Source organism: Urocitellus parryii, chromosome 9, assembly GCF_045843805.1.
Source record: "Urocitellus parryii isolate mUroPar1 chromosome 9, mUroPar1.hap1, whole genome shotgun sequence".
Lineage (NCBI taxonomy): Eukaryota > Metazoa > Chordata > Mammalia > Rodentia > Sciuridae > Urocitellus > Urocitellus parryii.
The window spans coordinates 94,997,739-95,574,454 of NC_135539.1; the positions used below are offsets into that span (position 1 = coordinate 94,997,739).

Here is a 576,716-nt window from a genome sequence, read left to right on the forward strand (position 1 = left end):
AGCATTCTATTTCATATCTTGCTAGGCTAGAATAAGCAAAAATTTACCAAAGTTGGACTCTGGAAACAAAAAATGGCTCATCCCATTTTTTAACATTCTTAAGATTTTTATATGAATAAGAAACCTTTTAGTAGTAATTTCTCTTCCCCAACCTGGTGTTTTTCTCTAATATTTTAGGACATTTTAGATGAAATGAGAAAAGAATTAACAAAGCTAAAAGAAGAGCTCATTGATGGTAAGTCTCTGAGTAAATTTGCTACCTCTTTAAAATATTAAGAAGAGCTGTGTTTAAGAAAATGCAAATAAAGAAAATTTTTATTACTTAAAGATAATAACTTTATCATAGTATCAAGCTCTTTGTTTGGCTTAGGATATCAGGGAGGAGCTCTCCAGCTTATAATGGAAATTTTTTCTAAAAATAAGGATAAACAAGATCCTTAAGTTTCAAATGTTGTCTGTTATTTGAAAAACTGGATGGGAAAATTTTTTCTTTAGGTTACCTCTACTCATGTTATCCCACTGTCCTCTTGATGTTGAGCCCACAGAATTGGGTTTTTGGTTTCTTTTTTGTATACAAAAAGGAAAATAAATAAATGTATACACTTTAAGAATTAGTATCATCTTTGTAATAAAACAAATATCTAGATAATGAAAGCTGCAAAGATCAATGTATTGACAAGAACAGTGCTGCATGCCTGTAATCCCAACAGCTCAGGAGGCTGAGGCAGGAGGATCTCTGGAGTTCAGAGCCAGCCTCAGTAACTTAGTGAGGCCCTAAGCAACTCAGTGAGACCCTGTCTCTAAATAAAATACAAAATAGGGCCGGGGAGATGTGGCTCGCTGATTAAACGCCCCTGGGTTCAACACCTAGTACAAAAAAAAAAAAAAAAAAAATCAGTGTACTTGAATATAATCCTTAAAATTTCTTAAGAATTAGTTACTCAGGCTGGAGTTGTGGCTCAGTGGTAGATTGCTCGCCTAGCACGTGTGAGGCACTGGGTTCAATCCTCAGCACCATGTAAAAATGAAATAAAGATACTGTGTGTCCACCTACAACTAAAAAAATAAATTAAAAAAAAAAAGAATGAGTTACTCATAGCACCTTGTAGTTGTATTTACTTTCAATCCTTTTTCTTTCCAGCAATCAGGCAGGAACTGAGCAAGTCAAATACTGCATAGAGAAGCAAACTAAGGAGAGATACAGAACTTTTTAATCTGGAGAGAAAAAGAAAAATTTCCTAGAATCCTCCTATTCTTCCCTCCCCCTCCCCGCAACCCCACAATGATTTTATGAGCTGTAAGAAGAAAATGGAGACAACCAGTCAGAAGGAGGGAGAAACCGACATCCTCTGAAAGCCTTCAGATATTATGACTCTGGTGATCAGTTATTTCCCTCCCAGTTTGCTGCTTTTTTCTGACCTTTACCACAGGATGGAAGAGAGTCGTATACGAGTTCCTGTTAACGGTTATGCAGAAAATACTAAGCTCGTCAGGCAAGATCACCATGCATTGAAATATTTTCATGTTGAGATAAAACTGCACATTTTCCACAATCCATTGCTAAAATAAAGAAGAGAAAGGCTTATGAAGTTTTTTTTCACCCCCTAGAGAGTGCTGATGAAGAATTTAGCAAGTTCTGCTATTGTATTGTAAATGTTTCTCAGGTTTGTCTTCCTATCATATTTGATATTCCATGAATAATGAGATCAGCCCTGTGTAGGTTAAGATCATAAACTGGAACAAATGAAATTATATTGCTTTCAAAGGGTGATATTTGTCAGAAAGTGTCCTAAAAATGATTGGTCCAGCTTGAGGAATTTTAGAATGATAGGAAGTCTCTCAAGTTAGCCTTCATGCAATTTTGTAGTTTAAAACATAATATTCATCCAGAATTTAAAGATTTAGATGCCTTCCTAAATTGTTACAATGCTTTACCAAATCTATGACTTCTACATAACACAAACCAGTGGTCAAATGTAAAACAATATACTGTAGATTTACTGTAGGTTTTCAACCTTTTTTAGATTTATGCATGTGGACATTTTTATAATGTACTTACAGTCACCACAATGTTAGCTTTTTTAATTGCAAACAGTAATGCATGTCACACTAATATGTAGTGGCCTTTTCAAGGCTGAGTCCCAGGGAAAACATTTTGTAGAATATAGGGAAATGGGAGGAAGGGAAGGAATAATTTTTTATTTGAAGTTAATTTCTGCACTATCTTTTTTCTCAATTACCTGCATGAATAATAATGAGGAATATTTTGTGACTTTAATTGGTAAATATGTTAACAAAACCAAGTACTTAACCTTTACATCATGTCTTCAGCTATTTGTATTTTAACCGGTAATTTCAATGGTCTGAAACATGATACTGAGTTTCACATTAATTAAATCTTATTGTGGAACTCAAAGAGTTTGATCACTGAATTTGGCAGTTATTAATACCTAGGTACCCCTGCAGTGATACAGGTGTTCAGGTACATGTTCCTGATGATGAAGCTGCTTTTGAATTTTGTTATGTTGAAATACAAGAAATAACAATGATGGCAGCAATTAAGGTCACAGAAACCATTAGCTAAAGGGAAACCATTGAAGAGTTCTGCAGTTTTCTTTTTTAACAAAGTGAGACTTCGGTGGTGGGAAGGAGTAAGATACTTTATTATCACCCTGTGTTGGGTGTGGGTGGGTGTGCGCTTGCGTGCAGAGTGTGTGTGTGTGTGTGTGTGTGTGTGTGTGTGTGTGTGTGTGTGATCCACTCCCTTCTCTTTGAAACTGGTAAGATTAAAATAGGGCAGAAATCCTATATGTTACAATTACATATTTCTGGAAAATTTAGGAAATCAACCATTCTCCAGGCTCTCCATCTTATGCTTGAGTTGTTATGTGCCATAATTGCTTTGAATTCTCTTATAATCAAATCTTACACTAAAATTCGGAAGAAATAATCTACCTTCATCTGCTTTCTAGATTTTGTACATCTCAGTTCTAAGACAAAGCTTATTGATAGCATAATTTTCTACACTCTGCAGATTTGCAGTTGTTACCACTACAAAAAAGTTTGAGGGAATTTTTTCCTTGTTAAAATAGTTTCTGTTTCTGTAGAAACTTCATTTTTAGATTAAACTGTGATGGGTGAGCTATCATAATTCAAGAGTAAACAGGTCTTTTTTCTCTCAAGTATTCATTGTCATGTGATAGTAGTAAAGGCATTAAAGATGCAGCAAGCTTATAAATTACTATTCTCTAAAGGAAATAGGAGGCATTTTCATCTTTATTATTGTTCTTTTAGACACTTTGATAATATAAATGTTTATGTCCCCTATTAAATCTGGTCAGAAATCACTTTTGATTTTGTTGGGTAAGTTAAATAGTCTATAGTGGGTAGAGTACTGAGTACAAGTGGTCCAAAGTAAGGTTAAAAAACTAAAATAAAATGCTAAATCTTAAAAGAAACTGGTTTATGCACTAAACGTTTTGTGCCTTGGTCTAATATTAACATGATGTCTGTGTAAAATGACAAAAAAGAACCAGTGTTGAATCATGCTATATTTTCCATCATTGTGCATTATCCCAGACTGCTAAATGTGTTCCTTCCAAGAAGTTTGAACTACTCTACACTTTTGCTGTCATATATGACAGTCCTGTTGTTGTTAGAGATTTCAGTAATTAAAATGGGAAACAGAAGCTTAAGATATTTTCCTAATCAAAACTATGTCCTTGGAACCACATTATTATGATGGGTTTTGTGCTCTTATACATTGGATATCTTAAGCTGAGTACAGTTTAGGGATCCCTTCTAATTACAGGAAGGTACTGCTTTCCTCAACACTGTGATCTGACCTGTGACAAATCTGTACTATACACTATGTAAATGGCTAACAAGTCAATTGCAAACAAACTGAATGTACAAATCTTAGTGCTGGTGCTGAAATCTCTTCAGAATAGTCATCATGATTTAAAAGTTTGTTTAAAAATTTGCAAGCATCAAGTGTCAATCAAAACTGAAGATGAAACACTAATGAATGTTGAATTTTCATGCTCTAGGTGTACTTCCTTTTTAGATTTTTTCAGTTCTCTGCTGTTTTTACCATAACTGTTTCATTTAAATTTCCTACGCGCTAACTTCATTTTGTGCGATTGAAATAAAATTGCAGTATATACATGTTGCTTGTTTGTGACAGTTAGATGATCTTCTGAAATAATTTGTTAGTTCTAAAATATAAGTTACCCTGAATGTAAAAAAGAAAAAAAAAAACACCTTAAGAGTCCAAGATTTCACTACTTAAAGTTTACATATCACTATTTCCGTATGTTATTGTTATTTGAAGATTTCATAAAAGTCAAAAATACTAAACAATGAATACAAAGGGAATGTATGACAATGTATTTACTTTTTGTTTGAAATAACTGTTGGGTGTCCCCATTTGTCTTATTTTCTCAGTACAATTTGACACAGTGTCACAGTTGAGGTTATAAATGTTTGATTCTATTCCACGTTCAACATTGTGGGCAGATACTTTGATTCATTTGTACATTAAAATTTTTTCTTTGTGTCATTTGCAAGTTAAAAGTTAAAGGGCATTATTAAGTAATTTTAAATGTAGTAAAATCTATATCTGTATTGTTTATTCTATATGCTGGTTTCTCAAACTAGTTTTGCATATATAACCAGCAGTAATTTTGTCTATTATAATAAGTATTCATTTTGAGTTCCATTTTAAAATTGTGTCTTCACTAGAAAGTTGCCCTTTTATTAGACCCCAGTCGTGTCCGCCCCCCCCCCACCGCCCCTGTTATCTTCTCCTCTTTTGTGGATAGCACGTTCCTATTATTCATTTACATTTGTAATCATTAGGGAGCCCACTGTTTTTAAAAATACCATTTTTCTCTCTGTCCCATCTCAAGTTTGTGCTTCTTTTTGTGTCAGAATGTTTTCTATAAACTAAAATCACTGTACATTCAAAAATTAAGCAACACATGCTAACCTTTTAAATTTGCCTAGTTGCAGTTTTTTGTCTCCTAAGTTTTATATATAGCAGTGCCATTGGGGAGAATTGGCCTTTCTATGAAACATGGTTTACAAAGGTGTGCTAAAGGAGCTCTTTAATTCATTCTATGGCTATCATAACTTTATAGCCTCATTACCCTTAAATTCTACTATGTGCTGTCATTTTTTTTTTTTTGCTTATCAAGAAAACATGAAGGAGCTCCTAATTCTTTTGTGCAGCTATTTAAAAAAAAGAAAGAAAGAAATTCACTTTACAAAAGAAATTTACTCCAGCATTGACTTCCAAAGTCCAAATCTGATCCTAGTTGTACCATTTTGTTTTTAATAGGTTAGTATCTGTGCATCCCCCTAAAGCTCTGAGAAATGAGAAAAGGATCCTAAAAGTATATTGAAATTACTGATATTTAATACCTCTGACTCTTCACCGAAGCCATTTATTATTTATAAGTTAGACATGTTTGATGTCAAAACTTGATATATTTATAAGAAATCTCTGTGACTAAGTGAACAAAAATTTTCTAGGTTCATTTGATTACATAAAGACAGAGGACATTTACTTTTAAGAAGTTTTTTTTTTTAAGAAGTTTTTTTTTTTTTTTTTTTTTTGATTAAGAGGCTCAACCCCTCAGGAAAAGCCATTTATTTAAGCCAAGCATTGTGTGTAGTCTGTAATGCAAATTTTGTTTACTCCCTGTGATCTCATAATTTTTGAGATGTAAAGAGATTTTTTTTAATACTGCATTGGAAAAAATAAAAGCTCCAAATTTTATAGTATAAAATTGACTTTAAAAAAAAAAAAGAAAGCAAAGATTCTGCAGTAAATCTAGTTTGATAATAGTCACCATCAGTGGAACACTAAAGGTCAAGCCACGAAAGAGGAAAAATGAGCCCTTTGGAAATAGAAAATTTGAAAACTGCTGAAGTATGAACTATGTAAACTTACATGTCTTCCTAAATCATTTATAAGTAACAGACATTGTGAAAGGGTAATAAAATGACTGGGTCATGATGACTTAGCTAGTTTTAAGAATTTGCCACATTTATTGGTTCTTTCTTTTTTTGGTGGTGCATGGTGATTGAAACCAAGGCCATGTACATGTAAGACAATCACTCTACCAACTGAGCTATGTTCCCACCCCTTATTGGTTATTTCTGTTGACATCTGAAGGAACTGATATTGATACATGTGAAAAACATGGAAAGGAAAAGATTACTTTTCAATTATTACATTTCTGATGCACAAAAACTTTCTAAACTCAATGGTTAGGATCACAGAAGGCACATCATAGGCCTTGAGTTCTTGCTGTTAACATGCGGAATAAACACTGAAATCTTAGCCTAATGTTTGAACCAAGGGTAAGTCACTGAGTAGCACCCTAGTTTTTTTTTTTTTTTTTCTTGAAACATTTTGAATAATCAGAACATAGTTGGAGTCTCTTGAAGCTTCCATGTAGAACTCAGGATTACTGAGTAGAAGAAGAAAACCCAGAACCCAAGTAAGATAACAGGAGAGAACAACCTACCTCAGTTGTACTCTCTTCCCTACTAGTTGGAAAACTCAGAATACACCAGTAAACTTGTCACTTAATTCAGACTTTTCTCAACAAAAATTAAGTTCTGAGGCTACAGCTTTCAATTTTAATTAAAATTATTAGAAGCTTTTGTATCTCATTAGCCAGGTTTGTTAAATTGTATTTGTAACAAAACATCTGTGTATAGGTGACAGCTTCATCATTTGTCATGTTGTAAATCTGATTTCACTATTTCCCTTAAAGTCTTTGAAAGATTTCTTTAACAGAGGATGACAAAATTCTAAAAATACATATTTTTAAAAACCCACTAATGGCGATTACAGAATAAGTAATAGGTTGTTTTGTTTGGTATTAGTCAATAGTTGCTTTTCCAAGAAGTCTTAGAATATATAGAAGATCGTGTGATTTTGAACTTTGTATTGTATAGGAAGTAGCATTTAAATGAAAACTACATTGATCGGTGCTTATATTGAGGGATATTTAGTACTCCATAAGGTCCAAAAGTTTCCGTTCAAATTGACAGAAACTCCAAATAGGTTCTTGGTTTACCTTTAAAATGTGCTCTAGGCCTGGTGGATGTAGCTTGGTGATAGAATGCTTACTTAGCATGTACAAGGCCTGGGGTGCTATCCTTAGCATCATCTTTTCTCTCTCTTATGAAATAAGTGTGTCACAGAGGCTTTTAAAATTTTTTGTTCTTGCCAGGCGCGGTGGTGCACGCCTGTAATCTCAATGGCTCAGGAGGCTGAGACAGGAAGATCACGAATTGGAAGCCAGCCTCAGCAACAGCAAGGCACTAAGCAACTCAGACCCTGCCTCTAAATAAAACACAAAGTAGGGCCAGGGATGTGTCTGAGGTTGAGTGCCCTGGAGTTCAATCCTCAGTTGTTGTGGTGGTGGTTGGTTGGTCTCTAAAGAACACCTGCTGTTCACAATCTTTAGTTGCATCTATGGATCTCCATCTCACCTAGGGGCTGGAGTTGTGGCTCAGTAGTAAAGTACTTGTCAACATGTGTGAGGCACTGGGTTCAATTCAAGTCTCAGCACCACCTGTCAATAAAATAAAGGTCCATCAACAACTAATAAAAATATTTAATAATTAAAAAAACCTACCCACCCACTCCCTGCAACTTTAAAGGCATCTTCAAAATTTTGCAAGTCATTTTAGGCGAGAAATATCAGCTATGATTTTCATCACCACAGCCTGGTTGAACCCAGGTTCAGACTTAGTTTGTTCTGCTGACTAAGGCATTAGGTGTTTTACCTTAAAGTCAGGTTTGTCTGCTCTGGGGGCAAGTTAACCCAACGTTATCATTGCAAACCTCATCTGATTGCTGCTAGTTGTGAAGCCTCCCCAGTGCCAGTGATTGGGCACTTCAGAGAAGTCAAGTGTGAAATTGTGCAGAACCGAGCTTCTCATCAGCTGCCCTTGGAATATTGGTTTTAGGTACTGAGTTTGCAGCTAACATTTCCAGGGAGAATAATAGTTTAATCTGGATATTTAGGAAGGGTTAGATATTTAAGAGAAAGCCATATTAAAATCTAGGTATTATTTCCTTTCTACTTACTAAAGGGGTAAGAGTTGCAAGCCTCAGCCAGTAGTTGACAATTTGGTTTCCCTACTATAGACTCTCTGTGCCTCATTGTAACTTAAAATTGCAAAAGTGAAATTTGGAGATATTTGTGCCTCACTTGAAATAACTGTGAGAAAACATGGTAAAAACTTACACCCTAGGTATGAATAAGGAAAAGTTAATGGATGATCATTCTGAGGTCAGTGTGGTGTAAGCGTTAGTGACATGTTTTTCCTCTTGGCATCATCATTCATGTGCTATGACAGGTTGAAATCTAGCCATCTGCTTGGTAGCTTCTGTGGATGCAACATTCAGGAAGGCCAGTCTCAGTGATATAATGGAATCACATCAGACCCAACTGGGATATGTCAGTGACAGTCCTTTGGACTCTCTGGTTGAGGTATTTCTAAGTTAGCAGACTTTGCAGAGTTGGTTGGAGTGCAATAGCTGTCCTTTCATTTCTTGGTGAGAATGCACTTCAGTGGCTTTCAAGTCCCCTGAACTTGCTGTACTGTTTTATTCTCTCACTGCCATCTTTGAGTGGAAAAAAAGGGGACATTACTTCCCCCTCTCCACCTTTCTTATTTATATTTTAGTATGTAAATTCTATTCCTTCCTGCTTCCTTTTTTTTTTTTTTAACCAAGAATACACTGTTAAAGCAATTTCATGACAGAGAAACCTTTTGATACCATTTGAGTGCTCTGAGCCTTACTTCTTAAGTAAATGGATAAAACTAGAGCAAAGTCAGAGACTGAAATAGAAGGTTTGGTATTATAAAAGATGGATTCTGTTTGATAAGTTCTTTTACTGTGTGTGTGTGTGTGTGTGTGTGTTTGGAATTCAGTTCTTGTTAGCAATAAGAAGACATGGTCTTCATGGTGTGTTTGTCAGGGAGAGTTAAGTGTTTTCTAACAAAAGTGAGCTAGGAAGAAAACTATCTTGAGACGTCTGTAGTTGCTGCAAAACATTTCTATAAAATCAATTTAATACATGTTTTCATAGCTTTTTTTTCAAGGAAGCGTCTGCAGTCTAATAGAAACATGCTGACAGTCTCTCGTCTATATGGTGTGCTATGAGCAGAGCAGAATTTCAGGCAGAAATTTCACTGATGACTTGTAGTTCAAAGTTTTCTGTTTCCTCCCACAAGGAGGCTTCAAAACCCTCTGTTTGACCTAAATAGGAGCTAGTTCCATTGTGCTTTCTGCTGACCCTGGGGGTGGAAGTAAGGGCCAGAATGAGCATGTGAATAAATGGCAGGAAAGCTTTGTTGGTGTTTTTTGTTTTGTTTTTGTTTTGGTATGTCAGCAAATTTTATTCAGTTTACAAAATTATTGAAAGGATTGAAGAAGCAAAAAAAAAATGGTGTAAAAGAGATTTCCTATAATTGTAGGGAGTAATTATAGGGAGTTATTGTCACACCTTGGACTGAAGGAACATGATAGAAGATTGAGTTATCTAGTGCCCAGGCAAGTTGGTCATCAAAGCTGCTGAATTAGAACCTCTGGCATCACTTTGTGGGACTCAATGCATGGCCATCACCGCAAATTATACTAACCTAAGAATCAATCTATTGAGCTTGTCCTCCATGACATTTGTTTTAACTTTTTTTGCTACTGTGACCCAACACCTGACAATACTTAGAAGAAGAAAAGTTTAAAAATATGGCGCCTCACAGTTTCAGAGATCTCAGTCCATAGATAGCCGACTCCATTCCTCAGGGCTTGGGAGAGGCAGAACATTCCTGCTAGAAGGGTGTGGTAGGTCAGCACTTGACCACAAGAAGCAGATATTTTTGTTTTTTGAGTGATGAGGGAGTCCGTGATGATCCTTAGAACTGTATCCAGTCTCCATTGTGAGTTTTAGAATGTTAAATACATTTTCTTTTCAGACCTACCAAGTTGATAGACCAAAAACATATACTGAAATAGCACAAAAGATAAAATTTAAAGGGAATTTTTCTCATGGTCCAAATGGTGATGAGAGCCCATGACTTTGATAATATACACTGGAATTGGAATCAAATCTCATTTACTGCAAATTTTAGAACTAGAAATGTGCAATGTGCATTTATGTCCTTAAAAAATTATGCAGAGCTCTTTTCTTTGTTAAAGATGATAAGCAATTTGCAGCCCTTGAACTGGGACTTTAAAATCAGGAAGAGAGCCTCTGCAAGTGGCATGCACTGAAATCACATTCTAAAAGTTAAGGTAGACTCAAATGTATACCAACTATTTTAATTATGAACCATTTAGAGTAAAAACTTCTGGGTGTCGTATCTCATGGAATCTGTGAATTACAGACCTTGCTGAATTCATGAGAAAGGAAACTGGTTGCAACTGGCTTAAGTCAACATGTTAAAAATTTCTACTTGATTGACTCAAATTATTTGGAAGTCCAAATAAAACATGATATCATTGTCAGGAAACATCATCTCCTAAGCTTGTTATCTGCTTTTAAGAAGGGAAAGTGGAAGAGAGTGAGATATGAAGCCAAAGTAGGATCAGACAGCACCTGAGTTTTGCACCAAAGTTTCAAATGTGAATAAACAAAAGGGAGGACCATTTGTAAGCCAACCTAGGAGGACTTGCCAGAAAGTAGCAGCCCCTGCTACACAATACAGTGCCTTCAAAATGATGCTCTGTGTGAATTGCATGCAATTTCATGTAACCCTGAAGTGTAACCTGTATGTGCATGATCTGTCTAGAATGTGTAAAGTTAAGATTCAGCAGAAAGGGGCATAGCTCTGTCACTGATGGATCAGTGAGCCTGCTGAAGTCGTTGGACTTGATGTGACTTGGATCTGAACCCTCACACCCCTGAGTCTGCATTAAACAACCTTGTTGAAATTCAATTCATCTCTCCCTTTCAACTTTCCTACTTTGCAGCTTTGCTGGTTTTAACTGCTTCATTCTTCTGCTTCTTGGTATCCTTTCTTCTTTTGAAATAAAAAGACTAAATACTTAATTCAAAGGAGATCTGTGTTTATTTTACCAAAAGTACATGACATGAAAAAAAAAAATTCTGTGTTCTGTTTCCTCGATTGTTATTCTGCTCAGTTCTAAAAGCTGGAGGAGCTTGCTATACCCGTCCTTCTGTGTTCCCACCCTTCAGGAAGGAGGGTTACCCCTAACAAGGTTGCTAGAAACCCGGTGATGTCTTCACTGGAGGCATTCTAAGGCCACAGTACAGGCTGTAAGGAGCAACTATTGATAGATCAAAGATTCCCTGGGACTACCAAATACCTGTGTTTATTGGGGTCAAGTGTACTGAGTTTGTTTCCTTCCTGTTCCTCGCTGGCTTTCCTGAGTGGCCAGCTGCTTTCAGCTGAGAGCACTGAGAATTGGTTTATGAGGAGCCAGTATGTTAGTATAAAGGATGTTATCATTTTAATGGCCACACTTTAATTTCTGTACAATGTCTTTGTTTTCGTTTGCTGAAGTCAGGGATGGAAAGAAGGCTCAGGTCCTTTTGTAGACCTAGAGTCATTTCGAGTTGTTTCCATTAGCCTCCTTTCTACATAGGCTGGATATGTTAGCTTTCCAGCACGGTGACAAAATGCCTGAAATCATCAAAGGAAGAAAGGCTTATTTGGAGTCAGATGTTTCAGTCTCTGGCCACTTGGCCTTGCTGAGGGCCTCTGGCAGCCCAGTACGTAGTGGTGGGAGCGCATGGGAGTCCTCCTGGCCTGTTGACTTCATTGTGACTGGGAGCACAGAAGTGACAAGGGTCCCAACATCCTCCGTAAGGGCACACTCCAGTGACCTAACTTAACTTTCACTAGGCCCATTTCTTATGAGTTCTACCATGGGCTGGGATTGGGGCTTAGTGGCCAAAACATGGCCTCAAAAGTATGAGGCACTGGGTTTGATCCTCAGCACCACATCAGAATGAGTAAATAAAGGCATTGTGTCCATCTACTACTAAAAAAGTATTTTTAAAAAGTTCTGTTTACTAACTGCCACCGGCTGGGGACCAAGCCTGGAACATGGACAAAATATATTTTGTGCTATGGTTTGGATATGGAATGTTCCCCAAAGGCCCATGTGCTTGAAAAGGTGCCCCAAGATATACAGTCCCACAAGGGACTGTGGGAGAAAGCACTTTGACCTTGCAAACAGGAGCTCACCCTGAGCCTTCTGTTGTCTTTGATGCTTTTCACTCCAGACTCAATCCCATTGTCTGTAGCAGAGGTTGTATTAGAGAACTGATGAGAAGATGCGTGAGGCCCCTCCAGTCTAAATAAGACACTCTCCTTGGAGCTCATTGGCATGAAGTTGGGTTTCCTAAGGTGCTGCACTAGTGTTCCTAAGACACAAGGTCTTAGTGGCTGCCGCAGGATGGGCCAAGGTGCAGGCTGCCAGGCAGAATAGGCACTGAGTTCTGGCTCTTTGGCTTCAGCATTTGTTTTCTCAGCTGTAAAGTGAAGTATCCAGGTGTTTACAGGTGGATTCAGCTTGGGCTTCTGTGGTTTCAGGTAACTTAGGGCTACCTGGCTGAGGGTCCCCAACACAGGTAACCTGAGCCATTGGTGACATTATTACAGCACTCTTAGGACAGCCTGTCACCTCAGTGAGAACTGTACACCCCAGGTACAGAGAGGTCACGTGGGCAAAATTCAAGGCTCCTCTCTCAGGTTAAGGGAACTATGAATTCATCATGTCTCCTTGGTCAGGGGGCTGTCATAGCAGAGAGCATTGGCTGAGGGGTAAAGGAGGGTTGAACTGCTTTGTAAAGCCACTCTTGTGGCAAAAGGAGGCATTGAAAATCTATTAGAAGCTGTTTTCATATCACTGGAAATATGAGTGTGATTATCGTTCTTGGATGACTAGAGTCATAAATGATTCTCACCCCTCCCCCAGTGAATCTGAGGAGCTGGGGAGCCACCTGTGATGTGTAACTCAGTGTTAGGCCTCTCCTGTGTGCTCCTGAGACTGGTTTGAACCTTGCACACACAGTTCTGTCATAACCCACTGGGAGCGTGAGGTGAGGGCAGATGTGTCCCTGTTGACAGGCCACCAGAACCCCATGAAAGGGTACTAACAGGAGTCTCCACAGCCAGTGCTGCCCATCATATTTTGGTGTGTATTCTCCCTAAACTTTTTTTTAATATTATTTTTAGTTATAGGTGGACACAATGTCCTTATTTTATGTGGTGCTGAGGATCAAACCCAGTGCCTTGCGTAAATGCTAGGTGAGAGCTCTACCTCTGAGCCACAACCTGGGCCCCTCCCTAAAATTTCAACTGGAGTTAAACCTATAGACAGAAAAATGTGTATGTGCCCACATATATGCACACACAAAAACACAAAGCTCACTGACTTTTGACCACATACACCATTTGACCAGCACCCAGGTAATATACAACCTTGTCAAGACCCCAGATGCTCCAGCCACTGTCCATGGCTGCCAGGTCTACCCTTCTGAATTCTAACCCCATACTTGCCTGCTTTTGTCCTTTTTATAGATGAAACGATGCCTGTTTGTGTTTGGCATCTCTCCCTCAGTACAGATTAATCCATGATGTGTAGTGGTGGGTTGTCCATTCTCGTTGTGATTTAGTGGTTCCCAGCTTGGGGCTATTATGGATAATGTTGCTATGAATATTCCAGTCAGTGTCTCTGGTGAACATATGGAGGCCTTTCTTCTGGGAATGTAACTAGGAATAGACGTGGTGGGCCACAGCAGATGCCCATTTCAGTTCTAGTGGGCACCTTCCCACTCTTCAGAGACACTCCACCAGTGTTGGGAAGCCACTTACAGCACGTGGCAGCCCCCTTCTGTGATTGGCCTATGGCCAACAGGAGACATCAAATGAAATGAGAGAACTAAACCTGTCACACCTCTAATGGCATTCTTGTTCTGTGTCTCTGAAACACAGAAGTAAGTTTCTAACACAATTTCCTTTCCTTCTCACCAACAGTATGACTCATGACTTGTGTCTACATTTATTATAAAGAATTTGCTTCGGGGCTGGGGTTGTGGCTCAGCGGTAGAGCTCTTGCCTAGCATGTGTGAGGCCCTGGGTCCGATCCTCAGCACCACATAAAAAAATAAAATAAAGGTATTGTGTCCAACTACAACTGAAACAAAATATTAAAAAAAAAAAAAAAGAATTTGCTTCAATGAGATGAGTTTCTTGCCAGGCACCGTGGTGCACACCTGCAATACCAGTGGCTCAGGAGGCTGAGGCAGAAGGGTTGTGAGTTCAAAGTCAACCTCGGCAATTTATCGAGGTGCTAAGCAACTCAGTGAGATCCTATCTCTAAATAAAATACAAAAAGGGCTGGGGTTGTGGCTCAGTGGTTCAGTGCCCCTGGGTTTAATCCCTGGTACAAAAAAAAAAAAAAAGAGTATCAACTCAATGAGATTATGATTTTTAATCAATTTCCTTTTGCTACTTAGTATCATGTAGGAATATGGGGCAGATTTCTATTGGCAAATTCTGAAAAGTTGCCACTCATGGCAAGAGAGATGAGACTGTTGATGCAGCTGCTGGTTGGGTTTTTTTTTTTTTTTTTTTTTTCCCTAAATGATACTCAGGAGAGTTCCTATGGCCTCATTATGGGATGGGAATTTGACTGGAGGAGGCAATTCTGCCCTTTCTCCAGTAATCTAAGTATTGAGGGCACAGGATGGTTAAGACAATGTAGTGTTAAGTGTCCATTTTTAGCAACATGGAAAATTATTATTTTTAACTGGAAGCTGTTGAAAATCCCCCAAATTCCTTTGCTCTTTTTAGAAAAAAAAGAAGACTTTTCCATTTAATATTATCTCACATCATATCTGATTATTAATATCAGACATGTTGTTCAGCAAGGGTCCAGAGGTTTGGATTTGGGCAGTGGATGGAACTGGTAATGAGATCCCTCCCCTTTTTCGGATCTCTTCTCCTTGGTAAACATTTAATGGTTCCGTGTCTCAGATGCTTTCTTGTAACCTGTGATGTGAGCAAAGGATAAAAATAGCTACTTGAAATGCCTCCAAGGTAACAAAAGGCAAGGAGAGCTGGAATTTCAGAGTTTAGAGCTGCTTCCGGGAATCCTCACAGATTAATGCAGCAGGGTGGGTGCTGAAGAGCAGGGATGGGATTGGGCTACGACTCAAAAAGCAAGATTATGGGGCTGGGATTGTGGCTCTGTGGTAGAGCGCTGGCTAGCATGTGTGAGTCACTGGTTCGATTCTCAGCACCACATATTCAAAAAACAAAATAAATAAAAGGTCCATAATAACTAATAAAAATATTTTTAAAAAATAAAAAGCAAGATTATGAAGATGTGTGCAAAAAGCCCAAGGATCCCAGAACTCTCTACTAGAGTTTAAGATTTGGGGTAACCATGGAAATCAGCTCCAGCTCTACCCATGTTCCAGCCAGTGGTGACAGCCCAGAGGCAGCTTGTCATTGGCACAGCAGGTGCCTTGCGGCCTTACCTCACAACCTCACCTGAAGGAAGCTCTGAGTGTAGGGAGGGTGGGGTGTGATTGGAATTCAGTCAAGAGCCAAATCCAATGAACAAGCTCATAATGTGAATGAGCCTGAAAAGATAATCTATGGAAGGTGATAGCTCCCTTTATGCCCACTTTTTTGCACAATAAACCCCATCAGAAATGCAAGAGGGCGTCAACACCCAAAGAAGAATGGAATGATAGGAGTCACCGGGCCAGCGTTCTGGAAGTGGCCGATTCAGGGTCCTTTTTGCCCTACCTTGGAGAGAATGAGAGGGAGAGGGAGAAGCATTTAGTACTTGCCATTAAAATAGAGTCCTTGCCCTTAAGTCCATGTGCACTTGGGGATGGGAGAGAAGGAGGAGATTGGTGAACTATTTTGGCTTCAATTAGTTTTGTAAACTAATTGAATTAGTTTTGTAAACTAATTAAAATTGCAATGCAAGCATAATGTGACATAACATGATACAGAAACATGAAGGAATAACTTCAGCTGCCTGAGAGTGATGGTGAGGTCAATTCTTCGGTCCACAGTTAAGCTGGCTCCCTGAACAAGCAGCTGCCTACAGATATCAAAGAAAGTGGTATTTTGGGCCAGGCATGGTGGCGCACACCTGTAATCCCAGCTGTTTGGGAGGCTGAGACAGGAGGATCGTGAGTTCAAAGCCAGCCTCAGCAAAAGTGAGGCACTAAGCAACTCAGTGAGACCCTGTCTCTAAATAAAATACAAAATAGGACTAGGGATGTGGCTCAGTGGTGGAGTGCCCCTGAGTTCGATCCCTGGTACCAAAAAAAAAAAAAAAAAATGGTATTTGGCAGAGAGAGCAACCAGCTGGGCTTGGGGGCTTGGGAGCACATGGGCTGTTCTGTGACAGCCCCATAAATTCGAAAGATTGAGCTACTAGCCATGGGTGGAGGTGGAGGTGGGGTGTGGGGAAGGTGGGTCTGAAAGGTCAGAAAAGAATTGGGACAGTTTTGCTCTTTCCTCTGAAACCCCAGCATGTGCCACATTAGACTCCATGATATCTAGAACACTTCAGAAATCCCAATGAGAGACACACAGAAATTAAGTCTGGTTTTAAAAGAAAAAAGAAGACTTTAGGGTTCTAACAGAAGATACAGGAAGGTGTGTGACAGTCCCTGTGTGCTGGAAACCACAGGGTCGTCTGGGCTCACAGTCTTCCGCACATTTAGACCCTGTGTGGAAAACATAACCCATGCACTTAAAAGTCTCCTATTCACATTGTTTTAAAGTACTGAGAGGAAAAGTGAACTAGATGGGTCCTTTTAGGAGACAAAATGGCCTCTCCCTTCCTGGCCAGTGGTTGGGAGCAGCTGTGTTGGTACTACCTGCTTTCATGGACATGCTCCAAGGTCATGAGGTAAATTACTTGTTCTGTGGATGCAGGAAATAATAAGGCCTTTGGCTTGGTGCTTTTCTGAGCCCATGTTGTTATGCTCAAATTTGGGACCCCCAAAAGACCACCAGAGACCAAGATGGATGTAAGCAGCAAAGAGGTGTTTATTGCTAGCTAGCTTGGTCTTCCTCACACACACAGCAGCTGGTGACGCTGAGAGGCCCCGAGCCCAGGGTTTGCAGTAGTTTTATACACTCTTTGGAGAAGGCAGAGACTTCACATACATCATAGCATCTCTTAGCAAATCATCACACACCGCGGGAAAATCATAAAACAACTCTAAAACATGATTAGCACATTCACTGGTGGGAACAAGTTGGGTACGGATGATTGGTTAGTACAAGAGGGGGATTCCGGGGCTGGGGATGTGCCTCAAGCGGTTGCGCGCTCGCCTGGCATGCGTGCGACCCAGGTTCGATCCTCAGCCCCACATACAAACAAAGATGTTGTGTCCGCCGAAAACTAAACAATAAATATTAAAATTTAAAAAAAAAAGAGGGGGATTCCTTTGAACTGATTGGTTTAAGCCACGAGGGGTGTACATGCTGAACTACATGGTTTCCCAACATGTTATCAACCACCATAAACTACTGGGTGGGGGTCATCTGGCATCCCAGGTATCTTCCCTGTCTCATGCTGATTGGTGGTTGCTAGGGGGTTGCTAGGGGTCCTCACCTAGCCTGATTGAGTCAGGGACATCTGGCCCCATAGATCTCTCCTGTTATTTGCAGACAGACAACTCAGCAGGGTGGGTATGTGCCTAGGAGTGCTCTATGGGTCTTTCCAAGGACAAGGGTCACCCCACCTTCCTTGGACAGGCTTTGCTCAGAGGCAGAGGCTGGTTTTTCCTTCTTCTTGTTCTGGAGTGGCCGAATGGACGACATGTGACACTGTGCAGGTGAAATCCACAGCAGTCTATTGATAACCTGTCCCAGCTCAGGGGAGGAGATACCACAAGGGGCCAGGTTGTGTGTGTGTGTGGGGGGGGGAGTTGCACTTGGGAACAGAATGGGCAAGTGGGAGCTGTGGGAAGCAGGCTTTGTAGCAGCAAGAGGATGAGGTGACTGTTCCCCACAGGAAGATATGGTTGGCTGGTTTGAACAGTTCCAAAGGGGAGCAAAACCCAGGAGTCAAGGATTATCAGGAACCGCACCTGGCCCCCTGGAGAAGGCAGGCTATCTGGAGGGGTCCTTATCTGGGGGAAGAGAGTGAGCTGATGAGGGGGTGGTGGGTTGCAGCGAGGCCCATGTGGCTCTCTGGATTTCACAAGCTGTCCAGGCAGCACATGACATCAGGCTTCCTTTGAGATCTTTGAGGAAGAAGTGGGCATGGCCCATGCAGAGCCGGGAGGCACAACTGTTGAGTGAAACTACTAGGAGGGATCCAGATCCCGAGGTGAAACAGGCATGTTTTAATCCAAGAACCCAACTGCAGGATATGGAAAATAAATCCAAGGACATTTCCCCTAAGCTTTTCTCATTTAAAATCCCAGGCCTCAGCCAGAGTAAAGGAACACAAAAGAAGCTCACACCTGACCACCCAATCTAGTGGGTCACCTGACCCCCAACCCTAATGGGTCACCTGACCCCAGGAAATTCCCTGTTCACATTCCTGTCCCACTCAAAATAGTCAGCTGGACCCCAGTACAATAACCCCAAGAATTGCCCTCCTGCCCCACCCTAAAGGAAGCCTCTACAACCCAGACTCTTGCTTCAGCCCATCGCCATTTTCTGCCCCCCAAATGAGCCACTCCAGGGTTCCACTAATTGATTCTGCTGCTAACTACTGAATAAAGAAAAGCCTGATGATCCGAGGTTTGCTTCCGTCTCCCGCCTTCATCAAGCGCGTGTTGTTTGTCCTAACACCAACTAGCCACGGAGGTTGGGTTGTGTGTGTGAGAACGGAACCTAACCTAGGTGAGGAACTTAAGGGAACTGGGGACAGTTTTTGCAATACAGAAAGAGATTGGTTTAGGCCACGAGGGGAGTATGTGCTGAACTACATGGTTTCCCAGTAGAGATACTAAGACTAATTGTCCGACAGCCAGATGCCAGGGCACATGCCTGTAATCCAGGAGGATCCCAAGTACGAGGCCAGCCTGGGCAACTAACTTAATGGGATCCAAACTCAAGTAACATGAGGAGGGCTGGGGATGTAGCTCAGTGGTAGACTGCCCTTGGATCAATCACAGGAAAAAAGAAAGAAAGGAAGGAAGGAAGGAAGGAAGGGAGGGAGGGAGGGAGGAAAGAAAAAAATAGGCCAAGCCGTGTTGTGTGCTGCACTGATTGAGGGGTGATGGCATGTTAGAGCAGCATGGAAATATGCATCTGAAGTTGAGCAAATTTTGGACTCAATTTAGGTTCCTGGAGACCAGACCCCAGAGGCAGGAGCCGTGGGCCCATCCACTTCCATGTCCTTACGTGCCTTTTTCCCACCAATGACTCCAAGTTGTGTCTCAGCCCTGTCCTGTCCTGAGAACCAGACCCACCATCCACTGTCCCCTGGACAAGAGCCCAGGATACCCGGGGGTGTCTCCTTCCAGGTGGCCCAGGCACCCTCACCGTCCTTCTCCACTCTACCCTCCAGCATCCTTCGGTCATCTCTCTAGGACTTGCTTTGCCTGCTGACCAATGAGCAAGCCAGGCGGAGCTTCCTCCTGCACGATCTTCACAGGTCTCTGCTTGGTTCCGCCCTGTTGCCAGGCCCTGGTCTAAACTCCCTCTGTTCTTCGAGGGGTCTCTAGCCCCTTCCCCTTCCTCCGTTCCTGCCCCATTCCCAGTCCTCAGCAGTTGGTTAGTGCAGAGCAGAGCAGAGCAGGCCCTGTCCTGCTCAAAGTCTTTTGAGGACTCCTGCAGACTCCAGATGAAGTCTGAGTTCCTTCCCTTCCTTTCATGAAAGACTTCCCCTCCCAGGGCTGGGGCTGGGGCTTGAGAAACTGATGTGACTCCATTTTTGAGAAACCAGCCTCTACCTCTGAGCAAAGCCTGTCTGAAGAAGGGGGTGTGACCCTTGTCCTTGGAAAAACCCACAGAGCACTCCTAAGCACATACCCACCCTGCTGAGTTGTTTGTCTACAAATAACAGGAGAGATCTGTGGCACCAGGTGTCCCTGACTCAGTTAGGCTAGGTGAGGACCCATAGCAACCCCCTAGCAACCACCAATCAGCATGAGACAGGGAAAATACCTGGGATGCCAGATGACCCCCAAGTAGTTTATAACATGTTGGGAAACCTTGTAGTTTAGCACATACACCCCTCGTGGCCTAAACCAATCAGTTCAAAGGAATCCCCCTCTTGTACTAACCAATCACCCCTACCCAACTTGTTCCCGCCAGTGAATGTGCTAATCAATGTTAAGAGTTGTTTGATTTTCCCGCGGTATGGAATGATTTGCTGTGGGATGTTGTGACACATGGAGTATCCCCCCAAAATCTCACTGAACAAAGGGCCAGGACTCACTCCCTGGGACCGCTGCGGCAGGAGCAGTTGTGAGTCCAGGCTGGAGCTTGCAATAAAGACTCTTGTGTGATTGCATCGGATTCAGCTCCTGGAGGTCTACTGGGGTCCCACGAATCTGGCATTACAGGCTCAGCAGTGGAGTACACGCCTAGCACGTGTAAGGCACTGGGTTTGATCCTCAGCACCACATGTAAATAAAATAAAGGTAGTGTGTCCTGTCAGCTACGAGCAAGGTCAAGAGGCACGAAGGTCTCCCCTCCTCCACCCTCACTTCTCTTCCTTGACTTGAGATGCGAATACCTGATCCTGAGAGCAGCTGCAGCCACCCCATCTATGATCACCAGGGGGAAGGTCAAGAGAATCCCAGAGACACTAGCTCTGATATTACCAGGCCACCCAACTACGTCCCTATTTATTTAAGGAAAACTAAACCACTATTTGTTTAGAACACTCCCAGTCAGAGGATCTGTTACTTGCAGCCAAAAGGATTTCTCACAGACACGACAAGGTGCTGTGGGGGTTCAGAAGACAGGAAGCTGGTGAGGACTTCATGCTTCATGGAGGTGGCGTCTGAGTTCAGCCTTGGAGGGTGGGTGGGTGAAGGGCTTTCAGGCTGCAGGGACATAGGAGCAAAGTCATACAAGTCAGGGGGTGGCACCTGTGTGAAGGACTCGCTCGTTCCCATTTATCTGGGATGCAGAGCAGGTGGAGGGGATATAAGGTGTTGCCATGGCCACTTTGACATAATCATCTCAACTTAGGGACAAACTGAAGTCACTTTCTGTGACTCTATTGCTGCTATTGGGACATTCAAAACACTCTAAAACACAAACTTGCAAGTATTCTTGTTGTAGGGGTCAGACGAGGCAAGGCACCGAAGGTAGCAGGAAACAGTTTTATTTGGCTGCAGCCAGGTTCAGAGGGCACAGCTTCTGCTGTAATCAATTAATGCCCTGAACCCCAAGTTCAGGTAGTTTCAGAACTTTATACCCAGCATGTAAGGGGAGGGGCTCAGAAGTTCACAGTCTGCAGAAATTCACATGAAAGCAGCTTTTTATTTCACTATTCTGGGCAAGTTAACCCTTCAAGGACAACACCTGAGAAAGAGAGAGCTTCTTCTCCCCTTTCTTTCCACCCTGCCAGCTGTTACCATGGAGCCCAAGTGGTAACTTCTCTTAGAAATGTAGACCTCTCTGTGAAGCCCAGCTCAAGGCCAGAGGACTTGTTAAAGGATCTTTTTTTTTTTTTTAATCACATTTTGCATTTGCAAACACACTTCTACAAACTACTATACTGGCTGAATGTTTGTGAAAAACTAGTAAAGGAATGTTCAGCACCTGGAGTGCTGCTTCCAGGACAGTGGCCAAGTAAAATAGAGCAACAGGAAAATAGGAAGTTCACCTACATTGAACTCTTTTTTTGTAGAGACTCTTTGGCTGATAGTCCCAAAATCAATTATGGTGAAGGTTTCTGGAGAAGCTTAGTTAAGATTTTCTGTGGATGCAGGGGGGGGGGGCACTATACTCTCTCTTTTCTAAAATGAAAATAATTATTTTAATCCTGTTTATAAAAGTAAAAAACTAGCATTGAAGGATGAGACGATACTATAAGCATAAAAAATACATATGATCCTACCACCCAGAGATAAGCCCTATATTCCCTCCAGATCATATTCAGTTGCTGTTTTTGGTTTGTTTTGTTTTGGGGGTGCTGGGGATAGAACCTGGGCCCTGGTGCCTGCTAAACACCTGCCCTACCACTGGGCTACATTCCCAGCCTCTGTTGCTATTTTATAACCTTTTAAAAAACTTAATACTGCAGGGCATGGTGGGGCACTCCTGTGATCCCAGTGGCTTGGGAGGCTGAGGCAGGAGGATCACGAGTTCAAAGCCAGCCTCAGCAATGGTGAGGCACTAAGCAACTCAGTGAGACCCTGTCGCTAATAAAATACAAAAAGGGCTGGGGTTGTGGCTCAGTGTTGAGTGCCCCTGAGTTCAATCCCTGGTACCACCCCCCTGCAAAAATAAAATTAATACTATAATGAGGACCACTTTCCATGTCTTCAAATATAGATCAATGCTCTCTTGTTTAATTTTTGTGGGGTATTTGTGGTTAGGATCCTGGATAGTTTATTTAGCCAACTTGCGGTTTGGGGCCATCTGGATCATCTTTGGTCCCCCTCAATTACAGCAGTGCAATCTTTTAGAATTACAGAAACACAAATTAAACTGAATCAAACAAGGGAAATCATTGCTTATGTACATGAAACAGCCAAGGAAAGTCTCTGGCTTAGGGCATGAATGGCTCTAGGAATTTGTGCCCTGAATTCTCAGGCTGGTTATTTCCCTTGTGGTGACAATATGGCTGCCAGAGTTCTAAGCAGGCACCTATCTTCTCAGAAGAAAGAGCACCTTTTTTTTTTTTCTTTTTTAAATCAGTTCCTAGAGAATTCACCACCACCCCCAACAAAATTTCTTTTCCTTCCATTGACCTGGCATTACCGTTGGGTCTGGTATGTCTCCCAAGAATTCATGTTTTGAAAGCATGGTTCCCAAAGCAGCAAGGTTGAGAGGTGGAGATTTGGGGAAGTGACTGGATCGTGAGATCTCTGACCTCATCAGTGAACTAATGATTTTGGTCACAGTGACAAAAAGTTGACCACACACCTGGCTTGAGTCAGAGCAGTCACCTGGCTACCTGGAAGAGGCCTGACTCAGGGCTCAGCCCTACAGCTGAGAATAAGGGGCTGTACCACCAAACCCTGTGCCCTGTGACAGGGGGGCAGAGGGCTTCCTGAGGACACCTGCGGCCCTGCACAAGGACAGAGGGTACGGGTGGAACCTAGTGTCCTCACATACACAGTCGAATACACGAGGCATCCTCAGCACAGGCAGTGTTTCCTGAGAAAGGACCCCAAAGGGGGCAGTAGAGATGATAGACATGCACATGTGCTATGTTCCTCAGAGGACTGCAGTCTACCATTTTAAAGGGACAGGAGTAAAACGATATCACAGTGTGTGTGTGTGTGTGTGTGTTTTGCTAGAGACTGAATCCAAGGCCTCACACATGATAGACAAACTCTCCACCACTGAGAGACACCCTCCACCCTCATGCCGCTCTTTGGTTTGGCTGATATTAGACAGGGCTCTTGAGAATCAATAGGGTATGTGTGTATGTGTGCGCATGCACGCGAACACACTGGTTTATAAGGGCACTGATACCATTGATGAGGGCACCACCTTGATGACCTAATCACCTCTCAAAGGCTCCACCTCCTAAAACTGTCACCTTGGGGTGTAGGCTTTTAACACATAAGTTGGGGAGGACACAAAATTCAGTTATGTATCTGTACACTCGTACATAGAGAGATTCAGATACATGTGCACACACTCCTGTGTGGGGTGCACCACTCCCCTCCCTGACAAACACACACTCATTAAAAGGAATCAACTCACGTGAATACAGGCGAGTTGGCCAGCTAGACCCCAGGAGAGCCCATGGTATAAGCTCTAGTCCAAAGGCTGCGGGCTCAGAATCCAAGAAGTGCTGATGTTTCAGATCAGGAAAAGGCAGGAAATGACCAATATTCCAGCTCCTTTTATGGAGGGAGGGTCAGCCTAGAGTCTATTTGAACCTTCAACTGAATAGATGAGGCCCACCCAGGCTGGGAAGGGCAGTCTACCCTTCACATGTTTATTTCATCCAGAAACATGCTCATGGACACACCCTTAATAACATTTGACCAAATGTTTGGACACCCTGTGGCCCAGGAAAGTTGTCACTTAAATTAACCATCGTAGACATGAGATGATCTTCCCTTGGGTGTTAAAGACCTGGCAGTCACTTTGGAAAAGTGCTTTTGTCTACTTTAGGTCAGATGAAAATGGTGACCCTCAGATTCCTCTGCCACTAATCGGAATGGGAACATTGTGGCCATTCACTCCCTCCTCCCCTCTGACCAGAGAGAGGTTTTGTCCCCACTTGGGACAAAGTTCATATATCTGCTGTGTATCCCGTTTGTTATCTCCCACTTCCCTCTAACCTAGCCAGCCTATCTTTGTGGCCCTGGGAGTGTTTCCTGAACAACGGGCTTGGAGTGTGCAGGCTGCCCTGGCAGCAGCTGGGGACAGGAGCATAGTGGAGGGCACCCTGTGCCAGCATCATCTGGAAGGGGATGTGGAGGTCAGTGCAGGCCTCAGGAGCCAGCCTCAGCCACGTCCATCCTTCTCTGTGGAGGGCTGGTAGGGATGTGCCCCGCATCTCTATGCACTGTCATTTCCACTCTTTCTAAGGCGGGCATCAACCTGAGGCCGCTGGTCCCCTGGGCTGGCCAAGGGCTGCCCGGTTCTCCTAAACCCACGGTTAGGCGGCCTGCTCGGGCGACCCCTGGTGGTGACGCTGGGCAGCGCGTTTCTTACAACGCGGGCGCGCAGCGCCCTCTGCCGGCAGGTGCCCTTTTCTTTTTTTCTTTGTGTCTTGGCCTGCCATTGGGAGGAACTGAGGGTAAGCCCGTTTTAGATTTGAGAAAGCTGAGACACAGAGAAGTTATTTGTCTGAAGAAGGGATATGGATCCGGGGTTTTTGACTGAATTGTCTGCATTAAGTCAAAACTGGAGCTAATAAGAGCTCCAGTTATGTCAACGAAAATGTCACATAAACATCTACCCAGCCTGAAGCTAGGAAGGAGTCTTCCCTATCAGGTGTTGGGGTTCTCCCATTTCACAGCTGACAAGGAGAGCCAGAGCACAAGAGAGAGAATTGTCCAAGGTCATCCATCAGTGTTTATCCTAGTCTAGGTGTTAAAAATGCCAGGTCAAACTGCCCACCTCTAGTAATCTGCTTCCAAATGCGCCAAGCCAGTTTCTTTGCTGCTGGAGCTAGGGTGTTTCTGTTTTTGTTTTTAGGAAGTCCAAGTCACTGAGCACCTACTATGTGCAAAGTGCCATGCTGCATACTGGGCACATGAAAAGAAATAAGGTGCACACCTGTAATCCTAGCAGCTGGGGAGACTGAGGCAGGAGGACTGCAAGTTCAAGGCCAGCCTCAGCAACTTTGAGAGGCCCTAAGGACTTAGTGAGATCCTGTCTCAAAATTAAAAAAAAAAAAAATTTAAGAAGGGCTGGGGATATGGCTCTGTAATTAAGTGCCCCTGGGTTCAATCCCTGGTTAAAAAGGGAAGGGAGGAAGGAAGGAAGGAAGGAGAGGTTTGCCAGCAATACATGTGTTGAGGCTCGTCCCAAGGCACACACGAACTCTGGAAGCCTGAAAGTCTACTTCATGTTGCTTTATTTACATGTTCCTGAGTCCTCTAACCCGGGCTGGTTTGCATTTCTTCCCTTCAGCCACAGTCCTGACGATCTTTTTTTTTTTTTTTTTTTTTTTAGAGATTTTTTAATATTTATTTTTTAGTTCTCGGCGGACACAACATCTTTGTTGGTATGTGGTGCTGAGGATGGAACCCGGGCCGCACGCATGCCAGGCGAGCACGCTATCGCTTGAGCCACATCCCCAGCCCCAGTCCTGACTATCTTATTCCTGACTCCCGGTAAGCATTTTGCAGTCAGTGCCAGTTTCCCCCACAAGGCTGTGGGGAAAGTGGGAATGTTCCCCCACGGGGTGGTCCCCGCTGCAGAGCTGGGATCCCAGCCCAGTTGGTACTCAGTGGCTCTCCTGAACCCAGCCTGTTGTTTTGACAAGAGTTAAAGGACACAAGAAACCCAAGGTGACTTGAAGCCTTTGCACAAACTTATCCTGATAGAGCCTCCCACCTGGGAATGGGCAGCCAGCCCCCACTTGGGTAAACAGGGGGAAGGAAGGTACCAGGAGAGAGAGGGCAGAGCCAGCCCCAGACTCTTAGGCCAGGCTTCTTGCATTAGATTCCTAGGGCTCCTATAACAAAACACCACAAACTCTGTGTGTGTGTGTGTCTGTGTGTGTGTGTGTGTTTGTGTGTGTGTGTTGGGGGGGTGGTTTAAATAGCAGGAATTAAGCATCTTACATTGCTGGAGGCTGGAGTCCATGATCGACAGGGTTGGTTCATCCTGAGGCCCCTCCGTGGTTGGCAGATGGCCACCTTCTGTCCGTGTCTCCATGCCATCTTCCCTCTGTACCATGTTTGAGTCCAAATTGCTCCTTATTATAAGGGCACCGCTCATGTTGAGTTAAGGCCTGCCCAAATGAATTCATTCCCTCTTGATTACCTCTGTCTCTTAATAAGGCCACATTGTGGGGTCTTAGAGGTTAGGACTTCACCATAGGAATCAGGGGTCACAATTCAACCTATAACACACCCCAGCTCTTGGTTGCCAGGGGCTCAGTTGCCTGATCACACAACCAACTACGGCATTGGACCATCTGGGGACTTGGGCATTAGTATTTGGAGAAGGTAGAGAGGCAGGAGAGGGAATGATGGGAGAAGGGAGTTCTTAGGCCTGTTTCTGACCCAGAAATTTCTATATTCACACAGGCAGGGACATAGAACTGCCCCAGAAAGCAATTGCCTAGGCCATCCCAGGTATCTTTGTGGGAGAAGAGGACAGAGTGTGCAGGAGAGCTGCTACCATCCTCTATGCTGCCCTGGGGACTCCAACTAACATCTGCCTGCTGTCAGGGGACTGAAGTACAGAAAGCCCCACTGGCTTAGGGTTGCCAAATTTACCGAATAAAAATACGGGACAAGCTGAACGTGGTGGCGTGTGCCTGTAGTACCAGCTATTCAGGAGACTGAGGCAGGAGGATCGATGAGCCCAGGGATTTGAGGCCAGCCTGGGGCAACACAGCAAAACCTTATCTGTTTTGTTTTGTTTTTTATTTTTAATTGTAGTTGGACACAATACCTTTATTTTATATATTTATTTGGTGCTCAGGATCGAACCCCATGCCCCACACAGGTAAGGCAAGTGCTCTACCACTGAGCCACAACCCCAGCCCAAGACCCTAACTCTTTGGGCTGGGCGTGTAGAGAACATGCTTACATGCATGAGGCCCTGGGTTCAGTACCCAGCATCAAAAGGATGAAGAAGAGAAGGACCCAGGATGTCCAATTAAATTTCATATTAATGGCAACTGATTTTTTACTATAACTATTTCACAAATATTGCATGGGATATACTACACTACAAAATTAGATGTTGTTTACTGTTAGAAAAGGTCATCAGGAAAGACTTCTTTGAAGGAGCCGTTTGGGCAGAGACCCGAGTGAAACAGGGCAGAGGGTAAGAGGCAGGGCAGATCTGGGGGAAAGGATTCAGCAAAGGGAATAGCAGGTGCTACAGTCAGTCATGTTTCAGGGACCACAAAAGGTCAGTGTCGTCTCAGGTTTCGGAGTGAACTTGTTAAAATGCAGATTGTGGACTAGTGGCCTGGGAAGGCCCAGGATTCAGCCTCCTACACAGCTCCCTGGGTCTCTTACTCTCTGGTCCTCTTCAGATATTCCACACAGAGGGTTAAATTCTCAATCCTGGGCTCAGAGCTGGGAAGTCCCTCAGAGGCCATGTGGTGCAAACCCCGGTAATGGTTAATTTGAGTTGTCAACTTGATTGGATTAAGAGATACCAAGGATTAATGGGATTATGGGTGTGTTGATTAGGATGTGTCTAGGAATGACTGGCATGTGGGGTAGCCAACTGAAATGAAGACCCTCCCTAAGCATGGACAGCACCCACCAATAGGATGATGGCTTGGATGGAATGAAAATTGGAAGAACAAAGATGCATCAGATGAAAGATGAAACAAAGATGCAGGAGATGAAAGCTCAATTCTTCTTGAACAGGTTCTTGATTGCTGCTGCCACCGGCTGAGAATATCAGACTCTCCTTTCTTCACTCTTCCAAAGCGGATTCTCCAGCAGCCTTTGGTCTCAGCCTAGAGTATCACCGTTGATCCCTCTTGTTCTGGAGCTTCAGCCTCTTGGACTGAGCAGCTACTGGTTGTCCCAGCTGTGCAGCCTGCAGACGGCCATTGTGGACTATCCAGCTTCTGGTGGCTTAAGCCAACCTAATAAGTCTTCCTGTTACAATTCTACTTCCTGTTGATTCTGTTCCTCTAGAGAAGCCTGACTAATGCAACCCCTCTGATTACTGATGGGAAACTGAGTTCCATGGGTCACTAAGGATGTGGGCCAAAGGGCTTGGCCTAAGGAGAGTGTGGCTCTTCTGTGCCACAGCTGAATGCCCATCTTTAGTTCTGAGTGTTTATGAAGGAGTCTGAGTCATAGGTGCTGGTTTTAGAGATGCCCCCACCTACTCCCTGATACCTGTCACTTTGCAGTTAGGGACTTCCTGCTTGGACCCTTGGAGTCCCGACTTAGCCTCCAAATTTTGCAGCTCTGGCCCAAGGTGGTCACCACCTTCTAGCTCCCTGTTCCCTTAACTCTGGGAAATATTTGCAGGTCTAATTTGAGTCCTTTTTCTAGAGCTCAAGTACATTTATTCTGATCTGAAAGAACATGACAGAGAGAAAGAAGAACAGAGTTATTCTTGGAACAATAGCCTCAGAAAATTCCTTGCTCTTCCCTTCTCCAAGTGGGACAATTTCTCCTAGACCTCTGATCCTTCCCAAGGAGCACTGCCCTCCAGCAACCCCACCCTACCCCGCCCTGAGCATGGCTTCTGAGAGCCATGGGGACTGCAGAGACCTGGGACCCACAGACCTCTGTCTCTGCCAGGGTCCCTTCATCACCTTGAGTCCGCTCCCACGGTGGGGGCCAACAAGTGGCAGAAGGAGGAGCCAAACAGGGCTGAGCTGAGCCATGCTGCTCTGTTCTGTGTCCTGGGGCAGGAGAGCGGCTCCTCCACAGGCTGGCTGACCCTGCCCTGGCTCCCTTCCTCTTCTGAAGGACCTACACTGGGCCAAGAGCACCCACAACCTCAACTGAAAGAGAGAGAAGCGAGACAGGAAGTGATCTCACTCTCCTAAACCACAGAGAGGGAGGGTCTCTGCAGCAGGTGCAGCTTGAGTCCTGAGCTTCATCCTCGTCATCTAGGGGTCTCCGTCGCCAACCCTCGTGCCTGTAATCCCACACTCAGGAAGCTGTGGCAGGAAGCTCTTGAGTTTGAAGCCAGCCTGGGCAATTGAATAAGACCCTGTCTCAAAATAAAATTTAAAAAGGCTTTAGGGGGTAACTCAGTGGTAGAAGGCTTACCTAACCTGAAGCCCTGGGTTCCATCTCTACCACCAAAAAAATAAAACAAAAGTGGAGGTCTCAGTAGCGTTTGCACTGGGAGAGCTTCAGCACAGGAGGGGACCAGAAAGGCCTGGCATGCAGTGGGTGCTTATCTGGTATCTGTGGGCCAGACTGAGACAGCCACAAACACTGCCAGCCTGCGTGGGTCACACCCTCTGGGCCAATGACCTCTGCGTGGGTCACACCCTCTGGGCCACACCCTCCAAGGCCACAGTGGAGACAAGGGAAAAACACTCCCAAGACCCTGGGTGTCCCCCAACCCTGCAGCTGCAGGGCCCCAAGCAGGCCTATTTCCTGTGGGGGTTGTGGTGACACTGAACTGAGGCAACACATGAAGATACTGTGTCAACGGTGACCCGCCCAGGTGCATTTCAACAGCCTCTCTGCCTTTCCCCTGAAGGTCCCTCCAGTGACCCTCAGATCGTCATTGAAAGGTGACCTGTCAAGGACAGAAGATCCACGGGGTGATACTGAGCTGCATCTCCTCCCTTAAGATTCTTCCTCATCCTCCTGCCAATGGACTACTTCCTCATATCAATTAGGAAGCTCTCCAAGAGGGCGCAGCTGCTCTGTAACACTTGGATATTATTTCCCTAAATTACATCATTTTTTAAATTTTTAAAATATATCTTCATTTTATTTTTATGTGGTGCTGAGGATCAAACCCAGTGCCTCACAAGTGCTCTACCACTGAGCCACAACCCCAGCCCTTATTTCCCTAAAATTAGATGAATTCTGAAGCCAAGCCTGCACTTACCCCTACTCTTCATTTCTGGGGATCCCTTGACCTGGTGGGCTCATACAGGAATCCAAGGTCTTGGGGGAACAGGAGTGCAGGGAGAAGGCCTGGGTGCCCCTGAAGTGCTCAGAGGCGCTCCTCAGGGTCCTTCTGGGTGGTCCTGGGCTGTGCCCAGGGATTCCTCTCACTGCTCTTGAGACTGGGGAGTTCCATGGGTTTGTCCAAGGCCCAGGCTGTGTCCCCATGCAGTGTGAACACCCCTGCAGGAAGCAGGTCTTCCCTACCAGAGCAACCCCAAGCCCTAGGCCCTCCCTCCCTGCTGCCCCTTAGGTAACCTGAGTGGTTGTTTTGGGGGCTGCTAAGGGAGGTCATTTCGTTCTTTCTCGCCTGGCACAAAGACTCAGTTCACTATTCTGTCCCCATCCTTCCTTCTCACTCTGAGAGCCCCGCTCAGGACAAAGGCCTGTCTGTCCCTCCAGGGTGGAGGAAGGGCACATTCCTCTTATTTCATTTCTTGCATCCAGGCAGTTATTTCACAGTTGCATGGCACAGTCGTAACCAAAGAAGTCTCACGAATCAGGGAAAGATCATCATCATGGCGCCTGAGTTTTGGTGGGTCTGTAACCCCAGCTGCACCTCCATGTTCACATGGGGACAGGAGACCCCTACTGGGCCAAGCTTCTTTTGCTCACCCAGAAAAAGATGCAGCTCTGTGCTTCCTTTCCCAGGGTGGGCTGCCTGGGCGTTGCTGCATCATTTTTTTTCAGATCCTACTTCCTGCTCCATCCGCTGGCCCCACTTACCTGTATCCCACTTCCTCTTCCACTCAAGCTCTCATCTGTCTGCCCTCAGGAGCGTCACCACACACACCCAGCGTGCCTCTGGGACAGCATTCCTGATTCCCTTCCACAAGGACTTATAGAAGCAAGAGGGTTGACTGGTAAAGGGCTGGTGCCTTCTCTCCCTATTGGTCACTGTCCAGGCCTCCCGCCAGCTCTGTGCAGGCTGTAGTTCTCCTGGGACCAATGAGCCTCCTCCGCAAGACTCTGCTGGCCAAAGCCCACTGCCTTCTGCCTTTGTGTCCAGCTCACACTCCAAAGATGATTAATTCCTTTTTCTTCCTCTTCTTTTTTTTGGCAGGGGGAGATACTGAGGACCACTGAGCCACATCCCCAGCCCTATTTTGTATGTTATTTAGAAACAAGGTCTCACTGAGTTGCTTAGGGCCTTGCTTTTGCTAAGGCTGGCTTTGAATTCGTGATCCTCCTGCCTCAGCCTCCCAAGCCACTGGGATTGCAGGAGTGTACCTGGCGATTAATTCCTTCTTTGGGATGCAGAATGGAATTGCAGGCCAGGGCCTTTGGATGAAAGATCGACAAACCTCCCAGGTCCTGCTATTAAAAGTGAGAAAAAGAAAGTCTCCAGAATTCCACAATGAATGCTTTATTTTTAAGCCTCTCTCAGCAGAGAAGAAATTCCAGTGCCCAAGATTTAGTATTTCTTTTCAGTGTAATGGAAATGGACATCTCAGTTTGGGAGGAAATATGAGATCCTGTGCCTGCACGCCTCCCCAGCTCTTTCTCTACATGATATTAACGACATGGCGAAGTCTTTCTTGCTGAGGCAAATTATCTCCTCAGTATCTTTCTCAACCAGTGCTACAGGCAGCCAGTGCTAATTGAAGGACTTTATTTGCTGTTCCTGTTCTGCAAAGACCCCTCAATCCTGACTATCCTGATTCGGGTTGGCATCAGCTCCTGCTAGGATGGCAGCCACGCATGTACCTGGTGCCCCTGCCTTACCCCTCTGATGCAGCCTCCCCGCAGCTGCCAGTAAGATGTGACCCTCTTGCTCACCTCTTGAAATCGCTCATTGGGAAACACTCTACAGCAGAGGGCAGCAGACTTTTTCTGTGAAGGGCCAGCTACAGTGCTTTCAGGCCATAAGGGCAACTCGGTCACTGCAGTATGAAAACAGCCATAGACAGCATGCACATGCCTAGGTGGGGCTGTGTTCCAATAAAACTTTATTCATAAAAACAGACACCAGGCATGATGGGATCTGGAAGCTGCAGAATCAGGCATGGACCGCTCAGCAGGCTGTGTGAGCCTTTCTCCTGTTCAGTTCTGCCTCCTAGAGATCCTCTCACCTCCTATACGCACCTAGGGCTCCCCACTGTCACACACCATGCCAAGTCCACATGCTTACTGTTCCCCCAAAACATCAGAGCTCTTTCTACGTCTTTGTTCCTCCACCTCCTCCAGCCAGCTTTGGCCTTGTCTGACAACACTGGACCTCTTCTCTCCCCTCCTTCTTCTTCCTTTGACTCTCTTTAACCCATTTTCCTGTTTGTCTCCTGCCTTCCCAGCTGTTCCTGCTCTATCTCCTTTAACTATGCCAGCTTCTGCAGATGAGGCTCCTGGCTGGTTCTTCCCCAGCCCTCCCCGCTTTCTCGCTCTGGGTGATCTGCACCCCCAAGACCTCACTTCCCACCTGGATGCTGCCAGCTCCAGTTGGGCCTCTGTACAGAACATGGCTCCACTAGACACCCATGGTCCACTGCTGCACTGGCTGTTCAGACTCAGTGTGTCCCCTGCGCCTGACCTGGCCATCCTCTTCCAGCCAAGCCTACACCTCTTTCTGAATTCTCCCTCTAAAAGACGGCACCAAAGGTAGATGCATTTTTGGTGCCTCTTCCTCATTCAAAATAACCCCCTCAGCCTTGGCATCTCTACCAGTGTACCCCTCCCCCATCTCTCCTGGCTACCACCCCTATTCAATAGGACGCCTTTGCCCAGGTGAGCATGAGCCCTGCTGGCCACTCAGCGTCTTCCCTGGATGGAGCTGGGGTTTGTTCAGGTGATTGGGCTTTAGAATGCGGGAGGAAGCTATGGGAGGGGGATTTTCCACCATCACTGGAGCCTGGGGAAGCAGCAAAAATTGGTCTGAGAGAGAAGTGAGGAAGGAGAGCTGTGTGGACAAGATCAGGGGCCAGAGTAGTCTCTGACTCCAGCTCTCCTAGGGGCTGGGCCATGAGGGGTCAGGGAGCGCACCTGGCAGTGAGTCTAGGAGGTGAGTGGTGTGGTTTCATGGTCAGGCTCTCACCTCCTGGCCACCCTGACCCTCCTTCCCTTAGCACTGTCCTGTGTCCTAGGCCCCTGAGCTTCTGCTCCTGGAAGGATCCAGGTCCCCCAAACCAGTGGAGCTCCAGTGTGCTTCAGTTCTTGAATCCCCTGCATCCCAGCGGCTGTGCCCTTTGGCTGCCCCTAAGAGAGGCTCCCTTCCTTTGCCTCCCACCCCCTTGAAAAGGGCCTGAGGGCACAGGTCCAGGGTGGCCTGGGACTGGGCCATTCTTTACCCTGCTTTTCATGAAAGGAAGCCATACCATTCCTCCAGGCAATGGGGCTGGGAGTAGGGACAAAGACTTGTGTCTCTGGCCTTGGGACAATGACATTTACTCTGTGGCTTCTTCTTGCTTGGTCTGGGAGCCCAGCAGGCCCTAGACGCTGCAACCTGGCCTAGCTGGGGGCTAGCAGGGAGTGGGAATTGATGCAGAGTCACAGCATAGTGACAGGGATACCTGCCAGCAGTCTCTGACAGGCCATCTGCTCCCAGACAGCAGAGCACGGCAGACGTGGCCTGGGCTACCAAGACACAGCAGGGCTCCACAAAGGGAGTGAAGGGAGTTCTTCTTCTTCTTCTTCTTCTTCTTCTTCTTCTTCTTTTTTTTTTTTTTTTTGGTATTGGGGATTGAACTTAGGGCACTCAACCACTAAGCCACATCCCCAGCTCTATTTTGTATTTTTTATTCAGAGACAAGGTCTCACTGAGTTGTTTAGCATCTCACTTTTGTTGAGGCTGGCCTGGAACTCACGATCCTCCTGCCTCAGCCTCCCGAGTCCCTGAGATTATAGCCGTGCACCACCAGACTTGGCAGGGAGTTATTCTTTAGGGGGCCATTTTACTGCTCTTTGGTCCATTTGGGTTTAATGTGTTTGAAGCTGAGCAGCAAAGCTCAAGATCTTCCTCTGTGTGTCCTTGCAACCCCTCTGGGCCTTGGTCAGCCATTCCTCTGCCTACTCTCTGTCCTCCAAACCCCAGCAAGCATCATCACCCCTGAAATGAGGAGGAACAAACAGTGGAGGGTAGGTCCTTCAAGACCTTCAAAAGCAACCGCGTTTCTCCCGGTTTTCTCCAGGCAGGGGCAGCAAGGCTCCCTGTGCTGTCTCTCACCATCCATGCAAGAACAGCTGATGCACAGACAAGCAGCTGAAGGGAGGGTGAGAAGATTTGGGGGGGCAAGGTAGTGGCAGAAGTGCCTATATGCCAGCGGTGCAGGAAAGACCCCCATGCTGGTGGGGGAGACCCAAACTTTCTTCTTCTAGCCAGTAGACACTGATTAGCGATGGGGGTCTGGAAGGTTCTTCTTCTCCTAACTTTTGGTTCTGGGGATGGAACTCATGCTAAGCATGCTCAACCACTGAGCTATACCCCCATCTTCTGGAATTGCTTCTTGACCCAAAACCATGGGTGGGGACCTGGTTGAGGCCACAGGGATAGGTATGGGGAGAGGTTGGGAAAGGGTGTGGACCCTGCATTTCTGCTAAGAGGAGAAGCTGGCACCAACTGGTGAATTTTTTTTTTTTGGTACTGGGGAATAAACTCAGGGGCACTCGACCACTGAGCCACATCCCAAGTCCTATTTTGTATTAAAGAGATAGGGTCTCAGTGAGTTGCTTAGGGCCTCGCAGTTGCTGAGGCTGGCTTTGAACTCGCGATTCTCCTGCCTCAGCCTCCCAAGCCAAAAAAGGTCTTTGCACCCATCTACAACTAAAATATATACATATGGAAAAAAATTCTGTAGCTTAAAAAAAAAAAAAATCCCCAGACCTCAGCCGACTGTACTGTTGAAATCCTGAATATGCTCCCAAACCGGGGTAACAGACTGGAGGTGACGCCTCCTCCGCTGAGGGGCAGGCAGGGTGACCCAGGAGCCCCACACCTCGGATACAGGATCAGGGCGGGAGCTGGAGGCCAGTAGCCTAGACAAGGATTTCCTCCAGCGGGAAATGGGCGTGCGCTCCCTGCAGCCTCCTCACCTCTCGTCCCCTTCTCCCCGCAGTGGAATATGACCGTGTCCCTCGATGCTGACCTCCGGGGACTCTCTTCAGTCCTCCTCCGTCTGATGGTTGCAGCCTCTTCTGCCAGCCTTTCCTTTCACCCCTCCGCTGTCCTCCTCCTGCTCCTGCCCTGGGTCCTCCCTTCCATCCCGCCAAGGCAGCACACTGTAGGGACCAATACCCGACCCCTCCAGAGCACCCCAGATGCCTCATGTGCAAACCTGAACTGCCTCCTTTCCCCTAGTCCTTGTTCCTCCTTCCTCATTCTGTGTCTCAGAGATGGACCGCCTCCTCCTCAACCCCAGCCCAGAAACCCTGGGAGTTTCCAGAGGAGTGCAGGCTTTGGAGCTGAGCCACCTGGCTCCAGTCTCAATTCCACCACCTGCTGTGTGGTCTCTGCAAGTTTCTGAGCCTCTCTGTTACTTGGTTTCCCAGGTGAAAACAGTATCTTATAGTGAAAAGTACATAAGATATTCCATTGGACAGCACTCAACAAATACGCACTAGGCATGCACACCAGCACACCACTACCATCACCAGGGCTCAATTCTGTGGGCTCTCCCTTATCTCTAGATTCACTGCCACAGTTTTGGCTCAGATGTTCATCATTGCCACCCTCAACTACTGCAGTCACCTTCTTACTGGGCTCTCATCCTTAATGGTCTGCCTACTGTCCATCTGGATAATTCCTCTCTCTCCAAAAAAAAAAAAAAAAAAAAAAAATCAACAAGTTTTATTGAGGTCCAATTCACATGCCATATAATTCATTCATTTAAATGTAATAATTCAAAGATTTTTAGTATATTTTGAGTTGTGCAACCACCTTCACCAACAATTTTAGTACACTTTCATCTCTCCACAGAGAAACTCAGCTCATAGTAACAGCCAATCTCTCTCCTGCTCTCTGCCTCCAGCCCTAGGCAACCACTAAGGAGTATTCATCTCTTTGGATTTTCCTATTCTGGCTATTTCATATTAGTGGAATCATATAAAAATATGTGGTCTTTTGTAACCTTACCACTGAGCTACACCCCCCCCATTCCCCACCTTTTTTTTTTTTTTTTTTTTTTTTTTGAAACAGGGCCTCTCTAAGTTGCCCAGGCTGGCCTTGAATTTTCCACCCTCTTGCCTCAGCCTTGTAAGTAGCTGGGATTGTAGAGGTGCATCTCCACACTTGGCCTTAGATATATCTCATTTTGTTGATCCAGATGTGAAAAACTTGCCAAGCATCTTTCCATGTGCTTATTGACCATTCGCATATCTCCTTTGGATAAATGTCTATTCAGATCCTTTGTCCGTTTTTTAAATTGGATTGTTGCTGTGGTTTGGAGAAGTGTCCCCCAGAGGCCCACAGGTTAAAATTTTGCTATTGGGAGGTGGTGGGATCTTTAAGAGGTGGGGCTTAGTGGAAGGAAGTTAGGACACTGGGGGTGTTTTCTTGAAGGGGATATTGGGATCTCAGCCCCTTCTTTTCTGTTTTTTTTTTTTTTTCTTTCTGACTGTCATGAGATGAACAGCTTCCTCCATCACTTGCTTCTGCCATGATGTACTGCACCACTGCAGTCCCTAAAGAAACATGGGCCAAGAGACCAGGGACTGAAAGTGTCCAAACTGCCAAAATAAACTGTTCCTCTTCTTAAGTTGTTTAAGGTGTTTTGCTACCATAACAGAAAGCTGACTCACACAATTATTTTTCTTTTCATTATTGTGTTGTATAAGTTCCTTACGTATTCTAGAGACAGTTCTCTTATCTGATGTATGATTTCTATGCATTGATTAAGGAAATTAAGGCTGCAATGGAAGCAGAATGTGTCCTTGAGATTTGGCCAAGCTCCCTCCCCCTTGCGATTGAGCTAGACCACTTGAGGTCCCTGGGATCAACCTGCCTGCTGGTAGCCTGGGGAGAAGGTGTTCCCATCTTGGTCCCCAGCACCCCTCCCTCAATCTCTATCACCCTTAACATCTTTTCAGAGCCTGCCTCCCCTACTAGATCATGTGGTCATGAGGACAAAAGCTGGGTGGGTTTGTTTCTCTCACTCCACTGCTTTACTGCCCACCTTCTGGCTCCTGAAGGCTTTAATTCCTCTGTTGCAGGGAATCCCCAGGAGAAGGGGCTTCTTAGTGACCTTCAATCCAGCCTGGCTGCAGGTGCCAGAGCAGGTCCATGGCACTGAGTTCTCAATGAGTGACCCAAAATAGGGACCCAGGAGTGGGTGCTCTCTTCTGGGAAGCACTTGTCTCTGGGCTACTTTAGTAGCCACTGCTGCTCTTGGATGCCAAAGTGGCTGGACCCAGCATTCCTAATCCCAGATGAGGTACCATTTCTTACAGGAGTGCCAGATCCCTGACCTGCCAGATCTGATATGAGTGCCCTCTTCCCTGGGCTCCTGAGCTCTGTCAGAGCACTACTGTACCATGCCCCATTGTTACTCCATCTGACTCTTCCTTAGAACTGTGGTCAGGCCCTATTGTGATGCCTGACGCATGGTCCTGAATGAATGAGCATCTATCAGTACACTACAGATCCGCTGCTTCTGCATCCTGAAGGGGTCTGCACCAGGGACTGGTGGAGCTCTACACAAAATCCCCCAGCAATGCCTCCTCTATTATGTTCTTTCTGGCAACAATGTTTTGAATCATTACAAATAAATGCAACTCCTCACCTCCAACCACCCCTGGTCCTAGGAATTGAAGGCAGGAGCTTACACATGCTAAGAAAGTGCTCTATCGCTGAACTACATCCCCAGCCCTTTTTAAACAATTTTTATTTTGAGACAGGGTCTCACTAAGTTGCTCAGGTTGTTCTCAGATTTGTGATCTTCCTGCCTCAGCCTCCTGAGTAGTTAGGATCACAGGTGTGCACTACCTTGCATTACCTGGCTAAAATGCAACTTTTCAATTACAGGAGGATTCTGCCCTGGGAAGGGGCCTTTCCCCAAATGTTTGGGGAACTCCTTGGCAGGATGCGCTCACTCTTAGAGAAAACAGCCTAAAGAGTGCATGTGACTGTGATTAGATCAGACCCAGGTATCCTGTCAAAACAGGAGCTTGGGAAGGAGATGCCTAGGGTAGAAAGGGGGGTCCCTATGGGCAAGAGCTAGGGCCCTCAAGGCAGAAACCCAACTACCTCCTTTTGAACTTGACTTGGGATGTGCTTACCAATTCTCCAGCACTCAGTACCACCCACTGGAAGTCCCTTAGGCCACAGCCCAAAGTTTAGGAATGAGGGGTCTCTATGGATACAGTCACCTCCCCTCATATCAAAATATTTTTTCTCTGGCATCGTCTTCCAGGAGCTGGAGTTGTGGTGTGTCTATTTATCTTCACCAGCAAGTCAGCAATGGCTTTCCCATGTGTCTCAGCCTGGCCACACACAGCGCCTCTTTGTTCTCAGGAACCAAGCAGAGTCCGGCAGGCCAAACTTTGGGAGGGGGGCAGCTTCCAGGAAACACCTGGTGGGGCTGGGCAGAGGTGAGATGTGACCCTGGTTGACCGAGGAAGGGCCACACGGCCTTTGATGGCCAGCCTGTTTCAAACCCCTGGGAACACCACCTCCTGGGATTTTCCTGGGGCATGGATTCCTCTCTCCACCCTGGGAGCTTGGGTATTTATTTTTAATATCCAAGAATGCTAATTAAGATCAAAGTGACTCTGTAGTTCACCCTGGGGGCGCTGCAGTCTGAAAAGATGTTTTACACACAGCCTTTGCCAGCCTTCCTGGGCGCCAACCCAGGCTGGAGTGATCCACATGGTACTGCACCCTGGGGAAGTGCAGCATCGCATTTAGTTAGTGGTGACTAATCCTTAAGAGCCCTGAGAAACTCAGGAGGAGCCAGGTGGACAGATATTATCCAGATGGTTTCCCAAGTAAGTGTGGCAGAGCCGCCACTAGACTTGCTTTTCCAGTCTTCTTTACCTGCTGAGCTAGGTGTGGCAGGTAGCAGGTGGGGAATCTAAGGGCACAGAGAGCTGTAGGGTGCTGCTTTGGGTTTCAGGCCTTCCCCCACCGCCCTGCCTCCCAGACACCTTGAAAGCAATGACATTCATCCTCCCTGGACTTGCAGGATGCCTCTGAAAGAACCATCTTCGGATTGTGTTTTCTTTTAGCTACTTTTGGTCCCCTGCACTAAGCTTCAAGGATTTCCAAAGTCTTATAGTTTTACCAGCAGCCAGGACCTGGGTGCTTCTGTGGAGGACAAAAGGTAGCTCACCTCCAACTGGTAAGGGCTCCACTCTGTCCTTAACCTTTACATCAGCCTCCTATATGATCAGCTTCCTGGTTTTCATATTGCAACATAAACCAGACCACAGAGGTTATGATTTCTCTGTTTCTTCTTTCATGAACCACCAGGCAGAGCAGCAAGCCCTGCCCACTTCCGGCTGCAACAACCATTTACTTCAGGATGTAAAGTCCAAGTCCAAACAATAGTGAGAGGCCACTCCCTAAATTAAACTCCCCAGTGCTGCTAAGTTGTTCAGACCGCCCTAACTTCAAAATCAACTGCTCTGGCTGATGCGACGAATCCAGCAGTCTAGCTAATTGCACCTACTCCAGGCTTTTGAAATAAAATGTGGATTTTCTTGGGCTGGAGGTGTAGAGTGTTTAGCTGGCATATACAAGGCCCTGGTTTGGGATTCCCAGCACCACACACACACACACACACACACACACACACACACACACAGAATTCACTGTACATTTATGCATGACAACAAGGATGTGTTATCTGTTGTGCTTTATTCTCTAAGTGGTATAGCCAAAGTTCCAAAAGGAGCTGCTAAGATAAAGAACTTTGGATAGATGCAAGGTCCTAAGAATTTGGAGTTAGGTTTCTGTAGAGTCAGCTAGCCCCAGAGAGGCTGGTTTTTTGTTTTTTGTTTTTAAATTTTAAATCTTTATTATTATTATTAATTTTTAATCACAAAGAGTACAGAAAGGTCTTGAAAGGTCAGATGGGCAAAGGTCACTCTTGTGTGTATTCAATACACCATGTGCACAGCCCCCAGTTGACACCAAGGAGGACACGGAAGTCACATTTGACAAGCGTTGCTCACTTAGTGCTTACAGTTTTGAGTCAGCAGCCACAGGAAGCCACCCATACCACTGAGAATATGACTGGGGGCTCTGAGGGGCGCGACAGACACTTCCCACCATAGACAAGGCTTTGCAAACAAAGTGGGATTTCAGCTGCTCTTGGCTAGCTTCTCTTTTTCTTTCCTACATCCAGCACCGCGGCCTCTGATGATGTGTCCTTGGTCTCTCTTCCCATCTCCACTATCTACTCCCTCATCAACCAGGGCGAGTTATTTACTCAGTTTCTTCACTTACACAGTGGGATCAAATACCCTCACTACATGGAGTGTTGGAAGGATTAATAGAATGATTGCAAGTAGAATAAGGGCTCTTAGTGGCATTTTAGTAAGTGTTAGATAACACTCTGCCTCTGGGCAGCCCCTACACTGAGGCCTACCATGGTCCAGCATGACTATGCCCATGTGTGGCCCAGTGGGTGGGATCAAGAATTAGCCTAATTCTCCCTATGTTCTGTTTCCCCCTCTCCTCTTCTTTACATCCTTCCTAAATAGTCATGCTGGATATACAACCCTACATTCACCCTTGAACACCACACACTTCTGAGGGCTGGCCTGGCTAACACCTCGGCTTCCCAGGAGTGCCCTCCCCTCAGCCCACCCTCTACCACCCTCACCTGCTGCGTGGTCATAGCATGCCAGTGCCACTGGGCAGTCCCGTGGGTAGAACTGACACATGATAGTCATGTAACTCACTGAGCATGTCTGTCTCCACAGCAAACACCCCGTCCCTCTAGGGTGGTGTGTCTTCCCCTGCCCTTTGCCTTTCTCATCCTCTTTTGTTCTACCTTGTATTATTGTTTGATCTATCCAGCAACCGCTTCATTGGCTTAGACCATGATAAGGACAGACAGACCAGTAAAGTGAGGAAATACTGCTGCATTAAGTTTGGACTGAGAGGCCAGCAGGACAGGCATGCAGATGTGTGGTGACACCAGTTGGAAGAGGATGTGCAACCCATGCCTTCCTTAGCCAAGACGTCCTTCCGCTGCCCAGGCCTCTGGGGGCTCTACAGTGCCAGGCAGCGCCTCCCTGCAGGTGCCCAGTGGCGTGTCTTCCCTGGGCCCTTCCAGATCCCCAAAGATTAAGGATAATGCTAGGGGGTGGCTCTTGGTCCCTCTCTGCCTGGGGTGATTCTCATGTGAGGTAAACCTTTTTTTTTTTTCTTTTTCCCCTTCCTGTTTAGAAACTGGGAGTGGGAGGGGGATTCAGATATTGTTTTATTCTCTCTGAACTTCTCCAGGTGCAGATCAAACGGAAAGGGTTCTAGTCCTTTGCTTTCGGTTTCATCTGCTCACAGCAATGAGGTTCTGGGGAGGGCCGAGCTGTGTGCCAACTGCCATTGAAGGCAGGGCAGAGAACCCAGACCCAGGCCCCATAAGCCCTGCCCAGGAACATCCTCTGCCATCCAGCTACCCTTTCAGAACCCTCTGCACTTAGTTGCTTTTCTTCTTCTTCGCCATTTGTCGATGATAAATGGCTCTTTCTTCAGAGAAATATAAGCATTATGACCTGCTGCAGGTGGCTGATTCAGAGCCAGCAGAGGGAGCTCAGGGACGTCATTCATTAATAATGGCCCGGATTCAGTTTCCAAGGGTGTTTGGCACAAGGGCAAAAGGAGCAAACATTTAAAAATGACTGAAATCTTAGCAACTGGGAGCAAAAACTTGTCATAAAATGCTCCGGAGCCTCTGGCAAGACAAAGCAAGATGGTTTCAACATGGACACAGGTGAAGTCCCCCTAAGGAGCTGCAGGATCTGAGGGCCAAACCTGGCACAGTGCCCTCCCCTCTTGATCTGAAGCCAGTGGCTTCCTCGTAGAGCCTCAGGTGGTAGTCTGGCATGGCACCTCAGAGGATTCAGACTTGGGGGTGAGGTCCAAGAGGCCATGTACATATTCTGTGAGCACTAATGTAAAATGGATTTAAAAAGCAGGGCCAAGGGAGGCCCTGTTGTATACAGTGGGGGCACAAAACTTGTTCAAGTGATTTGAAGGACTTCCTACCAAGGTTCTGTTGCATTTTACAATCACAAATGGCCCAGGCAATAACATATGTGTCGGGGATTAATTTCAGATTCTGAGATTTTTCCAGACAGTAGGAAAGACCTTTTTTTCCCCCAATTTGGGGATGTCAGAGAACTCAGTTATATTCAGTCCAATGCCACTAGGATCAGCAGTAAGACAGTGCTTTTCCAATCTCAAGTGTTAATCCCGGGAACTGGGACACATCTCCTGCCCGCCATGTTATAAACACCAGCCAGCTGGCTCTGCCGATTTTTCCAGACATCTGATTATACTACAGCCATGTGGATCCTTGTTGAAAAGTCTTGTCTAAATAATTCCTCAAAAGCAGTGGGCTTCATTTCCCCCCTTATCAGCCTATTCCTCATTTTAATGAACATAAAAATTCCAGGCAATCCTAGAATTTGTTCAGAATTTTTTTAAAGAATTTGTTCTAAAACTTCTTACCCTGGAAGAATCCAGTATACATATGCTAAATGAATGTATTACTAAATTTTCAGGCCTTATTTCCGATTCAGATAAAATTCCCTTTCACCCATATTACACCATCAAAGATATCCTTGGAGTCCTTCTTCTTATTTTAGCCCTAATAACTCTAGTCCTATTTTCACCTGATCTTCTAGGAGACCCTGATAATTATACACCCGCAAACCCCCTAAGCACTCCTCCTTCAATGAATCAGAACTATGTGTTGATCACTTTTAAATCTAAACCTCACCATGGGCTTAAATTTCCCACCTTATAGGGAAATGATCTGAAAATAAAATTTAAGCGTCTTGCCTAAGTACCAAGGGTAGGTGAAGAAGCCAGGATTCAAATGCAGGTGTTCCTGACTCCAAAGTCCACATTTTTCCCATTATTCCGTCCTTTCTGCCAGTCAGTTTCTCTACAGCTCTTCACTCATGTGTTTTAGGAATTGAAAGAAAACTGTTCTTGCTGGGTACAGGGGAATATGCCTGTAATCCCAGTGGCTCAGGAGGCTGAGACAGGAGGATCACGAGTTCAAAGCCAGCCTCAGCAAAAGTGGGGCACTAAGCAACTCGGTGAAACCCTGTCTCTAAATAAAATATTAAATAGGGCTGAGGATGTTGTGCAGTGGTCCAGTGCCCTGATTTCAACCCCCAACACACACACACACACACACACACACACACACACACACACACAGAAAACTGTTCTGACTTGGTTGTCCTTTTTCTGTATGCATTTCAAAGGAAGAGGTAGCACTGTAGCTTGATTATTGATGTGTACAAAATATGTTCCCCTCCAAACTGTACAGTGACCATGGTTTAAAACTTCTCTTTCCTCCTCGGAAACCCAAGTGGGTTAACTATAGCTTCACTTGCAGTTGTGAATCCATTCACCATAAGAAAAAATGTTTTGTTGCTCTACAAAGGACAATCCATGGAAAAGAAAACATTTTGAAGGTTGATTGTTTTCTGCATCCACTTTGAATTATGCAGAGATAAAAGTAACTGTAGATAATAGCTTGCTTCTACATTAATCGACCCTTGTTAATATTTTATGTTTAAGCTATCCTCAAGCCACAATTTCCTTAGGAAATTGCAAGAGTTCTTCACTTATTTGCTGTTATTTCTCTTGGCCTTAGCATCAGCTTAAGGAAAAGAGCAAAATTTGGAGCTATGCTACATATGAAGCTATTTTGTGTTGTACTGAAAAGATGCATGACACAAATACCATTTGGTCTTTGAGAAGAAATTCTTAATGTGCTCATCTCTTTTTTAAAAAAAAATTTTTTTGATGTTGTATCTTTAATTATTTATTTGTTTTTATGTGGTGCTGAGGATCGAACCCAGGGCCTTGCCCATGCGAGGGGAGCACTCTACCACTGAGCTATAACCCCAGTCCTGATGTGCTCATCTTAACTCTTGTTTTCCAGGGGCATTCTGTATGGTTCAATGTAGCATATATGATATAACTGAATTGATTTAAAAACATTTAAAATGATAATTTTTATTTATCTTTTTTTATTAAGTGAAGAGTGATGGTATCAAAGATAAAGCCAAAAACAAGTTAAAAGTGGTAAGGATGGATTTTAATCAGTAATATACTATTGCAATAGAGAAGAGAGTCCTCCGTGAACTGAACTTCAGCTTGTGCAGAGGTCACCTGGTCATTTAAAGGGAGAATGAGGGAATAGGGAGCGTTCAGAAAAGTCAGGGAAGCAAATATTATTAATAATTTGGAAATTTGCTAATTGACCCGTGTCTGGGGAAGTTGGGCTTTTCCCCTCCCACAGAGGTTAGAACAAACAGCAAATTCTTTTGACAGCCTTGAGCTTTCTCAGGCAGCCAATTTAAGGGCACATAGGATCATTCTAAGGGTGTAGACTTGTTCTGCTGGAAACTATATAAATGCTTAGGTCTTCATAGGCTGAGGTTGAGGCCTATTCAAGAAGAGGGCTCAGGGGAGCCTGGCTGAAGTTTGATCAAGTAGAGAATCTTTGTTAGTAGGATTTAAGTATATTATTAAGTAGTTATTAATGAGCAGTATATTTTGAAGGTAACTGACAAGAATTTAGGTTGCCCTTTTAAATATCATAAAGAAGATTTGTTATTAAGAGGGATTCCTGATTTGACTTCATGAGTTGACAACTTAAGAAGGGAGCTATACCCTATTAAATTAATGGTCATTGCTGGAGGATTATTCTATAAGCTTATACATTGTCCAGTAGGCATATGGGAAGAAAAAGTGTGCTTAAGGAGGGGTATAGTTTCTATATGAATTATCCCTACAAGACTTGTGTTTACGGGCTTGGTCCCCAGTGAAGCAAAGTTTAGAGGTGGGGCTGAAGGTCCCGACCTCATCAGTTGATTAATTCATTGATAGCTGAATGGGCAACTACGATGTGGGGGAAACTAAAGGTGGGAGCATGGTTGGAAGAAGCAGGTCCCTGGGGGGTGACTGTTGGGGATTATGTCTTATCCCTGGTCCCTTCACCTACCTCCTCTCTGTTCCCTGGCTGCTATGAGCTGAGCAGTTCTCCTGGGCCATTCCCTTCCACCCCTTCCATCCCTTCCACGAAGTGATGTCTGCCTCACTTCAGGCCCAAAGCAATGGAGCTAGCCAACCACAGACTGACACTTCTGAAACTAGGAGCCAAACTAAATCTTTCCTCCTCCAAGTTGTTCTTGTCTGGCATATTTTGGTCACAGCAATGAAAAGCTAATCCTAGTAGCTGCCTTGGTTAATGGCAGGAGCCCCCTCCAGGCAAGAGTAGCAAAGATGCAAGACTCACAATTTTTCCCATGGTCCCAGTGCTTGCTGTGTACCCTTGACTTACACAAACAAACAAAAGGAATTATCTTTAGGGCCAGGGAAATAAACACAGAGAACATCATATATATATATATATATATATATATATATGAAATGGACATTTTTTAAAAAGGAGGAGCGCTGTGCATGGTGGCACATGCCTGTAATCCCAGCCATTCAGGAGGCTGAGGCAGGAGGATCATGAATTCAAAGCCAGATTCGGCAAAAGCGAGGCACTAAGCAAATCACTGAGATGCTGTCTCTAATAATGTACAAAATAGGACTGGGGATGTGACTCATTGGTTGATTGCTCCTGAGTTCAATCCCTGGTACCCAAAATAAATAAATAAATATATAAATAAAGGGAGGAGCTCTATGCTTGTAGAAATGACACTTTTTAGGAGGCTGAGGCAGGAGGATTGCAAATTCAAAACCATCCTCAGCAACTTAGCAAGGCCCTAAGCAACTAAGTGAGACCCTGTCTCAAAAAATAAAAAATAAAAAAAGAGCTGGGATGAGGTTCAGTGGTTAAGCACTCCTGGGTTCAATCCCTGGTACAAAACAATAACAACAACAAATAAACCCAGACATTTTGAGGTATGTTATGATAAGGTTATTTTGTAGGTTCATGCTACAGGAAAACTTACATAAGTTTGAACTCTTGGTACTCTCAAGACTGTATCTTCTTGGATGGTCCAAGATAAAATTGCCATATATTACAAAGGGAAATACTATTGTTTTAGAAATCCAAGTATGCCAAAACCGTTCCTGTTTCGTCAAGTAAACTTAAAGTAGACCTGAAAATGGAATTTTGTTTGACGAGATGAATTACCTTGAAGAGAATTCCAAATTAAGAGTAACATTACTTGCTTTTCACAGTAGTAGGACCACTGGAATTCGTAGCCTTCTAAATCAAAAGCAAGCAAGCTGGGGCTGGGGTTGTGGCTCAATGGTAGAGTGCTCGCCTAGCACCTGTGAGGCCCTGGGTTCCATCCTTAGCACCACATAAAAATAAATTAATAAGATAAAGATATGTGTCCACCTAAAAACTAAATATTAAAAAAGGAAAAAAAAAGCAAGCAAGACTATCTTAGAGAACTTGGTATGAATATGCAATTTTGTTCTGGCTAAAATACTCATGCCAAGTAATATTTAGAGTTGTTAAGTAGCATCAGGCCCAACTCTGTACAACTTTCAAATAAATTTATGTTGCAGTTTTATTTCATCTCTTTAAAAAATATAACCTTGATACCTATTTCTAGTCATTTTTATAGGTGCAGTTGAGTTAGATTATCATTATTGTAACAAATACCTGAAATAAATCAACTTATTAAGAGGAAAGGTTTTATTTGGCTCATAGTTTTGGAGGTTTTAGTTCATGGTTGGTTGGTACTGTTTGGGCCTGTGGTGATCTGCACATCATGGCAGGAGCACATGGTGGAACAAAGATACTACTCACTCATGATAGGGATGTGAAGGAGAAGAAGAGGAAGATAGTGGTCCCACTACCCTTTTCACCATCACAGTGCAATGAACTAAAACCTCCCATTCGGCCTCACCTCTTAAAGGTCCACCACCTTCCGCCAGCACCCTGCCTTTAACACCTGGACCTTTGGAGGACACTTATCATGTATGTTGTGAATATTCAATTCAATTCAATACACTCCTATGCTCCAAATAAGTTTTACATTGTATCATCAGGATGCTTTTGCTAAAGTAAAATGAAGAAATATGAATGAAGAATATGCAAATCTGATTTTAAATATCATCTCCAATATTTTGTCATCACGCTCAAACATGTTTTAAACAGATTTAATTGCATTAGATACTGTACTAAGAATAGTACAAAGATTAGGTGATCCTGTCTTTGTTACCTAAAAGTGAATATTCTTAGACAGTTCCTGGAAAGGAAGACATACAGGCAATACCACGGGATCCAGAATAAGGTATGAGAATTTAAACAGACCAACCCATGGTGACAGAGTCATGGAGGAAGGTATCAAGGAGTGAGTGACCGGGCGAGTTCACATACACCATGTTCTCATAAGAGCAGGGATGAGTGTTCTTTGCCCCCAAATGTAGACTCAACCTCCTTGAGCTATATTCTGATCAGCCTGAGAGTACTCCAGGACAGTGGGATCCTTGTGTGACTCCTGGTGGCGGGGATAGAGCAGATGGGCCCAACAGTGGAAAAAGCATCCATTTTGGAATCCTTAGATTCCTTAGATCCTGGCTTAGAATTTATTTGCTGGGTGTAACCTTGTGCAAATTTGTTGATTTCTTTAAATCTCAGTTTTCTTATCTTAGAAGTGGAAATAATACCTCAATCATAGAGTTGAGATAAGAAATGCAAAACACAGCAGGCCTCATCAGATGTCAGTCCCCTTTCTCTCCATCCCCTTTTCCATCTGATGCAAACTATGGTCGTTTTGCCCTTCTCCTAAAGGGTAGGGTGCAGCTTTAGTGATACAGTTGGAGAAACAGCAGAAGAAACATCTAAGGAATCTTATCTTCAACCAGAAGTAAATCAGCATGGTAATTATATGTTACATTCCATACAGGAGCTCCCCCCTGTCTCTAAGTGCAGACTGGGTAGAAGGTCAGGGTGGAAGGCTGCCCGTGAGGATTCACAGTTAAACAACTCTACCCAGACAAATCAGGTGCCTGGTTCAGGGTCTAAACCCTACCATGAAAGACACAATAAATCTAAAGGAAACATTTAATTAAATTTACTGGATTAAGAGAGATTAGGTGCAGAGATTAAAACCAAACTGGAGAGAAGGATATTTAGGAGAGCAGAGGTAGCATCCCCACCTCTGTGCAGCAAGGCCAGTGGGGGTGGGGGTGGGGGGGTGGGGGGGTGAGAGAGACACCTGAGACAGAAAGGTGTTTCAGTTGATGGGAACAATTGGTGCTGGGAAAGCTTTTTTGCTTCTTTCCTTAATCCAGCCTGTGGAAACTCAGTAACAGGACTGAAAGGAACACAGTTTACTAGACTGGTTTTTAGGAGAACATAAAAGACAAGGTTGGGCTGGGACTGGGGCCGAGTGGTAGAGCACTTGCCTTGCATGTGTGAGGCACTGAGTTCGATCCTCAGCACCACATAAAAATAAATAAAGATATTGTGTCCATCTACAACTAAAATAACAACAAAGACAAGTTTGCATAATTAAACTAACATCTATGAATTTAATAGGGACACATACAAAAAAGTAAAAAAAAAAAAAAAAAAAAAAACCATAAAATATGCTTCTTGCCCTCTGGAGTGTGGATGCCCAGTGGGGATGCAGTGACATGAACATGTTTTACTGGAAATGGGCCACTCTTGGAATGAGGAGGAGACATTCCAAGCAATAGGAAAGAAAAGGCATGTCTATGGAGCCACCAGGAATTTTGGAGAGTTGGAGGGTAGAGTGGGTAGGAAAGATAACAGGCATGGAAAGGAACAGAGGGATCTAAGCCTGCCAAACATCCATGAGAGCAGGAGTTTTTGAATGTCTCTCCTGTGTTGTGTCACAGTCTGAATTTTTTTTTTTCCCCTGCAGAAGTGAATTCTGCAGTCCACTGAATTTTTTCCTGCAGGTGCTGAATTCTACGCCTCTTTCCAGCCTGCAGGAAGGATGTAAATCAAGGTTGTTTATTTGACCTTCTGCTAATGCAGGTACCTACTCTAGAACGTATGGTGGGAAAATATGCTTTGGAGTCAGGAAGATCTTGGTTTGAAGTGTGGCTTTGTCAAGGACTCCTTGGGGGACCCTTCTGATTCTCAGTGTCCTGATCTGGTTTAAACCTTCTTAACCATTATTTTAAGTTATTATCTTTTAAATAAAAAGTAAATGACCATCGTTTGACACTTTAATGCATTAGTTCAGGGCTGGGGTTGCAGTTCAGGGCTGGGGTTGTGGTTCAGTGATACAGTACTAGCCTAGCACTTGTGAGGCACTGAGTTTGATCCTCATCACCACATAAAGATAAATAAAATAAAGGTACTGTGTCTATCTATAACTAAAAAATTATTATTATTTTTATTTTTAAAAGAATGCATTTGTTTTACAGTTGGCAAATGACTAGTTTCATGAAGCTGAAGAAAGTGGACTTTGCCAAAGCTTAGTTAATACTAAGGTGCAGCTGGGTGCCCTGACCACAGTGGGAGAGAGCATGGTCAGCACCATCCCCTTTCCCTGAGGGTCCCTAAACCTACCTGTTTGCTGGTTTCTTTTCACCTGACCACCAGGTCCGGAGCTTTAGTGTAAGGCTCAGTGTATTATCAGCCCTATGGGAAGACACTCTGGTGCTGTACAAACTTGCTGGAGCAGCTTTCTTGTGGTTCTTTCTTTAAATCAAATACATGGTTAAAGGTCCCAGATAGGAAACAGTGAAGGAAAGATCATTACTATCACCCTCACCTTTCTCTGCCTTGAACTCTCCAACTCAAGCCTGCTTATATCAGAATCCTCTGGAGGGCTCAGTAAAATTCAGATGGCTCTCCCCACCCACCAACAGGGGCTTCAGGTTTAGTAGGTCAGGAACGCTCCAGGAAAATCTGCATTTGAAATGGGCTACCGGGTGCTGCTGACCTGCTGAGTGGGGACCACACCTGGAGAAGCCCTGCACTTTGCAAATTGGTTTGAGAGGCAGTGTGGTACATTTGGTTGTAGGCTCTGAAGCCAGACCACCTTGAGAAAGTCTCCCTGTCCCTCCTAAGTTTCCTCAACTGTAAAATATACCTACCTCAGACAGCTGTTGTGAGGTGCAATCAGTTGCAATACAGGAAGCACTTGGAGCAGCAGCTTGTGGAGGGAAGAAGTGCATAAATGTTAGTTATTATTAGCAACATTACACAGATCCTGCTCCTTCATTTCTTTCTCCAATTACTATGGCATTAAGGTACCCATACCATAATCAAATTTTAAGTTTCTCCATCGAAGCCAAAGATAGCAGTATCTATCCATTCAAATGCTTTCTAATTTATGTATGAATGAATTGATAAATAAAAAGTTTTAAACAACTAAATATTAAGAAAAAGTGTGTGGGAAGAAGTAAGTGTTGCCTATTGCACTTATGTAGATGTTTGAAATAAAAATTTTAACATGACCGTTGAGCTGGATGTTATAAACATATGTTAACCAGAGCTCTATTTCTTTTCTTCTTCTTTTTTTTTTAGTTGTCAATGGATCTTTTTATTTATTTCATGCGGTGCTGATAATCAAACCCTTTGCTTCACACATGCTAGGCAAGCACTCTACCACTGAGCTACGACCCGCGCCCCAGAGCTTTATTTCTGTGTGAATAGAAACCATTCCTAATAAAGAACACCCGTAGAAATGTTTTATTTCTATGGGTGTTCTTTATTAGGTAGAAGTATCCTAAAAGTCATCTAATAGTCATCTATTAGTAGGTCAGCAATGGGCCAGGAAAATCTGCATTTGAAATGGGCTACCGGGTGCTGCTGACCTGCTGAGTGGAGACCACATCTGGAGAAGCCCTGCACTTTGCAAACTGGTTTGAGAGGCAGTGTGGTACATTTTATTTCTACTATTAGATGACTTTTAGGGTATTTCTACGTTATAAATGAAGGCCTTCTTCTTTTTCTAGCATATAGAAGTTTGTTTCTAGCATATAGAAGTCCCAAATGAATCCAAGTGGACTTCATGATGGGTGAAATTTTACCTAGAGCTATTCCCTGAAAGAGACGCTTCAATCTTGAGAGCCAAGATTCTTTGGGGATCAGGGTCAAATCATTGCCCCATGGAACACATTCCACTTGGGGCTTCTATGTTTTATCTATTAAGGTTTCCTGGCCCCATGGGTGTCTTTTGACTGGTTTTTAGTGGCAGTGCTGAGGGGTATGCTTCTCCCCCATTTCTCACTTATCACATAACTGGGGCAGTAATGCCAAGAAGGATATTTGAGTGACTTTTACTTTATAGATTCTGAAAATTCACAGCTTACTAATTGTGGTTGACAAGCATCTTTCTGAGAACTGTACCTGAACATTCTCCATTTCCAAATCTAAGCAATTTTTAGTAGTCTTTGTGTGTGGTTTTGGGGAATGAACAAAGGAAGGGGTGCTTTATCACTGAGCTACATCCCCAGTCCTTTTCAATTTTTTTTAAAAAAATATTTTTGCAGGATCTTGCTAGATTGCTAAGGCTGGCCTCAAATTTGCAATCCTCCTGCCTCAGCCATCCAAATCACTGGAGTTCCAAAAGTGTACCACCATGCCTGGCTTTTTGTATTTTTAGAAAAGAAGAAGAGAAAAATACAACAGTTCATTTATTTGAGAAAGTAGTCTAGATATTTATCTAATTTTTCACAGTTGGCTTTAGTCCACTAACTAGAAATAAATAATAATTACTTCTTAGTTTCACTGATGTCAAAATCAGTCCTATTTAAAAAAAGGCTTTAGTAGATAATTTATAAGGTGTAATGTTAACTGACTTCAGTAATTTACAATCTTTTAACCTTATTTTTTAATGATAAGACTTTATAAACTTAATGTTCAAAATGAAGTTTCTTTAAATACATCTTATTTTATTCATAAATGGAAATGATCCAGGAAACATGTGCCTTAGGGGAAATCCCATGAAATCTTTTTTTTCTGGGTAGAACATATGAGAAAAGCACTGGTTGGCTATAAGGAATAACATCTATCTAAGGTCCCATAGCACTTTTGTTATTTATTGCAAAACTCTTTGAGTAGAGTTTTGCAATATTTTACACTAAGCGTTTAGGCAACCTTAGGGGTTTGTCAAAATCCACAAAGGTTTTCTGACTTTGAAGTGCAGTGTACATTTCTGTAGCTCAGATTTTCATCGAGGGCAAATTCAATGACAATGATGACAATTGTGTCAGATCTAGTTCTCAGGAAGGGCTCTGATGAAATCATTCACAGCGGATGTGAAGGAAGGAGAAAGCTCAATGGCATTCTCTTTTTCTTCAGCAGTAAGCCTGGGGTTTTGTAGTTGTAACTGAGAACATGAGAGCTCTCTGTATTTTAAAGGATAGTGCTTCCAAAACAGAAATCCACTTACTAATATTTAGTAAGGGATGTTAAGAAATACTTTGATTAAAACCACACTGCAAAACAGGGAACTTCAATGAACTTTTCTGAACTCTCGACCTCAAAGGAAGGAAACCAACTAACCAATAACGATAAGCTGTAGGGGAGGGAAAGGATCCATAACAGATTCTGAGTCAACAGTGTCACGACTCAGCGTCTAGAGGGTCAATTAAAACGAGGCTCGTGGGTTGCAGGTCAAGCGGCATTTCATTGTAAAAAGGTGGGAACTTCCTGTTCCATGCCCGAGTTTTTGAGAATTTCTACCAGATCTCAGCAGAACTCCCCTTAAAAACAGTGCCCTAGAGAGGCGTGGTGGCGAACGCCTATAATCTCAGTGACTCGGTGGGTAAAGCAGAAGGATCGTAAAGTTCGAGGCCAGTCTCAGCAATTCAGTGAGCCTCTCAGGAATTTTGGCGAGATCCAGTTGCAAAAAAAAAAAAAAAAGCCTGGAGATGTAGCGCATTAGCACAGTGCCCTGGGTTCAACCCCCAGTTAGCAAACAAAGCAAAGCAAAGCCCTCTGTGAGAGTCCTGCGAGTTGTCAGGAATGGTCGGTGGGACATAGTTCACCACCCTTCCTTTCCACCACTGGCCCAGACACTTCGGCTCAGGTCTGTTTCTATCCAGGCGCAGGGAGTACCTAGACAAAAGAGCCCCTCGTGGCCTTCGGAGCCAAGCTCGGTCTAGAGGCTTCTGCGCGGTGAGAACACACGGTATTTTGGAGAGAAGCACCGTGCAGCTCGGATCTTTAGTTACCGCTATGCGAACATTCTACTTAGATTTTCTGTGTGTGTGTGTGTTTTTCTTTCGCGATGCCATCTCGCACTCCAAACCCTCTAGTGCGCATCGCCAGGAGGTTGTGCTGAGCGCCAAGAGGGAAAAGGGTGGAGAGTGCTTTGGATCCGTGGGTTGCGCGGGCGCCTGGGCGGCGGAGATAAGGCCGGGTAAACAGGCCTCGAGGCGCACAGGCGCGGACCCGCCCGCAGAACCGCCCGCGGACCCGCCCCAGACATACACCACCTACCCAGCCTCGCCGCGGGGCGGGGCGAGGAGGACGCGCCACGGCGCGCCGCCAATCGACAGTGCCGGGAGGATTCAAAAGGCCGAGGGGCCAATATGAGCCCTGGACGGTCTCGCTGGGGGCGGGGCGGGGCGGGGCGGGGGAGGCGCGCGGCCGGCTCGGGACTGCGGGGCGCGAGAGCGCGGCCCGGCAGCGTCGCGCGCGCGGAACCGCCTCCGGGTGGCTGCTGGGCAACTCTCCCGCCGGGTCCCGGCGCAGGTGAGTACCCCGACCCACGCCTCACTCCCAGCTTGTCGCTGCCCGCGGTGCGGCTTCGGAGGGGTAGCGGGGTAAGACCCCCGGTGGGTCCGGGTTCCTGGGCACTGGGCCTGGATCGGCAGCCTCGTCCTCCTTCCTCGCCTCTTGGCTTCCTCCTTGTCTGACGGTCTGACGGTCTGTTGGTCTATTGGGACCACTGCTGGTTAGGCTGCAGCAGCGCCGGGCCGCGCCGGGCCGGGCCGGGCCAGACAGCTGGCTGCGGAAATGGTGCTGCGGGTTTTAAATTGCGGACGTTTCCCTCCATGTTGGACGCGCGCTTTGGTGTGACACGGTGTTGGCGGGGAGGGCTGGTGAGACCCTTTGTCCCGCCCCGACGCGTCCGGCGTCTGGTTCCAGGGAGCGCCTCGAGACAGATAAGCGGGTGCTTGGCGCTCGTGCCTCTCGGGAGGCAGGGATGGCGCGGCGGCCCGGTAGGACCGGGAAGTTGGGTGCACAAGTTGGCTCTGAGTGGGGCGGGTTGTCACTGACTTGGACAGTTGTGAACAGGACAATTTGATGACTTAAGGCGAGTTATAGGGCTTCACTTGAAAAACGTTGAATTCTGTCACCCGGACAGTCTGAAAAACAGACATTTAGGCAGATTGGCATGTTCTTGCTAAAGCACGATCCTGCTTTTTCACATTTTTTTTTTTTAAGAGAGAGTGAGAGAGGAGAGAGAGAGAGAATTTTTAATATTTATTTTTTAGTTCTCGGCGGACACAACATCTTTGTTGGTATGTGGTGCTGAGGATCGAACCCGGGCCGCACGCATGCCAGGCGAGCGCGCTACCGCTTGAGCCACATCTCCAGCCCCTGCTTTTTCACATTTTTAAGGCTTTAAAAATGTTCTTTTCATAGTGACAACCGATTTCGCACTTCCAGTGACTTAAGGGGCACTTAGTAAGCACTTGATTGTAGAGGGCCTTGTTTCAGGAGCTTCACCAAAGAGATTAGGAGGTCTGAAGAGGAGTCACAGTGCCTGGCCATTTTTGGGCAAGGACAAAGTAGTTAGGCAGGACCACTGTGTGAACGACTCAGTGGTTCAGCCTGCAGCCAGTATGCTCACACACCTGCTGCGTGAGGCACTGCCCCTGGGCAAAGCCAGAGTGGACAGACTTCTTTGGACTTTGTACATTAACGCGTGTATGTCTGTAGTTACACACTGTACAGAGAAGAGCAGTGGGACCCCTGGGTATCAAGTCCGGTTTAAGTTTAGTTTTGACCGTTGTCTGGGGGGGAGGGGAAAGAATGAGTAGGAGGGAATAGTGAGTTGCCTTTGCATATTACTTAGGGAAGATTGCATTACCTAAGAGAAGGTGGCATTTCTGTGGCATGGTTTAGCAGGGGCATACAGCAAGGCCATGGGTTCCTGTTTGCATTTTACCTACTAAGCCTTTAGTGGGCTCAGGTATTGAAGGAGCGCTAACAAACTTCCTTTGAACTTCTTTTTCTCTGCTGCAGTTAGATTGATTTGGAAAAGTGAAGGAAAGATGACCAGAGACCCTTGTATCACTTATCAGTAGAGAATAGCAGCAGGGAATCGTCATCTTGATAACTAGTAACACACTGGAACTGAAATATGTGAGGATTCTAGTGCCAATTGACACCGAAGTCAGCCAGCATCTGGCTTAAAGAGAAAAGCCTGAGGGTCTTTGAAGACTGAGGACACTGGTCTGGTCTTTGAAGACTGAGGACACTGTGTTCGGTAAACAATCTTTGCAAATGCATTTGGTTGAAACCCTTGGAGGCCTATCTGTGTATCTTGACTTTGTTAGGTGAGAGCTTAATGACACATATATATGCATAATGACCCATAGTGTCTTGGATCTTTTGTATCCTATTCTGGTTATTTCACTCTTGCAGGAGATTATATTAAGATATGATTTCATCATAGCACCACATTTGGCATTTGGGTGTGGATCTTAAGCAAAGTGTGGATGCCCATAATGTTTCTGTCTTTAACTTTTGGAAATTGATAGAAAAGAAATAATCTCCTAAGGATCCTGCTGGCTTCTTTTGTTTTCCCCACCACAATAAGAAAGACCACTGTCAAGCCTCAGTTTTCAATTAAGTCTTTTTTTTTTCTTTTTTTTGGTAGTACAGGGATGAACCTAGAGCCTTGTGCATGCTAAACACAAGCTCTCCTACTGAGCTACATTCTCAGCCCTGTTAAGTCTCTGTTTTGTTTTAAATTAAGCTTAGAGACTCAAAAGATACCCACCAGATGTCCTAATTGAACTAAAAATATATATCTCATTGATAACAGAAAAACCTTTTTGGCATTGGCCTATATTCAGAATTGCACAGATGTTGTTAATATGGTATATACTAGGTGCAATGGAAAAATGCCAATGAATGAAATTTTCAAAAGGGGCAGAAAGAATCTGTTCAAGTGTCTTTTTAAAATGCATTCAGGTAGTCCCAAAGTCTTGAAAGTCCCGTTTCAAAAGTTTATAAAGTGTTGCTTGACGCATACTTGTCCTTTTTCAACTTGGTTGACCAATGTAGGAGAACTACTACTAATAAAGGAGGTTTGACAGAGTGTGGTGGAGGGAGGCACAAGAGAAGAAGGAAGGAGGGCACATTTCCTTCCTCTTTTTTTTGTACTTGGAGGCTCTGAGCTCAGTGTTGAAATTGGCAAAGCTGCTGTTATCACCTTCCCTTTTTGTGCCCCTCCTCCTCTGCACAGGTGCCTCCCCCTTCCCAAGTGCCTTTTAGGTGACTCCTCAGCCAGAGCTGACTTCATTCCTAAAGCTTCTGGGTTCTTCTCTCCCCAAGAAAGCCCAAACCTATTTATTATCTCAGTGATGCTATCTCAGGTATTAGGAAGAAAGCAGTCTCTTTAATGTGCCAATTGACTGACATCCTCTAATCACCAGATAAGTACTTGCATTTTCTTTCATATACCAATTTAGAGACAGTCTATCTAAACTGGTGAAGCTTGTTAAGTTTTTTCTCACATGATTAACAATGAAGAAATGTACTTAGGAAAGATTTTTTTTTTCTCAAAAGGGGTAGGTAATGCAACTTTCTGTTGCTGTTACTGTTGGGTAACAGCTCTTGTTAGAAGTTGGTGAATAATGTATATTTATGTGCTTGGATGATATATTGAGAATTGCTTAGTTGGTGACACGCAGAGGGAGAGAACACATTTCTCTTGCTATCTTCATTTGGTGGTAGAGATGGGTCAGAAGCACTGGTCTTGTCATTGGAATTGTGAATCTGCTGGTCAAGGGATGGAGAAACATCACTATCTAGGAGCTGGAAGCTCCCAACCCTCAAGTGATATTTCAAAAAGAGGGGCAAAAAACGGCAATTCTTGAAGGTTGTGGTTTCTTGAAATGTAAATGAGACTTCATGGATGGTGTTTTGATGTAGTGGGAAAGAATGTTCTCACTGGGATTGATGTCTGCTATAGTCTGAAGAGAGAGGAACTTGGATGAAGCCCTGGTCCATGCTGGTCTAGGTAGGTGATTGATGTGCAGTTACTTGTGATGCTTTTGGTCTTCAGTTCTAAGATTTGAACTTTATGAAATAAACCCCAAATTTACTCTCCATTGTAGATTTGGAATTATTTTTCCGTCTGATGAGTAAGGTAATTTATTAAAAATGTAATTAAATGTATTCTTTAAACCTTTGAAAGATAATGCAGACCTACAAATCAGAAAATGTTTCCTTTGTAAGATCATGCCCTAATTTTTGATGACTATAGGTGGACAGCATTTTGCATAGTAAAACTGTTTGGTGCCTCTTATGAGTTGTCATTATTAATCCTTAGTGTCAGTTACATGTATTACAGTGGTCAGGTCATCCTTTATGTAGTGATTCCAAATGAGATACAATGAAACTGAAAGAACAGCTTCTATGTTGTCCTGCCATTTCACTCACATTTTTGTGCCCTAGGACAAAACAGTTATCTGCAGACTTCAGTTTTCTCATCTTTAAGGAGTTGTTACATTCTCTCCTTTGGAGGCCTTCTTGGCCCTAAAATCTTGACAAGCTAACAATTCTGGAAAGTTGTATTTTAGTGATCAACCTATGAAAAAAGACAAGTATAAGCATATCTATTGACTCAGTTTTTTTTTTTTCCTTTAAAATTGTTTAGACTAATTTTAGAAAATGCCAAGTAGGAAATTTGCTGATGGTGAAGTGGTAAGAGGTCGGTGGCCTGGGAGTTCACTTTATTATGAAGTAGAAATTCTGAGCCATGACGGCAAATCCCAGCTTTACACCGTCAAATACAAAGATGGAACTGAACTTGAATTGAAAGAGAGTGATATCAAGGTAAGAGCTCCTTTGGTTTGCCAGGAAGTGGGAATAACTATAGGTACAGTTTCTAAGTTCAGGGTAGTCTACCTGACTGTTGGGAGGTACATGATCAAACTCCTGCTTTGGGTCACATATTGTTTTTGGCTCTGGGAATGTATGAATGAGGCACTGGGCCTGGTTTCCAAGAAGCTGTAGGCTCCTGGGGAAGACATACCTTTACCTAGACTGTCTCTGGGTTTGATCCATTCTGAGGCTGGAGTTTTCCACGTATGGCGTGAGTGTGTTTTAGTGGGATTAGTTTTTTTGGTTGAATACAATTTCTTTTGTCTTATCCTATTTTTAATCAATGTCATTTATAACCTATTTCCACTTATTTATTTATTTGGTAATGCTGGGGATTGAACCCAAGGCCTTATGCATGTAAGGCAAGCACTCTACCAACTGAGCTCTATCCCCAGCCCTATAACCTATTTTTGAATATGTTATTGAGAATATATGCAGCTAATTGGGCAAACATTTGCATTTCGTGGAAATACCTTCAAAGAACAGTTAAGGATGAAGAGGCTGCATTTGTCTCATAAGAACTGGATTATTATTGCAGCATGTTTCTTGGTCCCATCCCACTGATTCTCAGATCCTGAGATCTCCCATGGTGGCTATAGAGTTAGTGGTAGCCTTTAATGGGCTTTGTTGTCCTCTTCTGGTTTGACTGTCTCTATTATGATTTGTGGTAAGATTTTTGCTGCCTTCTTCCCCTCTAGCCTTTAACATCCTTTAAGCAAAGGAAAAGTGGCTCAACTTCCAGTTCTCCCTCCAGACGCCGTGGGAGCCGGGGGAGCCGAGGGAGCCGAGGCAGCCGAGGCAGTAGGTCAAGATCACGCTCCAGATCCCCTGGTCGAACACCTAAGAATTCCCGAAGATCCACCTCTGCTTCCCACCAGCCTGACATTAAGGAAACAAGGAGGGAAATTTTGGAAGTAAAATTGACTCCACTCATATTGGTACTTGTGTTTGTACTTACACATTATGTCATTGGTCCCAAATCTTGTCTCTTCCCTTTATGTAAATGTTTACTCAAATTATTTGCAGTTAATAATATTAAAATATTAGTGAGACATCAAATCTAAGGTGATGACTGTGGAAGGTTATATAGAAAACAAGTGTTTGACATAGAAAATATGGTTCTTTCAAATATTTAAAAAAGAATGTTGTTAGGTTGTAAGAAGAGTTATTTGATATTATGGTCTTTATTTAAATATTTTTTTAGCTGTAGATGGACACAACACATATCTATTTATTTTATATTTATGTGGTGCTGAGGATCGAACTCATGGCCTCATGCATGCAAGGCAAGTGCTCTACCACTGAGCCACAACCCTAGCCCCCAATATTATGGTCTTTACAAAAGTAATGTTTAAATTTGAAATGGATATAGTTTTAATACTTTTTTTTTGGTACCATGGATTGAACTCATAGGTGCTTAACTAGTGAGCCACATCTCCAGCCCTTTTTAAAATTTTTTATTTGAGATAGGGTTTCACTAAGTTGCTTAGGGCCTCACTAAGTTGCTTATAGCCTTGCTAAATTGCTGAAGCTGGTTTTGAACTTGCAGTCCTCCTGCCTCAGCCTCCTGAGTTGCTGGGATTACAGGTGTGCACCACCATGCCTGGCCAAAACTCAATACATGTTTACTAGTTCATGTATGAAATGATGAGACAAAACCATGTTATAGAGGCATCTTCTTCCTCTCTCGGCATCATTATATTTGACCACTTTTCCTATTCAGAGATGATCATTTCAATGGAATGACAGAGTGTGTTTTTGGAAATATCAGGGTGTGTTGAGCCTGTAGACTTTGTACAACGAATATTTTAATTGATAGACCAAGTAGAAAATATTTTAAGAGTTACGGTAAAATTTATCTTATATTCCATTCACTTAATATTACCTCTTTTCTGTATAAGATGCACAGACTTTTAATAATGTTAAAGAACTAGACTATTTCCATACTGTTTTTTAGTCAGATTTTTAAAACTTTATAAAGTACTGGTAGTAACTCTTTGGTGTTATTTTCCCACAACTTTTTGTTTGTATGATAAGTATGGATATACCATAAATAATACAGGTGCAATGTAAACTGAAAAGGTCAGTTTCCTTTTTTTTTTTTTTTTTTTTGGTATCAGGGAATTGAACCCAGGGATCCTTAACCAGTGAGCCATCTCCGCAGGGTCTTCTTTTTAATACTTTTTTTTTAAAATAACTTTATTTTTTAAATTTTTTTATGTGGTGCTGAGAATCAAACCCAGTGCCTCACACATGCTAGGCAAGCGCTCTACCGCTGAGCCACAATCCCAGTCCCCACCCCCCACATTGTTTTCTGTTACACTTTCGTTATTAATATTTAGGGACTTACACTTTTGCTGTGTACTTTTCTAGTCCAGTGACATAAGAGCATACCTACCAGTAGAGCTCCTCACCAGGAGAGCCCTGGTCTACTGTGTGTAGTAGCCCTGGTCTACTGTGTGTAGCTCAGCAGTAATTGCCTCATTGTATCCAGTATTCCATCTCCATGAATCTTTTCGTTTAACTAAGAGAAGTAATTTGCAGTCAACAGAATTCAGAGCTGACTAGTGGTGTTACAGTATTATGTTTATGGTTACTTTAGATTATATGTTGGATTTTTGAAAAACTGGGAAATTGAGAGTAGCTTTTAAGTGATTTTATTTGCTAAGTGGCTTAGTGGCACTTTAGTAAACTTAAGTATGTAGTGAATGTTATCATTGCTCAGGAAGAACTTGGTTTTGTATTAAGACTGTACTTTGCCAACTGTTCTCCCCAAAGATACACTTGGATTTTTTGGGGGGTTGGGGATTTATTAGTATAAAGGAGCAGAGTCACAGATTTCAGCTGCACATTGCCTGAAAAATCTTTTGTAAACTAAATCACATCCCCTGTTCAGTCTGATAAAAAATTTAAGAAGCTGAATTGAGAAAAGGGATGTGTAGAAAGGGGAAATTTAAGGTTAAGTAAATACTAATAGTAACATCCAGAAAATAGTCAGTTTGTAGATTACTAGTAATAGTCTATGTATACCTACTGTTTTTAAATTTTCCATTATTGGCTATTTTGGGACAATGAATATATTTTTCTTCATTTTAAAAAATATATGTTTATTTTTTTTATGTGGTGCTGAGGACTGAACCCAGCCTCACACATGAGAGGAAAGCACTCTACCACTGAGCCACAACTCCAGCCCCTTTTCTTAAATTTTTTTTTTAGTTGTAGATGGACACAAGACCTTTATTTTATTTTTTAAATTTTTATGTGGTGCCAGGGATCGAACCCAGTGCCCTCGTGTATGCTAGGCAAGCAGCACTCTACCACTGAGCCACAACCCCAGCCCCTTTTTTCCTCATTATTTTAAACTGACCTACTATGGAACTAATTTTCCAATTTTTCCTTTTATCTGCCCCTCACAACAGATATTAGAGTATCTGACAATGAAATTATAACTTACAGTCAAATTACATTTGAAGGTGAAAGATCTATGTACAGTTCTATTCCTTAAGGTCCAATCTTTTGAAAGTCTTCTAAACAATTTATTTTCCCTCTTCCTTTTTAATAAAAGGAGGCTGAAATTCTCTAGGATTAGAAATAAGCCTTTGACTTATTTTATTGCTTGGTTTTTCAGCAGTAATTTGTTGGTTACCGTCATGTTTCTTTTAAGTCCCAGTTCTTTTGATTAAAATGTTTTATATTCAATGTAGAAGCCATTTGGAAACAGCATCAGCATATACAATGGGGAGCCTGAACACACTGAGAGGAATGATATACCTCGTAAAAACACACAGGTATGAAAATGTTCTCCTTCATACTGGGTAATTTTTTTTTCTTTGTTCAAGTGACATTCCCTCCAGAAGCACATTGGAAATCATAATATTTTATACTCTTGTTCTACAGTTCCTAAAATTAAGAATGAATATATTTTATTTTATTTTTTTAAAATATTTTTTTAGTTTTTGGTGGACACAATATCTTTATTTATTTATTTTTATGTGGTGCTGAGGATTGAACCCAGTGCCTCATGCATGCTAGGCGAGTGCTCTACCGCTGAGCCACAACCCCAGCCCCAAGAAGGAATATATTTTAACAAATTTATTGAATATAGCTGTATTGAAATGTTAAATTAGTTAATGTAGTAGAATTTGTGGTCATTATTCACTATAGATATTTAATACTACTTATTTTTTAATTAGGAAAGATTCATTTTGTCACAAGATGGTAGCTATATATCAACAGAATATAGTCTTCGTCCAAGAAGAGAAGAGATCAAATTAAAAGAAATAGATTCTAAGGAAGAAAAAGTTGTTACTAAAGGACCCACATCACCAAGAACCTTTGAAGTGACCACCCCACAGAAGAAGGACTTGGAATTTGGAGGAGTACCTGGTAGGCATCAGTACTGGGCTTCAGGAGGGCAGCCGGTGGGTGAGTGGTAGTTGCTGTGAGGTGCTCTGGAAAGACTTCTTTCTGAAGAATTCTGCAGGTGGGAGAATGAGCGAGGTGGCAGGACTGGGCAAGAGCCTTCCAGAGGACAGCAAGTGCAAAGGCCTGAGCTAGGAGCAGGGGAAAATGGAGTAGAAAGGATGTTAGAGTGGTTGTATTGAAACTTTCAGCAGTCTGTCCATTGATAGGTTTTGAGCAAAGAAATATAGTGCTGTTTCAAAGAAGTGATAAAGGAAGTTTGACCTGAGAGCTATGTATAGGAAAGGTGATGATCGATTAGGAACAGAGAGCTCCTGATACTCAGACCTGAGATGGCAGGGCTTGACTTTGGCAGGAGCAGTGGGAATAAGCTGCAGGCATGAAATGGGGTCATGGTTCTACTCTACCTGCTAGACAGGTTCAATATGAGGGTCAGAGATTTAAAGTGTGCAGAGCCTTGAAATCATTAAATAGATGGAACCAATGACATTTTATGAGCTAGTAGAAGAAAATACTTCTTGGCTAAATTGTTTAAAATCCTGCATGATGCAGTTGCTTTATATTTTGTAAGTTATAACCCTTGGCCAACTGGTCTCTTAGAGATCGTGTCCAGCCATCACTTAATATCTGTGGGCACATTTCATGAATGTATGAATTTAACAGTATTTTAGTTGTTTCAAATTTAGGGATATAAAGTCTTTTTGTTAAGATTAGACTGAATATTTTATGATGTTCTGATCTTAAGTTTGCTAGTGTTTCATTTTTCTTGCTCTTAGAGTCCCTGGAGGTTAAACATTTTAGAGCTTAATTTCTGATGTGGAATTTAGCTTTGTACTCTTCTTGTTACTCTAATGTCAGTGGTTGCTTGCCTATTGGAGGTGACAGGGAGAAATTAGGATTTACTGATGGTATGTTAGGAATTAATTTCAGACCATAAAGAAGCCCAAATGATTTTTTCTTTATGAGTGGGGTGGGTACTGGGGATCGAACCCAGAGGCACTCTACCACTGAACTACATCCCCAGCCCTATTTCTTTTTTATTTTGAGACAGGAGCTCACTAAATTGTCTGGGCTGTCCTCGAACATTTGGTCTTCCTGCCCCAGCCTCCTGAGTCACTGGGATTTCAGGCATGTGCCATGGTGATTATTAAACTAAATAAATAAACTGGATTGAAATTTGAACCTTTAATGTTCACTAATTATTTGCAGGTGTGACCCTCATCATGCTTGGCCTGCCTGTCTTCCTCTTCCTGTTGCTGTTGATGTGTAAACAGAAAGATCCCAGTCTTCTGAATTTCCCCCCTCCTTTGCCAAATTTGTATGACTTATGGGAAACCAGAGTATGTGGAATCTACCTACTATGGTTTTTTGTTCAAGCTCTGTTCTCCTTGTTGCCAATTGGGAAGGTAAGTTTTTGCTAGTAAAGCATAATATGGTGAGATTTTTCCATACCTTTCTTTTATGTTTTCTAGACAATTTATACTAGTTTTAAGCTGTTGTTGGACATAGTCACCAAAACTTCCTTAGTTACTCCTGTGCTCTAGAATACTTGCTTATTAAATGGAGCTTTAAAAATCTGATTGAAATTTCCTGTGTAACTTTCCAAACCAAATAAAAAGAACAAGCTATTTTTCAAATTAGCCTGACTCTTGGTGGAGGGAGCTCAGAAAACAGTATTACCCTCAGTACTTGTCATTCCAGGTGTGGCTTTTTAATTGTTAGGCAGCTAAGTTCAATGGACTTTCTCTCTTTTACTTTTTAAAAAAAATAGGATGAGTTTTTAATTTTTATCCCTTTCAGAAACTCACTGTCAAGAACATTTTATGTACTTTTCAAACTCATGTAATATCCTTTAAATTTGTTCCCATTGCTAAATGTAACATTCTCTTCTTTCAGTAGAGTACTTGACTTAAATATATTTAAAGGAACATGAGATTCCCTAAGCAATAAATAATTTATTTAAGGATCTTATTCTTAGGGCTCTGCAAGTTTGCCAACTGTAAACCAAAGGATCAGTTCTGTTAGGGGTGGTGAGTGCCAGTGCTGGGCTAGAGCTGCAGACTGAATGCTGTGGGCTCTCAGCTGTGCCAATGAACCTTGAATAAGACTCTGCAGTCAAACTCGGATTAATTTAGGGAATGGCTAGTTTGAACTAGATGATGATTTATTAAGAAAAGCAGTTTCAGTGGATAAAATTATGTATCCATCCACACACATACCCTCCCACACACTGACCAAAGTGACTAAAAAGTACCAGTGTGTGTGTGTGTGTGTGTGTGTGTGTGTGTGTGTGTGTGTGTTTTCACAGGCTAAGGCCTGACAATATTTACTAAACACCTTTAATAGATAAGGATCATTTGACATTATCAGGTGGGGTTTGCTAATCCTATGATCTCAAGACAGTTTATGTGTTTCTGCTCTTGGATTCCTTTTGATAGCTAATGAAAGGCTACAGGCGAGCTGGGGATGTGGCTCAAGTGGTAGCACGCTCGCCTGGCATGCGTGCGGCCCAGGTTCGATCCTCAGCACCACATACAAACAAAGATGTTGTGTCCGCCGAAAACTAAAAAATAAATATTAAAAATTCTCTCTCTCTCTCTCTCTCTCTTTAAAATAAAAAAAAGCTACAGGCACATGATACTGTGTTAGCATTTTACATTTTAAAAGAGTAACTACATTTCTGAGTAGTTACTTTGGGGAGTGCATTGTGGCTGTCCCTGGGCAAGTGGACGTTTCACTCATCTAGTTCAAGTCCTGTATTTCATGAGTACTTTGTGGGAATCACTGTGCTGTGTGCTGTGAGTAATGCCAGGTAAAAAGATGAGAACGTTCCAGTCCGTGGAGCATGCTCACAGTTGCTTATTAGAGATAAAAGAATCACATGGAGTTATTAACTGGATGAGCATATATGTATGTGTAACAGACAACTCTTTTGAGTTATGCAGGCATAATACCAAGTAGCACACTGGACATAGTAGACAAATAAGTAGAGCAGAGCCTGATTGCAAGGACCTTGCAAATGTGAGACAGTCAGTTGTACTCTGTTTTGTGAGTGGTGGGGCTTAAGCAATTGAAGATTCTTGAGGTAGGAACTCATCAGATGTAAAGGTTTTTTTTTTTTTTTTTTTTGGTGCTGGGGAATGAACCCAGGACTTTGTGCATGCAAGGCAAGCACTCTACCAACTGAGCTATATCCCCAGCCCCCAGATGTAAAGGTATTTAAGCACGTTCAGTCTTGTGGTACATAGGATGGTTTGGGAAGAGTGGTTGTTGGCAGTGTTCTTAGTACACTGAGATGTTGTTAATTCTATTTATATTTAAGATAAATTCCTGAGGGTGGGATTGCTTCATCAAAGGACTTGCCATTAAGATTTTTCTGCAACAAATTACTGTATTTTCTTATTAAGAGATATCTTTCTTAGGCATAGTGAAATTTAAGAGATATTAGAAGACTACATACTTACATTAGAAGATATATTATTTATATTAGAAGATTATATCAAAATACATAGGAAGGATGGTAATGTACTTTTTTTAATTAAACATTTTTTTCTTTTCAGGTTGCAGAAGGAACCCCTCTTGTTGATGGAAGAAGACTCAAGTATAGATTAAATGGTGATTTTTTTTTTTTAATGACTCAAGTTGACTTGAAAATTTAAGGAGTTGCACTCCTTAAACTATCACAGTTGATTACACTAATCAATAGAAAATTATCTCTCAGTTTTGAAGGACATACAAATAAACTACTTATACCTGCAGCCAATGTATAAAACTTATGCCATGAAAAGTAACAGCCACCTCAGTCGTTCCTGTTATCTAGTTTTCTTATGTTTTTCTTTCCACATTTTTTTATTGGTGCATTATAGTTGTACCTACTTTTTCCTTTTTCTCAAAAAAAAAAAAAAAAAAAAAAGTTTTACTGCTTTGCTAGCAAAGGAGAAACATAGGGGACTCCTGTCCCAGAGGCTGTGATTCTGCCCATCAGGGAGAAGGGTGGTTTTTTTTTTTTTTGGTGCTGGGGATCAAACTCAGGGCCTTGTGGAGCTATAACCCCAGCCCCAAGAAGGGTTTTGTTTTAAAGAGGTGGTTCAAAGGCTACATTTTATAGTTGTCTGTCCAGAGGTATAACTCACTTGTTAATTTGGGAGATAGTCATTTCTGTGATCCTCTGAGTTACTTCATTCCTGTGGTGGGTGTTTGCTCAAGGACAGATAACTCTGCCTAGGATAAAGAAGAAAGGTAATCCTGTTTGCCCCGACATTAGGGAGGGGGAAAAATTAGGGAAGAGGAGGAGCAAGAGGGCAAGAAGGAGAGAAATGTTACAGTGGCAGAGCAGCAAGGGTTATAGTCAAAGCATAAAATGGACCACTGTTACATTTCCCCACTGTCAATTTCTACATTTCTATGGAAAGTGAGCAACAACATCTCCAAGCTGTCTCTTGCTGGAAATGACCTCTATCAGGTGGGGCATGGACAGTTATTGGTATTTAGTATCAGGGCAGACCCAGAGGTCCATGGTGGCAGTTGGTGGGTAACTAGTCAAGGCATCATATGGCAGGGATCATGCTAAGACAACAGTAAACAAGACAGGAAAAGCATTACTACTACTACTACTACTACTTTTTTTTTTTTTTTTGTAAACTATTAGCACAAAAGGAATTAGTATTTCAGCCAGACTCTGAAAACCACGAAGACAGTAACTCAATCATGTCAGTGAAAAACAGCTTGAGTTAATCTACGGAGGAGGTTAGGTAGATTTGTATGTCTGAGATCAGATTCAGATTGACTCAGGACAAACCTGTGACTCTAGAATCCTTTGTGATCATCATTATTATTATGCACTCTCACACAAGAACCCTTCCTTTATACCGTCTGGCTTTAATTACTTTTGATAGGGCTGACACAAGTGTACATCTTAAGATATATTAAAAAAAAAATACCCTTTTAAATGTCCGCATAGGACTATGCTTTGGCCGTACTCTGTTGTTACATATTTGTACATGCACACAATATAACAATATACAGTTTAGTTTTCTTAGCAGCATTAGCACTACTTAAAATACTGTACTTGTCTAGGGTTTCATCATTTGAAGCACTCCCATGGCCTGAGATGGTGTGGGCATCTTGGCCACTCTGACCCTGGGAGCTGTTCCTGCCCTTGCTCACTTGGTTCCAGCTGCCTGGGTCTGAACTGTCTTTGGAATTTGTGCCTTTGCCTGGAAAACTTTCCCCCAAATGTCTGATAGCTACTTTTTTTACTTTTGTTACATCTCTGCTCGGAGAAGCCTTTAGGTCCCTTTCTTTCCCTTGCCCTATTTTATTGTTCTCTCTTGGCAGTTTGCCTTCCCACATCAGTGTATTTATCTGTTCTTTGGGGTCCCCACGCTAGAAAGTACTTGTGTGGGCTGAGGCTTGATTGTGTTCCCTGTTGCTCTCTTGGTGCCAGTAGATGAGTGGGCACTAGTGGGTGCTCACAGATGTGGACACCAAGGCAGGATGACGTGGACCCACGTAGCAGCTTGAGAAATGGGCCGATGTCGCCCCCTGTTGGTCTGGGCGTTTCCCGCGGTGTAGGAGTATATACTGAGGGGATCAGTCCAACTTGGCCATTTGAAGACTTTGATAAAGTACCATTAACTTGATTTTATGACGTGTCTATGTCATAATCTTTTAATGAGTGTTTTACTAGACTAAATGGAGTGTTTTTATTTTCTTGGGAACTATATTACAAATACTCTTCAACTTAAGATGTGGTTATGTTTTCACAAACCCATCTTAAGTTGAAAATAGTGGAAGGAGAAATGCATTTAATACATCAAATCTACCTAACATCCTATCTTAGTTACAGTCCACTGGAGCCTGGCAGTCATTCACCCTGTGATGCGTGGCTGACTGGGAGCTTTGGCTTGCTGGCACAGTTTAGCACCAAAGAGAATAGCACCACTAGCCTGGGAAGAGATCCATATTGGAAATATGGTTTCTACCGAATGTTTTTTGCTTTTGTACCATGTAAGGTGGGAAAATTGTAAGTTGAACCACTTAAGTCAGGAACTGGTCTGTGTATGTATATATTTTTGTGTGTGTGGTACTAGGGATTAAATCCCAGGCCTCTTGCGTGCTAGGCAAGTGCTCTACCACTAAGCTATGATTCCAGCCCTTATCTGTATCTGTTTGAATGTCTTTTTATCCTGTCCATGCTTTTTTCTAACTTTGGATATTTTTTGTTTAGTGCTTTATCCAGCATCTAGTCTATCTGAAATCACTTTACTGGGTTCGAAAAGGGAAGCAAAGATACTTTAGATGCCTCCTGCCTTTTAATGTCATGAGAAGCATCTATTGTAGCTCAGTGCCAGATGCTGGTGGGTGCTTAAAACTTGTTTGCTGATGCTGGCAGACTTTTTGTTCGCTTTCACCAAACTCCTTGCTAATGGAACAAATTTTAGAATCTGACACTCCCCTTCTCTTTGGTTGTGTGTTCCCTGCCAGTGAAGTGGAGTCTGGGGAAAGATGGGTTTACTTTTTGCTATCAGGTCTCAGGATATTAGTGTTCTGTGGGTTTCTTTCTAGGATACAGTTTATTTCCTTCTAAGTGATGCTGTTTTGCTTTTGTTTCCTTCCCTTAGAGGGGTGTTGCACAGAGACTTAGTTAGCACTTGGACATGGAATTCTGGTCTAGTTGCCTGATCTCTTAGGAATGATTGCTCTAAGCTAGAGTAAAATAAGGGAAAAAGGGAGGGGAATCATATCACAAAGAAATAGGAGGAGAATAGAGAGAAAGGGTGGGGAGGAAGAGTAAACTGAAGTAGAGGAGATTATATTTTCATTTATATGTCTTTTTAAAAAGATGAACTCAGTTACTGTGTATAACTATAAGCTCTAATAAAAAGGAAAAAAACCTTCCTCTTCTGGTTATTCTAGTTGCAGTATTAAGAAATTTCTTTTCATAAGATTTTGCCACTTAAGAAATTTCAAATAATTATTTTTAATCCACATAGCTGCTAGAGAGCAAAAAAACTGCTTTAATCCACCACTTCTTTTCTTTTAAATTTTATGGGAGTTGAATGAATATATTTAAAAGTTAAAGTTAAAAATATTCATGGGATCTCCATTTCTGAAATTCTGTCACTTCAAACTCACACAGTAGGTCACCTGTAGGATGTGCTCTTTTCACTCATCGTAATTCCCTGGAGAGTCATCCAAGTTGCTGTGGTCACTGAGGGTTTTGAATTTTTATTGCTGCATTTTCCATGGTATGAATGGACCACTGTTTATATAATCATGTGCCAGTTGAAGGACACTTAGGCTCTCTCCAGTTTGGGGAGATTACAAATAAACTGTTCCAAACAAACAAAAAAAAATATTCATGGGAATAAACTAATGAGGACATAAATAGTAAATAAATTAGAAATTACTTTTTCACTTTATGAAAGCTTTTGACTTTAGAATTCTAGTGTAAATAAGGTCTACTTCTTTTCTGTGTTTGAATGTTTTTCCAATTTGGTGACTTAGCTTTCAGGCACTTGGCTCCCATAAGCAAAACTATTTCTCCAGCCAAAAGACAAAATAGTTCACGGTGTCTCTCTGTATGGGTCAGCGGCAACAGGACTAGTTCAAGGAGTCTCCAGGCTGCTTTCTAATCTGGCTGTGTGTGTGAATGTCCCTGCTAGGTCCTCACACCCCAGCTTTACCAGAGGGTTGTTTGATTGCACTCTGAGGGTGGGGGTCTTGAATGTTAGTTCTAGATGGTAGAATATGACTAAAACCTTTGGAAGCCGTTATTGACAAGTTAATTCAAGTATAAATACTTATAATTTACAACAACTAAAATTACCTTACCATTCAGTAATGACATTAGATTTTATGTGCATGGCCAAGCTCTGTTAATACTTAGCCATCTAGGGGTTGGGGATATAGCTCAGTTGGTAGAGTGCTTGCCCTGCATGCACAAGGCCCTAGGTTCATTCTACAGCACGAAAAAAAAAAAAAAAAAATCTGATTTTGGGTTGAGAGTTTGTATTAAATGCATTTTGAGATTCTTTTTTAAAAAATATTTTTAATTTTTTAGTTGTAGTTGGACACAATACCTTTATTTTATCTATCTTTATGTGGTGCTGAGAATTGAATTCAGGGCCTTGCACATGCTAGGCAAGCACTCAACCACTGAGCCACAACCCCAGCCCTGCATTTTGAGATTCTTAACAGTGAATTTCTGTGAACTTCAGCTTTCCCTTAATTAAAAGCAGATAATGATTGCTTATAATGAAAAATAAAAAATATGCTAAAATATTTGAAAAATTGTACAAGAGTTATGGTATTGAGGATTACACCTCAGATATTGCTTATTTGTAGATTTGTGTCTATTTAGTCAGAATCATGAAAGTAAGACAAGTGATACTGCATTAGCCGGGTGCCAGGGTGCATACCTTTAATCCTAGGTACTCAGAGACTGAGGTGGGAGGATCTCTTGAGCTCTAGAGTTCCAGACCAGCCTGGGCAACATAATGAGACACTGTCTTCAAACCAAACTAACCAAATAAACCCCAGAACCAAAATCAACAAATTGCATTGTTATATAATGATGTAAATTTTATGTGAGCCCTGGGTTAATATAACCCCCCCCCCCCATCCCATTTTTTTCTCTCTTAAAGGATTCTATGCATTTATCTTGACATCTGCAGCCATCGGAACATCTCTCTTCTGGGGTGTTGAGCTTTATTATGTGTACAACCATTTCCTTCAGTTTGCCCTTGCAGCCACTATTTTTTCAGTGATCTTGAGTATTTACCTCTACGCTCGCTCTTGGAAAGCACCCAAGGATGAACTGTCTCCTGCCAGCGCTGGTGAGCAGTGGTGAATCGTGGGTTAGATGAATGCCAGAGCCCTCTGCAGCCATTTCTAGACTTGAATAGATGACTGCCCCCCACCCCCCACGTTACCCTTCTAGCTTCATTTTATGGGAAAAGAAGATAAATATAAAAAAAACAAAAAGATGGAAAAAAAAGCTAAAGAAAAATGAATTTAGAAGAAAATATTAATTTTTTTTCTCTTATACTTTTCTGTTCCTTTAGTTGTTTGATGACAATAAATACTTTTGTGAACTTTTGAGAATCACAATTTATAACATTATTTTGTCTAAAATAGTCAATACTTTGGTTGATTCTGATCTAAACTGTTTAAGCGTTTTTAATAAAGTTGCTTATTTTAAAAAATTGTACATTTAAAGAACTTCTGATTCCCTCAAAATGGGGGCCTTCAAAGGGTGTAGTCTGTGCCCTTCTGCTGAGGCTGCATCCCCAGCTCCCTGCGTACTGTGGGATCCTCCTACCTTTTACCACCAGAACTTTCCTAGGATCTTGTAGGCAGCTGAATTGGGACCCCTGGATAATAGGTGGCTATTTTAGAGCCTCGTTTGGAACACCGTTTGGGTAAAATCTTTTCTGTTCTCAGGAAATGCTGTCTATGATTTCTTCATTGGCCGTGAATTAAATCCTCGAATTGGTGCTTTTGATCTCAAATACTTTTGTGAATTGCGTCCCGGATTGATTGGATGGGTATGTCCTTTTTTACTTTTTTAATTTAATAATAGAAATTTTTCTTGCATTTAGAAAGAAATGTAGATAATTTTAAAGTAACAAGTGGGCACTGTGTTTTTAGGAATATAGCTTTCCATATTCTGTTTATTTTTCTTATTTTTATTTTTTTTTTTGAGAGAGGGGTAGAGAGAGAGAGAATTTTAATATTTATTGTTTAGTCATTGGCAGGTACAACATCTTTGTTTGTATGTGGTGCTGAGGATCGAACCCGGACCGCACACATGCCAGGCGAGCGCGCTACCGCTTAAGCCACATCCCCAGCCCCCATATTCTGTTTATTTAACACAAAGTGTTTTCTGTAATATTTTCACTTTATATTTATTTATTTATTTTTTAAAATTCTTTTTCTAAAAATTTTTGTAGTTGTAGATGGATAGCATTCCTTTATTTTACTTGTTTATTTTAATGTGGTGCTGAGGATCGAACTCAGTGCCTCAACTGTGCTAGGCAAGTGCTCTGCCACTGAGCTACAGCTACAGCCCCTTTCATTTTATTTTATTTTTTTAATATATTTTTTTTTAGTTGTAGATGGACACAATATCTTTATTTTGTTTATTTATTTTTATGTGGTACTGAGGATTGAACCCAGCGCCTTGCATCTACAAGGCAAGCACACCAATGCTGAGCCACAACTCCAGCCCCTCATTTTATTTTTTATTTTATTTTTTTAATGTTTATTGTTTAGTTTTCGGTGGACACAACATCTTTGTTTGTATGTGGTGCTGAGGATCGAACCCCGGGCTGCACGCATGCCAGGCAAGCACGCTACTGCTTGAGCCACATCCCCAGCCGCCTCATTTTATTTTTATTGAAATCATTTTACCTTTATGTAGGAAAGTGAGAGTGTAGATGAATTAATGTAAGGAAAAAATGTATTTTCCTTATCTTTTTTAAAAAAAGCCTTTTTTTTGGTACGGGGGATTGAACTTGGGAGCACTCGAACACTGATTCATATCCCCAGCCCTATTTTGTACTTCATTTAGAGACAGGGTCTCACTGAGTTGCAGAGCACCTCCCTGTTGCTGAGGCTGGCTTTGAACTTTTGATCCTCCTGTCTCAGCCTCCAAAGCCACAGGTATTACAGGTGTGCGCCACCGTGTCTGGCCCTAAAAAAAAAAAAAAAGCCTAATTTCAAACTTGCAGTAGAGTTATAAAAATAAAGAGGTCTCTTGCTGTCCTCATTCCCCTTCCCATAGTGTTAACATCTGATCTACCATAGTATGGTGATTGGTAACAGCAAGTTAACATTAGTGGTTGCTGAGTCTTTGCTTGTCTCTAGTGAGAGACAGTGTTTTGAAGAATACTAGTTGGTTATTTTATAAGTGTCCCTCCTTTTGGGTTAGTCCAGTATTTTCTCATGATTGGAGTGAGGTTATACATTTTGGCAAGAGCATCACAGAAGTGACATTATATCCTCAGTGCATTGTGGCCAGGGGTTCCTGGTATTGATACCTCATCCCCAGTGGAGGGTTCGTGGTTAGGGCAGTGTCTGCTGGGCTTCTCGGCTGGGAAGTTCCTTCTTCCTCTGTGTAGTGCTTGGCATCTTGGGGAGGTCCTTTGAAACTATATTTCCCTCTTTTATTTCAGGTGGTTATTAACTTAGTGATGCTTTTGGCTGAAATGAAAGTACAGAACCGTGCTGCTCCATCCTTGGCAATGATTTTGGTTAACAGTTTCCAGCTCCTATATGTGGTGGACGCCCTCTGGAACGAGGTAATTTATTTTAGGAGCCCAGGCCTTGGAGTCCAGTGGCTTTGACAGTGGGTGAATGACCTGATCTCTGGGAGTCTTGCTGTCTGCACACAAAGAGGGGGAATCCAGCCTCCTCCAGCTTGCTGTGAGGTGGTGGGAAGTGCCACTGTGTGAGGGCGTGGAGCTGCTGTACTGAGCAGAGCCGATGTCGGGTTTCTAGGCTTTTGGCCACATATCCATGTGTGTCAGCAAGTGTTTATTTAAAAATAATATTGTAAGTATTTAAAATTGGTAGATCTTGGCATCTGTTTTTTTGAGTAGTGACCGATTCACATAACTAAAATTTAACTGTTTAATTACTATATCACATGGAAGTTGGTAATCATTTAATTAGAATGGTGTTTTTGGATTGTCAAGAGATAATTGGTAATCATTTAATTAGAATGGTGTTTTTGGATTGTCAAGAGGAAGCTAAAGAGGAAGATTTCTGATTTTATAATCCATCTGGTTAGAGCCTCACTTTCTATTTTGAAACATGAACAATATTTCCCCCATTATATATTGTTCATGTTTCAAAATAGAAAGTGAGGCTCTAACCAGATGGATTATAAAATCAGAAATCAAGATACATTGAGGAGACCAGCTTTATTTCAAAAGTTGTTTCCAACTTGTGGCCATTCTCATAATTGATAGGCCACTAATGATTTCTGTGGCATGAAGGCTGTTAAATGTTTTGCTGGTCTTCTCTGTCTCAACTGAACATATTTCTTTTAGAAAGCATTTCTTCCTCAGCCCTATGTTAGATATATTTTTATTATATTTATTGGTATCTTTGCAATCACCTTCTCCATATTACAAGTTTTCTTTCAGTTTTAAAAACAAAATTGGCAGGCCTACATTCTTATGTCCCAAAATAAGTTTTTATGACACTCAGCTGATATTTTGGAATCAGCACTTCTCCCCTTCCTTACCCTCTCCTGAGGCTGATCTTTAATTTTGGCTTTCCATGCAGAACCATAAAGACTGAGTTTGAAAGTTTGGTATTGATATTTTGGTAATCCTCTTGTTCATCTTTTTTTACATTTTTTAGTTGTAGATGGACACAATACCTTTATTTAATTTATTTATTTTTATGTGGTGCTGATGATGGAACCCAGGACCTCCCGCGTGCTAGGCAAGTGCAAGTGCTAGTGCTCTATCGCTGAGCTATAACCCCAGCCCCCTTTTCTTTAGGAGGATTAGGACCTCTTTGAAGTTCCACAAACCTCATTTATAAGTAGAGGGATTGATGTTACCCCTGGTTACAGGTTGTTGTTGAACTCCCTCACCCCTTCGCATAGACTCTGCTCAGAGCTTTGTGTGCTATGGAGACGGTGATGGCCTTCGATACTCAAGTCCTTTAGCATGAATTCCAGATCCACCCCAAATAAAGTGTGCTTTTGAAATTAAAAGAGTAACTCTTGGTATTGCCAGTGTAGGTCTGTCTGCTGTGATGTAGTAGCTCCTGAGGAACACATAGATAACATTTCACAAATGATAATTCACTTTTGCTTTATCTCACCTCAGATTTGTTTTTGATTGGTTGTCAGTAATGATTCCTTCTAGTTTCTTCCTTCTTTTTTTTGTTTTGTTTGTTTTTTGTGTGTGTGGTGCTGGGGATTGTGAGGTAGACAGTCTACCAACTGAGCTATATGCCCAGCCCTTTCCTTCATGCTGTCTGTCTTGTGGTAGATTTGGAAATCTTTTGCATCATAAGGCAAAGCTCTTTAAGGCAACATTAACAGAGCCCAGGGGTGGGGGATTGGGCTGGGAGGTTGTTCGCTGTGTATCTTCTTGTCTCAGCTGTCAAGCTTCTCCAGGAAGGGACTTGATTTTATGATTTTCTTCAGCTACAGGTAATTAGCAGATGCTTAATAGCTTTCTTGAAAGGTCAGTTGGTATAAATTCCTCTATATGAAACTGCCTCACCTTAAGAAAAACCGAGAATGCCAGTTTAAGTACACACGACAGGAGGAGCCTGTCTTGGGATTGTCCTGAGGCTCCAGGAGGGGTGCCCCTGAGAGTCCTGCCCACCTGGCATTGGGTGCTTAGGCTTTGGTCCTTCTCACTTCCACCCTCTTGGGCCCTGGCTGTTATCCGCATCTGCTTTTGTCTGGTCCCTTTTTAAAAGAACCGCCTTTATCCTGTTTTGTACCAGGAGACCAGATCCAGGTCTTGAGGGTTGATATCTTTTTGCATTCTTTCTAGGGACAAAATAAAGCTCTTGAGGTATCACTCTTTTCTTTTAAAACTAGAACTCAGATCCTTCAATAGAGCTTGTACTAGCTAATCTTTCTACATCAGGAGCATACACTGAAGTTTAGAGGTCTCCTTTGCCAGGCTGGGTGAGTTTGATATTGGAGGTGTCTGGATTGCCTGGGTCCAGGTCCTGAGGTGATCTGGCTCTAGCAATATGCTCATGCTAGACAACCCCCCAGAGAGGATTGCACTTTTGTTAATTTACCAGGAGGGGTGAAGCAATTGACCATGTTACCAGGTATCTTATTTCTTCTGTGGAAAATGCATATGAGAAGCCAGATGGGGTGGGCTGCTTGGGAGGTTTAGGCAGGAGGATTGCAAACTTGAGATTAACCTTGGCAATTTAGTGAGATCCTGTCTTGGAATGAAAAAGGATTGGGGATGTTGCTCAGTGGTGGAATGCTTCTGAGTTCAGTCCCCAGTAATGAAGAGGAGTGGGGCTGGGAGGAAGGAAGGAAAGAAAAGCCAGGTGATGATCAGAAATTAGATTGGTGCCCCTGGAATTGAAACAAAGGGAACTGGCAATTTCATTATTCCTTCTTCAGACACATTTTGAACACTTCTCCATGTTGTGCTGGGGTGACAAAGATGAAAACATGGTCCCCACTTTTGGAGGGTTATGGTTCAGTGGAGAGAGACTGGACAAGTAAAGCAGCAGGGGCATCTGAGAAGTGGAGGGAGGAAGGCTGCAGGGGGCAGGGCTGATCTGTGGTTGGAGGAGGGGAAAGTGGGTGGAGGGGCCCTTTGGGGTCTGCTGTTACAGGGCTGTGGACTAGGGGTAGAGCACAGCAGAGTGCAGGCCAGGGGAATCATAGCTCCCTGTTTTTTAACAAAATTTTGGTTGGTGTGCCCTCCCAGAGCCCTTCATATTTGACAATACTAGCACAGTATTTGAATACTTTAAACTTGGAAGCTTTTTCTTTCCTTCCCCTGTCTATGTCCTTACAGGAAGCCGTGTTGACGACCATGGACATCATCCATGATGGGTTTGGATTTATGTTGGCCTTTGGAGATTTGGTGTGGGTTCCGTTTATCTATAGCTTCCAAGCCTTTTACTTAGTCACTCACCCTCATGAGGTGTCTTGGCCTGTAGCTGCTGGGATTATTGCTCTGAAACGTGAGTATTAAGCTCAGCTTCTGGGTAACTATGTGCTATGGGCCAAATCTGCTATGCCCTAGTATCTACCTGTTTGTAATGTGCCATTTTAAATGGTCATGATTAGCTCAGGTTTGAAGTGATTTGTGATGGATGAGTAATAAAAAGATTCTGCATCTTGTGCAGACAATGGATGCTTCATGTGTCTGTTCTTTAGTAGGTCTCTAAACATAATATTTAAACAAAACATCTTGTTTTGAAATTTAAAAATTTGAATCATGATTTATTTTTTCTGTTGAGTGCCTACTCTTCTGAGTCGTTATTTTAAAAATGGGAAGATTGGTCTTGCCCTCAGAAAGCTCACAGAATATTCTCACAGGAGAAAAGACGCATTGTGGCCTGAGGCATGTGGGTGAGCGCCAGTGTGGGGCTTGGAGTTTTAGGTACCGAGGACTAGTGGGAACAGGCTGGGGTTGTAGCTCAGTGGCAGAGCTTGCCTAGTGCGTGAGGCACTGGGTTCAATCCTCAGCACCACCCATAAATAAGGAAAATAAAGGTCCATTGCCAGAAAGGTCTGTTGCTTGGAAAAAAATAATGGAATGGAGATGGACAGGGAGCATGTCAGCAGGGTGAGTGGTGGGGAGAGGGAAGCGAGTTTGGGAAGTGAGGGGTCCAGTTTAGCTTTGGCTGGAAGGCTGCCAGGCCCAGTCATACATTTCACTTCAGGATGGATTTTCTTTAGTCCTTTGTCATTAAATCATTTATTAAACTCCTCCACCAGAGGCTGTGCAAGATAAGCATTGAACTTCATTCATCTATAGCTCGTTTTGCTAACCTAAACAGTGTCCATGGTAAAAGAAGAAATCTAAGTTGTAGGTGAAAATTAAAATTTAGTTTTGTCTGGCTTGGTGGCACATGCCTATAATCCCAGCAGCTTGGGAGGCTGAGGCAGTAGGATCATGAGTTCAAAGCCAGCCTCAGCGAGTTAGCAAGGCCCTGTCTCAAATAAAATATAAAAGGGCAGTGGTTGAGCACCCCTGGGTTCAAACCCTGGTACCAAAAAAAAAAAAAAAAGATTTGGTTTCACCATTGGTTTGGTTATCTGTATCAAGTGTGCCTGTGTGTTATTCAAAGCAGTATTATATATTTTACAGTTAAGCTAAAAATATGGAATAGATGTATTTCTATTTATTCAGGACTGACAGTACAATAGGTAAGTCAGGGCCTGTTGATGTCAACATTTTGAAATTTAAATAAAGCTACTAACTTGTAGGTTTGCAGTGGGATTCCACATAGATTTGAAGTGGTACTGGTTCTAAGCTGGTGTTTATTTTATTAATAAAGTGTTCATGTTAGGTATCAAAACTAACTTACACTAAACTCTAGCACTGATTTTATTGTCGTGGGCTTTCTTAGATTTTATTTTATTTGGGGATGTGATTGCATTTTGCCTTTAAGGTATATAATGAGAGAGATTTCTAAAGAGTTGCTTTTTGACATTCTGGGCTTGAGAGTTTTCAAATTGTTTTTAAAAATCAGAATGTTCTCTGCTTTGAACATTTCCTCAGAGCCCTGAAATAATTTCTGAGAGAAATTACAGATAATTTTATGTATTAGGTTATATCTAAATTAACAAAAAACTATTTTAAAATTACAGTTTGTGGATATGTAATCTTCCGGTGTGCAAATTCTCAGAAGAATGAATTCCGGAAAAATCCCACTAATCCAAAGCTTGCTCGTAAGTAGTAGTTTATATTTGTATGATGTATATTGAATGAGGATTTTATGTCTCTTTTTTAGAGATCATTAAAAATGTATTTTTGTTTTTATATAGATTTAAAAACCATTCATACTTCTACGGGAAAAAATCTTCTAGTTTCTGGATGGTGGGGCTTTGTTCGCCACCCCAATTACTTGGGTGATCTCATCATGGCCCTGGCATGGTCCCTGCCTTGTGGTAAGCATTTCAGCCCATTGAAAGATGTGTGTGTGTCTTTAGTTGGGACAGAGTGAGCAGGGGTCAGCGTGAGTCTTCTGCTGACAGTGGTGGGTTGGGATTGCCTCTGCTGAGTTCCTCCTGAGCTGGGTTCTGTTTTTTTGTCTATGCAACAACTTATTTACCCCGTTTCTGTGGTGAATTGGGATTCACAGAGCCTGAAGTTTTACTTTGAACTTCTACAAATAAAAAATTTTGAGTTTTAAACTGTGCCTGATTTTTTTCTACACAGAGTACATAGATTCTGGAAAACTGATTCTTAGAGAATTTGAGGAAAGGCAGGAAAAACTGCAGTGTAGGGGAAAAAAAAATGTCCAATGCTTTTGACTGTTATTTTCCACAGGTTTTAATCACATCCTGCCTTATTTCTATGTGATTTACTTCACCATTTTGCTTGTCCACCGAGAAGCACGCGATGAGCACCAGTGTAAGAAGAAGTACGGCCTGGCGTGGGAGAAATACTGCCAGCGAGTGCCCTACCGAATCTTCCCGTACATTTACTGATTCTGTTCTGGTGATTAAAAATGCTCCCATTGTTTAGGCTTCCATTTGTGAAAACAGGGGAAAAAAAATCCAAACTCTCATTGCACTGACAGGATCTTTAAGTTTTGAGTCAGGACTCTAGAGCCAACTAGTATGTCTGTTAATATAGCCATGTGTATTTTTATTAAATTAATAACAATGTCAGGAACTATACAAATAACAATGTTAGAATTTGCTTTTAATAGGAAATTTTCAATCCTTAAAAATTTGAAAAAAAAAACCAACAAAGCTAGTCTTAAATGCACTGAAAAGAATACTATTGATATTTATAGTTTTTAATTCCAAATTTTGATTTTTTTTCCCTTTTGCCAGTTGGTTTTTCTTAAGTGAAAACACTGTTCCATTTAGAATACATTTGTGTTTCATTGTATTAAGAAAACAATTTCATTTGCTTCTCTTTAAATCATTTACAAGTTATGTGATTTTTAAAGGAATTCGCTGTACATGGAGAGTGATGGCAGGCTAGGAGCAGACACTGTTTAAAGAGGCCCATTGGTAGCAGTTGGCGTAACTTCAACTTCTGAAACTGCATTTGAAAATGTACATACATAGCTTATTTTTATGTAATATATGGTGACTTCAGATTTTTCTGTACAGTATTTTGAATGTGAGATAATTGTCAGGACTAAAGTAGCTTTTTAACAAAAACATTTTCAGTATTTTAAATTAAGTTTTGTAAAGTAATACATGTGAATTAAAAATTTTGAAGCAATTAGAATTCATTTAATATTGTATAGAAGATGCTCTTAAAACATAGGAAAGGTATTTTTTCTTAATCCAAAGTTTGTGAATTTGGCTTTGCTACCTCAATTGCAGGTGTGTGTTTGCCTTTATAAACTCTTACAAATAGAAAAAATAGAATAAATATATATTTTTGGAGAAACATTACTATTTAAACATTTTTTTTACAAACATTGGTGTTCGAAAATTTGCCATTTAAGGCTACTATTTTTATATATTTTTTTGACTTTAAAATTCAACAGTGTTTTTGCTACTATTCATTTAAATTGAACAGTGATTTTGCTACTGTTTAGCTCATGCAGTTTATACTGTATTTTGTCCACATGTCCTTTATGTCCACAAAACCTTGAAAGGAGTACTATCTGAAAACAAGGCGTTAACTTAAAGTTACTTCTTTTAATAGATGTGCATAAAGGAAATTTAACCTTTAAATTCTAGTGAAGTTGATGTAGTCTCATTCATTATTAATTGTCCTATAATGGAACAGTAGCAAATTCACCAAACTTTTGTATTAAAAACTAATTGTTCTCAGTATCTTAAACATAGGGGAATGTAATACTTATAGTGTATGTTTGGGTTTTAATTCTACATTTTATATATGAGCCATTTAGATATGCAGTGTTCATCCTACCCTGCAATTTGAAGTATCTATAACCTAGCTTATGTTAATGTGATCATGGAGTTGGTTTTCTCTAGCATTCTGCATCCTGTAATGTTTAAACATTGCTTTGGTGAAATTGTCAGTGTTTTATCAGTACTGATGTATGCAAGCAAATTTTTTTGTTGCCTTTTTTTTTTTTTTAAGTTATGCTTTTCTCCTGGTATTGGAAAGTGGTGTTCTAGCAGGTTCTGGGCTGGATCACAGGGAGGTTTTGGGGGAGGATGGAGGACATTCAGTTTTTTTCCTGGCAACGAAAAAGGTTTGTTATCAGATGAGTACTGCAGTGCTTGGACATCAGCTACAGTTTGGTTTAATTTTGCTTTTGGTATGTTATGCTTTATGTTTTAAGTTGGAAATAAAATTGAAAATAAAAATGTTGCTTTGATTACTTTTGATCCTTATTTTATTTTATTTTTGCCTGCAACTTTGGGATTATTGTCACCAAGACAAATCCTTCACTAACCCTCCCCGCCCCCTGCTCTTTCTAGGATTATTCCTCTGGGACCTTCCTGGATCACTGGGCATCCAAATGGCAAACTGGGTCCCTTGGCCAGTTGCTGTTTATATTGAAGCTGTCACAATGTTAGAGCTTGAAAGGGTAGTGGTGAGGGAGTGGGTAACTCCCGGAAAATGGTTGTGTATTTAGGATTTGCAGTTTGAGAAATGCTAAAAACTATTGCATATTCAATAATAACCTTCAAATGAATAGCTATTAATCATAGAGGCATTTGTGTTTATTTAAAGACAGTACATCCTTTAAGAAAGAGGCATTTATGTCTAAGACAGTGCCTGATGCCCATTTGGGTTTCCAGCTGATAATGCAGCACTCAGGCTGAGCTCAGTGAGGAAATCAGACGGAGTCAGTTCTTCATTCCTCCTCCTGTCATCCCATAATGTGGCAGAAGGTGTGTGTGTGTCAGAATCTGGGCTGATTAAAAATCTAGCACAGGATTCATATCTTGAAGGTCTTTAATTTTGTACTATTTGTTTGAAGAAAAGGCCTTGTGTATTGGTGGTTTCCAGAAAGTATGGGTTGCTTTAACAAATCCTGGATAATTTAAAAAACTTTTAGCAAATGAATTGCAACTAATAAGACCCCACCTTCTATCTTTTGGTAAAATTGTACACTTTATCATTTTCTCCTTGGTTCCTAAGAGACAGGGACTGTCTTAGTTCTATAGTTATGCTCCTACTGTTGTTTTTAGACAGTATAGTTTCCTAGACCAGAAAGCAAGTACATATTAACATTTTGTGGCTGTTTATGAGTCCAATTTGTGGTATAAGTCCCACCCTTCCACCTCCTTATGTTAGAGAATGGATTGTTATCTTCATGTGTGACTTGGGGTATGTCCATTGCCAAAGTCCAGTGATAATAAAATGAAACCTTGAATTATAGCTGTCCTTCCTTTTAGAAATGCAAACCTGGGTGAGTTTAGTCTCAGCACTGGCTGTTATTAAGCTGTAAAATTTGGCTGGCATGCCCACCTGGTACAGAGCAGGGCGTCTGAGGATTATAATGGAATTCTTGTTAGTGTTCCAAAATGATAGTTACAATTATAGAGTACAGTTAAGGAGATTCTTCCCATAGAAACACATTTAGATATATCAATCCTGTTTATGGAATTCTCATGATTTGTTTTTGTAGTCTAGTGAGGTCAGAACCAAGGCTGCATTTCTTTTAAGTAAGGAAGGCTCTTCCATTTTGTTTTAGAAGTCTGTAGGCCAGTAGTGTAGAGTATTCCAAAGGACGTGTATTGCATTTTATATAAAACACAAACCACTAACTTGAGTTAAAAGCTTTTTGGAAATATGCCCTAATAACTTTGCTGGTTTAAGTCAAACCTGTTGTGTTCCAGGTTATGCTGACCTGCACGAGAGCCCAGCTGCAGACATCGAGCATTAGGTCTTGATGAGTTTAGAACAAAAAGCAGCTCTAAGATTCCCCCACATAATGATGTCCTCACCTACAGATGAAAGAGACTGCGCAGTCTGGCTGACCACTCATCATTAGGAAGGGTGTTGATGATATTTGAGGGTCTGGACAGCATAAAGAGTCAAAACTTCAAATGGTTTGGTATGGAAGTTTATTTTTCATTCATTCTTCTCACACAACAATGCCACCTGCATGGTGATCCAGTGACTAGGAGGTTTTGCCGTTGATAAATACACTGATGTCAGAAAGTTTGTTGGTAGACTAGTACCAGTGTTAAAAATTCTTGACCTCTCAGGTGTCTGGTAAATTGGACATTCAAAAGTATAGAGTTCTGAATCTGTCTGGTTAGAAGCATTGGGTGTTTCAGTAGAAATCTTGAAAGAGAAAAAAATCCAATAATCAAATTGCATAGTTCAAAACCAGTTAGCTCACATTTTCCCTACATGAAGTCCAGGGGATATGGTAAGGATTGAATGTGTAAGTTAATGTACTTGCACGTGGGGAATTTAATTTAGAGGAATTCCCATGGCTTTGTAGTACAGAGAAATAACATTGAATGTTAATACAGCATCTGTTTCAGATTTTAGCAATCTCGGGGCTATTTTAAACGTGCGAGGTCTGAAGCTATCATATTTTCCTCTTGAGATTGCGGGTACCGGGGAGTAGGAGAGGTGTGTCTTAGTGAGGTGGAGCTAAGAAGATCAGGACTTCCTGATGAACAGCTGGGTGATTACCTTTGTTGGCATAAAGTATATGTCGGGAAAGTCACAACACATTTCAAGAGGCAGTGAGTCTTCTAGTATATTTTGTTCATGATTCCATCGTGCTCCCTCAAGGAATAAGCCAAAAATATGAACTCCTTCATGAGAGGAATTCAAGCCCTGAGATGGAAGAGAGATGGTGTCAGCAGGTCCCCAGGCAGAAGCTGCCAGCCTAACAGGAGCTCCCTGAGGAGATGCCATCCCAGCGTGGGACCATCCCTGGTGTGTTGTCCCAAGTTTTTCCCATTCTGAGCATTTAGAATTGTAGGCTTTTGTCTGCCTTCTAGTGCTGATCCTGAATTGACAAGTATTTTCAGACAGGAAAACCCCATATTTCTACAATTGTAATCCTGAGCTGAGCTTCTTAGAAGAAATCAAGAACAGTTGTAAAATGAGCTTGTTTTACTAGGCTCAAACTTTGTCACCTACCTCTACCATGGTGGCTACATTACTCAGTAGGGCTCTGAAAATTTAAAAGAGGCAGTGAAGGTTCTATATCATATCTGATTGAAATTAAATAAATCATTAAATGAATAATAAAGGGTGAAGTGAATTTCTGATGAGTGGTGTTAAGCAGAAAACTGGAGTTGCCAGCAGCTCCAATTCCAGGAGTGCCTGGGGGCTGGTGAAGCCACCTGCTCTTCTCCAGGTGTGCTGCACTTAGTGCTGAGTGGCCGAGCACTAAGCTGCCCAGGAGGCCTCAGCCTTCTATGATCCGGCAGTTCTCTGAGGAGATGGATGGACACAGCTCTCCCAGACCAGCTTGTTGGCACAGAGATGAAGTGTGGAACAGCCTGTGCTGTGCTTGGTGACTCAGCTATCCACTCTGTGGATGTGACCTGCCTCGAGGTGCAAGGTGAATTCATATAAAGCACATTCTATAAAAGACTTACTGGGAATTGTTTTGTGTAATGACTTGACTTTAACGTACAGGCTAAGTTTCATACACTGTGTTGACTCTAGTGTTGTCTCATGCATTTGACTTTGTTTATACTTGTGTGATTTGGACATGGAATGCATGGGTTTTTCAGAGAAAAGACGTAATATGTAAGTAATTTGCAAACAGTCCATGATGAGGTGACTTAATTCTCACAAGAGTTAACCAAAATGAATGAAAGGAAATTTACCTAAATCAAATCTGATTCATGGGATAAACAGAAATAACTGAGAACATCTGATTAGATGGGTAGAGACAAAAAGCAAGTTTGGGAGGGCAGCCCACCCCCTTTGTCCCTATGAGGCATGAGAAGAGGGCGCAGAGCAACCTGCCTCCCTGAGCGTTGTGTCTGCTGGGTTGTGTAGGAAGGTGTTGGACAGGCTGAAGAACAGGCTAGCCTTGGAGTCAAAGCCATGTCTGGGCTCTTTGAACCTTAATTCTGGCCTATAAAACTGATAATTTTTCATAAATAATGCAGGTAAAGAGCCTATGCGTCTCTGACACATGATAAATGCTGAGTGCAAGTTGGTAAGGGGCCTTGGTGCCATCATGACAGGTCAGGTAGGCTCTGACCTTCTGGAGGCCAGTGGCTCTGTGTTGTTCATCTTTCATTTCCAACAGCTAGCACAGTTTTGCACACATATTTTTGAGTGAATGAATTGATAAACAATTGGACAAATTTCAAGTCCAAAACACATCTGAACTTTAAATTTCTTCCACTTTGGTATCCTTGCCTAGTGGTCACTTTGTTTTTCCTAAACTTCCAGGAACAGGGCACTTACTGTCTACAAATGGAAGCTGTGCTAACCACCATGGGCAATTTGGATCAAGTGGATGCCCTGATGCTCAGTGAGACCCCTGGAAGCCTCTGTGGCTGGCACTCCTTTGGAGTTCTAGTAGATTTAGAGTCTAGTTCTTCATGCATCACCCCTTTAAATAGTTCTCTTCTAAGTCTTTTCTAGAATGGATTCTCCCAGTATCATCCTTCTGAAAAGGTTTCCAACCTGCAATCACTCTAGATGTTCTCTGAGTCATTTCTAAGTGTAGTCTGATGCGTGCCAAGAAAAGGAAGACCAGGACTGGAGCAAGAGACCGAACAGCATGAGCCCTGGCCTCCTCCCATGACCCCAGATCCCTAGACACACTCATAACAGCACTGGAAACAAGATGTGTCCCTAGTAGACCAGAAATTATGAGATCTCTAAAGATGGTTGATAGAATTAGATTAAGGAAATCACAACCTGTAATGCACACAGTAAAACCTAAACAAAACAATATACCCTCCGTTCCCCCAACCCCACCCCACTACTGAATCCTACAAGCTAATCTTAAATATTGGTACAAAATTTTGAATAAAATATTATAATTAAGATGATTTGATCAATGTAAATCTTTGGGTAAAAAGTCATGTGATTATTTCCAGAGATACCAAAAAGATCCTTCATTACATTTAGCTTTCATTCTTATTTAAAACAATCTTAATTTAGAAATTATATCTTAACAAAATAAACTCGAGATCCATGTATCTATATCGTCTACCATGTTAATAGGACAAAGGATAAAAACCAGCTGATTATTTCAGTAGACATGGGAAAAGTGTTTAATAAATTCAATACCTACTTATGATTTAAAAAAAAAAAAAACCCTTTTGACAAACTAGGACTAGGAGGCAACCTTCTTAATCTACAAAGAAGCCTATAATTGATGTAATACTTAATGGTGGAATAGTGAAGGCTATTCCCTGAGTCTTAGGAAAAAGACAAGAATGTCCATTATCACCTTGTTATTGAACATTGTACTAGAAAGAAATTGAAGAACTAAATACATGATAAGCTAGAGAAATAAAAAGAAAAACTAAATATTTAAGATTAAAAGTCTCAATATTGCTGGGGCCAGGGTTGTGGCTCAGTGGTAGAACACTTGCCTAGCATGTGTGAGGCACTGGGTTTGATCCCCCGCACCACATAAAAATAAAAAATAAAATAAATATATTGTGTTTATCTACAAATAAATGTATTATAAAAAGGTCTCAATATTGCTGAGATGTCAATTCTCCAAAAATCAATTGTCAACTGTAAAGAAGAGCAAAGCTAGAGGACTTCGTATGAGTACATACTGTAAAGCAACAATAATTAAAATAGAACTGCGGCACAAAGACAGACACATCAGTGAAACATATTAGTGACTCAGAAACAGGCCCAGGGATAGACAATTATTTGATCTACGACAAAATTAAAGTGGGGTAAGGATCATCATTTCAATAAAAGAAAAATGAGACTGAGTCAGTTGGGTACTACCATGCAACCCAAAAAACTTTGACTCCACCTCATACAATACACCAACTCAATTCAATGTGGACCAGAAGCATAAATATGAAAAGTAAAGTCATACAACTTCCAGAGATAACAAAAGAAGATTTTAGTAACCTTGCGATGGGAAGATTTCTTAGGACTTAAAAAGGAGATGGATATAGCAGACTTCATTACAACAAAGAATTTTTGTTCAGCAGAAGACAACACTAAGTAAAAAGGAAAGTCACATACCAAGAGAAGATAAATTCTATATATTAACCTGACAAAAGGCTTATTCCAGAATCTATAAAGAACTTCAACAATCAATATGACAAAGACTAGCCAATCAAAAGTTGGCTAAAGTCTCAAACAGGAACTTTACAAAAGAGCTTTCTGGGAGTTTTGTGAGTCTTTCTAGTAAATTATTACACCTGAAATTTGTTTTGGGAAACTCCTAAACTAGCTATCGGTGTTAGAAGTCTTGGGTAGACTGTGCCCTTAACCTCAAATTTGACTAACCCCAAGTACAAGACTCATGACAAAGAGCCAGTTGTACAGTACTACAAATCCTATTCACAAAAAACAATAATTGTAAGAAAACTGTTAAGAAAATAACCTGAAGATAATTTCAATGTGGAGAAAACAAAATTTCCTGAAAGATGTAAATGACCTAAACAAATGGAACAACTATGTTTCTAGATGGAAAACCCTGATATTTAAAAGACAACGATTCCTTCTTGATTTTGAGCAAACTGTTCAAAATCCTAACAGGTTGTTTAAAACAATGAAATGTGATAAGCTCATTTTTAACGTGGTTGAGTGTGGACCCTGGAGTAGTAGATTCCTAGAGCAGATTGGCACTTAGTAAGCACAAGCGTTCAAGTAGTGGGTGGTGAGAGCACAGCAGGGCTGGGATTACCCGGAGCATATGGCTGGCTGCATGGCCACCGCTCCCAGCCTGGGTGTTCCTGGCCATCCTCACTGTGTTTGCTGAGTGTTGGTTGGGGGTGGGAGGAGATTTTGCTTGCCACCTGGCTGAGCTCTGGAATAAGTGGGCTGCCGGGCGCAGTTGGATGGCATTTGGACTTGAAGAGCTCTGTGCCTTATTTGTCTGCCTCTCTGGTTACCTGGCAGGTGGTAAGTACTGAATAAAGGTTCATTGAGGGAATGAACAACTACCCTTTCCAATCCTGTCAGTACCTTAAAGGCTCTCCTGACTGTGTTGAGCTTCTTTTGGATAATTATGGAGAGCTCCTCATCTTTGATGTCACTGGGGTCAGAAGTCACATGGTGGGTAAAAGTGAGGCCATCCATAGAGATTCCTTGGGCTCTTCCATAGTCTTGAAGCACAGCAGAAAGAAAGGCTTTGAAGAAAAATACCAACAATTTCCTTGTGAGTCTCTGGACTTCCCTCAGGGGTGGGCAACACCCCTTCCCTCATGGAGATAGAAGAGTGGAGAAGCTAAGTCAGGAAGAAAGAGAGATAAGGGCAAGACCTGTGCACTCACCTCACTTAGGTCTTTGTGCTATTAGTCTGGCAAGTGCATACGCCTCCTGGTGGAGGTGAACTTGGATTTTTCTGTAGGTCTAGCCCCTGTTCCCCCATATGTTTGTGGGAATAGGGGAGTTATAAATTTTGGATCCACTTCTGACGCCATCTTGGCAAAAATATGGGGCCAGAGTGAGGACAAGACTAAGTGTGCCAGAATCTTTGTCAGAAAATGACATATGGACACTGGGAGGAGGAAGGCGCTTTTTTTCTCTGTGGTTGCTTAGTGGATGGTGGTCATTTTACCCCTGGCCACACAGAGCAAGGCTATGTGCAGCAGGAAAACCAACAAACACAGCTCAAACTTGACATGGCCATCATTTTAATCCCAGTTAGCTCTTCTCCCTGTGTCCTTTATTTTCGCACCCACTCAGCTGTTTATGCCAGAGACCTGAGAGTTGCTCAATCTGTCTCTCCTGCACCCCATCACTTCAAACACCGAGTCTGGTTGGTTTTCTTTCCTAATTTCTGTCTACGCAACTTCTTCTCTGCTTCCCCTACCGTCACCCTACTGCAGGGCACCATGAGTTCTTGCCCTGAGCAAAGCAGACTCCCTGGATGGCTGGGACCTGGCCTTGTACTCCTCCAGTGCACCCTTGCCCTTCTTCCTTCCTGTAGCTATTGTTCATGACCCTTCTGGCCTGAAACACATTAAATAGCTCCCATGGTCACAGGGTGGCATCAACTTTTAGGGTTCCTGGACCCATCCTTCCAGCTTCATCCTACACCATTCTCCCTCTGTGGGTCTTTTGCTCTGATCATAATGAACATTTGGTTTCTTCTAATTTGCTTTCCTCTCTCTTACCTCTGGACTCTGGAATAATCACCAATATAGATGTTATTCTCAGTTTTGGGCAATGGATGAACACTTGACATTTTAAGTCAGGCAGGCTAAGTTCAAATCGTAGCTTAATCAGTATTTTTGTTGTTTATTTGTCTAAAGTCATACAACATAGGGGCCAAGATTTTTCTATCTGAAAATAGGGATGATAATAGTAACAGACTCCAAAGATTGTCACGAGAATTGGATGACTTAATTTATACTAAGTTCTTGGAACAGTGCCTGGCACCCCATAAATACTGTGGAAGTGCTTTTAATTATTCTCCTCTTCTTCCATCCCCACCTGGAGAACACTTAACTGGCAGTAACCTTCAAGTCTCATTTTAAAAGTCATTTATTTCCTTCCAGGCCCTGAATTAAGGTACCCATGTTTCATGCTCCAAAAGTAATGATTTGTTCATATGTTCCTTCAGAAACACATCTAGTTATTCTGCAAATATTTATTGAGAACTTCGCTGGTGCTGGGGGAGTATTGAAGCCAGATTTACAAATAGGTAGTGTAGTTAGGTAAATGGGGTCTAATATTGAATAGAATAAAGAAAATGGAGGCCATTATTGAGAATGGAGTCCAGGAAACCAGAGCAACACTTGGGGAAATTGAAATGTTAATGTCCCCAAGGCCCAGTACCCATCCTAAGGAAGTGTTAATGAAGCAGCTCCCAGCAAACAGGGAAGTGCTAATCAAAAGCTGCCCCAGGCCCTTCCTGCTCAGATTACTCCCCCACCCACCTATCTCCCACCTTTTGGGCCTTCCCACCTGCATTCTATCCCTGCAAGATAAAGGTAGACAAAGAGATGATTGTGGGAAAGCTGAAAGAAGACCTTAGCTTTAAAAAAGGGAAGACCTCCCGCTTCCATGGATTCTGCCTTTTGGGTCCCCTTTTTCCTTGGGGAGAAGTCGAAGCTGTCCTTTAATAAAGCCTTCTACTTTCCACTCTATACTTGCCTCGTGTGCTTCTCTGGTGTTATACTTCAGCATTCGGGGAAGCAAGTTGTCACCGGTAAACAGCGGTAACAGTATTAGGTTCTATGGATATGACAGCAATAAAAACAGACCCATTCCTGTTCTCCTGAAGCTTCTAGTCTACTACTGCTTCTTTACAACTTCCTGTACATCCCTGATCACTCATTGTGGCAATATCTATTAGGTCAGTGGTGACTTGGTGGCAACTTAGAACAAAGCAGCCCGGCTGGAGAAGAACATCAATCGGATGCCGTTGGAAACGCCTGTCAATCAGCCAGATCTCCTGACTAACGCCTGTCAATCAGCAGGACCCCCTGGCCAATCCTGTAGTTCAGCCAACTCCCCTGACCAACTCCAAGGGGGCAAGGGACCCTAGAGACACCTTTTCCTGTCCCAAGCCCTTCCCTTCCTGCTGTAAGCTCCATAAAAGTCCAGTCCTGTCGAGCTTCCATGCGGTTTCTCCTCAGACCCTTCCCCTGTCCCCTCTGTGGGTCTAATCGAGTTCTGCCCAGGAGTGATATCTCAATAAAGCCTGTTCAGCGGCCCTTTTAAATCTGCCTCCTTTGGTTGCTGCCTGCCCAGCCTGATCTGACAATATCCTGGTCAATTTTTTCTGCTGAGCGGGTGGGGTCCCAGTCCCAGCAAGCATTCAGCCATCTATCAACAAATGAATAAACAACAGAAGCACAGAATCAATTCCTAAGTTATAGTGGTCTCAGGGAGGGTCTTTGACATCACTGAATCATAGCCTAGAGATGAGAAAGTGACCTGCCAAGGTACAGGTGCGATCTGACAAAGGTAAGCCTATTTTGATGAAGAAAGAAAGTGAGAGAGGAGGGAAGAGGCCCTGGTACCTGCCAGGGCATAGGTGCTGTCGTCTAAACCACTAGTGAAGAGGGTGAGGAGTTGTGGAGATACTGGGCCCAGTGTAGGGCTGATCCTGGTTTCTAATGCTCACCTTGTGGGAAGAAGAAAGCTGGGAGCCAGTATCTTGCAGGAAATCCTTCATAGAAATCAGACTCTGATTCAGGAAGGTATGTGAAGCTTTGACTAGGTGATAAAGTAGTTTCATTTGAAGTTGTGATGAATCTCATGTACCTGTTGAGAAGCAGACCAGGTGAGGTGCATAAGGACATAATAATTGCATACCTGCAGGTGACCTGGGCCATTTCCTCCAGTCCCTCCAGGCTCTCATCCTTTCACTTTTCTTTCTCTTTCTTTCTCTCTCTCTCTCTCTCTCTCTCTCTCTCTCTCTCTCTCTCTCTCTCTCTCTCTCCCTCTCTCTCTCTCTGCTGGGAATTGAACCCAGGCCCTTGTGCATGCGAGGCAGGCACTCTACCAACTGAGCTGTATCCCCAGCTCCATTCCTCCCACTCAATTCCCTCCCACTCAGGACTCTTGTGCTATACTTTAATGGGCACCAAGTATGCTTTGAAGCTGGTAAGGGGAAAAGGAAGACAAGCGATTTGGTTGGAAGTCCATGGAATTGAGTAACACAGGGCATTATTACAGTGGGGAACCTGGCTGGGCCTTCTGGAGTCTTATCAATTGTTTCTGAGTTACAGACTTCTCCAAAAGAATCCCCAGAGATGTGGTCTGGTGTTTGCATTTGTTCTAACACTCCTTTATACTTAAATGGTTAAGAGGCAGCCTGGCACAGACTTTGGTACCAGATTTTCTGGGTTCGAACCTCAATACTTCCATTTTCTACTTGTGAAACCTTGGGAAAGTTACTTCATACACCTCAGCTTCCTCATCTCTGAAATAGGATGATGGGGGTTACTAGGATACTTGGTGTGTTAGGAACAGCAATGCTCTTGGAAAGAGGCTTGATACTCTGTGAGTCCCTTGGTCAATGGTAGCTAGTCTCAGGCCTTCACACTGCTTTTATTATGACCAAAAATACATGGAAAAATCACATGTAGCCAAATTTTTCATATACCACTTCATATTTCTCTCTATGTGTTTCTTAGGACGCTGTGTAGAATAATGGAAAAAAAATGTTCTGGCTGCTAGTCCTTATCTCTGTCTCAGAGTTTAGGGACCTTGAATGGACTCTCAGCTCCCAAGATCCCCATTTTCTCACCCTAAATGGAAGACAAGAATTCATCTACTCCTTAATTCACATGTTACTCTGAGAACCCAAAGACCAAGCATGTGAAATTAGTTCATAAACTGTTAAGCTCTAGTAAAAATAAGGAAGAAACAAAGCAGTTTTCATTCATACCGACGATGTATTGCAGTGTAAGCCACTTTGGCCCAGGTATTGAAGAAATCCAGTCGCTGCATGAGATCATTAACCCAGGAGCTTAGGGACCTGCATGACTTGTAGGCATATTTCTGTTGAGATTTAGAGACAATTATGTCATTTTTTTTTTTAGATCTGCCTCTGGGATCATTGGGAACATTTCTGTAAACTTTATAATAGACTCAATTGCCAGGGAGAAAAAAGTTGGCAGAAGAATGTCCTTTTCCAACTGAAATGAACATTTTTACATAGTGAGAAGTCTGAAAATGAATACCCAGGAGAAACAGGGTTATCTTTACTGAATAAACCCTTGGAAGCTTCCACTCTGGCTAAGGCTTTCCTGACTCTTCTCAAATTCTTTCAATAATCTCCTCACCTCTCTTTCCTCTTCTCTGGGGACATTATTTTCACATGCCATTGGGTGTGAGCCTTTCAACTTCCCAGATTTCCCCTGAGCAAAGTTCTATGAGCCCCCACCCACTGTCTGGTCCTTCCCTTTTCCTTCCAGTTCTGAGCCAAGCTGACCCCTGCCCCTCAGCTCTGCCTGCCTTTCTGGGGCATTTCCTCTTGGCTTCCATCCAGTTATGAACACGCTCTTCTTATCTTAAATACAGAAGCCTCTAACTTATCTGCTACAGTGAGTGTACGGGGAAGGGGGTCCGTAAGTCCTTGAACCTCCTTCTGTGTTTATGGTCAAGCTTCTTGAGAAGGCCTTCATTGATTCCTGTTCATTATTGCTCTACATTAGAAGTCATCAGTGGCTTTATAAAAACTTTCCATATTCATGGTGTCCCACCCCCGTTTTTATTTTTTAATATTTATATTTTAGTTGTAATTGGACACAATACCTTTATTTCACTTATTTATTTTTTTTATGTGGTGCTGAGGATCAAATGCAGGGTCTTGCACGTGCGAGGAGAGCGCTCTGCTGCTGAGCCACAACCCCCGCCCTACACCTGTTTTATTTGGTACAAATCCTTTGCCACTTTTGGTTAAACTGGTTACTTCCTTCTCCTTCGCTTTTTCTCTTGAATTCTCTATTTTTTTCTAGACCCCATTCATTGGTTCCTTTCCTTCCCTCCCTTGAGGTTAGTGCTGCCCTCTTCTCTTGCTGCTTCGAAGTCCCTTTCCCGGACTTCACCATGGCTGTGGTTTCAGTGTTTTGCTAGGCTGATGAAACCAACGTCTTGCTTCACATTGTCATTGTTCCTCCAACAGCATCTCTTTCTGCTCACGTAGTCTCTGAATGGCAGTCTCTATCTGCCTAAATGTCCAAGCCAGACATATCCTTCCATCTGGCTAATCCCAGGTCTTGTCAGTCTGTCAGACATGCAGTTGTCTGTTGTAATTGTATTTACAGTCTCCCAACTAGACCATGTTCTCCCATCATAACTGCTGCAGGGAGCCCAGCACTTTCACTAGTTAGCTTTCTTAGCAAGCAGCAAAGCCCCTCTGTTGATCCCTTTATCTAGTCAATAAGGGCACAGGAATAAAGGATCCCTAAGGTCCTTTCTGATTCTGAAGTCCTGTGAAGGACTTCATATGTGTGAACTTTACAGCTTCCACATTTCAATTTTTCATCATTGTCTATAATCAATTTTTTTGTACTGGGGATTGAATCCCGGGTGCTTAACCACCGAGCCATATCCCCAACCCTCTTTTTATATTTTATGTAGAGACAGAGCCTCTCTAAGTTGCTTAGGACCTCGATAAGTTGCTGAGACTGGCTTTGAACTCGCAATCTTCCTGCCTCAGCCTCTCAAGCAGCTGAGATTACAGGTGTATGCCACCGAGCGTGGCTCTGTATTCAGTTTTAAAGAATCATAATTGTCTCTGATTCTTAACCTGTCTCCATGTTTTCTTCTTCTTCTCTTTGTTTATTTTTGGTACCAGGGATTGAACTCAGGGGTGCTTAACCATGGAGCCACATTCCTAGCTCTTTTCCAAAAAAATTTTTTAGTTGTAAATGGACACAATATCTTCATTTTATTTATTTAATTTATGTGGTGCTGAGAGACTGAACACAGTGCCCCACATATGCAAGGCAAGTGCTCTACCACTGAGTCATAACCCCACCCCCAAGAACCACTGTATTTTTTTTTTTTCCTTTTTGGTGGTACTGGGGATTGAACCCAGGGCCTTGTGCATGCAAGGCAAGCACCCAACCAACTAAGCTATATCCCCAGCTCTAGAACCACTCTTTTTAAAGATCATCTGTATAGCAAGTGTTGGTATTTCAGTCATTTTGCAAGTAGGGTAATATTTCATTGCAGGAGTCTTATTCCATTTTTTTTTTTTTTTTTGCTGTAAAAACATAGCACCCCAGACTGGATTATTTATAAAGAACAGAGATGATTTGGCTCATGGTTCTGAATGGGAAATCCAGCCATTACTGTTATGATGTTGTAAATATTTTTGTATATGTCTCTTGATATCTATATGCAAGGGTTTATATACTTTTAAAATATAGAGATCAACTGTATAAAAATTTTGAATCTTAAAAAATTTTTTAGTTCACATAATAAATATAAGGAGTATTTCCCCCTAATCAACTATTTCTTTCTTTTTTTTTTTTTTAAAGAGAGAGTGAGAGAGGAGAGAGAGAGAGAGAATTTTTAATATTTATTTATTTTTTTTAGTTCTCGGCGGACACAACATCTTTGTTGGTATGTGGTGCTGAGGATCGAACCCGGGCCGCACGCATGCCAGGCGAGCGCGCTACCGCTTGAGCCACATCCCCAGCCCAAATCAACTATTTCAAAGGTTCTGTATTTTGTTTAGATTGTTTTAGTGGCTACCTTGGTAATTTGGTAATTATATCATGCATATGTAATTTGTCAAAGTGTAAAGTTCATTACTAATTTTATCCTCCTTCTTGATAATATAACACCTAAAAATTCCAGACATTCCCAACTCTGGTGTATGTGTTATTGCTGACTGTTTTTTATTCTGGGTCTTTTGTTTCAAAATTAACAGTGCTTCTCTAAGAAGAAGAAAAAAATCCCATTGGATATTAGTATTGTTTTGTTTCTGTCATAATTGATTACCAATTCTCTGACCATTTTTACCCTCTTCATTCTTTCTTGCATTTCAGAGTTTCTAGTTTTGTTAAGGATGAATTTTATGTACCTCTCTTCTTTTGGTCTGCTTCAGTTTATCTTTATTTTCAAAACAAAAGTTTCGTATGTATTGTTTTTGTGTTTATTTCATATAAAGTTTTGTGTTATTAAAGTTAATTTTTTGAATACATTGAAAATACCATTCTCATTCCTTTGAAAGTTTTCCCCCCCAGGAGTAGCAAATATTCAGAGCAAAACACTTGCTGTGCTCTGCCCAACTTTTTTGTGTTCATGTTTCCTCTTAGGCGTTTTTTTTTTTTTTTTTTCCTGAGTACTAGGGATGGAACTCAGGGGCACTCAACCACAGAGCCACATCCCCAGCCATATTTTGTATTTTATTTAGAGATAGGGTCTCACTGAGTTGCTTAGCACCTTGCTTTTGTTGAGGCTGCCTTTGAACTCACAATCCTCCTGCCTTGGCCTCCCAAGTGGCTGGGATTACAGGTGTCGCCATGGCGCCAGGCTCCTCTCAGTTTTTGACCTGTTAACCCATCATTCTCTTATTAGGCTCTTTGATGCATTTAGTAATATTAATTTTTTTTAAATAAAACGTTTTTAATTTTTTTCACCGGGAGGTGATCCAAAGGAAAAAAAAACAACTTACATGGTCTTTGCAAACACTGAAAATTTTACAGTCACTAAAATATGAAAATGACAAAAAATAAAAATAGCACAACATGGGATGTAGAATGAAAGCTTTTTCCCCCACACACAAGACCCATGAGTCTCTTTCATACAAGGTAACTACTGTTGTCTGAGCTTTTTCTTCCAAAGCATTTAGTTGTGTTTCCTGAATGTAAAATATAAGTGCTTTTTTTTTTTTTTTGCGGGGGGGGGGGCGTGTTGGGGATTGGACCCAGGAGTACTAACCCACTGAGCCACATTCCTGGCCCGTTTTTTGGTAATACTTATATTTTGTTTATTTATGCAGTGCTGGAAATCTAACCCAGTGCTTCACGCATCCTAGGCAAGCACTGTACCACTGAGTCCTATCCAAGCCCTTTAATTTATTTTTTTTTATTTTAAGACAAGGTCTTGCTAAGTTGCTTAAGGCCTTGCTAAACTGCCGAGGTTGGCCTCGAACTTGTGATCCTCCTGGCTCAGCCTCTTGAATGGCTGGGATTAAAAGCATGCATCTGGCCTAAAGAGATGTGCTTTTTATAAGCAAATATATGCCTTCATAGGCATAGTTTATAATCCTTAAAAATGACATTTTTCTAAAACTTTAACAAATTAATAAGACATCTTGGAGATATTTTTCCATATCAGCATATACCTCACAATTTGGATGTGCCACAGTTTATGTAATCAAATTCCTATTAATCATTATAGGAATTATTGTATTGTTATATTATCATAATTGTTATAACAATTTATATTGTTAATATTTGTTATAGTTATACCTGTTTATATTGTTATAATTGGTATAAATTTAAGGCAAATTTAAGTGGAATTGCCAAATTGCCCTCTCAGAAGTTGTATGAATATGTACTCATATCAAAAGTATGTCAGCATTTTTAAATAAGTGCATAGAATTTCACCACACAGATGTACCATTGTTAACCTAATCATTTCCTGGATCCTGGATGTTTCTTTCAAGCAAGCAAGTAAGCAGGGAATGGTAATTGCTTACCTGCCACAGTAAGGGAACTTTTGTATTGAGAAGAGAGTCGTATATTTCTTCCAGTTCTTGAGTGAGGATGCTCTCTCCTTTTAGAGCAAGTTGAATATCTTTTAAAGATTTATGTATGACACTTAATAGCTTATTAAATCGTCCTATTTCTTGGTTCAAAAAGACTATTAAGACACAATGGATAAGGGGATCATGGCCTGGAATTAAAAAAAAAAAGAGATAAAACTTTGATATGTTATAGATTAAAAAGAGGCTTTGCATGAGAGGGACACAGGTTTTGAAAGTTAAAGAAATTTCACGTGTCTTTACCCGGGGTAGATAAACATTTTCTGTAGAAGTTCAGATAGCAGATCTTTTAGGGTTTATGGACGGCATCATTTCTGTTGCAATTACTCGGTTCTCCTCTTGCAGCCATACACAAAGTTAAACAAATAAGAATGGCCATATTCCAATAAAATTTTACTTATGGCACTCAAATCAGAATTTCAAATAGTAGTTATGTGTCACAAAGTATTGATTTTTTTTCAACCATTAAATAATATAAAAATTCCTTTGAGCTTGCCAGTTGTATAAAAGACTGGATTTAGCCTGAAATCCCTTATTCGATGAACCTTGATCAAGACTCAAAAATTTCAGTACCACAGTCATGTCTTACTTAACAGTGGGGACAAATTCTGAAAAATGCGTCCATAGATTTCATCCTTATGCAAATATTAGGGTGTGCTTACTTAAATTAAAATGACTCTGATGTCACCAGGTGACATAACTTTATGGGGCCATCATACATATGTGATCTGTCGTCAATTTAAATGTCATTATGAGGTGCATGACTATTTTGATAGACTATTGCTCAACGTTTGTTTCCAAATGAATTGTTTTTGGGTTAGAATATGGATGTTAAAATTTAACTCAGAAATTGCCCCAGTCCAGGAATTTAGCCCCTTGGAGCTGTGCCTGGAACTAATTTGGGCAACTCTGGGCCTTCCCTTCCTTGTCTTACTTTCTCAGTATTGAGAGGTCTCCCATCAGAGGATTCATCTCAACCCTGCTGCTCCAGATGCTGTTCCAGAGAGCAGAGACACAGAGCCAGAAAGAACAGGGACCTAGAAAGCTTTTTAGAATTTCCCCAGCAGAGTTGCTGCTTTCTTGTTTGCTTTACTTTTGGTCTCTGTGAAGACCCAAATGACACCATCAATTTCTTTTCTGCTCCTATCTCTAGAGTGGAGATTTGGCTTCCCATCTTGCCTCAGCCTTTTTCCAGCTGTGGTACTGTACTTTATTCCTGACTCTGCCTTCCTCTGACAGCAAAGTTTATTCCTGAGGAGGCTGAGGTAAGGGGAAGGAGTTCAGATCAAATGCTCACCTTTGATATTTTTATAGAGAGACTCCCAAATGGAGCTGGACAGGAGACTTTTCAATGTGCTGGGGCACACTTCTTTCTCCACTGTCAGCGGCAGCCGCTTCAGTAGGTCAGATACAATTTCTATCATGAGTTCATTATTACTCTGATGAGGACTGCAAAGGAAACCATGAGAGGAATGTGACATGGGTCTGTCTAATCCACAATGACTGATATATTTGGGTTTCAGCCCAATAGAAAAGGAAACAGAGCTTTATAGAACCACACACCTGTGTGATGAAAGATTTTATGGACACCATGGAGCTCACTGACTACACTTCACAGATGACAAAACTGACCAATGACTTTTAGACATTTGTAAGAAAATGTGCATTTAAAAAATTTTTTTTAGGATTCCTTTATCTGCTGGTAAATGGATGAAACTGAGAATATCATGCTAAGTGATAAGCCAATCCCCAAAAAACAAAGGCTGAATATTTTCTCTGATATATGGATACCAGTTTAACAATAAGGGAGCTGGGTTAGAGAAGAATAGAAGCACTTTGGATTAGACAAAAGGAAATGAAGGGAAGAGAGGGGGAATGGAATAGGAAAGATGATAGAATGAATTGGTCATTAGTATCCTATGTGCATATATGATCACATGAACAATGTAATTCTTCCTCATGTAAAACCAGAAGAATGAGAAGTTACACTCCTTATGTTATGGGCCAGGCTATATGGGCAATGACCAAACAGACTCCATGTACCCCACATCATGTAAGAAACGCTTCTTCCAGGGAAAGCCCCACCTCTGTACCCATCAACAATTGCTTAGCATAGCATGTTAGGCAACACAAAATGGCAATTCTTATACAATATAAAAGTGTTCTGTCTTTGGTTCCCATTTTTCTTGGACAATGTACACTGTCAGAGATTGATTGTCTAGATGTGAGTAACCATTCTTTAACTTGTACACAACAAGGGACGTTTTGGCCCACTCTCTTTTCTGCTTATGATTTTAGATCTCATAATGTTTGAGGGCTTCCTCCATGCTAGGCAAGGGCTTTACCACTGACCTACAGCCCCAGCTGAAGCCACACTTATGCTTTAGTATGGTTTTGGACTATAAAAGGTGTACTCAAACCCCGGGAGGGGGTCGAAGGGTGTAGACTTGCAGCCTATCCCTTGGCCCGCCAGCTGGTGGATCTGGATCGCCAGCTGGTGGATCTGGAGAATAAAGTTTCCATCTCCTGCTTTAAGATCGACTTGGTGATTTATTGCAATTTTGCCTTAACACATTTGTGTATAATATGTCAAAATACATCTTACTATCATGTATAACTAATTAGAACAACAACAAATGAATAATTAAAAATGTTTCATAACTTTTTATTATAAACCCATCTCCTAAAATGAAGCCAAGTACTATTTGGTCAAACAAAACCAACTACCTTGATTTTTTTTTTTTTAAAAAAACAACTTAAGGATAATGCTCATTTTCACAATCAGAATAGCTTTAAAATAAGGTAGAATTTGATACAGGAAAAGTTTTGTTCAAGAACAAGTCCTTTTTGCTTTTCTTTCTTGAGAGAGCTAAAGACAAACAGTCGATTGTTTTCCTGACAGCAAAAGAGTAATGTGGTAAAATAAAGTCATTGTAAAAAATGAATCGACTTGTCAAATATTTAATAAAGAATTATGGAAGCTGGAGCGTTTTCTACAGCAAAACAAAACAAAACAAAACAAAAAACCAAAGTTTTCTTAGGATTCCTTTAAAAAACAGTCATCTGAATACCTCTTCATGAACGGCATGAAAAAGCGGGGCAACTTGACGTCATGCCGAAGCAGCTTCTAAGAAGTTCATCTGCTTGTCAAATCCCTGTGTTTACATAAAGGGTTTCCTGATGGCACACTCGGTGGGTGGTGACCGGAGGACAGTGTGTGTACAGGTACTGGGGAGGCTGTGGGACTACTCAAGACCATCAAATTCCAAAGATGAGGAAACCAGGGCCGGGAAGCAGACAGGAGCTCCTTAGACATTTTCTGGATGAGTAGGGAATGGGGCCCACTCTCTGTTGCTCTTTTTATTAGTGGGGATTGATTTTTCACCTAACACTTCAGGTTTCTTTTTCACAAAGCCAGATGCATGTCAGCCTTCAAAGTAAGTGTTAATATTAGCACTATGTATTTAGTCCAGCAGTGTCACTTCTGGGCCAGTGTACAAATCACCTGAGGGAATATATTTCCTTATTTTGTCATTACACTTGATTTTTTTCTCTTTTTTTCAGTAAGGGGGATTGAACCTAGGCTTCCTCCATGCTAGGCAAGGGCTTTACCACTGACCTACAGCACCAGCTGAAGCCACACTTTTCTTCTGATTTAAAAGTTGGGTTTTTCAGTAGAATTCATCCAAGGTGGCTTCAAAAGGTAAGTTGAAAGGTCAAAAGGTGTCAATCATATTGAATGCCTTAGATCTTTTGAATTAAGTCCTATAGGCAAGTTTCTATAGATTCTGAACAGAGGCTGCATGACTGGGATGATCACAGCCTCCCGAACTACCCAAGTGACATTCATAAACACACTTAAGGTGTTTATTAAAAGTATTCCCTTGTACCTGTCTCATCTCTGACTAGTGTATTTGGTGAATGCTAAGAATATGGAAGTGCAGGGTCTGAGAAAATTCAACCTGCTAATCTGGGGACATGTTGGTTCCAACTGAGCTTTCTTCTTCTTCTATGTGCCTAAGTTTTCCTCATATCACACGAAGAAATAGTATATTTTCACTCAGTCAGTGAAGTGGGATTTCAGTTATCTTTATTTTGTGTCAGTAGGATGAACTTGGATGGTACAATCAAGTAATCAATCTAAACCCTAAGCCATAGACAGAAGTCAATCCAATGTCATTGTAATAAGAGTTATGGTCCACAATGATTGAAGACTGTAAGAGTGCAGAATACCAAGAGGCTCAAAGATGTCAGAGGCACATGGGAAAAATTTACACATATTTTAAGAGCTAAAGAAATGTAAAACTCAATCTATAAGTACACAGTTGTACTACATAGTGTGCAATTGAAATCCAAGGGTGTGGGTGATGTGACCAGCATCTCACAGAACTATGGAATTATTTTTATGGTCACAACAGCTGTAAAAAATGTTCAGAGGATCCTATCAATGTTGACAAAAAGAATTAATTCATTTTTTGGTTGAACTCTTGTTTTATTCCAAACTCAAGTGAATTGAGAAGCAAACTCAAAAATCATGCAAAATGATAAAATCGATCCATCATAAGTGTTTTTCAATTTTGGAAAGATTTATAATTAGGTATAATTAGGTTTAACAGAATCACAACTCTGGAAAAAATGTTTCTGTATTAAGGAATGCTATTACTTTAAATATTTGTAATGTTTAACAGAATGGGATCTCTTAAACCTTAGAGGGAGAAATTGATTTAAATTTATGATTTACCAAGAATCAATAAATGGGATGGCATAAAACTAAAAAGCTTCTTCATAGCAAAGGAAACAATCAAGAACATGAATAGAACAGAATAGAGGACACAGAGACCAATCCACAAAATTACAACTACCTTATATTAGACAAAGGTGCCAAAAGCATGCAATGGAGAAAGGATAGCATCTTCAACAAATGGTGCTGGGAGAACTGGAAATCCATATGCAACAGAATGAAGTTGAATCCCTCTCTCTCACCTTGCACAAAAGTTAATCAAAATGGATCAAGGAGCTAGGAATCAAACCAGAAACTCTGCATCTAATAGAAGAAAAAGTTGGCCCTAATCTCCATCTCGTGGGGTCGGGCTCCAAATTCCTTAATAGGACACCTATAGCACAAGAGTTAAAATCAAGAATCAACAATTGGGACGTATTCAAATTAAAAAGTTTTTTCTCAGCAAGAGAAACAATAAGAGAGGTAAATAGGGAGCCTACATCCTGGGAACAAATATTTACCCCTCACACTTCAGATAGAACTCTAATCTCCAGAGTATACAAAGAACTCAAAAAATTAAACAACAAGAAAACAAATAACCCAATCAACAAATGGGCCAAGGATCTGAACAGATACTTCTCAGAGGAGGATATACAATCAATCAACAAATACACGAAAAAATGCTCACTATCTCTAGCAATCAGAGAAATGCAAATTAAAACCATTCTAAGATACCATCTCACTCCAGTAAGAATGGCAGCCATTATGAAGTCAAACAATAACAAGTGCTGGCGAGGATGTGGGGAAAAGGGTACACTTGTACATTGCTGGTGGGACTGCAAATTGGTTCAGCCAATTTGGAAAGCAGTATGGAGATTCCTTGGAAAGCTGGGAATGGAACCACCATTTGACCCAGCTATTCCCCTTCTCGGACTATACCCAAAAGACCTAAAAAGAACATACAATAGGGACACAGCTACATCAATGTTCATAGCAGCACAATTCACAATAGCTAGACTGTTGAACCAACCAAGATGCCCTTCAATAGATGAATGGATTAAAAAATGTGGCATTTATACACAATGGAATATTACTCAGCACTAAAAAACAACAAAATCATGGCATTTGCAGGGAAATGGATGGCATTAGAGCAGATTATGCTAAGTGAAGCTAGCCAATCCCTAAAAAACAAATGCAGAATGTCTTCTTTGATATAAGGGGGGTGACTCAAAACAGAGCAGGGAGGAAGAGCGTGAGAAGAAGATTACCATTAAATAGGGATGAGAGGTGTGAGGGAATGGGAGAGAGAAGGGGAATTGCATGGAAGATGGTAGGAGACCCTCATGGTTATGCAAAATTACATATAAGATGGTGTGAGGGGGAAGAAAAGAGAGAAAGAAACATGTCACAGTAGATTGGGTAGAAAAAGGTGATGGGAGGGGAGGGGAGGGGAGGGGAGGGGGGATAAGAAGGGCAGCACAATACAATAGACAATAGTATGGCCCTATGCATAAACGTGGCTGTATAACCAATGTGATCCTGCAATCTGTACATGTGGAAAAATAAGATTATGTACCTCATTTGAATCAAATGTATGATATGTCAAGATTATTGTAATGTTTTGAGCAACTAATAAAAAAAATTAAAAAAAGAACATGAATAGAGAATCTACAGAATGGGAGAAAATCTTTGCCACTTGCACCTCAGATAGCTCATTAATCTCCAGGATATACAAAGGAATCAAAAAACTTAACACCAAAAAACCAAAAAACAGGCACTTCACAGAAGAAGAAATATGAATGGTAGAAAAATACACAAAAAATGTTCAACATCTCTAGTAATTAGAGAAATGTAAATTAAAACTACACTGAGATTCCATCTCACTCCAGTCAGAATGGCAATTATCAAGAATACAAGGAACAATAAATGTTGGCCAGGATGAGAGGAAAAAGGTACATTCACACATTGCTGGTGGGACTGCAAATTGGTGCAACCACTCTGGAAAGCAGTATGGAGATTACTAATAAAACTTGGAATGGAACCACCTTTTGACCCAGTTATCCCATTTCTTGGTTTATACCCAAAGGACTTAATATCAGCATACTACAGTGATGTAGCCACATCAATGTTTATAGCAGGTCAATTCGCAATAGCCACGCTATGAAACTGACCCAGGTACCCTGCAACAGATGAATAGATAAAGAAATTGTATACACACAATGGAATATTACTCAACCATAAAGAAGAAAGAAGTTATAGCATTTGCTTGAATATGGATGGAACTAGAGAATATCATGCTCAGTGAAATAAGCCAATCCAAAAAAAAAAAAACCAAAAAACAAAAAACAAAAAAAACCCCAAAGCTGAATGTTATGATATGTGGATGCTAACCCACAACAAGGGAGGGTAGGAAGGGAAAGAATAGAAGTTCATTGGATTAGACAAAGGGGAATGAAGGGAAGGGAGATGGGATGGGAATAGGAAAGACAGTAGAATGAATCAGACATAACTTTTCTTTGCTCATATATGAATACACAACCAGTGTAACTCCATACCATACAACCACAAAAATGAGATCCTATTTGGAATGGGTTATATTTCATGAATGTAAAATATGTCAAAATACACCTTACTGTCATATATATCTAAAAAACAACAAACAAAAAATTACAATTTAAGGTGAAATCCAACTAGATTGAGATAGAAGAATAAGAATTGAAGATTTTCCATATTTGGGCTGGGGCTATGGTTGAGTGGTAGAGTGCTAGCTTAATACTTGTGAGGCACTGGTTTAATCCTTAGCACCACATAAAAATAAACAAATAAAATAAAGGTATGCTGTCCATCCACATACAAAAAAATCTAAAAAATTAAGAAAAGGTTCACGATATTTATTTATTAGATTTATAAAAAAATATTGAAAAACTTAAGTTCTGGTAGAAGGCAACAGAAGTCCATCAACTTCATATGAATATGTTTAAAAATGTTTGATTAAGTCTATAATGGGGTCAAATGTTATTCAAAGACCTTTTAAAAGTGATTGTTAAAATATGTTAGATTTATCAATTGAGAGACTGGATTTCTAAGCTTAACCTAACTGCATATGAAACTCCCTGGATTCTCAGAACAGCCCTGGTGTGGTGGGCACTGTTATGATCTGATGCAAAGATGAAGAACCTAAGACAGAAGGAGTTCATTGGCTTCCTTAAATCCATAAATCAAGGGCTGCAGGTGGGATTGAAGCTGGATCTAGTTAGGAAGGCAGAGAGGAAGAAGGAGTGTGCATGTGACCTATTTCCTGAGCAGCTATGAGTGAGTGTCACAGGAGACGTCTGTGACATCTGGGGCACTTTGATCGGGAAGGAAGAGCAAGGATCATCCATTTGACAATCAAACCACTGGGGCTTGAGCCCTGTAGTGCTGGCATTAATAACCCTCACCTTATTTTATAGCCATAGGCTGAGGAGGCCTGGGTATTTGGGTTAAATGTGTTATTCCATTTGAACCTCAAAACAGCCTCAATGGGTAGACAGATATTATTATCCACATTTATCGATAAAGATATTGAAGCCATATGACCTCAGATACAGAACGAATAGAGCTATAATACACACAGGCCTCTAAATGCAGGGCTAGTTCTTGAGAACATTGTCTTGTTACTTATGATGATTATCCCTTTCTAGTCTACAGAATTAAATATGCAAATTTCACATTTAAAGAAATTTATTTTTAAGATACTACTTACCAGGTACAATTCGGTCACTCATTTAACAAACTTCTGCATGCTTGTGAGTAATGTGTGTGAAGAATTTAGTTTCTCTACCATGTAACTTATACTTTCCTATAAGTTCTATACTGTATATCTCCAAATAAATATTTAATAACTGTTGACTAAACTTTTTCCTAGTGCTTTCTTACTTGATCGTGAGTTTGTCAGTGGTAGTTTTTGGTTGCAGGGCAATGAGATTTTCGATGAACTTCTGGCCCTGGATCTCCCTGATGCTCCTTTGGGCCTCAGGGTGTATTCCTAAGATCTCGGGTGAATCATCTTCAGGTAAAGACTCGATAATGTGTATGCAGTCTTTTATGCTTGCAGATTCTGGTATGTATTGACACATCTGAAAATTTAAGCATTTGGTTAGTTTTTGCCCGAGTGAGACACCTACTTTCACTAATGTATGAAGGCAATATTTCTCCATGAAATTTTATACAGAACATTCTTCTTATTTGTATATAGTATATTCTAAACACTCTGTCAAAAGCAACATCTGGGGCTACCGTATTGTAAAGTATATATTACATACATCTAACCTTCTTTTGGCAAAAGAGAGAAAAAGGGAAAAAGTGTTAAAAGACTAGGGTGATTCTAACCATTCATTGCTCAATTAACTATACTCATGGATAATGAATGCAATAGAGCTTAAACAAATAGTTCTACTTTAGTAAAACCTGTGAAAGGAATGTGAAAATAATAGTTATGGTTTGGATCAAAAGGCACACATGTAGTAGGGTTGATGTGGTCTTTACTCTCTCTTTAGGCTCAGTCCAAGGTGCGTGGTGGTGTCTCCTGCCAGATTTGTATGCTATAACTCTAGGTTCTCAGATTTCATGGACTGTTTCTTTTCCATCATTTTCCTTTGTAATGTTATGTTTAATAGAGTAATGGGTAAATTGCTTTTGTAAGACTGTATTTAAAATTAAATAAAAGCCATTAAAATGAACATTAAAATGCAACAATGGTTAGTTAATGATTGGGCAAAATTATAAGATAAATTTCCTTACCGCATCACTAGAGAAACTGAAGTCATCTTTCTGCACTTCAGGATTGCAAAATTTGTAGAGGAGTGTCTTTAAGCATCGCTTGTCCCAGATATCAGTAACCCGGCTGCCAGAAATCACTTCCCCGATCAAGTAGCGCACAGATGGCCACGGAATTTCAGACTCTTTACTCAGGACATTTGCCAAGACCTTTATAGAAAACTTGAGAAAATCCACTAGGCTTTATTATTTCAGTGTGTGTTTTTAGCTTAACCGACATTTTAACATAAAACCAACAACTCTTAGCAGCTACATGTATTTTCTTTTTAAAATGTGTATTGAGCCGGGCTCAGCGTCCCAATTCTGTGCAGCTGGGGAGACTGAGCAAGAGGATCACGAGTTCAAAGCTAGCCTCAGCAAATTAGCGAGACCCTGTATCAAAATAAAATATAAAAGGGGCTGGAGATGTGTCTCAATGGTTGAGCACCCCTGGGTTAAATTCCCAGTACCAAAAAAAAAAGTTCAAATAAAAAAATATGGAAATAGCAAGAGAAATAAGCATATTTGGAGATTTGGATATACATTTATCCACTAGCTCTTTTTTTGTTGTTGACAGTTGAACCATTACATTTAATTATTATTACTTCTTTGAACAGACAAAACAAGCCTGTGGTTTTGAATTCAAAAGGTACTGAAGGGTAAACAAGGGAAAGAAAGTTTGCCCTTACCCTGTTCTCTAGCTCTGAGCTCTCCTCCCTTGGCCAACATTGGTAACAATTTCTTGGGTGTCTTTACAAAGATATTCTAGTGTAACTAGTAGAATGCACATAGTGGATGAATATAAATGGGATTGGTTCCTTCTCTCATTCTTTCCCTTCCTATCTTCCCTTCTCTTCCTTTCTACCTTTTCTCTTTTGACTCCCCATCTTTCTGTTTTCCTGTCTCCTTGCTCCCACAAATACTAGTTTAGTGTAACACTGTTCTGCAGTTGGAAAACATATGTTGGCTATCATTGTTCAGTAGCTGGAACAATTCATTATTTCTGCTTCGTGAAAGAATTCTTTGCCACTGTTCTTTCATTCCTGCCACTAATGGGAGATGGCTTGTCAACAGTTAGTTCTCTGTAATTTGTAGATTCTGCATCCATGGATTTAACCAAGCACAGATTGAAAATATTCCACAAAATGGAACCAAACTCCGAAAAACCAAAAGCATCTGTACTGAACAAGTACAGACTTTTTCTTGCATTATTCCCTAAACAGCACACTATAACAATGATTTATGTAGAGCTTACATTGTATTAGGTCTTATAAGCAATCTGGAGATGATTTAAAATATATGAAAGGCCACGTGTAATGGTGTACACCTGTAATCCCAGTGGCTGGGGAGGCTGAGGCAGGAGAATTGCAAGTTCAAAGCCAGCCTCAGCAACTTAGGGAGACCTTGTATCTAAGTTAAGAAAAGAAGAAAAAAAAATATATATATATGGGCTGGGGATGTGGCTCAGTGGTTAAATATCCCTGAGGTCAATCCCTGGCACCAAAGAGAGAAAGAGGGGGGGGGGAATATGCATGTTTGTAGGTTTTGTGCAAATATTACATTATTTTATAGTATAAGAAACAATAAACATCCTCAGATTTTAGCGTTTGAGGGAATTCCTGGAACCAATTCATCCTGATGACATTGAAGGACAACTAATTAATTTTTTTTTTTGCCAGTCTGTTAGGTAGAAAATTTCTGTTAGTTTATTTTGTATTTTACCTGATGCTGGATTTCTTGAGCTTCTTCTCTTATGTCAGTTGGTCTTTAAAATTTTCTGTACATTGCCTATTTTTCCTTTAGAATGTTTGTCTTTTTCTTGCTAATATGTAAGAGTTCTTTTATATTATAGATAGTAAGCCTTTGTCAGTAATCTGCATTGCAACTATTATCCTAAGTGTTATTTGTCTATTGACTACTTGCTCACCATTTTTCATATGAAAGTTTTTATAATCAAATATTCCTACTTTTATGATTCTGGGTTTCTAATTTTCTTTTCTCATCTCAATGCATGTCCTAGAACTTGTAAGATAACATTGAATGATAAAGGTAATAATGTGCATCCTTGCCTGATTCTAGATTTTATTTGAAACAATTTTTTGTGTTTCACTATTTAGAATAATATTCACTGTTGTTTTGATAGTCTTTGTCATATTTGAATAGTTCCTTTATTAGAAATGGCTCCAAAATTCACAGTAACCTTTTTATATCTGTTTGTCATATAAATTAGGATTATAGATCTCCAGATATCGAGTCATTCTTACATTCCTAGACTAATCTCAACTTATCATAGTACATTATTCTTTTGATTCATAATTGAAAATTATGAATACTTTATAGAGAATTTTTACATTTCAAGTCCTAAATAAAATTAGTCTATAGTTCTTATATATACTATTACCTTTCTGTGGGTTTCATAAAAGGAATTGGGAGATTGCCATCTTTTTCTAAGGTCTGTAATACTTTATTTTATTTATTCATCTTACTGCATTTTTTTATTTTTAATTTTTTTAGATATACATGACAGTAGAGTGTATTTTGATTAAATAGCATTAATGCCATCGGTTACAGTTCAGAGTGAACTAAGCTGTGAGGTGTCTCCTTGAGGTGTCTTCTGAATGTCTTCAATGGCAATTGGTTGATTGAAAATTTCCAAATTGGATCATTCATATTTTTTAGGAAATCAATGACTTCATTTAAATTTTAAAATTTCATTGGATCAAAAATTAAAATTTGAATTTTTTCCTTCTACTATTTTAGTATACTTCATTAATATTGGTTTTATTCTTTATTTCCTTAGTATTATCTACTTCTTAAGATGAGTATTAATTCAACATATTTCTTTTTTTAACAATGAAGACATTTAAGGCCCTATTTTTTCACAAGTATAGCCTTTTTACTGTCATGTCCTTTTTAAATATGGAGTTGTCTCTCATTGTATTCGAAGTATTTTGTGATTTTCCTTTTCATTGATAAAATATTATTCTATTGTCTGATGGATGACATAACATAATGATCAAGAACCCAAACTTTTTTAAAAAAATTTTTTAGTTGTTAATAACCTTTATTTTATTCATTTTTTTGTATGTGGTTCTGAGAATCGAACCATGTGCCTCACACATGCTAGACAAGTGCTCTACCACTGAACCACAACCCCAGCCTGAGAACACAAACTTTCAGACCATCTATGTTTAAATTATGTGCTTCATAATTCTATATTTCAACTATAAAATAAGGCTAATACTATATTCTTTAAATGATTGTGAGGTTTAATTACTCCATAAAGTGCTCCTTATATTAAGAGAAAGCACTCTTAACAATTTTATGACTGTTAAATATTCTTTAAAAATTCTTTCTTTCTTTCACCTATTTGGTGCTGTCTTTATTCTCCCCTTGGTGGTGCTGGGGCTGGAACCCAGAAGCTCACACATGCTGGGCAAGTTCTCTACCACTGAGCTACACCCCCAGCTCATTCTCTTTGGTGCTTTTCAGCTTAAAGTCCACTTTGACTCATTCATATCACCATTCCTGCTTTTTAAAATTTCTGTTTCTTTCTTTGGTAGTTTCAAGGTTTGTTTATTAAGTATATTTATTATACATAGCATACATTGGGTCTAGTAACCAATATTCTTGTCTTTTAATGAGGGAATGTAGTTCATTTAATAAAATGACTGATAAAATTCCTTTCATGTTGTTTTATGCTATGACTTATTTTATTTTATTGTTTAACTTCCTCCCTCTTAATTTTGATGGTTTGATCAAGGTGTTATTTATTTTCTTTGTTTAATTAAAGACATAATGGCTTGGGGGTATGCTTAGTGGTAGAGTGCTTGCCTAGCATATACAAGGTTTTGAGTTCAATTTCTAGCACTGAAGATAACAATAATAAAAAGAAACACATATTGTTTCTACTAAAGATTACCTTTCTTTTCCTTGAATTCATTTCCTTTTTTCAAATAAAAAGAATATATCAATTATTTATGTACCAAAGTGTCTAATATATGGCACAAGAATTTCCCAATGTATTGTTTGTCTTGCCTAAGCTTTGAATATGTCTGGACAGAAATGTGTGTGAGTTCATATTCCTTGACAGATCTCCGAAGTGTAGCTCTTTTATATTATATTCCTGATTAGGCACAGAAACATCTACTTTGGCAGTTGAGCCTGCAGCAATATGCTGGGCTCAAAACAAAACAAAATATAATAAAACATTAACGACAACAAAACACAAAACCCAGAAAAGCCTGATGAAGACACAGAGAAAGTGATCCAGATTTTCCCAGAAAAGTTTTAAAATCTGCTCTAATGTATAAATGAATGTGTAGTCAAGGGTGCAATGGTCTGTGCTGAAAGCATAGTTGTGAGAAAATTAACTTGGGAAACATTTAAACAGGGGCTACTACCTGTCTACTTTAATGATAAAGTAAACACACTGCAATAAAGCACATAGGAGGTTCTATAGAGGGTATTAAGCTAAGCTCCCTTCCCCAAATGAGTCATTGTAACAATCTCTCTTTTACTTTATTTGAATAAGAAATACTGACAAACATTTTTAGGGTGACTTTATGTGGGTCAGGCACAGTTCTCTGTGCTTCCTTCTGTTAACTAGTTTGCATCTTCTAGTGGCCCTGTACAGTGGGTAGGACATTTATTCCCCTCCTGCTCTGCTTTATTTCACCAAGGAATCTAAGACCCAGAAGGGTTAATTACCCTGCCCAACAGATTAAATACTTGTATGGCTGTAAGGGGTGGGGCTATAATTTGATTCCAGAAATGCTGGCTTCAGAATCTGCTTTTAAACATTAGCCTTTTTTGCCTAGTTACAGGGTTTGTTTCTTACCACTGTGTGGGACACTGAGTACATATGGAGACACACAGTAGGCTCTCAGCTTGTATCTTATTGTTATTCATTTGTTATTGTTGGTTCTGAAGAGACCTCACTTACCTCCAAGTCTGAAGAAATAAATTTATAAGCAATATTCCAGCCCCATGTACCATAATTTTTTCTTTCATTGATCACAGCATTGAAAAAACATAGGCTGAATAATAGTTTTTTCCACCATTGTCCACAGTTGGGGTTTTCAAATATCTCTTCTGTCACCTCTCCACTTCCACCAAACATCTGAAGCAAATTGCTTTTCAATCCCTGGGTAGGTTCCATGGCAATCTTTAAAGCAGATGGGAATGAAAATGCCATGTGAATAGAGAAGCAGGCACTGGGCAGAGAGTAGATTCTTTTTGTATAGCACTGGTATGAGAGCTAAGTATGTAACTCTTTTCAACATTCACTGGCAAATAAAAAATATTGTTTATTCTTTTGCCATTTGAAAATTTCTGTAATAGGCTTATTCCAGAGTTTCTATATTGTTTCAGTTCACATTTTAAAATGAGGAGTACAGCATTGTTATTAAAAACACTTCTGTTTGCTTAAGCATAGGGTTTGGGGAACAGCATTTTAGAATGTTTGACAATGAAGGGTTCCTGCAGTGCAAACCTACACATGGATGGCAGCTAGGGGCGATAGCTGCAGACGCAGCGGGTGTCAAATCACAGGATTAACTGCCCAAAGTGTTCTTCAGTACACATATGAAAAATGAGAGCAACAGATTTGGTGTTACTAAATTGTTTTGATTACATTTAGAACCATTTGGTTGATTTTTTTAACCAGAATGACTGAAATGATGAGAGACTGGGTGAGGCGGAGAGGGAATCAATTAGAGGTGTTTTTGAGAGTCTGTTTTTTAAATCTGAAACTGAAAGGTCTGAAGTGTTACCTGACTTACACAGTTTATACACACACACACACACACCCCCAAGCTATGAATGGAACTATTTTCCATATTCATCAGCAAATAAAAAATGCATTATGTTTATTATACGTAACATGTACAATAATTGCGTGGATATGTATACGTCATATAAAACTGAGTGTATAAGCATATATGTATATATATACATACATGTACACACATGTGTGTGTATATATATACACACATGTGTGTGTGGACATGAAACTTCTGAATTAAGGATCAAATTGATTATTTACTCACAGAATGGCTCATATCATTTCCCTGCCGGTATCCCACAGGTTATGTACTGAGGGCCACATGCAAATATATCGTGTGTGTAGAGTGGGGTTTGTACTATGGGAGAGAATCTGGAACTTTGTAACTTGAAGTTCTTCTAGAATGGCTGGTATTGTAGCATCTCTTCCCCTTCAGGGGTGATAGATAGACTTTTGCTTTGGAATGTAAACAAATACTTTCTGGGGAAGAGACAGGTTTCTAGGTTTTTATAGCCTGGAGTGTAAGCAAATGGCTTTGGGTTTCATTATCCTTACAATACAAGGCAATGGCTTCAGGAGAGAGAGAGAAGACAGGCTTCTTTACATCTATTACCCTTAGAATATGAGCAAATGGATCTGGAAGTGTGGGAAGTGCACAGTGGATGAGATATTCTTTATCTTCCCAGGCATATTTGCCTTTCAAGCATCCTTGAATGCAGGTTGCCAGTGATCTTTGCTCAGAAAAATCCTGAATGTGTAGAAATGAGAAAATATTCAGAGTGTTGTTTGATGACTGCCGTGACTGAATCTTTTGAGAAACTCCTTCTCATGTCTCTAAAGCAGGTTTCTGCCCACCCCTTAAGAATTATAAGTGAAGGGAAAGTGAAAGAGGAGAAAGGGAGAGGGGAAGGGGATGAAGGGAGTGTGATGGTAGGGGGAATTTGATTTCTGTGACAGCATTTTATTTTATCACATAAATGCACCATAATATATTTGACCCTTTACTAGAAGTAGATCACTTCATCAAATTATATGTCTTTTCAATATATAAAAATTCCCTCTAGTTTAATGGCTTAATCTCTTTTTGATCCTACATTGTCAGCATTGTATGAGAATGGTTATTTAGTGCCCTTAATAGCACTAACGATATCATAACTATCCTTAATTTTTGTTAATTTGATGGGCTGTCTCATTGGTATCTTGTCATTTTGATCTGTGTTTCTATGATGTGTAGAGGCTGAACTTGTTTTACTTTTTTCATGGTTACTGACCTCCTATATCTTTTGATCATTTTTATGAGCTATTAGTGTTTTCCTTAATTATTTGTAGGTACTCTTATTTATGTATTAAGAAAGTTGCCATATCTGTCTGTATGGATAATGGCATATGACAAAATCCCATACAATTTTACATATGCAGTAATTAAAACTATTGGGATCTTACAGTAGAATCAGAGCAACAGTCCTAATTAAAATAAAAGACCTCCAGAAGCTCTCTGTTCCTCTCTGGTATCCTTTAATTCCCTGCACCTGCTACCTCTACTGTCCCTGCCAACACCCCCAACTCCTGGTCAAAGGATAAAGGTAGTTTAAGGTCATAATCTGCCAGACCCTGGGAGACAAATGGAATATCCTAAGTCAAATGGGAGATGTTGGATTTCTCCAATCCATATTCTGAAGCCTGCTCTGGGGGCAAGAGTATTGGGAAGCGGCTCTGGGTAAGAGTACACAGGAGATGGGAAAGAGCTGGGGAAGAGTGTGACAGGGAGAAACTTCTAATTTCAAGAGTGAATCTAATTTTTTCTCATACTAGTTGGGTCTTTATGAGGAAGTACCTCATGCCCCTCATGTCCTCCATCCCACCCCAATTCTGTTAAAGTCAGAAGTGTGTGCAGACATGTGTCTAGCATAGCACTCTGCTTATGCCATTGGTCAGTTTCTCTGCTATTAGGTCTTGTTCTCCTCTTTTGGTCACCTGGAACCTTGGTTAACAGAATTGACTATGTCTTAGTATTTACTCAACCTCAATATTGGGGGGGGGATATGAATAGAAGTTTCCAATATCCTTTTAGAGTTTTTTGGTAAATAGCCTCAGTCTGCTTTCTGCTAGAACTTTCCAGAAAAGAAATGAAAATTCCATAAGTGGAATAGAAATTCGAAAAAGGATCAAGAGTTCAAAGCCAGCCTCAGCAAAAGCGAGGTGCTAAGCAACTTACAAAGGACAAGTAAAAATCAAAAATTGTACATTTTAAATTATAATAATTGGAAGCCTAACATCTTTGTTTGAAAAAAAATCTAAATTGTGAATTATTTGAAAGCAGAGATCTCATCTTCTACTTTAGCTCCCCTCCTGTCCTTAGCACAAGGCAAAGCACAAAGCAGACACTCAGCATTCTCAGTACTCTTCTTCTTAACTCAGAGTAATGAAAGCATGATGACTTACATTCAAGCAATATTAAAATAGGTTATATTTTGTTTTTACCTTGATACTCTTTTGAAGGATGGGGGCTGGGAAAGAACTGTCTGTCTTTGAACTTAGCCAGAGCCTAAATTCAGGGTCTAATGTCACATTTCTTCTATTAAGTCTGCAAAGTAAAAAAAAAAAATGTATAAATATTTTAATGTGAAAAATTTAAACATATTCTTAGAGTCATAACATTTTAACGTTTGAAGTAACCTTAGGAATCATTTTAGTGCCAAAGATGTTATTATATTATCATACGAACTTTCTTGTTGTACAAGACCCATCAATTCCCATTTTTAAGAAGTAGCTTTCCAGCCAAGTGTAGGGTGCATGCCTGTAATCTCAGCGGTTTGGGAGGCTGAGGCAGGAGGATCGCAAGTTCAACGCCAGCCTCAGCAAAAGTGAGGCGATAAGCAACTCAGTGAGACCCTGTCTTTAACTAAAATAAAATAAAATAAAATAAAAAAACACAGCTGGGGATGTGGCTCAGTGGTCAAGTGCCCCTGGGTTCAATCCCCAGTACCACCCCCCCACAAAAAAGTAGCTTTCCCTCTTGTAAATACAAAAATCTATATATACTCATTTTATATTGTAAAAAAAACTTGTAAGAAATTACAAATTAAGAACAAATTGCATTTGTTAAATCTAGGAGAACTGGACATCAAAATAAATCAAATGATAGTAACAGATTGAATTTATTTATTTATTAATTATTATTTATTTATTTATTCATTGAATAAAATGGGAATCAATGAATTCATACTGATATAATAGATGAATGAATGAATAGGGGAGAAAGAAGCATTTTCCCTTATAGATAAAAAATATTTTGCATATCCAATGTGGGGACTGAACCTAGGGCTTTGCTAAGTGCGTGCTCTGCAACTCTACAACTGAGCTGTTTAGCTAATCTTCCAGCTATGTATGGACATCTCAGCCTTGACTAAATATGTTTGAGAGGAACTGTGGAGTTAAAAAGCAAACATAGAAACCTGAATCAGAATTTTTTCCCTTTCATTTTAAAGGAGTTTATTTATTTTTATTTTTGCAGCACTGGGGATTGAAGCCAGGTGTGCTCTATCACTGAGCTAGACCCCAGACCTTCTTTTTAATTTTAAGACAGGGTCTCGCCAAATTGCCAAGGCTGATCTCAAACTTGTGATCCTCCTGCCTCAGCAAAATAGCTGGAAATAGACACATACCACTGTGCCTGACTTTAGTTTTTTCTTTTTTTTTTTGCAATAAAAGATATTGGGACAAGTTCTAACTGACTAAGTTCTGTTGACCAGATAATCAATTAATGTACAGTGAAGTTTTTTGGGGTCAAGTGGAAATTTGCTTTCAAATGATTTGGAAAAAACTCCATATATATGTATATAAAAGAAAGAGAGGATAAATGTAAAAAATTGGAAAATAGAGATGAAGAGGGAAGGGTGGGTTTGTATTGTTCCTATAACTTTTCAGCAAATCTGAAATTATTTTTAAAAATTTAGAAAAAAACCCCAAAAACAATAAAAGCAAAAAATAAAAAAATCACTGAATGCAAATTGAAATAAAAGGATAAAAATTACGTGTATTCCCACTAGGTGGGTTTAAGTACATTTTTCTCTTTTTTCCTCCTTCTGACCCATTCTCGTTTTCAAATAAAAAATTACACTGTATATATTGTTTCTAGCTTGATATGTTTTCATCCTGGCAATAGATCATGAACTTATTTCTTTTGTTCCTAAATTTAAGAAATATTTCTTAACATTTTCCCTTCAATCTGTAGTTCCTATAGTGGTAGTCTTAAATATTTAAAGGCTTGATTTATAAGAATAAATTTCTATCAGTCATACACTGATTATATTGAAAATGTTATGTATCAGGAATTACTCTTATTAAGACTTTGAAGTTCTGTTCCAAGGAACATTTCTATAATATCTCTTTCTTTTTTTTAATATTTATTTATTTAGTTAGTTATTGGCAGACACAACATCTTTGTTGGTATGTGGTGCTGAGGATCGAACCTGGGCCGCACGCATGCCAGACGAGCGCGCTACCGCTTGAGCCACATCCCCAGCCCTCTCTTTCTTTTTAAAATGTATCTTCCTCTCTCTCTCTCTCTCTCTCTCTCTCTATATATATATATATATATATATATATATATATATATATATATATTTAATTTATTTATTTGTATGCAGTGCTGAGAATTGAACCCAGTGCATCACACATGCTAGGCAAGTGCTCTACTACTGAGCCACAACCCCAGCACCTCTCTCTCTCTCTTTTTAATAAAACATCTTTCTCTGCTATTGAATTGTCCCTCTCTACCTTAATGATAATGCAAATGATGCTACAGTGTTTGTCTGGTCTATGCTATATCTCCAGCACTTGGAATGATAGTTGGCAAATAGCAGATGCCCTATAAATGCTTTTTAAATGAATGATAAATGAAAAACATGGTAGAAATTATTGTGTTATCTTCTAAAATATGTATCTACTGATATTGTATAAGTACTGTTTGTCTTCTGGCTCTGAAGTGACAGAGTAAATGAGAAAAATAAATACTTTTCAATAGTTTTTAAAGTGCTAAAAGGCTGGGTGTGGTGGCACACACCTGTAATCCCAGCAGCTGGGAAGGCTGAGGTGAAGGATCGTGAGTTCAAAGCCAGTCTCAGCACTTAGTGAGACTCTGTCTCTAAATAAAATACAAAAAAAAAAATAGGGCTGGGGATGTGGCTCAGGTTTAAGTGCACCTGAGTCCAATCCCTGGCACAAGGGGGAAAAAAGTGCTAACAGAATAACAATCTGAGAACAGCATGAATGATATAAGGAAAGTGATTTGGAAATTTAATTCCAGCAGTTGGTTTTATAGTTTCCTTGCATATGCACAAAGCATAAAAATAACAGCATGAAGAGACCCTTATTTTCACACATTTACTCTACAATGTTGTTCATACAAAGTAAAACAAAAAAGTAAGCTTGGAGGAAAAACATTGTACAATATAATTGGTTAAAACCTTACTAATTCCACACATTGCAAAATTTTCAAAGTATAGCAGTCAATTCACTGCAAAAATGAAGGCTGAACTATACTAAATACAGACCATCATAAGTGTGGATATCAGGCCTTATATTGTGCTGCTTGGAATCATATACTATTTTAAAAACTATGTTGCTAATCTATACATTGGCATATATATTGTGTATATGGCACACATATCTATCTATTGAGAGTGAGAGTCTGGGAGAAAAAGAGAAAAGTGATAAATGCAAACAAAAACTAAAGAGACCATTTTTTTTCCTAATCAAAACCTATATTCTTAGTTCTTCTGCAAGAACTAAGAATCCACCTATGTGATAGCTTAAATTTCCTCTGTGGAGCCCAACACACTATTTTATCATTGTTTATGCATTCCCTAGTTTTGGTAATTCATCTGATCCCTTATAAATAAATATGAAACTCTTACGATTCAACAATGGTGCAGAGCCTTGGCATGAATGACCCTGCAAGGTGGCAGTTCTGCAGGAAGACCCATTGATGCCTTTTAGTTAGTGCCTGAACAATGAGGTCTTCTGCTTTGGTTGCCTGGCCATGACTCAAGGAAATCATGGTCACGTGTTCCGTTGTTCCTTTTAATTCTTGTGCAAATCTCAGGAGAATATTGGTGAGGTCAATTCCTGTGTAACAATGAGAGGTACATAAAACAGTAAGCTCATATAATTCTCTATTTAAAAACACAATGAAGGATCACAAGTTCAAAGCCAGCTTGAATATATATATATATATATATATATATATATATATATATATATATAGACTGGGGATGTGGCTCAGTGGATAAGCCCAAGTTCAATCTTTAGAGCAGAAAAAGCCAACAGGGGGAAAGTTACAAAAGGAGACTGCTACTAACACCTTTCTATCACTAGAGGATGTAAGGGTCCAACCAACAGCGCCACCTCTAGAGGAGACTGTTACTAACACCTTTCTATCACCAGAGGATGTAAATGTCCAACTAACAAGGCCACCTCCATATGCTGGGAGGCCCCCAACCCCTGCAGTTGATAGTTGGGATCCTGAGACAGTATCTCAAGTATTAACATGCCCTGTATTTGAGGTAGGAGGGCAGCGAATTTACCAGGGTTTAATTTTCAAAACAGTGAAGGAGCTAAAAGAGGCTGTAACAACCTATGGTCCTCAAGCACCCTTCACTGTAAGCTTGGTTGAATCCATTAACAACTTGAACATGACGCCAGCAGATTGGGCTAAAATGTGTAAAGCTGTGCTAAATGGAGGTCAATACCTGTTATGGAAGGTTGCCAATGAGGAATTTTGCAAGGAGACGGCTAGGCGAAATGCAGCAGCTGGTTATCCTCAGAGAAATCTAGATATGTTGTTGGGAAAGGGACCTTATGAGGATCAGCAGCAACAAATTGCATATGATCCTGGCGTATACTCACAAATTGCTGCAGAGGCGATTAGGGCATGGAAGACTTTAGAAGGACATGGAGGTTTACAAGGTCAATTATGTAAGGTAATACAAGGAGCTAATGAACCTTATGCTGAATTTGTAGATAGGCTTATTCAAACAGCTACCAGAATTTTTGGGAATACAGAACAAGCAATGCCATTAATAAAACAACTGGCTTATGACCAAGCGAATCGTTGGTGCAGAGATATCATTAGACCATGGAAACAGGAAGATTTAAACACATATATTAAATTATGTAGAGACATTAATGAACAAGAGCAAGTCATGGCAGCTGCAGTAAAACAGGCTTTAGATGCCAGAGACATTAATGAACAAGGGCAAATTGTGGCAGCTGCAGTAAAACAGTCTTTATATGCCAGGCCAAGAACATGCTACAATTGTCAACAAACAGGACATTTTAAAAGGAATTGCCCCATAGGAGGAGGGTTTAACAAAACTAGGTATCAAAGGAGTAGAACACCGGGTATTTGCCCACGATGCCGTAGAGGGAGACATTGGGCTAATGAATGCCGTTCTCAAACCACCATAGAGGGTTTTTTCCTGAGGAGCTGTTTTGTTTGGCGTTTGTAGTTCTAAAAATAAAGTTAGTTTCTTTTGACAAGTGGCTCCTGAATTGTGCCCAGCCAGACTGCAGCATCAATCCCCAGTACAAACAAAACAAAACAAAACAAAACAAAACAAAAACCCACAATCCAGAATTTATTGACTGGTGGTGAGAGAAGGTGTAGCCAATTGTGGAAAGACTACAGGTTTTGGAATTGGAGCCCAGAATTCACATTTTGTCTCTGCCACTTTCTAACATATGGGTATAATAATATTTACTAAAGCAGTACTAGTTGATTATCTACTCCTTCATCTTCTTGCCCTTCCTCTTCTGTTAGCTGTACTCCTGGGTTGCTTGAGATAACTGTGTACCTTGCTAAAATATTATAGTTTAGCTAATCTTCCAGCTAAGTATGGACATCTAGGTTTTCGTGAAAAGGTTTTGACAGAAATGGAAGCACTGTGTAAAACTCTGGGTATCTTCTTGAAGGGAAGAGGTGTGACCCTCTTCCTGTCTTCCATGCTGTTGTTTAGCACATGAGGTGATGGCTGAAGCTCTAGCCACCATCTTGGCCTAAGTCTTCAAGAAATAGACAGCAATCCTAGAGCCTAAACATAGACATGCACCTGGGGCACTTCCGGATATGGGTGCCTAAACATGGACGTGCACCTTTGAAACTTCCGGATCTCAGGGCCTAAAAATGGACGTGGACCCGAGGAACTTCCAGATCTGGGGGCTTAAACATAGACGTGCACCAAGGAACTTCTGGATCCAGGGGCCTAAACATGGAAGTGCACCTGAGGAACCTCTGGATCCCAGGCCTAAATATGGACGCTTGAGGAACTTCCGGATCTGGAGGCCAAAAATTGGACACCTGAGGAACTTCCAGTCCTAGAGCCTAAACATGGATGTGTACCTGAGGCACCTCCGGATCCAGGTGCCTAAATGTGGACGTGCACCTTTGGAACTTCTGGATCCGGGGGCCTAAACATGGATGTGTGCCTGAGGAACTTCTGGATGCTACGGCCTAAACATGGAGGACTGAGGAACTTCCGGATCCGAGAGCCCAAAGATGGACATGCACCTGAGGCACTTCCAGATCCGGGTGCCTAAACATGGACGTGCACCTTTGGAACTTCCGGATCCAGAGACCTAAACATGGATGTCTGAGGAACTTCTGGTCCTAGAGCCTAAACATGGACGTGCACCTGAGGCACTTCCGGATCCGGGTGCCTAAACTTGGACAGGCACGTTTTGAACTTCCGGATCCGGGGCCTAAACATGGATATCTGAGGAACTTCCAGTTCCGGGGGCCTAAACATGGACACCTGAGGAACTTCTGGTCCTAGAGCCTAAACATGGATGTGCACCTGAGTCACTTCAGATCCAGGTGCCTAAACATGGACGTGCACCTTTGGAACTTCCAGAGCCGGGGGCCTAAATGTGGATGTCTGAGGAACTTCTGGATCCAGGGGCCTAAACATGGACACTTGAGGCACTTCCGGATCCGAGGGCCTAAACACGGACGTGTCTCTGGGTCCTTGTGCCTATAAAGGGCAGGGTGTGATTCTCAGAAGGGATGTGCCTCATGAAGAGGAGTGGAGTATGGGGCCTGTTGCGGGGCAGACTGAGCTGTTGCACCCTGAACTTGAATGTGATGGTAGCCTTACTTCCCGGCCTTCCCTTGGGTGTCACTTCCTCCCCTTCCAGGCGATGCTGGGGAGGAAGTGAGACCAGGCGCAGGGGCCAGGCCCTGAGGAGGGACACCGTCTTTCTCCTCGCTTAGCCAGGCACCCAGCCTGGCTGGGGACAGGGACGTCTTGTGACACTGGCTGCCTACTGCATCCCTGCCCCAGGACCTCAGGGACCACAGGTGGGGACAGTTGTTGATTCTCCCCTGGCCGCTGACCCTCAGTCCCGGGGTCTGCCCAGGGAGAGCTCTGTCTCACAGAGGGTCAGGGGGCCCCTGTGACCTGCTGCTCCTTACCCACCATCATTCTGGGCAAGCACAGGTCAGGACACCAGATGCTACTGAGAGTGACATCTCCTAGATGGGCCACTGGGGACTTTGCCTCTGTCCCCAGGCCTCAGACACTGGATGACCCCCCCCCCAGAGACAGAAAATAACCCCCCACTGCCCAAGACTTATTTTTAAGATTTGGATTCTGAAATTTTCCTGCTGCCACCTTCTTTGTGAAGCCAGTTTTTCAACAGAGACAATATTCCGGGGGTGGGGTGGGGGACAACAACATGGAGTTAATCAAACCAAGCTGACACATGTGGTCCTCCAAGAGAAATCTGGATTGGAGAGAGAACTGCCATTCTCAACTGGTGAAATAGTGAAGTTCCTTTGTCCTTATTTTGTGTAAGAAATATAAATAATCTAATGTTAAATCATCAAATTATTTTTGATGAGTGCTTGGATCATAGGAAAACTGATTCTGTTTTATGGAATGAAGTATTACCTGATTTTAAAATTAAAAATGAAGCCAATTAGGATTAAAAAAAAAAAAGAAATAGACAGCAAAGTTTCCGAGAGTGTGTGGTATAAAGCTAGGTGCTTTATGTGGAAACATTCCAGGCTCCCCGTTAGAAAGCCTGCAGAGGGAGACATTCTAGTGTTTGCCTAAGAAAAGTTTGAAAATGTTGAATTCTAAAGACACATTTCACTGGGAGACTATGAAGATGAGAAGATAAAGTATTTTGCTTAGAAGAAAATACTTAGGATTTATATAGTTTTGAGTAATAAAGGGCCAATTCTGGTAGATTATTTCACAATATATATTCTGTACAAGTCAATGTTAATTAAAACAGTTAATAAACATAAGGGTAATCCCAGCTTTTGGATCAATACTCTGTGTTTGGAAGGTATTTTCTGCACAGAAAATTAGCACTAGTAGATTTTTTCCATGTTTGTGTGTCCAGGAAGTTTTGTTTTTATTTGTACTAATTAGCTATACATGATAGCAGAATGCATTTTGATTTCTTGTACACAAATGGAGCACAACTTTTCATCTCTCTGGTTGTACACGATGTGAGTCACACTATTAGTGCAATCATACATGCACCTAGGGCCTCATTCCACCATCTTTCCAACTCCCATACTCCCTCCCCTCCCCTCACTCCCCTCTGTCCAATTCAAAGTTCTTCCATTCTTCCATGCCCCTGCTCCCCATTATGGATCAGCATCTACTGGAAGTTTTATTCTTCTTTGTTCTTTTATACTTTTTAAAAAAGATTCTTTTTTTTTTATCTGAGATTAAAACTCAAGGGCACATGACCACTAAGCCACATCCCCAGTCCTATTTTGTATTTTATTTAGAGATAGGGTCTCACTGAGTTGCTTAGTTCCTCACTGATGCTGAGGCTGGCTTTGAACTTGAGATCCTCCTGCCTCAGTCTATGGAGCCCCAGGGACTATAGGTGGAAAGATTAAATCTTGATACAGTTTAAACCAATCCCTTTTCCAAAATGTTTAAATAGTAGGAAACTATTTTAAGAAGAGTGTAACCTGACATTGAACCTACTTCTTCATATCTGATGACTCATACTGTTATCATAACCTTCACTTTCCAGGAAGAGCTTACCATTGGAGTGAATAAAGATCAATGGAGTTTTGGCAGTGGATTCTTCATATGATTCTTTCAAATTAATTCCAGCTCCGTGAAGAAATTCACTTCCCATTTTTTCAGTTACAAATGTTCTCACTGCACTGGTTAAATGTTCTGGTCTAAGAATTTTTATCTGAAAGAGAAGACATGGAAGAAAAGGTAAATTAAAAAATCACCCAGGGATATACTCCCCATGGTCAAATAAAATAAAAATAAGAAGTGTTCATGACTTGGCTTTTCATTGAGAGTTATCTGGTATTCCTCATGTTGGGAAGGCTGAATGAGAAAGGGTCTTTATCTGATGGAAAAATTGCCACCATGCTCCTGACCCTCATGTGGTCCTTCCTGATTCCAGGACCACCTTGAGCCTCTGTCCCTTCTACACTCAGAAGAAGATCTTGTTTTGATGTAAAGGTGCAATTGTTCTCCCTGATTCTACAAAAAGAGACCTTTCCTACTTTTCTTCCGCTCTGCTGTCTATGTTTAGAGCCAAAAAGACTCCATGGTGCTGGGGTGTGAAGATCCAGGATTACTCATCTGGAAGAGTAGTAATTCTGCCATTAATGAAATGAAGACAAATAGCACAATCTTGGTAAGCTTAAGCAAATAGAACAAAAGAACTGAAAAGAACTCTAGGTGAACTAAAATATTTTGGAAACAGCATCTTTATAGTAAACAGAAGCTCAGAGCTTATTGGAATTCATTGAAAATTTCAAAACTGTTTGATGTATAAACTATTTGTGTGCTATTTTTATACAGAATGACCATAAACTATGTTCTTTCTGAGTATGTTCAGATCTCCATTAGGTAAAACAAAGTTGAAACTGTATGTGTCTTTGGGTCTGTGTAGATATACTGGGTTGAGCCACAGGAAATTGCCATTTTTGTAAGTGTAAAACTGTCTGATATTGGCAATTTTAGGTTTAAAATAATACATTTAATAACTACATAGAATTTTCTTCTGTGACCTTTTGGAAAACCAAAATTAAATTTAAATTTTAATTAAATGTGACAAATAATTTAAGAAATAAAAATTGGCAGCATATAAACTATCTGGGATCCAGTAGCAGAGTGAGACAGATTTAGACCCAGACTCAGTAAATCCAATTAATGAGACTCAGGTGAGTGACACAAATGATTATGTGTGGTCCCATGACACCATCATTGCTGAGAATCCAGGTTTCCAAATATGAGCATTATCCTTTGTCACCGCCATGCTACAAGCTCCTCCTGATCCATCAAGCATTCATTACATTTTTCTACTGTGTAGTTTTTGTTTTGTTTTGTTTTTACAGTGCTGGGAATGAGACCCAGGGCCTCACGTATACAAGGCAAGGGCTCTACGACTGAGCTACTTCCCTAGCCCTCCAAGGTTGTAATTTCTAACCCCGAGGACTTTTCTTCCTTGCCTGGATTTCTTTCTTTCTTCCTCCCGCCCACTATCTATCTATCTTTCTTTCTCTATCTTCCCCTCCCTCCCTCCTTCCTTTCTCCCTCCCTTCCTTCCTTCCTTTTTTCCAAGGTATGAACAAGAAAAGAGAGAGAAAAAAATGGAATTTTGTTGAATTATATTTCTTTTCTTTTTAAAAAAATTTTTTAGTTGTAGAATGACACAATACCTTCATTTATTTATTTTTAATGTGGTGCTGAGGATCAGACCCAGTGCCTTACACGGGCTAGACAAGTCCTCTACCACTGAGTCACAACCGCAGCCCCTTGTTGAATTCAATTTCACTAGCTCTCTCTCTCTCTGTCTTTTTTTTTTAGCTCTACTAATTTTTTTGTGGTTTTATTTTATTTTTATGTTCTTTTTAGATATATATGACAGTAGAGTGTATTTTGACATATTATATATACATGGAATATAACTTATTCTAATTAGGATCCTGTTCTTGTGGTTGTACATGATGTGGAGTTTAACTGGTTGTGCATTCAAATGTGAACATAAGGAAGTCTTGTTGTGTGTTAGCAACCACACATAAGAGAGAACAGTTGTCCTTTGGTTTTTTGGGGTTGACTTTTTCCACTTAGCACCATAGCCTCCAGTTCCATTCATTTACCAGCAAATGCCATAATTTCATTCTTATTTATGGCTGAGTAATATTCTATTGTATGTATGTACCACATTTTCTTTATCCATTCATCTGTTGAAGAGCACCTAGGTTGGTTCCACAGCTTAGCTATTGTGAATTGAGCTACTCTGAATATTGATGTCGCTGCATCAATATATTATGCTGATTTTAAGTCCTTTGGGTGTAAGCTGACGAGTGGTATTGCTGGGTCAAATGGTGGTTCCATCCCAAGTTTTCTGAGGAATCTCCATACTGCTTTTGAGAGTGGTTGTAACAATTTGCTGTCCCATCAACAATGTATGAATGTACCCTTTTCCCCCACATCCTTGCCAACATTTATTGTTGCTTGTATTTTTGTATTCATTCCATTATGACTGGAATGAGATAGAAACTCAGTGTAGTGTTAATTTGCATTTCTCTAATTGCTAGAGATGTTGAACATTTTTTCATATGTTTGTTGATCAATCACATTTCTTCGTGAAATTCCTGTTCAATTTCTTTGCTCTTTTATTGACTGGATGATAATGATGATGATGATGATGATGATGATAATGATGATGATGATTTTTTTTTGTGTGTGGTAAGTTTTGAGTTCTTTACATATCTTGGAGATTAATGTTCTATCTGAGATGCAGGTGGCAAAGATTTTCTCCCATTCTGTAGGCCCTCTTTTCATGCTCTTGATTGTTTCCTTTCACTAGTTCTTTTATTAACAACAGACATTTTCAATTAATAGAGCAATTGCTATATCAATACATTTTTTGCTATGTTAATTAATATAGCAAGTAAATTAATTTGTCAATTAATATAGCAATTATCTTATTGTCATCTTTCCCTGCTATTTTCAGTCCAGTAGGCTGTAGTAGTGCAGAGAGGTGAAAATAAAACAGTCCTTGCCCTCATGGACCTTTGACACACTGTCTTTTTCTGGGTCACTTTTTTTCTGTTATATTTTAATTTAATCTCTGATATGGCAGTCTCAATTTCTGATTCTCACAGGTCAGGCCCAGTGTCCTAATATGTATAATCAACATTTTCTTAATTCATATCTTCTGACTTTTTATTTAGAAAACAAAACCACTCAAAATCATAAAGTTTCTAGTTCATAAAATAAAATCATCAGAAGCTTATTGCAGAAAGACAATGTAGCACAGACTTTAAAATCTAATTAATTTTTCCAGGTAATATATATTTGCCAAATAAAATTTATGTAATACAAAAAAGGTATAAAAAAGTGAAAAAAGTCCCAAGATACTACTATTTTTTCTGGTGATTTTTTTGGGGATACTAGGGATTGAACTCAGGGGCACTTGGCCACTGAGCCACATTCCCAGCCCTAATTTGTATTTTATTTAGAGACAGGGTCTCACTGAGTTGCTTAGTGCCATACTTTTGCTGAGGCTGGCTTTGAAATCACGATCCTACCTAAGCCTCTCAAGCAGCTGGGATTACAGGCATGCACCAATGCATCCAGGTTGTGATTTTTTAATAGACATTTTCTAGCATCTTCCTATTTATCTCCTTGTCCTATACAGATTGTTCAGTTTTTCATTTGTCAATTAATATAGCATAAATATATTTTCATGTCATCATAACTGCCATTGACCTACATGTAGAGGTATTAATCTGTATCCAGTGGTCAGAGAGATGATATACATCATTGAAATGGGTTGGGTAGAAGAAAAAATTTCTCTTCCATAAGAAAAATAAAAATGCAAATATGATGCTAAGTGGCAACTAACATAAAACTTCAGTGCTGGGAAGTAACAGGGAGCAGCAGGGATGATGGGACTGACATTCCTCAGCTCTAGCTCTTGTTGCCATTAAGGATGGTGGGTTCAGTAGTGCTTCATCTTTTAATTTTTCAATAAACTCAGAAATCTTGATTATTATATGAAATCTATCAATTTGCAAATTTTGGTCTCAAAACAAAACCAAAAAGCAAACATATATGTATATACTGATGTTCATAGCAGCATTATTTTCAATGGCCCCAAAGTGGAAACGAACCAAGTGTCCATCAATGAATTCATGGATGAATAAATGTGATACATACACATAACAGAATATTAGTTTTAAAACAGAAGGAAGTTTTGACACATGCTGCAATATGGATGAACCTTGAAAATCTTATGCTCATTGAAATAAGCCATTCACAAAAAGACAAATATTGAAGCACTGGAGACAAAAAGTAGAATGGAGTTGTCAACAACTGTCAGATGGAGGAAGAGGGGCATTACTGTTTAACAGGTACAGGGTTTCTTTTTAGGAGGAAGATAAAGTTCTGGAAATGGACATAGGTGATGGCTACATAATATTGTGACTCTACTTAATGACATTGAATGGCATACTTAAAAAGGGGTACAAGGAATTAATTATAAGAAATAAAAGAAACTATGTATATTTTTATCACAATAAAAAATGTAGAAAACAATTTACTTTGAGATATAAGTGTACATATAGTACAGTAGAGGACATGGAGCCCGGGAGGGGAAGGGGAAGCACTGGGGAGTGAAACTGACCTAATTATATTATGTGCATGTATGGATGTTACAATGAGTCACATTATTATGTAGGATTATAATGCACAAATAAAGTAATTAATAAAAAGATATGAGTACACAGAACTTAAACATAATATATGAAATTTATTTTAGATATTTTTACTTAAAAACTTGGAAGTTGCTATTGTCTGAATGTTGGTGTTCCCTCAAAATTTATATGTTGGCCCCTAATCCCCAGTGCAATAGTATTAAGGTGGTGGGGAGTGACTTAGGAAGTGACTAGACCATGAGGGCTCTGCTGCCTTGAATGGACTTGGCGCCCTTATGATGAGGTTGGAGGGAGCCTGTTTGTCTCTTCTACCATGAGAGGACAAGCAAGAACAAACCACCTGTAGGCAGAGAGCAGCACTCACCAGATGTTGAATCTGCAAGAGCTTTGATCTTGGACTTCTCAGACTCCAGAACTTTGAGCAATAAAATTATTTTGTTTATAAATTATCCATTCTAAGATATTTTGTTACAGCAACCCAAATTGGACTAAGATGGAAATTCTCTACAGAAGATCTTTTTAGGTTCAAATCCATTTGTTTCATGATAAATTGCACTTGAAAGTTGGAAAAAAAAAAGACAAAGCTGCAGGCCAGATAAAACAAATCTATAAGCCAGATGCAGCCTTTCCCCCCCCCCCAATCTCTTATCTTCAGTGAATATTAGTTGTTAGGGTCCATAAACAAGTCAAGATGGCGCCTGGCATTTTGCCAGAGGGAGTGGTTTGAGAAGTAATACCAGCGAGCCATTAAGATGATAGAGATTCCTTAATGACTGACTGCTGTGTCTAGATTATGTCAATTAAGTTAAGCTGTGTGTAATCAAGATGATGATTCCTTATTGGTTGACTGCTATATCTAGTTTATGTTAATTAAGATAAGCTGTGTGTAATTAGTTATGTATATATATACCCCTACTGTCCTACAATAAAGGGCTCCCACTCCTGTTGTATCAACCTTCACAAGTTCCTCATCACTCACCCCCCCGGTAATTTTGCTGCAGCCAGACTGTGGCAATTAGTGTTGCAAGAGTAGAATTTAAGGCAGAAATCAAAAGGAGGATTACTGGTTGTCCAGGCTGGCATTTACATAGAGTTGAGGTCAAGAGAGGAATGAAATGAGGAGTTTACCCCTCACTAAAGCAAAAGGTAAATGTGAAAATAAAAACGGTTTTTTGAGGTAGTCAGAATGAATTTAGGATGATCTACTTTGGAAAGTATAATATGATGTGATTGCTGAGAGCATAGATTCCAGAGTCAAACTGCCTGGGATCAATCCTAATAGAATAGCTCTATTAGGCTATTTCTGAGCCTTGGATCACCTGTAAAATGGGAGAAATAATCTTGCCTATCCCCTAAGACTATTAAAAGCTTTAAATAACATAATGTATGTACGATGCTTAACACACACTAAACTTTTTATATCTTAGGTCTTATAAATGACACCTGTTCACATGCCTAACCTATCAACCTTCTATCCTTCAACCAGATTCCAAAGCAATTGAGTTTGGAAGAGACAGGCATAGTATCACCTTTATTAATAATAAAGAACATATTTGGGGTGGTTTAGGTGTGAGGCAACACTGTACTTCCTGCTACTGAACCCTGTAACTAGACACACTTACCTATCACAGCAAGGCTGGGAAGCCATCAACCTACCTCTATAGGACAGGGTCTAAATCCCATAATTTATGGCTTGGAGAAGCAGAACAGAACATGTGCTCTTGGCATCCAGGGTAGACCCAAAAGGGGATAAGGAAGAAAGGGCTGAGCCATGTACTCTCAATTAATGTCTCAAATTTATCTGTCTTATAAGTCTCCCTCCCCCCTTCTCTAGGAAAGAGCAAATAAATGGGCAGAGATGCAGGAGTGTTTCTAACTGGACTCCCACCACATGAAAGGGACATTCTGGGTGAGTGGAATGTAGGTGCTTCCCTCTAATGTTAACATTCATCAAATGTTAGCTCTCAGAAATCAATATTTTTGCTTATAAAATATTAATTTTATAGGGTTTAAGTTACTAAAAGCGCTCAAAACATCTGGAATATTAATATTTTCTCATAACACATCTTACCAAAATAAGTCTTTGAAATGGAGTGAGTTTCTCCCAGGGAAAAGTTGTAGGATTACACATTTCTTCATTTTCACTCAAAAGTTCACCTAGATGTCATTGAGAAAAAGAAACTGAGATTAATAATCAAATACTTTGTATCAATAAGAGATGTCACAATACAAAATTTTATTATAAAATTATGAAGTTAAAAAAGGACATGATTGTCTTAAAGTGAGCTTTATTTCTATAGAATTTGGTGCATTACTAACTATCCTTTGTACCTCAAAAGCAGTAGACATTAAGGTAGATTTAAATTCCAATTTAGTCCAGCTGAAATGGCTGCTATAATAAAATGTTGGGCAGCTGAGGGAAAAATGGAGAAAGCAAAGGGTATATCTAGAGTTCCCTCTCTTCAGTATTGGGGACTGAACCAAGGGGTAGTCTACTGCTGATTTTCATTTTAATTTTTTATTATAAGACAGGGTCTCGCTAAGTTGCCCAGGTGGGCCTTGAGCTTGTGGTCTACCTGCCTCAGACTCCTGAGTTTCTGGGATTAAGGGAAGGAGCCACCAAGCCTGGCATAGCCAACACTTTATAATCTGTTCCTGCAAATGTGAGTTCTTTCAATATATATAAACTAACCAATTACACAGGAAATGAGAATCCAATGGAAATGCAACAAAGATTATCAAAATTTTCAAAAAAATATCATATCTCTTTTGGACCCTTCTTCTCACCATCACGGAGTCCTGCTGCATCACAGTCTGTAGCAAATTGAGAGCCTTCTGGTCTTTGTTTCCAACTATCCCAAATACAGTTATAAGTTTCACCTAGCTTTTATTTCTATGGTATTTTCCCAAAGTCTAATTTTAAATACAACTTTTATTATCAAAATAGCTTTTTTGAATAAGGCTAATATTGTTTTATTGATCTTAAAAAAAGCACCCATGGTATGTGACAATTTAGTTACAAATGGATAAATTTGGGGTTAATTGCAAAATAAAACCATCTTCACTTTACAAAAGGTTCTAATAAATCTAATATAGAGACTGTTTAAGTAAAAAGCACTGTTTAAAGATCTTAAATTATAATAAATTACAGGTACCAGGTAGATTAGTGACAAAAGCAACAAAATAAAGCAACAATGACCCAGAGAGAAAATGAGGGAAGGATATTCTCAAATTAGAATCGGAAATCAAAAAGCATGAAACATGTGATCAACAAAATTTGAACATTTGTGTAGTACATATACAATAAACAAGTCTAGTAGAAAATGAAAAGGTATAGAAAAACATTTAAAGACACAAAAAGTCAGTTATTAATAACATTAATAGAATTCTTACAAATTCTACAGAAAAACAAGGGTAGGCAAACTCAAATTGCCAGTAAACATCTTAAAAGATACTTCAGCTTGCTAATAATGGGAAATTATAACTCAAGTATTTTAAATTTTTTCAGATGGGCACAATTTATAAAAAGACCAATATCTCAATTGGATAAAAGATATTCATATTGCTGGTGAAAATATAAATTGAACATAGACTTTTAAATAATCAACCTGGAAGTAACTATTAATAAAAAATAATTTATTTTTTTATATCTTTGTTTCATTTATTGATTTTGATGTGGTGCTGAGGATTGAACCCAGTGCCTCACACATTCGAGGCAGGCACTCTACCATTTAGTTACAATCCAGCTATAATAATAATAATAACAATAATAATAATAATAATAATAATAATAATTTACTTTTGACCAGCATTTCCACTTTTGGAATTCTATCTCCTATAGAGATAAGAGTAGAGGAAACTTGTAAGAATGCTTATGTTATTGCACAAGTAATTATACGTTTTAGCAAAAATCTGGAAGCAAAATAAAAAAAAATGTGGAAGAAAACAAATTAGATTGTAACTCAAGTGGGGATGAAACAGATGGAAGTGGCAGGGAAAAACAGAAGAGGTGAGTTCAAAGTGGAAGAAGAAAACAGAAAAGATATGATAAAAATAGTAAGTCATTTAAATTGAAAGTGAGGTCCACTTCCAGGGAATTTTTAGAACAACATATTTGTTTTATAAAATGAGGTGCATATGTAGGCTTATTTAGATTTAAGTTTCAAAACTAGTGTAGTGTATTAAAACTATCATCTCTACAAAATCTAATTTCTTATCAGTTTCTTAATAATCCCATTTGACAAAATACAGCATCCACTTATGTTTAAAGCACTAGAAAAACTAGAGATAATAGGAACATACCTCAACATTGAAAAAGGTATAGATGGCAAAACCAAGGCCAAAATCATTCTAAATGGAGAAAACCTGAAAGAGTTCCCTCTAAAAACTGGAACAAGACAGGGATGCTCTCTTTAACTACTTCTATTCAGCATAGTTCTTGAAACACTAGCCAAAGCAATTAGGCAAAAGAAAGAAATTAAAGAGATATGGACAGGAAAAGAAGAGCTCAAACTATCTCTGCTTGCCAATGACATGATTACATATTTAGAAGACCCAAAAAACTCCACCAGAAAATTTCTAGAATTCATAAATGAATTCGGCAAAGTAGTAGGATACAAAATTAACACTCCAAAATCAACTGCAATACTATATACCAGTGATGAATCATCTGAAAGAGAAATTAGAAAAACTATTCTATTCCCAATAGCCTCAAATAAACAAACAAACAACCAACAACAACATCCTTGGGAATCACTATAACAAAAGAGGTGGAAGATCTCTACACGAAAAAGTACAGAACATTAAAGGAAGAAATTGAAGAAGATCTTAGAAGATGTAAAGATCTCCTATGTTCTTGGATAGCCAGAATCAATATTGTCAAAATGGCCACACTACCAAAAGTACTATACAGATATAATGCAATTCCTATTAAAATCCAATGATGTTCTTCATAGAAACAGAACAAGCGAAAAAGCAGTCATGAAATTCATTTGGAAAAATTTCGCCTAGATTAGCCAAAGCAATCCTTAGTAAGAAAAGCAAAGCAGGAGGTATCACAAAATCAGATGTTAAATTATACTACAGACCTATAATAACAAAAATAGCATGGTGTTGGCACCAAAACAGGCATGAAGATCAATGGAACAGAACACAGAGACAAACCCACATAAATACAGTTATCTCATACTAGACAAAGGCACTATAAACATACATTGGAGAAAAGACAGCCTCTTCAACAAATGGTGCTGGGAAAACTGGAAAGCCCTATGTAACAGAATGAAATTAAACCCCTATCTCTCACCATGTACAAAACTCAACTTTAAGTGGATCAAAGACCTAGGTATTAGACCAGAAATCCTGCACCTACTAGAAGAAAATGAAGGTTCAATTCTCTAACATGTTGGATTAGGAACTAACCTCCTCAACAAGATTCCTAAAGCACAAGAAGCAAAATAAAAACCCAACAAATGGCATAGTATCAAACTAAAAAGCTTCTTCACAGCAGAGAAAACAACAGCATGAAGAGAGTTACTGAAGGGGAAAAAATCTCAGATAAGGTGTTAGTTTCCAGGATATACAAAGAACTCAAAAAACTTAACACCTCCAAACCCCCAAATAACCCAATCAGTAAACATGCAAAGGAACTAAACAGACACTTCTCAAAAGAAGAAATCCAACCATCAACAAATGTATGAAAAAATGTTCAATATCTCTAGCAATTAAAGAAATGCAAATTAAAGCTACACTGAAATTTCCCCTCACTCCAACCAGAATGAAACGAGAAAATAAGTAACAATAAATGTTGGTTAGGAAGTGAGGAAAAGTGTACACTCATACATTATTGGTGGGACTGCAAATTAATGGAACCACTCTGGAAAGGAGTATGGAGACTCCTCAAAAACTAGGAATGGAACCACCATTTGACCCAATTATTCCACTCCTTAGTATACATCCAAAGGAGTTAAAATCAGCATACTACAGTGATGGAGCCACATCAATGTTCAGAGAAGCTCAATTCACAATAGCTAAGCTGTGGAATCAATCTAGGTGCCCTTCAACAGATGAACAGATAAAGAAAATGTGGTATATATACACAATGAAATATTACTCAGCCATAAAAATGATGACTATAACATTTGCTGGTAAATGGATCAGGAGACAATCATGCTACGTGAAATAGCCAATCTCAAAAAAACCAAAGGTTGAATGTTCTCTCTGAAATATGGATGCTAACCCCCAACAAGTGGGGAGAGGGAAAGAATAGAAGTTCATTGGATTAGACAAAAGTAAATGAAGGGAAGGGAGAAGGAGTGGAATGAGTCTGACATAATTTTCTAAGTATGTGTACAAATATACCACAGTGAATCTCAACATTACATCCATAAGACTAGGATCCTAATTAAAATAAGATATATTCCATGTTTGCATAATTATACCAAAATGGATTCTACCATCATTTATAACTAAAAAGAACCAATAAAAATGTGAAAAAAGTCACTTCACAGGATTACTAGGAGGGTTACATTGAATGAAACATGTGCCTAGAACAAGTTTACTTTGCCTCACTTTACAATTTTTTTCATAAGATATGGAACTCCATTTATAAGTTGAAAATCTACACACATATGTGCACACACACTTAAAACGCTGAATGCTTTCTTACTTTCTCCTGGTGATTTCCTACTTTCCTCTGATAAATCATTTTCTGGACAGAATGGTGTGCTAATTAGAGAATATATGGCCTTGCTGTTCTTAAAAGCATTCCATTGCGGTATATTTGATACAAGAGATTCGCACAGGAGTAAAAATGGTTCCAGCTGGCTGCTGACATATTGGCATTGCTTCCACCTTGAATCTGGCAGCCACTGAAGATGATGATCTTTACATATTTCAAATATGCCTAATAGAAAAGGAAAAATAATCCCATTAGAAGAAATAAATCCTTCACCTTTCAGTCAATCGTTACAAAAGTGGATGATTAACAAATACTGTTGTTGAAGAAACAAACCATGGATATCAAAATGAACTATATAAAAGTTAATTATTTTTCACTTTGGTAAAAACACAACATAAAATAGATTATCTTAAGTATTTTAAGTACATAGTTCACTAGTGTTAAATATATTCATACAGGACTTTTTCTGTAGTTTGAAACTCTATGACCATTACACAACAACTCCCCTTCCCCCACTCCTCCAAGGTCCTGGCAACCGCCATTCTACTTCCTGTTCCTATGAATTTGACTTCCTTGGATATCTCATCTAAGAGGAATCATAGCTGTTTGTCTTTTCATGATGCACTCCTTTCACTGGCATAATGTCCTTGTGTTAGTCAGATTTTCCTCACTGACCAAAACTGACCAGAAAAGTTTACTTTGCCTGACAGTTTTGGAGATCCAGTCCATGGTGGCCTGACTCCATTATTCTGGTTCTGAGGAGAGGCAGAACATCATGGCAAAAGGTGTGGCGGAGCAGTGCTGCTCTGTTTATTGTGGCCAGAAAGCAGAAAGAGTGAGAGGCGAAGGAGCCACAGGGAAGATGCACCTTTCCAAGGCAGATCCCCAGTGACCCACCTCTTCTAGCCATGCCCCACCTGCCTAATGTTACCATCCAGTTAGTCCCTTCAAACTAAAGTGACTGATTAGGTTATAGCTCTCATAATCTAATTATTTTATCTCTGAATATTGCTGCATCAGCACAGAAACTGTGTTTCTGTGTGTGTGTGTGTGGGAGGTACGCCCTCACATTCATACAGTAATAGTTCTCAAGATTAATTCCTGTGACAGAATTTTCTTCCTTTCAAAGACTGAATAGCATTCCATTGTGTATTTATACTACATTTTGCTTATCCATTCATCCATCGGGGGATGTTGGGCTGCTTTCACTTGTTGGCTGTTGTCAATAGTGCTTCTATGAACACAGGTTTGAAAATAATCCTTTCAAACTCTGCATTCAAGTTTTTGGATATATATATCCAGAGTGCAATTCCTAAATCATTATAGTAGTTCTACTTTTAATAGTGTGATGACATTCCATCCTGTTCTCATTTTTTTTTTTTTTTTGGTACCAGGGATTGAACCCAGGGGGGCACTCAACCACTGAGTCATATCCCCAGCCATTTTTATTTTGAGACGGGGTCTTGCTAAATTGCTTAGGGCCTTGCTAAGTTGTTAAGGCTGGCTTTGAACTTGTGATCCTCATGCTCAGCCTCCTGAGCTCCTGGGATTAGAGGTGTGTGCCACCATGTCTGGCTCCCTACTGTTTTCAATAGTGATTGCCCATTTTATAATCCCACCAGAGTATACAAGAGTTCCAATTTCTCTACATATTCATTGATAATTGATATTTTCTCTGTGTTTGTATGTGTGTGTTTTGTAGTAGTCATCCTAATGTGTATGAGGTTGTATCCTACTGTGGTTTTGATTTGCTTTTCTCTGATGTTTAGTGATGTTGTATTGTGGGGTGGCCAGCACCTCACCAGGGAATTCTTGCCTGCTCAGAGGGATAAACCTCCTGAGAAATTAAAGTCTAGAATAATTAGGGAAGAACAAAAGACAAAGAGTCAGAAAGGATAGTTTGAAAGATGGAGCCCCTGATAGATCCAGCCCACTCAGGAGCTGGAGCTAGATAATTAGAAAATGACTCCTGTGGTTTATTTAAGGGGGTACCTCAAAGACAGGGGTAAGGTTTCAAGGGTGGAGTTTTGCTTCCTGATGTCTTGCAGTCAGCATGTTGATTGGCATCTGGCCAGGTTACCCCATCTCAGAGGGGCTGTGTGGGACCTTTGACAGAGAGAGCTTGAATAGGCTCACAATGTCTGAGAAGTCAACCAAAGGAAGCGTCCCCTGGAAATTCCCAGACACCAGATTATTCTATTCACTAGGCTGCGATGCGCAACACAGTCCACACACATGTATGATATTTTAATTAAAGTTGAGTTAATATAAATGCACAGATTTAAAAAATGTATGATGTATGCTTTAAAAATTAATATTTTCTTGTTAGACAACTACCATTTTGAAACTGATTTCATCAGTTAATAAAATGTTTTATAAATATTTTAGAATATACCTAAAAGCTTTGTCCCCACTCAACTGATAACATACTAAACATTAAAATGCTAAGTTGTTGTAAGTGGTACAAATATTTAAAAAAAATTTGAAAAATATTAAGATAAAAAAATAAGTCCTTTCTTAGAGCTGTAAAGGACATTTGTTATTAATGTCTCACAAAAAGAAAGTTAAATTACTTCATGTAAAACTCATGATAGGGCTGGGGCTGTGGCTCAGAGGTACAGTGCTCATCGTAAGGCCCTGGATTCGATCCTCAGCACCATATTAAAAAACAATCATTATAACAGTGCTTGGAAAATATAAATTTTCTTTCTCCACTTCAGAAAATGTTTTGAAAAGCAATAAACAGATTCATTTTTTAAAAAATGAATACACCCATCACAACTACTCCAGTTCCTATAAAAATGGTTACAAATCAATGTTAATTGAGATAAAAGTAAAATGATTTTAAATTATTAATTCTAGCATAATTAAGAAAAATGGAGTAATCTTCCTCAATGTAAATAAAGCCAATTCAAACTCTAATACTTAAAACTGAACAATTATTTATTGTAAATATTACTTTCAGTTTACTTTAGAATGATTTTGTTTTTGTAACTAAATAATCAGTTAAGATCACCCAAATGATTAAAAAACAAATATACAGCAAGTCCTAAACTAGAATAGATTACATGTTTAATTGGGTTTCCCACATTCTGAAAATATTTTAAGTGAAATTATCTTTTGGCTTAATTTCATCTAAAATTATCAAGAGCAGTAAGCTACCAGAATTAGTGAACATGCACACTGCAGCTGAGTTCAGAACTTACATTCCACTTATGTAGATAGAAGCTATGTGCAAAGTTTTAAATTCAAATAGAAGTATTTAAGGTAAAAAATTTAAAGCATTCTTTCCATTGAGGATAGAAAAGACACTTTTCAATATCTTACTTATTTTTCAAATTGAAGTAATTATTCATTGTGACCATGAATTTTAAGCATTTAAAAATTGATAACACAATACTATTACAGACACACACATAGACTCAAAGCAATTAGAATGATGCCCTCCCAGCTACAATCCAAGTGCAAGTTGAGTTCATCCAGCACTTGGACATTAAATTGCATGGGGTGACGGGAGAACAAGTGATAGCAGGAATCCCTTTCACCAATTCCCATCCCATGTTCTAATGCCTCAGATGCTTTCAATTAGTTTTTCACCATTTAAAGGTAACAAAATAATATATAAGACACCTTATGAAGTCACTGCATTTGCTTTCAAATATAACTTAGATATCAGTAGGTGCATATTAAATCATATTTATCTTTCAATCCCAGGATCTTGGGAGTGAACAGTTACTGATTTACAATTCCAGCAGGCACTCACTTGAGGCCTCTTTCAGTGGGCTCCCAATGAAAAGATGTGATTCATCCTATCTTTGCTTCACTTTCAATCTCATTCAAAATCAACTTTTCCCTGTGTTGCCATGGTAACAAACTGTATAAGTAGATATACAATACAAAAGTAATATGTATTACAATGATAGACAGTGAGGCGTCAGGATGGTCCTTCATATTTGAGATTAAATCTTATGACATCACTGTCATTCTTCAAAAGCATTTACTTAGCCAAAATTATACAGTAAAATAAAGCTGTTATTTAGCACCAGCATGTTCTTTCAGACTTTGCTTTAGTTTTCAGGATAATTCTATTATCGGGGGGTTGACTAAGCATTAATGATTTGTGGCTCTTCAATTTGTGAGCCAAGGTCATAAATATGGCTTCCACCTGGTCCTTATCATTGGGGTTTTTAGCAGAGATTTCAAACAAAGGCATTATGTGTGTGTCAGCAAATTTTTGTACCAATTGTGTGGTTACCTGAATGGTACTTCTCAAATCACAATTCTTCTAATAAGAATTTGTGGTATATCATTTGCTAGCAAATGTTGTTGGTATTATTCTATCCAAGATGGTATGATATGAAAAATAGCCATGTTGGTCATATTATACACAAAGACATCAGCATGTGTGTTTATGCAGTAGTGCTGTACCATGCTCTTTCTGAATCATTCTTGTCCTGTTGTGTACCATAAGTGGATGTACTAGATGATTTAGGAACTGGGCTAGACACTGGAAGGAGTCCATGGGATTACCAGACACAACTCCTGCCTTGAGTAAGACCGAATATGACGTTGGTGTGATACCCATCAATCTCCATTGTTTGTTTCAGAAATCCATCTGGATAGGGGCCTTGGTGAGATTGGGGAAGTGGCCAGCACAGAAGGTGGTAGGTCAGGCACATCTTTCTTACATCCTGATCATGATGATCTTGAAGATTTGGGAGCAGGTGAGAGGCAGATACCCTGAGGCCCTGGACCTGAGACAGCTGGTGGAGAAGCTTGCCTCCAGCAATGACTACATATATAAAGCCATTCTCCTGAGCTATCCAAACTGAGGTGGAGGAGAAGAGATGCAGACAGCATGGGATATTACACGACTGCCGTGAATGTACCCAGTCTTCTGTCTTGATTTTGGACTGTGTTTTTTAATTGTAGAGTTGAGACCAATTGCATTAATTGTTATTACTAATTCCTGTTTGTTTATTTGTGAGTTCTGCAGTTTGTTTTTTATTTATTCTATGTGAAGCATTTCTTTAAGTATTTTCTGCAGTGCCAGTTTAATAATCATGAATTCTTTTAGTTTCTGCTTATCTTGAAATGTATCATTTGATTTATTAAGGATAACTTTGATGGATATAGCAATCTTAGTTGACTGTTATTTTCTCTCAGGACCTGGAACACATCATTCCAAGCCCTCCTGGCTTTTAGAATTTGTGCTAAGAATTTGGAAGTAATTCTGATTGACCTGTCTCTAAATGTGATCTGACATTTTTCTCTTGAAGCTTTTAAAGTCTTATTCTTGTTCTGTATGTTAGGCATTTTAATTATAATGTGTCAAGGAGAGGTACTTTTTTGATATTATCTCCTGAAGTTCTTAATGCCTCCTATAACTGGATGTCCTTCTCACTCTCAAGATTTGGAAAAATTTCTATATTATTTCCCTGAAGAATTATCCATTCCATTAACCTGCATCTCACAACCTTCCTCAATTCTAATGATTCTTGGTCTCTTAATGTTCTCCCAGAGTTCTTATAAATTCTGATCATGGTTACTTATTTTCTTTTCTTTAGTACAGTCTGAATGTTCAAGGCTGGCCACTTTGTCTTCCAGCTCTGAGCTTCTGTCTGTGGCATTATGTTTACTCTTAGATTTTTGAGTGAACATTTTATTTTATTTATTGTGCCCTTCATTTCCAAGATTTCTGTTTGGTACTTTTTCAATATTTCTATGTCCTTATTGAGTTCTTCATTCATACCCTGTTTGACTTCTTTAATTCATTCAGTTGTTTTTCTGCATTCTTTTGGAAATCATTGATCATTTTTATAATCATTCTCTTGAATTCTTTTATCTGATATTTCATTTACTTCAATATTTTTGGAGTCATTGCTGGTGAATTACAAACCTTTAGAGGTATTATGTTATCTTGTTTTTAAATATTTCTTGTGTTCCTGTGTTGGATTTTATGCCTCTGTTGGGAGGGATTACCCTTCCGCTCTTATGTGTGGGCCTTAGGTCACAGCTTTCTTTGGCCAAAGTGTCTAGATTGAGATCCCTTGTAAGTGTGGTGTTCACTGACTTTGTGTTAATTTTGTTTTTGCTGGATGTTCATGAGTGGAGCCTAATGGCCCTCCTCCTAGCTGTTCTAACTTGGGGCCTGGTTATTAGTTTTGGGGTTTTGTCTCTATTTATTCATTGTATTAAAGTATAGTTGAAGTTTGAATGAGGCTAATTTATGTGTGGAGCAAGGTGCACTGTCTTTTGGCTAGGATTAGTTAAGCAGCAGAGTCTCTACCCTGTGAACTTGCAGTGTGCTTGTAGACTCCCAGTACCTTACAGAAAAGGGGGAAACAAACAGTAGAAACAATTGAAACAATATACAGTATTAAAATAAATACCCAGTGCCTTCTATGATATCTACAACACTAATTATTGCAAAAACATGAATGATGGGATTAGCAATCCAAAACGATAACCATGAACTAGATTTGGCATTAACTAGATGTCAACTATGTCATCCACAGTACTAATAATTGCAACAACATGAATGTTGGGGTCAAAAGTAATATAAGCCAAATACTTCTAAAATATGGTAAGATATAGTGAATAAAGAGAAATGAAAATGTGATAGGAAAGTAGAAGAAAGTTTAGAATGTTCAAAATGTGAACAGAGAAATGCAGAAGAGATATAGCAGGTGGAAGAGAGAGTAGGAAAAAGGAGAAAAAGTAGGAAAAACAAAGTAAAGGGAGAGAGAGCGGAACAAGAGATTTGGCTGTTAGTAGGAGGGGAGAAATAGAAACAACCAAAGTAAACCAAACCAGATCAAAATAAACAAACTTAAAATCCTAATCCTCAAAAGACAAGGAAAAAGAACTATTATAAAAAATGTTAAAAAAAGAGAAAAAAGATAAAAACAAGAACCAAAAAGGGGGAAAAGATGAAAGATGCTTAGCAAGGGCAAGCACTCTTTCTGCTCACTGAGCTGCCAGATGGAGTGGCCTATAACTAAAACTGCTTGAAATAGCTCTCAGCTTCCCTTCTCACCAGGATAGAATGGGAAATGCCATTAATTGAATTATGTCCTAATGTTAAGTACAAATTCAGGGATGCCAAGGTGGTGGAGGCAGGATGTAAGAAAAATATACCACCAAAGGACAATATAGGGAGACGAATCACCACGTCTCTCTTACGGTGAGTCTCATTACCACAACAACTCCCACCATTGAGAAGTTATCATCATGATGAGTCCCACTACAGGTCTGATATTTCAAAATGACCAATGTGGGTAAAGTGGGCAATATTTTAATTATATTTTCTAAAGTAACCAATGGGGGAAAATTGGACAATATTCTAATCAGGTATTATAAGGTACCCAATGGAAGCAAATGAGTAAGATCTTCAATACAGCCCATATAGGAAAAAGAATGCCTCAGAGCTTGGCATATAAGACACTAATTTCTAGACATTGGGACCTTGGGCTTCTTTTTCACTTGGCCCACTCCTCTCTACCTTATGGAGTGCTACTCTCACCTATGCCTCCAATAAATCTGTACTTTTCCTATTAATTCTGTATTTCTTGCTCAATTCTTTGTTTGGGACAACAAGGACCTGAACCCCAATTAGATACCCTAATGATAACACTGACAGACCAGATTAATGCACTCCCAGAGTGAGGCTGCTGCAGGGTTCTATAAGGGGAGTTCTGGCAGCTACAGCTTAGGTCTAATCAGGCCTAAGAGACTTTGTGGGTATATTTGCTCCTAAGGGATTAGATCAACACACCACTAGGGCCAGGCAGAAGCCAATCTGTGCTGGCAGTCTGGCTTTCAGGAGCTTCCCAAGAATTCTACTCAGAGGGCAGGGGAATCACATGTCCCCACATGTTGCTGCCCAGGAATATGTTCTTCCTGGGCTTAGTCCCTGAGTATATTCACACTCACCTGTTCAGTTTTCCAACAGTTGGTCACATGGCAGACAGACTCAAAGGGAAAGTGCATTGCACTCCCCTCTATTTTTCTGACTTCAATTCCCTGGGTACAGTCTCTGTGCCTGTTTCACTCATGTTCTACTAGGTACACACTAGGCCATGATAGTGCTTGCCAGGACAGTATGGCAATGGTTGCTATGATCTCCTGGGCTCTCTCAGCGGAAAGCTGCAGCATGGCCTCCGCAAGATGGCTCCTGACTCAGGTCTCTACTTGCCAGGTGAGAAACACAGCACTTTCAAACACCAGTTTGCTGTGCAGCTCTGGATCAGATAAGTTCAGGTTGCTTTTCTGATTTTCAGGTTTTTCTATGCCGAACTTGTTCATTGTGTTTCTCTGTTTTATACCCTGCCTTTGTGGTTTACCAGTATCACAACTACTGCTGCAACTGACTTAGCTCCAATGCAGTTTTTCATTCATGCACCTGACTTTATGAGTGTCTGAGACTCTGTTTGATATTGAATTTCAATGAATTCCCTTTTTCATCCACCTTGCTGAGAGCAGTACTCTTGCTGCTTTAAACCTAAACCATGGAGCAAATGAAAATGCAGCTTTCCTCTCATCTGCCATCTTGAATCTCTCAAAATATTTTTTTGAGTATCTATTCTGGGCTAGATATTAGGAATAAGGAAGGTATCCTGTTTTCACGAAGCTTATAATCACAAAAGAAAAAAAAATGTCGTCTTCATCAACTGTGTATCTAGGATTGATAGCACCAAAGAAGTCCACACTGGGAATGTGAGACTCATGTCTGGTTCTAGTTTCTTCTCTGTCAGGTGAATCCAGCTTCTATTTAGAAATCAAGTTGAATTTCAAGAGCCATCAACTGCCTAGCAGCATCTCTCTGAAAGCCTATATAAGTCAACAGCCTCACAATAAGGGCCTCTTCTTTTATTGTCTTAATGTTTTGTTGATTTTTATAGTGATACATTTGGATTCTCTTATTTTTCCTTTTGTGTATATGATATATATATATATATATATATATATATATATATATATATATTTTTTTTTTTTTTTTTTTTTTTTTTTTTCATTGTGGTTACTGTTAGGTCAGTGGTGGCGACTTGGTGGCGACTTAGAACAAAGCAGCCCACGAGGGAAAGGAACATCAATCAGGTGCTGGGGGAAATGCCTGTCAATCAGCGAGATCTCCTGATTAACACCTGTCAATCAGCATGACCCCTTGGCCAATCTTGGAGTTCAGCCAACTCCCCTGACCAACTCCAAAGGGACAAGGGACCCTAAAAACACCTTTTCCTGTCCCAAACCCTTCCCTTCATGCTGTATGCCCCATAAAAGTCTAGTCAGGTCAAGCTTCCACGCGATTTCTCCTCAGACCCTTCTCCTATTCCCTCTGTGGGTCTGATGGAGTTCCGCCCAGGAGTGGTTATCTCAATAAAGCCTCCTTCAGCGGCCTTTTTAAATCTGCCTCCTTGGGTTGCTGACCGCCTCGCCTGATCTGACAGTTACCATTGTACAGAACACCTTATTAATATAGCATTCTAATTTAAACTGATAACAACTTAACTTTCATCATATATAGAAACTCTTTTCAAGCTCTACTTATACATCTTACAGTATTGATGTCATAAATTACATTGTTTATCAATGAACATAATTATAGAATAGCTAAAAGTGTTTTTGTCATTTAATTTACAAGCATTAAAGTAACTATGTTCCTCTATACCTTTATTGGAGAACCTAATATTTTTGTATAATTTCATGTTTAGGAGTGTCTGAGACTCTGTCTGATATTGGGATATCAATATCTGCTGACTGCTGTGCTTTTGTTTCAATGGAAAGAGTTCCTTTAGCATTTTTTTTGTAGGGCAAGTGTAAAGGTAAAAAACTAAATTTTTGTTTTTCTGGGAAAGCCTTAATTTCTTCATTTTTGAAGGATAGTTTTCAGATACAGCATTTTTAGTTGACACTTTTTTTTCTTTCAGCACTTGGAATATATTATTTTACTGCCTGTGGCCTACAAAGTTTCTGCTGAGAAATCTGCTGGCAATCCCCTAGAAGCTACCTTGTATACATGAGTCACTTTTCTCTTGCTACTTTGCCAACTTGTTCAAAACTGAGTTATGTTAAAAATGATTACTATTATGTTAATAGTTTTCATATCAATGTTTGAGGTTTACATTTTTCTTTGGTTGCTTCTAAAATGCCACAGAATCCCTGGAGAACTTTCTATTTTTATTTTTTGTTTAAGCTACTGTTATAGTTTCTTTCTTATGTAAGCAAAAGAATCATAATAAATCTACAAGAACATTGGTTGATTCAATGGCTATAAGTGGCTACTTATCAAACATTTACTAAGCATCATGCTTTGATACACACACACACACACACACAACAGAGGACTATCCATATTTCTGGTATACTTAAAAGTAGCTCTTTTCATGTTTTAATTCTGATTCCTAGTTTTTGTGATGATCTCCAAACAATCAACAAAATTTAATACAAACCACCACTCCCTACCCCTTGTGAATATCAGATTTTCTTTATTTTTTATTTATTTTATTTTATTTTAATTTCTTATTTTTCAGCACAACAGTGTGAATGCATTTACTGCCATAATATTTATGCCATTGTAGATATAAAATGTACAAGACAGGAGCATTTGGAAAAATTCAATAGCTAAAGAATCTTGTCTAAGCTTTTTGGACAAATATGCTGTGGCTCAAATTTTCAAGGCTTTTTCATAAGAAAGTGAGGGCAACTGAATTCAGGAGGGGTAAAGTTTAACTCCTAATGGTATCTAACTGGTGTGTGTCGTGTGTGTGTGTGTGTGTGTGTGTGTGTGTGTGTATTCCTATGTGTGTGTGTGTGTATTCCTATTGACTACAATTAGATATTCTGCTTTGCATATTAGGCCTGCTATAACCATACTACTTGTTATTTATTTATTCATTAATTCAAGAATTAGTGAGCACCAATTGTACCCCCCACCAACTAGGAGGTACAGTGATAAAATACGCATTGTGCTTGATTTCAATCTACTTTAATTTAATCAATTATAGAAGCAGTGACTTGGAGCACCTTGGAGATATTTTAGTATTTTGCAAAGAAAGACATTTTCAATTTTTTTTCCTATATCCAGACAAATTACTTTTACTTACTATTAAGTCTAGGCTTGGGTAGTACACTTTTAATATTTATCAATAAGCCAGAATATAAAAAGATATTCCATTCTTCTTCTGATAGGAATCCAATGTCATCCTGCATTAGATTTCCATTAGCATTATTTTGCATGATTGTAGTGCAAAGCCGAAAGGAGAAGCAGAGTTTATGTTCATTAAACAGAGCTGAAGAAACCACCTAGAGGAAAAAAAATACAATGGTTAGACTAACCCAGTTAGATTAAAGAAGTATGCAAAATTCACATTAAAGAATATCTCACCTTAAAAATATTTCTTGTCAACACATCTACTGCATTTTTAACATGCTTGTCTAAACAATTTTTTTGTCTCTCCAAGTTAGGTTCTTCTGAGGTATTCATAATAAAATGAACATTTTCCAGAGATGTTTTCTCCCTTTTCAAGCCACTTTCCTGTTCTTTGTTTTGGGAAACTACTGATAAAACAAAAACCCGATGAAACCAGTCCAGGGAGAACTGGTACATGCAGTTGATTTGTGTAAGATCAGCCACTAGAAAGTAGAGCAGGGCACCTAGAGTAGCAATGGGGAGGTAGTTTTTATATGTTGCTTGCATTTCACTTTTTTCTTTTTCTGTTGCTTCATTGCGTCTTGAAATTTCATTTGAAATTATTTTGGATTTTCTTAAGGTATCTACCATTTCCTCATCATCTAATATGCATCCTAAAAAGAAACAAAAAAGTGAATTTAAATAAAAATTGTAGTAATATTAATTACCTGTTTCTTCATTTGTACTCTTTTTTATTTGTTATTTTTAGTTATATGTGACAGAGTATATTTTGACATATCATACATACATAGAATATGTATAACACTTCCCATTATTGTGCTTGTACATGATGTGGAGTTACACTGGTCATGTATTCATATGTGAACATAGAAAAGTTATGTCTGAGTCATTTTACTGTCTTCCCATTCCCATCCTACCTTTCTTCCCTCATTTTCTCCCTGCCCAATCCAGTGAACCTCCACTTTTCCCTCCATACTGCCTATTGTGAGTCAGCATCATATATCAGAAAGAACATTTGGTCTTTGGTTCTTTTGGATTGGCTTATTTCACTTAGCATGATAGCCTCCAGTTCCATTCATTTATCAGCAAATGCTATAATTCTTCTTTATGGCTGAGTAATATTCTATTGTGTATAATGTACTTCATTTTCTTTATCCATTCATCTGTTGAAGGGCACTAGGTTGGTCCCACAGCTTAGCTATTGTGAATTGAGCTGCTCTGAACATTGATGTGGTTGTATCACTATATTATGCTGATTTTAAGTCCTTTGGGTATATGCTAAGGAATGGGATGACTGGGTCAAATGGTGGTTCCATTGCAAGTTTTCTTAGGAATCTCCGTACTGCTTTCCATTGTGGTTGCACCAATTTGCAGTCCCACCAGCAATGTATAAGTGTGCCTTTTTCCTGATATCCTCACCAACATTTATTGTTACTTGCATTCTTGATTTTACTACTCTAACTGGAGTGAGATGAAGTCTCAGCGTAGTTTTAATTTGCATCTCACTAATTACTAGAGATGTTGAACTTTTTTTTTTCATATATTTGTTGACCATTCATATTTATTTTTATGTGAAGTCTGTTCATTTTCCTTGCCCATTTATTGACTTGGTTATTTGTGTTTTTGGTGTTAAATTTTTTGAGTTGTTTATATATCCTGGAGATTAATACTCTGAGGTGTGCGTGGCAAAGATTTTCTCCCACGCTCTCTCTTTGTGTTCTTGATTGTTTCCTTTGGTGTTAAGAAGCTTTTTAGTTTGATACCCTCCCATTTATTGATTCTTGATTTTACTTTTTGCACTTTAGGAGTCTTGTTGAGGAATTCAGTCCCTAAGCCAACATGGAGTTGTGCCTACTTTTTCTTCTATTAGGTGCAGGGTGAGAGATACGGGTCTAATTTTATCATATTACATATGACTTCCAGTTTCCCCAGCACCATTTGTTGGAGAAGCTATCTTTTCTCCAATGTATATTTATGGCACCTATGTCTAATATGACTGTAAGGGACCGGCAAACAACGGAGGAAGAGACCACCAAGAGACCGACTCATGCAACAGCAAAAGGGGGTTTATTGAAGATCCAGCGCGCTGGGGCTCTGTGCTCACTCAAGGAGGGAAAGCAGCCCAGAGCCCTGAGCAGGGGTTAAGCAGTGCTTAAGTACACTTTTTGGGGAGGGCGGGGGCTTTGCATACATCAGAGCAAATCATCATGAGGCCTCGGGAAAATCGAACAACAACTCTCAAACATGATTAGCACATTCATTGGCGGGGACAGGTTGGGCGGGGGTGATAGGTCAGTCCTAAAGCGGGGTATACATTCAAACTGATTGGTTTAGGCCCTGAGGTGCCTACATGCTGAGCTGCACTGGGTCCAGGTTGTTAAGCAACTAAGTGGTCAGGGGGGATTTTGACACATATCTAAATGGGCAGTCCTGGGAATTGTCTTAACAGCTACAGGAATTTCAGGCTTTTAGTGTAGCTTAGAAACTTAACAATACCTGGTCCTTTACATTTTAACTTCAGTTTCTTTTACTCTTTCATGACATAACTGTATTTATGTGGGTTTTGCTCTGTGTCTTCTAATCTCTACCATTGGTCTACATTCTGTTTTTGTTACTATAGGTCTATAGGACAATTTAAGGTCTAGTATTGTGATACCTCTTGCTTCACTTTTCTTGCTGAGGATTACTTTGGCTATTTTGAGCCTCTTACTTTTCCAAATGTCATTCTGTACTCTTTACATAAGAATTTTTACTTTGGGCTTTTTGTTGGTTTTATGCTGAAGATGGGCTTTTATGTTATGCCCCACTTTCTACTCTCTCATCTCTTCTTGATATTATTTTAGTATTTATGGGTTCTATTTTTATTATAGACATACAATAGGGAACCATCTATCATGTAGAATACATTTACACAGTGAACCACTATACATAAGAGAATTAAAATTAAATTTCCAGAAAATAACAGGCATATTATTACTTCATGTGATGTCCTGTGATACTTTGTATTCTAGTCTATCTTATTAAGCAAATAGAATTGAAATTGATTCCTTGGCCATTAATTGGTTGGAACTCACCTTTTGAAAAAACATGACTTCTAGTGATTTGATGTGTTATCTTAAATTTAACAACTTAAATATCCATTTGTTTTATTAAACCTATCTTTTTTCCAACTTATGCAAAGGTTTTACCAAAATATGACATTTGTTACATGAGTGGTCCATGAAATGGGAGAGGCTGTGCTTCTGAATCTTGTTAGATCCATGATGTTACCTTTTACATATATTACATAGCACCTAGCTGTTTTGCTCCCTAGGGGTTACCAACTGATGGTTACAGTCTTATAAGGAAACATATGGAAACCTTGTCCTTGTAGCTACCTAGTTTTATCATTAATAGAAGCATAGTTTATTCAGATGTTATAAAGAAAGAGCATGTTAAATGTAATTAACATAGGAAAGGAATAAAGTCAGATCCTTCCAGGTATAGATGTGTATTTAAAATTTCGTAGTAAACAAACACACTTCTAAGTGAGGACTTGACTGTTGCTAACATAAGATATAATGAACTTTGAGCTTATTTTTTAAATAAATGTGGTTGCAAAATATGAGTTTCAGACTTCTTTTAAACGTTATCCAGCTAGCACACATCTCTTTCTAGAACTGGGTCAAGACAATGGCATAGCAATAGTCAAAGATTTTTTGCACTTTTCGAGTTAGGAAAGGCACACCCTCTGTGGTGGTTTGGATGTGGTTTGAAAGTGGTTTGTCCTGAGGGTTCCTGGGTTGGGGGACTTGGTCCCTAGTGTGATGGTGCTGAAAAACAGAGCCACCTTTAAGAGGTGGGGCCTTGTGAGAAGTCTGCTGGGAGAGATATTCCCAGAAGCGTAGCTCTCATGGGACCCCTGAGCTCTTTTAAGAATGAAGTGTTATAAAAGCAAGCCTGATCCCCAACTTCCTTCTTGGCAATGTGATCAGATCCTTTCACATACACTCCTGCCTGTGATCTAAATAAACCTCTTTTCTATATAAAGTTAGCCTGTCTCAAGACTTTCATTATAGTAACAAAAAAGGGACTAATATACCCTCCTCACTACCTTCTCCACTTTCTTTATTTTTTGTAGTCTGGGATTTTTATGACAAAATGTGAAGTCCTATAAGGCACAAAAATAAGCATTTCTGAAATCTAAGGTAGTTTTATGCTATAACAATATTAGTTTCTTTCTTTCTTTCTTTTTGTTTTTTAAATAGTTTCTGAACATGCTGAACAAATCAGTGTTTTCTCCACATCCCAGTAGATCTTACTGAGTCAAGACTAGAACTCCACATGATAGACATTCCTCTTTTGGTCATAGATCTCAGTAAAGTGCTGGTATTGCAGTACTTTGTTGAGGAAGGCAATCCTATATTAAGGTGAATACATAAGTGGAGGGATACATACTTTTTGTGTGTGTGTTGTGGGTTCTGTAGCCATAATGTGGGAAGGAAAGGCTTAAATTCATCACTGCACTGAAACTGGTAGACCTGTCCTCGTTCTCACAAAGTTCATGGTTCTAGTTCTAGATAGTCTTAGAGAATGCCCTCCACTAGTGGTTTGGCTCCCTTGTGGCATTGGTGAATGGTGGTCAGGATGAGGAGCAAGAGACTGAGTATGGACCAAGGCTGTGGAAATGGGGGCTCACACAATATTGCTCCTGGGTATGGCAAATTTATACCCTATCAAACTCTGTTTCGTCTTCAAAAATTATATCATTATTACTGTTTTATTATTTATATATTATATATTTATCTTTTAAAAAACTAGTTTTCAGCTTATTTTACTAAAGTGTCTGGTAATATTGGGTTTGCATCTTAGATAATGAGCCTTTTAGATTAGAAAAATAATATTTAATTAGTAATGAAAATTAGAATCGTGTTGAGAACTTTAAAAGTAAATACAAATCAGGGCTCCACCTGTAAATGTTCAGTTACTAAGTTTGTGGTGTACTTACAGGGCATTTGTAATAAAAATAGAAAGAAAGAAGAGCAATAAAATATACAGATTACTCCTTATCCATAAACTTAATTGAGAACTAAAATATATAAGAAACTTTGAAGTCCTAAGGAGTCACAAGTTAAAACAGAAAAATTCCATTATTAGATATTGTTATATTTTATTATAGTTGAATTAGGAGCAGATATTTCAGTGTGACCCAGGAATTTAACTTAAATTTAAGTTTAGATGCTGTAATGATTATGAATTTTTAGATATTTCTTACAGGGAAGAGGAAAAAAATTTCTACTGCTATTTTAATAAGCAGTGTATCTTAATGACATAAATTAAAAATCAGTGAATTGTTTCCTTTTAAAAGATCCTTTGGTATTAAAACTTGGGGAAAACCCAATCTTTTGTCTCTGTAATCTAAAGTTTAGACATTTTATAGGTATCAGGTACTTGAAATACGGGCAAGGAGCCTAGGTGGGAACTAACCAGCATCTCTAAGATTTGTCCTAATCTTAGATTCAGATGGCCAACGTCCTATGATATTCACAATGCTTAAGCTTAGAAATGGGATGGTTTGCCTGCATTAATCAGTTATCTTGTGAAAATTTTTGGTGCCAATTCAAAATTTGGTCCTTGTAACTTTTTATTCTGATCTTCATTCAAGGTCTCTTAATCTCACTAAACAGCTGCACTTACCTTGTGATTTCTGTAGTAAGTTCAATGTTTCTTCTTCCAGTTCTTCAATAGTTATAGCACCAAGAGAAATACTGTCTAAAACCTGGAAGCGTTGATATTCTAAATGAGGAACTTCATGACTTAATATAGTAGATAAGAGTTGATCTTGCAAACCTTGGAATGTTACTATGACATTGATCATAGTAACAAAATTATAAACTGATGGAAGAAAATGGGGATTGCCTATTTCTGTAGATAAGTATAACCTAAACACAACAAAGATACCAGTTATTCAAAGAATATACAGAAGGAGAAAAATAAAACAAAATTACTTAATAATGCAAAACATTGTTTCCTGGAAGTAGACAAGGTTAATTTTTAGTATTATTCAGCCTTGTAAACAAAGTAGTCTCTCAACTTACATTGTGTTAATAAGTTTCTATTTAAGACTTTAAAAAACACAATCATAAATTAGGTTCGGACCATATTTAAACATGAGGACACAGTAAAGAAAAATGCTAAAGAATAGGAGTTATGACCTGGAACTAGGCCATTTTTAAAGACTGGTTTTTACGATGAATGAGAGAAGTCAATTAGGGGGTTTGAGCAGAGAAGTGATATGATCTTTTTAAGTGACCTCTCTAGCTGCTGTCCTGAGAACAACCTGGGCAGAGGTGGGAGGTAGCAAAATGGGAAGTTAGTTAGGTCATGAGAGATGAAGGTGGCTTAGAACAGGGTGGTGGCCCTGAGAGTAGCAATCAAATAAAGTGAGGACAATTCTTCAATCTATTTTATAAAGGATAAAATTGAAGCTCAGAGAGGTTAAATAAGTTGCCCATATCAAGGGCCAGAAAGTGAAGAGGGCACCTGTTCTTGAAGTCTGTCTTCTAAACAGTGTCCTCTATCCCTTCCTCAAGTGCACACATTTCGAACATGAGGACAGGTTGTCAATTCACGAAAAGGTAGCTTTATGTGCATTTCTAGAGCTGTAACTTAATCACAGTGTATCCACTGAGAAAAAAGCATGGTTTAACATGGTGTTTTCCAAAGGATTATTCCATGCGACACTATTTTCAGGAAAGGGTTCAATGAATAGGGAGGTTTTTAAATTCCTAACAGAAAGTCCCTGTTTAACTTTAACCCACTGCTTTAAAAAAAGCCTTGGATACCTTTTATTTGGGTGATACCTGTTAAATCCCTGAAAATGCTGTTTTGAGGAACATAACTTGGGAAAATGTTTTATTAACAGAACAAAGGACACTAAGAGAGAGAATTCTAAGAATGAGGCAAGACTGCAGCCCTGCCCTGGGGAAAGTGTACACAGCCAAACAGACCCTTTGGGGAGGAGCTACACAGTTACTGGGAAGGAGTGCAGCACAACTGGCTCCAAATCTGCAGCCTTCAAATATTCTGGTTCCCTTGCCGATAACTTGCTTACCCAGCACTCCTCTGATGAGAAACTGATTTTTTGGTATCTTTGTTTACAAGAAGAGAATGAAACATGAACAACTCAAATATTTTATTTTCTTGGGAATCATATTTTTGTGGTGATCAAATTCGACTTCATAATAAGTTCTTTATGAAGTTAGCTAGTGGAAGTGGGTTTCCAAGAGGCCAGTTCCATCTGGGAACATGGGTACAATATTTTTATCTCTAGGCAAATATCTCTTTTTGCATGGCTATTAAATATGGGTTTTTTTTCTAAAGCAGCAAAAGCTTGTCCCACCCAAGTACGTTAGGCAAGTGGAACAAACCGAGCTCTGGATCAAGCATGGCCAGTGTTTGTTACCCTCTCTGCTCAGCTTCTGAAATTCTTCAAGAAACCCACAGATTTCATTGGGCACAGTTTGAAAAATACTGGTTTGGGCTGACTCAATAAATAAAAATCTGTTCTTTATTCTGCACACTGATGAGTGTTACTTGCCGGCAACCCACGAACAAAAAGCATATTCAAAATGCAACTTTACTTTTGCCGTCAGATAGGTGGGAGCTTATCAGGACGAAAATACAAGGCCTTGAACATTATCTGTCTCAAAAAAATATAGACATTTGATACAATTTAACTGTGAGCGACATTACCTAAATTTGGGATTGTATTCAATCTCATAGTCATCAATTCTTATGAAATATTGCCCTCTTTTCTGATAGATATCCTTCTTCAGAATTGCCATCAAGCCTGGAGAAAATGTTTCAGGGAGATTCTGAAAAATAAAACAAAAAACAAAGAACAAAACAGATATAATTAAGAAAATGATCCTAGATAAATCAGTTGAAAGCACTACTATTTTAAACATTTAAATCTTATTGAATACCTGGAGTGAAAGACAGCTCTAAGAGAACTGAACATTCAAAACTCACTGTAGATATTAAATGTGTACATATGTTATATATATATGAATTTTTTTCTCTGACAGAGTTACCTATCACTTAAAATTTTTAGTCTTTATGCTCATTGTATATAGCATGTGTTGCTGGAAATAGGGAATTAGGTCATATTGTCCAAACACCTTCAAGAAGACACTCTCTCCTGTTTTCATAGCATTTTCAATCTTTTTGGAGTAATTGTTATCCTCAGCAGAGAGCTCTTGCAGCCCAGGTCCTTCCATCTGTTGGATCCAGTTGTGTGCTTGCTTGTGTGGGTCAATCATCAGTGGCCACTGCTGGCAATTCTTGATCAAGATGGCATTCTCTATTGAGTTCTGACCAAGAGGTAACCCCTGATTATGCCATTGGCGTATCTGGAATGAAACCATTAGTACTTTGAGATTTCATAAAATCCTTCACATCTTTAGTATACTCTGGGATACTTAAGGATTGTATAGAATCATTGCCTTTAGAATATGAAATAATCTTTCAAAAGACTAAAGAAATGAACAATTTAAAGAAACTTGGATGTGAAATTTTTAAAATGGTAATTATTCACTAACTTACACCTTTTTGTTCATCAGTAAAGACATTTACAGGGCCCAATCACAAAAAGATACTGTGGGAGACATAAAAATATGAGAGTGCAGCTGTTTCCAAGGCTCTTAGATGTTAATGCACATATAAAACATGCAATAATATAAAGTTATACAAATATGATAACAGCTACTCTATTTCAAACCTACCACCTGACAAGCACATATGTGTGTGATTTAGTTAAATTACTACGAATGCCCTCATTTCTCAGGTGGAGGAACTAAGGTTAGGTCCCTGACCATGATCATAGTGACAGCATAGAGGCAGAGCTAGGATTTGACTCAGAAGCTGACTCCATGCCTATTCATGACAGAAAACAGTATGTTGGGAGAAAAAGGCCAAGAAAGCTCAAGGATGTAGGAGAAGGAACGAGACATCGGGAACCTTCTGGCAAAAGGTAGCAAGGACTTCTCTGGAGAAATCAGGGATGCTTTACTATGATGAACTGCATACTCTTGAAGTCTGCATAAAAGGAAATATAAAAGATGATAAAAATTCTGAAAAGTGCAAGTGTTCCTGTCACTGGAATGTAGACCATGTTTGAATATAGGCAAAGAAGACAGGAGTGAAGGTTGGTATGGTGAGAGGAACAGGCACCCTGAACTCAATAGTAAAGCAGAGATTCTATTTTCAAAAAGTAACCATTCTTTTGACTCCACTCCTTTTTTTCTCATTTTACTTAGTTGTATATTCCTGAACAATACAGTGTTGCTAATTTTTGAACTTCAGATAAATGAAATCTTATACCCTTTGTTGGGTGTCTGCCTCCATCCATGTTGTCTAGCTGTATTTATTCATTCTCATTGTGTCAAGAACTCCACTTTATCAACATACCAAGATTTACTTATCTATTCTGCTGGGGAGGGCACTTGGATGATTTCAAGTCATTCACTATTAAGAATAATAAATAAGTTTATTATTTTATAATAAACTTTTAAATGTCTATTGATAGAGTTATGTATGCATTTCTTGTAGGTAAAAATCTAGGACATGAAGTTGGGTCATAGGGTGATGTATTTTAAATATTAGTGGTGAAAAGCAGTTTTCTAAAATAATTATAGCATTTTACATTCTCATAATCAGTTTTGAGAATTTCGGTTATTCCATATCCTTGTTAACTCTTGATAGTTTCCAGTCTTACACATTTTTGTCAATCTGGTAGTCTGCAATGTGGTATCTGTCTCATTTTGGATTTAATTTGCATACTCCTAATGAGCTCCTTATGGAGGTTAAGCATCTACATATGTTAGCTAGCTATTTGGATATTCCTTTTTGTGAGCTGCCTGTTCAAGGCTTTTGCTCACTTATCTACTAGATTGTATATGTCTTTATTTCTTACTGACTTCTAGTAGTTCTTTTTATATTCCAGAGAGAGCCCTTAGACCTGAATAGCAGATCTAAACTTTAATGTATATCTGCAAAAATTTGTATTTTTTCATGTCTTCTTTTTTAAATTCTATCTTTTCCCCCTTGCCTTACTATTCCTAGTACAATGTTAAATACAAGTGTTGATAATGGACATCTCTTTGTTACATACATGATCTAGAAGGAAACATTTCACCAATGCCTCATTTTTTCAATTCTGATTTCTTCTTTGGCTTATGGCTAGTTTAGGAATATATTTCATCATTTCTCAAAATATAAGGATTTTCAAGGTATCTTAATACTGGTTTCTAGCTTACTTGCATTTTCATTAGATAACATACTTTGTGTGATTTCAGTTCATTAGCATTTGCTAAAACTTGTTTTATGGTCCATCATATGGTCAACTTTGGCAGTGTTTTACCTGTGTTTACATGGAATGTGCAAACTGTAGGCACTGGCTACTGTGTTCTGTATATTTCCATTAAGTCTATTTCTTTTTTTTAATATTTATTTTTTAGTTGTAGTTGGGCACAATACATTTATTTTATTTATTTATATGTGGTGCTGAGGATCGAACCCAGGGCCCCTCATGTGGTAGGCGAACTCTATACCACTGAGCCACAACCCCAGCCCTCCATTAAGTCTTTTTCTGATCACACTGTTCAAATCTCCTCTATTCTTTCTAATTTTGTGTATCTGCTCTATTAGTTATAGAAAAAAAGGTGTTAAAATCTTTCACTATTATTATAGATTTGTCTATTTTCCTCTATAATCCTGTAAAAGTTTGATTAATATTTGAAATTATGTTATTAGGTACAAATTTAGAATTATTAACATTCTTGGAGAATTAAACCAATTCTTAAAGTAAAGAAAGCTTAATTAGTTCTAGTAATCTTTTTTTTTTGCCTAAAGTCTATTTTGTCCTTTAAAAAAAATCTATGGTAAATTTTCTCCAAGTTTCTGATTTTCAACTTTTGTTTTAGGTATGTCCCTTCTAAACCAATATATGGTTTCTGTTTTGTACTTTAGCTTATACTATTATATAGCTTTAAAATTTCTGACTTTTAATTGGAGTATTTAAATCTAACATAATAACGGACATATTTGGGTTTAAATTAGTTATTAGAATTATGAAAATGAGAAGCCAATATTTGCTTTTGAGAATTCATAGTTTGGTTAGTCAATTTAAGAAGAGTTATCAGTGAGGAAACCAACTGAAAATTATTCTCTGAGGGTTAGAAAAAGTAGGTACATTTCTTTTTTATCTTCTAGACATCAGCATAGAATTTACATAAATAGATGAAAAGTATTGATAAATTGATAAATGTAGGTCTATATTTTGTGGTATAGCTAAGAATGCTCCCTAGGGTTGAATAAATTCACTAATTTTACTAGTGAAAGGCATTTTAGTGAGAGAAATAAGCAAGATTATAATGGAGACAATATTGTTTAAATTTTGCTCAAATGGTGACAAATAGGACAGATAAAACTAATTGAGGCATTAGAGTTATAAGTTAAAAAAGAAGTACCTTATATATAATCAGAGATATGATAACTTATGATTTAATGGTGTATTAAGAATTGTAATGCAAAAATAAAGAAATAAATTTTAAAAAAGTAAAGCCTGAAAGAAACTCCAATACTTTCAGTTATGCAAATACTTTTGGGAAAAGATCCAATCCCCCACAACAATAATAACCACTTAGCTGGGTAACAGAAATATATTACCACCTCAGGTTCTTGTGCCATTGCTTCAATTAAAGAAAAGTTGGAAGACAAGGAAATGTTGTTTTCAACGCAAAATTTCTCCCATTTATTCACAATCAGCTGGCGGAATTCTGGTGTTAAAACTCCACTGTAGACGATGCATGCTGCTGATAGCAGCATGTCACCCAGGATCCTCTCTAGCTTGTTATCGATGTGATTGATTATTTCTTGCCACCGAGCCTAAATATTAAGATAAAAAGGAGTTAGTGGATAGAAAATATACTATGATGAGACATTTATGATGAACACCATTAATGATGGTCTTCAATCTGGATATATCATTACTATTAATATAACTGTTTCTAGTTGTAGTTGTATGAAAGCTAATTATAGATAACATTTTAAAATGAATTGTTTTCTGGGAGGAATTCTAGGCTTGTTCCTGGGTTTGTCAATAGTTTCATATTTACTGAGATATACAGCCATTTCAAATCCTTTGTGGAATAAAGCAGGGTAATTTTGAAAATATCAATTCACTATGCTATTAATGGTATTCAGTAATAATAATCAACATTTACCGAATCTTTAATCATTTGTCAGACACTTTACTTTGAAAATCTTATTTGACACCTTCAATATTTTGTTAAACAAGTGCTATTGATTTCACTTTAATATGAAGAAGTAGAAGTTTAGAGAAGTTAAACAGCTAGCTCAAGATCACGAAGCTTCTGATAGGTGTAGCTGGAATCTGAACTCAGATTCTCTGGCTGCAGAGCTTCCTTCTCCAATAATATATATCCTTGATTGGCCAATGAATAAAGCAAGAGCCCTTTCTTCTGGAAGCTTATAATCTGGAGTACTAATGATGTTCCCCTGCCTGTCAGCAAAACTCAGGAACATCAGTCAACTTTTGAGTGGCATGATTGCAAAAAAGAATCTCCTTCTCCCTTCTGGAAGAATCATCATGATTTGCATTTATCTAAATAATTAAACTAAATTATCTTGAGTTTTAGAGTATCCTTTGAGATATAGAGGAGGCAAATTAGTTAGATGAGAAAGAAAAAAAATGAGATTAAAGGTGGCAGAAGATTGACAGACAAAAGTGAAAATGTCTTTTTTCCATCCTAAAGATATTACCTTGTTTTTGGCCCCCCTCTTTCTTGTGTTCAAATTGGGTTTGTCTAGTGCCAGGGAAGGAAAACTCATGACATACTGATTGAACCGTTTACTTTGGGCCTCATCAGACACAAATGTGCTGATATATATTTACAAAAAAATTTATTTGTAGTTGTAGATAGACAGTAGGTCTTTATTTTATTTGTTTTTTAAATTTTTATGTGGTGCTAAGTATCAAACCCAGTGCTTCACATATGCTAGGCAAGCACTCTGCCACTGAGCTACAGCCCCAGCCCAATGTGCTGATATTTTAAGAATAAGAGAAACTAGCTCAGATCTTTGTAGTCTGTTTACTTCTCTTATGAGACTAATTCAACAAGATTCCTTTCTTTTATCTAGTGAATATGTTGTTGAAGTAGATAAGAAGTTTGACAGGGAGATAGTTTTAGGAGACATGCAACATAGCCTGCACTGAAATAGCATCAGGTTTGTTGAGTCCAGAAAAAATTAATGATGGCTATATAAACCAAGGGAATTCATGCCTTCTCCTCGTCTAGGACAGTCAGCAAAATAGCTGCACATTGCAAGCGCTTGGTGACCAGTTTTTTCCGATTTGCTAATAGTTGTTTTTCGGCAACAATATCTTTGTAGGCCGCCTGCAGAAACTGCAAGTGTTCTTCAATCTGAAACACAATGGATTTATTATTGAGAAACAATCTTACTCTCATTTTATTTCAAGAATTTATCTGTTATTTATGTCTAAATATAGAGTGGAACCATTTCATTTTCACATCCTGGATGGATTATATTATCAATGAAAATGTACACTATAGAAATGAAGTGAACCCTTTTGATATTAAACTTTGTATTTCAAAATACCATCTCCCTTCCTCAATAGACTTTCTTGGAATCCTAGCATTTGAAGAATCATCACTTTCTGATTTATATTTTTTCACAAAGAAAATTTTATATCATATCTAGGTTCTTTCCCCTCCCCTCCCATCCCCTCCCATCTTCTCTCTCTACCCCCATCTACTGTTTTTTTAATATATTTTTTATGTTGGTGGACCTTTATTTCATTTGTTTATTTATATGTGGTGCTGAGAATTGAACCCAGTGCCTCATACATGCTAGACAAGTGCTTTACCACTGAGCCACAACCCCAACCCCCGAAATTCATAGATTTTTGAATGTAGATAATTGCATCAAAACATGTATGTGTGCAGGGGAGACTATATAGACCAAAAGATGTCAATGGACTGTTGCCATCTTTGAATTATATTACTTCACCTACTCTCAGAATGTATATGAAGTACAGAAATAATAGGGATATATAATAGGGATAAATATCAACTCTAGTTCTAGTTCTAATAATGATATTTTATTTTAATTTAAATCCAGACATTTAAGAAATGTCTTATAAAAATGTCTTATAAAGTAAAAGAGTAAACTATATAAACAGGCTAAATACAGATTTTTAGGAATTCATGTGGGTACTGGTCAATATTTGGTAGACTAAAGTTCTAAAGATTTCCTGGGAGAAATTTGGTAAAATGCAAATTAAAATGTTATTGCAAATTAATATGTTAATAATTAACAAATGAAAGTTTTAGCAGACACAAAGAGCTTTCTTTAATAAGCTCTACTGAGATAACTTTTCTGGGGGTGGTGCTGGGATGAACCAGGGCCTCTACATATGCTAGGCAAGCATTCTGCAATAGAGCTATCCCCTCAGTGCCCTGAGATAATGACTATTTTCTGGTATTTTTGTATATTTCAGAAAGGTATTGAGAATTTAACAAGTAAAAAAATTCTTACCAGCTGTAAACCTCTCTGTTTTTCAGCCAACCTTTGTTGTGCAATTTTTAGAACACTTTGAGCTTCAGCCACTTGGTTTTGTTTAGGGACTACCACCTTAAATAGAATGCCAGAATATTTAGGTATTGAAAAAGTCAAGTTTACTATTAAGAATGCCACTAACCATGAAAGATATTTATAAGTGTCAACCGTTAAAATAAACTTTCCTGGAATTTCCTATGTGTGCATAGGGGATATAAAGTAGCTTACTATGGTAACTAAAATAAATAAAATGATACATGATTGTTGTCGGAGAAAAATGTAATAGGAGCACTTGACATCTGTGTGAGTTAGTATATTGTATTTGATTAAAATGGATTTCATTAGGCATTCTTTCCACAGAAGTTCATTTTAAAAATCATTTCTGGAACTTTTTGGTATATCACTTTCAAATCATCACAGAGATTAAGGAGAAAAAGCATACCTTCCGTACTTCATGATAGTTGTTCAAAGCTATAACCCACTGGCACATAGAGCGGCAAGCAACAGAAATCAGAGCAAGCTTGGTTGGGTTGAAATCAGGCAAGCTTAAAATTTTTTTCAGTTTCAGGAAAACCTAGAGAGAATATACATGTTACATGAGAAAGAAATATTATTGATCTAGTTTTCCCCAATGCACAATAGAATGAATGAAATTTTTAGTTCCTATAAAAAAGACTCAACTACTTGTTAATTGCAGAGCAGACATATCTGTCTAGGTTACAAAATGGCCCTAGGTCAGGAGGAGAAAACCTTCTTTACTGAAAAACTGCTACTGCTATTGTTCAGTAGCTTTGCTATGGTTTTTCAAAAGGAACTCTAGCTTTTGGAAATATGGTATACAAGGAGGCCTGAAGTCCCCTGTGTACTCCATTTTGAGATGACTATGTTCTGTCCTCACAACCTTCACTGGTTTGACTACTCATTCAGTGGTTTGACTACTCCAAGATGATGGGATGGCCTGGGGCATACTGAGGCCCACTGAGGATGATCTCTCACTTAGCTGTGTCATATGCTCATAGATCCACTTCAGCTAAATGGTAACACCTTGAGTTAGGTATATAGAATTTCTCATCTCTTTCTGGGAGCCATATTTGGAATATGGCTTTTTTGGAATATGGCCTTTCCAACCAGGCAACTCCTCTCTTGCCTGAAGAACAGAACCACTTCCTGAATAATTTAGATGCCAAATGGTCCATTCTCAAATTATTTGTTTCTTATTATTACTTAACATACTGCTAGGCTTTTAAAATATTTTATTTGTTGTTTTTAGATATACATGCCAGTAGGGTATATTTTGACATATTATATTCACATGGAGTACAACCCATTCCAATTAGGATCCCATTCTTGTGGTTGTCCATTATGTGGAGTTATACATATCATGTATTTATATATGAACATAGAAAATTATGTCTGATTCATTCTACTGTCTTTCTTATTCCTTCCCTTCATTCTCCTTTGTCTAATCCAATGAGCTTGTATACTTCTCCCCCCTACCTTCCCTTGTTATGGGTTAGCATCCACATATCAGAGAGAACATTCTGTCTTTGGTTTTGTGAGACTGGCTTATTTCACCTAGCATGATATTCTCCAGTTCCATCTATTTACCAGCAAATGCCATAATTTCATTCTTCTTTTTGGCTAAATAATATTCCATTGTGTATATGCACCACAATTTCTTTATCCATTCATCTGTTGAAGGGCACCTAGGTTGGTTCCATAGCTTAGCTATTGTGAATTGAGCTGCTATGAATATTGATGTGGCTACATAATTATGCTGATTTTAAGTCCTTTGGGTATATACCAAGGAGTGGGATAACTGGGCCAGATAGTGGTTCCATTTCACGTTTTCTGAGGAATCTACATACTGCTTTTCAGAGTGTTTGCACCAATTTTCAGTCCTACCAGCAATGTATGAGTGTACCTTTTCCCCCACATTCTTGCCAACATTTGTTCTTTAAATGAGCTATTAATTACTTTTAGCTTAAAAAATATACCTAAACAAAATCATAGGGGATCATATTTGCTAAGTATTGTCCAGACAGTAAATGTTTGTTGTACTAATTCATGAACAATATGGATATTGACACTAAATTCTGCTAAAAATTCACATTATTCATATACAACCCTGTACTTCCTATTAATACAGATCACCATCATACTAGTTAACAGTATAATTTATAATTTAATATCTATCTTCCCTGTTATAACAGAAGGAATAGGTTGGTCTTATAAACTACTCTGTCCTCATGTCTATTAGAAGGAAGATGTTCCTTCAATGTTTATTGAATGACTTAATGATCACTCACCCTTTCATCCAGGACAGTGCCACTCATAAAGGCCAAATGCACCTATGTAATCACAGGCTAGTAATGCTGCAATTAGTCTGCTTATGATCTTAGCTCTCAGTTCATCTGCTAATATAATATCACAGTTTGGATATTCTCCCATCCTCAGTCATCAAACTTCACATTTTTAGGCATTTGATATAGCATTGACCACATTTTTGTACCAAAATCTGCATTAGATTCCTTTTGGCTACTATAATAAATTATCACAAATTGGATGACTTAAAACATTTTAAATCTCTCACAATTCTGGAGGCTAGAAGTCTGAAATAGAGATGTAGGTAGGTTTCTAGTACCTTCCAGCTTCTGGGGCTCCTGGCATTACTAGCCTGTGGTTACATAGGTGGCATTTGGCCTTCTTTCTACTTCTATGTACTGTGTCTTGGTCCAGGCCTCTGTAACCTCTTGCTTATTCTGGCTGATCTTGTTTTTTTCTCTTTATGAGAGTCACCTGTCCAACCTGGCCTACCTCACTCTACTGGTGTCTTAAAATCTGCTGTTTGTGGGGCTGGGGATGTGGCTCAAGCCATAGCACACTCGTCTGGCATGAGTGCGGCCCGGGTTCCACCCTCAGCACCACATACAAACAAAGATGTTGTATCTGCCTAAAACTAAAAAATAAATATTAAAAATTCTCTCTCTCTCTCTTTCTGTCTCTGTCTCTGTCTCTCTCTCTCTCTCACCTCTCTCTTAAAAAAAAAAAAAATCTGCTGTTTGTCCAGGACTTTGGCCTTACTGGATGTTCTCCAGCAAATTTACATTCTTTAGAATTAAATCTGCTATAGCAAATATAGGAAATTCCAATAGAATTTCCAGAGTTATTTTCTTTAATTTTTTTAATGCCTTAATCTGTACTTCCCATCTCCTCACATATGGATTAATATTTGTAAAGCACTCAGAACAATGTCTTATACATGCTATTATTTGAACACTTGTTACACAAATAAAAATAAATCTTAAACACCTTTATGCATTCATTGTGTGCTCATAATGTACTGCAATCCACCCAGAAAGACTCTGACTGTTGTCCCGTTACTTTGCTAATCTTTATTATTTAAAGAGATTTAGAGACATGATATTTTTCCAATTTCAGGGACATGTTGCCTTTCCTTGACACTTCCAGGAAATCTATTAAGTTTGGTTATGCAGCTTGCTCTCTGATTTTCTAAATCTCACCATTGTCTTCTGCTTCTAATATATTTTTTCCTTTAAAAAATTTTTATTTGAAAGTTTTTTTCACTTCTAATACAGAATTCCAATTCTAATACTTCTATTTGACTCCATAGGTTATAAATATGAAAGGCATCTATTATGCATTAATTAGGGAGCAAGTGTTTACCTTATCAGGTATGTTGTCCTTGTCAAGATTAATCAGTTTCTTTAGAAAACCAGTTTCTGAAAGAAGCAGCTTTGCCGTTGCCCAGTTAGCTTTCTTTTGCAGAAGAATACACACTGCATTCATGACAGTCAGCACAAGGAAGGGAGGCTTTGTGTACACCCTGTAATAGGCAGTGAGAAGTAATCAACTTCAGGATGAAAAATCAAATGCATTCTGAAAACTCTCTCAGAAGAAAACACACACACACACACACACACACAGGTTTTTAACAGGAGTTATTTGGTTATCTTTTTAAATCTGAGTTTCTTTAGTAATTGGTTATCTTTGCTTTATGAAGATGAGAGCCATAAATCTAAATATACAGAACATTTGAGTTAGAGACTAATTCGTTTTATTTTAAAAGTGTCCACTGCAGAGTCATTTAAAAAATAGGAACATCCTATTCCTATGTGCCACTTTTCAGGAACAAATATTTGATGCAAGGTGAGGCCTGCTTATATTAGTCCTCCATTACTTCATACAAGGAGTCTGTCTTGGATCCTTACTGATTTACCCCAATCTGCGTTTTCTATACTCTTTTTTTCTTCCTTTAGTGACCGATACAAAGAGTGGCAAAGGATTATACTCTCATGGGGCCATCATTTACATTTTCATTATAAAAACAGCAGCAAGGAAAGAGAATGAACTAAGTTGTGCATGTGCCAGATGTCTCTGCCACATGTCTGGGAATAGCAACAGAGATCTTAATAGAAGCTGCCCTCATTTGGGTGGCATTTTGAAGTGAGTTAAATGCACATTAGCACTATCACAAGAGAGACTCTTTAAAAACAAACAAACAAAGTATATGCAGGGAAATTTAAGGACAAGGCTGGTTTTCTTCAGCTTTTATAGTGCTAGGGCAGGGGAAGGAAACCTCTCAGTATGAAACTAGCCTTTATTGAGCAGTGTCTTAGGCAAGACTTTGTTCTGAGCATTGTAATTCATCCAGTCATTTCAACATTTACTGTCCTATTGCATAAAAGAGAAGCTCAGGCATAGGTAATACTGCTAGAAAGTGGCAGTGCCAGGATTTCAACCCGGGAAGCTTGGTACCAAAGCCATGCATGTAGCCACCATGATACACTGCCCCTCTGAAATTAGTCTAGAGGGAATTTGGACTGATATCTCTGTCAGGAATATCTGCCACAGAAAAAATTGAGAGAGGAGAACTTTCTGGGACAAAGTCACCAGGTATGGGGGTGAAGCCTAAATTGGAAAAAGATTGGCTTCTGTAATCACTCTGATGCCATCTCCTGACACTCCTTGCCCACTGAGCTTTAGCCTTCTTAGTCTTTTGTATTTCCTGAAGGTCACCAAGCACATGTTTACCATATCAATTTTGTGCTTTCCATTCCTTTGCTTGGAACACTATTCCTCTAGATATCTACCTACTTTACATAGAAACTTCATTCAGTTCTCTGTTCCAATGTTAATTTTCCAGAGAAGCTTTCTCTAGCTGTAACTTCAGTGCCTCAGTGCCTGGCACACAGTGTGTACTCAATATACTTGGAAAATGAAAGAAAAAATAAATGCATAGGAATGAATGCTTATGAATGAAGTAAAAGAGGAAAATGACATTAAAAATTCACTCCCCTTTTCTGGCTTCTCTCTGTGAATTTGTTTTTCAACCTTAAGTGCATTAACTGCAGCATTGTGATGGGCTTCTTTGTGGTTGTTGGTTTTGGTACAGGTGATTGAACCCAGGACCTCTCTCATGGTAGGCAAGTACTCTACCACTTAGCTACACGCCTAGCCTGTATTTTAGTTATTTTATTTTGTGACAGGATCTCTCTAAGTTGCCCAGGCTGACCCTGAATTTGTGATCCTGCTGCTTCAGCCTCCTGAGCAGTTGGAATTGCAGCAGGGCCATGGCACCTGGCTGTATGCTTCTGTCCTTTACCATAAAAAAAAATTTGTTTAAAAAATACTTCTTTCTACTGTTTTATATCCTTATCACAAGATTTAATACAGTGTTATAAATATGATGATAGATTTGTTCCATGTTTCCACATATTTTACTGAAATATTACTTTGTAAAAAGAATAAAAACACATTCTAAGATATAATATGCAAACTCTCCTTATTTGTTCAATGGGAGAGCTCAAGTTAAAAATATGTTACTGACAGATTCAACTTAGAATCAACAGGATCAGATCTTTGTGCTCTAAATTATTTAATTTCTTTCAGTATTTTCTTAGCATTTCTTTTTAATCACTACAATGTGTAGAATGGGAAAAGACAGAGGAGGGGAAGCACTTCCCACAGCGACACCTTGTGATAACATCCAACACTGCAGTCTCGGATGGGCAGCTATGCATTCCTACTATAGTCTCTCTACAGCTAAACTGGCTAAGTAGGGTGGCATAAATATTGTCCTCTTACTTTTGGAGCTACAGTTCAGGTAATACTGTATTTTACCAGTTCTAAGATGTAAATTTTTACATCTCATAGGCTGGGATTCAGTTTATAACAAATGGCACATCATAGTTTAATTGGCAGTATTTTTTTTTCTTTCTTAAAATAATAATATGCCTTACAATGCAATAAAATAGAAGACACAGAGATAAATCAATAGAGATACAATCATTTGATGCATATGTCAAAGGAAAAGATACTTTTTAAAACAAATCGTACTGGGAAAACTGGATATCCATATGTAGAAGAGTGAAACTTTGTCCCTATATCTCATTGCAGGAGTCAAAGTGGATCAAACACCTAGGCAGTAGACCAGAAACTTTGCAACTGCTAGAAGAAAACATGGAATTGACACTCCCAAGATATTGGCACAGGCACCAACTTCCTTAACAAGACCTTGAAAGCCCAAGAAATAAAACCAAGAATCAATACGTAGAATGGCATCAAATTAAAAAGCTACTGCCTAGCAAAGGAAATGATTAAAAGTATGAAGAGAGAGCCTACAGAATGGGAGGAAATCTTTGCAAGATACTCCTCTAGGGCTGGGGTTGTAGCTTAATGGTAGATTGCTTGCCTCACATTTGTGAGGCCCTGGGTTCGATCCTCAGCACCACATAAAAATAAACAAATAAAAATAAAGATATTGTGTCCATCTCAACTAAAAAAAAAATAAAAAATACTCCTCTAATAGGAATGTATTAAAGAACTCCAAAAACTTAACACCAAAACCCCAAACAACACAATTAATAAATGGGGAAAAATTAATCAGACACTTCTCAAAAGAAGAATACAAATGGCTGACAAATATATGAAAAAAATGTTCAGCATCTCTAGCAACCAGGGAATGAGATTTCACCTCACTTCAGCCAGAATGGCAATTATTAAGAATGAAAATAAGAAATAAATATGGCATTTGCAAGATTTCTTAAATAGATAAAACTGAAGAACATCATGCTAAGTAAAATAAGCTGGACCCAAGAAGTCAAAAGTCAAATGTTTCCTTTCATATGCAGAAGTCAAACCAAAATTAAGGAAAAAAAAGAAAAGGGGGGTAGTCCCATGAAAACAGAAGAGAGATCTGAGGAGTAGAAGAAGGGAATTGAGGGGAGAAAGGAGGGAGGTGAAAAGGGAGGAACAGGGGAATGAAACTGATCATATTATCCTATGTACATATATGAATACACCACAGTGAATGTCACCTTTATGTATGTGTATAGTGCACTAATTAAAAAACTATTAATTAACGGGAGAAAGACTGGTCAAATAGAGGAAAGGAATAGGGGGAGGAAGTAGGGGAGGGAAAGAGAAAGTACTGGGACTGACTTAGAACAAATTAAATTCCATGCTTGTATAATTATATCAAATGAGCATCAATATTATGTATAAATATAATGTACTAATAAAAAATTCTAAAAATAATGACATGCCTTGCAATTGATAGCATCATAAAATTGACAACATACCGTATATACTACACATAATGAAAAATGTGAAGTAAACAAGATGAGTTAAAAAGGAATTAATCTAAAATTGCAGTAGAGAATTAATAACATTTATCATGAATTTATCATTTAATCTGAACTGTTCTAACTCAGAAGAAAGTTAAGTGAATTAGTTACCTTAATTCAGCAACATCAGATTTATCCAGGGCATTTAGATCAACGATTGCATTTTCTATAGCTGGTAGCACACTTTTTAGTTCATTGGCAGTTTTCTGTAATAAAAATTTAAGCCCCTAAATACATATGAGTGCATATAGTTGCAGATCTGACATATTTATGTCAAGATTTCTTAAATAGATTTTATCTATATCTATCTATCTATCTATCTATATATCTGTTGAACCTGGAAAATATAATCTGACATTTTTATAATGCCTGTAAATTATGCATCTTGTATGACTTAGGTCTGTGCATACATGCTTATACTGTTGTTTACATGGGTCATAGTCCTAAATGTAGTGTATTATCTCATAATCCCTGATGAGAAAGTATTGTTGTGGGGTTCTCACACAGAAAGACAGGGCACTGGAGCATTCTGAAGGTGTCATGTTATCTTCTTCATGATTCTGAGAAAGTCCCTACACAGTATCACTGAGAAGCAAAAACACTGATTGGCTTCTGCCTTCTCTTTTAGAATCAGTGTAGTATTAAGAATGCCCTTTTGAGGAGTGGGTCAGTTAAAGGGGGGATTACTGTGGAGCTAAAAAAAGTTCTTTACTTCTACATATCCTTTCCAAGTGCATGACAGGAACACTGCTGATACGTTTGCAGGGTCATATGTTTTCGTTAAACTTGCTAAAATAAGACTTTTTCACTATACTCACTTAGGACCAATTTCTCTTTCTACTTTGCCTCATTCATTGTCAACTATCCTTTCATGGCTGTGGACATTTTTGGGATCTAGCTAAGGAGCTGAATTAGGAATTATATTTCTGCTGCTCACCATGAATTCCCTGTATAATAAAGTTATTGTAAGTTATCTGGAATGGGAATGGCTTCCAGAAATTCTTCTGATTGTCCACTGTTCAAACTTCCCTGGTGATGTGACATTAATGTGCAGGGTAAGAAGTCATACTACAATATAAACTTGTCCTATTGTGCTTGGCAGCAGAAATTACGTGGTTAGCAGGGGGAAAACAAGGTTTGCTATGTATTGGTCAGGAGCTGATCTGTTGAAAATCCTTCCATTTATTAGATGTAAAAAATTGTAAGCCAAGGTTTGGATTTTCACTGACACATACTCAAAATGGAAGTATGAGTATACTTGATAAGCAGCATTTACTATTCTAAATCTACCATGGATTTCTTAAATGAGAATTGTGAAAAACAGAATAAATCAGAATTTATAGTTTTTAAAGTAATACTTGTTCTGCTTAGAAAACTTCATTGAAATAAGTGAGAAATTATAGATTGCTAATATAATTGAAAAAAGTGCTTTCTTGAATATAAATTCTATCATCTATCAAACTTGTGGAATAGGAAATAAAATAATTAACTGATAAGTCACTTTTAGATTTTAGAGATTATAAGTACAGTGAGTAGCAAATCATACTGTAAGGGTCTGGCGAAGTATCGGAGAAAGAGACCACAAGAGACCAGCTTCATGCAATAAGCCGGAGGGAGTTTGAAGAGGATCCTAATTCAGCGCGCTGAGGCTCTAGGCTCACTCAGGAAGAGAAAACAGCCCAGAGCCCAGAGCAGAGGTCAAGCGTCAAGCGGAGCTTAAGTACACCTTTTGGGGACGGTGGGGGGGTGGTGGTGGGGCTTTGTATACATCAGAACAAATCATCATGAGGCTCAGAAAAATTGAACAACAACTCTGAAACATGATTAGTACATTCATTGGCGGGAACAGGCTGGGCAGGGGTGATTGGTCACTTCTAAGCGGGGTACACATTCAAACTGATTGGTTTTAGGGCCTAAATAACTACGTGACAAACTACACAGAATCCCAAGTTATTAGACAACCAGTGGAAACAGTGGGGATATTTACTGGGCAGTTCCAGTATTGTCCTAACAGCTACAGGGATTACAGGTTCTGGGGGTAGCAGAGGAATTTTAACAATACCTAGTCTTTCACTTTTTAACTCAGACCCTGCAGCTTGGAAACTTTTACAATGCCTGGTCTTTTACACTTTAACTCAGGCTTTGCGGCTTAGAAACAGCTTAGAAATTTTACCCTTACAATACCAAAAGTAATAATTTATTAAGAGGAAAATTGCATGAGGATATATGTGGCTCTGGGTTTTTAAATCATCCAGGTAATGAAGAAGAACAACTCATATGATCATGTTAGGAAAATTTACATTTCTTGCTAAGTTTATAAGAAATATTGACATTAATGAAAAGAACATAAATGTCAGGAAATACTTATATAAAGAGGACTTGATGGAAAACTGGTCAATAAATGTCATTTTAAACAGTATTTAAATTTATCACTCACAAATAATCTTGAAATGTCATTACCCCTTATTCCAAGTTTGACAGTTATTCTAAAAATGTTCATGATATTGTCAATAATGAGTTTATAAAGTTGGAGGAAAGTTGTAAACTATCAAATGTTGAGAGCCACAGCCGGTCAGAATGATGCCTGGCATTTGCCAGAGGGAATGTTTGAAAGGTGATGCCAGCGAACCATTGAGATGATGATTTGAGTTAAGCTATATATAATTGCTGTGATGCTGGATGGATTGTATTGTATATTTGACCTTTACTGTCGGGCAACGGGGCGGCTCTTGCTGCCTCCAGCGCCCCGCTGCTTTGGAGTTCTCCCGTTACTTTGGAGTTTTCACGGGGATTCCTGGAGGGTTCTGTTGGTTGGGGAAGGTCTGGAGGAGGGATTTCCGGTTGGTGTGGTGTGTGCCAGGAGGAGCCAAGTGGGTGGTGTCAGAGAGAGATTCCCAGGGAGCGTGTGTGGAGTGTGCTGGTGGAGTTGGGAAATAAAGTTTGTTCCTGCTTGAGTGGCTCGTGATTTGTGCCCAGCCAGACTGCGGCAATCAAAAATGGGTATGTAGCTTGAAAAGATTTCTGACAGGGAACTTTGGATTGAAAGTAATGCTGATTGGCTGGGGATGTGGCTCAAGTGGTAGCGTGTTTGCCTGGCAGGCGCTGGGTTCTATCCTTAGCACCACATACAAATAAAGATGTTGTGTCCGCCGCAAGCTAAAAAATAAATATTAAAAAATTCTCTCTCTCTTAAAAAAAAGTAATGCTGATAAATGGAAGCAGAATGACAGCAAAAAAAAAAAAAAAAAAGCCAGGTTGATGCTTTTCTTATTCCTGACATGAACTTTTCTTGAGCCAGTTTACAAGGGAAAAATCAATAGTGAGCTAGTCAGATCTGAAAAAAAGCCAACCAAAACATTTTGAAATTACCAAGAGGACTACTTGAACTACATATTCATATTCACTATGGTTCAGAATAAACCTTGTCCTAAGTTTTTATTGTGCTTTGGGATATTAGCCAATGGTAGTAGCACTTATCTGTAATTTGTAAATAAATAATTATACACATATTGGTGTGTGTGTGTGTGTGTGTATTTTAATTGATAAAATTACTTCAAAAAAGACATGAAAGAAGTCCCACTCTCCATAGCATGAGAGACTATTGATGGAACAGAGTTAAGCACTGGAAATCTGATGAATCACGCTGGGTTCTGCTGGTATTTTGACCAGACAGGATAGTTAGGAATAGCCGATTTAAAAATAGTACTATTCAGTGAACAAAAGAAGTGATATAACCCAAGAACCTAGGTCCTAGAACTGCTTTGTTTCTTGCAGAAGTTCCTTTTGGAGGCCAAAGGTATTTTTAAAATTAATTAATTAGTTAATTAATTTTTATTAGTGTACTATAGTTATATATTTTTGAGATGGTCTTGAATGATTTTCTGTCATTGAAACCATCAGAGCCTCCTAGGAGTGCTGATTAGTCAAGGACAGGGACCAGGCATCTTTGCACTCCTTATTTTCATTTAATAATGTGCTGGGTGTAGTGGGGACTCAATAAATATTTGTTGGGATAAAAATAAAAAGCATTCATAGTTGGTCTGATGTTTACGTTGGGGGTTAGAAAATAATTTTTCAAATCTAAAATATTTTTATTGTCTATATTTTAATTTTACCTGAGCATAATCTTCCACAATTCTTACTTCTTCTGCCATAATTTCTTCATCCTGTTTAACAAGTATCTGAACTTTCTCAACTACTTGTGAATCTTTCTCAAGTTTTTCCATCAGAGCTTCTGTTTCCTAATGAACCAAATGAGTTTTCTTAGAATAAATTTTGAAACATGATCTCTTTTGAAAGGAGAAATTAAAATAGCTCATTTTGTTATTATAAAATTTATCAAAGTCAGCTGAAATACTTCTACTTAGAATAGTTGATAGACAAAAAGCTACCACAGCATATTTCATATGGATTTAACTAAGGAATCTCTCTGTATAATCTTCTACAGTTAGTTATATACCTAATGTTCACACTAAATTATTAAAATGTTATCAAGTTACTATTTTGCTGTTATTGCTGGAATTCACCCCCCTCATTTTACAAATAAGAAAATTGAAACTAAAGGAGATAAAGTAATTTCTTCAAGTTTGCACAGGTGCATGTTAGTGCAGTTCTAAGTCACCTTTGCCAGGCACCTGAGTCTTTGTGTTCAAACAATGGTCTAGGTTAGACTATAAAATATTTAAAAGATTTAAAATCAAACATACCTTTGTTTTCTGTTCGATTTTAGGGCCAAGAATCAAGAGCTCCTCCTGCATTTCTGTAACTAGTGTGGTTGCTTCCAAGATCTTGGATTGACCTATGTGGAAACGGCACCTGAAGGAAAAAGAAAGCCTGGGCTGAGTCTTTTGGGTCTGAAGTGCTTGGACCCAGAAGTGTTTCAGATTTTGGAGTTTTTCAAGTTTTGGAATATTTCCATAGACCTTTCCAGTTGAGCCTCCCTTACCTGAAAATGCAAAGTCTGAAACTTTTTCAGCATTATGTTGGTGCTCAAAAAGTTTCAGATTTTGGATTTTTAGATTAGGGATGATGGATCCAAAATTCAGGGATGCTCAACAACCTGTATTAAAAAGGTGTAAGACAACAAAATATTAGTGACATAATTTGATAGCATATCAAAGGCCAAATGGGGTTAATTCCAGGGATGGAAGACTAGTTCAGTATTTGAAACTAAATCATTATATTGACCATTACAAAAATCATGAAAATAACTTTTTTAAAATTGTTTCTTTTTAATCATACATAGTATATTCTATATAGTAGAATCCATTTTGATAAAAATCATACAAGCATGGAACATATATCTTATTCTGATTAGGACCCCATTCTTGTAGATATATATCATGATAGGATTCACTTATTTTCATATATATATATATACACATAGGAAAATTATGTTAGATTCATTCTACTGTCTTTCCTATTCCTATCCCCCATCCAGTCCCTTCATTCCCCTTTGTCTAATCTACTGAACTTCTTTTCCTCCCCTCCCTGCCTTTATTGTGGTTTAGCTCCCACATATTAGAGAAAACATTTGACCTTTGTTTTTTTGGGATTGGCTTATTTCATTTAGCACGTTAGTCTCCAGATTATCCATTTACTGGAAAATGTCTTTGTGGCTGAGTAATTTTCAATTACTTTATCCACAATTTTTTTATCCATTCATCATGATAAAAACTCCAATAAAACTAAGAATCAAGAGGAAGTCCCTCAATTTTATAAAGAATGGGTACATTAAAAATAAAATGAACTTTAGGGAAAATCTGAAAAAGAAAACTGGAAATCTGAGACTTATCTTCTAGTGGAGCATATCCTTGACAGGCCATTTGGGCTTTAAATATGATAATTCTCTAGGAGGTCACCTCCAATTTAAATAGAATATTTAATTATGAGGTTTGGGGTGGAGAAAAAGTCCTAATTGGCTATAAGAGACCCAAACCACATAATCAACTCTTCCCAGTTTTTCTTATCCCATGTTTACCCCCTGGAAAACTGGGGTAAGGGAATTTGTACATAGCAAGGAAGAGTTGGAAAATGGGGAACTATCGCCTCATACTTCTTCTACACCTAGCTATACTTGCTAGATATTGGCCTGTTATGGATATTGATGATAAATCATCAAAATATAAAGTGACGACCCTTAGGGTGGCCCTGGTGGAAGATGTTCTAGGATAATATGATGAATGCAAGGAAGAAACTGTTGAGCTATCCAGGCACATGTGTGGAAAAGACATGAGGAAGACTAACAAAAGGGAAAGTAATTGCAACACTTTTTTTTGCATCAATTTGATATGATCATGTGATTTTTCTGCTAGGTCTATTAATATGCTGAATATATTGATTGACTTTCAAATACTGAGCCAGTCCTACATCCCTGGTTTGGCCATGATGTAAAATTACTTTTATATACTATCAAATTATATTTGCTAATATTTTGTTTTGTCTTATACCTTCTTAATGCATGTGAACATCCCTAATCCAAAAATACAAAACTTTTTTGAGCACCAGTGTGACACTCAAATGTACTGACTATGTGGCTGCAAATGAATGGCAACAACCCTGGCAGGTAAGGAGAAAGATACCTTAGATGACAGGAGTTAGGAATGGAAGGAGGGCCCATTTATCACTCTTACCTCTAGTCTGTAGAGCATCTTGCCAATTTACTTAGGCTGTTGCCATCACTTCCAATTTAACTAATGATCAACAAAAATTTTAATCTAACAGAAATTTCTCAGGAGCTGCCAGCTCTAGTAGACAGACTAGTTGAGCAATATAACCAGATTAACTTTCTGAACTTTGATATGATTCCTGTAACCTCATTATATTTACAGACTATCTCAACTGCTCTAGTATTGCGTTAGTCCTGCCCTATGTGATGTTGTTAACAAAAACTTAATGAAATTAGACTTTAACCCCACATTAGCAAAATACTACCATCAAGGCCTCTCCTCTGCGTTTTCTTCCTCCTTTTTCTTCCTCCTCCTTCTTTTGCAGTACTGGGGGTTGAGCCCAGGGGTACTCTATCACTGAGCTACATCCCCAGGCCTTTTTGATTTTTATTTCGAGACAGGTTCTCCTTAAGTTGCCAAAGTCACTTTGAACTTACAATCCTCCAAAGACAGCTACAACTTCTTATGAAAACATCAGGCTTATGCTTCCTGTCACAGGCAAACTAATCTAAATTCTTTATCATCAGTAGTGATGAAAAATCACATTGCCCTGCACGTCTTGTTGGCCAGTTGAGGCAGAGTATGTATGATTGCCAGTACTTCTTGATGCACCTGGATGAATAACATTTTTAACTGGTTTGGCTCCAGATAGGGAGCCTGGCTGTGTTCTATTCTCCAAGAGGGAGTCACAGACATGACTACTCTCATTCAGTATTCCCTAAGACAAAACAATGGATTAGGTCCAAACCCCTATTGGTACAATTAATTAGGGCATCTGATGAAGTGGCTTATTTTAAAAAATAATTGTTAGCTGGTCACATGACAGGTTTGGGGATGAACTTGTAGAGAAATGGTTGTATCAGATGGGCTTGGCAACCTTTCATGTCTCCACACAGGTCATACAAGGCAAGGTTTACCTGCAACTAATTTAACTCTTAGCTCTTTGCTTTGAATAGCAACACAGGAAAAGTCCTGTGGCAGACACTACTTAAGATGAGTAGTGATGAAAAATCACATTGTCCTGCATCCAGTTCACTTAAATTAAGGCTGAGGCTAAGCTAAACCTGAGTCAGGACATTTAGTGAGACAAAAAAGAAGTTTTTTGTTTTGTTTTGGTACTGGGAATTGAACTCTCAGGGGCACTCAGCCACATCCTCAACCCTATTTTGTATTTTACTTAGAGACAGGATCTCACTGAGTTGCTTAGCACCTAGGTTGTTTTTTTGCTGAGGCTGGCTTTAAACTCTTGATCCTCCTTTCTCAGCCCCCCCCCCCCCAGCTGCTAGATTACAAGTGTGCGCTTCTGAGCCCAGCTTCCAATAAAATATTAATATTATCTATGAAGATAAATTAGAACAGTTTAAAATTTTCAAAATCTTGGAAGCATATTTCATCTAGAGGTTTGGATAAAAATTCAGCCTGACCAATACCTAGACATGAGCCTATGAGACAATAAAATATAAACCTAGTCAAGTCCAATGATCCTCTGGCCTGTAGAACTATAAGCTAAAATATTAATTTTTGTTAAAAACATTAAGTTTGAGCCAGTATAAAAGAAAGTAGCTATAAAACCCTAGTAATAAAAATCTGATGCAGCTAATATTCTAGTACTACAAAGTATCTGATGCTAAGGGCCAAAGCATTGGTTTTCCAACTTATTTTGGCAGCATTACTGAATTTTGAGATGAAAATCTGACAAGTACTGTCAACTTATACATAAATAAAATAGGTCCTCTATAGTTCAATTGAAGCAATTTGCTGGATTGAGACACTTTCTGTTGAGTATTAATTTGAACATAAATACTGATTTCACTGATATTACATGTCAAGTAATATTTTATTTCATATTCTCAATATGAAGCTGGAATTCTATATAGCTTTCTCAAAATTCCAGATAATAAATGTTATAAATACAATATAATAAAGGGGAACCACTTTCAATGGGGTTAGTTAAGGAAAGCCTGATTAGTAAAGAATGTAAATGTCAGATGAAGTTGCATGCAAACATTACAGCAGTTCATACCAGGTAATCTTTCATTTATCATCATGAGCTAGCCAACAACTGTAAATTTTTGTTTCTTAAAATGTGTTTGAAAACCACTGTCTTGAGACAATAAATAGTTATTGACAACATCCATAGATCTTAAAAATTCTGCAATATTTAGCTTTGTCCCCCATGGAAAAGGTAAATTGAGATCAACACTTTACAAATAAAAGCACCAATATAAAATACATGTTTATTATTTGGTCTCAAAGTCTTACCTCTTTATTTGCATTTCCTCTTTTTGTGACCTCAAAATGTATGAAAATGTTTCCATGAACTGCAAGTAGGTTCTGGGAGTGATATAATAATGCCTTCCAGTTTCTTGAAAATATTTTGGGATCAAGTCATTTATGCTTTTGTGGATTTGAACACATGTTGGGGCAAAATTTTCATTTAAGTTCTGAAGAATAATAATTTTTTAAGGATTAAAAAAGAGCAATATGGATTTACATAAATAAAAGAAAACTGAACACTGTGAATAACTAGAAATAGTTTATCATTTCTGAGATGTGGAGATGTAGAGAAAGATCCTGGCTAAATGGGACCATGAACTTATAAACTTTAATAATCGGGATAGTGGAGAGGTAAGAAGAGGAAATCATATAACTAAAGATTAACGGCATATAGACTCATTCTCTTAGGCTTCACCCTTATTTTTGCTACAGCAAGGACTTAGGGCACCAGCATCAGTGGCCAGGGATTATGGTGCTTTTTTCATCTCTCAATTCCTTTCTTAAATGGTTATCAGCAGCAAGATACTCAAGGAAGTTTCCTTGAGTAAAACAGAGCTACAAAAATGTGGGGAACCAAAGGATGCATAGGTGGGTAAAACCAGAATAGAAATGGCATCCCATTTGCTTACATTGGGAGAGAATTTAGGTTTAGACATAACTGAGTCCTGACTACCCATCTCCACTCCACCAATCCCAGATAATACCGGTCACTTTTAACCCAGATGCATTTTCTTTCTAGTTCCACTTGCCTCTATTCTTCTTGGGTTTTGCCATCTTTGGACACTTGGACAAGCAAGAATACAGTCCGTTTCTAAGTCCTGCCTTGAGTTTCAGGCTCCAGGCATCGACATCTTCTTTTGTCAGCACTCTTTTCCCCCTTTCTATCATTTGGATTATATGAGGTCTTTAATCACTCTAGATTAGATTCTTACTTATGGCTCATAAATTTGGAGCTAATTATATGTTGTGGTTTTTGTTCTCATTTTTTAATAATTTTGCTGTTATAGTCAAGCTGAGCAATTTACAAGGCATACTCAGAAGGCTGCAGAATCCTTACCATAGGATCTGCTAAGCAAAATGCAGGTGATTTTCCTTCATGGAAATCTCTGTTTACCATGGTGGGTAGAATAGTGAAGATACCCAGGCAGTGCAGAATCTGAGTGTAATTGAAATAGGGTGGGTAAGGGGGCAAAAAAGATCGGGAACTGATGAGGAGTCAAGATGAACAATTGACTCATTTTATAATTTGCCTTAGAAGTTGCCTATTTTTGCCCATCTAGGATTCATTGCTATTCAGAGATATAATGCTACCAGATGCTAGTAATAAATGAAACCTTCACTTGCTTTAGATATTTACCTCTTTGTTCTCTAAATCCACCTTTTCCATTAAGAAAGAGTTGGCTACAAGAAGGAGAGCTTCTTCTGGCCACTTATGGTACCAATCCATTGTGCAGGAGCTAATCATAGAAGGGTATGCTCTACAATTTTGGCGCAGGTTAGGTCCTGCAGGATTCATGATTATAAAAATATGAAGATATTTATATATTCTCTGAAAATTAATGAAAACATTTTGTTAAAATGTAATTCAATAATTTGGAAAAATATTATATTGAAAATTCCATTTAAAATATGCTTCAGTTCTTTCCTTAGTGGGTGGACTAGAGACTGATTAATTGTGCATTGAGTGTCTGCCAGCAACAGAGTCCTTCCCAGGGAACTCACAGTCCACAGAGCCATTCTGAGAACTCCTTTATGTGACTATACCCTCTTGGCTTCTGTTGGATGGACCCAATAGGAGAGGTTTGGACTCAGAACCCTGTTTTATGAAGGGGTTTGATACTAGAGTTTTGTTGAGTAGGGGACCTTATATCAGATGACCATAGGGCTGACTATTTGACCCTTTTTTTCTAGGGTGGTGTGCTTTTAGAGACCCACAAGACTCAAAGTGAGAAATGATCTGTTGAATTAAAGCTGAAAGGTACAGAGAGAAAGAAAAGACCCACAGAACAGATAGGGCACCGGAGGAGGTAGTAAAAAACTCTCACAGCTAAAGGATTATGGCCAAGCAATGCTAGATGATATACATCTTTTTTTTTTAGCAGGTCTCAGGTGAAGTGCTAGTTTCTTTGAAATTTGCCTGTATTGCTTTTCCTCTTCTGACCCTGTTCTTGGCAGTATTGGCCATGGGGCAGATTCCTTCCTTATGTCCATATGTCACTTTATAATAAATTTACATTCCTGAAAGCAGCCTCAGTGAATCATTGTTTCCGAGTCCACCTTGTACAAAATGATAATATCTTCAACTATCAAGCAACACGTTTTGCTTTATAAGTATGGTAAAGTTGAAAAAAGACTAAAGGGTAAGATATTTCTTTTTTCCCCTCCTTCTTGACTGAAAAAATTTATAAAGGCAAATAAAACTTTTTAATGCAAATTTCATACAATACAGAAACATTTAAAGTAAAAATGAAAGTACTTCTCTTTTTTTTGACCCTTCCCCAAACTGCTACCTGAAAGTATCCAAAGTTAATAGTTTAAAGTATACCTTTATTATTTTATTTTTATTATAAGATGCAGCAAATACTTTTTGAAAGCATGTATTTTATATATATATATATATAAATACATGCTTTCAAAAAGTATTTGCTGCATCTTATATATATATATATATATATATATATATAATTAAAATTATATATATATATAATTAAAATTGACTTCTAACTGGGGCTCTTGGTTTTTCATTTCTGGAATGTACTATTCTCCATATTCCAAATCAGAATTTGTTATTCCTTCCCACTCACAATCTATTTAATAAACTAATTACTATAACAAGGCACTAGAGTACCACAAATTATCAGGATGACATTTGTTTTTTCTACCATGGCATCTGAAAATATAATTCAATCTGAGTGTTCATTCATATTGCACACGTTCCCTATCAACTGTGGATTCCATTTCTGGATTTTGTTTTATTACAATTTCCTCTTGCAGTAGATACTAAGGATCTTTTGAGGAATGGTGGGAGACCAGGTTCAAATTTCAAATGACCCCAAGGTAGAAAAACCTGGCACTAGATATAAGTTAACCAGTGGTCCATCCCCAGTGAACATTGTGGCTTGAATAATCATGGCCACCCATTTAGTTATCCAGTGTGTGGAAAAACACAGAAGGTCCAAGTCATTGGTCTAGTCTGTGTATATCATCAGACTGGTCTTTCACAGATTCCCACTGCTCAGTTCATTATGAATATTGCTTGTTCTCTTTGGCCAATTTCTTTCGTATCCATCATCTTCTGGTCAATTCTAGGGCTACTCAAAGGAATGAGAAAATTCTTATTTTACACTCTTCCTGATTTGTTTCCAACATAGTTGAAAAGAAACCTCATTAACTGGGAAAGAATCTGAAAAATAATCTTGGGTTCTTTTAACAAAAATTTGTATTGCCTACAGCATTACTATTTTTTTTAAACTGTTGATAACCAGACAGGCTCAAATAGTTGTTAATCTTTGACATATCTAAGATATGGAGTGTCTGGGTTTAGGGATAGTGATCATTATTTTAGCTTTAAAAACTCATATTTAACTTGAAAATCTTATACATAATTATAAATGTGGTCTGGTTTTAATTTAACATGACAATTTGATAAAGTTAATCCACAAAAAAGTACCTTTTGGAAGAATGCAAGTAAAGATTGTCTGTCATCCACATAGCCAGATTGTTCAGCCAAAGACCGAATCCTCATTGCGATAGAATCCAGCTCTTCATTTTCAAACAAGTTAGGTATTTTTCCTGAACTGACAGTGTAGCTCAAATCTTCCAAAAGTAATTTCTTAGGTGAAACATATATTTAGTCAGGAATGAGTAAATTATTCATATATTCTGCTTCTAACAAACTGTGAAAATAATAGTATTTAAGGGGAACTGAGGCTTTTCTTTTTTTAAAAGCAAGCTAACTTCTTGATTCAATTCCATCAAATATACATTTTTTTCTGAGTCAAAATAAGCTTCATTGATACATCCATTCATTCAGATATTAGAGAAATATATACTTGGTATTGACAGTATGTCACATATTTACATTAAGTACTGAAGCAAGAGGTAAGGGAGGATGGGTATAGTAATGAACTGAGCAGGAATCTTGCTTTAAGCAGTTCACAGAAACCCTGAATACATCTACATTTGAGTTTGAATATTAGACAAACTAGAAATAACATGGCAGAGGGATTGTTTTCACTTAAACAAGTTCATCTCTCTATTAGGGTTTCAAATCCAATGAGATAGGAAAGAGAAGAGAAAAAGCAGGGAAAGAAACTCTACCTGAAGAATTAATATGAAAGTAGGAAACATTTTGCTTTTGAGAATAAAAATAAGTTTTCGAACAAAAGTTCCCACTCCTTTCAGCAGACTACAATTATTCAAAACTATGGCATGATCACAAATACATGAACTCTGTGGGCTATGATTAGGCAAGGGAAAAGAATAATGAAAAGAATTAATATAGTAGGCTAATTGGACTATGTATAAGTATTTTCTTTTTAAATATCAAATTACTTGGGGGTACATAAATATCAAACTTTAATAATAAAGACAGAAAGCACTTACATGTTCTAGGGATAAGTTAGAAACCATCAGAACAGTGGCATTCCCTTCTAACCCTGTTTGAAGAAACACCTTTTTAAGGACTTCTTTGAATTCTGTGTAGGCATAATTTCGAGATACAGGCACTCGGTATAGTTTGTGTTCTGCCACATAACAGGCTAAGGTTGCACAAGTTTGTTTTCCACAGCCATCTGTTCCAATCTTTGAAAGAAAAAATATCCAATCCAACATATGATTTCTATAAATTTTCTGGGAGTCTGTCAATATACAAATTGGCTTACTTGTGCTCAAAATTTTGTCAGTAAACATATTTTAGATGATTTTTATTTGTAACTTTTTAGGTGGTATATTAAAAATAATTTAAATATTTTATCAAACTTTTACAAGGCACTTATTCACATTCAATATTTTAATAGCCTCTTGAAATATATGAAATAATTTTTCTGAAAATATCATCATTATGTCACCATTGATATTTGATTAATTTATAAGAAACTAGACTAGATATTTATGTTCAGCAATAATGAATTCTCTTTTCTTTTCCTGCTACTTTAGATGCTGATTTCTTCTTCTCTTTCTATGGCTTTGAGATGTAATATTAGATTATTTATTTGTTGACACAATATCTTTTATTTTTTTATGTGGTGCTGAGGATCAAACCCAGTGCCTTGTGCATGCCAGGTGAGCACACTATTATTTGAGCCACATCCCCAGCCCAACTTTCTATTCTTTTAATGTATGAGCTCAATGCAATGAACTTTCCTCTTGGAACTGCCTTTATAGTATCCCAGAAATTTTCATATGTTATATTGCTATTTTCATTTACCTCTAAGTATTTGTTAATCCTATCCCTGATTTCTTCTGCTTTCCATTGATCATTCAATAGTGTATTATTTAGTCTCCAGGTGTTAATGTAGCTTCTATTTTTTAATTTTATTGTTGATTTCTAATTTTATTCCATTATGATCTGATAGAATGCAAGGCATTATCTCTACTTGTTTGTATTTGTTGAGTTGTTTTGTGGCCCAATATATGATCTATTTTAGAGAATGATCTGTGTGCTGCTGAGAAGAAAGTGTATTCAGTCACTGATGGATGAAATAGTCTATATGTATCTTTAAGTCTAAATTATTAATTGTATTTTTTAGTTCTATAGCTTTTTAATTTACTTTTTGCTTGGAGGATCTATTGAGTAGTGAGAGAGGTGTGTTAAAGTCACCCAGTATTATTGTGTTGTGGTCTATTTGATTCTTAAAATTGAGATGGGTTTGTTTGATATACACAAATGCTTCATTTTGGGGAACATAACTATTTATGATTGTTATGTCTTGTTGATATATAATTCCCTTAAGCAGTATGAAATGATCTTCTTTGTTCCTGCTAATTAACTTTGGCTTAAAGTCCACTTTAGTTGATATGAGGATAAAAACCCTTGCTTGTTTATGTGATCCATGTGAATGATATGTTTTTTCCCTATCCTTTTACCTTCTTTGCCTATGAGGTGAGTCTCTTGGAGACAGCATATTGTTGGGTCTAGTCTTTTAATCCAATATGCCAGTCTGTGTCTTTTGATTGAAGAGTTTAGGCCATTGACATTCAATATTATTGAGAAATGGTTTTCATTCCCTTTAATTTTGATTTATTTTAATTTGAATTAGTTTCTCCATTGACCGATTATTCTTCTAGTGTTGTTCTTCCCTTGTTTGTTTTCAGTTTTACTTTTCATTACTTCTTCATGAAATATTTAATTATAAATATACTATAGTAAGGCTTTCTAGATGTGAATTCTTTTAACTTTTGTTTATCACGAAAGGTTTTCATTTTATCATTAATTCCGTAACTTAATTTTGTGGGTATAGTAATCTTGGCTGGCATTCATTTTCTTTCAGAGCTTTGTATATATTATTCTAAGACTTAGCTTTTAGGGTTTGGGTTGAGAAATCATGGGAGATCAGATTGGTTTCCCTCTAAATGCAACCTGTCCATTTTCTCTGGTGGCCTTTAAAGTTCTATCCTTGTTCTGTATTTTAAGCATTTTAATAATAAAATGCTTTGGTGTGGGTCTGTTGTAATTTTGTGTACTTGGGATTTTGTATGCTTTCTTGTAATTGATTTTCCATTTTATTCTTAAGGTTTGGGACATTTTCTCATATTATTTCATTGAAAAGATTGTGCATTCCATTGGTTTGCATGTCTGCACCTTCATCTATCCTGATAAATCTTAAATTAGGCCTTCTCATGACATCCTGCATTTCTTGGAAGTTCTGTTCATAGTCTCTCTCTTTCTCTCTTTTTTTTGTTACTTTGGATTGAACTCTCAAGGGCACTCAACCACTGAGCCTGTCACACCCCCAGCCCTATTTTGTATTTTATTTAGAGACAGTGTCTCACTGAGTAGCTTAGCATCTCATTTTTTGCTGAAGCTAGCTTTGAACTCATGATCCTCCTATCTCAGCCTCCCAAGCAGCTGGGATTACAGGTGGCTGCCACCATGCCCAGCTGGTGTTCATAGTCTCTTAACATCTTTTCTCCATGGCAACTTTATTTTCAAGATTATATATTTTGTCCCCATTGCCTGAAACTCTGTTTTCCAAGTGGTCTAGTCTATTGGTGATGCTTTCCATTGAATTTATAATTTGGTTTATTGATTCCTTCATTTTGAGAATTTTTGCTTGATTTTTTTTTCAGAATCTCTCTCTCTTTATTGTAGTGATCTTTCACTTCCTATATTTTTCTCTCTGATTTTACTCCTTAAATCATCCTTTATCTCACAAATAAGTTTGACTATGTATATTCTAAACTCCTTCTCTGACATTTCTTCAGAGAAAGAAATGGTGTCAATGGATTCTATTATTGAAGTATCTTGATTTGGTAGGGGTGATTGTTCCCTTGCTTTTCCATGTTATTTGTGTGTCTATCTATCTAACACTATGGATCTGAGGCAGTGGAGATTCTACCCTGTGAACTTATAGTGTCCCTAAGGTTTCTATTTACCTCAGCATTTATGGAGAGAAAAATAATAATAGCTGCCAATGCAAACAATATACAGCGTTAAACCAATGATGTTTATGATGTCAAAATAAACAGAAATGATATGACGGGTTATTGCCAACAATAAAAACAGTAAATTTGAAAAAGGGTTTACTATTTTGAATGGTGGACATGGAGTGAACAGAAGTGATGTAGGGTGTGATGATTATAAGGGAGGAGGAAAGAAGGTAGAGTAAAAAATTAAAGGAAGAGTGAATGAACAATAGAGATAGGCTGTTAGCAGAGGAAAAGAGAGGAGAATCAAGGGAAACAGATAAGTGAGAGAAAAAAAATTACTTTATATAAAGGAAAAATTTTAAAAATTCTAAAAAAGAATAAAAACAAAACTGAAATATACTAATCAAACATCCCAGTCCTCAAAAAACTGATCCATGAAAAATAATTGGTTTCAAAAATGCTAGAAATAAGAAAAAAAGAAAACAAACAGACATGAATATGTATAAATATCCATGAACCATTAAGGTTACAATTAAACAGAGAAAAAGAAAAAGAAAAAAAAAAGATAATTATTTCCATTGGAGTTCAAAAGATTCACAGTTTCCCTTCTTAAAGCACTGTTAGGTGGGTTCTTCTAAGGTATGATGCTTGCTCCTCCCTCAGGGTGGGGTTGCTAGAGGTAACCCATAGGAGGAACTCCGGAGACAGGGTTTAGGCTTAAGTAGGCTCCAGGCTCCAGGCTCCAGCTGAATACCAACTAGTTTGAAGACTTTTTTCTTTTTGACAGTGCTGGGGGTTGAACCCAGGGCTTTATGCATGCAAAACAAGCAGCACTCTACCAACTGGGCTATAACCCCAGCCCTGGTTAGGATATTTTAAATCAGCACTCCTCCAAGGCCCAGCAATTGCTGGTCCATGCTGGAAGACTGCAGTCCAGGGATCTACCCTGGGTTCCACTTGTGTGGTGGAGGAGCCAATTCTTAGTCCACTCCATCACCTGTGGACCCCATATTTCTTGATCTCAGGTTCAGTCTCCAAACTCAATCTATCCCACCTCTGCCCTTTCAAAACCCCAGCTAGTAGCAGGTCTTCCAGCCGGTCCTGCAACCAGGTGGATTAGAGAGGGAAAGGGAGAGCCTGGTGGGTTTCCCTGACCAGTTGTCTCCTTGTTAACCTCTCTTTATGTTTGATTTTCTCCTGGTCAGTTAGGTATACTCTTTGTCTTGCAATGTGGGTTTTTCAGGCCTGTATTTCAAGCCAATTTCAGGTTTGCCAGGAATTGGCTCCATCAGCTGCTGGCCCCCACATTGTGGCTGCAAAATGGTTCCTTCCTCTGTCCTCCACATGCTAACAGGAGAGATGTAATTTCTTTCCCATAAAGGATATTGTGCAGCATGCTTTTCAGTTTATTCAGGCAGTGTCTTTGATCTCTAAACTCTCCATACCTAGACACACCTCAGGCCTCCTAAAAATATGGGTTCCTTTAATTTTCTTATCCCTCTGCTTGCAGAGGGACCACTCTGGGTGGTGCCTCTAGCTGCAGCAGTGGCTGTGTGCTGGAGATTTCTTCCTTATTTTATTAAATCCAACCTCATGATTCCTCAATCTGCTTGAGTGTCCAGTATTAAATTCCAGTAAAGCATCCCTGTTCCCTTTTTCATTTACCCACCTTACTGAGAAGTTGCCTATCTGCTTTCTTGGTCCTACTGTATTCCACCATTTTGAAACTCAACTAAGGTTTACTCTTTAGGTTGTGAAGTTTTATGGGTTTTGACAAATATATAGTGTAATGAATTCACTGTGATTGTGTCAAACAAGTTTTCACCACCTTAAAAAGTCTGTGTTTCACTTTCTCTCCTTCTGACCAAAACTTTGGCAACCACTAATCTCATCATCTCCATAGTTTTGCCTTTTTCAGACAATATAATTGGAATAATGTAGTTATAGCCTTTCCAGATTGGCTTATTTCACTTAGCCTTTAAGAATCACCATGTCTTTTGCAGTTTGATAGCTCATTTCTTTTATCCCTGAATAATATTACATTGTACAAATGACCACAGTTTGTTTATTCATGTGCTTATTGAAGGATATCCTGGTTACCTCTGGTTTTTGGTGATGATGAGTAAAGTTGCTGTAATCATTCATGTGCAGGTTTTTATGTGGACATAAGTTTTCAAATCAGTTGGGTAAATATGAAGAAGCATGCCTGCTGGATCATATGGCATAACTATTTTAGCTTTGTTTCTTACTGCCAATTGTCTTCCAAAGTGACTGTGCCATTTTGTGTTCCTACCAGCAAAGAATAAGAGTTCCTGTTGCTTTGTCTCCTTGACAGTAATTCCTATTACTATTTTTTAGGAACTGGGTAGTTTAATTAGTGGTATGTCATTCTTGGTTCCCCCAGTGACAATGGATATTGAACATCTTTTCATATGCTTTTCTGCAGCATCTATTTATTTTAAATTGGGTTGTCTTTAGGACTTTCTACAAACAGAATCATGTGGATGTTTTTATTTTATCATTGATTTCTAATTTCACTCCATTATGATCAGTTAGAATGCAGGGTAGTACCTCTACTTTTTTGTATTTGCTAAGAGTTGCTTTGTGGCATAATATATGGTTTATTTTAGAGAAGAATCCACGTGCTGCTGGGAAGAAAGTGTATTCATTCATTGAAGGAAGAAATATTCTATATATGTCAGTTAAGTCTAAGTTATTGATTGTATTATTGAGTTCTATGGTTTCTTTGTTCAGCTTTTGTTTGGACAATCTATCCAGTGGTGAACAAGGTATGTTAAAGTCATCCAGAATTATTGTGTTGGGGTCTATTTGGTTCTTGAACTTGAGAAGAGTTTGTTTGATGAACATAGATGCTCCATTATTTTGGGCATATAAATTTATTATTGTTATGTCTTGTTGATGAAGTTTTCCCTTAAGCAGTATGAAAAATCCTTCTTTATCCCTTTTGATTAACTTTGGCTTGAAGTCTACTTTATTTGATATGAGGATGGAGACCTTTTTACTTGCTTCCGCAGTCTATAAGAGTGGTATGATTTTTCCCCAACCTTTCACCCAGTGTGTGGATGTCTTTTCCTATGAGATGAGTCTCTTGGAAGTAGCATATTGTTGGGTCTTTTTAAAATCCAGTCTGCCAGTCTTTTGATTGTTGAGTTTAGGCCATTAACATACAGGGTTATTATTGAAACATGATTTGTATTCTCAATCATTTTTATTTATTTTTGGTATTTAACTTGACTTGGTTTCTCCTTTGATTAGTTTTTCCTTTAGTGTAATACCTCCCTTTGCTGATTTTCATTGTTGTTTTTCAATTCCTCTTCATGGAATATTTTGCAGAGGATGTTCTGTAGTTCAGGCTTTTGAGTTGTAAAATCTTTTAACTTTTGTTTATCATGGAAGGTTTTAATTTCATCATCAAATCTAAAGCTTAATTTTGCTGGCTATAAGATTTTTGGTTGGCATCCATTTTCTTTCAGAGCTTGATATATATTGTTCTAGGATCTTTTAGCTTTCAGGATATAGGTTGAAAAATCTGCACATAATCTAATTGTTTTCCCCCTACATTAATCTGATTTCTTTCTCTCATGACTTTTAATATTCTTTCCTTATTCTGTATGTTAGGCATTTTCATTATAATGTGCCTTGGTGTGGATCTGTTGTGATTTTGTACATTTGGCGTCCTGTAAGCCTCTTGGATTTGGTTTTTGAATTCACTCTTCATGTTTGGATTGACTTGGTTGGAAATCCATATCTTTCCTGCTTTCTTCTCATCCAATAGGTGGGGTCATCTGTTGTTAGCTGGTATCTCCACTCTCAGGATGATGAAGGTAACCAGGATGTCACTGTGCTGGAGTGGTGAAAGCTGGGGAGAGATGGGAATTAGAAACTGGGAACCTGGCCAGCTGGAGTTCCAAACTGGGAGTTGCCCCCCACTGAAGCTGGTGATGAAGATGGCTCAAGATGGAGGCACCTGCTTTCAGCAGTGGGCTGTAGGGTGGTGTAGCGGGAGCCGAGAGATGGCTTTGGTCAGTGAGTTCAAAGACGAGTTTTATGGCATGCAGTGCGTGGCTGTTGACTGACTTCAGAGCCTGTGTGAGGTTCCCAGGTGCAGGCAGGCTACTGCGTTTAGGGGATTATCTCCACTGCTGCCGAGTCCTAAGATGGTGGCGAGCAGGGAAGTCTCATATTGGTAGCTGGGGGTTGACACGGGAGTGGTGGCAGGAGTTCTCGCGTGTGGGAAGCTGCTGGGTGTCCTATGTGGGAGTGACATCTGTGATTTCTGTTTGGGTAGGTGGCCAAAAGTTCTGGGCAGGTGCTGTTGCCAATGGTCCTGCTTGGGTACCCAGTAGTACTGCGTAGATGAGTAGTTGCGAGACCTACTCTGATGCTGAGGCCTGGAGCCCTGGACGGGCATGGTGACTGTGATTTCTGCACAGAAGCAGAAATATCACTTGCAGAAAAGCAGTATTCTCATTACTTGAGTCCCAGGTCACAGGTCAATTCAGAATGCTGCCTCCCTCTGGTCACCATCTTGGATCTCCATATGTGGAATGTTGATAAAGACAGTTTTACTTTTTTTTTTTTCATCCTGAATGCCTTTTCCCCCCTTTTATTACTTAATTGCACCATCTAGAACCTCTAATATAGGGTTTGGTAGAAATTAAGAGTCAGAACATCCTTTGTTTTCAGTAGTCCTTGTCTAGAAGGCATGAGTATAGCTACAAATCTCCATAGATGTCCTTTATTGGGTTGACAAAGTTCCCTTCTATTCCTTTTTGCTGCAAGTTTTAAAAAAAATAAAAAATGTTGAATTTTTTTCAAGTGCTTTAAAAAAATCTATTCAGATATTTTTATGTGGGTTTTACTTGAATTACATTAATATGGTGTATTGCATTAGTGGATATTTGGATATTAAAAGAAACATGCATTCTGGGACAAATATTACTTGCCTATGATATATTATTTGCTAGCTTAGGTTTGGTAGTATTTTGTTTAGAATTGTTACAAGTATATTCTTATGAGAGATTGGTCTGTAGTTTTTTCTCCTGATGTCTGTTATGGTTTGGATATAGTTTATCTCCCAAAGGTTCATGTGCTGGAAGACTGGCCCCAGTGTGGTAATGTAGATAGGTACTGGAACCTCCCATGAATCTCTCTTGCTTCCTTGATCTCACACATGTGGCCCTTCTGCACACGGCCATTTCCCTTTTGGCTTCTTCTCTGCCATATGGTTGTAGTTTTATAGCTCATTTCTTTTTATATTTGAATAATATTACATTGTACAAATGAACACAGTTTGTTTATTCATTTGCTTATTGTAGGAAATAGCCAGAGATCCCTCACCAGGGCATGGTGTCATGCTGTTTAGACCCTTTAGCCACTAGAATCATGAGGCAAATAAAACTCTTTACTCAATCAGTTACCAGCCTCAGGTATTTTGTGAAAACTAAGCAAAATGGACCAATACAAAGTCTTTGTTTAGCTTTGGTACTGGAATTACTGGTCTTAAAAATGAGTTGGGAAGTATTGCTTCTTCTATTTCTAAAAGGGAAAATAGAAGGTTTGTGAAGATTTTGTGTTAAGTCTTTCTTAAATGTTTGATAGAATTCTCTAGTGAACCCATTTGGCTTTGCAGTTGTCCTTGTGGGGAATTTAAAAATTGTTAAATCAGTCTCTTTATTGTATAGATCCATTAAGATTTTTTCAGTCCTCAGTTTCAGTAGTTTGTGTTGGAAAGTATTCTTCAATTTAAGTTATCTAATGTATTGGCATACAGTTGTGGATAGTATTTTCTTATAATCCTTATTTCTGTAATGTTGGTGATGTCGCCTCTTTAATTCCTGGTTTTAATAATTTTGAATTGCCTTTCTAATTTTTTAAAAAATATAGTTTTAGTTGTCAATGGACATTTATTTTGCTTATTATTATGCAGTGCTGAGAATCAAATACAGTGCCTCACACGTGCTAGGTAAGTGCTCTACCATTGAGCTACAACCTTAGCCCACGTCTTTCCTGTTTTTTTCTTGGTTCAGCCTAGTTGGTTAATTTTGTTGATCCTTTCAAAAAAGCAATTTTGTTTTTCTGTTTTCTATTTGCTGCTCTAATCTTTCTTATTAGCTTCCTTTTGCTTATTTTGAATTTGATTTTTTTATAGTTTCCTGAGGTAGAAGATTAGCTTATTGATTAGAAGTTTTACTTTATTTAAATATAGAATTCAGAGCTATAGATTTCCCTCTAAGTACTTTAGGTATATTGTGCTTTTGTTTCAATTTTTCTAAAAGTATTTTTAAATTTCTCTGATTTCTTTCAATCATTGGTCATTTGTAAAATTTCTACATAATTATGAACATCTCAAATTTCCTTTTGTTGCTAATGAATTCTAATTTAATCCTCTTGTGATCAGAAAACATACTGCAATGATTTAAATTCTTTTAAATTTATCGAGACTTCTTTCATAGTTTGGCATCTGGTCTGTCCTTGAGAATATTCCAGTTTTTTTCCCAGAAGAATGTGTATTTTATAGTTTTTGGGTGAAGTCTTTTATCATGTCAATTTAGAGCAAGTTATTTTATAATATTGTTGATATTATTCATACCCTTGCTAATTTTATGTCTATTCCCTCTGCTGATTATTGAGAATGGTAGTATTGAAGTCCTACTACTGTTGTCTAATTGATTACTTCTCCTTTAAATTCTTTTAGATTTGGCTCCATGTATTTTTGGTGCTTTGTTTTTAGCTGTGCATGTTTATAACTGCAATCCCTTTCTGACCCTTTTTACAATTACTATATGTTTATTTTTGGTCTCAGACAATATCTCCTCCCCTGAATGTCTGCTTTGTCTGATATTAGTATATCTACTCCAACTCTCAAATGGTAATTATTTGCATGGATTCTCTTTCTCCATTCTTTCATTTTCAATTATTTTGTGTCTTTGAAGCTGTTGACATAGAAGTCACATTTTAAATTTTTTTCTTTTAAAAATAAATAGAATCTTAAAATCTTTTCCTTTTATTGGCATTTTAATGCATTTATATTTATGTCATGGTTGACATGGTTTGATTTTTGTTAGCCATATTTTTGGTTTTTATATATCTCCTTTTTTCATCTTTGTTTCTCCTTTTGTACTTTTTTTGTGTTCAACTGATGTGTTCTAGAGCTCTATTTTAATTCTTTTTTTTAATTATAGTTTTTGGGGCTTTTTTTGTATTTTTATGTTATAATTAAAAACTACTGAATGATATTTCAAATAAATTAAAAAGATTAATATAGAAAATTACACTTGCCACGTATACAATGAAGAAAAGATTAGTATCTGAATAGATAAATAATCCTACAAATTGATTAAAGAGATAACACAGAAGAAAAAATAAACAAGAGATATAAATAAAATAATTCACAGAAAAGGAAATGCAAATGTTCAATGAGCAAATAAACGATACAACTTGTATCTGTTTCTCTGCCCCCATAGTAATTAAATACTCTCCCTTAGCAGCCCTTAGCAGCGGCTGGAGTTCCAGCATAGATGTCCCAATTACTCTGGCGAGAAGTCAGCAGTTAATCTGATTGAGAATCCCCATCACATAATTAGTTGTTTCTCTCTTGCTACCTTGATTTTCTCTTTGTCTTTGAACTTAAAAATCTTCAGCCTTCTGAGCAGCTAGGATTATAGGCAAGTGCCAATGCACCTGGCTTATATCATGTTTTCTATCACTTCATATTTCTATTCTTTTATACAATATGTATATTTTGGTATATCTAGTGTACTTAATGGTGTCTCTAAGGTTCTGTGTTTTTTTCCCCAGATTGAATAATTTTTATTGCTGAATGTTCAAGTTTGCAGATTCTTTCTTCTGTTATCTTAAATCTGCTGTGAGCTCTTCTAATGAAGTTTTAATCTCCCATTTATTATCATTTCCAACCCTGGAAATTCTATTTTAAAAAATAAGTTCTATCTCTTTATTGGTATTCTTTATTTGAAAAGTCATTGTTGTATACTTTAATTTTTAATATATGTATATTCCTTTAATTCTTTCATATATTAATAACAGCTGCATTTCCAAATGTCTGGCAAGTGATCTCTGGATTACCTTCAAGAGTTTCTGTTGACTGCTTTTTTTCCCTGTATATAACTTACACTATTCTGTCTCTTCTCATATCTTATAATTTTTGTTGAAAACTGAACATTTTACATAATAAATTGTCTACAATTATCTTTTAAACCCATACCTTAAATTGAAATACTAATGTTTGTTTTCTTATATTCTTTGTTGGTTCAACAAGACAATTCAGTCGAACCATATAATATTTATGTTAAAAAATAACATGACTTCTTCTTTTACTTGGTTACCTAATTAAATCAATGTCACCAGGTTATTCTCTAACCTAGATCATGACTGGCTCATTATTTTTAATATCCTGCAGGTTCTTCATTAAATCATTATGCTTCTTCCAGTTGCTCCTTCCTGCAGAAGTCCCAGTTGCTAGTTCAACCTCCAAAATTAAAATTACTGCTTTGCAAAATTGAACCCCTGTGTTACTTTGATCCAGGATAAAAATCTATCTTGGATGCTTATGTAGACAAAATAGTAATAGGGTCACAGACTGGCGTTGTGGCTCACTGGTAGAGTGCTTGCCTAGCATGAGCAAGGCTCTGGGTTTGATCCTTAGCACTACATAAAAATAAATAAATAAAATAAAGATATTGTGTCCAACTACAAATAAAAAATAAATATAAAAAATATAACAGGATCAGGAGAAGTAGGAATTTGTCTCTTTTTTAAAAATTTTGTATTTTCAGTAATGGCTTTTGACAGTACAGATGGGTTCAGGAGAATGATGATATAGGAATTTTTAAGAATTCAACTTTCCAGGTGAGTGTAGGCTTTAAAAAAATTACTCTGAAAACATTCTGAGGATTTAACAATTGAGGACTTTCCCTAAATGTACTTATTAGAAAACAATCGATTTGCTAAAAAAAAGGGGTCACTTTGTTGTAAAATAAGTAAATCAAGAATATATACCCTTTGGGAATAGAAAAATAATGTTAATAATTGAAATCAGAGGGAAAAAATCAGCCCTTTTAGAACTTGTGTTATAAATATGAAGACAGATAATAAATAAAATTAATATGCAATTTAAGCTCAGATAATATGAAGAATTGGAATGAATCAAAGCAGAATAAGGGGATAAAGTGGCCCAGGCTGAGGAAAGGGGCATGATACTTTAAGTAAGAGAATCAGAAAATACTGTTGCTTGGTCCAGGTGAAGATGATGGCAGCTTAAAAAGGGTTGTAGTTGTGAAGATGTAGCAAAGTAGGCAGACTTGAGATACATTAGAAAATTGTATTGCCAGGATTTATTGATGAATGTGGAGTGATGGAAAAGCCACAAGATCGAATGACTCAGTTTTCTGGATATAGCTGAAGAGATGTGGTGATTCCATTTACAGATGGGATCAGTTAGTGAAGAATAGCTTTGGTGGTAGAGAAAAATTACTTTGTATTTTTTTCTTAATTCAATTTTCTAATTTTGAATTAATTTTATATAATCTTCCTGTAAATGTTTATTTAAATAAAGGAGTGTTTAAATAAAGCTTTAGCTGTTCTGAATGTAAGAACAAGTCCTTAGAAAAAAAAGACATATCTAAGGAACTAAATAGTTATAAATAAAGTATAAAAAAGTAGGCATAAACAATAACTTAAACTGTTATAAACAGTATGATTTTTATAATTGGCTATATATGTTAGATTTATTTAGCTCTCCAAAACTTTTTCTCTATTTGAAGTATTTAGGAGTTTTCTAAGAATTTAGCTCCCATATGTTCTCATGAGAAGCAAAATTTTGTGCAAAGCCTCATGTTTCTAAGTCAATATTTAAGTTAATGTACTTTTTTAAAAATAAAAAATTGTATTTACTTAGAAGCATTCAGAATGTCAACAAAACAGCTGCAACTTTTAAAAAAAAATTTTGCAATTACACTGTGTTATTCAGTTAACAGAACAACAATTATTTCATATAAGCTGCATTAGAGACAACTGAAGATGAAAAACTACCATCCCCATATATAACTAATTTTTGCTGTGCACCAAGAAGAACCTGCTTTAAATTTCCATGCTAATTTATAACCCCTGTACTGTACCAGGCAAAGTTAGTGGCTATTGAAAATACCACCAGGACAAGGCTCTCTAAAGACACATTCAATAGTGTGTGAACTATACAAAAAAAAAAAAAAAAGACACTGTACAGTTTAAAAACAAATCTTACACAGCCTTACATTTCAATTTTTTTTCTTTAAAAGGAGTGAGTTGTGTACAGGGGGGTTAAATGCTTTATAGACAAGGAAAAAAAAACCTGCTCTTGAAACAAATTACTCATCATCATCATCATTTTTCATCTGCCTCCTCCTCTTCATCTTCCTCATCTTCCTCCTCTTCCTTCTTTTTCTTGATTTTTTTCAGCCTTGACAACTCCCTTTTTTGCTGCATCAGGTTTTCCTTTAGCTCAGCAGGCAGCAATATCCTTTTTGTATTTTTCCTGCAGCTTAGCAGCTTTCTTTTCATAAGCCTTCTTATCATCTGCAGCAGTGTTATTCCACACTTCTTCCAGTTTCTTTGCAACATCACCAATGGATAGGCCAGGATGTTCTCCATTGACTTTGGGGCAAGATTCAGAACAGAACAAGACAAAGACTGATGGAGGCCTCTTGGCCTCCTATTTCCCCTTTAGGAGGGAGATAGGTTTTCATTTCTCTTTCATAATGGGCCTTGTCCACCTTTGCCATATCTTCAAATTTTCCTTTCTCTTTAGCCGACATGATCTTCCACCTCTCTGAGCACTTCTTAGAAAACTCGGAGAAGTTGACTGAAGTATCTGTATGCTTCCTCTTGTGCAAGTTTGCACAAAAAATGCATATGATGACATTTTGCTTCTTGGCTTCTTAGGATCTCCTTTGCCCATGTTTAGTTATTTTTCTTCAGCAAGCACAGAGTCACCCAGTGCCCATCTGGCTCTCACTTGCCCCAGTGCTGTCTATATGGAGCTCAAAGTACTACAATGGCTGTCAAGTTAATGTACTATTTTTGATGTCAGGATCCACCTGCACAGATACCATATCTATGCTGGGATACACTGGAAGCTGTGCCAGATCCATTAATTTTTATTCATGTCAAATACCTTTCCAAAACAAATAACATTTATATGTGATATCAAACTTCTTGAGCAAACTAGCAAGGAAAAGGATCCTGTTCTATGACTTAATTACTGTGATTTTTCAAAAGTGGGTACATTAAACTTCAGCTAGAAAGATGACTTTATTGAAGTTTCTTAATTTTTATTTTGCAAACTTAAAAACACTGAAAATCAAGTGCTGTGGCACATGCCTGTAATTCCAGCAGTTCAGGAAGATGAAGCAGGAAGACCAAAAGTTCAAAGCCAGTCTCAATCACTTAACAAGGCCCTAAGCAATTTAACAAGATCCTGTTTCAAAAATAAGGGAGGGTGTGTGTGCTGGGGATATAGCTCAGTGGTTTAGAGCCTCTGGGTTCAATCCCTGGTACCAAAAAGAAAACAAAAATTAAAAGATTTAAATTCATACCAGTAACATATGACTCCCTGGTTGTCGAAGGACCCTTGTAGCTCTTATGACATGTTCTATGGCTTCCTTAAAGAACACCATGGGATGAGGAATCTAGCAGAAGAAATGTGACAGACTGATTATAGGTGTAGAAAAATCAGATGTGTGTTATGGTTTTATACACAATAATATGCGAATGAGAATTACTATTCTAGTAATCCAGTGATTTGGGTCCAGTTGGCATATTTAGGAAAAGTATATTTTCACAATGAGGATCATCCCTACGCTAATATTCTAGTGAACAGTGTTGAACAGCCATTAGGCTGAGACAAGAAAATGAAGAGAACCATAGTATCTAGGCTGCTTTTCTGTTGTTCTGTCTTGGCAAGTGGAGCAAGTGGTGGAAAGAATAGTTTTAGGAAACCGATTTATGGTGCTGATGGTTTTGTTGTTTCTCTGTTTCAGCACATCTCTGCCAACAACAATGCAAAAGATGTCAAGAGAGTCACAACCATTTTGCTGCTCCTTGTTACTCTGAAGCCTACTGTCACACTTGATTTTTCATCTCTTAATTGACTGTTCACTCAACACTCTACAGCCTTACTTGTATACCATGTCTTTAAATTATATACTATTGAGACAAAATAAGGTGAAGTAATATAAGACTCTATTTCTAATTGTTTGCCTTGAAATCTGAGGGCATACTTTCCCTCCCTTGGACTCTTTCTCTCTCCTCTCTCTCTCTCTCTCTCTCTCTCTCTCTCTCTCTCTCTCACACACACACACACACACACACACACGTGTGTGTGCGCACATACACACACTTCTTTAAAAATTTGATATAATATATATGTATATATATGTGTGGGCATACAAATATTTACATATGTAACAAACCTTAAATTTTTATGTAGTATATGTTTTACCTCCAAAGATGTTGAACCCAACTTCATTTGGAATTCTTTAAGTATGCTGGCAAGTTTATCATAGTCATTAGTATTCTGATAGATTTTTTTTTTAAGAGTCTTGTTTATATCCAAGAAGTCCACAAATACAGTTGGGTCATTCATCAGGTTTTCTGGAGTCCACTTAATCTATTGTAAGACAAGAATTTAACATTATCAATACAGTACAATCCTACTTGTTATCAAGACCAGTATATCTGTAGCAGAGACATTCCTGGTACAGTGAATCTAGGATTCAGGGGTTGGTAACATTTTTTGTGCTATAGACTCCTTTTGACAGTGAAGCCTGTGCATTCTGCTCAGATTAACATTATAAAATGCATATAATGAAAGATAGGGGTTACAAAGGAAGCCAAATATACTAAAGTACAGTTCTATCTAAAACCTTTTTGAGGTTCTTTTGACCCTGTTGGGTCTCTGCTTAAGTTAAGTTTCTGTCTAGCGAGAACATCACCGAATCCCTTACCCCCCCCCCCCCACTCTCCAAAGGGCGCCAAGACGAAGAGCGCCAAATTCAAAGGTTTTCTCAACCAATCCCCGCTGGACACAGTGTCTGCTCCTGGTTCCTGAGTCACCCTACCAATCAGCACCTCCACATCGCCTATGCAACCCTTCTTAAGCTGAAGCTTGCAAGCTCACATTCTCTGCCCTCCTCCTCTCTGCCCTCTTTCTCTCTGCTCTCTTCCTCTTCTTTCTCTCCTCTCCTTCTCTTCCTCTTCTTCCTCTGCTCTCTTTTCTCTCTGCCCTCCTCCTTTCCTCTCTCTGCTTTCTGTCTCTTCTTTTCTTCCCCTTCAGGCAGCCCCCCTGTAAAATCTCTTGGTTGAATCTCCATCTCAGGTGAGTCACTTGCTTTTCAGACCCCAGGTTAAGAACTCCTGGAATTGGAGATATCTAGCAGTTCCATTGAGAATCTGGGAAAAGGAATTTCACTACAGACCTGCAAGTTTCCACACTTGCTTTGCTGGTCCATTTGGCAAACTCTTGCCTATCTTTTATACCAAGGTCATGAGTTACTTCCTCCTTGAAAGTCTGACCATTTTCCCTTCCTCAAAAACCAGGTAAAGTTGCTTTCTCTTCCTTTGTTCCACCAGAGTTGTGTGTACAGAGATGTCATAACACCTACAGAAAGGTATTGTACCCAATGAGTTGCAAAATGTTTGGAGGCAGGGTCCACACTAGTTCTAGTAGTCTTTGGATTTATGTCTTTGGTATCCAGCACTGGAAATTCCTGATGGGCATTCAGAAATTGTTTATTTAGCAAATGGTAAATGAACACTGAGGGGTGGTATGGTAGATGGTTAAGAGAATATCTGGCATCAGATATCCTGGGTTAGAATAATTCTTACTGCTGTGTAACCTTGGGCAAGTTCTCAACCTTACTCTGCTCAGTTTCATCTGTCAAATGACAGAACATACATCATACAGGTGTTATGAATAAAGATGAAAATGAGTAATGATATATAAAGCTCTTAAAATAGTGCCTGGTATACTGTATTACATATTATTTTATTTTTAAAAGAGCCTATCAACAAATTAATTTATAAATTATTCACAGGAATAATTTATTTATTTTTTGGTACAAGGGATTGAAATAACCACTCAGCCAACCACTGAGCCACATCCCCAGCCCTTTTTGTTTTTTATTTTGAGACAGGGTCTCGCTAAGTTGCTTAGGGTCACACTGAGTTGCTGAGGTTAGCTCTGAACTTTCGATCCTTCTGCCTCGGCTTCCTAAGCCACTGGGATTACAGGTTGTGCCACTGTACCTGACACAGGAATAATGTATATTCTTATGTTCTTAATGAAGATTTGATTAATATGGTCTTTGAGTTATTGTAGTAGCTCTTGCTATCTCTAAGCCTGATCCCTGCTTGGTAAAACCTGGCTCCTATAAATTTGCTTGCTCCTTTTTTATTGCTGTACATCTATTCCTTTGTATGATAAAGCCTCAAAATCAAATTGTGCTAGGTACTGATGGGGACTTGTTTAGGAATTTCTAGGATAATAATAATCTCTCTTTAAATCATTATTTTACCAAAGTTTCTCCATCCCTTCATTCATTCCTTATATATTCATTCACTGCAGATGTATTTATTGAACATCAATTGGTGGGAGGATGCCAAGTTCTGGGGACTCAGAAAGAGATAGAAACCAATGACTCTGTTCTTATGGAACTTGTAAACTAGAAAGAGATATGAAATTATATTATCATAATGACAGGAAAGACAGGGAAATCCCATAGGCCTATAAAACTACAAAGAATGGGAGTTTAATATAGAAAGGGGGTGGTGTTGCTAAAAAAAGACCACAAAAAGGTAGAAAGCCTGAGCTTAATTAAACAAACATTTTTAATTGACAAATCATAGTTCAATATACTTATGAGGTACAGAGTAATGTGGCTTATGAATACAATGTGAGGCAATTAAATTAACATATCTATCACCTCAAAGACCATTTTTTTGTGGTGAAAACACTTGAAATTGATGCAGTTTTTGAAATGTATAATACACTATTATTAACAAAAGATCTAAAAATATCTTATTCCTCCCGAGGCTTCATTTCCTTTGACCACCTTCCCCCTCCCATTTCTCCTAGCTATTCTACTCCTGCTTCTGTGAGTTTGATTACATTAGATTCTACATGAAAGTGAGAACATGTGGTATTTGTCTCTCTGTGCCTGTTTTATTTCAGTTAGAGTAAGGTTCATGAGCTGAGTCTTGAATGATGGCCAGGAATGATGCAAGAGAAGGTTGTAAAGGCAGAGGCCACAGAGACCATGCCGCCTTCTGGTTGGAATATGGGGGTTAGATGTTAGATGTTCATATTCTGTCAGGGTGAGGCTTAGATAGTTTCACCAGTCACTGGAGTAGGGAGCATGAGGGCAGGGCATCTTGATTGTGGAGAAGGTGCACTGGATGGAGACTGGGAATGGTTTTACACATGTTGAGTATGAAATGCCAGGGTAATATGAGATGGACTTAAAAGTTAAACCAAAGTCACATTCAAAAGTTCAGGCTCTTTTCACCAAACCAACTGCCTATATTTGAAATGCAGATATAAAGTTTATTTTTTTTAGTATTATGATAGTTTATATTTATTGAACACTTACTACATGTGTCAGAAATGGTTCTAAACATTTTATTTAAATTAGAATTATTAATTCTTGCACAGTCCTATAAGGTAGGTACAATAATCATACTTAAATAGAGATTAGGAAATCGAGCCAAAGAGGGGTCACTTGCCCATGGAATCAGGGCTCATAAGTGGGGAAACTGGACTTAGGTAGAACCTGTGTTTGTAATCTCTATGTTCAACTTTCTCTACAAGAAAAGGGCAGAAAAGTGAAAAAAAATAGAAGAGTGGGCTGAAGATTCTAGTGTCTGAGTGAAGGAAACTAGTGACAAGATGACCCTGGGGCATTACCCAAAGGCAGCTCCTGGGAGGTAAGTGAAGAAGAGCCACATACTGAGTTGAGCCCTGGAAGATTCTAGACAAGTGAGTAGAGGTGGTGGTGGGTGTGGACCTGGAAAAGGGATTACCCTTAAGTCGTTAATGGAAATTTTGTTTTGCCAGATATTAAAAAAAGATTGGAGGGAGAAAAAGGTGGTGGGGATCCAAGATGGTAGGCCAGAGGGAGGCAGCATTCTGTGTCGTTACGTGACTTGGGAGTCAAGAAGTGAGAATACTGCTTCTCTGTGAGCAATATTCCTTCTCCTAAGCAGGAATTACGGCCTCTGGGCTGTCTAGGGCTTCAGGCCTCAGTGTCAGAATAGGTCTCCCAACTACTCACCTATGCAGGACTACCAGGTACCTGAGTAGGACCTTCAAAACCTGCGCAGAACTTTCAGCCACCCACCCAAGCAGAAATCACAGACACCACTCCCATGCAGGATACTTAGCAGCTCCCCATATTCAGGAATTCTGGCTGCCACTCCTGTGTCAACCCCCATCTACCAATGCAAGGCTCTCCTGGTTGCTGCCATATTGGGACTCTGCAGCAGTGGACATAGACACCTACATGCAGTTGCCTGTCTGAACCTGGGAACTTCACACAGGCTGTGAAGTTAGCCAACAGCCACACATTGCAAGCCATAAAGTTTGTCTCTCAACTTATCATCCAATGCCATCACTCAACTCACCCCACCCGACCTGACACCCCATCACTGAAAGCAGGAGCCTCCATCTTGGGCCACTTTCATCACCATCTTCCAAGTACCCAGTTTCTAATTGCCCCCTCTCCCCAGTGGCTGCTAACCTGGCACAGTGACACCCTGGTTACTTTCACCAACCTGAGGGTGGAGATACCAGCTAACAACAGACAACCCCACCTGAGAAGGGAAGCAGGAAAGATACTGATCTCCAACCAAAACAAGCCCTGTGTCTTCCTTCAAGATTTTTTTTCCCTCTCCGTCTCCTTTCTCCCGCCCTCACATCCCCAACATATGTGAAACCAAGTACTTTGCATGAATTAGGATTTTCAGGACTGGGATGTCTGAATAGTATTTTAACAGTTGTGTTGTATATTCTTTTGTTTCCCACCAATTTCTGCTATTTTAAACATTTAAATTTTTTTCTTGATATATATGTGTGTTTGTTTTATGTACTTTACCGTCTTTCCACTTACTTGTCTACCCAAAATTAATACCTCTCCCTTTTCCTGCTACTAAACTTCCACTTTAGATTTTTCTTTCACACTTCCTAAGATATAACAACTCTATATACTCACCTCCTACCTCCTCATCATATCATCCTACTCCTCACTCCAGGTTTTTTGTCCACCATCAGAAACTGTAAACCCTTTTACAAACCTACTGAGTATATTGTAGATAAAAATTGAATTCACCATTTCTTTACATGAGACCAAACTATAAACGTCTTATTAGCAAATATTTGTTTTTAGGGTGTATATTGTTAATGTTGGGATCTGATAACATTGCCCTTCACCTCAAAGGAAAGATATTGGATCCCTACAGGGGCACTATGAGCCTATAGAGTAAAATGGTAATGCCTTGGATCCACAGTGCTAGAAGGGAAAAGACAAGGAAAGAAAGTGCCCCCAAACAAATCAAGGTATCACATTATTAGAATCCATGGGCAGCACAGCAGAAGAAATTACAGAGAAGGGGTTCAGGGTGTACATAATTAAAATGTTTTGCAAATTAAAGGATGACATAAGAGAGCAAATACAGGCAGCAAAAGATTATTTTGACACAGAGCCACATAAACAAATACAGGAAGCAAAAGATTACTTCAATAGGGAGCTAGAGATTCTAAAAAACCAAATAGAAACCCTTGGAATGAAAGAAACAATAAACCAAATTAAAAGTTCAATTGAAAGCATCACCAAGAGATTGGACCACTTGGAAGACAGGACCTCAGACAATGAAGACAAAATAGATAATCTTGAAAATAATGTAGACCACAGAGTTAAAATGGTAAGAAACCATGAGCAGAACATTCAAGAAATACAGGATAGAATAAAAAGACCAATTTAAGAGATCTTGGGATCAAGGAAGGAATAGAGTTCCAAACCAAAGGAATGAGCAATCTATTCAATAAATAATATCAGAAAATTTTGTAAATATAAAGAATGAATTGGAAAACCAAATCCAAGAGGCTTACAGGATGCCAAATGTATAAAATCACAACAGATCCACACCAAGGCACATTATAATGAAAATGCCTAACATACAGAATAAGGAGAGAATATTAAAAGTCATGAGAGGAAGAAATCAGATTACATATAGGGGGAAACCAATTAGATTATATGCATATTTTTCTAGACCCTGAAAGCTAGAAGAACCTGGAACAACATATATCAAGCTCTGAAAGAAAATGGATGCCAACCCTATAATCTTATAGCCAGCAAAATTAAGCTTTAGATTGACGATGAAATTAAAACCTTCTATGATAAACAAAAGTTAAAAAATTTTACAACTCAAGAGCTTGCACTACAGAACATCCTCTGCAAAATATTCCATGAAGAGGAATTGAAAAACAACAACGAAAATCAGCAAAGGGAGGTATTACACTAAAGGGAAAACTAATCAAAGGAGAAACCAAGTCAAGTTAGATATAAAAAATAAACAAAAATGATTGTGAATAGAATATAACCCTGAATGTTAATGGCCTAAATTCACCAATCAAAAGACATAGACTGGCAGACTGGATTAAAAAAAATACCCAACAATATGCTGCCTCCAAGAGACTCATCTCATAGGAAAAGACAGCCACAGATTGAAGGGGAAAGGTTGGGAAAATTATACCACTTTCATGGACTGAGGAAGCAAGCAGGGTTCTTCATCCTCATATCAAATAAAGTAGACTTCAAGCCAAATTTAATCCAAAGGAATAAAGAAGGATAGCTTAAGGGAACAATTCATCAACACAACATAATAATAATAAATTTATATGCCCCAAACAATGGAGTGTCTACATTCATCAAAAAAACTCTTCTCAGATTCAAGAGTCAAATAAACTCTAACACAACAATTCTGGGTGAATTTAACACACCTTTTTCACCACTGGATAGATCGTCCAAACAAAAGCCAAACAAAGAAACTATAGAACTCAATAATACAATCAATAACTTAGACTTAACTGACATATACAGAATATTTCTTCCTTCAATGAATAATACACTTTCTTCTCAGTAGCACAAGAAGCCTTCTCTAAAACAGACCATAGATTATGCTACAAAGCAACTCTTAGCAAATATAAAAAAGTAGAGATACTACCCTGTATCCTATTAGATCGTAATGAAATGAAATTAGAGATGATAAAGGGGCTGGGGTTGTGGCTCAGCAGTAGAGCACTTGCCTAGCATGTGTGAGGCCCTGGGTTTGAGTGTCAGTACCGAATGTAAATAAAATAAAGGTCCATTTACAAATAAAATAAATATATATTTTTTAAAAAGAAATCAATGATAAAATAAAAAATGAAAGTTACTTCAACACCTGGAGACTAAATAATATGCTGCTGAATGAACAATGGGTTGCAAAAGACATCAAAGAGGAGATTAAAAGATTCTTAGAGGTGAATGAGAACACAAGGGCAATGTACTGAAATCTCTGGGACACTATGAAGGCAGTACTAAGAGGAACGTTCATTGCATGGAGTTCATTCCTAAAAGAAGAAAAAGTCAACAAATGACTTAACATTATATCTCAAAGCCCTAGAAAAAGAAGAATAAATCAACACCAAAAGCAGTAGAAGAGAGGAAATAATCAAAATCACAATTGAAATCAATGAAATTGAAACAAAAGAAACAACTGAAAAAATTGACAAAACAAAAAGTTGGCTCTTTGAAAAAATAAATAAAATTGATAAACATTTAGCCATGCTAATGAAGAGAAGGAGAGAGAAAACTCAAATTACTAACCTCCATGATGAAAAAGGAAATATCATCATGGACACTACAGAAATATAGAAGATAATTAGAAATTATTTTGAAAACTTGTGTTTCAATAAAATAGAAAATATTGAAGGCATTGACAAATTTTAGAGTAATATTGAAGCAAGATTTGAGGATAGGTAATTAGTGTAGTTAGGTAAATCGGGTCTAATATCTAGTAAGATAAATAAAATGGAGGCCATTATTGAGAATGGAGTCCAGGAAACCAGAGCAGCACTTGGGGAAATTGAAATGTTAATGTCCCCAAGGCCTGGAGCCCATCCTAAGGAACTGTTAATGAAATAGCTCCCAGCAAACAGGGAGGTGCTAATCAAAAGCCACCCCAGGCACTTCCTGCCCAGATTACTCCTTCATCCCACCTATCTCCCACTTTTTGAGCCTACCCACCTGCATTCTATCACTTAAAGATAAAGGAAACAAAGGACAGGAGTGTGGGAAACCTGAAAGAAGACCTTAGCTATAGAAAAGGGAAGACCTCCACAGATTCCGCCTTTTGGGTCCTCTTCTTCCTCTGGGGAGAAGTCTTTTCTTCTGTCCTTTAATAAAGCTTCTACTTTCCACTCTATACTTGCCTCGGTGTGCTTCTCTGGTGGTGTGCTTCTCTGGTGTTATACTTTAGCATTTGGGGAAGCAAGGACTCGTCACTGGTAAATGGCAGTAACAATATATTCGCCCAAATTGAATCAGGATGATATATACAATTTAAACAGATCAATTTCAAGTGATAAAATAGAAGACGCCATCAGAAGCCTACCAACCAAGAAAAGCCTGGGACCAGAGGGATGGATACACAGCTGAGTTCTACAAGACCTTTAAAGAAGAAATAATACCAATATTCTTCAATTTATCTCAGGGAATAGAAAAAGAGGGAGCACTTCCAAACTCATTCTATGAGGCCAATATCACCCTGATTCCAAAACCAGGCAAAGACACATCAATGAAAGAAAACTTCAGACCAATATCTCTAATGACAATAGATGCAAAAATTCTCAATAAAATTCTGGCAAATCGAATACAAAAACATATCAAAAAGATAGTGCACCATGATCAAGTGGAGTTCATTTTAGGGATGCAAAGTTGGTTCAACATACAGAAATCAATAAATGTAGTTCATTACATCAATAGACTTAAAGATAAGAACCATATGATCATCTCAATAGATGCAGAAAAAAATTCAACAAAATAAAGTACCCCTTTATGTTCAAAACACTAGAAAAACTATGGATAACAGGAACATATCTCAACATTGAAAAGCTATCTGTTAAGCTCCAGGCCAACATCATTCTAAATGTAGACAAATTGAAAGCATTCCCTCTAAAAACTGGAAAAAGGCAGGGATGCCTTCTTTCATCACTGTTATTTAACATAGTTCTTGAAACACTGGCCAGAGCAATTAAACAAAAGAAATTAAAGAGATACACATAGGAAAAGAAGAATTCAAATTATCATTATTTGTTGATGATATGATTCTACACCTAGGAGACCCCAAAAAATTCCACCAGAAAACTGCTAGAACTAATAAATGAGCAAAGTAGAAGGATACAAAATCAACACCCATAAATCAAAGGCATTTCTGTGTATGAGTGACAAATCCTCAGAAAGAGAAACTAGGAAAACTACCTCATTTGCAACAGCCTCAAAAACAAAAACAAAAAAACAACTTGGGAATCAACTTAACAAAAGAGGTGAAAGATCGTTATGATGAAAACTACAGCATGCTAAAGAAAGAAATTAAAGAAGACCTTAGAAGATAGAAAAATCTCCCTTATTCTTGGATAGGCAGAATTAATATTGTCAAAATGACCATCCTATCAAAAGAATTATACAGATTTTATGCAATTCCAATCAAAATCCCAATGACATTCCTCATAGAAATAGAAAAAGCAGTCATGAAATTTCATCTTGAAAAATAAGAGACCAAGAATAGTTAAAGCAATCCTTAGCAGGAAGTGTCAAGTAGGTGATATCACTATACCAGACCTTAAACTATACTACAGAGCAATAGTAACAAAAACAGCATTGTATTGGCACCAAAATAGGCTAGTAGCCAATGGTACAGAGAATTACCCACATAATTACAGTTATCTTATATTAGACAAAGGCACCAAAAGCATACATTGGAGAAAAGATAGCCTCTTCAACAAATGGTGCTGGGAAAACTGGAAATCCATATGTAACAAAATGAAATTAAACCCCTATCTCTCACCATTCACAAAACTCAACTCAAGGTGGATCAAGGACCTTGGAATTAAACCAGAGATCCTGTGTCTAATAGAAGAAAAAGTAGGCCCAAATCTTCATCATATTGGGTTAAGCCACTACTTCCTTAATAAGACTCCTATAGTGCAAGAATTAAAATGAAGAATAATAAATGGGATGTATTCAAACTAAAAAGCTTTTTCTCAGCAAAAGAAACAATCAGTGAGGTGAATAGACAGCCTACAGCTTGGGAGCAAATTTTTATCACATGCACATCAGATAGATCACTAATTTTTACAGTATATAAAGAACTCAAAAAGCGAAACATCAAAAAATGAAATAACCCAGTCAATAAATGGGTCAAGGAACTGAACAGACATTTCTCGGAAGATGATATACAATCAATCAACAAATATATGAAAAAATGTTCATCATCGCTAGCACTTAGAGGAATGCAAATCAAAAGTATTCTAAGATTTCATCTCATTCCAGTCAGAATGGCAGCTATTAACATCAAACAACAATAAGCGTTGGCGAGGATGTGGGGAAAAAGGCACACTCGTACATTGCTGGTGGGACTGCAAAATGCTACAGCCAATATGGAAAGCAGAATGGATATTCCTTGGAAAACTGGGAATGAAACCACCATTTGACCCAGCTATCTCACTCTTCAGTCTATACCCAAAGGACTTTAAAACAACATACTACAGAGAAACAGCCACATCAATGTTTACAGAAGCACAATTCACAATAGCTAAACTGTTGAATGAACTTAGATGTCCATCAGTAAATGAATGGATAAAGAAAATGTGATATATATATATATATATATATATATATATATATATATACACACACACACACACACACACAATGGGATATTTCTTAGCAATAAAAACAAATTATGACATTTTCAGGTAAATGGAGTTGAAGAAAATAATGCTAAGTGAAGTTAGCCAACCCCCCAAAACCAAATGCTGAATGTTTTCTCTGATATAAGGAGGCTGATTCATAGTGGCGTTGGGGGGGGGCATGGGAAGATTAGATGAACTCTAGATAGGCAAAGGGGAGGAAGAAAAAAGGAGGGACCAAGGGGTGTGAAAAAAATGGTGGAATGAGATGAACGTCATCTAAATGCATCTATGAAGACATGAATTGTGTGAATATACTTTGTATACAACCAGAGATATGAAAAATCGTGGGGGATCCAACATGGCGGCCGGCGAGGAAGCAGCGACTCCAACGTCTCCACTTTAAAGGGATAAGAAAGACCCACCTGGACAGCTGCAGCCTACACACGGAGGAACTCCTAGCATAATTCCCTTTAGAGGAGAGCAGCCGTGATCTGGTAGGTTTATTGGAAGTGACAGTTTGTCCCAGAGAAGTGGATCTTGGGCGGCCACTCGGGCACAGAGGTCTAGTCCGCAGACATTAGCCACTCCGGCAAGGGGCTCCCCCGGGAGGCCTAGCTCTCGCTTTGCAAGCAGCCACCCCACCTGTCCGGTTCCTAACCACGCGGCCATAGCTAACCGGCTCCACAGGTGGCAACGCGGAGGGTGCAGAAGTCAAGTCCCGGAGCTAGCAATCGTTTTTGCAGCGGCGGTTACCCTGAGCGGCTAGGGCCGCCCCGCCCGAACCCGCAGTCAGCCTCCGCCATCCGGGCTCCCCCGGAAGGCATAGCACTCACACTGGGAGCAGCTACTTCTCCCTCCGGGTCCCCAACCACGCGGCCACAGATAACCGGCTCCACAGGTGGCAACGCGGCGGGTGCAGAGGTCAGGTCCCGGAACCAGCAATCGCTTTTGCAAGCGGCGTTTACCCTGAGCGGCTTGGGCCGCACCGGCCGAACCCGCGGTCGGCCTCCGCCATCCGGGCTCTCCCGGAAGGTATAGCACTCACTCTGGGAGCAGCTGCTTCTCCCTCCGGGTCCCTAAACACGCGGCCACAGATAACCGGCTCCTCAGGTGGCACCTCGGTGGGTGCTGAAGTCAAGTCCCGGAGCCACCAATCGCTTTGGCAAGCGGCGGTTACCCTGAGCGGCTTGGGCCGCCCCGCCCGAACCCGCAGTCAGCCGCCGCCATCCGGACTCCCTCGGAAGGCATAGCGCTCACTCTGGGAGCAGCTACTTCTCCCTCCGGGTCCCCAACCACGCGGCCACAGATAACCGGCTCCACAGGTGGCAACTCGGCGGGTGCAGAGGTCAGGTCCCGGAACCAGCAATCGCTTTTGCAAGCGGCGGTTACCCTGAGCGGCTTGGGCCGCCCCGCCCGAACCCGCAGTCAGCCTCCGCCATCCGGGCTCCCCCGGAAGGCATAGCACTCACACTGGGAGCAGCTACTTCTCCCTCCGGGTCCCTAACCACGCGGCCACAGATAACCGGCTCCACAGGTGGCAACTCGGCGGGTGCAGAGGTCAGGTCCCGGAACCAGCAATCGCTTTTGCAAGCGGCGTTTACCCTGAGCGGCTTGGGCCGCACCGGCCGAACCCGCGGTCGGCCTCCGCCATCCGGGCTCTCCCGGAAGGTATAGCACTCACTCTGGGAGCAGCTGCTTCTCCCTCCGGGTCCCTAAACACGCGGCCACAGATAACCGGCTCCTCAGGTGGCTCCACGGCGGGTGCTGAAGTCAAGTCCCGGAGCCACCAATCGCTTTGGCAAGCGGCGGTTACCCTGAGCGGCTTGGGCCACCCCGCCCGAACCCGCAGTCAGCCGCCGCCATCCGGACTCCCTCGGAAGGCATAGCGCTCACTCTGGGAGCAGCTACTTCTCCCTCCGGGTCCCCAACCACGCGGCCACAGATAACCGGCTCCACAGGTGGCAACTCGGCGGGTGCAGAGGTCAGGTCCCGGAACCAGCAATCGCTTTTGCAAGCGGCGGTTACCCTGAGCGGCTTGGGCCGCCCCGCCCGAACCCGCAGTCGGCTGCCGCCATCCGGACTCCCTCGGAAGGCATAGCGCTCACTCTGGGAGCAGCTACTTCTCCCTCCGGGTCCCTAACCACGCGGCCACAGATAACCGGCTCCACAGGTGGCAACTCGGCGGGTGCAGAGGTCAGGTCCTGGAACCAGCAATCGCTTTTGCAAGCGGCGGTTACCCTGAGCGGCTTGGGCCGCCCCGCCCGAACCCGCGGTCGGCCTCCGCCATCCGGGCTCCCTCGGAAGGCATAGCGCTCACTCTGGGAGCAGCTACTTCTCCCTCCGGGTCCCTAAACACGCGGCCACAGATAACCGGCTCCTCAGGTGGCTCCACGGCGGGTGCTGAAGTCAAGTCCCGGAGCCACCAATCGCTTTTGCAAGCGGCGGTTACCCTGAGCAGCTTGGGCCGCCCCGCCTGAACCCGCAGTCGGCCTCCGCCATCCGGGCTCCCCCGGAAGGCACAGCGCTCACTCTGGGAGCAGCTGCTTCTCCCTCCGGGTCCCTAACCACGCGGCCACAGATAACCGGCTCCACAGGTGGCAAAGCGGCGGGTGCAGAGGTCAGGTCCCGGAGCCAGCAATCGCTTTTGTAAGCGGCGGTTACCCTGAGTGGCTTGGGCCGCCCCGCACGAACCCGCAGTGGGCCTCTGCCATCCGGGCTCCCCTGGAGGGCATAGTGCTCGCTCTGGGAGCAGCTGTTTCTCCATCCCGGTCCCTAACCACGCGGCCACAGATAACCGGCTCCACAGGTGGCACCGCGGCGGGTACAGAAGTCAAGTCCCGGAGCCAGCAATCGCTTTTGCAAACCGCGGCTACCCTGAGCAGCTTGGGCCGCCCCGCCCGAACCCGCAGTGGGCTTCCGCCACCCGGGCTCCCCCGGAAGGCACAGCGCTCACTCTGGGAGCAGCTGCTTCTCCCTCCGGGTCCCTAACCACGCGGCCACAGATAACCGGCTCCACAGGTGGCAACGCGGCGGGTGCAGAGGTCAGGTCCCGGACACCAGCAACCGCTTTTGCAAGCTGCGGTCACCCTGAGCGGCTTGGGCCGCCCCGCCAGAACCCATAGTCGGCCGCCGCCAATTTCCAGCGAAATCGAGGGGCTCCAGACAGATTTCCATCGTGCAAAGTTTGACTGCGGGAGCTCCTTTTCTCCGCACGGAGGGGAGCATAGCCTGATAGGCAATCGCCCTGCGGCTGGAGTCGGTGGCGCGCACTGGGGAGCAGCAAGGTGCCGGAGCGGGGGGAGCAAAGATACCTGCGGCCCACTGGAAAGAAAGGCCAGGGGGTAAATTTCAAAAACACAACAGTTGCACCAAGCAGAAAGAAACTCGAGCAGTATGAAAAGACAAGGAAAGAAAGGACTACAAGCTATGCAGGTCAACTCAACATTAGAAGAGGTAATAGCTGCAACTGATGGAATGTCAGATAAAGAGTTCAAGATATACATGCTTCAGATTATCTGGAGTCTCAAGGAAGACATGAGACAGCAAAATCAGACAATGAAAGATCACATTGACAAACAAATCCAGGAAGTAAAAGATCAATTTCACAGGGAGATAGAGGTAATAAAAAACAAACAAATAGAAATCCTAGAAATGCAGGAAACAATAAACCAACTTAAAAACTCAATTGAGAATACTACCAGCAGAGTAGATCACTTAGAAGAGAGAACATCAGACAATGAAGACAAAGTATTTCAACTGGAAAAGATCATAGACAGCTCAGCAAGTCTACTAAGAAGCCATGAGCAGAACATCCAAGAAATATGGGACAATATCAAAAGACCAAATTTAAGAGTCATTGGGATACAAGAAGGCACAGAACTCCAAACCAAAGGAATAAACAGTTTATTCAGTGAAATAATACGAGAAAACTTCCCAGACCTGAAGAATGAGGCAGAATCCCAAATCCTAGAAGCCTACAGGACGCCGAATATGCAAAATCATAAGAGATCCACACCTAGACACATTATAATGAAGATGTCCAACATACAGAATAAGGAGAGAATTTTAAAAGCTGCAAGAGAAAGAAAGCAGATTACATTTAGGGGTAAACCAATCAGGATAACAGCTGATCTCTCGACACAGACTCTGAAAGCTAGAAGATCCTGGAATAACATATTTCAAACACTGAAAGAAAATGGGTTCCAACCAAGAATCGTGTATCCAGCGAAATTAAGCTTCAGGATAGAAGATGAAATTAAAACCTTCCACGATAAACAAAAATTAAAAGAATTCGCAGCTAGAAAACCATCTCTTCAAAAAATCCTTGGCAAAACATTACAGGAAGAGGAAATGGAAAACAACATTGAAAACCAACAATGGGAGGTAGGACAGTAAAGGGGGAAAGTAGTCAAAGAGGATAACAAATCAGGTTTAGTAACATCAATAAATAAATATGGCTAGAAGAACAAACCATATCTCAATAATAACCCTAAATGTTAATGGCTTAAACTCACCAATCAAGAGACACAGGCTAGCAGAATGGATCACAAAACAAGACCCAACAATATGCTGCCTACAGGAGACGCATCTGATAGGAAAAGATATTCATAGACTGAAGGTGAAAGGTTGGGAAAAATCATACCACTCATATGGACTGCGGAAACAAGCAGGAGTGGCCATACTCATATCTAATAAAATAGATTTCAAACCAAAGTTAATCAAAAGGGATAAAGAAGGACACGTCATACTGCTCAAGGGAACCATACACCAACAAGACATAACAATCATAAATATATATGCCCCAAATAATGGCGCAGCTGTGTTCATCAAGCAAACTCTTCTCAAGTTTAAGAGTCTAATAGACCACCATACAATAATCATGGGAGACTTCAACACACCTCTCTCACCACTGGACAGATCTTCCAAACAAAAGTTAAATAAGGAAACTATAGAACTCAATAACACAATTAACAATCTAGACTTAATTGACATATATAGACTATACCACCCAACATCAAGTAGTTACACTTTTTTCTCAGCAGCACATGGAACCTTCTCAAAAATAGACCATATATTATGTCACAGGGCAACTCTTAGACAATATAAAGGGGTAGAGATATCACCATGCATCTTATCTGATCACAATGGAATGAAACTGAAATTCAATGATAAAAGTAGGAAGGAAAAACCAAGCATCACTTGGAGAATGAACAATAGGTTGCTGAATGATCAATGGGTTTTAGAAGACATCAAGGAGGAAATTAAAAACTTCCTAGAGTTAAATGAAAACACAGACACAACATATCGGAACCTATGGGACACATTGAAAGCAGTTCTAAGAGGAAAATTCATTGCTTGGAGTTCATTCCTCAAAAAAAGAAAAAAACAACAAATAAATGATCTCATACTTCATCTCAAAATCCTAGAAAAAGAAGAGCAAAACAACAGCAAAAGAAGTAGAAGGCAAGAAATTATTAAAATCAGAGCTGAAATTAATGAAATTGAAACAAAAGAAACAATTGAAAAAATCGACAAAACTAAAAGTTGGTTCTTTGAAAAAATAAATAAAATTGACAGACCCTTGGCCATGCTAACAAAGAGAAGAAGAGAGAGTACCCAAATTACTAGCATACGGGATGAAAAAGGCAATATCACAACAGACACTTCAGAAATACAGAAGATAATCAGAAATTATTTTGAATCCTTATACTCCAATAAAATAGAAGATACTGAAGGCATAGATAAATTCCTTAAGTCTTATGATCTGCCCAGATTGAGTCAGGAGGATATAGACAACCTAAACAGACCAATAACAATAGAGGAAATAGAAGAAACCATCAAAAGATTGCCAACTAAGAAAAGCCCAGGACCGGACGGGTATACAGCAGAGTTTTACAAAACCTTTAAAGAGGAACTAACACCAATACTTTTCAAGCTATTTCAGGAAATAGAAAAAGAGGGAGAACTTCCAAATTCATTCTACGAGGCTAACATCACCCTGATTCCGAAACCAGACAAAGACACCTCAAAGAAAGAAAACTACAGACCAATATCTCTAATGAACCTTGATGCAAAAATTCTCAATAAAATTCTGGCGAATCGGATTCAAATACATATCAAAAAAATTATACACCATGATCAAGTAGGATTCATCCCTGGTATGCAAGGTTGGTTCAATATACGGAAATCAATAAATGTTATCCACCACATCAATAGACTTAAAAATAAGAACCATATGATCATCTCGATAGATGCAGAAAAAGCATTCGACAAAGTACAGCATCCCTTTATGTTCAAAACTCTAGAAAAATTAGGGATAACTGGATCATACCTCAACATTGTAAAAGCAATCTATGATAAGCCACAGGCCAGCATCATTCTGAATGGAGAAAAATTGAAGGCATTCCCCCTAAGATCTGGTACAAGACAGGGATGCCCTCTCTCACCACTTCTGTTCAACATAGTCCTCGAAACACTGGCCAGAGCAATTAGACAGTCAAAAGAAATTAAAGGCATAAAAATAGGAAAAGAAGAACTTAAATTATCACTATTTGCAGATGATATGATTCTATACCTAGCAGACCCAAAAGGGTCTACAAAGAAGCTATTAGAGCTAATAAATGAATTCAGCAAAGTGGCAGGATATAAGATCAACACACATAAATCTAAGGCATTCCTGTATATCAGCGACAAATCCTCTGAAACGGAAATGAGGACAACTACTCCATTCACAATATCCCCCAAAAAAATAAAATACTTGGGAATCAACCTAACAAAAGAGGTGAAAGACTTATACAATGAAAATTACAGAACCCTAAAGAAAGACATAGAAGAAGACCTTAGAAGATGGAAAAATATACCCTGCTCATGGATAGGCAGAACTAACATCATCAAAATGGCGATATTACCAAAAGTCCTATATAAGTTCAATGCAATGCCAATCAAAATCCCAACAGCATATCTTGTAGAAATTGATAAAAGAATCATGAAATTCATATGGAATAATAAAAGACCCAGAATAGCAAAAACAATACTAAGCAGGAAGTGTGAATCAGGTGGTATAGCGATACCAGACTTCAAACTATACTACAGAGCAATAGTAACAAAAACAGCATGGTACTGGTACCAAAACAGGAGGGTGGACCAATGGTACAGAATAGAGGACACAGTAACCAATCCACAAAACTACAACTATCTTATTTTTGATAAAGGGGCTAAAAGCATGCAATGGAGGAAGGATAGCATCTTCAACAAATGGTGCTGGGAAAACTGGAAATCCATTTGCACCAAAATGAATCTGAATCCATATCTCTCGCCGTGCACAAAAGTTAACTCAAAATGGATCAAGGAGCTTGATATTAAATCAGAGACATGGCATCTGATAGAAGAAAAAGTTGGTTATGATCTACACGCTGTGGGATCGGGCTCCAAATTCCTCAATAGGACACCCATAGCGCTAGAGTTAACAAATAGAATCAACAAATGGGACTTACTCAAACTAAAAAGTTTTTTCTCAGCAAAAGAAACAATAAGAGAGATAAACAGGGAGCCTACTTCTTGGGAACAAATCTTTACTCCACACACTTCAGATAGAGCCCTAATAACCAGAATATACAAAGAACTCAAAAAATTAGACAATAAGATAACAAATAACCCAATCAATAAATGGGCCAAGGACCTGAACAGACACTTCTCAGAGGAGGACATACAATCAATCAACAAGTACAGGAAAAAATGCTCACCATCGCTAGCAGTCAGAGAAATGCAAATCAAAACTACCCTAAGATACCATCTCACTCCAGTAAGACTGGCAGCCATTAGGAAGTCAAACAACAATAAGTGCTGGAGAGGATGCGGGGAAAAGGGCACTCTTGTTCATTGCTGGTGGGACTGCAAATTGGTGCAGCCAATTTGGAAAGCAGTATGGAGATTTCTTGGAAAGCTGGGAATGGAACCACCATTCGATCCAGCTATTCCCCTTCTCGGTCTATTCCCTAAAGCCCTAACAAGAGCATGCTACAGGGACACTGCTACATCGATGTTCATAGCAGCTCAATTCACGATAGCAAGACTGTGGAACCAGCCTAGATGCCCTTCAATAGATGAATGGATAAAAAAAATGTGGCATTTATATACTATGGAGTATTACTCTGCATTAAAAAATGACAAAATCATAGAATTTGGAGGGAAATGGATGGCATTAGAGCAGATTATGCTAAGTGAAGCTAGTCAATCTTTAAAAAACAAATACCAAATGACTCCTTTGATATAAGGGGAGTAAACAAGGACAGGGTAGGGACGAAGAGCTTGAGAAGAAGATCTACATTAAACAGGGATGAGAGGTGGGAGGGAAAGGGAGTGAGAAGGGAAAGTGCATGGAAATGGAAGGCGATCCTCAGGGTTATACAAAATGTCATATAAGAGGAAAGGAGGGGTAAGACAAGATAATACAAATGGAAGAAATGATTTACAGTAGAAGGGGTAGAGAGAGAAAAGGGGAGGGGAGGGGAGGGGAGGGGAGGGGGGATAGTAGAGAATAGGACAGACAGCAGAATACATCAGACACTAGAAAGGCAATATGTCAATCAATGGAAGGGAAACTGATGTGATACAGCAATTTGTATACGGGGTAAAAGCGGGAGTTCATAATCCACGTGAATCAACCGTGTAATATGATGTATCAAGAACTATGTAATGTTATGAACGACCAATAAAAAAAAAAAAAAAGGAAAAAAAAAAAAAAGAAAAATCGTGCTCTACATGTGTAATATGAATTGTAATGCATTCTTCTGTCACATATGACAAATTAGAATAAAAATTATAAAAAAAGATTGGAGGATAGAAGTGATAAGGTTAACATGAATAATTATATCAAGATGGATCTGGGCTGAAGAGCAGAAAACTTGAATTAAAAGAAAATAATAATGAGAATGTCCATAAAGCATTTTAAAAATCTTCATAAATTTGTGACTTATCTCAAAAACATACATATATCTATACATATATATAGAGAGACATAGATTTACATATATGTATGTTATATTCTGAGTTTATCTGCATTTATATCTATATTTCTATGAATAAAGTTTACATTCTATACTTTTACTGATATAAAATATAGTTGGGTCTTTTAATTTATTATATTTCTTGTACTTCTATGAATAGGGTGAAAGAAAGTGGCATCACGAAAAAAATAAAAAAGAAAAAGCAAAGAAGAGTCAACTCTGGAAAGGAAATTTTCTCCTTAATTCTTTTGAGAAGAGATAGTAAAGGTGGTAAGGAAGTTGAGCTCACTGCTCTGTTTAGTCACAATTCTTTTTTTTTTTTTTTTCCTGTGGTGCTTGGGATTAAACCCAGGACCTCATGCATGCTTGTCAAGCACTCTACTATTGAGCCACATTGCCAGCCCACATCCTTTTTGGTGTGAATCACTTTATTGAAACACTTTCCTCTGTGACCTGGATTAAAAGACAGGCAGTGAGAAATGAATGGAGATGAGATAGAGAGGGATGAGGAGCCTTGGTGAAGTGTCTCAAGAGTAAACAGTTCTGCTAGTCCTGGAGAAAAATAAGCAGATTTTAGCCTCCTCAGAGGCCAAAATGAACCAAAATATTAAGATCAAACTATTTCCACTGTATTTCAATCTATTTTTCAACATTTCTTGTGAACCCCCCCACAAATTGTTAATATGATAAAGTTGCTTTCATTAATAGTAAGAAAATGTTTGAGGACTTCCAAAATAACATTTTGCCCATGATCCCACCTGAAATATTTTTTAAACCATAAATTTACCTGGAAATAGTTCTCAAGTTCCTTTGAAAGCAACTGACAGAAAAAGCTTTTTTCAGTGGCTTCAATTAAGCGATCATGAAACACCCGGGTGGCTTCATGAACAAAGAGTAGAGCAAGCATTTCTTTGGAATTAATAATAGTCTTGTCAGCTTGTAGTATTCCTAGGAGAAGCTATTAGAGATTCAAAAATAAAATTTTATAAAGACATTAGTGGGATAGTATTTGAAGACTCTGATTTTGCATGTTTATATTTCATAAAAATAGCAATTATCCAGGGTAAAAATTATCAGTTTCTACAATCAATAATCTGAATCTCTAATGAGACAAACATGTTATTAAGTCAAGGACAATAGGCACAGAATTGCCCTGAGTGGGAGGAGATTTAGGGAATCCTCAGCTACAACTAAGAGAAGGCTTGCTGGGATGAGCAACCACAAGTCTTAATTATGGTGCCAGCATGGAGGTGCTGGAGATGGGAGAAAAATGCTTTTAAATGTTGATGGGTTCAGCATTCTAAATGTAAGGGCCATAATGTGGTAGTTATGGATGAAGTCCCATAGTAAGGGGAGAAAGCAAATTCAAGAATTGTTTTTTTTTCAAACATTGCAATTTTGAAAATTATTTAACCAAGGTAGATGACTAAATCAGCTTTGTTGCCAAAATCTGTGAAAATTTAAACATGTTTATGATATGCATATGTTTTGGGTAGTCACAATGAAATCTCAGAAATGAAGCAAGACCAAAATTTACATTGTAATCTTTTCTTTTCCTGCTGAGAATCTCAGGCAATATTCTAACAGTTTCAGTGGTCTCATTATTGAACTCTCTTCTTGGGATTATTAGAAAAATTATTTTCAACTTATTCATTGGATGAACTGCTAATATATAGAAAAACCAAACAACATGAATTTTGCTTTTATTGACAATACCAACAAGAAAGGAGAGAGCAGGGGAGGGGGAGAGATTCAGTTTAGTAAAATTATATCTCCTCAACTTAAAATTTAAAAATAAGCTGTAGAACTAATATTAAAACACACCTTAAACACGTCTCGAAGATTAAACATGTAGTGGCATTTTGTTGGAGTCGGTAACATACACTTACACACTTGGTAGTACATAGTGAGGGAACAAGATATTATCTGATCCTTATATTTCTGAACATCAGGTGAGAAGTTATTGATGAAGAAATACATTGCCAAATGAGCCTTTAAAAAGAAGTTTTATAATTTAGTTTTCCAAATATTTTAAGTATAGACTATTTCTGGCTAAACTCTACTAAGAAGCCTATTCAGTGGAAGATTAATTTCTTTAGAAATGTTAAAAATTCTCAGTTGGTCCTAGTTTGGTGCTTGGTCTAGAAGCATGTCGAATGTGTCCTCTGGAGACAATTTGTGCTCCACCTCTGTGTATATCAGGTGTGCTGACAATTATTCCATTTCCTTGTGCCCCAGTAGATGCTACTAAAGGAAATGTAACATGATAGAACTATTATGTTAGTTTGGATTGGTATACATGTATGCTTTCTTCTGGGAATTCTGAAATATCTTACTGGAAAAATGGCTGAACTTGAAATCTAGTTTGATAGGAAAATAAATTTTATGCAAGATTATTACATTCTTTAAAATTCATCTTGCATTTTTCTTTACAATATAAAATTTAAAGATAAAATTTTACATCAATTTTTCAAAAAGTCCCTGGTAATACTGCTGCAGGGATCAATAGCCCATAAATGGGGTAAAGGTTCTTGTAAACAAGAAAGTATACATGTACGCCAATCCAGACTGACATAATAGATCTTTTGATGTTTTTTTGTTCTACAATAAAATGAGGGACTGGGGTGTTTCAGTGGTGGAACTCATGCTTAGTATGCACAAGATCCTAGGTTCAATTCCTAGCACACATATGTGTGTGCATGTGTGTGTGTGTGTGTGTGTGTGTGTGTAGGTGTGTGCATGCATACACAAAGAGCAAAATTCTATCCTGTATATACTGGATCAGCATCTCAGAGAATAAAGTCCTGTGATCTCTGGGTTTCTTATACACACTGAATTATATTTTTGATATTTACAGACATATTATAACAATAGACTAGAAAATAGAGGGGGAAATAAAATCTATTCAAAGTGGTTTTAAGTTCTCACAAATGTTTCTTACACCATGAAATTAATATTTTTCATTAGAAAATGAACTGGATGTGTTACCTGGAAAATAGTCCGCAGGGCACTCTGTGGAGGATGAGGCAATACCAGGATGGAAAAGTGCTTGAGGAGACGTGGGCTAATGTTGTTTTTACCGATTGGAGGAACACAGGCTGCAACTATAGCATGATCTTCAATATTCTGAAAGAGTGAAAGAAGAATAGTAACTAAATGCATCTGTAGGAAGTGAAATAAATACTTTCCTGTCCCAAATGAACAAAAGATTTTAAAAATATTTGGGTGAAAATATTAAGACTACTATATACTGCAAAACAAAAATTGCAATAGAAATTTATGTTCTTAGAAGTTACCTATTCTAAAGTGTAATTTCATGACGTTACTTCTTGCAGGCTTTCTAAAGTCATCAGGAATATCTCTCCCCTCCCTGTAAAGCAACTACTAGAAATTATGAAACTCCTAAAAAAAATCAGGGCAATGTTTTATGCATAACATTATCTTGGGCAAGGATTTTGGGGTTAAGACTTCAAAACCCCAAGCAACAAAAGCAAAATAAACAAATGAATTTGAAGCAAATGGAAAAGTTTCTGCACAGAAAAACAATTAGTCAGTGGAATTAAGAAACAACCTATAGAATGGGAGAAAATATTTACAAACTATGTCTCTGACAAGGGATTAATATCCAGGATATATAAGGAACATCTCAGTGGCAAAAATTCCCAAATAATCCAAGTTAAGAAGTGGACAAGAAGTTCAACAAACGAAAATACACCACACATCACTGATCACCAGGGATATGCAAATGAAAGCCATAGTGCAACATCATTTTACTCTGGTTAGAATGCATATTACAAAAAAAAGATAAGAAAAAGCAAGTGTTGGTAAGGTTGTGGAGAAAGGAGTACTCTCAAATGCTATTGTGAGGCTGTAAATTAATGCAGATATCATGGAAAGCAGTATGAAAGTTCCTTAAATATTAGACCCAGTTATCCCACTCCTCATCATATACCCAAAGGATTTAAAATTAGCATACTATGGTGACACAGCCACATCAATGTTTATAGTAGTACGATTTACAATAGCTAAGCTATGGAACCAGGCTATATGTCCAACAGATGAATGGCCAAAGAAATTGTGGTATATATACACAATGGAATATTACTCAGCCACAAAGAATGACTTTATGACTTTTGCCAGTAAATAGATGGATCTAGATAATATCATGCTAAGTGAAATAAGCCAATCTCCTAAACCAAAGGTCGAATGTTTTTGCTGACATGTGGCAGCTAAACCATAATTAAACGGGTGGGGAGAGGATAGAAATTCAGTAGATTAGACAAAAGAGGACAAAAGGAAAAAGGGGGGATTCGAATAGGAAAGATGGTAGAATAAATTTAGCATAATTTTCCTATATACTCATAAGAAAATATCTAAGTGAACCACACCATTGTGCCTGCCCATAAGAATAGGGTCCTAAGTAAAACAAGATATAGTACATGATTTTATAATTTTATCAAAATTGATTCTACTGGAATATATAACTAAGAAGAACCAACAAAAAAAAAATTAAAATAGGGGCTGGGATTGTGGCTCAGTGGTAGAGTGCTTGCCTAGCATGTGTGAGGCCCTGGGTTTGATCCTCAGCACCACATAAAATTAAATAAGTAAATAAAATAAAGATATTGTGTCCAACTACAATAAAACATAACTAAAAAATAAATATTTAAAAAAACTAAAAATAGAATTATTATAAGTGTAAGCAATTCCACCATTGAGTATATATATTCAAAAGAAATTAAATCAGTATGTCAAAAGTGTATCTGTGCTCCTGTGTTCATCATAGCACTATTCAAAATAGCAACAATATAACTCAAGTGCCCATCCATGGATAAATGGGTGAAGAAAATATGGTGTATATACACAATGAGATAGTATTCAGTCTTAAAAAAAGGAAATCTTGTTATTTGTTACAAATGGATGAAACTGGATAACATTATGCTATGTTAAATAATCCTAGCACAGAAAGACAAATACTGCTGCATGATCTTACTCATTTGTGGCATCTAAAAAAGGTGATCTCACAGAAGACTGTGGAGAGTGGCAGGGAGCAGGAAATGAGAGGAGAATGGATAGCAGGTAAAAAGTTATAGAAAGTAGGAATAAGTTCTGATGCTCTGTTATACAGGTCACTATAGTTAACAATAATATAATGTATATTTTGAAATTTATAGAAGAGAGAATTTTGAATGTTTTTACCACAAATGATAAATGTTTGAGGTGATGGATGTAATTATTACACATTGTATAAATGTATTAAAACAACCCACTGTGACCCATAAATATATGCAATTATTACATGTGAATTAAAAATGATAAACAATCATTAGAAAATAGCAGTGTGTTTTTGAGATTAGCAAAGAGGATTTTGGTGATAAGTGAGAAATCAGAAGATCCAGTTGAGTTGTGTCTTCAGCACGATCAGATTGACTTGGAGTGAAAAGATGCTTAGCTGTTAACATAATAACGGCCATTTGACATGTTCTTACAATATCACAGCACTGTAAAGCTGGGTGAAATGATGAAAAGAATCTAAGTAGAGTCTCTGAAACACATGGACCTATTCTAAATTGCAAAGATGTAACTGACATTATTAATTTACGCTCTTAGCCTCATTTTAACATGCCCATATGGCTAGACTGTCTAGATTTCTCAATTTACTTCACACTGCTACAAATGTTTAATTTATTGTTAAATAACAATATTTAATGTGAACAAAATCTTAGCATATACTTTACCTTCCATACATTTCTTTTAGTATCATAAACCCCTCCCATGTCTAACAATTGTCTGATCAGTTCCAGTGGTGGCTGTGCTTCATACATATCAGATCCTGGAGTATTCATGTCATCAATAAATATTATAATCTTAAGGAAAACAAAATGTTTTAAAGCATATCAACTTGTAGTATCTTTGTTTTAAGTAAGAATTAGAAATATTAATTATGCTATGGAATAAGAACAAAATTATATATAATATCATGTCTATTTTTCTATTAAAATAGAATACCAAGTTCTATTTTTGAAGATAAGATCTTAGAAAACAGTAAGTTTTCAAGACTTTTTAAAATTTTATGCAATTATACATAGATATGTAGAGATATATTTACATATATTGTCAAGATTTCTTTAGTTCTTTGTTAATGTTTTTCCATGTAGCTAGCAACTTTTAGACTTCATAGCAATAATTATACTTCATAAAGTAATTGAGATGTTGTACTCAATTTCAATATACAAGATCATATTATACAGGTGAAATTATTAAACTTGAAAAAAAAGAAAACAGTAAGTTTTCAGAGTAATGAAAAATCTGCTCACCCTCTATGGACTTCTAATAATTATGTCTGATGATAGAAATATATTTGATGCTAATAATCTAATTGTGTAATTGTACAAAGGAACAGGCCTATTACTTATTGAGTGCATTTACTTATTATTGGCAAGGCACTATCATAGATGTCTAGCTATTTATTTCATATGTACTCTCATTTGGGAAATAAGCCTATCACCTGGAACTAGACTTTTAAAATTCTCCTACAAATGCTGTTGTTAAGAACAACCAGCAGAATATTCAGACACAATTCCAACTTTTAAGCTTGTGTTACTTTCCATCTTTGAAAATATTGTGTGCTGAAATATACTGATTATAATCTCTGCGCATTAGGCCCTTTAGATTAACTAGTTAATTGTCTTTTTTGCAAGACAAGTAACTAGTTAAAAAATACAAATAGCTCTTTACTTTGAATTACCTAATTACCTAATTTGTAACGGTCAATATAATTTTTAGTAAGACACCCAGTTTCCCTTCTTTTGTATCACAAACTAAAATTTTCTTGCTTGCTGGTGGTGCAATTAGGTACTATTATCTAATCTAACCGGGCTATTATTAACCTTTTCAAAATCTCTAAAGTTTACCTATGAAGGCAAAGATCTACCAAGATTATCTAAATCATCAGTTAAAAACCAGGAAATCTGAAGCAAACCCTTAAAAGCTCTTGAAATTGATATCGTAGGAATTACCCCTTTGCTTATTTTATGGTATTGAATTGGAGTCAATGTAAATGTCTATTGTGACAGAGAATTTGGTTGAATAAATGGGCAGTTATAATTTGGATATGGAATATCCCCCCAAAGCTCATTGGTCCCTAATGAAGCAATTTCAGTAGTGGGGCTTTTCAGAAGTAATTGGATCATGAGGGCTTTAACATCATCAGTGGATTCATCTATTAATAAATTCATAATCTGAATGGATACTGGGAGGTGGTGGAACTTAATTGGAGGGAGCAGGTCTTTGGGGGCATGTCCTGTTGGACTCTATCTTGTCCTGGCCTCTTCTGCTGTCTCTGCTTCCCAGAGGTAAACAGCTTTCCTCTGCTCTACCCCTCTGCTCAGAAGGACTATGGACTAAAACCTCTGAAACTAAAACCTCTGAAATCATGTACTAAAACCTCTGAAACTAGGAGCCAAAATCAATCTTTCCTTCTAAGTTGTTTTCCCAGATTTAAATTTTTTTTTAATCCCAGTGATAAAAAGCTAACATATCCAGGTAGACAGAGGGTAAGAAAAAGAAATACCCAACACCATTTTAAGAAACAGACAGGTGAGCTCTGTGGTGCATGTCTAGAATCCCAGATACTCAGGAGGTTGAGGCAGAAGGATCACAAGTTCAAGGCCAGCCTGGGCAACTTAGTAAGATACTATCTCACAATAAAAAAATAAAAAAGGTTGTGGATGTAGCTCAGTGACAGAGCACTTGCCTTGCATGTGTGAAGCCCTGGGTTTGATCCTCAGGAAAGAAAGAAAGAAAGGAAGGAAGGAAGGAAGAAGAAAGAGGGAGTTGTTACAAGGCTCTTCTCTTGTTACCACAAGGTTAGCATCTAACCCATTTTCCAGTATTCTTATCTTTATTCAGATTTCAGTAGTTTCTTTTGGCCTTAGTAATTCTCAATCAGTATAATTCTCCATGTTGTAAAATTGAATTATATTGATTTGAAAACCGGAGTTTCCATTATAAAGTGCATATTCTAGGAAAGTTCAGGAGCATGTTGTATAACAATATTTTTACTAGTATTAATTAAAATAAATTAATTTATCATTTGAATAGCATAGCCAGATTATTTAACAGGGAGGGAGGGAAGTATTTTACCCTGCTGTTTTTAGGTGCTCCAAGAGTGTCTTTATTTTTTCTCACTAACTTTTTAAGAATCATCTCTTTCATTTTGGCAACTGTCATATTGGTGCTAAAATTTATTGCAGAAACTATAATTCCTTTATGACTTTCATCAGTTTTATCATACAGCTTCTTAGTAGTATTATCTATGATGCCAAAAAAAGAAAGACAAATTGAGAACACTTTAAGAATATTTTTGTTTTAGGCTGTTCAAACATTTGAAAATTATATAATTTTACTATTTTGTTGTCTTTTCCAAAAAACTATTCTGAGAGGAGGAACACCAATTTAGGAATGTTTCCTTACTTTTTCACAGTAAACAGTGTCTCTCTGCAACCATAGTCAAATGTAACTTTATGAAAGCTCAGAGACCCTCTTCTCACTTATGCATGTTAGTAGACAGAACTTCTTAAGATCTAAAAGCAGCATGCAGCTAGATCTAGCAAATATATAAAAATTGGCACACATTCCCTGAGGGAGGATCATCCAGAGGGTAATTTGGGATAGTACTATAGCAGCTTAAGAACAAAATGTCTTCTGGCAGGACCTGATGACATGGCTCCCTTTCATTTTCCATAGCTACCTCAGGAGAGCCCCATCTTTTCTTCTTGAGAAGTGGAGTTGTTGCTCCATAAATTAGTAAATCAGAATTTTCAAAGATGAGGCTTCTGAAATTCCATGTATGTTTGTATCACATGGCCTGATTTGAGAACTTATAGAATCATAATTTTCTATTGCACTATGTTTAAAACCATGAAAGTGTGTTCAGTTAATTCTAGATTTCATCTGAGTTCATTGACAAAGGAGGTAAATCTTCTCTACTGTCTCTCCTCTATCTTTTGAAGAGATTAGAACAATTTGAGAGAGTACTGGGTATTTTTTGAGGACTTTTTAATATTAAATTATCAATTTGAATTTTTCCTTCTGAGACTTCTAAAAGAAATGACTTACATACAGTTGAGATAGAGAACTTTTGAAACTGTATTAATACATACCATGTTTTCTACTTGATATCTTATGGGTTTCAGTAAACAAGACGCTGATGTTCTGCTTTAGGCTATTGAATCAAATGTTTTAAAGGTTCAAAATTAGTTTATTTACAATTATATTTATATTAACAAAAAATGAAATAACAACATGTGGCTGATTTTAGTTGTATCCTCTATAAGAAAACAGTCCCCTTATCCTCCATCCCCATTCATATTTTTACAGATAAAATTAGTATTCACGTTGAAACTGAAACTCAAACTTAACATGGACTTACTTAAAAATGAACTGGGCAAATTCTTAGGATGCCAAGTTATTGGTGTTTTCTAAAGGTAGTAAGCCATTACCTCCCTTCTGTCTTTATAAAATGTTTGCCTTATGGATCATACAGTAAAAGACTTGTCTTTATTTTCATCTTGTATTTAGGTGTTTGATTTTTTATATGTTTGACAAAATAGTATGTCTTAATAAAGATCCAATTCACTATTAAGCGTACCTATTTATTTTTTTAGACTCTTATTATTCGTGATATTTAGATCAGGAATGATTTCTATTGTATTAAATGCTTAAAAAAGTTATCTCTCTAAATTTTAAAGGCCTTCTTGAAGTGCAGTAAGAGTTTATTCTAAAATAATTAGCAGTGTAAGATGTAGATGATGGTGGCTTGGAAACGGGAGAATTAGAGCAATTTGTGACATGTGTAAAGACAGAAGATTCGAATAATAGGAGACCGAATGTAGGTAGTGAGAATGGAGATACAATGATTGTAATTGATCAGAAGGAACTTTAAAGATGGATAGGAAGAAACTCAAGGATGATTCCTAGGTGTTAAGCTTGAGTACCTAGTCTTTTCTGTTAAAGTAAAGAACAGTGGAGGAATATAGGTTTGGAAGAGAAATTAAGAGTTATGTTTTGGATTTGTGAAGGTTGAGATGTTTGTGGGATATCCAAGTATGTACATGACATAGACAGCTGGCTATGTGACTTTCATGATTAGAGGAAAGGTCTTATGAACCTCTCCAAGATTTTGTCTTCTTATTCAATTCAAAAGCAATAGGCTTCTTTAATATTTTAACAGAACCAGAATTAACTTTAGAAATTTGCACTTTTTATTTGTATAATTCAGAGTTCCTTTTTCTTCTCCTTTTAGGAAGAGGCAGACAGAATACAGAGTGACAGAGATAAAACTTTTCTTTACAAAAGTCTTTTTGTATTTGTTAAGTAGCTCATATATTTCTAGTACAACAAAACAAATGTTATACAAAACTTTATTTGCATCTATTAGGCACATTTTTTTCTAGGAGAAAAATTATTATTGCTATCTTTTATGCTATATAAAAATTGAGATTTTAGATTTATTTATATTTAAAGTATGTGTAAGAATTCCTTATTTAAAGGAATGAAACTAGTTGTTCATAATTTGAAGATTTTTCCTTTAAGTAGAAAATCTCAGTAGACCAATAATAAGCAAGGAGATTGAATCAGTAATAAGACTCCCATCAAAGAAAAGCCCAGACTTGGATATTTCAACATTGAATTCTACCAATTATTTAAGGAGGAACTAATATAAATCCTTCTCAATCTCTACCAGAAAAGTCAAGAAGGAGGAATATTTTTAAACTCATTTTATAAGGCTAGCATTAACTTGATCCCAAGGCCAGAACATGATACTATAAGAAAATTAGAGGTACTAACTCTGATGAACACATATGCAAAATCTTAATAAAACTAAATTCAACAGCACATTATAAAGACCATTCAACATGATCAAGTGGATTTATTCCTGGGAATGCAAGGATGGTTTGACACACAAAAATTAATAGATGAAGGACAAAATTATATTACGGATGCAGAAAAAAACTCAAAACATTTCACAAAGTTCAATACTTTTTCATGATAAAAACTCCAGAGAATTAGGCATAGAAGGTGTGTATGTCAACACAATAAAGTCCACATGTGAAAAGCCCCCAATTAACATCAGTCTGAGTAGTGAAAAACAGAAAGATGAGGATACCCATTCTTATCACTTCTTTCCAATATGGTACTGAAAGTCTCAGAGAAATTAATCAAGATAAAATAAAGGCATCCAAATAGGAAAGGAAGAAGTAAAACTGTTTCTATTTGCTGATGACATACATTTTATGTAGAAAACCCTGAAAATCCACCATAAAACTGTTGGAATTGGTAAGTGAATTCAGTAAAGTTACAGGATACATAATCAAGACACAAAAATCATATTTCTATATTTCTATACATTAGCAGCAAACCATCTGAAAAAGATAAATAATCCAATATATAATGTCATTAAGATAATTAGGAGTAATTATTCAACTAGAAGATGCAAAATCTATATACTGAAAACTTAAAAAAATTTTCCTGATGAGGAAAATTGAAGAAAATACAAATAAATGGAAACATATTTTGTATTCATGGATTACAAGAATTAACATTGTTGGGCTGGGGTTGTAGCTCAGTAGTAGAGCACTTGCCTAGCATGTGTGAGGTCCTTGGTTCAATTCTCAATACTGCATATAAGTAAATAAAATAAAGGTCCATTGACAACTAAAAAATATTTAAAAAATTAAAATTGTTAAAATGTCCACATTATCTAAAGTAATCTACAAATTCCAATGTTATGTTTCATTTTTCCTATGGAATTGCAAAAGACTCCAAATAGTCAAAGCAGTCTTGAGCAGAAAGAAAAAAGCTGGAGGCATCACAACATCTAATTTCAAAATACGCTATAAATGCATAGTGACCAAGCCAACATAATAGTAACATAAACACATACACAATGAGAAATGGAACAAAGAGCCCATAAATAAGCTCAGACACTTATGGTAAATTGATTTTTGATAAAGATGCTAGAGACACATAATGGGGAGATGAGAGTCTCTTCAATAAATGGTATCATGAAAACTAGATATTCATATGCAGAAGTATAAAGTTGGACCATTATTCACAACTTATACAAAAATCAACTCAAAATGAACTAAAGACCTAAATGTCACATCTGAAACTATTAAAGTACTAGAAAAAAAAACTATAAAGAGTATTGGTCGGGGCAAAGATTTTTTATATAATCCCCAAAGCATAGCAACAAAAGCAATAGAAAAATGGGAATGCATCAAATTAAAATGCTTTTAGGGCTCAGGTGGGTTATGGCTCAGTGGTAGAGTGCTTTCTTAGCATGTGTGAAGCACTGGGTTTGATCCTCAGGACCATATAAAAACAAATAAAATAAAGGTACTGTGTCCATCTACAACTAAAAAAAATAATTAAAAAACATTAAAATGTCACCATGATTCCAAAACCAGACAAAGACACCTAAAAGAAAGAAAACTTCAGACCAATATCTCTAATGAATATAGATGCAAAAATCCTCAATAAAATTATGGAAAATTGGATACAAAAACATATCAAAAAGATCGTGCACCATGGTCAAGTGGGATTCATCCCCAGGATGTAAGGTTGGTTCAACATACAGAAATCAATAAATGTAATTCATCACATCAATGGACTTAAAGATAAGAACCATATGATCATCTCGATAGATGCAGAAAAAGCATCTGACAAAATACATCACCCCTATATCTTCAAAACACTAGAAAAACTAGGGATAACAGGAACTTACCTCAACATTGTGAAAGCTCTCTATGCTAAGCCTCAGGCCAGCATCATTCTAAATGGAGAAAAACTGAAGGCATTCCCTTTTGAATCTGGAACAAGACAGGGATGCCCTCTCTCACCACTTCTATTCAACATAGTTCTTGAAATACTGGCCAGAGCAATTAGACAAACAAAAGAAATTAAAGGAATAACTATAGGAAAAGAAGAACTTAAACTAGCACTATTTGCTAATGATATAATTCTATACTAGAAGACCCAAAAAACTCTACCAAGAAACTTCTAGAACTAGTAAATAAATTCAGCAAAGTGGCAGGATATAAAATCAACACCTATAAATCAAAGGCATTTCTGTATATCAATGACAAATCCTCTGAAAAGGAAATGAGGAAAACTACTCCACTTACAATATCCTCAAAAAAATAAAATACTTTTGAGAATCAATCTAACAAAAGAGATGAAAGATCTTTACAATGAAAACTAGAACCCTAAAGAGAAATAGAAGAAGACCTTAGAAGATGGAAAGATCTACCTTGCTCCTGGATAGGCAGAATTAATATTATTAAAATGACCATACTATCAAAAGCACTATACAGGTTCAATGAAATTCTGATCAAAATCTCAATGACATTCCTCATAGAAATAGAAAAAGCAATCATTAAATTCATCTGGAAAAATAAGAGACCCAGAATAGCTAAAGCAATTCTAAGCAGGAAGAGTGAAACAAGTGGTATTGCTAGCTATACCAGACCTTAATCTATACTACAGAGCAATAGTAACAAAAACAGCTTGGTACTGGCACCAAAACAGGCTGGTAGACCAATGGTACAGAATAGAGGACACAGAGACTAACCCACAGAATTATAACTACCTTATATTAGACAAAGATGCCAAAAGCATGCACTGGAGAAAGGATAGCATCTTCAACAAATGGTGCTGGGAAAATTGGAAATCCATATGCAACAAAATGAAACTGAATTCCTATCTCTCACCTTGCACAAAAGTTAACTCAAAATGGATCAAGGATATAGGATTTAAACCAGAGACTCTGTGTCTAATAGAAGAAAAAGTAGGCCCCAATCTCCATCACTTGAAGCTAGGTCCCAACTTCCTTAATAAGACACCTATAGTACAAGAATTAAAACCAAGAATCAACAAATGGGATGGATTCAAACTAAAAAGTTTTTTTCTCAGTCAAGAGAAATAATATGTGAGGTGAATAGGGAGCTTACATCTTGGGAACAAATTTTTACCCCTCACACATCCGATAGAATGCTAATCTCTAGGGTATATAAAGAGCTGAACAAGATAAGCACCAAAAAACCCCAAACAATCCAATCAATAAATGGGCCAAGGACCTGCACAGACACTTCTCAGAAGAGGATATACAATCAATCAACAAATATACGAAAAAATGCTAATCATCTCTAGCAATCAGAGAAATGCAAATTAAAACTACTCTAAGATACCATCTCACTCCAGTAAGAATGGCAGCCATTAAGAAGACAAACAACAAGTGCTGGTGAGGATGCAGAGAAAAAGGTACACTCATACACTGCCGGTGGGACTGCAATTGGTGCAGCCAATTTGGAAATCAGTATGGAGATTCCTTGGAAAGCTAGGAATGAAACCACCACTTGACCCAGCTATTCCTCTTCTTGGACTATACCCAAACGAACTAAAAATAGCATACTACAAGGACATAGCCACATTAATGTTTATTGCAGCACAATTCATAATAGCTAAACTGTGGAGCCAAACTAGATGTCCTTCAATGAATGAATGGATAAAAAAAATGTGGCATTTATACACAATGGAATATTACTCAGCATTATAAAATAATAAGATCATGGCATTTGAAGGGAAATGGATGGCATTAGAGCAGATTATGCTAAGTGAAGTTAGCCAATCCCCCCACAAAAATGCCAAATGTCTTCTTTGATATAAGGGGGGTGACTCAAAATGGGGTAGGGACGAAGAGTATGGGAAGAGGGGTGGGAGAGAAAGGGAGGGAGAAGGGGAATTGCATGAATGGTGGAAGGAGACATCATTGTTGTACAAAATACATGTATGCAGATGTGGAAAAAAAAGAAAAGAATTTCTTTTCTTTTCATGAAAAAGAAGACTCAAACTCAGAATGCATGTTTAGGCGTTATGTTCATAGACTTTTTTTTTCTTTCTTTTTTTTTTAGCACCTAATATATGTTTGTTTTTACATCATCAAAATTATTTCACCTCTATCCAAGAAATGCTATCATATAAATTAGGGAAAATTTTGGAAGCTAGAGAGGAAAAAGGAAAAGAAATGTGGGGGAATCTCAATAAAATCAATGGGAAATCAGTAGAATAGAGGAAAGGGATCAAAGGGAGGGATGACAGGAAGGAAAGGGGAAGTACTTCGAAATGATATTGGCCAAATTATATTGTTGAATTGTGTGCATGTATGAATATGTAATCACCAATCTCACCATTATGTATCATTATGTAATTATGTGCATTACACAATTACAATGCACCAATAAAATATGAAAAAAACATTAAAATGCTTTTATACAACAAAAGAAACAACAGAATGAAGAAACAACTTATGGAATTGAAGAAAATATTTGCAAACAATACATTTGAGAAGGAGTTAGTATCCAAAATATATAAGGAACTCAAACTACTAGATAAAAAGAAAACAGTTAAAAAATGGTCACAACTCATTTCACAAAAGAATACATACAAATAGCCAATTGGTTTATGGGAAAATATTCAACATCATTAGTCATCAGGAAAAGGAAAATCACAAGGACTGTGGAAGTAAAGGAACACTTGTACACTGTCCATAGAAATGTAATTAGTATAGACATTCTGGAAAACAGTATGGAGGCTCCTCAAAAAACTACATCTAGAATTACTATATGATACAGCAATCCCATTTCTGGGTATATACCCCAAAGTACTGAAATCAGTATGTTGAATAGACATCTACATTTCAATGTTCACTGCAGCATTACTTACAATAGCCAAGATATGGCACTAACCACTAATCAGTGGATAAATGGATAAATAAAATGTATATATACAAAATGGTATACTGTTCAGCCTTAAAAACGTTGAAATCTTGTCATCTGTGACAACATAGACGAACCTGGAGGACATTATGTCAAGAGATACAAGTCAGGCACAGAAAGACAAATAGTGCATAATCTCACTTATATTTGTAATATAAAAAAGATGAAGCAAAAGATAGAATGGTGGTTTCCAGAGGTAAGGAGGTGAGGTGGGAGGGAATGTCAGAGAACAACGTTCAGTTAGATATAGGAATAAGATTTCAAGGTCTCTTGCATAGTGATGACTACAGTTAATACTAATGTATTGCCTATTTCAATATAGCAAATAAAAAAATTTAAATGTTCTCACTCTAAAAAATAGTAGTGAGGTGATAGATGTGTTAATTAGCTGAAGTAATCATTTCATAATGCATATCAAAACATACATCCCACAAATATATACAATTATCATTTTTAAGTGAGAGCATTTAAATTGAAAACATAAAGGGGAGATTAGGAAAATTCTTCTTTTGAATAACTCTGCATTTTTATATAATAGATTTACTTTTTTTTTTAGTTTAATAAAAGTAACATTTGTTACAAAACATTGAGAAAATAATGATAACCAGAAAAAATTACTCATGGTCTTAACATTTTGGTGCATATTCTTTCAGGTTTTTTTCTTTGCATATATTTTACACACATAGTTTATATATCATTCTGCAATTTTCCTTGTGACTTTTTTATTACATAGAAATATATATGGGGCTGGGGTTGTAGCTCAGTGGTGGAGCACTTGCCTAGCACATGTGAGATTCTGGGTTCGATCCTCAGGACCACATAAAAATAAATAACTAAATAAAATATTATTCTGTTATTATACCTAATTAAAATACATAAAAAAATTTATTAAAAAATAAAGGTATAAAATAAAAGAAATATATCATGATGGAATTTCAGGCAACTCATTGCATAGATTTGCTTTTTAAAAACAAGGCACACATATGTTAAGGCCAACATTTTTTTATAAATAGAATCTAAATAATAGATGAATAAAATTTAAAGTTTAATATATACAACCTTGATTTTTTGATCTCATTATGTAATAGGACATCTCCTAAAATTGACCCATATTTTATATCAAATGCTCCGGAGTTCTCTAACTTTTCAAGCATTTGGTTAATGGTAGCAGTTTTCCCAACACCACATTCTCCTAAGAGGGAAAAAATATTTTAGGTTAGAATTACATGCCAGAAAATGACATATGTTAACATATTAAAAAGAACTAACAGTGTAACAGACCTGGTTTATTGGGGTCCCCAGAGTTAGACCTCTAGCCTAGGTGTCTGAGGAAACAATAGCATTTTCCTTCATCTGAAATTTACTTGAAAAGTATGTTTTTGCTTTTCCCTTTTTAAAATGTGATACTGACTAGGTAAGTGAGTTAATATGTATCCTTCTCAGAGTCTACATTATTTACATATTTTACAAAAGAATAGATAAGGAGCTAATGGGTTTTAAAAATTTGTTATTTTTATATATACATGACAGTAGAGTGCATTTTGACATACATACATATAGTACAACCCATTCCAATTAGGATCCCATTCTTGTAGTTGTACATAATGTGGAGTTACACTGGTCGTGTATTCATTTAAGAGCAAAGGAAAGTTATATCTGATTCATTCTACTGTCTATATATTTTTATCTAATGTTCATTAAGCCCATCACAAATTGTTTTGCCTATAGCACACTAGAAATACTACATGAAATGAAATTCCTTGAGAACATTTGCTAGGACAATCGGAGGGAGAAATTTGATGATAAATTCTTTATTGAGGCAGAACAGGGACTCATGACTTGATAATTCACTAAATAATAATTCCTTAGATGAAATTAAAGGCAAGCTATGGTTACCTGAGAGTCACCCTGCTGGAATTCTTTGAATATGGAACCGGGAAAATGATACTACTTGCCTCCGGTGATGGACCATATAAGTTAGAAAACTGGAAAAGGTGATTAAGTTGAAATAAATGTTCAGAAACAATGGAAACTATAGAGTGATTCCTTTGGTAAAAGTAAAAAAAGTGAAAAATTTAGCTTCCGGTTGAGGAATTACATGTGTAGATTTAATTAAACCAATCAATGTTACCATTAGTAGACCTCCAAGGACCTCAGCCCACAGGCTATGGAGACCAGTTATATATTTACCCTGTAGTTCTACTGCTAGAATTTTCCTGAAGGTAATGAAAAGATGAAAAAGATTCACAATGTCCTCTACTAGAAAATATGTAGGGAAATGGGCATTTTATACACTGTTAGTAAGGATGTAAATTGATATAGTCACCAAAACTTTTCAGGACCTATTTTTTCCCGTTTCACATGTTTGGACCAAGTAATATTTCCTCCTAACTCTAAAATACCCCTTCATTTACATTTTTTAAAAATACCTGTGAGAAGCACAGGGCAGGAATTCTTTAAGAGAAGGCTCATGAGAAAAGAAAGGCATGTTGTGTCTCGGGTAGCAACATAATTAATGTACTCTCCACATTCTATCATCTTCAATATGTTGTCACCAGATTCTTGAATGTCAGTCAGTAATGAAGTCCCTAAGTTAAAAAAAGAAAAGTTTCTAATGACTTAGAAATATTAAACTAACATTTTGGGTACTTAATACTTTCTGAAAAAAATTCAACATATTATAAAGAAATTTAACTATTTTAAAGATTGACATTTTTAAAAGTAAAAAATAGCCAAACATAGGCAATTTGATGTAAAATAAAACACACACACAAACATAAATCCAAAAAGAAACTTTCTTATAAGCCATTAAAAGATTTTTTTCTGATCAGTATCATTCCATTTAACAAATGTATCATGCAAATTTTTTCTTTTTTTTACTCAGTGCTCTAGTTATGGACATTTATGATGTTTTCAATCTTTTGCTATTACAAACAAGTCTGATACACATATGTTATTTCACATATATGTGGACTAATTTTTTTTATAAGTAGAGTTTTGGATCAATATAAACTGTCATATGATATATAATTTGATGGATATTGACAAATTGCTCTCCAATATTTGAGAGTCTATATCTTCATGCCTTCGTGAAAGGTATCAGACTTCTTGATCCTCACCAAAATTACAGGTAAAAATTATATCTAGTTGTAAATTAACTTGAATTTCTCATATATGAATCAACTCTTTATATGTAAGAAGTGTTTATTTTTCTATGAATTGTTAATTCATATTCTTTATACTTTTACTTATAGTTTATCATTTTAAGGTATTCTTGGGTTTCATAAATATTTTAATATCTGCAAATAATAAAATCTAACCATCTCCTTTTCAAATTTACATATCTAATTTTTTTCTCTTTTTTAACTGCATTGGTTAGCATCTTCAAAACAACATTAAGAGGTTGGCGCTGTAGTACAGTGACAGAGTACTTGCCTAGAATGTGTGAGGCATTGAGTTAGATCCTTAGCACCACATAAAAATAAACAAATAAAATAAAGACATTCTGTCCATCTACAGCTACAAAAAATTAAAAAAAAATAAGTTGAAATGTTGGATTTTAATGAAAATGCTTCCTTTTCTCTTTAAGTAGGTTGTTTTTGTTGTCATTTTTCCTTCATAACTATTTTTAGTTGTTCTTTTTAGATATATATGATACTAGACTGTATTTAAACATGTTATACATACAGAGAGAACAATTTATTCTAATTAGTATCCCATTATTGCAGTTGTAGATGATGTGGAGTTACACTGGTCGTATTTGGCTGCATTTTTCATCTCTAGAGGGTCTGTTTTATTCTTTTTCAAATTGTGCCACATTTTCATAGTTTCTGATTCTTTTCAGGTATTTTCAAGCTTATTTTTTATTTCTTTAAACATAGTAAGTATGGATGTCTTAGAATATATAGCCAGTAATTCTAGTCATTCAAGTCTTGTTAATTTATGGTGATAATCTTGATTCTGCTAATTACCTTTAACTGAGTATTAAATTTGAAAATATTGTTTGTATGAATAATATATGATTTAGGAAAATAGTCCTATTAGCTTTTTAGTGGATGCTAGAAAATAGTCACAGATAACCTTAGTTCAAGATTTGAGGTTCCTTAGGTCACTCAGGATAGGGTATCTGGCCATGTAAGGGCTCGCTTAAGGTAGTTCACCTTTCCACAGAGGGGAGAGCCCTTAATAGGTCAGATTAAATTATACATGTTTGTGTGAGAAAGAAAGAATGGAGGGAAAGAAGCTTTGGTTTTTGTCCTCCTTGAACATTTAACAGTCAACCTGACAAAAAAATGACTGTTTCAATCAAAAGTATGTGTAGTTTGTTAAATAGATATTATATCCTCAATAAGCTGTATAAAGCATAATTTTCAGCACTGTTAATTAATCTTAGTTACTACACAATTCATATTTGAACTCCTCAAAGATTAGTGGAAATTGAAGTAAAATATATAACTCAATCCACATGCAAAATGTTTTCTTTCAATAACTATTCCACCATGATAGTAGGAAAAGGAATTCTGCATCATGATTTATCACATCTGTGCTCAATGATAACCCCATAGAGTTTTAAGTCCAGGAGAAAGCACTTCATGTAGTTGTTGTGGATTTCTCCTTCAGTCAGCTTTCTATGCAATAATACCAAAAGGTGATTTTTTTTCCTTAAGCATGTCTAAGATGCCCAATCTACATATTGTGGTTTACTACAGGGGAAACATGGTATTGTGACATTAAAATTATCATTACAAGTTTGGTTTAAAAGCTCAGGAGGGTTTTAATTGCTTCTATGTCCTTTGCATACAAGTAGGGTAAGTTGTCTCCAGAGAAGTGAATGTTTTAGATTTGGAGAAGGTGTTGAATTATAGGCAAATGATATTCAGTTATATTTCTATCTAGTGGGAAAAAGCTAAAGATAAAAATGCCCCCAATATTAGCACTAACATGAAATAGAATCTGTGATCTCTCACCAATGCTTATTGTGACAAAACAATGTACAATATAACTTTGGTATTTCCAACAAAAATAAATTTGAAATTAGAACTTTCTGGATGCCTACGATTCTGACAGCTCTGGTTGGTTTCTGTCAAAAACTCTTGCAACCAAACTTTGAAATTATTTGATGAGAGAAACCTGACTTCAGTTATTCATTTCAATTTCCATTCATTAAACTTCTTATACTGATTCTCCTCCTTGATGATGTGATTATATCCAAATAAGCCCAAGGTAAATTGAAAATGTTGTTAAGTCAAAAGCATTTGATACACCTAACCTACTTAACAGCATAGTTTAGTAACAGTACACTGTAGAGTATTGGTTGTTTCCTCTTATATTCCTATGACTATTGCCACTGCCCAACATTGCAAAAGAGTATGATACTGCCTATTGCTAGTCTGAGAAGTGATCCAAATTTCAAATTCCAGTATTGCTAGTCTGAGAAATGATCCAAATTTCAAATTCCAGATTTGAAGTATGGTTTTTACTGATTATGTGTTGCTTTTGCACTACCATAAAGTTGAAAACTTGCAAGTTGAGGACCATCTGTATTTGTAAGAACTTGACAAGAAGCCTGACCATTAAGTTCCTGCCTTAAACTTCTTCCAAGCTCTTAAAGTGCAACAAGTTTCTATGCTTTTTTTTGTTTTATGTAGAAGCAGAAGATTGAGAATAAAAATAATTTAGCAAATATGGATGTTCACCAAACGATGGTATTTTTTTCTAATGAGTAGTTTCCTATATAATCAAGTGTAAGTTCTTACATACATACTTTTCCTATTTTAGATGTGAACCTTACCATTTTCTCCTTTCAATAATCATAGCTAATTGAAATAATAAATATTGTGATTAATAAGACTTTCAATGAACTCAGTTTTACAATGTGAAAATGACTCAAAATACTCCAGATTTCTCATAAAGTAGTATTCAAAAGTTATTTTTAAGGCACATTTTGTAAATGTGGATCCAAACTGGTCTCTACACAAATTTGGAATGTATTAATAATTAAATTTGCTGATATATAACTAATTTTACAAATACAGTATCCTCAGCATTTTGAAGAAATTACAAAAAATTACAAATTACAAGAAATTTGTATAATTACCCTTACCTCTTTGAATTAATGTCTGAATATTAGGAACTAAATCTGACCAAGGTATGAATTCACATTGTAGTATGTCCACAAAATACCCAAAGATAGACCGTTCACCAGTTGGTAGACTGATACCTACATTTGAGATTGATAAACAGATCCACATAAGAAAGAGATTTAATTAAGAATATGAACTCTAACTGAAATATATGATTATTAAGAAAGGTATGTCCAAATATATTAAATAAGTCTGTCTTTTTCATAATATTTAATTGTATAAAAGCAAAAACTGATTAACTTTTTGTCCTTTTTATAATCCAGAAATTAAGGTGAATTTTGATCTGATAGCCTTGAAACCTTACCCTAAAGTTCTGTTTCTTATTATGTAAATACACATGATGTTTTTAAATGATAGAAATGTACTGGTTGTGGCTAAACCAATATATAAGAGAATATTGATACTTATTTGTAAATCACATGTATTTTTCCATTTTAAAAGTAATATATTTTCTCAGTAGAAAATTGTTGAAGATATTGAATAATGAAAAGCAAAATAATTAAGCCATTATTTTACCATACAAAGATAACAATGTTAATATTTAAAATGATAAATGTATATGTAAAACAATGTTAACACATATACCTTATAATTATTATTTTTGCCTGTTTCAATCTTTCAATTTCTTATAGAGACAAATTAAAAATCTCTTATAATTTTAGAATTATTTATTACCTGTTAGAATTCTATCAGATTTTGCTATTAAAAGACCATATTGTTATATTTCTACAAGTTCATGGTCGTTTTATGTTTTGTGGGTTTTTTGTTTGTTTGTTTGTTTGTTTTGGTACTGGGGATTGAACTTGGCCACTGAGCCACATCCCCAGCCCTATTTTTTATTTTATTTTAGAGACAGGGTCACACTGAGTTACTTAGTGCCTCACGCTATGCCTTTGCTGAGGCTGGCTTTGAACTCATGATCCTTCTGCCTCAATCTCCCAAGCCTCTGGGATTACACCTTGGCCAGCTAGGGTTGTTGTTTTTTAATGTAGTGTTTTTCTTGAATCCTCTTTAATCTTTTGGCATAAATTTTACTTTATCATATAGTATTGCTATTCTTTTTTTTGTATTTGCATCACATATAATTATTAATTACTTTCTGTGTGCTTCAAATCAATATGCTATTTTATACATTCTTCTAACAAATTAAAAGTTGATTTTTAATCCTATTTTCAAAGAAAACAAATACCTTAGTACACTTTAACAACTCATCGAAAATTCCTTTATTTTGTGTATAGCTTTTACATTTTTAATAAAACATTTCTAGTTTATGATCTTCCTGACAATAAATTAAGGTAGTTTATCTATCTTTAAAAGTTAGCAGGTGCTGAGATTGTGGCTCAGTGGTAAAGCACTTGTCTAGCAAGTGTGAGGCCTTGGGTTTGATCCTCAGCACCAAATAGAAGTAAATAAATAAAATGAAGGTATTGTGTCCAAATACTTCTAAAGAATAAATTTTTTTAAAAAAGAGGCATAAAATTGAATAGTTAACTTCAATAACAAATTAACATGCAATGCTTTGAAATTAAAAGTTAATTTCTATGGGAAATTACATAAAACTTGTCATCCAGATGTTTATATATATATATATATATATATATATATATATATATATATATATATATATATATGCATTTTTGACTGCTAGGATTGAACACAGGTCCTAGCAAAAACTACGCACGCGGTCTCTTATTGAGCTATACCTCTGCTCCCATCCAGATGTCTTAAATGGAACTGTTTACAGTAATTCAGAAGACTGAATTAAGAATTAAGACTGCATTTATTGAGCACTTAACTATGTACCAGGCAGGCTCTATTCTACGTACCTAGCACATCACATTATTATTTCATTTTATAACTGAGATAATCAAAGATTAAAAATATTTAGTAGCCAAATATATTTGGGATATGGTTCAGTTGGTAGAGTCCTTGCCTTGAATGCACAGGTCCTAGGTTCAATCCCCAGCACCACAAAAAAAAATCCCATCTTTGTTTTACAAGGTTTTTCTAAATACATTCATATTTTGTCTCTTTTTGGTACCTGCATTAACAATCTCTTTATCTATTCAAAGTTTCTTTAATCAGCAACAGCTAAATGGGAAGGGTTAGTATTTTAGGTTACTAGGATAGATTCCACCTGTTAGAACTGACCTATAAAGCACAAGACTTTATAAAATAACTCAGAATTAAAATAAAAATATAAGACTAAATATTCTGCTCCTGCAGAAGTTCCTGCTACATGGTGGTGTGGATAGTATGGATCCTTACACAGCTGATGGGCTAAGGCTGAGTTCATAGTTCTAAGGCTTTCCCTTTTGCTTCACTAGTGTTCTAGCTTCTCATTGCATCTGGAACCAATCAAGAATCTAATTTTCTTTAATCTCCTTTCATTAGCATAAAGGTGTTATTTCTTAATACTATTTTACCTTTAATCTTCACACTTCAAAAGATGGGCCTAGTCAATATAAGTACAATCATTGCTTCTAATTAATATTTTAAAATAAGCAAAATAGAGCTGGGCTGTGGCTCAGTGGTAGGGTGCTTGCCTGGCATGTGTGAGGTACTGGCTTTGATTCTCAGCACCACATATAAATAAATTAATAAATAAAGTAAAGGTCCATCAACAATTTAAAAACTATTTTAAAATAATAAGCAAAATAATGATTCCTCCCAGCCAGAACTTACCTCCTTGTGAATTGTCTTCAAATAATTCACGTACAAGTTTGTCAAAATTATAGGTTACTTCCGAAACAGAATCAGGCTCAAAAGCTGGATAATATAGTGTATCATCTTCATGTTCATCTTCATGCTTTAAACTTCCTCCAAATGCCCAAGTAAAAGCGAACACATAAAGCTTTTGAATCATTATTGTTAATTTATCAGGGTTTTTCTCCAGATACCATAGATTTTCATTGCTGGGTAGAAATGAAAGGAAGGGTGAAGGTTTAGTTTTAGAAAGCAGCTCATAAATTTCTTTCAATATATAAAAGTTTCATTTTTATTAAAAACTATAATATAGTTCAAGTGTTGACAGAAAAGTTTTAAAATTAATGTATAACTGTTCCTTTGATAAGTCATGTAAATTAGTTACTATTTTTAAAGTCCCATATGTGTAAGAGATCTGTAGTCAACCTTTATTTAATATATTCCTTTATATATTTTAAAATTTAATTTATTCAAACGTATCATTTTTATATTTTAAAAAGTATGTTTAACATACATTTTAATTTAATACATATATACATGTGTAGTTAATTTATGTACATATTTTAATTTAATGTATACACACATTTCATTTTTATTTTAGGCTAATTAAGTAGCTGCAAGTTTACTTGTCTTTTGAGAGAAAATATGATAATTCTTCACTTTATGTAGATATAAGCAAATAGTATTCACTCTATATTCTTCTCAGCCAAATCCTAGAGGTTGATTTAGTTTAATGTGGCTAATCCTGGGCAGGGTGAATCTGGTGAGTATTTTCCTAGTCTAGGTCAACTCAAGTCACTCCTGGTTCGTGAAATTCAAGTCCTACTGTGATAAGGCTGGTGTTGATCAGGCTGGACAGAGATTTAAGCATGATCTCAACACATTTTGTATATCACCAAACTGAAGTTTATTAGCAACCTTTAATGTACAAGCATTTACACAATCTTGTCTGAAATTTCTAGCCCTGTGTAATATGTGATAGTTCTTTTGGCAAATATTATTGAGTGGCTATAACATATCAGTTACTCTTAACAAAATCAGAATCCCCTTTTCACAGGAAAGGAAAATTAATACTAAACCATGATAAGAATAAAGAATAAAGAGTCAAGCATATCATGAAGAATAATAGCAAGGATAACTAATTTAGATTGCAGAAGTAAGGGAAGGTCTTTTTGAAGCACCAGTTAAATTGATACCTGAAGAATGATTGGGCTTTGGCAAAACATAGAAGTATAGAATTTTGAGCAGAAGGGACACATGTGCCAAGACCCTGAAATCAAAAGATCATTGCTAGTTTGAGGAAGTGGAGGGAAACAAAAGCCAGTGTCACTGAAGCACAGTTAGAGGAAAGATTAGGTCATGACTCTGGAGAGATGGACAGGGACTTTTTAAACTAGCCAAGATATTTTTCTTCTACTCTGAGAGTAATGGGAAGTTATTAAGTTTATATTTTATAAATATTCTTTTATGGCTACTCAACTATTTCAAAAATTTTAAAAAATCTCCAATTGTGTTGAGAAATGACTAGAAGAATTGGGAAAACCAATTGGGAGTCTATTGCAACAGTATAGGAAAGAAATGATGGAAATTTGGGCTCAGATGTCATAATCAAGACGGAGATAAGTGAATAGATGTGAAGGCAGAGCTGACAGTGGAAAGTCTATTTTTTAAAATTTATTTTTTAGTTTTTCATGGACACAACATCTTTATTTTATTTTTATGTGGTGCTGAGGATCGAACCCAGCGCCCCGTGCATGCTAGGCGAGCGTGCTATCCTTTGAGCCACATCCCCAGCCCTGGAAAGTCTATTTAGAATGTCTTCTTTTTCAAAAGTGAATGTGACATGAATGGTCTCAGAGACTCATAATGAGATGTAGGAAGGCCCCAATAGTAATGCTCATATCATAAAAAAATAGCAGAAGAAATGTTACACTAATCAATATTCAAAGATATCATTTATTGAGCACTTAACTATGTACCAGGCAGGCTCTATTCTACGTACCTAGCACATCACATTATTATTTCATTTTATAACTGAGATAATCAAAGATTAAAAATATTTAGTAACCAAATATATTTCATAGCTCATAAATGACAGATTCATAAATTAAATTCATGTCATTTTATTCATTTTTCCAATATGTACAGAGACTGGACAGAAGTATCCATATAATCTTATTTTTAAAAAATTAGTATAAAAATATGGTGATTTGTGGACTTGAAGTGGATTTTGATATTATAAAATCACAAAAGTACTGGTGTGTTGACAAGTAATCCTGTATGTATTTGAGTATTTGGTTCCTACTAGATTTGTCGAATGAATGTAGCTGACCTCTTTTCTGGTTCCTTCAATTTGGTAGAATCTTTTGTCTCCTTAGTTGAAGTGTTATTCGGATCACCTTAAGAAGGAAAGAGTATTTTTGTGCAATTAATAACAAACCTAAAATTTAGCTAGTTAATTCATGAGGTTTAATTTATAACACTATTTAGTGGACTGTCAGTAAGAGAATATCTTTTCACATACATCATTGTAGGCAGATTGTAGCTGTCTCCTCCCATCCCTACAAATTACCCATTCCATAGAGGAACTCAGTTTAAATGATTATTCATTAGTCTTTTAAGCTTATTTTTTCTTTTTAATATTTATTTTTTAATAATAAAGTAAAATATATTTCTCATGGGACATTGAGAAAGTAGATAAAAGTATAAAGAAGAAAATAATGCTACCCATAATGCTATTACCCACCATTTTAGAACCATTAAAGTGTTAGTACCTTTCGTTAAATGGGATGGATTCGAACTAAAAAGTGAGGTGAATAGGGAGCCTACATCCTGGGAACAAATTTTTACCCCTCACACATCAGATAGAGCTCTAATCTCTAGGGTATACAAATAACTCAAAAAGCTAAACAAACAAACAAAATAAATAAATAACCCAATCAACAAATGGGCCAAGGACCTGAACAGACACTTCTTAGAAGAGGATATACAATCAATCAAAAAGTATACAAAAAAATGCTCATCATCTCTAGCAATCAGAGAAATGCAAATTAAAACTACTCTAAGATACCATCTCACTCCAGTAAGAATGGCAGCCATTATGAAGTCAAACAACAACAAGTGCTGTGAGGATTCGGAGGAAAAAGGTACACTCATACACTGTTGGTGGGACTGCAAATTGGTGCAGCCAATTTGGAAAGCAGTATGGAAATTCCTTGGAAAGCTGGGAATGGAACCACCATTTGACCCAGCTATTCCTCTTCTTGGACTATACCCAAAGGACCTAAAAACAGGTCCTTTGATTGACTACAGGGACACAGCCACATCAATGTTTATAGCAGCACAATTCACAATAGTTAGATTGTGAAGCCAACCTAGATGCCTTTGAATGGATGAATGAATAAAAAAAAAAATGTGGCATATATACACAATGGAATATTACTCAGCACTAAAAAATAATAAGATCATGCCATTTTCAGGGAAATGGATGACATTAGAGCAGATTATGCTAAGTGAAGTTACTCAATCTCCAAAAAAACAAATGCTGAATGACTTCTCTGATATAAGGGGGTGACTCAAAATGGGGAAGAGAGGAAGAGCATGAGAAGAAGATTACCTCTACATAGGGAAGAGGGGTGGGAGGGAAAGGGAGGGAGAAGGGAAATTGCATAGATGGTGGAAGGAGACCCTCATTGTTATACAAAATACATGTATGAAGATGTGAGAAAAAAAAGAATAGCATTACTCTATATTAGGTAGAGAGAAGTGATGGGAGGGGAGAGGAGGGGTTGGGGAGATAGGAAGGATAATAGAATGAAACAGACATTATTATTACTGTGAATATATATGTGAATGCATGACCAATGTGATTCTGCAACCTGTGTACTCAGAAAAATGAGATATTGTATCCCATCTGATTCAAATGTATGATATGTCAAGGTTATTGTACTGTCATGTGTAACTAATTAAAACAAATAAAAAATAAGATTCTACTTTTCAGCTACTGTGAATAATGCTGCTATGAACGTTGGTGTAGAAATATCTGTTAAGAGTATTTGCTTCCAATTATTTTGGGTAAACACTCAGAAGGGAAATTGCTGGGTCAAGTGGTGGTAATTCTATATTTAATTTTTTGAGGAACTGCCATACCATTTTCCATAGTGGCTGGATCATTTTACATTCTCATCAGTGATGCATGAAGGTTCCATTTTCTCCATATACATGCTAACACTTATTTTTATTTATTAATAGTCATCCCAACAGGTGGGAAGTATTAACTCATTTCAATTTTCATATCCTTAATGATTAGTGATGTTGTGCATATTTTAATGTGCTTGTTGGTCATATGTCTATCTTTGGAGAAATGTCTATCATCACTTGCCCATTTTAAAAATGGTTGTTGATTTTTTTTTGTTGCTGATGAGTAGTATGAGTTCTTTATATATTCTGGATATTAATCTCTATAAAATAAGTGCTTTGAAAAATTCCCATTTTGTGAGTTATCTTTTCTGTTGATAATGATTTTTTATGCTCAAAAGATTTTAATTCAGATGAGGTCTAATTTTTCTTTTATTTTTTGATTGTGATTGACTTTGATGTTACATCAGTGCTGTACTGTCAGCTTTCTTTTGCTATACTTTGCAAGGTGACAAATAAAATGAATCTGACGAATCTTTGTGCCATCTATTTGGAATAGGATGTCTCCAATTAATGATCCAAAAGAGAAAATGTGTCAAATATAAAATGAGATTCAGGCCTCAAATTATATATTAGGACTAACCATTCTTATTCAGCAATTATAAGAGATAATAAAACATCCAATATATACCAATGAATGAATTTCTGCAAGGTTACATAATTGCTAGTAGTTGAGAAAGTAAAGGGCAATCTTTGGATTAAATTTCCATCTTCTACTAGATGATTCTACTTCCATGTTCAAGGAAGCCTCCTAATTACATCCTCATTCTTCCCAAAATTTAAGATCATGATTTCTGCTCTCAAATGAACCCTCAATGTAAACAGTAAGTTTTTAAAATTTATTCTTAAGGAATATACTCTCACATCCCCACAATGACCATTCAGTTTTTCCCACATACTTCAAACCAACATTTCACCTCCCTCAACTCAATAGAGATAACTTTGGCTCTAATTTTATGAGAAAAAAATTGAAATCATTATAGATGATCTTTTTCAACTTTCTACCTCCTTATTCTTCTAGAAGAGACAGTCTTTCTGGCATTGTAGCTATATTTGGGACTATTACTTAATTCAGTTTGTGTAGCCTATTGTCATCCTCTAGGATCTGTTTCTGCTGGCTGCAGACTAATAAATTAAACTGAGATGCAAAGGAGATGCCATTCCTGAATCCTTAAAATCTTTAAGGGTAGCATTAATTTCTACCATCCTCTCCCCGAAAACCTGAAAGTGACACTTTTAAAATTATTATTTAGAGACAATTCAGACGCAATTTCAGAGATTTCCATTTGACCTTTCCCACTATATATTTTTTATCCCAGACTAAAGACCCAATTTGGTCAAAGGATTAAGTACATTAAATCCAGTTATATATTTTGGGATCAGGAAAATAACCAGGAGGTGGGGTCCTAGTGAACTCTATCTAGTAAACTGAACTTTGGTCAGAATTCTGTACGTCATTTATTCCCTAGTCCTCATATGAATGGACTCTAATTGAGATGGACATTAAGATGCCTTTGGTTTCTGGATATCAATGTCAAGTCAGACCCTCTGTCCTACAATTCTAAAATTCTTTTGAATATGCTTCATTCTCTAGTGGAAGTCACCCAAATAAATGGCTGTAGTTCCCTTCGGAGAAGAACCAGTACCATTATTTTTGTAAATGTGTTCCATTTTATTTTAGAGGGTCCCAACCTTCTGTTTTGTCAATGGCTCTAAACCTGAAACATAGCTCAGGTCTGGAAATGGGCAAGAGATTATAATGGCTTACTGGAGCAACTACTCTTAACCTCCTGGACACTCATCCTTGATTTCTTCTCATGACACAAGCTTCTGGTACCTTGTTGCCGGCACATATGTTTCACTCCTGATGATTCTATATTCTATTACTTATCTTCATAACTCTCTGAAACTCATATCTTCCCTGCTCCTTTCATCTGTTTCTGGAGGTTAAGGACCACTATTTGGCCTTTATTTTCCAGGGTCCTATTATCTTCATTGCTATCATTAAATCTTGTTCAGTTTCTGGTCTACAGAGAGCCATCATTGAAACTTTTAGTAATGTATTCCTCAGAGGGTTGAAGGAGGTCTGGGGTTTTAAAAACTGGAGTAATTATTTGCTCTTATGCCTCCACCCTAAGTGTTGGAGTTATCCACTTAGTTTTCTCTGGAGTTTACCACTCTGATTTCCAAGTCCTGGTCCTGAGTTTTTATTGCCCTCTGTCTTAGGACCTTAAAAACCTCTTTGTATGTTATATAGGAGGACTTCTAGAGGAGTTTCTAACATCTCTAACTAGATTACAGATATGCTTTTTAAAAAAATTGTTGCTGAGGATTGAACCCAGGGCCTTGTGCATGCAAGGCAAGCATTCTACCAACTGAGCTATTTCCCCAGTCCACAGATAACAGATATGCTTATTTAACCTTGTAGTTCTGTCAGCCATTTTTTCATATATTTTCTTCTCTCTCTCTCTCTCTCTCTCTCTCTCTCTCTCTCTCTCTCTCTCTCTCACACACACACACACACACACACACTATATTCTTAATCTGTCTTTTACAATTAATAACCTCTCTTTTTTATTGGTCAAGATGACTTTCACTCTAAAATAAAATTAGGATGGATATTTGAGTTGCCTTTATTCATAATGCTATACTGATTTCTAAATCTACTGGTTTCTCCTTATATATGTTTTACTACTTTGCATATTTATGCTTTTGGATGATTATAACTTACAATTAGAATTTTTAACAGTTTTCCCTATTAACTCAAAGAATTGTTGAAACATGGCAAAAAAAAAATCTTCCCTAATAGAAAACCTCAAAGGGTTCTTCAGGTTTTTTTGTCATCTTATAATATTGTGTATGATTTTAATTTACTTTTATTGATATGCTCCCTGTGAAGGATTTTTAGTTTGTTCCATGTGCATATTTGCTGTTGGTCCAAATAAATTGAAAATTTCTGGCTTCATTTTCTTTTACAGAAGATGATAAATTGCCATTGACTGGCAAAGCTGTAATATCATTAATGTGACTTAGGGGGAAAAACTCACCTTCTCCAAATCCTCCGTTTCTACTCATGAATTCAAAGAAAGCATCAAGAATTCTGCAGAGAGTTATAATAACTGTTATGTCCTGTACAGGAAATGGCTGAAATTTCTGATGCTTCTTTATAAATTTTAGTCCATCAGTGACACTTTTCTGAATCATGAATTCAAGACAATCCACTCCTGATTGATTCATGATTTTAGAGGTTTTTGAAAGCCATGACTTGACATAAGGCTCCCATCCCAGATCAACAGGATCCTAATAATAAAAAGCATAAGAAAATCTTAAGTAAATTAAAAAGTATGCTGTCCTCCTACTTCCTTTTTGCTTTATCAGTGTCCTCTGCCAAATATGAGTTATTATTCATTAAAGGGCAAGTGGTCAAAAACAGCTCAAGTAATTATCATTCTCTGGAATGATATATGTTTCTGACCATAGTTTTATCAGACAATAGGCAATTGGAGGAGTATGTGTAGGGAGGTGTATTGAGGCAGTGTATGTGGTGAGGGGAACTGCTTACCTAGAAGTAATCCTGGACTTAATTAGCTATATTATAGCACAGAGCTAATCATAGCTAATAATTAATTTCATTTATAGAATATACTTATTTTTTTGTGGTGTCTTTTACCTCCTCACTACTGTCTTGGCAATGTGTTTTTCAAGTTCTAAGAGTAAGAAAAGGTCTCAGGGAAATATTTCTTCTGTTGGAAAATTAGTTCACACCAGCAGCCTAACCTGTCTAATTGAAAGTACTACTCACAGTTGGGGAAAATATTGACACTTCAATTATTGAGAGTAATTGAATTAAGTAATAAATGCATTCATATTCAATTCTAGATTGTGAGACTTTGGGGTCACAAAACTTCTGAACTACTGGGGTGTGCTTCTGGATCCAGAGGTAAAAGTAAAATAAACATTAAAGTGGTATCAATAGTGACTGGCTACTATCCTAAACAACACGTTTTCTTTGTTAAGAAAATTTTTTGAAAACTTACCATATATATCATTGCACACCGGCTGACAGTAGCAGGACTGGCCTGAGAGAGAGTATCCGTTTCAAAAATAACTCTTATCTTACTAGTTAAAACTATTCTCTCACTGTTTGCTAGGAACAGTGTTCTAGTTTCATCAAACACAGAATTTAGATTCTCTATCCACAAAGTATCCACTGGACCATCTAAGATAATCCACTGCCAGTCAAAATCTAGAGAGAAAAATAAGGTAAAAGGTAATATAACTGAGAATAATCTCTATTTTTTATTACAATTTTGCAAATTTTCTGTTTTAGAGAATATTTTCTAAAATGAAAAATTGTCTTAGAAAACACTAGGTATTGTTTAGACATGAATTGGATAATTAATCTAAAATATGGATAGAAGACCGATTTATAATCTTTTTCATAATAATATGATTTGTAAGTATGTCAGTCAGCTTTTCATTGTTGTGATTCAAACACTTGACAAAAACAATTTAGAGGAGGTAAAGTTTATTTTGGATTCACAGTTTCAGAGATTTAGTCAATGGTCAGCTGATTCCATTGCTCTGGGCCTGTCAGTGAGGCAGAGCATTGTGGTGAAAAGAGTGTGGTGGAGGAAATCTTCTCAGCTCACAGCAGTTGGGGCTGAGCAAGGAGTCAGGAACAAAATATCATCACAAATGGCATGCCCTCAGTGTCCTACTTCCTCCAGCCATGCCCCTCCTGCCTACAGTTACCACCAAATGATACTTAAATTATTAATCCATCAAATGAACTATTCCACCAATCAGAATTCAGCTCTCATAATCTAATCATTTCACCTCTGAACATTCCTGCATTGCCACATGAGGTGTTTGGGTGTCATCTTGTATCTAACACCATAAGAGTGAGTTTGCTCCTTCCACTCATGAGTAATTTTTAGCATGCTACTCTTAGTAAATAGCAAAGGGAAAGAGATACTCTTCAAATAATCAAATAAATGAAAAGTTTGGAGTATATCACACTTGGAATCCATTTACTCGTCTTTCCACATTCCTCTTTCTAGTCCATCTGGGCCACTTTAACAAAACACCGTAGACTGAGTTACATATAAATAACATAAATTGGAAAAATTAGGAAGATGGACGCTGCGAACGGGGAACGCTGAAGTGCTGAGCGTGGGGCTCTGAGCAGCGGCTTTAATCGAGATTTCATGCAGCTTGTTAGAGCACCTTTCACCATTAATCGGTAGCGGACCACCTTGCCAAGCAGCAGAAAAAACAAAGAATTTGAAAGAGAGACGTTTTTCTGCGCAGAGCCGCGGGTGCTTTGCGCCCATCTGCTGCCTCTTTCACTTCGCTCCCGGCAGAGAAGCTGAATACGTAATCAGCAGCGGATTGTAAGTACCTGAGACAAGGAAAGCTCAGTACACTCCCTCCTTTTTTTTTTTTTTTTGAATATTTTCTATACAGGGAGAGTTAGTGGAGTGGGATTGTTGGCTGGGCTGTGGTTTCGGGGCCGAAAATCCGCTCCGCGGGAGCCGCCATTTGCTTTCTGCATGCTGTGAAATGGCTCTGTCTACATGGTCCAGCTGCCGCACCTAGAGACTGGAACTGGGCTGCGTGCCGAGTCCTATCCTCCGAAGGCGGGACCACCACCTCGCGGTCGCTTGTTCCCTGCTGGCCCTTTGGGCAGAATCTGTTCTGGGGTCGTTCGGCATTCCCCTGCGAGGGGACCCGTACTCCGGAGGTGGGGGCCAGAGAGCCGCGGGGGCAGTCGCTTGGACGCCGGGAGCCAGGCACCTAGCCGAGGAGCGACAGAGGTCCCGGCGGCGCTGCTAAGGCCGCGGACAAGCGCGGCGCCCGAGTGCGGCCCAGAGGTGGAGGTGACGGCAGCAGGGTTTCAGTTCTAGAAAACTGGACTGGAAACAGAAGCAGCAGTTTGTATAGTCCCAAGATCTTGCTTATGCCAGGAAACTGTAAGGGTAACATGAATATCATTGAGGTAGTCTAACAAGGCAACAGGCGCGGAGAGATCAAGTCTCTGACCTCTTCAATGGTGCGGACATAGGGAGCTGTAAATTATCTAAAGCCTGCTTGCTCAGGATCACTAGGCAAAGTTGAGCTGACGTGGAGCTAGGGCGCACAGCCTGGGCCCCTCTGAAAACACACACTGAGCACGAATCAGCTGCATTCAAGCTCTGGTTCGCTTGCTTCTCGTGTCTCAGCACTAACGATCCCACTGAAATAACTAGTCAGCCCACCTGAACTCACAGAGGTAAAAGCCAACTGAGCACCATAGCCGGACCCAGAGAATCAGGAGGGACGTGGGACCTGCAGCGCAGAACTCCCGGCTGTTGCTTTCACCAGTGCTGACAACAGAGGTCCCTTGCACGAGTTACCAGGGGAGTTGCTACCTGAGGGCAAACAAGTTCTCTGGGGGCCCTCAGTCCCTAGCCATACAAACTTAGGGTCCGAGGGATGCAAACAGAAGGGGTGTGGCCAGACATCCATGAAAACAGAGCTCCCAGGAGCAGCAGACCCAGCGTGTAGCCAGTATTGTGGTAAGCGTCACAGGTGAGCGGGGCCTGGATTGAGGAACCACAAGAGAAGGCCCTAGGCACTCAGGATTGGAGACCCTCACAGTCTGGGAAGAAGAGCTGAGACACAGTGATTGGTTCCCACCTATCAAGAAGAGAAGCCTGGCCCAGTGGGCATAGCTCCACCTACTGGAAGAGAAGTTAATCGAGCTCTATGACTGCATTTATTATTATTATTATTTTTTTAATGATTATTATTAGTACTTTTTTATTTTACTTTTACTTTTTGTTGTTGATGTAGTTGTTATTCTTTAACTTGCTTATTAATGGTTTCAATTTTTTCTAATTCTTTTTATTCTATTATGGATACTATTATTGTTTAAACTTTAATTTCCATTTTTTATTATCACTATAATTTTTTCTTTGTTTTAAATTTTTATTTTTTATTTTTTCATTTTTTCTTTCTTTCTTTTCACTTTTTTCTTCTGTCTTTTCTGTTCTTTTCAATTCTCTTACTTCCCCTTTCCTGAATTCTACCTGCTTACTCTCATTCTCTTTAGTGACTTCTTCCCTTCCCTTCTAATATCTCTCCTCCCAAGCATCAAATAAATCTATAAGAGTAAACAGTAACTCAGCAGTCAAACAGAACAAGAAGTAATATGAGCATAAAAAATCAAGGAAGAAAAGGAGTACAAACAATGAAGGACAGCCTAAATATTCAGGAGGACCTAGAGTCATCAGAAAAATGGCCATATAAAGAACTCAAGGAACACCTTAGACAGATGGAAAAGAAACTTAAAGATCACATTGAAAAGGAATTACATAAACAGATAAAAGAAGAAGTTAAGCATCTTTATCAGGAGATAGAGATTATTAAAAAAATCAATCAATAATTCTAGAAATGAAGGAAACGATAAACCAAATTAAAAACTCAATCGACAGTATCACCAACAGAGTGGAGCAAGTAGAAGCCAGAACGTCAGATAATGAAGACAAAATATATCATCTTGAAAGGAGTCTAGCCAACTCAGATAGGCTGGTAAAAAACCACGAGAAAAACATCCAAGAGATTTGGGATAATTTTAAAAAACCAAACTTACGAGTCATTGGGATAGAAGAAGGCACAGAGATTAATACCAAGGGAATGAGTAACCTGCTGAATGAAATAATTACAGAAAACTTTCCAGAAATAAAAAAGGAAACAGATATACAAATTGTAGATGCATATAGGACACCGAGCACACAAAATCACAGTAGACCAACGCCAAGACACATTGTTATGAAGATATCCAACATACAGAACAAAGAGAAAATATTAAAAGCTACAAGATAAAAGAGGCAGGTTACATTTAGGGGTAAACCAATAAGGTTAACAACGGATTTTTCATCACAGACGCTGAAAGCGAGAAGATCCTGGAACAATGTATTTCAAACACTGAAAGACAATGGATGCCAACCAAGAAATCTGTATCCAGCAAAACTAAGCTTCAGGTATGACAATGAAATAAAAATCTTTCAGGATAAACAAAAGCTAAAAGAATTTGTAGCCAGAAAACCAGCATTGCAAAGCATCTTGAGCAAAACATTACATGAGGAAGAAATGAAAAACAATAACCAAAACCATCAGTGGGAAGTGCCTCTATAAAGTCAGAGGGCGGGGGGAAGCTAATCTTGGAGAAACAAACTAAAAGAAGATAAATAATCAAATATGGCTGGAAGTACAAACCATACATCAATAGTAACTCTAAACGTTAATGGCTTAAACTCTCCAATAAAGCGACATAGGCTGGTAACATGGATTAAAAAAACAAATCCAACAATATGCTGCCTCCAGGAGACACATCTGATTGGAAAAGACATACACAGGCTGAAGGTGAAAGGTTGGGAAAAAATATACCACGCACACGGTCCTCGTAAGCAGGCAGGAGTGGCCATCCTCATATAGAATGAAATCGACTTCAAGACTAAATTAATCAAAAGGGATAAGGAAGGTCATTATATACTGTTAAAAGGAACCATTCACCAACAAGACTTAACAATTATCAATATTTATGCACCAAATAATGGTGCTGCGACGTTCATGAAAGAAATTCTCCTCAAGTTCAAGAATCAAATAGACCACAATACGATAATTATGGGTGACTTCAACACACCTCTCTCACCATTGGACAGATCTTCCAAACAAAAGTTGAATAAAGAAACTATAGAACTCAATATCACAATCAACAACCTAGACTTAACTGACATATATAGAATATATCATCCAACATCAAGTGGCTATACTTTTTTGTCAACAGCACATGGATCCTTCTCAAAAATAGACCATATATTAAGCCATAGGGCATCCCTCAGTAAATATACAGGGGTGGAGATAATACCATGCATTTTATCTGATCATAATGCAATGAAACTGGAAATCAATGATAAAAGAAGGAAGGAAAAATCCTACATCACATGGAAAATGAACAATATGTTACTGAATGAGCAATGGGTTACAGAAGACATAAAGGAGGAAATCAAAAAATTCTTAGAGATAAATGAAAATACAGACACAACATATCGGAATCTATGGGACACAATGAAAGCAGTTTTAAGAGGGAAATTCATCGCCTGGAGGTCATACCTCAAAAAAAGGAAAAACCAACAAATAAATGAGCTCACACTCCATCTCAAAGACTTAGAAAAGGAAGAGCAAAACAACAGCAAATGTAGCAGAAGGCAAGAAATAATTAAAATCAGAGCGGAAATCAACGAAATTGAAACAAAAGAAACTATTGAAAAAATTAACAAAACTAAAAGTTGGTCCTTTGAAAAAATAAATAAGATCGACAGACCCCTAGCCATGCTAACGAAGAGAAGAAGAGAGAGAACTCAAATTACTAACATACGGGATGAAAAAGGCAATATTACAACAGACACTACAGAAATATAGAAGACAATTAGAAATTATTTTGAAAACCTATATTCCAATAAAATAGAGGATAGTGAAGACATCGATAAATTCCTTAAGTCATATGATTTGCCCAGACTGAGTCAGGAGGATACCCACAACTTAAACCGACCAATATCAATAGATGAAATAGAAGAAGCAATCAAAAGACTACCAACCAAGAAAAGCCCAGGACCGGATGGGTATACAGCGGAGTTTTACAAAACCTTTAAAGAAGAATTAATACCAATACTTTTCAAGTTATTTCAGGAAATAGAAAAAGAGGGAGCTCTGCCAAATTCATTCTATGAGGCCAACATCACCCTGATTCCGAAACCAGACATAGACACCTCAAAGAAAGAAAACTACAGACCAATATCTCTGATGAACCTAGATGCAAAAATCCTCAATAAAATTCTGGTGAATCGGATACAAAGGCACATCAAAAAAATTGTTCACCATGATCAAGTAGGATTCATCCCTGGGATGCAAGGATGGTTCAATATACGGAAATCAATAAATGTTATTCACCACATCAATCGACTTAAAGATAAGAACCATATGATCATCTCAATAGATGCAGAAAAAGCATTCGACAAAGTACAGCATCCCTTTATGTTCAAAACACTAGAAAAACTAGGGATAACAGGAACTTACCTCGACATTATAAAAGCTATTTATGCCAAGCCTCAGGCTAGCATCACTCTCAATGGAGAAAAATTGAAGGCATTCCCCCTAAAATCTGGAACAAGACAGGGATGCCCTCTATCACCACTTCTATTCAATATAGTTCTCGAAACACTGGCCAGAGCAATTAGACAGACGAAAGAAATTAAAGGCATAAAAATAGGAAAAGAAGAACTTAAATTATCACTATTTGCGGATGACATGATTCTATACCTCGAAGAACCAAAAGGGTCTACAAAAAAACTATTAGAACTAATAAATGAATTCAGCAAAGTGGCAGGATATAAAATCAACATGCATAAATCAAAGGCATTTCTGTATATCAGCGACAAAACTTCTGAAATGGAAATGAGGAAAAACACTCCATTCACAATATCCTCAAAAAAAAAAATAAAATACTTGGGAATCAACCTAACAAAAGAGGTGAAAGATCTGTACAAAGAAAACTACAAAACCCTAAAGAGAGAAGTAGAAGAAGATCTTAGAAGATGGAAAAATATACCCTGTTCATGGATAGGCAGAACTAACATCATCAAAATGGCGATATTACCAAAAGTTCTCTATAGGCTTAATGCAATCCCAATCAAAATCCCAACGGCATTTCTTGTAGAAATAGATAAAGCAATCATGAAATTCATATGGAAAAATAAAAGACCAAGAATAGCAAAAGCAATTCTAAGCAGGAAGCGTGAATCAGGCGGTATAGCGATACCAGATCTCAAACTATATTACAGAGCAATAGTAACAAAAACAGCATGGTACTGGTACCAAAACAGGCGGGTGGAACAATGGTACAGAATAGAGGACACAGAGACTAATCCACAAAGCTACAACTATCTTATATTTGATAAAGGAGCTAAAAGCATGCAATGGAGGAAGGATAGCATCTTCAAAAAATGGTGCTGGGAAAACTGGAAATCCATTTGCAACAAAATGAATCTGAATCCCCTCCTTTCGCCATGCACAAAAGTTAACTCAAAGTGGATTAAGGAGCTAGATATCAAATCAGAGACTCTGCGTCTGATAGAAGATAAAGTTGGCTCCGATCTACATATTGTGGGGTCGGGTTCCAAATTCCTTAACAGGACACTCATAGCACAAGAGTTAATAACAAGAATCAATAAATGGGACTTACTTAAACTGAAAAGTTTTTTCTCAGCAAGAGAAACAATAAGAGAGGTAAATAGGGAGCCTACATCATGGGAACAAATTTTTACTCCTCACACCTCAGATAGAGCCCTAATATCCAGAGTATACAAAGAACTCAAAAAAGTAAACAATAAAAAAACAAATAACCCAATCAACAAATGGGCAAAAGACCTGAACAGACACTTCTCAGAGGAGGACATACAATCAATCAACAAGTACATGAAAAAATGCTCACCATCTCTAGCAGTCAGAGAAATGCAAATCAAAACCACCCTAAGATACCATCTCACTCCAGTAAGATTGGTAGCCATTATGAAGTCAAACAACAACAAGTGCTGGCAAGGATGTGGGGAAAAGGGTACTCTTGTACATTGCTGGTGGGACTGCAAACTAGTGCGGCCAATTTGGAAAGCAGTATGGAGATTCCTGGGAAAGCTGGGAATGGATCCACCATTTGACCCAACTATTGCCCTTCTCAGACTATTCCCTGAAGACCTTAAAAGAGCTTACTACAGGGATACTGCCACATCGATGTTCATAGCAGCACAATTCACAATTGCTAGACTGTGGAACCAACCCAGATGCCCTTCAATAGATGAATGGATAAAAAAAATGTGGCATTTATACACCATGGAATATTACGCAGCACTAAAAAATGACAAAATCATGGATTTTGCAGGGAAATGGATGGCACTAGAGCAGATTATGCTTAGTGAAGCTAGCCAATCCCTAAAAAACAAATACCAAATGTCTTCTTTGATATAATGAGAACAACCAAGAACAGAACAGGGAGGAAGAGCAGGAAGAAAAGATCAACATTAAACAGATACACTAGGTGGGAGGGAAAGGGAGAGAAAAGGGAAATTGCATGGTAATGGAGGGAGACCCTCATTGTTATATAAAATCACGCATAAGAGGTTGCGAGGGGAACGGGCAAATAAACAAGGAGAGAAATGAAATACAGTAGATGGGGTAGAGAGAGAAGATGGGAGGGGAGGGAGGATAGTAGAAGATAGGAAAGGTAGCAGAATACAACAGTTACTAATAGGGCATTATGTAAAAATGTGGATGTGTAACCGATGTGATTCTGCAATCTGTATTTGGGGTAAAAATGGGAGTTCATAACCAACTTGAATCTAATGTATGAAATATGATATGTCAAGAGCTTTGTAATGTTGTGAACAACCAATAAAAAAAAATAAATAACATAAATTTATTTCTTATGGCTCTGGAGGTTTGGAAGTCCAATATCAAGATGCCAGCATATTCAGTGTCTGGTGAGAGCCATCCTCTTGGTTCACAGGAGGTTGCTTTTTCCTCTTTGTGTCTTTTTTGTTTTCCTCTTTGTGTCCTCTTTGTGGCCCCATTAAGTGGCCTTTTTTTTTTTTTAAATAAGGGCACTAATTTCAAACATGAGGACAGAGCCTTCATGACCTAATCATTTCCCAGAAGCCCCACCTCCTAATAGCATTAACTTGAGGGTTAGGAATTACATGAATTTGGGATATAAACCTCAGATCATAGAATACACTATATTTCACTGTATAATCAATACAACTGAATTAATGTATGTTCATGAGTATTTCATGCATCCTAATCTTGCACCAAAAATAGCTTGGTAAAAAATAGTTTCTACTATACTGGCACAATTTTTTAAAAAAGCTTCATATAATGTGGTCATATTCTACTTTTTTTTGCAAAAAAATGGCATAAAATCTGTGACAGTTATGCAATGATATTAGGCATTCCATAGCCAACACAGTTTCTACAATTTTAGAAAATCCATTGGTCAGAATAAGGGAAGTGTGAATAGGTCACTCTGAAGACAGAACATAGCTAACCACCTAAGACATTAAAGTATCTTTGAGGAGAGCTAAGATTCATATAGCCATCACTGCTAAGATGGGTTCTGGCTGACTGAAATACCCGCCCTAGATATTGTCCTAAAACCTCATAAAGAAAACTTATTATGCTCCAATCATTATATCCTACCGAAAATGACATACAAATACTTGATGAAGTAGAAGTAGCAGCAGAAGTCTCTTTTAAAGTCTGGATCATAAATGTACCAACAGTGGATGTGTTGGTATGAGGTTCAATTGGAGTGGGGAAAACAATGTTTGGGGATCCTCTTGTAGACTGTCAGCTCCTTTGGAGTAGGGATCATGTCAAATATACATTCTGTCACACTGACACAGAGCAAAGTGGCTAGTACATATAAGGTGTGCATTCATTTTAGACAGATTTGCAGAGGGCTACGTGATTTTGCCTGGGAATATAGCAATTGTTTGGAGTCCCACTTCAGAGGCCCTGCTGTTTTTCACATCATTATTTATTTTTGCCATTAATATCTACTTGGTTTTTGTGAAGGACCAATGGTCATTTATAAAATGAAGAACTATTTAAGCCTTAGTATTTCTATATAATAATAATATATACTATAATATATGGTGATACACACAAAATTTAAATAAACGCAAGAGGAAATAATAAATTGTGCAAGCCAAATAGCACTAGGCAAAAATATATTTAAAGATATAAAATAGTTCATATCAGTTTAAAATATGTCTTCTGTATTATTAATCATCTTCATGAATTTAATAAAAATACTTACTTGGAATTTGTGGACATTTTTCAATTTTCTCTAACTCATTCAGAAAAACATTATCATCAATATCTGCTGAATCAGAGGAACCAAGTTTGAAAACCTAAAATAAGCAATCAATAATGTTAAAGTTTTTATTTGAAAATTCCCAACCACAATGAGTGATATGTCAGTATGCTTTCTTGAGTGAGAGAAACGTGAAAGGCAGGAGGTTCTCCAGCTGAAAAGGCTGACACATAACCAGCATACTATAAGTTGCAAGTAACTGACTTGCAACTACTGCTTATTTCCTTTCAGAATATTATTTTTTGTTTCTTGCCCCCCATGCAAAAATAGTACATGTTTGTTGTTTAATACTCAAATAATACATCAAAGCACAGGAAGAAAGCATAAGTTCTTTGAATTTCCACCATCTATAGACCACTATCATTGATATTTTGGTGCATATTTTCCTAGACTTTTCTTCTTATCAATTCTCAAATTTTAGGGTTTGCAAGAATTACCTGGTAAATTGCACATCCTAAGATCTCATCTTGGGTGATTCTGTTTGAAGAGGTTTGGGGTGAAGCCCATGGTTTTCATTTTTAATGCACAGTCTAGGTGATTCTAATACAAATTTTTCTTATACCTACCTTTGAGGCATTCTTATCTATGCATGTGATTAACTTAATTATCTGGGAGAACACTTTATTATTCATTTCCTCAGCAGAGCTGAGTGATATGTCATGAGCTAACTGGCCCTGGTTTCCTCTGCCATCAAGAGTAGTGGAAGAGAAGACAAAACATGAAAGCTAAGCTGGGGGCTGAAGAGAGAGAGAGCAAGCAAGGGTCTCAGGTTTGAACAAGGCCCTAGCAATACAACAGCCAGTAGTCAGCTGGTGCTAATCTCCAGGCCTCATCAGAAGGTAATCAACTCCCAGGCTATTTCCAATTATTATAATTGTGAAAGTTAAGAAATTATCATCCTCAGACATAAATAATTATCCCCCAGAGTATCTCCTTCTGAAGATAGTATTTTAAAAATGTGGGATTGTGGGTCAAAGTTTATATGTATTTTTTTAAAGAGAGAGTGAGAGAGAGGGGAGAGAGAGAGAGAGAGAGGGAGAGAGAGAGAGAGAGAGAGAGAGAGAGAGAGAGAGAGAGAGAGAGAATTTTTTTTTAAAGAGAGTGAGAGAGGAGAGAGAGGGAGAGAGAGAGAGAGAGAGAGAGAGAGAGAGAGAGAGAGAGAGAGAGAGAGAATTTTTTTTTAATATTTATTTTTTAGTTCTCGGCGGACACAACATCTTTGCTGGTATGTGGTGCTGAGGATCGAACCCGGGCCACACGCATGCCAGGCGAGCGCGCCACCGCTTGAGCCACATCCCCAGCCCATCAAAGTTTATATGTATTTATTTTAAAATAATTTTTATTAGATTTCTTCCCAAAGGTTTGTAGCAATAAAATTCCTACCAAGGGCCGAGGGCCATGCACACACTTTTAATCTCAGCAGCTCTGGAGTCTGAGGCAGGAGAATCACAAGTTCAGGGCCAGCCTTAGCAATTTTGTGAGGCCTTACCTCCAAATAAAAAAATAAAAAGGGTTTGGTTGGGGATCTAGCTCAGTGGTAAAGGGCCCTGGGTTCAACCCCCAGTACCAAAAACTAAAAACTAAAAATAAAAATCTTCCTACCAACTTGGTGTAATAATGCATGTTTCTCCACATCCTTGCCAACACTAATTGTGTTTGCTATCAATATTCTAAAGTTTTGAAAAACTGACAAAGAAGAAAAACCCATGCCTATCATTTTTCTAACTTCCATTTCTTTGACTAACAGCTAGGCTGAATTTCTTGTCATACTTCTTCTGGCAGTTTGTATTTATTCTATCAATTTTCTATTCATGTCCTTTTATCTTTTCCTCATTTAGTTATTTCATATTTTCTTACTCATTTTTAAAGATCCATTTAACATTATGAATCTTTATGGATTTTTGTCATAACATTTAGATTTATCACCTATGAATGTTGTAAATATTTTCTCCTAAAATGTGGTTTGCTGTGGGGAGCAGTGATGTGGATCTAGATGTCTGATGGCCTGGTTGTTTTGGTGTTCTTGCACTGTGATTTCCCTGAGCAAAAGTACAGGGTTAACATTTCCCAGTTGCTATGGTGACTCCAGCCCTTGGTTGCTCTGGGCAATTGCTCAGGGTTATCAATTATGACCTTGAAATGAAGACATTGACTCCTAGAGATAGAAGATTCTGAGCATAGTAAGACAAACAAAATTGTCTCATCTGCACTGTGACCTTCAAGCCTGCTGCTTTGCAGAAACTTTCTCACGAATAACCTTTTGATGATAAAACCTATATAATAAACATGTGGAGCTAGCTCTGGGTCACTGTTCTCAATCAGAGTTCCATTTCCCACCTGATCCAGCTTTTCTCTCTAAATGTTTGTGTGTTTCTCTTAATCCCCCATTGCCCCTCGCCAGTTCTTGAATAATGGTGCAGGTTGTGACAGTTTGCTTTAACTTAGTTTATAGTAACTTTTGCAAAGAAATTTTCATACTTACATTTATAGTCAAATCCTTCCTCTTTTTACTTATAATTTTGGGGTGTACAGTCTTAGTTAAAGACTTTCTAACTCTGAAAATATGCCCCTAAATATTATATTCTTATAATTTTGTCATAACATTTAGATTGCTAATTCATCTGGAATTTTATTTCTGTTGAGTGAGTGAGGGTTTTTTTTCCATATTTTCATATAAGACAGTGGCACATTTAATAGTGGATTAAATAAAGAATTCTTTCCTCACTAATTAGATCTCTCAAACAAAAGTTAAATAAACTATAGAACTCAATAATATAAACAATAACTTAATCTTAACTGAAATATATAGAATATTTAATCAATCAACAAGTGAACATGTTTTCTTCTCAGCAGCACATGGATCCTTCTTTAAAATAGATTATGTATTATGCCAGAAAGCAACTCTTAGCAAATACAAAAAAGTAGAGATACTAACCTGCATTCTATCAGATCATAATGGAATGAAATTAGAAATCAATGATAAAGTAAACAATAAAAGCTACTCTAACACCTGGAGACTAAATATTAAAGGAACAATGGGTTGCAAAAGACACCAAAGAGGAGATTAAAAAATTCTTAGAGGTAAATGACAACACTAATACAACATATCAAAATCTATGATCTATGGGACACTATGAAGGCCATACTAAGAGGAAAGTTCTTGCATGAAGTTCATTCCTTAAAAGAAGAAAAAGTCAACAAATGACCTAATGTTACATCTCAAGGCCCTAGGAAAAGAAGAACAAATCATCACCAAAAGTAGTAGAAGACAGATTAAAATTAAAATCAGAGCTGAAATCAATGAAATTGAAACAAAGAAACAACTGAAAAAAATTGACAAAATAAAAAGTAGGTTATTTAAAAAAATAAATAAAATTGATAAACCCTTAGCCATTCTAACAAAGAGAAGGAAAGAGAAAACTCAAATTACTAACATCCATGACGAAACAGGAAATATCACCATGGACACTACACAAATACAAAAAGTAATTAGAAATTATTTTGAAAATTTTTACTCCAATAAAATGAAAAATATCAAAAACATTGACAAATTTCTAGAGTCATATGATTGCCCAAACTGAACCAGGATGTTATACACAATTTAAACAGATCAGTTTCAAGCAATGAAATAGAAGATGCCATCAGAAGCCTACCAACCAAGAAAAACCCAGGATCAGATGCATAAACAGCTGAGTTCTATAAGACCTTTAAAGAAAAACTGACACCAATACTCCTCAAATTATTTCATGAAACAGAAAAAGAATGAATACTTCCAAACTCATTCTATGAGGCCAAAGCTAGACAAGACATATCAATGAAAGAAAACTTCAGACCAATGTCTCTAATGAGCATAGATACAAAAATTCTCAATAAAATTCTGGCAAATGGAATACAAAAACATATTAAAAAAAGATAGTGCACCATGATCAAGTGGGATTCATTCCAGGGATGCAAGGTTGGTTCAACATACAGAAATCGATAAATGTAGTTCATCTCACCAATAGATTTAAAGATAGGAATCATATGATCATCTCAATAGATGCAGAAAAGGCATTTCACAAAATACAGCTCCTTTTCATGTTCAAAACACTAGAAAAACTAGGGATAACAGGACATATCTTAACATTGTAAAAGCTATCTATGCTAAGCCCCAGGCCAACATCATTCTAAATGGAGACAAATCGAAAGCATTCCCTCTAAAAACTGGAAAAAGACCTCTTTCACCACTCCTATTTAATATAGTTCTTGAAACACTAGTCAGAACAATTAGGGATATGGATAGGAAAAGAAGAACTCAAATTATCACTATTTGTCAAAGATATGATTCTATTCCTAGAAGACCCAAAAAATTCCACCAGAAAACTGCTAGAACTAATAAATGAATTCAGCAAAGTAGAAGGATACAAAATCAATAACCCATAAATCAAAGGCATTTCTGTGTATCAGTGACAAATCCTCAGAAAGAGAAACTAGGAAAACTACCTCATTTACAATAGCCTCAAAAAAAAAACAAAACCTGGGAATCAACAAAAGAGGTGAAAGATCGTTACGATGAAAACTGCAGCATGCTAAAGAAAGAAATTAAAGAAGACCTTAGAAGATGGAAAGATCTCCCTTGTTCTTGGATAGGCAGAATTAATATTGTCAAAATGACCATACTACCAAAAGAATTATACACATTTTATACAATTCCAATCAAAATCCCAATGACATTCCTCATAAAAATAGAAAGAAGTGGATGTGGACTGAAACCTACATATCAGTCATGAAACTCATCTGGAAAAACAAGAGAATCAGAATAGCTAAAGCAATCCTTAGCAAGAAGAGTTAAGCAGGTGGCATCACTATACCAGACCTGAAACTATACTACAGAGCAACAGTAACAAAACCACCATGGTATTGGCACCAAAACAGACTGGTAGACCAATGGTACAGAATAGAGGACACAGAGACTAACCAACAAAACTATAATTATATTATATTAGACAAAGGTGCCAAGAACATGCACTGAAAAAAAGATAGCCTCTTGAACAAATGGTGCTAGGAAAACTGGAAATCCATATACAACAAAATCTCTTACCAAGCACAAAACTCAAAGTGGATCAACAACCTAGGAATTAAGGCAGAGACCCTGTGCTTAATAGAAGAAAACCTAGGCCCAAATCTCCATCACTTTGAATTAGGCCCCGACTTCCTTAATGAGACTCCTATAGTGCAAGAAACAAAATCAAGAATGAATAAATGGGATGGATTCAAACTAAAAAACTTGTTCTCTGCAAGAGAAACAATCATCGAGGTGAATAGAGAGCCTACAGCTTAGGAGCAAAATTTTACCACATACACATCAGATAGAGCACTAATCTCTAGGATATATTAAGAACTCAAAATATCTTAACACCAAAAAAACCAAATAACCCAATCAATAAATGTGCCAAGGAACTGAACAGACATTTCTCAGAAGGTGATATAGAATTAGTCAACAAATATATGAAAAAAATATTCATCATCTCTAACAATTAGAGAAATGCAAATTAAAACTACACTGAAAAAAAAACTACACTGAGATTCCATCTCACTCTAGTCAGAATGGCAACTATCAAGAATACAAGGAACAATAAATGTTGTCAAGGATGTGGAGAAAAGGGCATATTCATACATTGCTGGTGGGACTGCAAAATGGTACAGCCAATATGGAAAGCAGTATGGAGATACTTTGGAAAACCTAGAATGGAACCACCTTTTGACCCAGCTAACCTATTTCTTGGTTTATACTCAAAGGACTTAAAAACAGCATACTATAGGGATGCAGCTACACCAATGTTTATAGCAGCACAATTCACAATAGCTAAGTTGTGGAACCAACCTAGATGCCCTTCAATAGATGAATGGATAAAGAATATGTGGTATATATACATAATGGAATGTTACTTGGTAACCTTTCAATTGCCTATGAGTTTTCTGGAATGCAGCAAAAGATAAAGAAAACTTCAATAGAAAGAGAACATTAACTTTGAAGGCTTGTGTCTGATGCTCTGACCCAATCACCCAATCACCAACTGCCAAAGATGAGGATGTGAACTGAAACCTACATCAGACCAGACCCCTAATGGGAAAATATGATTTTGTGCAGTATTTCCAAACCTGAGTGAAATGAAGCCCCTTTTGCTCACACACATTCCACCTAATTGTGTACCCTAATAAAAACTCAACTTTAATCTTGGTAGGCATCTCACTCAGATTGCCTGCATTCTGCTCTGAAAGTGTATATCTTTACCCTTCGCTTGCTAATAAAGTTCTTTCTCTGTTTGTTAAAAAAAAAAGATAAAAGCTTTAAAAATATTTATTTACATAATCAAGTAACCATCAACATACAAATTAAGTATCCCTTATCTGAAATTCTTGGGATCAGAAGTGTTTTGGGGTTTGGAATATTTGCATACACTTAAAGAGGATGGGCCGCCCAAGTTTAAATTAAAAATTAATTATGTTTCACATATACCTTATACATAGAACCTGAAGGTAAATTCTAAAAATAGTTTTAAAAGAAGTTTGTGCATAAACCAAATTACATGGTATGGAATTTTCCACTGTGGCATCAAGTCAGCATTGATGTTTCAGGTTTTAAAGTATTTTGGATTTTGATTTTCAGAATATGGGTGCTCAACCTGAAACAGAGTAATCTTAGACAAGAGAAATTCTATCAAGATATCCCTGAAAAGTTAGAATCTACAAAAGAATACATTGATAAGCTTATTTTAATGGGTTGGAGGAAAGAATATATAGTACATTTGATAGAGCTGACTATACTTCCAAAATTATATAGGAATTTATATTTTACAATGTAGTGGAATGTTGTTTTTCTGTTTTTGTATTTTCTAATCTCCTTGGTTTCAACTATCACTGTTTGTTAACATATTTTAGCTAATGAAATTTATCAGTAGCCTTACTTATTACTAACAAAAATACAACTTTTCAAATTTCTGCCATTTATATTCATTGATGAATTTTGTATCAAATATTTAGTTCACATTTCTACTGAAGTATTTTTTTACCTTGTTAATTTGTAAGGTAAATTGTTAGTGCTAGGATCACTATATTATTTTCTATTTAAATTGGATTCACTTTGTGTTTCTTTCAAAGCAAAACCTTTAACTTCACTCAATTGTTTACTGACCATTTTAAAGTGCAATGGCACATTTTCTTTTATTAAAATAATTTATAATTTTCTTTTTTAAAACTGTTCATAATCCTTTAAATTTACTTTTAAACTAAAAGGTATCTAGTGATGTTTTAATATTAATCATTGCATAAGTACTTAATCCATATTTGCAAATAAAAATATTCATTCTGTACTTACAGCAGATAAAACTGAGATTCTTGAATTTAGTCCAATATCCATGTTTTTCTTTGAGTAATTTGTATTTAAATACACATAATTTCGAAATGTTGCTGATAATAAGCCATCAGTCCATTCCATAGTATTAGGATCCAATTGTCCATATAGTTCATTAAGAGTGATGCACTTTGGATTTAAGACACAAAGATCTACTTTTCCTTTTTTTACTGAAATCTGGAATGAATCCTGTGTGGTTTAAAAATACATTATAGTACAATTTTTTGATTTGTGCAGTATTAACAAAATGATTTAGAAGGACTTTTCCATCAAAGAAAAAAATCTCTATGAACGTGGTGATTTACAAGAAACAGTAAAAATTGATTAATTAAAATTATCCACAATCTATAAATCATTATTTTAAAAAGTTCTAAACATTACAAATAATTATCTGAGGTGTGTGTTGCAGGGTGAAAATCTCAATGTGCTGCATTTAGGAACACAATATTTAAGATGGGATGTGATATATCTGGAACCAGGGTTGATGTAGAAATGAGAGAGGGAGTAGGAAACTTTGTCAGAATAGTCACTCAAGTACATCTTATTTGCAACATTATAATCTGTCTGGGTGTTGCCTGAAGAACTGGTCTCTGTTTCATCTACGGTATTTCACCGTATAATCTTCATTACCACATAATTGTCACATCCTATTTTTTAGTCCCCCAAATTGGCTTATGACTTTTTTTTTGCATGATTTTCATGGAATAATTCTGTTCATCACACTGTTAAAAGATAAATAGCAGCAGTGTATTTACCAGTGGCATATGGATGCACATTTGCCTTCTCCTGCACTATGAAACTTAAGCTTGGAATTCTTGGTGTTGGTGCAATGTCAGTGTATTTCTGAAAGTTAATTGTGGCTTGTTTAGAGCACTGCAGTATTAAAGGTAAATAGATCCTATATGAGTGACACTAAGGACAGCAGTTCAGATAATTATAGTAGCTCAAAATTTTCAAGTGCAGAAGATTAAATTTTCTAAGTGAATACTTTTCAAAACTGTAGTAAAACAAAAAAAATGTTTTCAGTTCATTCTTTCTTGGTCATTATTATTTATTTATTTTCCAAACTTCTCACAATTGTACATACTACTTTTATACTAAAAAACTGTTTTTAATTATTACCTATAACATTGTTGTGAGGATTAAACGAGATAATTTAAACAAAAGTGTTTAGCACAGTACTGGACCCATATTTAGTACTCTGCAAATATGAGTTATGATTATTATTATTATTATTACCTCTTTAATTATAATATTGCTTAAGAACTTATTGAAATCTGTTGAGAAAGGAAATTTAGAGGAAAGGATAAAAGATAAAGTACTATACAAATGATTTTTAAGCAGGGTAGCTTATACTAACAGAGAAAAAGATTCACACAACTCAGAACCTGACTTTCTAAAACTTTTAGACTACATTTAAATTAAGTAACTCAATTATATAATGTTTACTGGAGTCTATTTTTACTAGAGCTATTCTAAAAACTCAAGGATAACAATGTTTGTAAATCCATCAACATAGCTTTTACATTAACCAGTTAAAATATTTTAACTGAATATTTTAGCTGAAAATCAGTTAATAAATTCTAACAACAACAACAACAACAAAGTTTTGGGGAATAGAAATTTCCAAAGTATGATAAAAAATACTTGTCAGATGTCAAGAGTAAGCTTCATATTAAATGCATTCCTAATAAAGTAAGGAACATATACTATAGTTAACATTGTTTTGGTTAATCAATTCAGTAAGATAAGCATATAAGTAACATAAATATTAGAAAAGAGACAAAAAATTATTTTGATTTGATGATGATTTAATTGATACCAAAAAGAAACTTACAATCCATTTAGAAAAGTGACTAAGTACAAAACAAATATACAAAATATACAAAACAAATATACAATTCAATAGTTTTATTTCACACTAGTTTGTATCATTACAATGATACATAACTACCAAATTCCTAGCAATAAGTTTAATAAGTAATGAAAATATTTATGGGAAAAAATAAAATGTTAATATAAGTAGAAAATATGAACATAGGGGAAACATTTTATTTAGAGGAACATTTACCTTTGAATAAGATTCCCTTTGCTTAATTGATAACATGTCTACAATTGGTAATAGTATTAATGCTTTTTCTAAAATTCTTCTGACTGTTGTTTTTCCTCCACCTGTTGGGCCCACTAACATCACACCAACGCAAGCCTAAAACAAAATTAACATTAATAAATAATTTTAAGTTTATTTTAAAAAATCTGCTTATATCCGCAGACTCTTCCTTCAAATTGCTGTTCAATCCATTATAATCTGACTTCTGCTTTTACTTAGATAGGCTAATGCTAAAAGCATCAGGAGTCTTCTGCTCTTGCATGTGTCCTATCTTACTCTGCACTATATGAGGACGAAGCAAGAGTGAGGCCATCTACAAGCCAGGATGAGGATCTTACCATACATGGAATCTGCCAGTACCTTGATATTGAGCTACCCAGCCCCCATAACTGTAAGAAATAAATGTTGTTTAAGCTACCCATTCTATAGATTTTTGTCATAGCAACCTGAGATGACTAAAACATTTGGTTGTCACCATGTCTTCTGGAAGATTATAATAGCATTAAGGAAATTATTATTTTTTAAAATAATGACATAAATATACATTAAAATTCAAATATGGATAAAGATAGAATATATATTCACTAACTTTACAGTCTCTGTAGCCTCACGGAGTTCTTGTAATTCTCTGATCAGACAGTCCTGGATGCTACATTTGGCAAGGTGAGAATGGTCCAAAAAGCCTTTCTTATCAAATGGAAATTGAATATTCAAGAACACAGCTAGCCTTGTTCTAGTGAATCATGAAAATGTGGCAACTATCTCCCTGGGGTAAACTTCATCCCCCACTTGACTTTTTAGAATAACACTGTTGGTTCAATGAGATCTTGATTCATAAAGATTCCCTGGATAAAGTGCCTGGGTCTGGTTTACTGATGGTTCAGCTAAACCGAACCCTTAGGCATCTCACTGGTCAGCCTCAGAGCCAGAAGATTTGTTCACTTTACTTGGTGGACACAACTCTGACTCTTGGGTTTTACCAATGGCTTAGATATTTGGTCTGCCACTTGAAAAAAATTTCAGTCTAGAAGATTAAACATGCCCCCCCCCCACCCCCTGCTTGAGGCTGTGAAGTGTGGAAATAAATGATGACTGATGACCAACTAATCTGATTCACTCATGGGCCCATGGTTCATTTTTGATGATATTGCCCAGAACCAACCTGCTAATTGAGCCTACCCTGTCCAGATTGCCATAACCTCTATGTGAATCCAACATCTGAACATTGCAAGTGAACATTCTAAAATTTTCACCTTAAAACAACACCATCATAATAAAGAACTGTGTGTTTCTGATGCAGAAGCTACTACCACACTTAATGACTCTTGCCAAAAGTTGATATGGGTGGGAAGCCACAATGAATAGGGCATGAACTCAAGAGTCCTGGCACATTGACTACATTAGATCTCTATTCCCCAAAGGGCTATTGGTGATGTCTCACTAATGTTGAAATTATTTAAGGTATGGGGTTGATATTCCTATCTAATCAGCAGACTCTGGCTATATCATTGTTTCTTGAAACTAATTTATATTACATGTGTGGATTTCTGGACCATTTGCAATCTGACAATGGAGTACTTTTTATCACAAAAGTCACTAAACAATGGGCAAATGATCAAGGGATTTGATGGACCTTTCACACTCCCTAAAGTCCACAAGCATCTGGTATTATTAAGTATTGGAACAAAAAATTTACTCGGTTTGATTCTATCTCCCCCACATTCTCTTTGCCTGTATATCTTACTAAAGAAAAGAAGTTCAATCACTGAATGTAAGTGTCTTCAGGAAAAGATCATGTCCTTTCATCTGCTTCTTGAGTAATGATTAATATAAAAGATATGGGGAATTATATAGACATATTTTGAAAAGTTGGGATTCAGTCCTGAAAATTCCTGGGCATGGTGCTTCTTTCTTCTCCCTAATGACAACACCATGACACTCTAGTTGATACATATTCCATGTGATAGGATGATAAAAATGAAGACTAGAAGGGTCAAATTTAATCCTGTTTCAACTATCTAGATTCTCTTAGATTGATATGGTATTAGATCACAAGGATAATGACAACTTGACTGAGTACATTACCAATGTAAATTTTATGAAAATATCCCTCTTCCTCTTGCATATAATCCTTCAAAATGAGAGGTCTGGGTGCAAGCAGAGGATGCTTGGAAAATTACTATGGTTAAAATTACTGAAATGGGATACACCAGTGTTGTGGTAGTACAGGAACAGAAAAAAAAAACCTAGAAGAAATGCCTCAGATTCTGGGGGGATCAGAGGGCAAGAAGGGATATAGAATATCTTTTGTCTTTCATATGTGTCTTTCTAACCTTCTTCAAAAAGGCAAAAGCCCTGATGGGACTATCTTTAATTCAACTGACAGGATTTAATTATTATTCTGCTTAACTTTACTGGAGAGTCTATCAGAAATAGCAGGGATGGGCTCAGCTCTTGCATCTCCTGAGCAAAACTCTGTCAATACCTCCAGATATCTTGAATGTCTTTCTCATCTCTGTTCCTAGTGCTAGATCATTCCATGGAATGATAAATGACATGCTGACGACATGGCAAACTGACTGTCCACCCAGTCACTTCAAAAATAAGAACCAGATTTAATTATTAGAGTTGAATTGAGAACCCATGTTGGAGGACAGTCAACCTGTATCATTCCTCACCTTGAAGTGCTATAGGTTCCACTTAGGAAACCCAGTAACTGTAAAAACCCACTTTCCTTCTGAGTGAAACATGTGCACCCTTAGTGTTGCATTTCTCCCATAAAAGTCAGATATTAATCTGACTCCTCCTTAAAAACAATGTAACTACAATTTAAGGGTAGTTATGAATGGCAAGCATCCAGGATTTAAGAGAATAGCACCTTGACCTTGTAAGGCATTCAGATCAGCCTCAATTCACTGGCCACTATTGTTATGAATGATAAAATTGCACTAGACACTTTCTCCTTGTGGGTAAAGGCAAAAATCTGTGCAGTTGACAATAAATATTGCTAAGTATGGATCAATGCTTCAGAAATCAACAGGCATGGTCAATACAGAAACTTAAGGAGAAATTCATCTGACTTTCTAAGGTAGATTCTGATGGTTTATGGAATATGTTCAACTGTTTGGGCTTGAGACCTTGGATAGGAATGATTGAGATCAATACTTTAGGTTGGCCTTATCCTGCTATTTGGTATCCTATTAACAGAAGCCTTAATTTTGTCTGGTATGAGCTAAAATGAATATACTTTTGGTCCTAGTTCCTGATAGTAAGATTAATCAGAGTGGTCAACAGAATAGTGTACTCATGAGGAAATTTGATCAGAAGCCAAGTGGATGTATAAATGAGGGGCAGATGTTGTTGGGAGGCAATGCTTTAGGTGTTTCTGAAAGATTTCTAAATATATTCTGAGCAGAAGCATTGGCAGTTTTATCCAGAATTTATCTTTTCAAAAATATTTGTATACCAAACAGTGTCTCCTATCAGGATACAGGATTTATTTGTGTGTGTGTGTGTGTATGCTAGAAATTAAACCCACGTATTCTACCACTGAGCTACATTATTACATGAGGGCAAATTTATTTGCTACCCAGAATTTAAAAATAATGTCTCATTCAAGGGACAAAGTTTGGGCCTTTTTTGCCCTTAGTACCCTTATAAAATTGGGGGGTTCCTAAGCTCAGGGGTCTTCTGTAACCCAACTTACCACATGTGCAGGTATGACCTACCTGCAGGTATGACTTACTGTGGGAAGTAAGTCTTAAGGAACCGGCATAGAAGATATTTTTGTGGCTACTGCTATTGTTGTGTGTTTTGTCTCTGACCAAGGATTCTACTCTCTTTTGCCAATATGAACCAGTGGCAGGTTAACTTGACAAGCTACATAAAGTCTTGACTAAATATGCATATGGAGGAAAAGATGTAATATCACAAGTTGAAAACTCTCGCCATAACTATTAGTTAAATTCTACCTCAAAATCTGAATAGGATATTTTGATAGAAGTCCACAGACTGGTTTTAAGAACTCTTAAGAAAGAGAAAAGGTCGAAATTTCGAAGAAAGAAAACTTTAAAAATAACAAAGGTGGGAAATTAGTTACCACCAGATATGAAAAACTATAATATTTAAGCTATTAAACAGTTATGATATTTAAGACTATGTGGTATAGGGATAGAAACAGAGAAATAGACCAAAGAACAAAATATAGAAAAAAGCAATAAAGAAAACCCTATTAGACATGAAGACTTGATATACTATAGAAGCAGCAAATCAGTGAGGAAAACTCTTGGGAAAGTTGATTATCCATTTTTGGATCCTTATCTGATGTCTTTAAGAAAAATAAATTTTGAAAAATAAATAAATATAAAGAAAGAAAAATAAATTTTGTACAATTTAAAAATGGAAAATACAAATAACTTAAAACTTTTAGAAAAAAATTACAGAAAATATATTTCCAAAAATAGTGTTAAAAAATTTCTAAAAATAGGATATGAAAAATGCAGATCATAAAGAAAAAGAGTGGTGGACCTTATTGCATTAAAAATGTCTTCTTATAAGTCAACACCATAGACAATTCAGAAAAGCCAATTATTTAAGAGAATGTGTTTGCAGTGCATATAACCATAGAATTATGATATAAAAACATGTGATGAGGGGCTGGAGTTGTTGCTCAGTAGTGCAGTGCTTGCCTCACATGTGTGAGACACTTGGTTCAATTCTTAGCACCGAATATAAATAAATGAATAAAATAAAGGCCCGTCAACACTAAAAAAATATTTTTTAAAAATGTGTGATGAAAAAAATCTATGTTTATTAAGAAAAAGATGAACAACCCAATTGAAAAATAAGTACGTTACATAATCTGAAAAGTCAGGGCTAAAAAACATTGAAAGGATGTACAGTTTTAACTAGTAATCAGAGATAGGTACATTCTACTGTTTTTGCAAATAGTTCATTCATGGATGATTCAAAGAAGGTATAGCAATGGGATTTAGAATATTTAACACCATATTTGTAGGGTTTTTACAAAAACTTGTTAAGGGGATAAAAGTGAAAAGATTAATTTGTTGAGAGTTATGATCAGGGGTCAAATGATAAAGTCTAAGGGGACAGTTAATCAATGCCCCTCAGTTTTAAGAATATTATAATAGCCCTCTTTCGTTATAACTGTTGTTATTTTCCTCCTTGACTGTACCTATTAAAATCCAGGCAAAATTTACCAAATGCTATTTTGCACTTACCTGAAGTTGATTATAAAACTGAACGATCTTCTCTTTCTGAGGTGACCAGTGTTGTAAGCCTAATTGTTGTGTTGCAATATATATCACTTTCTAAAAGGAAATAAATACATAAATTTAAAAGCATTGTAAATTAAACCAATCACCATTTGTTTGTTTGTTTTTGGCAGTGCTGGGGATTGAACCCAGGAAGTCTTGCACATACAAGGTAAGTGCTCTACCACTAAGCTATAACCTTAGCCCATACCCTTACATTTTAATTCTCTGATATTTCTCTTAACTAGTTACCAATTACTATAAGACAATAGTTACAAATTTTTTCTAGTTTAAAAACCTCTGACTCTGAGAATAATTAAAGCTACTATTATTCTTTCTAGAAAAAAATATAATACACACAAAATTTCATGTTCAGGAGACATCTGGTAGCAAATTCATAGAACCTCTCCCAACTTAAGAAGCCAGATTTTAAGATATATTTAAGGACTAGCAATTACTAGAGTATAGCTGTTTATTCTACACTAAAAGCAAATGTAAAAGGTTCTATACCTTTTTATAATTTTAATTACATTTAGATAGTTTATCAATTTCCTAATAATTATTTTAATGTTTCAAAGTTAAGAATATTCTAAGACAGCAAATAAAATTGATAGGATTGAAAAGATATGGGGCTGGGAATGTGGCTCGAGCGGTAGCGTGCTCTCCTGGCATGCATGCGGCCCGGGTTTGATCCTCAGCACCACATACAAACAAAGATATTGTGTCCGCCGAAAAACTAAAAAATAAAATATTAAAAATTCTCTCTCTCTCTCTCTCAAAAAAAAAAAGAAAAGAAAAGAAAAAAAGAAAAAGACAAGACAAGGCACCATGTGACTGATTGTTTATTAAAATACTCCAAGGAGTAGTTGTGACTTGGAAAGATACTTAATATTCTAGTAAAGAATTATAAGGGGAACCATGCTTCCTACTAAAGGAGGGTTTATTTCAGTGTGGATACAACTGGTAACTATACCTACAGAAAAAAAGTGTATTTCTCCTTTCTTTTGCACTGAGCTCTTCCACTTCATTGCTCATTCCTCACATCCTTACAACTAGACAAAACAAAGCAGCTGAAGGAAATTCAGCAGGACTTTGCAATGGAGAAAAAGGCACCTCCTATGGCAAGACCAGCTGGAGGTAGGCAATCAGCTGAGAGGAGTTGCTAAAGAGCAACCGCTTTTAAATAGAGTTGACAAGATCACTTACTTGAAGGCCTGAATTTTGGGCAGTGTTAGGCATAAAGTTTATGAATTCTCTGCTGTTAATAATACCAGCCACACAGATGTGGAATAAAAATTGCTTGGATGCACAGTAGTTCAACATAATGGGGAAAATCAAGGACATATTCAGACAAGTCATTCTCTTGATTAAATATTTCAATAAATTCTTAGGAAAGTTTTGAAATAAAATCATAATCTTATTTTAAAGTATTCAAAGCTATATATGTTGTTTCTTGGAGTTAACTGGATGGCCAACTACACACAGCTTTAATTTGATGACATGGTTTCAGTAATTCTCAGTTAATCTTTTGGTTACTCTGAGTTAATGTCTTCTATATTTGGACAGTGTTAGAGACAGATGCAAATAAATTAGATAGATCACAATTCCCTATTACACAAGATTTACATTCTTGCATCTCAAATAGTATAAATAGCAGGCTTACGGTATATTTCTTTAGTAAGATATGTTCTTATGCAGAATATACAGCCTATACATAGCTGTCATTGTGTAAACCATCAAAACTACAACATTAAAGAGAAGATTGGTTTGGATATGAAGTGTCCGCAAAAGCTCCTATGTTAATGCAGAAATGCTTGGAGGTGAAATAATTGGATTATGAGAGCTATAACTTAATCAGTCCATCCTAATTTGAGTGGACTGACTGGGTGGTAACTGTGGGCAGGTGGGGTAAACCTAGAGGAGGCGGGTCACTGGGGATGTGCCCTGGAAGAGTTTATCTTTCCTCTGGCCTCTACCCTCTTTACTTCCTGGCCACCACCAGTCAGATGGGCCCAGAGTATTGAATTCAGCCCACCATGATCTAAATCTCTGAAACCAGGAGCTCAAATAAATTTATCCTCCTCTAAGTTATTCTTGTCAGGTGTTTTGGTCACAGCAATTAAAAGCCGACTAATACCCGTATATAAAGAGGCTCAAAAGTAAAGTCATTGGGCTTCAGTTGTAGCTCACTGGCAGAGCGCTTGTCTAGCTTGTGTGAGGCACTGGGTTTGATCCTTAGCATCACATTAAAAATAAAATAAAATAAAGGTATTGTGTCCATCTACAACTTAAAAAATGTAAAGTCATTAATATACATGCAAGGATGCTATTAGACAGGTAATGCTATTTATAAAGCTGTGACTTGAAAAATGTTAAAGTTAACCTGGAAAGTGCCTAAAACTTATAACTAGAGGAAAAAAAGGGGATTTTATAGGTTTTGAAAGATAGGAGGATGCTCATGTAAAACAGAGAAAAGCTCATCAACTGACATTTCTCTTCTTTTTCTCCTATTAAAATAAAACCCTCAAAATGTAAATGTAAATGAAAATCTTCAAAACTTTGGTAATAGTTGAGAGACAAATATTCACTGTGTTTCTCCTGGAAACCTCACAAGCAAAAAGGAAAAAAAAAACACAGATTGAATTTTATTAGAATAAGGAAATGAAGAAAACCTACAAAATACAAAACACATGAAAATACCAAGAAAACAGCTAAACTTAGATAGATTAGTGCTTGAACATGCAAACTGTTGGATCAGAAAAGTCAAACTCATTAAATCATGTGGAACAAAAGATCACACATTATATTGCTCTTGTTAATTCAGAGAACTAAAAAATAAAATATTGCATGTTAAAAAGACTGAGTACCCAAACTCATAACTACAGAAATTGTAAATATCAAAGACAAAGTGAAAAATTTTAAAGTATGTGTAGAGAGAATACAGAGGAACAAATATTGAGGTGACACTGACTGAAGAGTGACCTTAGAACAAAAAGAAAGAAAAAAAAAAAGGAACATCAACAACAACAAAAAACAACTACTGGAGAGCATTGCTCACTGAGGTAAGTGACTGTGGGAAAATGCTGAAGTGCACACAACTAGCACAGAATTTGGCACAGTGTGAAGGGATAATGAGAACACAGCTGTTTGGGGATCTGCAAACAGGCTGGTTTGAGAGAAATTCTCAACATATGCTTGTAGTACTATACCAGGGAGTGCCTTGAGAGGTCGTATCTGAGCTTTCTTCTCTTTCCCCAGGGACCCAGAGCAGGCATTGCTGCACTGTCTTAGCTGCTGACTATCATTACCCAGTTTGACCCTGGAGGAATGTAACTGAAACAATCCTGCTGAAAAATCTGTATAATGAATGGATGACCAGTTAATGACACAGAAGAAAATGGAACTCACTTCCCCATTAAGCTGGTGGTTTGGTAACCTGTTGAAGAACAGGGGACTGAGCAGGCACATGGGAACTGGGTCTCAGAGTGTCAGAGTTGTGGTGGTGGATTGTAGAAGGCCTGCCTGTGCCTCCTGACCCAGTGCAGAGTTATTCTGACTTCCGAATGGCTTTCACAAAGGGTTCTGGAGACTCAGATGTGCTGTAATACTCAGCATTAGCTTAGCCCTGGGTGTGTGTTGAGAAACTCTCCTTGAATGCATTTCTGCTGGGGGAACCTTGACAAATATTTAAACAAAACAGGAGATATAAAAGCTCCTGCTCACAACCCAGCCCTAAGAAGGCATGGTTGGGACTGGAGGCTGAAGACATGATCCTGCACATCTACCCCTATAGTTTCAGCAGAGAGAAAACAACACAAAGATTGAGGCTACTGCACCTACAAGGGACCTTTATATAGGTTGTTCCCATGCCTTTTCAGACGGTACACTGCTGATAAGATTGGAGGGATAATCACAGAGGGCATCTTCATATTTTCTGCTGTCTATAACACACAACCGGAACTGCCGGAGATTCAACTACAGGGAAAATGTGACCCTCAGGTTCTGACCCAGTATGATCTATGTCAAAACCTCCTAATCACAGCCAAGAAGTAACAAGGAAACTAGTACAAAGTCCAGATGGAATTAAACACAACACTATACAACCAAATGACACCCCAGGACACATAATCAAGAGACAGCTGTTCCTTAAGAGGGCCCACACATAAAATTGGAAGAGAGATCCATCCCAGCAGACATACAAATCTCAACGTAGAAACATAAGAAATGTGAAAAAAACAAAGCAACATGACTCTCTCAAAATTTATATTTCTCTAGTAACTGACTTCAAAGATATTGAAATGGATTAAAAACCAAAGAATTCAAAAGAATGATGTTAAAAATGGTCAAGGGCTGGGTGTGGTGGCACACACCTGTAATCCCAGCAATTCATAAATCTGAGTCTGACAAACCCAAAGCCAATATCATACTAAATGGGGGAAAACTGAAAGCATTTCCTGTAAAATCAGGAACAAGATAGGAGTGCCCACTCTTACCACTCTTTTTCAATATAGTAATGGAAACTTTGGCCAGAATAATCAGGCAAGAGGGAGAGAAGGGATACAAATAGGAAATGATGAAGTCAAATTATTCCTGTCTGCAGATGACATGATTCTACACCTAAGAAATCCTAAAGAATCTACCAAGAAATTCTTAGAACTGATAAACAAATTCATCAAAGTATCAGGAATTCAAAAATCAACAAACAAGTTAGTAGCTCTTTATACACCAATAATGAACTTGCTGAGAGAGAATCAGAAAATGAACAAACAAGCAAACAACAACAATAACGAAACACCTAGGAGTAAGCCTAATAAAGGAGATAAGACCTGTACAATGAAAATTATAAAACACTTAAGAAAAAAATTGAAAACAACACCAGAATATGGAAAGCCCTCCCATGTTTCTGGATTTAGAGAATTAATATTGTTAAAATGGTCATACTGCCAAAAGTGAGTTATAGATTCAATGCAATTCCCACAAAAATACCAAAGACATTCTTTACAGTACTAGATGAAGCAATCTGAGAATTCACACAGAAGCACAGAAGACCCTAAATAGCCAAAGTAATCCTGAGCAAAAAGAACAATGCTGGAGGCATCACAATACCTAATTTTAAAACATACTAAAGAACCATTGTAACAAAACACCAGAAACATGCAACCATGGAATAGAGCAGAAATGAACCCAAACATCTATGGCTATCGGATTCTCAAAAAAGTAGCCAAAAACATGCTGAATAAATGATGGCCTTTTTAACAAATTGTGCTGGGAAAAATACCTGTAGAAAACAAATTGGATCCCTCTCTCTCAATCTGTACAAAAATAAATTCAAAATGGATCAAAGACCTTAAAATTATACCAAGACCTTTGAAACTACTAGAGAAAATGTAGGGAAAATTGGTACAGGCAATGTTTTCCCGAATAGGACTCAAATAGCTCAAGAAACAACAGCAAGAATTGACAAATATAATGCCCTCAACTAAAAAGACTCCTTTACAGAAAAAAAAATGAACAGACTAAAGAAACAGCCTACAAAATGGGAGAAAATCTTTGCCAGCTATTCATCTAAACAGGATTAATATCCAGAATATATAAAGAACTAAAATAATTTAACACCAGAAGAGCAAGTAATCCAACCAATAAATATACAAAATGAGCTGAACAGACACTTCTTGAGAGTAGTACAAATGGCCAATAAGTATATGTAAAATGTTCAACATCATTAGCCATCAAAGAAATTCAAATCAAAACTATTTTGCAATTCCATCTCACACCCAGTCAGAAAAAGAAACACACACTGTTTGTGGTAATATGAATTAGTACAGTTATTTTTCATCAAGAAACTAAAAATAGAACTACCATATGATCCACTCCTGAACAAATCCAGCAAAGCATCACACCCATATTTATTGAAGTACTATTCATAATAACCAAGTTATGGAATCAGCTTAGATACCCATCAATGAATGAATGGATAAAGAAAATGTGATATATATATATATATATATATATATATATATATATATATATATACACACACACACACAGTGCAATACTATTCAGACATAAAGAAGAATAAAATCATGTCATTTGTAGGTAAATGGCTGGAACTGTTACACAAAATAAGCCAGTCTCAGAAAGATAAGTTCCACATGTTTTCTCTCATATGTGGAAGCTGGAAAAAGAATACAAAATTTTAAAATGACATGAAAGTACAATAGGGACTACTAGGGTAGGGGGACAGGATAAGGGAAGAAAGAGGACAAGAGAAGGTGGTAGGGAGAGAGGATATGATCAAAGCATATTATATGCATATGTAGAACAATATATAATGTGCAACTTAATTCATTACAATTTCTGCTTTTGAATTATTTCTATCAAGTCTAATTTTCCCTGACTCAATCTTTGTTTTTTTTTTTTCTTTTTTAAGTTCCTCATTGTGCTCAAAAATAATATTTATTCTGTACTTTTTGGGTAAAAAGTTTTACAAATATCCTGCCAATTATATTTTTTTAAAAAGAATAATTATGAAACTGTTTAAATCACATTTTCTAAAGTAAATTTAAGAAACAACATCCCCCCAAATAGAGTCTGAGGGAAAGGAATAAATATGCTTAATGGCCTGAAACTTGTTAAAAGGTTGGAAAGCAGAAAACAGGGAGAAGTTTGTGGTTGAAAGAACAGGGAGGAGAGGGGAAATGGAAGGAAGGACAGAATATATTCAAATGACACCCTGGTGCAGCCAGATTGTAAAAGCTATTATAAGTCAAAATACTTTATTTTAATTTTGTACTGAAAGCAACAACGATCCACCCTGGCCTTTTTAATTTCACCAAACATATGTTTTAGGGATGCAAATCTGGTCGCATTATGGAAACATACTAGAATTCAGGGAGTGGTAGGATGCTATACAATAGTATTAGAAACAAAAACACTGATATCCTACCAAACCAAGACAATAGCTATGAGACTAAATAAGTAAAAGAAACAATAAAGGGCTCTATAATTATAACATAATTTTAATGATTGCAAAATAACTTTTTCATAATTCTGGACTAATTTGATTTTCTTTTTCTTTTGGTACCAGAGAATGAATCCAGGGGTGCTTAACAACTAAGCAACATCCCCAGATCTTTTTATTTTTTATTTTTTAGAGACAGGTTCTCACTAAGTTGCTTACAACCTTGCTACGTTGCTAAGGCTGGCTTTGAACTTGGGATCCTTCTGCCTCAGCCTCCTGAGCTGCTGGGATTATAGATCTGTGCAACTGCACCTGACTCTAAATTGATTTTCAAAATACCTCTTCAAAGTAGGAAGAACCAACACAACATCAACATTTGAAAGATGAGAAAATTAAGAATAAAAAATATAACAGTTCTCCTTGTCTAAACAGTTACATTTAGTCTAAAGTTTCTTTTCCCCAAAAGGATATGCATGTCTCCATTTTTCTCTCCCCTATTATAATATAAATAGAGCATTTCAGGAAGAACATAGTATATTTAATCCACACTTAGTATAAATTGATATTCCACAACCAAATAATCTGTGATGATTTTCAAAGATCTTATTACCTCCAAGGCAAGTTGATTTACTTTTGAAACAATCACTCCAGGAAAAAAATCTCCTATAATCATTTCAAAAAGTGCATCATCTTCAGGAATAAATTTTGATGAACTAGATTCTCTTATGGCCTCTATAACAATTGTAGTTTCATCTACTTCAGAAGGATTATCACTGGTATCACTTGAATGGTTGAAGAAAAACATAAAGGACAAGTTAGCAAGTTTGCTGACATTACATTGTCGTTTTTAGAAGTGGCTGTCCCAATAACCTTTCTCCCTTTGCCTCACTACTAGAAGCCATGTAGTTTGGGTGGGATTAATCAGGTCCCCAGTTCCAGGGAGCTGGTCTAGAATAGTAAGATTAAAGCCATTCTTGAGTCACTGATTCACGGATGGGCACGAGCAGTAATGGTTTTTGGTTGTTAATAACAAAATTAATTTAGTCTAATATGAAGTGAAAAGGTTGATTTATTAAAAATCTCTTGTACTAGAATCAGGCTATCAGGCTATGCAGCTGGGAACAATGGCCAAAATTATGCTATAAGACTTGTGAAGAAATGATTGCCACCATTAACAGATCCAGCCTGCAGTGCCTGTCCCACCAATTCATCATTGATGTTGGCACTAGAATGGCTCACTGCCTCTGTTATTGCTGGTAACTGGCTGTCGATACTGTCACTGTTGTCACCCTTATTGGAATGTACTATTTTTATTTTTACTAGCTTCATGTTCAAACCATGTGATATCTGTGTCTAATTTGCCAAGGATGAAGGACAAAACCATACCTGGGAGAGCGTATGGAGAATCAAGTTATGTGGCATTACAAATATTCGCTTAAGGAACATAAATTCAGCTCTAGTCTGAACATTCAAGAGGAGAAAGAAATGATCTGTCCATTCAGAGTGAAGTTCAGGACTTCAGTCCAATGGTATGGGTATATGAGATACCCCAAGCGCAGCCAGTCTGAAGTTCCATCAGTAAGTACATGGAGGACAGCAGTGTTAAGAATATCTCAGGTATTAAACTGAAATCCTAATCCAAGTAATCCTATCCTGGTCCACCTCTGAATTTTCTAATTAGATGAAGCAACAAATTGCCTCTTCTGTTTGAGTCTTCTGTTATTTTTAACAAAAGTGGGTTCATAAAAAACAGTATTTTTATACATTAAACATTTCAGTATATATTAAACTAGTAATCAAAATGACAATAAGTAACTACAGGAGGTTTGAAACATTTTAGAGTTTTCTCTATGTAAATGTCCCTTCCGTTCTTTATTTATTAACTGTCTGAAAGTTTCTATCAGGATTGTGGTGATAGTTGATAATTTCTTCCTCTTCCTCTTCCTCCTTTTACTCCTCTTCTTCCTCTTTTTTTTTTCAGTGCTGTGGATTGAACCCAGGGCCTTGCATATGCTAGGAAAGTGCTTATACCTCTGAGTTACACTCCCAGCATGGTGAAAGTTTTTGTACTGTTTTATTTTGTATTTAGGTCTGTGATTCATAATAAAAAATAGCTAACATTTATTGAGTACTCTTTTGCAGGAATTTTGCTTGATATTCATAAAAATTAACATGGCCAGTGTTATACAACTGCTGAGTGTTGGACCTGGAATTTACTGAGGTCTGACTTTGAAGGCCAAGTTCAACTGTTACAATGGAAACCTCATATTGGCTAGAACCCATGTTAGTCATTTATGCTCCCCTGAGAAGAAAGCTCTCATTCTTTATTCTGAATGTGTTTTGGTAGAGAAAGGACAAAAGTCCATCTGACGTTAAAGGACCACATCAGAGGGAAGGAGATCCAGACTTCCCAGCTGATATCCTAGGGACCAACCTTGACCTTTTCATATTTTTTCCCAAGACAGATCTTCCTTAATTTTAAAAGAAAATGAAAAAAAAATCAGGGAGTCCAGTGTCTTTTGGGGGCACAAATGCTAAATACATACATGGCTTTTATAAATATAATATTGTTGCAATATGCTGTTGTCCAGTATAAAAGCAACTCTTCACTAAAAGAGTAACTTTGAAGGTGACATATGATATTGTTTTAATTTAAGAATAAACAATGAAAGTTTTAAATGAATTTTTAGTTTACTAGCAATTTTTATTTGTTTTTAGATATACATGACAGTAGAGTGCATTTTGGGGTTCAAACCATTACAATTCAAATATGAGCATAGGAAAGTTATGTTGAATTCATTCTACTATTTTTCCTATTTCTATCCCCACTCTCTTCCCTTCATTTCTCTTTGTCTAATCCAATGAACTTCTATACTTCCCCTCCTTATATTCCCTTGTTATGGGTTAGCATCCCCATATTAGAGAGTACATTTGGTCTTTAGTGTTTGGGGACTGGCTTATTTCACTTAACATCATATTCTCCATTCCATCCATTTACCAGCAAATGCCATAATTTCATTCTCCTTTATAATTGAATAATATTCCATTGTGTGTATATATACAACATTCTCTTTATCTATTCATCTGTTGATGGGCGCTTAGGCTGGTTCCATAGCTTGGCTATTGTGAATTGAGCTTCTCTGAACATTGATGTGGCTGCATCACTGTAGTATGCTGATTTTAAGTCCTTTGAGTATAAGCTGAGGAGTGGGATAATTGGGTCAAATGATGGTTCCATTCCAAGTTTTCTGAGGAGTCTCCATACTGCTTTCCAGAGTGGTTGCTCCAAATTGCAGTCCCACCAGCAATTTGTGAGCGTGCCCTTTTCCCCACATCCTCACCAACATTTACTGTTCCTTGTATTCTTGACAATTGCCATTCTGACTGAAGTGAGATGGAATCTCAGTGTAGTTTTAATTTGCATTTCTCTAATTGCTAGAGATGTTGAACATTTTTTCATATATCTCTTGACCATTCTTATTTCTGCTTCTGTGAAGTGACTACTCAGTTTCTTTGCCCATTTATTGATTGGGTTATTTGTTTTTTGGTGTTAAGTTTTTGTATTCTTTGTATATCCTGGAGATTAATGTTCTATCTGAGGTGCAGGTGGCAAAGATTTTCTCCCACTCTGTAGGCTCTCTGTTCATGTTCTTGATTGTTTCCTTTGTTGTGAAGAAGCTTTTTAGTTTGATACCATTCCATTTATTGATTCTTGATTTACTTCTTGTGCTTTAGGAGTCTTATTGAGTTAGTCTGTTCCTGAGTGGATCTGAAATGTGGGCCTACTTTATCTTCTAGTATGCACAAGGTCTGTGGTATGATGCCAAAGTCCTTGATCCACTTCAAGTTGAGTTTTGTGCAGGGTGAGAGATAGGGGTTCAATTTCAATCTACTACGTATGGATTTCCAGTTTTCCCAGCACCATTTGTTGAAGAGGCTATCTTTTTTCCAATGTATATTTATGGCATCTTTGTCTAGTATGAGATAACTGTATTTATGTGGGTATATCTCTATATCTTCTATTCTAATCCATTGATCTTCAATTCTACTTTTGTGCCAACTGTGCCATTTTTGTTACTATAGCTCTGTAGTATAATTTAAGATCTGGTATTGTGATGCCTCTTGCATTATTTTCCTCACTAAAAATTGCTTTGGCTATTCTGGGTCTCTTATTTTTCCAAATGAATTTCATGATTGCTTTTTCTATAAGGAATGACATTGAAATTTTAATGGGAATTGCATTAAATCTGTATGGCCATTTCAAAAATATTAATTCTGCTTATCCAAGTATATGGGAAGTCTTTCCATTTTCATTGTAGAGGTCTTTTACCTCTTTTGTTAGATTGATTTCTAAGTATTTTATTTTTTTGAGGTTATTGTGAATGGAATTGTTTTCTGATTTCTATTTTATCTGATTCATCATTGGTGTACAGGAACACAATTGATTTATGGGTGTGCATTTTATATCCTGCTACTGTGCTGAATATGTTTATTAGTTTAAGAATCTGGTGAACTGTTTTGAGTCTATAGAGAATCATGTCATTGGCAAATAGATATAGTTTGAGCTCTTCTTCCTATTCATATCCCTTTACTTTTTTTTTTCTGTCTAATTGCTCTGGCTAGGGTTTCAAGGACTATGTTGAATAGAAGGTGCTGGGAAAACTGGACAGGCATCCCTGTCTTGTTTCAATTTTTAGAAAAAATGCTTCTGATTTTTCTCCATTTAGATTGATGTTTGTCTTAGGTTTAGCATATATAACTTTTACAATGTTGAGGTATGTTACTACTATCCCTAGTTTTACCAGTGTTTTGAACATAAATGGATGTTTTTTTTTTGTCAAATGTTTTTTCTGCATCTATTGAGATAATCATATGATACTTGTCTTTAAGTCTATTGATGTGATGAATTACATTTATTGATTTCTGTATGTTGAACTGGGCTTGCATCTCTGGATGAACCCCACTTGATTGTGGTGTACTATCTTTTAAATAAGTTTTATATGTGATTGCCAGAATTTTGTTAAGACTTTTTGGCATCTTTGTTCATGTTGATCTGAAGTTTACTTTCTTTGATGTGCTTTGTTTGATTTTAGTATCAGGGTGATACTAGCTTCATAGAATGAGTTTGGAAGGGTTTACTCCTTTTATATTTCATGGAATAATTTGGGGAGAATTGGTGTTAGTTATTCTTTGAAGGTCTGATAGAACTTGGCTGAGATTCCATCTGGTTCTGGGCTTTATTTTGTTGGTAGGCTTTTGATGGCATCTTCAATTTCATTGCTTGAAGTTGATTCATTTAAATTTTTGATGTCTTTCTGGTTCAATTTGGGTAGGTTATATGTCTCTAGAAATTTATCAATGTCATTATGATTCTCTTTTATTGGAACAGAGATTTTCAAAAAAGTTTCTGATTATCATCTGCATTTCAGGAGTGTCCATTGTGATATTTTCTTTTTCATCATAAATTCCAGTGATTTGAGTTTTCTCTCTCTTTTCCTTGTTAGCTTGGCTAAGAGGTTATCAATTTTATTTGTTTTTCCCAAAGAACCAACTTTTTGTTTCGTGTATATTTTTGAATTTTTTTTGTTATTGTTGCTTCAATTTCATTGACTTTGGCTCTGATATTAGTTATTTACTGTTTTCTATTGCTTTTAGTGTTGATTTATTCTTCTTTTTCTGGAGCTTTGAGATGTAATGTTAAGTAATTTTTTGGATGACTTTCTACTCTTTTAATGAATGAATTTTATGCAATGAACTTTTTTCTTAGCACTACCTTCATAGTGTTCCAGAAATTTTGATAAGTTGTGTCATGATTCTCATTTACCTATAACTATTCTTTTTATTTCCTCCCTAATTTCTTCTACTATCAATTTGCCATCCAATAGCATATTATTTTGTCTCCAGGTGTTAGAGTAGCTTCTATTTTTTGTTTTATCATTTGATTTCTAATTTTATTCCATTATTATCTGATGGAATGAAAAGTATTATCCCTATTTTTTTTTTTTGGTATTTTCTAAGAGTTGCTTTATGGCCTAAGATATGGTCTATTTTAGAGAAGGATCTGTGTTCTTCCAAGAAGAAAGTGTATTCAGTCATTGATGAATAAAATATTCTATATACGTCTGTTAAGTCTAAATTATTAATTGTATTTTTTAGTTCTATAGCATCTTTGTTTAGTTTTTGTTTGGAGGATGTATCCAGTGATAAGAGAGGTGTGTTAAAGTCACCTAGTATTATTATGTTGTGGTCTATTTGATTCTTGAAATTGAGAAAGGTTTGTTTGATGTATGTAGGTGCTCTACTGTTTAGGACATAACTATTTATGATTGTTATGTCTTGTTGATGCATAATTCCCTTAAGGAGTATGAAATGACCATCTTGGTCCCTTCTAATTAACTCTGGCTTGAATTACACCTTATCTGATATAATGTTAGAAACCCCTGCTTGTTCACAAGATCCATGTGAAAAGATATGTTTTTTTTTTCATCCTTTTACCTTCAATCTGTAGATGTGTTTGCCTATAAGGTGAGTCTCTTGGAAACAGCATATTGTTGGATCTTGTTTTTTTAATCCAATCTGCCAGTCTATATCTTTTGATTGATGAGTTTAGGCCATTTAGATTCAATGTTATTATTTAGAAGTGATTTTTATTCCCTGTCATTTTGATTTATCTTGGGTTTTTAATTTGAGTTAATTTCTCCTTTGATTAACTATTCTTCTACTGTTGTTAATCCCTTTGCTGGTATTTAAAAATTTTTTTTAGTTGTTGATAGACCTTTATTTTATTTATTTATATGCAGTGCTGAGAATCAAACCCAGTGCTTCATACATGCCAGGCAAGTACACTACTGCTGAGCCACAGCTCTGGCCCCCTTTTCTGTTTTCCAGTTTTATTTTTCATTTCTTGTTCACAAAATATATTATTGAGTAGGGTTTGTGGGCTTTCTAGTTTTAAATTTTTTTAACTTCTGTTTATCATGGAAGGTTTTTATTTCATAGTCAATTCTGTAGGGTTTTTTTTTGTTGTTGTTTTGGTATGTGTGTATGGTGCTGGGGATTGAATCCAGAGCTTTGTGCATGCAAGGCAAGGACTCTACCAACTAAGCTATATCCCCAGCCTGATACTTAATTTTGCTGGGTATAGTGTTTGTGGCTGGCCTCCATTCTCTTTCAGAGTTTGGTATTTATTATTCTAATACCTCCTAGCTTAAAGGGTCTAGGTTTAGAAATTGGCTGAGATCTGGTTTGGATTCCTTCTAAATGTTACCAGTTGCTTTTCTCTGGAAGCCTTTAAAATTCTGTCTTATTCTGTATGTTAAGTATTTTTGTAATAATGTGCCTTGATGTGGCTCTGTTGTAATTTTGTATATTTGGGGTCCTGTAAGCCTCTTGTCTTTGGTTTTTCATTTTGTTCTTAAGGTTTGGGAATTTTCTGATATTATTTCATTGAAAAGATTGCATATTCCTTTGGTTTATATCTCTGAGCCTTCATTTATCCTAATAAATTTTAAGTTTAGCCTTTTCATGTTACACCATATTTGTTGGAATTTCTCTTCATGGTCTTTTAACATTTTTCTCCAGGGTCAACTTTATTTTCTAGATTATATACTTTGTCTTCATTGCCTGAAACTCTGTCTTCCAAATGGTCTAGTCTATTAGTGATGCTTTCAATTAAATTTTTAATTTGTTTTAGTGATTCCTTTATTTTGAGGATTTCTGATTCTTCTTCAAGATCTCTATCTCCTTGTTGAAATGTTCTTTGATTCTTGTTTTTCTCTCTGATTTTATTTCTTATGTCACCTTTTACTTTGTAGATCAATTTAACCATGAACTTTCTGAATTTTATCTCTGACATTTTCTCCTCTATGGTGTCATTGGAGTCTACTGTTGAGGTATTTTGGGTTGTTTGTTTCCTTGCTTTTTCATGATTTTTGTGTCTGCATGTTTATCTAGATGGATCTGATGCTGTAGAGTTTATACCTTATGGGTTTAAAATGTCACTCTATGTTACTAGTACTTCACAGATTGGGGCAGGGGAGCCCAATGATAGCAACAATGTATGCAAATAATATATAGCAGTAGCCTTGATCCTTTTTTCTTATTTTCATACCAGTATAATTGGTACAATATGTAGGGGCAGTGGGATCAGAAATTTCCATCAGTAAAAACAGTACATTATCATGTATTATGTGTGGCTTAAAATCAAACAATAAGTGTTGTGTATGCTTTCCACTGTATTAATTATTGATGTGACATTGGTGGTAGGTCTAGATGTTATACACTTCAATTAGTATTAAGAAGTATTAAGGATAGAGTTGAGTATGTGTGAAGAAGAAGAGATAGGAGGGTACAAAAGTGTTTGAAATGTCAAAGGGTGAATAGGGCAGATGCAGTGGTAACTTAGGATATGTTTGTTAGTTTGAAAGGGGATGAAAAATAGAATATAAAGGAGGAGAAAGAGAATGGAATTTGGGTGTCAAGAATAGAGAAATGAGAGAGGAAAACAAGGGAGACAGAGCAGTGATAAAGATGATACAAAACAAAATCAAAGTAAGCTAATCATAAGCCCTAACCCTCAAAATACAGAGCATGGGAAAATAACACCTTGAAAAAACTCAAAATAACAACAACAACAAAAAGAATGAAAGAGAGGAAAATAAAAGAAAGAAGAAAAAAGAAAAATAAGGATAGAGAAACAAATATGAATATGTGTAGGAGTCCTTGAATCAGTCAGTAGTCATTTAAATAAAACAAGAATCCAATATGGAACCCCCAAATCAAAAAGCAAAACAGAAATGCTGCCACAACAAACAAGCCACAACAACACAAAGAGAATTTTTGTGAAATGTCAATAAATTAAGGAGTCATATCCATTATGGTGGACAAAATAGTTTCTGTATGTGTTCACTGACTGTGCCCACCTGCTTTTCTTTTTACTTCTTCTTGAGGTATGATCAAACCTTGCAAGTACGGGCCATGGATTGTGTCTCCTTCCTTTTATTGTGTTGCTGTGTTGAAGGTTTGAGTTTTAGACTTCCTAATTTACCTTCTTGGGAGATTTTCCTTCTTTGGGGGCAAGTTGAGGCCCAGTCACATAAGGGGCCCACCTGTTTTATGCCAGGTGGATCGAGGCCAGGCACTAGGACCTGTCGGCTGGCTGCAAAGCTGAAAGCAGTGGGCCAAGTCAGGGGCCAGGGTGGGTTTGGGAAACTATGGAGTGGGGCGCCAAGGGCCCTGTTGGGTGCCAGACTGATACTGAACCTGGTGGGTCTCAGGGACTAGCTGAACTGGGGAGGGATTCAGGGACCAGGCTGGTGCTGGGACCTGGTGAGTGCTGGACCAGCTGGCTGGCTGAACCGAAAGCAAAATGTCCTCTTCCAGCTTCCCACCCATGTAAATGGACCCATCAGTCCCCATGAACCTCAGGACTTGAGAAGTTGGGGAGAGCCCAGCTCTCTCCAGCCCCTCTAAACTGGTTTCCCTGGGTGAAATGCTCCCAGTTTCTGACTTTCCACAGGTTTGCTAGGCTCAGAGAGGCTCACACAGACCTAGCTGCAAACTCACATATCTGTTTCTGTAGGTTCTACCACAAGGAAGTCCCAAGATGGCTCCTGAATCAGCTTTAAATGGAGGATTGATAAACTCTGGTGGAGATTTTTTTTTCTTTTTTCTTTTTTTAAATATCTGATTAATGAGTCAAACAGTCTCCGGTTTGGCTAGGGCAGACTGCCCCTCCAGTCTCAGGACTTTTCACTCTGAGCCTTGGGGAGATGTAATATTCCTGCTGTTTGAGTTCTGGGTAGCTAAGAGAAATGCTGTCTCATGCTAATATGCCACCTTGCCCCTCTGGTTTAAATGAATTTTTTTTTTTTTTTAGAGAGAGAGAGAGAATTTTAATATTTATTTTTTAGTTTTTGGCGGACACAACATCTTTATTTGTATGTGGTGCTGAGGATCGAACCCAGGCTGCACGCATGCCAGGCCAGGCGAGCGTGCTACCACTTGAGCCACATCCCCAGCCCTTAAATGAATATTAACATCTAATTAAAGATTCAAGTAAAGGATGACTAATGTAATCTTATTTTACTCATTTACTTATTTTACTCAGTTCTTTGGAATTAGTTGACACTTCCTTTGTGGCTCAGTACTGTGGTAAGTCTTGTAAATGCTAAAAGTGTATACTTGAAAAGATACTAATTTTCCAGATGTTAACAAGCAAGTCTTTCCTAGGACTCTAACTGTTGAACAGTTTGTTTTATGAATGAGAGAGGAGAATTGGAAAACTCTTTTATGGGAAAGAGGGAGAAAACTGCTTGTAGTGGATAGAAACATGAATAACCCTCAACGATATATTCACTTTTTAACCCCTAGAAATCTTGAATATCTAACATGACAAAAGAATAAGTATTGTATTATATGGAAAAAGATGTGATTAAGAATCTTAAGAGGAGCTTATCCTAGACTATCCAGATTTTAATGCAATCACTGCTATGTGCAATTATCTTTTACCCTAGTTTGTCATTTGTCTTTTAAATTCATAAACTGTACTTTTTAGCCACTTAAAAATCCTTTCTTTGGTGGCTTCTGGATTTTGAGACTGAATTTTAAATGCTTTTTGTACTCTAAGGAAACAAAGGACATTGTGTTTCTTTGAATATATATTTTAAAATATTTTTATTTGTAGATAGACACCTTTATTTTTATAGGTGCTGAGGTTCAAACCCAGTGCCTCACCCATGCAAGGCAAGCTCTCCACTACTTGAGCTACAACCCCAGCCCTTCAATTATTTTTATGTTTTAATTTTTTTGCATTTAAATTCTTTGATCCTTGTAGAGTTTATCCTGGTAAATAATGTGAACCATGGTTCCAACTTCATCTTAATCTAGATGGCTGGGTAATTTCCCCAATAATATTCATTAAAGAATCTATTCTTGCCTCCAGGCTTATGATGTATTAAATGCTCAAAGAATACAATTCTATTTCTGGTCTTTCTACACTGAGGCAGTACCACAATATTTTAATTATTGCAGCCTTATGACATATTTTAATTGTTAGGGGGATATTTCTCCTTTACTGCTATTGCTTTTCAATATTTTTTCTAGCTAGTTCTGTTTATTTTTCCATGTGAAGCTTAAGATCCACTTGCCCAAAAACAAATTTAAAGACCCTTTTCTTATTTTAATCAGGTAGCATTTTCATTCATAAATTAACATTTAGAGTATTTAAATATTTATGATGTTAAGTTTTTTTCAGATGTTATAATACTAGAAATGTGTTGTATTATTCAGTCATTTATGTTTTTACTTCTGCCCTTCAGTCACATTATAAAGTTTTCCTCATACAGGTTTTATACATTTCTCATATTGGTGCAATGGTCCATTGGTATCTGTTCCAGAACCCCTGAAGATACCAAATTCCATGAATCCTCAAGTGCCTTATAGAAAATGGCATAGTATTTGCATATAACCTTTATACATCCTTCCATATACTTTAAATCATGTCTAATTACTTGTAACACTTAATACAATGTAAATGTTATATTAAGTAGTTGTTATACTATAATATTTAGAGGATAATGACATGAAAAAAAACTATGTATTTTCTGTACAGATGTAATTTTCCTTTTCAGATATTTTAAAATCTGCTGTTGATTGAATTCCTGGACACAGAAGTCATGGATACAGAGGGCTGATTATATGTTCACATAAGTTTTCTTTTTCTCATTAAGTTATTGCTCTTCTAAATGGGGTCTTTCATTTCCCTATATATTTTATTATGTAAATGTTAAGTACATTTTTAAAAAGAATGTATTCTATTGGTGAAAGATACTCAGCAATTTTTGCATATTTTACTTCCTCTTCTTTCATATTCTTAAATAACCTCTACCACGTTTTACTGTGACTTTCTGGCTGTTCCCTGTTTTAACTTATCATTACTTAAAATTCTACAAAATATTTCCCCATAGGTATATAACTCCCTTTGACTTAACATTAAATTCAAATTTCAACTGACCATTTAAACTCTTCTTTCTTCTTTTTAGCCATTATTAAAACTCTCTTCAGAGACCTCAGGCCAAAATCATAATGATCCTATCAAACAGTAAAATATTTGAGTTATTAGAGGTTTTCAAGGAAAAAAATAGAACAATTTGAAAACAATTACATAAATTACTGATTATCTATGCTGTAAAGGGAAGCAGCAATATGATTCCAAGAAACCTTAATTCTACTTCCAATGTTCTCATTTCTCTTGCAAACTGGTGCTTCTAAAAGTCCATTTCTTTTCTATTCCTCCCTCTCTCCATCCATCCCTCCTCCTTCTCCTCCCTTCTTTCTCCCTCCTACCTCTCTCTCTCTCTCTCTCTCTCTCTCTAGCTAACCCTTCCTCCTCCCTCCCTTCTTTCTTTCCTTTCCTATCCTATCCTCTGGGGTCTTACATTTTGCCCAGGCTGGTCTTGAGTTTCTGGGTTCAAGCAATGCCCCTATTTTAGCCTCTTGAGTACCTGGGTCTACAGGCATGTGCCACCATGCCCAGCAAAAGTCTCTTTCTTAAAAGAAAGAATAACAAGTGTGAAAACCTATTCACATCTGAATTAAGTTTTCTCTGAACTGGAAAGAGGAATTGGAAGAATATTTAAAAGAGAAATGTGATTATCTGCCTAAGCCATCTTGAATTAGAAACAAATACTCATATCCTAGAACAATAATTCTCAAAATGTGGTTCTCACAACAGCAATGTCAATAACACTTGAGATGTTCTTGAAAATCCCTTTGTTTCATAGCAGACATATAAAATTAGAAACTTGGGGTTTAGGCCTAGAAATTGTGTTTTAACAAGTCCTCCAATTATTTTGATGCATAATAAATTTTGAGAACACTGCTCTAGATATTAATTTTCTTGTATAGAGACAGCAGTCTAAATTTGAGATAATAGTTGTTCCATCATTCTTTCCAGATATTGGAGAGCAGGCTTGGAATCTTGACTGATTTTGCATTTTGTATTTGATTTGATATGTTGATAGAAATTTGAGCTCTACTTATGTGGTATGGTCCCCAGGTCATTCCTCAGCCAATACCAGTAAAGTCTTATTTAAAGTTATTTGTATATAATAACCTTTAAAGAAAATAAGTTACTTACCTGTTGTGAGAGCTGTTTGCTAGCTAATTCATAAAGGCTAGCTAGCTTTCCAGAGATTGATTTTGCAGATTTGAAACCAAATGAAAACAGTATTATTTCAATAATCATTTGATAGTGGGGCACTATCATAGCCACTGGGCGAAACAGAGATTTTATATTATCTGGGAGTTCTACTCGACCTCCAGAGCTTAAAAGGAAAAGAAAACAACAATAAGCCCACCATTTTTCAACAGTTCAAATAAGGGGCCACATAAAATATATACCCCCCATTCAATTGGCTTTCTATGTGTCCTCTATCTCAATATTAGTTTATAAGATTTTTTTTTCTTTTTTTTTTGTACTTGGGATTGAACCCAGGGGCACTCAACCACTGAGCCACATCCCCAGCCCTTTTTTGTATTTTATTTAGAGACAGGGTCTCACTGAGTTGCTTAGAGCCTCGTTAAATTGTTGAGGCTGGGTTTTGAACTTTTCAATCCTCCTGCCTCAGTGCCCTACCCTCCCCCAGCTGCTGGGATTACAGGCATGCATCACTGCTAAGATGGTTTTTATTGTACTTTCCATCTCACAGAGCAGCCTGGCTTGTTATCTTTTCTTTCTGTGCCCCATTCCACAATTCATATCAGCTCCCTCTGATTTCCTGAACTAAGGTAGTATTCAGATATTTAATGAACCTGCCCAACCTGACTCCCTATAACCACCAGGGAGAGGTCAGAGGGCAGTAGAGAGTTATGATATATATACAATGCCAGACAACTCCATCTGTGGGTAAGATTTAAGAAAAAGATTTTGGTCTATGTTCACTCCCACCACATTCACTGATACTTACACAGGATTCAGGGTGATAAAGACTGCACAAGACATATTGATACGAATTTCTTTTCCACCCAGTACAAATCTATAAGACATTATAGCATTCATAACTAAAACTGTTTTCTCTAGGATGAAATATGTTAAAACTACAAATGAATTTGGGAACTTTCTTATGGATATGTTACATTTAAATCCAAATAGAACATACTGAAATGAACAATAGTAAAAGAAAGAGGAGAAGTAAGAGGCTCATTTGAGCCAAACTGTGACCCTTTGCTGGGGATTCAGACATATTTGATCATGTCTGAAGAAGTCTGAGAAGCTTTGTGGGATCTAAGGCTGGAAGTTACTCATCTGAATGAATTGACTTACACAGGGAAAGGAACCCAATGAGACCCATAAAGAATGAAGAGCTGTGCCTGGATAACAGAGTGGGACTCAGCATAGAGTCCCTACTTCAGCATGGAACACAGCCCACCTCCCAAGTGTCCCCTCTCCCCATTTTAAAACTTTCGAGCCATTGTGAAATAAAACCCTTGGTATTTATGTCAATTTGGAACCAGTGGTAGAGACAATGGAGAGAAATCCTGTAGTGGTTTTTTTAATAAAAATTTTATTTTATTTTTTGACAGTTGATACTAAAGAGAGTTGTCAAAACCTGCAAAAAAGAATAATTGGGACAAACCTGGGGAAACTTTGGACAAAAATGGGGGAAACTTGGCAGAGGCTGAGATAGAGAGAAGATGAGATGTGGGATGCTATGACACCCGCCCCATCCCCCCCCATAAACTTGTGAGGCCTGATAACACCAGCTTTAACAGTTTGAAGAAAATCCATGAGAATAAAACCACAAGTTAGTATCCATTAGCATGAGTTAGAAATGAAATAGAAATTTTAAGCCCACAAATCCATTTTTGTCTGTAAAGTAAATGGTGATTTCCTAATAAATATCTAAAGAGAAAAATTTTGCTTATATTACTAATCATTAGTAATTGATATATATATCCAAATTGTTATTGCAGAGGTTTTCAATAAAAGCACCTTAATTCAGAGTAATGAGACAAGATGGGTGGGAGGCTTCAGGTATGTGACCAGTATGCCTTTCTAAAAAGGATGTAGAATTAAAGAAATAAATATTTATAACTTTTGTTTGGTTTCTTTAAATGACATATCCCAAGATAAAAAAGCAATAAGAGAACTTAAGATTGAAAAACAAAGTAACTTGGATATATTTCCATCAGAGTCCTGGTAGCTCTAGAGACTGTTTCAGAGCAAGAGTTTGGATACCTCTAAGTTGGCTTGCAAATTAGAGTTATATATATTTTCACATTATTTGCTGAACAAAGGAAACATGCCAGGTACATGCCATTCCTTTTTATATGTGTTTTAAAGCAACTAATCAACTAACCAAATACCCAAACACTTATTGGACAAAAAACAAATAAACAAACAAAAAAACCCTCCAAAAACCACGTACTGTTAAAGAAACAATACAAGTATATCAATTTCCATTCAAAATATATATCTTATTTTCCATCCAATAACACATACCTGACAGAATAGCTATCTTTTGCAGCCTTAATTGTTTGTATCTGTGAGGCAATGACGGAGACAATTTCCATATCAATTCTATTGAATTCATCAAAACAACACCAAACACCTGACTGAACTAGTCCAAAAAAGAATTTTTCTACTATCTTTAAAAAGAAAAAGAAAAAGAAAAAGATTGATTACAGAAATTATTATGATGAAGAATTTTACTGGGGTATTAAGTTGCATACGTTCTTCCCATCTTGCTTAAACCAATCAAATACCTTTCATATTTCCTCCCCACAGGCATTTTTGTGGTTGCTTAGATTTCAGATAAGCAACTACTTTACCTGTTTGTAAAAAGCTAAGCCTCAAGTAGCAAATTCTGAGGCTCACAGGGACCTGGCAGACAGGACACAGATGATGACTTCAGACTCCTCCCATTTGGCTCAAGGAGCTGCACCCTTGCATAAAGAATCTTTAGGACAACATTCAGTATATGGTCAAAACTGCCTGACAGTAGGTGTCTCCTTTTCTAGAGCAGGCACAGACTCCTTAAGAGTTAGTGAATTGGGGCTGGGGATGTGGCTCAAGCGGTAACGCACTGGCCTGGCATGCACGGGTCGCTGGGTTCCATCCTCAGCACCACATAAAAGTAAAATAAAGATGTTGTGTCCACTAAAAAATAAATATTAAAAAATAATCTCTCTCTCTCTCTCTCTTTAAAAAAAAAGAGTTAGTGAATTGTTTTATGTGTGCTGCTGGTAGATAACACAGATGAATAAACCAGGTCTAGTATGAAACAAGAGGTAGATTCTGCGTTAGATTGGAGCCAGCCTCATGAAAGTTCACAGCAGATGCTACTGGGCTTTGCCTGTTGTCAGGGTGCAGGACAGGGTTGGCCAGATGCTATGCTACAGTGTCCTGTGAGAGGCTAAAAGTCCTGAAACAAAACAGCAAAGCAAACAAAAACACTTTCAAGCAAAACTGAACAAATTCATGGGCTGAATACAGGATGCAAGATGCCTAAGATTTGCCAGGTCTGTATAAAGGGAAGAAAAAGGGATTAAGAAAAGGCAAGAGAGAACCTCAGACCAGGAAGGAGACAAAAATTGGTTCCTCTCATGGGTAGCAGGAAATCCAATCTTGCCTTTATTCAAAATTTTGATATTTTTTTCATCACTGTTTTTTTTTGGAGAGTGGGGGACAATAATTAGCATGAAAAACAAGCTGCAGAGCTGGGAATATAGCTCCATGGTAGAGTGTTTGTCTAGCATGCTCAAGGACCTGGGTTCAATCCCCAGCACTGAAAATAAAAATAACCCCATCTTCCCTCTATTAGCAGTGTTTGGAAACTGAGTTAAATTTGCAACAGACACAGAAGTATATTAAAATTTAATAACAAATACTTCAGGATCTTATTAGAAATGTCCTAGATAATTTGCAACCAAAACAAAGTAAGACAAACATAAACTTGCAATTATCATATATAGGTTCTAATTTTTTGTATTAATCATAATTACCTTATTGATCTTAATAATTAACTTTTGAATAAATAAATGTATAGGTAGGGCCTTAACAAATTAGCTTTCTTAATTGTTTTATGTCTTCATGTTCCATATAAAATTTTGTTTAAAAAGAATCCCATTGTAAGGGAGTTATGGCTCAGTGGCAGAGCGCTTGCCTTGCACACTGGGTTTAATCCTCAGTACCACATACAAATGAATAAACAAAATAAAGATATTGTGTCCTGGGCTGGGATTGTGGCTCAGTGGTAGAGGGCTCGCCTAGCACATGGAAGGCCCCGGGTTTGATCCTCAGCACCACATAAAAATAAATAAATGAAGATATTGTGTCCAACTAAAAAATAAATATTTTAAAAAAAGATATTGTGTCCCTGTATAACCAAAAAATATTCAAACAAATAGAATCCCACTGTCAAAAAAATTTAAAAACCACTGTTTTAAGGAATTCAATTGAACTTAAAGCAAAGTGTATAATATTTTGATTCTATTACATCTAGATTTGTATTCTAATAGTTTAAAAGAATTAATGATATTTATAGTTATATTAATATCTATATATCTATAAGATAAATATTTTTCTTGTTTGTTCATTTCTTAACAAATTGTTTTATGTGTAAAATATTTTTTTCCTGAGTATATATGTTTAAGCTTTACCTTATAATCCAAATCTTCAGAACAACTGCAGACTACACAATATTTACCTAAGGCCTGGAAAACAAAAATATTATTTTAATATATTTCTTAAAATATGACAAAAAAAACTAATATTAAAAATGATAGAGTAACCAAATGTCTTTATTAAATTTTTGAGAAGATATTTGCAATATGAAAAGATGAATTAGATACCAAATTTAGCAATTCAAAAAACTCAAAATAGTACAAACGTATACATACTGTTACATATAGTTGATTAATTCATGTATCATTGTCATGTTTTTACATAAATATACAAATAAAATGCTAGTGTCACAAACTATACCCTTTTCCTTCATCATTTACTACCCCCACACACAGACACACACACACACACACACAGAAATATTAATCGTTTATGTATCAGTCAGTTCCTATAGTAATTCTCCAAGTTAATACAAAGCATATGTTAGCTTATTGAGATCCCAAGTTCTCACACACAATAGGCATTCAAAAATTCATGAATTGTATGAACTAACAGATGTGATTGTTGAACGCAGTGAACATGTGAGCAGTAGGAATGATGTAAATTTTAGATGCCATTAAAGTTAAGGCAACAATCAAAAATAGATGTTTTTATTCTGGATATAGAAACTACTTACTTTTGCCAGATCTTTGACAGTCTCAGTTTTTCCTACACTAGCTGGACCAGCAGTACAGCCTCCAAGATTCAAGTGTAGTGCTGCTGTGAGGGTTAGCCAGCATCGGTCTGTGAGTGGTGTAATAACCAACCTTGGGGTACAGCCCAAGTATTCATAGCCATAAGTAAAACTGGCATCTCCTTGACACACGTAACACAACTTTTGCTTTTCATTCCATTTATACTGCAAATGTCTAAAAGCAATATTGTTAATAATACTCATACATTTGGGTAAAATTATTTTTATTTTTTTCACATTCAGAAACATGATTAAAAATGGAGTATTCATTAAAAAATAGAAATCCAAATAAATGAAAAGTGACATAAAATTTGACAATGACTATTAGATATGAAATATTAGGACTTGGAAGATGTGAAGATGGCCTTTGGCCTGAGCCTAAGCAACTCCATTCTAAAGCAATTTGTATACGGGGTAAAAGGGGGAGTTCATAATCCACGTGAATCAAACCGTGTAATATGATGTATTAAGAACTATGTAATGTTATGAACGACCAATAAAAAAAAAAAATTGCTTGATAAGCAAAAAAAAAAAAAAACAAAAAAAAACTCCAGTTTGAAACCTGCAGTCTCGCCAGGCACACCTAACAGAGCCCTCCAGTACGGCCCTCAGGCACAAACAAGTCACTTCCCCCAACCCTGATAAACTCAGAGTGAAGCCTCTGGCAGGCTGTCTTCCAATAAGAGGAAAGGCAAAAAGATCAGGGTGGGGAGCGTCAGACCAGTTTTTTAACCCCAGGGTAAATGATGTCACTGAGAAATCCAGTGGTAGCTTATAAGGATTGAAAGGGGTGTCAAAAGTCCCAAAATTTAGTATAATAATAGAGCAAATGAACAGACATTCAGCCAGCCAATACTGAGGCTCACAAGCTGGAGAGCCTGATGAGGACCTGGACTGACCTCCTTTTGCCTGATCCTCTGCTTGGTCCTCAACTCTCTCAAACTCCACAGCCACTTCTCCCTACGTCCCTCTCCTCAACTGGCCATCAGCTCCACCCCAGGAGAAGCCTGCCTTGGTTCTGGACCTGGTCACCATGGTCTGAGTGAGTGTGCATCTGCTGGACTTAAAGCCTAAGGCCTGAGACTTTTGATCTGACACTTGAATTTAGCACACAGATTGAATGTCTGTTATTAGCCTGTTATGATTAAGAGTGTTTGCAGTGCTTAGAACTAATTAATCTAGAATTGTTTGCTGTGAATTGATTATGTCTATTGCAGTGCCTAGCATTAAGGATTGTTGTTTTCTTGATTAAGAGCCTAAAGTGTTTCCAATCTCAAAAAAAAAAAAAAAAAAGAACCAATAGAGTGAAATTGTATTGAGTGATTTGAGTGAATAAAGCATTGAAAAAGGCAGAAGCAGCGTGGACATTCTTTATTTCTCCCCTTTGACTGTGTAAGTCACATCTTTTGCCAATCACAACAGAAGACTATAAACTTAAGAGCACTCTTCCCTCTGAGGCAAATGACCTTGGTGAGTCTTGCTGTTTTGGTGTGATGTCAGCCTAAATGGAGGATTTATGTAAGAACCATCTCTATGCAGTTTACTATAGTTTCCAATAAGAATGCAATTGAAAGCATTGTTCATTGAATCTGGATCCTCATTAGAGTACTTGAGAGTCCTCTATTATTATTTAAGTATAACATTAAATATTAATTAATATTAACATTATTAATTATTATATTAATTTTAATAATATCATTTAAGGATAAATAATTGAACTTTGGAGAAATTGATTTGTATTTATCCTATGAACACATGAGTTGTGTAGTTAATGATCAATTTTCTCCTCTCCAGGCTTTGAACTCAATCTGTGATCCACTTATAACTTTACAGTATGCATTTTTTACTCTATTTTATGTTTTCATCAGTACTGACTCATTATTTCTCAAAATAAACACATATGAAAGAATATTTTTGGAATAAATTTTAGTTTTGATATTTTTAAAAACATCAAAACAATGTCATGGGAAAAATCATCTCAAAACATTTTTAATAGCTGAGTGATGTTCTGGTTTTTGAATTATAAAGTGGAGGCAGGCACAATACAGAATGACTAAATGTCTTCACTGGTGCTGTTTTTGACCTTTGTTTTTCTTCTTTCATTGCACTATGCTATCATGCAGTCATTTTTATATCCTTATAAGCTCTTTCATAAATCCTTTCTGATAAAACAGGGTAGATTATAAAGAAATCTTTCAAAAGCAAGTACATTTTTAAAATGAAATTTCAAATAAAAGAAAATTTTTAAATGGTCACACTACAACCACCTTCAAAAGTCTTAACTTGAGCGAACATACAACCATAAGCAAAACCAGAAAACTTCTAGAAAGTAACCTCATTTAAAAGTTTGAGACTTCACATTTAGTATAAGAATCTTATGCTCAAAGGTAGTGGCTCTCTTTTTCTATACTTTCATATTTCATATTTTGACTCTAGGTGGGAGAAAAGGAGGTTCTGAGTTGGGGAGGTAGCTGGAAATGTTGTCCAATTTGTTTATCCAATCTAGTCTGTTCCAGAATTGACAGCACAGGGAAAAGAGGAGGCACTACCTATTAAAAAACTGCTCCTTGGCTCAGAGGCAAAAGAGAAAATGCAACTGCAAAAGAGGATAATGAAGACAGAAAGATAAGGCAGAAAGAAGTAAAAACCAGGGGAAGGGACAGTAGAAAAGAGAGATAAGAAAGGAATAGGGTAGCAAATCCCTGAAAATTAAAACTTGAGTTTGACAAAATTTAGAGAATGGATTTACCTAAAGATATATATGTGAGACATTATGTGTATAGTTATAGTTTATATCTACTTACCTCGTCCACTCAAAATCTTCTGCATTGAAGACATTTTTAAGTAGTAGATCCATCACAATATCTCTGCAGTGGACATAAAGAGTAAGAAATGCTCCTAGTGCAGTTTTTGTTCGAGAGGTGTTAGTATTTAACACTACTAGCTCTGCAGCCTCTTCTAGATGACACATCACATTAGAATGGACTTGTTCCAGCTTTTCTTTTGAGTGAGAACTCATAAAACTTTTGATACAATCATTATAGAACATGATATGACTCTGAAAAAAAAACATACATACATTAATCAAAACATACATTTTATGTTAAAACATGAAGGATAAGTTTTCATGAAGTGTATGTGGTATGTGTATGCATGAATGCATTTGTGTACAAAAGCAAAAGCTTAAACATTTATATGTATTTGAAAGAGAAAGATTACATTTTTATTGATACTTATGGGGACCTTATTTACTTATACTTTCTAAATTTTATATTCTTGACCCATTGTAATTAACCTGAGGACATTAACAATGGTAGAAATCTCCAAGATAAAATTAGTGTTGTTTTCTCCATTAAACTAAAAAATAATATTTGTAGAATACATTGCCTATAATTGTAGTTGTCAGGAATATGTATAATTTTTGTTATTTGATGAATCTTTTCGCATTTACTCTTCCCATACACATAAGAGCTGTTTAAGAATGCAACTAGATTAAGGGAAGATTGACTCTGGAAATAAAGGAGGGCAAGATATCAGGAGAGCTTAATAGGGTTGTGGCCTGTACAACTGGGTAAACTGTGATTCCAGTCACTCACTAAGTACCTTCTGGAGAAAGAACATGTGGATGAGGGGCACATAATGAATTCATTTGTGGATATACTGGATTTGAAGTGCCCAAGAAACACATAAACAAAGCTATCAAGTGATAAAGTTATAAATAAGAGAAAAGTTAGCATAGAGGCCACATATCATTGTGAGATTTTTCCAAAGCCAGATAGGAAGATACAGGATAGGAAATGTGGTACATCAGTCAGCATTCTGGGTTGCATGCAACAGAAACTAAGTGACTTTCTAAGAGGATGTAATGGATTCATAATCATCAGATCAACAGAAACCTAGAGACTGAGGCTTGGGAAGTGGGCAGGAGTAAGAATTTAGGACAGACTGTGGGAACTATAGTCAAGGTCATGTCACAGCAGAGTCTGGTCAAATGCCACTGTACTGTTGTCCTTGAAACAGTTATTCAGAATGCACAGCCTCAGGTGAGAACATCCATGGTGAGGGAGATTGTGAACCAGATTTTAGATCTGTATTTATCTGTTTATTTATAGAGGAATGACTTATAACTCTCTCTTGGATAAATCCATATTGAAATTTTCTCAGTGGTCAATTCATATAGACATCTCATTATACCCACTCTCTTACAATGTCTTTTTACATTCATTGCAAGACAACTCCTAGTCATGTAACACATGCAAAAGACAAGAGGAAAGGGAGTTGTGAATTGCATTCATGGGATGGGAAATTAGCAGCTGCTAAGGCAGATGTGGGAAAATTTTTGGCAAAAGTACATGCAACGATTGAAGCTGAAATCTACCATAAAGGACATCTGGAAATAGAATACAGATGGCTTCTTATTGTTAAGCATGTTTGAAGCATAGGGATCTGAGAAAAATCTTTTCAGTAGAGCAGATCTAATGATTTGAATTTCTGTTAAACTGCGGAAATGTGCAGATCAATTCATTGTAATTTTGCCACCTTTGTCATGAACAGTTTAAACAAGTCATTCAGTTTGAGATATAAGAGTTAACATTCAGTCAAACGGATAGCAAAAGGAACAGGAAGATTTGATAATCATAATTTGTGTGTACAATGCCAGATTATCATAACAAAGAAAATTATGGTGGGTCAAGGCAAAATAAAAAGATATGATTTATTTATTTATTTTAATTTAAAAATTTGTTTTAATTAGTTATACATGACAATAGAAGGCATTTATGTACTTCGATATATCATACATAGATGGGATATAATTTCTCATTTTTTAATTGATTTTTTAAAAAAATAAATGACAGCAGAATGCATTACAATTCTTATTACACATATGCAACACAATTTTTCATATCTCTGGTTGTATATAAAACATGTTGACACCAATTCGTGTCTTCATACATATACTTTGGATAATTATGTCCATCACATTCCACCATCCTTGCTAACCCGGGGCTGGAGTTGTAGCTCAGTGGCAGAGCACTTGCCTAGCACATGTGAGGCACTGGGTTTAATCCTCAGCACAACATAAAAATAAATAAAATTTAAAAAAATAATTTCTCATTTTTCTGAGTATATATGTTGTAGAATCATATTGGTCATGCAGTCACATATATACATAAAGTAATAATGTCTGTTTCATTCTAAGATATGATTTGTTTTCAAGCTAAATAGTCAAGTATGTTTCAAAAATACTTGATAATGGTAACTTGGGGCAATATGGCTTCAGAAGAAACACTCTCTCCAAGGTTCATATTGACCCTGATAATTGACAAATTTAATAGAGTTTTCAGACATCTCCAGAGCCTTTAAAAATTATGACTAGACACATTTTTTCTAGAGAAAATTAGAGAATCAAGCAAAAATGTGTCTTTCTTCTGTCTCAGCTTCCTTGACAACTCTAAATTTTACTTTTTTTTTTTCCCCATTAGGCCACTTTTTTTTCATAGACTCCCTGTCGTTTGCCTACTCCTTAAATGTTGATGTCCCTTGTGTCTTTCTTTATCGCTCTTATTGTAGCCATTCTGCTGGGAAAATTTTTACCCCTCTCCAAGTTTCAACCACTACCTCTACCTCTGAAGAAAACTGCCAATTTTAGCTTTGTCGATATCACACTTTCCTAATTTTCCTTCTATTTCTTTTTTGAGTTCCAGAAAAACAATAACTAACATTAGCAAATATACAGAGTAGGCAAAATAGTGGATTCCTAAAAGATATCCATGCCTAATCCCCAGAACCTGTGAACATATTACTTTACATGGCAAAAGGAACTTTGAAGATACAATTTAATTAAAAATCTTAAAATGGAGGGATTATTCTGGATTATCCAAGTGGGTCCAAAATAACGACATTTTTTTTTCCATCTGTGAGCAGAGGGCAATATGACTATGAAAGAATGGCCAGAAAGATGTAACACTGCTGGTTTTAAAGACAGAGAAAGAAACCATAAGCCAAGGAATGCTAGAGACCTCTAGAAGCCAGAAAAGGAAAAGAAATAAATTTTCCTCAAGAATCTCTCACAAGGAACATAGCCCTGCTGTCGCCTTAATCTTAGTCACCAAATTTTAGTAACTTCTTAATGATAGCAATCAAAAAGTAATATAATGCAAAAAATAATTCATGATTTAGTTTCAATGTTATACTTGGAAAATTTTTAAACAATAGAAAAATTGAAGAATTAAACAGTGATACTTATATACCCACCACCTATATTCTATATTCTGTATAACTTTGTTACATTTACTTTATCATTTATTTATGCATCTGTCCATCTCATATTTAATGCATTTCAAAGTAAGAAACAAATATCAGTATACTTTTTTTTCCCTTTTTGCAATACTGGGGATTGAACCCAGGAACATTCTACCACTGAGTTATATCCCTCCCATTTTTTTAATAGAATCTCATATGTTGCCTATGCTGTCATCAAACTTGCAATCCTTCTGACTTCATTTCCCACATTACTGTGATTATAGGTGAATGCCACTGTGCCCAGCTCAGTAACCTTCTTAGTGATTTAGTTTCCAAATATTACTTATTTGGCAATGTAGCATGATCTATATTATATTATATTATATACATATATCAAAGTAATATTAACTTACCACAATGAGTACCACTTGTCCTGGATGAGATACCACCCACAGGGAAAAATTTTGGTGGGTCCAGTCTTCAACTCCTTGATTCACAAATCTATTAAAAATGTATTTATATTACCTACATTTAATCATTGATCATGGCCATTAAATAATTGAGTGTGGCATGGCCACAGGAGAATTTTTCTTTAAGATCTCTGATTGTTTTGTTCTAATTTAGGCATTTGTATGGTACCAAATAGAATTAACAGAGCTTTAATCCATGCTTAATGAATATTCCTTAACTTCCTCTTTAACATTAGCTATACTTTTCTAATGAGGTTATTGAATTTCTGGGAATGGTAAAAATATATTAAATCAGAAGAAGATATACTAGCTTTGGATTGCAAATACTATCAATGGAAAATATGTATTTAAATGTTTTGTATTTAAAATAATTTCTACAAAATTGAATATTGGTCTGAAACCCTCAGATGAATTTAACAGTAAAGTCCTGCACTAACTTTAAAATTAATTATAAGGGAGAGGATATAAGTTATAAAAAAAAATCCAGACAGTTTTATTTAAGATCCAACTTAATATATGCCAACAGCATTTGTTTTGATAGAAACTAGTTGAAAGAATCCTACACACCAGACTACTGAGAAAATATACACATTATAACGGGTAGGAAAAGAGGAGACACATGAACACAAACCCAACTCTGAGCCTAGAATCTTATAATCAGGAAGGAATCTTGAACTTCCACCTTCTTCCTGAGGAGTGAAGGGTTTGTATCATACATATAGCACTCCAACTTTTATGATCCTTGCTGGAGGGTTTGGCTCTTAAATCACTTTGTATCTTAGTCTGTCATTATTGTGACCAAAACACCTGACAAGAACAACTTAGAGGAAGAAAAGTTCATAGTGGGCTCATGATTTTAGAGGTTCAATTCATGATTAACTAACTCCTTTGCTGTGGGGCTTCCATGAGGCAGAATCTAATGGAGGAGGAAAGCTTCTTAGCTCATGGCAGCTAGGAGAGAGAGAGAGAGAGAGAGAGAGAGAGAGAGAGAGAGAGAGAGAGAGAGAGCAAGGAAGCCAAGTGACAAGATATAGTCCAAGGTCATGCCCCCAGTGACCTACTTCCTTCTACCCCACCTATCTACAGTTACCTTCTAGTAATCCATTAATTTATTAATCCATTGATGGTTTAATCCACTGATGAGGTTTCAATTCTCAGAATCCAATCTTTTCACCTCTGGACATTGCTACATTGCCTAACACCTGCGCTCTTTAGGGGACATTTTAAAATTCAAATCATAACACCTTACTTAGGAAGCAGCAGAGTCTTGGCACTGAAAATTTTTCTTGAAGCATACATAATAGTGTTTTTAAGTAAAAAGAGATATAATAAGACTGTTCTAATCAAATTAGTTTTAAAATTTCACACTCTGAGGTACCTTTTTCATTGTAAGAAGTGATAGATTAAAATATAAAAAGACAACATTAAAAGGACTAAACCAAGTACAGAGTCCAAGGAAGTAAAATGAAACAGAAGTGCAAAGTAGCAATATGGACTGAAATTGGAGGCTGCCTGACATTGAATCTTTTGAAAAGAGGCAGAGGTGGAGTTCAGATCCTGGCCAGTTTTCAGATACACACAAAACTCAACACACATAAAACTGTTCAAATGTCATCACGATTACACTCTCAAATTTATATTTACATTGTAAAATTATTATTTTTCATTTAGTCACGTGCCACCATCCTCTATCAAAACTCATTTTATAAGGGACCTTACTTTATAAATTCTCTGGTTATTTCCTACCTACATTAGTAGCTAACCAAGTTTAATACAGACATAGACATACATATATATAGAGAGAGATATATACCTATATATTATAAAGTTTTAAGATTTAAAAATTGTACTTACTTTTTTAGCACATCAAACATGGCTTTTTCTACATTTACCAGCCACTGTTCTACAGCACTTCTTATACGAATTTTCCTATGATTTAAAAAAATTATGAAAATCATTTAAAAAAAAGAAGAAAATCATTAAATATTATAATATTATGAATATTATTTTGATTCATGTTTAAGCCTGTAGACTTCATTTTATATGAACATTTATAATAATCATGGGCTAAGAGGCTATAATTCTATATCTTCTGGCTTTTCTAGATTTTTACTTAGAAAATTAAGCAGAAAACATATTACCTAGCTTTAGGAAATTCTGATATCAAAACCATGAATAAACACAATAGTTATATTCTGAGTAAAATATGAATGTATGAGATTGATAAATTGTATTAAAAAACATCTTTGTATGCCTCACTGAATCTTTTTAAGAGCCTTACGTGCTACTGATTGAGCTAGCCAGACACTTTATTGGATCTTTTTTAAATAGTAGGATACGGTTAGGGGCTTTTGTGGATAAAAAGGCCTGGCACAGAATTTTGTAAATGACCTTTATATGGGAGGCCACAAACCAGCAGTTAGAGAGCCCTCACTGGGGCTGTCAAGTTAGACCAGTATCAAGGAAGGGCCTAGCTCATTGCCTGGGAGCTCACCACCATGAAACCAGAGGTGTGTGAAAACAACAATGACCCCAAACAGTAAACCTTCCCATCCAGAAAAAGGCAAGTGCTAAAGAGAGTTGAGAACTTAAGGCAGAATTCAATGATGGAGCAAAAGGCAGGTGAAAATTAGAAAGCTCTCAAGAGTTTGAAGATTACTTTTTTTTTTTTTTTTTACTTTTAATTAAAGCTAAAGTGAGAAGAACATGTACTATAGAAAGTATCGAAAGGTAAAAGTGTATTGATGGAAAAATATTATCTTTGAAGATAGTTTGCTTGGCAAACTTCTATGAAATATCAGAGAATTCAAAGAGATTTTGAAATTACTAGGTGTTATGGGACCTAAATGTTTAGTTTTAGGATATTTATCATACTTTGGCAGCACAAGACCTTCTCCTTCCACAGATATGAGCATTTTTACAGCAGGAGGGCCAATTTCTTGTTTCCATATCAACACTCGTTTTATGTTTTCAAAACATTTCTTAAGATGGGGCTGTGAACCAGAAACAAATGTCAGTAACATAAAATCCTGATCTGATCAAGAAATAATATTGCTGAACAGAGAATAGTGTTGTTACCTGTACAGACTCAGGATTTCCACTGCCACCTAGAATATCAAGAAGTGTAGCATTGCTAAGAAAGTAAAATCTTGGGAAAATCGTTCTTTTGATTTCAAGGTAATCCTGTCCGGAATGAAAAGAAATGTAACTCAGAATATATGTCCAATCATGATATGAATCCCATCCACACTTGGACTACATTTACACACGGTCACCATGACATTAAAAGTATAGTATAATAGATGTGGTAGTATCAGTCAAAATGACATAACATACTCAATTAAAGATATACTCGAGTTGCTAACAGACTTTTAACAGAGCAAAACAAATAAATAAAAATCCCAACTAAAACAGAAACAAATGAAAACCCCACATACACCATTTCATTATGGATCATTGATAAAGCCCTGGATTTTGGTGTTATTAGCATTGCTTTTGCATGCTCCCACTTTCTGCTCCTTTCCCTACATTTGAAATTATCACCTTGGAAAATTAGTCATCATTTCACAAATGACCTCTCATTCTACAGTACAGAGAATTCCTACACTTCCCACCACCTCTCTCACAACTACACGCTAGCCTTAAGTCTTGCCTTCTTTTCAGAGAAAAAGGCATTCAGTTACGCCAGGTTAAAATACCTTGTTTTCTTTATTACCCCCTGTCTTCCATCTCTCCCTTGTAATAGGCCTCCACCTTAAATTTCTCTCACAAAAAAGTACAGGAAGCCCTCCCTTTCCCTTTGCTTTCTTCTAGCTACTGTTACCGCTGTTGACCGGTGACGAGTTCTTGCTCCCCGATGTTGAAGAATAACACCAAAGAAGCACGCCGAGGCAAGGTCAGAGTAGAAATTAGAAATTTATTAAAGGACAGAAGAAAAGACTTCTCCCGGAGGAAGAAGGGGACCCAAGAGGTGGAATCCAGTTAGCGGGCAATGTGTTCCCCTTTTTATAGGTTTGGTGATGGAATGTAGGTGGGAAGGGTTTGGGACAAAGGAGTAATCTGGTCATTTCCGAGTCAAGTTTGCTTGTTCATTAGCACTTCTTTGGGATGAGCTATCTCCAAATCTGTTGGGGGCTGTATCCTGGGCTTCATTAACATTTCTTTGGGATGGGCTGTCTTCGAATCCGTTGGGGGATGTTCATTAACATTTCTTTCAGGTGGACTTTGGCCTAGGGCCTTTTCGGAACTTTATTAACACTCCATGAGTTGTCCTGTTTTCCCTGAGTCATTCCCAGCATGGCCTCCATTTTAGATTTCACTCGATATTAGACCCGATTTACCTAACTACACTGACTACCTAACTTTAAATCTGGCTTCACTACTGTTACTTGCCCATCTCTTCTTTATATAAAGTTCTTAAAGTTCTTGAAAAGACAGTTTATTAACTCAAAAGCTATATTCTCTCAGTCAATTCACACTCTGCCTGCCATCTGGCCACTACTATTACCAAATTGACAGGGAGTGACATTTTCAAGGGTTTGTTGCCTCTACTGTTTTTGTTTTTATTTTTAACTTGCCCTTTGACCTCTATAATTTTGCTTGTTTTTCTTCTGTCTCTTGGCTACTTCTTAATCATTTTCCTTCAAGAGACCCTTTCACCTCTATACCATAATTTTGACATCTCTTGAGTTCCATCTTCATCACTCTTCACTCGTTTTATTCTTCTTGAGCTATTTGATACATACCCATTTGCTTTTCAGCTCAGATCATTACTCTCTACCCTAGATTAATATACAGTTATATCCCCTTATCTGTAGGTGATACAACTAAGTGGCAACTAAGTGATTAGTGGGCAGGGACCACACAAACTGTGGGCATATTGGACAAAGGGATGATTCAAAACCCAGGTGGGATGAAGCAGGATGGTGTGGGATTTCATCACATTGCTCAGAATGGTTCATGATTTAAAGTTGTGAATTGTTTATTTCTGAAATTTTCCATTTGTAGTTTTAGACTCTATGAATAATTAAAACCATGGAAAGTGAAACTGCAGATAAGGAGGAGCTATTGTACCCCATCGCCCATTGAAGGTGTTCACCTGAATGTCCCACAACTATTAGATTTAGAGTGTAAACAAAACTTACTTGCTTCCACACAAGCCTCTTCCTCTTCTGCTCCTATCTCTCTAATATGATTATCTTCCACCCTGTTGGCCAAGTTGTAAATCTAGACATGATCTGGGGCATCTTTATTTTATCCTCCATTTACCCATCCAATGCTCTTGGCTCCACTTTCTTTCGTTCTCACCACAGCATTATGTTAGCTGCCCAACATTTCTAGACTTTTTACTTGGATTTTAAATAACCATTTCAACTGCCTGCTATGGTTTGGCTAAGGTTGGAGTGTGTTCCCCAAGGCTCCATTTGCTGAAATTTAATCCCCATTGTGAGGAGTTAAGAAGAGGATGGAAACTTATTCTGAATGTGTTGTTTAGGGAGGTGATTAGGTTTAGATGAGGTTATCAGGATGGAGCCCCCATGATTGAAAGACCATAAGAAATGCACAGGCACACATGTGTACTCCTTGTCTCTTAGCATATGATGCCCTATGCTGCCTTGGGATTCTGCCAGCAAGAAGGCCATCACCAGAGGTGGCCCCTGATCTCAGATTGGAACCATGAGCCAAAATAAATTCCTTTTCTTTATAAGTGCACAACCTCTGGTATTTCATCTCAGTGATGAAAAATAGATGAATACATTGTCCCCACTAGCACATCAATGTTTTGTCACCTCTAAAACTCATTTTGAAATTGGATTTCCAATGTGATGGTGGCAAGAGGTGATGGGACCCTTAAGAAGTCATGAGGTCTCCACTCATGGAAGGGGTCAATGTTGCTTTCTGGAGACTGGGTTAATTCTCCTGGGAGTGAGTGAATTCCTGCTCTCCTTGGGACTAGATTAGCTACCACCCGGGCTTCCCTTTGTGTTTTCGCTCTTATGTTCCTGTTCACTTGCCCTTCCACTTTTCTGCCAGGAGGTGAAGAAGCAGGAGGCCCTTGCCAGATATTAATGCCATGCTTTTGAATCCCAGCTTCCAGCTTCCAGAGCCAAGAGGCAAAATAGATTTCCATTTAAATTTAAATGTTTCCACTTTAAGTTACCCAGTCTTGTGTGTTCTCTTACAATAAAACAAACTAAGACAATGTCCAATCCATACTCTATGCTTTTTCGCAGAAAGATATTTCTGAATTAAATTATCTCATTCTTCTATTTAAAATTCCTCAGTGGCTGCTCATCAAAGTAAAAACTCATTACAATCAATGTTCAAAGCCCTTTACTGGCTGTCCCCTGACTCCCTGGAGAATGCAATCTTTCCCTACCAGTTTCCCATTTGTTACATTTTATCTGTAACATATTTTTCATCAGAAGGTACCGTAGACGATTTTGTGCCTTTGTACTTTTTCCATTTGCCTAAGAGACTCTTCCCATCGACCCATCTGAATTCTGAGTCTTACTTAGCTAATACTTCTTTTTTTTTAAACTTTATTTTAAAAAATATTTAATCTTTATTTGTAGTTGGACACAATACCTTTATTTTATTTATTTATTTTTATGTGGTGCTGAGGATTAAACCCAAAGTCTCACACGTGCTAGGCGACCAGTGTACCACTGAGCCACTACCTCTGTCTCCAATACCTACACTTCTTTTAAGATCTAGGTCAGTTATAGCTTCCCCCATGCAGACTTAATTTCTCCTATTTAAATATAGTCATACTACCAAACTTAACATAGCATTGCAATAGTTCTTTACATTTTTTTCTTTTCTGTAATATGTTTTGAGTTCTGTGACAGTAGGGGATATGTCTTTTATCTTTGTAGTCCAAGCACACAGCAGTAGTGCCTGGTATAAAGCAGGCATTCAATCCATGAAGAAATTAAAGATAAGTGATTTGTAATGATTTTCAGATATAATCCAAAGATGTGCCAGAAATAATTGAAATTCTTATCTCAAAGATTGTCTGGTAAACTTTATCACTCTGGGCACAGCTTTTTTGCCTACCCCAGAGCATGAATTTGTACAGAAGAGATCCTCTAGAACTTTCTAGAGGCTGTGACTACCTAGGGGTAGTCTGCAGGAGTCGTCACTACCACTGTGACTTGTGTTCAACAAAGAAAAACAAACAATGCTGGAACAAAAACTTGGTTTATGAAATGAAGTGAACACATGCATCTTGAATCTCAAATACGAAGACCCAATATTTAAGGATATGAATCCAGCTGATGATTTAATGTTCTGGCAATTTAAGAATATGAGGAATCAGGGCTGGGGTTGTGGCTCAGTGGTAGAGTGCTCGTCTAGAATGCACGAGGCACTGGGTTCGATCCTTAGCACCACATAAATATAAAATAAAGATATTGTGTCCACCTAAAACTTAAAAAAATAAATATATTTTTTAAAAAAGAATATGTGGAATCAGTAATTTATAAGCTCATCAAAGTATTCTATTTCAACTTTTGCTGAACTTATCAACTTAATAATAATAATAGTAATGTTAATAAAATAATTAACTTTCTTTAAGTACTTTGTGTTAGCTCTTGGTGCTGTAGATGTATTATCTCATTTAGCACCGGGGGCACTGTCATTCTCAATTTAAACAGTGGGAAACCTGGGCATTCAAAAGTTTGGTAATTTGCATGAGTATCCTTTAGATTAGCCCATCCATTTTTTTCTTTTGATAGTATTTTCATTAACACTATAGATTATGAGAATTGAAAAAACTGTTGGTAGCTAAAGTTAAGGAGAAAGTCTTCACTGGAATTTGTTTTTGCAGTGTATTACATTAGTTTTGTAGATTTAAATGAGGTCTCATTTTAGGATTGCTATAGTTTTACCTCTAGACTTTTCTTTATATGCTCAAGATGTCTATTGCAATTTTGCAGAACTTCAAGGATTCCTGCTGAGATGGTTATTTGCAAAGCTTCCAGTTTGCAGTGTATTTTTGACATTATTTCTTTCCATAGGGAGAGCACCTCAGAGAAAAGTTTTGTTTCTGCTGGAAGCTGCCTTTAGAAATAGAATTAGACGTAACTATTTTTGAAGCTGCTATAATTAAAATCTAAAAATAATTTGCCATAGAATATTGTAAATTTATGAAACAAGCTTGGTATGTTTTCTTTTACTTGATCAATCATTAATTAAAGATATCTTATTATCTATTATATACAAGTGATATATATGGTAAGAAAACAAGATAAATTAGACTACAAGTGTCGATAACAAGATTATATTTAATGTGTAGTGGGAAGTAGATATAACAAGTTCTACATCAAGTAAGTAGAAGCAGTTTGTGTTCTAAGAAATGTAATAAAAATAAAGAGTGCAATAATTTTGATTTTGAATTTCCCCTTGGCCCCCATTATGGCACTATTGAAAGGTGGTAGAATCTCTAGGAGGTGGAGCCTAGTGGGAGAAAGTTATGTAATGGGGGAGTGCCCTAAAAAGGGATATTTGTGCCTCAGTTTCCTCCCCTCTCTCTCTTTGCTTTCTGATTGCAGCTTTGCTCTACTATTTGCTTCTCACCACAATGTATTTCCTAACCATAGCAACAAGACCAAGTAACCATAGACTAAAACCTTTGAAACCATAAGCCAAAGTAAACCTTTCCTCTTTATAAATTGATTGTCTCAGGCATTTTGTCACAGTGGTAGAAAGTTAACACAAATAACTAGTGGACATTTTAGAGAAGCAATCTGGGTTTTGAAGGAATATAGCTTTGATGTGAGGAGAAGGCAGAGAGGACATTTTTCTAAGAGCAAGAACATAGAGGTGTACATAATACAATTGGAAGTTTTGTTAAAGATTATCTAATCTTAGAGAATAAGGAAATGTAATACAGGTGTCGGCCTTGGTGTAGAAATTTTACTTTACGGATTATTATCATGGTTTTTACACATTGGAAAAGAAAGGCAACACTTATATGTGGCATGACAATCCATTAATATATTAATTTGAGTTTTATTTCTGTTGTTGTTGAGGTTAACTGAGGGAAGTACCTTCAAAAGTTGAGTTTGCTTCTCACCTTCTCTGATCACTTATATTTTCTACTCCCATCCCTGTAGCCCCAACCTGATTCAAGCTCTTCATGGCTTGGAAGTTGAAGTGAGGAATAAAGGTCTTTTTAATTTTTATGAGTTAGTGTGACTTTGAGTTCTTTTTTGCTTCTTGAATGCTTTCTGGAATGGCAAGTATTTATGGAGAATATCACTGGGGTTTTGGAGACACCTCAACAGGAACCTCTACCTTGCCCTTAATTTTCTTTCTTTTCCCTGCTGACCTCTTACAATCACTCTTCAAGCTCCTGTTCTAAGTGGTATAATTCTGGTAATCTCTTGTTCTGACCAGCAGCTCTTTAGGGTCAATATCTTTCAAGATGGCTTTAGCTTGGAACTTTCTACTGTGTCTGCAAAATCTGTCAGAATTTTTCAACTTCCTCAGGACTGTTGACATTCTGTACCAGATAATTTGGTGATAGTGGTGGGGTCCTGTGTATTGTAGGATGTTTTATAGAATACCTGAACTCAACCCACTGGATGCCAATAACACCTCAATTTTGATAACTAAAAATGTTTCCAGGGTTTGCAAAATATCCACTAGAGGGAAAAATCATTTTTGTTGAGACCCACTGGCATACGATAATCATGAATTCTTGCACTTCTTCCTTATTTTGCTAGCGAAGGCTACTTCAGAATTCTCTGGAGAAGAGGCAAGCCCTTGTTTCTAATGCTTGACTAGGCAATAAATGTCAAATTCTCCAGAGAACCCTTCCACTATTCTCCTATTCCCCATCTAGGGTGATAGGCCCTAAATGTTTCTGCAGCTCAGTAAAACTTCTCTCATGGAGATTTCAATCTCCCCTTCTACTAGTCTGGAATCTTTCCCAATCTCTCTGGAAGGAATGAATGCAGTCCTTACAGCTAACTTGGAGTGGGGGGATAAATTCTCCATACAGAATTTTCCCCTCTGATGAATCTATCACTCACCTCTTCTTTATTCAGATCTTCCTCACTGATTTCAAGGCCCATTATTCTTCACTAGCTAAAGGGAAGTCCATAACTGATGTTTTTTTTTCCTTATCTTTAGATGTATTGTTTAGGTACCTTCAGCATCTGCTCATTAAAAGCCTCCTTTTCAACCTAAACACACTTAGTAAAAAGACAACTTGGTCACATTTTGAACTTCCTCACCAAGGAGCATGATCTCTCCATTAATGAGGAAATCTTTGGTAAAATGTAGTATCAAAGTTCACTTTATTGATTGATTGATTGATTGATTGCAGTGCTAAGAATCAAACCCAGGACCTTGTGCCTGCCTTCTGCTCTCCCACTGAGCTGCATCACTAATTGTAAAGTTTGAATTTAAGGCTCAAAGTCATAGCAACATAAAGAATTTTCTCTTTAGGTATAATGTGGTTTCACCTTTGAAGACTTTCAGAATGACTGTAGGTTAATATAATAGAAGATTGTACGATTATTTTGTCAGTAGTTTAAATTCTGTCTAGATAACTCATTTGTCTGTACCAATCATTAAAAAAGTTAGAAGCCAACTAATTTGAATGCTGTGATTGAAATTTGTCAAGGCCATTTCTTCTTCCAATTGGTTCAAAGCAAGAAATTCTCATTCATGTATAAATGCAACTACATGTTCATCATTCACACCAAAGTCACACTAATATTCCAGAACCGAAAAAATAAATAATATTGTGGCTTAAGGATTGTAATGATATATCTAACACTTCTTTTCCAGTTGTTTATATCTTTATGTCAATAATTGAGAACAAAGGCTTTCTGAAATAAAGATGATGCTTGTACTGTTTTATGAAGAAAAAAACTAACTAATGGTTCAGCAGACTATACTCTTATTTTGTTCAGTGAAGAAATGATTTATCAAGAATTGCATAAAAACACATTCCCAACCATGCTACATTTGGTATATTTTGATTTTTTACCTTTGTATTTCTAAAGAATGGAAGATTGGTTCAAGATAAAGCCATTGTTTTTGACAGTTCATCCATACCTCAAGGGTATGAGAAAAGAGTTTAAGGTATTGATCCCATTCATTCACAAGATCCTACAATGATAAAAGAAAACACATACACTTGCAAATCTAAATATATAAAATTACTCTAAGAGTCATATACCAGAAACTGAAATCAAAGCTCATTACCAATCACTGACATAGAGAAAATTATTAATAGGGGGTCACATAAATAAATATAAACTCATTAAAAATTTAAAGAATATTTTGAAATTAATATTTTTCAATCCATAGAGTAGTGTAGGAGAGCTCTAGTTCCTCTACATCCACACCAAATACTGGGATGATCAATCTTATTAATTTTAGTTATTTCTTCACACATGTAGAAGTATCTCATTTTTACTTTATCGTATTTTTAATAAGTAATGAAGTTAAGCATCTTTCTGTGTTTTTTTTCCCCTCCATATATGTATTTCAATCTCTGGCACATTTCCTTATTGGGCTGTTTTGTTTTCTTATGATTGCATTTTGAGAGTTCTTTATATAATCTCTATATAAATCCTTTAACAGATACACACTAATATTTTCTGCTAGTTTGTGGCTTGCATTTTTGTTCCTTGAACAATGTCTTTTGAAGAGTAAATTTTTAATAATTTTAATAAAATACAGTTTTAAATTTTCCTTCTGTGGGTTAGTGCTTTTGGTGTTATATTAAAGAAATCTACCTAAAACAAGACAACAAAATTGTTTCTCCTATGTTTTCTTCTCAAAATTTTTTTAGTTTTAGGTTTTACATTTGGTCCATAATCTTTGAGTTAAATTTTGTGTAGGCTGTAAGATATGACTTTTTTTTTTATTTTTGCATGATTATACAGTTGTGCCAGCACTATTTCTTCAAAAGAAAATTGTTTTTACTAACAATTATTTTTGTACCTTTGTTGAAAATCAGTTGTCTATATTTATGTGGGTCTATTTCTGTACACTCTATTCTGTTCTATTTATTTGTGTATCTATCTTATATAAATATAACCCTCTCTTGATTATTGTGGTTTTATAATACATCTTGAAAACTATGTGGTATTAATCATCTAGCTTCTTATTAAAGTCTTGCAAACTTGCTAAAATGAGTTTGGTTTATTTTTAAAAAGATTTCATTAAATTTTTTTACATAGGTAATCATCATCTGAATATAAAGAATATTTTACTTCTTTTCCAATGTGGATGACTTTTACATCTCTTTCTTGCTTTAATATATTGAGCAGGACCCTTAAGTAAAATGTCAAATACTCTGAGATAAAAAGTGTTCATTCTTTCACCATTTAAGCATGATGTTTTTATAGATGTCCTTTCTCTGTGTTTTTTTCCTAGTCCTAATTTGTTTTAAAATCAGAAATGGATATTGATATGATAAATGTTTTCTCAGCATGTATTAACAAAATCAATGGCTTTCTTTTTTAGGTTTGATATGCTGAATTACATTGATTATTTTTATTTACCAATTGATATTTTTATTTACCAATTCTGCATGTCTTAATACATCCTATTTTTAAAAATATTGATAGACTTGTTTTTGATATATTGTTTAGAATTTTTGTATCTCTGTTCAAAAGAGTTACTGTTCTGTGGTTTTCTTATTATATATTTGTCTGCTTTTGATATTATAGTAATGCTGGCCTCACATAATAAGTTAGGAAGGATTTATTTCTCTACAATTTTCTATGAATTAATATAAAACTGGTATTTTTCTTCTTCCATTGTGTTGTAAAACCATCTAGGATCAGACAATTCTTTTTGGGCAGATTTTTAACCTATAATTTCAATATCTTTAATAAATAGAGGACAATTCGAGTAATTTCTTCCTCTCTCCCTCCCTCCCTCCCCTCCCCCCTCTCTCTTTCTTTCTTTCTTCCTTTCTGTCTTTCCTGGGGATTAAACCCAGGGGCACTTAACTACTAAGCCACATCCCCAGTCCTTTTTAATATTTTATTTAGAGACAGGTTCTCACTAAGTTGCTTAGGGCCTCACTAAGTTGCTGAAGTTGCCTTTGAAATTGTGACCCTCCAATCTCAGCCTCCAAAGCCACTGGGATTTCAGGCACGTGCCACCACACCTAGATATCTATTTCTTCTTGATTGAGCTTTAGTACTTTCTATTTTTCAAGGAATTACTTGAATTTCCAGCTTCTCAAATGTGTCTAATTTATCATTTATTAACTTTATTTTTACTTTTTAATTAAGGCATTTAATGCTCTAAATATTCATTTTCATAGGGCTCTTTTCAATTGTCATAAGGCTTAATATGTAATTTTCTCCTTGTTGCTTATTTCTAAGTTAAAAAAATTGGATTACATTTCTTGCATATTCAGATTTTTTTTTAAAGACAAAGTTTTGCTGTTTTCCATCTTGACTTCAAACTCATGTTTCTCCTGCCTCCATCTTCAAATACTTGAGATTACACATGGGTGCCACCATACCCATCTAAGTGGTTATTTTTATTTTTTAATTTTTCTGTATTTTTTCTTTGTTTGTTTGTTGTTGTTTTGCTATTTTTCTGTGGCTCATTTTTTTTTGTTCCACATTGATAGACCATGTAAGCTATTACTTATCCCTTCTTTGTAATTCATTGAGTTTTCTCTCTAAGGCCCACCTAACTGACACTTTCTCTAAACGTTTGTGTATTTATGAATAATGTGATTTCCATTTGTTCAGTGTATACATTCTCTGTAACTCTATATGTCAATATATTTATATAGATTTATGTATATATATATGATCTATTAATTTTATTATTAAATATTTATATTATCACATCTTATTGAATCTCTTGAAGTTTTAAAATGATTTTTTAGATATTTACGTGTGGCTACTCACTGAAGAATTATCAGGATATACTGAAAACCGCTGGTAAAAAGTTATGGCTTGTAGGGTCATATTTTTATATGATCTAAATTTATCTTTTCTGTCCCAATTAAACATTCTGACACTTCCTCATGAATAATTAATGTTCCCATAAAATTACTTTTAGTATTCAAACTATTAAATATTCATTCTCACTTCTATTTAAGCATATGAAAGACTTATGTAATTTAAAAGCAAGTGCAGAACTGTAGGATGCAAAAATTACTTAAAGTGAGAAACTGTAGAGAATAAAAACATTTTATCTTTGCCATAAAATTTACCTTAATGGGTTCGAGATAGGGAGATCCTTTAATTGTTGCAAGTAAGATTTGAGATTCTTCTAACTGAGCAAATATATCATCTATGAAATTAGATGAAATTATTAGGATAGAGTACATCTCTGTGTGATGAAGAACTACACGTAAAGGAGTAGTGTTCCAAAGATTGATAATCTTGAGTAGCATTTTTTCAAGAGCAGCTTCATTAGTTGCTGAGTTTGATATTTCATTTATTTTGTTTTCATACTGAAATATCTGAAATGAACATATTATTATTTAATATTAGGTGGAGCAAACAATTCCTGAAACATTTAACATGGACGATCTAAATGTATGTTTTAAAAGGTTCATCAGAAGAATTGAAGAACTGATTCCAGTTAAGTTTATATCTTAACTTGAGATTTAATGGCAAAACCTGAATGACATAGTGCTTTTCAGTTTTTAATTATCCTAACTATTTCACATTCTTCATTCTTAGTGAAAATCAATTATTTTTTCTTATTGTAGTCAATGTAATAATATATACCTATTGTGTATGTGTAGATGGCATTCTTTTTTATGCATATACTTTTGGTTTTTATTTTAAAGAAAATCATATAAAAGATTCCTATCATTACTGCTTTAGTAGTTTACATTTTTATTAACCTCAATAAATATTGAGATGTAAGTGATAAAGTATGTATTGCATGTATGAAATATATTTTGTTATTCATGTATGTATTTATAATGTTTTGTATAGTTTATAATGATTGATTTTTTTTGAGGAGCAAATTTTTACCACATGCACATCAGATAGAGCACTAATCTCTAGGATATATAAAGAACTCAAGAACCTTAACACACACACAAAAACCCAAATAACCTAATCAATAAATGGTCTAAGGAACTGAACAGATGCTTCTCAGAAGATGATATACAATTAATCAACAAATATCAACAGAATATACCACTATTCCCATGTGTCACCTTCATGGGACTGAAGAATGATATCTAATCTCTATGTTTTGATCATGCAGCTCAGCAGGAAGTATGGGCAGGCATGACTAGTTTTCATAATTTCTTATAAACCTGCCAAAGATGGGGTAAGGATGGTGAAATCAGCTGACTGCTTATGGTCTTAACAAACAGTTTTGGGAAAGAGGCTTACCTTTTAACATACATTATTCAGCCAAAGACAGATAAAAAGCCATGGGACTATCAGAAAGAAAGGATTTTTTAAAAAATATTTTTTTAGTTGTTGATGGACTTTATTGTCTTTATTTTTATGTGGTGCTGAGGATCGAAACCAGTGCCTCATGCATGCTAGGCGAGCACGCTACTACTGAGCCACAACCCCAGCCCCAAGAAAGGACTTTGTGACTAACACTCTGAGATTATTCAAAACTAAATCCAGATATTGATCATGTAAGGCAAAATTTCAACCAAGTGAATCTAACACTGCTAAGTTTTTATAGTCAAAAGTTTGGAAACTGATTGACAAATAGTTTTGTTTTCCTATTAGAAGAATCTGAGAAGTTTCAGATGAATCTTAATGCTTACAATGAACCATCTTGTGGTGAACCAGCTATGGGCTGTATGTGTGAACTATGAGCATGAGTATATTTATGGACTGGACTGATGTTGCCTCTCTGTTTGGGCTCGCGATATATGTGTCCTTTTCGCTTGCTCTGCCTATGATCCCCACACAGCACCTGAGATGGGTGTGGCCTTCCAAGATGTCAATCTGCTGACTATAAGACATCATGAAGCTAGACTCAATCCCTTGAAACCTGACCTCTCTCATTAGGGTGGAACTTTCTCCAGTGTCTTCCCCTCAATAAAAAGGGGCTTCAGAGCATCTTCCTCCTCTTTTTTTCTGCCTCCCTTGTGGGAGCTAGAGTAGAGGAGCCATCTCTGAAGAATACCAAGGAAAAGTTATTTTCTCTGTCTTAGTGTAGTTATTTCGTGCCAACCCAAGTTCACCTGGAGTGACTCTGAATAACTTAGTTGCATGTTGTGGCACCATCTACCTCTATTATAAAACACAAAGCTTTCTAAAGTGGAAATGATTAATCATAAAGAGATAATGTTCATTTATGTAAACCATTGACCTCTTTCTCTTAACTTTATGACATATTTTCATGTGATTGGCTTCTCAGAGCTTGTATGACATCTTGGACAGAATGGTTGTCATATGATATCATGATATTGACAGGATTAGGACCTATCCTAGAAAGTTTGGCTGCATGACTATTATCTCTGGGTCAACCCCAAGAAACTCAGGTTTTTAAAATTTAGGGATGAGTTTCTAGGCCAAACCCTGTCCATCTATGCACCTATAGATATTTGATAAATTGCTCAATTTCTACAGGATTACCCAAACCATCCAGGAACTCTCAGAGTTCAGTTGAGGTTGCCTGCTGATGGCCACTTCATTCCCTCTATTATTATAGTTCACTTTAAGAAGAAGAGTTCCTTTAGTGCCTGGCTACACAGTACTTTAGGGTTGAGAATATGTTCTTTTTTGTTCAGATGTCCTGTTCAACTAATTTGGACCCTCCCCAGACTGCAAAGGATATCCCTTTGAAGCTAACCATTCAAGTTAGAAAGGTGAGGATAGCTCACTGGAGCCCTCTGGGATATTATAGGCCACCAATCCCATGTAAGCCTCCTGCTGCTCCTATCTCTGTCTAGCCTAATTTTATTTTTGCTGCTTCTCTCAGTTTTATAAATTCTTACCCTCAACTTAACTTGCCCAGTTATAGTTCCATTAATCCAAGCCTTTGAAAATGAAACTGTCAATGAAATTGTGCTTTATTTTCAGCATGGTGGTCTGAGGATTCCCCTGTTGGCATTGACCCTGAATGTTCTGCAATTATCTAGATATCTGACTGAATTTATCTTTGGCATATAGATTGTTTAGGAGGCTAGAGCAATAAGAAAGTATGATAGATTCAGATAGGAAGCAGAGTAGAAGAGCAAGAGAAGATTTAATAATTACTTCATGATTTTTGGTGTAAGTAGTTGGAAGAATGGAGCTGCCATTAGCTGGGATGGAAATGCTGACCAAGGAAAAGTCGAATTGGGGAGATGGAGAATAAAAAGTAAAATTTACGACAGGTTAATTTTGAGATATCTCTTAGAGAAGTCAATAGAAAAATTGGATATACAAGTCTGGAGTTCAGGAGAGAGGTTTAGATTAGGACTGGAAATATAAACTAATTTTAAAAGTCAAAGTTATCTTTAAAAATTCTTCTTTTTAAATTCCTTAAAATATTCCCCATGTTCTTCTATGCAATAGAATTATAGATGCAATGCTGGGTTTGATTATAGTATGTATACTTTAAACATAAAAGAAGCATATTATAACTTAGGAAAGAAAATAGAAAACTTTTTACCTCCAAAAAACTGGAAAAAATCATAATTTTGTGGCAAATCAAGTTATTGCTAACTAGACATTTCACATATAATATCAAATTATTGGTAGTGCCATCCTAATACTCTTGATATACTTACATGTTATATAAAATCAGATGCAGTACTTTTGATTTTTCGATTCCTATAAATGTATAAATTTCTGTTCTATAAGAAGTAGCATTATGTATAACCCTGAGGATCGCCTTCCATTTCCATGCGATTTCCCTTCTCACTCCCTTTCCCTCCCACCTCTCATCCCTGTTTAATGTACATCTTCTTCTCAAGCTCTTCGTCCCTACCCTGTCCTTGTTTACTCCCCTTATATCAAAGGGGTCATTTGGTATTTGTTTTTTAAAGATTGACTAGCTTCACTTAGCATAATCTGCTCTAATGCCATCCATTTCCCTCCAAATTCTATGATTTTGTCATTTTTTAATACATAAGGACATATAAGAGGAAAGGAGGGGTAAGACAAGATAATACAAATCGAAGAAATGATTTACAGTAGAAGGGGTAGAGAGAGAAAAGGGGAGGGGAGGGGAGGGGAGGGGAGGGGGGATAGTAGAGAATAGAACAGACAGCAGAATACATCAGACACTAGAAAGGCAATTTGTCAATCAATGGAAGGGTAACTGATGTGATTCAGCAATCTGTATATGGGGTATAATTGGGAGTTCATAACCCACTTGAATCAAATTGTGAAATATGATGTATTAAAAACTATGTAATGTTTTGAACGACCAACAATAAAAAAATAAATAAATAAAAGAAGTAGCATTCTTAAATTATTGAATTTGTCACATATGAGAACCAGTATTACTATTTTCTAATCATTTAGATAACAACAGCATAAATGAATAGCTTACCCACTACTTCCAATTATACATAAGATCCTATCATATATTATCTACTATTTTCCCAGACATGTTATACACTTTTATCTTTTCTAATTCCAATTCCTTATAGATTTACTTGCCTACTTACAATTGGCTGCTCTAGGATTTAATTCTATTGCTTTCCAACTATATTTACCTTGAGGCTTAGAAGATTCTCCACAGTACAGTTTTTATCTAGGTTAATTGATTTTCCAATAATCTCCTGGAGAGCCTCCCAGTGCCTCTGCTTGAGACACGGGTTTCCCAGTGCTGTGATGATTGGTAGATGTTGTTTAAAATCCATCACTGATTGCTTAAGATGTGTTAACAAATCATTTTTAGGTAAACCTATAAATAACAATAAAAATCGGTAGGCTTCAATATGTTTATGTTCATATTTTTTAACCAAATGAATTTAAAAAATAAAAATTTCCCTTTAAGATTTGCTAATTTAATGTAATACTACTCTATCAGTTTTGTGTCTGCATTATAATATAAGATAATGGCCTTTAACATTACCCTTCCATATGAATCAATTATGGATTAAAATAAAGAGAAATGGTTGTCAAGAATAGTAACTAAAACCTAAGACTATCAGAGCCAACTTACCTTGGAAATGTGATAAGAAGGATGCCCACTACCACAGGATTTCCCAGATTTTTACTGACAAGATAGATATACAGATGGAACAAAAATGGACATTCAGAAGGTTTGGGGACTTTGAAAATTTTCTAAATAAAGAAGAACGTCGAGGGGGAAAAAAAATCCACCATTTCTATTATTTCACAAAGAAAATATTTTAACACTGAAATGTAGGTGATGACTTGTTCATATGTCATCATTGGTTGGTCCTTGAAAACAACTGAGGTACAGGACTCAAAGCCTAAGCAGTTGAAGGTTCATCTCTTATAACCTTTTACTCAACATATAAAAGAAATGGGGAGGCAATAGAGAAACAGCCCAAGTTGGGGACCCTGAAAAACTAAAACTATACCAATAATCTTAAAAAACAAATTTGTACAGATGGAGCTTCTTCTATAAACCTACACTGAATAGTAAAATGTTTTACAAGACCTGGTTAAATAGGAGATCAAGAGAAGAATTTTATATTTGACAACTTTTGTATTTCTTCCTCTGAGAAGTGTCTGTTTAGTTCATGTTCAACATATCTAGCAATTAGAGAAATGCAAATTAAAACTACAATGAGATTCCACCTCACTCCAGTCAAAATGACAGTTATCAAGAATACAACTTACAATAAATGTTGGTGAGGATGTGGAGGAAAAGGTACACTCATACAGGGCTGGTGATACTGCAAATTGATGCAACCACTATAGAAAGCAGTATGGAGATTCCTCAAAAAAATTGGAATGGAACCAGCATTTGACCCAGTTATCCTACTCCTTAGTATATATATCCAAAAGACTTAAAATCAGCATACAACAGTGATGCAGTCACATCAATGTTTATAGAAGCTCAATTCACAATAGCTATGCTATGGAACCAGCCTAAGTGCCCCTCAACGGATAAATGGATAAAGAAAATGTGTTATACATGGGCTGGGGTTGTGACTCAGCAGTAGCGCGCTCGCCTCACATGTGTGAGACCCTGGGTTTGATCTTCACTTATTTATAAGTGAAATAAAAGTATTGTATCCAACTATAACTAAAAATTAAATATTGAAAAAAGAAAATGTGAAATAGAAACACACACATCACATTATACACACACACACACACACACACACACACACAACACATACACACACACACAGTCATAAAGAAAAATGAAATTATGGCATTTTCCAGTAAATGGATAGATCTGGAGACTATCATGCTAAGTGAAATAAGCCAGTCCCCCAAATCCAAAGGTCAAATGATTTTTGCTTATATGTAGAAGCTAAAGCCACAATAAAGGGTGAGGGAAAAGAGAAGTTTGGTAGATTAGACAAATAGAATGAAGGGAAGGGAGGGGAGATAGGAATAGAAAAGGCAGTAGAACTAGGTGTGGTGACACATATCTGTAATCCCAGCAGCTTGGGAGGCTGAGACAGGAAGATAGTGAATGCAAAGCCAGCTTCAGCAACTTAGTGAGGTCTTAAGCAACTCAGCAAGACCTAATCTTTAAATAAAATATGAAAAGGGCTGGGCATGTGGTTCAGTGGGTAAGGCCCCTGGGTTCAATCCCTGGTACCCAGAAAAAAAAAAAAGACAGTAGAGTGAATAATTTTCCTGTGTACATATGTGAAAATATTGAAATGAATTCCACCATCATGCACACCCACTAATTAGAATAAGGTATATTCTATGCTTATATAATTATATCATAATTGATTTTACCATCATGTATGACTAAATAAATAAAAATGAAAAGGAGAGACAGAAAGAACAAGCAAACTTTAGATTTTGCCAGTTTCAACTTTGGCAAACAACAATATTATTTCTGTGAAACTATGGCTATAGGAATGTGTTGTCTACTTGTTAATTCATATATTGTTCTCTGAGACATGTACATAGCAAAACATTGAGAATGCACACAATGAGTATTATTTTAAAGCAGTGAGACTGATGTGCAGCTAGTTGTTCTTTTTTCTAAAAAATTTGTGATAGCTTTATTTCTTCTATAGTTTAGGGACAAGCAAAATAAAATTTTGTATTGTTTGTTCAGGGTTTTTTGTTTTTGTTTTTGTTTTTTGGTTTTGCTGAGTGATAAGCTAGGAGTCTAACAAAAACAAAACAATCTCTTGGCTAGGTGAAACAAAACTTTCCTCCTGGAAAGGATATGATCTTATAGAATCCTCTCAGAAAGAGTCTCTCTCCATTGGCAAAATTTCAAATTTGATGATTAGCACCAGGGAAACCTCTCAGAATGACTTTTTAGCTGTTTCCCACACTGCCCAAAGGATACCATAGGCATAGAAGAGAATTTGGGTAAAGATTCTGAAGGTGGGCCTCTATCACTAAAATAACTCTGGACAATACTCTAGCAAGAGTTAGAATCTGAGTCAAGTGTCTGGAGTTCTACCACAGAATTGACTTTTGTTTACTTTATTAAAAAACTCTTTAATGTTCTTATTGGTGCATTATAATTATACATAATGGTTCATTGTTGCAAATTCATACATGTACACAATATAACAATATATTTTTTGTCCAATATTATTCTCCAGTATTTTCCCCTTTTCTCTCTTCTGCTCTCCACCTAGCTCCTTTCCTCTACTCTACTGGTTCCCTGGATTTTCATGTAGTATCAACTTTTAAAGGAGACAAAGTTTGTTATTACTTCTTATTATTATTATTGGCAAAGCTTTAATCTCTTGTTTCAGCAAATAATTCCTACCTAAACTACTATATTGTTCCTCTAGCCATAATGGTCAACCAAAGACAATGATTACATTGCCCAGAGGCCATATTTTATGTAATCCTAGGTGAGTGAGAAAATTTGAGAAACACATTTTTACCTTTTTCTAGTACAATGATTATATTCAGCAATTTTGTAATAGTTCTCTGTACTAATTCTACATCAATACTTTGAAGAGAACACTTCCTCCATTCCCAAAAGTACTTTTCCCATTCGTCTTGTGCTTCCCATAACATTTTCCTCAAACTTAAGTCACATTCAATGTCAGAGATTTCTGAGAGCACAATATTTGTAATTTCTTCCATATTAAGAGAATGCATATGATATTGGTGATCGTCAAAATGATCCTGATAGCTTGAGTAGGTTTTAATTTTGTTAACCAAACTTGCAGCTTCCTCTGAGAAAGTCCGAATCATTTCCATTGCCATTTGCACTCGAGTACCAATAAAAAACAGAACAGGAGTTCCTATCTAAAAAACAACAATAGTCAGACATTCTCAGAAACCAAAACATTCAGAAATTACACATTTTGCTGACAATTACACTAGTATATAATCCAAGATCTAACATGATAAGTCATGTTGGAACTATCATTACATTAGGCTCAGGCAAAGACCTAAAAAGGTTTCGGGGGTTTAGCCCTTTTTTTTTATGCTAAAGGTTCCTTTGGGACTCTTGAAGCCTCTGGTAAGTTAGCAGCTCTGCTGCTGATGGTTGCCTACATTCATTCATAGATGAAGAAAATGCTAAATTCCAGTTAGAGGTTACTGAAAATAGAGATATAATTTTATTTCCCATTGAAGTTCACATATTACTAACATTCTGTAATCCCAGGTTAAGAATACTGGATTAAAATTTTTTAGTTATGATACCACAGAAAGCAAATATGCATAGTAAGGGAAGATCAAGTTTTTGGTGAGAAAAAACAAAAAACTTACGTTGGCTTTTAAATTACTAACGTCCACTCGTAGACCAGCAATTTTTGCTTCCAATTTTTCCCTGAATTTTGTTATGGCAGCCTCCCTGTTTGTTTTATTTAACTTTATAGTTGTTTTTAGTTGACGAAACTTGCCAAAAAGAATTTTATATATGGCAATTTGCTCTTCTGAAATATATAAATGGTAATATCTCACAACAGAATACAACTGATTAATTGTTAAGTACTCATCTTCTAATTGAAATATTTTGGATGAAATCGCTTCCAAAAAAGTGAAGTGTTCCACAAATTCTTCTACTTCAGTGGGCTTGGATTCCAGCTGTTGCAGTGCAGATTCTATGATCTGAAGTCATCAACATGTTAATTATAATTATGCAATAATTTTTCATCAATTTTGAAGACTAACTACTCTTTTCTATTTCTCTGACTTCTATTTCAGAAAACAATGAAAACATCTTCTGGACATAATTCTAAGTGTTATTTAAATCTTAGGGCATTAACATGTTAAGTCCTTCTGTTGTTGAAAGAAGGCATTTGAACATATGTAAAAAGAAGGCATTCTCACATGAAAATAAATGCAACTCACATAATGAAAGAACTACTGTGAATAACTGTTTTCAAGAAATAAAAGCAATGTAAATAGTAAGAGTATTGAACATTTGTGTTCTAGGTTCTTTAGGTACCTGATTTATTAAGATAGTGTGTTTGCTAATTAATTAGTCTTATTTTCTCTAGTTTATACTGGAAACAAATGAGTCTCAATGGGAATAATTAGACTAAGGTTAGAAATATGGCAAGTTACAGAACTATGATTTAAATCCCAATCTAATTCCCTATTGTATTATTTTTATCATAATTATATCCATTATATGTATCAGATCTATTTTCAGAAGTATTTCATTCCATGCAATTTTTGAAGTAATTTATCTCTGTTCTCAGATTATCATTTTTTTCATTGTTTTGAGGACTCTTGATGAATATTTATGTATGATTTTACATAATTTTGGAATCAAAGTCAGTTCAGTTTTCATTCTTCACAGGCTTGTATTGCTTTTATGTGACTATTTCATCATAAAAATTGCATGTAAAACTTGCAATATAAGAAAGTTCATAAATTAGAAAGTGATCTATTATTTCATCACACAATGATAACCACTGTTAATACCCATTGGAGTTTTGCTATGTGTGTGTCTCTTTTATCATAGAGTTTATATAAATAGGCTTTACATTCAGAGAGATGTGCTTGATTCTCAGCCTTAGTATTTACTAACAGTATGAATCTAAGCAAAATAGTTTTACTTTAGGAATGTTGGTGTCCCCATTTGTAATCCTGAGTATCAAATAAGATAATTTAATAATGGGCTTATAATAGTGTCTGGAACACAGAAAGTACATCAATAATGACTGGTAAAAAAATCGTGGATAAGTTTTCCTTATAAATGCAAAAATATTACAAAATAACATTTATTTGTATGCACACGCTTGCAAGCAAAATCTTCAATTTGGAATGCGAAACTAACCTTAGAAAGCCAATTAATATGATTCCTCACATTAAAAGATTAAAAGCTGAGCGTTTGTGGTACATGGCTCTAAACCCCCTTTTATATATATATTTTATTGGTTGTTCAAAACATTACAAAGCTCATGATATATCATCTTTCATACATTTGACTCAATTGGGTTATGAACTCCCATTTTTACCCCAAATACAAATTGCAGAATCACATCAGTTATACACTCACATTTTTACATAATGGCATATTAGTGACTGTTGTATTCTGCTACCTTTCCTATCCCCTACTATCCCCCCTCCCTTCCCCCCCCAACTTGCCTCTCTACCTCATCTGCTGTTGTTCAGTTCTCTCCCTTGTGTCCCCCCACTTTCCCCTCACAACCTCTTATATGTAATTTTGTGTAACATTGAGGGTCTCCTACCATTTCCATATGCTTTCCCTTCTCTCTCCCTTTCTCTCCCCCCACTCGTCTTTGTTTAATGTTAATATTTTCCTCATGCTCTTCCTCCCTGTTCTGTTCTTAGTTGCTCTCTTTATATCAAAGAAGACATTTGGCATTTGGTTTTTAAGGATTGGCTAGCTTCGCTTAGCATAATCTGCTCTAATGCCATCCATTTCTCTGCAAATTCTATGATTTTGTCATTTTTTAGTGCTGCGTAATACTCCATTGTGTATAGATGCCACATTTTTTGTATCCATTCATCTATTGAAGGGCATCCAGGTTGGTTCCACAGTCTAGCTATTGTGAATTGTGCCGCTATGATCATTGATGTGGCAGTATCCCTATAGTACGCTCTTTTAAGATCCTCAGGGAATAGTCCGAGAAGGGCGATAGCTGAGTCAAATGGTGGTTCCATTCCCAGCTTTCCCAGGAATCTCCATACTGCTTTCCAAATTGGCCTCACCAATTTGCAGTCCCACCAGCAGTGTACAAGTGTACCCTTTTCCCCACATCCTCGTCAATACTTATTGTTGTCTGACTTCATAATGGTTGCCAATCTTACTGGAGTGAGATGGTATCTTAGGGTGGTTTTGATTTGCATTTCTCTGACTGCTAGAGATGGTGAGCATTTTTTCATGTACTTGTTGATTGATTGTATGTCCTCCTCTGTGAAGTGTCTGTTCATGTCCTTGGCCCATTTGTTGATTGGGTTATTTGTTATCTTATTGTTTAATTTTTTGAGTTCTTTGTATATTCTGGATATTTGGGCTCTATCTGAAGTGTGAGGGGTAAAAATTTGTTCCCAGGATGTAGGCTCTCTATTTACCTCTCTTATTGTTTCTCTTGCTGAGAAAAAAACTTTTTAGTTTAAGTAAGTCCCATTTGTTTATTCTTGTTATTAACTCTTGGGCTATGGGTGTCCTATTAAGGAATTTTGGAGCCCAACCCCACAGTATGTAGATCGTAGCCAACTTTTTCTTCTATCAGATGCAGTGTCTCTGATTGATATCTAGCTCCTTGATCCATTTTGAGTTAACTTTTGTGCATGGCGAGAGAAAGGGATTCAGTTTCATTTTGTTGCACATGGATTTCCAGTTTTCCCAGCACCATTTTTTGAAGATGCTATCCTTCTTCCATTGCATGCTTTTAGCCCCTTTATCAAATATAAGAAAGTTGTGATTTTGTGGATTGGTTTCTGTGTCCTCTATTCTGTACCATTGGTCCATCTGCCTGTTTTGGTACCAGTACCACACTGTTTTTGTTACTATTGCTTTGTAGTACAGTTTGAACTCTGGTATCGCGTTACCTCCAGATTCACACTTCCTGCTTAGAATTGCTTTTGCTATTCTGGGTCTTTTGTTTTTCCGTATGAATTTCATGATTGCTTTATCTATTTCTACAAGAAATGCCATTGGGATTTTGATTGGCATCACATTAAACCTGTAGAGAACTTTGGGTAATATCGCCATTTTGATGATGTTAGTTCTGCCTATCCATGAACAGGGCACATTTTTTCCATCTTCTAAGATCTTCTTCTATCTCTCTCTTTAGGGTTCTGTAGTTTTCATTGTATAAATCTTTCACCTCTTTTGTTAGGTTGATTCCCAAGTATCTTATTTTCTTTGAGGATATTGTGAATGGAGTGGTTTGCCTCATTTCCATTTCAGAAGTTTTGTTGCTGATATACAGGAATGCCTTTGATTTATGCGTGTTGATTTTATATCCTGCCACTTTGCTGAATTCATTTATTAACTCTAGCAGTTTCTTTGTAGACCCTTTTGGGTCTGTTAAATATATTATCATGTCATCCATAAATAGCGATAATTTAATTTCTTCTTTTCCTATTTTTATGCCTTTAATTTCTTTTGTCTGTCTAATTGCTCTGGCTAGTATTTCAAGAACTAAATTGAATAGAAGTGGTGATAGAGGGCATCCCTGTCTTGTTCCAGATTTTAGAGGGAATGCCTTCAGTTTTTCTCCATTTAGGATGATGCTAGCCTGAGGTTTAGCATATACAGCTTTTACAATGTTGAAGTAAGTTCCTGTTATCCCTAGTTTTTCTAGTGTTTTGAACATAAAGGGATGCTGTACTTTGTCGAATGCTTTTTCTGCATCTATCGAGATGATCATATGGTTCTTGTCTTTAAGTCTGTTGATGTGGTGAATAGCATTTATTGATTTCCGTATATTGAACCAGCCTTGCATCCCAGGGATGAATCCTACTTGATCATGGTGCACAATTTTTTTTGATATGCTTTTGTATTCGATTCGCCAGGATTTTATTGAGAATTTTTGCATCCAAGTTCATTAGAGATATTGGTCTGTAGTTTTCTTTCTTTGAAGTGTCTTTGTCTGGTTTCTGGATCAGGGTGATGTTGGCCTCATAGAATGAATTGGGAAGAGCTCCTTCTTTTTCTATTTCTTGAAATAGCTTGAAAAATATTGGTATTAATTCTTCTTTGAAGGTTTTTGTAAAACTCCGCTGTATACCCATCTGGTCCAGGGCTTTTTTTGGTTGGTAGTCTTTTGATGGCTTCTTCTATTTCTTCTTTTGTTATTGGTCTGTTTAAATTGTATGTGTCTTCCTGACTCAATCTGGGCAGTTCGTATGACTTAAGAAATTTATCGATATCTTTATTATCTTCTATTTTATTGGAATATAGGGTTTCAAAATACTTTCTAATTATCTTCTGTATTTCTGTAGTGTCTGTTGTGATATTGCCTTTTTCATCCCGTATGTTAGTAATTTGAGTTCTCTCTCTTCTTCTCTTCGTTAGCATGGCTAAGGGCCTGTCGATCTTATTTATTTTTTCAAAGAACCAACTTTTAGTTTTATCAATTTTTTCAATGGTTTTTTTGGTTTCAATTTCATTGATTTCTGCTCTAATTTTTATTATTTCTTGTCTTCTACTACATTTGCTTTTGTTTTGCTCTTCCTTTTCTAGGTTTTTGAGGTGTAGTGTGAGTTCATTTATTTGTTGGTTTTTTTCTTTTTTTGAGGAAAGAACTCCAAGAAATGAATTTCCCTCTTAAAACTGCTTTCATTGTGTCCCATAGATTCCGGTATGTTGTGTCTGTATTGTCATTTGTCTCTAAGAATTTTTTTTATCTCCTCCTTTATGTCTTCTGTAACCCATTGATCATTCAGTAACATATTGTTCATTTTCCATGTGATGTAGGATTTTTCCTTACTTCTTTTATCATTGATTTCCAGTTTCCTTCCATTACAATCAGATATGGTGCATGGTATTATCTCCACGCCTTTATATTTACTAAGAGTTGCCCTATGGCATAATATATGGTCTATCTTTGAGTAGGATCCATGTGCTGCTGAGAAGAATGTGTATCCACTTGATGATGGTTGATATATTCTATATATGTTGGTTAAGTCTAGGTTATTGATTGTGCTATTGAGTTCTATAGTTTCTAGGATCCATGTGCTGCTGAGAAGAACATGTATCCACTTGATGATGGTTGATATATTCTATATATGTCGGTTAAGTCTAGGTTATTGATTGTGCTATTGAGTTCTATAGTTTCTTTATTCAGCTTTTGTCTAGAGGATCTGTCTAATGGTGAGAGCAGTGTGTTGAAGTCACCCATAATTATTGTGTTGTAGTCTATTTGACTCTTGAACTTGAGGAGAGTTTGTTTTATGAACGTTGCAGCACCATTGTCTGGTGCATACAAATTGATAATTGTTATGTCTTGTTGGTGGATGGTTCCTTTTAACAGTATATAGTGTCCTTCTTTATCCCTTTTGATTAACTTAGGTTTGAAGTTGATTTTATTCGATATGAGTATGGCCACTCCTGCTTGCTTCCGAGGGCCATGTAAGTGGTATGATTTTTCCCAACCTTTTACCTTCAACTTGTGTATGTCTTTTCCTATCATATGAGTCTCCTGAAGGCAGCATATTGTTGGATTTGTTTTTTTGATCCAGGTTACTAGCCTATGTCTCTTGATTGGTGAGTTTAGGCCATTAACATTTAAGGTTACAATTGAAATATGATTTGTCCAGTCATGTTTATTTATTTATTTATTTTACTTTGGCTAGTTTTTACTTTTTGGTTATTTTCCTCCCCCTTTATTGAGATACCTCCCGCTGTTAGTTTTGGGCACTATTTTTCAATTCCTCTTCTTGTAGTATTTTGCTCAAAATGCTTTGCAGTGCTGGTTTTCTGGCTGCAAATTCTTTTAGCTTTTGTTTATCATGGAAGATTTTAATTTCATTGTCAAATCTGAAGCTTAATTTTGCTGGATACAGTATTCTTGGTTGGAATCCATTATTTTTCAGCGTTTGAAATACATTGTTCCAGGATCTTCTCGCTTTCAAAGTCTATGATGAAAAATCAGTTGTTAGCCTAATTGGTTTACCCCTGAATGTAATCTGCCTCCTTTCTCTCGTAGCTTTTAATATTCTCTCCTTGTTCTGTATGTTGGCTATCTTCATAATTATATGTCTTGGAGCTGGTCTATTACGGTTTTGAATGTTTGGGGTCCTGTAGGCTTCCAGGATTTGGCAATCCATTCCATCTTTCATCTCTGGGAAGTTTTCTAGAATTATTTCATTTAATATGTTGTCCATTCCTTTGGTTTGAATCTCTATGCCTTCTTCTATCCCGATGACTCTCAAATTTGGTTTTTTTATGACATCCCATATCTGTTGAATAGATTGCTCGTGGGATTTAAGCATCTTTTCTGTGTTGACTATATTCTTTTCAAGTTGATAAACTTTGTCTTCATTATCTGATGTTCTGACTTCTACTTGATCTAGTCTATTTGTAATATTCTCGTTTGAGTTTTTAATTTGGTTTATAGTTTCCTGCATTTCTAGGATTACTCTTTGATTTTTTTAAAGATCTCTATCTCCTGGTAAAGCTCCTTCTTTGCCATTTGAATTTGTTTGTTTAATTCATTTTCAAAATATGCTTTTATTGCTTCGACTTGCTGTCTCATGTCTTCTCTAATATTCCTTTCCATCTGAGTTAGGTATGCCTTGAGTTCTTTCCCTATCCATGTTTCTGATGCTTTTAGGTCCTCCTGTAGAATTAAGTTGTCCTGAATTGTTTGCAGTCCTTTTTTCCCTTGTTTTTTCATGATGTTCACGTTACTTTCCAGCTCTATTTGATTGCTGTGTTTCTGCTCTCTTCTATTGATTTGTTTTGGTTTTGTATATCTCTGTTGTCTCTCCTTTGAGTTGGTAGACTACGCCTGCTAAAGTGGATTCCGCTGGGAAGGAATTCCAATGGCCGTGCTCCAGTGACGTCACCTCTCTGCTATGGCGGGCCCCAGGCTCCTTGCCGGGGTGTCCGAATGGGGGGGTGGGACTGGACTGTCTCTGGTTGGTTTCAGCTCCTGGTCACTGGCGGGCAGGCTGTCTCCAGCCGCCCAGTCGCGCTGGCAGCCAGCGGGTGATCGGTCGCCGGTGGGCGGGTGGACTCCAGCCGCCCAGTTGCACGGGTAGCCGGCGGATGATCTGTCTCCGGCGGGTGGGCGATCTCTTGCCGCCCAGTTGCGCGGTTGGTCGCCGGTGGGCGGGCGGTCTCCAGCCACCCAGTCTTGAGGGCAGCTGGCGGGTGATTGGTCGCCGGCGGGCGGGCGGTCTCCAGCCGCCCAGTCGCGAGGGCCTGGCCTCTAGTCCCCTTGTTTCTCCTGCTAGTCCTGGTTTCTCCTGCTAGACCAGATTTCCCCTGAGTGATGCCTCTCAGCAGTTCAAACTGTACTCTGGGCCTGCCATTTGTTGGGTGTGGAGGGTGGCTATTGGGGACCCCAGCACTCTATTGTTTTGATTTTTTCCGCTTGCCCCTCCCCCAGCGCTGGCAAGACAGGTTTTGTTTTCGCCGCTGATGGGAGGGGGAGTTGAAGGTCAGGTGTCTCTAGTTTTCCCCGCGTCTTTATGCAGGCTCACTCTGATAATCCCTCCCCCGGAAAGCCTAGGAGAGATTTTATGCGAATTCCCCGCTGTATGGGAGATGAGTTGAGTAACACACACCTGTTTTATTGTTGCAATCTGTTGGAGAGCGGGCGGTGGTTACTTCAGCTCTCCAAGATGTTGGCTGCTGGTTTCCTTGGTGGAGTTTCCGTTGTGGGGGATAGAACTATACCGCTTCCTTCTCCGTCTGAAATCCCGAACTCAGCCTGGGGCTCAGTGAGGGCTCAGCTGGCAGGATTCCACAGAATCCACAGCAACGTTTCTCCCTGCTTGCTGGTCGATTCTCGGCGGAGCCCCGCTGTCTGTAGCCGAGGGGCGGGCCGCACGGATCAGTCAGCCCGGATCTCCGGTCGCACAGTTGGCTCGTGTTTGAGACTCAATTACTGGACCTCGGTGCTGGAAATCCTTCCTCTAGGTTTCGGTGCACCCCCATTTTGCTGTAAGTCCTAACAAGATAGTTTTTTGTCGTTCTAACTCGTTATTCACCTGCGCAGTGGTGCGGTACACGGGGTGTGATGCACTCTATTCGCGGCCATCTTGGAGTCCCTTTTTGGTGTATTCACTCTGGCCTTCTTTCACTAGCATGCATGAGGCACTGGGTTCCATTCTCAGCACCACATAAAAATAAAAGATATTGTGTCCACCTAAAATCTTTGAGGTACCTGAAGTTCTAAAACAGCTTTAGTCAACTTAGAAGAAACCCATGTACATCTGAACACACAGTAGAGATGATTTGGGCCTCTTCCTCACAGCCAGGGCATTTCACTCGCCCACACTGAGGAGCCTCTTGGAACGTCTCTGCTCTAACCCCTTTGATTTGGGAGGCTGAGGCAGGAGAATTGCAAGTTTGAGGCTAGCCTTAGCAAATTAGCGAGACACTGTCTCAAAATTAAAATAAATATATTTCGAAAAAGAAATTATTAAAGGAGAACAACTACAAAATTATCTCACAGATGCAGTTAATAAACACCTGATCAAATTAATTTATGATTAAAAACTCTTATTAAATGAAGAATAGAAGGAATAAAAGGAAGATACCAAAAACATCCAAAAATACACATGAGGGCATGCAGAAGCCAGAGAGAAGATGAATAAACAGAACTTTCAGAACTAGTTTAGGTGAGGAGAAGCTCAGAAGCAAATTTCTTGGACCAAAAAATCATGCCTCTTCTAAATATAGAGATTTGATTCATACTGTCCCCATTTGCCAGAAACTGTTTATGAGAATTTTGCTGATAATAACAGGGAGGAAGATGGAGAATAGGACTCTTTAGTGATCACAGCCTTGAAGAAAGGTCAGTCTGAACAAATATCCATATGTGAAAATATCTTCACAAGTGCTAAGGAAACAAGGTATGATATCAAGATACCTAGGTGTAGACACATTAAAGAGGGTAGAGAGCATAGTCTTATATTATCTGCATATCATTTCCCCAACCCCAAGCAGCACAGCCCAGAGAGACCTATTGTCCACTTGAAGAAAGTGGAGGGAAGTGAATACAGGACTTTGCCTTGGATTCCAATACTGAGCACATCATATTAAAATCCAACACCAGGCAGGCCCCCCTGCTTCATGTCACTGTGAACCAAATACATGACCTGAACAACCTAGAAGAGGAAAAGTTTATTTGGGTTTCAGAGGTCTTTGTCTATGATCAGTCAAATACATTGCTTGGGGTCTCATCTGAGGCAGAAAATTATGGTAGAAGGGCAATGTGTAGGAAAGCTCCTCACTTCATGGCAGACAGGAATCAGAGAGTGAGCAAAGCACCAGGACAAAATATAAACCCCAAAGGCATGCCTTCAGTGGCCTAGTTCCTCCAGCCACACCCCACTTCTCTACAGTTACCACTCTGTTAATCCATTTAAATTATTAATCTATTAATTGAATTAATTCACTGAATAGGTTATTGTTTTGAGACACTATTCCAAAGTCCCAAGTAAAACTTCAGGTCTTTTTGAAGCAAAATACAAAGGATTTATTCTGGCTGGGGTCAAAAGCACAGAGAGCAAGCAGTTCTACAATCCTCAACCACTATTGGGGGTGGGAACCAGCTTATAAGGACTAAAACCATAAAGAAGGGGGGACAGAAGAGGCAATTATAATCACAAGACACATTTCATAAAGTGAAAAACTACATATTATCAGAAGCACATTTTTAGAAAAACAAGCTTGCATTAGTTCCATAGTTCAAGGATATAGTGGTCAGGGTGCAAGTGGGTGATGGTAGAGGTGTCAGCTTCTATGTGAGTGGGCTCATGTAGAAGGAGGACCAATTTCACATAGGGTGAGGTGTCTGAACAAAATAGAGTAAGTCTGGGCTAATTTTCAAGTCAGCCCATAACAATAGCTATCATAATCTAATCACTTCATATCCTGCATTAATACAGGAGCTTTTGGTGGGGGGATACTTCATATCCAAACCTCAATATTCCCAGATTCCTAAACTAACCAGGAACTGAACCTCTAGATCCACCTTGATTCCAGGCCAGACCTCACAGTCCTAGATTTCAGGCTTATGGTGCAGACTTGATCTCTGGTCTCTACTACTACTGGTTTGACTTCAGTACCCTTTGGCCCCAAACAGCCCTCAGTATCAGGCCAATACACAACAGTCCCAGGTTTGCCTTGGTGTCAAATGGTCACAGGTTTTAAGTCAATCCTTGGAAGTAACAAGCTCCAGACCCACTCCAGGAGACCAAATCAACAAATTCCCTCAATTGGATTCAGGCTCTAAGTCCTTGCTGCCTCAGGCACCAGTCAAGCCAGCCTTAGTGTGGCAGCAGCAAGCTTGCCCATGGATCATGCCAGAAAGCCTGTCCAGAATCTCTGAACTAGCTGACTGGTGAAGAATTGATCCAGACAAAGTCAGTTTGCAAAATCATGTCTTCAAAAGTGCAGATACCAATCCATTGCCAAAAGGATTAAGAAAAAAAGAAATATGATATCACCAAAAGGACAAAATAAAACAGCTTTGGCCTTAAGAAAATGGAGAGGAATAAACTGCCTGATTAAAAATTCTTCAAGATACATATTTTAAGAAAACTCAGTGAACTTAAAAAAAAAGAAAAACAACAACAGAGAAACCTCTCAATGAAATGCAAACAACACGGAAAATAAATACAATAATTGATCAGAATGAGGGTTGGGACTGTAGCTCTGTGGCTGAGAGCTTGCCTCATACTGGTGAGGTACAGGGTTTGATCCTTAGCACCACATAAAAATAAATAAATAAACAAATAAAATAAATATATTTAAAAAAGAATTGCTAGAGCTGAAAATATAATTAAAACTAATAAAACAGAAGGACTGTGAACTCAAAGACAAGTTACTTGAAAATACAGTCATAAGACAAAGAGATTAAATAATAAAAATAAATGAAGGAGTACTGCAAGACTTATGGGATAATCAAAATAGCAACTTTGTGAGCCATAAAGGGACAAGAAAGAGAAAAATAAAAGGGTAGAAATCTTATTTAATGAATAGTATCCCCAAACTGGGACATGGAAAGAAAGAGAGGAAGGGGGAGGGAGGGAGAGAGGGGGAGGGAGGGAGAGAGAGAGAGAGACACACACACACACACCAGCACAGTAAAGTCAATGTCTCCAATCAGATTAAATTCAACAAGACAACCAATTCTGCAACCCTCAACCATGAAGATATATTATATTCAAACTGCAAAAACTCAAAGACAGCATCCTGAAAGCAGAATGAGAAAAGAAGCATTTAACATGCAAGGGAATTTCAATACGGCTAGCAAAGGATTTATTAGCAGAACTCTTACAGGACAGTAGAGTGGGATAGTATATTCTAATGCTGAAAGGAAAAACTGAACAAAGAATAGTGAATCCAGCACAGCTGTCCTACAGAAACAAAGGAAAGAGAATTAATCACCATCAGACCCGTCTTACAAGAACTGCTAAAGGGAATTCATCAAAAAGGGGTGGGGACACCCCCCACCACACACACAGAGAAACTAAAGTATACCAGTAGAGAAAATCACTTAACCCCAAAGGAAGACAGTAATAGAGCAAATGATCCACAGAACATCCTGAAAACAATTACAAAATGATAGTACTTAACCCTTATGTAACAAACAAACAAACAAACAAACAAACTAATTTTTGGTAAATATTTTGTAAGCCACACAGTGTGAGGTGCTTCTGGGAAACATCCTTAAGAGTAGAACAGGGAGATTCTGATTCTCTGCTGCCTTCTTCCATTCTGTTCCCTGGAATGAGAATATGAGGATCAGACAGACAACAGCCATCTTAGGGCTATGCATGTTGTATCAGGCTCAAGGAAAGGCAGAGAGGTGAGCTAGAAACAGCCAATGTTCCTAATGACTTCACAAAGCCATTGTGCTATCCCTGGGGTATCTTTCTCTGTACTATTTTTTCCTAAGAGAGAAATAGGTTTCTAACTTGTGTAAGCCACTATCATCTTTTGTTTTGTTTTGTTTTCTGCCATATACAACTGAATCTAAATTAACTGAACGTATCCCTGCAATATTCTTCCCTTTCCTCCCAATGCCTTCAGATCACTCATACTTCTTTGGATGTTAAGATTTTTTTCAAGAAAGTTACCCACAACTCCACCGAGGCTATGTTAGATACTTCTGTCAGTATTTACTGCTAGATTAGACTCTATGAGTGCAAGAATGAATCTATCCCTCTCAGCAGTATATAGTAATGGTTTAATAAATATTTGTGGTCTGATTGAATAAATAAATAGTAGCTATTATCATAAATTCATATCTTTAAATAGGTCTGAGGCACAACTGAGAGTGCTTGTGTAAACAATGGCTAGTATAACAGACTTGTCCTAGAAATTTACATGGGTGATAGGTAGGAATAACTAATGATGGAGAAGTTTATTTTGGGTGCTCCTAAGTTTTCATATTTTCTAAGCTTCAGAGGCTTCAAACCACCATGGTTTCTGAGAAGTTCTGTCATCCCAGGAGTATACAAAAACAAAAACAAAACAGTCCAAATACACAGTGAAATGTGGAATATGTGCATTTTATTCCAAGATACTTCATAATTTGATGAGATTTACATTCTAGTGGAGGAAAATACACAACTTAATGGCAGGTGGTAAAGTATTCTATAAAATAAAACAGGGGGAAAGGAGGTAGAAAATGATATGTAATGCAATTTTAGATGTGGTGATCAAAGTGTTTCAGGGAGTGATATTTAATCAAACATTTAAACAAATATAATACTATCATATCGGAATTTTCTGAGGATAATACTTAAGATGTTTATCTTCTGATTGTATATCCTAAAATTATAATCTACCAAATTGAAATATTCTTATACCAGAGGAATTTTCATAATACTTACTTTCCATAGCTTTGTACTTTTTTTCTCAATTACAGATCTCAAGAGGCCGTGGGTTATCTGTAGGATGTTTTCAATGTATGGTAAGCATTCTGATTGATAATCAAAACTTAAAACATTGAAAATACCAATTCGCTTCTCAATGGCCATAGTCAAAACACATCGAAAGTAGTTTCGAAATTTATGTAGAATAGTTTTAAACTGTGCTGAAGATAATTCTTTCAAAGATGATATTTTCATACTCATGACTTTGGCTTTCTCAACCATGGAACAATATTTTAGAAATTTGTAGCTGTAAATACTAACTAGGCCCATTGAATCACCAATAACAGTCAGGAGACTCACAATCTATAAATAAAAATATGAAAAAGCCAGAATTCTTATTGTAAGAGTGAAAAAAGTATGGCCTGATAAACTAATAGTTATTATTAAAATAAAATAATAACCTTATGTGAATTAATTTTGTTCAGAACATCTATTAAATATCAAAATATATTGGAAGTAAAAGAAATATAAGAAATTCAGATGACTAATTCTTGACTTTTATGGAAAAGTTTATTTGTCAATTTAACTTTATAATTATTATGCTACTTTGAGCCACATACTAGAAAGATCAATCATTTATTTTCTTATTGCCCTGTTTTAGAGTATATGTTCTATACATAGTCCCAGAAAAGCCAAGTCTTATATACTATGTGAACTCATCCAATTTCCAAGACATAGTTAATTTAGATATTGTGACCCAAGTTGAGCCAATTAGATTATCTATGAATCTGGGGAAAAATATCCACTTAGATAGTAACAGAGAGTTGGATAATGAGTCAATATTTGGCAAGATGATCTTATACAGGAGCCATAAAAGAGAAATCCCATGGTGAATAAAATACACTGTGGTGAGCATGAATGAGAGATTAAGGGAAAGACAAATGAGAAGATAATATGGGAATAATTTTCCAGTTGCCATAAACTGTGAAACTCTTAATTTTCAATAAATCCCTTACATCTGAGAATTTCAGGGGTTTCTACTCCCAAAACCAAACATTCCCTGAGATGAATAGTTCTTTTTATTAAAATTCATTATATTTACATATAATATCAGGGTTCATTTTGACATAATACAAACATGGAATAAAATTTGCTCCAATTCAGCCCCCAACTTACTTTATTTTGATAGGCAGTATCCATTTCAAAAAGTAGCTGACAATCTGGCCATCTAGTTTTTTTGGATAAATCCATAATTGAAATCCAATCAATAAAGATAGACAGGCGGGGATCTTGGTAAAGAGGAGTAATTTTGGCTAAAATATATAATTTGAAATTTAATATTTTCAGAAGTCCCATTAAAAGCAGGACTTTTATTATTAATGTTATTAATGATATCTAGAACTGCTAAAAACTGAGATTGATTTATTATGAGGGTTAGACAGTATACTGATCTATACTAATTGATGGAATTTAAGGATAGATGTAAAAGTTTAGATTTAATATAATAGAAACAGAAGAATCATTCATAGATAATTGTGATGATACAGGAGGGCATAAATAGTTTCTATTATAAGTTGTTCAGTTAACAAGCATTTGAAATACATCTGCTCTGTGGAAAATATTATACGATTAAGAGTACACAAAGATTAGAAGACACAACCTCTACTATCAAGGAGTTCATAATCTAGCTAAGCTTCTAGATTTCCATAGGCAAAACAAAAACAAAATCCAAAAGCTTGACCTGCATTTTACACTTTACACAAAATATCAACTCAAGATGGATCCTACACCCAAATGTAAATCACAAACCTATAAACCTTTGAGAAAATTAGTTTGACATTGAGTTTTGCCTAAGTGTTTTTTGATACAAAAACAAAAACATAATCCATACAATAAAAAAATGATGAGCTAGATATACATTATCAAAATTAAATAGTTTAGCTCTATGAAAGAGGATGAGATGATAAGGTATTGACTTGGAGAGAATGTTTACAAATCATAGATATGATAAAGCACTTGGCCCAGATTACATGCAAAGACCTCTCATAATCCAATAATAAGTAGACTGTTACCCCAATTTAAAAAATTAGGCAAAAAAACTAAGGAGAATTTGATGAAAGAAAATATACAGGTGGAGGATAAGAAAAGATGAATAATAATAAACAAGTGAAGTGAAAATTACTGCCATATCACTATACACATATAAGAATGGCTAAAATTAAAAATATCTGACAACATCAAATGCTGACAGGGATAAAAAGAAACTCATACATTGTTGGCAGAAATTTAAAATAATGGTACTACTTTTCAAAATTGTTTAGTTATTCTCAAAAAAAATTAAGCACACACTTTTGACCCAGAAATTCCACTCCTATTTACTCAAGAAAAAACTATGTTCATCAAAAGATCTATATGTGAATGTTTATGGTTTATTCATGACTACCCCAAATTGGAAATAACCTGGATGTGAATGGATCAACAATCTGGTAAATCCAGACAATAGAATATAATTTAGCAATAAAAAGAGACTATGAATTTATATAAACAATGTGAATTATAGATGTATTTTTCTCAATGAAAGAAGCCAGACCCAAAAGGCTACATATCCATTTATAGAACATTCTGGAATAATAAGAACAGAAAACGGATCAGTGTTTGCCAGAAATAAGGGATGAGGGAAGGTTTGACTGTAAAGTGGCTATGTAAGAGAATTTGAAAATAACAGAATTGTTTTGTTTAGAACTGTGATGGTGAATATGCAACTGTAATTTGTCAAACCCCATAAACTCATACCCAAAAAGAGTATGCAAATTTTCAAAAATCAGAATGTTGAGAGAGTTTGAGATGTAATACAGACTGTGACAAATTAATCTAACTATATTACAATTGAACTACATAATTTCACTGGAGGGTGGAAAAGAAAGGATTTGACCTCAGTAACTCTGGAAAATACTTTCTAAACTGGAAACTGTAAGGTTAGATAAAAAGAGAAGAAGATGAACTGTTTGTAAACACTGTACTTTTCTCAGAGACATTAGAATACTAAGTCTGAAATCACTTTACAGGTGTAACAAATACGAAACTAATATGTTTATGTTTTTTTTTTTTTGGTACCATGGATTGAAGCCAGGGGTGCTTGACCACCGAGCCCCAGCCCCAGGCATTTTTTTGTGTTTTATTTAGACAGGGTCTCCTGAGTTGTTTAGGGCCTCACTAAATTGCTGAGCCTGGGTTTGAACTCGTGATCCTCTCACTTTAGCCTCCCGAGTCACTGGGATTATAGGCATGCACCACCATGCCTGGCTAATGTTGATTATTTGAGCCAGATTTTCTATAGCCAGAGGGGAAAAGTTACATCTAGGGAAAGGGAGAAAGCTAGAATAAGATGTTGGATTGGTGTCAGATATATCAGTATGAACTTTTATTAGATGTGGTGGGGGAGAAAGAGTATTAATATAGTATACTCAAAAAACTTAATACCAAATAACCAAATAACTCAATCAATAAATGGGCCAATGAAATGAATGGATATGATGATATACAAATATGTGAAAAAATGTTCAACATCTCTAGCAATTAGAGAAATGCAAAGCAAAACTTCTCTAAGATTTCATCTCACTCCAGTCAGAATGGCATCTATTAAGAATACAACAATGATAAGTGTTGGCAAGGATGTGGCTTTTCCCCACACACATACATTGCTGGTAGGACTTCAAGTTGGGGCAACCAATCTGGAAAGCAGTATGGAGATTCCTTGGAAAACTCATAATGGAACCTCTACTTGACCCAGCTATTCCACTCCTTAGTTTAAACCCAAAGGACTTAGAAACAACATATACAGTGATATAGCCACATCAATGTTTATAGTAGCACAATTCACAATAGCTAAACTGTGGAACCAACTTAGATGCCCTTCAATAGATGGATAATTGACTAGGAGTTACAGTCAGCAGAAGGGAAAGTTAATTTAGTTGGTTTAAAGACTCTTGCAGCCACAGAGAATGTTAAATTTATTTCATTTTGCTATATGGAGAAACAGCAGCATATGATACAAGGGGACATGCTTTTGGAGGGTGTATTGTCCTTCACAAACTATATCTGTGATTTTCAAAACTTGAAAATAACTGTCTTGAAATTTAATAGTCCTTTTCATATGCCAGTTCTTATTTCTAAGACATGTGGGTAGTAAAAGAAATGCATATAAATAAAGATTTTACCAAATTAAAAAAGAAAGAAAAAGAAGGAACATGTGAGAAGTTTGAGGAAAAACTTAATTCTTTGGACTGAAAAGCCTCACTAATTGGGAGAAAGATTAACCTCTAGCTTTATTATAAAAAAGTTTCTAACTTCAACTAATAAAATACTGGGCTAAAAATCAAATTTTCCCAGAGGAAGGTAAATCACAGTAACATAATACTGAAAGCTAGAAGACAGCAGAGAAATCTACAGAATACTGAGGAGAATACTAGGGCAGGGACACATCTTAACAAGCAACTACAACTGTCTATAATATCTGTAAGTGTACAATATAGCATGAAGGTGACATCTCTGGATTTTATTCAGCAAGAAACTCCTATCAAGCTGATTCATAATAGACTGCAAGAATTATTAAAACTGTATGTTATTTCTTGATTTGTATATTTTATCTGAATACAATGCAAACTTTAAGTATGAGATTTCAAGGGACATAATGATTGCATTTCAGCCAGTTTTTGAGAAAGAAGAAATTTAATAGGTAGTGGTAGTTACAAAGCACAATGAAAAAGACTGATTCCTGGGTCTTGCAAAAAAAAAAAAAAGAAAGAAAGAAAGAAAGAAAGAAAGAAATCAAATAATGCAGGAGATACCAGCTTCCCCTTTAAAGAGGGCCTTTTTTTTTTTTTTCATCTGAACTCAGCAAAGTGTGGTCACATGATGGGAAAACAAACATTACACTTAAGGAGCTGTTTTAAAATCCTTTTAAATTCTTTGTCAGGCTAGGAATTAAGTAGTTACCATGTAATTTCAAATTGTGTACACACAGCTAGAAAAGAATTATTAAAAAGTATCTTATAACATAAAAATACTTTCTATTTGTTATGTGTCATAAAATTTTATAATGCATAACTGAAAAATTTAAGCCTTGGGTTATTTTCCCAATCCTTATCTTTTATGCACTCTGTGGCTGTATGGATGATTCATACATGTTCAAATAATTCTAAATTCATACTGATCCCCAAAATTGTGAATTTATGATCTTCTCATACTCTATGTCTGCTATGTCTCTGGGAAAGAGCATCAGATGCTTAAATTCAAGCCAATATTGCCAAAGAAGACTAAACTGTTAAATACTTACTTATATAGTTTTCCATAGTATTCACCATATTTTGGATTTTTATTGAAAACTCTAATCTATTGGGATCTATAAGGAGATTTGTAGGGAATTCTGGAACTCTAAGAAAAAAATAAAAGAATATTTGAGGAGAATATAGTAATTAACAAAATACAATTACTCATAATGTCAAAAAATGTCTGATACTTACTTATCATTCAAGTTTTTATTCTCCAAATCAATCGTAGTTTCTGTGTGATTTCAATTGAAAGAATGAGAGAATTTTAAAAAAATTGATTGATATTTATAACAGTTAAATGACAACTTGATATGTGTCAGTGCTTTCCAAATAGCCTAAGAAAGAACTCTAGTGGTCATCTGAAAGGCACTATTCAAGTAGCACACTCCAGCCCAGATTCTGGAGTCCAAGAGTTTGAAACTTTAAAAACTTTCATTTTTTTTTTAGCTGTTTTGGGGATGGAACCCAGGTCTTCATGCATGCTAGGCAAATGCTCAACCACTGAGTTACTTCTCCTTCCAGGTAGTATCTATCCTGATGAAGAGAGTCCTTTAATCCCTTCAATGAGAAACTGCTTGGCTTTTTTTTCTCTTCTTCTTGTGGTATTGGAGATTCAATTCTGGGGTGAGGAGGATTCTACTACTGAATTATATCCTCAGCCCTTTATACTTTTGAGACATGTTCTCACAAAGTTGCCTAGGCTAGTCTTGAACTTGTGATCCTTTTGCTTCAGCTTTTTGAGTCAGTGAGGTTATAGGCATTTGCCACCATGCCCAAAATTGCTCATGTAATGAGATGAAAATGAATATGGTATTATTACTTACTTGCACCACAAATGAGCTATACATTCACTGCTCATTTTTGGCACTATCTGTTTATCTTAAAATTTATAAAAATAATAATCTATAAACTGATAATTCATAAATAAATTTCTCTTACATATTATTTTCCAGCTATTAATGTATTTACCCTCATTGTTAATGTCTCATTTGTCTTACCTGAAATGTCTTCAAAGTTATAAGAAAACATTTGTGGTTCCTTGGCTTTTGGGAGCAGTTCTTCACTTAAGTCATTTTTGACATTATATTCATTTTCTGACATTTCATCTTCTTCACATGTCATACATTTTTCAGGGCCCTGGTCAGTCTCAGGAAAGTTCTCTTGAGAATTTTCTGGAGAATAACTCTCAGAAGGAGTTCTCAAGTGTAGATTTACTTCAAATATTGGGGCATATATTTTTCTCAGATTCGTCTCCACTTTAATGCCATTCAAAACCTAATTTAACAGATATGTTACCATGCTGGTGACAATATATAACTAATAGTATGTTTAATCTAGGGTAATAAATTTTAAGTGGTAAGTTGTAACTAAACTTACACATTAAAATACTTTTTAATGGTATGAGGGGCATATGTATATGTTTGGTGTGTTGAATAAGGAAGTGTGAACAATAATCATAAATCACATTTTTACTTCCAAAACTTATAATTCAAAAATGTTTATATTTTTCAAACAGGATCTTACCTCATTAATATCAGTGTTTGTTTTTACTTCTGAGTTTTGAACAGAAAAACTATCCGAGTTTGAATTAACCAGTTCATCGCAATGATTTGTTATCTTTCCAACAGGAAAAAAGTTGTCCTTGAATGTTCTAGATTAATAAATGGGGGAAAAAAGTAATTCTCTTAAAGTCATATATCTCATTAATATAAAACTATATAAAGAACTCCTATAACTCAACAACAAAAGACCAAAACAAAAAGTTGAAAAATTGACAAAGGATTTGACTGGGTCATTTTCCAAAGAAGATGTACACAAACAGCTTTCACTTAACCCAGACAGTGACAGAGCACCAATGACTTTGAGCAGAGGAAAGTGGATCAATCAGGACTGCATCACTTTGGCCACTGACATTGGGGGTTGGTATTGTGGGAAGCCTAGGGACTCTGCCCTTGATCATGGGGCCATACTGGAGAGAAGCTGCTGAATATTCAGAAACATAGAGATCCAGTTCTGGGATGGTGGATACTGCAGGCAGAAGGCTGCTAGGTGAGTTCCCTGAATACCCCAGGAAACCTAAACAGAAGGCATCCATAAACATAGCCAGAGGGAGATCAGTTAAGGTGGAAAATTGCCTGATCTGAAGCAACAGACAGTAACTGCTCCCAGCCTTATCCAGCTCCCTGCCTGACCTCATGGTCACAACTGGTGAGTGAAAGAGCACTGTTTGGACATTGTCTGGACTTTGCATCATTCACAGTCAACAGAGGGAATTAATGCCTACTGTTCACAACTTGGGGCAGTAGAAATTAGAACCCAGGTTAACCACATGAGTCCCTTTACTACAGTACTCCAGAAAGTGGCATTGGCCAAGAGAATACGGAAAATTCACAACCAGAGATCCTGTGTTCATAGACAGCCAATGGGCTCTACACCAGAATGAAAAGGATCCTGCAGAGGGGAGCAGGTACATGGCCATGGCAATCACAAGAACACTCAAGAGCCTGAATTCCTGTACTCAATAGAAACAGCCAACCACAACATAGCAACTTACAAGCAATCAGCTGCAGGCCCTGAGCTGATAAACCAGAATTGCCTGGTGGGAAATCCATAACAACTAGGGAACTGGTTCCTGTGCCCCAGCAATTCTGGAGGGATCCACAAGACAAAGAATAATGAACATTGGCTAAATATCCAAACCCCAGTGAAATCTAAACCAAGATTCAATAAGAATTTTCTTCACTTTTGCATGGTTTACAGTTATGAATAATTGTTATCCTAATAGCCAATATTGTACCTGCAATCCATTTGAATGTATTTCATCTAAAGGTTTAAAACATTAGTTGGAATCAATCTTTCTATCTTTTTTTTTCCTAGCTCAAGTTTATACTTGCTTTTCTTATGCCTTATTCATCCTCTTGCATTATCTGCTACTAACTTCAAATACCTACCATCCATCTATACTCCTTTCTATGTTGGTGGAAATTATTCTTTTCTTTTTTGATATTTCTTTTTCCCATTTTCACTTCTCCTTTTAGCTCAGTCTTTCTTTTTCTCCACCCCTTTTAGCCCTCATTTAAGATTAAAACAATTGTGCTAAATTTAATAATAATTTTTTAACCTATTCCAGAATTTGTAATAAAGATCATGCTTGTATTTGAGTAACTGTGAGGAGCAATATCAACAAACTTTTTGTTTCTTATAAGATTGAATATTACCAGGCTTCATTCTGAAGTCATTATAGTAAATAGAGTGGTATCTCTCAAAGTGGTGGTGACATTTGGGATCGGCAGAGGTCAAACATTGACTTAAGTATCAATATCTGGATATTCACCCAACCCAGGGCTTTTAAGAGAAAGGAGCTCAGAAAATAGTTCCTTGCTTAAAAGAAGAAATGAGAACTATTCCAAAAAATGGGTAAACACATAAACAATATGAAAAAGCAAGGGAACAAACCACACCAAACAGCCCATGCTTCCACAACTGACTCCATTGACATCACAGTGGAGGAAATGTCAAAGGAAGAATTTAGAAAGTTCATAGTCAAACTGTTCTAAGAGCTAAAAGAAGATGTAAGGAGTAAAATTAGAAAGAAAATACAAGAATCGAAAGATCACTGCAATAAAGATATATAGGTTCTGAAAAAGAACAAAATAGAAGTCCTGGAAATGAAAGACTCTGTAAACCAAATTAAAAAATACAGTGGAAAGCATCACCTATAGATCAGACCACTTTGAAGTTTTAGGCCACAAAGACAAAGTATGTAATCTTGAAAATAGTGTTGACTTCAAAGGCCCTAGAAAAAGAAAAAAAACCACCAATACCAAAATTAGTAGAAGTCATGAATAACTAAAATCAGAGCCAAAATTAATAAAATTGAGAAAAAATATGAACGATCAATGAAATAAAGAGCTGGTTTTTTTTTTGAAAGGATAAACAAGGTTGATAAACCCTTAGCCAAACTAACCAAAAGAAAGAGAGAAAACTCTCAAATTATCAAAATTTTAGATGAAAAAGGAACTCTCTCCACAGACACTACTAAAAACCAGAGGATCATCAGGATCATCAGAAACTATTTTGAAAACTTATATTACAATAAATTAGAAAATCTTCAGGGTGTTGAAAATTCCTAGAATTCCTCAAACTGAACCATGAGAATAAAGAAAAATTAAACAGGTTAATATCAAGTAATGAAACTGAAGCAGCTATCAAAGCCTTCCAATAAAGAAAAGCCTAGGACAGAACAGATTCTCAGCTGAGTTCTACCAGACCTTTAAAGGAAAACCAATAGCAATCCTCCTCAAATTATTTCATGAAATAGAAAAGGAGGAAACACTGCCAAACACATTCTATGAAGACAGTATTTCCCTGATTCCAAAACCAGAAAAAGACATATTGAGAAAAGAAAACTTTAGGCCAATATCTTTGATGACATTGATGCAAAAATTCTTAATAAAATATTGGCAAAATGCATACAAAAACACATTTAAAATATAGTGCACTATGACAAGTCAGTTTCAAGCCAGAGATGCAAGATTGATTCAACATATGGAAATCAGTACATGTAATTCACCACATAGACTTAAGGTCAAGAATCACAGAATTATCTCAATAGATGCAGAAAAAATATTTGACATAGTACAGCACCCATTCATGTTTAAAACACTAGAGAAACTAGGCCTACAAAGAACTTACTTCAACATTGTAAAGGCTAACTATGAAAAATTCAGAGCCAATATCATACTGAATGAAGAAAAACTGAAAATATTTCCTCTAAAAACAGGAACAAGACAAGGATGCCCACTTTCACCCACCTAGTCAATATAATCCTTGAAACTCTAGCCAGAGCAATCAGGCAAGAGAAGAAAATTAAAGTAAAACAAGTAGGAAAAGAAGAGCTTGAATTATCACTGTCTGCTGATGACATGATCTCTACTTAGAAGACCCAAAAAACTCCACCAGAAGATTTCTAAAACTCCTAAATGAATTCAACAAAGTAGCAGGATATAAGATCAATTCTTATAAATCAATTGGATTCCTATACTCCAATAATAAATCTGCTAGAAAAGAGATTAATTATTCTATTCATAGTAGTCTCAAAAAAACCCCCTTGTTAATCAATATAACAAAAGAGGTGAAGAACCTCTACAATGAAACCTATATAACACTAAAGAAAACCTTTGAAGAAAATCTCTTAGAAGATGGAAAAACCTACCATGTTCTTAGATAGGTAGAATTAATATTGTCAAAATGGCCATACTACCAAAAGTGCTACACAGGTTCAACAAAATACCCTTAAAAATTCCAATGACATTCTTCACAGAACTAGAAAAAGCAGTTCTGAAATTCAGTAGGAAGAAAAAGAGATCCAGAATAGCTAGAGTAATCCTTGGTGAGAAGAGTGAAGCAGAAGGCATCACAATACAGGACCTCAAATTATACTACAGAGCTATTGTAATAAAAACAGCATGGTACTGGCACCAAAACAGGCATAGAAGACACAGATAAAAACCCACATAAATACAGTTATCTGATACTAGACAAAGGTATTAAAAACATACATTGGAGAAAACATAGCCTTTTCAACAAATGGTGCTGGGAGAACCATATGTAGAAGAATAAAATTTAACCTTTATCTCTCACCCTACACAAAACTCAACTCAAAGTGGACCAAAGACATACATATTAGACAAGAAACTCTGCAGCTGCTAGAAGAAAATGAAGGAAATGTAGGCCCAACATTCCAGCAAGTCGGTACAGGAAGCACCCTCCTAAATAAGGCTCCTAAAGTGCAAAAAAAACCCTTAAAAATCAATAAATTGGATGGCATCAAATTAAAAAGCTTCTGCACAGCATAAGTAATAATTAAGAGCATGAAGAAAGAGACTGCAGAATGGGAGATCTTTGCCATGTGCTCCTCAGAGCATAATATCCAGAATATACAAAGAATTTTTTAAAATTTTAAAAAACACAAATAACCCAATCAATAAATGGGCAAAAGAAGTAAACAGACACTTCTCAAAAGAATAATTACAAATAGTCAACAAATATATATAAAAAATGTTCAACATCTCTAGCAATTAGGGAATCTGAATCAAAACTACAGTAAAATTTCATCTCATTTGAGTCAGAATGACAATTATTAAGAATAAAAATAGTAATAAATGTTGATGAAAATATGGGGAAAAAGTTACAGTTATATATTATCGATGGGACTACAAATTAGCATAACTACTCTGGAAGGTAGTATGGAAATTGCTCAAAAAACTAGGAACTGAACCACCATGTAGCCAGATCAATGTTTATAGCAACACAATTCACAATAGCTAAACAATGGAACCAACCTAGATGCCCAGCAGATGAATGGATAAAAAACATGTGTTATATATGCACAATGGAGTATTACTCAGCCATAAAGAAGAATGATTTTCTGTCATTTTCCAGTAAATGGATTGAACTGGAGATTATCATGCTAAGAATGCCAGTCCCCAAAGGCAAAGATCAAATTTTTCTGTGATATTCGGAAGTCAATCTAAAATAAGGGGAGGGGGGATAACAATAAAGGGAAAGAGAGAGAGAGAGAAAGAAAAAAAGAAGAGAGGAGATTTCATCAAAATAGAGAAAAGATCAGTAGAATATATAAGCAAATTGATGATAAAGAAGGGATGTTATAAAAGAAAAAGAGTAGAATGATTTTGATTGAAATTTTGTATGTGTATCCATGGATATGACATGGTGGGTTGCAGCATCGGATGTATCCAAAGGACACTAATTAAAAAAAAAGTAAACTGTAAATGAATTGAATAGGAATTGCTGGATAGATGGAAGGGAGTGGGGTGGGGCGAAGTGAAAGTGCTGGGGACTGAATTGGAGTGGGTTGTGTTCTATGCTTTTTTGATTATGTCAGGATATATCCAGGTGTTGTATATAACTAAATTTTTTTAAAAAATAATTAAATCATTACTATGATCATAAGTTCACAATCAGCCATAACTCTAAAAAACATAAAATTTGTCCAACTAAAAAAAATGCTTAATATCATTGGGGAAATACAAACAAAAAAGCACAGTGGGATATCATCTAATACTCCTTAGGATAGCTATTGTTAAAAACTGTGGGGAGCCACTCTGAATGATTCGCATCTTCAATCCTGGAATGGAGAGGCTTTGATTGTCACTACATCTCCTTGGACATTGCCCTGGTCTCAGAAGTTTGAGGATACATCCTCAGATGTAGGTGTCACTCTATAGCCCTTGGTTGGAATTACACTCACATGTCCCTTGTAACTCCATCCCTTCTAACCTTTTTTGGATGGAACTTTCTAAGAATGAGGGTCCTCCCAATAAAAGCCCACTTCCTAAGTTGCTTACTCTCTCTCTCTCCAGCCTCTTGTGACTATCCCTTGCTCTCCCATTTGAGCATCTTGAGACCGAGAGTGGAGGAGCCGTTCTGAAGCTTGTTTAAAGGTTAAATGTGTGTTTGTTTTATTTGGTATCCCTGGAAATTCACAGGAGTGACTGTAAGTTCAGCTGTCTCTGCAGCACAGGGGTGGCTGGTGGTGCCCGGAATGAGGGACCACTTGGGAGGTGAATTTTCAGGTTGACTGAGAAAGCGCACTATAGAAATTTAGTGAACCATGCTTCTTTGGGGAAGAGAGGAAGCAGACAGTTTCAGAACCAGGGACATTAAAGAATTATCATGGGCAGTTCCATGTCTTCAGATAAAGAAATGTATTTAACAATTCTGGAGACAAAAATCAATTGGAGAGGAAAACAAGTCAGAAGGGCCCAGCTAGCTCAGTTCCTACAAATAGCTAGCAAGGTGTGCCTGTGGTTTTGTCAGCAAGACTCACCGGATTTACGTACCTGGAAGAGGCTAGGTAGAAAATTATATAAAGGCTGCCTCTCTGCCAAGCTGTCTGAAAGTACAAGAGAGAGTGTTCAGAAGATCTGAACCACTTTAGAAATGTGTCTTTTTGATAATCTAGAACAGGACCAATGGTTCCCTGAGGACCTGCTGAAAGGGCTTTAGAGAGCTGTTAGAAGTTTAGAGCAGGAGAAATGGCCCAAGACTGCTTCCAAGTGGTTTTCTCTTTCTGTGGTGGGACTGAGGACAGAATCAATTTTTTGCTCAGTCTGAAGCATGGAAAGTGCAGACAGGCAGCCTCAGGGCAAAACCTAAAATCAAAAGTTTAGTCTCCGCTGAGCCAGTTAGACCCAGCAGCTTAGAGGAGCACCAAGGGGCATGTTCCAGAGAGGAAACTGGCTCCCATCAGATTTCTGTGAGGCAAATTCAAAATGGAGAGGAACAAGAGGGACAGGAAGATACAGATGAAAAAGAGTCACAATCTGAGGGGACTCAGTAGAAGGTGAAGAAGACCTGGAGGAGGGTTTTACTAAATTACATCTAGATGGGCCGGCACCTGCCATCCAAATTCAGCCACTCTCCTCTGGGAGAACGGGGTTCAATAATTACTCTGAACTGGTGGTCATCATGTTTATGCCCCTACAACGTGGCCTTAGTAAAGCGCAGGAAGTGGGGGAAGACATTACAGGTTTTCAGCTTTTTCCAGTCTTTGAACAGATAACAAACAAAACCAGCATGTCTGCTTGCATGCTGCAATTCCCTTTAAGAGTCTAAAGAAGCTTAAATGTGTTTGCAATACCTATGGTCCAAACTCACCCTTTGTGCAAAGCCTGCTCCATTTGTTATGCCACCAGACTCTACCCCAAATGATTGGATTTCAATGGCAAAAGCTTGCCTTTCCAGGGGTGATTATCTCCTTTGGCGATCTCACTGGACTGATTATTGTACTGAACAGGCTGAGAAGAATAGGAGGCAAGGCTTTGATGCCCCTTTGGAGATGTTAACGGGAACTGGGGAATTTGTGGACCTAGAGAGACAATTTAATTATGATCTAGCCATTTATAATCAGATCACTGCATGTGCCAAAAGAGCATGGCTTGAGATATCTTCAAGGGATCAAGTGAAGTTAGATTTTAGCCAGATAAAACAGGGATCAGAAGAACAATTTTCCGATTTCGTAGCATGCCTGTACCAGGCAGCTAACAGGTCAGTTGGAGATTCAAACACCTCAGAATTCATGGTTAAACATCCTCCAACCCCATTGGAATAAAGGGACAGTTTCTGAATTTATTCGCCTTTTTGTGGATGTTGGTCCTTCAAAATTACAAGGTTTTATGCTTGCCGCAGCTTTAAAATGGGTACTTCAGCCCCAATCCCAGAGATGCCATTCTCTGGGTGTTATTTTAAATGTGGCAGGACTGGGCATTTGGAGGGGACTGTGAATCTCCACACAATAGGACAGAAACCTCTCCCAGTTCATGCTGCAGAAAGCTGCACAGCGAGGAGTATAAAACAGATATGGAGGCGGCCCACCTCCTTAGGGGCCAAAAAATGGAAGATGGGGCCTATTCCAGGCTCAACACACAATGGGGGCTCTGCAGTATACACGGGAGGAGGAGTCAGAGTGGCAGGCCTTGAGGTCATCACAGCCAGCCATGGAGGATCATCACTATTACCAGTCAAGTCCACCCAGACAGTACTTTTACGACCAGCCACATTAATAAACTTTACACCTGAAATGGGACCACAATGAGTTCCTATGAAATCCATGAGCCATTACCCCCAGGAACCATAGGCCTAATTTGGGGATGAAATAATTTTAAAGAGGGAATTCAAGTAATGCCAGGAGTTATTGATTCAAGTTTTAGAGATGAGCTAACAGTCACTGTGAAATCAGAGCATGCCATTCGGCTCTCTACAAAAGACATGCTGGCATAATTAGTACTTTTTACCTTGCGGTTCTGCAGATGGCCTGCTTAAGACCTCAACTTCTAGATTCCTGGACAGAGTGTACTGGGCTCAATTAATCCAGAAGGAGACCTCCATTTTTAATTTTTAAAATTTTAAAAAATTTCAAGGTATTGGGCTGGGGATGTGGCTCAAGCGGTAGCATGCCTGGCATTCATGAGGCCCGGGTTCAATCCTCAGCACCACATACAAACAAAGATGTTGTGTCCGTCGAAAACTAAAAAAAAAATAAATATTAGAATTCTCTCTCTCTCTCTCTAAAAAGAAGAAAAAAAGAAAATTTCAAGGTATCATAGATACTGGGGCAGATAAACTGTTTTATCTCACAGATTTTGGCCCAAAAGCTGGCCTTTACATATTGCGCCTGCTAATTTAGAAGGCATAGGGAAGATCTCTCAGCCTGCCCAGGGTGTCCAGTATCTTTGCTGGGAAGACCGAGACGGTAATACTGGAATTTTCAAGCCTTATGTTTTGGACACGTTACTGGTAAACTTATGGGGTAGAGATATTTTAAGCAGTTTAGGATTATTATTATTAGTAATTCCAAATTCTATCATGTCATTTGAGGGACTTAATCAAGGATCTACTCCTAGGAAAATTGAGGGAAACTTACAGGAAGAGTATCTACCTATGACCCAATCTCCTTGACAGAGATTAATTAATGCACCCAGCCAAATTTTTTGGTAGGGGCCCTGACCTTTCCCTGACCCCCAAAAACAGCAGAAAAAATTAATTGGCTCACAGAAGAGCCAATCTGGGTTAGTCAGTGGCCCCTAACTGGAGAAAAACTTAAAATAACCTATGTTAGTTAAAGAACAACTTCAAGCTGGTAATTTAGAGCCTATGCTTAGCCCTTGGAACACACCCATCTTTGTAATTAGAAAAAATCTGGTAATTGGAGATTATTGAAAGACCTTAGAGCTATTAATTGGGTCTCAGAGCCCATGGGAGCATTACAATCTGGGCTTCCTTCTCCTATAGCTACTCCTTTAGATTATTATTTGATAGTTGTAGATCTAAAAGATTGTTTTTACTCTATACCTTTGCATCCAGATGACTGTAAAAAAATTTGCCTTTAGTGTCCCAGCAATTAATTTTAAAGAACCAGCTAAAAGATATTTCTGGAAAATGCTACTTCATGAAATGTGTAACAGTAGTCCTTCCCTATTGTAAAAATTTTCCGGCACAAGCTATCACGCCTGTGAGGGAAAAATTCTCTAATGCATATATTATTCATTTTATGGATGACATACTTTTAGCTCAAGCTAATTCAGGTATACTCTTAAAATTTTTTGCCCAATTAGAGACTTCACTCACAGCAATGATTTGTACATTGCACCTCAAAAGTGCAAAAGACATCTCCTTTTCAATATCTAGGTCATGTGATTGAAGGACATACAATCTGTCCTCAAAACTTACAAATAAGAGTCAAACAGCTGCACATCCTTAATGATTTTCAAAAATTATTAGGAGATATTAATTGGCTGAGGCCATCTTTAAAGCTAACTACTTCAGATTTAAGTCCTTTATTCCAGATATTACGGGGAGATTCTTCTCCAACTTCTTCTCGTCAGCTCACAGCAAAAGTGAAAATGGCTTTGAGGAAAGTTGAAATTGCTATTAAAAATACTCGGCTTACTTGAATTAATCCACAAGAGCCTATTTATTTATTGATATTTCCAACTGCTTATGTTCGTACAGGGGCAATATGGCAAACATTGTGAGTTATTGAGTGGATTCATTTAGCCCACACTCCTCAAAAGTCATTAACTCCTTTTCATGATTGTGTTGCAATTAGTGATAAACTGCAAAATAAGAGTTTTACTGCTAGTTGGATCAGAACCTAATATTATAATCATTCCATTTTCTGCTCAACAGAATGATTGGCTCTTTAAAACTTCTAATTTTTGGCAAGTAATTTCTAGTTTTCCTGGTCAAATAGAGAGTCACTATCCTTGTGATAAAATTATTCAATTCATATTGGTAATGCCATTCATATTTCCAAGGATTGTAGGTGTACAACCAATAAAAGGTGCACTAACAGTGTTCACTGATGGCTCAAGCTCAGGTAAAGCAGGTTATTATGGTCATGCTCATAGAGAGGTAATATAATCCTCATATGCTTCTGCCCAACGAGCAGAACTACAAGCTCTCATTTGTGCTTCAAGTCATTTTGCAAAGGAGCCCATCAATATTTATTCTGACAGCTCATATGCAGTTGGAGTTACAAAAACTATTGAAACTTTAATTACTGAGTATACATCATCACAAGAGTTATTCAATTTGTTTCATATCCTACAAAAATGGTGCAAATGCAAAAGCACCCATGTTTTATAGGTCACATACGAACCCACACTAATATTAGGTAATAATAAGATTGATAAATTGGTTGCTGTTCACAAACAAATGTCTTTGTATGACTGTGCACAATCTTCACTTTTTTCACGTCATCAAAATGTTTTTAGTTTACATAAAAAATTTAATATTACTAGAGAACAAGCTTGTCAAATTGTACATCACTGCCCCCAGTGTGTTATACACACTCCACCTTTATTATCTGGGTAAATCCCTGTGGATTAAAACCAAATCAATTATGGCAAATGGATGCAACTCACATTCCTCAATTTAGTAAACAATGTTATGTATATATAGTTGTAGATACTTATTCTAGATTTATCTTTGCTACAGCCCATGGAAAAGAAAATATTCAACATGTTATTTCCCATTGTTTACCTGCCTTTGCAGTATTAGGATGTCCTTTGCAGATTAAAACTGATAATGAACCAGCTTATGTAAGCTCTTCTTTTCAACAATTTTTCCAAAAGTTTTATATTAACCATAAAACAGGTATTCCTTATAACCCTTCTAGATCAAGCCATTGGAGAACAAGCTCATCTATTAAGCTACAATTACAAAAACTAAAAGAGGAGATGGAACTAGGACTCCCCAAAATAACCTCAATCATGCTCTGTTCATTTTAAATTTTTTACATTGTGACTCAGAAGGTCACACTGCAGTTGAGTGACACATGTCTTCCACAGCAACAGGCCCTTTAGGCTGAGTTTGGTGGAAGGACTTACAGACTGGTCAATGGAAAGAACCAGATCCAGTGATTATATGGGGCAGAGGTCTTGCCTGTATTTTCCCTGAAGGTACTTTTCATTCTATTTGGGTACCTGAATGCACCATCAGGCATGGAGGACATAGAACCAAGATTCAAATGACTGAAGATTGACCCAGAGAATCCTTCCCTCAAAAAGAAGAAATATTGAAGGAAGAGAAGAAGAATGATGGCCCCAAGAAATTGAAGGAGGAAGCTACCCTCATGGAAGGACCTGAGGAAGTTGATGATTTGACAGCAAGGAAAAGTTAAATCTCCAACAATGATGCTTGTTGCAGTATTAACTCTATGGAGCTGTTGGGTAAAAGGAAATAAGGGAGAAATTTATTGGACTTATTTTCCAGATCCCAGCAGTGTGGACTGGAGAATCCATCCCAGTATTTACTAATGACTCATATATGATGGGAGGATTTACAGACACTCATATTACTCCCACCATGTGGCTGGATTTAATTATTCTGGCTATAGTGCCCAAGTACCTTTGTGTTGGTCCCATGGTAAACATGCTGGCTGACTAAAAGTGTCATTAGAAGAAAAGACAGCAATTAGGAGACCTAGACCAGCTAATCCTACTGTTACTAGAGACTCAAAAACTTATATCAGATCAGTTATTAAAATGGGACTTTTTCATAACAAACTAGTCATTTCAAAATACTTCCATGACTCTTCAAATAATCAAATAAATATTGATGAAAGGATTGAGACTAAGCTAAATCCCTTAGAGGCTACTGTCATAAATATTAGTAGTGAACTTTTGGCTTTGAAATTCAAGGAAAGACTTAAATGTCACGCTAGCTATAAGTATGTGTATGTTGCTGCTGCCAAATACAATGCTTCCCAATGGGATTGGGACAAGGTAAAAAAACCATTTATTGGGTATTTGGCAAAATAATAATAATAATAATAGTTTAGATCTTTTGGAGATCCATTATCATATTCAAGATATACAAGATAAAAAAGTAAGATTGATTTTTTGGGTCCTACCTCTTTAGCTGATCAAATACTTAAAGAATTGAATAGCTTTAACGCTGAAAACATTGTTAATCATTCTACATGGTATATCCTTCTATTATTGTCTTTGCTACTTAGTCTCTCTTGTATTGTAATCATAGGATAGCAAGCCTTCAAACAAGGATTCAGGGACTCGAAATACTGACTCATAACCTGCGTTTCAAAGAAAGAATGGGGAATATGTGGGGAGCTGCTTTGAATGTTTTGTGTCTTCCATCCTGGAACAGAGAGGCTTTGACCCTCACTATATCTTGTAGTGACTTAAACATTGCCCCAGTCCCAGAAGTTTGAGGATACATCTTCAGAAGTAGTCATCACCTTACATCCCTTAGATCAAATTAAACTCACATGTCCCTTGTAAATCTGCCCCTTCTTACTTTTTTTTGGATGGAACTTTTAAAGAAGTAGGGTCCTCCCAGTAAGAGCCCACATCTAAGCATGCTTGCTCTCTCTCTTGCTAGCCTCTCATGATTATCCCTTGCTCTCCCATTTGGGGAGCTTGAGGCCAAGAGTGGAGGAGTCATCCTGAAGCTTTTATTTAAAGGTAAAATGTGGGGATATCCAAAATGGCAGAAGAGAGGAGGTCCTGTTTCTGGCTGCTCTGTGGAATAAACCAAGAAAGCAGACAGGCAGCTTCTCCACAAGGTCTTACCTAGACAGAATACAACATCTCAGAGAGTGTGAGAAGACCCCTATACAGCAGATTTTCGAATAAATCACCAGCACCGTGACCACCCATGCAGAAATCAGAGCCTCTGCATTTGAATAAGTCTCCAGACTCCAGACCCAAAGCCCACAGTTCTAGCTCATTCATGGCTCACAAGTGGCTTAGCAGAACCACCTATCAGCACCTCTACAGAACTCCAGACTGCGCTCCACTCCCATGCAGGTCACTTGGCTGCTACCTATCCATAGCACAAAGCCATCACCCAGCTCCCCCCACCTCACCAGACACCCCGGTGCTGGTGGTGTTGCTATCAGATCGGATCTCCATTTGAGCAGGGACCTGGTTTCTACCCCCACCCCCAGCAGCAATAACTCACCAACCACCCAACACAAAAACAACAACTCTCAGTTGGACAGGAGTGTAGTGCGACCAGGGCGCTGCCCACCTGGTTTTAGCCTGGGGGTGAAAGGCCCCACAGTTGAGATCTGATAAGTAAGAGAGAGGAGGGGACTAAAGTCTGGAACATAACAGAGAGACCAGGATCTGGGAAATCTCCAGGCAAGAGAGGGAGACAATACCGGGGGCTCAGGTCAGATGAGTGGTCACAAAAAGAGACCTTTGGGGTGCAATTTCCCTTCTGGGACTGGTGGGCAGCACTCCCTGCTTCCAGATGCTCCACACCAGGTCCGGTCTTCTCACCCTGGTTACCTTCATCATTCTGAGGGCAGAGACACCAGCTTAAAACAGACAACCCCACCTACTGGATGAGAAGAAAAGCAGGAAAGCACATCTCTAAGAGTATTTTCTTCTTCTTCTTCTTTCTCTTCTACCCTTCTGTCCTCTGGCCCTCACATACCCAACATATGTGAAACCAAGAACTTTGGATGAAATACGACCTTGAGGACAGAGTCACCTGAATAATATAATATAGAGGAGTTTCATAAGCCTTTTTTTCTTTTCCTTCTCTTTTTTCCCTTTATTTTGTTCTCTCCTTTTTTCCCCTCTTCTTCTTTCACCCTCCAAATTTTACTATTTTTACATCCTGTATTTTTCTAAATACATATGTGTGTTTGCTTATGTACTCTACTGTCTTCCAACTTACTTGTCTACCCTAAATTACTTGCTATATATTCCCCTGCTACTAACCCTCTTCATTAGATTTCTCCTTAACATTTCCTAAGATATATTAACTCTATATCCTCACATCTTTCCCCCTCAGCATATTGTCCTACACCTGACCCCCAGGTCATTGTCCACTGCCAGAAACTGTAAACCTTTTTATGAAACTACTGATTATATTTTAAATAATAATTGAATCCAACATTTCTGGATATTGAGACTAAATTGTAAATGTCTTAATAATAACAATTTGTTCATAGGTGATGTATTATTGATATTGGGATCTGTTAACATTGTCCTTTCCCACAAAGGAGAGATCTTGGAACCCTATAAGAGCACTACAAATATATAGGGTAAAAACAATAACACACAAGATCCACAGAGTTGGAAAGGAAGACACTGACCAACATGAAAGACAAAGGAAGTAAGTACCATAAACAAATCAAGACAACATATCATTAGAAGCATTGGTAGCTATAGCAGAAAAAATGACAAAGAAAGATTTCAAGATATACATGGTTAAGATATTCTGGGATCTCAAAGAAGACATAAGAAAACAAATAGAAGCAGTGATAGATCACTTCAACAATGAGTTACATAAACAAATCCAAGAAGCAAAAGATCACCTCAACAGGGAGATATAGGTTCTAAAAAACCAAACAAACAAAAATACTAGAAATGAAAGAAATAATAAACCAAATTAAAAACTCAAACAAAAGCATCACCAACAGAGTACACCACTTATAAGATAGGACATCAGACAATGAAGATAAAATATATCATCTTGAAAAGTACATAGACCACACAGCAAAAGTGATAAGAAAGCATGAGCAGAACATTCAAGAAATATGGGATAGCATAAAAAGAACAAATTTAAAAGTTATTGGGACAGAGGAAGGAATAGAGTTCTAAACCAAAGGAATGAGCAATCTATTCAATAAGTGATATCAGAAAATTTCCAAACATGAAAAATGAATTGGAAATCAAAATTCAAGAAGCCTACAGGACACTGAATATACAAAATCACAGCAGATCCACACCAAATCACATTATAACAAAAATGCCCAACATTCAGAATAAGGAGAGAATTTTAAAATCCATAAGAAAAGGAATCAAATTACATATAGGGGGAAACCAAGTAGGATAACGGCAGATTTTTCAATACAGACTCTGAAAGCTAGAAGATTCTAGAACAACATATATCAAGCTCTAAAGAAAACAGATGCCAACCAAGAATTTTGTATCCAGCAAAATTAAGCTTTAGATTTGATGTTGAAATAAAGACCTTACACGATAAACAAAAGTAAAAGAATTTATAGCTAAAAAACTGGCAAACAAAATATTTCCTGAAAAGGAATGAAAAACAACAATGAAAATCAATAGAGGGGAGTAGTACACTAAAGGAAAAACTAATCAAAGAGGAAAACCAAGTCAAGTTAAATATCAAAAATAAACAAATATGGCTAGAAATACAAACCATGTCTCAATAGTAACCCTAAATATTAATAGCTTAAACTCACCAATCAAAAGACATAGGCTAGCAGATTGGATTTAAAAATACCCAAAAATATGCTGCCTACAGGAGACTCATCTGTTAGAAAAAGACATATACAGACTGAAAATGAAAGGCTGGAAAAATCATACCACTCACATGAACTGTGGAAGCAAGTAGAGGTTTCCATACGCATATCAAATAAAGTAGACTTCAAGCCAAAGTTAATCAAAAGGGATAAAGATGGACATTACATACTGCTTAAGGGAATCATACACCAACAAAACATAACAATCATAAATATATATGCCCCAAACAATTGTGCAGCTATGTTCATCAAACAAACTCTTTTCAAGTTAAAGAGTCAAATTGACCACAACACAATAAACTTGGGTAACTTTAACACACCTCTTTCACTACTGGATAGATCTTCCAAACAAAAGTTGAATAAAGGAACTATAGAACTCAATGACACAATCAATAACTTAGACTTAACTGACAATATATAGAATATTTCAACCTGCATCAAGTGGATACACTGTCTTCTCAGCAGCACACAGATCCTTCTCTAAAATAGACCATATACTATGCCACAAAGCAACTCTCAGCAAACACAAAAAAGTAGAGATACTACCATGCATTTTATCAGATCATAATGGAAGGAAATTGGAAATCAACAACAAAATAGAAAATAAAAAATTCTCCATCACTTGGAGACTAAACAATATGCTATTGAATGAACAATGGGTTACAGAAGACATCAAGGAGGAGATTAAAAAATTCTTAGAGGTAAATGAGAACATAGACACAAAATATAGAAATCTCTGGGACACTATAAAAGCAGTATTAAGAGGAAAATTCATTGCATGGAGTTCATTCCTTAAAAGAAGTCAATAAATAAATGACCTCACACTACATCTCAAAGCCCTAGAAAAAGTAGAACAAATCAGCAGCAGCTGTAGAAGGCAAAAAATAATTAAATTATAGCTAAAATCAATGAAATTGAAACAAAAGAAACAATTGAAAAAATTGATATAACAAAAAGTTGGTTCTTTGAAAAAAAATAAATAACATTGACAGACCCTTAGCTATGCTAATGAAGGGGAGAGAGAGAACTCAAATTACCAGCATATGTGATGAAAAAGACAATATCACAACAGACACTACAGAAATACAGAGTATAATTAGAAATTATTTTGAAATCTTATACTCCAATAAAATAGAAGACATTAAAGGCATTGAGAAATTTCTTAAGTCATATGATTTGCCCATGAGTCATGAAGATATACACAATTTGAACAGACCAATATCAAGTGAGGAAATAGAAGAAACCATCAGAAACTTACCAATCAAGAAAAGCCCAGGACCAGATAGATACACAGCTGAGTTCTACAAGGCCTTTAAAGAAGAACTAATACCAATACTCTTCGATTTATTTCAGGAAATAGAAAAACAGGCATTAATTCCAAACTCATTCTATGAGGCCAATATCACTCTGATCCAAAAACCAGGCAAAGACACATTAAAGAAAGAAAATTTCAGACAAATATCTCTAATAAATATAGATGTAAAAATTCTCAATCAAATTCTGGCAAATTGAGCCGGGATCACTGCTGGGTCAGCTGTGCCTATGGCGTGGGTGGAGGCAAGGCTCTGCCCATCGGAAGGATGGGTTACTCGTGCCCCCTGCACCCAGACCACATCTGGTTGGCTCATGCTCCCGCCGGTTGTGAACTTTAACATCTGATCATGGCTACCCGCAACATGGCTGCCCTGGGTGTGGAAGACTGTGCCAAGAAGTGACCCTGACAACTCCTGGAATCTCCCACCTGATTAGTTATCTTATTGTGCCACATGGCTTCCCTTCCCCTCCTAGGAGGTCCATTCTCATGTCTTCCTAATGTGTTCTCCAATCTGCTGGGATGGGGGTCAGCCTCTCTTTGGTGTTGTCACAATCTCTGTAAGCCTGAAGATTAGGCCCAACCTTGTGATCCCCAAAGACCTGGTCTACAAATAAAAAAGGATGCTCAGGAGGCCTCACCCTTAAGCAGGTGTTCCTGTGGTACCAGGCAGCCTATTTGAGGATTATGCATCACCACACATGTGGATGGCTCAGCCCTGGCTTCTGGCCTGGCCTGAGATTTTAGGGAACTTGAATGAGAGAGATGGTGCAGGGGCCACCTTTCCCAAAAGGCAGGTGAGTCAGATCTCTGTCCCCCTCCCAGAGGAAGCCTGGGGCACCGTGCCCAGGAGGAAAGGGGCCGTCTAGATCCTTCCTATGGCAGTCTCCTCCATCCCTGACCTTGAAAGCCTTGATAATAAAGGCAACAACTTCTCTCTTCTGGAGAAAAAAAAATTCCAGCAAATCGAATACAAAGACATATCAAAAAGATTGTGCACCATGATCAAGTGGGGTTCATCCCAGGGATGCAAGGTTGGTAGAACATACGGAAATCAAAAAATGAAATTCATCACATCAATAGACTTAAAATAAGAACCCTATGATAATCTCAAAAAATGCAGAAAAAGCATTTGACAAAATACAGCACTCCTTCATGTTCAAAATGCTAGAAAAACTAGGGATATCAGGAACATACCTCAACATTGTAAAGGCTATCTACACTAAACCTCAAGCCAACATCATTGTAAATGGAGAAAGATTGAAGGCATTCCCTCTAAAAACTGGAACAAGACAGGGATGCCTTATTTCACCATTTATATTCAACATAATTCTTGAAACACTGGCCAGAGCAATTAGACAGATGAAAGAAATTAAAGGGATATGTATAGGAAAAGAAGAACTTATATTAGCACTATTTGCTGACTATATGACTCTATACCTCGAAGATCCAAAAAGCTCCACCAGGAAACTTCTAGAACTAGTAAATGAATTCAGCGAAGTAGCAGGATATAAAATTAACACCCATAAATCAGTGACAAATTCTCTGAGAATGAAATGAAGAAAACTACCCCATTCACAATAACCTCAAAAAAAAAAAGATACTTGGAAATCAACTTAACAAAAGAGGTGAAAGATCTATACAATGAAAACTACAGAACCCTAAAGAGAGAAATCAAAGAAGACCTTAGAAGATGGAAAGATCTCCCTTGCTCTTGGATAGGCAGAATTAATATTATCAAAATGACCATACTACCAAAAGCACTATACAGATTTAATGCAATTCCGCTCAAAATCCCAATGGCATTCCTCATAGAAATAGAAAAAGCTATCATAAAACTCATCTGGAAAAATAAGAGACTCAGAATAGCTAAAGCAATCCTTAGCAGGAAGAGTGAAGCAGGTGGCATCACTATACTAGACCTTAAACTATACTGCAGAGCATCAGTAAACAAAAACAGCATGGTACTGGCACCAAAACAGACTGGTAGACCAATGGTACAGAATAGAGGACACAGAAACTAACCCACAAAATTACATAATTACAATTATATTAGACAAAGGTACCAAAAACATGTACTGAAGATAGCATCTTCAATAAATGGTGCTGGGAAAACTGGAAATCCATATGCAACAAAATGAAGTTTAACCCTTATCTCTCACCATGCACAAAACTTAACTCAAAATGGATCAAAAACCTAGAACTTACACCAGAGACCCTGTGTCTAATAGAAGAAAAAGTAGGCCCTAATCTTCATCATGTGGGATTAGGCCCCAACTTCCTTAATAAGACCCCTATAGTGCAAGAATTAAAGTCAAGAATTAATAAATGGGATGGATTCAGACTAAAAAGTTTCTTCTCAGCAAAAGAACAATCAGTGAGTTGAATAGACAGCCTACAGCTTGGGAGAAAATTTTTACCACTCACACATCAGATAGAGCACTAATCTCTAGGATATATAAAGAACTCAAAATAAGCACTGAAAAAAACAAATAACCCAATCAATAAATGGGCCAAGGACCTGAACAGACACTTCTCAGAAGAGGATATACAATCAATCAACAAATATATGAAAAGATGCTCATCATCTCTAGCAATCAGAGAAATGCAAATCAAAACTACTAAGATATCATCTCACTTAGTCAGAATGGCAGCTACCATGAACAACAATAAGTGTTGGCAAGGATGTGGGGAAAAAGGTACACTCACACATTGATGGTGGGACTGCAAAATGGTACAGGCAATATGAAAAGCAGTATAGAGATTCCTTGGAAATCTGGAAATGGAACCACCATTTGACCCAGCTATCCCTCTCCTCGAACTATACCCAAAGTACTTAAAAACAGCATACTACAGGGACACAGCCACATCAGTGTTTATAGCAGAACAATTCATAATAGCTAAACTGTGGAGCCAACCCAGTTTCCCTTCAGTGGATGAATAGATAAAAAAATGTGGCATATATATATATATATATATATATATATATATATATATATATATACAATGGAATTTTACTCTGCATTAAAAGAGAATAAAATCATGGCATTTGCAGGTAAATGGATGGTGTTGGATAATGCTAAGTGAAGTGAGCCAATCCCCAAAAAACAAATGCCAAATGTTTTCTCTGATAATAAGGAGGCTGACTCATAGTGGGATAGGGATGGGGAACATGGGAGAATTACATGAATTCTATATAGGGAGAGGGGTGAGAGGGAAAAGGAGGGAGCAAGGAATTAGCAAGGATTGTGAAATGCGATGGACATCATTATACAAAGTACATGTATGGAGACTTGAATTGGGTGTCTACCTACTTTATATACAAACAGAGATATGAAAAATTTTGGTATATATGTGTAATAAGAATTCTAATCCAAAAAGTACATGTATAAAGGCTTGAATTGTCTTGAACATACTCTATATACAAAGATGAAAAACTGTACTCTATATGTAATAAGAATTGTAATGCATTCTGCTGTCATGAATTTAAAACAATAAAATCAATAAAACTAAAAACTAAAAATAAATAAAGGTAAAGTGTGTGTCTGTGTTTTATGTGGTGTTCCTGGAAATTCATATGAGTGACCTTAAGTCCAACTGCCCCCGTGGGCCAAGGGCAGCAAAAAATAAAAACAACAAATAGAAAAAAATGTTATCTAAGATAAGAATCTGTGTACATTGCTGGTAAAAACTTAAATGATGCAGCCATTGGATAAAATGGTAGGATAATTCCTCAAAAGGTTAACATGGGACTACCATATGATCCAGCAATTATGTTTCTAGTTATATACTTCAAGGAATTGAAAGCAGAAACCCAACCAGATATAGCACCAATGTTTATAGCAGCATTATTCACAATGTTTATAGCAGCATTATTCACAATAGCCAAAAATGAAAACAAACCAAACCCCCATCAAAAAATGAATGCATATAAATGTAATATATTACATATAGATAATATAATATTACACAGTCTTAAAAGGAATGAAATTCTGATGCATGCTTCAATATGGATGAATCTTGAAGATAATATGCTAAGTAAAATAAGTCACATAATATTTCTAGATATACAGAATAGATAAATTTATAGACACAGAAAGTATAATACAAGTTACCATGACTGGAGGGGGATGGTAATAAAGAATATATTATTGGGATCCAAGATGGCAGCCCAGAGGGAGGCAGCATTCTGTGTTGCTCCATGACCTGGGAGTTAGAATAGGTAGAATACTGCTTCTCTGTAAGCAATTTCCTACTCCTGTGCAGGAATCAGAGCAACTGTGCCTATCCAGGGCTCCAGGCCTTAGTGTCAGAGTAGGTCTCCAAACGTTTTGCCCACGCAGGACTACTGGGTACCCGGGCAGGACCATCAGCACTGGCCACCCATTTGAGCAGAAATCACTGACACCACACCCACACAGGACACAACAGCTTCCCATACACAGGACCTTCAGCTGCTACTCCCATGTGGACCCCTATCTACCAATATGGGGCTCCCCTGGTTGCCACCATCTTGGGATTCTGCAGCAGTGGATATAGTCCCCTGTGCCACTGTAGCCTGCCTGCACCTAAGAACTTCACATAGGCTCTGAAGTCAGCCGACAGCCAAGCCACTGAGCTCATCTCTGAACTCATTGTTCAATGCCATCACTAGCCTCCCCCCACCTGACCCAAAAACCCCTCTACTGAAAGCAGGTGCCTCCATGTTGGGTCACATTTATCACCATCTTCAGTGGGGGCAACTCCCAGTTTGGAACTCTGGCTGGCCAGGTACCTACTTTCTAACTGCCCCCTCTCACCAGGAACTACTACCCTGGCACAGTGACAGCCTGGTTTCCTTTACCATCCAGGGGGTGGAGACACCAGCTAACAACAGACAACCCCATCTATTGGATGAAAAGAGAAGCAGGAAAGATACTGATTTCCAACCAAAACAATCCCTTTTTCTTCCTTCAAGATTTTTTTCCCTCTCCCTCTCTATTCTCCTGCCCTCACATCCCCAACATATGTGAAACCAAGTACTTTGCAGGACTAGATTGAATAAAATATTACAGTTGTGTTGCATATTCTTTTGTATTTTCTTTTTCCCCACCAATTTCTACTATTTTAACATTTTTATTTTTTCTTTATATGTGTTTGTTTTATGTACTCTACTGTCTTCCCACCTATTTGTCTACCCCAAATTACTTCCTCTCCCTTCTCCTCTACTAGATCTAATTTTCTTTAGATTTCTATTTCACATTTCCTAAGATATAACAAACAACTCTATATCCTTACCTCCTACATCTTCAGCATATCATCCTATTACTCATCCCCAGTTCTTTGTCTACCATCAGAAACTGTAAACCCTTTTTCAAACCTACTAAGTATATTGCAGATAATAATTGAATTCACAATTTCTGTACATTGTGACCAAACTGTAAATGTCTTAATAGCAAACATTAGTTTTTAGGGTGTATACTGTTTATATTGGGATCTGATAACATTCACCTCAAAGGAGAGGTATTGAATCCCAACAGGGGCACTAGAAGCCTACAGGGTAAAAACAGTGACTCCTCCAATCCACAGTGCTAGAAGGGAAGACTCACAAACAATATGAAAAGACAAGGGAAGAAAGTGCCCCAGACAAATCAAGATACCGCATTATTAGAATCCATGGCAAGCACAGTAGAAGAAATTTCAGAGAAAGAGTTCATAATTAAAATGTTCTGCAAATTAAAGGATGATATAAAAGAAGAAATACAGACAGCAAAATATCATTTCGACAAAGAGCTACATAACAAACATAGGAAGAAAAGAATACTTCAATAGGGAGATAGAGGTTCTTAAAAACCCAAAACACACAGAAATTCTTGAAATGAAAGAAACAATAAACCAAATTAAAAGTTCAATTGAAATCATCACCAAGAGATTAGACCACTTGGAAGCAGGACCTCAGACAATGAAGACAAAATATATAATCTTGAAAAGATTGTAGATCACAGAATGAAAATGGCAAGAAACCATGAGCAGTACATACAAGATATATTGGATATAATTAAAAAAAAAAATTTAAGAGCTCTTGAGATAGAGGAAGGAATAGAGTTCCAAACCAAAGGAATGAGCAATCTATTCAATGAAATAATATAAGAAAATTTTCCAAACATGAAGAATGAATTGGAAAACCAAATCCAAGAGACTTACAGGACACCAAATGTACAAAATCACAACACATTCACACCAAAGTACATTATAACAAAAATGCATAACATACAGAATAAGGAGAGAATATTAAAAGCCATAAGACAAAGGAATCAGATTACATATAGGGGGAAACCAATTAGATTATGTGCAAATTTTTCAACCCAGACTCTGAAATCTAGAAGATCCTGGAACAACCTATATCAAGCTCTGAAAGAAAATGGATGCCAACCAAGAATCTTATAGTCAGCAAAATAAAGCTTTAGATTTGACTATGAAATAAAAAACTTCCATGATAAACCAAAGTTGAAAGAATTTACAACTCGAAAGCCTACACTACAGAACGTCCTCGGCAAAATATTCCATGAAGAGGAATTGAACAGCAACAATGAAAATCAGCAAAGGGAGGTATTACACTAAAGAAAAAACTTATCAAAAGAGAACCAAGTCAAATTAAATACAAATAAAAATGACTAGGATACAAATCATGTCTCAATAATAACCCTGAGTGTTAATGGCCTAAACTCAACAATCAAAAGGCATAGACTAGCAGATTGGACTTTAAAAAAAAGACCCAATAATATGCCTCCAAGAGACCCATCACATAGAAAAAGAGATCCACAGACTTGGGAATCAACCTAACAAAAGAGGTGGAAGACCTCTACAATGAAAACTATAGAATGCTAAAGAAAGAAATTAAAGAAGACCTAGAAGGTGGAAAGATTTCCCGTGTCTTTGGATAGGCACAATTAATATTGTCAAAATGACCATACTACCAAAAACATTACAGATTTAATGCATTTCCAATCCAAATCCCAAGACATTCCTCATAGAAATAGAAAAGCAATCATAGAATTCATCTGGAAAAATGAAAGACCCAGAATAGCTAAAGCAATCTCTAGCAAGAACATTGAAGCAGGTGGCATCACTATACCAGACCTTAAACTATACTACAGAGCAATAGTAACAAAAACCGCATGGTATTGGCACAAAAATAGACTAGTAGACCAATGGTACAGAATAAAGGACACAGAGACTAATCCACATAATTACAGTTATATTATATTAGACAAAGATGCCAAAAACATACATTGGAGAAAAAATAGCCTCTTAAACAAATAGTATTGGGAAAACTAGAAATCCATTGCAACAAAATGAAATTAAACCCTATCTCTTACTATTCACAAAACTCAAATTTAAGTGGATCCAGGACCTAGGACTTATACCAGAGACCCTGCATCTAATAGAAGAAAAAGTAGGCCCTAATCTCCATCATATAAGATTAGGCCCCTACTTCCTTAATAAGACTCCTATAGTGCAAGAATTAAAATCAAGAATTAATAAATGGGATGGATTCAAACTAAAAAGCTTCCTTTCAGCAAAAGAAACAATCAGTGAATTGAATAGACAGCCTACAGCTTGGAAGCAAATTTTTACCCCTTACACATCAGAGAGAGCACTAATCTCTAGGGTATATAAAGAACTCAAAATAAGCACTGAAAAAAACAAATAACCCAATCAATAAATGGGCCAAGGAGCTGAACAGACACTTCTCAGAAGAGGATATACAATCAATCAACAAATATATAGAAAAATGTTCATCATCTCTAGCAATTAGAGAAATGCAATCAAAACTACTCTTAAGATTTCATCTTAGTCAGAATGGCAGCTATTATGAAGACAAATAACAGCAGAATGCATTACAATTCATATTACACATATAGAGTACAGTTTTTCATGTCTCTGTTTATACACAAAGTATATTCACACCATTTGTGTCTTCATACATGTATTTAGGGTAATGATGTCCACCTCATTCCACCAACTTTGTCCCCTCTCTCTTCCCCTCACTCCCCTTTGCCCTATCTAGTGTTTGTCTAATCTCCCCATGCTCCCCCTCCCAACCCCACTATGAATCAGCCCCCTTATATCAGAGAAAACATTCAGCATTTGGGTTTTGGGGATTGGCTAACTTCACTTAGCATTATATTCTCTAACTCCATCTATTTACCTGCAAATGTCATCATTTTATTTTTTTTTTGAGTAATATTGTCCAGGAGAACCTACCTCATTTTAATATAGATATCCAAAATTACTGTACTGAATCCCATACAAAGTTAAGGCAGTAAAAAAAATTAAAATAAACTAAAAAATCTTTCAAAAGATTCTGACATTTTTCCAGGTGTAGTGGCATATGCCTGTAATCCCAGTGTCTCAGGAGGCTGAGGCAGGAGGATCTTGAGTTCAAAGCCAGTCTCAGCAAAAGTGAGGCACTAAGCAACTCAGTGTGACCTTATCTCTAAATAAAATACAAAATAGGGCTGGGAATGTAACTTAGTGTTCAAGTCCCCGAGTTTAATCCCCAGTACCCCCCTGAAAAAAAATGATTCTGACATTTCATTATCTAGAACTCTGTACTCAGTGAACATATCCTATATGAATCACATAGAAATGTTTTTAGATACCCCAAAATGGAGGGAACTATTTCCCAGTAGGCCTATACTAAAAAAATATTCTGAAAAGAATTGTTCTGGAAGAAGGAAAATTGTCCTATACAGAAACAAAAACAAGCAAAGAAAAAGAACACAAGAAGTGATAATTATGTGGGTAAATATAAATGAATATTGACCATTTAAAACAATACTTTTAATGTTGTATTGAATTAAAATATATGAACTAAAAAAGCATTTAAAATATATGTGACATAACACTGTGAAAGTCAAGAGGAAAGTAAACAGTTAAATGTTCTAAAATTTTAGCAGTATCATGGAAGTGATGAAAATAATAATAATAATTAGTATTAACTTTTAAGGCTATCTGCTTTTAGATTAATTAAACACTTTTATACATATTCAACATTTCCCTTCTATTATATTGTTCCTGTTATATCCATCATTACATTTTAGTGGTTACCCTGAAGCAGTTAAGGTGAGTAAAACTTTTCTGTAAGTAGTCAGGAAATATTTCATGTTTTTTGGGCTAAAGAGTGGTCTTAACTATTCAACTGCACCTTCTAGTTCAAAAGCAGTCATAGACAGTGTGTAAACTAGAAGGTATGGCCTTATTCCAAAAAAAAAATTCTTTATGAAAACACACTGCCACAGGATTTGGCATATGGGCTCTATTTTGCTGACACTTGGTCTAAATAGACAGTTCTAAATTATCTACCAAAGAAAAGCTATGACAACTAATGTGTAAGTTTAGTAAGGTCACGGATACAAGGTTAATATACAAAAGTTAGTTCTTTATTTCAGGAATATTTAGAAGTTGAATTAAAAATAAAAGTACTTAAGAACATTAAAATATGAAATATATAATTATAAATCAATAAAAATGTGTAATATTTGTACACTGTGCTTTATAAAATGCTGATAAATAAATTAGAGAAGATTTAAATAAAAGGTCTATTGCACCATGTTCTGAGCTTTGAAGACTAAATATTAAGATGCCAAATCTCCTAAGATTGATCTATTGATTCAGTGCACTCTCAATTGAAATCTCAGTAATAATAGGCCATTTTCTAAAAAAGAAAACTTCAATTTAATTCTAAGATTTATATGGAAAAGCAAATGAATGATGATAGTCAAACTTTAAAGAATTTTTAAAAACAAACTTGGAGAACTGATTTTAAGATATTATAAAGACTATGAAGTATGTGTAAAAAGATAGATCTACAGATCGCTGGCACAGAAGAGAGAGTTCAGAAATGGACTCCAAAAATATTTAATTAATTTTCAACAAGCTGCCAAGGCAATTCCATGGAGGAATAATAGTCATTTTGGGAAACGGATGGAGTAACTAAATATCCATATGCAAAATAATATATACCTCAGACCACACCTTGAACAATTTACAAAATTTTGCTTGAAAACGTGCATAAATGTAACATAAAATCAAAAAGCACAAAACTTCTAGAAAAAAATAATGAGGAAAATAATCACACTGTTGAGTTAGAAAAAAAAGGAAGAAAAAAAATCAATCTTACATAGAAAACACTCCTTAATAACCAGTGAGTCAAATATGAAATTACAGGGGAAATCAGCATAAAAATTAAATGAAGAAAGTTAATGAAAATTAAAATATAATATACCAAACTCCTTGTTCAGTGAAAGCAGTGTTGAAGAGAAATTGGTTGCTATAAAAATTACATTAAAAAAGAATAAAAGATTTCAACTAAATAATCTAAACTGCTACTTCTAAAAAAGAGAAAATAAACAAACTAAGCCTAAGCAAGCAGAAAAGAAATAATAAAGACTAGAATGGAAATAAGTGAAATAGAGAAAAGGTGAAAAAAAATCAATAAGATCAAAAGTTGGTTGCTTAAAATGATTGAGAAAATTGATAAACTGATAGCTAGGCTGAAAAAAAAAGAAGAAGAAGAGAATCCCCAAATTACTAAACTCTAGAATAAAAAAGAAGATATCACTACTGACCTTATAGAAATTTAAAAGATAATGAGTAAGTATTATAAACAGCTATATGCTAACAGTTTAGATAATTTAAATAAAATAGACAAAATTCTAGAAAGACACAAAATACCAAAATGTCTCAAGAAGAAATATAAATAGATCAATAACAAATAAAGCAATTTAACAGATGACTGTAATACTTCCTGTTATGGTTTGGATCTGAAATGTCCCGCAAAGATTCATGTGTTGAGGGCTTAGTCTTTAATGTAGCAGTGTTCAGTGGTGGGGATTTTTTGCAAGTAATTGGGATCATGAGGACTCTGATCTCATCAGTGCATGCATTCATTAATATCTGAATATACTACTGGGAGGGGAGACCTACTCAAAGGGAGTAGGTCACTAGGGGCATGGCCTAGAAGAATATTTTTGATCCCCACTGTCAGTTTCCTAACTGCCATGAGTAAGCAACTTTCTTCTCATTATGATGGTCTGCCTCACATCAGGCCCAAAGCAATGGAGCCAGCTGCCCATGCATTGAAACCTCTGAAACCACAAGCCAAAACAAATCTTTCCTCATCTAGGTTCATTTTCTCAGGTATCTGTCATAGCAACAAAAAGCTGACTAACACACTTTACATACAAAAAAGCCCAGGCCTACACTTAGTCCTTTTTGTGCTACTATAACAAAACACTTGAGATTGGGTAAATTATAAATAATAGAGAGTTATTTCTTAATATTCTGGAGACTAAGAAGCCCAATGTCAAGGGGCTTCCATCTAGTGAGGGCTTTCTGACTATGTCACCCCATGATGGAAGGCAAGAGAACATGAGAGAGACAAAGACAGAGAAGAGAAAGGGGCTGAACTCATTCTTTTGTCAGTAACCCACTCTAGAAATAATGACATTAATCTATTCATAAGGATAGAGCCTTCATGACCTAGTCACTCTTAAACATCCTACCTCTTAACCTGGTTACATCAGGGATAAGGTTTCCAACACATGAACTTTGGGGGACACATTCAAACCATAACAAGGACATTCTACCAATTTTTTCAGAAAGAACTAATACCAATTCTTCCCATTTTTTCCCAAAGATAGAAAAGGAGGTAGCTCCTCCCAATTTATTCTTGGAGATCACTACTACCCTGAGACCAAAACCAAAGGCATCATGGGAAAACTATAGACCAATATTCATAGAAGCAGAAAACCTCAATAAAATACTAGCAAATCAAATCCAGCAGCATATACAAAGGATTTTACACTATAATAAAATTACACCTATCCCAAGAATACAAAGTTGATTCAGCCTATGAAAATGTATGTATATAGCATAATTTGCCATATTAATAGAACAAAGAACACATAGTTATCTCAATTGATACAGAAAAAAAGTATTTGACAAGATCCAACAATACCTCATGATAAAAACATTCAACAAATAAAGCTAGATGTGAACTTCCTCAACTGATAAAAAGTATTTTTTAAAAACTCACAGGTGGCATAATGTTTAATAATAAAAGAATAAGGTGCCCCCCAAATCAGGAACAAAACAGGGATGTTCAATCCACCACTCCTAACCAACATTGTATTAAAGTACTTACTAGCTATGACCATAAAGCAACAAAAAAATAAAAGGCATCTTATTGGGAAGGAAGAAGTGAAATTATCTCTATTTGTAGATGATACGATCCTGTAAATAGAAAATCCCAGGGAATAAGAAAACAAAACAAGATATTAGAGCTAGTAAACAGATTCAACAAGATTGCAGGGTATAAGATCAATGTATATAAATCAATTGTATTTCAATCAATGAGCAATGAACATCCAAATATGAAAAAATAATTCCATTCATAATAGCATGAAAAGAACAAATTTTTTATGATAAATTTACAAAAGAAGGAATGACTCAAATACTGAAAACTACAAAACATTATTAAAGAAATTAAAGAAGTCCTACTAAGTAAATGGAAAGACATTCCGTGTTCATGGATTGGAGGACTATATATTCTTGGTATGAAATTTCGCACAATATTAATGTACAAATTTAATGAAATTTCTATCAAAATCCCAATTGCTTTTAGCAGAAACTGGCAAGCTGACTCTAAAAATACATACAGAAATTCAAGTGAATCAGAATAGCCAAAACAATATTAATAAGAACAACATCATTGGAAAATTCACGTTTTCCAGTTTCAAAACTTATGACAAGGTTATTATAGTCAAGGTAGTGTGATATCAGTATATATATATATATATGCCAATGGAACAAAATTGAGAGTCCAGAAATAAACCCATATGTTTACAGTCATCTGTCAAATAGTATGCCAAGACAATTCAATGAAGAAATGGTATTTTGCTTTCAACAAATAGTGCTGGGACAACTGGATATTCATATGCCAAAGAATGAGTTTGGACCCCTATCACATTAATAAAAAAAAACTAACTCAAATATGTAAAAGCAAGATTTGAAGTTATAAAATTTTACAAAAAGAAAACCAGTATAAATCTTCATGACCTTAGATTAGGGAATGACTTCTTAGATACACATAAAGCACAATAAATCAAAAATAAATAAATAAAATTCATAAAAGTTTAAAACTTTTGTGTTCCAATGAATACTATCAAGAAAGTGAAAAGAAAACCCACAGAATCCAAAATTATACAAAGAATTCTCAATATAAAAAGACAGCACAATTAATAGGTTAATAGGCAACCTAAGTCATGAAACTAGTCAAGACACAGAATATAGATTAGAACCCAGGTGATCTGATCCACACACAAAAAAAATGGAATAATTTCAACCACAACCTATGTATTTCTTCCATACCATAAAACATACACAAGATATGGTGTGCTTAAAAACTGAGTTACACTAGGAAAAATATGTCGAGAAGTCTAGAAAACTGCACATACAAAAAGACACCATATTTAAGTGATGGAATTAGGGGTTGTTTCCCAAATTTTATAAAGTAAGATGAATTATCTATACTAATATTTTTTGTTAAAAAGCTACGTTTAGGATGTAAAGATTTTTTTAAAAACACACACACAGATTTAGAGGAAATAAAATTATAATGTGCTATCACTAAAAAGTTATGTTCCTGCATAGGCTAAAGTCTTGGTACTGGTTCAAACCAGTTAAGATGCTAGTAAGCTCATGACATAAGCTCTGTGGAGTCAGAAATAATTAGATAAACAGAATAGGTTATCTTTAATATTCTCCAAATTTTTATGAATTAATACATTTTCAGCTCTGAGTTATGATAATGAAACTTTGATTTGACTAAAATAATAATGCTAAATTTTGATAGTTTTGATATAAATATTCAACCATTTAAATTAATATGCCTTGTTTCACAAGTTAGAGTAGATAGATCCACTTGTAGAAAATAAGAAAAAATGCTTTATTTTTTTAATATATTTTTATTTGTTCTAATTAGTTATACATGACAATAAAATGCATTTTGACATATTATACATAAATGGAGTATAACTTTGAATGCTTTGTTTTTAATGGTAGTATTTCAATAAAAGGTCAGAATTATTTTTCAAATACTGTCTTATTTGGGAGAAATATTTAATAGATATTTCCTGAAGCTGACTCAAATTTCAACTGAACCTGTGGCTCTTTCCAAAATCATTCTCACATATCATTAAGAGCTAGCATTGAACATAGGATTGCCAGACTTAGCAAATAAATACAAGATATCTAGTAAAATTCGAATTTCAGATAAACAACAAGTAATTTTTAGTATAGGTAATGTTTGGAACATACTGCATACAAAAATCATACAAAAATTATCTATCTGAAATTCACATTTCACTGGACATCTTGCACTTTATATGGCAACCAGATTTGTGAAGAAACTTAGAAATTATCTTAAACTTTAACATTAAAATACATCTAAATAATAAGTTTTGATAATTGGAACAGTGAGTACTCTGCTACAAGGAGAATTTCCAAATTCTAGCTTAAATTACTGGATATTTTCTCCATAAGTAGAAATATATTATAAGATAACTTATTTTTATTAGTCAAAAAAGCATGCTTTACCCAATGAGATTTTCATTCTTCTTTTCTGCTGAAAGTGGCATTCTAGCAGAACCATTAAATTCTTCCAAAAGTAGTGTGACTGCAATATTCATAAGTTGACGGATGAGTTCCTGAAGTATGCAGTCAATCAGCATCATAAACCTGTAACCTGTTTCCAATAAATGCCGATATGCACACAGCTTGAAATGTGTTGTTTCACCTTCAAATGACTTTGATTCAAAATATTCTTTAATTTCTTTCTTTTCTGCAACCTACAATTTTATAGAAAATTGTGATGATTTCCTATGTTAATACAGCATGGTTTCTAGTTTCTAGTATTTCATTAGTCTGAATAATATATTGGAGTTAAAATTGATCAAAAACGTCCATTAAAATTTTACTTTATGCTTGTACTGTATGTAAACATCAGCCAAAAAGAGAATAATTTATGTGTTTTGAAGCTTATCTAACAAGTAGATAAATTTTGAAAGTCAAACAAGAAAGAACATACTAATTTCATATCTACATGTTTCAACATAGAGGGGCCTTTTGTAACAGTGTATAAGATACCTAACAGCATACAGAATGAGAATGTTGTGAGAGGATTGATCATTATATTATTGAATCTTCTTTCAAGTTTTTTTTTCATATAGTTATGTTTTTTCATCTTGCCTGAGCAATGTTTTTTTCTTTATCTTATGGACACTATGAACTTTGTAGCTAATCACATTTCCCTTTACATGAAGTATGCCACCTCAAGTTATAGATTTAAGCATCCTTAAGTTGTATACATAAACATGTACATGGGCATTCATATGGCTGTATACATACATATATGTATTAACAAACATACATATATATTTGTTTGCATGTTATGTGGCACCTGGAAGGGTTCTTATAAATAGGCAGTATCCATTAGTTGATTAATCAAACTCCTTTTATCTCCACTGTCAATTTCCAACACTCTCCAGAGTTGCAATTTGGAGCAATTGCTTCAGTCAGTACATAGCAACTGAGAGGATGTAATTAAACAATTACCTTTAAGATTGTACTTTTCACTTTTGAAATTGCTTTATCCCTAATATCTTCAAGTTGTTTCAGTGCCTGAGTAGTTTGCTGAAACTGTTCTTCACAAAATTCATCTAGAGAATATGTTCGAGAAGTATCCAGCTAATTAAATGATAGTAAAATTGAGTGTTAGAAAGTCAAAAAACTCATTTACAAACAAAAAAAGAGAAAGATGAGATACTTGGTTATCTTTTCACATAGATAAGAACATATTTTATGATTTCTTTTTTATATATGTATTATAGGTATTTTCTGTTTTTCAAATTTAAATAACCCATAGTTAAATCTAATTGAATCTTCATAAAAAGATATAAAATATACATTGTTATTTTAAATCATAATGAAGATTAAACTGAAGCAGAAAATTTAAAAGTTAAGATGTTTTTTAAATATTTACAAACCTAGAGAACCCACCAGTTCTAGAAATTACTTTAACTTTTGATTTTCCCCAATTATTTGTAAAACTTAAAAACATGAACATGAAATTCAGGATAAAAAGGATTAAGTTAAATAATAGCAATATAAATAATAAATTTTATTCAGAATTTGTTCAGAAGCTAGTGAAACTGGAGTTTTGAGATGAAACTTGATTCTCTGCTTCTGTTGGCAAGCAAGACAGAAGTTTCTTCACTTCTGCTAATAGGTGGTGGGGAGGTTTACCTATGTCCTTTAGTGTTGCAGCAGACCCCAGCAACTCACCATCAATTTCTTCTTCTTTCTGAATTCTTGTCTTTTGAATTCAAAGAATGAAATCCACAAACCAGGATGAATGAGTCTAAGATCAGGATTTATTGAAGAATAGGAACAGAACTTTTGTAGCATAAGAGGGGACCCAATAGTAGTTTTCTTCATCCAAGTCTGGGGGTTTATATAAGCCCTTGGGTCACTGCTATTAGTCCAAACATAGGCTAATAAGGATTTGGAAAAGTACTAATGCTATTGAAATTTATGCTAATTAAGGTTTGAAAAAGGAATAACACTATTGGTTAACCCTGAAACTCATCAGGTTTGCCTTACTTCCATTTTCTCCACCCTTTGGAAAAAAAGGAGGTTGAAGTCATCCAATTGCTCATGTTCAGTGGGGTGTCTGGAGCTGCAGAGCTTCCAGGAGTGCACTTTTGCAGCGGACATGACCAATGTGAGCAGACTGGGCCGCCAAGGGCTGACAGTTCAGCTTGCCTCAGCTGACCCTTGCACTGGCCTGCTGTGCCTCAAGCCTGCATTGCCATGGCAGGCTCCACATGGCAGCTCATGCTTGCTGCCCGTGCTTCAGCCCAACTGGGCTGCTACTCCATCACTTCACTGCTCCCCTGATGCTTCTAGGTAGGGACAAGTGGACTGGCTTCATGGCTTGGTGGCTGGGTAACCATGTCATCATCAGAAACACACACACACACACACACACACACACACACACACACACACATCAACCATGCTGTTTATCTTTGTTAATAATATTGAAACAAAAAGTTTCACCCATTCATGTGTAGGCCATCATTTTTCCTTCTTTTAATATTTTCTTATTTTTTCCTATATTACTATGTTAATTTTCTTGACACAATACATTTTCACCAATAAATATGCAGACAATGTTTTCCCTAGATATAATACAAAATAAGGTAAGTTGCCTAAACAAACAAAAAAGTTTAAGAAGTACTGCTTTAGCCTTAACATTGTGGATTTACTTTTTGAATTTCTCTCTTGGTTCCATGACTGATTACTAGTTCCTAATTTTTTTAGTAAAATATTTCTCAGAAAGCTCCTTTTTTTTTTCCTACTCTCACTGCCAACCCCCTAATTGAAGTTCTTATTGCTTTTGCTGATATTATTTTCATAGTGTACCAATTAATTCTTTAACCCCAGCATCTCTCCACTTACAATTTTTTCTACACACCAGTATCATGGTAATTTTCCTAAGAATACCATGCTGGGAAACTTTCAATAGTTATTCTTTCAGAAAAGTTCTCGAAATTTACCTGGCATAAGATCACCTCAGAAACTTGCTAGAAGTATAGATTACCAGCCACTATCCTCTCCCCTAAAAGTACATCTTTATTAAGCACCCCAAATTTTTCCCAATAAAACAAACATTACTCTTGAATATGAAACAATCCAAAGTCTCAACTCTACCTTGTTCTGTAAACTTGGATAAGGATAATCTATCAGTTTCATCATTTGAAAGTAAAGGTTTGAATAAAATAATCCACATGTTCTTTTCTTTTTACATTAACATATTTTAATGAACACTTTTTAGTAGCACAATTACATATTTATCTATTTTATTGATGCATGGCAATTATATATAATAGTGGGATTCATTTTAACATATTCATAATGCACACAATATAACACTATAATATGGTCAATTCAATTCCCCAGTATTTCCTCTCTCCCTCCTCTCTCCTATGTCCACCTGAACCCCTTCCTCTACCCTATTAGTCTCCCTTCTATTTTCATAGAAGCCCTCCTTCCCTTTTTTTTTCTCTCTAGTTTCCTCACATGACCCTTAATTTTCTGAGGTTGGCTTATTTTGCTTAATATAATGCTCTCAAGCTCCATCAATTATCCTGCAAATGGGATATAATTTCATTCTTATTTATGGATAAATAAAATTCCATTTTACATATATGTAAATTCATAGATTTTTATATATGAATACACATACACACACGTAAATGAATAGTTGTTCATTCATTGATCGACATCTAAGCTGTTTCCAAAATTTGGCTATTGTGAATTATGCTTTTATAAACATGGGTATGAATGTATTGCTATAGAATGCTGACTTTAGTTCTTTAGGATAAATACTGTGGAATGGTATAACTGGGTTATATGGTGGTTCCATTCCTAATCTTTTGAGAAATGATTTCCATACTAACTTTTTGTTTTTGTTCCACATGTTCTTTCACTTCTAGTTCTAGAAATTTCACCTCATTTACAGGTGTGCTTTTATTCTGATAGAGTATTACATGTGTATAGTTAACACATAACATGGTATGCTCATGAGTACCATTCATGGCACAGAAGAATCCTCTCCGTTACATGCATAACCTTGCTTCATTATCCTCAGCTCCCTACTGTCAGTCTTTATTGGTGTCTGCATCTCCCAGCAATGCATAACCTCCCAGTTCTAATCACAACTGGTCACCTTTTCAATCCTGACTTCAGGCTTTGCTCTCCCTCTATCTGAGACTGGCTTCTCCATGGACAGTCTCAGGAACTCCCATTCTTACAAACTGTTCACCTAACAACTCCCTCTAAAAATGTTCCTGCCCTTTGGGGAGATTTGGATCCTATTTTTCCCTTATTGTATTATTCTAAGCCTGACATTCATGAACTAAACTGACTTTTAAATCAAATTTATATTGAATAGCTTATCCACATTTGAAATCCTTTTTTTACTGTCTTACCCTTCTTTTCTGACTACTAAAATTCAGCATGGCCTAACTCACAATGTAAAGCATGTCCTAACTTGACTCCAAATAAAGCTAATTTCTGCTTCTGATTTCTATGATATGACTGTTTTTTACAAGTATTATTTGCCAGGAAACATTTTTTGATTTGCATTTTTCTAACTGATTAGCAATACTGATTGGGAAAACAAAGGGACTACCTCTAGAAATTAATCATCAATTTTATAAGTATAAACTATTTACAAACTACAGACAGACTGAAAACACCAATTATTTGTTTTTATTTTGTATTCCTCTCCTTGGTACAGCACTTTGCATATAATAGAAAATCAACAAATACTTGCATATCATCTGGCAAAGTTTATTTCTCTCCTTTTGATGTTCTGGGGGAAAGCTGATATGGCTTGAAATCTCCAGAAAGAAATCCTAACATTCCTTCTCTATCACTGTTAGCATTACCATTAGCATATTAGGTACAAACTTAAGAGATTTTCTAAAGTCTCCTTTGCCTTTCCACCCATCATTAAGTTAATTGATAAATTCTGTCTCTCAGTCAGTCATAAAACAATCAAACTTCAAACCGTTATCAGCTGCCCAACCTATTTCCTTCTATATGAAAACCGTCTCAAAAATACAGCTCTGTGAAATGTCTCCTACTTCAGTTGAATTTAATTTTTTGAAATATTAATATTTTGAAAATAGATATCCCAAATATATGAAATATATTTCATATGTAGTGATTAATTCATCCTCCATTAATTAATTTTATTTATTCATTCACTAAAAGAAAATTGAACAATAATTATATATAATCAATTCTAAAATTAAAATGTTAATTGATCTTATCACATGTGTATAGTTAACACAGTAAATTTTTTATCTGATTGTCAAAATCATAATTTGTCCAAGCCCCTTAACAATTTTACCTTTCAGTATCTCCTCTATACAGTGGGTTGATGAAGTAAAATCTGCTGCAATCCTATTCAACTGTACACTAAATTCTTGAGATTTATAGTTCTATGTGTTTTAACTCTTCAAAATATATAAATATAATTAAATATATAAATATAATTAAATCATTTCATTAAAAAGTTCATTCTTTATAGAATATTGAAACAAGAGAATTCATAAATTTAACTAAAATCTCTTGAGTTGCAACTTATAAGTTCTTAACATGTATATGTGGTGTACACACACACACACACACACACACACACACACACATACACACACCCCCGAAGGAAGGATAGCTGAAAACTATGTGTGTATATATATACATACATACATACATACTGAGGGAAGGATAGCTGATAACTGCCAATTATGTATTAGGTAAAATAATACTGTATTGTATTGTCTCTAAATACATATGTAAATAAAATAAATAAATAAAGTAAATAAAACATCTCAGAGATTTAGGTTAAGAACAAGAAAGACATTCTTTCTAAGGAATGTTATTAACTGTTAAAACTGACATCCCTGGCAATCATGTCCTTATTTTAGAATAATAGTCACTCATAGGAATGGTTTACTTATGGATCTAGAAATCTGTTTTCCTTTCATTCAAAACTTTGCTTATATCTGGAAGTTGTGGTTCACTCCCATAATCCCAGTGATTGAGGAGACTGAGATAGGAGGAACAAGAGGATCACAAATTAGAGGTCAGTCTCTGCAATTTACTGAGACCCTACCTCAAAATGAAAATCACAAATTAGAGGAAAGTCTCTGCAATTTACTGAGACCCTATCTCAAAAAGAAAAATAAAACAGGGATGAGGATGTAACTCAGTGGTAGAATTCTTCCAGGTTCACTCCTCAGTACCAGAAAACACACATAAATATACACATTCAGACATACAAAACTCTTCCACTTGTTCTTTCCAGTTTCCACATACCAATATTAGCTGATTGTAGTTTACCTACCTTTACAAGCCATATAGCAGATGTATTATCTTTGTGTTCATTATCATTTTTGAGATTAATTGCATCTTCACAAAGTCCTTTTACATAAAGCAAACAGATTTGAAATATCTCATCAGCCCAAAAAAGATTGTGGTACAAAAATGTCCTGAAAGAAATTTTCAAACTAATGTCTCATTTCAAATAAATAAAATTAATTAAGAAATAGCTAGCATAGTTTATTTCATATTTCTGTAATTAAAATGTTCTGCATTGACCTCATTTTAAATGAAAACAACTGGTAAACATTAGGGGTTGCGTTTAGTTCATGTTTTGGATGTTGGATGGCACCAAAATAGGGAGGGTAACAATGATTATTGAATCAAATTATTGAATTTCAATAATTTTGAAACATCAACCAGTGTTATCTAAAAAGAATTATATTTTCTCAACTTATTAAATTTATTAAATCTAAATAAAATTTTTCAATTTACTTTTCTCTCAATTATAGGAAAAAAAGTTAACTGGATTGGGGCCTATTTAGAGAATATTTCTCAAATTTTCTAACTACCTATGTCCTAAAATAAGGAAGATGGACCTTTTTCTTTTTTCTGCTCTTTTTCACTGGTCTATTCATGACCACAAAGCAAGTCACTGCCAGCAACATTAGAAATTACAGACATAACTAGAGAGAGAAAGAGCAGAGTGAAAGAGAAAAGCCTTCTTAAAAATAAAAGCTTCCCTGTTTGTGGAAAAGAGGGGGTTTTCTGTGCTTTGTGATCTCTAAAGGGTGGCTGATTTTTAAGGCTTATCATGCTTATGATATACCTAGAAAAAAATCATTAGCTCTTCCATGTTTTCCCCTGTTTATAGATAAAAGCTGTATATTCTATGAAGCTAGTAAAATTTAAGCTTCATGGTCCTTTCATTTGCACTGCCGCTTCTAAAGTCTTGTGTTATTTATCTTAAAGATGGCTTTAATTGCTTCTGGATCTTGTTACTAAGACTAAGTGTAGTATCTGTTTTATCAGTTTAAAGAAGACCTCCTCAAATTATATAGCTTCACATAAAACAGAACTAGATGTAGAAGAATTTCTTTGTCAACTTCCTTCTCAGGATGTGGCACGGGAAGGAAACAAGAAGCACATTGTGGAAAGTAAAATATTACATGAAACAAATGCAATCTTAGTATTTATTAACAAGATGATGACTTTCAAAATTCAGGTAGTAATAAACTCACACTATCCATCATTGCTTAAAGTTTTCTTTTTTCCTATTCAATTTCAGTTTACATGTTTTAACCAGAAACAAGACTGAAGAGGGTACATTTAAAAATAATTATAAACATGGAAAGTATAAAAAATTGAATTTATAATGCAAAATTTGACAAGAGAAAAATAAGGCATAAATTAATACTGTGCATAGTTGCATAATTACAGTGCACATAATGTGAGGAGCTAACCACAAATTTCCATTTTCATTTGCGAAAGAAAATTAAATATATTCCTCCAAAATTTTAGTCACATAAAAGAACTGCTTGGTATTAGAGAATATATTACAGAAGGCCTTATTAAACCCCAGGTCTTGGCTTCCAGGAAAAGTAGAGTTGATGTGCTTTTTCCTATTCTTCCAACCAAGTATAACTAAAAACTCCAGGGCTGGGAATATAACTCAGTTGATAGAGTGTTTGCCTTGCATGCACAAGGCCCTGGGTTCAATCTCCAGTACCTCAAAGAAAGAAACAAAACAAAAAACTCCAGACATTGTGTAAAAGAAAACATAAGAAGACACTGAAAAGTGGAGAAGAGAAGCACACTGGTTAAGAGATAAGTGGTAAGTGTCTTCCTTGGGTTTTCTTTTTCATCATACACCCCAGACTTGGAACTGTAGACACTGGCAACTTGGAAATGCCAAAGTGTGCAGACAGAAAAAAAAAAAAAAGTAATGAAAATGCCTTTTTTTTTTTTTTTAAGCTAAAGGACCTGGAAAGGGGCAGTCTATCAAGACAGAAACATTTAGATAATATTAACTCTACTCCAGCCAAATATCAGAGGAACAAAATGTGGTGAATGTGGAGCTAGTATCTCCATGGGAGGTTTCAGGGAAGGTTCAAGTGGAGATGAATTGGTAAAGAAATTACACGTAAATAGAAAAAAAAATAGAACATAAATAAGAACCAAATGGATTTTTTGGGGGGGCTAAAAACCACAGTAACATAAATGGGAAAAAAAATGGAAGACTGAAGTGGACAGAAAGACAAATCAGTGAATTGGAAAAAAATATAAAAATTATCTAATCGGAAGCACAAAGAGGAAGTTGACTGAAAAAATAAACTCCAGCGAACCTGTGGAATCAGGAGAGAGAGAGAGAGAGAGAGAGAGAGAGAGAGAGAGAGAGAGAGAGAGAGGAGGGAGGGAAGGGGAGGCAGGAGGGGAAGGGGAGAAAGAGAGAGCTCTAGAGCCAGCATTCTTCTCTCCTCCAACTCCAGTCACTGCCCTGCCGCCCCACCACCATGCTTTGGGTCCGCCTCCCCGCAACTCCCCTTCAGTAGCCACCATCCCACACAGCAGCAGCTGTGGCTGTAGCTGTTTCTGTTGAAGGAACTCAGCGTGACCCCCAAGGAGAACAGGTCACTCAGAGTTCTGGTGCACAAGACCGCCAGGAGGATCTTCCAGGAGCCCAAAGAACCTGACCCCAGCATAGAGGATGAATCACTACTGAGAGAAAATGCACTCTGCATTGTCCTCTTTTCTATAGAATACCATGACATTTGGCAGATGTATAAAAAAGCTGAGGCTTGGGCTGGGTAGCGCGCTCAAACGGTAGCACGCTCACCTGGCATGCGGATGGGGTTCCATCCTCAGCATCACATACAAACATGTTTTGTCCGCTGAAAAACTAAAAATAAATATTAAAAATTCTCTCTCCCTCTCTCTCTCTCTCTCACTCTCTTTGAAAAAAAGCAAAACAAAACAAAGCAAAAAAAACGCTGAGGCTTCCTTTTGGACAGTTAAGGAGGTAGATTTTTTCAGGAACATTCAACCCTGGGAAGCCCTGAAGCTTGAGGAGAGAGATTTTATAGCACATGTTCTGGCTTTTACCAGGTGATGGCATAATACATGAAAAATTGGTGAAGCAATTTAGCCAAGAAATTCAAATTACAGAAGCCCACTGTTTCTATGGATTCCAAATTGCCATAGGAAAAATACATTCTGTAATGTACAGTTTCCTTATTGTCACATTAAAAATTCCAAAGAAAAAGAATTTATCTTCAATGGCACTGAAATGATGCCTTGTGTGAAGAAGAAAACAGATTTGGAATCAGGATAAAAAGTCTATTTGTGGAGAGCATGATGTAGCCTTTGCTAATGTGGAAGAAATCTTCTTTTCTGGTTCTTTTGCATCAATATATTCTGGCTTAAGAAATGACAGCTGATGCCTGGTCTCACATTTTCCAATGAACTTATTAGCAGAGATGAGTGATTTTGCCTGCTCAATGTTCAAATACTTGCTACACACTGTGGGAGAAGAGGATAAAAGTAATTATCAATTTTGTTAGGATAGAACGGGAGTTCCTCACCAAGGCCTTGCCTGTGAAGCTCATTGGGATGAACTGCTCTTTGATGAAGCAGTGCATTGAATTTGTGGCAGACAGGCTTATGCTGAAACTGGGCTCTAGCGAGACTTTCAGAGTGGAAAATCCACTTGACATTATGGAGAATATTTCACTGGAAGGGAAGACTAACTTCTTTGAGAAGAGAGTAGTTGAGTATCAGAAGATTGGAGTGGTGTTGAATCCAACAGAGAATTCTCTTACCTTGGATGCCACCCTCCTCAGAAAAAATCAGCTAAAGTGAATCAACCAGCTACACCATTGTCCTTAAGGTTTATTAACAACATCTATAAAACTGTGTAGCTATCAGAATCAATCCTGTTTATTAATAAGCTAGTGGTGTTACCTAGAAAGAAAGGACATTTGAAACAGGCTACTTGAATTCTTATGGAAGATCTTGTCCTTTTTCAGCTTTTGTAAGCAGGCTGTCCAGCTTCACCACAGCACTAATGGTGGTGATCCAGGTTTTAAAGAAAGGGAACCCTCAAGTAAGCTTGACCCAGCAAGATGAAATATCAGTTCTGACCATAAAGCAGTTGAGATGTCAGTCTGCTATCAAGCAGACTTTAAAGTTTATTCAAATAGTTTATAAATAAACTAGCACTTTACACACAAATTGCTAGGAGCCACAGCAAAAATATTGATACAGGCACCTTTGAGTTTAGTGACTGCCAGCCAGCCATTCAGATTATGATTATGTTAAGTTACATTCATATGGTAATTGGACTCCTGCTGTTTACCTGGGTCCGTTTCGGGACTCAGGTTACTCATGTCACTCTTGTAATGGGAGAGTTCCCATTGGTTGGGAAAGGATGGTAGGAGGGTGTTCCGGGGGAAGTGGAGCCCCCCCCCTCCCCGCTCAGGTAGGAGACACGTGGATGGACCCACTTGTTAGGGGACGCACAGGGCCTCTCACAAAATAAAACTTTGTTTCAGTTTGGCTGGCTTGTGTTTTTGTGCCCAACCGGGTTGCAAGATTGCAAGCCAGCGTGCACTGACAGCCCAGTAGGGAAGCGCCCAGCAGGAGTGCGGCAGGCGGTGCTCGGCGACAGCAGCGGCAGGAGCGGGGCTCAGCCAGCTCGCTCGGCCAGGGGCCGAGAAGCCTGCAGCATTTTGGTGGCCCGTACGGGGATCGAACCCGCGACCTTGGCGTTATCAGCACCAAGTTCTAACCAACTAAAGTTTATTTAAATAGTTTATAAATAAACTAGCACTTTACACACAAATGAACATTGTATTCTCAAGGGAAAACCTGATTTATTTGGTTTCTACACCAAAAACAAAGTGTTGTATTTACCAGTAACAGGAGCCAATTAAAAATTCACTAAGCACTAAAGTTAAACTTACTTGAATAAGCATGTAATCTCTTTTTTAATTTAAATTTTTATTTTTTATTTGTTCTTTTTAGTTATATATGACAGTAGAATGAATAATTTTGGCAAGTTATACATACATAGAGTATAACTTATTCTATTTAAGATTCCACCTTGTAGTTGGAGAAGCAGGTAATTTCTAAGCTTTGTTTTCTTTAATGAATTGAAATACTCTTTAATCACTTTTTAAGTCAGTCCTGTGCATACCTAGACATTAGTCTACTGATGCCAGTAGAAGATAGTTTGTGTAGTTTGTCTCGTACCCCAAGTACAATATCATGGCATCTTCTGTTCAACTGAGATATAATGTCTTACAGGGTAAGGAGCTTCTAACTTAAGTTGTTGGGAATTTGGGAATTGAGGAATGATTTGAGAGACTGCTAGTGACCCAGTGACATGGGAGGGGTAGTATTATTCTTTTTCTTGAAATAGACTTTCCTTAATTTCTAATTGGTAAAAAAAAAAAGTTGCAAAAGGTCTTTGTGAGATTCAAGATAGTATTATAAATTTTCAAACCATCAAAGTGACCTGCCTAAGCACTCCTATTAAGTGGTAGACTGGAACGGAAATGGGCTATCCTAAAAGTTGTGTTTATTCTAACTTTTTAAGTAGGTACTGTTGAGACTTGATCAACAAGTCTTACTCCATGTCTCTTAAATTAGAAAATAATTTTTACTCTAAATGTCCATTTAGGTTTTACCTATTTGTATTTTTTGGAAAAAAAATCACCCAGTACTATCCTGAAGTTAATAACTGAAAAAATACTGTTCATTGTAATGCTAACATTTGCTTAAATATGAGCATCACCTGGTGAATTCCTTAGCCAGTACAAAACTAGTGCTGTTATGAGCCATTAATATGTGTTTAATTCAAATGTTAATTTCAAGTGGAGGTATAAAGATAATTAGTGCAGCTATTGGATTAATCTGCCTTTATGTTTGGGGGAAAAAGCCAATGTTACATGGAAGATGATTCATGACTTACATTGATCCTTGTGACTGTTTGTTAGTTGACTGCATTGTATGTTGACTATTTGACCATTGATCAGTTTCCTTCATTTATTGTATAAGCATTTTTTCATTTCCTATCATATGGGACTTTTGCATCTTTTAAATTATTGTTGATTAAAGTTAATAAATTCAGGTTATATGGTCCTTAAAAAAAGATCTAGCATTTGTGTCTGGAGTCCCAGGGGGTAAGAGAAAGAAGGCAGATTAAATATATATATTAATATATATACTTGAAGAAATAATGGCTGAAAACTCCCCAAATTTGGCAAAAGATACACAAAACAAGAGATTCATGAAGCTAAGGGAATTAAGCACAGGATAAATCAAAGAAATCCACACCAAAACACATCAATGTTGAATTTTTGAAAACTAAAAAGAAAAAAAATCTTGAAAACAGCAAGAGGAAAACACTTTTTTTATAGGAGATAAACAATTCAAATGATCAAGGAGGCCATTAGAAAATGGCACAACATTTTTCAAGTGCTAAAAGAAAAGAATTACCAACCCAGGATCCCCTATATATATCCCCTATCCATCAATGAAGGGAAATTCAGGATATTCTTAGATACAGGAAAAGTAAGATGATTTGTTGCTAAAAGACACCCCCTAAGAGAATGGCTAAAGTAAATTCATTGACCAGATATTAAACAACCAAAAATTAAAAGAAGGAGCATCAAAAAAGGAAGAAAGAACATGATAGACAAAATTATGAATAAATATAATAAGCTATCCTCTCTTGATTTTTCTAAATCATGTTTGATAATGGAAGCAAAAGTCATAACGCTGTTTAATATGGTTCCAACTATATATAGATGAAATATTTAAGACAATTATACTATAAACAGGGAATAGTTAAGAGATATTAAATTACAATTTCTAAAATTCATCTATTGAAAGTATGGCATTTTCCACTAAATGGATGGAACTGGAGACTATCATGCTAAGTGAAATAAGCTAATCCCCCCAAACCAAAGGCCAAATGTTCTCTATGATATGTGGATGCTGACTTACAATGTAAGGGGAGGTTTACATGATTGGAAACGGCAGAGTTGGGGGAAGGAAGGGAGGATAGGTATGGGAAAGACTGTAGAAAGACAGAGAGGGCATGTAATGATATATTTCAAGCCTTAAAAAAAAAAATGATTGCCAACCTAAATTACTATATCCAGCAAAGCTACACTTCAAAATTAAAGAAAAAAATAAAACTTTCCAAAAAAAGCATAAGCTAATGGAATTCGTGACCACTAATCCAGAAATACAGAAGATGCTTACATGAATCCAACACACAGGAAAAAATAAAAATAAGAGAACATGGGAAAAAATAAATCTCATTAGAAGAGTAGATAAGCAAATGAGAATTAGGAACAGATCAAACATTAGAAATAAAACAAAATTATAGAAAAAATGACATACATTTTAATAACAACACTGAATGCAAATGATGTAAATTTTTTGATCAAGAGACAGACTGGCAGATAGGATTAAAAAACAAGACCCAACTGCATGTTGTCTGCAATAAATACATCTTACTTGCAAAGACATTCACAGACTACAAGTTTAAGAATGTAAAATAATATTTTATGCAAACTGAATCTAAAAGCAAGAAGGAGTAACTATTCTCATATCTGAAGATTCAACTTCAAAGTCAAATTTTGTCAGAAGAGACAAAGGTCACCATATTGGTAAACAAAACAATCCAACAAAAATATATAATAATTGTAAATATGCTCCAAATGTTGGTGCACCAAATTTCATAAAGCAAACATTACTCAATATAAAGGGACAGATAAATACAATACAATAATCGTGGCTGATTTCAATATCCCACTCTAATTGATAGGTCATCCAGATCAAAAAATTAACCAAGGTACTACAGAGTGAAACTATACTTCAGATCAGTGTCCTTAACAAACATATGCAGAATATTTCATCCAATAACAGCTGAAAACACTTTCTTTTCAGCTAATTATGGAGCCTTCTCCAAAACAGATTAGATATTAGATCACAAAATAAGTCTTGGCAAATTCAAAGAAAGAAAGAAAGGAAAGTTAAAAAATGAAATAATTCCTTCATCCTTCCTCTTATCAGATCATTATGGAATAAATGTGGAAAAAACAAGAAAAATACAGAAATGTTGCAAATACATGCAGAAAGGTTGGTGAGGTGAGATATTTAAAAATTCCCAGAATCAAATGAGAATAGAAACACAATATATAGAATCTGTGGGAAACAATGAAAACAGCCATATGAAGGAAGTTTACAGCTGATAAAACAATCAGAAATATCTTAAATAACCTAATGATGCATTTCAATGTCTTGGAAAAAACAAGAATCTAAAAATCAACCTGAAAAATAACAATGAAAGAAAGAATAAAGATCAGGAAATTAATGATAGAAAGAATAATATAATAATACAAAGGATCAATAAACAAAGAATAAGTTATTTGAAAAGATAAGTAAGAGTGGCAAACCTCTGGCCAAACTAACCAAAAGAAAGAGAGGAAAGACCAAAATTAATAGAATTAGAGATGAAAAAAGGGATAAAACAGAAACTCAGAGACTGTTTGAAAATTTATGTTCTAATCAACTGGAAAAATCTAGAATAAATAGATAACTTCCTAGACATATACAATCTACCAAAATTGAATCAAGAGGATATAGAAAATGTAAACAGACCAATCATAAGTAGTGAGATTAAACAACCTTTTATTATGGTTTGGATATGAGGTCTCTCCAAAAGTTTCTGTATTAATTCAGAAAATTATGTGAGAACTGTGAGAACTGTAACCTAATCAGTCTCAGTCCTTCCTAGTTTGAATGGATTGGGTGATAACTACAGGCAGGTGGGATATGGTTAGAGGAAGTGGGTCACTGGGAATGTGCACTGGAAGGGTGCAACATTCTTATAGTTGCCCTTCTTATCTCTGCTTGCTGACCACACCATGAGCTGAGCAGATTTTCTCTGCTAGGACCTTCCCTCATGATGTGCTGCCTCACTTGGGGCTCAGAGCAATGGAGTCAACCATCTGAGGTCTATGAAACCTCAGACAGACAGAACTCTGAAACCATGAGCCCAACAAACTTTTTTCTGATCTCAGTTGTTCTTGTCAAGCGTTTTGGTCATGGCAATGCAAAAACTGAATAAAACACCTCCCAACAAAGAAAACTCTAGAACCAGACAGATTCATGACTGAATTTTATAAGATCTTTAAAGAAGAACAAACATGAATGCTACTCAAATTACTCCATTAAACAGAAAGAGAAGAAATGCTTTCAAATACATTCTACAAAGCCAAAGTCATGAATGTCATTCCAATATTGGCTAAAAACACATCAAGGAAAGAAAATTATCAACCAATATTCTTGATGAACACTGGTGCAAAAATCCTTCATAATATTCTTGCAAATCAAATTTAAAAATATTTTTCTGAGATAATATACCGGCTGGGTACAGTGACTTGTGAGACCAGGGCACACAAGTTCACAAGTTCCAGGCCAGCCTCTACAACTTAGTGAGACCCTGTCTTAAAATAAAAAATGAAAAAGGCTTGGGATATAGCTCAATGATAGACAGCCCCTGGATTTAATCCTCAGTATCACAGGCAAACAAAAATGTAACACACCACATAAACAGAATTAAGGATAAAAATTACATAATTATCTAAATAGATGGAGAAAAAGTCTTTGACAAGATTAAACATAAAAATTAATTAATTAATTAATTAAGCATAAAAATCCTAAAGAAATCCAGAATAGAAGTACCTCGATATCATAAAGAATATACATGATAAACCCAAAGCTAACATCATACTGAATGGGGGAAAACTGAAAGCATTTCATATAAAAATCAAAAACAAAACAAATATGTTCACTTTCACCACTCCTATTTAACATAATATTTGAAATTTAAAAAGAACTAGACAAGAAAAGAAATAAAAGGGACGCAAGAAGAAAAGAAGGAAGCCAAATAATTCTTATTGGCAAATGATACTGTTTTATACTTAGAACACAAATTTATTTGGAAGAAAAAAAAGACTCATACAAAAAGCAATGCTTATTAGTAAAAAGTAATGTTGGAAGCATCAAAATATCTGACTTCAAATTATACAATAAAGCCATACTAACAAAAACAGCTTGATAATGACATAAAAACAGACATGTAGACCAATGGAAAAGAGTAGAAGACACAAACACAGACAGATACAATCATCTGAAAACATACACTGAAGAAAAGACAGGTGGGAGGCAGGGAAGGAGAGAAAAAGTGCTGGAGAGCGATATTGGCCAAATTATATTGTTATGTTGTGTGCATGTATGAATATGGAACAACAAATTCCATCAATATGTACATTGATACACATATAATATACATATAATAATGTACTGATAAAAAATGTGAAAAAATAAAACCAAACTGAATACTAAAAAAAAAGGAAAAAGAAAAGAGAAAGAAATAAAAACGAAAAGATAATCTATAACAAATGGTTCTGGGAAAACTTGTGATGAACCCAGTCTAATTCCATCTTAAGATTGGGAGCCATCTTGTCAAAAAGTCATGAAAAGTTAATTTCTGTTTTACTATAAATTACTGCGATTTCTAAACCTGTTTGGAATTCCTGCCCACGTCTTGAAATCACCCATGCCTGGCTTTCCCTGACCAGATAACAACCCCCTTTGAAACTTCAGTGGTGCCTCATAAATTCTGATGTTGGGATCTAAATTTATTCCCTACCTGTTAAGCCATATAGATCATTAACCTACTATCTGCCTTTGTATTATGCTTGTCAAAATCCTATTATCTATAAGTTCTCAAGACACCCCCCCTTTGCAACTTTGTGCTATAAAACTGTGTTCCTAGAGAGCTGGGGTACTGATCTGTAACCCAGGGTTTTGGGGAGAGAAAATTAAAGCTTGCTTTAATTTGATTTAAAATTGGAGTCAGTGGTCTTTTCTTTGCATCGGGGTTTAACACTTGATATCCCCATATAGAATAAAAGTAATTTTAATTTCTTGCCATATAAAAAAGTCAACTCAAAACGGATCAAAGACCTATATATGAAGGATTATGAAAAATAATATTATATTTCTACAGGACAGGGAAAGAAAAGCAGAGGGACAGGGCAGCTTGGGAAGGAGGAGGGAAAACTAGCCAAGCACTAATCTCTCACAGTAAATCCTTTCCCAATAACAATGGGCTCAGAAGCAAGGGGGTGGATATTGAATGCTGGGCTCCTGACCTTTCCACATTGCAAATTAGTCCTAAATGCGGGCACAGTAAAATTCTGGGAAACAATGAATCCCAGAGCAAGAAAAGCAATGGGTAAGATATCAGTACTCATCCTTTGGGAGCTTTTTATAAAACTGCCTTCCAGAGTTAAAATTTTAACCTGTACAACTAGCCCAACAGTCTGAAGGACACGCCCACAGTTTCCACTCTTATTATGCCATATAAAACTAAAATCCCCTTCACATTCAGAAAATGGGCCCCTGGGGTGCTTGAGTCTGCAAATAAATAAATGGCTTCTCTGAATCTGTTGAGGTCTGATCTGTCATTTTGCACTTACAATATATAAGACCAGAAACTTTACAACTGCTAAAAGAAAATATAAGGGAAATACTTCAACATGTAGGCACTGGCAATGATTTTCTGAAGGAAATTCCTATAGCTTAGGAAATAATAGTAAGAATTAAACAATAGGATGGTGTTGAATTAAAAAACTTCTGCACAACAAGGAAACAATTTGCAATGTAAAGAGACAGCCTCCAAAATGGAAGAAATCTTTGCCAGTTATTCTTCCAATGGAGGATTAATACAAAAAATATAAAAAAACTAAAGAAACCTGACATAAATAAAACAAATCCATTAAATAAATTGACTGAACAGACACTTCTCAATAGAAGAAATACAATGGTCAACAATTGTATGAAAAAGTGTTCAACATCTTTAGCCATCAGAGAAACACAAATCAAAACATTGAGATTCCGAAGCAGTCAAGTTGAGACCTTCTGGAAAGCCTGCATCAGCATCTAGTGCCCCAAGTTCACACACAGGCTCTGAGCTCCCAAGGCCCTGCTGCCAGGGTCAAGTTGCAGGTGGACACAAGACCTTTATTTTATTTTTATATGGTGCTGAAGATCAAACCGAGTGCCTCACGCATGCCAGAGCCGCCACCCGTGCCCGCAAAGTAGGCAGACCTGCAACCGACCTGAGGAACAGGCCCAGCGGCCTGCCGGCATGGTAGACACGTCATCCCAATTGGAGTAGGGGCACAGCAGAGCCTTTGCCTGCACCCAGAACAGGCCCAGTGGCCCGACGGCGTGGTAGTCACGTCACCCCATTTGGAGTAGGGGCAGAGCAGAGCTGCTGCCTGTGCCCACAAGGTAGGCAGACCTGCAACCGACCAGAGGAACAGGCCCAGCGGCCTGCCAGCATGGTAGAAAGGTCACCCTGATTGGAGTAGGGGCAGAGCAGAGCCGCTGCCCGCACCCGGAATAGGCCCAGCGGCCCGCCAGCGTGGTAGTCACGTCACCCCAATTGGAGTAGGGGTAGAGCAGAGCTGCCGCCCATGCCTGGAAAAGGCCCAGCGACCCGCCGGCGTGGTAGACACGTCACCCCAGTTGGAGTAAGGGCAGAGCAGAGCTGCCGCCTGTGCCTGCAAGGTAGGCAGACCTGCCACCGACTGGCAGAACAGGCCCAGCGGCCTGAAGGCATGGTAGACACGTCACCCCGATTGGAGTAGGGGCAGAGCAGAGCCACCGCCTGTGCCTGCAAGGTAGGCAGAACTGCGACCAACCGGCAGAACAGGCCCAGGGGTCCGCGGGTGTGGTAGACAACATCACAACAATTGGAGGAGGGGCAGAGCAGAGCTGCCGCCAGCGCCCGCAAGGTAGGCAGACCTGTGACCGACCGGCAGAACAGACCCAGCGGCCCGCCAGCGTGGTAGACAGATCACCCCAATTGGAGAAGGAGCACAGCCGCTGCCCCCCCTACAAGGGAGACTTTTCAACTATACAAGAGCAATATAAATATATAGGGGGAAAATTTCAAAAACACAACAGTTTCACCAAGCAGAAAGAAATGTGAGCAGTATGAAAAGACAAGGAAAGAAAGGACCACAAGCAATGCAGGTCAACTCAACTTTAGAAGAGGTAATAGTTGCAGCAGATGGAATGTCACATAAAGAATTCAGGATATACATGCTTCAGATGATCTGGAATCTCAAGGAAGACATTAGACAGCAAAATCAGACAATGAAAGATCACTTTGACAATGAATTACACAAACAAATCCAAGAAGCAAAAGATCAACTATACAGGGAGATAGAGGTAATAAAAAACAAACAGAAATCCTAGAAATGGAGGAAGCAATAAACCAACTTAAAAACTCAATTGAGAATACTACCAGCAGAGTAGAACACTTAGAAGATAGAACATCAGACAATGAAGACAAAGTATTTCAACTTGAAAAGAACATAGACAGCTCAGCAAGACTGTTAAGGAACCATGAGCAGAACATCCAAGAAATATGGGATAACATAAAGAGACCAAACTTAAGAGTCATTGGGATACAGGAAGGTATAGAGGTCCAAACCAAAGGAATGAGCAATCTATTCAATGAAATAATACGAGAAAACTTCCCAGACTTGAAGAATGAGACAGAATCCCAAATCCTAGAAGCCTACAGGACGCCGAATGTGCAAAATCATAAGAGATCCACACCTAGACACATTATAATGAAGATGCCCAACATACAGAATAAGGAGAGAATTTTAAAACCTACAAGAGAAAGGAAGCAGATTACATTTAGGGGTAAACCAATCAGGATAACAGCTGATCTTTCAACACAGACTCTGAAAGCTAGAAGATCCTGGAATAACATATTTCAAACACTGAAAGAAAATGGGTTCCAACCAAGAATCGTGTATCCAGCGAAATTAAGCTTCAGGATGGAAGATGAAATTAAAACCTTCCATGATAAACAAAAGTTAAAAGAATTTGCAGCTAGAAAACCATCTCTTCAAAACATCCTTGGCAAAACATTACAAGAAGAGGAAATGGAAAATAACAATGAAAACCAACAGTGGGAGGTAGGACAGTAAAGGGGGGAAATAATCAAAGAGGAAAACAAGCCATGTTTAGTAACATAAATAAACAAATATGGCTGGAAGAACAAACCATATCTCAATAATAACCCTAAATGTTAATGGCTTAAACTCACCAATTAAGAGACACAGGCTAGTAGAATGGATCACAAAACAAGACCCAACAATATGCTGCCTACAGGAGATGCATTTGATAGGAAAAGATATACATAGACTGAAGGTGAAAGGTTGGGAAAAATCATATCACTCATATGGACTTCGGAAACAAGCAGGAGTGTCCATACTCATATCAAATAAAATAGATTTCAAGCCAAAGTTAATCAAAAGAGATAAAGAGGGACACTACATACTGCTCAAGGGAACCATACACCAACAAGACATAACAATCATAAATATATATGCCCCAAACAACGGTGCAGCTATGTTCATCAAGCAAACTCTTCTCAAGTTCAAGAGTCTAATAGACCACCATACAATAATCATGGGAGACTTCAACACACCTCTCTCACCACTGGACAGACCTTCCAAACAAAAGTTGAATAAGGAAACTATAGAACTCAATAACACAATTAATAACCTAGATTTATTGACATGTATAGAATATACCACCCAACATCAAGCAGTTACACTTTTTGCTCAGCAGCACATGGATCCTTCTCAAAAATAGATCATATATTATGTCACAGGACAACTCTTAGACAATATAAAGGAGTAGAGATAATACCACGCATCTTATCTGATCATAATGGAATGAAACTGAAAATCAACGATAAAAGAAGGAAGGAAAAATCATGCATCACTTGGAGAATGAACAATAGGTTACTGAATGATCAATGGGTTATAGAAGACATCAAGGAGGAAATTAAAAAATTCTTAGAGATAAATGAAAACACAGACACAACATATGGGAATCTATGGGACACATTGAAAGCAGTTCTAAGAGTAAAATTCATTGCTTGGAGTTCATTCCTCAAAAAAAGAAAAAACCAACAAATAAATGATCTCATACTTCATCTCAAAATCCTAGAAAAAGAAGAGCAAAACAACAGCAAAAGAAGTAGAAGGCAAGAAATAATTAAAATCAGAGCTGAAATTAATGAAATCAAAAAAAAGAAACAATTGAAAAAATTGACAAAACTAAAAGTTGGTTCTTTGAAAAAATAAATAAAATCGACAGACCCTTAGCCATGCTAATGAAGAGAAGAAGAGAGAGAACTCAAATTACTAGCATACGGGATGAAAAAGGCAACATCACAACAGACACTTCAGAAATACAGAAGATAATCAGAAATTATTTTGAATCCTTATACTCCAATAAAATAGAAGATAGTGAAGGCATCAATAAATTTCTTAAGTCATATGATCTGCCCAGATTGAGTCAGGAGGATATAGACAACCTAAACAGACCAATATCAATTGAGGAAATAGAAGAAACCATCAAAAGACTACCAACTAAGAAAAGCCCAGGACTGGATGGGTATACAGCAGAGTTTTACAAAACCTTTAAAGAGGAACTAATACCAATGCTATTTCAGGAAATAGAAAAAGAGGGAGAACTTCCAAATTCATTCTACGAGGCAAACATCACCCTGATTCCTAAATCAGACAAAGACACTTCAAAGAAAGAAATTTACAGACCAATATGTCTAATGAACCTAGATGCAAAAATCCTCAATAAAATTCTGGCGAATCTGATTCAAAAACATATCAAAAGGATTGTGCACCATGATCAAGTAGGATTCATCCCTGGGATGCAAGGCTGGTTCAATATACGGAAATCAATAAATGTTATTCATCACATCAATAGACTTAAAAATAAGAACCATATGATCATCTCGATAGATGCGGAAAAAGCATTTGACAAAGTACAGCATCCCTTTATGTTCAAAACTCTAGAAAAACTAGGGATAACAGGAACATACCTCAACATTATAAAAGCAATCTATGGTAAGCCTCAGGCTAGCATCATTCTGAATGGAGAAAAATTGAAGGCATTCCCTTTAAAATCTGGAACAAGACAGGGATGCCCTCTCTCACCACTTCTATTCAACATAGTTCTCGAAACACTGGCCAGAGCAATTAGACAGACGAAAGAAATTAAAGGCATAAAAATAGGAAAAGAAGAACTTAAATTATCACTATTTGCAGATGACATGATTCTATACCTAGCAGACCTAAAAGGGTTTACAAAGAAACTATTAGAGCTAATAAATGAATTCAGCAAAGAGGCAGGATATAAAATCAACAAGCATAAATCAAAGGCATTCCTGTATATCAGCAACAAATCCTCTGAAACGGAAATGAGGACAACCACTCCATTCACAATATCCTCAAAAAAATAAAATACTTGGGAATCAACCTAACAAAAGAGGTGAAAGACTTATACAATGAAAACTACAGAACCCTAAAGAGAGAAATAGAAGAAGATCTTAGTAGATGGAAAAATATACCCTGTTCATAGATAGGCAGAACTAACATCATCAAAATGGCAATATTACCAAAAGTTCTCTATAGGTTTAATGCAATGCCAATCAAAATCCCAATGGCATTTCTTGTAGAAATAGAGAAAGCAATCATGAAATTCATATGGAAAAATAAAAGACCCAGAATAGCAAAAACAATGCTAAGCAGGAAGTGTGAATCAGGTGGTATAGTGATACCAGACTTCAAACTATACTACAGAGCAATAGTAACAAAAACAGCATGGTACTGGTACCAAAACAGGCGGGTGGACAAATGGTACAGAATAGAAGACACAGAAAGAAGGATAGCATCTTCAACAAATGGTGCTGGGAAAACTGGAAATCCATATGCATCAAAATGAAACTGAATCCCTTTCTCTCGCCATGCACAAAAGTTAACTCAAAATGGATCAAGGAGCTTGATATTAAATCAGAGACATGGCGTCTGATAGAAGAAAAAGTTGGCTATGATCTACATACTGTGGGGTCGGGCTCCAAATTCCTCAATAGGACACCCATAGAACAAGAATTAATAACTAGAATCAACAAATGGGACTTACTCAAACTAAAAAGTTTTTTCTCAGCAAAAGAAACAATAAGAGAGGTAAATAGGGAGCCTACATCCTGGGAACAGATCTTAACTCCTCACACTTCAGATAGAGCCCTAATATCCAGAGTATACAAAGAACTCAAAAAATTAGACAATAAGATAACAAATAACCCAATCAACAAATGGGCCAAAGACCTGAACAGACACTTCTCAGAGGAGGACATACAATCAATCAACAAGTACATGAAAAAATGCTCACCATCACTAGCAGTCAGAGAAATGCAAATCAAAACCACCCTAAGATACGATCTCACTCCAGTAAGATTGGCAGCCATTATGAAGTCAAACAACAACAAGTGTTGGCAAGGATGTGGGGAAAAGGGTACACTTGTTCATTGTTGGTGGGACTGCAAATTGGTGCAGCCAATTTGGAAAGCGGTATGGAGATTTCTTGGAAAGCTGGGAATTGAACCACCATTTGACCCAGCTATTCCCCTTCTCGGTCTATTCCCTAAAGACCTAAAAAGAGCATGCTACAGGAACACTGCTACATCGATGTTCATAGCAGCACAATTCACAATAGCAAGACTGTGGAACCAACCTAGATGCCCTTCAATAGACAAATGTATAAAAAAAATGTGTTATTCATACACAATGGAGTATTACTCTGCATTAAAAAATGACAAAATCATAGAATTTGGAGGGAAATGGATGACATTAGAGCAGATTATGCTAAGTGAAGCCAGCCAATCCCTAAAAAACAAATGCCAAATGTCTTCTTTGATATAAGGAGAGTAACTAAGAACAGAGTAGGGATGAAGAGCATGAGAAGAAGATTAACATTAAACAGGGATGAAAGGTGGGAGGAAAGGGAGAGAGAAGGGAAATTGCATGGAAATGGAAGGAGACCCTCAGGGTTATACAAAATTACATACAAGAGGCAGTGAGGGGAAAGGGAAAAATAATACAACGGGGAGAAATGAATTACAGTAGAGGGGGTAGAGAGAGAAGAGGGGAGGGGAGGGGAGGGGAGGGGTGATAGTAGAAGATAGGAAAGGCAGCAGAATACAATAGACACTAGTATGGCAATATGTAAATCAATGGAAGTGTAACTGATGTGATTCTGCAATCTGTATACGGGGTAAAAATGGGAGTTTATAACCCACTTGAATCAAAGTGTGAAATATGATATATCAAGAACTATGTAATGTTTTGAACAACCAACAATAAAAATATATATATATATAAAAATTGAGATTCCATCTCAACTCCAATCAAAATGGCAATTATCAAGATTACAAATAACAATAAATGCTGGCAAGAATGCATGGGAAAAGAAACTCATAACTGTTAGTGGAAATGTAAATTGGTAAAGCCAGTATGGAAATCAGTATAGAGTTTCCTCAAAAAACTAAATAGAACTACCATATAATCCAGTTATACCACTCTTTGGTATTTATACAAAAGAATTAAAGTTAGTACTATAATGTCCTTGCTTAGCATCTGGATAGATGTCTTAAGTGACAGCTGCCATTTTAAAGAAAAAGTTTCACTTTCTCTCCCAAGGGAGTTTCTGAGAAAGGCTCACTACTCCCAAATACCAATCCAGCTCCTAATAGTCAACATTAGGACCCACCCTGCTCTGATTCCTGAGCTTGCCTCCAAAAAGTCCTGAAACCTAGGCCTGTTTTGCTTCTCTTTCTGCTCTATAGAGAGATGGCCTTTATTTGTCAGCTCTGACCAATAAACTTTCCTGTGTATCTGTGCCTGGTCTTTGTCCTTCATTTCTTGCTTGCCTGTCTCTAGTTCCTCACTTTCCCTTCAAGCACACTTTAGAGATGCATGCATACCCATGTTTATCACAGCACAATTCACAACTATCAAGTTATGGAATCAGATGTCCAGTGACATTTTTTTCAGATGAATTAATAAAGAAAATGTAGTACACAATGGAGTTTTATTCAGCTATAAAGAAGAAGGAAATTATGTTATTGGCAAAAAAAGTGTATGGAAGTGGAGAGCATTGTGTAAAGAGAAATAAGCCAGACACAGAAAGACAAGTATCATGTTTTCTCTCATAGGTTGGAGATAGAAGAGAAAAAAAGAAAGAAAAGTACATCATGAAAGTAATAGGAAGAAGATCATTAGGGTAGACAAAGGAAACTGGAGGAGAATCAGAGGAGATACTAGGTGTGAAATTGTTATTTGCATGTTTGATTATGTCACAATGAAGCCCTCCACTATGGGTAATTAACATACACCAATTAAAAAATAAAATAAAATCCTTTAAAAAAAGTATCCCCACATCTGAGAAAAGCTTAAGTTCCAATGATTTTGAGGTTGAATTCTAGCAAACATTTAAAGAACTAACACCAAGACTTCTCATACCTTTCCAAAAAATTTGAGGGTTTGGAATACTTCCAAATGTTTTTGAGAGTTCAGCACTACTATTCTTGATAAATATAAATGAAAAATCCTCAACAAAATACTAGCAGACTGAATTCACAACACAGTAAAAGAATTATTCACCATGATCATGTAGGATTTGATTCTGGGATATCTGGATGGTTTAATATAAAAAAAATCAAAAAATGCCAGGTGTGGTGGTGCATACCTATAATCCCAGCATCTAGGGAGGCTGAGACAGAGGATTGTGAGTTCAAAGCCAGCCTCAGCAACTTAGCAAGGCCCTAGGTAACTCAACAAGACCTTGTCTCTAAATAAAATCTGAAAAGTGTCTAGGGTTGTGGCTTAGTGGTAAAGCACCCTTGAGTTCCATCCCTGCTTTCAAAAAAAAAAACAATAAATATGACATAAAATATGTCACATTAATAGAAAAGAGGGAAAACATAATCTCATTAGATGCAGAAAAAGCATTTGACAAAATCCAACTTCTTTTCATGATAAAAACATCCAATCAACTAAGTATAAAAAGAACATACTTTCAAGAATATAAAGGCTATATATGACAAGCCACTCGCTTGTGGAAAACTAAGTATTTCATCTAGGAGGAAGAATAAGACAAAGATTTCCACTCTAATCATCTGTATTCAACACAGTATTGGAAGTCCTTGTCAAAGAACCTAGACAGCAAAAAGAAAAAAAATGACCAATAGAAAAGGAAGACGTGCAATTGTCACTGATTGCTGACAACATGCTCTTTTATATAGGAAACCTTAAAACTACATTAAGAATTTTTAGAACTAATAAACAAATAAAGTTATAGAATACAAAAATCAGTAGCATTTCTATACAACAAACACCTAAGATAAACTATCCAAGGGCAGGCATATAGATCAATGATAGACATTTGCTTCACATATACTGTGCTGTGAGTTCAATTCTCTAAGCCACCAAAAAAAAAAAAAAAAGTTCAGGAACATATTTAACCAAGGTGGTAAAAGATCTAGACACTAAAAACTAGAAGATGTTAATTGAAGAAATTAAAGATGATATAAACAAATGGAAAACTATCCTATGTCTATGAATTAGAAGAATCAGTGATATTAAAATAATATCTTTACCAACCAAAGAAAACTATGATTCAAAATGATCTCTATCAAAATTCCAATGTCAGTTTTCATATATCTAGGGAGAAAAACCCTAAAATTAATATTGAATGAGAAAACAAACCAAATTATCAAGGAAATCATGAATAAAAACAACAAAACTGGAGCCATCCTACTACATAATGGAATACTACTCAACCTTAAATAATTCTGTCCTATTTTTCTGTGACAATGTGGGTAGAATTAAAAAACATTATGCTAAGTGAAATAAGCCTGGCCCACAAAGACAAATGCAGGTTGAGCCCTGGTACTACAAAAATCTGAAATCCAAAATTTTAAGTGCTAACATGATGACACAAGTGGAAAATTCCATACTTGACCTCATGTGGTGGGGTCATAGTCAAAACACAGATGCATTTCAAATATTGGATAAAATTGCCTTCAGGCTATGTATATGAAACATACACATTTGTGAAACATAAATGAATTTGTTTTTTTTTTAGAATTGGGTCCCATCCCCATAGTATTTCGTTGTTCATATGAAAATATTCCACAATACAAAAATAACCAAAAACACTTTGGTCCCAAGCATTTCAACCTGCACCACATGTTCTTACTTATACTTAGAATCTCAAACAATTCAAATTTAGAATCAGAAAGCAAGATGGTGTTTCTCAGATAAAGGGGGCTGAATAGCATAGGATGATGATTGTCTAAGTGTTCAAAGCCTTAGTTACATGACAGGAATAGGTTTTTACAATATGTTATTTTTAAAGATCTATTGGGTAGTATGGTGAATATAGCTAATAACAGCATATTGTACATTTAAAAATTGCTAAGAGAGTAAATTTAAAATGTTCTCACCACAAAAATAATAAAGATTTGAGGTGATGATGGATGGATATGTTTATAGCTTCATATAATTAGTCTACTACATTTTATTCACAAATCATAATATCACTTTGCACCCCATGAATATATTAATTTGTAATAAAAATAAACAAACTTAAATAGCATTTAGGTCAGAAAAAAAGAATTAACAGCAATTTTACATGACCTCTTCCAGAAAATAAGATGAGAAAACATTTCCTGTCCAATTTATGAAGCTGGTATTAGCCTCATATCAAAACCAGACCAAAGCAGTTAAAAAAATAAAACTACAGACAAGTATTCCTCATGCAAAGATACTTAGCCAAATATTACCGAAGGAAATTTAGTAAAATGAATTGTGCACCATGACCAAATAAAATTTATCCCAGGAATGTAGAGCTGGTTTAGTATTAAAAAGTCAATCAATGTAATCTATCATATTAATAGGTTAAAGAGTAAAATTTACATGATCAAATCAATTAACTGATGCAGAAAAAAATTCTTACAAAGTTCAACACACTTTCATGACAAGAACTGTCATAAAAATAGGAATAAAGGGGAACTTCTGCAACTTGATAAGGGACATTTACAAAAAACTAACATTGCACTTATGCTTTCCCATAAGACAGGGAACAAGTCAAGGATATCTATTCTCACCACTCTTACTCAACATAATCCTTTAAATTCTAAGTATATTATATGGCAAGAAAAGGAAATAAAGGAATACTGACCAGAAAGGAAGAATTATAACTGTCCCTAGTTATAAATGATATGATTGCCTGTGTAGAAAATTCTAAGAAATCTACAAAAAAATCCTTGAATTATTAGGTGTGTTCAGCAAGGTCATATCACATAAGTAAATAGCATGTAACATCAATATGCAAAAATTATATAACCTACTGGTTCTGTTTTGCTAGAGAATCCAGACTGAAATAACAGTACAAGTTTTTTATACTGAGAGTTACACAATGGTAGGGAAAAAAATCAGAAGGATACAGAGAGTATATTCAAGAATGAAAAAAAATTCAAAACAATAAAGATGTTGATTCTTCCTAAATTGATAAAAAGGCTAAATGCTATTCCTATCAAAATTCAGGCAAAATTATTTGTAGATGTAGATAAAATTATTCCAAAATGTACATGGAAAGAAAAAGGAACTAGAATAGCTAAAACAGTTTTGAAAAAAAAGAGTAAAACAAAATCCCAAAAAACCAAAGTCTGAATGTTCTTCCTTATATGTGGATGATAACACACTAGAAGTTCACTGGATTAGACAAAGAGGAATGATGGGAAGGGAGGGAAGATGGGAATAGGAAGACTATAGAATTCATTGCACATAACTTTCCTATGTTCATATATGAATACATGACCAGTATAACTCCACATCATGTACAACCACAATAATGGGAAGTTACATTCCATGTATATATAATATGTCAAAATATACTCTACTGTCACATATGTTTACAAAGAACAAACAAAATATGACAGTTAAAAAAAAACCTTATTGCTACAGAAATTAACCAATGGCAGAGGAAAAGACACATAGATCAATGACACAGAATAGAGAAGCCAGAAGTGGACCCACAAACATACCAAACTGATTTTTTGATAAATATGCCAAACCAAGTCATTAGAAGAAAGCCTTTCAACAAATGATCCATAGGCAAGAAAATGAATCTTAATCTAAGTTTCATACCTTATAATAAAAAATTAATTCAAAATGAATTAAAGGAAGCCTAAAACTAAAAACCTTAAAAACTAAATCAAAATCAACCAACAAACAAAATAAAACAGCAAAATAAATCTTTGGAATCCAGGACTAAGCAAAATGTTCCTAAACTTGATACCAAAAGCAAGATTCCATAAGAATAAAAGTTGACAAATTGTATTTCATCAAATTTGAAAACCTTTGCTCTCCAAAAGAGAATGAAAAGATAAGGAACATGATTGTAAGAGAATGAAAAGATAAGGAACATGATTCGCATAATCTATGGCCAGCAACAGCTCCTTTCAATTCCTCACCCCTATTCCTTGGTCAGCAAAATGTATCACTTTAATAAGGGGGAGGAGTTGAGTGACAGCCATGCCTCCACATTAAAGTCCTCCCAAGTCAGTGAAGCTGAGCTCAACTACTTTACAGGTCCAAAGAGCAATTTAACTATTGATTCAATGTCTGGCATGTAATCAATGCCAAATAAATACTCTTGAATTTAAAACAAACCAAAACCAAAGACCAGGAGAAAGTATTTGTAAACCACATATTTGAAAAAGAATCTATAGCTGGAATATAAAAAGAACTCTCAAAACTCAACAGCAAAATTAAAAAGAATAATAATCCAATTAGAAAATGGACAAAAGAAATGAAGATACATTTTACAAAAGAGGACATGTCTATGGCAAATAAGGACTTAAAAACATATTCAACATTAGGGGAATGCAAATTGAAACCCTGAAGAGATATTACTATATACCAATCAGAATGTTTAAAATAAAAAAATAGTGATAATGCCAAATGATATCACAGATATGTAGAAACTGAATCACTCATACATTATTGGTAGGAATTAAAGTGGTAGAATTACTCTAGAAAACAGTTTGATAGTTTCTTTGGAAATTAAACTTGCAATTACCTTGTGACCCAGCAATTACACTCTTGGGCATTTACCCCAGAAAAATGAAAACTAGTTTCAAAAGCAACCTGTACACACACACACACACACACACACACACACACACACACACACTGTACACAAATATTTGAACATTTATAAAAAAAAAAGTTTACAAAAAACTAACATTACACTTATGCTTTTCCATAAGACAGGGAACAAGTCAAGGATGTCTATTCTCAGCACTCTTTCAAGGATAGCCAAAAACTGGATAATACCCAGATGTACTTCCCTAGCAAATGGTTAAATAAACCATGGTAAACACATATCATGGAATGTACTAAGCCACAGAAAGGAACTACTGACATACACAGCAACCTGGATGAGTTCTGTTATGTGAAAAGAGTCAATCCCAAAGATTATGTACTATGTGATTCCATCTACATAACATTCTTCTTTTTTTTTGCTTTTATAAAACCACTTAATCAAAGTATGATGGATACACAAAAAAACTGTATATTTTTAATTTATATAGCTTGATACATTTGGAAATAAGCATACATCTGTAAACCATCACCACATCTATGCCACAAACCTCCAAATGTTTCCTCCTCTCTTCTTTATTTATCATTATTGTTTGTGACAAGAATACACTTTTTTCCCCCTTAAGAACATTCTTGGAAAGACAAAAGTATAGAAATGGAGAACTGATTAGTGGCAGACACAGGCTAAGGAGAGAGTGGGAATGGGAAGGAAGTGGGTATAGTCATAAAAAAAAGAAAAACACGAGGGATTTTTTAGTGACAGAAGATATTGAGAGCCACAGCCGAAGGGGCCCCAGCAAACTTCCAGCTGCCAGCTGATGATTGGCTCACAGCGGCCCCAACAAACTTCTAGCTGCCAACTGATTGGCTCCTCTGTGGTGTGTTCTAAAAATAAAGTTCGTTTCTTTTGACAAGTAGCACCTGAATTGTGCCCAGCCAGACTGCAGCAAGAAATGTTCTGTATCTTGATCATATTAGTGTCTATGTCCTGTTGTCATAATGTACAATAGTTTTGCAAACTGTTACCATCTTGGGGGAAGCTGTAAAAAGGATACATGGGATTTCTCTGTATTATTTTCTTAAAATTGCACCTCAATCCACAATTATAGAAACATAAGAGCTTTGATACAAACAAAAATAAACACACACACACACACACACACACACACACACACACACAAGCGTTTTCTTGCTTGAGCTGCTACCAAATAGGATTGACTTTCATCTATCTTGAAAGACTTAATCATATTCCTCTTTTTTATTTTTTAAGTAAAAAGATAAGATGACCAGGGGAGCTCACCAAGTTTCTTCATAACATTATGACCACAGAATGATATGCTGGGAAATATAGTAAGTATTTAACTATTTTTAAGAGAATAGAAGACTGGTTAAATTGTATAGCTGGTGGTGTGGCTCAGTGGTAGACCACTTTCCTAATATGCTCAAAGCCATGAGTTCAATGCCCATGATGAAAAAAAGGAAAAAGGAAAAAAAAAAAGGGGGAGGGGGCTTAAGTTTAATCATAAAGGCAACAAAAGTGACTTTCTAATTATTAGATAAATTATATCTGTTTTCATAGTATATTTCAAAAATACAGCTTGATTTTGAAATTTTTTATAAATATATATCAAGACTTACTTGCTCTTCTCTATCTTAATTCTTTTAACATTCAACTTCCAGATAACAAAAGCTTTATTCATTCTGAAAAGAAAAACACTTTTTAAATTCTATATTCACAAATCATATATTTACATAGAATAAATATAGTAAAAACTAAGTAATTTTAGCAAATTCCCTATATGTTTCATTCATTCTGAGCTACCTGAAGTAAATACTAAACCATTTTAAGTTTTCTCCCAAACTATCAACAGAATATAAAGTAAAAGGTAAATGTAAGTTAAAGTCATTAAAATTCTCATAGATGCAGAATTCACTTATCTGTAACATCCAAATAAAAATTTAAAACTATAACAATATATTCCTTCCCATTACACATTAATTGGCTTACTATTTTGAAAAGCAACTCTAACATCAAGAGGAGTTGAAATTCAATTTTCAATGACAATTAAATGATAATGATTTAAAAAAATAAGTAAAATGTTAAGATAATGTATGTCATTCTGATATTATTTAAGTTATAAAAATCATATATATATATAATTTTTAAACACTCAAAAACTGTATGAGAAAGAACTGAAAAGTTTACCTCATGATTATTCATCATGCATAATTGTCATACATCAAAAGACATAGATTCTCCAAATCTCCTTCAATTTCACCATTTTCTGCATCAATAGGATTATTCTGTGCTAAATTGCATAATCCCTCCCTTAGCAGCCTTTGCATTTTGAAGAAAACAACCACTCTTAAGTAAGCACTGAAATGTGATTACTTGTTTTCCTGTGTAGCTGGTAAGGGCTAGTGAGGACAGAAAAATAGCAGGGAGGGGGTGTCCAAAAAACCAACCAAACAGTCAATCTGTTTGATACTGGCTGAGTTTAAATCAAGAGACTGAAAGAGGTCTGAATCCATCCAAGCAGTTCAAAGAGAGTCCTATGAGATGCCCTTCAAAGAGAAACACCAGAGACCCTGAAAATCAGAAATGCCTCACACAAATCTTGTGACTTGACCATATATATAGGCATTCTAATGAGCTCCTATTTTACTTTGATCCAGATCTGTAGAGCTGTGGTACAATCAAGACTCTTGAAGATTCCTGAAAACTCAGGGAACCCATTGGCAGTGTCCTGAGTGTCTGCACCAGGCCATACAAACTAATCCATCAGGAAGTTTAACAGGATAAAAAGGCTCATGCTGATGCTCTAGTCAACCCACTGCTCTGTCCATAGCATCACCAGATAAAATTGTTAACACTTCATATTTAGCTTATTATTCTACTTGAAATTTTTTTATATTTATTTTTTAGTTATAGGTGGACATAATATTCTTTATTTTATTTTTATGTGGTGCTGAGGATTGGACACAGTGCCTCATGCATGGTAGAAGAAAGCTCTACCTCTGAGCCACAACTCCAGCCTGAAATGTTACTTTTTCAATACAGTAATTTAATAACTTCACAAAATATACTAAAAATAAAATTTAAAAATAAAATTTATTGACAAAATTTTAATTTCTATTTTTCTTAAAATGAATAAAGAAAATGGAGCTAGGTATAGCTCAATGGAGAACATGAGTCCCACGATCACAAAATAAGAGAGAGAAAGAGATTGAGAAAGAAGCAAGAAAAAAATGACAGTGTACTTACTGATGACAAATGTCATTAAAAACAAAACAAAACAAAACAAAACTCTTGTTCCAGTTCTGACTGGGTTTCAAAAGTTTAATACATGAAAATTGATTAAAGCAGAATGGACCTTGAGTATTTATATAAGGCAAAGATGATAGTGGAAAGCCCAACACTGATACAGAGTTTTAAATAAATAAATATAAAAAGTAGCACTCTGAGCTAGGTGTGGTGGCACACACCTGTAATACTAGCAGCTCAGGGAGGCTAAGGCAGGAGGATCACAAGTTCAAAGCCAGCCTCAGCAAAAGCAAGGTGCTAAGCAACTCAGTAAGACCCTGTCTCTAAATAAAATTCAAAATAGGGCTGGGGATATGGCTTAGTGGTCAAATGCCCCTGAGTTCAATCCAGGGTTCTCCCCACCCCCCCAAAAAAGAAAGAAAGAAATAGTACTCTGGATAATATTTTAACTGATAATCCAGAATCAAAACCTATCTAGCCTTACAATTAACACCTAAATTCTAGGGATGCATTTATCACATATCCTAGACAGGAAATTTATCAGAACCGTTCCTCAATCACCTTCACTGAATGTGACCCAGAAATTAACAGAACCAGCTTCATTTCCTACCAATCTCTTCAATGCTCCTGTCACGCAATTCCTATTATTGAATAAAAACTACTGAACTTGGTCTATCCTCTGGCTGGAACTATCTTCTCTCAATGTCCCACATGGCCATTTCCTTTTATCATTTAGGTCTCTGCTTAAATACGGCATCTCTTAGCATCCTATCTAAACATGTATTTTATTCTGTTTTATTATCTTTCTGGTCCTTATCATTATCTGAAATTACTTTATTTAGTTAGTTACTTATTTATTCATCTCCCTCCATTGAAATCTAAGTTATATAGAAACAGACACTTTGTATATTTTTTCATGGTTCTATTGCCTGTCCTCATAAGAGTGAAACAGGATAGGTACATGACAAATTTTGTCCAATAAATAACTTCTCTGCCACAAAATCCCATATACTTCTCTTACTGGAAAGTTATTTAATCTATTTATTATGTTAAATATAATAATTTAAAGTATTTTTTTTTAAATCTCAGGTTGGGGCTCTAGCTCAATAGTGAAACACTTGCCTAGCATGTGTGAGGCCCCAGCACCATGCAAATGTGTCGGGGGGAGGGAGTGTGGGTGTTATTTAGTTTCTCTTCCTAGTCCCCAGCAAATTTCAGCACACCACAAGAAAAGGTAGACATTTGAGAAGGAAAAAGAAAATTATAAAACTAGGTACTGTGCAAACACTGAAAGAACAACAGTCTGGGTTTACTTTGTGAGGAAAGAGAGTCTTAGGAATCCTGTTGTGTGATACAATGTAAAGTACCTTAGACAAATCTTTCAAAGATGAACTTGAATCAACAAGTTGCCCCCAGCTTCTTCATCCTTGTTTTATTTTTAAAAAATTTTTAGTTCTTTCATAACATTTCATCTCTGACATTTTACATTTTTACAGATTTGTTTATTATCTCTCACCTACTACAATTAAGGTTCTTTGAGAGCTAGACAATTGTTTGGTTTGTTTGACAGAGTAACCACAGCATCGAGAATAACACCTGATTTTTAGCAGGTGTTTAATTAATGAATGAATAAATGCATGAAAAAAAGGCAAAGTGAGGTCAATACAGTCTATTTAAGTATGTTTGACTATTAAATATCTTTTTTGGGGGCAATGTTAATCCAAAAATTAAGGGTTTAATACTTAAATGAGTAAGTTTCCTTTATCTGAAATACTATAATTCCCCATAAACATGGCATTACTATAATAGAAATCAAGTGTCATCCAGGCCATTTTCTTAAAACAGGATCAAACTATAAAAAATAAAAAAGGTTAATTTTTATTAATCTCACCGAAATTTGGAAAATATCTTAAATTGCTGTAATAAATAGTAAAAATGTCTTTCTGATAGCCATTCCAAAACAGGTGTGAGCTCCACGTCTTCTGTACTGTCACTTATTTTAATAACCTACAAGTATAAAAAGCACAAAAGTAGGATTTTTTTTAAAAAATAGCTGCTATTTTCAAGAAATTAAGAAAGGCTATGTTTAGGGCTCATAACTACTTGCCTTTAAATTTAAGCCTTTTCTGTGCCTGAACTCTCATTAAACTCAACTGCTTTGCTTTCCCTTCACACATTGATTCTAGACTTGCCTTTTTCCTGCTACTTTTTGTGCTCCAATGGAGAAAAGATAGGAGAGATTTCCTCCATACTCAGAAATACTTCTCCCAAGTGATTATACAAATTTGAGTCCTGCAATTTTTATGCTTTCTTTAGTATTTATAAACTCAATTTATTTTTTTAAATATTTTTTTAGTTGTAGATGAACACAATGTCTTTATTTTTTATTTATTTATGTGGTGCTGAGGATTGAACCCAGAACCTCAAGCATGCAAGGCAAGTGCTCTACCACTGAGCTACAACCCCAGCCCTATAAACTCAATTTAAACTAGAGTGGTTCAATTTATAACCCCACTTCTCAGATACCCTATTTTTATATCAAAAAACTAATATTCACCAAGGAATTTTGTCTTCCCAAGAGTTGTCTGCCCAATAGAATGTTAAAATATTCATATATTTCTTCTAGAAATAAAAGTATGCCTTTATCAGCATATATGTATCTATGTATGTTTTTATTTATATAAAAATTGTTCTTTCCATCTTCACTCCATATTACTTCCATATATGTAATCTAGCTCTATTTTATGCAGATGTGGTTCTGCAAAGTGTACTTAGAATTTACTTTAGTTGGGAGGCTGGGAGAACAGAGGCAGACAGACAGATATTAAACAAATGATCAAAACAGGTATTTGTATAATTGTAACTTGTGGTAAGTATCAAAGTGCTATGTAAGAGTATAGTAGGGGATTTCTGTATCTGGAAATAAAGTTTATAACAAATGTGCCAATAAAGAGCATTCTTATCTTTATAATTATCATTCCTGTTATACTAGCAAATGCCTGTTTTTTAATTCTTCCTTTAAAAATTACACAAAATATTAATAAAGCATTCGAGACCTCGAAATTTTCTTAAAATTGAATCCTCAAGCCTATATTTATATAAAGAAGAAAAATGTACTATCAAATAACTTTCCCAAGGAAATTCTTAAATATAGACTGCTTCTCAAATGACCACACTTCTCTAAAGCACAAAGATAAATTTATGCGATAAAATTATAAATTGGATAATATTTTTCTATTTTAAATCTGAAAGCTGAAGCACCCATTATATATTACCTTTGAGACAAATGAAGCGGTAATAATCCAAAATTCTTTGCATTTTTTAGCTCTATGGGTAGAGACTACTTGAGGATCATATGGATTGGAAAGGCCGTTAGGATTATACCGAGGAATGCAATATACAAATTCCCCATCATCTTTTAAAGGCTCCTGAGGTTAAAAAATATAATTAATTTGACTAAATTAACTAATAAAATGGTTGAAATGAAAAATTTTAAAAAATATTAATTTATTTATGAAATGAAATGAAACAATTTTAATATAAAGATTAAAAATATGACTGGGCTGGGGATGTTAGCTTAATGGTAGAGTGCTTACCTAGCATACATGAGACCTTAGGTTTGATCCCCAGCACAGGTAAAAATAATAATAATAATAATAATAATAATAAAAATAGAAATAGAAATGTCATTGAGGAAAACCAACATCAAATTGTGTCTAATCAAAGTTCAATAAGATTAATCTTATGAAAGATTTAATATATTTAATTTTCATTCTTAAACACACTGTGGTCATAAAACATTCAGAAAAATGTATCCATCTGCTTACTAATGCATTTAATGTATGTTTACTAACCCAAAAAACTCGATGACATACCTTTTATATATGCCATCTTCCAATAAATTTATTTGCCAACACAAGAAAACTTGAGGCATATTAGATATATCATTTATTTTGATGATGGTGGGTAATAATTGTGGCAAATATTTGTTAAGAAATATTTCATAAGAAAGTGTTCCACATATATTATCTAAACCATAAAAGTTTAATATTTTAACTTTAATCAAAATTAAAGGGAAATTAAGGGTCAATACTTTTTATCTTGTTAAGAAGATGCAGAAATTAATAATTTGATAAATTGGGTAATGTGCAAAATATCACCGATATAAGAAGTGGCAAAGTAGAAATTTAAATCCAAGTCTGACTCTAAACTCATGCTCAAAGTTTCTGCAAAAATATAATGCCTCTCCCTCATTTAATTGGTATTTCTGAGGAATTGGCTGTTTTATAGTAAGAAAAATTTAAGTGTAAATTTTAAAGCTACCGTCTTTTAGCTTTCAAACTTTTACTGATGAAATCAATTCTAAAATTATAAGAAAGTTGAATTAGTCTTCTCTGGGCAGTTAAATTTGATTATAAGAAAAAAACTATTTAGTATTCAATGATGCCCTCAGAAGTTACTGAATTAAATAACTAAATAGTTCCCAATTACTTCAGCTTTAAATTTTGGATCCAGTTTTACAATTATTTTTAAAATTTTTTCTTCCTTGAAAAGTCTTTGTTTCTTCTCAATTGTGTTAGCTATTTACTATTATTTGTCCACTTAAAGCATTTTTGTTCTAAATTATATTTCAAACTGTGATGTTATTAGAAACTCAGTATAGGTACAATTATATTAAATGGATCATATATTTAATTAAAATTCAATTACTGAAGCATAAAAATGTTACAATTAAATTATTCTTTTTTACTGAAAACAAGTGGGTTTTTTTTCATATTCTCAATTCTTTCTTTACACACAACTGAAACATATCTTTTTTAAGAGTCCAAAGAACTCATGTACAGCTGAGGTTTTGTGTTGTTTTTATAAAAAATAAAGTATGTCCACAATCTTCCTGGCACTATGGCACATAAAGTGCCATATTTGATTTAATATTCACAATGTTCTAGGGTAAGTTCTATTATCACCATTTTAAGATCAAAGAAAGTAAGGCCCAGAGACAATAGCAACTTGGCCAAGATAACCTGGTGAATTCCTGAGATTCAAAACTACACGAATTTGATTCCATTGTGCATATTCTTTCCTTTACGTTATGGTGTCTCTAAACAGTGTCCAAATGATCACTTATCCTCATGGTAACAGTCTAGAGCTGAGATCAGCAAACCATAACATGGGCCACATGTATTTTATTGTAAATAAAGTTTTATTGGACCATACACCCATTTGTTTACATATTGCTTTGCACTGTTAAGTTGAGTAGTTACAACAGAGTTCAGTAGTTACAAAAGAGATCTCAAGACCTGCAAAGTCTGAAATATATATTACCTGGCCCTTTTCAGGAAAAGTTTGCTGACCCCTGGTTTAGAGCAGTGTTTTTAATTGTGCATTAGATTCACCTGAGAGCTTAATACAGATTGCAAGGCCCCATCTCCAGAGTTTCTGATTCACTGGATCTAGGATTGTGAATGACAATATGTATTTCTAATAAGTTTCTTCAATAAATTTCTTTTATTTCTTTTTAAATCACATACCAAAACAACAACAAAAAACTGGCATATCAGAATAAAAGAGTAGATTCTAATTTCAGGCAGATGGTATCCTTTCCTGGGGACCAAATCAGTTAGAGGAGGGAATAAAAGAGGATAGACACAAATATTTTGATGCATCATAGACTTAAAAATTTATAGGCCTTTTTAATTTTCTGTTCCTTAAATAAGTGAAACAAAATAATGTCAATATTTTTATAAGCTTTTACCATGAAACAATTATTGCAATTTGATATTAACATATCTGATTTTGATGCAATATTTTAAATGTATTAAATAGAAATTAAAATTAAAATATTGATTTTTATAGTCCAAAATTAAATAAAGTGCAATAGTACCTTTAGGATAATCTTCTGAACTGCAATTTGGGGATTATCATATTTAAAGTCTTTTGGTGATAAGGCAGTTTGCCAACCAAGCTTTTCTCTTAGCCTAGTAATATGTCTTATGACATCATCATCTTCTGGTTCTGGTGCAGAATATTAAAAAAAAAGTTCAATAGAAGTGCAAATATGGATACCACTTAAGTATAATGTATAATATTTCAAAAATTTCTACACAGAGAAATTATAACAAAGTTAATGTAAAACTATGTAATGAAAAGAGGAAGTATAGCTTAAAATTCAGTCTTAAGAAGAACTTTAAAAGAGGAACAATATTTATCTACAAAACAATATTTATCTACAGATATCACAAAAGACTTAATTCCAAGTTATAGATAATAAGAAAAAAGATTAGGACTGGAGCCAGTTGTAAGGCTTTTCTTTTTTATTTTGGGGATGGAATGCAGGGCCTTGTACATCCTAGGCAAGCATTCCATCGTCAGTTTTACTACCAGCTCCAAGGCTTATAAAAGGCCTGATCTAGAGGTAGAATCTTTGTAGGATCCAAAAGGAAGGGATGACAATACAGGATGGAGGTATTCTTCCTAAAGATACTCATTCAACAGACACTGTGCAGACCATATCTTCTTGATCTCTTAGTTGGCAGCTAAGAATTTTCTCTTTTTTGAAATAGTCTTTTTAAAATTCTGGCTTTTATTCGTCATGCTGTACAACACTTGTTCTTTAAGTTCTCTTAAAAAAATAAATTAAAATTTAAATTGTATATACTTGTGGGAGTACAGTGTGAAAATCCAAAACATACATGCAATATGTGATGATAAAATCATGGTCAATAGCATTTCCATCCATTTAAATATTCATCATTTGTGTTGGGAAGTTTCAAAGTCCTGTGTTTTGATTCTTTTTAAAATTTTCAATAAATTGTTGTAACGTCAGTCAACCTACTATGCTATAGAATATTAGAACTTATGCTTACAAGTTTAATTTTTTGATAAACATCTTAATTTGATGCTCTTTGACCACTTCTCTGAATTTTTCTTTTCTTTTTAAAAAATATTTATTTTTTAGTTGTAGTTGGACACAATACCTTTATTTATTTATTTTTATGTGGTGCTGAGGATCAAACCTAGGGCCTCACACAAGCAAGGTGAGTGCTCTACCACTGAGCCACAAATCTAGCCCCTGAATTTTCCTTATGATGGAACTCTAAAAGTGAGATTATTGGTCAAAGGCTATGAAAAAAATATGAAAGTTCTACACATTCCTTTAGAGACTTACTAAGGGCTCTGTTCATTTTGAGTCAAGTAAGCTGTCTGGATTCTACCAGACAGGGGCAATAATTGAGAAAGAAATTTCTTTTTCTTTCTAATTAAAGATTAGGTGATGTTATTGCTGTTAATCATTCACTTACCTATTAAACAGAGTCATTGTTAAATACACAAAAAAAATCATAAGAAGAAATTTGCCTCTAAATGTATTCATTATTTGGCCTTCTTCTATTCTCCTTACTGGCCTTCCTAGCCTCTAATGACAACTATTCTACTTTCTGTATCTATGAAATCAACTTTTTTAGCTTCCACATTAGAATGATAATATATGGCATTTGTCTTTCTGGTTTACTTCATTTAACATAATGTTTTCCAGTTCCATCCATGTTGCCCCAAATAACAGGACTTCATTCTCCTTACGTCTGAACAATATTCCATTGTATATTTACATCACATTTTAAAATCTGCTCATTCATTCATTGACATCTTGATTGATTCCATATGTTGGCTATTAAAAAACAGTGCTATATTAGCCATGGATTTATTTGATACACTGATTTCATTTCCATTTGAATATATATCCATCCACTAGTGAAACAGTGGGATCACATGATAATTCTATTTTCAGTGTTTTGAAGAACTTCTACATTATTTTCTATAAAAGTTGTACTAATTTCCATCCTACCAGCAGTATATTAATGTTAGAGTCTGTAAACAAGTCAGGATGGCACCTGGCATTTTGCCAGAGAAATGTTAGGGTCTGTAAACAAGTCAAGATGGCGCCTGGCAAAATGCCAGAGGGAGTGGTTTGTGAAGTAACGCCATCGAGCCATTAAGTGTGGAGATTCCTTATTGGTTGACTGCTGTATCAAGTTTATGTTAATTAAGATAAGCTGTGTGGAATGTATAAATACCTCTGTTGTCCTACAATAAACGGCTCCTACTCCTGCTGTATCAATCTACACAAGTTGCTCGTCTCACCCCGGTTATTATTTCTCCAAATCCACATCAGCATTTGTTTAGTTTTGTCTTTTTTACTATAGCAATTCTAACTGGGATGAGATGGTATTTCATTGTGATTTTGATCTGCAATTCCTTGATGATTAGTAATTTTTAAAAATTTACTTATTTATCCTAATTAAGTATATAGACAGCAGAATGCATTTTGATTCATTGTACATAAATGCAGCACAACTTTTCATTTCTCTGGTTGTACACGATGTAACCTCACGTCATATGCGCAGTCATACATTTACCTAGGGTAATGATGTCCATCTCATTCCACCATCTTGCCTGCCCCCATGCACTCTCCCCATCTCTCCCTTCCCTTTACTCAATAAAAGTTCCTCCATCCCCCCAATAATGGTTCAGCATCCACTTATTAGAGAGAACATTTGGCCTTTAGTTTATTGGGATTGGCTTACTTTGCTTAGCATGATATTCTCCAACTCCGCCCATTTATCTGCAAAGGTTTGGGCCTACTTTTTCCTCTATCAGGCAAAGGGTCTCTGGACTAATTCCTAGGTCCTTGATCCACTTTTGAGTTTTGTGCATGGTGAGATAGGGGTTTATTTTCATTTTTCTTCATATCGATTTCCAGTTCTCCCAGCACCATTTGTTAAAGAGGCTATTTTTTCTCCAGTGTATGTTTTAGATGCCTTTGTCTAATATAAGATAATTGTATTTATGTAGGTTTGTGTCTTCTATTCTGTACCATTGGTCTACATGCCTGTTTTGGTGCCAATACCATGCCATTTTTGTTCCTATAGCTTAGTGGTATAGTTTAAGGTCTGGTATTGTGATACCTACTGCTTTACTCTTCTTTCTAAGGATTGCTTTGGTTATTCTGTTTTTTTTTTACTTTTCCAGGTGAATTTCATGATTGCCTTTTCTGTTTCTGTAAGGAATGATGTTAGGATTTTAATTGGAATTGCACTGAATCTGTATAGTGCTTCGGGTAGTATGGCTATTTTGACAATATTAATTTTGCCTATCCAAGAGCATGAAAGATGTTTCCATCTTTTGAGGTTTTCTTCAATATCTTTCTTTAATGTTATGTAGTTTTCACCTCTTTTGTTAAGTCAATTCCCAAATACTATATTTCCTTGAAGCTATTGTGAATGGGGTAGTTTTCTTAATTCCTCTTTCAGAAGATTCATCATGGATGTATAGAAATGCATTTGATTTATGGGTATTAATTTTATATCCTGCTACGTTGCTGAATTCATTAATTGACTCTAGAAGTTTTCTGGTGGAGTTTTTTGGATCCTCTAGGTATAAAATCATGTCATCACCAAATAATGATTGAGTTCTTTTTTTCCTATTCATATCCCTTTAATTTCTTTCATCCATCTACTTGCTCTGGCTAGAGTTACAGGACAATATTGCATAGAAGTGGAGAAAGAGGGCATTCCTATCTTGTTGCAGTTTTTAGAGGGAATGCTTCCAATTTTTCTCCATTTAGAATGATGTTGGCATTGGGTTTGGGATAGACAGCTTTTACAATTATGTTCCTACTATTCTAGTTTTTCTGGTGTTTTGAACATGAAAGAATACTGTATTTTCTCAAAAGCTTTCTCTGCATCAATTGAGATGATCATGTGATTCTTATCTTTAAGTATTGATGTGATGAATTATTTATTGATTTCTGTATGTTGAACCAGCCTTGCATCCCTGGAACAAACCCAGCTTGATCATGGTGCACTATTTTTTTGATATGATTTGTATGTGATTTGCTAGAATTTTATTGAGAATTTTTGCATCAATGTTCATCAAGGATATTGGTCTGAAATTTTCTTTCCTTGATGTGTCTCTGCCCAGTTTTGGTATCAGGGTGATACCAACTTCCTAGAATGAGTTTGGAAGTGTTCCCTCTTTTTCTGTTTCATGGAATAATTTGAGTATTGTTATTAAATTCTTCTTTGTAGGTCTTGTAAAACTCAGCTGTGAATCTGTCTCGTCCAGAGTTTTTCTTCATTGTTAGGCTTTGATGGCACCTTCTATTTCCTTGCTTGAAATTGATCTGTTTAAATTGTGTATGTCCTCTTGATTCAGTTTGGGTTGATCATATGCCTCTGGAAATTTGTTGGTGTCTACAAGGTTTTCTATTTTCCTGGAGTATAAATTTTCAAAATAGTTTCTAATTGTCTTCTGTATTTCAATAGTGTCTGTCATGATATTTCCTTTTTCATCAGGAATTTTAGTAATTTCAGTTTTCTCTCTCCTTTCCATAAGGTGGCTAAGGGTTTGTGAATTTTATTGAGATATTTAAAGAACCAGCTTTTTTGTCAATTTATTTTTTCTATTCATTTTAATTTATTATACACAACAGCAGAATGCATTAAAATTCATATTACACATATTGAGCACAATTTTTAATATCTCTGGTTGTACACAAAGTAGAGTTACACTATTTGTGTCTTCATACATGTACTTAGAGTAATTATGTCCATCACATTCTACCATCTTTCTGATGGTGCACTGTTTGGGGCATATATATTTATAATTGTTATGTCTTCTTGCTGTATGGTTCCATTGAGCAGTATAAAATGTGCTTCTTTGTCACTTTTGATTAACTTTGGCTTTAAGTCTACTTTTTTTTGATATGAGAATGGAAAACTCCTACTTGTTTCTGCAGTCCATGTGAGTTTCTTCCCAACCTTTCACCTTCAGTCTATGGATATCTTTTCCTATGAGATGAGTCTCTTGGAGGCAGCATATTGTTGGGTCTTTTTTTTTTTCAATCCAATCTGACAGTCTAAGTCTTTTGATTGGTGAGTTTAGGCTATTAACATTCACAGTTATTATTGAGACATGATTTGTATTCCTAGCCATTTTTGTTTTTGGTATTTAACTTGACTTGGTTTCTCCTTGGATTAGTTTTTCCTTTAGTGTAATACCTCTCTCTGTTTATTTTCATTGTTTTCCAATTCCTCTTCAAGGAATATTTTGCTGAAGATGTTCTGTAGTACAGGCTTTCGAGTTGTAAATTCTTTTAACTTTTGTTTATCATGAAAGTTTTTTATTTCATCATCAAATCTAAAGCTTAATTTTGCTGGCTATAAGATTCTTGGTTGTCATCCATTTGCTTTCAGAGCTTGATATATGTTGTTCTGGGTTGAAAAATCTGCACAGAATCTAATTGGTTTCCCCCATATATAACCCAATTCCTTTCTCTCATGGCTTTTAATATTCTTTTCGTATTCTGTATGTTAGGCATTTTCATTATAATGTGCCTTGGTGTGGATCTATTGTGATTTTGTACATTTGGCATCCTTATATAAGCCTCTTGAATTTGGTTTTCCAATTCATTCTTCATGTTGGGAAAATTTTCTGGTATTATCTCATTGAATAGATAGCTCATTCCTTTGATTTGGAACTCTATTCCTTCCTCTGTCCCAAGAACTCTTGAATTTGGTCTTTTTACACTATCCCATATTTTTTGAATGTTCTGCTCATGGTTTCTTACCATTTTCACTCTGTGGTCCACATTCTTTTAAAGATTATATATTTTGTCTTCATTGTCTGAGGTCCTGTCTTCCAAGTGGTCTAATCTGTTGGTGATACTTTATTTATTTATTTGATTTTATTTTTTTAAACACATGACAACAGAATGCATTACAATTCTTATTATACATATACAGCACAATTTTTCATATCTTTGTATAAAAAGTATGTTCACGCAAATTCATGTCTTTATACATGTACTTTTGGTTTTTTTTGCATTACAATTCTTATTTCCCATATATATACCACAATTTTTCATATCTCTGTTTGTATATAACGTAGGTTGACAACCCAATTCATGTCTTCACACATGTACTTTGGATAATGATGTCCATCACATTCCACCATCCTTGCTATTCCCCTGTTGGTGATGCTTTCTATTGAGTTTTTTATTGGTTTAATGTTTCTTTAATTTCAAGGATTGTGTTGGTTTTTTTTTTCACAACCTCTATCTCCTTATTGAAGCAATCTTTTGCTGCCTGTATTTGTTCTCTTATATCATCCTTTCATTCACAGAACATTTTAATTATACATCCTGAACTCCTTCTCTGACATTTCTTTTGTTGTGCTGGCCATGGATTCTAATAATGTATTCTTTTGATTTGTTTGGGGCATCTTTTTCCCCTTGTTTTTTTATGTTGTTCATGTGTTTTCCCTTCTAGCACTATAGATCCGTGGCATTAAGTTATTTTTACCCTACAGGCTTATAGTGCCCCTGCACAGTTCCAATACCTCTCCTTTTTGGGGAAGAACAATGTTAAACAATATAAACCTTAATCCAAATAGTTGTTATTAAGACATTTATCTTTTGCCACAATATATAGAAATGGTGATTTCAATTATTATATACAATATAAACAATAGGCATGCAAAAAGGGTCTACAATTTCTGATGGTGGATAAAGAACAGGGGGTGAGGTGTAGGATGAGATGTTGAGGGGGTAGGAGGTGAGGATATACAATTATTAGATCTTAGAAAGCTTGAAAGAGGAATCTAAAGAAGTTGGTTAACAGCTGTCGGGGAGAGGGGTGTTGGGGACTATGGATACCTACTTAGCCAGTGTTCCAAGCTGGAGGTTTACCCCAACTAAAGATGGCAATGAAGGTGTCCCAAGCTGGAGGTGACTGCTTTCAGCGATAGAGTGTTAGGTTAGGTGGGGGGGGGGGGAGCCAGGTGGTGGCACTGGGAGATGTGTTCAGAGATGCAGCTCTATGGCATGCAGTGTTGTTGCTGTAAGCTGTCTCTGGACCCAGGGCAGGCTCCATTGGTGTCGGTGGTGCTGACCTAGGCCTGCCTGGGCTCCACAAGTGTCACTGGGGTTCTGTTTTGTCAATTTTTAAAATTGTTTTGTTTAAATTTCATTGATTTCTGCCCTGATTTTAATTATTTCCTGTCTTCTACTACTTTTGGTATTGGTTTGTTATTCTTTTTCTAGAACTTTGAGATGTAAGTCAGGTTGACTTTTTGACTTTTCCTTCTTTTAATGAGTGAGCTTAATGCAATGAACTTTCCTCTTAGCACTACCTTCATAGTGTCCCATAGATTTTGATAATTTGTATCAGAGTTTTCATTTACCTCTGATGTCTTCTGTTATTCTCGAATCATTCAATAGTGTATTGTTTAGTCTCCAGGTGTTGGAGTACCTTCTATTTTTTATTTTATCATTGATTTCTAATTTTGTTCCATTATGGTCAGATAGAATGCAGGACAGTATCTCATTTTTTTGTATTTGCTAAGACTTACGTTGTGGTATTACATAAGTCTATTTTGGAGAAGGACCATGACTCATGTGCTGCTGAGAAGAAAGTGTATTCTCTTGTTGATGGGTGGAATATTCTATATATGTCTGTTAAGTCTAAATTATTGATAATATTATTGATTTCTACAGTTTCTTTGCTTAGTTTTTGTTGGAAGATCTATCCAGTGGTGAGAGAGATGTATTAAAGTCACCCAGTATTGTTGTTATGGTCTATTTAGTCCTTGTAGTTGAGAAGGGTTTGTTTGATATACATAGATGCCCCATTGTTTGGGTCATAGATATTTATGATTATTATATCTTGTTGATGTATGAATCCCTTAAGCAGTATGAAATGTCCTTCTGTATTCCTTGGCTTTAAGTCACTTTATCTGATATGAGGATGGAAATCCCTGCTTCTTTACATGGTCCATATGAGTGGTATTTTTTCCCCCGCTGTTTCACCTTCAGTCCGTGGATGTTTTTTCCTGTGAGATCAGTCTCTTGAAAGCAGCATATTATTGAATCTTTTTTCTTAATCCAATCTGTCAGCTTATGTCTTTTAATTAATGAGTTTAGGCCATTGACATTCAGGGTTATTATTGAAATATGATTTATATTCCCAAACAGTTTGGTTTATTTTGGTTTCTAACTTGACTTGATTTCTCCTTTGATTGGCCTTTCCTTTAGTTCCTCCCTTTGCTGATTTTCATTGTTGTTTTTCATTTCCTCTTCCTGGAATATTTTGCTGAGAATGCTCTGTAGTGCAGGTTTTCTCACTGTAAATTCTTTTATCAAGAAAGGTTTTTATTTTGTCATCAAATCTGAAGCTTAATTTTGTTGGATATAAGATTCTTGGTTGGCATCCATTTTCTATCAGAGCTTGGTATATGGTGTTCCAGGATCTCCTGGCTCTGAGAGTCTGGGTTGAAAAATCTGCTGAAATTGAAATTGATCTCCCCCTATATGTAATCTGATCCCTATCTTGTCACCTTTAAGATCCTATCCTTATTCTATATGCTAAACATTTTCATTATAATGTGACTTTCTGTAGATCTGTTTTAATTTAGTATCTTGCAAGCCTCTTGTATTTGATTTTTTAATTCATTCATGTTTGGAAATTTTCTGATATTATTTCATTGAAGAGATTGCACATTCCTTTGGTTTGAATCTCTGTGTCTTCCTCTATCCCAATACATCTTAGATTTGGTCTTTTGGTGCTATCCCATAAGTCTTGGAAATTCTGTTCATAGTTTCTTACCATCTTCACTGTGTGCTCAACTTTATTTTCAAGATTGTATATTTTGTCTTCTCTTATATTCTATCTGCCAAGTGATATAGTCTGTTGGTAAGGCTTCCTACTGAGTTTTTTTTTTTTTAACTTGGTTTATTGTATCCTTCATTTTAAGAATTTCTACTTTTTCCCCCCAGAATCTCTCTCACTTTTTTGAAGTAATCTTTTGCTACATGTATTTGCTCTCTTATCTCTGTTTGTGTCATGAATAGTTACCTATATTTGCTCTCTTATCTCTTTGTTGGAGTAATCAATTTTTGCCTGTATTTGCTCACTTGTGTCATTGTTTAATTCACAGATCATTTTAGTCATGTACATTCTGAACTCCTTCTCTGACATTTTCACCAACTGTGCTGTCCATGGATCCTATTATTGTAGTATCTTGGTTTGTTTGGGGCACTTTCTCCCCTTGTTTTTGCATGTTGTCTATGTGTCTTCCTTTCTTGCAGTGCAGATCTGAGGTATTAGTTTCTACCCTACAATCTTGCAGTGTCCCTGCAGATTACCTATACTTCATCTTGGTGTTGGGCTTTCTGTCCCTGGCCGGTGTCCCACAATGGATACTACTGCAACTAAAGGTGGTGGCAGCAACAGCAGTGATAACTCAAGATAGCAGTGGGTGTCCAAGATTGATGCAACCAATTTCAGAGATGGGGGTGAAAAGATGGACCTTACAATGGCTTTGGGCTGCCTGTTCGGAGATGCAATTGCTTCCTGGCCCTGTCTGTTGTCCCAAGGTGAAGACTTCTGTGTGGGGAGGGCTATGGTGATGGCTGTAGTATCCCAAGATGGAGGTGGGCTAGGCCTGGTTTCCCAATTGGGTTGGTGGGTGTGGTCCAAGACCTGGGCCTAGGCTCTGATGTGAATCTGCTGGTCAGTGGGGATAGTCCTAGGCCTGACCTGGGCCTGGGCTTCGGTGCAGGTAGGTGGAGGTGGTCCCATGCCTGGGCCTGGGCTTTGGAGTAGGTTTGCCAGTTGGTGGGGCAGTCCTCAATGATTACTAGTTAAAAAAAATGTTAATTATTTGTATGTCTACATTTGAGAAACATCTATTCAGATAATTTGCCCATTTTTTAGTTGGGCTATTTGTTTTTTTTTGCTCCTTATATATTCTGGATATTAATCTCTTGTCAGATGATTAGTTTGAACGATTTTTCTCCCATTCTTCAGGTTTGTCTCTTCACTCTGTTGATTGGTTCCTTTGTTTTGCTGAAGCTTTCTATTAAGTTTCTTGGTTTTGTTTGTTTGTTTTTAAATAAAACAAATCATTCTGGGTGCAGTGGCGAGTGCCTGTAATCCCAGCAGCTTCGGAGGCTGAAGCAGGAGGATTGTGAGTTCAAAGCCTGTCTCATCAACGGCAAGGTGCTAAGCAACTCAATGAGACCCTGTCTCTATATAAAATACAAAATAGGGCTGGGTTGTGGCTCAGTGGTCGAGTGTCCCTGTGTTCAATCCCTAGTAACCCCCCACAAAAAAAAATTATAGAGAAAACACATACCAAAAAGCCATGCTTGTAATACCAGCCATCCTAAAACATTATTCTAGATTTCTGGCCCTCCAGAATCACAAACACTATCTGACTAAAATGGTTTCTTCCCCAAGGATTAAATGAGACTTGAGATAATAGACAAAACAGTGTCAGGACTGGGATGAGGAGTCCTAACAGCTTATTTCTTCAAAGTCAAAAAAGGGAAGGGAGACTTTAGAGTCTACTGGCAAGATGGAGTCTTCTATGATGTAATATCACAAGAGTGACAGCACATACTATTGATTAGGAGCAGTTATACAGATTCCACTCACACTCAAGGGGAGAGTATGAACCCACCACATCCATGCAGGTTTTACGCTACCTGAGGCATTCCTAATTTTGAGAATATTTCTTTAAAAAAAATAAAAGAAGCCTATGTGACTGAGGGTGTCCTAAAACTTCAGCTTCAATAGCTTGATTTCAAATCTACCTCCGGACCCCCATGATATGTCAGTGAAAAACTAAAAAGTTTACTGTTCCTATGAAATTTAAAATATTGATACATATAAGAATTTCAGTTATAGAAAAAAAACACCATCTGTGAAATGTTAGTAGAGAAAAATCTGTTGAAATTAACAGGTGATTTAAACTCTATACCAAAGACATAAAATTGTTAAAAATGATACCATCAGTACAAAGGTAAAACTATACAATTTATTTATCATTCTAAAAGCATAATCTTCAGAGATTGTCCTTAAATAAAAAATATAATTTTTGAACAGTCTGTCAATTTTTACATTAAGACAAACAAAAAAAAATTGTCAAATCTTTAAGCACCCAAACACATAAAATTCAGTAAGACTGTTTTTTTTTCCCCAAAACCAGTGTCCAACATGAGCACCAAAACCACAGAAAGTTTTTTTTTAAAGAAATGTTTTCTAAGCAAGATGTTTCAGTGATGATACGTACCTGTTGTGTCATATGACAAAAAACTGACTTCCCTAGCTTTTGGATAAGCATTACTATGCTCCTGTTTTCCCCAGGATTTCCTTTTCTCTTTTTGGGAAGCTGGTTCTGGGGCAACTGTATGTGGTTGAGTTATGCTTTCTTTAAGGAAATCTAAAAATAAAACCATTATCAAATGAATACATATGATGAACATAAATAATACCATAGTATTTTCACATACCAAGCAATATAGTTGATTATTATATGAGGCACCATAATAGCACTGTAGTTAAGAGCAGAGGCTCAGAGTTAAACCAGCTGGGTTCCATGCGCAGAGACAAACTACCATGCACAGTTCAATGATTTACCTTTTAAGTTACTGTCTGACTTAACATTCTTATCTTTGAAATGATGAGTGTTGTAGGAAGAACCTCATAGGCTTAAAATACTTAAATTAGAAAGTGCTTACTTATTAAGGTAAATATTATTTGTGATTTTGTTATTACACCAAAATATTTGAAGTGTAAATCCTTATATAAAATTCACAGAAAAACCCTTGTATTAACTAACTTGGTAATTGAATAAAAAATATTTAGATATAAATGCAGAAGAGTAGCAAAGGATCCATATCTCAGATTTCTTCTATGCTTACTTAATTGGTGGGTTTTCAACACAGACAAGAAAGAGAAACTATTGAAAATAGAAGTTTTGATTAAGTAATCAATTTTTGCAGCAGAGTCTTACTATGTTTTCAAGACTGTTCTCAAACTTCTGGGCCCAGGAAAATCTTCTTGCCTCAATATATAGCAGGTATGCTACACTGCACCTGGCAATAAGCTTTTTAGAAGCAAATACATTTTTACTTGCTTCTCTCACTTATTTAACAAATACTTATGTAGTGCAAGGCATCAAGTTATAATCTAATAGGGGATAAGACACAATAATTACAAACAAAACAAAACACATGTAAATGAAATAACCAGTAAGTCTGTTTCAGCCGATAGTCCAACTCAGAGAGATTTCCTCTCTCATATGATCAAAGAGACACACACCCTGTTTCTCATTGTGGGTAAGGGTATAGAGCTGGGAGAGAAAATGTGGGCTTTTTTGGAAAGTTTGTGTGAAATAGTTTTAAAAACTTTCTGCTAGCATTAACCTCTATTACCAGAGTTTCTCCCACCCCCTGGCTTATTCCCTAGGGACACCCTAGTTATTCCCTAAGGATACCATTGATGTGAAACCCTCTCAAGTGCTTGTTGTTTCTAATATCACATTCTATCTACCCCAGACTGGAAAGGGGATCATTTTCCTCTTTGCTCACCATTCACTAACTTCAAATCATTACAACTTGCCCTTTAAAAAAAAACACCATGAAATATAATCCTACTCCTTTGAAGCTAATGCCTTTTTGTTATACCATACCCTTTTAGTCTTCTTTGATCTGCCAATTTCCTAGTCACTCAACTAATCTAGAACTTCAGCTCCTGAGAGGGTCCATTTTTTCTATATGAAACCTGCCACCATCTGATAACTTCAGTGTTTCTGAATTAAGACCTGTTTGATACTATACCTGCCCCCATTTCTAGATATTCTCACAGCTCTAGTCTACCTCAACCAATCACACTCAAGCAACTTTATGCCACATTTCTGCCATAGGTTTTATTTTCAGATTGGCCTAAAGAAAGTCTACTCAATAATATATAGTTGCTCCATGTGTGGTTACTGTTACATCATTGTGCTTGTCACCACTTGCCCTGTTATGATTGGATCTTAAATATCCTCCAAAGGCTCATGTGTTAGTCCCCAATAAGGCACTGTGTAGGTGGGGCTTTTAGAAATGATTGGATTATACCATTTGACCCAGCTATCCCACTCCTCAGTTTATACCCAAAGGACTTAAAATCAGCAATATTACAGTAATACAGCCACATCGATGTTTATAGCAATTCACAACAAGTAAACTATGGAACCAACCTAGGTGCCCTTCAATATACGAATGGATAAAGAAGATGTGGTATATATGTACTCAATGGAATATTACTCAGCTTTAAATAAGAATGAAATTATGTCATTTGTCAGTAAATAGATGGAGTTGGAGAATATCATGCTAAGAGAAATAAGCCAATTCACCAAAACAAAGGTCAAATGTTTTCTCTAATATGCAGATGCTAATTCACAATAAGGTGGTGGGGGGGGGGCAGGGGCACTAGAGAAGAATAGCATTACCTTGGATTAGGCAGAGGGAAGTGAAGGAGGGTGATGAGAGGGAATGTGGGGATAGGAAAGATAATAGAATGAAACAGACATTATTGCTTTATGTATATATGTGACTGCATGACCAATGTGATTCTACAACACATACACTGAGAAAATGAGAAATTATATCCTATCTATGTACAATATATCAAAGTGCATAATGCATTCTACTGTCAGATATAACTAATTAAAACAAATTTTAAAAAGAAATTATTGGATTATGAGGGCTCTAATCTTATCATTGATGGATTTGTGATCTGAATTATTGGGAGATGGTGGAAACTATAGGAGGAAGGACCTAGTTAAAGGAAATGGGTGTTAAAGGCACACCTTTGGATCTATATCTTGTCCCTGGTCCCCTCTTCCTTTCTGGTCTAATTCCCAGCTACTAGGAGCTGAGCAGCTTTCCTCCATTACACCCTTCCTCCATGATGTTCTGCCTCACCTCAGGCCCAAAACAATGGAGCTTACTGAACATGGACTGAAACCTCTGAAACCATGAGCCAAAATAAATCGCTCCTAGATATATAATTTTATTAGATATCTCATCTATTTATTTATTTATTTTATGGGCCCAGTAACCCACACCATAATCCCCATAATCCCAGTGACTTGGGAGGGTAAGCCAGGATTGCAAGTTGGAGGCCAACATCAGCAATTTATGAAGTCTTTTAGCAACTTAGTAAGACCCTGTCTCAATAATAAAAAATAAAAAGGACTGGGGATGTAGCTCAGTGATAAAGTGACTCCAGGTTCAATTCTCAGTACCAAAAATTATCTATATCTATATCTATATTTATATCTATCTATCTATCTATCTATGGGATGGGTACAATGGTGGGTGCCTATAATCCCAACAACTCTGGAGGTTGATGGAGAAGGATTGTGTATTAATTTAACAGGCGATATAGGAGAAGATATATTATTTAAAATGCTAAAGTCTTGGTCCAGCTCAGACAGGAAAAAAAAAGGGAACATTGATTTTGACAGACCCTAAAAACACCTGAGAAATTATGTAGAAAGAGAAGTAAAAACTTATGAAAGAAACAGAAAAAGAGCAGATAGAAAATTAGAAAGAAAACCTTAAAGAAAGAATAACTCAACAATATATAGTTGCTCTATAATTTTACTATTATACTGTATAACAAATAAGAGTTTAGAAAACATAAACAGCAAATAGTTTTCCTCAAAATCAAGGGGAAAAAGGAAGTTAAGTGGTTAAAAGAAAAAAATGTGGCAGAATGGTGTAGTAAAATAAAGATTATTTTATTTATAAATTAATCATTTCTATCATTTCTATGAGGATTTAGCCATGAGGAAGCAACCTTGAAGAGTCTTACCAGTATAGTAAAGGTGGTAAAATACATGTTGAGGAGTGAGTGAGAAGTCAAGAGTTGGAGGAAGTTTCAGCCAGGATTTTAAGATGACTGACACTATAGTAGTAACTGCCAAAAAGAAATACAGATCTCAAAGATGTTTCAGGATTGTTTTATTTAAAATTGTTAAATATATAACATGTTCATATTCAGACAGAAAAGAGCTAATAGAAAGGAAGAGATGAGAGAAGATAATGAATTGACACTACGTTCCTGAGGATATGGAAGGAGAGGAACTCTAGAATGAGGTGGTAGATTTACCTTAAAGGAAAAGAGGTAAAATTATCACCCAAGACAAGTACTGCAGATGGGGCTGAAAGCTTATAAAAGTGTAGATACTAAAGAGCTGGATAAAAAGGGAAAATAAAAATCCGGGAAATGATAGAATTTGAGATAGGGAGAAGGAAGGAAGACAAAATGGAGTTAAGAAGATCTTTAGCATGTTACTGGCACCAAAACAGGCTGGTAGGCCAATGGTACAGATAAAAGACACAGAGACTAACCCACAAAATTACAACTACTTCATATTAGACAAAGGTGCCAAAAGCACACAGTGTAGAAAGGATAGCATCTTCAACAAATGGTGCTGGGAAAACTGGAAATCCATATGCAACAAAATGAAATTGAATCCCTATCTCGCACCATGCACAAAAGTTAACTCAAAATGGATCAAGGACCTAGAGATTAAACCAAAGACTCTTTGTCTAATAGAAGAAAAAGTAGGCCCTAATCTCCATCACTTGGGATTAGGCCCCAATTTCTTTAATAAGACACCTATAGCACAAGAATTAAAACCAAGAATCAACAAATGGGATGAATTCAAACTAAAAAAGTTTTTTTCTCAGCAAGAGAAATAATATGTGAGTTGAATAGGGACCTACATCCTGGGAACAAATTTTTACCTCTCACATATCAAATAGAGCAGTAATCTCTAGGGTATATAAAGAGCTCAACAAGATAAGCACCAAAGAAACAAATAATCCAATTAATAAATGGGCCAAGGACCTGCACAGACACTTCTCAGAAGAGGATATACAATCAATCAACAAATATACGAAAAAATGTTCATCATCTCTAGCAATCAGAGAAATGCAAATTAAAGCTACACTAAGATACCATCTCACTCCAGTAAGAGTGGCAGTCATTATGAAGACAAACAATAACAAGTGCTGGAGAGGATGTGGGGAAAAAGGTACACTCATACACTGCTGGTGGAACTGCAAATTGGTGTGGCCAATTTGGAAAGCAGTATGGAGATTCCTTGGAAAGCTGGGAATGGAACCACCATTTGACCCAGCTATTCCTCTTCTCAGACTATACCCAAAGGACCTCAAAACAGCATACTACAGGGACACAGCCACATCAATGTTTATAGCAGCACAATTCATAATAGCTAAACTGTGGAGCCAACCTAGATGTCCTTCAGTGGATGAATGGATAAAAAAAAATGTGGCATTTATTCACAATGGAATATTACTCAGCAATAAAAAAGAGTAAGATCATGGCATCTACAGGGAAATGGATGGCATTAGAGAAGATTATGCTAAGTGAAGTTAGCCAATCTCCCCCCAAAAAATCAAATGCTGAATGTCTTCTCTGATATAAGAGAAGTAACTCAAAATGGGGTTGGGAGGGAGAGCAAGGGAGGAAGATTACCTCTTGATAGGGAATAGGGGTGGGAGGGAAAGGGAAGGAGAAGGGGAATAGCATGGATGGTGGAAGGAGACCCTCATTATTATACAAAATACATGTATGAAGATGTGAATTTAGTGTCAACGTACCTTACATACAATCAGAGATATGATAAATTGTGGTACAAAAGTGTATTAAGAATTGTAATAAAAATAATAATAAGAGAGCTCATGTATAAGGCATAATTTGGAGTGAACATACTTATATACAGAGTTACAAAAATGGTGTTGTGAATGGATAATTAAGATTGTAATGCATTCCATTATTGCCATGTATGTAAGAAATAAACAAAAAAGAAGATGATCTTTACCTTAAAAAAAGACATGAAAGAGTGATGCAAACTGTAAATTAGTACCAAGATATCAGACATTCTTGGTGGTGTTAGTGACCCCTGTTGTTGTTATGGTGGTTGTGGTTGTAGTTATTATTTTTACTACTACTTTTATTATTATGTTTAGATTATGTTCCCTTTAAAAAATGGGCTTTGAATGGCACAATTCACAATAGCCAAACTATAAAGCTAACACAGATGTCTTTCAACAGATGAATGGATAAAGAAAATATGGTAGGAGTATTACTCAGCCACAAAGAAGAATGACTTTATGGCATTTTCTCATAAATGAATGGAACTGGAGACTATCATGCTAAGTGAAATAAGCCAGTCCCAGAAAGTGAAAGTCAAATGTTTTCTGTGATATGTGGACGTAATCCAAAATAAGTGGGGGTGGGGAGCGGGTAAAAAAAGGATAGAAGAAAGATCAGTGGAGTAGACAAAGGGAAATGAAGAGAAGGGAGGAGGGATGAGATAGGGAAAGACAGTGGAATGAATCTGACCTAACTTTCCTATGTACACATATGACTATACCACAGTGAATCTCAATATCCACAAGATACTAATTTTAAAAAACATAAATAAATAGCATAAAGATCAGTAGAGGGAAGGGAACAGGGAGAGGGAAGAGGGGAGGAAAATGGAAAATACTAGAGACTAAATTAGAACAAATTATATATTTTATAATTATCTCAAAATGAATCCTATTGTCATGTATCACTAAGAAGAACAAATTAAAAAAATAAAATATTTTATCAGAAAAAAATATAAAAGCAGGCTTTGTATTTGAAGACATTGCTAACTGCATTGCTAATGAAATTAGCCAAGTATCAAATATTATATTTTGAAAGTAGACTCCAGTATTTTAATCTATTTCACTTGCTTTCTTAATCTAATGTTATGTAAACCATTTCCCATTTCCATAAAAGAAAACATAAATCAACATGCCTGGATAGTAGTCTTGATAAATTTCTGTCTTCTCTGACATCAAGGGTACAGACCGCCTTTTAAACATTTTATATTTCAATGTTTCCTTTACTGGTTCTTGAGCTGTCTGAGTCTCTAATGGTATATCAATTTTGTACTTTTGCACTTTATATTTTAAAAACCTAAGAAGACAAAGAAGACAATTCTAAGAACTATTGAACTATTAGCATATTATTGAAAATTTCATTTATAATTTCAATTTTTATAATTGAAACAACATAGTTTTGATAAATGCTGTGATAAACATTATCTATAACTAAAGATTAAATAATCTGTACTTTAAAATCTAATGTCTATCATTTCAAGCAATTTTTAGATAGGTATAACTGTTTTGGTATAAGAATATAAATATCATAAATGGTCATTGAAATTTAAGGTTGATTTCATTTTTGGAGAAATATCTCCAATTAAGTTAGTGGCAGAAAAAAGTCAACACAGTTTTCAAAAATTCCTAGTTATGTGAGAACATCTCATATATTGTCCTCCTTTATGAAAAGAACAAACCAAAAGTCCAACCCATATCAGGATTATAACCCAAAGATTTTTACAGCACATTGGCCAACTGTCTACTTTTTAAATGTTGGGAAAAAAATTTTTCTTAAGAACAGAATCCAAAGTCACTGCCTACAACCAACTTACACAGTAGACCATAATTTTACCAGGCAGAGGAAATTCAGTGTTCTATAAAGCTTTACATGTGCTTTTCAGAGGGAAAAAGTACCTAGTGGTATATTAAACAAAATGCTTAATCACGTGAATAAGAAGGCAAAACTTCTATTCAATGAGTAAATAGAGCACAACTTCCTTGAGCTTATTTATGAATAGCTTATTAAGTACTTTTAAATGCTTTCCTGTGAACACACTGTGAGTCCCCATTTGATTTATAAATATTTTAAAATGTTTCCTTTTCATGGGTACTAAATTGTTTGCCCTTTTCTTTACAATCTTTAAGAACTATATACAAATTTTGGATGGTAATTTTTAGATATTTTATATCTCTGTTTTGGATATATCTTTCTACTTTTTTTGATGTCCCAGTACATAGAAGTTCTTAACTTTAGTATCATTTATCTCTCTTTGCCCTTATGGATTATGTTATGTCTTCTTTAAGAAATTTTTCTTTACTCAAAAATTTTCTTATGTTTTCTTAATAGTTTTAAAGTTTTTCCTTTCATAGTTCTTTTAATTCATACATATGTCCTTAAATCCTTGAATTTCCAGTATGGTGTGAAGGGCAGACTCAATTGCTCTGTCACCCCAAATAAAGTGATACAATTATCAGAGAACCATTATAGAGCACTGATGAGAAGTGGCAGTAGCAACTATCCTCGTCATATTTCTGAATTGATAAAGAACACTTTTAACACTTGACTATTAAATATGATATTTGCTTTAGTTTTCTGGTAAGAGCTCTGAATCAAATAGTTTTCTCTAAGAGTTTTTTTTAATCATTATTAGATGTTCATCACATGCTTTTCTTCTTTATTAATGGTAATTGATATTGGTGCATTTTTCTATATTGAATTAATATTGCATTTCTGGGATTGGACTGTGCAACTTGGTCCTGATGTATCAACTTTTTATATAGTGCTATAATTAGGTTAATATTTCATCTAGAATTTTTTATTTTAAGATCATAAATAAAATGGACTTGGGAGGTTGTATAAATTACTCTCATAAGTTCAGTTAGGAACTATTTTCTGTCTCTGTTTCTCTCTGTGTAGAAGAAATTTTGTAAGATTGGATATTTTGGGGGGAGGTACTTTACCACTATGATACATTCCCAGACAATGCCCCCAACTTTTTTAAATTTTTGAGACAGGGTCTCACTAGGTAGCTTAGGTCCTCACTAATTTGCTGAGGCTGTTCCTGAACTTGTGATCCTCTTGTCTAAGCCTCCTGAGCCTCTGGGATTTTAGAAATGTGCCACAGCTCCCAGGGTTAGAATGATTTATTTCTTGAATGTTTGTTAAAACTTATATTTAAAGCTCTTAAGCTGATGTGTATGGTCTCTGTATTGTGTGTGTGGGGGGAGGCGCGGGGAGGCTGGCAGTAGTAGTGATTGACAACCACTCCTTCAATAATTTTAGTGATTGAAAAGAGTTCATCTTTGCTTATTTCTTATTGAGTACATGTTAAATATATTTTTCTTAAAATTCTTATATTTTGTGTAATTTTTCAATTCTTTTTGTCATGAAAGTGTTGATAATATTATCTTTTAATTAGAGGTCCCTCTATATTTATCTCCTTTTTTTCAATCTCATATTGGTTGCAGGATTCCTAAATGGCACTGCTCGTTGTTGCAAGATTTATACTGTGGCCCACCTATTTTAGAAGCAATGTGTAAATACAACATTTTGTGAATCAGCTATATCACACAATTTTTTATAATGTGTGACATTGACATTGTAATTTAAACAATTCAATTATTTTACCACACTCAGTTCTAAGTTTTTTCTAATTTCCCTTATGGATCATACTTTCATGAATTACTCAGAAAAGTGTTTTTAAAATATTATGTTTTGGATTTGGGATGTAGCTCAGTGGTAGAGTGCTTGCTTAGCATGCTCAAGGTCCTGAGTTTGATACTTAGTACCATGAAGAAACAAAAGTCTGTTTCATTTCTAAAAGTATTGGGATTTTCTAATTTGCCTCATTACTGATTTCTAATGCAATTAAATGATATATTATGTGTATTGTATTTTTGAAAATTTATTAAAACTTTATAGCTCGGCATGCTTAAGTTCTATAATCATTTCCTGTAACCTAACAGATAATCTGCGTCCTGCAGTTGTTGGTTGCAGTGTTCTGACAGACAGACAGTCTGTCTGTCTGTCTATCTATCTATCTATCTATCACCAAACATGTGAGCCAGTTGCAGTGGTGCATGCTTATATTCCCAGTTGCTCCAGAGGATGAGATAGGAGAATTGCAAGTTCAAAGCCAGCCTCAGCAACTTAGTGAGGCCCTAAGTAACTTAGTGAGATCCTATCTCAAAATAAAAATACAATTTTTTTTAAAAGGCTGGGGATGTAGCTCAGTGGTTACACGCTCCTGGGTTCAATCTCTGATACCAAAAAAAAAAGTTAATTTGGTTGTTTATATTTTCTATATTCTTACTGATTTTGTGCTTGACCTTTCAATTAATGAGTAATTTCAATTAATGAGTATTAAAATTTCTTACTATGATAGATTTATCAATTTCTCCTTCATTCTCTCAACTTTTGCTTCAAGTAGGCCTATATATATACATTTAGAACAATTATTACCTACTGAATTGAACATTTCATCATAAAATAGCCTTATTTATATTTAGTTATCTTTTACTTTGCAGACTTTTTTCTGATACTGTATTATTTCTTGTGATAGCATAATAATATCTTTGTCTTAAACATTTTTCCATTTTTTAACAATTTGTCTATTGGTATGTCCTTATGTTTTTCATATTTCCATAACAAGCTTTTTTATTTACTTCAACATTTAAAAAATTTGGTGTATTTGTATGTATTGTGATTACCAGGATACTTTGGATTCATTTATGTCATTTTATTTTGTTTCCTATGGAACCTTTTTCTTACTTTTTCCATCTTATTTTCAATCTCTATCTTTTCATTTTTCTTTCTAGAAAATTTTCTCAGTTCTTTCAACTCTTCTCTGAATCTTAATTTTGCTATTATGTATTTAGTTTCCAAGAACTATTTTTAATTTTCCAAATGTTCTATATTTTTTTAATTTTCCAAATGTTGACTAGTTTTCTTGATCTCTCTGGTCATCTAATGATAGCTTTGTGATGGTTGTTGAACTTTTCTTCTCCATATATTGTCCGTTTCCTCCAAGCTTTTGTTTGAATTTCTGTTGTGCTATAAACTTCTCTCAAATGTCTCATGAGCATGGGTTATGTGCTTATATTTAAGAATCATTGCTAAAAAGATATTGAGCAGCTCTTTATGCACTGTGGAATTGTCAACTGGAGGGTTTCACTGTGGATGATTTGGTACTTAGTTGGGGTATGTCTCATTGGCCAAATATATAGATATTTCCTTTTGGCTGATCATTTTCAGAGAATAATGTTCTTAGCATTTGACTGTGAGGTTCCTCTAAGTCTAGTAGAAAAAGAAACCTTGATTTGAGGACAGTATTCTACTTCAGGTTATGCTCTCAGTTTGATCTGCCTAGGCAGTAGACCTCCAGTCTCCTACTGGACCTGAAGGAGAAATAGTCTCTTGGCTGTGAGAGGTGAGAAAGGAGTTTTGGGTTCTAATGATTTTTGTATACTTTCAGAGGTTCCTGGTATCTCCAATCTTGAATGTGTGGGGGATTGGGGGAGGTTTGGGAAGGTTGGGGATGAATCAATATGCTTTAGGGCCTCACCCACTGCTATCTTGGGTTTCTACTTCTGCTCTATTAAATCAATTATCATTGATTCATCTGTTTTCAAGTTTCCAAAAATTTACTAGTTTCTCTCATATGGTTTTTGTTTCATTTCTCATTCTCTTATGGTCATCTTCTTTTTAAAATCTCTTTTAGTGAGATTTCAGGAAAGAGAATAGTGCAAGCAATGTGTTCAATTCACCGTGTTTAAGTCAGGTAATAATTATTTTAAAATCATTTTTCTTTCCTTCTAGAATTCTTTATAAATGTTGATACTTCTAGTTTGATTATCCTTGGCTCATAACTTTCTCTCATTCTTTTTAGCTCTTTATTCCTTCTTAATGCTTTCTGAAAGTTTCTTCCTCATGATTTTGCAATTTTCCAAATGTTCTATCTATCTATCTATCTATCTATCTATCTATCTATCTATCTATCTATCTTAAACCAAACCATCTTGGATTTGGTTTAAGGTAGATAGATAGATAGATTCTGTTATTGAACTCATCACCTTAGAGTATTTTTTTAACTATGATATTTTTCATACCCAGTTGGTTTCTGTTTTACATTAATAATACTTTCTCTTATTTTTTGAGGGTACTTGGTGTGGTTTAAATTATTATCCTTTCTGATCCATTATTTCTACTTTTCTTTGTAAAAGGGTAGTTTGATGGGGGAAAGCTAGAAACTAGTATTAATTTGCTTATCTTGTCAGTAATCACTCTACAAAATCAAGGCTTTCTAAACCTCAGAACCCTCAATCAGTCCTCACATGGCATGTTAAGATTTTTCCTGTCAGACTGTCTTACTACTGGCCATATATTGTTTAAATCATACTTTAGAAAAATATTTCATTTATTATATATTACTTTTACCTTGGTTTTATGTTCATTTCCTCCTTGTCCATCACGGTTCACAGTTGTCAAGTCAATGGGTACAAATGTCTATTTGTTTTCTGAATGAAATGTGAAGTAACTGGCTATAAAAAATACATCCACATCATTTTTTAATAAAAAGACAATTTTACAACTTTGGCTACTGACATTCAAAACTTCATATATAGCTCCCAATTTCTCTAGAGGCTTAATACAATATCCCAGTTACCTTCTACTATTTTTTATATGGTATAATTTCCAGATCATTCACTATATGTTTGTTATCCTTTCAGAGCAATCTCTGTATTATCTAACTTCTTTTCTAAGGTAATTTTTCCTTCTTATATTTAAGGGTTTATATGCATACAATTTTAGTTTAAAATAAATTCTATACTAAACACTATAATAAGTTTTAAGATCACTTCATCAGGGGAAATCATCAAAAAGAACTTAATGGACTCAACAGAGCTAGTACCTCAAGCTATTTAACTATTTTTACCATTCACTACACACTAAAAGGTCATATGTATATGCTACCAGCATTCCTCACATAGAACAGAACAGAACAAAAGGGAATAAGTTTTGAAATAGGAAAAAGAGAGTCTCAGAGTTGGGGGTAGAGTTCAGTGGTAGAGCACAAACTTATCTTGCACAAGCCCTGGGTTCAATCCCCAGCATCAAAAAAGAAAAAGAAAAAAGAAAGAAAAGAGAAGGAAAAGAAAATTTCTTTCTTATTACAGAAGTAAATCTTACAAAATACAGAAAGTGATAAAAATGATGCACTGCTTGAGAGTATACTGTAATTAAAGAAGTTAAACCAAGAATTTAGTGACTATGCTTCAGACAAATCAAATATGGCAGACTGAAACAAGCCAGGAGCAAGAGTAGTCCTCACTGAAATAGAAATGATAGAAATTCCCATATTAGGTAACAATATCAATGTAGGACAGCCTACTTAGTGATGAGATTCATGGTACAGAAAAATCCCACACATTACCTAAACAGTACCAATAATGCTCCTAGAAGGACTACTCACTGTAGTTAAGAATTGAAGGATGCAACTTTGGGGCCCACATCTTGAGATAGGATGAAGAAATGGACCCTAAAGGAGCTGGCCTAGATTCAAAAGTATTTCTGAATCAAATCCATTCTGGATTTTCAATAAAATAGGAGTAAATAAACATTTTCTGAAAAAGACCAAAGAGTAAATATTTTTGGCTTTGTAGGCCAAAACATAAAATTAAAAATGTTACATAGGTACTCAAATAAAAGAAATTTCCACAAATGTTTCATTGATGAAATTAAATATATGAAAATAATAATTGAGTACAGATTTTATAATACAGGTATACTAAAAAGACAAATTGAATTCTTTTAAGGGGATAATATCACTTAACTAGGATTCAAAGTTAATGATACCCATCACAAAATTGGCTGCAAATATTCTTTCTTAGATTGTAGATCACACAAACACAGGCAGCAGACCAGATTTGGCCCATGGCCATCATTAGTCTACCTTTTCAATAGATTAAACAGTGTAAAAATGGTTTATTATCTTTTCTGATCAGACATATGAAAATATCAAGTAAACCTCCCACATCTCCACAGCAATATTTAAATGCCAGAACATTTCTTTAGGAGAAAAAATTAGTTTAAGGCTTTGATACAAAGCCCAATTTTCATTTAAGCATGATAATAAACATTTTCAAACATACAAAACTCAGCAAAGATACTACCCATGAACCCTTAATGTAAAGAATACATGATAAGAAATCCCTTTAATACAGAGCTAAAGGGAGGAAGCTTGGAAATAAAGGAGCTAATAATAAGAGCATTAAACTTAAATGTAGAACTAAGTCAAAACAACTATGGGACCTATTATTACAGAACAGAACCTTATTTCTGTACTTCTATTTCCATAGTGAAAAAGTTCTAAATATGAATATAGAAATTATTGTGTAAGTACTAAAAAGAATTAAGGTGGGAAGAAAAGAAGGTGGATGGACTGCAGGAAGCATAAGTGATTTGATTTCCTCCTTTTTAAAATGTAGAGGTCAATAGATACTGTTGAAGAAAGATAAATAAAATTACAGAAGTATATTACTAAGGAGCTGGGGTATAACTCAGTGGTTTACACACACACACACACACACACACAGGAGGAGAAGGGGGAGGAGGAGAGAGAAGGGGTGGCCAGAGAGAAAGGGTAGTGGAGAAAGGCAAAGGAGAAGAATATAAATATACATACACACACACTTAGAAACAGAACCAAAACTGTAATATAAACAAAGAAAATTTGAGAGTAGGAAACATCAGATAAAATGTTTACATAGCATTTTACATTGTATTATTACATGTATTCTGTTTTCTTCCTTTTAAAATGGGTTACCTACACAATATGAATTCCCCACTTCTTATCCCAATCAGACTCTAATTTTTATTCAGGCATATCCGAACAAATTATCAAGAAAAAGTAAATAATAGGTATTAAAAGAGAGAGTCATCAACCATAGAGTGTCACTATAAAATCAGTAAAGGTTCACTTTACCAGAAAAAATGTAGCAGAACACTTTTGAACTTGTATCTAACAACATCATTTCAAAATACATAATGCAAATATACAATGTATAAAATACATTACGAAAATCACAGAAAAATAAGAATAAATTTAAAAATCTAGCGTGTGATAGTGGGACTCTTACACTTATTTTAGTTAATCAGGTTAACCTTTCCACCACAGGAGGAGGAGGAGGAGGGGGAGGAGGAGAGAGAAGGGGTGGCGAGAGAGAAGGGGTGGTGGAGAAAGGCAAAGGAGAAGAATGTAAAGGAGAAAGGGAAGAAGGAGGAAGCAAGCAAAAATAAATATATTAAGGATAGATTTCAAAAATCCAATTTAAAATTTTGACTAAATATATAGACTACATACAACTCATGAAGTGCTGGAGATTATATATATACATTTAGCACAAATGAAAATCAACCACTTATTGAATTATAATGTATCTCAACAAATTTCAAATGATTTGCCATCATATAGCCTAAATTCTATGACTATAATGCAATTAGATTAGAAATAAAGGAAAATATGTGGTTGTCTTTTATTACCCATGGGGGATTGGTTCTGGGACTTCCTCCTCGAAGGACACCAAATTCAAGTTCCAATATAAAATATTATAGTTTTTACAAATAATCTGTGAGTATCATCCCCTATATTTTATATCATCTCTAAATTAACTGTAAAAATACAATGTAAAATGCTATGTAAATAGTTATTATACTGCAGTGTTGAGGAGGAATAAAAGCCTGCTCATGTTCAGCACAGACCTAATGAAGGGGGGGTACGTTTTTTATTTGCAGTTGGTTGAATCATCAAAGTGGAACTTGCAAATATGGAGGGAGGGCCGGGCCAACAGTGTATGTATTTTTTCCCTCCCAGTGGAGTTTATCCCGTGAATGCAAGTATGGCGACTATTAATATCATCAATATAATTCAGTGTGTTAACTTCTTAGAAAAGTTATACCTATCTCTATAAAATCACATATGTAATCAGTTATACAGTTGGCCCACCAGATCCCCAGATGTGGAGTCTGAGGATTCAACCAAACTTGGATGAAAAAATATACTAAAAAATTCAGACATTCCAAAATGCAAAGCTTGAATTTTCCGCATGCCAAGGCTGAATCCACAAGAAACTACACTGCTATACTTGTCCCCTTTCAAAGACCTTGTCTCTTCACACCCTTTTTGAGCAGTTTTCTTGGTATCTCATTTGTGGATTATGAAGTTAGGACTACAATGGTTGTATCTGTACTGGACATGTACATACATTTTTCTTGCATAGCATTTACATTGTATTGGGTATTATAAATAACTTAGAGCTGATTTAAAATATATGGAGGGTTTGTGGAGGTTATATACAAATACTATGCCATTTTATAAAAGAGATTTGAGCATCCAAAGATTTTGGCACAGGGAAGGGTGTCCTGGAATCACGGGTGTATGTATACCTATGTCTGTGTACATTTTATACAATAAATGGGGGGAAAGTTTTTCAAAGAGCTTGTTATTTATTCATGATTTTTAAAAATTATTTTCAAAGGTCCAGGTAAGGCGGCTCACACCTGTAATCCCAGCTATTTGGGAGGCTGAGGCAGGAGAATGGCAGGTCAGTCTGGGTAATTAAGTGATCCTGTCTCAAAATAAGAAACCAAAAAGAGCCGGGTGTGTAGCTCAGAGGTAGAGTTACCTGGGTGCCACTAATAAAAAATAATAATAATTATAAATTAAAATTAAAATGACTTCATAATCTGAGAACAGTTAAAAGCACAGCCTGCCTGATGAAGAGTAACTAAGAAAACTCTGCCCTGAGGACAGTTCCCGAGGGCAGGGCATCAGCGGCTCTGCCCAGCGGAGACTGGGTGCTCTGAGTGTCTGCAGAGCAGCTCTCCCACAGGCGCCACGGGGGGCTGAGGCCCTCCAGTCCACCTTCGGGTCCGACAACCAGGCCCTTACCGGCTGCGCTGTGACTCACAAACACCTGGCGGCTTCCTCCCAGCGGCCAAGGTCAAGTCGCACAAAACAGAGAGCGCTTGCAGGGACACAAAGACAATCCCCTTGGCGCCGGTTCCCACTTCCTTATCCCCTTAACTGTCTGACCACGTTGGGCCGATCACCCCGCGCCCGCCTGATCACCGGCTGCACGTGGAGAAGAGGACGCTAGCATGTGGGGTGTCGGGAGCCCGGTGCAGTGCATGCTGGGAGCTGTGGGCGGGGAAAAGACCGAGTGGGAGAGCAAGGGGCTGCAGCGAGGAGGTCCAAGCCTCAAGGGCCTCGTGACCTTGACCCTGCAGGGAAAGAGGCACGGTTTGCCCAAGTGTGTTTAAAGGCCCATGGGTTGTATCCACGCAAATTAAAGACTCGAATCCAGCCTCCACCACCTGCTTGCCCAGCTAGGTGTGGCCTGAAGGCAGGCGAAACCCAATGACTGCAGTGCAGGTGACTAAGGGACCTGTGAAAGAGATGACTTGCATTTAGGATTTTCTCAGCCTGTGGGCACAAATTATCATGTAATTTTCTTCATAATTTTAGTGTTCTTCATGAAAAGCAAATAGGCCATAGATGAATCTATAAGAGATTAAGACAATTTTTCGGGGATTATGGCATGGAATGAAAGAATAAAGGGAATGATAAAAGAATTCCCATGGTTAAAAGCTAATTCGTGGGATTTTAAAATAACCTTGGATATCAGATCGAAATAGTTTTTAGATCCCTACTGAATTCTTTTAAAATACAAGTGGTCCCCGATTTACAATGATTTCACTTACCATTTTTTTTGACATTATGATGGTGCAAAAGTGGTGAGCATACATTGGAAACCATACTTCACATTTTAAATTTTGATCTTTTCCCAGGGTATTAACATACAGTTCAAAACTCTGTCGCGATTGGACAGGGGCAGCAAGTTGAAGTTCCCACTCAGCCCCAGAATGACAAGCGGGAACAGTCAAGAGAACAGTCAGTACAGTGCACCGTGTTATGATTGGGTTAGGAGTATTAAATGCATTTTGGACTTGTGATGTTTTCTACATTTGGGGGGACTTAACCCTGTACCTAAATTGTAGTTTTATTTTAAACTGTCAATATTTATAATATAGCAGATAAAATGTGTTATAATCTTTATCTGAAGAATAATCTTTATCTGAAGACTATAATACATTCTTTACCGTCGTTGAACATGATTTTAAAATGTAAAAGTTATCTTAAAATATATGAGGGGGCATATCACTTTTTCAATTTATTTGTGGGGATTAATGTGGGGGAAAAGTTGGAAAATACTTGGTACATCATCTATCAACTTGGTCATGGAGGGGAGACTAGCATGCCCTCAGGGTAGTTTTCCGCTCAGAAGGTTGAGCCACCTAACAAATTAAAAGTCTGAAATAATTAGTGAAGAATTAAGAGGCAGAGCCAGCAAATAGTTTTTTAAAAGCAGAGCACCCAATAGTTTCCCGTAGTCCACATAGGAGCTGGAATAGAACAACTAGAAAGTGGCTCCGGTCCTTTATTAAAGGAGGGTATATCAAAGACAGGGATAAGGTTTCAGTGGGTGGAGTTTTGCTTCATGGTATCCTGGCAAGCCACATCGATCTCTGAGAGGCTGTGTGTCTCTGTGTCTCCAATGGGTCACCCCAACTCCAGAGCTAGGTATAATATCACACTTATTGGACAGACCAGCAGGAGTGTCACTGTGAGTTCCCAGATACCAGAATTTGCCACTTAATAGCTTCCATGCTGATTTAATTCACACACAGTTCATGGATGGCTCCCAGCACTTGGTGTCTTGAAATATCCTTATGACTTGTTCCCCTGCATCTGACTTTGCCCACCTAGCTCATTTTCTTCATAATTTTAGTGTTCTTCATGAAAAGCAAATAGGCCATGCCCCTCTTTTGCTCATGAACCTTTCAGTGTTTTCCATTTTACATAAGTACTTTTTTTCTGGTCAAGACTGGGGATCAAACACTGGGGAAGTATTCTACCACTGAGCTCCATCCCTAGACCCCTTATACATAGGTATCTTAGATGAGATTCACAGTCCTATAGATGCCTTGGCAGTGGGTTAGACCCCAGCCTATTTCTCTAACATGAACTCATTTTACTCTCCTCTCTCAGCTAATGGTAGTGCCCCTTTTGTTGGCTTCTCCCATATACAGTTTCTTAGCCAGTTTGGCTACTCTAACAGAATATATAAATTGGATGGCTTAAATAATATACATTTATTTATCAGATCTCTGGAGACTCAGAAGGTCAAGATCATGGTGCCAGCAAATTCTTTGTCTGAGGAGGGCCTGCTTTCTAGATTGCCAGTGATTGAAGAGAAATCACTGGTCTCTTTTTTCTTATAAGTACATAATTGTATCACGTGGACTCCATACTCATTGTCATCTAAACCTGATTACCTCCAAAGGCCCATCTCCTGATACCATCACATTAGGGATTAGATCTTCAGAATATGATTTTATTTCTTTTTCAAATTTTTTATTCAATTTTGTTATATATGACAGCAGAATGCATTAAGATTCATATTACATATGTAGAGCAAAATTTTTCATCTCTCTGCTTGTATACAAAGTATATTCACAACATTTATGTCTTTTTCATACATGTACTTAGGGTAGTGATGTCCATCTCATTCCACCATCTTTGTTTTACCCCTTAGCCCCCTCCCTTCCCCTCCTTCTCCCTTTGCCCTATCTACAGTTTGTCAAATTTTCCCGTGCTCCCCTTCCCAACCTCACTATGAATCAGCCTCCTTATATCAGAGAAAACATTAGGCATTTGGATTTGGGGGATTGGCTAAACTTCACTTAGCATTATCTTCTCCAACACCATCCATTTACCTGAAAATGCCATGATTTTATTATCTTTTATTACTGAGTAATTTTCCATTGTGTCTGTATACCATATTTTCTTTATCCATTCATCTACTGAAGGGCATCTAAGTTGGTTCCACAGTTTAGCTATTGTGAATTGTGCTGCTATAAACATTGATGTGGCTGTATCCCTGTAGTATGTTGTTTTTAAGCCCTTTGGGTATAGACCAAGGAGTGGGATACTTGGGTCAAATGGTGGTTCCGTTCCCAGTTTTCCAAAGAATCTCCATATTGCTTTCCATATTGGCTGCACCAATTTGCAGTCCCACCAGCAATGTATGAGTATGCCTTTCCCCTACATCCTCTCCAACACTTACTGTTATTTGTATTGTTAATAGCTGCCATTCTGACTGGAGTGAGATGAAATCTTAAGAGTACTTTTGATTTCCATTTCTCTAATTGCTAGTGATGATGAACATTTTTTATTTATTTGTTGATTGATTGTATATCTTCTTCTGAAAAGTGTCAATTCAGGTCCTTGGCCAATTTATGTATTGGGTTATTTGTTTATTTTATTTTATTTTATTTTTTTTGTAGTTTAGCTTTTTGAGTTCTTTATATACCCTAGAGATTAGTGCTCTATCTGATGTGCAAGTGGTAAAAATTTGCTCCCAAGCTGTAGGCTGTCTGTTCACCTCACTGATTGTTTCTTTTGCTGAGAAGAAGCTGTTTAGTTTGAACCCATCCCATTTATTAATTCTTGTGCTATAGGAGTCTTGTTAAGGAAGTTGGGGCCTAATACAATATGTGAAGATTTGGTCCTACTTTTCCTTCTATTAGACACAGGGTCTCTAGTTTAATTACTAAGTCCCTGATATACTTTGAGTTGAGTGTTGTGCATGATGAGAGAGAGGGATTTAATTTCATTTTGTTGCATATGGATTTCCAGTTTTCCCAGCACCATTTGTGCTATCTTTTCTCCAGTGTATTATGTGGGTTAGTCTCTGTGTCATCTATTCTGTATGATTGGTCTACCAGTCTATTTTGGTGCCAATATCATGCTGTTTTTATTACTATTGCTCTGTAGTGTAGTTTCAGGTCTGGTATAGTGATGCCACCTGCTGCACTCTTCTTGATAAAGATTGCTTTACCTATTCTGGGTCTCTTATTTTTCCAGATGAATTTCATGACTGCTTTTTCTATTTCTATGAGGAATTTCATAGGGATTTTGATTGGAATTGCATTAAATCTGTATAGTGCTTTTGGTAATATGGTCATTTGACAATATTAATTCTGCCTATCCAGGAACAAGGGAGATCTTTCCATCTTCTAAGGTCTTCTTTAATTTCTTTCTTTAGCATTCTGTAGTTTTCATTGGAGAGGTCGTTCACCACTTCTATTAGGTTGATTCCCAAGTATTTTTTTAATATGTAAATGGGATAGTTTTCCTCATTTCTCTTTTAGAGGATTTGTCACTGATGCACAGAAATGCCTTTTATTTATGGGTGTTGATTTTGTATCCTGCTACTTTGCTGAGTTCATTTACTAATTCTAGAAGTTTTCTGGTGGAATTTTCTGGGCTTTCTAGGCATAGAATCATTGTCAGCAAATATTGCTAATTTGAGTTCTTCTTTTCCTGTCTGTATCCCTTTAATTTCTTTCATCTGTCTAATTGCTCTGGCCAGTGTTTCAAAGACTATGCAAAATAGCAGTAGTGCAAGGGGGCATCTCTGTCTTTTTCCAGTTTTAAGAGGGAATGCCTTCAATTTTTCTCCATGTAGAAGGATGTTGGCCTGAGGCTTAACATAGACAGCTTTACAATGTTGAGATATGTTCCTACACTACAAAACACTAAAAAAGTGCTTTGAACATGAAGGGGTGCTGTATTTTGTCTAATGATTTTTCTGTGTCTATTGAGATGATCATATGATTCTTACATTTAAGTCTATTGATGTGATAAATTATATTCATTGATTTCTGTATGTTGAACCAATCTTGCATCCCTGGATTGAACCCCACTTGATTTTGGTGCACTCTCTTCTTGATATGTTTTTGTATTCGATTTGCCAGAATTTTATTGAGAATTATTGCATCTATGTTTATTAGATAAATTGGTCTAAATTTTTCTTTCTTTGATGTCTTTGCCTGGTTTTGGAATCAGGGTGATATTTGGTTTTATAGAATGAGTTTGGAAGTGCTCCCTCTTTTTCTATTTCCTGAAATAAATTGAAGAGTATTGTTATTAATTCTCCTTTAAAGGTCTTATACAACTCAGCTGTGTATCCATTCAGTCCTGGGCTTTTCTTGGTTGGTAGGCTTCTGATGGCATCTTCTATTTCATCACTTGAAATTGATCTGTTTAAATTGTGTATATCATCCTGATTCAATTTAGGCAAATAATATGGCTCTAAAAATTTGTTGATGCCTTTGATATTTTCTATATTACTGGAGTACACATTTTTAAAATAATTTTTAATTATCTTTTGTATTTCTATAGTGTCTGTTGTAATATTTCCTTTTTCATCATGTATGTTAGTAATTTGAGTTTTCTCTCTTCTTTGTTAGCATGGCTAAGGGTCTGTCAATTTTATTTATTTTTTCAAAGAACCAACTTTTAGTTTTGTCAATTTTTTCAATTGCTTCTTTTGTTTCAATTTCATTGATTTAAGCTCTGATTTTAATTATTTCCTGTCTTATACTTGCCACAGTCTGGGTGGGCACAAAATCACGAGCCACTCAAGCAGGAACAAACTTTATTTTTGAAACTGCTGCCAATGCCCCATACGCTCCCGGGAAGATTGCTGACCGACCCATGCGGTGTTCTCCCGGACCCCAACAGGAAGTCCCTCCTCTGGAATTCCCTCCTACCGCACTTCCCCAACCAATGGGAACTCTCCAGGAGTCCCGTAGCAGGCCGAGGTGGACAGCAAGAGTCCAATATCCATATGAATGCAGATCTTAACATAATCATATCATCTCAATGGCTTGCTGGCATCACCTTTCAACCAAAAATGCCATGCATCATATTACTTGGCTGTGGCTGTTAGCAATACTACTTTTGGTGTTGATTTGGTCTTCTTTTTCTAGGGCTTTGAGATGTAATGTTAAGTCATTTATTTGTTGACCTTTTTTTTTTCTTTTAAGGAATGAACTCCATGCAATGAACTTTCCTGTTAGTATTGCCTTCATAGTGTCCAAGAGATTTCAATACTTTGTATCTGTGTTCTCATTCACCTCTAAGAATTTTTTAATCTCCTTAATGTCTTTTACAAATCATTGTTCATTCAGTAGAATATTATTATCTTGGGGCTGTGGTTATGGCTCATCAGTAGTGCACTTGCCTGGCATGTGTGAGGCACCGAGTTCAATTCTCAGCACCACATATAAATAAATAAATAAATAGCAAACGTATATCAACAACTAAAAAAAATATTTAAAAAATATTATTGGGGGGATCAAACATGGAAGCAGGCAGGGAGGCAGAGCTCCCTTCACCTCCTTAGCCTTGGGGACAGAGAGAGACCTCAGAACATTTGGATTCTGCCTGCTGAGAAACTCCCAGCAAAATTCAGCTTTAGTTAGACCTAGGCGGGGAGTTTGGGCTTCTCGGAGGTGGCAGCTTGCTCAGACATGGGTGAATCTCTGCCACCCCATGCCACGCGGAGGTGCTTGCTGACTGTCTGGCAGCCTGCCACAGACTGAGGCATTTTGGCACTGCCAGAGTCCGTGAGTGGCAGAGAAACAAAGAGTTGGACCCTTTGAAGAGGTTGCTAACCAAGCCTCCATGAGACAGTGGACCGAGAACTGAGGCCGGGACAGACCAGAGACAGACCAGACTCACCTCTCCCATTGGACACCCCGGCAAGGGAGTCCACCATAGCAGAGAGCTGATGTCACCAGAGTTTGGCTGACAGGATCCCATCCCAGGGAAATCAGCTTCAACAGGTGTGTGACTCCCACCCCACCAGATACATACAGCTGGGAAATCTCAATAATCTATCTCCAGATCTCTGAGGGTATGATCGTAGGAGCCCAGGGGAACATAGGGGACACCTGACCTCCAACTCCCCCTACCATCAGCGGCAACAGCCAAGGCTTTTTCTGCCAGCTCCTGGGGGCGTGGCTACCGAAAGGGACCAGGCAAAATAAGCTGACGGCCCCCAGATCACCAGCTCCACAACCTTGGGGTCTGGGTGAATGGCAAACAGAGAGAGTGCTCAGTCTTTCCCAGGGGCCTGCAAGTGTAACTAAGTCTGTGGAGAACGCCACCGTGGGGACTGGATGGCATGAGAAGGGGGGAGGGGCTGGAGACTGGAAACAGCCCTGGGCGACCAGGATTGGAGAGCCACCCAGTAGGGGAAGAGGAGACACTGCACAGGGATTGTTTCCTGCATATAGAGGGCAGAAGCTCGGCTTGGATGGCACAGCTCCACCTACTGGAAGAGATGAAAATAGAACTCTAAAACTGCATTTATCCTTTTTTTTTAAACTTTTTAAAATTTTCTCTTTTTAATTTTTATTTTTCTTACCATTTATTTGATTCTGCCTATTTTTTCTCCATCTTTCTCCTTAAGGACTTCTTCCTTCCCCTCCCCCTACCTTTCGTCCCAAGCATTACAACTTTCATTACGTGTAATTTTCTAAATGCAAATAGGTGAATGTTTCAATGCTGTATATAGTGCTCCTAAGTTCCTAGCCACCACCAAATACCTTGGTCCATTCGCCTGTTAATATCCCCCTTCAGTAGAGCAATCTTCCAAGGTAGCTAAGACATACTAACCTCCATACCATCACAGCACGCGACCTAAACATAAAGTCTTAAGACCAAACCACGGATCAATATACGCCTTTAGAATCCCTATGCCTTTTATGAAATGAACGAATTTGCTTTAAATTACAATAAAGATCAACATCTCTAGACATAGTCTCCCATCGCAAAGGAGAGATCCTGAAGATATACAAAACCAAAACAAACTTATAGGAGAAAACAGAAACACAGCAGTCAAACAGAGCTGGAGAGTAACATGAGCACCATGAAAAAACAAGGGAAAAAAGGATTACAAACAATGCAGGACAGCTTAAATTTATAGGAGAACCTAGAGGCATCAGAAAAATGGTCAGATAAAGAACTCAAGGCATAACTGACTCAGATGGAATGGAATCTTAAAGTAGTCATTAGTCAGTAAATCCAAACAATGAAAGAATACTTTGAAAATGAATTACATAAACAGATTCAAGAAGCAAAAAATCAACTCTACAAGGATATAGAGATAAAAAACATCAAACAGTAATCATAGAAATGCAGGAAACCATAAACCAAATAAAAAAACTCAAATAAGAGTATTACAAGTAGACTAGATCAAGAAGTCAGAACATCAGATAATGAAGACAAATTATATCAACTCAAAAAGAGTCTAGTCAACACAGAAAGGCAGGTAAGAAACCACGAGCAAAACATCCAAGAGATATGGGATATCATAAAAAAAAAAACTTAAGAGTCACTGGAATAGAGGAAGGTATAGAGGTCCAAAGAAAAGGAATGAGCAATCTGTTGAATGAAATAATTTTAGAAAACTTTCCAGACATGAAAAATGGAACGGATTGCCAAATTCTGGAAGCCTACAGGACCCCAAACATACGAAACCATAATAGACCAACTTCAAGACACATTATTATGAAGATATCCAACATACAAATCAAGGAGAGAATATTAAAAGCTACAAGAGAAAGGAGGCAGATTACATTCAGGGGTAAACCAATTAGGTTAACGGCTGATTTTTCATCACAAACGCTGAAAGCAAAAAGATCCTGGAACAACGTATTTCAAACGCTGAAAAATAAGGGATTCCAAACAAGAATATTGTATCCAGCAAAATTAAGCTTCAGGTTTGACAATGAAATTAAAATCTTTCACAATAAACAAAAATCAAAAGAATTCGCAGCCAGAAAACCAGCACTGCAAAGCATTTTGGGCAAAACACTACAAGAAGTGGAAATGAAAAACAACATCCAAAACCAACAGTGCGAAGTAACTCAGTAAAGGGGGAAAACAATCAAAGAGGAAAAACAAGCCAAATTAAAATAAATAAATAAATACACATGTCTGGAAATACAAACAATATGTCAATAGTAACCCTAAATGTTAATGGCTTACACTCACCAATTAAGCGACATAGGCTAGTAACCTGTATTAACAAAACAGATCCAACAATATGCTGCCTTCAGGAGACTAATCTGATAGGAAAAGACATACACAGGCTGAAGGTGAAAGATTGGGAAAAATCATACAACTCACATGGTCCTCGGAAGCACGCAGGAGTGGCCATACTCATATCGAATAAAATTAACTTCAAACCTAAGTTAATCAAGAGGGATAAAGAAGGACACTATATACTGTTAAAGGGAACCATTCACCAACAAGACATAACAATTATCAATATTTATGCACCAAACAAAGGCGCAGCTATGTTCATAAAACAAAATCTCCTCAAGTTCAAGAGACAAATAGACCACAATACAGTAATTATGGGTGACTTCAACACACCTCTCTCACCATTGGACAGATCTTCCAAACAAAAGTTGAATAAAGAAACCATAGAACTCAATAACACAATTAATAACCTAGACTTAACCAACATATATAGAATATATCAACCATCATCAAGCGAATATACTTTTTTCTCAGCAGCACATGGATCCTTCTCAAAAATAGACCATATATTATGTCATAAGGTAACTCTTAGAAATTATAAAGGAGTGGAGATAATACCATGCAGCCTATCCGATCATAATGGAATGAAACTGGAAATCAACGATAAAAGAAGGAAGGAAAAATCCTGCATCACTTGGAGAATTGACAATATGTTACTGAATGATCAATGGGTTACAGAAGACATATAGGAGGAAATCAAAATATTCTTACAGATAAATGAAAACACAGACACAACATATCAGAATCTATGGGACACAATCAAAGCAGTTTTAAGAGGAAAATTTATTGCTTGGAGTTCATTCCGCAAAAAAAAAAAAGAAAAAAACAACAAATATATTATCTCACACTTCATCTCAAAACCCTAGAAAAAGAAGAGCGAAACAATAGCAAATGTAGTAGAAGACAAGAAATAATTAAAATCAGAGCTGAAATCAATGAAATTGAAACAAAAGAAACAATTGAAAAAATTGACAAAACTAAAAGTTGGTTCTTTGAAAAAATAAATAAGATTGACAGACCCTTAGCCAGGCTAATGAAGAGAAGAAGAGAGAGAACTCAAATTACCAGCATACGGGATGAAAAAGGCAATAACACAACAAACACCACAGAAATACAGAAGATAATCAGAAATTATTTTGAAACCTTATATTCCAATAAAATCTCTATATATCCTCTGATAGTGAAGACATCGATAAATTTCTTAAGTCATATGATTTACCCAGATTGAGTCAAGAGGATATACACAACTTAAACAGACCAATATCAAAGGAGGAAATAGAAGAAGCCATCAAAAGACTACCAACCAAGAAAAGCCCAGGACCCGATGGGTGTACAGCAGAGTTTTACAAAACCTTTAAAGAAGAACTAATATGAATACTTTTCAAGCTATTTCAGGAAATAGACAAAGAGGGAGCTCTTCCGAATTCATTCTATGAGGCCAACCTCACCCTGATTCCGAAACCAGACAAAGACACTTCAAAGAAAGAAAACTACAGACCAATATCTCTAATGAACATAGATGCAAAAATGCTCAATAAAATTCTGGCGAATCTGATTCAAAAACATATCAAAAGGATTGTGCACCATGATCAAGTAGGATTCATACCTGGGATGCAAGGCTGGTTCAACATACAGAAATCAATAAATGTTATTCATCACATCAATAGACTTAAAGATAAGAACCATATGATCATCTCCATAGACGCAAGAAAGCATTAGACAAAGTACAGCATCCCTTTATGTTCAAAACACTAGAAAAACTAGGGATAACAGGAACTTATCTCAACATTGTAAAAGCTATCTATGCTAAGCCTCAGGCAAACATCATTCTAAATGGAGAAAAATTGAAGGCATTCCCTCTAAAATCTGGAACAAGACAGGGATGCCCTCTCTTACCACTTCTATTCAACATAGTTCTTGAAACACTGGCCAGAGCAATTAGACAGACGAAAGAAATTAAAATAAAGATAGGAAAAGAGGAACTTAAATTAGCACTGTTTGCAGATGACATGATCCTATACCTAGAAGACCCAAAAGGTTCTATCAAGAAGTTTCTAGAGTTAGTAAGTGAATTCAGCAAAGTGGCAGGATATAAAATCAACATGCTTAAATCAAAGGCATTCCTGTATATCAGTGACAAATCCACTGAAATGGAAATGAGGACAACCACCCCATTCACAATATCCCCCCCAAAAATGAAATACTTGGGAATCAACCTAACAAAAGAAGTGAAGGACCTATACAATGAAAACTACAGAACCCTAAAGAGAGAAATAGAAGAAGACCTTAGAAGATGGAAAGATATACCTTGTTCATGGATAGGCAGAACTAACATCATTAAAATGGAGATATTACCAAAAGCACTCTATAGGTTTAATGCAATGCCAATCAAAATCACAAAGGTATTTCTCAAAGAAATAGAAAAAGCAATCATGAAATTCATCAGGAAAAATAGGAGACCCAGAATAGAAAAAGCAATCTAAGCAGGAAGAGTGAAACAGGCAGTATAGCAATACCAGATTTTACTCAGAACAATAGTAACAAAAACAGCATGGTACTGTACCAAAACAGGCAGGTAGACCAATGGTACAGAATAGAGGACACAGAAACCAATCCACAAAATTACAACTACCTTATGTTAGACAAAGGTGATAAAAGCATGCAATGGAGAAAGGATAGCATCTTCAACAAATGATGCTGGGAGAACTGGAAAGCCATATGCAACAAAATGAAATTGAATCCCTGTCTCTCACCATGCACAAAAGTTAACTCAAAATGGATTAAGGAGCTAGGAATCAAACCAGAAACTCTGCATCTAATAGAAGAAAAAGTTGGCTCTAATCTCCACCTCGTGGGGTCAGGCTCCAAATTCCTTAATAGGACACCCATAGCACAAGAGTTAAAATCAAGAATCAATAAATGGGATTTACTCAAACTAAAAAGTTTTTCTCAGCAAGAGAAACAATAAGAGAGATAAATAGGGAGCCTACACCCTGGGAACAAATTTTTACCCCTTACACTTCAGATAGAGCCCTAATCTCAAGAGTATACAAAGAACCCAAAAAATTAAACAATAAGAAAACAAATAACCCAATCAACAAATGGGCCAAGGATATGAACAGACACTTCTCAGAGGAGGATATACAATCAATCAACAAATACATGAAAAAATGTTCACCATCTCTAGCAATCAGAGAAATGCAAATTAAAATCACTCTAAGGTATCATCTCACCCCAGTAAGAAAGGCAGCAATTATGAAGTCAAAAAACAACAAGTGCTGGCGATGATGTGGGGAAAAGGGTACACTTGTGCATTGCTGGTGGGACTGCAAACTGGTGCGACCAATTTGGAAAGCAGTACGGAGATTCCTTGGAAAGCTGGGAATGGAACCACCATTCGATCCAGCTATTCCCCTTCTTTGACTATTCCCAAAAGACCTAAAAAGAGCATACTACAGGGATACAGAGTCATCAATGTTCATAGTAGCACAATTCACAATAGCTAGACTGTGGAACCAACCTAGATGCCCTTCAATAGATGAATGGATTTAAAAATGTGGCATATATACACAATGGAATATTACTCAGCACTAAAAAACAACAAAATCATGGCATTTGCAGGGAAATGTTTGGCATTAGAGCACATTATGCTAAGTGAAGTCAGCCAATCCCTTAAAAACAAATGCCGAATGTCTTCTTTGATATGGGGGGGGGGACTCAAAACAGACCAGGGAGGAAGAGCATGAGAAGAAGATTACCATCAAACAGGGATGAGAGGTGGGAAGGAATGGGAGAGAGAGGTGAAATTGCACAGAAGAGGGAAGGAGACCCCCATTGTTATACAAAAATACATATAAGAGGATGTGAGGCAAAGGGGAGGAAAAAAATAAGAGAGTGAGAGAAATGAGTTATGGTAGATGGGGTAGAGGGAGGGGAGGGGAAGGACGGGGAGGTCAGGGGAGATAGGGAGATAGGAAGGGCAGCAGAATACAACAGACACTTGTTTGGCAGTATGTATAAACATGGCTGTATAATCAACGTGACCCTGCAATCTGTACACGTGCGAATAATAAGAATTCATACCCCATTTGAAACAAATGTATGATATATGATATATCAAGATCAACATAATTTTTTGAGCAACTAATAAATTTCTGATGTTTAAAAAAAGCAAATTCCAAAAGAATATTATTATCTTGGAGTAGCTTTTATTTTTTATTTTATCATTGATCTCTAATTTCATTCCATTATGATCTGATAGAATTCAGGGTAGTATCTCTACTTTTTTATATTTGCTAAGAGTTGCTTTGTGGTATTATATATAGTCTGTTTTAATGAAGGATCCATGTGCTTCTGAGAAGAAAGTGTATTTGTTCATTGAAGGATGAAATATTCTATATATGTTAGTTAAGTCTAACTTATCAATTGTATTATTGAGTTCTACGTTTTCTTTGTTCAGCTTTTGTTTGGATGATCTATCCAGTGGTGAAAGAGGCATGTTAAAGCCATCCAGAATTATTGTGTTTGTGGTTTATTTGACTCTTGAACTTGAGAAGAGTTTGCTTGATGAACATAGATGCTCCATTGTTCGAGGCATATATATTTATTATTGTTATGTCTTGCTGATGAATCGTTGCCTTAAGCAGTATGAAATGTCCTTCCTTATCGCTTTTGATTGACTTTGGCTTGAAGTCTACTTTATTTTACATAAACCTTTCACTTTCAGTCTGTGGATGTCTTTTCCTACAAGATGAGTCTCTTGGAGGCAATATATTGTTGGGTCTTTTAAAATCCAATCTGCCAATCTGTGTCTTTTGATTGATTAGTTTAGGCCATTAACATTCAGGGTTATTATTGAGACATGATTTATATTTCTCAGCCTTTTTTTTGTTTTTGTTTTTTGGTATTTAACTTGACTTGGTTTCTCCTTGGATTAGTTTTTCCTTTAGAGTAATGCCTCTCTCTGCTGATTTTAATTGTTATTTTTCAATTCCTCTTCATGGAATACTTTGCAGAGGATGTTCTGTAGGGCAGGCTTTCGAGTTGTAAATTCTTTTAACTTTTGTTTATCATGGAAGGTTTTTATTTCGTCATCAAATCGAAAGCTTAATTTTGCTGGCTATAAGATTCTTGGTTGGTATCCATTTTCTTTCAGAGCTTGATATATGTTGTTCCAGGATCTTCTATTTTTCAGGGTCTAGGTTGAAAAATCTGCACATAATCTAATTGGTTCCCCCTATATGTAACCTGATTCCTTTCTCTCATGGCTTTTAATATTCTCTCCTTATTCTGTATGTTAGGCATTTTCATTATAATGTGCCTTGATGTGGATCTGTTGTGTTTTGTACATTTGGCACCCTGTAAGCCTCTTGAATTTGGTTTTCCAATTCATTCTTCATGTTTGGAAAATTTTCTGATATTATTTCCTTGGATAAATTGCTCATTGCTTTGGTGTGGAATTCTATGCCTTCCTCTATCCCAAGAACTCTTAAATTTGGTCTTTTTATTCTATCCCATATTTCTTGAATGTTCTGCTCATGGTTTCTTATCATTTTCACTCTGTGGTCTACATTCTTTTAAAGATTATATATTTTGTCTTCATTGTCTGAGGTCCTGTCTTCCAAGTGGTCTAATTTGTTGGTGATCCTCTCAATTGAGCTTTTAATTTGGTTTATTGTTTCTTTCATTTCAAGGATTTCTGAAATGAAGGTTTTTTTAACCTCTATCTCCCTGTTGAAGTATTCTTTTGCTTCCTGTGTTTATGTAGCTCTTTGTCGAAATGATGTTTTGCTGCCTGTATTTGCTGTTATATCATCCTTTAATTCACAGAACATTTTAATCATGCACATCATAAACTCTTTCTCTGTAATTTCTTCTGCTGTGCTTGCCATGGATTGTAATAATGTGTTATCTTGATATGTTTGGGGCACTTTCTTCCCTTTTCATATTGCTTGTGTGTCTTCCCTTCTAGCACTGTGGATCTGAGGCATTACTGTTTTTACCCTATAGGCTTATAATGCCCCTGTTGGGATCCAATACCTATCCTTTGAGGTGAAGGACAATGTTATCATATCCCAATATAAACAATATACACCCTAAAAACAAATGTTTGCTATCAAGATGTTTATAGTTTGGTCACAATGTACAGAAAGAGTGAATTCAATTATTATCTATAATATACTCAATAGGTTTGTAAAAGGGTTTAAAGTTTCTGATGGTGGACAAAGAACTGGTTGTGAGGAAAAGGATAATATGCTGTGGAGGTAGGAAGTGAAGATATAGAGTTGTTATATCTTAGGAAGTGTGAAAGAGAGATCTAAAGAGGAAAATTAGTAGCAGGAGAAAGGAGAGGAAGTAATTTTGGGTAGACAAGCAAGTGGGAAGACAGTAGAGTACATAAAACAAACACACATATATTGAGAAAAATTAAAAATGTTAAAATAGTAGAAAATTGGTGGGATAAAAGAAAATATATATATATATATATACAACAAAGCTATAATATCCTATTCAGACATCCCAGTCCTCAAAATTCTACTTCATGCAAAGTACTTGGTTTCACATATGTTGAGGATGTGAAGGCAGGAGAATAGAGAGGGAGAGGGTGAAAAAGATCTTGAAGGAAGAAACAGGATGTTTTGGTTGGAAATTCATATCTTTCCTGCTTCACTTCTCATCCAAAAGGTGGGGTCGTCCATTGTTAGCTGGTATCTCCACCATCAGGGTGATGAAGTTAACCAGGGTGTCACTGTGCTGGGGTAGTGGCTGCTGGGGAGAGAGGGGAATTAGAAACTGGATACCTGGCCAGCCAGAGTTCCAAACTGGGAGTTGCCCTCACTGAAGAGGGTGATGAAGGTGGACCAAGATGGAGGCGCCTGCTTTCATCTGTGGTCTGGAACCCTGGACGGGCATGGTGGCCATGATTCTTACACAGGAGCAGGAATATTGCTTGCAGAGAAGCAGTATTCTCACAACTTGAGCCCCAGGTCACGAAGCCAAATAGAATGCTGCCTCCCTCTGGCCTGCCATCTTGGATTCCCCCTTTTCTTTCTTTCTTTCTTTTTTTTTTTTTTTTTCTCAGAAACAGGGTCTTGCTGTGTTGCCCAGGCTGGCCTTGAACTTCTGAGCTAAAGCAATCTTCTTGTCTCAATCTCCAAAGTTTTACTATCACATAGTGATATCACTATCACATGGTGATATCACTATCACATAGCACCACCATGCTGACTCTGAATTATGTTTTCTACATATTAAACTTTCTTAACATATTTTCATGATGGACTTTTTAACTTTTTTTGGTAGCAGAGATTGGATTGAACACAGGGTGCTTAACCATTAAGACACATCCCTAACCATTTTTAAATTTTTAAAATTTTTAGATAGGATCTTCTAAATTGCTGAGGGCCTTGCTAAGTTGCTGAGGTTGGTTTTGAACTTGTGATCCTCCTGCCTCAGCCTCCAGAGCCACTAGTATTACAGGTGTGTGCCATCACAATTGGCTCACAGTGGTTCTTTTAGATCATGTATACTTGGTACTACAGTTTGACAGGTGAAATATGAGCTCTTTCATAGGTCAGATAGAAAAGCCTAGACTTAGAATCAGCCACTTGATATAACTTGAGTCATTTGCTCCAACACTCTGAATTTTTATAGTTGAATGAGATCCCATCTGTTCATTTTGCAGAAGAGAACAATTTTACATTGTTCCACACGTTCTTCTTACTTTCCACATTTTTCATTTTATTTTCATAAAGTAAAATTAATCAACAGTAAAATGATTTCTCCAAGGACTAGGGATATAATTCAGTTGTATAGCACTTGCCTAGCAGCCTAGCATTCACCAGGCAGAAGCACTGCCAAAAAAAAAAAAATTCCCTGCAAAGGAAATACTCTTCAAAATATGAGCTTAAAAATTAAGAGTATTTCAGTGCTCCTTCACACACTTACAGCTGGCCCATTTGCCACTTTAGGGAGGAAAAAAAGCATTATGAACTAAAATTCAGCTCTTCTAGGTTATCTTAATGCACACATTGCAAAAGTACCCAGAAGTCTGCTTTTGACAGACCAATACATACTTGATTAGTTCTAATTTAAATTCTAAAGAATATGAGTGATGGCTACTCTTTGATTTGATTTCTTTAAACTTCTTTATTGCTTAAATCCAAATTTGTAATGAGTTCATGGCAGGTTTTACCTAAGATATTTTGGACTGGCAGACTGGGTACAGTGTCACAGTAAGGACTGGGATCTCAAGCAATCACTTTCACTATGCTCAGGACATTGGTTTATTTTTTAGTCAATGCTTCATTATTAATGGGGACTTCTTTTGCCAACCTTAGTGTAGCCTGTTGTACACGTCAATATCAGAGAGGTATTATTCTCTATTCTACTTTAAGAAAACTACTAGATATTTTAATTCTTTAATAAAAAAATGAATTTATGTGATTTTTCTCACTCATTTTCTTGGTTTTTTTTTTTACAAGCTTATTAGGCTGCAGGATTCTTTAAATAGGTACAAAACCCTCAAAATTTAAAAGTAGTTTATTTTGTTGCATATGGATTTCCAGTTTTCCCAACACCATTTGTTGAAGATGCTATCCTTCCTCCATTGCATGCTTTTAGCCCCTTTATCAAATATAAGATAGTTGTAACTTTGTGAATTAGTCTCTGTATCCTCTATTCTGTACCATTGGTCCACCCGCCTGTTTTGGTACCAGTACCATGCTGTTTTTGTTACTATTGCTCTGTAATATAGTTTGAAATCTGGTATTGCTATACCACCTGATTCACACTTCCTGCTTAGAATAAGATTGGCAGCCATTATGAAGTCAAACAACAACAAGTGCTGGAGAGGATGTGGGGAAAAGGGTACACTTGTACATTGCTCGTGGGACTGCAAATTGGTTCGGCCAATTTGGAAAGCAGTATGGAGATTCCTGGGAAAGCTGGGAATGGAACCACCATTTGACCCAGTTATTGCCCTTCTCAGACTATTCCCTGAAGACCTTAAAAGAGCGTACTACAGGGATACTGCCACATCGATGTTCACAGCAGCACAATTCACAATAGCTAGACTGTGGAACCAACCCAGATGCCCTTCAATGGATGAATGGATTAAAAAATGTGGCATTTATACACCATGGAGTATTACGCAGCACTAAAAAATGACAAAATCATGGAATTTGCAGGGAAATGGATGGCACTAGAGCAGATTATGCTTAGTGAAGCTAGCCAATCCCTAAAAAACAAATACCAAATGTCTTCTTTGATATAATGAGAACAACTAAAAATAGAACAGGGAGGAAGAGCAGGAAGAAAAGATTGACATTAAACAGAGACACGAGATGGGAGGGAAAGAGAGAGAAAAGGGGAATTGCATGGAAATGGAAAGAGACCCTCATTGTTCTAAAAAACTACATAAAAGAGGTTGTGAGGGGAATTGGAAGAAAAAACAAGGAGAGAAATGAATTACAGTAGATGGGATAGAAAGAGAAGATGGGGGGAGGGGGATAGTAGAGGATAGGAAAGGTTGCAGAATACAACAGTTACTAGTATGGCATTATGTAAAAATGTGAATGTGTAACCGATGTGATTCTGCAATCTGTATTTGGGGTAAAAATGGGAGTTCATAACTCACTTGAAACTAATGTTTGAAATATGATATGTCAAGAGCTCTGTAAGGTTTTGAACAACCAATAAAAAAAATAAAAGTAGTTTAATATATAAGCAAATTCCATTAATACACCTTCAAGTGTAAGCTATGTAGATGGATAAGAAGAACATTGTTGACATGCAGAAAGGTATTTGGTAAAACTTCTCAAAATATCCTCATGGACACAATGGTAATTCCAGGCATAGGAAGTTTGTAATTATCAGAAAAAGATTTCTAATATCAAGTGGACAGGCTCTCCTTGGACCAGTTTCATTGAAAGTTTTGTTAGCCTTTGATGTTCGTAAAATACTGAGTTAGGTTTATACAACAGAAAATTTGGACAGGGTACATAACATGTCTGAGCCAGTATCCAAAAGAATCTCCATAAATTGGAGCAATGGACCAAGTATAACATGATCCAATTTTATAGGGCTGTGTGTAAAATATGTTTGGGTTTAAAAAGCCAACTTTGCCAAAACTTAGAGGGGTATGCCTATTGATAGTAATCATGAAAAAAAAAAACCTTAATGCTTTTAGTTGATTGTTCATTCACTGAGTTAATAGTGTGATTTAGTGGAGGGAAAAGCTAATCTACAAGTGTCTTAAAGAAGTAGGAATAGACATATTCTTTGATTCCCCAGTGTATATAACCAGAATCTATGATGGAAACCACTAGAAGGCAGGTTGACAGTTAATATGAAAGGAAATTTTCTGATTAGTTAAGCTACAATAGAGAACTTCTTGTTGATGTGACCAAAATATACAAGAAGAACAACTTAGAGAAGGAAAGTTTATTTTGGTTCACAGTGTATAAGGTCTCAATCCATTGGTTAGCCAATTCCCTTGTTCTAAGGTGAGGTGAAAGGCCATGGTGGAGGAAAGTTGCTTAGCTCATGATAGCTAGGAAGCAGAGACATCCAAACAATAAGAACAAAAGATAAACACCAAAGGTTCTCCCCAGTGACCTACTACTTCCAGCCATGCCCCTTGCAACTAGTTACCATCTAATTTGTCCATTTAAATTATTAATCCATCATACAGTTTAATCTATTGGTCAGTTTACAGCTCTCTTAATTTGATCATTTCACTTCTGAACATTGCTGCATTAACACAGGAGCTTTTAGAGGACACCTTATATCTAAACCATAACATTGTCTAATCATGGATTCCACAACCTTAAACATAGTGAAGTCCCTGCCAGTGGAATATATTATTTAAATAGAGACCTGATGATCATTTGAAGAGAACATTGAAGGGAAAAATGACACGCTGGATGGTACATTTAAGTCAATGACTTGTGAGGCAACTTCTAGGCCTACAGTTAGATGAAGTGGGAAAGAACTGATGAGCCACATCCATTGCAGATACTCTACCACCCTCTTTACCCCTGAATGTGTGCCTTGGAAACCATCAAGAGTTTGAAGTTGACACTCTAGAAACCTGTATTACTTACTTGTGGCTGCTGTAACAAATACCTACCTTCTTGATAGCTTAAAATAAGGAAAAGTTATTCTCACAGTTCTGGGGATGAGAAGTCCAAAATCAGGTTTACTGGGCTAAAATTAAGGCATTTGTAAGGCTTCACCCTCTGAAAAGTTAAACGGAAGGAGATTCCAGCTTCTGGTGACTGTTGACCTTCCTTGGCTTGTAGCTATATTACTTCAGTCTCTGCCTCTGTAATCACATCACGGTCAACTCTTCTGCTTGCTAAATCAGTCTGCTTCCCTCTTCTAAGGATTCATGTAATTACATTTAGGGCTCATCTATGGCTATGGTTTGAATACAGTGTATAGATTCATCTTTACCTGTCTGCAGCCATCTTGAGTTGTAACCACCAAGATCACCCTTGAGTAACCCTGGTTGGTTTCTTCTACATAGTTTCCCCACACAGTATAAATGAACAAAACCATTAGAGCAGTATGGGGAGCTTTACAACTGGACCCTTATAAATAACGGAATAAATTATTTAAATACAGGCAGATGATCATTTGCCATAAGCACCAGTAACATGCCTAAAGTCTTTGATATTTGCTTAAGATAAACCAGGCACATTCCAGTTTAGATAAAGCCACTTTTGTCCTGACTACATTATAAGCCCCCTATTTCTGACACAAGTTGTGGGGATCCACTGGTCTTGCTGTCGTTCAGGACTACTCTTCTACCAGTGAGTCCCCAATAAATTGCACTCTGAAATCCTGTGTCTGTCTGCCTCTTTCCTTTGGTCTCATAGCATCTTGGGGCTGATTCTCATACACTGGGGCCAGATTTTTCCAGAGCATATGTTTTATCCTGACTGCAACTCATGTTGAGACTTGGTGCTCAATATAATGTTGTTCAGAGGTATTGAGCTTTTAAGAGGGATTAATGCTTTTCTTGAAGGAATAAGTTATCATGGGAACTGGAGTAGTTACTGTTGTAACAAAGCAAGTCTGGCACCTCCCCTCAGTGTCTCTCACACATGTGCTTTTTCCATGAGTTGACATATCCCTTACTAGAAACCAAGCAGATGCCAGTGCCATGCTCTTAGACTTCCAGAACTGTGAGCTAAATGTACCTTTTTTCCTCTATTAATCACTCAGCCTCAGGTAGTTGGGCTTTGAAACAGAAAATAGACTAAGATCCCTGGGTAATTCAGGAAAATTCAAGCTCTTTAACTTAATCACATGTACAAAACTACCTTTTTTTCCATATAAAGCAAAAATCACAGGTTCCATAAATGATGACATAGATGTCTTTTTCAGAATGATTATTCAGACTACCACAAAGGATATCCACTATTTTTAGAAAAAAATATATGGATTGAAAATGTAAAACAGTATAATATTGATTATGGACTTTGTAGTTAAACTAAACTGAATTTGAATTCTGACAATTAATTGCATAACCTTGGATGATTTAAGAAAATGTGCAAAGTTCTGGTTCTTTGCCTGTGAAACAAAGAGACTATTTCATCTTATAGCATTGTGTTCAAAATGAATGAGAGAAGTGCAGCCACTTCCACATAATAAGCACTTATTAAGTGGTAGCAATTATTATTATTTAACTTCAAAGAAATGATAAAAAGACATCAAATTTTAGATTCACCCTTTAATAAAATCACATACTAATAGTCCCTAAAATGCCTTTTCTCAACTTCCCAGTAAAATATTTGAAATTATATAGAGACAGCAAACACTGGCTACAACTGTGAAACTCAGAATCCATTGCAATGTTCTACCAGTAGTGGAATGTGCACAATTGGATGAAAAATAGTTAGACTACACAATATCTCAGCTTCTAAAACAAGAGCAAATATTATGTTGCAAAGGAAGTAGGAAAAGTTTTGGTCTCCAACATAACCTGACTGGAAATCAATAGTTATGTCTTTACTGAACCAGGATAATTTTCTGCCTCTGGCCAACTGTGACCTCCTTCTGTCCTCACATGCCCATTCAGAGACTGCAACTCCTATGTATCACAGAAACAGCAACATCCAGCATACAAAAGAATGTACAGTGATGTGTTACATCTTGGAAGTACTATGGGCACAGCCAGGAAAAAAAGCAGGCCCTGGGAGCAGGGCCTTTTAAGGAGTGGTATTTTTGTTGTACATTTGTACAAAGAAAAACTACAGACTGCCTCAGCCTTTGATAGTCCAAGGCTTAAAAGATAGGAAAGAGCCAATTAGATAAATGTCTATAAGAAAACAAGGAGCTGTTTTCAATTCTGACACTGATATTAAAAAGAATCTTCTAGCTTCCAAATTACTACCAAGAAGAGCTAAAGACATTCAGTATTCCCGCCCTTAGCCTGGATGGGTATCTATTTACTCAAAGATGATTAAACAAAGAAAACAACACACTAATAATAGGAATATGCTATATAAAATGCGATATTTATTGTGTACCAGGCACAGTTTTAAGTTCCATATCAGTTATCAATATAAGATTTCTCAGCCCTGAATTCACAGCAGTCTATAGCTCTGTAGTAATTGAATTCTTTTGAGTAGCTCACCTTAAAAAAAAAAAAAAAAGGAATGTTAAGATTTCTCCAGTAGAGGGCACTGAAAGAACATTACTGGAAGAAGATGATCTGCCTTTCTGGCCTGCCCTGGAGTTGGTGTTATCATTTAGCAGAGCCTGCTAAGGCTGACCCCATCTGGTTCCTCTGTGACCTTTCTGACTACTTGACACCTAGGGTACCACTCAGAGTTTCCTTACATCTTACAGATACCCTTTTATTGCAGTTAATAAACTCTTGCATTAATTTTCCCTTTTAGCCTACCATGTGGTTTCTGTATTCTGATTAGACCCAAACTACTATAAGTACTTTGCATGTATTAACTCATTTACTTCCTATACCAACCCCATGAGGTGAGAACCATTATTAACCTGAATTTTCAGATGAAGAAATTGTCTGAGGTTACGTACCATAGTTTAAAGTCCAAAGACTCAGAAGAAAGGCATTCTCTAAACAAATAATTTTTACAGGATATAAAAGAAAATTTTAGAGTGGTAGAGTGTATGCCTAGCATGTGCCAAGCCCTGGGTTCCCTCTGTAGCACCACATTATAAAGAGAGGGAGCAGAGTGGGGAGAGGGAGAAGGAGAAAGAGAGAAAATATAGGTTAAGATGTAGATAGAATTTTAAAAGAAGGTAGTGAAATATAAATTAAGAGAAACTAAAAATATTATAGAATAATTTGAATTGACACTAGAGACACTATAGAGCAAAGTTATTTCTCTAGAAAAATGAGTGTGTAATATGTCAGTCTAAACCAAAACAGCTCTCCAAGAATGCAAGAGGAAAAGAGGTAAAAATAATAAGAGAACATAACAGAAAGTCAGGCTAAAGAAGGGGAGGCGTTATATAAAATATAGTTCTTCCCAGAGAAATAACTAGGATAATGTTGTCACAAGTATTTGGCAGAGAATCTATTAAAGGAAATGAGGGGCTGGGGTGATAGCTCAGTGGTAGAATGCTTGTCTGGCATGTGTGTGGCACTGGGTTTGATCCTCAGCACCACCATAAAAATAAATAAATAAAATAAAGGTATTGTGTCCATGTTTTTAAACATTTATTTTTTAGTTGTAGGAGGATACAATACCTTTATTTTATTTTTATGTGGTGCTGAGGGTTGAACCCAGTAGCTTCCGTATGCTAGACAAACCCTCTACCTCTGAGCCACAGCCCCAGTCCTGTGTCCATTTTTTTTTAAAGGAAATAAGGCTCACATATCATCATGGAGGAATATTTAGAATTTATCATGTAACTTCCTTCAAATTCCCATAGCACTTTCTTTACATTGTGATATTTGCTCTGTTTTCTTGAGTTTGCTAAAAGCACCAGAATCGTACTGAAAGGGTTGTGTTTCAGATTCATGTACTTTCACTCACTATATGTGTGACTTTTACATGCCAACTCCTGGCCTCTGGTTTATATCTATAATTACTTTATATCTACATAAAGTAGTTTCTCTAACTTAAAAGGTTGTTGGGTGACACTTAATTAGAGCCCATGTAGAAGCATCTAGGAAGTGATCCCTAAACCTTAATATTTATATCTCTTTCTGAATGTCAATTTTTAGGAACAAAAAGCATTTCAATGTCTTTATATCTCTTGTAGTACCTAGCAATTGTTGGCACTATGTAAATATTTATCAAGCATATTTTCTAAAATAAAATCAAGTATAATAATCTAAATCTATCCAACTATTATACAAGGAACAATTGAGTTTCATACAGACTAGAAAAGTAGAGATGAATTGATTGTGTTTGTAAATGATGTAGAATTAATTTATTTTTATTATTTGTTTTAATTTTAATGTTTATAACACTGAGCCATTTTAGTGTATATAGTAAATTTTGATGATTTTCCACTTTCTTTGTTACAACTGAAAAATTTTAGTTTAATATGCTATAATTTACTAAACTGTAATACTAATGGTGATTTATAGCAGTTTGTTTTCACAAAGAAGAAATTGATTCAAAATGACAGAATAAAATTATAGCAATTAACATAATCATCCAAAGCAATATTTTCTAAGCATATAAGATGACTACTATAGTCTTTTGAAATATGCATTGATTTAATTTGATAAATATGTTAACCTTAATCAAGAACCTTAAGTTCCTAAATGTAAATTGAATGATAAAAATTAGTATCCATCTGGTGAGAAACCCAATGATTTCTCTAAAAGTTAGCTATGAAATAACAGGTTTGAGCCATATTAAAAATCAATATTATCCATAAACTCTTATCTGGTAACCTGCTGCTGATGTTGGTAATAAAAGCCACCCCCAGAGCATTTACCCAAGTCCAGAATATTTCTCAGAGTTTGAAATAATTTGTAGATATCTCTCTCAATTCACTAGACAGCTCCTACTCCACTAATTTTAGAGTCATGGATATGGCTTATTTCTACGGACCCTACTGCATTTGCAATTGGATTCAAGGACAGGTACCAGATTGACCTACTCAACCATGAATCCCAAAGACTTGGAGATTAAGTCTGGAGAAAGCCACTTGGCAAATAAAATCCAAGGAGCCAATCTGAGTTCAAACGTGGGCAATTGAACAAGTATGCCTAGATAATGAAGCCTCAATAAAACTCTGGACATGAAAGCTTGGATTAGCTTTTTGGGGTGGCAATACTCTGTGCTCATATTGTCACACATCAGTATCAAGAGGCTTATATCTAAGGATAATGGAAGTTTCACACTGGGAACCCTCCTCAGACTCTGACCTACATGTCTCATCCTTTGGCTAATTCTAATTTGTGTCCTTTCCCTATAAGAAATGTGACTGTGAGTATAATAGCTTTCAGTGAGTTCTGCAAGTTATTCTAGTATATTATATATAACTTGAAGATAGTTTGGGAAACCTGTGAACTTGTGTCCAAAGGGTAGGTCAGATTTGGTACCCTGAGGATTGTGTCCTTAAGGCCAAGTTTGGATGACTTCACATAGCTGCCTTTTTTGGAACTGAACTTGGACATGCCCAATTTGAGTGTTGCTACTTTTTGAAATCTCCCATGGATTATTCTTTCTCTAGGAATGGGCCATTCCTACTGTGTGGCCTTTCCCCCCACCACCCCCTGGCTTGACCATAGTTGGCTACATCAACACTTGACTCAAACTGTCCAATCACATTCTCTTCCTGCTCCCTGTAGAATTTGGAATTGAGATAAAAAGAAAGCTTCGATTTTTCCAGTTCCAATCCTGAATCTCAGGTGCTTCATATTAGCTTGAATTGATTTTTATTACTTATAAACAAAATGATCTGATACCAGAGAGTTTCCCTTCAATGTACTCTAATTCTTGAGCAGCTATAAACCAAGAAATAAATACAGCATATAACAATCGAGAAAAAGCAAGAAAACAAATTCTCCCCTAGAGCTTCCAGAAAGCATGCAGTCCTACTAATCCTCCAGAATGCATACAGCCCTACCAACCTCTCAATTTCAGTCCGAAATTCGCAATGGAATTCTCCAGAACTAGAAAATAAAGTGGATAGTGGTGTCGCACAGCCTGGAATGTGGGGCTATTCAACAGAAACCAGATAGATTACTGGCAGGGGCTTCCTGAAAGAAGCTAAAACCAGAGATGGAGGCTGTGTCCAGTGGGAGCAAAATGAAGGAAATTCTGGATATGGTGCTTAAAGCAGGGAAAGAGGAAGAGGAATGCTCTGACATTTTCTCTTCCCCTGCCTTTTAATCTTTCACAATGCCAAACCTATGCAGAAAGATAGGATTGGCAAAAGACCCTGAAAAATATATTCCGTGTCATATAGTACAGAGGGAACAGAGCAGATAGTCCAATGACTAGAACACCTTCCAATCTCTCCTACTTAGGACCAAGTGACACCTTTCATGGCTGTGGCAAAGAGAAAAGTCTCTATCCTGGTTTGCTCCCACCTTTCTCTTTCTTGCTATGTCCCAAATTAGCCTGTACTGCCAGGTTCCCTTCTTTAATCAGGGTATTTATATAAACACAAATAACATTCAGTTGGAAGCATCTCAAAATGCAAGGTTTCAATGTTGTCATACATGTTAGATGTTCTGCTCCATATTCCTTCAGCTCAATTCAAGGTGACCTGCAGTGGTGATAGACAGTTTCTGTGCACATAGATAGTTTCTGGGTTCAATGAACCACCCCTCTGCTTCTCTGCCTCAGCCTTCTCCAGGCACTGCAGGAACTTGCCTGGTCCATGATAGGGCATCCTTCATGTACTGGGATTTAATGTCCCAATGTCAACCCTCAACCAACCTGGCACTACTGCTGGTGGATAAATACTCTATTTTTCTGGATCTCTGACGGGAACTCACGAGGTACATCTATACTGCAGGACTCCATAGAGGACTTCCAGTATGACTGAACCCCAGGTGCTCACAGAGGTAACTTATTCATTGAGCCCCCTTTATTGGCTTTTCTGCCTTCACTGTTTCATTTTCTCCACTCCCCCACTTTCATCTAAGTCCTTATCTGAGGATCTGAAATTTGGGGGGAACCCAGGCTAATAAAACTATAAACTTGAACATAAAATTCTTACTAAAATCTTGGTTGTTCTTTTTGGTAAGGGAATGATACCTTTCTTCTACATGCTCAGCTGCTTCTATTATTTCCTGGTTTTATAGTCATTGGTGGTGATGGTGATGGTAGTGGTGGTGGGTGGTGGTGATATAGAAATATTTATAACCCAAAATGACTTAGAGAGGGGGAAGCAGTTTGCTTGCAGCATGAGTTCAGTTGGAAGAAAAAAAAAGACTACCCTATTTTTATTTTTTTAAGTTTTTGAATTCTGTTGTATTATTTATGTATCACATTACTATTCCTTTCCTCTTTGGTGAAGTTTCTCCATGGTTTACATCACTGTTAAGTACGCTACTGTTTTTCAACATGGCTTGCATCAAAAGTACCTGGGAGATTGCTAAAATACATATCTGGGGGCTGGAGGTGCAATTCAGTGGAGGAGTGAGTGAGACCCTTGGTTTAATCCCCAGTACCGCAGGAAATGAAATAAAATACAAATCCTTAAGACCCAATTTAGATTTACAGAATCATTCTGTTTGAGTGACTCTGTGTGTGTGTGTGTGTGTGTGTGTGTGTGTGTGTGTATGTATGTGTGTGTACCCCCTCAGGTGATACTAATGCACAGCTCAGTTTGGGAACTACAACAAAAGTTTGCTGCAGTTCTTCCATCCCTGCTTCCTTAGTTGGAATGGAGCTTACAAAGGACAGAAGTATGGGACTGGAGGCTTTTAAGGCATGGTAATAGAGACATTAGAATTTTACAGCTATAATAAAGATGACTTCATGACAGAGTCAAAAAAATCCTGTGTCCAGGATCCCTGAAATGCCTCTCAGATTACTCCTTTTCCATTATAGCTTGCAATTTAAATGGTAAGGGCAGAAGCCACTCTGATGATAAAGTGTTATCCTTGAATATCTTTTATGTAAATGTAACCTTTGGGTAAGGAAGGAGAAAAGACAATATAATTAGTGAATCAAATGCAGATAATCAGTACTTCATGTAGTATTGGCATATAATTACAAAGCAGAGGTTCTCCTAACTTGATACTGGGGCAAAAAGAAATAAGGAAAAACACCTGCAACTCATTCTGCAAGGTTAAAATGGGGTTCTCTTAAGTCTATTTTCAATACAACATTAAACAGCAACTACTAAAGTCTTGAGAAGCTGTATAACTAGAAAGCAAGTGAAAAAAAAATCTTTTCTCATTTGGTATCTATTTCATGAAATTGTTAAAAATAAGATTTTACAACCTTTCTTCTCACTTTTCAGAATATGTGAAGTTTCTTTTTTCCTTTTTCCCCCACTTTTTTCAAAGAATCATAATCTATAAGTCCCAGAGCAAGGTGTTAGCATATGCTTGGCCTCTGGTGAGAGCCTCCCTGCTTCAGGGGACATTTCAGATCCAAATTATGTCATGACATGGCAGAGGGCATCATGTAGTGAGGAATACCCTATTAAACTTTCTAATGCCATAAAACACAATTAAATCTGGAAGCCTACTCAATTTCCATCAGTTCTCCACACCTGATGGTGTCTGGACAAAGAGGTATCTTGGGAGTAGTTTGTTTCTAGGAACTTCTATCTTTTCCTGTGTTAGTTTGCTTTTCGTCACTGTGACAAAATACTGGAGATAATCAACCTATAGGAAAAGAAAGTTTATTTCAGCTTACCAGTTTCAGAGTTTCCAGTCCATGAGCAGTTGGTCCTGTTACTTTGGTCTTGTGGTGAGGCAGCATATCACGGTGAGGAAAGCATGGCAGAGGAGGAAATGAAAGGGAGAGAGGAGAAGGGACCAGCCAGGGTCCCAATATCCCCTTTAAGAGCATGCCTCCAATGACCTAACTTCCTTCAACTAGACCCCACCAAATAAAGCTTCTACCACCTCCCAGTAGTGCTACAGGTTGGTGTCCACACCTTTAACCCATGGGCCTTCAGGGTACATTTCAGATCCAAACCATGTCATCTCCTTTGTAGAACTTCACGAAGGCATGAACTTCATAAATGTTGTCACATGCTGCAGTGTTTGGGATATGATTATTATAAATGAATGAGTGAATGCTGCACAGAGGTCCACACTGATATTCCTATCTGGCCCTACTCTCATGTTTGGCAATATACAGTTGCCATATATTCATTGAATATTGCCTATACAAGGAACTATGAAATCAATAATGATGAGTAAGACCAATGGCATTTCTTCAAGTCTTTTCTAATGAGAAGAGAAAAGTAGACCAAAAAATTAATATAGACCAATATATTGTAATATACTGTATAATATACAGTAAGAGAGCAAAGAAGAGGAATTGTGAATTTTGTCATGGAAATAAACAAATGTAGATTAGCAATTAAGAAATGCTAAGAAATCACAGAGAGTTTCTAAGCTGTGACTGGGTGTTTTGGCAGTTAGTTAGGCAGTATGTTCTATGTTATTCTCCATCTCAGAAAGAGAAAGGAGAAGTAGACAAGAATGGAGATTCTTACTTAGGCCCCAGCTCAGCAGAAACAAATTTGTGAGAGGTTCCAGGGCAGGAAAAATAAGCAGCTTCAAGTTTCATGCCAACACTGACAGATTGATAGTGGTGGCCCAGAGCACAGTTGGAGAAGAATTCCCAGGCCAAGACTAAGACTGGAGGTTGCCAGGGGGTGGGAAAAAGAAAGGAGAGACCCTATAGGAGCCATAGATGAGCCCCAAAGGCCAATGTCTGAATCCAAACTCAGCAAGCAATAAAGCAAGTGTGCTGGATAAATTGGGGCATACGGATGACTTTGTAAATAAAGTGTTTGATGATGCCAAATAAGAATTTCAGGTCCATCAGCAGGGGCTACCAGGGAACATGTAAAGAAGCTTCATACTCAATCACACATCATGTTAAGTTTTAGGGGTCCATGAAAAATATTAATGCACCAAATTCTCCTTGACCAATCTATTAAGATGGAATTTTAAACAAAGCAAATGAACTTAAGAATCTCTGCTTTTTAAATTTTAATATGTTTTTGCAGCTTATTCCTTGAATTATGAGCACTTAGCCACTTTGACCTTGCCTTCAGTTGTATCAAATTTCCACAGTTTCTCAAAAGAATACTCTAGTGAGTGGTTAATGAGCCTGTTAATGATGGAGAATGACAAAATCAGGAGCCTGCATCCAACTCCAAAATGATAAAGAACTATTTGGTTAGTTTGTACCTTCCTAAATATTAATGGAGAGAGATGCTCTAAGGGAAAAAAAACCGTACCCAAATGAAAATTTAGTCATTGTAATTTAAATGAGATTATTAACATTTATAATTCTACCAAATATCCTTGAGTTAACAGACCAATATTAGCTTTATTTAATGGAAAACTCAGGCATAGAATATCCCAAACTTCTCTTCTTCCTCCTCTTTTTCCTCCTTTTCCTCTACCTCTTCCTCCTCCTCTTCTTCCTCTTTCTCTTTCTCCTTCTTGAAAAGATTTAAGATCAATAAAATTTTCTTCTCATTAACTCTGTGAATAATTGTTTAGCCAATATCTTAAAATTTCTTTTGTGTAAAACAATAGATCATGTACTTTTTTAAGGAAACCACAAAGTTTATAATTCACTATATATATGACCATTGGGGGGCTGGGGTTATGGCTCAGTGGTAGAGTGCTTGCCTAGCGTGTGAGGCATTGGGTTCAATCCTCAGCACCACATAAAAATAAAATAAAGGTATATAGGATCATTTAGATTTACCATAGAGGCAAGACTGTCATGATTAAATAGAACAAAATTTCTAAATAAGACCCAAGAATTATATGCTATTACTTTAAGAAACCTAAATACTATAAGCAAAAAAATGCATCTATTATTTTATTTTATTGTTTACTACTTTTATTGCTGAGTTGATATAGTGAAAGTTTTCATCCTTATTGAAAAATGAGGTTGTTAACATTTTTCTTACAGAAACAACCTAAGAATAATGAAACTACAGCTACCATTTAGAGTACAGCCTAAATTATCTTCAGATTTTATTAAAATCACATCCCAACGTAGCTACTAAAAACCAGCAGCAAAGAGAGAGAAAAATTAGGGCTTCTAACCCTCAGCTATTTAAGCCATAATATTCTTTCTGCACATCATTATCCAGTGATTCAGATATATAAATATGAGCTTTTAGAGGCAATCAACAAATGTTCAAACTGGGAGACAGCAGTATTAGGTAACAACCACATTTCTTTCCCTTGAGTTGATTAAATAAAATCTAACACTAGTAAGCAGATGAACTAAAATAAAATAGATATTGAGTTTCTTTGGGCTTATAAATTTGTAGTGGATTTTTGTGTGGTTTAATTATGTGTGCAACTGTGTGTGTTACTGGGATCAAACCCAGGACCTCATGCATGTTAGGCAAGCACTCTGCCACCGCTATATCCCCAGCCCTATGTGATTCAATATTTGATCAAAATTACCTATTCTTTCTCAGCTGTTAATCCTACATTCTCACAATGGCACCTGAGATCACTTTAACAAGTGATTTTTTTCCAGTTTTAGAAGCAAATAGCATAAAAACCACAGGATGCTCATTTGCTACAATGATCATGAGCATGAGCCCTGGCATTAGAAATTCTGTGTTCAGATTCAGACTGTTATTGCTAAGAAACAGTCCAGGAAGCCAAATAATAACCCTTGTAATCACAGCCTGTCAACTCTAGGAATCCCACTCCTTTGCCAAGAAAATATGTGTGCACAATCCAGTCAGTGACATGTGATGGGGAAATTGCTCGGAAGGTGCTCGGAAGACTTTTCTCCCACTTACAATGGAATGCAATGAATACTACCTTCTCCTCTAGCCTTAGGATGTTAAAGTGCAATGGTGGAAATCCTGGAAAAGCTACAACCTTCCTAGGAGCTTGAGAAGTTCAGGACAAGAGGATAACAGTGCAGAAGGTCATCACTGGTCCTCATGACACAGTTGAGCGTCTGAATCAGCCAGTCCCAGACTAGCCAGTCTTAGGCCACCCCCATGACATGACATTTGAATCTGCCTTATTGTTTAAGCCAGTTCTTGAGTTTTAATGTGCATTCAAAGCATTTGTAGGTCTTGTAAAGTAGGGGTGGGGTAGTAGTGTCTGAGAACTTTCCCCCCACCCCATGGGAGATGCTAGTCCATCTATAGACCACACTGGGAGTAACAAAGATGATCCAACCCAGAGCTTTATGCATGTTAAGCAAGCGCTTTACCACTGAGCTATACCCCAGCCCTAAAGCTACTCTTAATTAGATTTTCTGTTAGCTTCAGCAGAAAAAAAAAAAAGCTCTCTTAGGATGTTTTTGGTTATAAAAGGAATTTGCAATTGAAGATGCAGAGAGAGGGGAGAAAAAGAGAATAGATTAGGTGTCTCTTTGGTTGGACCTATAAATGCTAAGAAACCATATACTTTGTGGATAAACTAGCCAAAGACTATAGAGAAAAAGAGGCAGCAGGAAAAGATAAAGAACCAAACCCTTTTGAATGCTAGAAGGTGTAAAGGGGTGGTGGTGGAAGAAAGGATTTCTGTTTACCAGTTCTGTTCCTTCTTAAGGCTCAGCTACATACCTTTAGAGAAATCTTTTTGTCATTTTAGAGTGAGGGTGTAGCTCAGCTGTGTATCACGTGCTTTTCATGTAAGAAGCCCTGAATTCCAAGCCCAGCGCGCGCGTGTGCGCGCGCGCACACACACACACACACACACACACACACACACACACCACACACAATCAAAGCTCTTTTTGCTTAAGGTCTCTCAAATTGACCTATGTAACCAACCACCATATAATTCTAATTAGTGCAATGCTCAATCAATAAGGCCATGTGATTATATTATTGCTTCTCAGATGGGAAACTCTCTGATGGCAGTTAGCATTTACTTTCACTCACTTCACAGAATTAGCTATAGTTTCTAGGAATTTACATTTTAAAATATAAATTTTATTCATCCATTCATTTGTTCATTCACTAATTCCCCAGCACCTAACTTGACATCTGAAAGATAAGAAGATTCAAAAATTCTAATCGAGTAAATAAAAAGATGGACATATACATTACAACCTTAATGGGAATATGTTCATAGTTCAAACAATTTTATACAATGTTAATTTCCATCATATTGAATCACAAAAGTCTGTGCAATTGCTTTCACCAGATCTAATACTGAGCTCCTTTGTGCATGACTATAATAATGATAAAATAAGATGTATTTTCCCCTTAAAGCCCTAAGGATTTATGTAGTGTTTCTTTATCAAAAGAGTTGTTCATTAGCTACATGAGATAATGCTACATACAATGCCCTTTCTAAAATAACAATGTTATTGAAATGTAATTCACATGCCATCCAATTCACACATTTAAAGTGTATAAACTGATTGTATGTATTACAATCACCAAGTTGTGCAACCATCACCACAATCAGTAATAGAACAGTGTCATAATGCCAAAAAGAAATCTTACTCATTAGCAGTCACTCCCAATTTCATCCAGTCTCCTGGTGATCAGGCAGACTCTAATCTACTCTCTGTCTTTGTGGATTTGCCAATTCTGGACATTTCATATCAACTGAATCATGCATTAGGTGGTCTTTTGTGACTGACTACTTAGAATAATTATTTCAAGGTTCATCATGTTGTAGTATATATTAGTCCTTCATTCCTTCTCATGCCTGAATTATATAACATTGTACAGATACACCATTTTGTTAATTTATTCATCAATTGATAGACATTTAGGCTATTTCTACTTTTGGGCTATTATGAATAATTGTGCTATGAACATTCAAGTACATGTTTCTGTATGAAAGTATGTTTTCATTTCTTTTGGGCAAGTTCATAAGAGTGGAATTTCTGGGTCATAGGGCAACTAACTCTATGCTTCATCTTTAAAGAAACTGCCAAACCCTTTCCAAAGCTTTTGCACCATTTTACATTCACACTAGTAATGTATGAAGGTTCCAGTTTCTCCATTGTTTGTTATTATCTCTCTCCTCTCTCTTTTAAATTATAGCCATCCTAGTGTATGTAAAGTGGCATCTCCTTGGTTTTTGATTTGCATTTATTTAATGACTAAGGAATCATCTTTTGACTGATAAAACTGACAGGAGATAATGTTTTTCTAAATAATTAACCATCTCTTACTTGTAGAGGATGCTTCTTTTCAGGTACACTTTTCTTTGGTGAAGAAGTTCTCATCTTCCCAATATATTAAAAATTAGGATGGGGGCTGGAAATGTAGCTCAGTGGAAGAACACTTGCTAGCAAATGTCAGACCCTGGATTCCATCCCCAGCACTGCAAAAAACGAAAATTGAAAAGCAGAACAAATACCCCATCATTATTTTTATCTAGGTGTTTCACATACATCTGCTTCTTAAAGGACATGCACAATTATAACCTTTAGTACCTATGCATTAGTTTTTTTGTGTGATGTAAGTATCTTACAAATGCATAATGAATAAATAGTTCAAGAAAAAGCTATATTTATGTTAGCAACTATTCTCATAAGAAGGAAAGCAGCAAATTTCAGAGGATGAACCTGCTCAGAGCTAGGTTTTTTGTGATTCAATCTTTGCTTACACATTACACTGTGGAAAGCAAAAAGTCAAGTAGCTCCCCTGAGTAACAACAATTTCCCAAGCCACAAGTACAATTATTCAGAAGTTGTAATTTATGACAAAAGTTCTGGGTTGTGAAGAAAGGGGAATGCAGATAGTTGAAACAGGTGAGAGATCAAATAGACAAGTGGACAATAGCCTGAACTTGGATAAAAATAGAACTCTGACCCACAATCTGAACTAATGAGCCCAGGAAACCAATTCCTTATGAAGAGCAACCAGTGCAGGAAGCCAGTCTACCATCTACAAGCCAGACCTGGAGGAAGTTAGTCTACTGTCTCTAAGAAACAGTCCAGGAAGCCAAACAACAACTCCTGTAACAATTGGCCCCAAATGACCAGCACTTGCTTAATAACTGACTGCTTCCTTTATTTTTCTTTCCACCTCCAACTTAGGACCAATCAAAAAAAGCCAAATACGCACCCTTATACAATTGCATACCATGCCCCACTTCCAGTTAGTCTGCCTAATCTTTCCCATGTTATTCACCTCTGTCAGGTCATACATGAATTCAGTTTTTTACTCTGCGAAGATATTACACTCCTTTGCCTGCCTTTAAGTCTCTGACAAAATACAAGAGGCTCCTTTGTAATCAATGAGTACAAAGACTGCCTGTTATCATTCAGTTGGTCTTCATTTATTTCCATAGAGGCTATTTGGATTTAATATTTCATCTGATTTAGAGTTAGCTTCACTACCTTCTGAATCTAACCAGAAGAAATGACTCCTATGGCAGTATGTTATACTATGAGTCAGTCTCGTGGCATGGGGGTAACATGAAGCGTGGAGCTAAGAGACAATAACTGTACTTCCAGTCCTCTAGTGACCATTGTGTGACTCTAGGCATACCACTGTTACAGACCTCAGTTTCCCCATGTACAAGGTTGGAATGGCAGGAATGGGATGGGGAGTAGACTGTATCTCTAAAATAATATCTTCTTCATTATAGAATATTAGAAATATTCTGCGATTGTCTGCTTTCCCCAACACATTCTTATGTGTTTTAGACTGAATGCTTTCATTCAGTCTCCCCAACCCAACTCATATTTTAAAATCTTATCTCCCAGTGTGATGATATTAGGTTGTGGAAGGATTTGGGAAGTAATTGAGTTATAATTGTTGTCTCAGTCCTTTTGGACTAGTATAACAAAATACCACAGACTGGGGAGCTTATAAACAGCATAAATTGGCTTTCCAATTTATGAGAGATGGAGATCTCTCACAGAGGCTGGGATTCTAAAATAAAGGCGTTAGATTTGGTATCAGTTGGGGGTCAACTTCCTATTCATAAAATGGCTCCTTATTTCTGGGCCCTCAGGTCATAAAAGGCAGTTCTCTGGGCTTCTTTTATATGGCCTCTGCTGAAACTCTAAGAAAATATGAACAAGTAGTATTTCAGTAATTGATTTAATTAAAGACTGAAAACAATTATTCTATTCAGTTGGGAGACAACAAATCTGCTCCATCAGTTCTCAGGCTGAAAAATTGTTGATTTTCCTCATCAACCAAAATAAGAGAGGAAATCTAAAAGTCAAGCTACCTCAGCAAGGTTTCCATATCCTTCCATTTTGTGTGTCCAGGAGTGCCTAGTGCTTCTAAGTCATCAGTGGAAACCAGCATGATATGGCCCTGTCTGAATGTGTGCTGACTGAAGAGGTATGCAGCTTATGCTACCTTTCTATGTATGGGGTTATATGTCTCCTCTTCTAAAAAGACAAATGTGATGGTTGAATGTGATGATCATTATTATCCAAAGTACATGTATGAGGACACAAATTGGTGTGAGTATACTATGTATACAACCAGAGATATAAAAAATTGAGCTCTATATAGGTAGTAAGAGTTGTAATACATTCCGCTGTTATATATAAATAATATATATGTCCATATATATGTTTGTGTGTATATAGATAGATAGATAATAGATAGATAGGTGATAGATAGACAGACAAATGTGAAATGTTGGCAGTGAGCTTCCTGTAGAGTTTGGTCCCTGAAATGGACACAGATGCTACAGATATCTGTCTGAAGATGCTGTTCAGATATCTGACTTGGGTTGCTCAGAAGTGCTAGAATGATGGTGTCCAAGGTTGACTCAGCAATCAAATCTCTCCAACCTGATGTGTGGGTTCTAGAATGCAAGGAAGTGCCTACTCCTGCAGAACAGTGTACAGATTGTGTTCATGGCTCCACCACCTACCACAGGAGCAATTCTTCCAAGGAAAGCCAATTCCCACTGGGGCTTGGACCCCATAGGCAGGTGTCCAGAGTATCTGTTAAACCACTACATCAATTAGTTTGCCTTGTGAGCACACAGACATATCCCAGGGCATGAGCAAGCCCTACATGCATGGCCAGGGCTGATATCAGCATCTGACACCTTATTGCCCAAAAGCACCATCCTTGCTTTCCCATCATCCACCTCATCCAGGATGTGATTTAGAGCTACACTCGTGGATTCTTAGGGAGTGTTTTAAATCTATCTGCAATGTGTTTTATTCACTGATTCTCAAACTTGTCTGCAAGTTGGAGACATCTGGGAAGTGACAGAGATTCTTTGCTTGACCAAATTTTGGTCAGACTGCCTTCTCCTAAGTCCATCTGGGCATTTACTTGTAAAATCCAGTTTTATCAAATAACCTTCCTAAGTCAGTGTAGCAAGAATCCTTAACACTTATTTGATTACTCTTAATGTCTGACCAGATTCTTTATCCTCCACCATCCCCCATGTGATGTCTGATCACTTGGCCTGTCTTCAGCAAGAATCTTGTAAGGTTGGTTTAGACAGAATCCCCCTTACCCTTGATGCTTTCTCTTAGTCATATTCCATCCACCGACCCTATCAATTAGCTCCAATGAAATTATAATATTTTTTGTCTAATAAGAGGCTTGAACCATCTATCTCCCTAGTTAAAGTTTTAGAAAGTAAACCACTTACAACAATAAACAAAACAAAACACACTCTTTCTTTTCTGTTTAGACAGCTAAACAGAGTCCCTGTTCCCATTCCTATAATTATCAATTGATAACTTTGCTATATTTATTACAAATGGTGATTTACAAGATTTGCAGAACTGCAGAATGGTATGCCAGATATCCATTGGTGCCAAGAAATCTGAAAACCTTGATTTCATCAAAACTTGGAAAACTATCAGTTTCCCTTTGGATTCTCCTTTTCCCTTATATAACTCATGATCAGGCTTGGGGGGGTAAGGCAAATTTGAGGCATATCACCAATCTTCTGAATTGGTACCTTCTCAGTTAAAATTTCTCTACCTCAAGTGTCAGTGTTCATTTATTGATTGGTTGCTGCACACTGTGTACATGAATCTAATATTTGGGTTGGTAACAACCCCATTCTGCTTCTTCCCACTTGCCCCTGCTGTATTCAGAGTTGAGCCCAATCTTTCTCCCCTATCTAAAATCTCATTGCTGTTGTTCCTTTACTTATTATGGTGATGGTCCTTAGTAAAATCTTCCTTAACTTGCTTTACCAAGTGTCATTGATTTTTTTTCTTTAACATGAATTTTTGAAAATACTAATGCCTGGTCCCACCTCCAGAACTTCTAATTTAATTGGTCCAGGTTCAGCTAGAGCATCAACAGTTTCCAAAACTCCCCAGGAATTTCCAATGTATAGCAGAGTTTACATGCAACTGATATAGTTGGTAACCTCTTTCAGTGAAAAAGAGAAGAAAATTACCAACTGTGGGGTGTCTAGTGGGAGATTCCCCCAGTAGAGTCCCTACAAGATCCTTCTGAGGGTGTGTCTGCCCATAGTTGCAGAACTTGGTTCAGAGGAAGGCACCATGAAGCCCCTCTTAACATAGTTAAATTCCCAGCTTTTCGTGTTGATAAACTGCAGGCCAGATCACTGCATTCCCCTGCCGTGCCTAAAAAGTCATAACAATACTAATTATGATTGTAATTGTTTTTAAAAGATAAAATGATGTCCTCTGGAGAGTGTGCCAGCTCAGTAAAATTGCCAGCAGCAGAGGTTGCAAACTGTGAAGACCATAAATCTAAGGACAGCCAGAAGTTTTATTTCCTTCATTCTTGAAAACTGCATAGCATTTGCAAAATCTGAAACGATACCAAAGAAGCACATACATTTAATTATTTGAAGTTAAATCTAGCTACTTTTGCCAATCACTTTTAAGGGGAAAAAAGTAGAAAGCATGCATTTTTTAAAAATGTGTTATATTTCAGTAACTAAAAGGGGCTTTTATCAAGCCAGAAAATTTGAAACAAAGGGCTAACGCAAACTCAAAATCTGGACTCAATCCTCAAAAAACTCAGAAAAAAATACTACATTAAAAAAGTACTTACTTTGCTGTACTTCCAGAATCATGCCACTATCTCTCTTATCTCCCAAACCCTACATATGGATATACCTATTAGACACATGGCAGGATGGTGAATAGGTGGTTTGGGCAATATTTAAATTTATGTAAGAAAATGTTGAGATAGATGTTTAGAAGAGAGAGAGAGAGAGAGACAGACAGACACTGACTCTCAAAGGAAATGCCCAGAGGCTACTGAGATGCAGAAGATACAGTTGTAAATCTTGAGCAAGATGCCCTTGGTCTGTTCCCTTGTAAAATGAGGAAAATGTGTAAGTGCAATGAAAACTGGCACAAAATTTGTGCAGTTCCACCTCCACCAACTCCTAACTACAGCCCCTGTATGAACATTGGACCCCTCCAACCCAAAGAGGTGCTTCTCACTGTTGAGATAGCCTGCATTCTCCCTTGAATGTGTATCTGCTTCCTAAGTAAACCTCTGTCTATGCCTTTGTCTGGCACATGCTGAAATTCTTCTCTGTCACAATTATGGTTTAGATATAAGGTATCCTCCAAAAGCTCATGTACAAGACAATGCAAGAAAATTCAGAGGTTAAATAATCAAATTATGAGAGTTGTAACCTAATCAGTAAATCAATCCACTGATATGGACTAACTAGGTAGTAATTGCAAGCAGGTAGGATGTAGTTGGAGGATATAGGTCATAGGAGCATGCCTTTGGGGATTATATTTTGTTCCTGGTGGACAAAGCTCTCTCTGTTTCCTGGTTGCCATGTCCTGGGCTGCTTTCCTGCACCACACCCTTCTGCCGTGATGTTCTGCCTCACCTCAGGCCTAGAGCCATGGAGCCAGCCAGTCATGGACTGAACCTCTGAAGCTGTGAGCCCCAAATAAACTTTTCTTCTTCTACATTGTTCTTTTCAGGTCTTTTGGCCACAGAGATGAAAAATCAGACTAAAGTAGTCATATATGCCAAGAATCCCTGTTGGTCATGAGTTGAATTCTTTTGCCTCTTTGAGAATTCCTCAGACCCTTCTCTGGAGACATCTCTTTCCTTGCAATAGCATAATATAGAAAGAGTATGGGATTTGGAAGTCCCACAACTGAATTTGAATTTTGAATTTATTATAATTTAAATGTGACCTTGGACAAGTCATTTAAACTCTGAATCTCCATTTCATATTCCCACCTTTTTCATAACATTGTGCATGGTCAAGGGAAAGTAGAAAGGGGAATAAAATTGAGTAATAATTGCCATGTTCAACAAATCTTGGTTCCCTTCCCTTCAGATCATTCAACTAAATACCAAAATACACATCTATCTGCTACTCTCCTCCACCTACTGTCTTCATTTACAAAACTACTATTCCATTATCCTCGTGAGCACAAATTTACTATTCCAGAATATTCTTATCCAACAAATAGCTTAATTGTTCATTATAGAAATGTTCCCAAAGAGGGTCTATTCTTCAATGGGAAGCATCAACTGATAACTTCTTTCCTAAGACTTTCTTACTTCAAAAATTTTGCCTTTCCTCAAATTTTAAACTTTAAGAGATTGAATATGCAAATGAACAGTGGCCATACCAGATAAATAGATAGATAGAGAGATAGATAGACAGATAGATAGATAGAATGCTGACCCACAATTTGTAGCAACTAGCTGAGGAAACCAAACCATTAATGACATTAACTAGCTTAGAATGACATTTCACCAGTCAAAAGTCAGACTTATAAGAAGTCATACTCCTGTCTAGTAAACCATCTGGGAAGCCAAACAATAATGCTGTCAAAATTGGCCATGAACAACTCTGACTTGATTAATACTTGCTACTTTCCCTAAATTCTTTCCTTGCTTCTAATATAGGACCAACTGGAAAAAGCTAAATGTATACCACTAATCAATCACATAGGTTGCCCTAAGTGTGGGCAGTCTTTCTATAATTTTTCCCTGCCAACAGACTCCAACCAGGGCATATGTGAATTCTCTTTTTTCACACTCAAGACTTTCTTAGTCCTCTGCCTGCCTTTGAGTCTGTGCCAAATACAGGTGATAGTGGCCGATTCCTTTGCTACAGTGAGCTCTGAATAAATAGATTGTGCTTGTTCTCAATTGGTTGGTCTTCATTTATTTCGGTTACTGATCATGATCCTTATCCAGTCTTAATCAAGGCTGTGTCAGGAAGTGAACATTTTCACTTTCCTGCATAATTAGGACTTGCTGAGCATATTTTACTGAAATCTGGGTTAAAGAACAACTCTTCTAAATTAAAGGACAATTGGATCACAGTGAACTCCCAAAAGATTTATCTTCTAGGAAGTACCTCCCTGGAGGTCCCTGTGTACATTTCAAAGGAGAATTGAGAAAAAAAAAAAGAAAACCTAAAAACAGATTCAAAGGAGAATAAAACCCAGACATGGAGACATGCTAAGATTGTAAACCCTGCCAAGTTTGCCTTAGCTCTCCCCAGAGACATTTATTTACATTCCAAAGTGATCTTTTTCTTCTTTCCCAAGGAGATTTTGTTTAGAGCTGGGTATTCATTTATTTCTCTCTTTCAGAAGGGGAACAGGGATGATGTGCAAAATCATCCTATGTAAATGCCAGATTCGTAGTTTTAGGGTTCCTCTACAAGAAGTCCTCTTTGTATACACATCTATATCTGTCATCCCAGAAAAGTGAAAAAATGTGGTGTATGGAACTAATGCATTTATCACTGTAATAAGTAGTAACCTGTTAAGACCATGTGATCTCTGAAACAAATGGGTTCATTGAACTACTATAGATGCTAACCAGAAAAAGGACCAGGTCCACAACGACCAGCAGCAAAACTAGGTAGCAGCTGAAAAAATATCCACTGACCTAGAGCTCAGAGTATAATAAAAATTTGAAGAATGAAAGCACAGGCTGTTCACATTGAATCTACATGTGCCACAGTTAAGATGGGTGGGATAATATGAAGTGGGGAAAGCTTTGGGATGGGAGCACAGTCCATAAGAAGTAATTGTTGCTTCTGGACTAGTTAGAATTCACAGTACATAGAGTTTTTATATAAACAATGGTCCTAGGATTGGCAGTGTTGTGATTTAAGTCAGAGTTTCAGCATATATTCAGGGTGTGAAATAGTCTTATTTTCTCCCACACTTGTTAATCAATTAGTTTCCTTTATCTTTTACCCTTTCCAACCTCTAGCCCTGGTAGTTTAAACATCCCCAAATTTCCTTTTTATCACTATCTAGATCCAGTTTGAGAGATCATAAATATGTCACCCAAAATATGAGGAATTATTAAGGTAAAAGTGCTTAAAAAGCAGCAGGTGCAAGAAAGATTTACAAAGATCAAAAGCTATCCTTCTTTGCCCTCCACCAAAAGTTGACTATTGAAGACAACTTTCAAAATGTATCAGAGGAATTTACAGTAACAATCTTTACTTTTGTCATCAGAACCAGGTCCTGTTGCTCACCAATAAAACCAATACTTGGAAGAAAAGAGTTGATGAGAAGTAAATCCATTTTATGCAAGGGCCAGCATCCTGAGAAGTTGGAGAAGACATTATCCTCAAAGCTCCATCTTGGGTAACTCAGGTAAATGAAAGAGATTTTAATGGAGGGAAAAGAGAAACAGGCAGCAATAGGGAGGAAGCCTACATGCTAGTAGGTCCTTCCTCATCCACAGAGTCCTTCTCTCCTCTTTTCCTAACTAGAACATTTTGATGGATCTCAGTCTTCTGGGGTTAGTTCCTGTAGTTTTTTAGATATATTACCTTTTTGAAAATTAAATTACATGCTATATGTTAATTGATATACAGAACTGAAGAATAAGGAGGGACATTACATGTTATGAAACAGTCTGAAGGTTCCAGAGGTTCTGGGTTCTATAAACCTAAAGAAATATTATTTAGTAGTTAACAGTTTAATTATTGCTATGGTTTTGATCTGGACTGCTCTCCAAAAGTTCATGTGTTGAAATCATGATCCCACATGCAATAAGATTCAGAGGTGGGGCATTTAAGCAATAACTAGGACTCTGACCTCTCTGGTGGACTAACCCATTTGTTGAATTAACCCATTGATAGCTGAATAAACTACTGGGTGGTAACTGTTGGTGGGTGAGGTGTGGCTAGAGGAAGTAGGTCTCTGAGGGTGTGGTCTTGGAATCTCTACCCTGCCTCTGGCAGCTCTTTCTCTTTCTGCTTCCCAGTTGCCATAAACTGAGCAGCTTTCCTCTGCCACACCCTTCTGCCATGATGTTCTGCCACACATCAAAATGGAGTTGGTCAGCAATGAACTGAGACCTCTGAAACCATAAAACCAAAACAAATCTTTCCTCTTCTAAGTTGTCAGATATTTTGGTTAAGTTGACTAACAGAGTCATTTAGGCATGGCTTCTCTTTAGAATTTAGAATGCTGGAGAAAGTCTATTTGCAAAGGACAAAGGGAGGAGGAATAAGCATCAAAAGACAACTCACAAAGGTTGTAACCACTGTCACACTTTCTGCCATTTATTTTCCTTCCCTCAAGAGACCCAAAGTCCTTTTCTTTCTTTCTTTTTTTTTTAAGGTGGACACAATATCTTTATTTCATTTTTATGTGGTGCTGAGGATCAAACCCAGTGCCTCATGCATGCTAGGCAAGCACTCTACCACTGAGCCACAACCCCAGCCCAAGTCCTTTTCTTTTGTCTGGTCACTCCTCTAAAACTATATTGTCATTTGTTGAAGATGCTATATAAGCTGGCATTCAAAGCCATCCCTGGTGTTTTGCATGTATATATGTAACACACATGTTAATAAACTATTTTTTTATAAATCTGTCTTTTGTATCAATTGTCTCTTCCAACTAAAAACCTATGGGTTTTATTCTTCCCTCATATAGCAGAAACATCATGTTTGTTTTCAGGATATAGAAACAAATAAATATACTAAATTTTATCATCAGTCCCCTCTCCACATTGAAAGACTTCTTAAAACAACCTTCAAATTCTCAATAAATTTCAATTTTCTTTTTTCCCTTCAAGACCATCCTCAAGGGTCTTGGTGAGGTCAAGGTGTGGTCTTCCTTACTTCAGGAAGAATAAACTCAGTTTTATCTTATCAGTTGGTAGTGTTGGTGATAACTGGGGAGCCTGCAGTTGATAAAATTGTTAAATTTTTTTATAGGAAGCCATTGTTTTGCAATAGTCTCCTATGCTAGGCCCCAACAGACCAACCAAATCAGAAGGAAGTCACTTATGCTAAATACCACATAATGAAACTGAACTTTGAAAGGAATAAGCCAGTTATAAAAAAAAAAAAACACAAGAGGTTCCTGTCAACCTTAGTGAGTGCAATAAGAGGAAATCTATTTTAATCCTATGTGAAAAGTAATTTAAAAATGATAAACCTGTTTTTATTTCCAATTTCTGTTTTCTTTAGCCCTTTTCTGCCTACAAAGCCAACATCCTCTGCTAAGCTCATTGGAACATTCATTCTATTTTATAGATTGAAGTGTTGCCTGATTCTATAATCACAAATAAAAGCCAACTAGATATTTAAACTCAGTTATTTGTAACCTTGTCTTTTGATGGTTTTTGGTGGCCATGAAGGAACCTAATGAGACTGCTGTGACCCCTTTAGGAATGCAAGCAATGTGCTACTCACCATTTTGAGGTCCTCTGTCTTCATCATGGAGCCCCAGTGTTGTAAGCTAGTTTCTCTTGGATTAGGCTCAGTTCTTTTTAGAATTGAGTTCCTCTGATATTTTTGGATTTTGAATCCAGAGTTCAGTTGCTAAGCTGGGAAAGAGTTTAGCATGGTGGGGTACTGAAGCCAAGTGAAAATCTAAGTAAACCCTTTAGCTTTACTTGATCTTAGTTCATTGCTTTTAGATGACTTTTAAAAATCACTAATTTTGAAGGTCACACAGCTGAGAAATATATTATTAATATCCCACTAGCTCTGCTGTAGATAATATCTCTGATGTGTAGGTTATGATTATAGCCAGGCTTATGGTTTAAAGAAAACTTGGCCCCACTTCCTCCTTGTTGTATTTAACCTTACATCTATCCTTCACTAGAAAATATCTACACCTCCCTGAGCAGGTGACGCTGGTTAATCACTTAAGGAAAATTTGCCCAAAAGTATCATTTTAGGAAAACTGATTTACCTGAAAACTCCCCAATCTCTCCCCCAACTTCAAGGATAGTAATAATAAAGAATAGCTAAGATTATTATCAAGATATAATAAAGGGGTATCATGACTATGTGTCAAATCAACAGATTACCAGCCACCAGGTTTTATAACCATTCCCAATCACCAGAGAGGTGCATGGGAGTCTTTAGTTATCAATGATTTCCTAACATTTCCCTCTGTCTCCCCCTTGCCTAATGAGAAAAGGAGCTTAAAACCTGTGCTTAGTTAAAGTGGTCTTTCAGGTCCACCAAAGCCCTGGTTTCGCTGGCTTACTAACTAAATCATTTTCCTTGTTCCAACAACGTGGCCTCCATTCATTGGGTCATTTTAAGCCATGAGTAAATGAACTTGGGTTTGGTCACAGTACAAAGAATTAATTATGCTGTGAGATAACATCTGACCTTTTCAGATTTGCATCAAACTGATCAGCACTGGCAAGAGCTGCAGTTTTAAAGATAAGGGATAGAATTTATAGTAAGAGGCTGTTACTTGCAGGACGCATGTGACTCTAGCTATTAGAATTTCTCAGGAATTTGAGTTTTCTTCTCTCTTTTTACTTGCACAGTTAGGATAAAATCATTAGATAAGTTGGGCAAAGTGGTCTCAGAGTCAAAGCTACAATTTGATTGGTAGACACAGATTAGACATCTAAATACTGCTAAAATGAAGACTCCTTTGTTAAGATATGCTGGGTCACAGAAAGGTCAGTTTTGACACTAGGTTATCTACTTCCCTCAAAAAAATTCTGTGTAGGAAAGAAACACTGTCAAAAACATATACAGTCCAACCCCATGATATTTCCCACTTAGATTTTTATCGTGGCTCTGAAAAGTCCAAGATTCAATGTAAAAATGGAATCCTTAATTTTTTTTTTTTTTAAAGAGAGAGTGAGAGAGGAGAGAGAGAGAGAGAGAGAGAGAGAATTTTTTTAATATTTATTTTTTAGTTCTCGGCGGACACAACATCTTTGTTGGTATGTGGTGCTGAGGATCGAACCCGGGCTGCACGCATGCCAGGCATGGCGCGCTACCGCTTGAGCCACATCCCCAGCCCCTAGAATCCTTAATTTTTGAAGGACTGAATATTCCAACTTCCAGCTGTGCCTGTCTTTCATGTATATTAGCATTAGGCCCTGGAAACCACGTAGTACTTATAAAAATGGTGAAATCTTACTGAAGATAATTTAGAATTATAATAACCATTATGTAGAATGATCCAGATGAACAAAACTGTTCATCTAAGAAGTGTATTTAAAGATGAGGCTTTCCAAATTAGATGCACCCAGGAACACCTACTGCTGTGCAGAAGTTTCTAAAAAGATTTTTAAAAGATCATTGCCTTTTTTTAAAAGATACTTCCTAAAAGACACATGAAAAGATTAAATGGCTAATTGATAAGAAAAATTGATTGCCAATCTTTTCACTTAGTACTATCCCACTCCAAAGACAAAGGAAAAGCTAACATGTTCATAAAGCTAAACCCTCAAGCCAACTAGGTCTACTTCTTTATCTTTACACCCTGGTTCAGAGCTGTCGATGTTAAGTCCAGGCATAAAAATGCATTTTTTCCCTATTCATAAATGGGTTACACACTGAATTTAGTCATTTAGTTAAAAAACAGAAGTTAAATTGAAAAGGCTGCCCATTGAACTGAGTCTGTCTCCAAAATATACCTTTCTGGCAATTAATCCATTATTTTAAAACTAATTTATAAAAACAAATTATATCTATCAAGAAAATTCAACAGAATTCTTACAAATCGGAGAAAACATGAGTCTAAACAAGTCTCATATTTGAACATTTTGTCTTAATTGGGTTTCTTATGTCTTTTTTTATCTCAACAAATAGTGGTATTAAGGCCAAAATCTAAGTTCTATGTCTTTGAGATGCAAATTTTCCACCATGTTTTACCTAATAGTCAACCATTTAGAAAAGTGAATATAAGACAGAGAATTTTTAGATGGTATTAAAACTGGGATGAATAAAACATTAATGGGGTTATGTTGCATGAACATTAAGCAGTCCCTAGGAAAGCTTGTGGTGAGTCAAGAAGGTTTCTAGAGATTGTGGTAACAAGGAAATTATCTCCAATCCTTGAGAAAGGATCTTGCTTATAAAGTAAAGTAAGATATTTATAAAACATTTGAAGAAAGCCACCTGCACAGTGGATATATAACCTGTCCCACGTATTCACCCTGCAGGCAGGCATAGTGCAGCTCTCCACTGTAACCTGGCCAGCTACCACCAAGGAGTGATTAAGTTAAAAAATGTCCAAAACCTCACCATTGAATCCTCCAAGTTTTTTTCTTTGGGATTGGAAAACCTGGGGTTAAAAAAAATTAAAACCAAGGGTACATCTTCCAAGGGTCAGATGGGCCAGAGGAATCTTCTGACAGACCCTCAATATTACAAAGTCCCAAATCAGTTCACTCTATCTCAATCTGAAAAAAAAAAAAAAAATTAAAGCCAGAAGGTAGGGGCTGGGGATATAGCCCCATGGTAGAGCATGCTTATTATATATAAGGTCTTGCCTTCAATCCCCAACACATAAAATAATTCCAGAAGGCAAGATTGCCATGGTCTAACAATTACTTAGGAGAATAACCAAACAGAAAAAAGCAAAGTTCCCATTGTAACTGAACACAATAGATTCACCAACTTGTGAGTAGAAAGCTGATAATCCCACCAGGAGATAAAAGAGTAAAGAAATATTTATTATCTGGCAGCAAGTAAAGAGAGAATTGGAGATACTCTCAAAGCAGTGCCTTCCAAAATGAACAAGAGGTTTATTTTTTTTTTGGGGGGGGGGGCGGGGGGACTTATTGTAATGAGAAAGCTCTGCCATTTATATAAACCAGACATGTTTTTGTCTTTACATGATGTCAAAATTTATTGAAAAGAAGCTCACAGGCTACGTCAGTTTCATCACATTTATTTCATTAAGTCAATCTAGTTTCACATGGTAATCATGACATGGCCATCATAAATTTCTTTTATTCCATTCCTATCATAATTACTAGTATGGCTAACCCTCAAATCATGCATCACACTAAAACAGTGGTTATCAGGTTACAGAAAGTCTGAGAATGGGTTAAGGCAATCCCAAGACTTAAAGAACCAATATAAAGATACAAAGAGCCACTACAGGTGGTCTCAGTTGAGGGGTGAAGAAACCAGTAGCAAAGCTGTCAAGGAGCAGACTGTCCAGGCCCAGAGCTATCAAAGTGAAGGTCTGAATTTCTGTTTCAAAGTGAACAATACCACAGGCAGGAAAAAACATGTTAAGCTGAAGCCCAGGGAAAGGTGGAAGTTTGTCACTGTGACAATCTTCTGGGAAGAAGCTGTAAGGTATATACTGGGTAGTCCCTGATAAGATGACAGATTGGTGCTGCCAGTGCTGTTTGAGATGCCTCTCCTTTTATAGGTCTTAGGTGAGGGGGTTACATTTGCTGTGTCTGATAAACTTGCATGCCTGGTTTTTCTGATATGATTTGATATGCCCATGTGTCCATGTTCTCCTGATTTAATTTGATGTTTGCAGTGGTAATTTTTTATTAGCACAAATAAGTTATTTATCAGTCTGTGTCTTATGATTGTGTGAGTAGCTGGGTTTTTTTTTTCTTTTTTGATAAATTCCATGTGTCCAATATCTGGTTATCTACTTGCCCAGACAAATTACTAAATCATTTTACCTTAGCAATTGCACTCAAAATGGAGAAGCTCAGGAGAAACTGCTGCTTTATAAATGGAGTTAGTCAGGGCAGGAATGGAGTAACACAGAAAAGACACAACCTGTCCTCTGTACTTACACATATTCATACAGGAATCACAGGTAGAGGCTGGCACATGTCTAAACATTCTCACTCACTTTCAAGGTCTTACATCATATGTTCAGAAAATGGAGGAGGGCAACACCTTTGGGCAGACAATTTAGTATTATAAAGAAAGAAGTTTATTCCAGGTTACTGTTACGGTTTAGATGTTAGGTATCCTCCAAAATTTCCAAAATTTTGTCCTCCAAAATTTCATGTGTGAGACAGTGCTAGAAGGTTTAGAGGTGAAATCATTGAGTAATTTTCTTTTTCAAAAGATTGCCCAATCATCCAGAGGAGAATGTGCAGAGGCTTAACCCGATCAGTGTGAATTAATTCCCTGACAGTGATTAACTGAGTGGTAACTGAAGGATGGTAGGGTGTGGCTGGAGGAGGTGGATCATTGGGGGCATGCCTTTGGGGTGTATATTTTGTATCTGACAAGTGGAATTCCTCTCTGCTTCCTAATTGCAATGTTTTGAGCCACCATCCTCTACCACACTCTTCCACCACGATGTTCAGTCTCACCTTGAGCGCTGAGGAATGGAGCTGGCCTTCTGTGGACTGGGACCTCTGAAGCCATGATCCCCCAAATAAATTTTTCCTCCTTCCAAATTGTTCTTGTCAGGTCTTTCAGGCACAGTAGCAAAAAAGCTGACTAAAACAGTTACTTAGAAAATGATTTTGGTTGTTTCCTTATCAGTTTCTTGGAAACAAACAAGAAACCCAAATTTGAAGGAGAATTAACAGGCATTTCAAGGGACAGCAGATTTCTCCACAAGCACTGTGATTGTCCTTAAAATACCTGCCTAGTGATTAATACTTTGACTTAACCTGCCCTGCTGGAATGGGTAAAATGGTTAGAGGTCAAAGAAGAGAGATAACATACAAATAAACAATTTTGAGGAAAAATTTTTGGGTTTTTGAAAGAACCGACAACAGTTATGACAAATCTGTCTTGGTATGTGAAGCAGGATAGGTTAGGGACCCTTGCGCCAGGCCCCCATCCCACCTCCATTAGCAGAGCTGACAGGAGCCTAAGGCCCTCCCTCTCATCCCACTCTGTTGTGGTGGGAGGAGCTGACTTTCCTGAAGTGGAAACAGCAATATCCTGTTTTTCAAAAGATTGCCCAATCATCCTGAGGAGAATGTGCAGAGGCTCCAAGTTTGACCTAAAGTAACCTAAGAAGGGAAAGTTCCTGTTTAATACCTCACCTATATTACTCATGTCTTATGCATCTGATTTAAGACCTGGGAATGAGCATTTGGTTCATGTGCAATAAACATTATGGGCGAGGCACAGAAATCTGTCAATTGTCTCTCATTTAGTATAAACTGCCAGTAGCTAAAAAGTGCATATAAGTCCAGATCTCCTCTGAGTCCAGGGTTGGACATCTCTGTCATGTCCCTCCTGTACCCTTATAGCATATATCCCTTCTGTAAACTCTCTTAGCTGCTTCTATTTGTCTTGGTGAATTCTTCTCACAGCCCATGCAACAGCCATTGCCCAGGTTTACAATGGTTAATTTCTGGTCTATTCTCCTAATGTAAAAATTTATATCTGGTTGATAGACTCCTCAAAGAGAGGATTCATGACAATTGAGTTCCTTGTGAAGCATTTTCAGAAATGGAATTCAGAGAAAGCTTTATTGTGCATTTTTGCCATTTTTCAGGCTCCTTTAGCTGGAAGGAAGTGATATATAAAAGTAACATTTAGAGATGGTATTTTATGAACTCCTCTGAGGGTTGGCTTTGTTTAATGAGTAATTCCAGCATAAATGTTAAGAATAAAATAAGTAAATTAGTTGACTGCAAATGGGATCAAAGTTTATAAATGAACCTTTCATAGTTTCAAATATCTTTTTCAGTAGCTTGAAATCTTAAAGTCATGTTTTATTGGATTAAGTAATAGATATTCTTGAAACATCTGAGTCATTGCTAAATAAGTAAAAATATCAAAGCATTAATTACTGAACATAAGTTTAAAATATATATATGTTAACATCTCATCTTTATATGGTAGAAAGAAAACTAAATATATTTGGCTCTGTTCATAACATAAAAAATAGTAATATAATAAAATCATGTTTCTAAAACTATTAATGGTGCTAATCTAAAAAAATGTTGATATAAAACATTTCATAATGTTTTATAGTTTTTGCTAGGAATTCAGATTGTCACATGAAACTGAGGGGAAACCGAAATAAACCCCTGGAGCTTCACTTTCTTTTAGTTACTTCCTTTTATCACTGATTTTAAAGGTCACCTAGCTGAGAAGTACACATCTATTAGCTTTGCTCTCAATAACACCTTTGATATATAGTCACCTTGGTAGCAGTTGTTTAAGTTGTTTTTCAGGAATTTGGAGGTAACCTTGTCTAGCTCAAGTCAGTTGACATCAAACACTTCACTTGTGCCTGCACAGATATCTGATGAGTGACACTTTGAGGTCAGACAGCTAAGAACTCCACTCTCAAATCATGCTAACACCTGAACATGCATCCTATGAAGACACATGAAGTGTGACTAAGTGCACAGACCAATGGTAACTTCACTTTCCACGCCTCCAGTCTCCACACTATAAAACACTTTGCTCCTTTATCCCATAAATACTACTACAACCTGTCCTTAGGGAGGTGGATTTGAGACTTGGGTCCCTCCTCAAATACGGACACTTTATGAATAACTATTTATGTTTTACAAAACTCATCACCTCAGTGACTGGTAAACTGCATGGCAGGCAAAACAGACTTCATTCAATAATACAGGATTACAATTTCTAATTAATAAATGGTAACTAAAACTAGAAATAATAAGGATAACAACACTGTACGTGAGGGAAATAAGTAATGTTTTGTAAAAGAATTCATAAAGCATGAGAATGCATTTTGGTTAAGGAGAAAAGAGTAATTTTTGCCCTAAAGTAGAATGACCTTTTCATGATAGAAAAGAGAACAAATTCATGCATGGATGAAAGTGATAAGAATTCCATGTATAGTTAAATGGGCTAAAACTTATTGCTATGATTTGGATATGAGGTGTCCCCCAAAAGCTCCTGTGTTAAAGCAGGAATATTCAGAGGTAAAATGATTAGATGTGAAAGCTATAACCTAATCATTGAATGGCCTGTGTAGTCATAGGTAGGCAGGGCTGTAGGAGGAGGGTCAATGGGGATATGATCTGAAAAGGTGTCTCTCCCCTGTGGCTTCTTCCTCGCGCCCTGCACTGGTCTTCTCTCTGCTTCCTGGCTGCTGTGAATGGACCAGCTCTCCTCCACCAAGCCATTCTGCCATGATATGCTGCCTTACCTCGGGCCCAGAGCAATGGATTCAGCCAAGCATGGGCGGAACATCAGGAAACATGAGCCAAAATAAATTTTTCCTCCTCTAAATTTCTTTTATTTGGTAACAAAACAAAACTTAAAAACAACTTAAACAGTTGCTACTAAGCAACACATTTATTAAACTTATTATAAGAGCTTTTTAAACATAAGCATTGATATCAAAAGAACATTGATGCAAAACTAGAATACTAGTATTTGACCATTTTTTCTAAACCAAACCAAACCAAAAAAAAAAAAAAAAGTTTTTCTTGGAAGTGCTAACGAGAGACAATGAAAAGTTTTCTTTGTCCTGTAAGTGATATGCCTAAGGAAAGGGAAAAAGAAGAAATTCTGAATTTTATCAAGATAATGTTTTTCTCTTTCTTGATTTCTTTTATTTATTTATTTTTGTTTTGTTTTGTTTTTGTTGTTTTTTAACCAGGAATTGAACCCAGGGGTGCTTAACCTCGGAGCCACATCCCCAGCCCTTAATATGTTTTATTTTGAGACAGGGTCTTGCTAAGTTGCTTAGGGCCTCACTAAGTTGCTGAGTCTGACTTTGAACTTACAGTCTTCGTGCATCAGTCTCCTAAATCATTGGGATTAGAAGAGTGTGCCACTAGGCCCAGTTTATCAAGATAATTTCTTGTGCTTTGTCTTTTATGAGCTCATTTGATTACTTTAGAAAACTAAGTCTTCTGTAAATATTTTTTTCCAATGATGTGACTTTTGTTTTCCTTTTATTGTTTCATAATGATCAATGATCATGTTTAATCAAATGTTCTGAAATCATTTGATGTGTTTGGCAAACTTCCTAAAGTCAAATTCTAAATTAAGTCTTTATGACTTCAAACTAACTTTGGGACATTACAGAGGGTTCTTGGAACATATGAGAAGGTCTGTAAAAAAGGAGATAGTAAACTAATAAGGCTGACTTAATATGTTAAATGATTTGGGGAACACTGTCAAATAACAAATGACACTTAACCTTTTTTATGATGTATTTGTATAGATATGCTCCTGATATGTGTTCTAGAAACTAAATAAAATTCCTAGACATATGATATGCTACCTATCATAATTTCTGTTATTATGGAAAAATTTTATATGCCACAGAAATAGCCAAATTTCCTTGTTAACTACTGAATACAATGAATTCTCACTGAGTTTTAACCATGGCCATTTGAAGTCTTGTCATCCAGGACAGTTTCTTTACTCTGATGCTTTTATGAGAGCTTTTCCAAGTAACTATAATACTCAAGGGCTTTCATTTTCAAGGAAATGCATGAAAAGCACTCTAACAAGTACAGGTTTCTGATAACTTATGATTATGTCATTGGACTTGGTAAGAATATCAAAAAATCTAGTGAAGAAATCAATGAAAACATGAAACTGCTAACCAGAATCAAACAGAACAATTAATTAAATGAGAATATGAGATATTTGAGGATTATTGTTGTTATTATTAGTGTTGCTGAGGATCAAATCCAGGACATTGTACATGCTAGGCAAGTACTCCATTCCTGAACTATACTACTAATCCAAGGATTAATTTTTATGATTTTTTTGTTTGAAAAATTGTTCATTCCTTAAATGTTTTATTTCTAGATTGAAGGAATTTTTTTCTCCTATATAATCTATAGCTTACAGCAATTTTCTAAATAATGCTTTGTGAATAGAATTGAAATATTTTTTCTTCCTAGCTAATCCCTCTAGAATTTTGAAACAATTCTTATTTTATTGCAATATAGTTATTTGTATAAATTCAGTAAGACTTTTTTTTTATAAGGACATAATACTGTCTATGTTACCAGGACCTTTACTGAAATATCATATTTTACAGGATAATGTTAAGGAACCAAGGCTGAATTTATGAAGCCATTGAACCCTTCTTGGAAAAACTGGCCTGGTTTGAATATGTGGTTTCCCTATGAGGTTCCCAACCTTGTAGTGAATAAAGAATGTCAATTCCTGGCAGGTCCAGGAAGTCATGATAGTTTGGGGACCTTGAGAAGAGAATTTATACAAATATGCGGATTTCAAAGGCATAGTATTAAAGCAATTCCTTGATTTGGCTTCCTCACCAGGAAAAACATATAAAAGTCCAATCTAAGATTCCTTATAAAAGTTTCAGCAAAGCAAACTTAAAAGGGAATCACAGGTCAATCACTGTTGTTGCTGAACTAATGTAAATAATCATGCTAAGTTTGATGAGGCTAATTTATCCTGTGATTTGAAAATTCATCCTGTGATTGTAGGAGAAAATACTAATAACATCTGTTATTAGATGGTAACCTATTCATTGTAATCAAATTTTTATTATCTACCTGTGGACTGGACTAGATCTTGAATTCTTCTAGTTTTCTCCAATATCTGGCTGACTCTCCAAGTAAAAACAAGAACTGCCCTGTTCCAGAGGCCCTGTAAGCTGCAGCTAGACTACTCAGTGTAAATATTAGGGGACAAACCTTGTGCCTGACATGAGGGTTGCTCAGAGAGTTCATCAAAAAGCCTGATACCAGGCTGGGGTTGTGGCTCATCAGTAGAGTGCTCGCCTAGCACGTGCAGGGCCCTGGGTTTGATCCTCAGCACTACATTTAAAAATAAATAAATAAAAATAAAGGTATTGTGTTCAATTACATCTAAAAATTTTTAAAAAATTAAAAAGCCTGATACCATAACAAGAAACTAAAAATTGCAAACCAGCATGAGAAAACAACTATCTCATACTATTGAACAGCTTTTCCCAGGACATCAGAACAAGTCTTAAGTAATGAGACTTTTACTCTTTGTGTTGTTTCCTTGTTTATGTCAATCTCTTTTGCTTGGCAGGGTGATGCTATAATTAAAATTTCACCATCAGTAACTTCTGCAGGTGGCTTTGACAGATTCTTGGATCTGTGATGTCAAACCCATATCTTAACATGATCTAAGGGACCCTGCAGTCTACCCAGGGCTGATTTGAACACTATCTCCAGTGTAACTGTTAGTTCAAATTGTGCCAGCAATCTCTTTCATACAGTCACATTTTTAGATCCACTTGTTCTCACTTCCTGGTTTAATTCAATTCAGTCGTGAGAGATTAAATAATAGACTTGCTACCCACTAACTGAACAGGGAAATGTCTGTGCCATTGCTAACACTTCTTGTTGCACACAGACAAATAGAATCAGTTGGGGAAAAAATAGCAAACAGTCTGCTTGGGTAAAATGAGTAGATATCACATCTAGCTCATCCTTTGATCATTTGAATTTAATTAGTTTGGTTCATGGGGACTCTGTGGAGCATACCCTAAATTCCTGGTATTGTCCTTCTGATCATCATAATTTTAGTCTTCCTGGTGTACTGTGTCTTCTCAAAAAGTCCTGATTGTCTACATGTAGCCATCTGCCAAATGCTAAATGATCCCCCTCCCCCTCTCAGATGACTAATGCCCTTCCTTCCGACAGGTCTGCTCAGATCTCACACTTCTTCATGTTACAACCTCCACATCCTCCTCAGGCAAGCTTAGTCCCCTTTGCCCTTTCTACTTTTTCTTTTTTATATCACTTTATTACCTTCTCATAGTCTATATAATTTAACAACTTAATCTTTATTGTCTGCTCTCTCATCTAAGTGGAACTATGACACAAAGGGGAAAATTGTTAAACAAAATTTGTTATTTTGCCAGGATGCAGTCGCTTGTATTAAGTGCCATGTAATCAACCCCTTTGAAAAGGGCTAGTTTTCTTTAAAAAAAAAAAAAGGGAGATTAGAGATTACAGTCATCCTAAATCAGCATACTAAGAAGGAACCCTCTGTTTTAACTATAAGTGGAAAGTTTGAAATGACCTATCTGTTTTTACTCCCTATTTCTGCTTTATTTAGCCCGTTCTGTTTGTAAAGCTATTCAGTCTTAAATGTTTGATCTTAAATGCCCCACAAAGGCCCAAATGCTAAAGAATTGGTCACCAACCTGTGGCATAATTTGAAGTGATAGAACTTTAGGAAGTGGGGCCTTCTGGGAGGAACTCAGGTCATTGGGAGCATACCTTTGGAGGGGACATTTGGGCTCCAGCCTCTTCTTCTCTCTTTTTGCTCCCCAGGTACTATAAAATCAGCATTTCTCTGATATGTGTTCCTGCCATGATGTACTATACTGTCACCAGCCCAAAATGATGGGGCCAGGCAGTACAATTCACCATGTGCTGTATGTGTGATGAACTAAAGCCTCTGAAACTTTGAGCCAACATACATCTTTCCTTTTTAAGTTAATTCTTTCAAGTATTTTGTCACAGGAGTGGAAAGCTGACTATCACAAAAACCAACTTCATATGTTCAGCTCATTGAAACCATTCTATTTTTATTGCTGTCTGCTTCTAGAATCAAAAGTAAAAGCCAGTTAGATCTTTAATCTAAATTCATTGTAATTTTGTCTTTTGACACAAAGAGTATTTATTAATTACCTTCAGTATATCCAGAAGTGCTCTTGGCACTTGCCCTATACCTTTAAATATATAATAAAAATTCCTGCCGTCATAAGCTTATATCCTTGTAGGGTGAGAACAAAAATAAACATCAGTAGTTAAATTATTTAGATTATGAGAGGGTGATAAGTGCAATAAAAAAGAGGATGATAAGTGCAATAAAAAAAGAAAGCATACGGGTTTTCAGGAATGCCTGAGGAAGAAGAGGTAGGTTGAAAGATGAAATGTTGAGATTTAAGCAAAGACTTATAGAAAGTGAGGGCATGTGTTAGTTTTTTGTCTCTGTGGCCAGAATACTGACAAGTACAACTAAAAAGAGAAAACATTTATTTTCTGATCATGGTTTCAGAAGTCTCAGTCCATATTTGGCTCATTCCACTGCAGTGAGCCTGAGGTGACAGATAACATCCTAGTAGAAGGGCATGGTGGAAGAAAGCTACCCAGTTCATGGAAACTGAGAGAGAAAGAAAGAGGGACTGCACCAAGAGCCAGAAGGAAACAAGATATAGTGCCTAAGGGTACACCTCCAATGGCATACTTTGTCTAGCCATGCCCCATCTGCTTATAATTACCATTCAGTTGTCCATTAAGCTATTAATGGATTAATCCAACAAGTGTGGATTAATCCACTGATAAGGTCAGAGTCCTAATCAGTGCTTCAAAGCTTCACCTCTGAACCTTGCTGTACTGGGAAATCATAGTTTCAAAACATGAACTTTTCATAGAACATTTCAGAACCAAATCATAATAGGACATAGGCAGGTGGACCTCAGGCAGAGGAAACAGCAAGGGCCCTGAGAGCTGAAATCATTCTGTGCATCAGATCTCATGAAGCATTCTCTAAAGTTGGGAATGATTCCATAACGCATCCTATACCTCAACTTTAAAAGTAATTTGTCTATTTCAATATCTACCTTGTATTTGCTTTTCAATTCTCAATCAGAAAGGCAGTATGATCACTATCAACATACAAGAAACGAGAGTTAATAATATATTATGCCTGACATTTCCAGACAGAAAGTTCTTTATGAGGACTAAACTTTAAGGTGGTTAGGAAACTAAATATTTTATAAGATTTGCACAAGTAAGGCTAAAATTTTAATGGCAAAAAAATAAAGTTATTGAAATGTCTTTGTCTTTCTAAGTCATTTTCAACATATGAAAGAATTATATCTTGGCTTTAAAATACAGTAAAAGATTACTGTTGACCACTAAACGTGTCTTTGCTGTATTTGTCTTTATTTAATTAAATTAATTAAACTAAGTCACATTCATGCCCCAAAACAGTAGAATTGTTACATCTCAGATCTATACCAGATAATAAGACAAGTTCTATCTCCAGGGAATTCACAGAGAGAAGTGTGTACATAAATAATTGCAGTACAAATGGTAGGAAATAACAGAATGGCCATTCGTCACAGTTTTGTCGAAACTTACAGAGGAAGGGCATTAGAGCCAGGATTTGAAAAATGACAGAACCAAACATTCATTGTTGGCTGAGTTCCAGGCATTGCTCTAAGTTGTTTACAACTAGTAGCTCACTCTGTCTTAATCACACTGCTGTGAGACAGAAATTATTTTTTATCATATTTGTAGATGAAGAAACTAGTGTATAAAGAGGTTAATGAACTTGCTCAAGGTTAACATAGCTAATAAGTAATCCAGGCAAGAATAGAACACACACAGTCAATTTTTAAATGTGTGGCCCTAACTTCTGAACTTCTCTGAAGAGTAGGAGTTTTTCTGCCCAGACAGAAAAAGCAAAGACATTCCAGAGAGCTGGCCCAGTGTTTGGATTAGTGTTGGGGGTTTGGTAAGGATGTCACCACCAGGAGGCACAGAGAGGTCCATCCCAGTCTGTGTGATAAGCTTCAACCTCAAATTGGACCACTGTTGCTAAAACTTACAGGGAACATAAAACATCAGGCAGTCATAGGAATAGTGGTTGAATTACTATTCAAGTCTTGGTAGTGGAGCAGAATTTGGTAAAACACAACAACAGCAACAATAAAATCAAACAGAAAGCTGCAATTTCAAAAAATTATGAGTACAGGTACTCAAAATTGCTACTATCAGGATCCTTTCTTTGGTTCATGGCCATGTCACCAAATCCACTCCACCCAAAAATGCTCCAGAGTTAGAGGCATGGATCATTACTTTCCTAGGAGTAAAGAAGAAAAAGGAAAGATCTGGAACAGAAGCTGTCAAGGAGGAGGCCTGCCTGGGGTCAGCTTCCTGCAGATGCTCTGGCTTTTGAAAAGAAGACTGTCCTTAGAGTCTTTTTTTGTCTCCTGACAATGAAAGAATCTGAGCAGGGTGAAATGGGGACAATAAATCCTCACATGTGTGGGTCTCTTCTGTATGCCCTGTCATCTGGATGATTGCAAGTTTGTGCCCTTTTTCTAGAATCAGACAAATCTTAGCATATAAATATTGAAGCCCATGGGGACTTTTGCTTTTATGAGAGAAAAAGACTACTGTGCCCTATAATTATGCCTTCACCAGCACCTCTAACTCCCCTCTCCAGCCCAGGTGAATGCATCCTCGTGCTTCAACCATTCTGCACTCTTAAGACTCTATGCACCCGCCTTTGTTGGGTTCCCTCTGTTGGCAAACCTATCTATCTATCTATCTATCTATCTATCTATCTATCTATCTATCTATCTATTGTGGTGCCAGGGATTGCACCCAGGGCCTTTCCCATGATAAGCATATGTGTAATAGAGCCCCTTGAAATTAAAAGCCCTGAAATATTTTTTCCTCCAACTTGGTGATTGTTATTTTCTCCACCTGAACAGAAGCTGAGAAACCACCCCAAAAGCCCAGCAGAGGTTGAAAAGAGAAATTGTGAAATGTTCTGTGACTAGTACAGCTTAGCTAAATGTATATATGTTTATCTCCTGGTTTCTGTTTATAAACTGTAACCACATCTATACAGACCAGCTACTTCTCCCCAGTTTTGGCCAAACTGCGTTAAGCTCATTATTCCTTTTTATATTGTTGGTGTACATCTTATGTGGGCAGGTGACCATTTCAAATCCAGCCATTTCAGATCCAGGCCCTGGCTTGCCTGCCAGTAACACAGTTCTACCACTGACCTCACTTCCAATCACCTGGAAAACTCTTCCTCATCCAGCAAAATCTACCTTGTGTCTGTAATATTGTTTCAGGGAGGGGGCCTTCTAAGAAACTGAGGCAGTGTGAAGAACCCCCACCTCTTCAAACCCCGATTCTTATGATTAAGTCAGAAAGATTTCAGACATGTTGTTCGGAGTAACAGGCAATGAGTTTATTACACAGGAAGGGAAAGAGGAAAAGGAGACACTTCCAAGGAGAGAGTGGGTCATCTCAGAGAAGTGCGGGACAGTGTGCCTTTCCTGCACTCCAGATGTATTCGGGATCCCAGAGAAATTTCCAGAGAGTCCTGCCCACATCCATCTCTTGACTTTTGACTAACAGCAGGATGACATCAGACATTCAAGTCCCCACTGCCATGACCACTCGAGGTCACCTTGACCCATTGCTGACTGGTTCTAATAGGATTCTTAATTATAAATTCTTACAGATTTGATAGTTAGAAGGAATTATTCTTATCTCCCTGATTTTGGGGTATCTGGTCTGTGAAAAGGGCCACAAAAGTCTCCCCCTTCAGAGTAATTTGGGTCCTCTTAGTGACATTAGTTTGGATCTGTATTTTTCCCGCAGATAACAGGTAGTTTGCTGAGGAATGTGACATAACCTGTTCACTTAGGCCAGGCAGGGCTGCAGGTAAATTGCTACTTGGAAAAGAAAGCATGCGGAGGTCGGCACAGTGGCCCATTTGATAGAATTATTCTCTTGACCTTATGTGCCTACCACTTGCATCTGTCCCTCCCCTATCAAGGTCTCATTTTGTTTCCATCTAGACTGAGCACCACCTAATTCAAGGAACAAAATCCAAAATGCTCCAAAATCTGAAACATTTTGAGCATGAATATGATACTATAATTGGAAAAATGCTACAATATGAAACTGTTTTGCACACAAAATATGAAAAACTTTGTGTAAAATTACCTTCAGGCTATATATGAAAGGCACACAAGAAGCATAATGAATTTGTGTTTAGACTTGGGTCCTATCCCCAAGATATCTCATTATATACATGCAAATATTCCAAAAGCTGAAAAAATTCAAAATCTGTAACACTTCTGGTCCCAAACATTTCAGATAAAAGATTCTCAGCTTATATTTAGTATTACTCTCCATTGAATACTAACCATTCTGCCCACACGAGCAATCCGGAGCCCCGAGCTCATCTGGGAATCTTGTAAAAAATACGATGCTTGAGCTCTAGTCCCTTACATATGGATGCAGTTGGACCAGGGAGAGCTCTGGAGAAGAAAGATTTGTATTCCTGAAAGGCTAGGTAGGGTGCTTTTAATTCATCCTCAGCACTTTCCCCAAAGTACTACTTTGTAGGACATTAAAATATGCCATCCCAGGGAACTTGGCTATAGCTCAGTGGCAGAGTGCCTGTTTAGCATGAGCAAGGTTTGATCCCCAGCACTGGGGGAAAAAAATAACATCCCATCCAGTTGATTATTCAAACATCAGACTCTGTAGCAACAGGAAAGGCTATGAAAAGCTGTCCTTTTGTAAATGAAATTTACATCTTAGATAGTAAATAGATCCTCCGGACAGAGGCTTTTCTAGATGATATCCACCTCCCCTTTTCTGAGAGGGGTCTTTATACCAGAAGACATTAGGAGTTCCCACACCTGACCTAGACTGAGATGGCCACAGGACCACAGATGACTGTTACCTGCGAGACTTCATTTGCATAACAAGATAACCCTGGCTTGTGTGTACATCCTCCCTGCGACTTTCCATAGCCTGTGCCACACCCTTCCTCCTAGAAGCCCAAGCTCCAATTATTTAAAATTTATATACGTCAGTCATCTTGCCCTTCTTTGAGACTAATCCTATGCCTCGTGCATGTAATAAAATTTGTATGTTCTTCTTCCTGTTATCTGTCCATCGCCAGTTTATTTCATAGATGCAATTAACTGTTACCAAAAATAATATTCCTACAAGACAGTCCCCAAAGAAAAACGGAGGGACTGTGTGGTTCAGGAACAGGGAGGGAAATTAGCCAAACATTAAACCCGTCCCAGTACATCTTTTCCCAGTAACAATGGGCCCACAGGAAAAAGCAAACTTTCATCCCTTACCGGGTTCCTCCCCAGCATCTCCACCAAAAGCAAATATTTACCCCTTCCCAACCACAATGGATCCTGAAGGGAGAGGCAAATACTGAAATTCTGGGCCCTGGGCTTTTACCCTTTCCCATTGCAGATGAGTCCTGGAAGGAGAAAAGCTTTAGTATTAAAGCTCTAGATAACAGTGGAAGATAAGCAGTGAACTGAGTTGTGTGCTTTTCCCAGTAACAATGAGTTTCAAGCTTTTTACAACTGCCTTCCTGAGTTAAAATTTTAACCTGCACAACTAGTTCCTTGACCATCCCAACTGCACGTCTGCAGTTTCCAATGATTAAGTCACCATCATTGTAAACTATGAACCTCAAACTCCTTCTGTAATCCAGGGGTCATTTTCCATACCCAGAATGTGAGCCCTCCACGCCTGATTGATCGACTTTGCTACAGGATAAAAAAAAAGCTTGTCGATCTGAGGTTTGCTTCCCATCTCCTGCCTTCATCATCTGTGGGCTGTGCTCTTACACAGAGGGCAAAGAGTCAGTTTAAAATTTCCCTACAACTTCAGTTTCAAATTCTGTATTATTGAATGCATAAGACAGGCAACATTCACAACCACTCTGAGTCAGGTACTATCATTATCCCAATTTGCAGTGCAGAAACTGAGGCTCAGGATATTAAGTGATCTGCCCAGAGAGTAACTTGAATTCAATTCTTCAGATTCAGAGCCCAGTGTTCTTTCTGCCTGTGCCTGAAGGATAATACCCAACAATATGTTAGGGGACAGATGTGTTAGGGGACAGACAGATGTAAGTGGTGGGCACATGAGGTTAAGAGAATAATTCTATCAAATGGGCCCACCATGCTGACTTCCACATGCTTTCTTTTCCAAGAAGCAATTTACCTGCAGCCCTGACTGACTTAAGTGGACAGAATCTGCCACATTCCTCAGCAAACGACCTGTTATCTGTAGGAACAATGTAGGCCCCAAAACAATGTCACTAAGAGGAACCCAAAGTTACTCTGAAGGGGGAGACTTTTGTGACCCTTTCCACAGACCAGATCCCCAAACTCAGGGAGACCAGGATAATTCTAACCATCAAGTCTGTAAGAATTTATGATTAAGAATCCAATTAGAACCAGTCAGCATGGGTCAAGGTGACCTAGAGTGATCATAAAAATGGGAACTTGAGAGTCTTATGTCAAGATGGGCATGGTGGCGCAAGTCTATAATCCCAGCCTCTTGGGGGCTGAAGCAGGAAGATCGTGAGTTGAAAGCCAGCATCAGCAACTTAGCAAGACCTTAAATAACTCAGCGAGACCCTGCCTAAAATAAACTATAAAAAGGGCTGGGGATGTGGCTCTGTAGTTAAGTACCTCCATGTTCAGTCCCCAGTTTAAAAAAAAAAAAGAAAGAAAAAGTCTGATGTCATCCTTCTGTCAGTCAATGTCAAGAGGTGAACCTGGGCAGGACTCTCTGAAAAATTCTCTGGAATCCCCAGTAAAACTGGAGTGCAGGAGAGGCATGCTGTTCCTCTCCTCTCTGAGAGGACCCACTCTCTCCCTTGAGAGGGTCTGCCCCCCTTTCCCCTTTCCTATCCTGTGTAATAAAGTCATTGCCTTTTACTCTGAGCCACATGTCTGAAATCTTTCTGACCTGATCGTAAGAATTGAGGTTTGAAGGAGCGGAGGTGGGGCGGCAGGGGGGTGAGGGGAGGGCGTGGGGGGTGTCTTCATACTGCCTCAGTATCTCAGAGATGGGCACTGGGAGAGCCTGCACTGTTTGAAGGAAAATGTCCTCTTTTGGCTATTTTGATGTCATGCTAGGGGAGGAACTTATGCTGTCCTGGTCCTCTATAACCTGTCTAGAATTTTGAAGGTTCTCCTTAAAACTCAAGCTTCCTTAAAACTTGCACCCTCTAGTTTTTAATGAATTATGAGACATCATTTATTCATAACTCATCTACAGCTGCCTTTATGGGACAGAAAATGAACTACTTGCCAAAGTAATTACCCTTTTTATAGACTCAGGACAAATGCTCAAAGCCCATCCCTTTTCTAAATGGCTGATGCGCTCAGTTTCAACTCTACTGTTTGACCTGCCTGAGTCTCTATGCTTGTTATGGATCCTATTTAGGATGATTTTTCTAATTTCCTGTAGAAGCCAGACTAAACTGACTCAGAGATCCGGCTTCTTCCTGCCACACATGGAGAATTTTAAGCAAAAGTCTGTCCCTCTCTCAACAGTCTTGTCACACTGGCTCATCACCTGCTTTTTATGATGATATTATTTCGGTGTGTAGTTCAGTCACCCAAACAGGCAGCAAGAGGGGAAGCCTTCCTATTTATTCATTTGGAATTTCATGCCAAAAGAAAAATCAGTATTTTTTCTAAAAAAAAAAAAAAAACACTACTAATTTGACTCAATATTTCTATTTAGTGGTTATATTTAATGTTAATGTTTATAAATGTACAAGTATAGAGCTGTATGTGATTCACTCAATATGTAATTGAATGCATCAATTTCTTCTTTTGGTAAGGGCAAAGTCAATGAGCACAACCCAGAATATAAAAGAAAAGAGAAAGTGCAGAGTTAATTTTCAAAGGAGTGCTGACCTCAAACAAAGAACACAAGGGGATTTTATTGAGAAACCTATACATATTCATATAGGAAAGTACGTCTGGGAGTGGGCACATTCCTGAGCATGCTCAGTTTAAAGTCATAAATCACATGTTCAAAAAGAAAGATGTATTCAGCATGCTCACTTGAGGGTCCTAAATCACATGTTCCTAAAGGAAGATGATCAGTGCTTCTGGGCACAGGATTTCCTATTATAAATATCAAAGTTTACTCTGTCATCCAAAAGAATGAGTCAGGATGATTCAGTGACCTTGGCTGGTTCCATATAAGTTTCTCCAAAGAGTCTTAGTTAAAATGAAAACAAAGGACAACATTGAAGAGCTTGTTAATAGTTTTTTAAAGGAGCAGTGCTTTCTCCCCCTGGAAGTATAGGATAGGCGTTGGTCCTAAAAGTGCCTGTCTCTCTTAGCAGCTAACAAATATTTATATCCTTTCTAAAATGTGCTGAGCAGTGTTGAAGCTGCTGTTGTCATTTTTTTCATTGACACATCCATTTGTATTTCAATTTTTATAAGATTTGAAATCTAAAATCCTCCATTTACCATATAGATGGTGCATGGAGGATTTTGCAGTGTTACAGATTGAACCCTGATTCACCCACACACACTAGGTAAATGCTCCACCACTGAGCTACTCCCTCCAACCCCCAAATATAATTTTTAAAACTTAGTATCAAACCAGTATTTTTTAAAGTAGAGTTAAGAAATCCAGTAGAATTGCAAATCTATTCTAGATAGCATTTCACTGGTCTGGATTAGTTAAGAACCAATATAGGCATGAAGACCAATGGTACAGAATATAGGACACAGAGACAAACCCACATAAATTCAGATATCTCATACTAGACAAAGGCGCCAAAAACATACATTGGAGAAAAGATAGCCTCTTCAACAAATGGTGCTGGGAGAAACTGGAAATCCATATGTAGCAAAATGAAACTAAACTCCTATCTCTCACCATGCACAAAACTCAACCCAAAGTGGATCAAGGACTTAGGAATTAATTCAGAGACCCTGCACCTAATACAGGAAAAAGTAGGCCCAAATCTTCATCACATTGGATTAGGCTCCAACTTCCTCAACAAAACTCCTAAAGTGCAAAAAATAAAATCAAGAATTAAAAAATGGGATGGACTCAAACTTCTTCTCAATAAAAGAAACAATGAGGTAAACAGAGAGCCTGTATTTTAGGATCAAGTTTTGCCACACACACATCAGCTACAGCACTAATCTTCATGATATATAAAGAACTCAAAAAACTTAAAGCAAAAAAACAAACAACCCAATCAATAAATGGGCTAAGGAGCTGAACAAACACTTCTCAGAAGAAGATACATATTCAATCAACAAATACATGAAAAAATGTTCAACATCTCTAGCAATTAGAGAAATGCAAATCAAAACTACTCTAAGATTTTATCTCATGCCAGAATGGCAGTTATCAAGTATACAGACAACAATAAATGTTGACAAGAATGTGGGAGGAAAGGCACATTCATACATTGCTGGTGGGAGTGCAAATAGGTGCAACCAATCTGGAAAGCAGTATGGAGATTCCTTAGAAAACTTGGAATGGAACCACCATTTGACCCAGCTATCCCGCTCCTTGGTCTATACCCAAAGGACTTAAAATCAGCACACTATAGTAACACAGTCACATCAATGTTCATAGCAGCTCAATTCACAATAGCTAAACTGTGGAAACAACCTAGATGCCTTTCAATAGGTGAGTGGATAAAGAAACTGTGGTGCATATACACAGTGAATATTACTCAGCATTGAAAGAGAATAAAATTTGGCATTTGCAGGTAAATGGATGGAGTTGGAGAATATCGTGCTAAACAAAGTAAGACAATCCCCAAAAAAACAAAGGCTGAATGTTCTCTTTGATAAGTGGATGCTGATCCATAGTGGGGAGCGGGGAGGCATGTGGAAAATGGAGGAACTTTGATTGGGCAAAGAAGAGGGAGGGTGGGAGAGTGCACGGGGAGGGGGGGCAGGAAACATGGTGGAATGAGATGAACATCATTGCCCTAGGTACATATATCACTGCACATATGGTGTGATGCTACATTGTGTACAACCAGAGTAATGAAAAGTTGTGCTGCAATTGTATAAAATGAATCAAAATACATTCTGCTGTCATATATACCTAATTAAAATAAATAAATAAATTTTTAAAAAGAAAAAGGATTTTAAAATAAAAATCTGTTAGGCCTGTAGTCAACCTTTTCCTAGTATTTTGTTCTCTGACCAATGCTCAGAAATTACTGGGTTTGGCTCTTATTTATTTTCCTAGGATTACAAAGAAGACTTTAAACTCGGCTTTAGAGTTTGTCTAAAGATTAACCTGTAAATGAACAGTAAGAAGTTTCAAAATGCTTTTTAGCTCTTAAAAAAACTAACTGGGATTTCATTAAGTTGAGATGGCTCCAATACCTTGGGTCTCTGTGTCAGCAAACCAAAACCCAATGTAAACAGCAAAATGAAGGTTAAGCTGAATCAGTTAAAAACTTCCAACTAACCTCTAACAAGGACCTTTCCACTTTTTACCAACTACACGTTTTCCTTTTCTCGTTTCCACAAACACCTTATAAAAGTTCTCCTCCCTCCTTGCCCTTGATCTCAGAGGGCTGAACCATTTGCAGTCTGAAGCCACCTGATTCATGAAGTGTTGACTACGCAAACTCTCTAAAATTTTAATGTGTTTATCTTTTAACATAGTCTGTGATGTAGAGATTTTCAAGCTGTATTCAGGGATGATGATTATGCTATAAGCAGCTGGGAGATTTTAGGTGAGTCACTGAGCCCCCTCTTGGCCCAGGTTCCCTGTGAAATGAAGCATCTGTGAATCTCTGACAAAAAAAAAAAAAAAAAAAAAAAAAAAAAAAACAGGGAGGATGGAATACTCTGTAGATGAGAAAGGGGAGTTTCAGATCCTATGAAACATTTAGCAAGAATCCTACCATCCTGTGCAGAAAAAGTAGGGTGCATATCCATCTAGGTCCAGCCCACCTCTGAGCATCTGATCTCACCTGCTTCTTAGAGAAATAAGGAAGAGAGGATTGGTGAAAAGAGGGGAGAAGGAAGAGGAAAGGAAATGAGGAAGAGAAGGAAAGGAAAATGAATTAATGAATGAGCAAGTGTGTGAAGAAAAGATGCAGGAAGGTCTCAGAATGAAGATGATGGGTTATGAACACTCGCTGGGCCTGTGAGGGGTGGATATGAGCAGAAGCTACAGCTGGCTGCATCTCTAGGTTATTTGGCCTTTCAGGGTGTTTTAGTTATTTCTCTGGAGAAGAAGGTGAAATCACTATGCCCCATGTCTGCAGCTCCACGGAGACTGCCAAAAATGTCTAAAACTCAGGAGGGCTGGTCAGGGCACTCAACATTGCTTTTTTTCTTAAGAATTTTTAAATGATGTTTATATTTCCAGAAAGTGGGTGTTTAAATCAGAACAGAAGGGAACATAAAAATTTATTCAATTCCACCTTTTAATTTTATGGGTGAAGAAAACAAGGACCATATTTCATTGCATCATACTTGGAATAAAACTTCAAGTATCTGAAGACCTCAAAAATATGAGTGTTCAGTATTATTGACACCCTTTGCAGAAGACTTCCAACGAAAGGGAACCTGTTATGTCTGTGCTATTTTATAGCTTGTTCTACATTGAATCTTCCCAACCGGATTGCAAATGTAACAGGGACAGAGATGCTGATGAGCTTCTTTGTTTTGCATCAAACTCATATTTATGCACACTGCACATGCTCAGAAACATGCAACAGCCCAGCCATACAATGCACATAATACCAATACCTGTGTAGCAGGCACACACTTGGCCATACATATGCCCACACATGCCTGGACTACACATATGTGCACACATGCATATATACATGTACTCTCACATATGCCAGGCCTTCAATACACAGTGCAAATGCTTGTTAATCTGCATACACATACAGATGAGACCAGGAGACCTAGACCAGGCTTGCAATGAATAATGCACGTCCCCTCTAAGTCATGTTGTCTGGGCCAGTCCACAAAGTCATGATTGATTTCACTAAACACATTTATTGTTATTAGTTGTTAGCTCTTTGAGACAAACCTACACATATTCTTGAGTACTTCAACCAAGGTCTAAAAAATTATAATAGGCTCTGAAGAAAAGTCACTTTTGTAAGAAAATAAGACAGCCTTCAAATACTTCTACCATGTAACAGCACCTCTTGGGGATTTATTCAGTTCTGAACATCAGGTGCTTGTTCTGAGGGAAGGAGAAATACCTGCTTCCCCCAGGGAAGAGGGGCACAAAAGTAATAATCACAAGAACCAAAGTCAGCCTGTGTTCTATCCAACCCTCCCAACAAAGTGATGCTTGATAACATAATTCAATCATTTCACGGGTCTATCCTAAACTTTCCAAGATCTTCCCCCTCACTCAGATTCTAACCCAAAGTTTGAACAATCACCTTCAAGGCCTCCATGATCTGATCCCATGACCTCTCCCTCTCTCTAGTCCTTCTGACTCCTTCCTGTTGGGGTCGGGAGGCAAACTAAACAAGACTTGGCATTGCCATTGCCTTTGCCTGGAATACCTTTTCCTCAAAGCAGATACACTCTCCTTCTGTCCTGCTGTCTCTGCCCAACCATCCTCTACAAACTAGCACAGCCCAGCTCCTCACTCTCCATCCTCTTACTCTGCTTTTCTTTTGCTCAAGATCCTCATCACTACCTGTATTATAATATCTTTGGATCCACTCACTAGGCTACAGGATCTTTGGTACCTGCAACAATGCCCAGCAGGTACTACTAAGTAAAAAATGCTTAATAAGTCTATAATGAATGACTAAATGAGTTTATTGAGCATTTATTATGTTCCAGGCCCTTTTCTAAGGGCATTACATGCTTTATCTAATTTAGTACTTACTTTATAGAATAGGCTTTAGTATTATTCTCATTTTGCAAATAAAGAAACCAAAGCTCAGAGAGATAAAGTAATGTGCCCAAGATGACATCACAAAATAAAAATACTCATATATTCATCCACAAATTCCCTTTGTCCTGAGCTCCCCATAGATTTTAGTAATAATAACAATTCTTACATATGTGAAGTTCTTACTCTGTTCTGTATTACTTTATGTAATCCTCATTTTTAGTAAATCCCATTATTATTCCCTTTCATTCCTGAGAAAACTAAAGCACAGAGAAGTTAAGCAGCTTAATCAAAATTCCACAGCTAATAAGTGGCAGAATCAGATTTGAACCCAGGCAAACTGAGCTCACTCTTCATATGCCCATTAGAATAAGCTGTATTCAATCAACTTTAGGAAGTCCATAGCTTTCTTATCTTTAGACTCAGCATATCTAAAGTGCAAATATCTATTTTTAAAGAATTTCAGTATTCACCTTACATCTGCTTTGACTTTAAAGCATTCATTATGCATTGTGAAGAATCAAAAGAATAAACAAAGAAAAGAAACAAAATATAGTCACTGACCTCTGAGAGCTCACAATTTATAAAAAAGTTGAGAACACAAGTGAATTTGACCCAAAGCAGATGGGGTGACAAGTACCATTAGATCTAAATTGCATGCATATTATTATAAATCTGTCTCCCCAGAGGGGTGACATAGCTGAGCCTGAGTTATGTAAATGCATCTGTTTTCCAATGTGTGTGTGTGTGTGTGTATGTGTGTGTGTGTATGTGTGTATGTGTTCGTGTGTGTGTGTGTGTGTGTGTGTGTGTGTGTGTGTGGAGAGAGAGAGAGAGAGAGAGAGAGAGAGAGAGAGAGAGAGAGAGAAATCAATACCAAATATAATTTAGTCTTTGATAGTTCAAAAACCAGTAAGGAAATCTGTTAGTTCCTTGTATTGTCTTAAACATGTGGAAGGTAGAAGAAGTTGACCTGAATTTTTGATGACCCCAAGACCCACTCTAGAAAATGTGTGTGCATTTTAATACTAATTTTCAAAACTTCTCTATTTGTTTTTGTCTTTCTGCAGAGTAAAGGAGAAAAAAAAAACTCAATATTTGAACATTCGGATAGCTCAGAATCTGGAACATCAGAATTCTGCCCCATAAAGTGTCTTTGAGCACAATGCTTGGAATGCAGAAGATTCTCTAACGTGTGTTATCCCTCTCGTTCATCTAGACATCTTTCCTTAATATTTTTTCGCATGAGTGTCCTCTGTTGAACCAAGTTTAGAGTAACTTCCAACAGTGTGTTTTCAAACGGTGATCCTGATTGCTGGATCTGGGTGCTCTAATGAGCTAAAACATGACCAGAGGGTTTCGCACCCCCAACTCTGGTAAAAGTTCACCGCAACAGCAGCACAAGCTGGGCATCCCATACAGGGCAGGCTGTAGCGCTTTGGGACAGTGTGGTACAGTGCAAAGGGCATAGGCTAGCTGGCTTTATTTCTTCTTCTTCTTCCTTTTTCCCTTTTTCTTTCTTCCTTTCTTTCCATGATGCTGGAGATGAAACCCAGAGCCTCACACATGCTAGGCAAGCACTCTGCCCTGAGCTTCACCCCAGCTGGAGCACAGGCTTAGAAATCAGAAAGACCTAGATTAAAATGCTATCACAACAGATATCACGAATGTTGCTTAACTTCAGCTTCTTTGTTTTCAATATAGGAGCCATACTCATATAAAGGTATGTAGCAAAGAGGCTGGGGTTGTGGCTCAAGTGGTAGTGCACTTGCCTAGCATGCGTGAGGCACTGGGTTTGATTCTCAGCACCACATAAAAATAAATAAATAAAATAAAGATATTGTGTCCACCTAAGAAAAATAAATAAATAAATAAAGGTATGTAGCGAAAGTGAAAAAGGTGACTATATGTATGCACCTCTGACCAAACGTTTAGCAAGTGACACCATCAAAGGCAGAAAAGAGGAGGAGAGGGGGTGGGGAGAGATGGAACAGTGGAAGGAGCAGAAAATTGAGACTATTTCTGTGAAATAGATTACTCCCAAACTTAGCAGCTTAAAACTACCACCATTTATCATCTCCTGCAGTTGCTGTGGGTCAGGATGTGGGAGCAGCTTAGTTGGGTGGCTCTGGCACAGGGTCTCTGGTGAGTTTGCAGTTAAGCTGTCGGTGGGGCTGCATCCCAGCCAGGGCTGGAAGAGCCACTTCCAAGCTCACTAACGTGGCTGTTGCCAGGGCTCAGGAGACTTGCTTCCAAGTTCACTCACATGTTGCTAACAGGCTTCATTCCTTGCCATATGGGCCTCTCCACAAGCTGCCTGAGACATTATATGGCAGTTGATGATCCAAAAAGGAGAAAGAAAGGCAGAGAGTGTGCCCAAAATGGAAATCGCAGTCTGTTTATAACCTGATCTTGCTGATGAGATCCAATTGCTTTTGCTATGCTCTATTTGTTAGAAATGAATCAGTAAGTCCAACTCACAGTCAAGAGGACGGGATTGACTGTATGAGGGCACAGATACCAGGATATGGGGATGATTTGTGGCCATTTGAGAGAATGTGTACCACACTTGCTCTCCTTCCGACTGGCTCTCTAGAGACTCGGAAACAAAGTCTGTTGGGAGGTCTGCAGTCTGAATGTATCTCCCACTCAAACTGTTATGTTGAAACCTAATTCTCAATGCAATAGTATTCAGAAGGGAGTCCTTCGTAGTTCATAGGAGCAGAGCCTTTATAAATGAGATTATGGTCCTTATGAGAGGGATCCCATCCACCCCTTCCTCCATGTGGGGACACATAGAAGGAACTACCTATGAAGCAGAGAGCCATCACTAGACATAAATCTTGATCTTGGGCTTCCCAGACTCCAGAACTATGATGAAGAAATTTCTATTGTTTATAAATAACCCAGTTTAAGGTATTTTGTTATGGCAGCCTGAACATACTAAGACTGGAGGTGTAGCTGGATTTATAATTCTGCCTGTTCAAGAGTGATTCTTCTTAATCCTGATTTCATGATACTTTGAAGTATGTACTTTTTTCTGCAAAAAAAGATTTACTTCCACTTGGTTTCCAAGGCTTGGGAGAAGAAGCTGCCTGCGGGGAGAAGCTCAGGCAGAAAGCCTGACAGCAAGAGGAACGGAGGGACTGGAGGGACTCTTTAAAGGCCTCCAGGCAATGGAGGACACTAGTCTTGCTTCAGCGTTAACTCTTCCTAGAAATAGCACCCAGCCTGCGGAAGATAGTCAGGTGATAGTCTCTCCCTCCTCCTTCTCTTGTCTTTTTTGCAGTTTTGAGGATGAATCAGGGCCTCACACCTACTAGGCAAGTACTATACCAATGGGCCACACCCCACTACCCCATGTGTTTTCTTCTAAGAGTTTTATAGTTTTAGATTTTACATTTAGGTTACAGAACTGTTTTGAGTTATTTTCTGTATATGGTATTAGATAAGGGTCCAACATCATTCATTTGCACAAGGAAACCCAGTTTTACCAGCACTATTTGTTAAAAAAAAAAAATTCTTTTTTCCTTATTGAATGATCTTGATGCCCTTGTTGAAAATTCTTTGAGCACATACTCAAAGGTCTTCTTCTGGACTCTCTTCTATTCCATTGGTCTACATGTCTGTTTTTATGCCAGTATTACACTGTTTTGATTACTTTCTGGTAAATTTGATAGCTTTCTGGTAAATTCTGAAATCAGGAAGTGTGAGTTCTCCCGATTTTTTTTTTTTTCAGAATTTGTTTCTTTTTCAGGATTATTTTGGATACTCATGGTCCCTTGGGAATCCACAAGAATTTGGGGATAAATCTATTTATTATTCTATTTCTGCAAAAAAAAAAAAAGAAAAAAAATCACTAGGATTTTGATAGGGGCTGTTTTTAATCTCTAGAAAAGTTGGGGTGGCATTGACATATTAGCAATTCTCCACTTTATTTTTAAAACAATGATATTTCAATATCATTTGTTTTAAAAAGTGGTACATTTGACCATCAAAAAATCAAAAGTAAAAATATATGAAAATATCAAGGATTGGTGAGTCTGGAGATTTCGTAAACTCCTGGTGAGCTTGTAAATTGCCACAACTACCTTTTAGAGTAATTTTGCAATATATGATAAAATATTTAAATGTGATAAATGCCTTGAAAAACCCAAATGTACTAGTTTTTACTGCAATAAAAACTAACTCTCAAATTTCAGTGACTTGAAAGAACAAACATTTATTTCTCATCCATGTTATTTGAGAACTGTAGGTCAGCTGAAGCTCAGCTAGGCTAAGTTGAACTCTACTGGGCTTCTATGGAATCTATAAAGTTCAGCTGGGTTCCATGTCTTTCCATTCAGCAACCCTAGTCGAAGAATTGGTTGGTATCTGAGATAAGACATACTTATATTGGAAAACAGAAGATCAAGGGAGAAAGAGTCAATATGAAAATATTTTTAGAGCATATGTCCCAATGGGTCATAATGCGTAATGATGAAAATAATATGGTGTACTGTAGCCCACTTTCTTGGGTAAAAATACTTGCCTTCACAGGCAAAATTTCTCCAACTTATTTCCAAAACACCTCAAGAACCTTACCCAACTAAATATCAGGCTTGAAGTCCAGGATCTCATGCCCTGCACATCAGGCTCAGATATAATCCTTCTCAAGTCATTGGAGACTCATAAACTAAAATGACATATTATTTAGTCCTCATATGTCCATTACACAGTGGTAGAACCAGATAACAGCAATTAACACCACAGGTTGAAAAGGGGAATGAGAGGCAGCACAATGGTCCTCTCATTGGCCACTGATCCATAGCAATTCTGAAACCCTGTTGGGCAAATTCTGGGTGTGATGGTGGGGGGGTGGATGTTTGCTTCAGTGGAAATATATGCATTGCTTAGGGAATACCCCTCTACTTTGTCTGATTCTGAGTCTAGGGTGGTTCAGTGTCTTTCATTGCTTTTGAGCTTTTCTACAACTTTGTAAGTTGTAGATATATGTCAGTAATGCAAAATAATTCTTATCTATAGAAATGCCAAAAATTCTGCCCAGTGAAAGTTCAATTGACTTCCCTTCTCGAGAGTGGAAAAAGCGAGTTTTGTCTCCATTTGCACATTCCTGATCTATAAACATATCTGCTCTTTACATCCTTAGCAACATCTGCCTAGTTTCCTCAAAATAATGATTTAAATAAAATCTTCTAACACATGTTCATTTTCTGTCTGTATGACAGGCATGATTTTACCCTTTAAAAAAAAATCCTCAAATAAGGAAAGGATGCTTTTGGACTGGGAGTACCTCCTTTTTCATTTTTCTCCATAGTTCTCTGCTCTACTCTCTTCAGTTTCCATCAGCTTTTCTAGCCATGAGTGAGGAGAACATGCTCTGCTTTCTCAGCCTGCTCCCTGCCTGTAGAAAGTTAGGAGTCCAAGGGTTGTTTTACCTCTTGAACTATCACCATCTCTATTAATCCAGACTGGTAGCATTATGGCAAAACAATTAGGGAATTCCTGTTTTGCCATCTATTTGATTTCAGTTGGCTTCATTTGCCAATAGGCATACCCACCATTCTTTCTGGGACTTGTCTTTTTATCTCTAAATTAATTATAGATATTTCTGCTTATTCTGTGTCTGTAGGTCCATGCTATCAGTCTTTTTTCCCCTGAGCTGTTTTGTTCAATTCAAAAGAGTTCCTGGATGGCATTTTAATCCAGTAGATGACTATTATGCCTTTGCCCCCAGGCTGTGTCTTGATTTGAAATGCTTTAGCAATTGTATCTTTCAATCCTGAAAGTCTCAGAATATCTGGATTCTCTTCTATCACCTCCCCCAACACCTTTAAACTATGTTTTCAAATAGATCAATTTGATTTCACCAAAATTAAGAAAACATTGTTAAGAGAATTAAAAGACAAGCCACCAACTGGAAGAAAATATTTATAAATAACATTTATGATAATAGACTTGTATCTAGAATATATAAATAACTCAAAACTCAACAATCAAAAAAACATAATTTGGGGGTGGGGGGTATAACTTAGTTAGTAGAGTGCTTGCCTTGCATGCACAAGGCCCTGGGTTCAATCCCCAGCACCACAAAACAAAACAAATACCATTTTTAAAATGGTATAAAAATTTTGAACAGATATTTCACCAAAAAAATTCAGTTGGCAATGAAAAACCAGCCTCTACCTATCAAAGCCTGTCCAAGGAAGGGGGTGTGACCCTTGTCCTTGGAAAGACCCACAGAGCACTCCTAGGCTTATAACCACCCTGCTGAGTTGTTTATCTGCAAACAACAGGAGAGATCTGTGGAGCCAGCTGTCCCTGACTCAGTCAGGCTAGGAGAGGACCCATAGTAACCCCCTAGCAACCACCAATCAGCATGAGACAGGGAAAATACCTGGGATGCCAGATGAACCCCCAGTAGTTTATGGTGGTTGATAACATGTTGGGAAACCATGTAGTTCAGCAAATACACCCCTCGTGGCCTAAACCAATCAGTTCAAACGAATCCCCCTCTTGTACTAGCCAATCACTTTTACCCAACTTGTTCCCACCAGTGAATGTACTAATCATGTTTTAGAGTTGTTTCATGATTTTCCTATGGTGTGTGATGATTTGCTAAGAGATTCTATGATGTATGTGAAGTCCCTGCCTTCCCCAAAGAGTGTATAAAACTGCTGCAAACCCTGGGCTGGGGCCTCTCAGCGTCACCAATTGCTGTGTGCGCACTGAGGATGGAGCTAGCTCACAATAAACACCTCTTTGCTGCTTACATTGATCTTGGTCTCTGGTGGTCTTTTAGGGGGTTCTGAATTCAAGCATAACAGTAAATAAGCATATGAGGATCTTTTCATATAGCATAATGGGTCATTAGGGGAAAAAAAACTAGCCTTGAGATAACATTACTTAGTTATTGGAATGGCTAAAAGTGAAAACACCAATAATACCAAGTGCTGGAGAGAATGCAGAGCATTTGAAATGCTTATACACTGCTGGTAGAAAAGTAAAATGTACAACCACCAAGGAAATAATTTTCTTATAATTTTAAACATATAATATCCTGGATCCAGCATATTACCCACTCCTAGATATTTATCCAAAAGAAATGAAAACTTAAGTTTACATTAAAATGTTTATAGTTACCTTATTTGCATTTGTTCTAAACTGGGAAGAATCCAAATGTCCTTCAACAGGTGAATGTATAAATAAATTTCTGGGTATTATCATCAAGTAATACCTAGAAATAAAAAGGGCCAAACTATTGATAACACAACGACATAAATGACTCTCAAATGCATTATGCTAAGTCAAAGATGCCAGACTTCAAGGCTACCTATTAGGATTCTATTCATAGGACATTCTGGAAAACTTAAATCTCTACAGTGAGAAAAGAAATGAGTAAGTCTAAGTAGTGGGGCTGGAAGCAATCAGCTGACTTCAGAGGATAGTTGCAAATTGTTTTAGGGTGATAGAATGGTTCTATAGCTTGAGTTTGGTGATAGTCACACAACTGTATGCATTTTTCAAAATTTACAGGCCATCCACCAGAAAGGATGAATTTTACTGTGAATAAATTATACTTAAAACAAATAGGTAACTCCTCCCAAGCTGGCACACAACAAGGAGGCCATATTCAGCTCATGTGTCAAGACTGTGAAGCACAACAGTGATAATAAGGCAGATGAGTTTGAGGCCAGCATCTCCCGGGCTCTTTTGGAGTTGGAAAGGAATTCAGACCTCAAGGCTCAGCCATGGGAGCTGAACATCACAGCAGCCAAGGAAACTGAAGCTGGTGGCAGTTGGAAAGCTCTCATAATCTTTGCTCCAGTTTCTCAAAACTGAAATCTTTCCAGAAAATTCAAGTATGGTTAGTACATGGATTGGAGAAAATTTTCAGTGGGAAGGATCTTGTTGCTCAGAGAATTCTGCATAAGCCAACTCTAAAAACCATATAGAAAAACAAGCAAAAGCAACCCAGGAGCCACACTGATAGCTGTACACAATGAAATCGCTGAGGATTTATTATCCCCAGGCGAAATTGGGTGAGAGAATCTGCGAGCAACTGTAATGCAGCCAGCTGATAAAGTTTTATTTGTACAAAGCACAATAGGGCAATGTGGGTCACAAGGTTGAAACCTTTTCTGGTGTCTATATGAAGCTCACAGACAAGGATAGTAATTTTGAATTCCCAGAGTTCTGGTGGTAAATAAAAATGACTGAAGTATCACTCACACTCAAAAAAAAGCAGCAGCAGCCAATCTTTTTTTTTTTTTTTGAGTTTTAATAGGATCTTATCAAATACAGCTAAGTACAACTAACTCATATTATAAACATTTGGCTTTGAAAGTCTTCCCTGAAAGCCACAAATTTATTACATACATTTTTGACAGTTTTACCAAATGAACTTCATAACATAGATTGCCATGTTGGCTGACGCTGGAGGTCTAAGCTATATATTTTAGGTTTCATTATGGCAGCAACTTACTCTTACGATTCTATTAATGTACCAGTCGGAGTTTGCTGTAGCAACAATCCTCAAATTCCAGTGAATTACAACCACAGACGTTTTTCTTTCTCATGTATCCCAAGGGCTGTGGTTCTGCTGATCTTGGATGGGTTTGGCTGGGCTCATTTGGACTCCATGTATCTTCTCATACTGTCTCCCAGGGTAAAGGAGCAGACACTATCTGGGGCGTGGGGTTTTCATAATATAGGGCAAACCCTCAGTAGAGGAAGAGCTGAACCACGGAATACCCTGAATCCAAATGCATTGCAAAAGTTCCATTTCCCAAAGCAAATCACACAGCCAGGCACAAAGTCAATACAGTAAGGAAGAACACTGCATTTTTTCCTAATACAGGTATGCCCTGTATTAGGAAAAAAAAACTAGAAAAATATCAATATCCACCAGAGGGAAATGAATCAATAAAATATTGTGGCACACATGAACTATTAACAAAACTAGTTAAAAAGTGAATTGGCTATATTCATATCCATCTGTCCATGTCATGATAGATCTCAAAAATATAATGTTGAGTGAAGAAATCGAGCTGTTTTGTTGATTACTGTAACATTTCATTGACCTACAAATAGGTAGGAAATGGAGAAAGAGATTAAATCAAGTTCTTGATATATTTTTTAAAAGGACACAACATTTCAGCTGGCTTGTAAGCAACCCACAGAGAAAAAAACATGAAACTTGTGTTGGTGCCACCTCCTGTGTCCCCCAGGTCCCTAACACAGGTGTGCAGCTGTTTGTGGTGCAGCCCATGTAAAGAAAGGTGTCTTTTTTTATCTTGAGATTTATTCATACTTGTTAAAAAAAAAAAAACATAAACAAGTGGCTGTCCTTCCATTGAAGGAAATTCTGGATTGGTCCTGTGTTCAAGGGTAGCCAGGCCATATCTACTTCCTTAACAAGACTCCTGTAGCACAAGAATTAAAATCAAGAATTAATAAATGGGATGAATTCAAACTAAAAAGCTTCTTCTCAGCAAAAGAAACAATCAGTGGGGTAAATAGAGAGCCTCAGCTTGGGAGCAAATCTTTACCCTCCACACATAAGATAGACCACTAATCTTTAGGGTATATAAAGAACTCAAAAAGCTAAACACCAAAAAAACAAATAACCCAATCAATAAATGGGCCAAGAAAATGAACAAACATTTCTCAGAAGGTGATATATAATCAATAAATAAATATATGAAAAAATGTTCATCGTCACTAAGCAATTAGAGAAATGCAAATCAAAACTTCTCTAAGATATCATCTCACTCCAGTCAGTATGGCAGCTATTATGAAGACAAACAACAATAAGTGTTGGAGAAGATGTGAGGAAAAAGGTACACTCATACATTGTTGGTGGGACTGCAAAATGGTGCAGCCAATATGGAAAGCAGTATGGAGAAAACTAGGAATGGAAGATCTTTTGACCCAGTTATCTCACTCTTCAATCTATACCCAAAGGACTTAAAAACAGCATACTACAGGGACACAGCCACATCAATGTTTATTGCAGCTCGATTCACAATAGCTAAACTGTGGAACCAACCTCGATGCCCTTCAGTAGATGAATGGATAAAGAAAATGTGGTATATATACACAATGGAATATTACTCAGCAATAAAAGAGAATAAAATCATGGCATTTGCAGGAAAATGAATTAAGCTGGAGAAGATAATGCTAAGTGAAGTTAGCCAACCCCAAAAAACCAAATGCCAACTGTTTTCTCTAATATAAGGAGGCTGATTCACAGTGGGGTTGGGAGGAGAAGAATGGGAAGATTAGACAAACATTAGATAGGGCAAAGGGGGAAGGAGTGACAAGGGAGTAATAAAAGATGGTGGAATGAGATGGTCATCACTACCGTAAGTACATGTATGAAAAAGACATGAATAATGTGAATATACTTTGTATACAAGCAGAGAGATGAAAATTGCGCTGTATATATGTAATATGAATTGTAATGCACTCTGCTGTCATATATAACAAATTAGAATAAATTTTTCTAAAAAAATTTCAAAAACAAAGTTCATTTGGAAGAATAAAAGACCCAAACTGGCCAAAGAAATTTTAAACCAAAATAAATAAATAAATAAATAAAATGTTAGTGACATCATAATACCCAACTTCAAATTATACTACAGAGCTATAGTAACAAAAATTGCATAGTTCTGACGTAAAAACAGATACATAAACAACATAGACACAGAATAGAAGACACAAAAACAAACTTGCCCAGTTGTGGTCATTTCATACTTGACAAAGTTGCAAAAAAAAGCCTACATTGGATAAAGACAGCCTTTCAAACAAGTGGTGCTAGGAAAACTGGGTATCCAAACCCAGAAGAATGAGATTAGATTCTTAGCTTTCACACTGCTTTAAAAAAAAATCAACTCAAAATGGATCAATGACCTAGGAATTAGACCAGAAACTAGGAATCTCCTAGAAGAAAATGTGAGATGAACACTCCAACACATAGGCATGGGCAGTGACTTTCTCAAAAGGACTCCTAAAGCTAAGGAAAGAATATCAAGAGTTAATAAATGGGATGGCATCCAATTAAAAACGTCTCCATAGCAAAGAAAACAATTAAGAAGGTGAAGAGGGCATCTACAGAATGGGAGAAAATCATTGCTAGCTGCACTCTGACAGAGGATAAATCTCCAGAATATATAAAGAACTCAAAAAACTTAACACCAAAAACCAAAATAATCCAATTAATAAATGGTCAAATGCACTAAACAAACACTTCTCAAAGGAAGAAATACAAATGGTCAACAAGTATTTGAAAAAAAGTTCAACATTATTAGCAATTAGGGAAATGCAAATCAAAGCTACACTAAGATTTCATCTCACACCAGTCAGAATGGCAGTCATCAAGACAGAAATAATAAATGCTGGAGAGGATGTGAAGAAAAAGGAACAACACTTCTGTTGGTGGGATTGTAAATGAGTGCAACAACCACTATGGAAATCAGTATGGTGCTTCCTCAAAAGACTAGGCAAGGAACCACCACGTGACCCAGCTATACCACTCCTCTGTATTTATCCTAAAGAATTAAAGTCATTCATACTACAGTGATACATGCATATCTACGTTTATAGCAGCACAATTCACAATAACCAAACTATGGAACTCCTAGAAGAAAATTGTGCTCTACATATGTAATATGAATTGTAATGCATTCTGCTGTCATATATAGAATAAAAAAATAGACAGCCCAGATGTCTATCAATAGATGAATGGATTAAGTAAATGTGGTATATTTACACACAGCAGTTTTATTTAGCCACAAAGAAAAATGAAATTATGTCATCTGCAGAAAAATGGATGGAACCAGAGACCATAATGTTAAGCAAAGTAACCAAACTCAGAAGGTCAAGGGTCATATGTTTTCTCTCATATGTGGAAGTTATAGGGGAAAAAGGAAAAGAAAGGTGCTGGGTATCTCATGAAAATCAAAGGGAGATCAGTAGAGGAATGGGATGAGCATGAGCGGGGATAAGAGAGGAGGAGAGAGGAGGAAAGCACTGGGGAGTGATATTGGCCAAAGTATATTGTTGTATCATGTGCATGAATAAGTAATGATGAATCCTACCACTCTGTATAATTATAAAGCACCATTAAACATATGGGAAAAAAGAATTACTGATAAAAAGGAATTATTTGAGAGACATTGCCAATGAGTCCATTAACCCTTACATCATATTGCATAAGAAGTTGTGTCAGAGGAAGTGTTGATTCACTTAAACAGGAATGATAATACCTGTTTGGGTGCTACTCTGTGGATGCATCTGGGTCCACTCAAATCTCACTTCCATGAATGCTCAGAGGGTGTTCCCAAGGACAACAGAAGTCTGAGTGAGAAGACACCAAATCACTGTTAAGAAATGAACCTCATGCATTGTCCTAAGAATTAGCAGTTTACATTTGGGAATTAGATTTCCTAAGCCTTTAAAAAAGAGAGAAACCACAGTAGCATTTCAGTTATCACCTGAAGTCTCTTCATTTGTCTACCCTGTGTTCCCATCTGGGTCCCTGCCTGGCTCTCCAAGCATCTCCATGCTGATCTGGCATGCTAAACAGTCTGTGACTTTTCCATTTACTCTCCTTAAACAGATATTCTACTCCAACAGCTGAGAGTTCAGCCACCACATTGCCATTGCCCTTGCTAATTTTGTTTCTGCCTCAAATTACTATCGAGTGACATGCTGGCACTGCAGGAGTTGTGAATTCATTTCCCATATTCTCTGAGCTTTTCCAGTGGTAGGAAAGGGTTTGAAGTTTTTTGCCACATAAGGTGAAATAATAGTTGCCCGAAAGACCCTCTCCATTTATTAAAACCCCCTTTCTTCTATGATGATATCATAATCTAGCAGAACATGTTTGAAAGCAGGGAGGGGTGAAAAAGCCCACTAGATTTAAGTCATAGCTTACTCTGATTACAGTGTGAGCATAAGATCATTGTTAGCCTATCTGAGACTTCAGGTCATGAAGATGATGACACCTATCTCAAAACCATGAAGATGAAATGAAGCACTCAGGATATTAAGTGCCCAGCTTCAATAAGCCTCAAAACAATTTTTCCCTCTTCTTTCACTGAATCTGTCCTCACAGCACAGGAACCCCACCTCTAGTATAGCAGCCAGTACACTAACCAACAGGGGATATTGGTTAACAGGACATACTAGTTTAATTCTTCTTTGCTAGTATAAGAGAGATTCTTCTATACCCTTCCTGGTTGCAACAGCAAAAAGAAAATACGAGAAAGGTGGGGAGGGAGGGAGGGAGGTGGGGAGGGAGGGAGGGAGGGAGGAAGGAAAGGGAGAGAGAAAGGAGGAGGGAGGAGGGAGGGAGGAAAGAACAAATGAACAAACTTCGTTCTAAATTCTCTAATATTTTTGACTTCTGATTTGACCTGCCTGTCCCCCACCAGACCACCACCAAATCAGTTCTCCTTGTGGCAAGTAATCAGAGCCTAAGAGGGAAAATGGCACAGGTCCCTTTATCAGGACAGAGTTTATCCGACAGCCCGTGTCCACGATACACTCCCACTGCACACTTACAAGGTACAGTCCTGTCACAAGCCCTTAGGAGAAAAACAGGCATCTTCTTCTGCAATTACTCATTCGTTATCTCCTGAGTACAGCGCGTGTGACTACCCTACTCCTATTAATCAAATCCAGGGCAATCTGGCCTTTGTCTTCCAAGAAATACTTTGCAGCCTTAACTCCTGACATGCTGGAGAGTCTTCATTCTTGTTAGAATTTAACTATGAGATGACCCCCACAAGCTCATAGGTGAGACAAAGCAAGAGAACTCAGAAGTGAAATGATTGGGTTATGAGAGTCTTAACCTAATCAGTGCATTCATGGACTTGAATGGATTAACTGGGTGAAAACCATCAGCAGGTAAAATATGGCTAGAGAAGAGAGGTCAGTGGGAGTGGGCCTTTGGGGTAAATATTTTGTCCCTGGTGAGCTGAGCTTCGTCTCTCTGCTTCTGGATTGCCAAATCCTGACCTACTTTCCTCTGCCACACACTTCCATCACGATGTTCTGCCTCATCTCAGGTCCCAAAGAATGAAACTGGATGTCCTTAGATGGAGACTTTTGAAACTGTGAGTCCCAAATAAACTTTCCTCCTCTAAAATTGTTCTTTTCAGGTATTTTGGTCACAGTGGGGAAAAAAAAAACCTGACCAAAACAATTCTCAGAGACAAATATGAAAATAAACTTGCTGGTTTTTAACTGGACAAGGCGGACGTGTAGCAGGTGAGAAAAACAGTGAGAAGGGCAGGAGGAGGAGATGGGGTAGGTGCTATGATTTGAATATGGCTTGTCCTCTCAAAACTGAAGTTGAAATTGGATTGCTATTGTGGTGGTGTTAGGAGTTGGGGCCCTGGAGAGGTGATTCGATTGTTTAGAGGGCTTAATGCCTGTGTCGTCAGCTTTCTGTTGCTGAAACAAATACCTAAGAAAACCAACTTATAAAGAGCAAAGTTCTCTTTTGGCTCATGGTTTCAGGCGTTGCAGCTCATAGTTACTTGGCTCTGTTATTTTGGGGCCTGTGGTGAGGCAGCCATCATGGTGGGAGCACATAGTGGTGCAAACTGCTCGCCTTCCAGAGGTGAGGACACAAAGGAAACAGGAAGATGTGCAATCAGTTTCCTCATATCCCCTCCAAGGCTGCTCCCCCAGTGACCTCACTTCCTTCCATGAGGTCCAGCCTCCTCATAGTGCTGAACCAGAAAGCAAGCCTTTAACACATGAACCTTTAGAGGACATTTCAGGTCCAAACAACAGCAGTGCTTTTCTCTTGGGAGTGCATTTGATCTTATGGGAGCAACTTGTCATAAAGCAAGGCCATGCCTCCCATTTTTCTGTTTTACCTCTGCCTGTTTTCCCTTCCACTTTCTGCCTTGAGTTGGAGCAGGATGGACCCTTACCGGAAGCTGGACAGAGCTCAGTACCATGATCATGGACTTCCCAGCCTCCAGAATCCTGAGCCAAAGTAAACCTCTCTTCTTTGTAAACTATTCGCTCTCAGGTATTCTTTCACACCAACGGAAACAGAACCAAGACAAGAGTGAAATAAAAGTTACAGATGGTTCACTCTGTGATTACCTTCTCTCTCCTTTCATCATTCAAACGCAAGCCATTTTAGGGAATGTCTTTTAAAGTTTGGATTTCTGGGGATGTTTACAATCTACCATAGATCCTTGACAACCAGAGGGGTAGTTTTTTTTCCTCCTGAGCTATGATGACAAATTCAAAAGAGGAAATATTTTTAGAACCATAAAATCCACCTCCCTCCACAAAAATAAAATAAGAATGCATGCTTTTCAATAGTGACTTTGACAATGTTATTTATTACCCCACAGTGGAAGGAAAAGAAGCATATGGTGCACAAACACCTTTCAGGTCTGTGGATATGGTTTTAAAAAGTTGTTTGTGAAAAACATCTCAGTTCTTATACTTAAATTTATCTACAAAACAGCTGTCGCCACGGCACAATGTACAATTCTCGGTGACATTTGGTAGATTGACAACAAAAGGAGTTGGTGCTGGATGTACTACTGATGTCATAGGAATAATTATACTACTGAACAGTTGCTTAAATCTATTTTTAAAGGAGATCTCAATCATACACACATAAAAACAAAAGATTTTGTAAACCTGTTATATAGAGAGGGCAAATACCCTTAAGTTTAAATAACTACTATAAACTAAGAAGGTTCTCTGCTAAAATTGTTCTCTCAAAGGTAACTGACCGCCACTTTCCAAATCATGTCACCTATTGGTCCTTGTTTCCCTTAACTTCTCTTCACCCTTCTTTGTGTGTGTGTGTTGGGGGGGCAGTACTGGGGATCAAACCCAGGAGTTCTTAACAACTGAGCCACATCCCCAGCAGTGTGTGTGTGTGTGTGTGTGTGTGTGTGTATTTAATTTAGAAGCAGGGTCTTGCTAGTTACTCAGGGCCTCGTTAAGTTGCTGAGCCTGGCTTTGAACTCACAATCCTCTTGCCTCAGCCTCCTAAGCCTCTGGGACTACAGACGGGTGCCCCCATGCCCGGCTGTTCCTTCTTTTTTTTTGTAATTCTCCTTCTCTTCTAGACTCTCCTGGTTCTCCTCTCTTCTGTTTCTCTCACTTCTCTCCTTTCTTCCTCCTACCTTCTGCCCTTGACCAAGGTGAGGTAAATAATTCGTAAAGGGGACTTGGAGTCAGAGTCACTTGAGTTTGAATCCCAGGCTGATCACTGCTTGAATAATCTTAGGAAATCATCTCTCAATGTTCTCAATCTAGATAATCAACATTATAAATATACAACACAATGTAAGCCCCCTCCCCACCAGGACCACTCTTTCTAGAACATCACAGTACACCATTTCATTCTGTATACATGTCCTCTACCTCCAAAATTTGTGTAGTAAGCAGCTCACTGAGTGTAAGGAATCTAAAGGCAGATACTGTTCGTGTTGTCTATATCACTGCCTGGAGAACAGAAACACCCAATAAATATGTACTGAACTATTTGACTCAGGATTCTAGGCTGGAAAGTCCACATCATAACAGCTGAACCATCACTAAACACTCAGGTTCTTTGAATCTTCTATTCTACCATCTTGGAGCATGGTTTTATCCTTAGGGCCACTCATGGTCCAAGATGGCTGTCAGAGTGCTAGTTATCACACACGTATTCTAAGCTGCAGAAAGGAGGTAGGGCAAAAAAGTATATATCTCAGTTAATCAATTCCATTTAATGAGTCTTCTCAGAAATCCCAGAAAACTTTCATTCACAGTTATTTTTCCTCAACTTAGATATATGACCACACGGAGCTGGTACGGGATGTGAAATATAGTTTTTGGCTGGGCATATTGTTGCTTCACATAAAATCAGAATTATATATTTTAAAAGTTGGGAATGTACATGGAGTAGGTGACTAGCAGATTCTTCCTCATAATCACTCGGCATAGCTCTGAGGCCTCTCAAGATGCTATCCCAGATCCTGGACTGGTTCCATGCCCTCAGCACTGGGGAAGGCACTACTCTGGGAAGCAGTTTGTTCACATTTTTGGAAGAACAAATGTTTGCATTTTTTTGTTTTATTTTGTTTTGTACTCTGGTGGTTATTTTCCTGTGACTTTTGCTAATTTGTGCTAACTACAATGTGACAAAGGGTTTTGTATTGAGCAATTGGACAGTAGTTATTTTAAGGTTTTAAGAAAGCCATCTTAAATAAAATGCAGTACATATACACAATGGAATATTACTCAGCCATAAGAAGGATGAAATTATGGCATTTTCCAGTAAATGGATGGAACTGGAGACTATCATGCTAAGTGAAATAAGCCAACCTCAAAAAACCAAAGGCCAAATGTTTTCTCTGATATGCAGATGCTAACTCACAATAAGGCAGTGGGAAGAGGGAAGAATAGAGGTTCACTGGAAGTCAAACTATTTGTGTTTGTAAGTAACATGATCTTATACATAGAAAAACCTAGAGTTCACCAGAAAATCTATTAGAACTGAGGGGGATGAGAGGAAGGGAAGAGTGTGAGGGTAGGAAGGATGGTGGAATGAGACAGACATTATTACCCTATATACATGTATGATTATACTATTGGTGTGTCTCTGCACCACGTACAGCCAGAAGAATGAGAAGTTGTTCTCCATTTGTGCACAATGTGTCAAAATGCATTTTACTGTTATGTATAACTAATTACAACAAATTAAAAAATAAATCTATTAGAACTGATATATGAATTTAGTAAAGTTGCAGAACATAAAACCAACATATGAAAGCAGTAGCATTTTGATACAGCAACAACCAACTGACTGAAAAAGATATTACAAAAACAAGCCCATTCACAAAATTCACATACAAAAAATAAAAAATCAAATACCTTAGGAATAAATTTAATCAAGAAAGTGAAAAAATCTCTACAGTGAAAATTATGGAACTTTGATGAAAGAAATCATAGAGGACACAAAAAATGAAAGATGTCTCTTGTTCATAGAGTAGAAAAATTAATATTGTTAAAATGTTCATACTATTCAAAGAAACCTATGGATTCAATGAAATCCCCCTCAAAATACTAATGGCATTCTTCACAGAAACAGAAAAAAACAATCACAAAATTCATATGGAACCACAAAAGTAGTTCTGTATCTTATGGCACAGTAGGGAAATTATACTCTACAACAGTACATGTCAAATTAACTACAGGAGAAAATTTTCAGGGTTCCTAACATATATAAGTGATACTATTTGAAGAGATGGAAATGCTAACTACCTGATTTCATCATTACAGATGGTATACATGTATCAAAGTATAATACTGTACACAAATATTAAGAAAGGGAGGGGAGGTGGGAATGTAGCTAGGTGGTAGAGCATCTGCCTAGCATGTGTGAGGCCCTGTGTTCAATCCTTAGCACTGAGAGGAAGGAAAGAAGGAAGGGAGGGAGGGAAGGAAGGAGGCACCTTACTAGATAAAACTAATCCAGGGTCATGTAAGGTAGGTTCCTTCACAGTCTTGTTCCAGAGTACAAAGATGATTTTCACAGAATACTATATATTGGGTAAAGGGGAACTTATAAATGAGATTCAGCAAGAAAATGGAAGGTATAAATCTGCCTGCCTCCTTAAGAGAGGTGGGCAAGGGCAAGGCATCACAGCTGATGTCACCATGCAAGTTTGGGTTCAGGGTAGGGACCTTGTTCCCCAGCTAATATCCCTTCTTTTGGGGCAAGTATGAAAAGAACCTTATTGGGTAACTGATTTTTGGTGTGATCTGCTTTAGGAGCTTCCTGGGAAAATAAACTGCCAGTTTCTACAGACTTTTGAGCCTACGGGATATTGTGGTCCCATTTGCTCAGGGGAAGATGCCATGGGTTCACCCTACTGAAGAAAGGGGTGCCCCAAATCCCAGCTGGCTTATTGTCCAATCTAGAGGAAGTTCCTAAAGCTATCTTCACTGAATTCTACTTCTTGTATCACATCCATTAATTAAGGATTCTTTGAGTTTTATTCAGCTACAAATCCACCCAAGAATATTGGCCATCAACCCTAATTATCTACCTTGTCTATAAAGGAGTCAGTAAAAAAAAAAAAAAAACTTGCTAAATAGAGCCCTCATCAAAAACAGACAGCATGAGTTACATGTGCATGTAATCTTCCCCCTCCCCAGATTATAAATTCTTTGGACAGAGAATGTATCATTCTGTCACCCACAGTGTTTAATCCTCTGCCCTGTAGGGTAATGCAGTTACATTTATTAACTTGCTAGATTAGGAACAGTACTCCTGCCAGGCAATAGTTCTCTTATATCCATTGAATTTTCATAACTCTTCAAAAGTAACCCACTGATAATAAGACACCAAGGCTCAGAGGAGTTAAGGGTCATGAGCATGAGTACACAGGGGGAAAGTAATGGGACTGGATTTGAGTTGAGCTCTAAAGAGCCCCCAAACCCTTTTCCCTTGCACTATCTTATGATAGCACAGGTTCACAATAAATATCAATGAATAACCAAGTGTACTTAATCTTTGTATTTCCATGCAGCGTTCTGGATAACAATCATTGAGACATGAAGATTTATGTTATCATAATAGTCATGTTCAACATAGTTATCCCCAGACAAAAGCCAACTCCTAAACTTAGAGCAAAACGTAGGACAATGGGATAAATATATCTATTATAGTTGTGTAAGTCCACTTTCTATTACTGCAACACAATACCTAAGAAAATCAACTTTAAAAAAAAGAAAAGGTGTATTTTAGCTCACAGTTTTGGAGGTTTCAGTTCATGGTTGGCCTGTGGCCAAGCAGCACATCATGGCAGGACTGTGTGGCAAAGAAAGCTGCTCTTATCAGGGTGGTGGGAAGCAAAGAAAGAGGGAGAGGAAGGGTCCAGGGTCCCAGTATTCCCTTCAAGAGCAGGCCCTGAATAACCTCCCACTAGGCCCTACCTCTAGTAGCACCAAGCTGAGGACCAAGCCTATAATATATGAGTCACTGGGGGGGGGGGCATTTTATATTGGAAGCATAGCACTAGTCTATTAAATAAGTTGAACTCTGAAAGTACAAGCTCCCTTTAAGACCCTCTCTAAAACTCATGGCTGCTACCACCCCAGCCTATCCCTTGGATAAATTTTTTTTTTTTCAAGAGAGATACCCAGGATTGAACTGAAGGACACTCAACTACTGAGCCAAATCCCAGCCCCATTTTGTATTTTATTTAGAGACAGGATCTCACTGAGTTGCTTAGCACCTCACTTTTGCTGAGGCTAGCTTTGAATTCACGATCCTCCTGCCTCAGCCTCCTGAGCTGCTGGGATTACAGGCATGCACCAAAGCACCCGGCCCTTGGATAAAATCATGAACTGGTATCATAGCTTTTCTAATTACTCTGTAGTAACTGAAAAATACTCTCCTCTGACCAATTTGAGAAAATAAAATGTCTAGCTCAGTGTAATATCAAAACTCCAGACTCCTCATCAAAGTTTCCTTTTCTAGTTTGGCCTCCCTCAGTTCAGGGAGTGGAGGAACTCAGAATGGCCTTTGTGGGTATGGATCAAACCAGGGCCTTGCATATGCTAAGCACATGCTCTCCTCCTGTGCTGGCCTTTTCTTACACAGCTTGTAGGTGGCTGATAGCTACAGGTCATGTCTGGCTTTATAACCACTGTATTTATAGCATTGTATCTGCTGTTCTTGGCCTCTGATGATTTTGCTAAAGCAGAAAGATGATAGAAAAGTCTGTGTTTAACATCCTGATACATGAGCATGACACAAAAGAGACCTCTTTATTTTTTTAAAATAAGCAACTCAAAGATAGACAAGGGAGGTAAATAAAGTGATCCATGAAAGGGAAAGAAGGAGATTAAAAATGATGCCATTTATGAGGCAGTTACTTGGTGCCAGACTGTGTGCTAGGTTCTCTGCACAGACTACGTTCCTAATCCTCACACCAGCCTGTGGGGGAGGTATTGCTTTTCCTGCCTGCACTATGCACCCTCCTGTAATTTTATAGATGAGGAAAATGAAGTTAATACTTTCCCCAAGAACACAAGGTGACTCATCTGAGTCCCAAACCCACACAGTTAACCCCCGATAACACACAGCCTTTGAAGAAGTTGGGTGGGAGGGAGGTTGCCAACTCTATGAAAACCATTGAGAAGAGAGCTACTCAGTTGTCCTACAAGCTAAGTCATTCACCAATCCCGACTTTCCAACAGGGAAACACCTCCCCACACATTGGCCTTATTGGCCAAGAATGCCAACCCCAATTCCTTTTCAACTTAGAACTTTAGTGCATGACATACTTCCAACCTAAAAAGAACATCCGGTTCTTCTAAAGCAATCTGTTTGCCACCTTTTCTGGGATCCAACTGAGAACTCAGATACTGAGTTGGGTTTGCCAAATTTATCCCATCAGCAGTCATTTACACCTGTTCTACTCTTCCTAAGAAGGGAGGAAAGGGGACTCGCAGCCTTGCAATTGGCTCTGACTACCACTAGATGGAGCTCTTACGATGGTAAGAGGAAGCGCTGACTCACCTAAGAGGAAGCAGGAATCTGATAAATACCAGGCTGAGGAAACTTTGTTTATAAATCAGGAAGTAAGGCAACAGTCAGTAAGACACACATTAATGCAGAACCGAGTAAGTGGGTAGGTGAACTGCAGGTTTCCAAGGAGCTGCCTGTGTTTGGTTTGTATTATATGATCTGTGATTATATGATGTACAATCAGCCCATTGGAGTAATCATGGACTTGGTCACTTTCTTTATGAAGAAATCAAGATCCACAGATGTGAAGTGGCTTATTGAAGGTTAAAAACTAAATTTTATGTGTAATTTTGAAATTATTATATTCTTTTTCATGATACATATCATTTATCAATTAATACATGTACAATCTGGTGACTATATTTAACAACAATGCATTGTGTACTTGAAAATTGCTAAGAGAGTAGTCTTTAAGCATTCTCACCAGAAAAGAAAGTATGTGAGGTAATGGATATGTTAATTAGCTTGATTTAGTCATTCCTTTCTCTCTCTCTCTCTCAGGAGTCACCGTGTTGCTCAGGCTGGCCTCAAACTCCTGGGCTCAAGCAATCCTCGAGCCTCAACCTCCCCAGTACCTGAGGCTACATGCATATCCCACTGAAACTGGAGTTTGAAATAAAACTCATTCTCCGCTTCAGATGACAGGTAGTAAACTGTAGCAGCCGCAAAATGTGTTGGGCTATCCCTCCCGTGTTGCAGCATACCCCAGCAGCTCACTACCAACTCCTTTTTGGGTTCTAGTCTTGCAAATTCCCAGAATGAAATTCAGAGACCAAGATGAAAGATGAAGTGAGTGTAAGAGTATAATTTATTCAAGTGTGCATGGAATCAGACTCCCACAGGATGAGAGGGGACTCAACAAGGATTGCCACCTGAGTGTCCAAGTTGAGGGGTTTATATACCACTGGGTCAACTCTATTGGTCCAAACTTATGCTAATCAGGGTTTGAAAAAGTACTAATGGTATTGGTCCAAAATTATGCTCATTAGGGTTGGAAAAGTAATAACAGGCTATTGATGAGCCCTGAATTCCATTCAGATTTGGCCTTATTTCCATTTTTTCCACTTTTGGGAAACAGGAAGTTGAAGTCAGTGAATTACACATGCTCAGTGAGAGGGAGGGTCTGGAGCAATAGCACTGGGTGGAACTGGTGTCTGCAACTGGTGCCTAGCCCAGCCATGGCAGGATGACAGGTCAGTGCACCTTGACTCCCTGCAGTGTTAGTCCTCCCTGTCTCAGGCCTGCTGTGCCTCAGGCCTGCACAGTCATGGTGGGCTCTGCAAGGGCCATGGCTCATGCTGGCTGTGTTTGCCACCTGCACTTCAGCCCTCCTGAGCTGCCACTTTGCCACTGCACCATTTCCTCTGCCACTTCTTAGATGGGACCGGTGGGCTGGCTGCACCACTTGGTGGCCAAACCATGTCACCATCATGCCCAGCTTGAAAAAGTCATTCCATAATGTAGAGAGCTACCAAAGCATCATGTTGGAAAAAATAATATATATAATTTTCATGTGTCAATTAAAAATAATAAACAAATACATTTGAAGTGCTAAAGAAAAATGACTATATATAACAATAGGCCAGAATTTAAAATTTCTGATTATCTGAAGCTTCTACATGCTTATGAAGTATGTCAGTAACCATATCACCAGCCACAGCTACAATTTTGGGGACATCTTTTGTGTGTTGAGCATCATTCCTCAACTCACACAGTTTTAAGAAAAAATCTATTTAATCATCAGCCCCCCCTTTTAGATGAGCAAACAGAGGCTCAGAGAGTAAGTGAAAGTGCAGGGATTGAAACCCAGATCTTACCAGAACCAAGGTGCACTATTGTCCACTGTTTGCCCCTAACATGGTGGGCAATCAGAACCACTTCAGAAAGGATTCTGGGCCTCCAAAGGGTTGAGCTGAGAGCTCAGTTGCCTTCTGGTACCCTAGCTGAATTTAGGGGACTCCATTCCACTCCCTGCTTTGGTACCTTTGGCTGACTCATTCCCAAGGAGACAGACAAGAGCAGTGAGAGGTGCCCAGAAATGAAATCCACCACCTTCTTCAATAGTCTGGACAGGGGTGTTGATCATGGAAAGGGAGTGGGACACAGCCAGGGATGAACCCTTCCTCAAATGTTAATTCAGTACCTGTGGAGATGAGTAAACGTGTTACCTGCACTCTGAGCTCCCAGTCCAGTAAAGGAGACAGAAAAGATGTCAAGACTGCAAGCTGAGAGAACTCAGGAGGAGCCAGGGGCCAAGAACAGGAATGACTGATCTACTGGTTGACCTTGGAGTGCCGTTTGCCCTCGCTAGCTCCTCCCCACCACTTTTCTTTGGTTCCCAGGTGATAGCCAAAGATCACTTCTCTTACTTTAAGTAATAACAATAATTAAACAGCAACCATGTGGTGGCCTGGGAAAGAATCTCAAAACTGTCTTGACCTGCTTTTCTCCCTGGCTGACTGGGCACATCTCCTCTTCACCAGCAGAGGGCGCTGTGCTTGAGCTGGCTGTTGTCAGAGGCACCTGCAGGTACAACTCAAAACTGACACCTTCTTATTATGCCCATTAGAAAACATTGGGTTTTAAGGCTCCTGCTAATGAGCTTATTTGGGACAGTTAAATTAAAAGTGTTTTACAAAAGTAACCTGACCTATCTTTTGGACCACAGTCCGCCTTGGATAACGGCCACTGTCACTAACCAGATGTCAGTATCAAGCACTCTGGGTGTCATCTCTTTGAATCTTCTCAGCCATCCTGGGGGCAATGCTTCAACCATGGACACTTCATAACGACTCCCAGTCCATACAGGGACCAGATGGGTGGTGCATTAGGCCTCACTTAGACAAATATACAGGTTTGAAGACTAATACTTTGTGTTACCAACCTTTGCAGCAACAGGGGGAGAGATGCTATGACCCTACCATAAGAGTGGCTGTAGGTCTGAGATCTGAGAGGACCTCGCCTCCCAATGGCCACTTCAGAGGAGTTCATGTTGGTAGGCTAACCATAGTAACCACTAGCCTTGGTGCTGGGATCCAGAGACTCCAAGCAGAAGCTGACATTGAACAGCCTGAGAATGGTCTATACAGTCAACTTCTCAGCACTCGCTTCTCCAAGTGTCGGGCTGGGTGCTGATAGGGTGCAGGATGAAAGGGACCAGGCCCCCAGTACCAGAGCTCAATATGAAGTAGAAAGGAAAAACAAACCAATGAAAGAACATTCATTTCTGTGAAGGTTTGCTTGCTAGGTGAAAACCACAGATACTGGGCTGTTTCTGTTTGGCTCTACACTGAATGTGCTCTCAGCTTTCTCTAGGACACAGAGGCACCTCTCAATAATTATTCCCTGAGCAAAGGAATATGGGAACGGTGAAGGAAGTTGTATTCTGCTTATGTTCATCCCACAGGTTTATAACCCTCCCAAAGATGATACCTATCTTTATGGTATTCTTTAAGTATTTTAGCACTTTAAAGGCATCTTATAAGGGCAGACACTTGTACAGACTGAGGTCATTTTGAAGCTTAGTGTCTTATTTACCCTCACACCAATGAGATACACGTGCATAGAGGGGGTGACATCCCCACCGGAAAGTTCAGTACTCTGGTGGCCTGCTTATCATTTCCAATTCACTTAAATGGCCCCAATGTAAAATAGAAACTCCACATGTGAGTTTGAGCTTCAGCAACATACTAGGCAGGGCCCTCACCACCTGGGATGTATCTCAGCTGTGTGTGGGAGCTGAATACATAATGACTCTTCTGTCATCACACATGGACTCTGCAAAGGCAAGAGTCAGGTATGACCTGTAGATAAAGGCTTCAGAGGAGCTCACCTTCCAGCTAGAGTTATATTGCAAATGGAAAGTTAATACCATTTACTTTAGAAAATGACCCTGTCACCAGAGGAAATGCTTTTAGGTTATGATTGCTGATTCATTCTCTGTTTTTCTTTACTTATGTTTTAATTGACAAATAAAAGTTGAATACAGTGTACATAATGTTTTGATAATGTTTACTATGGGAATGGCTTGCATCCTTAACCAATGTTCCCTCAATCCTCTGGAAACCACCATTTTACTCTCTATTTCTATGAGTTTGACTTCTCTAGGTTCTACACATAAGTGAGATCTTCAGTATTTGTCTTTCTGTTTCTGGTTTGTTTCACTTAGCCTAATAACCTTCAGGTTCATCCACATTGTCATAATGACAGGATTTCCTTGTTTTTAAAGCTAATATTCTTCTATTGTGTATATATATAACATTCTAGGGAGAATATCCATTCATTTGTCAATGGACACCTTAGTTCATTCCATACCTTGGTTCTTGTGGAAACCACTGCAGTGAACACAGGGTGCGGATATCTCTTTAACATACTGTAACATACTGATATCAATCTTTTGGCTACATATTCAGTAGTGGGATTGCTGGATCTTATGGGGCATTTCCATTTTTACTTTATTGAGGAACCTCTAGACTGTTTTCCGTAAAGGCTATATTAATTTACTCATTCATTCTCTCTCTCTCTCTCTCTCTCTCTCTCTCTCTCTCTCTCTCTCTCTCTCTCTCTCTCTCTCTTCTGAGACTCTGTTTGCAGGACAATTAAGTGGTTATCACAAAAAGCCCACATGTGAAAAGTTCTCCCCTAAGGTAAAAATCTCAGGTTGTGATAACTTTTTATAATTAGCATGACTAAAGAGACTTGTGCCTCCTCTCCTGGAACACAGTTCAGAACTAAAACCGTGAGACTAAGCACATTATCATAACACGATATCCCTGAGAAGAATAAAGGGAATTCTACTCTCACATACGGTCAGATGCTTCACCTCACCACTCAGGGAGCATAGGTTAGGGGGTCCCATAAAATACTCAATTCATATGTGAAGGAACAACCAACTCAGACTTCAAAAATTTCAGCCACTTTGAAGTATGAATGAATTTCTGAGAATACTTTTTTTTTTCAGCTACATGGCCTCTGGGCCCCCAGCAGTCTATCCCACACAAAGAAGAAGAACTTCAACACAAAATCTCAGGTGAGCATCCAAGGAAAACCTGCTTAGAGTGCATATATTGAAAGATGCCAAAGAATACTATGTATAGAAAGATACAATCAACGTTCCTGTCTTTTTAAAAATTGGCACTGATGTGGAGAGCTACACAAAAAAAAAATAGACTTTATTTTTTAAAGTAAAATAATTATGTTGTAAAAACAAATTGAATGATCTAAATACTAATGATAAGTTAATGAGTACTTGGTAACTGAATGCTATAGATGAAAAGCCCTAAGAATGTAGAAAATAGAGCCATCAAAAGTCATACTAACCTGACTTGGCCTCACAGATGAGGTGGGGTGACAGCCCCCAAAGGTAGGTAGATTTGGGAATTTACAGTATTACTTCTTTTTGGGGGTCCCAAAGGTTGTCTTTTGATATCTGGAGCCTGACCCTCCCTGAGACATTTCTTCACTTTGACCAGATGTACACTTCTGAATGGATGGACCAATCGCTTACATTACGAGCATGGCCAATTCCCAAGGAGAGTAGCCAAGCTCCATCTGAGGATAATTTATTTACTAGAATCATTAGTGACCCCCATCCATTTCAGCAGAGCTGTCCCAAATTGAAGTATGGCATAGGACTGAGGTTACCCTGCTGGCTGTCTCCTTGGTCTCCTACTGCAGTGTCTCAGCCAGGGATCCCCTGCCAAACCCAGAGCTATTCCAACCTCCTTCTCATTCAGTCCTGGACAGCAAGCATGGAGACTGGCATGAGGACCACAGAGATGATGAAGCATGGTCTTTGTAGCCTGGAGGGGCACAAAGTCTTCACCATAAATTCAGTTTAGTGGAGTGAGTATGATCATAGCTGCAAACATTGGGAGCCAGGGAAGCAGGACAGAGTTTAAGGTTTCATGAATAAGGTAGCAAAGGAAATGATCCTTGGAAAAGTTGACCACACCAAGGGAGAGTTTGATGGGAAGGGCATTAGAAGAGAGAATTTCACAGGACAGGAAGTGGGAAACTTTGTGTCAGGGCAGTGGTATGCTGGTGCTGGCTCTTTGCTGCATATTCAGGAATTTCCAGTGGTTAATAAATCTTTGATAGCCTGAAATTGGCCCCAATGAGAGTATTTATGCCACAAAAACTGGCAAATGGTGCAACATAGGACTTTTCAATTTTTGGAAGAGCCAGTTGACCAGCACACCATTATACATGACCATATACAAGGACAATCAAAAGCAGTTTGTTAATTCTAGAGGTAATGGAACTCTTGTTTACAAGTAACAGGACTCTGTACTAAGGATGCTGGGATCTCTTGTGGACTCCAAGGAAGGTGCCGGCCTTCAGGAAGGGATGTTACCAAAAACCTGACTTTGACTACTGTCCCAGATTTCAACCCTGCTTCCTTCTGATCTCTCTCTCTCTCTCTCTCTCTCTCTCTCTCTCTCTCTCTCTCTCTCTCTCTCTCTCATTTTCCCCCTCTCCTTCTCTTTCACCTAACGATGCCTCTGTTCTAGGTATTAGAAAACATAGATCTTAAAATTAAAATTTAAGTTAAAATTTTTAATTTTTAAAGTTGAAGTTTAATTAGGATAGCTACAAGTCCTGAAAAAAGACTTCTTCATTCTAGCTCCAAAATGTTCTGGAAAAGGATGCCCATTTCTTCACTTTGACCAGATGTACACTTCTGAATGGACAGACCAATCGCCTGCAGTAGGGGAGGTCTGATCCAGGGAAGGGACTACAGTTGGTCTCTCTTTGATCAATTGCTCATTCCAGAACATATCAACTGGCCAGAGGCTAAAGTAACAACACAACTTGTAGGTAACTGTGTGCTTGTGTGAAGGTGGTGAGAAACTGCTGTGACTCCATTTTTGAGAAACCAGCCTCTACCTGAGAGCAAAGCCTGTCCAAGGAAGGGGGCATGACCCTTGTCCTTGGCAAAACCCACAGAGCACTCCTAAGCACCCTGCTGAGTTGTTTGTCTACAAATAATAAGAGAGATCTGCTGTGCCAGGTGTCCCTGACTCAGTCAGGCTAGGTGAGGACCCATAGCAACCCCCTAGCAACCACCAATCAGCATGAGACAGGGAAAATATCTGGGATACCAGATGACCCCCCAGGAGTTTATGGTGGTTGATAACATGTTGGGAAACCATGTAGTTCAGCACGTACACCCCTCGTGGCCTAAACCAATCAGTTCAAAGGAATCCCCCTCTTGTACTCACCAATCACCCCTACCCAACTTGTTCCCGCCAGTGAATGTGCTAATCAATGTTAAGAGTTGTTGTTTGACTTTCCCGGAGTGTGAAATTATTTGCTATGTGATGTTGTGACGCATAGAGTATCCCCCCCAAACCTATAAAATCTCACTGAACAAGGGGCTGAGACTCACTCCCTGGGACTCCCTGGGACTCCCTGGGACTCCCTGGGAACGGTTGTGAGTCCAGGCTGCAGCTTGCAATAAAGACTCTTATGTGATTGCATCGGATTCAGCTCCTAGCATTCTATTGGGGTCCCACGAATCAGGCATTACAGTGGCACTTCCCAGCGGAAAGGAAGTCCTGGGCAGAAAGGCAGCAATTTCCAAGATAGGAAAGAGTGGAAGAAGGCAAGTAGGGGGCTTGGTGTGATGGGCTTGGGCTTTGCCCAGTGAATGGCTCAGGGCACAGGGGCAGGACACCTGGGAAGGAGTCTCAGGATAACATTTTTTTTTTTGACCAGATCTCCACAGCCTATGTGACTATGTGATGGGTTAGACTTTGGCAGAGGGAGCAATTAGAAATCAATCGATCTCATTCAGGCAAGAATCCTCCAATTTGTTTACTCTAACATAACGTCTATTGTGTTCCCTCTTTTTCTTTTTGCTGGCTTAATCCTATCCCTATTCAGCCCCCTTTCTTCCTGGTTCATTTGCTCGTGCTTACTGTACTAATGGTTATCTTCCTTCACCCAAAGGTCATAATTGAAGTCATTTTTTTCTCTGGTCAAATAAGATGCAAACTATATCCACACAATACGTCCTTTTAGTCCTCCCTAGGGCCTCCCTTAATAAGATGAGAACTTTCAAAGTCTTTATTTCCCAACTTCTTGCTTTAGACCTTCAGAATGCTCACCTCCAATGGATCATTAGAATGATTTAAAATGACTTATCTTACATTTTTAACATTCATTTTTTGGTCCTAGGAACCACACTCAGAGCCTTGCACATGTTAAGTGTGCCCTCTACTACTGAGCTACACCGCAGCCCCATCTTACTTAATAAAGAAAAATCAGAGCATAGTTTGAAAATATCAAATAATAAGAAGTAGAATGGATTGAAATAGAACTGGAAAGGGGATAGAGAGGGAGGGGAATATCCATGAGGGCCATGGAGCCTGAAACTGAGGGACAAACTTGAGAGGAAAAAAGGATTGAGTTTAAGTGCACAGAGCAGAGCAGTAAGAGAAAGGAAAAGACTAGAATTTCATTGTAATGACCTTGGATTGTTCACCTCTATTTCTGTGTTAGATTGTGTTTGCACCTAGACTGCTGATCCATCTGGGGTCTCAGATAAATGTAGGTTATAATTTGCTGTGTCTTTTATAAAACTCATTGTCAAAGGTCCATTCAGGGAAGTTTTATATTTTTAATTGAAATATACATATAGAAAAGAACACTGAAGTGGTAGAGCAAATGCTTAGCATGGGCAAGGTCTTGGGTGCAATTCCCACCCAAACACTCTCATACACACACAAAAAAAAAAAAAAAAAAGAAGAAGAAGAAGAAGAAGAAGAAGAAGAAGAAGAAGAAGAAGAAGAAGAAGAAAGACACTGAAGTAAATAGACCAATGTATTTTTACAAACTGGCTCACCATTGTATAAATCCAGAAATAAAATATTTCTAGCACCTAGGAATTTATCAGTATGCTCCCTCTTGGTCTCTGTTAATCTGCCTAACCCTCACTTCTAACAGAAGAAGTAAGTTTTGCCTGTATTCTATATCATAAAGAGACTTGCATGCTATATTCTCTTTTAAGTTCAACTTCTTTGGTCCAATCTTATGACTGTGATACTCATCCATATTCTAGGAAAAAAATCATTCATTCTCCTTGGTGCATATAATTCCATTAGATGATTTATCTATAATTTATCTGTTCTTCCATCTGTGTAGTTTCCAGTTTGGGGTTACTATGAATGGTACTGTGATATATCCAATTAACTATTAATACAAAACAGTTCATATGAAATGTAGCACTAAGTTTCTTATTCTCTAAACTATTAATTTATCTGCCTTCAAGGGAAATATCAAAGTGTTTCAACATGCCTGAATTTAGCCAATCTAATCATAATCACAGAGGGCTGTAAAGGGACATGGAGAGAGAAAGAGACAGATTGAAAGAGGAAGAAATAACAATAATAATAAAAAAAATAGAAATTTGTCTCCAGTCAATGGCAATACAAGGTCACAAAACTATAATGCACCTTAATCCCCTTGGAACACTCTGCCTCCAGTGAGCAGGTTCTCTGCTCTTGCATCTAGTCTCACACAGTAATAATAGAACAAGACAATGTTTCATTTAACCTGTCATCCACACACTATGGTCACACTTCCCTCAGCAGCTGCCCATATTACCATTTATGTGGGAAGACAAATGTGAAATTGAATGATTCTCTGAGAGAGACTCTGCCATGTTTTCTGATTGCTTCTCTCCCTCATCCTTTTGATTCTTTATATCTCCATATGCATTTCCTTTGAGATGGGAACCAACCCTATTCATTATGTTGCAAATAAAATACAAAGGTCCTCTAAATAAGGCAGTGCACGGTACCCCTCAACCCCTAGTTTGTAGGTAGAAACACGCACACACAGAGTTTTCCACTGTAAGAATTTTCTATCTTATTAGAGTTGACATTTAGTCCTGCCTCTGAAGTGTAGAAAATGACTGTTCCAAAATAAACTGGAAGAGCCCTGATGACCTTGCCATCTGCATGAATTATTTGAACTTTGGAGTTTAATGAAAGCTGTAGTCGAAAATGCTGCCTTCCCATCTGATGGCTTTACCTGATAATCCGACTTCCTGTTTCTGACATGAAGTAAAAGAAGAAGACAGAAAAGGTGAGGAACAGAGAGAGGAGCCTGGTCCGGAGTAGACATCACAGTGGTTGTTAACTGAATCGTGACAATGGCATCGTGTAGGTTTCTCAGGCACAGTTAGGAAGCAGGTGGAAACACTTACAATTTGCAGTAAATACTGTCAGTCTGGCCGTTGACTCTCTAGATATAAACACTGTGTTTAGGATGAATTTGGGTGGGAAGCTCTGCCAACAAGCCTAAACTATTTTTCTACATCATTGATCCGTTCTTTGTTTAGAAATGAATTTTTTTTAATTTGAATGACTGTATTTTCAACTAGTTTTTGGGCCCACAAAAAAAGATGCTAAATCCAGAAACCAAAAGCCGAGAGGCTAGACCATGTGTGAATTGTATGACTCTGGGCATGTCACAACCTCTCTAGGCCTGTTTCTTTGCAAATGTGTCCTAAAAAGGGAGATAATTGATGTGAAAGCACTCTTTGCAAGTGGTAAAATAATGCAGTTATTATGGCTCATTGAAGCCCTCCTCCCTGCCTGTGGGATGAGCTTATGAGAAGACATTTCCCTTGGGAAAATGAGTCTCACACAAATCAGGAACCAGCTACTATGAATGTTTGTATTCGGCCCTTTTGTTATTTTTTTCTATTCTGTCTGTGGATTCTAGGCCCAGGAGGAAAGGCCACACGTATATACAGGTGAACCGTCTGGACACTCTAAAGTTTGTCCCTGTGATGGCCTTGGTTTTATTGTTCCATAACTTGGCTGCATAGATGGGGCTGTCAGAAAAGCAGGAGGAGGCAGGTGGGGGACCAGGGCTTCAGGATTACCCAAAAACATTTCTCTTTTTACTTTTAATATAAATTGGGGAAAAAAATTTTAAAAAAGCAGAGTTAATCTACTCCCATAGCAGGCTGATGGTCCTCTGGGGCACACCTTCTTTGCTACCTCAAGGGGGAAGGCCTCTGCAGTGTGGCTTGAGGGATTCCAGGAGGTCCTTTAGCTTAAAGGATACTATTGTCCCTATGTACTCTAAGCTTCACCCTCAGACCTTTTGGTTAAAGGGAACCCAGTTGAGATGAGGACTTTGATGACAGGATGGCAAGTATCAAATGATTTTTTCAGGACTATGAATGACCTTGATAACAAAATGGACCTAGGATTGGGATGGCGTGGTTAACAGAAAAAGCATCCATTTGCAGAAAGTCAACCCAGCACTAGGTTCCAGGATAAAAGATATGGTCTCTGTCCTTGACAGAGTCAGAGACTAGCAATCCAAAGCATAAGCAGATAATAATGCAAAGTAGAAAGTGCAAAGATGTATGCATTGCAAGATCAAATTCTCAATTCACGGGTAAGAAAATTAAGACTTGGAGTGAGTGTAAAGCTCAGAGTAAATGACTTGGCTAAAATCATTTGGCTGGTGGCAGAGGCACACTAAGGATCCAGGCCTCCCACCTCAGAGACAATTCTCCTCTCACCAAGCCCCTTTCCAGGAATTCTTGCTTCTCCCCTCTTCCCCAAAGGGCTGCTGCTTATTTAGTAACTCAAATTCCCAGGACTGGGCTCAACATCTACATGGATTTCTCTTATAATTCTTGCTATGATTTTGATAAGGTTTCCCCCAAAAAAGGGTCATGTGCTGGAAGCAAGGTTCCCAACGTATCAGTATTGAGAGGTGATGGGACATTTAAAAGGCAGGTCTTAGTGGGAGGTAATAAGATCATAGGAACACACCCTTGGAAGAGATTCATGAATTTCCATCTTGCAAAAGTGGGTTATGTCTCTTGAGACAGAACTGGTTGCTAATAAAAGAGTGGGTTGTTATAAAGCAGCTTTGGCTTTCTTGGCATTCCCCACCCCCTCCTCTCTCCCTCTCTCTCTCTCTCTCTCTCTCTCTCTCTCTCTCTCTCTCTCTCTCTCTCTCTCTCTCTCTCGCCATGTGATCTCTCCCTCCTAGCATACTATGCCATCTGCCATGCTACAACACAGCACGAGGCCCTCACCAGATGTGGCTGCCTGATCTTGGACCAACAGCCTATTGCTGCATAACAAATTACTCCCAAACGCAGCTTCTTAAAATAACAACATTTATTTTGCTCATGAAACTTCCATTTGGGCATGCAGATAGCTCTGCCTCTGTTCCAGTTGGCTTCAGCTGGGGTGATTCCAGGCTGGGAGCTGGAATCAACTGCAGGTGAACTTACTCATATGCCTGGTGGTTAAGGTTGGCTTTCTGCTCGTCTGAAGCTGATGTTTAGAACAATTACATGTGGTTTCTTCCTGTGGCCTAGGCTTCCTCACAATGTGGTGGCTGGATCCTAAGGGTGAGTGTTGTGAGAGAGAGTGAGCCAAATGGAAGCCATATTGTTTTTTCTGACTTAACCTTACAGGTCTCACAGAGTTGCTTCCACTACATTCTATTAACTAAGGCATTTACAGTGTCCTCCTAACTCCAGCTTTAAGAAAATGGAAAGTAGACTCCATCTCTTGGGGAAGTGGCAGTACCTGGAAGCACACGTAGAAGCAGAAATATTTCTGTGCCATTTCTGGAATACACTATCCATGAGAGGGATCCTTGTGAGGTGTGGACCCTCCTGGTAGGGAGATTTTTTTTTTTTATTTCTTTATACCTTGCATTGCAAACTTACATTTCTTGCTCTTTGACTTATGTGTTCAAAATTGAAGCAAATATCCTAAATTATACAGAGAAAACAGATAATAATGCAAGGAATGCATCCATATGCTTTCATGAAAAATAGTTGGTCAGGAGCAAAATAAGATTCTTATTGTTTTTGCTGGCACTGAGCATGATCTTACAATGACGCTTATTCTGACACTGGTAGGAGACATGATTTTTTCAAAAGCTTTCAAAATAAACTCTTCTCTTGCTGTTGGCACACACATTTCCATCTGTTCATGGTTGATGAGGCGGGTGGGCCAACTCTCTTCAAGGTCAATGAAAGCAAACTTTTGTTGCATCACAGTAAACATTTTCACTTCATAAAATTACTTACAGATTAATTGGATGAATGCATTTCACTGCCCTTCAACCTGCAGCTCTCTTGGATGCTTAAAGTCTCACACAGAGAACATTTCAGCATAGTCCCTAGCCAAGCTGGTGAAAACTGGGGGTTGGGGATGTAGCTCAGTGGTAGAGCACTTGCTCAGCACACATGGGGCCCTGGGTTTGATCTCCAGTACCAGGAGAAGAAAAAAAAATGAAAGCTTTGGAAAGAAAGAAAACCCAAACTAATTAACCCAATGTGACATATTCAAGATTGGCCAACTCTACTGAATTTGCCTCAAAAATGAAGCCAAAACTTTGCTCTATGCTTCAAAGTTATACTGAGAAATTGGAAGTGGGCTGTTGATCTCATGTAGATTTCTTCTGGCTCTCTCACTCCTCTTTTTGAACACTCCTGCTCATTAATTTTCCTGAAATAGATCCCGTTCCTAATTTCTACTGTTTCCACCCAGGTAAAGGCCTCATTTTCTGATGCCTCTTGTAATCAGATGACTGGACTTTCCGTCTCCTCCTTCCAACCCACACTCTGACAAAGATGATTCTCAGCTCAAGAGCCTGTGATGGCTATGAATTAGAACCTACCTTTCTTCATTCAGCGTGAGAAACCTTTCATATCTAACCCTGGACTGTTCAACTTCATTTCCTGTTACTTCCCTTCAAAAGGAGCCACTGGGATTCTCCCAAGAGAACTCACTTCTTAAAAATTATTGCACTTCTGCTCCTGACGTTCCCTTTGCCCTGGAGTACTCTTCTTTTGACCTGAACAAATCCTACCTATTTTTTGGGGATCTAACTGAATGGCTCCATACAGTCTTCCCTAATCCCTTCAGTGATGGGGACTTATCCCTTCTCTGAACGATCAAAGTACTTTACTATCTATTTCTCTCTAGATATTCACATGTTTCCTTTTTTTTTCTACCTTGTGTTATAGTTATTTAAAAAATGTCCTAATTTTTTTTTATCAGACTAGGAATTTCTTGTGGATGGAGTATATGCGGGATTCATTTTTGAAACTGCTAAAGCATCTAGCACAGCATTTGACACCTAGCTGGGGCTGGGGCTCAACTTCAGCGTTTATCCCTCCAAACTCATTAGCTTCCCCTCCAGATCTGTGCCTTCTCCTGATTTCTCTGTTCTTTTAATGATGCCACCGTCTTTCCACACTCAGTACCAAACCAAACCCAAACCCCCTTTCTGTTGATCTTTCTTATGTAATCCTACATCTGTTTTTTTTTCTTTTAATTGCATTTCCCCCAATTGCTACTTGCCTGCTCTTATTTCTTACGAACTGTGCCACTGTAAGGTGTTCTGGCATTCAGCATCTCCATCCCCAAATCTGTTTCACAAAAATCCAGTACTGCTCCATGTGAGCACACCCCACTTCTCAGAAACTTCAGAGGACTCCTGGTTGCTTTCCACACGAGTCTGAATGCCATAAGCTGGCCTTTAAGAGTCCTTCCCAGTATCACACTGACCTTCCCAGCTTTATCTCCCAGTTTTTCTCCACTGGACCCTTCCCTCTAACCAAAGGCTCCTTACTTGACCTCACCCTCATCATTTGGACCAGTCTATCTTTGCATCCAAAATAGTATAAATTCCATCTTTTCCTCATAGAATCCTAACCATCCTTGATTCTGGGTCAAATATCATATCCTCACAAGGTCTTCTCAGATCCTATTGGCCAGAAGTTCTCACTGAATATTCCAGTTTTCCCTGATGGTCTTCAGAAAAGTTTTTACAGGAACTTTCCTGCAAGGTGACCCTTTATATTTTCATCACAATCTGTGACTAACAAGTTAAACGTTTTAAGTAGGATTATTAAAATATGCCATTGTAATGAACCATTTCTAAATAAGCATCATGTCCTTGCTCATAAATCTCATTTCACTCAGCATGGCATATTTGCTGTTAGCCAGCCCATAGCAGTCCCTCTTGATGCTCTCACCCATTTCTTTGGGATGGACTCCCACCAACTTCCAAGGGCAAGAACACTCATCTCTTTGCCCAAGGGGGCTGGAGCAGGAATAGTGGATTAACACACTCCAGGAGCAACCTTGGACCAATGGCTGACAGGAGCTTTTATATACATACCCCAGATCCCACACTCCTCAGGTGGGCTAAATCTGAGGAGTATGTTTTACACAACGGTCCAGCATTCTCCCTAGGGATTAAGCTCCATCCAACCCTAGAGGTAGTTGGCTTGGTAAAACACAATGTGCAGCTACCGCTTCCCTTTCCTATCACCCACCTTCCCTCCTAATGCCTCCTGCTCCTCCCAAATAAACTACTTGCTTTGAGTCCTTGCCTCTGGGTCTACTTCTGAGGGAATGCAAAATGGGACACCATGAGAGAGAGGTAGTGCTCACCACAAGAGAAACAACAAGTTCCTATAAGGAAGTCATATACTAAGTTCCAGATGAACATGAAGATAGTTTTCTCTTCCTTGGCCTCCTCACCAACAATGGGAATGAGTTTCTATTGTGGAGAGAGTAGTTTCCATCTCTGGCCTTCTTTGACATGATCCATCATCACATTTGGGCATGTAATTCAATCAGTAGGATTCATCAGACCTACCCCTCAGATCTGTCTTCTAGTCTGCCAATAGGGTGATCCTTGTAAAACTCCCCTGCTTCAGATCTCTCACCTGCAGTCACAGACCAAGCTCCCTGGGATAGTACTCAAGGCCTCTTGTCCATTCCTCACGCCTGCCTCTCTCACTTCATCCCCAATAACTCTCCCTCACATCCCTGGGTTAGACTAATGGGAAGCAGAGAGGCTTTTCCTCCCCTCTGCCTCTCTCCTGAATGGCCTCCCTCCACTGCCCTTATCCCCCTTTGGAGCCAAACACCTCACCTGAGGTTGATAGCCTGAGTTGTTAGTTGCTCTAGGAAATTTTTACTACTTTTTCTAGGTCAGAGAAATGAAACTTTCTCCGTGAATATTATTCCTTCACAGCACAGCTGTGATTATTTATGTCTCATATCTGGTCTGCTATGCTGTTCTTGAGGAAAGACCATTTTCTACCAAGAAGTATAATGCAGCAGTTAAGATCTTGCAGGACTTCTGGAGCAAAGAGGGTTGAGTCTAAATGCTAGCCCCAACACTTTGCAAATTGCTGAGACAACTGAAGATCTCTTTCCTTTTCTAAAGATTGGATAATAGAACCTAACTCAAAAGGGTTCTTTGTGTGCGTGAGGATTAAAAATGAGTGGAAAATGCAATGCAATTAAATAGCATCTGACACAGAAAGCACTTAATAAATATTAACTACTATTAGAAATAACAATATTATAAGGATTAATGCTGGGATTACTTTATGCCAAAGCAGAGACTCCTTAGCAGGAGACATACATTTATAAAGCTCTTGAAAAAGAGGATTTCCTGGGGTCCCCCACAAACCCTCTAAATCAGAATGACTTGGGTTACAGATTGAAAGAAATGAAGGAGATGTGACAACTTAATGCAACATAAGACCTAGACTAAAACAAGAACATTTGCAGTACAACTTGCAAAATTTAAGCAAGGTCTATAGATTAATCAACAGTATCATATCAGCATCAATTCTGTGGTTTTAATAAATGTGCAATAGGGACATGTTAGGGGAAAGCTGAGTGAAGGGAATACAGGAACTCTGTGTGCTATTTTTGATGTATTTTTGTAAATCTACAACTAATTCAAAATAAGAAGTTTAAATTTTTTCCTAAGCCAGAGCAGGTATATTATGGAAAATCTCCATTGACGAATGATTTTGATCTGTACCTTTGCTTAACAAGTGCCTAGAATACAAATGGGGCCCTACTCCAGTTAAGTGAATTGAATGGTTTATTTCATGTGCCTTGGATGATCATTTAATGTTGGGTGATCTTTTGGCCATCTCCCCAGTAAAACTATAGGCACCCAATAAACAATGTTATTTAATTGTTTCGTTGCCCCCACAGGACCTAACTCAGTTACACTGTAGATTCAATAATAAACAGCATTTATTTTAATTGAATCTAACCGGCACTTCCACCTATACATTCCCAAAGAGATTTTAGAAGTTTTCCCAAGAATGCCAATCTCTTTCTCAAAATATTTGGGACTCCTTTAAAATCATTACTGTACCTCAGAATACAAATGAACAGTTTTGAACCCATATCTTCCCTAAATGTGTATGTTTTACTTGGAAAGAGTTCCAGAAGAAAAGTAAAAATTGATATATTTAATTTAACAATTTCTCTTAAGTGCTATAAGTCTTTATAGTCTCAGTGGGGAGGGGAGTTATTCCTTTTGAAAAAAAAAACTACTTGTTTTAATATTACAGAAGACAAGAAAATCCTGAAATCAACATCACCTATCAATCAGGAAGGCGAAGTCAAAAGCCTTGGGTAAAGATCATGTCATAAAGGCATACAGTAAAAAGCAACACTCGGAAATCATTTGCACCCCCTGAAAGAAAGCCCTGTGATTCCAAAGGAAGAATAAAGGTTTTACAAATGTCATTCAAACTATGTAAGATGGAAAGCAATGATACAGATTTTTTTTAGTGTAATAATGGCCTAACATTATTAATTATTAGCAATTAATCAAGGTCGAAATCAAAGCAGTCTACTCTGGCCCTACATTTACCTGCATACCAGGTTCATCTGTATTGGGGAAGCTCTCTATATTTCAAATGGGAGGCCTTTCATGGGTCTTCCCTTCTGACCAAGACTTCTGTCTCTTTACAGGTTTCCAGCTAATCCTCCTGCCCTTAGCCATTCTCTGTAAGGAAGTCAGTGTCTAATTTTGTTTGTACATGTTCCAGGAATCCTGCTTCTGTGGTCAAGAATTAATGTGAAATGAACCAGGGTCTAAAATTTCTGACATGAAGGAATAAACAGAAGAACTCCTTGTTTGGATTTCTTTGGGAATCAGGATCTCCAGAAGGAAAGTAAACTGTATCCATTTATATATTCTTTGAACATCACTGAATCTCTGTGTTGAAACTCAATCTCGGATTCTGGGAAGCCAGATGAGTAACACCACCCTAAAGCAGGCTGAGCCAAAAATCCCATGAGGTCAGACCACCAGGAGATAATGACCAGGAGATCTCCCCTTCTGGTCTCACATCTGAAGAGTTGAATCACCCCACAACTCACAAAGCAAGTGTTTGGTTGCTTATGTTCAAGCCTGAAAAAGGCATTCTGATAAATAGTGGAATATAGTAACTGCATTTACTCTACACTATACATTTTCAAATTACTGCTGCAGCATCCCTGAAAACAGAGGTCCCAAACTCAACTCCCACTCTGCTAGCACTGGGAACCCTTCATTTCCCTTGAGAGCCAACTCCTTTCCTGGACAACTGTAGCTGTGGCATAGTGCCCATGTGTCATTAATATCAACTGCTAACTACCACATGGTTCTGTCCTCTTGAGTTAAACAGCTTTTAAAGTATTTATTAAACACTTACTATGTTTGAGATCTTGACGTGCATAGGAAATATAAACATATACGATGCACATCTGAGATCTCTCAATATTAATATCATGAGATCTGCTCAGTGGGGGAGGAAAAAACCATATAGAAGAGTCAACATGAGCCAAAGTGCCTTTCTGAAAAGGAGTATTCAGTCTCCCCCTGGGCCTCCTTTTCTCCAAGCTAAACACGGCTATGAACTTGACAGTTTCTGACCTTGCAAAACCTTCCCATTCCTCTTAGCATAAAATCAAGACTTGATCTCAGCATCTCCAACCTCACCTCCAGCCTCTGCCTCTGCTCCACACACTACAGTGCCACCCGGCTTCCTTGCCAGTCCTCTTCCCCATCTCAGGTGCTTCATGTTTGATGTTCTCTGACTGGTCTCCCAACCCTGCCCCCCATAACTCCACAGAACAGCTTTCTCCTTGTTCTTCAAGTCTCAGAAGTCCCCACTTCCAAGGGATCTTCCCAAGAAACTCTAAAGAACTTCTCAACACCCTCCTCCCTTCCCACCCTCTCTCTATAACATGATTTATCACTACTTAAAATTATCTTGTTTGTTGATAGATTTAATAGTTCATTATATGTCTTTTCCAACCTGAATAAAAGTTCCAAGGGAAGAATCAGGCCTGTTGCTTTGGACAGTATTCTGATCACTCAGATGGAGTGTTCAGTAGTACTTTTAATGAGCCAGATACCCCTACATCCAGATCATGCTATGGAGGAAATCTCAATGAACCAAAGACTCTCCTCACTGTTTTCAGCAAACTAAGACCTTACACGTGATAAAAGAGCATGAAAGCAGTTCCCAACATCATGGATGCACGGAAGGTTTAATCAAATCCCCCAGAGTTGGACTGCATTCTCCTGAAACATTTCTGTGCATTCCCAGAGCAGCTGAAGGTTTCATTGTATTTGTTGTTATGTTAGTCAGCTTTCCAATAATATAACAAAACACTTGAGATGATCAATTTAAAAAGAAGAAAGGCTTATCTTGTCTCACAGGTTTGGAGGTTTCAGTCCATGGTCATTTGTCCCTCCTCCTGTTTTTTTTTTCCCCCCTGCGGTGAGGTAGAACATCATGGCAGGAGCACAGGGCAGAGGAATCTGCTCACCTCCTGGCTGCCAAGAGAGAAAAAGAGAAAAAGGAGAGGTCAGGATCCCATTATCCCTTTCAAGGGCATGCCTCCATATGACCAGAAGGCTTCCAACTAGTCCCCACCTTTTAAAGGTTTTACCACCTCCCACTAGCACCATGGACTGAAGACCAAACCTTTTAACACATGGGCCTCTAGGGAACAGTTATCTAAACCATAGCAGGTACCTTATCATGGAAGAAGAAAGTACCATCATCTACTGGAAGTGGCTCTTTGATGTCCATCTACTGTCTGCCAGCTTTCTGCCCCAGTGCTCATGATCCATCAGACCCTGTCAATGGCATCTCCATGCTCAGTTCTCTGCACAACCTTATAACTGTATCTCTCATATTGGTTTCCAAAGCTCTCTCCAGCCCGGTGTTTACCAGCACACTCATGTGCAGGAGTTACAAATGCTTTTGGACACTTCTCACTTAAGGAAAGAAGCAACCAAAAATAACCCATTTTATATGATGGGAAATAACCCATCTCTCAGATGAAACAATGTACTAAATGGAAATCTGCGTGTCCTTCTTAAGCATGGAAGATGGTCCCACCAAGACCCAGGGCCTGATGGTGAAAAGTTTGCCAATTTAAAATCTGATGAGGTCTCTGAATATTTATAGATGAGATTCATTCTTATGACTAATGTCTAGGGTTGTTGAAATAGTAAATTCATATTATGGTGTTTAACTGGGAGACATCTTTGAAATACCTAGAGCCTATGGGTCCCACTTGGGGATATTCTATGCCTGCCACTAATGGGGAGGTTTCAAAACATGTCTGCAAGTTCTTTGACACTCTTGCTATCAAGCAGTAGAGTTAGTGGTCCCTTTCATTGAGTCCTGACAGGACGTTATGGCCACCCTGACAAATAGAATACACAGAATGGCACTGTCACTTCCTACTATTCCAGGTCAGAAGGGCCCTGCAGCTTCTGCTCATACTTCTTGTGATATCCATTCTGAGAATCTTCCATCCAAATAGCTTGTTCAGCTATTCTGAGGCTACCATGGTTGTAGGAGGGTCACAGTGAGACCACAAAAAACAAGGGCAAAGAGATTTCTGATGATTCTCAGATGCATGAGTGAAGAGACCATCATCTGGCTATAAAATCTGCAGAGCTGAGCTCAGCCAAATCCCAGAATCCTGAGCAAAAGAAATGATTTTTTAAACCATGATTTTTTTGACTATTTTAAGCAAATAACCAGAACACCAACTCTCTCTAAAAGTATTTGGTTGATGCATAATATTGCAAGGGCTCTCTCATCACATTACCCAAAATACTACCACAACTCCCTTCTCACGAATAACTAGAATAATAATGGCTGCCATGTGTCACTCTTTTTCTGCATGCAGAGGCAGACCTTAATCAAAGTGCCTTCTGTAGACTATTTACTTGAATCCTTACAACTGTGGTAGATAATATTATGTTGACATACAATAAAAATTTGGCTATAAAAGAAATGAGAAGGTAATTTATTCTGAGCCAAATATGAGTACCCTGGAAACACAGATGCAGACCCCTAAGTATGTCTGAGGGCCAGGGTCTGTAAGCCTCGCTTTGCCTGAATGAACGTGCAAGGAAAGCTATGTGTCCCGGGATTGTGGAGAGGGCTTAGGGGAGATGGGGGGATAGGAAGAGACATGGACTCCATGACTATGGAGAGTTGCTGCAGGGAGAACCAAAGCAAGCAATTTCCAGGGCTTCTATATGACACAGGAGAAAGCACACGGAGCAAAGGTGCAAAGGCCACATCTTCATTTCTGCCTGGAGCTCGGGTACTTCAGCTCAGTGAAGACTGGGGGGCAGCAGAGACATCTCTCCCCCCGAGGGCAGGCAGCCTGTGGACCTCCAAAGACAGCATGTTCTCCCCCTAAGTGGGTCCTGCCCAATGTGAGAGCAGTGAGATACAAGCCTCACAGGCTAACAAAAGGAGACGTGAGATGACTTTTGAGTGACTTCTTGAGACATCCCTGAGGATCCTCCAGGAATAACTGGCAAATCAGAGCAGAGAGTCTTTGTGCTGTCAGGGACACAAATCAGGGCACCCCGCAATTTCAGTTCATCTTCTTCTTGGAGATGTGAGGCCTGGGAAAGTCAGGCTATTTGGGAAAAGTGAAGAACCTACTGTTTTACTGATCATACATACAAAACACAGAAAGGACAAGGACCCTCCCCATTCCTGTAGTGTCTGAGGAGACCACAGCAGTGGAAAGACCCTTATCCCTTGTTTGCGTCAGAGTTCTCCAGAGAAACAGAGCCAACAGCATGTGTATATATAGAAAGACATTTATTATAAGGAATTGACTCATGCAATGTGGAAACTGGCAAGTCCAAAATCTGATGGAGGAGGCTGACAGATGCAGACTCAGGAAACAGGCACAGTTTGAACCTCAAAGTGGTCTATTATAGTACCAGGAAGAGGCAATGTTGCAGGGGACTCTAGGAGCCTTGGAGTATTGTCTCTTGCTTGAGGGAGGTTATTCTTTTGTTCCTTTCAAACTTTCAACTGATTGGAAGAGGCTCATCCACGTTAGGGAGGGCAATCAGCAGTACTCAAAGCCTACTGCTTTAGATGTTAATTTCATCCAAGAACACCCTGACTGAAGCATACAGAATAATGTTGGCTAAATATCTGGGAACTGTGGCTCAGCTAAGTTGACATATAAAATAAACCATCTCATTTCTCTTCTTAAGGAGCTCAAGTGGCTCATGGCCTTGGGATGCTTGGTGAAGGGTTACCTGAAAGCACGTGGACATCATGTCTGATGGGCAGGAGAGAGCAAGGGAAGGGAACTGGGTAGGGACCAGGGCTGATTGAATTCAAGGACAAAATTTATATGCAACATAGGAATTCAGTTTTAGGGGAAATTTAAAGACTCACAGTTGGCTCTAGCATATTCATACTGGTTCAAAGCAGTGGAAATCACATGAACTGAGCAGTGGAGAATTTGGTTTGGATTTTTGAATAAATTACCATGACTCAGTCCATCTTCCCAGGGAGTTGGATCTAAATAAAAATCATGGGTGTGAACATGAAGGGGACCATTCCCAGCATCCATTTCGAGGGTTGAAAAGGAAATGCATTTTGTGCTTTCTTGGAGTTCAGACACTTGCTAGTTTCCAGGAACTCCAAAAGGCTGCTGGGGTGTTGGATAATGAGACCATTCTGTAGATGGATCTTGGATAAATGCCTTTTCCCGGGACAAAAATGAGTGTGTCACCCAATATAGCAGCTGAGTGTGGAAGGGGAAAGTGTCACTGTTTTGACATCCCTTGAGTTATCAAAGATTACAATGTCCCAGGCAGGGAGCCAGCCAAACATGGAGGAATGACAGCCCCTTGTGATCAGAGAGGGGGCCCTGTAATCTGAGTCATGGTCTTGGCTCTTCTGTTAACTCTTTAGGTGACTCTGTGTCGTTGCTACATAAGATTCTTCTGGTCTCCTTGATTTTTAAAGTGCATTTTAATCAGCCTTTTTTTTTTTTTTGTCACTGTGACCAAAAGACCTCACAAGAACAACTTTAGAGGAGGACATGTTTATTTCAGCTAATATTTTCCAAGGTTCAGTTCTTGGTCAGCTGACTCCATAGCTTTGGGCCTGAGGGGAGATAGAACATCATGGCAGAGGAAAGCAGAACATGGTAACCAGAAAGCAGAGAGAGGACTCTATTTCTCAAAGACAAAATATAAACCCTAAAGGCATGCCCCCACTGACCTACTTCCCCCAGCCACATTCTTCCTGCCTACAGTTAATTTATATCAATGGATTAATCCATCGATTACATTATATCTCTCATAATCATTTAACCTCTGAAAAATCTTTGCATTGCTTCCCCCCATGAACTTCTGGGGGATACCTAATATGTAAGCCACAGCAAAACGAGAGATCACCAGCCCGAGTCCTCACATCGCCAAGCAGAGGTGGTAAACGGCTGTAATAGAAACGTGGGTGGCACTGAGTGCCAGGGTGCTGGTTCAAATAACAGCCAGCTGCTTAGCCTCCCACATCTGACCTCGCACATCTGCATGGAGTTGATGTTATACCTGAAGCACAAGAATCTGCTTCCTGCACAGAGTAAGGAGGTCAATAGATTTCTGGTGCATAAACATAAAACTCAACTGAGAGAATTTTTTTTTTTGAAAGTGAAGAGTCCTAAGCCCCATTCACAGAGATTGCACAGGGCAGGCCCTAGAACCTTCCATTGTAAGAACGCCTCCTTTAATGTAATTGTGATGCAAGTTATCCACCAAGTTTGAGAAATGATGAAATAGAATCAGTGGTTTTTCAAATTTTCTGAGGACTGTTTCAGTAAGATATCGATTTTTATATCAGGTTCTGACATATAAGGATATAATTCACTTGTACACAATCAAAACAGAAGGCTCATTTAGGCAGGGAGCAGGGGCACACCCCATAATCATATCTACTCAGAAGGCAGAAGAGGCAGGGGGATTGCAAGTTTGGTCCAGCCTTAACAACTTAGTGAGACCCTGTATTTTTTTTTTTTTTTGAGAGAGAGAGAGAGAGAGAGATTTTAATATTTATTTTTTAGTTTTCGGTGGACACTTCTTTTTATTTTATTTTTATGTGGTGCTGAGGATTGAACCCAGCACCCTGCGCATGCCAGGTGAATGCGCTACCACTTGAGCCACATCCCCAGCCCGAGACCCTGTATTAAAATAAAACTTTTAAAGAGGGCTGGGGAAATAGCAAAGTGGTAGAACATCCCTTGACTCGATCCCTAGTACAACAACAACAAAAAGACTCATTTTATACAAGGTGTTCTGATCTATTTTGTATTTTTTAAATTACAGTAAAAATCACATTGCATTAGGTGCACAATTTTAACCATTTTTAAGTATATAGTTCAGTAATGTTAAGTATATTCACATTGTGCAACATGACTTCTAGAATTTTTTCATCTTGCAAAACTGACCCTCTGTGACCAATAAATACTAATTCTCCCTCCCGTCTTCCCTCAACCCTTAGAAATCACCTGCTATAGTGTGAGTGTGTTCCTTCTAAAATTCAGGCCAATGTGACAGGGCTGAGAGGTGGAGCCTCTGAGAGGTGATTAGGCCAGGAGAGCTCCTCCCTCAAACACGGGAGGAAGGCCCTTAGAAAGAGGTTTCATCTGGTGTGCAGCCCTCTTGCCTTTCATCTTCTGCCATGTGAGGACGCAGTGTTCCTCCTGGAGAATGCAGCAACAAGGTGCCATGTTTGAAACAGCAGTTCTTATCAGACTATGGCATCTGCTGGTGACTTGATTTTGAACTTCCCAACCTCCAGGACTGTGAGAAATAAATTTCTGCTCTTTATACATGACCTACTTTTAGGTATTTTGTTATAGCAACACAAATGTAACTGGACACCACATTCTATTTTCTGTTTCTATGAGTCTGACTATTTTGCATAATTCCTATTAGTGGATCATGTGGGTGAATCATAGAGTAGTTCTATTTTCAATTTTCTGAGGAAACCTCACATTGTTTTCCATAATGGATGCACCATTTTACATTCTCACCAACAATGCACAAGGGTTCTAAATCTTCCTCATTCTTGTCAACACTTGGTATTTTCTGTTCTTTTGTTAGTGGCCATTGTTATGAGTGTAAAGTGATATCTCATTGTGTTTTTTTTTTAAGGTTTTTTTTTTGTTGTTGTTGTTGTTGTTGATAGACCTTTATTTATTTACACATGGTGCTGAGAATCGAATCCAGTGCCTCACACATGCCAGGCAAGCGCACTACCGCTGAGCTACAGCCTCAGCCCTCTCATTGTGGTTTTAATTTGCATTTTCCTAAAGATTAGTGATGTTGAACATCTTTTTAGGTTCTTGGTGACTACTTGGGTATCTTCTTTAGAAATACCTATTCAAATAATTTGCCTATTTCTTAATCAGGTTGTTTGATCTTTTTTGATGTTGAGTTGTAGACATTCTTTTTTTATTATTTATTTTATTTTATTTTTAACTTCTTTTTTATTTTAATTTGTTATATATGACAGCAGAATGCATTACAACTCATATTACACACATAGAGCACAATTTTTCATATCTCTGGTTGTATACAAAGTATATTCACACCATTTGTGTCTTCATACATGTACTTAGGGTAATGATGTCCATCTCATTCTACTGTCTTCCTACCCCCATTCCTACCTTCCCTTCCCTTCTCTCCCCTTTGCCTTATCTATAGTTCATCTAATCCTCCCATGCCCCCCACAACCACGTTATGAATCAGCATCTTAAATCAGAAAAAAACATCTGGCATTTGTTTTTTGGGATTGGCTAACTTCACTTAGCATTATATTCTTCAACTCTATCCATTTATCTGCAAATGCCATGATTTTATTCTCTTTTAATGCTGAATAATATTCCATCATGTATATATACCACATTTTCTTTATCCATTCATCAAGTTGTAGACATTCTTTATTTGGTCTGGATATTGACCCTTTATCAGATATATAATTTGAAATTATTTTCCTCCATTCCATTGATTCCCTTTCATTCTGTTGTTTTTGATGTGCAGAGTTCTTAAGTTTGATGTGATCCCATTTGTCTATTTTTTGTTTCATTGTCTGTTTTAGGCCTCATACAAAAGATATTATTGCCAAATACAAAATCCCCAAGATTTTCCCTGTGTTTTTGCCTATGAGTTTAATAATTTTCGGTCTTTTATTTAGGTCTTTAAGACATTTTGAGTTCATTTTTGTATAGGGTGTAAGAAGGGTCCAACTTCACCCTTTTGCTATGGACACTCAGCTTTCCCAGTATCTTTGTAAAAAGAGACTGTTATTTGCCATTATGTAGTCTTGATACTCTTGCCAAAAATTTCTTGACTGTATATGTAAGCCATTATTTCTGATATTTATGTTCTGTTTCATTGATATATATATATATATATATATATATATATATATATATATATTATACTATATCTTTCATAAAACTATCTTAATCCTAACATCACACTGTTTTCATTTCTATTGTTTTGTAGTGTGTTTTAAAATTAAGGAATATGATACCTTCAAATTTATTCTTCCTTTTCAAATTTGTGTTTTGGCTTTTCAGAGTGCCTTGACATTCCATATGAATTTTAGGATGCTTTTCCTATTTCTGCAAAATAAATAAATAAATAAATAAATAAATAAATAAATAAATAAAATGCCATTAGTATTTTGATAGGAACTACATTGAATCTGTAGATCACTTTATGATTTATTTATGCCTTTCCATTTATGCCTTTTCACTTATTTGTATCCTCTTTGATTTCTTTTAGAAATGTTTTACAGTTTTAACTGTGTTTCAGTGTGTTTTAGTTTGCACTGCTATTTTTTATAATACCATAAACTGGGAAGCTAATGAAAAACATATTATTTCTCATAGTTCTTGATGCTGGGATGTTCAAGATTCAGGTATCAGCAGATTCAGTATGTGGTAAGAGCCAGTTTTCTCATTTTCTGTGTCCTCATGTGTACAAAGGAGCAAATGAGCCTCTAAGCTAAGCTCATTCACGAGTGCTCTTTCCTGATGTCCTAATCACTTCTATATTGTCAGTTTCCATCAGTATAACGAAATTCCTGATACAATCAACTTTTGACTGACATTTGTGCACATTTCAGTCCATAGTAGATTGGCTGTTGCTTTGGATTTGTGATGAGACACCCCAGCATGGTGGGAGTATGTGGGGGAGTAGAACAGCTCACCTTATCACCAGAAGCAAAGGAGATTAGGAGGCGTGTTAGTCAGCTCTTCATCACTATGATCAAAACACATGACAAGAACAACTTGGAGGAAGAAAAATTTATTTTGGCTCATAGTTTCCATGCTTGGCTAACTTCATTGCTCTGGGCCCAAGTGAGGCAGAACATCATGGCACTTATTCATGGTGACCAGGAAGCAGAGAGAGAGAAGGGGATGGGATTGTGGGAAAGATGAAGCCTTGTAGTCACCCAGCTTCCACCCATGTCCCACCTGCCTACAGTTACCACCCAGGGAGCCTATTTAAACTAACATGGGTTAGGTTACAGCTCTCATAACCTAATCATTTAACATCTCTGAACATTCCTGCATAAACAGGAGTTTTGGGGAGACACCTCATATTCAAACCAAAATAAGAGGGGTCTCAGAGTCTCCCAGCTCCACTTCAAAGACACACCCCAAATGATCTAAAGTCCTTCCACAAGGTCCCATCTCTCAAAGATTCTACCACATTCTAATAACACCCCCCTGAGGACAAAGGCTTTAACAACTGGCCTCCAGATCCAAACTATATAGCACCTCTCATCTTAAAATACATTGGAGACTAGGTTTTAATGTTTGGATTTGGGGGGGGGGTGCCTTCCAACCATAACCCTATTTTATTTTGTATTGTTTTATTCCATTTTCATTTTTTAAAAAATGCTGTCCTTGACCCACTAATTGCTTTTGCAAACAAAAAGTTGAAAAATACACAGATCTCTAAGTTTCTTCCCAAGTTTTTATACTAAAATCACAGTTAGCTCATTTGATGCATGATTGTTACAAACCTTCATATTTTTGGATTCAAAATGCATAATGCTATACTCATCCAACTAGACTTTATATTCGTCATGTGATGTTTGTCTTTATATTGAAGAACAAGTGGTCCCCCATGTTGGACAGAGCCAAACAGGAGCTACAATGAAACTCAAAGCAGTTGATGTCTGCAAAGGAAAAGAGCCCTTATGTATTTAGGGAGGAAAATCTTGATAAGCAGGCTCTTATCAGGAGCAAAGGCTTCAAATGGCATTGATGTTAATGATGCCCAGAGTCTGAGAAGATGGAGAACCCACCCCACAAAGGTTGATATAGGTCTTGTCTTCACAAGAGGGAGAAACAAATGGGGAGAAGGAAGGAGGCAGTCCTATATGATGCAGGAGTGCTGTGTGCTGTCTGGACACCTCATCCTGGGCCATTGAATTTCAAGAGAGTGAATGCACTCTCCCAGTGCATGGAGGGAGTGGCTATTTTTGCACAAGCGAAGGAGCCAGATTTTTACCTGTTTAGATGAGGGTGAAACAGTCCCTAAACCAAATGCAGGAGCATAATCACAGGAAGACAGAGAGATGTCTCCCAACTGTGGATTACTTTCTATATTTCAGTTAACTTGACAAAACTCCATTTTACAGGAGGATTGGTCGAGACATCCTGTGATTAATTACAGAAGCTAAATTTGGACTGAGAACAAAGCCATTCAAATCCTCCTCTAGTGTTCCCAGTCTCTTCCTAGAATGAACAGCTCAGAGTGGAAGATGAGCCAATTACTGGGGTATGAGGAGACCCAGGAGTCAGCCTGGGGCTTCTCTGCCCGCCTTTTGCTCTTTTTTCATCTGGGCCCATGAAAGAAGTTATGTGAGTCAGCAGGACTGACCTGCCTGCTTCATGCCAGCTTGGGTTTCATATCTCCCGGTGGGAAAACACCACACTTCTTTTAAGGAGCGCCTGTTTGATGGTCACTCACTCTTGCCTTCCAGTGAAGTCACAGAAAATCAGTCTTCTGTCTCCTGAGAGTGTGAAATATCACCACCCCTGTCATTCAGGATCACAGAGGCTGATTGCCTGACTGAGCCCTGGTGCAGGCTGGCCCAAGCCAGCTACTGTGTCCTACCTAGCCAGGCACCAGAGCAGGGAGAAGGTCCCCTCTGCTTGTATCTCATTTCAGGTTTGCTTTGTCACACTCACCTACATAAATCAAAGAGCCAAAACTCAACCAAAAGGTGTGGGGAGCAGTAGCATCAAACTACATGAAGTTACCTTTATAATCACGACTTACACTCCACCACCCAAAAAAGGCGAATTAAAACTTAAAAGTCCTCAGTATCTACCTGACATGGTTATTCTGGTTCTTTGCAGCAAATGATTGCTTATTCTTTAGGCTCTAGTTCCCATTATCATGTCCTATTATGTGAGGAACACGTTTCTGCAACAAACTCCTGGGGTAAATCCAAGAGACTTGAAAAAATTTCTCAATAATTTTCTTTACAATCCAAAATGAATCCAGCAGTGTTCTCAAATTCCACTTGCCAAAGTAATATAATTTCAGCACAGACAGCTTCAGGAAGCTGCCAGAGAGCGTGAGTAGGATAAGGGAAAGATATTCAGTCTGCAGTAGACACAGGAGGGAGGAGAAGAGTTGTTGTGAATGAAGAGTACCCCGGATCTAACTCCCTTGCTATGGTTTGGGTATGTTTGAGTGTGTTCTCCAAAGGTTCATATGTTAAGCCTTGGTCCTTATGGTGGTGATGTTAAGAGGTGGCTCCTACTGGGAGGCCATCAGAGGTCTGTCCTCAGAGGGATTCAGAGAGTTCTTATGGGACCTTGAGTTCATTTTCATGAAACAGTTATTAGACTGAGGCCAAACCCTGAATCGGTCTCCTTCTGTCTTCTTATCTGATGATGTGATCTCTCCCTCTCACACACCCTTCCACCAATCTGCTACCATCTGCCTGGGCTTCACCTGAGCCCAGCTGATGCCAGCACCATACCCTTGGACTTTGTGTGAATCAGCTTTCTGTAACAAAAACCTCAGATGAGCAGCTTATACAGAGAAAAGATTTATGTGGGCTCTGAGTCAGTTTGGGCCCATTTCAGTTGATGGTTGGTGGCCCTTTGCTTTGGGGCCTGTGTCGAGTCAGCACACCCTGGTGTCAGCACATGGGGAACCCACACACCTCATGGCTGGGATTCGAAGGGAGAAGGAAGAAGGGCTGGATCCCTTGGAAGGGCGTGTCTCCAGTGACTTGAAGACCTCCCACAAGACCCCACCTCTTAAAGTTTCCACCACCTCTCAAGAATGCCAAGCTGGGCACTAAGCCTTTAACAATGGGCCTTTGGGGGACATTCCAGATCCAAACTTCAGTAATCCTCAAGAACGTCATGCTAAACAAATCTCTTTTCTTTATAAGTACCCAGCCTCCGGTATTTTGTTAGAGTAACCAACAAAAGAAAAAAGACTCATATCACTTTATTCATCTGATCTTCTGCACAGTTCTATAAGGGAAATATTACTATCTCGATCTTAAGTGGATTTTTTTAAAAAAAAATGTTCAGAATCTACTCAAAGCACAAGTTGGGTAAACAGGCCTTTGACATAACCTGGCCTCCCTTCCCCCCCATACCCTTCACCTGGATCTTCAGGCTCCTGGCCATGCCACATGTGTTGGGAATTAAGACAGACCTTTATTACATGTGGGAAAGTCTCCTTCCCCCTTTTGGGTCTCCTGGTCCCTGTAAGGTAGTATCAGGTGTGGCTCCAATGGCCACTCCCCTCCTGCTTTTAAAGACTTAGAAGTTTAATGTCTGATCTTGACCTGGCTTAGGCATGCAGAATGGAAAATCTTCCAGTCCATCTTTATTGCTCTAGGGCCACATTACAGCTTTGAAGGACTCTCATTGGCCAAATATGGGGCAATTTGAGCACCAAAAAAATAACAATGGAGGACATCCAATAAAACAAAGAATTAATGAATCTCTATTGATATAAATAAGTAAATAGACAAGGAGATGGGAAAGCTCCTCCAATTCATAACATGCAGCAGAGAATTAGAAAATCATCACTTGGAAGCTACCATGGTAGTAATTGTTTCAGGCTGGAATTACTAATAAGTGATATGGATAGTAGGGGAAATAGGAACTATTTTATGATTTCAAAGTATTTATCCCTAAAATATCATTAATTAGAAAGTAAAAATGTTTAATAGTGCAAGAATCCCGCCAACACCATCTTAAACACACCATCAAAATCACATAACTTGTTATTAAAAGTTTTGACATCATATGCCTCTTTTGCTTATGAGTGGTGATGGAGATTGAACTCAGAGCCTCATGCATACTAGTCAAACATTCTACCTCAGCTCCTTCATAAGCCTCTTCATATACTCTGAGAAGGACATATCATCCCTTCCTTGGTATTCTTGCCCAAAATGCATGACCTAATCTGGGCATAAAGAAATATCAGACCAACCCAAATGGAGGGTTAGTTATTCTACATAATAACTTGCCAATATACTTCCAAAGTTTCAAGTTCATGGAAGATGAAGAAAGACTGGAGAATTCTTCCACATTAAAAATGGCTAAGGAAACAAGACAAGTAAATATAACATGATCACATACCAGAAAAAGGACATTGGGGGACAAATGCCAAACTTTGAATTAAGGTCCTCCATTAAGATTGTAACTGTGCTCATTTCATGATTTTAATCATTGCACTGTGGTTAGGTGGGAAAACCTAAATTAGAAAAATATTGATTTCTGTACACTCAGATATATAGAGGTCATTACTATCCTCAAACATTTAGAAAAATGTTGAGTGAGTGTGTGTATATCTGTGTGTGTGTGTGTGTGTGTGTGTGTATGTGTGTATAGATAGAACAAATGATTGAGCAAGTATAATAAAATGTTAATTTAGGACAAATCCAAGAGAAGATCATAAAGGAATTCTTTGTGCTATGTATTTTTAAGCCTGAAATTATTTCAAAATAAACAGTTAAAAAATATAACACAAGTGTTAGTTTGTAACTTTAAGGACAAAGGCACCTTTTAAGCACTACCATTCAAATTGATTGGTATATAACATTTAAATTGACAAACAGCACATAAAACGATTTTAAAACTGAGGTGTAATGTAGTTTCTCTGCACCATTTGCCATTTTGACATGTGGGTTTTTTTTTTAAGTTTGTTAATGATTAGGCATAAAATGTTCCTGTCACGAAATCAAAGAATCATAGACTCTCATTGCTGAAAGGGACCTCGAAGAACAATTAGTCTAACTTCTCATTTTTAACAATAAGAAAACCGAAGCTCAAAAAACCAAAGTGCTTTGCCAAGGTCATAGCAGAACTGGAAAATCGCCATCATCATCATCCTTATTTAACAATGAAAGAAGCTGACCCATTGAGGTTGATCCAAGCCCATGCCGAAGAAATGCCAGATAGAAACTAAGACCAGATCCAACCAATAGATGCATCCCCTAAACGAAGCTGGAAAACTGTCTTAGTTGTTCTGGCAGAGGGAAGAGTCTATCACCTGGGTATGTCCTTGAATTTATGGTATTTCGTGGTTATCTGAGTAACCTTTGCTTGACATATTCTATTGGCAGAGCAATGACCTTGAAACCAGAAGACTCGGGGTCTACTCCATATCTCCCCATTTACCACATTGTTACCCTGGGTAATCCAGTCTCTCTGGGGCTAAATGTTCAATGTTCTCTGCTCAAGAGGAAGATAATAAGGGACTTGCCCTAGCTGATAATGTCAGGGCTCCACTCAGATCCTCCAGCGTCATGTTCACTAATTTATGTGTCTTTCCTTGTGAAATTCAAGGTAAGTCCAAGGCTGACAAATTTAGCCAAAAAGAAAACAAAAACAAAACAACAACAACAACAAAAACAATAGGATCTTTCTAGAATCAGACAGCTTGTTACTTAAATACTCTCTCCCCAGAGAGCCCAGCTCCCCATGGCCCTTACACAGGGTATCACTGAAACAAAAGGGACTGGATGACTGTGACACAAAATAGTGGGACACCCTACAGCTGAGGAGCCAGGGCCATGCAGCAGTCATGCTGTTTTGCAGCCTGCAGCAGCCTAGCTGGGGCAAGGCAGAGGGTAATAAAACCATGCCAGGACAGCTTCCCAGGTGGAGAGCAAAGGAGTGGGTCTGGTCTTATAGCAGCTCCTCACAAGCATCCTGTGTGCTCATGTTCCAGAAGGATCACAGAGTCTTCCTCCAAGGCTTAGGCTCCGCTGCAGTCGATGCTTTGTCATGTGGTTTAAGAACACATATGCAAGGGTGCCACGGTGCCAGGGCACCAGAGTGGAGCTGTTCTCTGCATTCCTAGTTTGGGTATGCTTTGGGCTTCCAACAGACAGTACCTACAACTCCTTAAAGATTTGGCCCTAAAACAATTACTAACAGGTGCAGAAGCATAAAAGCTCTAGCTCTGGCTTCCTTGCTCCAGAGAAGCAAAATGTATGCTCCAGAGCTTCCCCTGAAGAATCAGACCAAAGCTTCTCTATGGAATTTTGCTTGAGATCCCATACCTCTGCTTCATCTCTCCCCTTCACTAACCCCAATTGTCCCTTAATGGTTTTCCCTGGTAGCCACTTCCACAATTAAGTACATGTCCTGGAACCTTTATGTCTGGGGACCTTAAGACATCCACAGACTTCACAAAAATGCTGTGAGAATTAATAATGTATATGAAAGATCTTATTAAACCAGAAGATCCTACAAATATAATATGGCCCTGACATTACTATGTACACTTCAGAGACTGTCCTACCCCTAAAACTTCTGGACTCCTAACTAGACCCAAATTTCACAATATTCTGTTAATTTACATGTGCACATGTCGTATCAGTTATCTATTACTACGTACAAACCAGTCCCAAAGGATTGGGGGTAAAGTTCAGTGGTAGAGAATTTGCTTAGCATGCTTGAGGTTCAGGGTTTAATCCTAGCACCACAAATGGTGGGGGGGACAGGGATGAAAGAGAGAAAGAACGAAAAGAAAACAGCCCAGAGTTAGTAGCTTAATTGATTAAAGAGCGACTCCCAAGGGTGGGACAGGTAATATATGGAGAAGGGGACATTTGGTATAGTAGGAGGGAGAGCGAGAGACATAGAGCAAATGTAGATCAGGAGGACTCATATATGTCCAGGTTGGCACTACACATAGTGTCTTATTCCAGGAAAAAATACAGGTTGATAATGAGCATTTTGTGTCACCATAAATAAAGTTGTGTATTGTACTGCTCTTGCATCTTCCTTACCTTTCTCACCCTCAAAGGGTTATTGAAAGGGGCTAACCTCCCTCTATAGATGAGGAAATTGGACCTCAAAGAGATTCCAGGACTTCTTAAGGATCCCAGAGATCACAAAATGAAGGAGTTAGATTGTACTAGTCAGCTTTCTGGTCCTGTGACAAAATTCCTGAGATAATCAACTGAAAAGGAGGAAATGTTTATTTTTGCTGATGGATTCTGAAATTTCAGTCCATGGTAGGTTGGTCTTGTTGCTTTGGGGCCTGTGGTGAGTCAGCACATCATGGTGGGAATGCATAGCAGAGGAAGCTGCTCTTTGTGTCTTGCCATGAGACAAGAGAAAGAAAAGAAAGGGCTGAAATCCCAATATTTCTTCAAGGGCACACCCATAGTGATCCATCTTCCTCCCACTGGGCCTCAGTTCCTAAAGGTTCCACTGCCTTCCAATAGCCTGCAACACGTGGGCCTTTGGGAGACACCCAAATCATAGCAAAGCTTAAATGTAAGTCTCTTTTTGTTTTGTTCTCTTCTCAGTGTAGTTCATTTCATTTATTTATTTTGCTTTCTTTAAGACATTAAACCTCAGTTCAGGACAACCTTTGGTGACTCCTGCCATTTTGAAAACAATCCCTGACTCCCTGCCGATCACCAAAGGGTGATCAAGTCAGGTCTTGGAGAAGCTGTGGGACTTCTGCCTGAGACAAGTGTTTTGCAGGTCACACCCACGCTGCTGTGTGATTTTTCTTCTCTTTGATCTGCTGTAAGGTGCCTTGGGCCCCAAAATATGGTACAATAACATGAGGACCAGATAGCTTTCTTGAATATTTGCCCTTGGCTAGAACCTGTGCTCATAACTTAATTCACTGAATCTTCCCAAAGACGGTGTAAGGATGTAGAGGGATCATCCCCAGTTTGCTAGCAGAGAAATGCCAAAGGCTGCAGAACTACAAAGTGGCAGAGTGGGAACAATCCCACTTCTGTCTGGCTCCAAAGCCCTTTCTCTTAACAATAAGAATAAACATCCATCTGGCATTGTTAAAAGTATCCAAACCCACTGTCTGTGGGTTAAGAAATATATACACATGCTTCAGAGATTAATAATGTGCAGACTCAGTTAAATAACATTAATAAATTCCTAGGATATTTTTCATTTTATTCTCAATTGATTGTGTACTAAAATTTTATCAAATATTGGGGCCATCTATCTGTCCTACAGCTATTACCTATACTGTGTGCCTAATACTGATTTGCTTGTCTTATGCAACTACTTATCTCTTAGGTTTTTGTGTATAGTTTCTTCAACAGTGTAAATTCCCAGTAAGTGGAACTGCAAACAAACAAACAAACAAAAAAAAAAATTGAAGCTTCTTTTGAGTCCTTCCTGGCCCTGCTCCCAGGTCTTACACTTAATAGGTATTAGCTGATTGGTTACAGTTATAATTACAGCTTTACCTGACTGGTTGATTGCAACAGCCTCTATAATATCCCATAGAATTATTAACCTCAAGTCTCCTGCCCTGTATTCACTGGGGGTATCTTATCATGGCCCAAATGCTTCCAACAGCACCTGAGCGTTAGTGAAAACAACTACTAAATATTGAGCACCTACTGTATTGTAGGTCCTGTACACTTTGCTGGGAGTTCAGCAGTGAATGAACAAAGTACAAAATGTAGCTAGTGAGCACATCTGGCATTTCATTAATACTAACCACCTAGAGAACAGCCATCATCATCTTATTTGGAAAAGTTGTAGAGAAG

At 37.4% G+C, this 576,716-nt stretch overlaps 3 protein-coding genes and 2 pseudogenes across 8 annotated transcripts in view; 4 read left to right on the forward strand and 1 right to left on the reverse strand.

Moving 5' to 3' along the window:
* Enah (ENAH actin regulator) overlaps nt 1-6,043 on the forward strand; it is a 146,044-nt gene extending 140,001 nt beyond the window's left edge. For all 6 annotated transcript variants that reach the window (XM_026405725.2, XM_026405726.2, XM_026405728.2 and 3 more), the window contains 2 exons: nt 178-235; nt 1,142-6,043. In XM_026405725.2, the coding sequence (XP_026261510.2) occupies nt 178-235; nt 1,142-1,179 (96 nt within the window). In that variant the 3' untranslated portion in view covers nt 1,180-6,043. The remainder of the gene's footprint in view (nt 1-177; nt 236-1,141) is intronic.
* A 48,090-nt stretch (nt 6,044-54,133) lies between these two features.
* Nucleotides 54,134-82,018, forward strand: Lbr (lamin B receptor). Its single transcript, XM_026405763.2, has 14 exons — nt 54,134-54,217; nt 58,362-58,540; nt 59,287-59,526; nt 62,293-62,376; nt 62,782-62,974; nt 64,220-64,416; nt 66,571-66,625; nt 71,659-71,850; nt 72,458-72,561; nt 74,191-74,316; nt 77,542-77,710; nt 79,347-79,427; nt 79,524-79,646; nt 80,029-82,018. Exons 2-14 carry the CDS (start codon nt 58,376-58,378, stop codon nt 80,187-80,189), a joined length of 1,890 nt encoding a protein of 629 aa, XP_026261548.2. The 5' UTR covers nt 54,134-54,217; nt 58,362-58,375; the 3' UTR covers nt 80,190-82,018.
* Nucleotides 82,019-83,721: 1,703 nt separating this feature from the next.
* On the reverse strand, nt 83,722-440,127 carry Dnah14 (dynein axonemal heavy chain 14). Its single transcript, XM_077802938.1, has 85 exons — nt 440,105-440,127; nt 439,461-439,598; nt 432,856-433,007; nt 421,610-421,740; nt 419,001-419,153; nt 417,617-417,732; nt 414,099-414,161; nt 388,340-388,484; nt 382,975-383,106; nt 381,958-382,208; nt 350,195-350,321; nt 349,640-349,945; nt 349,582-349,604; nt 348,676-348,773; nt 344,517-344,653; nt 343,359-343,703; nt 330,119-330,464; nt 329,285-329,650; nt 325,982-326,172; nt 321,557-321,808; nt 318,350-318,471; nt 315,237-315,408; nt 310,423-310,527; nt 310,219-310,337; nt 309,199-309,273; nt 307,288-307,375; nt 303,436-303,689; nt 300,575-300,806; nt 299,934-299,987; nt 297,775-297,920; nt 296,240-296,308; nt 295,411-295,597; nt 294,286-294,362; nt 282,883-283,054; nt 275,279-275,368; nt 270,000-270,134; nt 267,893-268,105; nt 260,479-260,572; nt 250,601-250,809; nt 249,611-249,863; nt 244,699-244,765; nt 242,346-242,575; nt 239,621-239,737; nt 235,947-236,105; nt 234,574-234,709; nt 226,843-226,904; nt 225,824-225,993; nt 223,417-223,545; nt 220,667-220,804; nt 219,503-219,670; nt 218,466-218,636; nt 198,168-198,335; nt 197,263-197,355; nt 182,666-182,863; nt 181,731-181,892; nt 179,418-179,609; nt 178,046-178,227; nt 173,822-173,930; nt 173,231-173,356; nt 169,227-169,321; nt 165,154-165,313; nt 161,909-162,040; nt 161,446-161,541; nt 160,170-160,310; nt 158,536-158,751; nt 154,986-155,216; nt 154,558-154,679; nt 152,500-152,744; nt 147,058-147,476; nt 146,777-146,975; nt 135,660-135,896; nt 131,067-131,152; nt 124,347-124,503; nt 119,193-119,403; nt 115,756-115,858; nt 112,435-112,656; nt 107,475-107,672; nt 106,611-106,810; nt 99,270-99,421; nt 97,907-98,103; nt 93,134-93,246; nt 91,865-92,004; nt 88,753-88,916; nt 84,298-84,444; nt 83,722-83,937 (listed from the first exon to the last, which is right to left on the reverse strand). Exons 1-85 carry the CDS (start codon nt 440,125-440,127, stop codon nt 83,722-83,724), a joined length of 13,737 nt encoding a protein of 4,578 aa, XP_077659064.1.
* On the forward strand, nt 390,404-392,172 carry LOC113195575 (ribonucleoside-diphosphate reductase subunit M2 pseudogene; annotated as a pseudogene).
* A 9,314-nt stretch (nt 440,128-449,441) lies between the features above and the next one.
* On the forward strand, nt 449,442-527,119 carry LOC113195559 (small ribosomal subunit protein eS7 pseudogene; annotated as a pseudogene).
* The last annotated feature ends 49,597 nt before the right edge of the window (nt 527,120-576,716 follow it).

What these genes read in the sequence shown, in the direction of transcription:
- Lbr (XM_026405763.2), top strand. Translation starts at nt 58,376, where the DNA reads ATGCCAAGTAGGAAATTTGCTGATGGTGAAGTGGTAAGAGGTCGGTGG. An exon ending in TGAAAGAGAGTGATATCAAG is followed by an intron (nt 58,541 to 59,286) that starts GTAAGAGCTCCT and finishes CTTCCCCTCTAG; the next exon opens with CCTTTAACATCCTTTAAGCA. An exon ending in CACTAATCCAAAGCTTGCTC is followed by an intron (nt 79,428 to 79,523) that starts GTAAGTAGTAGT and finishes GTTTTTATATAG; the next exon opens with ATTTAAAAACCATTCATACT.
- Dnah14 (XM_077802938.1), bottom strand. Translation starts at nt 440,127, where the DNA reads ATGGTCTACTGTGTAAGTTGGTT. An exon ending in GAATCTCAGTTTTATCTGCT is followed by an intron (nt 260,573 to 267,892) that starts GTAAGTACAGAA and finishes TGCTTATTTTAG; the next exon opens with GTTTTCAAACTTGGTTCCTC. An exon ending in GAGCACCTAAAAACAGCAGG is followed by an intron (nt 223,546 to 225,823) that starts GTAAAATACTTC and finishes GTTTTCCTTAAG; the next exon opens with ATTATAATATTTATTGATGA.